This window comes from Saimiri boliviensis, chromosome 12 (genome assembly GCF_048565385.1).
Source record: "Saimiri boliviensis isolate mSaiBol1 chromosome 12, mSaiBol1.pri, whole genome shotgun sequence".
Lineage (NCBI taxonomy): Eukaryota > Metazoa > Chordata > Mammalia > Primates > Cebidae > Saimiri > Saimiri boliviensis.
The window spans coordinates 78,746,190-79,206,710 of record NC_133460.1 but is presented as its reverse complement, the minus strand read 5'-3'; the positions used below and the strand labels follow the sequence as shown (position 1 = coordinate 79,206,710).

At 40.7% G+C, this 460,521-nt stretch overlaps 2 protein-coding genes, 1 non-coding gene and 2 pseudogenes across 7 annotated transcripts; 2 read left to right on the top strand and 3 right to left on the bottom strand.

Moving 5' to 3' along the window:
- Positions 1-32,142: 32,142 nt before the first annotated feature.
- Positions 32,143-69,070, top strand: NOC3L (NOC3 like DNA replication regulator). 2 transcript variants are annotated; one of them, XM_003922377.3, is made up of 21 exons: positions 32,143-32,306; positions 33,610-33,817; positions 36,703-36,835; positions 37,584-37,741; positions 38,305-38,361; positions 39,761-39,891; positions 42,215-42,376; positions 43,165-43,258; positions 45,290-45,465; positions 45,867-45,995; positions 48,744-48,875; positions 51,006-51,086; positions 51,426-51,526; positions 54,410-54,482; positions 55,519-55,582; positions 55,702-55,773; positions 56,130-56,311; positions 57,296-57,424; positions 58,130-58,227; positions 67,577-67,661; positions 67,991-69,070. In XM_003922377.3, the coding sequence occupies exons 1-21, from the start codon at positions 32,298-32,300 to the stop codon at positions 68,117-68,119; spliced, it is 2,403 nt and encodes an 800-aa protein (XP_003922426.1). In that variant the 5' UTR covers positions 32,143-32,297; the 3' UTR covers positions 68,120-69,070. The 2 variants fall into 2 exon arrangements, with proteins under 2 accessions (XP_003922426.1, XP_010331569.1); XM_010333267.3 differs by lacking the exon at positions 33,610-33,817.
- A 4,498-nt stretch (positions 69,071-73,568) lies between these two features.
- Positions 73,569-373,455, bottom strand: PLCE1 (phospholipase C epsilon 1). Of its 4 annotated transcripts, none has more exons than XM_074382600.1 (33): positions 372,246-373,455; positions 266,492-266,780; positions 229,074-229,390; positions 171,776-171,921; positions 164,995-165,253; positions 162,859-163,064; positions 152,444-153,119; positions 143,297-143,479; positions 141,182-141,299; positions 140,449-140,608; positions 136,948-137,070; positions 136,719-136,855; positions 133,491-133,729; positions 131,138-131,199; positions 130,887-131,052; positions 127,860-127,967; positions 126,333-126,449; positions 124,234-124,392; positions 118,126-118,255; positions 114,673-114,714; positions 113,644-113,765; positions 112,593-112,710; positions 103,707-103,838; positions 99,357-99,647; positions 93,786-93,949; positions 92,018-92,279; positions 89,759-89,877; positions 85,170-85,298; positions 81,873-82,082; positions 78,910-79,068; positions 76,753-76,971; positions 76,215-76,427; positions 73,569-73,997 (listed from the first exon to the last, which is right to left on the bottom strand). In XM_074382600.1, the coding sequence occupies exons 1-32, from the start codon at positions 373,446-373,448 to the stop codon at positions 76,239-76,241; spliced, it is 6,954 nt and encodes a 2,317-aa protein (XP_074238701.1). In that variant the 5' UTR covers positions 373,449-373,455; the 3' UTR covers positions 73,569-73,997; positions 76,215-76,238. The 4 variants fall into 4 exon arrangements, with proteins under 4 accessions (XP_074238701.1, XP_074238703.1, XP_074238702.1 ...); XM_074382602.1 differs by lacking the exon at positions 372,246-373,455 and adding an exon at positions 308,488-315,624; XM_074382601.1 differs by lacking the exon at positions 114,673-114,714.
- LOC120362611 (U6 spliceosomal RNA) lies at positions 241,458-241,564 on the top strand. The gene has a single exon (XR_005578464.1). It is a non-coding gene; the product is annotated as a U6 spliceosomal RNA (small nuclear RNA).
- Positions 257,769-262,672, bottom strand: LOC141580628 (histone deacetylase 1 pseudogene; annotated as a pseudogene).
- Positions 373,456-444,933: 71,478 nt separating the features above from the next.
- LOC101028987 (small ribosomal subunit protein eS6 pseudogene) lies at positions 444,934-454,945 on the bottom strand (annotated as a pseudogene).
- Positions 454,946-460,521: the final 5,576 nt, after the last annotated feature.

Genomic DNA, 460,521 nt, shown 5'->3' with positions numbered 1-460,521 from the left:
CAGAAGAAAGATAACCTAAATTATCTTGCTCGCCTAGCACCACGTTTCATCACAGTCCTCTGTTTAAAAGATTATCACCTGAGGAGGGAGAGGAAGTGGTCAGGCAGAGAGGAGCAGTTGAAGTAATTCCAGCACTATGCGATAATGGATTAAAATGGGATGATTTGACTATTTAGTGGAAATGAAGCGTATTTAAAGTAAAAGCCGAAAGACTTGATGACTGATCAGAAGAAGTGACAGAAGAGAGTAGCCAATGATTACTACGAAGGTATGAGACTGAAACTGTTAAGGTTTGAGCAAATAGAAAATTGGAGAAGAAGCCAGGCGCGGTGGCTCAAACCTGTAATCCCAGCACTTTGGGAGGCTGAGGTGGGTGGATCATGAGGTCAAGAGATCGAGACCATCCTGGTCAACATGGTGAAACCCCGTCTCTACTAAAAATACAAAAAAAAAAAAAATTAGCTGGGCATGGTGGTGCGTGCCTGTAATCCCAGCTACTCAGGAGGCTGAGGCAGGAGAATTGCCTGAGCCCAGGAGGCGGAGGTTGCGGTGAGCCGAGATCGCGCCATTGCACTCCAGCCTGGGTAACAAGAGCGAAACTCCGTCTCAAAAAAAAAAAGAAAAGAAAATTGGAGAAGAAAAAACAATTAATAGAGGAAATACATCTGGTAAAGTAAACGACTGAAAATATCCAGCATATAGAGCTCTAAAACTTGAGTTGGCCGGGCTCAGTGGCTCACACCTATAACCCCAACACTTTGGGAGGCCGAGGTGGGTGGATCACCTGAGGTCAGGAGTTCGAGACCTGCCTGGCCAAAATGGTAAAGCCCAGTCTGTCCAAAAAATAAAAATAAAAATAATTAGCCAGCTGTGGTGGTGGGCACCTGTAATCCCAGCTACTTGGGAGGCTGAGGCAAGAGAATTGCTTGAACCTGGGAGGCTGAAGTTTCAATGAGCAGAGATTGCACCACTACACTCCAGCCTGGGCAACAAGAGTGAAACTCTGTCCCAAATAAATAAATAAATAATAAAACTTGGGTTAGCGTTTAAGTCCAGAGACACAGATTAAGGCATCATGTGGTTAATGCAAGTAGGTAGATGAATCATGAGTAACATTCCCTAGGAAGAAAGAATACTGATAAAGGTCAGGCACAGACCCAAATGTTTCATTATTTCAGGACAAAGAAATTGTATTGCAAGAGATTGAAGAGGCATCTGTTGTGGATGAAACAAAGCAGAAAATATAGACCACTCATTCTAAAAATATGTTAATGAAAGCAAGAACAAAAATAAAATAGAGTCATAGAGGAGACATTATTGTCAAGCCTTTTAAATTTTTTTCATATAAAAATACGTACACATACAGATACAAGAAAGAGGGAATATAACCTTTATATAATAAAAGGTCAATAAAATGGGCATGCATGTCCCTAATACCAAATTTTTAAAAACATCAAGAGGCCAGGTGCAGTGGCTTGAATCTGTAATCACAGCAGTTTGGGAGGTGGAGGCAGGCAGATCACTTGAGGTCAGGAGTTCAAGACCAGCCTGGTCAATATGGTGAAACCCCACCTCTACTAAAAAATAAAATAAAATAAGAAGAAGAATACAAAGAATTATCAGGGTGTGGTGCAAGGCACCTGTAATCCCAGCTATTCAAGAGGCTGAGGCAGGAGAATCGCTTGAACCCAGGAGGGAAAGTTTGCAGTAAGCCAAGATCGCACCACTGCACTCCAGCCTGGGCAACAGAGCGAGACTCCGTTTCAACAAAATAAAAACATCAAGTGTCTTCAAAAATGAGCATTGTTGAAGGCCCTAGGGAAGGACTAAGTGGCAAGGACATACTTAGCAATGGATTTGTTATCAAGGTATTTCAGAAGGAAGAAATGACTTTGAGGACACAAGTGGAAAAGTTAATATAAAAAGAGAGAAAATAAACAGTGCTGTAACGAACATAGGTGTGCATGCGTCTTTATAATAGAATGATTTATAATCCTTTGGGTATATACCCAGTAATGGGATTGCTGAGTCAAATGGAATGTCTACTTCTAGATCCTTAAGGAATCACCATACTGTCTTCCATAATGTTTGAACTAATTTACACTCACACCAACAATGTAAAAGTGTTTCTATTTCTCCACATCCTCTCCAGCATCTGTTGTCTCCAGACTTTTTAATGATCCAACCCAAATGCCCATGAATGACAGACCAGACAAAGAAAATGTGGCACACATACACCATGGAATACTATGCAGCCATAACAAACGACGAGTTCACGTCCTTTGCAGAGACATGGATGGATCTATAAACCATCATTCTCAGCAAACTGATACAAGAACAGAAAACCAAACAGTGAATGTTTTCACTCATAGGTGGGTGATGAACAATGAGAACACTTGGGCACAGGGAAGGGAACAACACTCACTGGAGGTGGAGGGAAGAGAAGGGGAGGACGGGGAGGGATAACAGTGGGAGAAATGCCTGATGTAGGCGATGGGCGGAGGGGGGAGGGTGGAGACAGCAAACCACATGGCATGTATGTACCTATACAACAATCCTGCAGGATGCAGGATGTGCACATGTACCCCAGGAGAAAAGATTCAGATTAGACTCCTGCAGGTACCCTCATTTTTACCCTCCTGTAACAATCCTTATGTTCAGATATCTTGAATATTGTTTTTTTACACTTGAGGCGAAATTCGCATAATATAAAATTAACTATTTTTAATTCAATGGCATTTAGTACATTCACAGTGTTGTACAACTGCCACCCTTATCTAGTTTCAATATGTTCATGTTCACCTCACTTTCATTCAATTCATTTTATGCCCCCCCCAAAACCTTATATTCATTAGATAGTCACTCTCTACTTCTCTTTTCCCTTAGTCATTGATAATCACCAATCTGCTTTCTGTCTCTATGGATTTATCTATTCTGTATATTTCATAGGAATGGAATTACATGTTATCCATTTTGTTTAAGAGATGGGGTCTTGCTGTGTTGCCCAGATTGGAGCACAGTGCCTATTCACAGACACAATTATACTTTCCACGGTCTTGAACTTCTCAGATCAAGAGATCCTCCTACATCAGCCACCCGAGTAGCTGGGGCTACACAGGTACACACCACCATAATGCTTTTCAGATTCTTCTATCTTGTAGCATAAATCAGTTTTCATTTCTTTTTCACAGCTGAGTGATATTTGGTTGCATGAACATACCATGCTTTGTTTAGCAGTTCCTCTGATGATGGACATTTGGGTTGTTTCCACCTTTTGGTTATTATTGGTAATGCTGCTATGAACATTCATGTAAAACTTTTTTTTTTTTTTTTTTTGAGACAGAGTTGCCCAGGCTGAAGTGCAATGGCATGATCTTGGCTCGGTGCAATCTCTGCCTCTCGGATTTAAGCAATTCTCCCTGCCTCAGTCTCCCGAGTAGCTGGGATTACAGGCACACACCACCACGCCCAGCTAATTTTTGTATTTTTTTTTTTTTAAATAGAGACGGGGTTTCACCATGTTGGCCAGGTTAGTCTCAAACTCCTGACCTCGGGTGATCTGCCTGCCTTGGCCTCCTTCAAAGTGCTGAGATAACAGGCATGAGCCACCATGTCCAGTCCACATAAAACATTTTTGTTCTTTTGGGTATTTACCTAGGAGTAAAATTGCTGGTCATTTAGTAATTCTATGTTTAACTTATTGAGGAACCACCAAACTATTTTTCATGGAAGCTGCACCATTTTACATCTCTACCAGAAATGTATGAGGGTTCTACGCTTTCCACATCCTTTTCAACACTTGTTTCCTATTATTTTGATTATAGACATCCTGGCGGGTGTGAAGTGCTATCTCATTGTAGTTTTGATTTGCATTTCCTTAATGACTAATGATGTTGACCATCATTTCACATGCTTATTAATATTCCATTAACATGTTTTCCTTAGGAGAAATGTATATTCAAGTCCTTGCCCATTTTTTAGTTGGGTTGTGTTTTAGTTTTTGATTTATACAAATTCTTTATATAGTCTGGGTAATGCAGTCTTACCAGATAGTATACAATTTGCAAATATTTTTCAACCTTTGTTCTCTCTGAGTAAATAATTTATTCTGCAATTTTCTTTCTGCTGTCAGACATTTCCTAACTTAACTTATTCATGTCTAGCCACCACTATGTTTCTTCTTTAATGAAATGATACTATTTTTAAACTCCAATTTTCTAAATAATTTATTTTGTTCATCTCCTTTCTTTTCCATGGTCAATAGCAGCAAAGGTTTTATGAATTATGATAGTATGATAACCCATACAACCCCACTATTTTCTCAGTACAGACTTCAAAACTGAAACACATTCATATTTTCTAACTTTGTCTATGATAAAATGTAATGCATAATAAATTATATTCAAAGTTCTTGCTATATTTCCTACTTTTTTATTTTTAAGATACAGGGTCTCCCTATGTAGCTCAGGCTGGAGTGTGGAGTGCAGTGGCTATGCAGTGACTATCCATAGTCCTGATTATCTGATCAGAGTGCACTGCAGCCTCAAACTCCTGGGCTCAAGCCATCCTCCCTCCTCAGCCTCCCTAGTAGCTGGTACTACAAGCATGCCACATAGCCTGGCTATTTCCCACCTTTCAACTGTAAAAGTTTCTGTCTTATCTGGTAAGTAATACCATAGCCTATTTTTTGTTTGTTTTTCTTTGTGTTTTCTTCAATAAGCATTTATTAAAGGAATATGTGAATAAATAGGTAAATAAAACTGGTATCAAAATATTTATACATAAAAATACAAAAATTTTTGTATTTTGTCTACTCATATACTTTGGATATTTGTCCCTGCCCATGTCTCATGTTGAATTGTAATTCCCACTGCTGGAGGTGGGGTCAGGTAGGAGATGCTTAGGTCATGCAGACAGATCCCTCTGTCCACAAAATACAAAAATAAAAACAAAATTTGTATTTTTATGTACACATATTTTGATACTAGCTGGACGTGGTGGCACATCCCTGTAATTCCAGCTACTTGGGATGCTGAAGCACAATAACCACCTGAATCTGGGAGGAGGAGGCTGCAATGAGCTGAGATCATGCCATGACACTCCAGCCTGGGTGACAGAGCAAGACTCTGTCTCAAAAAAAAAAAAAAAAAAAAAGATAGGAAAATTCAAAAGTTTTGTAATGCAATGGAAATGTAAAATTTTATAAGACTATGCGAATTGGTTTGCTACTGAAATCTTCTTCAACTTCTGTAAAGAGTTTAAATTCCACGCATGCCTGGTAAAACCCCAGCTGGTAAGAGAGGGTGACTAGACTAAGGTTGCAGATTATAGTTAGATAACAAGTGTTGAAAGGATGCCTACTGTAGATTAACTTAGCAGGGTGTGATATGTGTGGGAAATGAATGGCGGTAAGATCACAAGGTAGCAGCTGTTTGGTAAGCCACAGTGGGACAGCCACAAACCAAGAGACAGATGAATGGTTAAAAATGCACACTAATCCTCTGGGAAAGCAAACTGATGCCACATATCAAGAGGTACTATAATCCTACTCGTGGGAGTTTGTCATAAGGAAATCATTCCAAAAAATAAAAGCTGTATAAAGATGCTGATAGCAAAACTTTTAAGACTTAAAAATTAGAAATTACCTAAATAATCAATAATATGAAAAGTGTAGGAAAAACTAGGTCTATCAGTGAAACATTATGATTACAATTAAAATGACAGAATGCAGAAATATGGAGATGGTTTACAAAATAATAATAAAAAGTAGAGGCACACAATTGTATACCATAATTACAATGATGTATGAAACTGTGTATCTGGCTTGATAAAGATAAAAAAGATAGGAAAAGAAAATGATGGATTTTAAATTTTTTTACACTTTCCCTTTTATAATTCAAATTTGTTTTGTTTTGTTTTGTTTTTGTTTTTTTTGTTTTTTTTTTTTTTTTGAGACAGAGTTTCGCCCTTGTTACCCAGGCTGGAGTGCAATGGCGCGATCTCGGCTCACTGCAACCTCCACCTCCTGGGTTCAGGCAATTCTCCTGCCTCAGCCTCTGGAGTAGCTGGGATTACAGGCACGCGCCACCATGCTCAGCTAATTTTTTGCACCATTAGTAGAGACGGGGTTTCACCATGTTGACCAGGATGGTCTCGATCTCTTGACCTCGTGATCCACCAGCCTCAGCCTCCCAAAGTGCTGGGATTACAGGCTTGAGCCACCGCGCCCGGCCCTATAATTCAAATTTTTAAAAAATTGTTTTGACTTTAGAGACTAGGTCTTGATATGTTACCCAGGTTGGTCTCAACTCCTGGGCTCAAGCAATCCTTCCAGCTCAGCCTCCCAAGTAACTGGAATTAACAGGTAGGCACCAGTACACCCGGCTTGTCCTTTTATGACATTTTAAAAATTGATGGTAACTCTTTCAAGGAATGCTCTGAAGTGCATTTCCAAATGCATATTAGAGCCATGAAGAAACAGGGGTTGCAAATATGTTTATACTGCAAGAAGACAATAAGTTACATTTGGAGGAAAAAACACTATAAGCTCACATTTAAAAATTATAGACAGACTTATAAAAAAAGATGCTTTCTCCAGATAGTTGCTACTTGTTTAATCAAATGAGAGTTTTTGCATAAATTTAATGTGAGAAAATCCTGGCATGGTGATGCATTCCTCTAGTCTCAACTATGCGAGACGGGCTCTTGCTAAGTTCCCCAAGCTAGTCTTGAACTCCTGGCTTCCAGTGATCCTGCTTCCTCGGCCTTCCAAAGTGCTAGGATTACCGGCATGAGCCATGATGCCCCATCAAAGCCAGTCTCTTTAAGAGGCTTTTTATCAGATCTATAAAATCAACCTCAATTTTTCAAAGCAGTCTTGTAATATTTGAAAAACATCATTCCAGTCAAAGCTTTGGAAAAATAATCAGTGCCTCTAATTGTGTCTTGTTACAAAAGAAAACAGGTTTTTCTTGAACTTATGTAAGTGACTATTTTGCCATGAATCAAGAATACTCATAAATAGTTTCCACAGTCTGGAGAGATCATGTAGAGAGAAAGATAAATGTTTTAATTTCGTTTCCAAAAGTATACTTTTCTTAATTTTTAAAAGCCATAAGTAGCTCAAAAGAAAAAAAGCTTTTTAAATTCTTGAGAACAATAAAGAATCAGTAATGTTTTAAACAAAAATCATACAAATTATTTAGTTCCTTTTGTTTTTTGAGACTGTATTAGTCCCTTTTCACGCTGCTAAAAGACACACCCGAGAGTAGGTGATTTATACAGCAAAAAGGTTTAATTGATTCACATTTCCGCAAGGCTGGGGAGGCCTCATAATCATGCCAGAAGGCAAGGAGGAGCAAATCATGTCTTACATGTATGGCAGCAGGCAAAGAGAGGGCTCATGCAGGGAAACTCCCATTTATAAATGAGCCCTCTCTTTGCCTGCAGTTTATAAATCTATCACAAGAGCAGCTCGGGAAAGACCTGCCCCTGTGATTCAATTGCCTACCACTGGATCCCTCCCACAACCCATGGGAATTCACAACAAGATTTGGGAATTCATGACAAGATTTGGGAATTCACAACCAAACCATATCTCTATCCCCCAGTTGGGAATGCAGTGGCATCATCTTAGCTCACTGCAATATCTGCCTCCCTGGTTCAAGTGATTCTCCTGCCTCAGACTCCTGAGTAGCTGGGATTACAGAAGCCTGACACCACATCTGGCTAATTTTTGTGTTTTTAGGAGAGACGGGTTTTTGCCATATTGGCCAGGCTTGTATCAAATTCCTGACCTCAAGTGATCCACTCAACTCCGCCTCCCAAAGTGCTGAGATTACAGGTGTGAGCCTACCCACCCAGCTAAATTATTTTAGTCTTTTAGTAGTTCAGTCCCACGTAATTAATTTTTGTTCTTTCTGATGGGTTAGCAAATCTCATGAACATATTTACCATTTTTTTTCCTTTCTTTCTAGAGATAGGGTCTGTGTTGCCCAGGGTGGTCTCAAGCACCTGGTATCAAGCAATTTTCCTGTCTCAGCCTCCCAAAATGCTAGGATTACAGGCATGAGCCTACATATTTGCTTTTCTAATTGGAGTCTTGGGAATTTTTTTTTTTTTTAAGACAGTCTTACTCTGTCTCCTAGACTGGAGTGCAGTGGCACAATCTCAGCTTACTGCAACCTCTCCCTCCCAGGTTCAAATGATTCTCCTGCCTCAGCCTCCCAAATGGCTGGGATGACAGGCACCTGCCATCACGCCTAGCTAAGTTTTGTAATTTTAGAAGAGACAGATTTTTCACCATGTTGGCCAGTCTGATCTCAAACCCCTGACCTTAGGGGACCCTCCTCGGCCTCTCAATGTGCTGGGATTACAGGCGTGAGCCACCAAGCCCAGCTGTTTTTTTTTTTTTTTTTAACCTAATCTAATGGTATGACCTCTAAAGTTATGAGAAACCTGTGAAGAGTACCTATCAGAATCCTTTCCATGTTCTTGAAGAAGCAGCAAATTTTGGACTGTAACTATCTACTTTTTGAGCAAGGCAATTTTGTTATTACTGTGGCATACAACAATTTAGAACTAGGTGTAGTGGCTGATCCCTGTAATTCCAGCAACTCAGGAGATTGAGGCAGGAGGATCACATAAGGCCAGGAGTTCAAGACCAGCTTGGGTAACATAGTGAGACACTTTCTCTCACTATGTGAAAAGAAAATTTAAAAAAAAAATCTTAGCCAGGCACAGTGGTGCATACCTGTAGTCCCAGCTACTCAGGAGGGTAAGGCAGGAGGATCCTTAAGCCCAGTAGTTTCAGGCTGCTGTAAGCCATGACCATGCCACTGTACTCCAGCTTCAATGGAGTAGGTCAAGACCCCAACTCTAATTTAAAAAATCCAAATAATTATAATAATCATAATAACATTCCAAGACACATCAGAATTTTAGGAATCTTGTACAAATTTGAAACATATATTAATAACGTATTTATACAAATATAATTCAAAGAAAGTTAAAAACATTTTCTTATTTGACAATGCTTTCCATATGATTTTAAAGTACTGATGGCTGTGGTTGCTTGAAACAGCCTGCCGCTGTCATGATGCGGGCTGCAGCAGGGAAGCTCAGCCAGGGCAGCATATTCCATGGGGCCAGCAGGAGCTGGGGACAAGGAGAAGTCCCACCCTTTCTGAGCTGGGGTAGGAGCAGCTCCCCAGGTGCACACTGCAGCCACCAAAACCATGGCTGTAGACCTGGCTTCCTGCTCCACAGCTGAAGTTGTGACTGCAGATCAGAGCCTCCCTGTGCTCTTCAGGGGCCAGAAGCAGACAAGAGACTTGCCCTTCTGGGCACAGCTGTAGCCACCCAAACCACAGCTGCAGATTCAGGCATCCTTGTACTCTTGGGGGCATGAGAAGTTCCCTCTGCCTTCCCAGACTCCAAAATGCCTGCTCCCAGCACCTAGCAGGAGCAAAGTTGGATGGAGCCTGGCTGCTGTGAACAGCAGCAGAGGCAGACAGATTTTGTGAGCAAAAGGGGTGAAAGGTCATGGTGAGGCCCCATCTTAAGGCAAGAAAGGGTCTGAAGCTGTGGGCTGGGCTGCCAGTCCCATGGATGGGAGCAGGAACTTGCAGTTTTCTGGGCCTGCCCATGTCCGCCTGTGGACCAATTGGTCAGCACTTCCTCCTCTCTCAGGCCCATAAAAGCCCCTGGCTCAGCTGGCTGACTTGACTCATGCCTGTAATCCCAGCACTTTGGTGAGCCAAAGTGGGCAGATCATAAAGTCAGGAGTTTGAGACAAGCCTGGCTAATATGGTAAAACCCCGTCACCACTAAAAATACAAAAAAAAAAAAAAAAAAAAAAATTAGCTGGGTGTGGTAGCAAGCACCTACAGTCCCAGCTATTCAGGAGGCTGGGGCAGGAGAATTGCTTAAACCTGGGAGGTGGAGGTTACAGTGAGCCAAGATCGTGCTAATCTCAAATTCCTGGGCTCAAGCAATCCTGTCACTTCAGCCTTCCAAAGTGTTAGGATTATAAGCAAGAACCACCACATCTGGCCTAATAAATGTAAACAAATTTCTCTAATCTTAATCAGTTTTGACCATACAAAATAAGATTTTTATAAACCTTTATAGTCTCTTACAATTAAAAAAAGATTTCCAAACTTTTTAAGTCTACTTTTATTATTTTTAATTTCAAACAACTTTTTAAAGTTATAAAAGAAATAAAATTACTTTTTCTTTAACAGAAACTATATTTCTATATCTGTATAAGCTCACACACAAATTAAATATATATTTAAAACATCATAGAGGCAACAGTTTTATAATCTTAAAACATCTAGTAAAGCTGGGCATGATGGCTCACACCTGTAATCCCAGCACTTTGGGAGCCTGAGGCAGGCAGATCTCAAGGTCGGGAGTTCAAGATCAGCCTGGTCAAGAGACCAGCCTGACCACTATGGTGGAATCCTGTCTCTACTAGAAATACAAAAATTAGCCAGGCATGGTGGTGGGCACAGTGATGGGCACCTGTAGTCCCAGCTACTTGGGTGGCTGAGGCAGGAGAATTGCTTGAAGCTGGGAGGTAGAGTGAGCCAAGATCGTGCCATTGCACTCCAGCCTGGGTGACAGAGCAAGACTCTGACTCAAAAAACAACAACAACAAAAATCTAGTAGAGACGGCACTGACTTATCAATAGACTCGCCAAAAAATGTTAAAATTAAATTTTGGAGATGTTTTTATTTTACTTTATTAGTAATTTTTAAATTAGCCATATTTGCTACAGATTATTGTCAGGTTTTTTTGTTTGTTTTTTTGAGACTGAGTTTCACTCTTGTTGACCAGGCCAGAATGCAGTATCATGATCTCGGCTCACTGCAACCTCCACCTCACCGGTTTAAGTGATTCTCCTGCCTCAGCCTCCTGTGTAGCTGGGATTACAGGCATGTGCTGCCACAACTGGCTAATTTTGTGTTTTTAGTAGAGACAGGGTCATGTTGGTCAGGCTGGTCTTGAACGCCTGACCTCAGGTGATTCGCCTGCATTGGTCTCCCAAAGTGTTGGGATTACAGGCGTGAGCCACTGCACCCAGCCTACTAAAGATTATTAAAGTCTCGTTAACTTGAATGGCATTTGGACTTATTTACTTAATTTATAACTATTTATTTGTAAACCAATTTGATATTATACAAACAGTATACAAGCAGATATATACATGTACACATGTACGCAAATATACAGATAGACACAAGTAAAAACATTATAGCTTTAATTTTAAAATTTTAGCCATGAGACAGGTAAAGTTCACCAGTTTAGAAAAAAAAAAACTTTGGATTCAAACTGTGCTTTTGTAAACAGAAAAGGTTAAAGTTATCTGTCTTGCTGAAGATGTCACTGAGTTTTAGAGAAAACGGGTTAGCAAATTTACATCTCAAAATACAGAGAGAATTTAAGCTTTTTAGGAAGGAGTTTGGGTGTGTAAGTTAAAAGATGAAAAATGGACATCAAGGTAACACGAAATCACAGGGATTTACCTTAGGATTTTATAAGGAGACCAATTTTATTTAGATAGGTGGCTTTTAATTTCATTTTATTTATTTATTTATTTATTTATTTTTGAGATGGAGTTTCTCTCTTGTTACCCAGGCTGGAGTGCAATGGCACGATCTCGGCTCACCGCAACCTCTGCCTCCTGGGTTCAGGCAATTCTCCTGTCTCAGCCTCCTGAGTAGCTGGGATTACAGGCACGCACCACCATGCCCAGCTAACTTTTTGTATTTTTAGTAGAGACGGGGTTTCACCTTGTTGACCAGGATGGTCTCGATCTCTTGACCTCGTGATCCACCCGCCTCGGCCTCCCAAAGTGCTGGGATTACAGGTTTGAGCCACCGCGCCCAGCCCCATATTTATTTTTTAACTGGATCATTGTGCTCAGGATGGAGTCCATTAATGAACAAGACTAGCAAATATCTGTAGTTTGTAAGGCCTCATAATTATAATAAGCGAAAAACAGGCACAGTTGGAAAGACAAGTATCTAGATCTTTAAGAATTAAAAATTTACTTTTACACTGAATCCTGGATCCTCCAAAAGAGGGAAATGCCACAGAACCAGGCTATGCAACGCTTTTACAGTGTACTTGGTTGCAATGACATTTTTCTAAGTGTAAGTCAAATCCTCTTAATCTTAACATGCAAAGAAGGGAATAGCCACCTATAGAAATACTCATTCGCTGTAACTGCTGTCAGTCATCTCTAAGACTCTTTCCAGTGTCCTGCCAACCATCTCCCACACAAAGGCCAAGTTCTCTCTCAAAGGGTAAAGTAATTTCCAGTACCCCACAAGAATAAAAGAAGTAGGTCATGTAATATTTTTTTTTAAAGGCCGGGTGCAGTGGCTCACACCTGTAATCCCAGCACTTTGGGAGGCCGAAGCAGGTGGATCACTTGAGCCTGGGAAGCAGAGGTTGCAATGAGCCAAGATCGCACAACTGCACTCCAGTCTGGCGACAGAGTGAGACCTCGTCTCAAAAAAACTAACAAAAAAATCTGTTTATGACTCTTGAAACTCCATAAGGAAAACAGAGGACCACCCCCCTCCCCCGGCAACAAGTGGGAAGTGGCATTCTCTCTGTTCCTTAAAGCGTCTGAGTTATTAGAGGCCCCCTCTAAAGCCTTTTATTGATACTGAAGACAGCAAAGAGGAAGAAAGAATAGAGAGGAGAAGTAAGTGGAAGGGAAAAGAGAGACCAAGCACATACTTTTTTTTTTAAAGAGGGTTTCTGTCAACTGCAAAGAAAGTACCAAAAACAGGATCCAAAAAGAGAAAAAGCAGAAAGCCCTTTCATGTACATCTCTCTCTCTTTCTCTCCATATGTGTGTGTGTGTGTGTGTGTATGTGTGTGTGGGTATCTATACATATATTCGTACTCTCACACACATATATGTGGCTTGAATATCAACTTTTAATTAAGCTGGCTTCTAATCATAGAGTTTGTTTGTTTGTTTGTTTTCTTTTTTTTTGAGATAGAGTCTCACTCTGTTGCCAGGCTGGAGTGCAATGGCATGATCTCGGCTCACTGCAACCTCCGACTCCCTCGTTCAAGCGATTCTCCTGCCTCAGCCTCCCGAGTAGCTGGGATTACAGGCACAGACCACCACTCCCAGCTAATTTTTGTGTTTTTAGTAGAGACAGAGTTTCACCATGTTGGCCAGGCTGGTCTCGATCTCCTGACCTTGTTATCCACCCACCTCAGCCTCCCAAAGTGCTGGGATTACAGGTGTGAGCCACCACGCCCAGCCTCATAGAGCTCTTTTTAAAAAAAATGTTTAAAATCCCATTATTAGATTTCAACTGGGAAAAATAACTAATATTTCTGGCTTTTGTATTGTTTTTTTCCAAAGGTACCTTCCCCAATGCCTCACAAGATCCAGAACTACCCAAAAGACAGCTCAAAGAAAGAAAAGTTTTGCTAGCTGCAAATAGGATATGACCCACATTTCTGTATTCTCTAGGGTCTCAGCTTCACAGCTGATTATTTACACACTAAGGCCCAAAAGCCTCTTATGCCTCCTCTTAAGACAGAAGTTGACAAGAAATCATAAGTTGTCCATGGAAGGAACAAGGATCATTAACAAATGGGTTCCTCAAAAAGTCAAAATTCACACAAATTTCAAACCAAGAGAAATTGATTCCTTGACTAGGAATTGAACCTAGGCTGCAGCAGTGAATGTGTGAAATTTTAACTACTAGACTACAAGGTGGAGCAGCACCCCATTGTTAGTCCCACAGGAGATTGCAGGCAGGCTGTCTGAGTGTACAAAGGACTCTAGCTTTGTTCTAGGTCAGATTTCTGCTCTTTAATTTTCTCAAGAGAATTTCTTTTGTTTTCTTTTGGAGACTGAGTCTTGCTCTGTTGCCTAGGTTGGAGTGCAGGGGCGCTGTCTTGGCTCGATACAACCTCCACCTCCCGGGTTCTAGAGATTCTCCCGTCTCAGCCTCCTGAGTAGCTGGGATTACAGGCACCCACCGTAACTCCCGGCTCATTTTTGTATTTTTAGTAGAGACAGGTTTTCACCATGTTGGCCAGGCTGGTCTCCATCTCCAGACCTCAAGCGATCCACTGGCCTCAGCCTCCCAAAGTGCTGGGATTAGTGAGCCACTGCACCCGTGAATTTCTAAGAGAATTTCTTAGAGAATTTGTAAGGCTAGCCATTAAGAGTCTTTAAAAAAAAATTTCCTTACATACAAATAAAGTAATTGTTTGGATTATGAGATCTCTAAAAGTCCTTTTTTTAAATTTAGGAGTCTTTCTAATTTAAAGGATTCAATTTTTTGGCCACTGATTAATTTCTTTTTCTTTTTCTTTTCTTTTTTATTTTTTTGAGATACAGTCTCACTCTGTTGACCAGGATGGAGTGCAGTGGCACAATCTTGGCTGACTGCAACCTCTGCCTCTTAGGTCCCAGCAATTCTCATGCCTCAGCCCCCAAAGTAACTGAGATTACAAGTGTGCACCACCACACCCAGGTAATTTGTGTATTTTTAGTAGAGACAGGGTTTCACTATGTTAGCCAAGCTGGTCTCAAACTCCTGACTTCAAGTGATCTGCCCATCTCAGCCTCCCAAAGTGCTGGTATTACAGGCGTGAGCCACCATGTCCAGCCTGATTAATTTTTAATGGTATATTCATTCCAATAGTGACTCAGTCCTATAGCCTTTTCATGGAAGGTGAAGAAACAAGTCCAAAGATCCCCAACAAAAAATTCACTCCCAGGAGTAGGCTAAGGTAGACAAAATCTCCCAAAAGCTTGACACATTTGGAAGATCAAGTCTTGAGTTCCCAGCCATTTTCAGCCTGGTTACCTGATGTCCTCTGAAAATCACATTCCCTGGTTGGTGGAGACCGAGAGAGACTGCTCGCTCACAAGTCAAACTCTCAAGGATATAAAACAAGACAAGCAGAAAACTCATCTGGTACCTTTCTTTATAAAAGAACAACACAGAAAGACAAACATGAAGGGGGAGAAAAAACTATTTCTGGGAGGGAAGGGATCAAACAATATGAATATTCATAACAAAAGAACCAAAAAATATACCAGACTCACTACACCTAAGACTAGTCACAAAATCCTTTTTTCCTATTCATCAAAATTTTGCAGAGGAAAAAGAGACAGTGATTTTTACCATCTACTCAACCAGGATTTCACAGAGAGGCCTGGAGCCTGACTGGCAAGAAATTCTTGCCCTTTTTGCTAGCTTGTCAAGTCCTGGGTTCCCTTCACTGTGGTTTCTGGAAGAACAGATCTGCTTTGGTGATCCCGCTCACAGCACCAAACTGTAGGGACCAAGGTAGAACTTTTCCTTTGCCTCTTGAAGTTTCACTGAAAAATCAACTCACAAAAGGCAGATTAATTGGAGAAAGGGCATATAAATTTTATTAACACGTACGTAGGGAGAACCACACACAGAGTGATTATCCATTCCCCAATGGAGTTTAGAATCTTATATATCATCTTGTGGTTATCGAAGGAATGGGGGCTTGGATCCTAGCAAAACAGGTTATGGTATAGGGGACATAAGAAAATATCTAAAGACAATGTAATTATGTTTCTCTTCATACTTTTTATGCTTGAAACATTTATCCCTATGATATTTGCCAAATGACATCTATATCCATCATTTGTTCTACATTTAACTGAAATTCTAAGGTAAGAAAGGTATTTCCTTTCTCCTCTATTTATCTGTTTATTTATTCAATTATTTATTTATATCAGCACAGACTAATAGATTATTGTTTTATTCTATCTGCTTAAAATACAGTACTAAACTGAGTCATATTTGGTCATTGAGAGCCCCTAAAGTTTGTTCTTATGTCTTTTTTGATAGATACTTTTTTAAAAATTTTTTAATTTATTTTTTATTTTTTTTTTAGCCAGTGTCTTTCTGTTGCCCTGGCTGGAGTCCAGTGGTACAAACATGGCACACTGCAGCCTCAAACTCCTGGAGTCAAGCAATCCTCCTGCCTCAGCCTCCGAAATAGCTGGGACCTCAGGTGCATGCTACCACACCTGCCTAATTTTTCTATTTTTATTTTTGTAGAGATGGGGCATCACTTTGTTTCCCAGCTTGTCTTGAATTCCTGGGCTCAAGCAATCCTCCTGCCTTGGCCTTCCAAAGTGCTGGGATTGCAGGAAGCAGCAACTGCAACTAGTCCCTCATCTTTTTTTTTTTTTTTAAAGGAACTTTCTACTTTCTGGCACCATAAGATATTCCAGTTGCTTTCTGTATTTTTCCCTGCCTCAGCCTTAGAAATAGCCATTTTCCCAAAGAGCCCTGATTCCTTCTATAGGAAAATGATATATATAAATTAAGATAGGGGAGCCAGGTGCAGTGCCATATGCCTGTAGTCTCAGCTACTTGAGAGGTTGAAACAGAGGGATTGCTTGAGCCTAGGAGCTCAAGGTCAACCTGGGACACATAGTAAGATGTCATCTTTAAAAAATAAAATAATGATTTTTTAAAAATCTGGGCACTAAATATGCTTATTGATGCTGCAGTCTCGTTGCTTCTAGGTCCTCTCAGCAGATAGAGGTAAGAGATATATGTTGGCTGAGCACAGTGGCTTATGCCTGTAATGCCAGCACTTTTGGAGGCTGAAGTGGGCAGATCACTTGAGGTAAAAAGTCTGAGACCTGTCTGGCCAACATAGTGAAACCCTGTCTCTACTAAAAATACAAAAACAAAAAAAAAAATTAGCTGGGCATGGTGGTGTGTGCCTGTATTCCCAGGTACTTGGGAGGCTGAGGCAAGAGAATCCCTTGAACCCAAGAGGTGGAGGCTGCGGTGGGCCGAGATTGTAACACTCTACTCCAGCCTGGGCGACAGAGCTAGACTCCATCTAAAAAACTAAAAAGAGAAAGATGTGTAAATATGTACACAGACACATAACCACACACATTTACATCTATTTCTATATCCATATGTCTTTCTGTATGTCTGCATTATGTGTGTGTGTATGAGTGTGCGTGCATGTGTGGTATGTGGAGAGAGAGAGAGAGAAAGATTATACTGATAGGTCCCATTTCAATCCAATACCATGGAGTTCTAGCCCTCTCCCTTCCTTGTCTGTAACTTCTTTCTTAAACATACATTTTAAAGACTTTAGTTTTTCACAATGCTATTTCTCAGTGTGAATTAAAGGCTTCTGATACACACTGTCAAATTGCTTTTCAGAAAGGTTGTGTGTTCCCTTCCTGCACTGTATGAAAATGCCCATCTTCCTGAATCCTGACCAAATGTAGATTATATTACTTTACAAAAACTTCCCAACTTTATAAAAGGATTTCTCTTCACTATTTTAAATTTTAAATTACTTTTTTGAAAAAGCTACAAATGAAGCTGAACTTCCTCCCAACCCTGACATTACTTATTCATTTATATTTCTTCTTTTAAGACTAAGTAAAATTTGTGTTTGGTCCAACTAGCTTCCAGTTCACCTTAGTGACTAGATAATCCTAAGAAGTATTTACGAATTGAGTAAGTGTGCAAACTATGGGCTAAAATATAATCTTACAATACTTCAGATGTTTAGCAAAAGACAACAGAAATTTCCATTAGAAGATAGTGATTACTGGGCCAGGTGTGGTGGCTCACGCCTGTAATCCCAGTACTTTAGGAGGCCAAGACAGGTGGATCACCAGGTCAAGAGATAGAGACCATCCTGGTCAACATGGTGAAACTCCGTCTCTACTAAAAATACAAGAAACTAGCTGGGCATGGTGGCACGTGCCTGTAATCCCAGCTACTCAGGAGGCTGAGGCAGGAGAATTGCCTGAACTCAGGAGGCAGAGGTTGCAGTGAACCAAGATCAAGCCATTGCACTCCAGCCTGGGTAACAAGAGTGAAACTCCATCTCAAATAAATAAATAAATAAATAAATAAATAAACTTCCATTAAAAAAAAAAGAAGATAGTGATTACCTAAAAAAGAAAAAAAAAAGAAGATGGTGATTACTTTTTTATTTTATTGTGTTGTATTTTATTTTATTTTATTTTTTTGAGATGATTCTCATGCTGTTGCCAAGGCTGGAGTGCAGTGGCTTGCACCAAAATGGTGCGATCTTGGTTCACTACAACTTCCACCTCCTTGGTTCAAGCAATTCTCCTTCATTAGCCTCCCAAGCAGCTGGGATTACAGGCACGCCCTACCATGCCCAGCTAATTTTTCTATTTTTACTGGAGATGGGGTTTCCCCATACCTGTAATCCATGATGACTCATGCCTGTAATCCCAGCACTTTGGAGGGCTGGGCAGGAGGTTTGCTTGAGCCCAGGAGTTAGGGACCAGCCTGGACAACACAGCAAAACCTCATCTCTACTAAAAATAAAAACATGGCCGGGCTCGGTGGCTCAGGCCTGTAATCCCAGCACTTTGGGAGGCCGAGGCGGGTGGATCACGAGATCAAGAGATCGAGACCATCCTGGTCAACATGATGAAACCCTGTCTCTACTAAAAATACACAAAATTAGCTGGGCATGGTGGCGCATGCCTATGATCCCAGCTACTCAGGAGGCTGAGGCAGGAGAATTGCCTGAACCCAGGAGGTGGAGGTTGCGGTGAGCCGAGATCGCGCCATTGCACTCCAGCCTGGGTAACAAGAGTGAAACTCCTTCTCAAAAAAAAAAATAATAATAATAATAATTAAAAAAATAAAAAAATAAAAACATTAGCCAAATATGGTGGTGCACCCATATAGTCCCAGCTTCTTAGGATGCTGAGGTAGGAGGACTGCTAGAATCAAGGAGTTCAAGGCAGCAGTGAGCCATGATCATATCACTTCACTCCAGCTTGGGTGACAGAGAGAGACCCTGTCTCTGAAACAAACAAACAAAAACAAGACCCAACTTATCTTCACATGTACAGAACAAGAGGAGGCTAGAAATCGTCCCACTGCCCACCCTGAGATGAATGCAGATTTGACTTCTTCCTCTACTCTACGTTTACTTTATCTTACTTAAACTACAGATTTACTGAGCATGAGACAAATACAGAATTGGCTGTTTCTCTACTCCATCTGTTTCACATACAACATGTGGATTCAGTGAGAAACAATCAAAGCCTTAAAAGACTGTAACCACTTACCTAATTTTTTCTACTCACCCCTTTTGTTTCCTTTCCTCCTTCCCCTCCAGTCTGCTTTCTCCTCTTTAAATACTAAATCCCTCGAAACCCTTTTTGGAAAAAGTGCAAGCCACAGATTTGACAGTGGCTTGTGTTTTTTTCCCCAGACAATTTCTCAACCTTGACAAAACAAATCTCTAAATTGATGGAGCCCTCTCCCAGATACTCTTTTTGGTTTATAAGACTTAGTTGGCATGATTTAGTCAAGTGCGCACATAAGCTTTCACCCAGCAGTTGTGCTCCTCGTTATACCCGTCAAGGAATTTTCTCACAGGTTCCTATGAGGACATGTTGGAGGATATTCATTAAAGTGTATGAGTGAAGTCCTTGTTGTCTGAGGTGAAAAGGAATTGGAGACAATCCAAAACCGGAGTAAATATGTGCTAAGTGGCCTGGATAAACCACCCTGGAGCACTAAGCAGCAATTAGAAACAACAGATTAGATATACGCAGAGCAGCTTGGATGAATATTAAAAACATAGTACTGAGTGAAAAAAGAAATGAGACTAATAAAACAATATTATTGACATAGACTAATAATATATAAACAAAACAGTCATTTTTTCACAAGAACATGTTTCAAAATTTATATTAAATGCATTAAAATGGTTGCCTATGAAAAAGAGAATGGAATTGCTGAAAGGAGATAAAACTGAATATGCAGATAAATTTCAAAAAGCAAAAGAGGGCCGGGCGCGGTGGCTCAAGCCTATAATCCCAGCACTTTGGGAGGCCGAGGCGGGTGGATCACGAGGTCAAGAGATCGAGACCAGCCTGGTCAACATGGTGAAACCCCGTCTCTACTAAAAATACAAAAAATTAGCTGGGCATGGTGGCGTGTGCCTGTAATCCCAGCTACTCAGGAGGCTGAGGCAGGAGAATTGCCTGAACCCAGGAGGCGGAGGTTGCGGTGAGCCGAGATCGTGCCATTGCACTCCAGCCTGGGTTAACAAGAGCGAAACTCCGTCTCAAAAAAAAAAAAAAAAAAAAAAAAAAGAAACTGAGAATGTTGTTGACTCTCTGAACTCAAGGTGAAAGGAGAAATAAAGGAAGGAAGGATGGAAAGAGGGAGAAAGAAAGCAGGAAGCATACCCTGAGCTGTGCTCCCTTCAATAAAACTGTGCGTTCTTTAACCACAGGGCTTTGAACAAGTTGTTTCATCTACTAGAAATGTCTAATCACCACACACACGCGCATGCGTGCACACACACGTGTTGACTCCTTTTTTTCTCAATCTCAGTTCAATCATTATTTCTTCTGGAAAAGCCTACTGTAACTTCCATGACCAGGCTATTTTTCCTTAGTGTAATATGTCATAACACTATATACTGTCTCTTTTTTGGACATTTATTACAAATAAAACTTTAAAAAATGTTTTACTATTGATGTGGTTCTTTTATTTATATCTATTTCCCACTAACAGACCATAAGCTCAACAAGAGCAGGAATGGTTCTTTTCTTTTGCTCAGACCCTGACAGAGTGGCTAATACAGAGTAAGTGGTCAATTCATAACTGTTGCACAAATGATTTCATAAAAATATAAATCAATGAACTGAGAAGGGTAAAGATGGGAAAATGGAGTGGTGTTGAACAGAGAATGAAGGTGTGGGTGTCAGTCCAGCTGCTTCTCCACTACAAGCTGCTTCTCACCACAAGGCTTATGGTGCTGGACCTGGCCAGGTTATAGCAGCCAAGAAAGTTCCATAAAAATACGTTGTCACCTCCAACCTGATAGTTGACCTAGCCATGGAAGACTTGACTGGATCCTTGGTAGATCAGACCATAATTGGCACTCTCAAAAACTCTTCCTATTGGCTGGGCACTGTGGCTTACGCCTGTAATTCCAGCACTTTGGAAGGCCAAGGCGGATGGATCACATAGTCAGAAGATCGAGCCCACCCTGGCCAACATGGTAAAACCCCGTCTCTACTAAAAATACAAAAATTAGCTGGGCGTGTTGGCACATGCCTGTAATCCCAGCTACTTGGGAGGTTGAGGCAGGAGAATAATTTGAACCAGGGAATCAGAGGTTGCAGTGAGCTGAGATCGTGCCACTGCACTCCAGCCTGGTGACAGAGCGAGACTCAGTCTCAAAAAAAAAGAAAACAACAACAAAAAAACCCCCACAAAAACCCAACTCTTCCTATCTGCCTGTAGTCCCTTCTATTCAGGAGGCTGAGGTGAAAGGATCACTTGAGCCCCAGAGGTTGCGACTACAGTGAACTAGGATTGTACCACTGTACTCCAGCCTGGGCAACACAGCAAGAACCTCTCTTAGAAAGTAAAAAAATAGCCGGGCGCGGTGGCTCAAGCCTGTAATCCCAGCTCTTTGGGAGGCCAAGGCGGGTGGATCACGAGGTCAAGAGATCGAGACCATTCTGGTCAACATGGTGAAACCCCGTCTTTACTAAAAATACAAAAAAAATTAGCTGGGCATGGTGGCACATGCCCGTAATCCCAGCTACTCAGGAGGCTGAGGCAGGAGAATTGCCTGAGCCCAGGAGGCGGAGGCTGCGGTGAGCCGAGATCGCGCCATTGCACTCCAGCCTGGGTAACAAGAGCGAAACTCCGTCTCAAAAAAAAAAAAAAAAAAAAAAGTAAAAAATAAAAAGTAAAAAAAAATCTTCCCATCAAAAAGTATCAGGAATGAAATCTAAGATATATTCCTACTGGTTCAAGAAGTTCCTGGCAGTCTAGTGTATCAAGCAATTCCTTTCCTCATCAAGTAGACATACTCAAGTTGCCAACACAACAGAGGTCACAAGATGTCTATATCAATGTTTTTCACACTATGTGTGTGACCCATTAGTGAGTCATGAAATCAATTCCATGAGTCACAATGAACATTACAAAACAACAAAACAAAATAATTTTTTAAAAAGATAGGAAAAGAAATTCGAGATGGAAGGGCTGTGTAAATAGCCTCACAGAAGGTCTTGAAATTATTAGCCAGAAAGAAGAGGAAGATGATTCTCAGGTTTACCACACCTTTTGTGTCCCTGGTACTTTGCATACATCATCTCTACTCACTAGTAGCATTATTGCCCCCATCTTTATTTATTTATTTACTTATTTTGAGACAGAGAGTTGCCCAGGCTGGAATGCAATGGTGCAATCTTGGCTCACTGCAACCTCCACCTCTTGGGTTCAAGCGATTCTCCTGTCTCAGCCTCCCGAGTAGCTGGGATTACAGGTGTGAGCCACTGCCCCCACATTTAAAATGAGTAGAAGCTGAATATTTGTGCATGCTTTTTTTCAGACACCAATTAGAATGCAGAGATTGAGAAAAGTAGGAAAGGGGGAAAATTCACCAGGAATGCTAAATAGGAGGGGAAAAAAAGAAGAGAGAGAAAACTAGAGTTTAGCAGAAAGCAGGAGGATATTGACTAAACTAAAACAGGAGATGACTATGAAAATATGAAAACAGTACTTTTTTTTCTTTGAGATAAAGTCTTGCTCTGTCACCCAGGCTGTAGTGTAGTGGCACAATCTTGGCTCACTGCAACCTCCTCCTCCCAAGTTTAAGCAATTCTCGTGCCTTAGCCACTCAAATAGCTGGGATTACAGGCATGGGCCACCATGCCCAGCTAATTTCTGTAGTTTTAGTAGAGACGAGGTTTTGCCATGTTGGCCAGGCTTGTCTCAAACTCCCGACTTCAAGTGATCCGTCCCTGTCAGCCTCCCACAGTCCTGAGATTGCAGGTGTGAACCACTATGCCTGGCCTTGAAACAGTATTTTTGACCTAAAGCTAAAAGTAGATCTAAAGGAGACAGCTCACTGTAGGATGGAGAGTAAGAATAGGCTGGACCAATATTACATACTGTAACCCTGAGATTTAAACTCTAGATGAGTGGGTATCACACTCAAGTGCACTTAGGAACTAAAAAGACAGACAGATATTAGAGAACAGAAAGTAGTGGGGCCTAGCTGGGCACGGTGGCTTAAGCCTGTAATCCCAGCACTTTGGGAGGCCGAGGCGGTGGATCACGAGGTCAAGAGATCGAGACCATCCTGGTCAACATGGTGAAACCCCGTCTCTACTAAAAATACACAAAATTAGCTGGGCATGGTGGTACATGCCTGTAATCCCAGCTACTCAGGAGGCTGAGGCAGGAGAATTGCCTGAACCCAGGAGGCGGAGGTTGCGGTGAGCCGAGATCACTCCAGCCTGGATAACAAGAGCGAAACTCCGTCTCAAAAAAAAAAAAAAAGGAAAGAAAGTAGCGGGGCCTAAGGGGAATTACAGAGTGCATGCTGACCATATGTTCCAACAAAAGGCATTTAAAAATCAATTACACACACACACGCACACACACACACACACACACAGAATTTTAACCAAATGAAAAACTTCACTGACAGAGTTTATTCCATGGTCTTCCCTTTCGTGCCTCTGTGACTGCATTAAACTCTAGAGAAAAGAGCTGATAGTGTCAAAGAAATAGGTAACAGAAGGATGGTGTGGTGGCTCACGCCTGTATTCAGCACTTTGGGAGGCTGAAGTAGGGAGATCATGAAGTCAGGAGATTGAGACCAGCCTGAGCAACATGGTGAAACCCCCGTCTCTACTAAAAATACAAAGATTAGCTGGGTATTGCAGCATGTGCCTGTAATCCCAGCTACTCCGGAGGCTGAGGCAGGAGCATCACTTGAACCTGGGAGTCGGAGGTTTCAGTGAGTGGAGATGGCACCACTGCACTCCAGCCTGGAAAGAGAGCAAGGCTCTGTCAAGAAAGAAGAAGAGAAGGAAAGAAGGAAAGAAGGAAGAAAGGAAGGAAAGAAAGAAAGAAAGGTATCAGAAAACACTCAGAACAATCATTGTCCTTGAAATCTGTAACAATCTAATAGGGGTACATGGGTTCATACTTAGGATTCACCTTAATTCATTGGTTAAATTCAACAAACGAGTTAATATTTATTGATTCTTCTTAGGTACAAAGTACTAACCGGTATGGGAGTTATAAAACAGAGTAAGTCACTATCTTTGGTATTTAGTTCTCAGTTCAGGTCCTGTGAAGTTTTATGAATGGACAGTCAAACAGGGTATAAAATAACCTTTCTCTTCTGCTCTGCAGAAAACTAGTTCCTTATGGTGTCCATGATTTAAATCTTATCTTCATGCTTCTTTGGTTTTAAACCTATTACAGCATTGTAATGTCATGTATTCTAAAACTAGCTCTCTTGTCTACCTACATAAAAACTCTTGTTTCTTTAGTGATAGAAAAATAGTTTATTTTTAAATTCCAGTGCATACCCAGGTCCCAATATAGATGCTCAGTAAATACTCATTGAACCCCACTCTGGTGGTTTTAAAATATGTCCACAGTTCTTTGATATTCTTCCCTTTCAAGAGGTGAATGCCAGTTCCCCTACAATTGAGTGTAGTTTAGACTAAGTGACTTACTTATGACAAGTATAATAGCGGAAATGATGACTTTCAAGACTAGGTTTTAAAAGGTATTAGAGCTTTCCTTTTGCTCTCTCTTGGATAATGTACTCTAGGGGAAGCCTGCTGCTTTGTCAGGGAGACACCCAATTAGTCATATGGAGAGGTCCATGTAGTGAGAAACCAAAGCTTTTTTCCAATAGACATATGAATGGACCATCCTGAAGGTTAATCCTTGAGCCTCAGTAAAGTCTTCAGGGACTGCTGCAGCCTTGACCAACATCTAGACTGAAACATCCAGAACCAGAAAAAACCTGCTAAGCCATTCCTAAAATCCAGACCCATAGAAACTGTGTTAAATAATGCTTATTATTGTTTTAAGTTGCCAAGTTTTAGGGTAATTTCTTAAACAGCAGTAGATAATTCATATACATACTAGAACTGACACATTAAATCATATTATGTTTTGGAGCCTATCTTTTTCACTTCCTTCCTTTCCTCCATTTCCCATTTTTTGCCACCTCCAGAAACTGGCAATTCCCTTTTTCTTCTCCGGGTGTAAACAGTCCTAAATAGGATATTTAAAAGTCCTTTTCCCATTAATGGGCTCAATAAAGAGATTACTTAGGGGCAGATCCTTATCTTCTTTTTGGTGTGACAGATGCTGGAGTAGATATTTTACTTACCTATCCATTTATTCACCCAAGTGAATTTTAAATAAGATCAGCAGAAGCTTGGAAAGTGAAGGAAAGAAATCAGAAGCATAAATGCCATTCAAGCAGGTCTTAGGCATATATGCACAAATATTTCCAAATTTGTAACCAAAGACAGACAGGACTTGAACTTTGGTGATAGGTGGAGTACAGAGTTTGTGTCTGTTTGTTTTCGAGATGAGGTCTTGCTCTGTTGCCCAGCTGGAGTGCAGTGGTGCAATCTTGGCTCACTGCAACCTTCGCCTCCTGAGTTCAAGCGATTCCCCTGCCTCAGTCACCTGTGCACCGTCATGCACCCACCATAACTCCCAGCTAGTTTTTGTATTTTTAGTAGAGATGGGGTTTCACCATGTTGGCCAGGCTGGTCTCGAACTCCTGACCTTGTGATCCATTTCCCTCGGCCTCTCAAAGTGCTGGGATTACAGGTGTGAGCCACTGTGCCCAGCCTGGAGTACAGAGTATTATTAATAAAATAAATAAGTAAACAATTAGCAGGGTATGGTGGTGTACACCTATAGTCCCAGCTACTCTTGAGGCTGAGGCAAGAGGATCTCTTGAGCCCGGGAGGTCAAGGCTGCAGTGAGCCATGATTGAGCCACCGCACTCCAGCCTGGGCAACAGAGAAAGACCTTGTCTCAAAATAAAATAATAATAACAGTAATAGTAAATTAAAAAATAAAATAAGTAGGTTTGGCATTGTAAGAGGTGTGAGGATGATATACATGATACCTGAGATGTTAGTTTATTTGATAGTTTTCTTCCCATTCAGCTATACTTCCCAGCAGCTTTGGAATAGAGACTTAGACACAATACATCCTTGTTTTACAGAACGTTCTTTCACAGTGAGCTCCTAGCAGAGTCTGGTACAGAGTGGAGGGTGAGAAACTATTGCTGCTCAAAGGACTGTACATGACTTTGTTAATGGAATCTACTTTTCCTTCCGAAGGAATTTTAAAAGACCGTGAATAAATAAAGAATGGCTCTGAACAATCATTGTAAGTAAAGAAACGGGAAATATCATTTCTTAGTTTAACTTATCAACAAACATCTTAAATAGAAAAGAACAAATATCTTAAATAAAAGAGAATGTGTATCACAACCCTAGGAAAAGCCCTCTTTAATTTTTCCCTGACTGCAATATTGCACATTAGGAACGCAACGTAAGGTATTTTAATCCCTTTTGCTGGAAAACTACTCCCACCAGTAGGACTGGCATCTTGTTACGTTTCCCACCTGGTGTAAACACAAACTTGGCTATTAGATATAAAAATATCTAATCCCATAATTCATTTATTAAAAAAATTAAACACAGCTAATATTTATATCATACAATTATTGAGGATAAAATGAAATAATTTATATCTAGGGAAACGTAAAAAGAACCTAAATAATTGATACCACTGGGGTCCTCTGAATTTGACTTTGAGTTGAATTGTGTCCCTCTTCCAAAAAAAGATATGTTGAAATCCTAATCCCTGCTAACTATGAATGTGATCTTATTTCTCTTAGAGCAGGGTCCTGGGATCCCTGCTTTAAGGGCTGGACTCCTTAGACCAGGGGGTTCACACCTGAGCCCAGGAGGTCAGGGCTGCAGTGAGCCATGATTAAATTAAATTAAATCAATTTAACCCGGGACGCAGGACCACAGACCTGTATCAGTCCGTGGCCTGTTAGGAACTGGGCTGCACAGCAGGAAATGAGCGGCAGGTGAGTGACATTACTGCCTGAACTCTACCTCCTGTCAGATCACTGGAGGCATTAGATTCTCAAAGAAGCTTGAACCCAACTGTGAACTGCACATTCCAGGTGCGGTTTGAGGTTGGACGCTCTATCTGATAATCTAACTAATGCCTGATGATCTGAAGTGGAACAGTTTCATCCTAAAACCATCCCCCGCCCCAATCTGTGGAAAAATTGTCTTCCTTGAAACCTGTCCTCCATGGTGCCAAAAAGTTTGGGGAGCGCTGCCGTAGAGGTGTCCTACCTCTGAGGATTAAGGACATTGGTATGTTTTTATTATATTTTATTGATATATTAGTTTTTTTACGGCTACTGTAACAAATTATCACAAATTTGGTGGCTTAAAACACAGAACTTTATTCTCACACAGTTCTAGAGTCTACAAGTCTGCACTTAATATCACTGGACCGAGCTCTAGAGGAGAATTCGTTCCTTGTCTCTTCCCTCTTCAGGTGGCTGCTAGAATTCCTTGACTTGTCTACATCACTCCCATCTCTGCCTATGTGGTCACATTGCCTCTTTTTTGTCTTCTCCTATCTCTTAAAAGGATCCATGTGATTGCCCATAATCTCTTCATCGTTTTTTTTTTTTTTGAAACAGAGTCTCACTCTGTCTCCCAGGCTGGAGTTAGTGATGCATCTTGGCTCACTGCAACCTCAGCCTCCCGGATTCAATGGATTTTCCTGCCTCAGCCTCCCTAGTGGCAGGGACTGCAGGTGCATGCCACCATGCCCAGCTAATTTTTGCTTTTTTTTTTTTTTTTGAGACGGAGTTTCGCCCTTGTTACCCAGGCTGGAGTGCAATGGCGCGATCTCGGCTCACCGCAACCTCCGCCTCCTGGGCTCAGGCAATTCTCCTGCCTCAGCCTCCTGAGTAGCTGGGATTACAGGCATGTGCCACCATGCCCAGCTAATTTTTTGCACTTTTAATAGAGACGGGGTTTCACCATGTTGACCAGGATGGTCTCGATCTCTCGACCTCGTGATCCACCCGCCTCGGCCTCCCAAAGTGCTGGGATTACAGGCTTGAGCTACCGCGCCCGGCAATTTTTGCATTTTTAGTAGAGACAGGGTTTCGCCATATTGACTAGACTGGTCTCGAACTCCTGATCTTGTGATCTACCCACCTTGGCTTCCCGACGTGCTGACATTACAGGCGTGAGCCACTGCGCCTGGCTGATAATCTCTTCTACCTTAAAATTTTTAACTTAATAACACCTTTGCCTGTATAATATTAATAATACATGAATATTAATATTCATCTTTCCAGGGACTTGGGCTTCATATAGCTGGAAGTTGTTTTTCAGCCTACCACCATCGGTACAGTTATCCTTTAATTCCCATCTGTTGTTGGTTGAAGGATGCTTCCAGTGGAAATTCTGTGGCACTTCAGACCTGTCCTACAGGGCTCCAGAAAAAGTCCTTCAGTGAAAATTTGCGAGTGCTCAGAGGACTTTTTCAGCATGTATGGAACAGGAAGTGCTGAGGATATGTAGAAGGGACACCAACAACATTTGTATAGGACCCCCAGGAGACCTCCCCAACAGCCCCTTGCAGCTTTCTTTCTGTGTCCTGAACAAAAATCACAGAGTGCCTTGACTGCTGTGTGACATAGCCACCTGCAGGTTCTCCCAGCAGGCTTCAACACAAACTGGGGCCTTGAACAGTTTCAGGCACTGATAAAAGTTTTTACTGTTGCTATCTTTACAAATAAACTGTGAATGATGCCCCTAGAATTGTACCATATATAGTCCTCCCTTATATTTGACAGTGAAGTGTCTTGAGGAAATGGAAACTTTTTCTGATTTCCACGGGTCCCCTGTGGGTGAGCTGTAGGGCAGCCTGCCTGCATCTTTTATGTCTAAGATGACTGACAGTAATAACATCCAATTACTTTTATTTTCTAATTTGTGTTACTTAGGTGTGGGCTTCTTCCATCAACAAACACATATTACAAAGTGGCAAACATTCATATAGTCCCTTATTATAACTTACGTAATTAATCCTGTGGTACTGGAAAAAAGAGACCTTATTATTCCATGTCCACTCAGTGATAGTTTTCAAAAGTGTTTGTTTCTATAAAATGGATTAATTATAATATGGTAAATGGCCAAGAAAGCCCTGGCTTGTTGACAAAGATCTCTGGAGTATTGGGATTCTAGCTGTGGGTAGAAGAAAGAAATAGGAACTATTAGAAAAGGTACAAGTAAAAAAAATGTTCTTTTGAACGTGGTGATGTGAAGTCCCATGGTTAGCAGGTAGAGCTGTCCAGGAGTCAGGTACTACAAGAATGAAGCTTGGCGGGAGAAGTGTGGGCTGGACAAAATCTCTCTGTAATAGGTAGATGAATGAAATCATGCTGGAAGAGCAAGTAGAGTGAGAAGTGTAGTGGATAAGTGGGCCAAGAGCAAACCCTGAGTCACCTACATTGAAGAGGCATAGGGAGGAGGAAATGGAGGTAGGAGGAGAACGTGGGGAAGAGGCTATTAGGGAAGCCAAGGAGGTCAACATTCTAATGTGTGAAGGGAGATATGCGTAGTATCAAAGGTAGCAGACAGATCTAGTGAGGTTAAATGAGAAATAGGTAATGTAATTCCATACACAATTAGAAAAACTTCACAACAATTTGGAGGTTCTTGGTAATCAAAGCCAGTTAAGTTCTTAACAGACTTCCCAAAAGGGCTATTAGAAATCTCCAGGTATAATCCCTATGATACTAGTTTGGGAAAGCCCAGTGACCCTTATCAGCTCAAGTGTCCAGGAAAGCTAGTCTAAGGGATCTAAGAGGATCTGGAGTCCAACTGGAGCTTGGCAGTGGATTGAGTGAAGAAGACAAGACACAAAGACAGACATAACAGAATTAAGAAGCAGCAAGATTAAATGGAATTAAAAGGAATCATGTAAACCTCCATTTTTGAGTATTTTCAAACAACAGACTGCTCAAATTGAAGATAGGAGAGATTTAGCTTGGCAAGAATTGCTTTAAAATGATCCGGAGATTTTAGTCGATTGTAAACTTAAAATGGGCCAAGAGTATGACACAATTCTTAAAAAAGCTAGCACACACTGGGCGTGGTGGCTCATGCCTGTAATCCCAGCACTTTGGGAGGCTGGGGTGGGAGGACTGCTTGAGCCCAGGAGTTTGACAACAGCTTAGGCAATATAACAAGACCAAATCTCTTCAAATAATATAAATTAGCTGGGCATGGTGGTGCGTGTCTGTAGTTTCAGCTACTTAGGAGGCTGAAGTAGAGGATCACTTGACCCTGGGAGGTTGAGGCTGCAGTGAGCTGAGATGTGCCACTGCACTCCAGCCTGGGCAACACAGAGAGAGAAAAAAGGCAATCTTATATTTAAAAAGAATGCTAGCACAGGATTGGGTTATGATAACAGAGAAGAGAAAGTGGAGACACTAAGAATACTTTTTTTCTGGAAGTAGGGACAAGTCGGAAAAGAGGCATATCAAAGAGCAATTAAAGGGAGATAAGCTTACTAGAAAAAATTTTTAAAATGGAAGAGATTTGAACATGTTTATAAGCTGAGGGGAAGGATCTATTAGGGAGGGAAAGAACACAGGAAATAAGGGATAATTAATGATACAAGAATCTGATTAAGCTGGGAGGAGTTGGTTTTGAACTGGAATGGGGATGCCTCATCCTTGGAGACTGGAAGGAAGGCTGAAAGGATGGGCGTGACTGTAGATATGTTGATGTGCTTGGGAGGGAATTCAGGCATTTGGAAGAGCAGAGGCTGATGTTTTCCATTTGTTTGATGAAGTAATACTCCATTGGGACAAGCTCTGCTGTTTCTGACACCGTGTGGAAGGAGACAGATCAAGGAAGAAGTTGGAAGGCAGGTTGAAAGAAGAGTGCCAGATGGAGCTCTTGGTCTTTGTGGTGAGATCAGGAAATTGGTACTTTTTTTCTGTCTCTCTAAGAGCAACACTATCCAAGGGGCTCAGAACTCTTTGGGCGGCGCTGCTGGCTTTTCCCACATGTTCAGGACTGCGAGGCCAGACTCTGTCAGGGCCATACTCAAAAATCATAGACTTAACTCCACAAAAAACTTGAAGTGAAATGCTTACATTTATTGAGAAAAAGAAGTCTTTGAGACACAAACATAATGACTTTGGTGAAATTACTAAGCAGACAGTAGAATTTACCCAAAGCTGGAAGATACTGAAATGTAGATACAGTTTTTTTGTCTTTTTCTTTTTTTTTTTTTTTTTGAGATGGGGTCTTGCTCTTGTTGCCCAGGCTGGAGTGCCTTAGCGTCATGTCGGCTCACTGCAACCTCCACCTCTCGGGTTCAAGCGACTCTCCTGCCTCAGCCTCCTGAGTAGCTGGGATTACAGGCGCCTGCCCCCCCATGTCTGGCTGATTTTTGTATTTTTAGTAGGGGCAGGGTTTCACCATCTTGGTCAGGCTGGTCTTGAACTCCTGACCTCAGGTGATCCACCAGCCTCGGCCTCCCAAAGTGTTGGTATTACTGGTGTGAACCACTGTGCCCAGCCTGGATACAGTTCTTTATCAGACAATGGTTAAAATTAAAGCAAATACTCAAAATAAAACACTAAGGATCACAGGCTTTTTTTTGTCGTTTTTTAATTTTTATTTTTGTAATTTGAGAACCACAGCCTTTTAAGTGACTGAGGCTGATGAGAAATCATTCGCCATTCTACAAACACGCCCAGAATGTCCGTCGAGGGACAGGCATTACACAAAAGAAATGAACTTCCTTCTGCCCTCAGGATTGTATGGAGGAAAAGGACTACGAAAATCATCCATAACAGAATGAGACAAGCAACGTGAGGAGAGGTACAAAAGGCAGTGAGCTAATTGAAAGAACCAAGTCCTCTCTGAGAGGAGGAGCCCGATTTCCCCAAGGCATTAAAAGAAATAGATAGGGCGAGAGTCAAGTAATCAAACTCTGAGAACTTTTTAAGTTGCCCCCGCTTCCGCCCGGCTTCCCACCCTCGGCCCCAACGCCCCTCTGTGCTTCGCGTGTGCCAGTCCGCGCGCGCACGCCGAGGCGCAACCGAACCCTGGCCGCGAGACTTCACCGCGAGAGGGCGCGAGCCCGAACCTCCGACGGAAGTCCCGCCCCCACATCCGGCGGCGGAGGATTGGGAGGGGCTGAAGGCCGCTTCCGGCTCGGGAAGTGCAGTGGCTTCGGCTCGGAAAGTGCAGTGGCTTCGGCACGTGTGTCATTCCACGGGATTTCTGTATTAAACCTGCCTCTGGTAAACTTGTCTGGCCGGACTCCTTTAAGGCCTAAGGATGAAGGCGGTAAGTGTCCTCAGAAGCCCGGTCCCTGCGGCCTAGGGCCCTTCCAGGTGATAGAGTCGCTGCCCGAGTCAGCTTTTAGAAAAGCACGTTTTCACCCTTGTCTTGAGGGGTGGTGGTTTAGGTTGAGGGCTTTCCGGTCTTTACACCGAGCTCATCCTTGGTTACCCACTGTGTGCGCGCACGACTTCAGGGTATCAAGAAGAGACAGGCACGGAGTTTTGCATCCGTGGGATTTCAGACTTTGAAGGATTCTTTAAGACCGTCTTTCGAACTCGTTTTTCACAAATGAGAAGCAGGGGCCTGCCCCTCAGCGAGTTTATGATGTGAGTCACAGTACCCATAAAGGATAAAGAGATAGAAAAGCAAGTGATTTGCTCTGGTTCTCACAGAGAATTAGAGGTAGTCCTAGGATTCAGGACTAGCTTTGGGGTTTCTGAATGAGGACTCACCAGCAAGAGAAGTGGAATCCAAAGATGCGAATTCAGTTTTGCCCTCCTTAGTTTAGGGGTCTTTTGGCAACTTCATCAGTAATATGAAGATAATAGCAGTCAATACTCAGCTAGGCTGTTGCAGGTGATTTGTTGGAGCACTTCGTAAATGGCAGAATCGTAAATAAATGTAAGTTTTATTAAAGACAGCCAGCATTTTGCGTTGAATGTGTTACAGGTGTTAAATTAACCCTGATTAGCCACTTAGCACTAGTAGATCAGTGGTTCTTAACCTTTTTGGGGGTCGTAGAGCCCTTTGAGTTGCTGTGGATTAGGGTCGCAGAAAGACCCTAGGTTCAATAACTGATGCTATAGTGCTCTTCTGTAGAATTAAAGCCATCCTTTGGTTTTACCTCTTAGATGCAAGTCCATGGCTGTGGGACATTAAAACTGTGGAATTGGTCTGATGAAATTTATAATCAGTTCTCTTTAACCTGACTTTAAAAATAAGTTTCTGGGCCGGGCGCGGTGGCTCACGCCTGTAATCCCAGCACTTTGGGAGGCCGAGGCGGGTGGATCACGAGGTTAAGAGATCGAGACCATCCTGGCCAACATGGTGAAACCCCTCTTACTAAAAATACAAAAAAATTAGGTGGGTGTGGTGGCTCGCACCTGTAGTCCCAGCTACTCGGGAGGCTGAGGCAAGAGAATTGCTTAAACCCGGGAGGCAGAGGTTGCAGTGAGCTGAGGTCGCCACTGCACTCTAGCCTGGGGCCTGGTGACGCAGAGTGAGACTCTGTCTCAAAAAAAAAAAAAAAAAAAGAAAAGAAAAAATAAGTTTCTGGGTATGTAGTATTCCTTCTGTTGTTTTCTAGAGAAGAAATAAAAAACAGATCCCAAGCTTCCGCAAGCTGATAAAAACTAGTAAAATAAAACTTGAAAACAAGCTAAAAAATAAGCAGTTTAAACAACAAAGCACTCTCAAGAAGTACCGAAAAGAACAGAGGAAACTAAGGCAAGCTGTGAAAGATGCTGTGTCTAAGAAACCTATTCCACTGGAGGACCCAAGGGAAAAGCGACCAGGTAATTGTGAAAACATCCATGTGTTCTGGTTTCCATTGATTTATTGTGAAGTGTTCTTCATGGAAATAACTTTCCCTTCTGGGAATCACTTTTCTTCTTCTCAGATCTTCCTAGAATGGGTAAGGATAGTAGTCCTATAGGACTGCAATAAAGCATGTGTGCTTTATCAGTCAGTGTGAGAAAACATTTCAATACAGTATTCGTTCAAGCTTCTGCTTTTAGTTCGGAAAGCAGATCTGAAGACAAACTGAAAGTACCCACATACATACATGTTGGGCAGTGTGCCAGTGCTGCCACTTTCCCATTCATCAGCAGTTAGGTAAGAACGTTGCTTGTCTCTGGTTCATTCTTCACAGTATTGCCAAGGTGGTACTTTTAGGGTATTCTTATTTGACTATATCTAATTATTAGGTAATTACTTAGTCTTCCTGGGTCCATCTTTTTTAAATTAATTTTTTAAAAAAAATATAATAGGGTCTTGCTCTGTTACCCAGGCTAGTGTGCACAAACAGCTCACTACAGCCTTGACCTCCTGGGCTCAGATGATCCTCCTGCTTCAGCCTCTGAAAATGCTGGGATTGCAAGGGTGAGCCACTGCACCCAGCTAAAGGTTTTGTTTTTTTTTTTTCCCCTAATTTTTGTGGGTATATAATATATAGTTTATATATTGATGGGATACGTGAGATACTTTGATACATGCATACAATGCATAATAATCACATTAGGGAAAATGAAATATCCATCATCTCAAGCATTTATCTTTGTTACAAACAATCCAATTATACTTTTTTGTTGTTTTAAAACATACAATAAATTATTGTTGACTGTAGTTGCCCTATCTATCAAATACTGGATCTTACTTATTCTACCTATTTTTGCACCCGTTAACCATACCTACTCCTACCTTTTCCAGCTACCCTTCCCAGCCAGTGGTAACCATCATTTTATTCATCATTTGTTTCAATTTTTAGCCACCACAAATAAGTGAGAACATGGAAATTTGTCTTTCTGTGCTGGCTTATTTAACTTAGCATAATGGCCTTAAGTTTCATCCATGTTGTTGCACACAGGACCTCATTTTTTATGGCTGAATAACACTCCATTGTGTACATGTACCATATTTTCTTTAATATTCATTTGTTGATGAACACTTAGGTTGTTTCCAAATCTTGGCTTTTGTGGATAGTGCTGAATAAGCATTGGAGTGCAGCTATCTGTTCAGTATACTGATTTCCTTTTTTTGGGTACATGCATAGTAGTGGGCGGGAGTGCTGGATTATATAGTAGTTCTATTTCTAATTTTAGTTTTTTGAGGAACTTCAACTTTTCTCCATAATGGTTGTGCTAATTTACATTCCTACTAAAAGTGTATGAGGGTTCCCTTTTCTCTACATCCTTGCTAGCATTGTTTATTGCTTGTCTTTTGGATAAAAGCCATTTTAACTAGGGTGAGATATCTCATTGTAATTTTGATTTGCATTTCCTTAGTGATCAGTGATACTGAGCACCTTTTCATATACCTTTTGCCATTGTATGCCTTCTTTTGAGAAATGTCTATTCATGTCTTTTGCCCATTTTTAAAATGGGATTATTACATTTAGAAGGCTCATTTAAAGTAGATGGGAGTGCCATTCTGTGCAGTGTGTATATTTATATAGCAAGATTTACTAGGTTTTTTTTTTTTTTTTTTGAGACGGAGTTTCGCTTTTGTTGCCCAGGCTGGAGTTCTGTGGAGTGATCTCGGCTCACTGCAACCTCTGCCTCCTGGGTTCAAGCAATTCTCCTGCCTTAGTCTCCTAGGTAGCTGAGATTACAGGTATGTGCCACCACACCTGGCTAATTTTTTGTATTTTTCGTAGAGATGGGGTTTTACCATGTTGGCCAGGCTGGTTTTGAACTTTTGGCCTCAAGCAATCCACCCATCATGACCTCCTAAAGTGCTAGGATTACAGGTGTGAGCCACTGTGCCCAGTCAAGATTTACCAGTTCTAATGGGTCAAGAAGAATTGTCAGTTCTGTTAGGAAAGATGCTAAGATTGTTTTATTTATAGTTGAATCTTCAGCACTTAGAACTATGCCTGGCACTTAGTTGACTTTTTTTTTTTTAAATAAAAAAAAAGGAGATAGAGAAAGAGAGAACAAGACACAGAGAATGAGCAGAAAGAGAAGTTAGAATGATCTGTAGTTGGAATTTTGTTGGATGTGAGTGCCTGAAGTGTTAAAAGAAAAATAGTAGAGAATGTTGGCTAGAGTGTGGTTGAAGTGATAATCGTGATAATCTTGCAGTCTAAGTGAGGGAGTGAAGATGGAACACACTGATAGACAGTGGATTGAAAGTCTGTATATTGGTTAAGCAAGAAGTGCTGTGGAAGTAACTGAGTGGGAGCTGGAAGGACAAAAGCTTGTGGTCAGAGAGAGAGGTGAGCACCAGGGTTTGGAATGTGGCTGTTGTAGAGGCTGGCTGAAATGGAATACACCTTGAAAGTAAGGAGATGAGAAGGAGCTGAGGGGCTGAGTCACTGGTTTTCAAATGTCCTGAATGTCATTTCAGAGTGTGTGGAGACATTTAGTTTTTGGTTGTTACAATAACCTGGGAATGGGCATTAAGGTTGCAGGAGTCAGAGATGCTAGCATTTTTTCCCAAGCTCAGAACGCTTCAGTAGGACAAAGAATTGTTTGCCTAGCATGTCAGTAGTGCTTCCATTTAGAAACACTGGGCTCAGCTCGGGGCCATGGCTCACGCCTATAATCCCAGCACTTTGGGAAGCTGGAGTGGGAGGATTCCTTCAGAAAGCGTGAGCTTTTCCTGTTGTAGACCCAAAATGCATAGAGTTCTACATCTCTGATACTTGTTTCTAATTTTTCTTTTTTTGTGTGTGGTAAAGGTAAAAGGATTGAGAGGGAAGAAGAGGAAGAAGAAGAAGCCCTTCCTTTAGATATGATGGATGAAGATGACTTACAGTTAATGAAGGACTTAGGACAAAGAGCATCTTTTCTAACAAGAGATCTTTCTTCTAGGTAATACTTCATTTGGGTTATAATCATTCATATCCACTTAGTGTTAAAAACCTCGTTCTGAATTCCACTTAGGTGGTTCAAGGTATTCACCTTTGAGCACAGTGTTTACAAAGAAAAAACTATTACTTAGCTTATTTCCTAAATAAAGGAAGTTCATGTATAAGACAAGTCGATTTCATTTAATATACATCTTTCTTTTGAGTGTGAATAGTGAAGTAGAATGAATGGGGAAAGCATGTTCTTAGTTTGAGGCATTGGCAGAACAGTCCTGAGTTCTTTATGGCTACGATCTCACTTAATCCTCATTAACCTGCTAGGTAGGTCTTATTCCCATTTCCAGAGAGGAAACTGATGCTTGCTTGCAGTCACAAGTATTTGGAATTTAAACTTGGATCTTTTTAACTCCAAAGGCTATGCTATACTCTAAAGATTTTGGGAAAGTAGGAGTCATACTTGGTTCTGTGGACTGTTCTTCAAAAAGAATCTGCTGTAACTTTCACCTTTGTTTTGCATCTAAAGGGAAAACTGGATGTAGCCAGAGTTTGAGTCTGTGTGTTAGGCTGTTACCTTTATTTATTCATTTGCTGTTAGAGTGCCTGCTATGTGCCAGGCACTGGTCTAAGTGCTAATATATGCATACTTATTGAACATTGGCTGGTGGTTTATTTTTCTGTACTTTTGAAATAGGTCTCTAGATACCTTTTTAAATCTATTAAGACTGAAAATTCATCTTTCTTTCTCCCTGCAGTGAGCCTGTTCATGCGAAGAAACGGAAGCATGAACGCATTATAGATAAATATGAAAAAATACCAAGAACTTTGCAAACTGCACCAGAGAAGGAACTGATTCACTTGCTTCCTATCAAAGATAAAAGTGGTATAATCCCACAGACTAGAGAGAAGCCAGGTGAATCTAGTTGAACTTTTAGCCCCTTGCTGATATCATATATTTTTTTCACTCAATTTAATTTTACTTTTATTTTACCTGTATCTACAAAATATTCAATTAGTCTTATAGCAAGCTTGATGATTTGGGCCAGAATTATAGATGATTATCTCAGGTATCAATTTGTACAGTGAGGACAACTGACACTACAAGGTTCAGGTGATTTTCTTTTCACTAAAATTTTGTTGTTTCTAAAGTTAGAGCATATTAACTATTCTTTTAGCTTTCTTTTTCTAATGTATCTTTCTTTGTATGTGAAATAAAACATAGAAAAGTTCAGACAGGAAAGATGTGAAGTTATATGGTTTATAACAAAGCACTTACTAATAAAACTATCATCCAGACAAGAAAAAAAATACTGCTAGCTTCCAGAAACCTTCCTTGTGTTCACCTCAATCACTAATTGCTCTCTCCCCATAAAAGTAATTGCTATCCTGAGTTTTATTGTAATCGCGCGAATTTCTTTACAGTTTTACCGCTTAAGTATATTAATCACAGTTTTAATACATATGTTTTCCATGTAGTTACTGATAGTAACAAAGATGAAGAGGATCGAGAAGAAGCGAGGGAACTTGAGGAAGGTAATAAGATACGTCTTTACGGTTACTAAATTGTTAATCGAGAATTACATTTTTTTTGCATAATAGTAAATGTGAGTTAATTTTAGATAAAATCTGGAAGGTACATGTTGGAGTACTGCTCATTTCAAGGTTATTTTGAACATTTTTCCACATTTGAAGGCTTCACCTTGTAGAATTATTAATAGATTCTTTGTTTTTTATTAATGGAAAAATTTACACAATTATATTTGTAATGTCTAGGCATATGTGAAGTATCTTATTAATTATTACTGTTTTGAATTCCTTTTAATTGTTAGAGAAGGACCTACTTACAAATAAACTTTTAGCTTTAAGTTACAAAAGCGATTCTGTAGTATGAAGTCATTTTGGTTTGTTTTTAGTGCAATTGTAATTGTGTGTATTTCATGTAATTGAATGTCAGTTTCTGATATCTAGGACAGTTTAATCAAAGTTTAACTGATAATGCATTTTTATTGTTTGAAACTATACTAGTTTGGAATTTGTGACAGAACAATATGGTTAAATTTTGCTTTCACTTAGCAGACCTCATCAATAGCAAAAACGAATTACAGGTCTGTTTTTAGAGACCTGTCATAAAACCATTACAAATTATGTTAGTGTTGATTAGCTCTAATTCCCTATGAATTTCCTAAGGTGGACATGTTTTCTGTAGCCCAAAGCTATATAGTATTTATTAGTTTGTGTAAAGTCATATATAGTGTTGTAAACAAAGGAGAATATTCTGTACTTAAAAATCTAAATCAGATTATCCTATTTCTTAAATAATATGAATTATTCTGGGTTTATTAACATAGAAGCTGAGAGTATGAGCTCTAGGCTGATTGTACTGGCCCATGCCTGTAATCCCAGCACTTTGGGAGGCTGAGGTGGGAGGATCTCTTGAGTCCAGGAGTTTGAGACCAGTCTGGGCCACATGGTGAAACCCCGTCTTTACAAAAATACAAAAATTAGCTGGGTATTATGGCTCACATCTATGGTCTCAGCTACTGGGGAGGCTGAGGTGGGAGGATCATTTGAGTCTGGGAGGTAAAGGCTGCAGTGAGCTGTGATAGTGCCACTGTATGTGCTCCAGCCTAGGTGACCAAGTGAGACCCTGTCTCAAAAAAAAAAAAAAATGAGCTCTAGAATGAGACTGCCTGAGTTTGAATCCTATTTCACTTTGGTTTATGAGCTTAGCCAAGTTAATTTCTCTTCCTTTGCTTCAGTTTAAAATGAGTCTAATGATAGTATCTGTATTATTGTTGAGAAGATGATGTGTAGTAATAAATACAAAATTCTTAGCTATCATCATTATTATTACTGTAGAAAATTATTTTATTAAGATTCTTGGATACTTGTCCGTAGAGGAATATGTAAGGGAACATCTAATCTGCTTTAGAGATCGTTGAAGATCCTGTTCGAGAGCTGACCATAGAAGAACATTTGATTGAGAGAAAGAAGAAACTACAGGAAAAGAAGATGCATATTGCAGCCTTGGCATCTGCCATATTATCAGATCCAGAAAGTAATGTAGGTGGTATTAATTTCTTTAGGCTCTTTAAATTAGGTGTGGTGTAAATGCCTAATATGTTAAGATTCTCTTGTTACCTGTAAGCACACACTAAAAGGAAAAGCATTAACTAAACATAGTAGCTCGGTTACAGTAAGAGAATAGAATCTTAGCTTAATGGTATGTCTGAACTTAATTTCTTTTGTAATCCTAGAAAAATTACTTAAGCCCTCTGAATCTTATTCTCCTCATCTTCATATATGAAAATATTAGACATGTTATAACTAAAAATGTTTAAGTCTATAAAGTTGTATTAGGGAGGAGGAACCTGCTTGCAAATTTGCTTGACTTACCTATGGAGTTTTTAGAAAGGAGCATGCTACAGAGAAGTGTATGAAATTATTTCAAGAATAATTATAAGTTGAAGGTATTTTAAGTGAACTAGAGCCAAAATTAAAGTGTTATTATACCATGTGTATAGTGGTGAAAGTAGTGATAGTTATAACACATGAACTTGAGAAATCTTAGATTTAATCTTGGCCCTGATAAGTGCCGTTTGTGAGACTTTGGGTAAGTTATTTATCTAAGACTTTGATCTCTAAAAGAGAATAGTGTTTTTTTCCGAAACTTTGTGGTGAGGATTATATGATGAAATATACATGAAGTCATATAAAATGATAGTGTTATTATTGTTACGTTGGTGTCCCCAGCATACTATTATAACAAGTATTTGTTTATTGAATGATATTATAGCTTACAATTTATGGAAACAAATTTCATGTGGGAATGCTTTAGAGTAGTACTTGTCCTTTTCTGATAAAGTGAGGGGAAGATCTAGAGCAGAATCAGGGAAGAGAGATTTGGAATATTTCTTATTTGTGTTTTCTCATTTAATCATTGCAAAACCGTAGGCATAAGAGTTGTTGATCTAATTTTACAGCTAGAAAATTGAGCCTTAAAAAACCCAAGTGATTTGTTGCAGATTTTAACAGCTACTAAATCGGAACCCAGATCTTCTACTCAGGAACCTGTGCTCATTTCACACAGTTTAGGGATAGCAAATAGGTGGTGGCATATTTGTCCTACTTCCAGCTATGGTAAACATTGTTAACTAGCCAGAGCCTTGCTTCTCAGGATATTGCTCCAATAGGCAATAGTAGTTTATCAAAGCAATCACATTAGTTGAAACCACCTTTTGCATTATAAAAATTATCTTTGAAGCTTAAGTTAATGTGGTTATATGTAATTCCCGATTAATTCATGTGTATGATTGACATATTTGATTAATGTATATAAATTTTAGTATATTTTGAAAAGCGTTTTTAGAAAAATGGGACACACGTACTTGAGGAAAACCCAGCAAAAAAAGAATTTCCCAAAACAGCTAAATAACAAAGTTAAACTAATTTTTTGAGGTCTATATTTTTCTAACTATATAACAAAAATATTATTACTGATATAGTTTGGATGTGTGTCCCCTCCAAATCTTTTTTTTTTTTTTGGGAGACGGAGTTTCGCTCTTGTTACCCAGGCTGGAGTGCAGTGGCGTGATCTCACTGCAACCTCCGTCTCCTGGGTTCAAGCAATTCTTCTGTCTCAGCCTCCCAAGTAGCTGGGACTATAGGCATGCATCACCACACCCAGCTAATTTTTGTATTTTTAGTAGAGACAGGGTTTCACCATGTTGACCAGTATGGTCTCGATTTCTTCTTGACCTCATGATCCACCCGCCTCGGCCTCCCAAAATGCTGGGATTATAGGTGTGAGCCACCGCGCCCAGCCCCCTCCAAATATATGTTGAAATGTGACCTCTGATGTTGGAGGTAGGCCTGGTGGGAGGTGTTCAGATAATGGAGGTGGACCCCTCATGAATGGCTTGGTGCCATCCTTTTGGTAATGAGTGATTTCTCACTCTGGTAGTTGATGTGAAAGCTGGTTGTTTAAAAGAGCTAGCACTTTCCTCATCTTTCCTGTGACAGACATTCTGGCTCTCCATTTGGTTTCTGCCTTGATTGTAAGTTTCCTGAGGCCTCACTAGGAGTGGATGCTGGCACCATGCTTCCTCTACAGCCTGCAGAACTATAAGCCATAATAAACATCTTTTCTTTATAAATTACCCAGTCTCAAGCATTTCTGGCAACACAAGAGTGGACTAACACAATTACCTTATAACTTTAGTGACTTATCTCTTGGTAATGTGAGCAGTGTCTGGAGTTTGGTGTGGCTTGACTAGACTTGGAGTCATTATATATGAATTCTTCTTATTTTGCCGGATGTGGGGCTGTTGTCTTCATAATTGTTTTGCCATGATTTCTCCAGCTTTATAAGCTATTTCTTTAACAGATTAAAAAACTGAAAGAATTACGTTCTATGCTGATGGAACAAGATCCTGATGTGGCTGTTACTGTTCGAAAGCTGGTAATTGTTTCTCTGATGGAATTATTTAAAGATATTACTCCTTCATATAAAATCCGGCCCCTCACAGAAGCAGAAAAATCTACTAAGGTAATTCTAGATTGCTAGATATAATTACATCTGAAATAACTAAAAATTGTGGAGAAATAGACTTTTTTTTTTTTGAGGCAGAGTTTTGCTCTGTCACCCAGAGTGGAGTACAGTGGCACAATTTCTGCTCACTGCAACTTCTGTCTTCGAAGTTCAAGCCTCAGCATCCCAAGTAGCTGGAATTACAGGTGCATGCCACACTGGCTAGCTAATTTTTGTATTTTTATTAGAGATGGGGTTTCCCCATGTTGGCTGGGCTGGTCTCAAACTCCTGACCTCAGGTGGTCCACCTGCCTCAGCCTCCCAAAGTGCTGGGATTACAGGCATGAGCCACCGTGCTTGGCCCAAATGACTGCTGCGTTTTTTTTTTTTTTTTTTTTTTTTTTGAGACGGAGTTTCGCTCTTGTTAACCCAGGCTGGAGTGCAATGGCGCGATCTCGGCTCACTGCAACCTCCGCCTCCTGGGTTCAGGCAATTCTCCTGCCTCAGCCTCCTGAGTAGCTGGGATTACAGGCACGCGCCACCATGCCCAGCTAATTTTTTTGTATTTTTAGCAGAGACGGGGTTTCACCATGTTGACCAGGATGGTCTTGATCTCTCGACCTCGTGATCCACCCGCCTCGGCCTCCCAAAGTGCTGGGATTACAGGCTTGAGCCACCGCGCCCGGCGCGTTTTTTGTTTTTTTAAAAATAGTACTGGCTGTATACTAGACACCCATATTTTATGCTAATTTTGGGGTTTTAATATTCTGATTTAAAAAAATGATTGACCTTTTTGGTATTTTCAGATCCGAAAAGAAACCCAGAAGTTAAGAGAATTTGAAGAAGGCCTGGTTAGCCAATACAAATTTTATTTGGAAAATCTGGAACAAATGGTTAAAGGTATATTAAACATATCTTAAAAGTATGTAACATACTTTTGGCCTTGATGATGAAAGTGAATTCTGTACAATGTTCTATGTCGTGTAGTGATAGGCAGGCATAGTCAGGAGCAGAATCTAGGGTCAGACTTCCTGGGCTCAAATCCTGGCTCTACCACATACTACCTATGTGATGAGAAAATTACATAGGTTTTTTTTGAGATGGTGTCTCACTCTGTCACCTAGGCTGGAGTGCAATGGCGCAATCTTGGCTCACTGCAACTTCCACCTCCTAGGTTCAAGTACAGTTCTCCTCCCTCAGCCTCCTGAGTAGCTGGGACTACAGGCACACACCACCACACCCAGCTAATTTTTGTATTTTTAGTAGAGATGGGGTTTCATCATATTTTGGCCAGGCTGGTCTCAAACTCCTGACCTTATGATCCAACTGCCTCGGCCTCCCAAAGTGTTGGGATTACAGGCATGAGCCACCACGCCTGGCAAAAAATTACATAGTCTTTCTGTGTCTCACTTTTCCTGTCTATAAAATGGAAATAATTATAGTACTTACCTCCCAGTATTGTAGGAAGTAACTGAGTTTGTAGATAGAAGGTGATTGAAACAGTGCCTGGCATGTACTACACACTGTATTTTATCAACTACTAGTATTGTTGCTGCAGTTCTTTACTTAGTAGTTGTATTTTTGTTGACTACAATGCATTCAACAAAATTCATTGTTATGAACAGTTGGGATTTATTCTGCTGTTTTTTGTTTGGAGGCAAGGTAGTCAGGAAAGGATAACTAAAGGCCAGGCATGATGGGTCACACCTGTAACCCCACCCAATGCTTTTGGAGGCCACGGCAAGAGGATTGCTCCAAGCCAGGAGTTTGAGAACAGCCTGGGGGATGTAGTGAGACTCCTGTCTCTCAAAAAAAAAAAAAAAAAAAAAAAGAAAAATTAATCAGGCATGATGACCTATGCCTATAGAGTCCCAGCTATTCAAGATCTGAGCTGAGAGGATCACTTGAGCCCAGAAGTTTGAGCTTCCAGTGAGCTTTGATTATGCCACTGCACTCTACTGTGGGCAATAGAGTGAGACCCTGTCTCAAATGAAATGAATAAATAAGGATAACTAGAAATGGATATTTGCATGCTTTGAGTCAATTATTTGGCTGATAAGCTCTTTTTTCCCCCCATAACTTTTCTCTTGAGTTATGTGTGATGAGCATGATAAACTCTTAAACTCTTTTCTTCAGAAAAGGAAGGATTTAGAAAAAATAGGGGTAGGAATGGGAAGATAGTTGATTGCCTAGGCCAGGTGCTTTCGTTTGGCCTATTTGGCTCATTTATCCAGCTTATTTGCTAAGGATTACCTATTGCTATCAGCTGGAACAGGACTGCTGAATCCCACTGGCCTGATAAGGGGTAACGGTGGTGGAGTATAGTGGGGTGGGGGTGGGTAGTGTGGATATTGCTTCTATGTTCCGATGTTCCAGCTCTACCCCTATTAGCATTTGTTCTTCCAGTGATAAGTCCTGGGGCTTTTCTTTCATTTTTTGAATTTCTGAACTGTTGAGAAAGCTCCTGGGAGCTTTGTGGAATCATCTCTCTCTGATAGAACTATACCGGGAGCCACTTAATGTCATTTAAAAAAAATGCAGACACACTTAAAAGCAATGAAATTAATTTTAATAGTACATTGTATATATTCAGATTATCATTTCAACATGTAGTCAATTTTAAAAATTAGCGAGATGTCTTAACATTCTTATTTTTTTTAGTACTAAGTTCAAATCTGGTGTGCATTTTATATTTACAGCATATCTTAATTTGGACTAGCCGTATTTTAAATCCTAAGTTGCTGACTACATGTGGCAATTAGCAGCCTCCATATTGGATCTTTCCTAAGCACTTTGAAGTCTTTTTTTAAGTGGTGGGGGGGAATGTGTTTGTGTGTTTATGTGTCTTAAAATGTACATTGATTGTAAAAGAAAGCCAATTAGTTTAACTTTTGACCAATGAGTAAAGTAACTACATTATCTTTTGATTAGACTGGAAGCAGAGAAAGCTGAAGAAAAGTAATGTAGTTTCCTTAAAGGCATACAAAGGACTGGCAGAAGTCTCTGTGAAGAGCTTGTGTGAGCTGTTGGTGGCACTATCTCATTTTAACTTTCACAACAACATCATTGTATTGATTGTCCCTCTTATGAATGATGGGTCAAAATCGGTGAGTTGCTCTAAATGGTTATTGCTGTCCTCCTTAGCAGAAAATTAAACACTGTGTGATTTTTATCCCCCTACAAAATTCTTGTGAAGTTATTTATTGGTAAAATAATGTCAATTTATTAAACACTGTCTTTCTGAAGAAAAGTAGCTGAACATAAGATTAGTGATTCACAACAGGAAGCAAATTTGTCCCTCAGGGAACATTAGGCAATGTCTGCATACATTTTCAATTGTGTCAACTTGTAGAGATGGAGTCCAACTACTGGCATGTAGTGGAGAAAGTCCATGGAGGCTTTTAAACATCCTGGGACAGCCCCCCTACAGCAAAGAATTCTCTTACCCAAAATGTCAATAGGGCTAAGGTTGAGAAACACTGGTTAAGTGTGACATTTTATTTTTCAGATATCTGAAATGTGTTGTGAAGCTGTAAAGAAACTCTTTAAACAAGATAAATTAGGCCAAGCTTCTCTTGGTGTAATTAAAGTGATTTCTGGTTTTGTGAAGGGCAGAAATTATGAAGTTAGGCCAGAGGTGAGCCTTTTTTCACTTTGTATTTCATTTGTTTTTAAATTACAAAGTTGATTTTCAGTTGTTATGAGGAATTTATTCCTTATAAGTGTATGAAGTAAAAAGTATTCAAGCTCCTTAAGTGTTTAACATGTTAACTCCTGAAATGTTTGATACTATTAACAGTTTGATATATATCCTTCTAGATGTTTTTCTTTGCAGATATAGTCGTAAATGCTTGCTTATATTTTAAAATAAAAAATGGCTTATACTTTGAAAACTGTTCTGGAACTGTTTTCATTTTCTATATGGTGAACTTGTTTATAGGGTTATTCCAGTCTTTCTGATGCCTGCCAGAGTATTCTATTGTGTGACTTTAAAGCCCCCTACTTGATGAACAGCTGTGTTTTTTCTAGATTTTTGCTGTCATAGTCATTGTTGATTACATTTTGGCCATATTATTTTTTCATATTGTTTGCGTATTCTGTGAATGAAATTTCTAAAGTGTAGATGCTGGATCCAACAGTAACCACATATACAAACTCAAATTGTCTTTCAGAAACATTTTATCACTGTGTTCCTGCTAGGGATATGAGTGTCAGTTCCCCACTACCTGCTCAGAATGTTACTATTTATTCTTTGTTAGTCTGATAAGTGAAAATTTGTGTGTGTGTGTGTGTGTGTGTGTGTGTGTGTGTGTGTGTGTGTATGTATATACATATAAACTTTTTTTGTATATAAACTTTTTTACATGCTTATTATTTGTTTGTTTTTCTCTTAAAGCAGTTGCCTTAATGATTTGTGATAATTTTTTAGTACCTGTTCATTTTAATAAATATCTGCTATGTGTCAGGCACTTTTTTAGGTCGTGGGAATAAAATAGTAGCAGAAGAAACAAAACTATGTGTTCGTGGAGCTTGCATTACATAGAAGGCATATTAACTCTTTTTTACATAGGTGGCAGATTTTTCTCTTTTTTACTCTGCCTTTTAATTTTATATTGAGCCTAATATTAGAGGCTATATTTTTGTTATGCACATAGCCTCCTCAATCCAGATTTATAGATTCTCTTCAAGATTTTTAATTTAATTTTTATATTTAAATATTGAAGCCATTTGATATCTTTGTGTGTGTGGGATGAATACAGATTTAATATCTGTGTTTAATATATGTAATGAATATATATTTCTGTATAGTCTAATGCATATTAAATATTTATGTTATTGTGTATGCAGAATAATTTGACAGCCAGTTATTTCATCCCTATTTTTTTCTGCTGATATAAAATGCTGCTTAATTACTGTGTTATATCTTAGTATATTTGGTTATCTGGTATAATAATACTAATCAGAATGGGTATAATTGATAAGACATGACTATTCTTTTTTCTCCAAAATATTCTTCTTTATTTCTGTATATTACTCCAGACAGTTTAGAATCGGTTTTTCACTTCCTTCTCTCAAAATAGTCCACACAGAGAATCTGATTAGAATTGATTCAATGCATTGATTAGTTTGGAAGAAGTAAAATATTTACAGAATTGATTTTTTTTCTATTCAAGAATATCGTATCTTACCATTTATTTAAGACTTCTTTTATGTTCTAAGTGAAATTTTGTAGTTTTCTTCTTTGGGGTCTTAGACATTTTAATTTGTTTTTAGTAATGTAGTTTTGGGTGTTAAGCTATTCTACTGTTTTATTTTCAGATTTCACAGTTTTCCTTTGGCATCAGATCCCTTTTTATTTTTTAAAACTGATTGCTTCAGTTGAATTGCTAGAATTATAAATACTGAATGAAAGTAACAGAACATATTTAGTATCTTTATTCAGAATTGTAGAGCAATCAGATAACGCCTGAACAGGAAACTCAGCCATAGGAAAACTCTCTAACTTTCGTGATGCTAGAATAAAAACTACATCTTTTAGAGTTATTTTTCATTGGTAGGTGATATTTTGAGCATCATGCAGTACCTACAAAATATTCAGAGTTGATCTTTCTGATACCTAGAATGACTTCAGGTTCACTCTTTATGCCTGCAGTTACTCCTTTTTGCCCTGTAATTCCAGATACTCAGCTTTCTTCCAGATGTGCATTTTGGAATGTCAAAATAGTACAAACCTGTAGTTCTCAAGGTTTTGTTGCAGGAATGCTGCTGTGCCTGCAGGAGGTCAGTAAGGTGATTCATCCAGAGAAGTGTAGCATTTTAAACCCCTTTTGTTCCAAGTGTTTGAGTATGAAAAGGTTGCAGTATCGCACAAAATACTGGTTTCCAAATTAGTTTGTGAATTTTTGAAGGGTTTAAAGCAGTAGTTTTTAATTTTGTCCCCGGAGCAGCATCAGCTGGGAATTAGGATGCAAATTCTGAGGCTCAACTCAGACCTACTGAATCAGAAACTCTGGGAATAGGGCCCAGCAATTTGTGTATCTTCTCTAAAGGTCCAAACCTTTTTCTGGCCTATTTTCTCTTTGTCATCCTATTGGCCAATGCCCAGTAACGTGTTCTCTCTTCCTCATACTCACTAAACTGCAAGAAAGTTTTATATATTTAGCTAGTATTTGCTAGTGTCCTTTTTGTATATTTGCTCCTGTCCTCCAAGTTTTTGAATATAGCATACAGATAAAAGAACTTCGTGTAAAATGTTATAAAAGATGTTTGAAAGTTTTTTTGCATGAGTGAGGGAAATAACATTGTTAAATACTTTTCTACGTAAAGTGTTTGAGGGTAATAGAAATATTCACCTGTATATTTGTGTTTTTTTTTTCAATATTAGATGTTAAAAACATTTTTATGCCTAAGAATCAAGGAAGTAGAAGTGAAAAAAGATACAGAAGACATTAATAAACCAAAAAAATTTATGACTTTCAAAGAAAAGAGAAAAACTCTATCAAGAATGCAGAGAAAGGTTTGCTTTATTTCCTCTTTTGTTTCATTTAAATTTTCTGTTTATTTGATCTTAGATGAAAATTATAGGCACAGATAAAAATTATAGTTAAATCATAAATATGAAAGTTTTGAAATACATCTTTTAGAGAATTTTATCTTCTCCCAGTTACTGCAAAAAAGTGTTTTCTTATATCAGTTTTAACTGATAATGATTGGCAAGGAGAGCAGTAGGTGAAAAGATATTTTTGCCATGTTGGCTTTTATCCTTTGGCTTTTTAGATGAATTTAGAATTGTGATACACAGATTCCTTCCTTAACAGAAAAGATTCATTCATGTCAAGTTGGCAGCAAAATGAGTTTATGTTAATTGAATCTTGTTTCTTTATTGGTTTATATTTTAAACCTGGGTTGAAATTTCAGCCTCTTGCTTATTTACTGAAACTTTGGAAACTTTTTTTTTTTTTTTTGAGAAATGGGGCAAATAATAGTACCTACCTTACAGGTTAATTGTGCAGTTTAAAGGAGATGATGTATATAAAACACTTGGCAGGCCGGGCGTGGTAGCTCAACGCCTGTAATCCCAGCACTTTGGGAGGCCGAGGCGGGTAGATCACGAGGTCAAGAGATTGAGACCATTGTGGTCAACATGGTGAAACCCCGTCTCTACTAAAAATACAAAAAATTAGCTGGGCATGGTGGCTCCTGCCTTAATCCCAGCTACTCAAGAGGCTGAGGCAGGAGAATTGCCTGAACCCGGAAGCTGGAGGTTGTGGTGAGCCGAGATCACGCCATTGCACTCCAGCCTGGGTAAGTAACAAGAGCGAAACTCCGTGTCAAAAAAAAAAAAAACAACACTTGGCAGGCTTTATAAACATTAGTTGTTACTACCACTACCATCATCACATTACTGTTATCATCACATTTCAGAATATTTCTGAACAGTTTATTAGAGTTATCAAGTTGTTTGTTAAAACAAAAGTTATTTCTGGGGATATTCATCTTTGAATGGGTCTCATTTTGAAAACTTGATGGAAGTGTCAAAATAGACAATAATTGTGAACAAAAGAAGATAAATATTTTAACTATTTATATCATATTGTCCTAATGCTGAATGGATAGCTTTGTTAGGAATAGCATGTATATAGATGTGGTGGTGGAGAAACAAAGACCAGTAAGAACGTGGCAGCTCTTTAACAAGTTCTCATGAGAGAAGGAAACTATTTCTCAGTTTCCTCTGCCTCAGGCAGCTTAGACATTGTCATTTATGCTGGGCACTATGGCTCACGCCTGTAATCCCAGTACTTTTGGAGATTGAGTCGGGCAGATCACGAGGTGAGGAGTTCGAGACCAGCCTGACCAACATGGTGAAACCCTGTCTCTACTAAAAATAGAAAAATTGGCCGAGCATGGTGGTGGGTGCCTATAATCCCAGCTACTCAGGAGGCTGAAGTGGGAGAATGTTTGAACCCGGGAGGTGAAGATTGCAGTGAGCTGACATTGTAACACTGCACTCCCTCCTGGGCAACAGAGCGATCCCGTCTCAAAACAACAACAACAACAAAAAACAGTAAAAAGAAATTGTTGTTTACTGGTTGTACAGCATTAGGAAGTAGAAGAAAAAAAGTAGAAGAACTTTTATTGAATTTCTTTATAGTATTTGGTTTTATGCATTGTATGTAAATGTGTTGGGGAAATATTCTTGGTGACTGGCTCCCATGTTATAGGTGATTTAACCCTAGGCATTATTTTTGGGCTCAACATGTTCTTTCCTTTCTTTTTTGAAAAACTTTAATTGAAATTATAGAAAATGATAGCATATCTCAGATATTCACCATTTAGAATGAGCAAATATTAATAGATTTACCTTAATTTTTTTTTTCTGGAAAAGAAGGAAACCATAGGTGAAAGAGTAGGAATTTCTTTTGTTTCTCTCTCCAACCTCATACTTCTGCCTTCCTCCCAGGAAACACCATCTTTACTTTGGTTTGTGTATAGTTCCTGTCCATGATTCTCTCCTTTTGTTTATATTTGCATTCATAGACAATATGTGGTATTACTGTATATGTTTTGTGACAGTTACATATTCTGCCTCTGCTTTTTTCACTCTGGTATATACTCTTAGATTTTTTGTTTTTCAATCTATTTTCAGTGGAAGAAAGCAGAAGAGAAACTAGAGCGAGAGCTTCGAGAGGCAGAAGCTTCAGAGAGTACTGAGAAAAAACTCAAACTGGTAGGCAGTTGCACATTCTGTTATGCTTTGAAAATGCGTTATTTAAACTAGAAATTTATTGTGTTAGCTTGTTAGCTGTATAATTTTGGTTTCTTTCATGAGGCTTAGATGTGTGACTTTTGTGATGTGCAGGAAACTATAATGTGATCAGTGCTAGTTTTATGAAATCACAGGATGTATAACCTTATACATCCTGCTTTGTTAAAAATTTCAAAGATTGCATTGTGGGGAGGGATGGGTAGGAAAAAGAAGTTTAAGCTGTTGAAGTTATAGTTATGTTCACTCAGGAGAAGGCACACCAGGTTATCCTAAAGTCATTTTGTCTGTCTTCTCTGCCAGCACACAGAGACTCTGAATATTGTGTTTGTAACCTACTTCAGAATATTGAAGAAGGCCCAGAGGTCACCTCTCCTGCCAGCAGTTCTAGAAGGTCTTGCCAAGTAAGGGCTATGTAGGTTGAAACCTTTTAGATACTTTCTAAATGGGAAAGACCAAAGAATTGTATAGGTTTCACTAATGATGGACCATTATCTTCAGTTCTCATTCTTTTTCTGTTTTCATCAAGCTATTCATAACAGTGGGCTTTTTTGGTTTTCAAACCTTTTATTTTTAAAACCTCCTTTACCAACTCCTTTCTTCTGCCTGCTAATTTCTAGGTGAGCCTAAGATTAAGTCTCTCAGTTCTTGACACTTTTGCACTGGGTAGTCAATTGCCCATCATCATAGTTTGAGTGCATCATGCAGATGACTCTTAAGTCTATTTTAACCTGGCTGTACATCATTCCTCTGGTTCCACGTAATCTGTTTCTGCTAAGATAGATCTTTTTGTGTATTCATTCAACACTAATGGCCTTGTCAGGATATGAGCTAGAGTAAGGGTTATGGTTGTTATGATAGCGCTCCACAATTTTTTGAGGTGGTGTCCTATGGAGCATTGCTGTTAGGTAAAAATACAATGTGAACTAACATCTGTAATTTAAAATTTTCTGTTAGCCACGTTAAAAAGATAAACAGCTAAAATTAATTTTTATGTATTTTTCCAGATTTATCTAAGGAATTTTAACACAGTATTAAACATTAATTAGATGTTTGGTGTTTTTTTTTTTAATAACATCTCTTTGAATATTGTTGTTATATTTTACACTTACATCTTAATTTGGATTAGCTACATTTTAAGTGCCTAATAGCCACACGTGGCTAGTGGCTACCATTGTTAGGCAGTACAGCTTTAGGAATAGAGTTGGAAATAGGACTGATGGCTAGAAGATACAGAAAAGGCAAGTTCTGTTCATCATAAATTACTTTCTAATAACTGGAGCTATTTGGCAATGCTATGGGTTTCCTTATATGGCAATATGGTCCTTGTGGTTCAAAGAGAGGCTGGTCAGAGAAGGGATTATTCCTACATTGTGTAGGACCTGTTGTTTTTGTTTTTGTTTTGAAATAGAGACGAGGTCTCACCATATTGCTCAGGCTGATCTTGAACTCCTGAGTGATCCTCCAGCCTTGACCTCACAAAGTGCTAGAATTATAGGTGTGAGCCACCACACCCAGCCCAGCTATTTGCTTTTTTAATGACCAATTCCTTTATTTAAAAAAGTTTAAAAAATAATAAATGCTCATTTACAGAATTTAAATGCATCAAAAGAATGTAAAATTTAAAATTGCAAGCTTCCTCTTCTGTATATGTATGTAGGTCCGTCTGCCTGCCATCTGCCATCTTTTTTCTTTTTTTTGAGATGGAGCCTTGACCCGTTGCCCAGGCTGGAGTGCAATGGCACGATCTCGGCTCACTGCAACTTCCACTCCCAGGTTCAAGCGATTCTCCTGCCTCAGCCTCCTGAGTAGCTGGGATTGCAGGCATGTACCACCACGCCCAACTAATTTTTTAAAATCTGTAGTAGAGATGGGGTTTCACTACATTGGCCACGCTGGTCTCGAATTCCTGACTTTGTGATCCACCTGTCTCAGCCTCCTGAAGTTCTGGGATTAAAGGTGTGAGCCACCAGACCTGGCCTTTTTAAACATTTTTTTTAAGAGAAAGAGTCTTGCTCTCTTGCTCAGGCTGGATTGCAGTGGCATAATCTGAGCTAACTGCAAACTTCCTCAGCCTCCCAAGTAGCTGGGACTACAGGTATGTGCCACCATTCCTGGGTAATTTTTGTATTTTTAGTAAAGACTGGTTTTCACCATGTTGGTCAGGCTGGTTTCGAACTCCTGACCTCAGGTAATCCACCTGCCTCGGCCTCCCAAAGTGCTGGGATTATAGCCATGAGCCATTGTGCCTGGCCTGCCTGCCATCTCTTATGCAAATGGAATCATGCTGTTTAGTGTCCTGTAACTTGCCTTTTGTTTTGTTTTGTAAACAGTTACTTTTGGTACCTTTCCCTTAGCACATACATATCACTTAATTAAAAAAAATTTATAATTCTCCATTTTATAGATACATGGTACTTTATTTGGTCAGTCTCCTATTGGCGCTGGAAATACTTGTGTGTGTGTGTGTGTGTGTGTGTTTTATATATGTGTGTATATCTTCATGCATGTGTGTGCATGTATTGCCAGATCAAAGGGTATGCTCATTTTAAATTTTGTTGAATAATTACCAAATTGCTTCTCCAGAAAGTTGTACCATCATGGAATATATCACTCATAAGGTCTTTTATTGTTCTTAAGATTTACGTAAGTCAAAGACTTCTTGCTAATATTGAAGACATGTCCTGACTTTAACCTACTTCAGGGTCTAATGTAGTGTATGGAGTAACTCTCGAATTTAGCAGCTCATATGATTCTTCTTTTTTAACCTCATTAAGTGGTCTTAATTATTTCTACAAATAGAGGCGCGGTTCAGCACTAGGATCATGCAAGTAATTATGAGCAGAGCCTGAACTAGATACTAGGTCCAGTATTCTTTCCATTTTATCTTTATAGCTGTCATGAGGTCCATGTTCTTGTAAATAGCATCCTCATCTCTCTTCCCACCACCTGTTTTCTTAGAAGCTGATCTCACTCAATACCTAGTAAATTTTCTTCAGGAAGTTGTTTGCTTCTAGTAATTTCTTTCTCAGGGCAGAAGGATTTTTGAAATATTTTTAGTCTGTTCAGTGCCTTGTATATTCCTATTAAGTTTAGTGTTCAGTGGTGCATGAATTATTGAAGAGGCCAATATGAATTAATGAAAAGTATTAATATTGCCATCTCTTTCATAGCTAACATTTTGAAATAAAGAATATTAAAAATGCAGTTTAAATGTCAAAGTTAATTTATACTAACTTTATTTCTGCTTTTAGTTTATTGATTAACTAAGTTTTGTTTGATTCCAGGTTTGCTCACCTTATAAATGTGGAGTTTTTTGATGATTTATTAGTAGTTCTTCATACACTCATTGAGTCTGGTGTAAGTATTAATACATTACTTTTTAAAAGATATAAATAGTAATTGCTATTTAAACATTTTTTTGTCAGATTTATTGAGATATGTTTTGTATACAGTAAAACTCACCCCTTTTAGATACGCAGTTTATGAATTTTGACAAAGGCCTATGATTATGTGATTACCACCACAATCAAGATGTAGAACATTTTCAATCATTAGAGAGTTTTAAGCGGAGGGTTACCTGACCTGTTTTATTTTTTTTTAATTGATACATAATAGATGTATACGGTTTCAGGGTATATGTGATAATTTAATGTATTCAGATAATGTAGTTTGTAAAGATTTTACTTGGGGTATGAATCACCTTAAATATGTGTCTTTATGTGACAACCATTCACATTCTTCCCTTCTAGCTATTTAAAAATATATAATAGATTATTGTAAACTATAGTCACCCTATTGAACTGTCTCATACTAGGTTATCTTCAAGATAACCTTTACAGCAGGCGTCCCCAAACTATGGCCCGCAGGCCCCATGCGGCCCCCTGAGGCCATTTATCCGGCCCCTCGCCGCACTTCAGGAAGGGGCACCTCTTTCATTGGTGGTCAGTGAGAGGAGCACAGTATGTGGCGGCTCTCCAACGGTCTGAGGGTACAGTGAACTGGCCCCCTGTGTAAAAAGTTTGGGGACGCCTGCTTTATAGGTCTTTTTTTTTCTTTTTTGAGATAGGGTCTCACTCAGTTGCCCGGGTTGGAGTGTAGTGGTACGATCATAGCTCACTGCAGCCACTACCTCCCAGGGCTCAGGTGAGCCTCCCTCTTCAGTCTCTTGAGTAGCTGGGACTACAGGTGTGTGGTTCTATTTTTCTAAAGATGGGTTTTGCCATGTTCCCCAACCTTGTCTTGAACTCCTGGGCTCAAACGGTCTGACTTCCTCAGCCTCCTAAATTGCTGAGATTACAGGGGTGAGTCATTGCTCCTGGCCTTAAAGTTCTTTTTTAAACATATAAATGGTAATTACCATTCTTAATATTTCATCCCCTCTCCGTTTTTTAAGGACCTAAGCTATCAAGAAAGTCTTCACTGTGTCCAGACTGCTTTTCATATTCTTTCTGGACAAGGTAAGATATTTTCTTAATCAAATTTTTATTTGGAAATGTGTGTGTGTGTGTGTGTGTGTGTTATAGCATACCTTTGGATGCTCTAACATACCTAATTGGTGTTCGTTGTCATTTCAAAGGTGATGTTCTGAATATTGATCCAATGAAATTCTACACTCATCTTTACAAAACACTGTTCAAGTTACATGCAGGTATGTGTATGTTTAAGTAATGTTTCTTTTATACATATTTATGTTTTAAGAATATGTTATGATCAGTCATTGTAGACAAATGAGAAATAGGAACAGGTACATAAATGCTGACCTGCCAGTGCCATGCGTCTATATTTAATCTTATGTAAGACTTGGAGAAAGCGCTTTTGGAATTGACTGGGGATGCAGTAAGTATAACCTGCTGCCTCTCCTTAGCAGTACAGCACTACCTCATTGATTAGGGAAATGGTTTGGGGCAGGAACCATAGTTTATCTTGGGTTTATCTGAAGGTCAGTCTGGTTGCATAAGGAAAAAGTAATGAGAATGGCTCTGAAGGGTATGTCTGCTGTTTTAGGTGCTACCAATGAAGGTGTTGAGATTGTACTCCAGTGCCTTGATGTCATGCTAACTAAGCGCAGAAAGCAAGTTTCTCAGCAGCGAGCCCTTGCCTTTATCAAACGCCTTTGTACCCTTGCTCTTCATGTTCTTCCAAATTCAAGTATTGGCATTTTAGCAACTACCAGAATATTAATGCATGTAAGTAGTGATACAAATGAACAGAGCCAAGTTGTTATAATGCAATGAATTTTTTTTTGATGCATGTCTTCTTTTTCCTCCATTTACATTATCATTTCAATTACAGAAGTAATTCACACTTGTAACAAAATCAGGTGACAAAAGAAGTACATAAAATTGTAAAAGCATTTTATACCTATTGACACTTCTCAGAGTGTCATTAGATGAGTCTCCATTTACCATTTTGTGAGTATTTTTCCAGCAGCCTTTTAAAGTTCATATGTAAACACATACACTACACGTAGAAACAACACAACATTTTTTTTTAATGGAAAAGGGATTATGCTATATATTCTACCACTTTTTTAACCTTAGCATTTAATCATGGTAAACACATTATTATGTCAGCACAAATATCACTACTCTATTTCATTAATGATTAAGGTTTATTTAGTTCTTTGCTTAACAAACACATAGTTCTGACTGTATGCCTTCCACTTTTATAAATGCTTTATAAAAATTTAATTTTCATAACTCTTGAGATAGCCAGTTTTACATGTGGGAAAACTGAGGTCCAGAGAGGTTAAGTGTCTTGCCTTGAGTAGCACTGCTAGTCAGTGGTAGAAGTGACACAAATGTAGGCAGTGTGGTTTTTCTGCTTCTGTTTCTCTTTTGCCATTACAAATGATGCTATAGAGAATACCTTTATATAAAATTTATCTGATATAATTATTTCTATAAGATTCCTAAAAGTGGGATTTCAAGGTGAAAAGAATATTGTTTTCTTTTGCCTGATAAATTCTCAAAGCAAGCCAAGATAAAATATATTTTTTGCAGCTCTTATGATATAAACTTAAATTGTTTTATTGAAACTAGGTGTAAAGACTTTATGCTAAAGCTCTTATACAATCATAAATTTAAATGCAAATACAACAACAAACCAGTAACACCTGTTACATTAACAGGGTTAATTTAACCACTTCTTTTTATGTGACATTTTTGCAGACTTTCCCCAAAACAGATCTACTGCTTGACAGTGAATCTCAGGGAAGTGGAGTTTTCCTCCCTGAACTGGATGAGCCTGAGTACTGCAATGCTCAGAACACTGCTCTGTGGGAACTGTATGCACTGCGGGTAAGAGTGGCCCTGGGTTTTTTCTTTTTGGGGATGTGTGTGAACAATTTTTTTCCAGTTTTTCTTCAAATAGTTGTTATTACCAGAATACTTAATTATATTTTGTTCGTGGGCTGCCTTTTTTAGAGTTCCTGTTTTAGTACACGACATTTTATTTTGTTCTTACTGTTCTTTAAGCTGTTGAGGTACATTTTCTAAAGAAGGAGAAAACCGTGTCAGTTCTGTAGGGTGCAGCTGTGGAAGATTTATTGAAATCTTTCCCTAACACTCTTCAGAGGATTTGTTATCAGGTGCATTTCTGTTGAGTCCTATCCAAGGAGATTTTAGTAAGCTCTGTTTCAAGATAGATTCATGTATACAGTGATCCTACAGTATGGACAGCATTAGAGTGAGACTTGTAGAAAATATGTCAGGTAACCTGTTGTAAATCAACTTCCACTCTGAAAGAGGAATTGCTTTTTGATTTTTCTTTTTATATTGTAAAAGCAAGACTAAACTACATCACTGGTAACTTGATTTGTTTTAATCCTGTGAGCAAAGATGATCATCTCTCTGTAGGTAATGTACTTCTAATCAATTACATACACTGTACATAGGTGACTAAAACAATTGGTATAATTTTATTTAAGAAAATAATTGCTGTGGATAGTGTTTTTTGTAAAGGACTGACCTGTGCAAAATGTGATTGTCCCATTTCCCATTCAGAGGCATTATCATCCCATAGTGCAGAAATTGGCAGCTCACCTGATCGCTGGAGCACCTTCCGAAGGCTCTGAAGCACTCAAACCAGAGTTGAGTCGAAGGTAATATTTAGCATTGCCTTATTCTAAAACTACAGAATTCAGCTGATAGCCACTTATTATAAGAAGTCTGTTTTATAAAGTAATATATTACAAAATGTGAAGTGCCACTTGGGTATCTGGATTGGTCTTGCTTCATATTTCTTAATTGTTCTCAAAGAAAACATGCTGACTATGATTTTGTTAATCACTTAAAACATTTCTTTTTTTCTTCTATCATTCAACTTGAAAAACATTTAAACATTTTTTTAATCATGAAAAGTTTCACACCTACAGAATATTACAATGGCATAGTGCACGGCCTTATGCCCCCCATCAGTCAGGTTCAACAGTGAATAAGATGTGGCTTCATGTGAAGATAAAACACAAGTCAACCAAATTAAGCTTCTTGTTTTCTCCCCTCACTGTATGTCCCCCCACCCCCGTTAGGGCAGATGAGGAGAAATTGGTCCTGTTAGGGCAAGACGGGGAGAAAAAAAAAGGAGAGGGAAGAAAAAAGATGCTTTGGAAGAATCCCATCCAGAATGGCAGCTGTTTCTTTTTTTTGCCCTTGCAAAATATTTCCTGACCTATAAGCAGCTTGGATGGGTACTTCCAGCTTCTACCTCACACCCTTCTAGATGGGGAAAAGTTCCTTCTAAAAGAAACTTCTTTCCCTGAACTGCTTACTTTGAAAATTTTCATAAATACAGAAAGGTGAAAAATAGTAATGACCTTATTTTACATACAGATAGGAAATACTTCAGTTATAGAGAGAAAGAGAAAATGGCATAAAAGATACCCTCAGTCCATTTATGCTGCCATAAAAAATGCCTTAGCCTGAGTTATTTATAAAGAGCAGAAAGTCGTTTTCTCACAATTCTGGAGGCTGGGAAGTTGAAGGTCAAGGTGCTGGTAGGTTTGGTTGACTGATGAGGGTGCCTCTCTACTTCTGAGATGGCATCTTGTTGCTGCATCTTCTGAAGGGGAGGAACTCCATGACCTCACGTGGCAGACCGGACAGAAGGGGAGCAGGGCCACAGCCTCACTGCATGAAGCCTCTTTTATAAAGACTTTAACCCATTTATGCCAGAGGTTGCAAATTTATGTGTGTGTGTGAAAATCAGACCTTGGCAATGACCTTGAGGAGTAGGATATAAATAACTTCTACCAGTGTAGAGTTCTGATAATGGAACACTAGGCATACATGGGTTAATCCCATTCATGGCTTAATCACCTTTTAGAGCTTTCACTGCTTAATACATTGACTATTAAGTTTCCATATCTGAATTTTGGAGGGAACACATTCAAACTATAGCACTGTGCAATGTACTCATTACCATATTTTGCTGTAGGGTTTTTTCTTTTGCAGGCCTATTGGTTTCTGTAGTTTAGAGATGACATATTGGTGACCTGTGATCACCAATCTGAAATATTGAAATAATTCACCTAAAATTCATATTTCCTGCTTTTCTTGAAATACTGGGAGGTTTGGTTACATTGGCTTGTATTTTACTTGGCAATAGTCAGTTGCTGCCTCCTCTACATAAGGCATGAACTCTGCAGTTTTCCATCAACCCTTTCTTTCTAAGTAGGATAGAGGTAACTTTTGGCATTATTAAATAATAAAATGGCCGTTTACTTTTTCTTCCCTCACACTTCTCACTTGTCCCCAATCTTCACCCCACCAGCCTTGTTTTTTTTTTTAATTGCATTTTAGGTTTTTGGGTATATGTGAAGAGCATGCAAGATTGTTGCATAGGTACACACATGGGAGTGTGATTTGCTGCCTTCCTCCTCATCACCTATATCTGGCATTTCTCCCCATGGTGTTTCTCCCCAACTCCCCACCCCCCTGCTGTCCCTCCCCTATTTCCCCTGACACACCCCAGGAGCTCCCCTCCCTGTATCCGTGTGTTCTCATTGTTCAATACCCGCCTATGAGTGAGAACATGTGGTGTTTAATTTTATGTTCTTGTGTTAGTTTGCCGAGAATGATGGTTTCCAGGTTCATCCACGTCCCTACAAAGGACACGAATTCATTGTTTTTTATGGCTGCATAGTATTCCATGGTGTATATATGCCACATTTTCCCTGTCCAGTCTATCATTGATGGGCATTTGGGTTGGTTCCAAGTCTTTGCTATTGTAAACAGTGCTGCAATGAACATTCGTGTGCATGTGTCCTTACAGTAGAACGATTTATAATCCTTTGGATATATACCCAGTAATGGGATTGCTGGATCAAATGGAATTTCTATTTCTAGGTCCTTGAGGAATCGCCACACTGTCTTCCACAGCAGTTGAACTAATTTACACTCCCACCAATAGTGTTCCTATTTCCCCACATCCTCTTCAGCATCTGTTGTCTCCAGATTTTTTAATGATCGCCCTTCTAACTGGTGTGAGATTGTATCTTAATGTGGTTTTGATTTGCATTTCTCTAATGACCAGTGATGATGAGTATTTTTTCATCTGTTTTTTTGGCCTCATATATGTCTTCTTTTGTAAAGTGTTCATATCCTTTGCCCACTTTTGAATGGGCTTGTTTTTTTCTTGTAAATCTGTTTTAGTTCTTTGTAGATTCTGGATATTAGCCTTTTGTCAGATGGGTAGATTGCAAAAGTTTTTTCCCATTCTCTTGGTTCCCGATTCACTCTAATGACTGTTTCTTTTGCTGTGCAGAAGCTGTGGAGTTTGATTAGGTCCCATTTGTCTATTTTGGCTTTTGTTGCCAATGCTTTTGGTGTTTTGGTCATGAAGTCCTTGCCTACACCTATGTCCTGAATGGTTTTACCTAGATTTTCTTCTATGGTTTTTATGGTGTTAGGTCTGATGTTTAAGTCTTGAATCCATCTGGAGTTAATTTTAGTGTAAGGTGTCAGGAAGCAATCCAATTTCTGCTTTCTGCACATGGCTAGCCAGTTTCCCAACACCATTTATTAAACAGGAAATCTTATCCCCATTGCTTGTTTTTGTCAGGTTTGTCAAAGATCAGATGATTATAGATGTGTGGCATTGCCTCTGAGGCCTCTGTTCTGTTCCATTGGTCTATATCTCTGTTTTGGTACCAGTACCATGCTGTTTTGATTACTGTTGCCTTGTAGTATAGTTTGCAGTCCGGTAGTGTGATGCCTCCTGCTTTGTTCTTTTTGCTTAGAATTGACTTGGCTATGCGGGCTGTCTTGGTTTCATAGGAAGTTTAAGGTGATTTTTCCCAGTTCTGTGAAGAAAGTCATTTGTAGCTTGATGTGGACAGCATTGAATCTGTAAGTTACTTTGGGCAGGTGGCCATTTTTGCAATATTGATTTTTCCTAACCATGAGCATGGAATGTTTCTCCATCTGTTTGTGTCCTATCTTATTTCCTTGAGCAGTGGTTTGTAGTTCTCCTTGAAGAGGTCCTTTATGTTCTTTGTTAGTTGAATTCCTAGGTATTTTATTCTCTTTGTAGCAATTGTGAATAGCAGTTCGTTCTTGATTTGGCTGTCTTTAAGTCTGTTACTGGTGTATAGAAATGCTTGTGATTTTTGCACATTGATTTTGTATCCTGAGACTTTGCTGAAGTTGCTTATCAGCTTAAGGAGATTTTGGGCTGAGTCAATGGGGTCTTCTAAATATACAATCATGTCATCTGCAAGTAGAGACAATTTGACTTCTTCCTTTGCTAATTGAATACCCTTTATTTCTTTTTCTTGCCTGATTGCTCTGGCTAGAACTTCCAATACTATATTGAATAGGAGTGGTGAGAGAGGGCATCCTTGTCTAGTGCCAGATTTCAAAGGGAATTCTTCCAGTTTTTGCCCATTCAGTATGATATTGGCTATGGGTTTCTCATAAATAGCTTTTATTGTTTTGAGATACGTTCCATCAATACCTAGTTTATTGAGAGTTTTTTAGCATAAAGAGCTGTTGAATTTTGTTGGAGGCCTTTTCTGCATCTATTGAGATAGTTATGTGGTTTTTGTCTTCGGTTCTGTTTATGTGGTGAATTACATTTATAGTCTTGCATATGTTGAACCAGCCTTGCATCCCTGGGATGAAACCTACTTGATCATGGTGGATAGGCTTTTCGATGTCCTGTTGCAATCGGTTTGCCAGTATTTTATTGAAGATTTTTACGACTATGTTTATCATGGATATTGGCCTGAAGTTTTCTTTTCTTGTTGAGTCTCTGCCAGGTTTTGGTATCAGGATGATGTTGGTCTCAAAATGATTTGGGAAGGATTCCCTCTTTTTGGATTGTTTGGAATAGTTTAAGAAGGAATGGTACCAGCTCCTCTTTGTATGTCTGGTAGAATTCGGCTGTGAACCCATCTGGACCTGGGCTGTTTTTGGGTGGTAGGCTATTAATTGCTGCCTCAACTTCAGCCCTTGTTATTGGTCTATTCAGGGTTTTGACTTCTTCCTGGTTTAGGCTTTGGAGGATGCAAGTGCCCAGGAATTTATCTGTTTCTTCCAGGTTTTCTAGTTTTTGTACACAGAGTTTGTAATAACTTCTGATGATGGTTTGTATTTCTGTGGAATCTATGGTGATATTCCCTTTATCATTTTTTATTGCATCTACTCGATTATTCTCTTTTCTTTTTTATTAATCTGACTAGTGGTCTATTTTGTTGATCTTTTTGAAAAGCCAGCACCTAGATTTATTGATTTTTTTTTTTTTTTTTTTGAAGAGTTTTTTCTCTATCTCCTTCAGTTCTGCTCTGATCTTAGTTATTTCTTCTGCTAGGTTTTGAGTTTTTTGATCTTGCTCTTCTAGCTCTTTCAATTTTGACGATAGGGTGTTTATTTTAGAACTTTCCTTGCTTCTCATGTGGGCATTTATTGCTGTATATTTTCCTCTAGACACTGCTTTAAATGTATCGCAGAGATTCTGGTATGTTTTGTCTTCGTTCTCGTTGGTTTCGAAGAACATCTTTATTTCTGCCTTCATTTCATTGTTTATCCAGTCAACATTCAAGAGCCAGTTGTTCAGTTTCCACGAAGCTGTGCAGTTCTGAGTTAGTTTCTGAATTCTGAGTTCTAACTCGATTGCACTGTGGTCTGAGAGACTGTTTGTTATGATTTTCATTCTTTTGCATTTGCTGCAGAGTGATTTACTTCCAATTATGTGGTCAATTTTAGAGTAGGTGAGATGTGGTGCTGAGAAGAATATATATTCTGTGGATTTGGGGTGGAGAGTTCTATAAATGTCTATTAGGTTTGCTTGGTCCAAGTCTGAGTTCAAGTCCTGGATATCCTTGTTAATTTTCTGTCTTGTTGATCTATCTAATGTTGACAATGGGGTGTTAAAGTGTTCCACTATTACTGTGTGGTAGTCTAAGTCTCTTTGTAAGTCATCAAGAACTTGCTTTATGTATCTGGGTGCTCCTGTATTGGGTGCGTATATATTTAGGATCGTTAGCTCTTCTTGTTGCATTGATCCTTTTACTATTACGTAATGGCCTTCTTTGTCAGCTTAAAGTCTATTTTTTTTTTTGAGACTGAGTTTCGCTCTTGTTACCCAGGCTGGAGTGCAATGGCGCGATCTCGGCTCACCGCAACCTCCGCCTCCTGGGTTCAGGCAATTCTCCTGCCTCAGCCTCCTGAGTAGCTGGGATTACAGGCACGTGCCACCATGCCCAGCTAATTTTTTGTATTTTTAGTAGAGACGAGGTTTCACCATGTTGACCAGGATGGTCTTGATCTCTCGACCTCGTGATCCACCCGCCTCGGCCTCCCAAAGTGCTGGGATTACAGGCGTGAGCCACCGTGTCCGGCTAAAGTCTATTTTATCAGAGACTAGGATTGCAACTTCTGCTTTTTTTTTCGCTCTCCATTTGCTTGATAAATCTTCCTCCATCCGTTTATTTTGAGCCTTTGTGTATCTTTGCACGTGAGATGGGTTTCCTGGATACAGCACAGCAATGGGTTTTGGCTTTTTATCCAATTTGCCAGTCTTTGTCTTTTGATGGGGGCATTTAGTCCATTTACATTTAGGATTAATATTGTTATGTGTGAATTTGATCCTGCCATTTTTATGCTACTGGCTGTTTTGTCCTTAATTGATGTAGTTTCTTCATTGTGTTGATGCTCTTTACCATTTGGCATGTTTTTGGAGTGGCTGGTACTGGTTGTTCCTTTCTATGTTTAGTGCTTCTTTCAGGATCTCTTGTAAAGCAGGTCTGGTGATGATAAAATCTCTGAGCAATTCCTTGTTTGTAAAGGATTTTATTTCTCCTTTGCTTATGAAGCTTAGTTTGGTTAGATATGAAATTCTGGGTTGAAAGTTCTTTTCTTTAAGGATGTTGAATACTGGCCCCCACTCTCTTCTTGCTTGTAGGGTTTCTCCTGAGAGATCCGCTGTGAGTCTGATGGGCTTCTCTTTGTGGGTTACCCGACCTTTCTCTCTGGCTGCCCTTAGCATTTTCTCCTTCATTTCAACCCTGGTGAATCTGATGATTATGTGCCTTGGGGTTGCTCTTCTTAAGGAATATCTTTGTGGTGTTCTATGTATTTCCAAGACTTGAATATCGGCCTGCCTTGCTAGGTTGGGGAAGTTTTCCTGGATAATATCCTGAAGAGTATTTTCCAGCTTGGATTCATTCTCTCTATTACATTCAGGTACACCTATCCAATATAGATTAGGTCTATTCCCATAATCCCATATTTCTTGGAGACTTTGGTCATTTATTTTTACCCTTTTTTCTCTAATCTTACCTTCTCGTTTTATTTCCTTGAGTCGATCTTCGATCTCTGATATCCTTTCTTCTGCTTGGTCAATTTGGCTGTTGAAACTTGTCTATGCCTCTCAAATTTCTCATGTTGTGTTTTTCAGCTCCATCAATTCACTTATATTCCTCTCTAAGCTGTTTATTCTCGTTAGCATTTCGTCAAACTTTTTTTCAAGGTTCTTAGTTTCTTTGCATTGGTTTAGAACATGTTCTTTTAGTTCAGAGAAGTTTCTTATTACCCACCTTCTGAAGCCTGTTTCTGTCAATTCATCAGACTCATTCTCCATCCAGCCTGTTCCCTTGCTGGTGAGGAGTTGTGATCCCTTGGAGGAGGAGAGGCATTTTGGTTTTGGGTGTTTTCATCCTTTTTGCACTGGTTTCTTCCCATCTACCTGTTCTCTACAGAACAGTAAGGGTTGCTGCCAGTTTCTTCTGCTATTTTTGTCCCAGAAAGATACCCACTAGACGTCAGTCTGAGCTCTCCTTTATGAGGTGACTCTGTGGATATACAAGGGTCAGGGAGCTGCTTGAGGAGATAGTCTGTCCTTGATAGGAACTCAAGTGCTGAGCTGTGAGCCCCTTTGTTTCATTCAGAGGTGCTGGGCAGGTACGTTTACGTCTGCTGCAGCAGAACTCATAAACACCTTTTTTTTTTTCCAGGTGCTCTGTCCTGGGGAATTAGGGCTTTATTCATAAGTTTCTGTTGTCCTGCTGCGTTTTTCCAGGGCTGCCCTGCCCATTGAGGATGCACCCTAGTCACAGTCTGCCTGCAGAGGCTTTGCTGAGGTGATGTGGGCTCCGCCCAGCTGCCATGTGAACTTCCCTGCAGTCCTGTTTAGAGGGGTATAGTTTGAACTGCCTTGGCAATGGCGGACTCTCTCTTGGTATGCGGACTCTCTTGGCGACTCTGCTTTGGTAATGGCGGACTACCTTGGTAGTGGTGGACTGCCTTGGTAATGGGGGATGCCCCTCCCCCACAGAGCTGGACAGTCCCAGGTTCAGCTGTGCTTGCTGTGAAACTCTCAATCCAGAGTGTTTCAGATTGCTGTTTTTTGTGGAGGTGGAACCAGCCGAGCTTGATCATCTGGTTCCCTGCCTCAGGCCCCCCCGTTTTTTTCAGTTGAATGGGCGACTCTGTCTCCCAGGCATCCCAGTCACCAGTTGAAACGGAGCCCGGATTTATGTGATTTCTTGTGTGTAGACCCGCTGTGCCGGCTGCAACAGCTGCTGGAGATTCGTGACGCTTTTTCGCCCGGGAATTTCCTGGCCTGGCTCCCTGTTTCAGTCCCCTTTTTTTTCAGTTGAGTGGGCGACTCTATCTCCCAGGTGTTCCAGTTGCCTGTTGAAAAGACGCCTGGATCTGTGTGATTTCCCGAGTGACAACCCCCTGCACCAGCTGAAACAGCTGTGCTAGAAATTCATGGCACTTTTTTGCCTGGGACTCTCCTGGCCTGGCTCCCTGTTTCAGTCCTCTTTTTATCAGCTGAATGGGTGACTCTGTCTCCCAGGTGTTCCAGTTGCCTATTAAAAAGGCGCTGGGATCTGTGGGATTTCCCATGTGGCAATGCACTATGCCGGCTGAAACAGCCGCGCAGAGATTCGTGGCGCTTTTTCACCCGGGAATCTCCTGGCCTGGCTCCCTGTTTCAGTCCTCTTTTTATCAGTTGAATGGGCGACTCTGTCTCCCAGGAGCTCCTATCGCCAGCTAAAACAGCCCGTGGACCCGTGTATTTTGCCTGAAGACCCGCTGCGCCAGCCCAAACAGCCACGCTGGCGACCCATGGGGCTCCTCCACCTGGGAATCTCCTGGTCTGTGGGCGATAAAAATCTGTCTGGAAATGTGGCATCCACTTACCCCCTGAGCTTTATCTCGGAGCTGCAATCCTGAGCTGCTCCTAATCACCCATCTTGTATCCTCACCCAGCCTTGTTTTTTTAAAGGGAGAAAAAAAGGAGAAAACAGTTCTTTGTCACTCTTCTTAATGATCATTTTATGGCATGTTTTGCTAAGGAAAGATGTTTTCTTTTGTGGAGAAGGATGAGGAATGGGTTTATCCGAAAGGGTTAAGAAAGGAGACTCATAGTGGGCTTCTGGAGAATGGGTATTGGGATGTGAGCCTAACTGGCACTCTTGTAGGCCTTCGTCTATTTGTTTTGGAAAGCGTGAACTAATTCCAGATCATTAAGGATTCATTTACATGCCATGGGTATAGACATGTGTTCTGTCCTGAATGGCCTCTCCTTGTTTTTCATCCAGGCCAATAGCTGAAGGGTTGAGTTGTGTGTTAAGTCTGAGAAGAATGAGTCCATGCTTCAGTCTTCTGGCTTCCATGACTAAAATATGCTTAGTTGCATATCAGTGGGTTGGGATAAGATCACACTGAACTGAAGGTTTACAGCTTTGCTTTCTCTCTGGAATCTATATCTGTATTACTAAATGTATACCAGATCTCTCTGGGGTGGATTTAGCTGGTTAGTGTTGACATTACATGGGAATTTAGGATTTGTTAAGTGACTGGATTGATTGGTTAGTTCCTAAAGCAGGACGATCTTATACCTTAATATATGGGTTTAGAATGAATCATTCTCTGGGTATAATCTAATTATTTTTGAGTTACACAGATGTGGTGGTATCTTTATATTCATTGTTTATGATTTAGATCTGCTGCTGAACTTTTTGAGGCATATAGCATGGCAGAAATGACATTCAATCCTCCTGTTGAAACTTCAAACCCCAAAATAAAGGTATGGGATATTTTTTATTTTTTTTAAAAGAAGAAATAGAAACTAATTTATCTCAATAACTCTAGTTTGCTTAATTATTTTATAGGTAGATTTTTTTTTTTTTTAAATGTTTAGGAGTTCTTGGTAGGTTGGATGTCTGAGGTGGAAATTCTATAGAGAGGGTCATGAAACTGTTCATTCAATATAGGATATGTCCAAGACCTTACCAAGCATCTGTCATTATATTGCATGTGTTGGTGTCAGCTGTTGACATTTTCAGCTTTGTTTACAGGTTGGCTTTAGCTTATAGCATGAGTAATTTCTAACTCATACTTTAAATATTTTCCCAGGGTAAAGTTTTACAAGGGGATTCATTTTTGAATGAAGATTTAAATCAGTTACTCAAAAGATACTCCAATGAACTTACTACTGAGTCACCTCTGGATTTCACGAAATATTTGAAAACATCACCATTCTAGTAGAGGAATGAAGTCAGTGGACTTTCTTGTATATTTGTGTGTGTGCAGATGTACATAAAGATGAGTTGTTAACTTAGGACCTTTTCTTTGTGTACAAGGAAAGCTTCCTAAGAATGATGAGGAAGAGGAGGAATAATTACCCTTTGCATGGCACAGGGTTCTGCTCCTATTCTGAATATGTCATTTCATCAGTGAGATCGAAAGCCTTTTTTTTTCCTCCCCAGTATTTGGAAACTACTTTCTTACTAATGCTGTCTTTAAAAACTTCATGTACATTATAGTTTAAAAAAAAAAAAATCTTTGAACTGGATCTTACTGAAGTGCAGTTGCTATATTAAAATTAGGGCACAGAGCACAGAAAAATCAAGACCGTGAGAACACTTTTAATCATTTAGCTACTTTTTGTAACTAAATACTCTAAATATTCTTATTGCAATACTGTGGATGGAAATGAGAAGGATTCTAAATTTGAGTTAATACATTTTTATGAAGATTTTTGAGGAAAGAACAAAATAGCTGGTACTCAGGTTCATCGGCTCTTGCTCAATGATCCACTTCAAGAAGTAACCAAATTTGGCATTTAAAAAAAGGTATTAATGTTCGTTATAGCTACTTTCAAGGAAAGTTTGAATATGACTCTAATCTCTGAAGTTCTTCACATTTTCTGACATTCCTTGGAGGGTGACTGGGGAAGAATTGCTTCAGGGTAGAAGAACCAGGCCCAAGACTTTACCATTCTGTTCCATGGACAAAGGATACTCAGTGAGGAACTTTTTCCCCTCTTGGAACAGGTAAAATGCTTTTTCTTATTAACATAATCATAAACCAGTATTTTATGTAACTGCTATTCCTGTATTCTACGAGTGGCCTAAGAAATGCCTGTTTTAGTGACTAGGTTATAAATATTTTCTGTTGTGAATAGTTGAATAAAATAGCTGTTTTTTCTGCTTCCCATTCTTGTGATAATTTTTTTTTTTTAAAAAGCACAGCAGTCCAACTAAAGAGATCTCTTACTGTTTCAAAGTCATAGAAGCCAGTTATTTTACTCTGAAGCTTAAAGCTCTTTTTTTCCTCATGAAGTAAATGAAAGTAGCAAATTCCTTTACCATTCCAACAGAGTGAGAGGAGAGGATATGAGCTTAATAACAGTGTATGTCAGTCTTTTAGTATATTATATATGATTTTTAAAAGTGGTTTTCAGGTCACATTATTTTAAGGCTTGATTATGTAATGAGAAAGGTATGATTGAGCATATGAATATTTGCTTTTAGTCCACCTTTTAGATATAAAACAAAGTCCAGAAATGTGATAAATATTTGTGTGGATAACCAAAGGGTCTGTCCCCATCAGAGCACAAGTGACCAATATATGTCACAAATCATTTATTTTCCAAACGTATACAAACACATTTACACTTTGGCAGATGAAACTAGAGTTCTGGTGAAAACTCAGCTTAAAATAGAAACTCATCAGCTATTTCACGGCTGTATTATGCTCTTAACTTTCTTGTTATACATATAGAGAATCACAGTGGGACCATAAAATTATACATCTATAGTTGAGTATTTTATGTGAATTTGAGGAAATATATTTGTGCATTAACTTATATAACCTTATATGGATGAATTTCTTTTTTAGAATTAAATGTGGTAGTTATTAGTAATCACACACACACACACACACACACACACACACACACACACACCCTGAGACTGTATGAAGCTACAGCCTTAATTTTTTTAACTAAACAAATAATGAGCACCTACTGTGGTTAGCACTATGTTGGCACTTAAGAGTGGGTTGGGAAATAATGGGCATAAGACATAGCCTCAGTCTTCCATGCTGAGTCAAATCACCCACATAAGACTTTTGTAAAGTGTGACATTACCCAATTCAGTGTTCAAATTACTTGTGTCAAAAGTTTAGAGACCTAAGTGCAATAGGGAAGGTTTCAGAGACTGCTTGGTGGCAGGCTTGTTCATAGTATGTTTCGAAACTAAGAGATGTATTAGAATAGCTTGGTAATCATAGAGACTCAGTATGTGTTTCAAAGAAACTCATTTCAGGTAATTGCTATGTCAGAATCCTTAGCCATCAGCCAAAGATTGCTTTTAGGAAGCTGATACATAGGGGTGGCAGAGAGCACAAATTATTAACAATGGATCATGGGGAAGGTTGACCCAAGTCTAGACTTTATGTGAGAGGCAATCTCCCTTTTCTGACTTTTTTAGGGTCCCAGGTAGACCTTTTCTGGCCTCACTGCTGATATATAAGCAACTGGAAAGGGGTCAGAGACTTTCACCGTGAGAGCACTTTCCCTGTAGGCTGTCAACAGATGGTTGAAGACACACCAGCCAGGAAGATCCTACTCTTCTTTATTGGTATGGGAGCATAGTTACGGAGCTTTGTGTTTTAAGAGTTCATTCAGTTTTACTGGGCCCGTAAGCAAGCCTTGATTACTTTTCAGAATTAAGCAAGGCCTGTGGGTCTCTGTGCAGAGGACAGAAATCTATAAAGACAGTGGAAGAGGAGAGAAGAGAGGAGGGGAACATGCAGTTAACAAAAGGTGAATTGGTACATATCATAGGGGTCCAGCTTTCATTAATGAGCTTCCAATGTCTCTAGAGCCCTTGAGGTGGGAGGCCTTTATGAGAGCAAGTTTGATTAAAAACAAGTCACTTGTAACTCAACTTTTGTTGAGTATAGACTTCATATTTACACCCAACTGGAGAATTTGTAAATAACTTGCTAAGGATGACATGAAAAGGAGCTTTACCTCTCAAAGGACACTTTCTTCCCAGATAGTATCATTACTTCCTACAGATTTGGCATCACTGAACAGAGTGGCAGAATTCATGCTCCTTTCTCTTCATTTTTCATGATGCTTTTAAAAATATTGTAATAAACCTAACTTGCATATTTAATTCTTTTTTTTTTTTTTTGAGACGGAGTTTCGCTCTTGTTACCCAGGCTGGAGTGCAATGGCGCGATCTCGGCTCACCGCAACCTCCGCCTCCTGGGTTCAGGCAATTCTCCTGCCTCAGCCTCCTGAGTAGCTGGGATTACAGGCACGTGCCACCATGCCCAGCTAATTTTTTGTATTTTTAGTAGAGACGGGGTTTCACCATGTTGACCAGGATGGTCTCGATCTCTCGAACTCGTGATCCACCCGCCTCGGCCTCCCAAAGTGCTGGGATTACAGGCGTGAGCCACCGCGCCCGGCCGCATATTTAATTCTTTACCACGTCAACTTTAACAATAAGAGTTTGCTACCCAGATTTCTTAGCCTAAAAAGTGTGAAATGCTAATGGGTATGGTCATAGTGGATAATTTAGGATAATTTCTTTCACTTGGCCTACTAATATAGCTGTGTAATTCAGATAAAGCTTTAAATAAAAATTTAATATTTTCGGCCAACATGAGGTTGTACTGGCCATTTACGTATAATAGTAGACTAGACTTTTTTTTTTTTTTGAGATGGAGTCTCGCTCTGTCACCCACGCTGGAGTGCAGTAGCGTGATCTCTACTCACTGCAACCTCTGCCTCCCGGATTCAGGCAGTTCTGCCTCAGCTTCCCAAGTAGCTGGGATTACAGGTGCCCACCACCACACCTGGCTAATTTTTGTATTTTTAGTAGAGACGGGCTTCGCCATGTTGGCTAGGCTGGTCTCGAACTCCTGACTTCAGGTGATCCACCCACCTCAGCTTCAAAAGTGCTGGGATTACAGGCATGAGCCACTACACCTGGCTGACTTCTCTACATTTTAAAACAATATGTTCTTCCTACAGTCCCAAATACAATGAAGTATGTACTTTCACCTTAAAATGTGATAAACAACTAAGTTGGAATGAAATGTAGGCAGGAGGCTGGATTTTCTCACTTGTTGAACAACTTAGTCTCACCTTCAGTCTCAGATTTACGTTGTAAAATATACAACTGTGTTAAAAGTCATAAAGGAGGAGTGGGACAGCGCTTAGAAAGCATCAGAACCAAATTATAAAACTAAAGAGACCAGTTTTTTCTTCTTGTTACTCTGCACAGCTTTCATTGGCCTCCAGCCACTTAGACCAGTAACTCAGTTTTCAACACCTGGTCGGCCAAACTGTTTGGCATGTTTGCTTATAGAGGCTTGATAAGGTGTTTCCAGAATATTTTTAAAATGGAGCAGCTTTGTGCATTTGTTACAGACTGATTATTTGACTGAAAGCAAACCTGCAGTACTGTACAGATTATGTCAAACTGGGATAGCCTGAATTCTGTTGACAGGAAAATGGTAGTTCTAGCCTTAAGTCTTTGACCCAGTAAGAGCTTTCAATGACATGAAAGCTGAGTGGTATATATTTAATACTTCTGTTTTTAGAATATGCAAGAATATGTGTTTCTTGCATATTCTAAAAACAGAAGTATTAAAAGGATAGTTTTATTTTTATAATTGTTTAGAAAAATTTCTCAAAGTGAAGTTTAGGAGTTTTAGTGTTTTGTAATTTGAAGAATAATATCTTAAAATTCAAAGGTACCAGTGGAAAGATAAAAGTTTGGGTTTTACTTTAGAGGAATACATATTTCATTTTAAAAAATAATTTGCTTCATCAAAGAATATGAAGAATCCTTTACACTTAGTTGGTTTTATACAGCAAAGTCTAAAAATAATTTACATTAAATGGTAAGTATGACTTGGATCAATAGCTCTTCAGTTAATCAGAAATGAAGCAATTTTACTTGAAAGTCTAGCCCATTTCAGATGTTCAGAGCATGTATTTTCATTTTAGAGGTTTGTCTTCAAGTAGCAAGATATACTAGTGCTTCTAATCCATGGCAATATCAAGAAAGCTATGTATAATATATAAGTACTGTGTCAGTACAGACTTTCCACAATAAATAAATGTATCTTAAACACCAACTCAGTCTACTTTTGCTTTAAAAAATTGTTAGGTTTCTTAAGACATTGCAATTCAGTAGATACTAAATTATACATCATTCTGAATTCATTTTGAAAACCAAAAATGAGTAATCTGTGATTATATAAGCAATAGCCTTTTTTTTTTTAAAGCAACCTGATTAACTGAATAAGCAATAACCTTAACAAAACCCATTATTATTTCTATATGTAAAAAAGTTTAAAGTAGTATGTGTTATGGTACACAATACAGGAACTAAATTGAATTTTAATGACTTTTATAGGACATACTTACACTTGCAATGCCCAAAAGCTTCCAATTCTTGGCCATAAAATGTATGGCTAAACTTCTTTTTTTGTTTTCAGACCTTTGTGCCCTGTTCCCAGTTCTCTTAGTTGGGTTGGCAAATTATGGTCCTTGGAACAAATCTAGCCTGCCACCTATTTTTGTATGGCCCCTGAACTAAGAATAGTTTTTATGTTTTTAAATGGTTGAAAAAAAGTCAAAACAAGAATATTTGTGACATGTGAAAAATATATGAAATTCCAATTTCAGTGTCCATAAAGTTTTATTGGAATACAGCCACATTCATTCATGTATGTATGGTTTGTGGCTGCATTTGTACTACAGTGGCAGAGTAGTTGCAACATATTTTATGGCCCCCAGCCTTAAAATATTTACGATTTGGCCCTTTACAGACAAGCTTGCTGACCCTTGCTCTAAGTCAATTAATGATGATTTTTCCACCTGCTGACATTTATAAAATGGCAGTCTCCTGGGCTTCATTGCAACATTCATCAGTAAATTGGTTGGTGGCAACTAGCCCTATGCCATTTTGCTTCTCCTCAGCATGGATCTCACATGTGTGAAGGCTTCAGTTCAGAAATCATCAATTTCCAGTTTAGTCAAATGAAAGTAAGTAAATGATTTTTTTTTCCACAATGTTCACTCTTTAACTTCTTGCTGAAAGATCTTCACCTGTAATGTTGTATACAGAGGCATATTAGTATATTGAAAATGAAGAAACAGAAACACAGTATAGCAAGGGTTCAGAGTTTTCCAGCCACAGTGCTGGTGGCTAGGTTTGGGGAAGAGACTATTTCCTCTGCACTCGCAATGTTAGAACATGATGTTTCTAGGCTATTTCTGCCTTGGAAATATTTCACATTCTTTAGAAAGTTTTTTTTTTTTTTTTTTAAATCACATTCAAATAAACTTCAAGAAAAGGTGGAATTCCTTGAACTATGCATTACTACTTCAGGTAAGATGAATATGCTCTTATTTTAAAATTTGTGGAATATTGAAACTTTAAAAGGGATCATTTTATAACAAATATGAAATATTATGTTACTAAACTTGTTTTGTTTTTTCTTCTTTTTTAAAGATGTAGTCTTGCTCTGTTGCCTAGGCTGGAGTGCAGTGGTATGATCTTAGCTCACTGCAGCCTCCACCTCCCAGGTTCAAGTAATTCTCCTGCCTCAGCCTCCTGAGTAACTGGGACTGCAGGCGGGTGCCACCATGCCTGGCTAATCTTTGTATTTTTTGGTAGAGACAGGGTTTCGCCTTGTTGGCCAGGCTGGTCTCGAACTCCTGACCTCAGGTGATCCACATGCCTCGGCCTCCCAAAGTTCTGGGATTATAGGGATGAGCCACTGAGCCTGGCCCTAAACTTGTTTTCTTACGAGCATATACAGAAAGGCCCTTCATTTTTTTTTTACAAATTCTCTTTCTTGAAAAGACCATTGTAAAGGAGGTTATAACATGGGATGTCAATTTACATAGATGCACCAATGACTATAAGAGAAGTCTCCCAGCTTTAAGCAAAGCTGTGAAGTCAACTGAATGAGTCTAAATATCTGCTTGCTTAGAAAAAGAAAAAAAAGTGTCATGTGAATCCATTGGTCAGAAAAAATATTTACTTGTTGTAGGACAATAGAATCTAAAGGCCATCATCTAAATCACTATCACCCTCCCCCAGTCTCCTAAAGTAGAAACAATTAGTAATGTTCATTATAGTAGGCATAACATTTTTCAGTCAGATTTCTAATGGTATTCTGTACCTAAGAAGTAGTCTTGTAGCACAGAGGGCTTTTTATATGTATAGTAGTATGTGACCAATTTACCAGCTTTAGTGTAATTTCAGCTCATTAAAGAAGTTATAGAGGTGTGTATAACATCACACTTATGATTTATTTGATACTAACTTCCGGGTATGCAAAACAATATTTAAAATTTTGACCACTGCAGAGTGTAATAGGGACACTAGTTATTTTAGGAGTTGCTTTTTAAATGTGGAAACGTGGTCTTAATGTACTGGGCCGTCTTTTGGGCCATTATAAATCAAATTTAGCTCTGTCAAGAGGCATCAGTGAGTTCTTTGAGTTTCTGCAGGTTGTGATAAAGACCGACGGTGAAGCTCTGCCACATAAGCAGCAATGCCTTCACCGTGCTGTTGATCTTGTGAATTTTAAATCTGACAACTGCCATGGGACAGGTGACAAGTGGGCTTTAATGAACCCGTAGGCTCTTTGGAAAACTAAGTGAAAAGGAGAAACTTATAATTGGTTTCCTCACACGCTTTTATTCAGGTCTCAAATAATTTGCTTTAAGATAGACAGACTGAAATTTATGTGAATATCAAACAGTAAATTTTCAAGATTGAGGCTGTTATGTTATTTTGCTTTGTTTTTAACCACCACATCCCAGATGCCAGATTTTTATTTTTTTAATTGAGGCAGAAGGAGATGAGGTTGTTGAGTCTACATCAGATCTAAATTAGAACAAAAATAAAACTAGAATCCAAAAGAATAAAAGCTGAATGATTCACAGAGCCCTTGAAGAATGTTCCTGTCAGTTTTTAATAATGAGGACAGTTGTGTGATAAAATATGGCTGTCATAGTACTTTGGGCAAGTTGATTGACTTCTTGGGGCCTTTGCTTAGTTATCTACAAAATAAGGAGGGCTAAAATTATAAAAGCTCAAGTTACATATTCTTTTTTTTCTTTACTGGCAGTGTTCAGTAGCCTATCATGTTACGTATCTTCAGAGCCCTTTTACTGTTTTAAGGTCCCATTCCTACCTGCCTTCAAGGGAAATCCTCCTATTGGAAAAGGTAAAAAACATTGTATTAATTATACCTTACAAAGTAGTTTAAGTTAAACCCTGTTCCAAGATGGTGCAATGACTTAGTATACCTGGGTTAAATATGCTGCCCTTAGTCACTGTCGGTAATCCATTGTGTCACTGGAGGACAAACCACCCACAGGTTTCTCCTCCTTGTTTTGGATACTTTCTGAGGCCAAGAGCTGAGAAGGTGCTGTAAGTCCTCGGGGCTGTTTAGTTGACTTGGTGAGCTTCTTGAGTTCACTTGCAAAAGAAATGCCTTTCTTTTTATCTTCTCGAGATGCCTGTGGGAACAAAGAACCTTCCATTGGTGTTAGGTTAATCACACTCCTCAGTCACATGACACTATTTAAGATAAGCATTTTCTTCTCTCTCTGGTAAATAGAGCTTTGGAAAGGAGGACGGAGGAACCTCCCCTCTGGGACTGCTTAACTGCAATTTAGGCCACATGTTTTTTCATACAGTGAAAACAAAGCCAAACAATTTTTTCTCATCTCCATTCCTTGACTCAGCAACTTTCTCCTAAATTTCACTAGCTTCCAGATCTGGCTACAGTGTGATTATTAGTATCAAATATTTATGAACGAGCAAAGTAACTTTAAACTTTACCTGCACCTGCTCCTTTAGCTTAAGGATGAATTTTCCTGCACCTTTCCACTTGCTTTGGGCTTGAAACACACATTCCTGATCCAGAAGGACCCGCTGAGAGGACTTTAGTGTGGTAGACTTCTTGTTGGTAGCGTCTTTCATCACCTCTTCCAAAAGCACATAGTCACTTGGATTGGGGTTGCTCAGAATGCTATAGGAATATTTGGCTTTGCATAAGGTCTGAAAGGTAAGTCATGATTAACTGAATAGAGACACAGAATCTCCAACATTTGCCTTCATTCTGTATGAAACTTTAAGGTGGAAAAATGGCCCAGACTAGAGAAGGTAATCTTCCAGATCATCTCACCTAGCTCGTCATTTTGCAGTTGTGCCCTTGTAGCTTGTAAGGTGGTCTCCCACATTCCCTCATTTAGCCTCCTCATAGCCTATGCTTTAGGTATTATCCTGAATTTCAGATGAAGAACCTTAAACTTAACACAAGTTAAGCACATTCTAGGATATGCACAGCTAGTAAGTTACAATAAAGGTCTAAACCAGATTTTCAGCATACAACAAAGCTCGTAGACATGAAAGTCAGCCAGTGAGGACAGAGTCTTGCTCTTCAGGAGCCTTTCTGTCCTACTGGGCTATCTCTATCACAGATTCGTGGCTGTTGAAAGAATTTTGAAAGTCATCTCTGTTTTCACTTAATACAAGACTGTCTTTCATTGATGTATTTATTAATTCATTAAATGTTTAGTGAGGGCCTGCTATGCCTTAGATACTGTGCTGTACATTTAGGGAGACAAAGATTAAGTTAAAGAAACATAAGTCTGGGCACTTTGGAATTCAAAGTCAATTGAGTAAGGAGGCTAATACTAACTAACCCTTAAGTAATGTTTACCAAATGTTAGGCATTGTATTAAACATCTGAACATACACTTAATCTTCACAACATCCATGTGAGGAAAGTACTATTATACTGTCTCCATATTGTCTGTGTGGTGACTTACCATGTAGTGTTTTGCTGGAGCCAATGGGAATAGGCTGGTGAAACCAGATATGGTAGGGGCATTTACACAACAGAAATAAATCAGGGCTTTTCTTTTTCTTTTACAAAGAGCTGGTTTACCAGCACACTACTATAACTGAGGCCCAGACCCGAGATCTTACTCCAGATCTCAGTAAGAAGTAGAGCTGGGATTTGAACCTAACGCAGCTTGACCTAGAGTCTGTGCTCTTAATCGTTGTGCTGTATGACTTCTCAAGTAGGTATTTAATGAATGCATACCCTAACCAGGCTATGAAGGAAGCAAAACATAGTTCTCTGAAACCATGTAAATTCTCAGAGAAGCATGACTTAGAGGAGGGGAGAGGATCAGAGCAGGCCTCCTACTTGTCCCCTGTAGGATCCCTGAGAGATGGTCAGTGGGTGCTGCCTCAGGTATTTCTGGGACCATGACATTGTCACTGCAGAGCCACTGCCGAAATCTGAGGGCTTTATAGAGATCCAGACTCCCTGTAGATACTAGTTAACTGTTTGCTGAAGGAATGAACTAGTATTTCCAAGGTTTTAACATTTTTAAAATTTATTTTTGAGACAGTGTGGCTCCGTCACCCAGACTGGAGTAAAGTGGCGTGATTTTGGCTCATTGCAACCTCTGCCTGCTGGGCTAACGTGATCCTCACACTTGTTTCTCAAGTAGCTGGGACTACAGGCACACGCTACCATGCCCAGCTAATTTTTTGTTCTTTTTGTAAAGACAGGGTTTCGTCATATTGGCCAGGTTGGTCTCAAACTCCTGAGCTCGTGTTCTGCCTACCTCAGCCTCCCAAAGTGCTGGGATTACAGGTGTGAGCCACTGGGTTGATGGGTCTTTTTTGTTTGTTTTTAATTAGAGACAGGGCCTCACTGTTATCCAGGCTGCAGTGCAGTAGCCAATCAGCCTCCAACTTCTGTGCTCAAGTGACCCTCCTGCCTCAGCCTCCCAAAACTGGCTTTTACCTGGCATGAACCAACACTTGAAGCAATTTCCTAGCCTTAAGAGGCACACACTCCCTTTTCAGGTCCCTGTGGTTCAGGAACTGCGTTCAGAAAATGAGCTGTCAGTGCATAGACATCTGTTCCAAGCATTTATGCTGAGGAAAGGATGAGGTAAGGAAGGGAGAGGCTTTTACCTGCTGAATGACATCCTGTGCAGTGCTGAGGCGGGGTGCTTTGATGACTGTTCGAGGTTGCTCTGGAGAAACATCATGCACTTGGACAAAGAAACTCTCGTCCTCTGAGCTCAAGATCACCACTTTGTCATCTTGAAAAATGTTTTTCTCTTCTAGGTTCTATGTTTAAAAAGAAAAAAAAGTGAGTAAATAAGTTTATGCAGAGTAAAGAAAGACAAATCTAGCAAAAACCTGAGCTTATATCTTGGTGATGTAGAAACTTCTTAGCGTAATATCTCATATACTATGTTATTATTTCATAAACCGTTTTAAAAGGATATACCTGTACTTCTGATGTTGACAGACCCATAACAAGCCAATTTATCTGCGATTAGCTGTGGATTTTGAGAGTCCAAATTGACTGTAAATTTGTAGAAAGACAATATACCACTTTGCCAATTAGCAAAAGCCAAACAAGAACATAGTAAATTGCATGTAAAAGAAAACCCATCCGTTTCCACAGACCTTAGCATTTAAGAAATGCTAGGCATCTGAAATGTAAACCATGAAATTGAGAGCTTGGGTGAACAGAACTGCAGTGACACGGCTGAACAAATGGCTGGAGGTAAGCCACACTGAAGCAAATTTCAACAAAATTCTCAGCAATTATGAGAATTAAATTGGCTTTTCGTGGATTATGTATTTACAGATATATGTATCTTATTAAAAATTTTCAAACAGTACAGAAGTGTATCAATAAGAAAAACCAAACTTTTCCCGTTCTAATTTTTCCTTCCCCCATCTCATTCTCCACAAGATACCCCACTGTCATTAGGTAATACACCCTTTTAAACATTTGCTGTGGATGTTCAAATGTATTTTTGTGAATGTGACTATATAAACCAATACCCATGAATTATGTGAATTTAGATATAATGTGATTGTCAGGCCGGTCTTTGTCTCTCATTACAAATGAGGATAGCTTAGTAAGAGGGAGACTAATAAAGGGGAAGGAGAGGCAAAGTAAGTAAACAGTAGTTGACCTCATCTCAGCACGTGAGGACTTGGCAGGAAAACCCCTTTATATCCAGAATTCTAGCCTCATCTCTCCAGACCAGAATACTGAAATGGTGCTAACTAGAAGAATCCATGGATTGTCACTATCCTGGAAATTCCAACAAGAATTGTCCCCGTTGATTAATTAAAGTCAGAAGAGAGAACTGCCACCAGGTGGCGCCAAAAATGCAACCAGGGCCAGAAAGGACAGGCTCCTGAAGCTTGCCCCAGTCATTTCATTAACGTTGCAATCATGGCTCTATAATTACATGATTGTTAAATAAATAAAAATATATAATCTGTCTACTTTGACTTTTTTCAGTGAGTGAAAAAATTTTATTGAATTTTTGAATGAATACTGCATTATATAATGGAAGAGGGGGAAGAGACGAGCTAGTGTCTCTTTTTATTACCTAAAATGAGATTGTATCCTATGTATACTATTTCACAACTTGCTTAATAATATATCATGGCATTGATCATAATATATTTAACCAGTCAGAGAGTAAGATTGAGAGGTAATTCACATAACATAATTTATAGTCTCAGTGTCCCCCAAACCAGGAGGCAAGAAATCAGAGAAAACCAAAAAAGGTTCTAAATTGCCATATAAAATGTCCCAACAATGATGCATTAAGCATTACTTTTAAGAGAGCACTTTTGAGCCTCCCTCAGAGCTTACTTTTAAGGTGTTTCTAGCCACATTACTTTGAATCCACAGGTTATGAACAGAAGATAATAACCTTTGCTTATATCCCTTTTTACTAAGCATTTCTGTACACATTGTCTCTATGTATGATGTGAGTCTCATAATTGAGTCAAGTAGTTTCTATATAGATTTTACAAATTTAGGGCAGTGAGGTTTACAGAAGTCAGGTGACCTTTTCATTTTGACAGAACCCTGGTTTATGCAGTAACAGAAGGCGGCACACTGAATACAAGAAGATGTGGTACCTGGCATATTGAAAGCCAAAGAGACAAGAAAATTATTAAAGGCAGGCAAGAGAGATCAGAGGTCACAGACAGCAGTTGAGGAATTTTCATATGTAGGCAAACTACTTATATATTGTCTTAGTTCCACAGGATAAAATAAATGGAAATACTTATAGCCCAAATCTGTATCCCATAATAGTGCCTCTTGCATTCAGTAATTAATGAATTAATTTATTCAATTGGCAAGTATTATTTGGGTATCACTGTGCACCAGGTAAACCTAGATACACTAAATGTGATTTGTTATCTTTTGAGATATATTTCAGTCATTTCAAAAATTTCCTAAGGCATATAAAGGAGAACTTGCCATATTTTACTCATCAGAAAAAGCTTGTTAGCCTTCCCTTCTGATTTATGCTCCCCTTTTTCTTCAAAATGCTTTCTTCTACCAGCATTTTGAAAGCATAATTCTGAGGTCTCTACTGCCTGTTGTCATATTTATTTGTTTATTTTAGGCAAAGTCTTGTTCTGTCACCTAGGCTGGAGTGTAGTGGTGTGATCTTGGCTCACTGCAACCTCTGCTTCCTGGGTTCAAGTGATTCTCCTGCCTCAGCCTCTGGAGTAGCTGGGACTACACGTATCCACCACCACGCCCTGCTAATTTTTGTATTTTTAGTAGAGAGGGTTTTCCCATGTTGTCCGGGCTGGTCTCGAACTCCTGACCTCAAGTGATCTACCCGCTTTGACCTCCCAAAGTGCTGGAATTATAGGCGTGAGCCACTGCCCCCAGCCTAAGGGATGTTTTTTAGATTGAACTTAGAGATAATATTCTGAATATGTGCAGAAGAATAAAACTCCTCATCCACATTTACTTAAGAATAATGTAAACCAAGTTGCAATTACAAGAAATTCTGAATTTTAGGGAGGCGGTGAGTGGTAAATGGCTAATCATGTAATGAGTTATTACTGTGTAGGCTGCATCTGGACATACTTACTTCCTGCTGAGTTTTTAAGACAATCCTGCCCACGTATCCCTCTTCTGGAAACCAGCTGCTTAAAATTTGCATGATCTCTTCTTCTGGACCAATGGTTCTCTGAAATGGTTGTTTCCTGCATTCATTCTTTTCTTTAGATATAAAATATTTTTCTTCCATCAAAAAATAGTCTGTGGCAACAGGTTTGATGTCTTGTTCAGTTGTCAGAATCTAAAGAAAAAGTTAAGGCAAACTCTGAGGAGTGAGGCAAAAACTTAAATTGACATTCATGGTAGTTTAATATGCAATTTATAAGTGAAACTTACTTTACTGTATTGCATAATTCTTTTTGGAAGATCTAAGAATTCTGTTATGTTCAGAATGGATTGTTTATGTCCATTCCGGGCAATGGCACAACTTATTCATAATCCCCAGACAGCATAACTATTTTCCCACTGCTGGAATGAGAGCTCCTGCTGAATTAAAAATTTTACGTTTCTCATTCCATGAACTTAGCCCTTTGTAACCTTGCAGTACAGGATTGAGGACAAATAACCTAGTTTAGCATTTACTAAAATAATGTTTTTCTCACATTGGAAATAGTCGTCTTCTCATGGAAGGTTTGTACGGCTAGATTTTCATGTGATCTAAGTTCCCGGGAATTATTTTAATAAACTCTGACAGTGTGCTTAAAGGGATTGTTTTCTTTGTTGGTTATTGATCCTATGCAGTCAAACAGGGCAGCTGAGACAAAGCTCTGGAACCAGACAGACCTGAGTCTGACATCTGCCTTTAATACTTGTTGGCTACTTATTGGGTAAGACAATCCCTCGGAGACTTGTTTTCCCATCTACAAAATGGGAATTGTAATAGTAGCAATCTTAATTTTGTTTTGTTTTATGGTTGAAGCATAAAGTGCAACTTGGGTATGTTAATGAAAACTCAATAAAGAAAAGCCATCATTATAGTTTGTTGTTGTTGTTGTTGTTGTTTTTTGAGACAGTTTCCATCACCTAGGCTGAAGTGCAGTGGCATGATTCTGGCTCACTGCAACCTCCACCTCCCAGGCTCCAGCAATTCTCATATCTCAGCCTCCTGAGTAGCTAGGATTACAGGTGCACACCACTATGCCTGGCTAATTTTTGTATTTTTAGTGGAGACGAGGTTTCACCATGTTGGCCAGGCTGGTCTCCAATTCCTGACCTCAAGTGATCCATCCACCTTGGCCTCCCAAAGTGCTGCGATTACAGATACTATAGTTATTTTTACCAATGTATTCTTACTCCTGTTGTACAGATTGTTACAAAAGGCTGAACTTGAAGGGAGTAAAAGTCGCAGCAAAGAAACTCCCTTTGTTGCCTTCCTGTGAGAAGTAGCTTGCCAATGAGCCAAAGCCCAGAGTGAACATGTCTCGCAGGGAGGAAAAACAATGTGATGTACTGAGGATGGTGGGAGTGGAAGGTTCAAGAAGGTTTAGGAAGACACAAATCCCTCCACCCAGCCCTTGGTCTGTAATCGATGCTGTGCTGTTGACTCAACAGAGGGCCAAGGGAAATATTACAGGGATAATTCGGGATGTGATGCTTCTGGGCCACCTCCACAAGAGGGCCTGCTGAGTCCTGCTTTACCTGCTTTACTCTGCTGTTTTGCATGGGTGACAGTAAAGCAATGGGCTGCTGTGGGTGGCTCATGGAAAGTTTTCCTTTATAAAACTTCAGCAGTGCATTGTGATAGTGGACACTCAAGTACATGAACTGATGTATGAAAACAAAACCAAACCCAAATAAACTTTTGGCAATAGCTTCTGTTTGATAATCTATGAAATGTGACACCTGAGCCATTTTCTCTATTTAAGTCAGTTATAAAATGTTGGACAGAATGTTGGCCTGTCTATAGAGATGTGCCCTCAAAGGACACAGCCATTTATTAACACTTAATATTTGTGGTGGTTCAGTTGGTTTTTAATTCCTCCAAAAGTTATGACCCCAGCTACATTTCATCATAGACCCTAACTTCAGAGGGAGTTCAAGGGCCATTCCCTTGGTCATTGCTTCCTTTGGTGCACCCCTATATAGGAGAAGGAATTCTTTTTTATTTTTATTTTTTGAGATAGAGTCTAACTCTGTCACCCAGGCTGGAGTGCTGTGGTGTGATGTCGGCTCACTGCAACCTCCGCCTCCCGGGGTCAAATGATTCTCCTGCCTCAGCCTCCCGAGTAGCTGGGATTATAGGTGTGCACCACCACGCCTGGCTAATTTTTGCATTTTTAGTAGAGATGGGGTTTCACCATGTTGGCCAGGCTGGTCTCAAACTCCTGAACTCAGGTGATCTGCCTGTCTCGGCCTCCCAAAGGGCTGAGATTACAGGTGGGAGCCACCGCGCCTGGCCTCAAGGAGAAGGAGTTCTGAAATGGGTTAAGGATAAAATTGTCTACAAGGATATTAGGCCACTGTGCCAGGCAAGGGTAGTGCTTCTAGTCTGGTGAGAAAAAGGAATTATGCATGGGCCCTGCCTCACCCTTTGGAGGAGATGCCCTCCCTGTTTGGATGCTGCTGCGTGTCTGTGGCTCTCTCACTCTTAGAAGTCCCCCCTATGGATGGGGACCCTGCCTGCAGAAGGCCACAAAGATCCTTTGGAGGAGGATCTAGGGCAGAGGTGGTGCAGCATGAGGAGGCTTAGGCTAGTTCCGCTACAGGGCTTGGGGTAACAGGTTTCAGGGTCTCCATCCCTCTTTCTACCACCAAAAGGAGAGGACCTCAAATTTCAAGGTCAGGTGCCAAGGGAGGGGAGCAAGGGGGCTGCTCAACATGCAAAGGAAGGCTGTAGGCTGGAGGGGCAGGAAATGTCCTGGTCCATGTGGCCCATCCTGACGCTCTAAGAATTTGATTCAACTCCTTGAATGACAAGCAGATTCCATTCACCTAACATGCTAATTCTGATTAATAATCTCTGTGTTAAGAAGGAAGATTAGGCCCATGTCTAGGCTTAGGGGGAAAGTGTGTATATGGTTGGAAGGCCACTCCTTCTGGTCTTTATCATTCTAGAGTCTAGTATTTTATATATCTTAAAAATCATTGAAAAATCTTCTCCACAGGTTAAGGTAGTTTGTCTACTGGTACCAAGATCCATCAGATGATCCTTGGAGTGGATCCTAATGTTGAATAACACATCCGAATAATCAAAAGGCGTATCATCAACATAGACTTTTGTGCATTTATGTCCATCTGTGTATGTTTACACATGCAGACATTCATACACACACAAACATCCATACATCTTAGATTTTGGATTCTTCCAACCACAGCTCAGTGGACTTACCTGCTGCAGAAGCTGCTTTGCCTTGGTGCCTCCATTAATAGTGAAAACGGTAAAGGGCTCTGGCCCTGGGACTCCATGTACCGTGACTCTGTGAGTCTGCAAATATTTTCTTTCTTCTGTATTAAACATCTGTCAAGAAGATCACATGGCTGCTCATTCATCCTTAATCACATGATATTTCTAGGCTCTATTTAATACAGAAGTGCTAGTACTTAGAAGTATGGATAGGAACACGTAAATGCAAAAGGTGCATCTTACTGTGGTAGAAGAGGCAATGGTACCTCTTCTTTAATCATTTAGTGAGGATATTTCGTAAGTACATCACCAAAATATTAATTTAAACTACAGTGTCTCCATCATAATTAGGGGCTGATATTATCTGAAATGTATGTTAGTTCTTACTTATTAGCTGATGTTCCACTATATCTACCGAGTTCCATCTCTCTTCAGGGTACTGGGATAGAGATTTGGATGATAATAAAATGTTCTGCCCTTTGAGAGTGCACCATTCAGACACATAAATCATAATGCAAAAATACATCTGTTAGAAGGAGCTTGGTAAGTATGTAACTCAATTCTTTGAGCATTTTGTGTATTAAGAAATATTCATTCAAAATAAATCATTTATGGAAAGCTTATAGCGAATCAGACATTATGCCTGTCCCTAGAAAATGAGGTACCAATGGGACACTAACCCTGCCCTCAAGGGCTTCCAGTTGAATGAAACAGCTAGAGGGAAAAGTAGGCAGTTGTAAGAAGCATGGTGAGTTCCTTGGGAACCCAAAGGAGGTGGCCTAGAGAGGCTCAGGAGAAAACCAAGGAGGACTTTCTGAAAATGGTATCTGAACCAAATCTTGAAGGACTCACTGTGATTTAGCAGATAAAGAGTGAGACAAGAGAACCCCAAATGGATGTAACATGTACGAAGACTTAGAAGTAGCCAACAGCAGGGCATTCTGGGAAACCCAACAAGTTCTGTCACTAACCTGTTGGAGGGAGAAAGGCTGGAGATGAAGGCAAAAGCACAGCCATTCAGGGCTTTGCCTAACTGGCTAAAATTTAGACTGAAACTGGCAAAATGAGGACCTGAGGGCGGAAGTATATTGTTTAGCATGTACTTCATTTTTATTTGGGGTAGGGAGGAGAGGCTGGCTTTGTTATACTGGCACAATGTGATTTGATTTAATCAGTTTTACTGAAGTATAATTTTCATACTGTAAAATGCACACATTCTAATTGTATGGTTTAGTTTGCACGATATTAAAAATATTAAATAGTTGCTGACATTTACAAAACCCCAGATGTCCTGGTGCTCTTGAAAACCCAAAAGATATGACCACATCACAAGGCAACAGGCAGCTGGAGCTGAGAGCTAAGTGACAGCTGCCCCTCTAAATGACTCATGAGCTCTCTGCTTTCTAAGAGTCTCTGCTCAGCCCAGGTCCATGCATGCACATCATCATCTTGGCACCCTCCTGGCATGTGAATTTGTTACTTCTGGTATAAACTATACCCTGAAAGCAATGGAGAACTGATGGAGGGTTTTTAGCAGAGGAGTGACACGATCATATTCAGATAGATCTGTTTGGGAGGTCCTAGAAGAGGACAGAGAGAAGGGGCAAACCCAGAGGAAATGAGACCAAGGAGCCCTCTACCACAAGTCATGTGAGAATGAACCAGGGCCAAGGCAATAAGGACAGACCAATATGAATGGATTTGAAAGATACCAAGGAAATAGAATGATCAAGTCTTAAATGGGGAAAAAGGCCAAGATGATCTGCAGCTATTGGCTTCAGCGATGGAGAGTGTTGCTCTCCATGGTCAAATGCATGTTTACCAAGCACGTAGCCATATACAGCTGCCCAGAAACTCCAAGGATGGCAAGGTGTGATATAACAAAAACATATTTGGTCTTTGTCCCCAGTTCCTGGCACACAGCTCTTAAAACCCTTTATCTCTGGAGCCATAAGAGTGTCTTTGCTGCTAATGAGATGACTGGTGGCTGAGAAAGACCAAGGCATAGCTAGAGGGGTGGAGCCTTTAGCCTCATTGCCAGACCTCAAGGAGGAGAGAGGGCTGAAGACTGAACTAATCACCAGTGGCTAGTGATTTAACCAGTCATGCCTAGGTCATGAAACCTCCATAAAAACCCTAAATGATAGAGTTCCAAGAGCTTCCAGACTGGTGAACATACCAAGGTTCTGGGAGGGTGGCCCAGTGAGGACATGGAAGCTCTGCCCTCCTGCTATACCTTTTTCTATGCATTCTTCCATGAGGCTACTCCTGAGGCATCTGTTCTGGTGACAATAAGCAAAGCACTCTTATGAGTTCTGTGTTATTCAAGCCAATTATTAAATCTGAGGATTTAGAGGGATCCCCTGAATTTATAGCTGTTTGGTCAGACGTCCTGGTGACAGCCTGGGACTTGTGACCAGCATCTGAAGTAGGAGTCATCTTGTGGGACTGAGCCCTCAATATGTGGGATCTGACACCAACTCTAGATGGACAGTGTTAGAATTGAACTGAAATGGAGGACACCTAGCTGGTGGCAGAGAGTTGGAAAAGACACTACGTTTTTGGCGTCAGAAGTGTTGGAGTAAAAACAGTTCATTCGTGGCATCTGTGGAATCTTCAGCTGTAACATACTGAGGTCACCCAGCTCAGAACTGGGCATTTGGCCCTGCTCTGCCTTTTCTTAAAGCATCTGATTCCTGCTCTTTGTACCACGTGGCCCTGCCCTTGCTTATCAATCCTCTGCGCAAGGTGGAAGCCACACCTCCCTCCACTTTGGCCAAACTAAACCTTGGACACATGATGTAATCACCTGAGGATCCTTAAAAAAACTGATGCCCGGGGCCCATCTGCAGAGACTGGTTTAATTGATGTGGGGTATGGCTTGTGCACATGGAATTTTTTAAGCTCCCCAGGTGATACAAATGTACAGTCAAGGTTGCTGTGAGGTGATGAGGGAAAAAAGAAGAACACCTAAGCAAACAAGGGCAGGAAGAGGGGGAGACAAAACCGACAGTGGTGAGGGCAAGAGAAGGGCAGAGAAGCAGGCAGGAGGTGGTGGTGGAAGCTGTCATGGCCAGTGCCATTGTGAGCGCAGAAGGTACCTTCCCAAAGACTGTTAAGACTATAGTGAGTCTGAGATTGACACAAAAGTAATCACATTATTAAACATGTAAAGAGGGTAACCAGTGGACATGCTTTTCAAATTTATGTTTAATTTAAAGAGGAAGCATAATGGAATTAGCCAACTAAAGTAGTTGTTTTAAAAATAACTTTTTAGAGATGAGGTCTCACTCTGTTGTCCGTGCTAGAGTGCAGTGGTGTTATCATAGCTCACTGTAACCTCAAACTCCTGGGCTTAAGCAACTTTCCTGTCTCAGCCTCCAAAGTAGCTGGGACTACAGGTGCTTGCAACTCTGCCCAGACCATCAAAAAAAATTTTTTTATAGAGATGGGGTCTTGCCCAAGCTGACCTTCAACTCCTGGACTTCAAGCTATCCTTCTGCTTTGGCCTCCCAAAGTGTTGCGATTCCAGGCATAAGCCACTGCACTCAGCCCAGTTTCTTAGCTAAAGAAACCATCCTGCATTAGTGAGGGGGCCCTGGTCCAAGTGTCCTCAAACTTTAGTGGGCACCATGCTTCCATGGGGAACTTGTTAAAATGCAGATTCTGGCCAGGCATAGCAGTTCATGCCTGTAATCCCACCACCTTGGGAGGCTGAGGTGGGAGAATCGCTTGAGTCCAGGAGTTTGAGACCAACCTGGGCAATATAGTGAGACCCCATCTCTATAGGAAAAAAAAATTAGTTGGGCATGGTGGCACATGCCTGTAGTCCCATCTATTCAGGAGGCTGAGGTGGGAGAATTGTTTGAGCCAGGAAAGTGGAGGCTGCAGTGAGCCAGGTTGGCATCTATGCACTCCAACCGGGACGACAGAGTGACAACCTGTCTCTGGGGGAAAAAAAAAGGCAGATTCTGCAGCTGTGGCACTTTCTACAGTGTCCTCCTTCCGTTCTCAAGGGTGCAGATTCTGCATCTCCCAGGCACCGAGGTACAAGTTATGTATGCATCGCCGGTAGAGCCTATTGCTCACCCCAGCCTTGCTCTGCCTGTGACATTTGCCCTGGACTGCTGAAGAAGCAAAATATTTTCTTGATTTAACCTAAAGTTTCTAGAAGTATTGGAAACGTTTCCTACTAGGCTTTGCTTGATAAGCCTCTCCCTCACTTTTAATATTTGGCTCACTTCCCTGATAGACACTATAATATATGGGTTTTGTTACTAGAAGCTGGGTTTAAATACTGGACTGCTGCTTGCTAGCTGTGTGACCTCAGAAGTACTTAGCTTTACCTTCCTCATCTGTAAAATGGAGATGATGCTAATAGCTACTGCTGGACATGAGAGGCCTGAGTTAGTATATATGTAAAGTGCTTAGTAAGTGCCAAGTGTCAGCCATTATTGTTATTATTTCCATAGCTACCTGATTAAAACTCACACTGGCCATTTTGCTGAGCCACAAAAAAGCCCACCTTCAGTGTAGCGATCCCCATAAATATGAGTGAAACAGAACTACATTACCGAAGAGGCTGACATGGTACTGCCAGAGGAATTTTCTTCCATCCTTCTGCTGTTAATGAATAAACTAGAGATTTCCAAGACTTCATTGTGAAGGTTTCGCAGCTGAAGATGTCGATATCCTGCAGTAATGCAGAATTGGGAAAGGCTTGTTAATCATGCACTACTGAGAAGATGATTCAAGGAGGTCAGTAAATGACAGGCAGAAAGAAAACCTTAAAATGGACAGGGATGGCAACAGGCATGCAACCAACAGGCACCTTTTCACCAGGAGACTGCTACCCAATGGCAACTTGTCCGAGTACTGTTCCCAACTAAGATTTGCTCGAACAGCAAATCTTACACTCAGACAAAACCGATCTAGTAGAAAAACCTGATTACTAACAGTCCCTGTTTTACAAATGTTCCATCTCAGAGCAGCTTTAGTGATAATAGAATATTCCCATGATGGGAGATTGGTTATAGATTATGGTATGACTTAAGTATAAAGTGGAATACACAGCTGATAAAAGTGGCAATGGACATGTATAGTTATCAACATGAAAGGTTGCTGTTACCCTATGTACATTAGTAAGTGAAAACCATAAGTTATAAAACACTAAGATTAGTAGAATGCCCATTTGTTATGTATGCTCATATGTTACATACATGGGAAGAGAAAGCCTGCAAGACTTACACACCAAAAGTGACTGTGTTGGAGAGATGGAAAATGGATGATTTTTTAAAAAATTGTTTTTGTTTCTATGTATTTTCTCACATTCTGTAATAACAGTATGGGCTGATGTGTCTCCCTCTGACCCCATACTGTCCCCACTCCTGTGTAGAAGTCCTAACCCTCAGTACCTCAGAATGTGGCTATATTTCAAGAGAGGGCCTTTAAAGAGGTAATTAAATTAAGATGGGATCATTAGGGTGGACCTTAATCAGTGGGACTGGTGTCCTTATGAGATGAGGGGATTAGGACGCAGACAACATAGAGGGATGACTGTGAGGACATGGTGAGCAGGTGACCATCTGAAAGCCAAGGAGAGAGGCCCCAGAAGAAACCAAATCTGCTAACCCCCGATCTGAGACTTCCAGCCTTCAGAACTGTAAGGAAATCCATTTCTGTTGTTCAAGTCATCTTGTCGGTGGTATTCCATGATGGCAGCCTGAACAGACTAATTAAATGACCATGGACTGTTTGCACAGAGAAGAGAAAAAAGGAAAGGAACACAAACTAGGAAACTGTAATGTGTTTGTGGAGCTCCGAGTGTGGCTGGGAGAGGAAGTGTGTACTTAGAATATTGGTGCTCAAAGGAGACCATCAGAGCCAGCGCACCCGGGAGTGTGTTAGAAAAGGAGCCTGTCAGTCTCCACCTGAGGCCACTGAATCACAATCTGCATGTTATTACCCAGACTCCCAGAAGATTGCTATGTACATCAAAGTTTAAAAACAGTGCACAGGCTGAAATTGTCAGAGTGCCACCACAAAGCCAGTTCACAAGCCAACAGCTTTAGCCTTTGCCCAGAGTCCTTCATTCCCCTCTTCCTGCACCTAAAACCCAGCCCCAGTTTCCAATACTGGACTTCTGCCAGGCACAGATGGCAACCACATGGTCACTTATGCCACCACCACACCCGGCCTCTCCCACATCTGTTTCCTCTCCTTATTTCAGTCCCTGCTTTAATACTGCCAGCGGTGCCGTGGGTAGTATTTAGGAAGAAAAACGTGTGGAAATGAGAGTGCAGCCACCATTACTTCTGACCTCAGCAGGCATGGGTGAGCCTGTACTTTACCAGGGATATTGTCAATTACCTCAGACTTTTAAAAAATGTAAAAGACTAATCCCAGTCCTTTGGGAGGCTGAGGCAGGCGGATCACACGGTCAGGAGATCGAGACCATCCTGGCCAACATGGTGAAACCCGAGCTCTACTAAAATACAAAAAATTAGCCAGGCGTAGTGGCATGTGCCTGTGATCCCAGCTACTTGGGAGGCTGAGGCAGGGAAATTGCTTGACCCCGAAAGGCAGAGGTTGCAGTGAGCGGAGATTGTGCCACTGCACTCCAGCCTGGCAACAGAGCTCTGCCAAAAAAACGAAAACAAACAAAAAAACTTCTTTTGAGACATACTTCAAAAGTGCTCAAATTTGTATTTCCTTTTGCTTATTTCAACTTCTTAATAGGAAAATGTCAAACACAAGAGAGAAGAGTATAAGGAAATTCTGGCACCCACCGCCTAGCTATGACAATTATTAACATTTGGACAATTTTATTCTACCTCGTTTTAAAGCTTTCAGTGGAATGATTCTCTGCGCTGTTACCGCTGAACTGTTGTTTTCCACAACTGCGAAACGAAGAAATACAAGATCTTCGAAGAGAATGCGGAACAGAAACTGCTCGTTCCACATGGGGTTCAGGGTGTTTCGATGGATGGGCTTCGTGCGGAAATGGCAGCTGTCCAGAGGTATGCCCAGGACATCGACTTCAATGCACGGGCTTCCTGTGCTGTTCCCGGGGCACACGTTCTGACCAGAGACAATCTATGGCGAGGGAGACACAAGGGACCAAAGTCACCAAGGATGAAAAGCAAAGACAACCTCTGCACCTCACTGCTCCCCTCTGCAAAGGAAGTCCGAGAACACTGGAATGGGCAAAGTGAATGATTAACTTTTTAAACAAAACTGTTTAAAAAGTGAGTGACTGTGACCCGGTAATCGCATGACTAGCATCATGTAAAAAGCCTATTTGGTCAACATCATTCACTTAACTGTAACCTTTCAACTATCAAAATCTTCAAAAGCCAAACAATTAAGATAAAGTTAAATTTCTCACAAAAGGCTAGGGGAAAGACAACTTTATGCAAGATAATCATAAATTTGTTACTAATACTCTGTTCAAAATGCCATAGGAATATGTTTTATAACTTCAAAGTCTTTTTCTTGAATAGTTTCATTTTGGGGCAAGTTGCAGACATGTTGGGAATTAATTCACACCTTTCTGAAAACGGATAAAACTACCCTCACCTCTAGCTAAAATAAACAAATAGGAAAGGGGCTACTTCCCTACTGTCTTCGGGAAAGAGAAAAAGCAGTTTGAGTGGTAGGAAAGTGTATGAATGGTGGTTGCGGGGGTCGTACTTGGAGGGCTGCTTGGCATTCTTCCTATGGAGGGAGACAAGAGCTAAAGGTGGAAAGAGATGACCAGGTCTCTGCTGGGTTTTTTTTTTTTTTTTTTTTTGTTGTTGTTGTTGTTGTTGTTGTTTTGTGTTGCTGAGACAGGGTCTTGCTGTCAGCCAGGCTGGAGTGCAGTGGTGCAATCTTGGCTCATTGCAACCTCCACTTTCTGGACTCAAGTGATTCTCCAGCCTCAGAGTCCCAAATAGCCACCATGCCCAACTACCTTTTTTGTTATTTTTTGTAGAAACAGAGTTTCACCATGTTGCCCAGGCTGGCCTTGAACTCTTGAGTTCATAGCAATCTGCTTGCCTTGACCTCCCAAGGTGCTGGGATTACAGGCGTGAGCCACCATACCTGGCCAGGTCTCTGTTTTAAGAGGAGTCTGTGGAGTTTTGACAATAAGTTAATTAGACGAAAAGGAATAAGGAAAGGCACAGGAATGGTAAAGGTTTAATTACAGGGAGGGAAATATATTTAATTGCATTTATATATTGATGCAAATTTGTCTAATCTTAGAGCTTTTGGAGCTTAACATGAACTGACCTAATAAACAGCTCACCAACTTTCATGGGATATACTCATAGTTATGTTTCTGTGGGCCCTGGAAGACAGAGTTAGCATCATCAGTACATCAGGTGAAGCAGGGACCTCATGACCCCACCCACTGGGCTCTGGCAAACACAGTGTCTGGCGACAACTTGCCTAGCCATAGCTACCGCTTCCTGGGAGATAAAGAGGTGATTCTGGGAACTAAATCTGTATGACCAAAATTGTGACATGACAGCTTTGCAAGGCCTTGAATTCAAAACCAGTTCATTTTCAGGAAGGCTTAAACTCGACCTTATGTTCTTTAAGTAGGGACATGCTTACGGTTAAAGAATAGACTGCAGGGTCCATGTTGTCCAGATCTCTTTCCAGTGGAGAAAACTTCTGATACATGGGACAATTCTTGTCCCACAGAACTGGAGGCTTCAAAACATAACCACAACCACCATTTGCTTCAAACATTGCAGCATTTAAATGTAAAGGGAGATCTGTAAAACAAACAACAAAGCCAATATAGCTCGTTACTTTATCATTTAAGTATCATCTTAAAAATTTAAAATTCAAGGGCCAGACACAGTGGCTCATGCTTGTAGTCCCAGCACTTTAGGCACCAAGGTGGGCAGATCACAAGGTCAGGAGATTGAGACCATCCTGGCCAACATGGTGAAACCCTCTCTGTACTAAAATACAAAAAATAAACCAGGCGTGGTAGCGTGCGCCTGTAGTTCCAGCTACTTGGGAGACTGAAGCAGGGGAATTGCTTGAACTTGGGAGGCGGAGGTTGTAGTGAGCCAGGATTGTGCCACTGCACTCCAGCCTCATGACAAAGCAAGACGCCGTCCCTAAGCTCCAGCAAGAAAAAGAGATAATCACCCATTCATCCCACAAATTGATAAATGCCTACTATGTGCCAGGTTGTGTTAGGGATCAGATCCAGTAGGTTATAAGAGAAAAATTCCTGTCCCTATGTTGCTTGCAGTCTATGGCTATGCCCAGTGTTACCACACCAAACCAGGTTCCACCACTTGAAAACTCCTTTGCAAATAAAAATTTGCTACATCTGTCTGAAAAATCTTGTGAAAATACAGTTGACCATGGGGGATTGGTTCCAGGACTATGAGAAGTTACCAAATCCACAGATGCTCAGGTCCATGATATAAATGGTGTAGAATTTGCATTATAACCTATACCATCCTTCTGTAAACTTTTTCTTTTTCCCCCTGGAGCATAGATTAAAGTTGCCCTGAATATATGTTCCCTTTCTGTATACTTAAAATCATTTCTGGATTACTTAATAATGCTATGTAAATGGTTGCCATACCGTATTGTTTAGGGAAAAATAACAAGGAAACAGGCTGTGTATGTTCAGTGCACATGCCACCATCCATTTTTTTAATGAATATTTTCAACCCACAGCTGGTTGAATCCACAGATGTGGAACCCAAGGATATGGAGGGGCAATTGTACCTCATTTTATACTAAATTTTGGAAAGGAATAATGGCTTATCTCTAAACCATGCAGATAACTGTATGGACAATTCTTGCTATTTCAAATGTAAGGTAAAATCTTAATTGTAAAAGAAAGGAGAATAGCCAGAAAAAACATGCTTTTCCTTGAAATCTCAATTTCAACCTATAAATTACATCTTCTTTTAAAAAAAATTGTAAACATGAGCCGGGCGCGGTGGCTCAAGCCTGTAATCCCAGCACTTTGGGAGGCCGAGGCGGGTGGATCACGAGGTCAAGAGATCGAGACCATCCTGGTCAACATGGTGAAACCCCGTCTCTACTAAAAATACAAAAAAAATTAGCTGAGCATGGTGGCGTGTGCCTGTAATCCCAGCTACTCAGGAGGCTGAGGCAGGAGAATTGCCTGAATCCAGGAGGCGGAGGTTGCGGTGAGCCGAGATCGCCCCATTGCACTCCAGCCTGGGTAACAAGAGTGAAACTCTGTCTCAAAAAAAAAAAAAAAAAAAAAAATGTAAATATGAAAAAAAAAAAAAAGAAAAACCCTATCACATCTGATTCACATCATGTCCACAATCTCCTCAATCATAAGTATCAGGAATCCTCACAAAGGCTTTGAGGTTTTTGTTGCCAAATTTTATTTGGCACAGTTCTTTGATGAATGATTGGATTCCTGCACTCTTTCTGGGCTCTTACACACTGAAATGCTCATCTGATGGCGCAAGTCTGAATAGAAGTTGCCCAGCTGAGTTGATGAGACACACCTGATGAATATTCCCTCGAATAGATTCCTTCCATGTGCAAGAATGAACTTTGTACATGGATCAAGGCAAAGTGCAGTAAGTGCCTTGGAGCAAGAAGTTAGCCTTTACTTGTCTTGTCTGTAAAATTCTTCCATGTCTGTGGGGTTGGCCAGTATTGTGTGCAGGATTTCTGATGTAAGATGTCTTAGACATATGAAAGCTCCTTATCTGTAAAATGAGTATAGTATAGAGGACCTCATCTCTCAGGTCCCTGCCAGTCCTGATGTGACTGGTTCATTGTGGCCGTGCTGCCTCACCTGCATTGGGAGAAAATTCTCTTCTCAGGCCACTCTGTCACAGAGGAACACAGACATGGTGAAAGTGGCGAAGAATGTGAAGTCAACTAGCTCATATGGGGTTGGTAAAGGTGAAATGGACATATAGTACTGACAACAGCAATGACAGCTCACACTCTGTACTCTAAGGACCAGATACCATTCTAAGCACTTTATGTGCACCTCCCAATAACCTATGAAGCAGATCCTTTTAGTATCTCCATTTTTATGGATGAGGAAACTGAAGCACAAAGAAGTGAAAACACCCAAGGAATGTAACTAGTGAGTGGTGGATGCTATAATTTGAGCCCAGATTGCCTGCCCGTTGTTCCCAATCTTAACTACTGAGCCATATGATGTACATTTTACAGGGCTGTGGATACAGTAAATGAGATTTAGCACATCAAAGGTACTCAATAAACAGTAACTTTTTTTGTCATCATGACATCAACCTCAAGTGACTTCAGTAGCACCGTATCTATCCTAATAATTTCCCAAAAACATTAAAGCTGTAAAGCCAAAACTCTAAAGCTATTAAAACTTTTAAGCTTTTTAACAATTATTTTTTTTAAGTTCCAGGGTACCTATGCAGGATGTGCAGGTTTGTAACATAGGTATGCAGGTTTGTAACATAGGTACACATGTGCCACGGTGGTTTGCTGCACCTATCAACCCATCCTCTGGGTATTAAGCCCAGCATGTATCAGCTCTTTCCCCTGATGCTCAGTATCTTAACTGAAATCTTATTTGCTAGCCTAACATGTAAAAGAGATCCACATGGAGCTGCACAGTTTGGAATAAAGGTGGGACCTCAAATACAGCCCTCTTGCTGTCCCCTGGACGTGGTCCCAGAACTTCATCTGGGGCTATAAAATCTTCATTCCAATGAAGTGAAAGAGTGTGCACAAATCTGTGTAACCCTGCTACACCTCTGAATCAGCGCACATGATAGATCAAGCATAGCACCGCCTTGATGGTCTTCTACTCCTTAAAATACTCCGCATTATGTAGATACCATTCTCATATTTATCCCTATATTTGAGGGTTGGGAAAGTCTATTATTCAAAAAAGCATAATTTTTTTTTAAAAAAGAGGTTTTTCTTTTGACTAAGCATTTATTGAGCATCTACTGTGTGCAAAGTATTAATATTAAACCAGGCTCTACTCCTAGAGTTTGCAGAAATGGAGACCATTTTTACAGATGTACACACTGATACTGCATGTAGCTTGTACTTTGTCCAACATGGGAGGTGTTTAATCAGCACATTGAATGGAGAGAGGTTATATGATAGCACTTTTTCGCACTTTGGAAGATTATGCAGAGAAACTTGTCATTTGAGTGGGATGGCTTAAAGATGTACTCCTAATCTGATTTGAAAGAGAGGCAAAGCCATTAGGGGTGAGTGGAGGACAGGCAGCCTTAGTCTGTACTTCTGGACTGCAGGGTGGCCCACGGAGTGGCAGCTCCCTGTGTCCCCTTCACCTATGGCTCCTGTTTGCCATCAGTGGAGCCAGTGTGTCTGTACCAGTCCTGGCACTTCTGGAGAAAGGGCACATCCAAAACCAAACACTTCCATTTCCTTGAGAAAATCCTGATAGTCACTTCAGTTTACTTAAAATATGCTGGTATAATAGCCAATGGCACCAGTGGATACAAGACTACCGACAGGGCTAGAGATGTGAACCCACAAGCCACTCAGGAAAGAATGAACGGAAATAGAAAAATAAATTTTTACAACTTTGAGAGTATTTCATGATTATTTCCATTTGTGAGCTCAAATCATACTGTTTTCATAACTTATCAAACACACTCAATGATAGTTAACCTTTGAGGAATGCTTTGTGTGTGCCAGGTACTATGCTAATTATGGTACTTCACTGGCATTGTCTTATTTAATTTCAACTGAAAGTAGCACATACAACAAGGGCAGAAATGTGACCAATATCTCCTCTAATCATATGTCCCTGGGATTATCCACCAACGGGTATTGTTGGCACCAGTACCAGGTAGCTAGCTGGTCCCAGAGCTGAAGCTGTGGTTTGACCTCAGCTGGAGACAAGGCCATACTGTGGTTTGTGGTTCAGCGTGGTTAGATGAGACTGGATTCAGTTCACGTGAGATGAGTGATAAGAGCTGCCTGCTGCTTGACCATTCAAAAGAAAGACTGTGGTTTATGAATGAGGTTTTAGGAAACATTTGTCTTCTCTTTCCTCACCTTCTGTAGCAACTCTCCTCACCCATAACCAAGTGGAAACAAAATACTTTATCCTTTAAACTTCCAGACTCCTTGAATTTATTACAAGTCATCCTGTAACCTTGAACAAATGAACCAATTTGTGCCTTGGTTTGCTCATCTGAGAAATGGGTATCATAAAGGTACCCAACTTTAGGGCTGTTGTAAAGATAAGATAATAGGGGATCAAAAATTCAGCATACTGCCTAATGCACAGTGAGCATGCAATAAATGACAGCTTTTACTCTGGAGATGTAGGCCTCGTATCAGAGTCTAGTGGAGAAACATGATCACTACTTACTCTGTTCAGGTACTTCTCATACTTGTGTTCCTTTTGCTAGCTACTCTGAGGGCACTGACCATTATTCTCCATTTCAATTCCAAAAGGATAAGAAGAAGCTAAAATGGTTGTAATTTGCAAAGTGGCTAGAGCAACGTTCCTTTTTGACTGCAAGAATCACTGCAGAGTGAGACAGGCTAACTACGTGGTGTTAGGAAATCCCTGCTCCAAAAGAGCTTTAACATAAATTCGCACGGCTCTGTCAAGAGCAGCCTGGTTATTTGAGAACTGCATTAAAAAGGGCGCGGTGGCTCAAGCTTGTAATCCCAGCACTTTGGGAGGCCGAGACGGGTGGATCACGAGGTCGAGAGATCGAGACCATCCTGGTCAACATGGTGAAACCCCATCTCTACTAAAAATACAAAACATAAGCTGGGCATGGTGGCGCGTGCCTGTAATCCCAGCTACTCAGGAGGCTGAGGCAGGAGAATTGCCTGAACCCAGGAGGCGGAGGTTGCGGTGAGCCGAGATCGCGCCATTGCACTCCAGCCTGGGTAACAAGAGCGAAACTCCGTCTCAAAAAAAAAAAAAAAAAAAAAAGGGGCAGGATCAGGAGACCTTACAGGCCTGTTCGAGGTTCTTTTCTATTACCTTAATCTGAAACATCAGAGGCACAATTCAGTATCAAATTCACTTCTGTTTTCTGTCATCACATTTTCACTCTCACACACAGTGTGCCCCAGTCTGGAATCTTGCCCCTTTGAAAAAATGTTGTCAGACTGCACTTACTGAAATGTAAGATGCAAAGGAGAGAGGTGAGCATGCAGGTCCCTTACCATCGGTCTGGTAGTTGAGTGCCACGAGCTGTATCCCGTGGAGCCAGAACATGAGGGGGTTCGGGTTGGAGGAGTCGATGCGAGTGGCAGCAGGGTAAGTTCTTAGCAGCTGACAGGCGGTGTGCTGGATCAGTTTCTGAGAATACCTGCGACATAGACGTTTGGCAGCATTTTCATTCAGCGACGAGATATGATAACATTTGGGAGTTCTAATGATCGCGCTGAGGGAGGTGGTTGGGTTGAGAGGGGAAGAAGATTCCTCCCAGGTCTGTCGAATTCCTTCACAGGAACCTAAACCACCCAAGAGATTAGCCGCAGATTAGTCTAGAAAACTTTAAATATTTTAGAAAGATAAACCTGAACAACATCCCAGTAAACAGTCACAGCATGTAAACCACATCAGAATACCTGTTGGATTTTACCTATGAGTTTGCAACCTTAAAATAATATAGTGGCTACTTAGTTTTAAAATGAGTGTGGCAGCTGGGTGTGTTGGTTCACACCTGTAATCTCAGCACTTTGGGAGGTCAGAGTGGGAGGATTGCTTGAGCCCAGAAGTTCAAGACTAGCCTGGGCAACATGGTGAGAACCTCTCTCTATAAAATATAAAAAATAAAATCAAACAAAACCCCACAAGACACCAAACAAAATGAGTGTAGCAACATCAATTTAAATTAAAAGCCTGGAAGTTCTTTGCCTCTGTACTTCATCTGTGTTGTGGTATATTTGCACAAATAAGCAATATATGTACAAGGGTATTCACTCCAGCATTGTTTTTCATAGGAAATAACAAATCAAAACAAAGCCAAGAAGCAACCCAAATGGATCAGTGAAGAATTGATTAAATAAATGACAATATGTCCATGCAGTGGACCACCACACAGGCATTACAATAAGGAAGCTACATGTACAGAAAATTATGTGAAAAGTTCTAGCAAGTATAAAGGTTATACAAGTGTGTTTGGTTATACAGGCATACCTTGTTTCATTGTGCTTTGTTTTATTGCGCTTTGCAGATACTGCATTTTTCACAAATTTAAAGTTTGGGGCAACCCTGCCTCCAGCAAGTTTGTTGGTGCAATTTTTCCAACAGCATGCACTCACTGTGTGTCTCTGTGTCACATTTTAGTAATTCTTGCAAAATTTCAAACTTTTAACCATTATATCTGTTGTGATCTGTGACGAGTGATCTTTGATGTTTTATTGTAATTGTCTTAAGTTTACATAAGATGGTAAACTTAATTGATAAATGTGTGCGCTCTGACTGCTCTACCCACCAGCTGTTCACCCATCTCTGTCCCTCTCCTCAGGCCTCATTATTCCATGAGACACAATGATATTGACATAAGGCCAATTAATAACCCTACAGTGGCCTCTAAATGTTCAAGTGAAAGGGAGAGTCACACGTTTCTCACTTGAAATCAGAAGTTAGAAATAAACTTAGTGACAAAGGCATGTCAAAAGCCAAGACAGGTCAAAAGCTAGGTGTCTTGTGATAAACAGTTAGTGTCTTGTGATAACAGTATGAATATTTCATACATTTAGTTGATAAAGCAGCAACGGGGTTTGAGAGGACTGACTCCAGTTTTGAAAGTTCTATGGTGAGTAAAGTGCTATCAAGTTATGAATGCAAAGGAAAAGTTCTTGAATGAAATTAAAAGTGCTACTCCAGTGAACACACAAATGATAGGAAAGCAAAACAGCCTTATTGCTGATATGGAGAAAGTTTTAGTGGTTTGGATAGAAGATTAAACCAGCCACAGTATACTTTAAGCCAAAGCCTAATCGAGAGCAAAGTCCTGAATTCTCTTCAGTTTTATGAAGGTTGAGAGAAGTGAGGAAGCTGCAGAAGAAAAGCTGGAAACTAGCAGAGGTTGGTTCATGAGGTTTAAGGAAAGAAGCTGTCTCCATAACATAAAATCAGCAGTACTGATGGAGAAGCTACAGCAAGTAATTTGCAAGATGTAGCTAAGATCATTGATGAAGGTGGCTACATTAAACAGATTTTTTTTTCTTTTTTTTGAGACAGAGTTTCACTCTTGTTACCCAGGCTGGAGTGCAATGGCGCGATCTCGGCTCACCGCAACCTCCGCCTCCTGGGTTCAGGCAATTCTCCTGCCTCAGCCTCCTGAGTAGCTGAGATTACAGGCATGCGCCACCATGCTCAGCTAATTTTTCTGTATTTTTAGTAGAGATGGGGTTTCACCACGTTGACGAGGATGGTCTCGATCTCTTGACCTCGTGATCCACACACCTCAACCTCCCAAAGTGCTGGGATTACAGGCGTGAGCCACTGCGCCCGGCCTAACAACAGATTTTTAATGTAAATGAAACAGCCTTCTATTGGAAGAAGATGTCATCTAGGACTTTCATAGTTAAAGAGAAGAGAAGTCAATGCCTGGCTTCAAAGAAAAGGCTGTCTCTTGCTAGAGGCTAATGCAACAGGTGACTTAAAGTTGAAGCTCATGGACCATTCTGAAAATCCTAGGGCCCTTCAGAATCTTGCTAAATCTACTCTGCCAGTGTTCTATAAATGGAACAACAAAGCCTAGATGACAGCATGCCTGTTTACAGCATGATTTTTCATGTCTGCTAACACAGTATCCAGTCTGCAGCCTATGGACAAACAGCAATTTGGACTTTTAAGTCTTATTTAAGAAATAAATGTCAGAAGGCTAAAGCTGCCATAGATTGTGATTCCTCTGATGGATCTGGTGAAAATAAAATGAAAACCTCCTAGGAAGAATTCACCATTCTAGATGCTCTTAAGAGCATTTTTGATTCACGGGAGGAGGTCAAAAGAGCAACATTAAGAGAAGTTTGGGAGAAGTTAATTCCAAACTTCATGGATGACTTGGAGGGGTTTAAAACCTCAGTGGAGAGAGTAACTATAGATATGAGTAACAGCAAAGAAGTGTAGCCTGCAAATGTGACTGAATTGCTGGAATCTCATGATAAAACTTGAATGAATGAGGAGTTGCTTCTTAACGGATGAACAAAGAAAGTGGTTTCTTGAGATGGAATCTACTCTTGGTGAAGAACCCGTGAACATTGTTGAAATGACAACAAAGGATTTAGAATATTTTCATACATTTAGTTGATAAAGCAGCAAAAGGGTTTGAGAGGACTGACTCCAGTTTTGAAAGTTCTACGGTGAGTAAAGTGCTATCAAACAGCATCGCATGATACAGAGAAATCTTTTGTAAAAGGAAGAGTTGTTGATGTGGCAAACTTCACTATTGTCTTGTAAGAAATTGCCAGACACCCCAGCCTTCAGCAACCACCCACCTGCTGAATCAGCAGCCATCAACATTGAGGCAACACCGTCCATCAGCAAAAAAATTACAACTTGCTAAAGGCTCAGATGATTGTTAGCATTTTGTATCAATAAAGTATTTTCTGTTGAAGGTATGTACATTGTTTTTAGACATAATGTTATTGCAAACTTAATAGACTATGATTTAGTGTAGACATAACTTTGATAGGTACTAGGAAAAAAATTAATGTGACTCACTTTATTGTAGTGGTCTGGAACCAAACCTGAAATATCTCCAAAGTATGCCTGTATCCCATTTGGATTATCTTTAAAAGGATCTTATTTTTTCTTGAACAAACACAAACTTAACAGTGGTTACCTCTGGGGAATAGCACCAGGACATTGAGTGGAAAGGAATTTTAATAATACTCTGTATTGTTTGAGTTTTTAACTATGAGAATTTATTACTTTCATAATAAAAAGTAACTAGAAATAGATATGTCTTCTGGAGTTATAATGGTGAAGAGAACAGTTCCAAGAAACCACTTGAGTATTCCAAGGTGCCTCAATTTTTACTTTGAGGCAAACACTGAACATCTTCAGTGAAATGTTATTTTTATTTATTTATGTATTTTTGAGATGGAATCCTGCTGTGTTGCCCAGGCTGGGGTGCAGTGGCATGATCTTAGCTCACTGCAACCTCTGCCTCCTGGGCAAGCAATTCTTTTGCCTCAGCCTCTCCAGTAGCTGGGATTACAGGCGTGAGCCACCACACCTGACTAATTTTTGTATTTTTAGTAGAGAAGGGGTTTCACTATGTTGTCCAGGCTGGTCTAGAACTCCTGACTTCAAATGATCCACCTGCCTCGGCCTCCAAAAGTGCTGGGATTACAGGTGTGAGCCACTGCACCTGGCCTGAAACGCTATTTTTAGTAAGTATAAATTAGCAATGACAAAAATTTATACTAAGACAATATTTACGTTCATAGAAATAAAAAGGAATAAAAAATTCAGAGGAAGTGCTTAGACCGTAAAATATCTAAATCATCCAGCATGCAGAATCAAGCAAAGATATTGTAAGAAAGTAACTTTACTTTTTCCAGATGTTTTGTTAAATGATCCTGTCTCCCCTGGGCTCATTCTGCCCGGATTGTTGCCAAAAATGGACTTCCTGCTTTTTCTTTCTTTTCCTCTGCTAGAGCCAGATGCATTTAGAGTTGACAGGCCTGTTCCCATAAAATGAAAATAAATAAGCCAAAAACTACAAGCAAGGCAACTCAACATTTTCCATCCCCGTCAATGTTTATTTTGAAGTCCTACTACTCCCTTGGAACCTAGTACGGAAGCCCTGCTAGCAGTTTTTGTTCTGTTCATAATAGCATTGTAGGCAATTAAAGCCAAGTTTAAAAAATCTAGGCAAATGCAGCAAGAACTGCGTGCTTAACGTAGAATGGCCACGAAATCACACACACACTTAGCTTATTGTGCATCAAAGATTTTGAAAAACTGGATGAAAAGAAGGTGTGGTAGCTGGAAATGATCAGGGGCTAATTATTCAGTTTGGAGAGATGAAGAAATGGCTACAGGCTTGAGTTTTAGTGTCATATTGTCTAGGTTCAATTCCTGTTGGTATCAGCCTTGACTTAACATCACCTTCTCAGTTTCCTTATCTACACAATGTGTGTCATGATAGGAACTCGCTCATAGGGTTAGTCTGAAGATTAAATGGGAAATATGGTGAAAATTATGTTTCATGGCTTCTCTTTCTCACTCCTGGTCTAACCATTCCCTGGATCCTTCATGCCTGGCCCAGTGCCTGGTGCAGAGCAGGAACTGAATACTTATTTGCTGAATGAGGAAATGAATACAGACCACACGGACCTGGCTCCAATGTAAAAAGAGTGAACTGAAGGCACCAGTGAAGCCAGAATTGCCTCTAGATTGTTCCCACTGTCACAATTGTACCTTTAGAGAGTAATTCCCTAAGCTGAAGCAGCATTCAGGAGGTCCTCTTTCAGATGAAAATTCACCTTTCAAGAACATCATCATCAGAGACAGGCTAGAGTAGTGTTTAAGAGCATAGACTCTGGAGTGAGACACAGCTGCGTTTAAAATCTGTTCCTAGAAGGACAACCTCGTACAAGTTACTTAACCTTTCTAGATCACACTGTCATCTATAAATGAGCTATGGTTAGGAATAAACAAGAAAATATACATATACAGGTTGAATATCCCTCATCTGAAATGCTTGGGATTCAAAGTGTTTCAGATTTCAGATTTTTTTTTTCTTTTTCAGATTTTGGAATATTTGTGTCATACTTACCGGCTTGAGCATTCCTAGTCTGAAAATCCAAAATCCAAAATGCTTCCATGAGTATTTCCTTTGAGTGTCATGTCAGCATTCAAACAGTTTTGGATTGTAGAGCATTTCAGATTAGGGATGCTCCACTTGTCCATACTTACTCAGTCCACAGGAGCTGTTATTATTATAGCTTAATGTGGGGCTTTTAAGGTGGTTTTTTTTTCCCCTCCAAACTATCCATAACAGCAAACATGCACAAACTTACACTATTGAGTTCTTAGGCTTTGATCTTAATATTTGTGTACATTTTGCTCTTGACACAATTATTCAATAATGGATTTTCCCCCAAGTAAAACTGATGAGGGGCCAGGGGGAAGGGCTCTGTTCATTCTGGGGTTTTGCATGTATCCTGCCACATGTCAGTATCTTCCACCAGTATGTGGATACCTCGGTGAAGAGCCTGATTACTTTTTTGGGATGGGGAGGGGAAGAATGTAAACAAGGGCTGAGTGATCAAAAAAAGGAAGGATTTTGGATTGTGAGAAGGGGTTCAGAAAAAAATAATGAAGAAGCAACAAAGAACCTTCATCTACATTGTTGGCTCACTTACCAATAAGGACATTTCCAGAAAGCTATGTTCCAGACAATGTGTTAATCACACTAGATACTTTCTTGCCATTTTTCACAGCAGCTCTTTAAGTTAGGACTGTTACAGCCCTTTCACAGATAGGGAATCCCAGGTGTAAAGCACCTTTAATACATAACTGTTCAAGTCAAGGTCAGAGAGAGACAGAGCTGGGATTTTTTTTTTTTTTTTTTTCTGAAAATGCTCCACTGGGCGTATGGAACAGAGCTGGGATTTAAACCCACATGGTTAGCTTGATGGCTGCCTCTCTTCCTCAGTTGAGTCTCTAGTTAATTTTAGGGTCTTCCTCTCATCTGTGTTTTTCCTTGTGGTTGCGAATGAGAATACTTATTTTAAATATAGGTGTTGGAACATCTGATGGTGACTAAAGCTTCAAGATAGAAGTCTGAGCAGAAGCTGTCTAGGTATTTAGGAATAAACCAACTCCAGAGCCAGATGCAGTGGTACACAGCAATAGGCCCAGTGACTTGGGAGACTGAGGCGGGAGAAGCACTTGAGCCCAGGTGCTTGAGTCCAGCCTGGGCAACTTAGCAAGACTCTGTCTCTAAAAAGAAAAAAAAAAAAACTTTTAAAAAAGAATAAATTGACTCCAGTACATATGATGGTATCTTCCTTCAGAAATCCTAATTTGGCTGGAAGCTTTGAAATTGCCTCCATAGTGATGTGCAGTCATCAGCCGCATAACAACATTTAGGTCAACAGACCACATATATGACAGTGGTCCCATGTAAGACTATACTGGAGCTGAAAAATTCCTGTCACCTTCTGCTGTCCTAACATGATAGCATAACACATTACTCATGTGTTTGTGATTAGACTGGTGCAAACAAATCTACTGCACTGCCAGTCATATAAAAGTCTAGTACTACAATTATGTATAGAACATACTTGATGATAAATGACTATGTTACTGGTTTATGTATTTACTATACTTTTTATCATTGTTTTAGAGTGTACTCCTTCTATGTTACATATATATTTATGTATGCTGTATGTATGTATGTATGTATGTATGTATGTATGCATATAAATTATAAAACAGCCTCCAGCAGCCTCAGGCAAGTCCTTCAGGAACTATTCCAGAAGAAAGCATTGGTATCACGGGAGATGACAGCTCCATGCTTGTTATTGTCTCTGAAGACTTTCAGGAGGACAAGATGTGGAAATAGAAGACAGTGATATTGGTGATCTTGACTCTGTGTAGACCTAGGCTAATATGGGTGCTTATATCCTAGTTTTAAATTTAAGAAGTTTAATAATTTAAAAAAAAAATGAAGTAAGCTGGGCGTGGTGGCTCACACCTGTAATCCCAGCACTTTGGGAGGCCCAGGCGGGTGAATCACGAGGTCAAGAGATCGAGACCATCTTGGTCAACATGATGAAACCCCGTCTCTACTAAAAATACAAAAATTAGCCGGGCATGGTGGCACACACCTGTAGTCCCAGCTACTTGGGAGGCGGAGGCAGGAGAATCGCTTGAACCCAGGAGGCAGAGGTTGTGGTGAGCCGAGATTGTGCCATTGCACTCCAGCCTAGGTAACAAGAGCGAAACTCCGTCTCAAAAAAAAAAAAAAAAGAAAAAGAAAAAAAAAATGAAGTAAAAACGTTAAAAATAGAGATAAGCTTATAGAATAAAGAAAGAAAATGTCTGGCTAGAGTCACAGAATGGAAAAAAAAAAAAAAAAAGGAAAAAAATTAGAAAGAAAATAGCTGGGTGCGATGGCTCATGCCTGTATTTCCAGCACTTTGGGAAGCCAAGACAGGAGGATCACTTGAGTCCAGCAGATCAGCCTGGACAACATAGTGAGACCTTTGTCTCTACAAAAAAAAAAAAAAAAAAAAAAAAATTAGTCAGGTGGTGGTGGTACATGCCTGTAGTCCTAACTACTCAGAAGGCTAGGGTAAAAGGATCAATTGAGTCCAGGAGTTCAAGGTTACAGTGAGCAATGATTGCACCACTGGGTGACAGAGTAAGGCCAGGTCTCTAATTAAAAAATAAAAATAAAAAAAGAAAATATTTTTATACAGCTGTACAATGTTTGTATTTTAAGCTAAGTGTTATTACAAAAGAGTCAGAAAGTATAAAAAAAATTTATAAAAGAAGTTACAGTAAGCTAAGGTTATTTTTGAAGAAAGAAAAATTTTTATTTATAAATTTAGTGTAGCCTTAGTGTCCAGTGTTTATAGTCTATAGTTGTGTACAGTACTGTCCCAGGTCCTCATATTCACTTGCCACTCACTCACTGACCCACTTAGAGCAACTTCTAGTCCTGCAAGCTCCACGCATAAGTGTCCTATACAGATGTACCATTTTTAACCTTTTATAGTTTTACTGTACCTTTTCTGTTTATATATGTTTAAATGCACAAATACTTACCATTGTGTTACACTTACCTACAGTATTCAGTACAGTAACATGCCATACAGGCTTGTAGCCTAGGAGAGACAGGCTACACCATCTAGGCTACACTGTAGCTTTGTCTAAGTACACTCTGATGTTTCGTGCAATGATAAAATAATCCAAGGAAGCATTTCTCAGCATATCTTCCTGCCGTTAAGTGAGGCATTACTGTAAATATAATCAGTGCTAGGCTTTCTTCTGGATGCTCTCCCAGAGACATCAGAGGATTCAACATATTGGCACTGCTAAAATCAGGAGAGAAGCTAAGTCTGGGGATGGTCTGAGAGCCACTCAGGGTCACACACTTCTCCTTCCTGAGTGCCTTGCCTGCCATGCCCTGCAGGGCACAGCTGGGCCTCATCTTACCTGGTCCCTGTAGGCCTGAAAAGCTGTCTTCACTGGTTTGGCAAGATACTGGGAGGCACCGAGAGTAACTGAGTTTTGGTGAACAGGGCTACCTCTCAATGGTGCGTTGGTTGACATTCTCCTGAGAGTTCTGTTCCTAACCCTCTCATGTCCTGAAATGCATTCCTTTGCCCTCCAAGGTGTTCCAACCTGCAGCACCACTGTGGGTCTGAGTAACCCAGAATGGCTATGGGAAATACCAAGGCTCTCTGTGGGGAACGGCAACACTCAGTGCCAGGAATCCACATCCAGCTATCCCAAAGCTGTCCTAGGCAGTAGGGTTCTACTTTTGTCATTCAAATGGCTTGTGAGTAAACCACTGTTTGATGAACAAAGCTTGACTCTCAGTGCTGAGAAAATCAGAGTGGGTGTCCAGGGAACGGACTGACATTTGCAAGGCTCTCCCCATGTGGATCCTTCAGTCTAGGAATAAAAATGAACTCTGGACGTCACAGAATCTTCTGGACGAGCCTCACCATGGAATCCCTGTGCACCTGCTCTGTGGGCTGTGTGGTGGATCCAAAGGAGAATGAGGCAAAATTCCCCTGAGAATCAGATTTCCAGATCATCTGGCGCTGCCTGCTCCTGAATCGCCTGCCTTAGAAACCCAGGGACCAGGGCCTTGCAGTGCCTTCCAAATGTAAATCCCTGGAAGAGAAGCTGGAGGCTGGGTATGTTAATCAGGTGGCCTGGGTGATTCTGGAGATTTCAGCAAGTGTGGTAAACAAACAAGGATTCTCGTCAAATCCACTTTTGAGTGAGAAAGGCTCAGAGAGATTTGCCTTGGCCAAATCACAGAGCATCGTAGCCAAGAGCCCAGGTCTCTGACCCATGCTCTTATCTGATGATCTTGTCACCCCTGAATAGTATTTTTCTTAGAAGATTGTACTCTTTTAAGCTATGGGTATGCCAAAGCATACAGAGCAGTAAAATGGACATTGGAGACTCCGAATAGGGAGTGGGAGAGAGGTGAGGGATGAAAAACGACCTATAAGGTACAATGTACATGACTTGGGTGACAGGTACACTAAATCCCAGACTTCATCACTATACAATTCATCCATGTACCCAAAAACTACTTGTACCACTAAAGCTGTCAAAATTTAAAAACTCAAAAGAAAAGGTTGTACTCTTAACCATGAAACAGTTCGGTATCTAGGAGGTACCCAAACATGTAGGAGCTCCAGAAAGGAGATGTTGCAGTGAGTTGAAGAGTCTCAGATACTTTACAAGGACCCAGTCAAGGGGTCAAGGGGAGCAGGAAGGCCAGGCAAGGCTGAGAACACTCTGAGCAAAGGCCTAGCACTGGAAAGACAGCAGTGTGTGTAGGTGCCTGAGGAGAGTGGAGGATGCAGGGGAGCTTGTGGGAAGATACTGGAAACTATGTTGGTAGGGTCATAAAATAAAAGTACTATACCCTTCTTTTTTTTTTCCTATTAGAAGGAGAAAAAAACCCAGGTCAACAGAAGTACTAAATGCAACTGAGAGACAAACCCTGAGAGGAAGCATGTCAAAAAAAACTCAGCTACTTCCGTAGTATGCTGCAAAGAGCCCAACCCTGGAGCTGGCAGTTCTGGCTCTTGCTCTGCCACTGAACTAGCTTCTGATGGTGGGGAAGTTCCTTCCCTTCTGTGGGCTTCATACCACATGATTGTTGGGTGCCTTACTGCAATGAAGGTTTTTTTTTTTTTTTTTTTTTTTTCATATGGCTTATAAGAAGGGACTTGGGATGATGAAAAGTGACATACACTGAAATTGATAATGCAGCAAAATTAAAACAAACAGCATAGCAAAATGAACAGTTTATAGCATTTTCCTCATGTGCATCAAACACATAACAATAAATATTTAGAAGGTATTGTAACAACAATTTTTGGCAATCCAATTTAACTATTTTGAGAAAGGAAATAAAATTGGGGGAAAATGTAAGAAACTTAATTTTTCTAAAAAAATTAAAATACACTATACCTATAAAAAATGCGTGCTACGTGAACACTTTTAAAAAACAACATACTTGGAATTTTAAAGATAAGCCGAACAACCACATGCTTAGAAGCTCTACCAAATGACCTCTTGATCCTTCTATGATTTTCTATTGGTACAGAGACTTTTTCTTTCATGCTGACTTCAAATCTTTTTGGGAATTTGTGCTCCTTATATACTAAGTGCTTGAGAAGAGAAGACAGTCAGTGGGATGGTCCAAGTGTAGCACCAGCTGCATTTATAAAGAATAAGAAATGCAGTGGGTATGACTCTTAAACAGAGACTCCTGTTCTCATCCTTGTTCCTGCAGTGAAGAACATGCCAGCCTCCATGCTCTTTGACAGGTAAAGAATTTTATGCCATCATAAAAAGAGTTTTGCCAGTTGCAAATAATGCTCATATTGTACTTTTATGCCATGAGGTCATGGTCTGTGAAATTAAACTTAAATGGCTAGGTTCCTGCATTTCTTTGAAATCTCTGCTGGTTACTTATTGAATCATATCCTCCTCCACAGGATTTGCTAGCAGACCAGCAGTACCAGCTGCCAAAAGTTTAAAAACAGTTTATAGGAGAAAACTTGCAATTAAAAATGATTTTAATCTCATTAAATATATGATTTTCATCATATCATTAAATAATTTTTTTTGACTCTGGTGCATGAAAGGGTCACTATTACCTAATTGCGATTTGAAGAATTTAATTATTATTATTTTTTAGAGGCTATATATGTTGCCTAGGCTGGACTTGAACTCCTAGACTCAAGCATTTCTCCTGCTCAGCCTCCTTGGTAGCTGGGACCACAGGCATGCACCACCACCCCCAGTTTGCCTAACTTTTAAATAGCTCAATGCCTCTGGCCCATTTGCCAGGCATGGTGTGAGACTGGGTGCTTAAGATATGCTCTGAGAGCCAGGACCTGAGTTCAGCCCATCTTGAAAAGATGAAGACATTTTAATGCCTCTCTCCAGGCCAAGTCAGTATACCCTGTTTACTAATGCGTAGACTGATGCTCCTATCTCAGCCACTTTCCCGTTCTCAGAAATTTTATTCAAGAGAATCCTTTTTCTTAGTATGAAAAGATGAATTTTTCTGAGTTGCATGTACTTATGGAGTTTCTTGTTTGTCCTCCATCCCAGGTACTCCATTTGTGGAACACATAATTGAGTAAGCTCATTGAAAACAGCTTGAAATGAGAGAGGCCAGGCAGTATAAGGGGTAAGGGCAGGACTCTGGAAACAGGCCATAGGTCTACCATTCATTAATTGAAAAGGACACTGTTTTGGGGAAGTGGTTCGTCAGCCTAAGTCCACTGTACTTCTAGAAACTGTCGGTTGGGGAAATCTCCCCTTCCACTTCAACCCCATCCTTCGTCCTTGTGATTTGGGTGGGGCCTTGCTACCCAGTTCAGGGATGGAACGTGTGACATGGGCTCCAGACCATCAGAGCACTGCATTCCTCTGGCCACAGTGATTGGTTAAGGTTTGGGTAAAGGACCCAATGAGAAACAATGACACTTGGGTAAAGGACCAGTGAAAAACAATGACACTTCTGAGGGAAGTTCTGGAAGATCCTCCTCCCCTGAAGCTGAAACTGGAAGCATGTAGTGCCAGCCTGCTGAAGCCATCTTGTAACCACAAAGAAAATAAAGGAAAGAAAGCCAGTGTGATGGAGGCAGAACGAGAAATGAAGAGAGAGAAAGCATGTGCCTTGGTTTAGCTATACCTGAAACTCGTGTGTCTTCATTTTTAAGTACATGAGTCAAAAGATTTCCCTTTGCTTAAGTCAATTTCTGCCACTTTCAGACAAAAGAATCTTAACTGATATACTCTGAAACTTGGAGCAAATTACTTCATCTCTCTCAGACTTTGTTTTATTTTAAGATAGAGGAAATATCACCTATCTTGTATAATCATTATGAACAGTAAAGAAGATGTATGTAAAATTGCACAAATCCCAGTACTTAAGTACTTAATACATTTTAGCAATTAGAAATTATTATTTTCATAGTAATTATTAACTATTATAAAAAACATTGTGTGATCTGGAAAATGAATTATGGTATTTTTCCTCATGAGCATCAAAGCAAATTATAACAATAAAGATATTTAGGAGGTATTATAACAATGATTTCAGCAACACAATTTAGTTATTTTGAGAGTGTTCACAATGCCCAATTAAATAAATGGCATATTTTTAACCTTTGGTATCTTTAAATGTTATAGATGATATTGCCTAATCTTACCTGGAAATTTTACTGCTTGACAATAGATTACAAGGTCCGAAAGCTCTGGTGCAATCTGTCTGCTTTCCTTTTTATTCTGAGCAAGATAAAATTCTTCTCCCAGTTCCATATCATAAACCTAGTAAGGGAAAATGATACCATTTTACATGGAAGGTATATGTCACTCCTCTCTGAATTCCTAAAGCTCTTTATCTGTTCTCTTCTGGTGTGATGACTGTATTTCCCCTTGCACGATAATTATCCTTATACATATCCCAACAGCATTCCTAGAGTAAAAGCTTTCTGAGGGCAGAAGATGAGTCTAATTCATTCTTCATCTTCCCTCAGTGCATGGTCCGCTGTCTTACATGTGGAATGGTCAATTAATCTTTGTTAAATAAATAGAAGATTGACTATGTCTCTTCTGTGGCTCAAATTTTTGACATATTTTATAATTCCATTATCCAACAATGTCATTGCAACTACACGTAAAGATTTGCTTGGAGTCTATAAACCATGAGGCACTTGAGGGTAGGGTCTGGGTATCTCATTTGTCTTTCTATTCTCAGTGTCATTCCTCTGCTGTCTGGCCCCTGTTTATCTTCTTGGTCATCCCAAATGCCTTTAAAACTTCTTGCAATTCCCTGGACATACCAGGTTGTCCTCTTGACCTGAATGTCCTGTTTTTGTCTGCTTGGCCAAATCTTCCTTCTCAAACATCATCTTTCCTTAGAGCCTGTCCTTAATTCTCTGGTAACACAGTGTAATCACTGTTCTATGCACTTATCTTTGGCAGAATTGACATGTCTATCTCCATCACTAAACCGCCTCCTGTGCCACTTCAGTACCTGCCACACGTGGACCATCAGTAGGTATTGGTTGGATGAATCAATGACTAATTTTCCACAAATGGAAGGTGGGTATCTAATAATATCACCAAGTGAACTGTGATATCTAAAGGAAAGTGAGGGGAAAGGTGAAAGGGAGGGATAGGGAGGAAGTGGAATCCCAGTTGAAACTGACAAGAGCACCACAAGGCCCAAGTGTCATTTAACAGAAATCATTCACCCACCTTTCCTTTGTTGCAAGCTGAGTTATCTGCTTTCTTTATCCTCTTCGGGATTTCTTCATTATACTCAAACTGAAGCTTGTCATTACATGATTTATTTTCAGGTCTGTCTTCTAGAATGTTGTCTGAAAATAAGTTAGCAGACTTCAGTGAAAAAGAACCCAATGCTTCACTTAAGAGCTACTGATACATCACTATGAGGACATCCAGATACTTGAATGAGGCTCTACGTATAGTATGTCAACAAAACGATAGCTTGAAGTATACTTGTAAAAACTGGGTTGATGCAGTTATTTTCAACTTAATTGATTTATTGACCAGTAGTTTTTGTCACTTATAGACATAATTTAAATGATTCCAAATAATCTGGCATACAGACATAATCTAAATGAGGATGCTCATTTTCATACAGATGATTGGAATTGTGTAAATATTATGGAAGAATCCTGTGTCAAGAAGCTGACAGCACATGTTCAGGAATGATTTAGTGACTGAAGCACTTCTAGATGGCACACTTTTAAACACCCTCACTTTGAAATGAAGCTATTTACTTCTTTTGCCTTGAGAAATGCCAAAACCTAGGGGGACTTATTAACAATGCAAGTTTTCACAATTATAATTAATAAGCTTTCATGACTGTTATTAATTTACTAAGTGATAATCATAATTACAGAAAATAAAATATATCTAATAAGTATGAGATATAATCATATTTTGCTCTTTTTTTGCCTTTCTATTCTGAATGACTCAAAAGGTATTAGAGGTGTATCGTGATGATGGCCTTTTAAAATGAAAAACAAGGAAGCTAATTTCTCACTCAAGATTTAGTATCTCATCAGAGCACAAATGCTTAGACCAAAACGACCTTATACCAAATCAGGGCCATGCAGGCTAAGAAGTAAATGAGATAAATCATTTCATTACATGTGTATTCACAGAAGTATCACAATGTCATGCTAACCAGGCCCAAGAAATTGGAAACAGAATGCTGATGTCCATGCAGTTAGAATGCCCAGTTCAAATGGCATTTACCTTCCTGACCGTTAGGAGCAGGGGAGGCAGTAAGGACATCTGCTACAGAAAAACAGAATCAGAAAGGGGTAAAGGAAGAGAAAATTAAGACAAACACCAGATAAATTAAACAAAGGCATGAAGTAAAGCATAAATAACAGCAGCTTAGATTATCAGATAAATGAAACAAGAAATGCTATATAGATTTAATATTCTGACTGTTGAGTGATGCAAGGACTAGTAGTAAGAGTGAACATTATTAATGTGAATCATGCCAAGGGTTGACACATCGATGTTACATATTTTGAGTTACTATTGTAATACTCCCAATATGACTTCATTTCAAATAGACAGAAACAGTGATTTGTTGGAATCATGCTGTCATTGTCATGGAATATGTCCATGTTAATTGTAAATTCAAATTTGTCTGTAGTGTATGTTCAAAACTAGTCACAAGGTACACAAGGTTGGGAGACAAATATTCATTAAGCATTTATTACCCAAAAGGCAGAGTTGCAATTTCTAAAATACATAACTCTCACTTGCAACTTCCTTAGGGTTTTCTTGCAATAATTCTGTGGCTAGGCATTATCTCATTTTTTTTTCAACATTTTTTTTATTGTACTTTAGGTTCTGGGGTACATGTGCAGATCATGCAGGATTGTTGCATAGGTACATACTTGGCAAGGTGGTTTGCTGTCTCCATCTCGCCATCACCTGTATCTGGCATTTCTCTCCATGTGATTCCTCCCCACCCCTGCTGTCCCTCCCCTGGCCCCCCACCAACAGACCCCTGTGTGTGATGCTCCCCTCCCTGTGTCCTTGTGTTCTCATTGTTCAACATCTGCCTATGAGTGAAAACATGCAGTGTTTGGTTTTTTGTTACTGTGTCAGTTTGCTGAGAATGATGGTTTCCAGATTCATCCATGTCCCTACAAAGGACACAAACTCATCGTTTTTTATGGCTGTGTAGTATTCCATGGTGTATATGTGCCACATTTTCTTTGTCCAGTCTATCATTGATGGGCATTTGGGTTGGTTCCAGGTCTTTGCTATTGTAAACAGTGCCACAATGAACACACATGTGCATGTGTTTTTGTAATAGAATGATTTATAATCCTTTGGGTATATATCCAGTAATAGGATTGCTGGGTCAAATTTTTATAGCCCAAAGTAATTCAATTAAGTAATTATTTAAATAAAGGAATTAATATAACACGTTGGCATGAATCTAACATCCTTGGGTATGAAAACAAAAGACGAGAGATGCCACAGAGATAAACTGGGCACCCTGACTTCAGAGAGGTTCTTAATCTAGGATGCTCATGAGGGTCTTGGGAAACTTATGAAACTCTTATAGTTGTGCAGAATTTTGAGAGCACATTTTATTTTTCAGAGGTGACAGCTTTCATCTGATTCTCAAAAGGACCCATTATTACAAGAAACTAGGAAACCTTTTAGGCCCCCTAAGAGGCTGGTCATGGTGCTTCCCACAGCAGGCAGATTTCTGTTTTCTATCCCTGCTGGAGAAAGTGGAGATGGTCACAACAATAATCAAAGGCGTATGGTTAGCAAGGCATTTAATAGTCACATACAGAAGCCTTAACTGGATGAGCTTCAACAAGTCACAGCATAACTACAAGGCCTGTTTGAGAATCATCCAGTCAGAGGGATCTTTCAATGAAAGGGGAAATACTCATGTAGTGGTAGTGGGCTTAAGTGGTCATACATCATAGATGTTAGTCCTGGAAGTAAAGGAAGAACACCACCAAACACTTCACAAAACCTTTTCTTTATATATCTGAGGCATGTAAGGCCTAAAGTGATGAAAAGGACATTGCCTCAGGTCTCACAGTCTATTGGAACAGAGCCTTGCGGGGTCCCCATTTCCACTGATACCCCAATCTCTACTTATGTGGATTTTTAAAAATGCATGCAACTATCTTAGAAATTCAGTGGTATAGAATTAAATTTTACTGTCCCAAATGAAAATAAATCAGAAAGATCCTCCTCCCACTTGTTCATTTTGTTATTTGCAAATCAAAACCATCTATAATAATTATTTTTATGTGAAATCTACAGTATAATAATAATTGCTAAAAACTTTCTCCTTTCTTGTTCTCAGAAGTACAGAAAAAGCACAGGAGTAACTTAGGAGAAAGCAAATTTGTTTTCTAGTGGACTAACTACTTATAGGGGCATAGGACATGTGGATTAGTTAATTTCTTAAGTGTGTTTTTTATTTCATATCTGAATCAATTTGTTCTTCTATGGGGCATTACTGCAACTGTAATAGCGAAGAAATCCATGGGGAAGAAGACTATAAAAAATTCACATTCCCATGACTTTTCAGGAATAGCCTGTAGAGAAATTGTCTTGACTCCTTTTAATTTTTTTCCCTCTTACTATCTGATGAGATATGTCCCTCATATTAGCTCATGGGGTTTCAGGTGTAGCAAATTGGCTTTTAATTGATGGTAGGAAGCAATCAACTATTACTAAGGACAAATATTAAGTGACATAGTTCAGTATTATATTTGAGGGCAGACAGAGACTGCAGTGTAACAAGTGATGGAGGTTCACAAAACTCAACTATGATTAGAGACAACCCAAATTTCTGCTGAGCAGCAAATATTTGGATGAAGTGGCTCAGTTGTCTTAATGCCTGACACAACTTAATGGTAAGTTGTTTCTGGTCTGGGCATATCTGCATATTTAGCAAAACAATTATTCTACATAGAAACAATATATTCTACTGTATAATGTTTACAGAAATAGGAACCTTGGCATTTTCTTATTATATTGTTGTCTTTCAGACGTCACCAAAATGAAACAGTCTTCTATCAGCAAGGGAACCCGAGTAAACATTCTGCAATCTCTGTCAAGTGTTTAAAGCAAATGAAACACACTGAAAACCTAATTCTCAGGTGAGAAGAATCCTTCGCTAGTAATCTGTAGTTAACATCATTCATGTGACTTTTTTGTATTGCAACATTAGCAATTGCCCATGTATTTTCTCTTTGGTAGGGTCAGAAGGAAAGATCTTGTTGGCTTAGTGGTATGAGAGTGAAACGAACAGAGAGCACAGAATCGTGATGCTGCCCCCTGCCGGTGGTGCAGGAAAAAGGACGAAGCCTCAGACTACAATTACTGCCAACTGCATCAGCCACACTAGAAACTAAAGGGTGAAAACAAGATTTCTTTGCTGCAATTTCATTTCTTCCTCTAAAAACTTGTCATAGGAATGACTCCCTGTAAATTCCCACACCTGCCTCTTCTTTCCTTAACTGGTGGCTAACAGAATCCCTTTCCTTCCTCGGTCCTTGCTAAGTGACTGAATTCAGAAACTCCTGGACAATACTACAACAATCTGTATTATTGATCTCTAGAGCTCCAGGTTTATTTTAGAAAGAAAAATGTGGAAAATCATCCAAACATTTTCCTGTGCACAGCATAGGGATCTGTTTCTCTTACCATCAGAAAGGGATTCATAGTCATAATCATATTCGTCCTCCTCATCTTCCTCTTCCTCATTATTGGCAGGTGGGGGGTTGGCATTCCCACCATTATAAGCCTGTGCTTGCATAGATGCTAACTGATGAGCCTGTAAAATAGCAATAATTATAAACTGCAGATGCCAAGCTACTGAATTCATTTACAACCTTCAAAACTACCCCTGATTTTTAACACAATCGCTAAAAGTAGCTTAACCTATTTTGATACATTTGGGAGAGGAGAAAAAAATCTAGATTCACTTGAAATGCAATGTCAACACTCAGGTGAATGTTAGCATTTCTACAGGAAGAATTCTGGAGCTTTTATACACAGTCTCCAGAAGACTGTATGAGGTGCCCAGCTAGTCAGGTTCCCAGGGCAACCCCTCCAAGAGAAAGCGTTGGTGCTTTGGAGAACCAGCATCAATCCCAAATGACTGAGGAAGTGAATCGCCCATCAATTTTTGAAAGTATGTCTTTGTTAATAAACCATTTTTTCCCCTTCTTAAAATAATATATACAGGCCCCTGACCTTGAGAACAATGTTAGAATCCTTATGGACAAAGAGGCCTAAAGAATTATTGTTGGTTAAAATAAAGTTTTTTCAAAAGACTATCTGAACCGTAAATCAGATTAACAAAACAGGCCTGGAAGCTTTAGGAAGTTGATATGTGCAGCCAGGAAGGTCACATACTCCATGTTTACTGGAATTACTGTGAAGTGATAAGCATCCGGACAGGTCTGAGAAACTGCCTAGCTTAAGAAAATCATCTGAAACATAGGAAAAGTTACTTGCATGAACTAAAAGCAAGAAACAATCAAAGTCCATCAATAGAGGAATGGGTCAGTAGCAATGGTGGTCTGCTTGAGAGAATGAGACATGAAAAAATAATTGATATATGTTTATTGAACAAAGGAATTGAACAAATTCTTTTGTACAATAAATTTTTCAATATTTATAAATTGAATATAATATATAGATTATATATGCACATATATATAGACAATTCTGCATGTGTATGTGTGCATAGGTATGTGTGTGTGCTAATATATTTTATATATAAAATGTGTGGGCACACAGATATCTATACACTATATAAATATACATATAATTCTGTATTCTTTGTTTTGCATATTTAAAGTGCAGTTATATAAAATGACAGTCATAAAAGTGCTAGATAGTAAATGTGAACACAGCAGGGGTTCTTCACTTGCTTTTGTGTCATAGACTTCTCTGCTTGTCTGGTGAGATGGGATCCCTTCTCAGAATGAGGTTGTAAATGCATACAATGAAATGATTAAAAGGAAATACTGTTGAAAACAGTTATCACATGTTATAGGAACAAATTTGTGCTATTAGAATATATGTGTTTATTAACACAGTAGAAAACATAGTAGTAGGTCAAGTAACATTTTTGAAAATGTAAATTGAGCATAAATACTTCTTGGAGATATTAGTGACAACTGTGAAAGTATAATGAAAAAGTTGCCATTTCTATTGGTGACAATAGGTACTGCATACAGTACTGTAGTTTATTCCCTACATTTATAATCAGAGGAAATGGTAAATTTCAGCTAGAAATTAGTGAAAATAAAGATGTAATTTTTTTTCCATTTATATCTACAGACTCCCTAAATTCTATTTGTGGATATTACCAAGGTTAAGAACTCATGTAATACAGGTGTGTTTGACCCTGGAATTATGTATGTTTTAAAATAATTCTCTATTCCCTAATTTTTTGAAATGTGGTTATATTACCTTTATAACAAAAATATATACATAAGGAAGATACAATTTAGGCTATGTCCATATCCAGATGAAACCTATTCCAGATAACTGGACGTTGTCTAAGCTGAGATTTCTCAAAGTGGGTTTTATGGAGTTCTGTGGGTGTTAATAAGTGTTATGGAAAAACTCACAATCACAGGAACCACAAAACACATTGAATGCCTGGAAACAGCAGCTTAACCAAACTGCAGGGTTTCACACAGCCTTCATTTAGTATGCTAAAGGACACTGCGAGTCTTCAAAGATCTCCAGTGCAACATGTCTCATGCTTACTTAACCAGGAAGGATTTTCTTCCCCATCTTTCTCTTCTCAGAGTTTCTCACAGCATTAGTGTTCTTCCAAACTTTGGGAAATCTGTTGTAGGCACAAGTGAGTCCCACAAGCAGGTCTGTTTATGGCTGATAGGAGAAGGGCCTTGACGCAGCGAGCACTCAAGGTAACGCCAAGTGCTGGGAATGATGAGGCCAAGGGCTGGACAGACCCACTGGCAGGAAAGCGTGAGAACTGCATGGGAGAAGGACACTGCTCAAAGAACCACGGACAGCAGTGTCTGAAAGTGGGGTGGCAAGACCCCTGAGATGCTCAAGCAGAAGCATGGGAGAGGTAGCCCGGTGAACAGCCAGCAGCTGGGACCCTTCTATGCAATATCGTACTTATTCTAGGGTAGAAAAATGGGGCTTCAGCCCTTGAATAAAAGTAACTTGGATATAGGTCAGGGTTGGAGGTATGGGTCAGATGAGGAGACTGGTCCTGATAGGGCTAGGCAGGGGCAACGTTTTACCTTTCTGTTTCCCCAGTACCTTGCCACAGTGCCTGTTATCTAGGGAGAAATGTTGGAGTTTTTTGGGTTCAAGTTCAGGAGAGGAATGTCAGAATCTTGGAGAATACAGGTGGGGTATAGTTAGAAGACCTCAGGATGCATCTCAGCACAAGCCAGAGGCAGATGGAGGGCTTCATAAATCCTGCTCTGAATCAGTCCATCCTTGCTGATGGCAAGTTCTTTGTATGGAAATGACGTAGGCCTTCTATGTTAAGGGATAGGTCTGAGCCCACTGGAGCTCTGGGCATTGACCCAGTTTATTTGAGGTCAGATCGCTAGGTCTAGACCCATGATCTACAAGAAAACCAAAAGGCCTTACAGATGTGACAATGGAATCATTGCTGATACTCCCTGGGAAGTCATCATGAAAGGCTGCAAGCAGTCTTAGAAAACTGGAAATGGGAATTACATTGTCCCATTTTTCCAAAATGAGGAACAAGTAAGCTACGGAAATTATACTGTGGGCAATGTCAAGGTGATAACTGACAAAATTTCATGATGGGGTATTAATCACTTGGGTTGTGAGAACTTAGAAAATAAAGAGGTGGCTTGCAAGAGTTGGAAAGGGTCTCCTAAGAACAAGTTTACTACACAGTAACATCCTTAGCTTTTTTGGATAAGGTAATTCATTTTGGGGAAAAAACAGCAGATAAATAGTGTTTCTCAAACTTCCAGGATTATATGAATTATTATTATTTTTTTCTGCAGACACCATGGTAACTTAAGGATTTATTTTTATATAAACAGATGACCAGGCCTTTCTTGTGGAAATTCTGACTTTAGATTCATGACCTTAGAATCTGTTTTTCAAAGTGCTCCAGTGATTATTCTTATTAATAATTCTGACTTCTGTATCATCTTTGAAAAGGGCTTCTATAAAAACCCACATCTGAGACAAAGCTCTGCTGCTGTGAGCTGGGTGGCCTTGAGAAAGTCACACAAGTGGCCAGCCTTCAGTTTTCGGTTTTATAAATAAATCAATAAATAAAGAGGTTGAAGCACACTATGGGAAATGCAGGCTACAAGAGAGGAGAGCACCAGACAGCAGCAGTAATCATCTAAATGTCGGGGGTTCTTTAAGAAGGGCACAGGCTCTTCTCCATAGCTGGCTGACTCAAAGGCAACTTGGGATGAAGATGCAGTTTGAGAAACTGCTAATCAATGGACCAGATGACAGAAACCAAATTCACAAAGAACCTTGTACACTGTATTACTGTACCAAAACCAAGAAGAGCAAAAACAGAGATAAATATGAGGCTCCCATATACAAAAGGTTAAAATTTATTGTTAATCTGGAAAAATGGGAAGACTGGGCATGTCTATTTGAAAATAACTGAATGCCTTTTATTTTCTACAAGCTCAACACAAGCCCAGTGTGTGCTCAAGAATTTTTTTTGAGTCAGGGTCTCACTCTATAGCCTAGACTGGTGTGCAGTGGCACGATCATGGCTCACTGCAGCCTTGGCCTCCCAGGTTCAGATGATCCTCCTGTCTCAGCCTCTCCAGTAGCTGGGAATACAGGCATGTGCCACAATGTCCAGCTAATTTTTATATTTTTTTGTAGAGATGGGGATTTGATATATTGCCCAGGTTGGTTTTGAACTCCTAGACTCAAGCAATCCACCTGCCTCAGCCTCCCAAAGTGCTGGGATTACAGGTGTGAGCCACAGCAGCTGGCCAAGATTTTTAAAAAAGAAAACAGTCTGAGGCCACATTAACAAAGGTTTAAAGTTCAAATTAGGGGAGGTGATGGTTTCACTGTTCTTGGGCTGTAAGACCCTATCTAGAATACTGACTTAGTTCTGGAAATCACATTTTAAGATTGATAAATTCAGGAATAGCCACGATATTCTTAATGGTAAATGAAGAGTCTTAACAACCATATCCTGTCAGGAACAGTTGGCACAACAAGAATTTTTAGCTTGGAGAAGAAAAGCTCGTGGGGAAACACATGATAGCTTTCTAAATATAAAATTAGTCTGTACAGCTGCAGAGGGAAGAGGGAGGGCCAATGAGAAGGAGGTACAGGAAGGAAGGTTTGGGCTCAACATAAAAAAGGCTTCTGTTCATTAGTGGAATGAAAGCCTATAAGTAACTGCAAATGACTGCGCCAGAATGGGAAAGGCAAGGACATTCACATATATCTTGAAGACCTTAGCGGTGTGTGTGGTTAACAACTTTATCTGCTTGGCAGCGAGGGTGGGGCCGGAATTGTTGGATGGAGGAACCAGCATAGATGAACAGGGCTCTGGAAAAAAAAGCACCACTGCTGGGTGGTCAGTCACTGAGGTGGCATTTGAGAAAGGCCAGGTAGAGTATACATGCTAACATTTCAGTTAAATAACGTCATAACAAGGCCCATCAGCAGAGGTGACATGGCCTCTGGAACCCTAGCAAAGGCCAGGTCACCTGGAGATGCTTTGAGAGTGTAGATCTGGATCAAGGTGTGGAGGTTTCCAACTGGTGGCTCTTGGGGCTGACTTCACCTCCAGACCTGACTTGTTTGGCTGGTGCAGTGTGAATTCGAGCTGTTCATTGATGAGGCGTACACACCCCACTCCTGTCCTCACCACTTCCAGCTGTCCTGTATCCAGCCGGCTCCTCACACTGATGTTTCCTGCTTAGCCCCTGAAGGTGGCTGATTTTGCAACTTTTGGCTCAGAGTTGTGAGTGATCTTCAAATTGGGTAATGTATACCTCTGGAGTACACAACGATTTCAAGGGAATATGCAGGTTTGGGTGTTCGTCAAGAAACTGGCTTCTGAATCTTTAGCATCTATGTACTTGTTCTCTTTGAAAGACAGGTCAGCCTGAGAGCAAGTCTGTAGCTGGCTAGTTTCCAAAGTGATGTTTTAGGAGCAAGAGTGCCCTCCTAAGTAGGATAAGTAGTTTTACCAGCTGTTATCCTGTGGGATAAGTAGGTGCAGCCTGGCAAATAGACTCAGTGTTCTGGACCTGAACTTTCTTCACAGACCTTTGGGCTGAGGGTCTCCTACACAGGTGGGGTTGTCATTCTTGGGCACAGATCTCTGTGGACGAGATCTGGGCCCAAGCAGCACAAACCAGTGACACACTGGGATCACAGGGCTGCTGCTACTGGGCTTCCACTGCAAGCTCCATGCCAAGTGCTCCCCTAAGGGGGCTCTCCCTAAAGGGGACTGTAGCAGCCATTGTGGGATGGCCAACCCTGAAGCTCACTTTCAGACACAAGAGTCACCCATCATCCCACTCAGAATACATTAAATAACAGAGGTTTATTCGATGTGGGAACAATTCCACAAATTAAACCTTAGGTGAGTGAGATGAGAGAATTTACTGGTCTATGAAAAGCCCGAAATCAAATTTATCATTTAAGGAAATTCAATCTTGAAAAACTAGTAAACCAGCAGGTCATGTGAAAGGTTAGAATGACTTGTTTTTTTTTTTTTGGTTCTAAGCACACTGCCTTTTCATAACCAGTTTCACAACAGGGGAGTACCTTTTGCTTTAAGATATCCACTGGCGTCTGATGGGCTTTTAGCTTCTTGTTTTTAAGAAGCACTTTCCTTCTGAGTTGGTCAGGTGAAGGAAGCATTGGATCATCTGAGAAATCAGTCTCAAATAAGAATTTAGTCACCAGCTTTTCTCCAAACACAGTCTAAAAAGAATAAAGAAAAACATACAATCAATACCTTTTATCTATAATTGATAAATACATGTATACTTCATAAATATAGTAGATATTTTAGATTGGTTGAATTATTTAAGAAGTCTGAGGAAGAGGAACTAGGAAAGAAGTTGTCCCCTGCTCTGCCCCCTTCACAGTTTCTTACTGAAAGGAAGGGAGGTGATTAGAAGGACAGGAGGAGAGACTGAAGCCACTTTGCAGCTGGGGTCAGTTCTAACTATTTAGGAAAATATTCTGAGGTCTGAGGTATTAAATAAGAAAACAGAGAACCAGTTAGAGGCTGTTGTTTGTCCAGTAAGGTTAGTTTCAGATGAAGTCAAATCAAAAGGATAGAAACTTTGGAGGGGACAGGGTGTAGGGACAAAGATGAGACTTAGGTAGAATTTGCCCCCACATAGTGTGAAGAACCACAGACACAATTCTCACAAAGATTTCGAGCATCAATCTCCAAAGCAGAGTGTGTGCCTCTCCAGGAGGTGGGTGGAGAGAAGGCAGACAGACACAGGGTAATCTATTGGGGTAAGGATAGAAAATACGGCAACTTTTATTTCTAGTTTTTTGGTTTTTTTTTTAATTTGGAGACAGGGTCTCACTTTGTCACCCAGGCTGGAGTGCAGTGGCATGATCTTGCCTAACTGCAGCCTCCACCTCCTGAGCTCAAGCCATTCTCCTGTCTCAGCCCCTCAAGTAGCTGGGAATATAGGCTCATGCCACCTCACTTGGATAATTTTTTATTTTTCATAGAGACGAGGTTTTGCCATGTTGCCCAGGCTGGTCTCAAACTTCTGAGCTCAAGTGATCTACCCGCCCCAGCCTCCCAAAGTGCTAGGATTACAGGTGTGAGCCACTGGGCCGGCCTGGCCTTAAGTTTTATTTTATTTTGTTTTATTTTATTTTAATTGAAAAAAAAATCAAACCTTAGGCCAAGACAATATGAAGAGTTAATTAGTTTTGTTGACATTAATATTTGGGGACATTTTCTTTTGCTAGTGCCCCTCTTCCCACTGAGAGCCACATTTCCACAAATGCCTCTACCGTTAAAGGAAGCAGGAAGCATAATGGAATACCTGCTCCTAAATCTGGGTACGTTATTCCCTTACATAAGGAACGGCTGAGTGTTAACACAGCAACTGTGCTGGCCGGTCTAGGCTCTTTGCTAACTTGGATCCTTGTACTGTGGTATAAGATCTTCTGCTACAAGAAGATTGGACTTATTTTCAAATCTTCTCCTGAGATATTTTCAGCTTTTCCACATACAACTGACAGATGACATCCTGGCATCCCTGACTTGTGGTACCAGAAATGTTGGAGAATTGGTCTATTGTTTCCTCCTAAGGCTTTCTGGAAAGGGTCAGGAGACCAGAGAGCAATGTATATATTATTCCAGCTGAAAAGAGGGACCATCCCAGAGAGGGCCCAGGCTGAGAACAGCCCGATTTCTCAGATCTGTGGGACCCTAACTGTATTTGCTTCACGGCCCAGGTCCAACTGTGGTGTGGTCCACAAAGGCCTCGTGTAATACCCAATGACAGCGGGTGCGTGGCTCACGCCTACAAACCCCGCACTTCGGGAGGCCAAGGCAGGCAGATCGCTTGAAGCCTGGAGTTCCAGAGCAGCCTGCCCAACATGGTGAAACCCTGTCTCTCCTAAATATAAAAAAATTAGCCAGGCATGGGGGTACACAACAGTAATCCCAGCTACTCAGGAGGCTGAGGCAGGAGAACCACTTGAACCTCAGAGGCAGAGGTTGTGGTGAGCTGAGATTGCGCCACTGTACTCTAACCCGGGTGACAAAGTGAGACTCTGTCTCAAAAAACAAAAAACAAAAAACAACCCAATGACAATTGCAAGACAAGGGCCCACACACCCCTCTGCTAACACACCATCCTGCCTTTTTGTTGAGAGCTCACCTTGAAAATTTCTGCCATTTTTCGTTGCTGAGGCAATGAACAGTGGTTCTCAATCGATATGATGATTGGCAGGTCAGAGTTGATGAAGGCACTTCGATCAATGGCTTCAACCACTTCCTATGAGAGCCAAAACAGCTCATTAGAGTCCAGCTATCTGTCCAGATATAGCCACAGAAAGCACCTCAGTTGTTGCATACAGCAGACTCTGGTCAAAGGTGGTTTTGTATTTTCAAACGAAGCATGAGGATAAGGCTATTTTGCAGAAAGACATTAAACTGTTTATAATGAGTATTGTTGACATACTATAAAGAACAACCATCATATTGAATTTAACAAATCTATCAATATACATATAATCTCTCTCTACATATAGAATATATTGAAGGTGAAAGATACTCTCTTATTTATAGCAGCAAACATAAGCACAGAATACTTTCCTGCTTATAAAGAGTTTATAATTTATATGAGGCAGTATGACATATATCACATATATTTATGTGTATATGTAAACACAGTTATTAACTTGTCCCCTGACCAATATAGCACACAGGAGTTTTAGGAGTACTAAATAGGAAACCAAGTTAAGGAGAAAATGCATTTTAGCCACATTTCTACATAGGAAATAAAAATAATATTCTTTCACAGCCTGGCCACAGTTCAGAGAAAAATGATGTTACACAGCCTAAGACCTTCTGAATGAAGATAGTAATTGCATAACTGAATGAATAAGCTACCCAGAATTTGAAACACAAATCCAATGACATCAGTCTTCCTGGGTGACCAATCTTCTCAGGTGGAACTGATGCTTATAATAGTATAATCCTAACTATTTAACCATCTCCTAACTCTTGGCATTGGCCTTTGTCAGCATTATACCAGGACAAATGACCATTAATTTCTACAGCAGAAGAACAGACCCTGCCTTTTATATCATATTATGTAAAAATTGCAATAATATTATTACATGCTAACTAACATAAGGTAATGGCTACTAACTTTGGTTGAATGGGGAATCTAATAAGAGTTCTAGATTAACTCCAGAAACATGAACGTGTATTCTACATGATATAGCAAACACTTTTGGGAAGTCTTCATTTAGACCCAGCATAAAGACCCTTGACCTAAGGTGTAATTTGGTCAAGTCACTGATTTAAATGATGAATGAAGGCCAGGTGTGGTGGCTCATGCCTGTAATCCTAGCACTTTGGGAGGCTGAGGTGGGCAGATCACTTGAGGTCAGGAGTTTGAGACCAGCCTGGCCAACATGGTGAAACCCCATCTCTACTAGAAATACAAAAATTGGTTGGGCTTGATGACATGTGCCTGTAATTCCAGTTACTCAGGAGGCTGAGGCAGGAGAATTGCTTGAACCTGTGAGGTGGAGGTTGCAGTGAGCCAAGATGGTACCACTGCACTCCAGCCTGGATAACTGAGAGAGATCCCATCTTAAAAAAAAAAAAAAAAAAAAAGACAAATGGAGATGATGTCTCTTTGTGATTTGATTTACAGAAAGTTATGAAGCATTACCTTGAAGGGGATCTTGGTTGTCAGTGTATGTCCATGATAAATGATGGGCATCCCATCGTCTCCGTCCCAGCAGTCCAATTCTACACTTCGACAGCCTTGCAAGAGGACCTGTGTGATCAATGAGAATCCACCCCAGGTGAGCACCTGGGAATAAAGCCTCAAACTAAACCCAGCATATAGTTCTACGTATCAGTCAGTGTTCACATTCAGGACTAGAGCAGAAGGGCATATGGTCTAAAACAAACACTACATTTTTGCCAATGGCCACAATTAATCTAGAGTGGGGAAGGAAGGGAACACACTAAGGAAGGAAGAGTGTTTACCAGAGCTGAATGTTAAAGGAAAGTAAAATTTGATAACAAAACCATATGGCCATTTTCCTAGCAACTTGCAAATTTGACCCCTTGAAATGGCACTTCTTGAAATTAGAGAACCAGGCAAATGTTCTATCTGGGCAGACATCCATGGAGGTGAACACGCTGATGCTACAGCCCAGGGAAAGGAAGGCCACTGAGTCCTTAATGAACTGGCTAAACATTTATGGGAAGCCAATCAGGATAAAATCTCCTCCATTAAGACCCAAATTAAGCTACGATTAAACATAGTTGCTTTGAATGTGTAGCATGTAAGAAGAGTAGAAGCAAAGAGTTATCAAGGATTTGCCTGGCTATCTAATTCCAGATCAGCAACTGGAGCAAAGATGGCAAATAATCCATAAACGTTTCCTTTCTCTCCTACCCACAGCTGACATCAGTTATCAAGCTAGGCACACTTGCCCTTTAAGCTTTAAAATATGTTAGCTTTCAACCTCTTTATCAAAGTGCTCCAGAAAACACTACCAAAGAATCAGATGAGTTGATACCTATTTGGTATTCTGGATCTAAAGTGGGAAGCAGAGCTCAATACATGTGCTTGGGTTTCAACTTTGTGAAGTTTGCTGGAAGCAGCCTCTTCCTCCACAGATCTATCTGTACATCATCTTAAAAAACTATCACATACTGGAATGGTGACCCAAGCCAAGAGGTTTGGGTCTGTAAATGTGCCTACCTACTGATTTTAGAATGCACATAACTATTTCTATGTGACAGCAATCCATTACTGGGGCTTAATAGCCACTAGAGTTTCTGAAATATATGTGCCATATTCTTCCTATTTTACAGCATAGTTGGTGGCCTAGAATCCCAAGGCTAGCTATCTGCTTCTTTCAGCAGCTGGAGCATCTAAAGGTGCAGTGCCTTGGGCTGGAAATTGTTATGTAAAATGGCGGCTGCAACACCAACCTGCTTATCTCTGTGGTGACCCTGCCAGACTGGGAATAATGTTCAGCAAGTGGTGACAGATGAGATGGCTTTTCAGCATGAAAAAACTAAAGGTCTTCACTAAAGTCTACATGACCTTAGACCTCCGCATATGGCGAGAAGAGGAAAACCTGGGCTGGAAATTCTAGATGAGAAGAGCAGGGCTTATTCTCACTTCCCATCTGCCCCATGGAGAAATATTAAGAGGTAATTAGGAGGGCAAGGAAGTGTGGAGAGGGTTAGAAATGAAGTGAGAGGGATCTAAACCTGTCTGCACAGTAGGTTTAATCACATCTGTGAGTCTATTTTAGGGGTTCTTGTGCCTTATTCAAAAGCTGTAATAGTTTCTCCTTAGGGTGTGATGTTAAGAGGTTTAAAAACTCTCTGGAGTCAAACAGAGAAATGAAGTAGGAATTAAAGCCAGGACACTGGTCCTTGTTTATTTTCCCAGGAGAAATAGGCATACGCACAAGTACATAGATATACATAGATACGTATATATGCACTAACACATATATGTACAAACATGTATATGTATATACCTCTGTATGCGTGTATGTGAAATGTATATCTCTATTTATATGTATATTTCATTTCTTTCCTACAGAATAATGGATTTCAAACTTCTTTCAACTTTGGCATCCTGGGTGCAAATGGAGGGACAATATATAAAGTGTGTGTAAGAGTCGTGCATTAGCTGAAGCGGGGAGCATATGGCACCTGTCCTACTCTCCTGCTTTCTCATCTCAGTGTCAAGGGCTCAGGCCCCATGACAGAACTTCTGCTTGGAAAATCACTACTCTAAGGACACATCTTCTTTCATAATACAAGTCCCTTACAGAATACAGTTTAAAATGCATATTCCATGCTAAACAAGCTTTGGGACAAAACACTGCCCCATGCTTTGAGGAATATCTGGACTAATCTGGGAGAACAAAGAAACCTCATTGTTGCTGGGGTTGTGTAAACCACACAACTGTGATTTCCAAACTTGGACCCACATGTGCACACAATGACACACTTATATTCCCTGGACCCAGCCTAGCTCCAATCAATTGATCCTTCTTGAAAGGGCTCAGAAAACAGGCAGAATAGGTATAGCAGACAGGCAATGGACATGCAGATCATTGCAAGCTGGATGTTTAGGTTAAAAGGATGTACTTTTTCTAGTTTAAAGAGCCTACTGAGCTTCAAAGAACAGTCTCATGAATGTGTAGACAGTGCCTACACTCTGTGCAGATTTTTTTCTGCATTGTTTTTGGTTACCATAGGGATAGATTAATTATTTAACAAACTGAAAAGCAAAACAAACAATATTTTGGGAATAACTACATAGAAAGTTGCATTTTCTACTACGCTTTCCCACTATAATATATTGATTTATTTAGCATTTAGAGAAAGGATTAGATAATTTTCCCATGGGAAAATCTAATTTTAGTGGGAGTAGGTCAGACTAACTAGGATCTAAAAGCCGTGATTCTCATACAAACACTTTTATTTTGGCCCAGAATAAAGGTTAAGTATAGATGGGGGAAAACAAAACACAAAGAAGAAAGAAAACAACTGCCGTATGTATAGCCAGTTTTCCCACACATCATGGTTCCTCACTTTTGACATGCAATCATTTCTAAGATCTTCAAAGGAGTCTGGGTCAGGTTTTTGTGACTTCGGGGGTTATGTAAATAATTAGGTTTAATAAAAACCACATTCCAAGTGGCATTCCTTGTACCTGGCTATAGAGTTCCACTGAGGATTCTCCTTTGAGCTGATGGCCCGTGAGGTAGGTATTGTGTGAAGACTCAATGTAATAGTATGAGAGGGGTAGCTGCAGTTCTTTGACGTTCTCCTGTGACTCATCATTTTTTGAGGCAAAATTTTCTTTATCCATCAGAAACCTAGATGAAAGAAATTTTCTTAAGACCACATGGGAAAAATGTATACTACTTTTAAAAGATGGGCAAAAGATATTTTAAAAGTTACCTTGCAAACCCTTCAAATGACATCAGTCCCTGATGACACATACTGATGCTAGGCTCAAACTTCTGCAAGGAATTTAAAAAAAAGTTTTACTTAGGTTAAGGAAACTAAGTGGGGAAAGAAATCGCCACATCATTTTTTAAAGCTGTTCTGTTTTCATCAGGAAACATCTAAACCAAATATTTGAACTAATTTAGCAATGTAGTGGTAAGAAGTAGTTTTTAGTCCAAAAGAAAATATTTATTAGATGTGAATTTATTGTACTAAGCATATTTATTTAATAGAAAAAAGGAGAGAATGAGAAAAGAACAAGGCTGATTTCTATGGAAACAAAGTCTATCAGTTTGTCCAGGTAAAAATGGGGATAATAGCTACCGCAAAGCTGGGGAGAGGCAAACTGAGATGATTCACATAGAGCACTTGGTGCCCTGCCTGTATTTAGTTATATTATAATGAGCACTCAACTGTATGACAGTCATCTCACAGTTTTTGTATTTTCAGTGATGGAATCCAACTGCTGCACAACAAATACACTGATTCCCAGTAAGGTGATAAGGGAGGTTGAAACTTAGACTAATTTGTTGCATGCAGCCACAATGAATGCTGTCCCCACTCCTCTCTGCTGCCACCTTGTACTCTAAACCTTCACCAGCTATTGCTAGTTACTGTGATAGCTTCCTCAGCAGTTTCTCCGTATCTATTCCTTCACCAGCACAGTTTAAAACGGGGCCAGAGTAACCACTTAAATTTATTTTTAAGATACAGGGTCTTGCTATATTGCCCAGGCTGTCCTCGAACTCCTGGGTTCAGGCCAATCCTCCTGCGTCAGCTTCCTGAATAGCCGGGACTACAGGTTTGTGTCACCATGCCTGGCTCAGAGTAACCTCTTAAAAAATAAATCATGTTACTCCTCTGCTCAGAAATGTCCAGTGGTATCCCATTTCACATATTTTACATGGACTAAAGCCAGCCTCCTTCTCATGCTCTACAAGGCCCGGGTGACTGGGCCCTTGCACATCCATCTGACACTGTGCCTGCCACTCTGCCTGGCTGGTGCAGCTCACAGCCCGCCAGCTTTCTGTGGTTCCTCATAAGCTCCCAGCTTTCTGCTGCTGTGGTCTTTGAGCCCGGGGCTCCCTGTGGGGAATGCCCTTTCCTGAGACCGTCAAGTTAGTTATTCACTTAAGGCTCAGTCCAAAATGCCACCTCTTCCAAGTGGCCTTTGCTTACTCTCCTCAGCCCTCCTGTATCATTCCTTTCCCTTATTTGACTCAGTTTCCCCCTACCCCATTAGTACCAGAAATTACCTCGTATCTTTGTTTGTTGTCTGCCTCACCATTTAGAATATAAGCTGCATCGAGGGCCAGAACTTTTATCTTATTCTCTGCTCTATTTCCACCTCCTAAAACTGAACCAGCATAGTAGGAACTAGTACGTATTCATTAAATGACTAGCGAGGTTGAAAACCTAGACTAAATCTGTTGCGTGTTCTAGAATAATAAGAAAAAATTATGTACCAACTCCTTGTAATAGCTACTTAGTTAGAGAAGGCCTGGGGCCTATGTTAATTATATGTTAGAGAAGAACACTTACATACTTGTTTTTGTTTGTGTTTTGCTCTGTTGCCCAGACTGGTGTGCGGTGGTGCAATCTCAGCTCACTGCAACCTCTGCCTTCCGGGTTCAAGCGATTCTCATGTCTCAGCCTCTCAAGTAGCTGGAATTACAGGTCTGCACCACCATGCCAGGCTGATTTTTTTTTTTTTTTTTTTTTTTGAGATAGGGTCTCGATCTGTTGCCCAGGGCAGTGGTGCAATCTAGGCTCACTGCAGCCTCCACCTCCTGGGTTCCAGCGATTCTCCTGCCTTACCCTCCTGGGCCCCTGGGATTACAGGTATGCGCCACCACACCTGGATAATTTTTGTATTTTTAGTAGAGACAGAGTTTCACCATGTTGGCCAGGCTGATCTTGAACTCCTGACCTCAGGTAATCCACCTGCCTCAGCCTCTCAAAGTGTTAGGATTACAGGTGTGAGCCACCACGCCCAGCTCTAGCTGATTTTTGTATTTTTAGTAGGGCCGGGGTTTCATCATGTTGGCCAGGCTGGTCTCAAACTTCTGGCCTCAAGTGATCCGCCAGCCTCAGCCTCCCAAAGTGATGGGATTACAGGGATGAACCACCATGCCCAGCCCATACTTGGCATTTTGTTAAAAACCAAACCAAACCAAACCAAACTATTTCTGCCCCAGATTTAAAAGCTTTGGAAAGAAGTATAGAAAGGGTAAATATTTAGCAGCAAAGTATTAGACTAGCCAGAGGCATCACATACACATGCACACACAAAACAGGCACAAACCTGGATGATGCTGAGGATTTCATCATAAGTGCAGTGCTCTCCTTGGCAATTCACGAGGAAATCGTTGAGCTGAAGTATGCCCACCCCGAAAATGCCCAGAGATGTGCTCTCAATCCCAGTGCCATTTGTCACGATACTTGCAGCGGCTATGGCATCAGATATCTGCCTCTGGTTGTCCGACAGCTGCTGTTTACTCTTAATGAACAATCCCAAATCCGAAACATTTCTGGTCAACAGATCTGAAACAGAACCATCACAGTACATGGACAAGACAGCTAGCAGCTTTCACCAAGTTCCTTTTGGAGATAATGGTGTGGCGTTATTAAAATGAAGAAGCCCTTTACTAAAGTATCTAAACAAGCCATCAAATAAATGTTTATTCCTGGCTTCACACAGTGATACAAATAAAAAACAAATCAATGAATAAATAAAGGAAACTAAGGGCTGGGCATCGTGGCTCATGCCTGTAATCCCAGCACTTTGGGAGGCTGAGGCAGGTAGATCACCTGAGGTCTGGAGCTCAAGACTAGCCTGGCCAAGATGGTGAATCCCCATCTCTACTAGAAATACAAAAATTAGCCAGGCATGGTGGTGTGCAACTGTTGTCCCAGCTAGTTGGGAGGCTGAGGCATAAGAATTGCTTGAACCTGGGAGGCAGAGGTTGCAGTGAGCTGAGAATGTGCCACTACACTCTGGACTGGGCAATAGAGTGAGACTCTGTCTCAAAAAAAAAAAAAAAAAAAAAAAAAAAAAAAAAAAAAAGGAAATGAAGACAGAGCTAGGTTAATGATCTTGATATCCCATGCAGCTTTGGCATTACACGGCAACTAAATGTAGATTCAACTGGGAGCATCAGGCCAAATTCAGGCTTTGGTTTTGGGAGTCACTACTTCCACATTTTTATGTTCATAGAAACTGAAGATGTACCCTTAAAATCACAGTTTTACTATAATTTAGAAGTGTAACTATAAACATTTGTGTGCAGATTTGTGTGTGAACATAAATTTTCAACTTGTTTGGGTAAATACTAAGTAGTGCAATTGCTGGTCACATGGATAGAATATGCTTAGCTTAGTAAACTGCCACACTGTCTTGCAAAGTGGTTGTACCATTTTAATTACCACCTGCAGTGTACCAATTGCTTCATATTCACACCAACTTTTGTATGGCCATTTAAGTTTTAGCCACTTTGGAAGACAGTCTGGCAGTTTCTTACGGAGCTAAACATAGGCTTAGCATATGATCCAGCAATTGCACTCTTCAGTATTTACCCAAATGATGGAAAAACTTATGCCCACACAGAAACCCACATACAAATGTTTATGGCAGCTTTATTTATAATTGCTAAAACTTGGAGACAACCAAGATATACCTCAGTAGGTGAATGGATAGACAAACTGTAGTACCTCCACAAAATGGAATATTATCCAAGGTAAAAAGAAATGGGCTAGCGAGCTACAAAAAGCCATGGAAGAAGGAAACTTAAATGCATACTAAGTGAAAGACGCCAGTCTGAAAACTCTATGTACTACGTGACTCCAACTATATGTTATTTTGGAAAAGGCAAAAACTATGGAGATAAAAAGAGCAGTGGTTGCCAGGGATTTGGCGGGAGGAAGTGGGGGGATGGAAAAGTGGAGCACAAGGAACTTTCAGGGCAGTGAAACTATTCTGTGTGATACTGTAATGGTGGACACGTCATTACACATTTGTCAAAACCTGGAGAGTGCATAACACAAAGAGTGAATCCTAATGTAAACTGTGGACTTCCGTTCATCATAATGGATCAATATTAACTCATTTGTATCAAATGTACCACACTAATGCCAGCTATTACTAACAGAAGGAAGTGTGTGGGAGAGTGGAAGACAGTATATGGGAATTCTGTACTTTCCACTCATTTTCCCATAAACCTAAAATTGCTCCAAAAATAAAGTCTAGGCCAGGCACAGAGGCTCATGCCTAAAATCCCTGCACTTTGGGAAGTTGAGGCAGGAAGATTGCTTGAGGCCAGGACCTTGAGAGTAGCCTGATCAACACAGCAAGACCTTGTCTCTACAAAAAAATTATATAAACAAAAAGTCTAATAATTTTTGAAAAATGCAACTATTTGACTAATCCAACGTTATGCAGATTTTGTGACTAAAGTTGAACAATAGTTAATAGTCTTAGCTCAAGGACAGCATAAGCTTATAAATAATTATGAAGCAACTACATAAAAGAGGAAAGTTTTTTTTGTTTTTGCTGTTTGTGTTTATGGTTTCCAGCAAGAACAGAGGAGGAAAATGATAGGCTTAAAATGCACTAGCGGTTATGAAAAATGCATTGGTGGTGATAGTAATGGTGGTGGTGGTGGCGAGTGGGATAGGAGACTGAGACATTCTGGTTTACACCAAATATCCTGGACAATCATTCAGACAGAAGTAGCCTGAGGAAGACACTAAAGACTCTCCTTATCAAAGGGCAGGAGACTACTGCCCTGTGACTGAGCACCCATCTGTCTGTAGGTAGGGAAGAGACTGGGGGTTCTCCACTGTGACACATACCACATACCTAGCAGGCATTTGGAAATAGTCAGTGATATGGTTTGGCTGTGTTCCCACTGAAATCTCATCTTGAATTGTAGCTCCCACAATTCCCACATGTTGTGGGAGGGACCTGGTGGGAAGTACTTGAATCATGGGTGCAGGCTTTCTCATGCATAAATGTTCTCATGATAGTGAATAAGTCTCATGAGATCTGATGGTTTTATAAAGTGGAGCATGCCCCACACAACCTCTCTTCTCTTGTCTACTGCCATGTGAGGTGTGCCTTTCACCTTCTGCCATGATTGTGAGGCCTCCCCAGCCATATGGAACTGTGGGCCCATTAAACTTCTTTTTCCTTACAAATTACCCAGTCTCGTCTGTTTTTATCAGCAGCATGAAAATGGACTAACACAGTTGGGAAAGGATATTTAGTTGTCAGAATGACTGGAGAGCTTTATTGGTTAAATATCCTGGAATACATGGGCAGAACCACACAGTGATAAATTTCTTTGCTCAAAATGCCAGTGGCACCTGCTCCCACAACACCAGATGACACTTTGAAATAATTATCTAAGTGTTTCCCTACATGGCAGTAATAGCACACCATGTGGGACAGGCTCAGAGTTTGCATGATTGGACCTCTGACCTCAAGTTTTAGACAGAAAGGTCCCAAAGGGAAATCTTAAAATGTTCAACAAACCTAGGTCAGGCTGAAGATCGCTGGTGTTTTCATCAATTGTGAGGTTGGTGTAGAGTGGGGCTGACTCAGAGCCAGATCGGTTGCAGGGCACTGCATAGACATCAAACAGATCCTTCAGGTCCTTGCGGCTCCGGACACTGAATGAGGAATGGAAGACACCACACACTGAGTATCTTGATAGAACCCGGGGGTTGGGGGGCTAAGAAAGAAAAGGAAACATACACTGTACCTGAATGATTTGAACAGCTCAACAAATTCAACAAAACTCATGTTGCTGTCGGAAACCATGAAGTTCTGAAATCCCTTCATGCCGCCTTTGATCCGCCCATGCCAGCTACTACTGCTCCAAGCACTGCAACAAAGACAAGGCCTTCATGGGCACAATGGCAGGCCACCGTTGTGATTCTGTCCCACCAGGCTTTCTCCAATTAGCAATATGAGCCAAAGGGTGAGTGCAAGTTATTTAAGGTTGAAGCTATTTTCCGGTACTCTTTACTTCTCCTAATATATATTGTATCACAGGAAAAAAAATATGTTGTATAAGAAAAAGAAAAGATTTTTCTAGTCTATTTAATAAGGGTCCAGGGCTGAGGTTAATATTTCTTTATTAATCAAAATAGTTCTTTGAAATTGCAGATTAATGGGCAAAATAACTCAGTGTTTCTGAAGATGTCTTTTTCTAAAAGAGCCCCAAATTACCACTCTTAATCTGTGGAGAATAATGCATGTTCTTTTCTGTATTGTAAGTTATAGAAACACATTTAAGAAGAAAGTTTTGAGTGTATCTATGTCTTGTCTGATTCCTTTCCTAATCAGTTCTTAGATGAAAACAGAGAAGAGCTTTTAAAAATTAATAGAAAATGTGAGTCAGAAAACGTTAAGAATAGAAAGGGCTGGGTGTGGTGGCTTATGCCTGTGATCTCAGCACTCTGAAGGCTGAGGTGGGAAGATTGCTTGAGCCCAGGAGTGCAAGACCAGCCTGGCCAACATAGTGAGGCACTGTCTTTAATTTTAAAAAAATTAAAAAAAAAAAAAAGGACAAAAGGGAGCTTTGTCTAGGATATTTGCACCTGCCAAGGCTGCATCTATTCAATGTAGAAATATCAGTCAACTCAGTTAGAAATTAGTCTGTTTCACAACAGTTTTTATTATCTATGCTGATTTCCTGACACAATGGTATGAGAGATGTTTTGATTATGGTTTGTAGTCAAATTAGTGAACAGGATCTACTTTTTTTTGTCTTAAATTTTAAAAGGTTTTTTGAAATATTTCAAATATATAAGTATAGAGAACATAATAAAATCTATTTTATATATATTAAATATATAATCTACAAGCTATATACTTAAGACTATAAATATAAAAAATATAGTCTATTAAAGTTACTCTCAACCCTGCTAACAAGGTTCACTCATGGAAAATTAATTTGTGCTGACATCTGAAGATCACCTTCAGCAATGGAAGAGTACTATTAATTGATAGCTTTACAGCATTTTCTAGGCATTGCAGGTTGTTGATCCCCAGTGTGGTGCAGGAAACATAGGGTAGAGGTTCAGGGAGAAGAAAAAGGTGACCCTGTCATTTGCAGCTCAAGTAAATTTCCTGTCTTGCTTCTTTCTGGTTGCAGGCCCAGCAACCGTTTGTGGGAACCCACCTCCCTTTGACTCTAGGAAATTCTGTTTGTCTGCTCTTTTCACTACCAGATCTAGGACTCAGTCTAGATTCCTCCCTTAACAGCATTCAAGCTGGTTTTTCCTCTCCTGCCTTGTGTTTTCTTTCTGATTTAAAATACTTGAGAGGGTACTGACCCTGTCCTCCTGGGGTTGGCCTTCTGATCTTGCATGTTAGTTTCTCTTTTAAAATATTCTTCTCCCTTACTCTGTCCTTTCTTTTCCTGCTCATGAATGACTGAAATAAAGAGGAAATGCCATTTAATCCAGGTTCTTTGCTATTTACCCAGGATACTTCACAGGCTGAAAGTATAATAAACAGGATTCTGATTTTTCTAACTTTTAGTTTTGTTATGAATCTAAATTTACAGAAGAGTTGCAAGAGTGGTACAGAGAATTCCCGTATAACCTTGACCCACGCTCACCCACCGTAGAATCTGAATGTATTATAAGTTCATTGCTCACATTGTGAAATAATTATTTTATTTAAAAGATAATTTGCTGTCAGATTATTTTTTCCTTTCCTTTTTTTTTTTTTTTTTTTTTTTTTGAAACAAGCTCTCACTCTTTTGCTTAGGCTGGAGTGTAATGGCATGATCATGGCTCACTGCAGCTGGAACCTTCCAGGCTCAAGTGATACTCCCACCTCAGCTTCCTGAGTAACTGGGACCACAGGTAAGAACTACCACACCCAGCTAATTGTGCTGTTTTTTTGTAGAGATGGGGTCTCTGTTGCTCAGGTTGGTCTCGAACTCCTGGGCTCAAATGATCCTCCTGCCCTACCCTCCCAAAGTGCTGGGATTACACATGAGAGCCACCATGCCTAGCCAGGATTCTTATCGGGGAGAGGGGGAGAGGGGGAGAGGGGGAGAGGGGGAGAGGGGGAGAGGGGGAGAGGGGGAGAGGGGGAGAGGGGGAGAGGGGGAGAGGGGGAGAGGGGGAGAGGGGAGAGGAGGAGGGGGGAGGGAGAGAGGGGGAGGGGGGAGAGGGGGAGAGGGAGAGGGGGAGAGGGGGAGAGGGGGAGAGGGGGAGGTGGGAGAGGGGGAGAGAGGGAGAGAGGGAGAGAGGGAGAGAGGGAGAGAGGGAGAGAGGGAGAGAGGGAGAGAGGGAGGGAGAGGGAAAAAGGGAAAGAGGAAGGGAGGGAGAGAGGGAAAGGGAGAAGGGAGAAGGGAAGGAAGGAGGGAGAAAGGGAAGGGGGAAGAGGCGGGGGGAGAGAGAGAGAGGGAGAGAGAGAGAGTGTGAGAGTGTGTGTGTCTGTGATAAACACATTTCTTAAACTTTGACGTGGGATACAGGGAGATGGAGTGGCATTCTGTCCCTTTGGAAGTCTGCCATTTTAATATCATTTCTTCTTCTGAGAGGGTATCGTTTCAAAAATGTAATTTGCATATACCTTATAAAATAATTATAATACCAGCTTCAGAATTATATTTAAACATATCCAACTTGCTGTGATACTTGAATTCGTTCCTCTAGACATGTGTAACTTACATATGTGTAACTTACTTAAATATATTTCATCAATTAGCAAAGGTGCCAAATAGTTAACATTAAAATAATCTATTCTCTCTTCTTCATTTAGAGCAATGCTATCCAATATAACTTTCTGCAATGATAAAAGGAAATGTCTCTATCTATACTCTTCAGGATAGTAACCATCAGTTACTTGTGGCTGATGGTTAGTGTCCCGAAGAGTATAGATAGAGAGCACTGGAAATGTCACTGCTGTGACTGAAGAATTGAATTTTAAATTTTAATTAATTTAAATTTGAATTTAAATACCCACATCTAGTTAGTGGCTAGTATACTGGATAGTATAGATTTGGAGAATCATGGGCTGGGTTTCATCACTGCTACTGATCTTTGAAGTAATATAAGAAGGTAGGAGTACAAAATTGGGAAAATTAGGATCATTTAAAATTTGAGGATTTTTCAGTGTTCAATTCAACTGTACGTCAAAATGTGAGACAGTCTTTCCATAGACAACTATAAAGATATACCCTTCCACATGACTGGAATCATGTGAAGGGTCCTTCTGTTTTATCATGTTAAGGCCCCACCTGGACGGGCTCTTGTTTGAAGAAGGCAGCACAGGGGAGGACACTGGCCTGATGGGAGATGACGTCGTCCCAGCAGCCAAGTTGGGGGACCCAGTTGTGGTCAGAGAGTGTGCTCTTCTAGAAGGGAGGGAGTTTGGAGGGATGGTGATGGCATTCGCCTCTGTGAGGATGGCAGATAGAAAAGAGACAATGACTCAGATTATACTCTCCCTCAGAACCAGATACAAACCAGAGAGGCTTCTGGATGTCTGAGCAAATCAACCTGTGCAGCTGTTTTCTACACAAGCACCACCAAAATATTTTTATTAATGGGCTAATCTCATGGGGTCTCAACTGGCTACAGGTTAGAACCACCTGGGAAGCTTCAAACACAAATAGACGTCCAGGTCCCAGCCAGAGAATATCTGAATCAGTTATTCTTGGATGTGGCCAGAGAAACCAGATACTCTCAAAAGCTCTAATATGTAGCAAAAGTTGAGAATCACTGGTCTAATCCATCAAATTGCACAATGTATATCTAGTATTCCCCAACAGTAATCGCAAGTTAATTAATGAGAATTTTATTCCAAGTACACCATGCTCGCAGAAGCAACTCTTAGGTTTCATTGTCTGGTGTGGACAAAGACTTTCGTTAGAAATGTTTGCAATATTAAAATCACAATTTAAAGCCAAATGTATGCTCTTTTCCCATAAAAATTTTAAAAAAATCTCAGATGCAGATATGCCGCTTTACCCGATTCTTCTTGTTCATTAACGTCTTGGGGATCAGAACCACTTCGGCTTCGACACTCTTTGTGCATCTTGGTCTTTCGGGTTGCCATCTCGTCGTCAGTTGCCTCTCCACTTTCACCCTGAAAACACAAAGCTCAAGATAGTTCCAAGCCTATATTTCTCTCCCATTACAGCTTTAGTTCAGGTAGGTCTCTATTTTCCGACCTACCCACCTTCGATACTGCCTTTCCCTGGTAAAACCGGTAAAGACCTACTTTAAGGCTGTCTGAGTATTTCTCATGCCATATTATCTCATTTGTTCTTGACTATACAGCAGCACTCCTCAGCGGAGGGAGGCAGGCAAGAGGAGGCACATGACCTCTGGAACCTCTGTGTATAGAAAAAGCCATGAAGCAGATAAAGTTTGACATGAGCATCAAAGCCTCTGTAAGCAAAGAATGGCACTTTTTCTAGATAGATAATATGGTTTGGATGTATGTCCCCTCCAAATTTCATGTTGAAATATCATTCCCAATGTTAGAGGTGGGGTCTGGTGGGAGGTGTTTGGATCATGGGGGTGAATCCCTCAAGAATGGCTGAGCACCATTTTCTTGGTGTTGAGTGAGTTCTGGCTGAGTTCACACAAGATCTAGCTATTTGAAAGTGTGTAGGCTGGGTATGGTGGCTCATGCCTGTAATCCCAGCACTTTGGGAGGCTGAGGCAGGAGGATTGCTTAAGGCCAGGAGTTCAAGACCAGCCTGGGCAACATAGTGATACCCTGTCTCTACAAAAAATAAAAAAATTAGCCAGGCATGGTGATGCACACCCGTGGTCCCAGATAGTTGGGAGGCTGAGGCAGGAGAACAGCATGAGCCCAGGAATTCACAGCTGCAGTGAGACATGATCACACCACTGCATTCCAGCCTGGGTGACACAGCAAAACCCTGTTTCTTTTTTTTTTTTTTTGAGATGGAGTTTCGCTCTTTTTACCCAGGCTAAAGTGCAATGGCACGATCTCGGCTCACCGCAACCTCCGCCTCCTGGGTTCAGACAATTCTCCCGCCTCAGCCTCCTGAGTATTTGGGATTACAGGCACGCGCCACCATGCCCAGCTAATTTTTTGTATTTTTAGTAGAGACGGGGTTTCACCATGTTGACCAGGATGCTCTCGATCTCTCGACCTCGTGATCCACATGCCTCGGCCTCCCAAAGTGCTGGGATTACAGACTTGAGCCACCACGCCCGGCCAAAACCCTGTTTCTAAAAGAAAAAAAGTGTGTGGCACCTCTCCCCTTCTCTTGCTCCCACTCTCTCCATGTCATGTGGTGGCTCCCGCTTCACCTTCTGCCATGACTGTAAGCTTCCTGAGGTTCTCACCAGAAGAAGATGCTGGCATCATGCTTCCTGTACACCTGCAGAACTGTGAGCCAATTAAACTTCTTTCCTTTATAAATTACCCAGCCTCAGGTATTTCTTTATAGCAACACAAACAGACTAACAAATAGCCATGAAACAAATATATTACCACTTCATAGTGATATTTCATACTGTATAATGTAAGTTATAATACATAGCGCTAATATACTTTACATTGTGTTCTACACACAGTATCTGGGGCCGCTGTGATCTCCGTTTTCTTCTGCCCTTCCTTGCCCACGGTGTGCTCATGCTCTAGCCACCCATAACGGCCTGTACTTCCTTGAACAAGCCATCTTTTATGTCTTTATGCTGTTTTCTCTGCTGGGGATACTTTCTCCTATGTTGTTTGGCTGGTAAAATCCTACACATTCTTTAAGACCTGCATGTCAGCCACTCTGTGGAGCCTCCCATGCCTGCCCCTCAGCTCTCTATTTTCCATCTCTCTGCTCCCACAGCACTTTGTGGATGACTCGATGATGTCCCTTTTTAGCTTGCACTGTGTTTGTTTACATGTCTATGTCCTTCTATGGACCTTGTCTTTTCCCTGGTGTTCTTGGCACTAGCCTGGCACCCAGGAGGTGTGTGGTAAGCCCCTGCATCTTCTGTTTTATGCTGACTTTGTCCTCAACCCAAACAACCTAAAGAGGTTTATGGTGATGTTCACCATACAATGGTCCTGGAAGACGAGTCCGATGCTTAATAAACAAAACACTATACCCTGATGAGGATTTTCTTCTTTTTCTTGGTAGTGCTTATGCCCAGTGTGTTGTTTCTCTGCATATTGGGCTTCTCAACATTCTTTGCTGATGTTCCAGGGCTGGGGTTTCGAGTACTCCATCGTCTGCCACCAAACAACTCCACAGCATGAGCCAAAGTTGGGCCTTCATACCGTCCATCCTCCTGTGAAAGAACCACATGGTGAACATGGTAGGAAGCACCAAGCAATAGGGAAGTAAATATATTAATGGCTCCCAGAAAATTCCAGGAGGTGGAAGAGCACAGGCGGCCACAGAAGAATAATCATCTGGCCACCCAAGTGGCTCTGTTTATTAACTCACAAGACTGTCAGGAATTTAATCACGTCCCCTGTTGTCCTGGTCACATCCCTGCTGAGTTCCAGTGACATGCTTTAATACATCCACTGGGGAGCAAAAACTTCCCATCCCATTTACAGAGGTTAAATTCCATAACTACCGTTGGAAAATTCATTAAGACTTACTTTGCAAATTAAGGCCTTGGAGGTCTTAGAAGGTAAGGCAAGTTATGAATCTAAGTAAAATCAAGTTGTATTTGTCCATTACTGCCAGGTAGTTTTTCACTTAGTTTGATGCTTGGGACAATCTGCCTTGAAATAAGGGGTATGCGGCATGCATGGACTTCCTTTTGCAGGGCCCTGGGGAGCTCCTAAGATAGTTGGGCTGCCATCCTCTTAAGTGGCTGAAATCCAAAGATAGAGAGTCCATGGTACTCAGAACACCATGTATATTAGGATGCTGTGAGCAGCAACAACACACTCAAGGGGCAGGCAATGGTTCACAGTCACCACTGTTTCCAAGGCAGCACTGCGTAACATCCTGTAAGTAACAGCAGGGATCTATTAATTAAACAATTGTCAATGATTCTCCCCATAAGTCAGGAAAATGAATTAATAAAACCACAAAAAGGTGCATATGAGCTAGAGATGATATTGCTATTTCACACATTGTATAAGAGGTCTCTTTAAAAATTAATTTCCATGTACTGTCTTTACCCTTCAAAAACATTTAAGGCTGGTTGTCCTGTGCAGTTCCAAAGAAATGCTTATAAATAGATTTTGCTTTGTTGCAGATCATATGCAAAGAACCAAGGGGCTTTGTGTGTGTGTGTGCTTGCTCCTTCAGCCTAATTAATGTTCAATAACTATCTGATTTTATGACTTGTGCATTCCCACTTCCTATATCCTGTTGTGGATCCCAGGGTGCTGAATAACTTGGGTGCTTGACAAATCTTTTGGTGACCTCTTACAGTGGGACATTGTGACATGACTGTCCATGATCTATTTCTCCCTTCTCTAACCATACCCCAATTTTACTTTAACTGTATCTTCTTCACTGGATGCAGTTTCGATAGGTCAATCAAGCTGAAATATCCTCCTTTGATCAATGATTGATACATGATCCCAATAAGCCACTCAGAATCCCCTTCCTGGAGCAGGGTTCATGAATGCAGTGATACAGAGAATGAAAATGGCTAGAGATCAGTTCACCTGCTGAAGAGACTCCCTGCTAACAAGTCACTAGGAGTGACTCCAAATTGGAATAAACATTTCATGAATGAAACCTAATGAATAGGTTTTAACTACCTTTTTGAATAACATATTCTGAATCGGAAAGAAGAGTAAAACTTTTATTTATGGATTTTAAAACATATCTTTAAAAGTTTAATAGACCCATTACAGTTTACATGTAAAAGAATTGGCACTATTAACCTCTACTGCTTCGATTTTTCTAATTACAGAACATCCCAACCCGGGCCAAACTTTACCACTAACATAAATATGTTTCGGTAAGGAAAAGGAAGGATGTCTTTGTTTAGTCTTTTCTTTAAAAGAAGCTTTCTGGGAAGTAAAATGTAGTTTAAATCTTTCTTTTGTTTTACACAAAATAATACACTTATTTGAGATGGATGAAGGATATACTTTTTTTTTCTTGGAGACAGTCTCTCTCTGTTGCCCAGGCTGGAGTGCAGTGGCATGATCTTGGCTCACTGCAAACTTCACCTCCCAGGTTCCAGCAATTCTCCTGCCTCAGCATCCAAGTATCTGGAATTACAGGTGCATACCATCACACCCAGCTAATTTTTGCATTTTTAGTAGAGATGGTGTTTCACCACATTGGCCAGGCTGGTCTCGAACCCCTGGCCTCAAGTGATCCACCTTCCTTGGCCTCCCAAAGTGCTTGAATTACAGCCATGAGCCACTGCACTCGGCCTACCTTCTTTTTATAATGTGGGAGATGGACTACCAGGAGTGAAGGCACATTTTCAGTTTTAGAAAACCGTTGATGTGAAAGTTGAAGAATAGAAAATAGATTCCTTAAAAAATATCCATGCACTGTTACCTCTTGGCATATCTTTGAATGTGACATTTTGAAGACCATTAAAACAATCTATATCCTTTGAAGAAATCTCTTTTTTCCCTTGAAGATAGCCAGAATCTGTTTGCTTATAACCAAAGATAGTTACCTATTAATCCCATATTTAGCCTTCTTAGCCTCCCAGAGCTCCTTCCTAATACCCAGGGTTATGGGCCATCAGTTCTGTCCATGATCAACATCTCTGCACAGTTTACTTTCTTGGATTTTCCTGATGGAAGTAGTAACAAGAGTTAACACAAAAGACAAGAAGTAATAACATTTGTAGTGAAGCCTAGGAAAAATACAGAAAAATCCAAGAAAGTAAACTTTGCGGAGATGTTGACTCACAAGGTGAATGATCTCTGCATTTCCAACTGAGGTACCAGGTTCATCTCATTGGGACTGGTTAGACAGTGGGTACAGCCCAAGGAGGGCAAGCCAAAGCAGTGTGGGGTGTCACCTCACCCGGGAAGTGTAAGAGGCCTGAGAACTCCCTCTTCTAGCCAAGTGAAGCCATTAGGGACTTATACTGACACCCCAGCACTCTGGATAAGATACTGTGCTTTTCCCACAGTCTTCACAACCTGTAGACCAGGAGATTCCCTTCGGTGCCTACAACACCAGTGCCCCAGGTTTCCAGCACAAACCTGGTCGGCCGTTTTAGCCACGACATTTTTTTTTCTCTCATAACCCACTGGTACCTAGAACAGCAGTGAGACAGAACCGCTCATTCCCCTAAAAAAGTGGGCTGAAGCCAGGGAGCCAAGTGATCTGGCTTGGCAGGTCTTACCCCCATGAAGACCAGAAAGCTAAGATCCACTGGCTTGAAATTCTTGCAGCCAGCACAGCAGTCTGACCTCAACCTGGAAGGTTTGAGTTTGGTGGGGGGAGGGGTGTCTCCCATTGCTGAGGCTTGGGTAGGCGGTTTTAACCTTGCCTGTGTAAGCAGTCACTGGCCAAGTTTACACAGCAATTGGGTAGAGCCCATGGCAGCTCAGCAAGGCCTCTGCCAGCAGACTGTCACTAGACTTCCTTCTTGCTAAGCAGGGTATCTCTTTAAAAAGGCAGCAGCCTGTCAGGGACTTATAAATAAGTCCAGGATCAGACAGGTTCACAGCCAAATTCTACCAGAGGTACAAAGAGCAGCTGGTACCATTCCTTCTGAAACTATTCCAAACAATAGAAAAAGAGGGTCTCCTCCCTAACTCATTTTATGAGACCAAAATCATCCTGATACCAAAACCTGGCAGAGACACAACCAAAAAAGAAAATTTCAGGCCAATATCCGTGATGAACACTGATGCAAAAATCCTCAATAAAATACTGGCAAACTGAATCCAACAGCACATCAAAAAGTTTATTCATCATGATCAAGTTGGCTTCATCTCTGGTTGATGAAGCAAGGCTGGTTCAACATATGCAAATCTATAAACGTAATCCATCACATAAACAGAACCAAAGACAAAAACCACATGATTATCTCAATTGATGGAGAGAAGGCCTTCAACGAAATTCAACAGCTCTTTATGCTAAAAACTCTCAAAAAACTTGGTATTGATGGAATGTATCTCAAAATAAGAGCTATTTATGACAAACACACAGCCAATATCCTACTGAATGGGCAAAACCAGAAGCATTCACTCTGAAAACAGGCACAAGACAAGGATACCCTCTCTCACCACTCCTATTCAACATAGTATTAGAAGTTCTGGCCGGGGGAACCAGGCAAGAAAAAGAAATAAAGCGTATTCAGTTAGGAAAGGAGGAAGTCAAATTGTCTCTATTTGCAGATGACATGATTGTATATTTAGAAGACCCCATTGTCTCAGCCCAAAATCTTCTTAAGCTGATAAGCAACTTCAGCAAAGTCTCAGGAAACAAAATCATGTGCAAAAATCACAAGCATTTCTATACACCAATAACAGACAGAGAGCCAAATCATGAGTGAACTCCCATTCACAATTGCCACAAAAATAAAATACCTAGGAATACAACAAGGATGTGAAGGGCCTCTTCAAGGAGAACTACAAACCACTTCTCAAGGAAATAAGAGGGGACACAACAGATGCAAAAACATTTCATGCTTATGGTTAGGAAAAATCAATACTGTGAAAACGGCCATACTGCCCAAGTAATTTATAGATTCAATGCTATCCCCATCAAACTACCACGGACTTTCTTCACAGAACTGAAAAAAAAAAACACCTTAAACTTCATATGGAACCAAAAAAGAGCCCACATAGCCAAGACACTCCTAAGCAAAAACAAAATGAAACAAAACAAACAAACAAACAAAAAGCTGGAGGCATCATGCTACCTGATTTCAAACTAGATTACCAGCCTACAGTAATCAAAAGAGCATGGTGCCAGTACCAAAAAGAGATAAACCAATGGAACAGAACAGAGGCCTCAGAAATAATGCCACATATTTACAACCATCTGATTTTGACAAATCTGACAAAAACAAGCAATGGGGAAAGGATTCAAAGGATTCCCTGTTTAATAAAAGGGGGTGGGAAAACTGGCTAGCTATATGCAGAAAGCTGAAACTAGATCCCTTCCTTACACCTTATACAAAAATTAACTCCAGATGGATTAAAGATTTAAACATAAAACCTAACATCATAAAACCCTAGAAGAAAACCTAGGCAATACCATTCAGGACACAGAGATAGGCAAGGACTTCATGACTAAAACACCAAATGCAATGGCAACGAAAGCCAAAGAAGACAAATGGGATCTAATTAAAGAGCTTCTGTACAGCAAAAGAAACTATCATTAGAGTGAACCAGCAACCAAGAGAATGGGAAAAACTTTTTGCAATCTACTCATCTGACAAAGAGCTAATATCCAGAATCTACAAAGAACTTAAACAAATTTACAGGAAAAAAACCAATCCCACCAAAAAGTGGGTGAAGGACATGAACAGACACTTCTCAAAAGAAGACATTTATGCAGCCAACAAACATGAAAAAATGTTCATCATCACTGGTCATTAGAGAAATGCAAATCAACACTACAGTGAGATACCATCTCATGCCAGTTAGAATGGTAATCATTAAAAAATCAGGAGACAACAGATGCTTGAGAGGATGTGGAGAAATAGGAATGCTTTTACACTATTGGTGGGAGTACAAATTAGTTCAACCATTATGGAAGATAGAATGGTGATTCCTCAAGGATCTAGAAATAGAAATACCATTTGGTCCAGCGATCCCAATACTTGGTATATATCCAAAGGATTATAAATCATTCTATTATAAAGACACATGCACACACATTTATTGTGGCACTGTTCACAATAGCAAAGATGTGTAACCAACCCAAATGTTCATAGATTGGATAAAGAAAATGTGGCACATATACACCATGGAATACTATGCAGCCATAAAAAAGATGAGTTCACATCCTTTGCAAGGACATGGATAAAGCTTGTGTCAGTTTGCCAAGTATGAAACCATCATTCTCAGCAAACTGTCCCAAGAACTGAAAACCAAAGACTGCATGTTATGATTCATAAGTGGGTGCTGAACAGTGAGAACACATAGACAAAGGGAGGGGAACCTCACACACCAGGGCCTGTCGGGGTCGGGGGTTAGAGGAGGGATAGTATTAGGAGAAATACCTAATGTAGATGATGGGGTGATGGATGCAGCAAACCATCATGGCACGTATATACCTATGTCTAACAAACCTGCACATTCTGCACATGTACCCCAGAACTTAAAGTATAATTAAAAAAAAAAAAAAGAAAGTAACTTCACTTACATTTACTACATAAAAAATTCTAAGGTCAGACAGATTATTTTCTATATAAGCACTTCCTAAACAAGTGATTTAAAAATGCTCTTATAGAGCTGTTAATAGAAGTTTGGAAAAACCCAAACAGTTTTTCACAAAATTTTTAGCTTATAGATAAATTTAAATGTTTAAATGTATTTTTTTTTTAACTTTAGGGCATCTGAGAAAATTTAATTTTCTAACAGGTATTATAAATCACCAAGAGAGCATTTAACATTAACAAAAGATTTGACCTTTTGTTCTCCGAGTACTAAGTTAGCATCTTTTTGGTAATCTCCGAGTCAATTTGGGAACTGGGTTATATGATGAGAAAAGGATCAGTCCATTGGTCTTTCCCACTTTTTTCTCTTGAAAGAAATCTTGAGTGTCTGTTTCTAAGGCACATTGCCTGACTTCATAAATGGTTCATGTAGAGGGAGCAATGTCGAGAAAGAATGTCACCTATATTTCAGAAGTGGTTGAGGAATATGAGCTGTTTCGCCTTTACACTGCAATATCTTGGTTCTGTGCAGCAGTGGCAGGGGAGGGTGGAGCTGTGTTTGCAGCTGGACAGTATTGAGTCTTCTCTAGGTCCCTTCTGTCTCTGTTCCAGCAGCAACTCTTACCTCTTCATCTGCTGTTCATGGTCTCAGCTGGTGCCTCCTTCAATAAAAGCTGAAGAGTGCTAGGGTAAATGGGAAACCAAGTGCCTCTTATGTATTAATTCAGTTACCTATGCTATAAGCTTGAGAAGGAGACACGTGGAACAACTAAACCACACAGACTTTGTGACGGGGATTGTAATTGAGCTCAAACACTGGTGTATGTCCATGTGTGGATTTTCCTGATTCTAGAAGGCTGAGGAATAATCATCATTAAAAACTGACATTCACAATAGCTCCTGAAGACTTTTTTTTTTTTTTTTTTCTAGCTGAGTACACTGAAAACTCCCTGTGGAGTACAAAGGAAGCAGGTCTTTCCCTCCCTCTCTCCCTCCCTACCTCCTTTCTTCCTTCGAGACAGAGTTTCTCTCTGTCACCTAGGCTACAGTGCAATGGCACGATCTTGGCTCACTGCAACCTCCACCTCCTAGGCTCAAACAATTCTCCTGCCTTAGCCTCCCGAATACTTGGGAGTACAGGAGCCTGCCTAATTTTTTTGTATTTTTAGTAGAGGTTGGGGTTTGCCATGTTGGCCAGGCTGGTCTCTAACTCCTGACCTCAGGTGATCCACCCACCTCCGCCTCCCAAAGTGCGGGATTACAGGTGTGAGCCAGAGCAAGGTGTTTTGTTTTCCATTTTAGGAAAGTTAAAACTGTCTTTGTGCTGTGTGACATTAGGATAATTGTGTACACAGGCCTATCTGCTTATTATTAATCAATTAATCAGGTTAGTCACTCAGGATATTGTCTTTACTCATAGTCATGTCATGGGTGTGGGGAAAGAACAAAGAAGGGGCATTACTTGTGCCTTGTCCAACTTCCCAGGGTGACAAATGTTTTTAATTGTCAGAAACATATTAGAACTGTGAAAAGTACATGAAATCAGCCATTTGAGTAGTTCAAGTACTAGTTCTACTTGTTCTATGACAATAATACAGAAGATATTTCTTTTTGCCATGAAGATAGAAAAGCATAGCAAAGAAGAACTGAATACTTTGATACAACTCATTTAGCAATGACACTTCAAGTGTCACCTGGCTGCAGAATTTAAGACTCAATTTCCAAGCAATCTGTACCCTCTTTCCCCCAAAGGATGCTACTCTGGTTATGCCCGTGTCTCTTCTATCTCATTCAGCCCAGCCCTGCTGCCACCCTAAAACTATTGTGTTAGAGTACTTGATAACGTAGGGTTAATGAAAGACGAACTCACTCAATGTAAGCAGCTGACCATGGAAAACCTGCCCAATAAGGGCTGCTGTCACTACAAACCTAGTGAGGAAGAACTCCACATAAGAATGATCCCACATTTGGGAAAGCTTTTCTCAACCTTAAAGAAATTAACCCCTAACCTCTACAATTAGGCAGGAATATGCAGTAAATTAAAAAACTCTCCAAAAGTTACATAGCATGTTAAGAAATGATCCAGGATTTCAGTTTCAGTAGGGATGGCTTTCTATATATCAGCTAGTCACTAATTATAAAAATATTCAGATAACAATGATTTCCACTGAACCTTAAGTGAAAATGCTTAAATTAACTGGTTTCTTTGCAGATGTGAGAACTACCATGACATTAGTCACTATTTTTATGTAATACATAAAAATAATACAAAATACAAATAGTGACCAGGGTCATTGTAGTTCTCATATCTGCAAGGAAATCAATTAACAGAAGCATTTTCACTTACTGTAAAAACTAAGTAAAATGTATTTCACACAAAATACAAATAGGACCTCCTATGAGTGCAGACACTATTCTTTATACATATGAATTATACTATGGCTTTACACATATTAACTCATTTTTTTTTTTTTTCTGTGACAGAGTCTCATTCTGTCGCCCAGGGTGGAATGCAGTGGTGCAATCTTGGCTTACTGCAACCTCTGCCTCCCGGTTTCCAACAATTCTCCTGCTTCAATCTACTGAGTAGCTAGGATTATAGGCATGTACCATCATGCCCAGCACATTTTTGTAATTTTAGTAGAGATGGAGTTTCATCATGTTGGCCAGGCTGGTCTTAAACTCCTGACCTCAGGTGATCTGCCCATCTTGGCCTCCCAAAGTGCTGGGATTATAGGCGTGAGCCACTGCCTCAGTTAATTCTCACAGCCACCTCTGAAGCAGGTACTGTTATCATTTCCATTTTATAGAAAAGGGGATTAGGGTACCAAGAGGTTAAGTAAAAGCTGCCCAAGGTCACTACAGGTAGTAACCGGCAGAGCTAGGAGCACAAACCTGGTGGTCTGGTTGCCAAGTGTGTGCTCTAGAGTATTATGCTACTGAGGAAAGATGGGCGGCTACGCCCCTTACCTGATAGAGGCTGACGTACTGCTTCCGCAGCCACTGCTGTCTTTGGTCAGGGAATTTCCTCATCTTTCTCACAGCTCTAGTGAGTTCCAACAATCCGCTGAAGAGCATTTTAGCTGTGTGCTTTGGTGCCATGAAGTGCAATAATCTATTGTCTGTGGTCTGAAGCCCATAGAGCAGTGTCACGCCAGTCTCTGACAGAAACATGTTACCCAGTTTGTTCTGAACACACACAGTGTGTATATCAATGCCAGGGTGGCCCATGTATACAGCCTTCACTGCAAAAAGATCCAAGACCCCTTCTGTCAGGCCACTTAACCCAGCATTGCCCAGGAGTGGGAATTTTCCAGGCTCAGCTGTGTTATTAAGTACGCCAAGTTTTGCTTTAGTGCTGGCTAGGGAGGCAGTTGTGGGCTTTACCCAGGTCAAGGTGCTGTTGTCGGGCTGAAGCTGGAGGAAGCAGCGAGCAGAGAGGTGTGTGTCCTGGTCGTAGTGGATGACCGTGGCCCCCTGCAGCAGGAACTGGTGCACGTCGGCTTGGATGGACAGCACGTACCATGGGATGAGCTCCGTCCCATGGTCGAAGGCCTTCTGTGAGTCCTCTGAACCATGAGAGTCATATTCTTTGGATTGCTCAAAGATGTCACTGTCTGAATCCAACAAATCTCCAATTATAAACCTGAAGAAAAGAGACACCTATTTGGTTTGTCTTATAACTAAAAGTGAGAACGACGCAAAGCCATTTTCACTGACATTGGACTTTATTTTTCATCTCACTGTGAATTCAAATTAGCATAGGAAATACAAAATACTAAATAGCACACAGTAACTTTTAATAACTGAGGCTGGGTGTGGTGGCTCATGCCTGCAATCCCAGCACTTTGGGCAGCTCAGGAGGGTGGAACACTTGAGGCCAGAAGTTCAAGACCAGCCTGGCCAACAGCGTGAAACCCCATCTCTACTAAAAATACAAAAATCAGCCAGGCATGGTGGCGTATGCCTGTAGTCCCAGCTACCTGAGAGGCTGAGGCAGGAGAATTGCATGAACCTGGGAGGTAGAGGTTGCAGTGAGCCGAGATTGTGCCATTGCACTCCAGTCTGAGCTACAGAGTGAGACGCCATCTCAAAAAAGGAAAATTTGAGTAACTTTTTATAACTGTATTATAATATTCTTTATAACTATATTATCTTTAGCAAGGTATCTGACCATAAGCATAAGAAAGCAACTACTAGATGACTTACTGTATTTTTATTCTTAACAATAATAATCTTCATTATATATTAGTTTTCCTGCTTGTGTCAGGAACTGTGTTCAATACTTTATGCATGTTTTTATACTAAATCCAGTATATGTGCAAGATAAGTTTTATTATTCTTTTTCTACCTATGAGGAAACTGAGATTCAGAAAGGGCAAGTAATTTGCTCGAGGTAATTCATCTCAGAAGAGGCCAAGCCAAGGTGAGATTTTGATCTAACTTTATAGCCTGGGATCTTCATTGTTAGGCTTGTTTGCCTTCAATTAAATCATAAACAAAAGTCATGATCTGAATATACTGGGGCTAAAATAGGAAAAAACAAGACTTAATAGGCTGGCTTGAGACGTGTCTCTGTTAAAAATAAAATACAATTAGTTCAAAGGTACTCCTTGGAAAGTAGGAAGATTTCTTGAGCCCAGAAGTTTGAGTCCAGACTGGGCAACATGGTGAAAACCCATCTCTACAAAAAATACAAATGTTAGATGAATATGGTGGCATGCCTATAGTCCCAGCTATTCAAGAAGCTCAGGTGAGAGGATTGTCAGAGCCCAGGAGGTGGAGTCTACACTGAGCTAAGATGGCACCGTTGCACTCCAGCTTGGGCAACAGAGCAAGACCTTGTCTCAAAAAATAAAAAATAAATAAAAAATTAAAAGGACATTCCTTGGAAAATATGGTAATGGTGGCCAGATAAGCAAGACAGTTTTCCTGGACTCAGCCTTAGATTTTTTACTCTCTGTGTGCGTGTGTGTAGGTGTACACAGAAATAGCTAGTCTGCATAGAAAATTTAGCACGTTCCCTCCACTGAATCAGGAATCTGGATTATTTGAGCCAGGAGGATCAGGGAGCAGGGAAGGCAAGGGATTGCTTCTTTTCTACATGGCCACCTTGGCAGAAACCTGCCCAAGAGTCTCATTCTTTACAAAGCATAAGAAATTGTAAGGTAAAGGTCTCTGCTGTTTGGTACACAGACATTACTAGCAAAGTGGTGGGTAAAATTGTGAAGGAGCTGGTGTATAGGCTGTTCCATATGTCTCTGGGAAAGACGACTCTCATGCTCAGGAGACACTTGGGCCACCTACTCCCTCTTGATGAGGCAACGACAGACAGTAGCATGGAGCTTGGTGATGCTCCTCAGTTTAGACTGGCCCCTGAATAAGATTATCATTCTGGCTTTCAAACAGCAGGTCCTACCTCCTTGCCCCACATAGCGGATATTCTTTCTTAAAAAAAGAAATATTGAATTTTAGTGTCTCACAAATCTGATGGTCAGAAAATCCATTTCAGTGCCCCATACCAGAAACAGCCAAAAGTCCAGCAACAATAAAGTTGATTTTGTATCTAAATACATAGAATTTGGTGTATTCATGCAATGTAATTCTGTACAGCAACGAAAATGAGTAAGCAACAACTACATAGAACACCACAAAGTTTAAGCAAAATACACAAGAATGCATATGGCATGTATTTGTGACACAGAAATACATACATTTAAGTAAATGTCAGTTTCAAAACCAGGCAAAACTATAATGTACTATTTAGGAATGCATATTGGTAGAAAAACTCCAAAGAAAAACAGGATGTTTTAAAACTTGTAATAGTTTTTTCTAGGGGAAAGCTGGTAACATAATTGGGAAGGGAAATAAGAAGTTTAGAGATGGTGGCAATATTCTAACCCTGGGTGCTAGTTATAGTCCTTCACTTGATGATTATTCAAATATATTTTCTGATAAATGGTTTATTTTAGAATAGTTTTAGATTTATAGAAAATTGCAAAGACAGTATACCTTACACAAAGTTTTCCCTATTAATATCTTACATTAGTCTGATATATGTGTCATAATTCATGAACAAATCCTAACACATTATTTCTTTTTTTTTTTTTTTCTTTTTTTTTTTTATTGCATTTTAGGTTTTGGGGTACATGTGATGAACATGCAAGATTGTTGCATAGGTACACACATGGCAGTGTGCTTTGCTGCCTTCCGTCCCCTCACCTGTATCTGTCATTTCTCCCCATGCTATCTCTTCCCACCTCCCCACCCCCCGCCCCTCCCCCATTTCCCCCCAACAGACCCCAGTGTGTAGTGCTCCCCTCCCTGTGTCCATGTGTTCTCATTGTTCAACACCCGCCTATGAGCGAGAATATACGGTGTTTGATTTTCTGCTCTTGCTAACACATTATTTCTAAGGGTCATAGTTTATTCAGATTTTCTTAGTTTTTACCTAGTGTCCTTTTTCTCTTCCAGGATCTCCCATTACATTTACTTGTGAGGTTTCTTTAGGCTCCTCTTGACTATGACAGTTTCTCCTTGTTTTAGTTGCTCTTGACAGTTTGGAGGAGTACTGCTCACATATTTTGCGGAAGGTGCCTCAATTAGGATTTGCCTGATACTTTTCCCGTAAGTAGATGCAGGTTATGGATTTGGGGAAGGAAGACCATAGAGGTAAAGTGTAATTCTTATCACATCATACTGAGGGAACCCACTACCAACATGACTTCTCCCTGCTGATATTGACATTGATCACCTGGCTGAGGCCCTGTGTGTCATGTGCCGCTGTATAGTTACTATTATTACTTTTAACTCCTTTTCATACTCTACTCTTTGGAAAAAAGTCACCATGCCCAGGTCACTCTTAAGGAGTGAGAAGTTATGTTGCACCTCCTTGAGGATGAAGAGTCTACTTATTTGAAATTCTTTTGCACAAAAGATGTATCTCTTCTCCCCCATTTGTTAATTTATTGTTTACACATATCATTTACTTTTGTATGAGCTCATGAATATTAATACTTTGGGTGATTTATAACATGATGCCACTTTAATTATTTTGTTGCTGTGGCCATTGGGAGCTCTTCCTGTTAGCTCTTGTATTCTTTTCACATATTCCCATCACCGTGTGTGTTTTCTTTTGAGCACTTCCTTACTACAACAAGATGCTCCAGGCTCATCTTGTGTGTTTTCTGTCCCAGTCCTAGAATCAGCCATTCTAGGAGAAACCTTGCCTCCCTTTATGAGAAACCAAGATCTGGCCTGGCACAGTGGCTCACACCTGTAATCCCAGCACTTTGGGAGGCCAAGACAGGTGGATCTCTTGAGGCCAGAAGTTCAAGACTAGCCTAGCCAACGTGGTAAAACCCCATCTCTATTAAAAATACAACAATTAGTTGGCATGGTGGCGGGTGCCTGTAATCCCAGCTACTTGGGAGGCTGAGGCACAAAAATTGTTAGAACCTGGGAGGCTGAGGTTGCAGTGAGCTGGCATTGTGCCGCTGCATTCTGGCCTGGGCAACAGAACAAGGCTTTTTCTCAAAAAAAAAAAAAATCATCAAGATATGGGATTACATATTTTATGCTCTTTTCCCAATGGTATTTCATAATAAAAAGTGAAAAAAAAAATCGTTTCTGTTGTATTTAGCTCCATCCTTCTGGAAACTGCTCTCGGTAACACTGGAAAACAAAAACTTACGTCCTCTTATACAACAGCTTCATATACACCTGCTGCAGTCACCCTGGGTTTAATGTTAAATGTCACCTGTTTGCTGTGTGACCTACCTCATCAAAACACTCAACCTCTCTGGGTCTATTAATTGGCAAAAAGACAGTGCTCATCTCACAGAAGGATGATGAAGATCAAATAAGGTAACAATTGGAAAGCACTCAGCACAGCGCCTGGCTAGGTAAAGTACACTCATTAAACACAGGAAGACCAAGGTTTCATTCCTTGCACTTTTCCTTTCCTGCTTCCTCTTCTCTAGGCTACCTCAGCCCAGCTGCTCCTCTAGAGGGGCTTTCTTCTGGGGCCATTTCCACATTCTCCATGTCCTACTACTTGTTGTTTTAAGAGCAAAAGGATTCAATTGGTGAGTATTAGTACTTAGTAAAATACAACATGTAAATTTGGACACAGAACTTCTGATTTTAATTTAGCAAGATAAATGGTGTTTTCCATATTCCTTTTAAGTTCTGAGTTAAGTCAAGCATGTTCCAGTGAAAAATCACAAGCATTTTAAAAAATAGTGTCTGGAAAGAAAAATCGTAAGGCTTTTCTGGAACCTGTTTCTGCAGCTCAGAGATGATGTAAGCTGGGAGAGAGGGGATGCCATGTTTCTTGGCTTCAGTTTTTATTTCATAATGCAAAAAGAACTAACGTCAGCTGGTAATAATTCCATTAAAAAGCAATCTTCCAGAGACTAATGCTCAAAATAAAATTGACAATTGTTTGTAATGAAATAAGTTCATTTCGAGCAGGAAGCTAGTAGCTTTTGTCTATTCGATGACATAGTGAATGTTATGCAATTTTGTGCCTGATTCTCTTAGAAGATAATTTCCTGTAAGTTTACAAGAACGGATAACGTGGAATGTTAAGAGTCATTTAGGAACTAAATAATGTTAACCAAAGATTGAAGATGTGGTTTATCAGCAAAAAACCTACCTTGTCAAACTTAGGTTGTATGTCTTAAGGAGAGGACCAAGGAGTAAAAATAGAAGAAAGGTTTTTATCCTACTCCTAAAGGGCTTCCACGTATCCTTCAGTTAGAAACCATAAATAGACAGACTTGTCTAATTTCCCTGATAAAAATTTTATATTGGATAATCAACAGGTATTTGTTAACCTGATTAAATATTTTCTTTGTAAGGGTTCGTTTGCCTCCTGCAAATTTAACAGAATCTCTTGAACATGAATCACCAAGTGATAAACAAGACTAAATTAAAAATTTTTAAGATAGAAGTAAATCTATGTCCTTTCCAAAGGACTTGCTACAGCTGTTATCTCTCATAAAATCTTGTGTTTTTAATGCTCTCTTCTGGAAAATTCTTGCTTTTAATTAACCTAGCACCCTCCTTAACTATAAGCATTCTCCGATTATATCAGAGCAGTTTGTTGGTTTTGGAACCAGCCTGCCTGAATTCAAATTCTGGCCCTGCTGGTTGTGAGAATAAAATGGAACTGTTAAGATTAAATCATTTAATATATGGAAAGAATTTAGGGCAGTGTTTGCTTAAACATAGGCTCTCAATAAATATTAGCATCTTAAATAACGCTAACATTATTGCTGTCTGGCTTGCATTTACTAAGTTAGTATCGTAGAACAAAGTCACCAATACAAATGGAGCTTCTCTGTAAAAACGATATCCAAGTTTCAAGTTGGGATTTAAGTGAGAAACAAGCCTAAGGTGAATGTTGTGCAGGCAGTGGGAAAATGGCCTTCTTTGTTGCAAACCACAGAAGCGAAGCAAGATGGGTCTGAGGTGTTGGCCAAAGAAGCAGAAAGAAAGAAAGACAGAATCCCAGGTATTCCCAGCAAAGCCGGGGAGTGAGACTGCAGGAAGGTCTGGGCTGGGCTGAGGCAGCTGGAGCAGATAAAGGGTGTTGTGAGTCGGGGGTTGGTAAGGCTGAGGCCTGTCTGCATCTTTCCCAGGGAAGAATAACTGATTTCCTATCCTTCTGTGATTTGGGGCATCCACATACGAACTTGTGTATGTGCGGTTAATCCTGGTAACTATTATCTTTTCTCAGGTATTTTACTTTCTTATGCTTAGCTTTTTCCCGCCCCGCCATCCCTGTGGGGTTGGATTATCTTCCAGGCATGTCTTTAACGAGGCTACTGGGGTTGAAGGACACAGAAAATAGCTCTTTGAAGTAAGGGAGAGGAGACGACTGAGGGGTACTTCTGACATGGTGACTGCTGCCAAGAGTGTCCACACCCAAGTGCTGGAGCCGCCTGCATTAGTCTGTTTTCACACTCTTATAAGAACTGCCTGAGACTGGGTAACTCACAAAGGAAAGGGGTTTAATTACCTCACAGTTCAGTGTAGATGGGGAGGCCTCAGGAAACTCACAATCACGGTGGATGGCGAAGGGGAAGAAAAGCACCTTCTTCACAAGGTGGCAGAAAGGCGAATGAACACGGGAGGAACTACCACCCACTTATAAAACCCTCAGATCTCACGAGAACTCATTATCATGAGCCCAGCATGGGAGAAACCGCCCCTAGGATTCAATTACCTCCACCTGGTCTCTCCCTTGACACCTGGGGATTATCATTCAAGATGAGATTTTGGTTGCAGGCCCAGCCAAACCCTATCACCCTCAGAGGCTTAACTTGGCATTTTAAGGGTGTGAGGCACACATTAATCACAATAGCCAACATTTATATTGGCACTTAGAAAGTGCTGTGCATTTTTCTTAATTTATATATATCTTTCACATAATCCTCACAAAAACCCTATCAAGTAGTATTGTCATTCCCAGTTTCAGATGACAAAACTGAGGCCTAGTGAGATTCAGCTACCTACCTAGGTGACAGAAATAGTAAGTGGTGGTGTCAAAATTCAGTCCCAGGCAATGTGACTGAAAGGTCTGAGTTCTTAATCAGCTCAAACAGCCTCCGTTCTCGGTTTCTGTCATCATCTATTTATATCTCATTTCTCCAAATGTACAGATCCTTCTTAAGGTGCAGCATGCCAGAGAGGGTCAACAGTATTGAAAATCATGACAATAAGAACTTGCAGCTCCTATATGACTCTATATTCTTCTCTATACACCTTAATACTCCTAATTTCCATTTCCCAGCAATGGTGCCGCATGCTGCTTTTAGGTCTCCATGCCTTTGTTGAACACATACCTTTGTAAAAACATGCACAGCCATAGCTTATTTATTCTTCATGATGACAAATAAAAAAGAATTTATTAATAAGCATTATAATTCATGTGAATGTAAGTGGAATGCTTTCAGAATTCAGATGTTCCTAATCTTCAGGAGTTAGACATAAAAAGAGGCTGAGGGTTAGCCCGTCTACAATCAAAAGAAATGCCTTAAATGTTACAGGACAAAGGATTATCCCCTGTGACTGAACACCTGGTCAGGCTCATGACCCAGCACTACTATTGACTAGTTAGGCAAGTGGTTTCAGCTCACTGGGCACAACTTCTTCATCTGTACAGAAGTTAGACAAGCCTACTTGAAGACCCCATTGACATTTCAAGATTTTCTCAACCTAATTCCCTTCCTGCTGACATCTTGAAGTTTGTTTTTCATTGTTGTAGAGACAGGGTTTCACCATGTTGCCTGGGCTGCTCCTGAACTCCTGGACTCAAGTGATCTGCCTGCCTTGGCCTCCCAAAGGGCTGGGATTCCAGGCATAAGCCATCGCTACCCAGCAAAAGGAAATCTTGAACTTTTTATAATCACTTTTTGAGATTTCTGTGAGTGTTTCTAGTGGTTTTCTGGCAGGAATAGCTGTGAGGTTTGGGAAGAATTATAAGAGCAGCCTGTAGGCGGGGTGAACCAAAGGACCTTGAGATTGTCCCTTCTTTCTTTGCTGTAGTTTTCACAGGGCTAGTGGTTGCCAGGTGAACAGGGGCTGGAGGTTGCTGTTTGTAGAGTCTCTGTTTCAGCCAGATCAACAAAGCATAATTCCTATGGGCTTTTCAATCTGCATATCTTTGGCACACATAACCCTGTGCTCGACATTTTAACACGGGGCTCTGAATCAGCAATGGATTCCCATGTCCCTGCAGATGGCCACAGAAGTCATGCTTGCTGATCTGGTTTCGGTGAATTCTGTTAAACAGTCCCACCACCTATGCTGTGTGTTGAGCTTCCTTTCAGAATAGCAGTCATGAGGTAAGGAAGCTATCACCGGTACTTAGGTACACAAGTTTCAAAGTGAGGATTTCAATATGACTTCACAGGTTTTATAAAAGAAATACTTGCATTTTTGTGTTTTTCTTCCCTTCTAAGAGTGCTTGCAGCAGGGTTTGGAAAATGGGCAGTGGAAGAGGAATATTCTTAGGATGTAGATGATAAAATCATTAGGAAGAAGACAAGAGACTAAGGAGAAAATTAGAAACAAAAATTGATAACAGGTGATGAAATGATGCAAGAAATTTATCACCTGAAGGAACCTCAAGGGAAAGGAAAGGATAGTCTAGGGTCTGAGACTCAGTAAAAGTGGCAGTCCTGAAGGCATTTTAGAAAGGTCAAATGACATATGCACATGCACAAACACACACACAGCCCCAGATGAAGGTTATTGTAAAAAGAGCCATGTGAAATTCATTATTTTATCTTCTCTTATATGATGTATCATAGCCTTGATAGTAGGATTTAAGAAGAAATTTCAGCCAGATCCCAGTATGAGGAAAAGGCATTCTTTTCCCAGACATCTGTTTAATTTTTCTGACAAATATTGTGAAACTTACAATGAATTGTGATTTCCTCTTTCCTTTGACTATTAAGAATCTCAGAACAAAATTTAGTCATTGTGTAGACTATACAGTACACATTTTTGTATGTTGTTTTCTCCTATCCTTATTTTTTTCTTTAATATCCTCAATTATTCATATTTATTCTTATAAGCATCTACAAAATCTTTTGGTGGAAGAAATAGTATATACCTAGATACTGAGAAAGAGAGAGAGAGAGATTAAGAACTTAAATGGCTCTGAGACGCTTCCTCTGCAGATGTGCTTATTTGTAGATGGTCTTCTCTCTATATATAGTTTGCCACTAATGTCAGCAACCTGCTAAGTGAAAAATCTTTGAAGTAATCTCTGAGCAACTGGAAGGAATAAACAATTAAAAATCTGTGGATGCCTTGTGTGTGGAGGGTTAATTTTAACACACCTCACAGAGCAGTGTTTCTCAAAGTGATACCCTTAACTTTCAACTCAGAATCACCCAGAGGTTGGGAAAGCTAAAAATACTGATATCTAGGTATCACCTAGACCTAACTAAATTAGTAGATTTGATTTAAAAATATCTTAATACCCATCCTAGTACCCCACCTAAGAATTACTAAAACCCACTGTTAGAAAACTAGGAAATAAAAGATCACAGCTCTCCTCCTGAAATTTAATGTGTTGACTTCTTAGAAATGACAGGATAGCTCTAGGTTTGTTGTTTTTTTAAAGAGGTAATAGGTGGCAAGAAGTTAAATTATGAGCAGTAATTTTAGAGCAAAGCAGCAAAATAAGAAAGATAAATTCGAATTTGGACTTGGTAAGGTTTGATGATAAAGAAGTGTGGCTTAATGATAAAAGTGGGAGGTTTTGATGAGGTGTCCATCTGAAACTAAGCTGAAGTAGGAAACAACTCATCAGCAGGAAAAAAGAAGACGTGGGCATTCCCCACTTTTTAAAGCGTAAAACTTACTGCCATTGGGTTTTGTCCTTCAAGGAACTTTTCCTGGAGCTGTTCCCCTCACTGGGGCTGTCCTCCTCCTCTGTCTCCAGACTTCGGCTGCAGCTCCGAATGACCTGAAAGATGCTGTTGACAGTGGACTCCTTCTCGGAATTCTTTAAGCCATTTTGTCCCACTCGTTGTAAGAAATTATCTTGTCCACTGTAATCTGCTACAAACTACAGGAAAATATATTGAGAATTTGCTATTGCAACTTAATATGCCTGGACAACCTACTTGGCTAGGGAAATGAAATCATAAAGTAATAAATAATGGCATTTGTGCCTATTTTATGGGAAAGAAAACAAGAGCCTCCAGGAAAAACATTTTTTCATTTCACCACATGAAATATCAAAACTCACCCTTGTTTCCACTGAGACAACTTTAATCCCTCTAGGAATCGACACTCCACTTCACATTTAAAACACCAAAAACAATATTATTTCAGGGCTCCCTAAGGAGAAGATTAGCCACTTTGCAGAGGAAGGGCATGGTTATTTTATCCTTGTAGTGAGAATTGAGAAAAACCATGAGTAAAGTATGCTATTCTATAGAACCAGATAAAATGACTGGGCCTAGGCAAAACACTGAGAAGAGGTGATGTTTTACTTTATTGCTCATGTCCTATAACAACACAGTGGCTTCTTCCTGGCTTTTAAGCTCTTATTGTTTGTACAGTTGATCAGGAAGCTTCTCCCATCAGAGATGAGAGCTATGTCTGGGATAAGAGACGTGGAGCGAGGGGTGTGGCCCGGGAGGCTTCCTTTAAGCTTCTTTTTCCATTTCTTGCCCTTTTATCCCAGCTCATAATCCAGAGAGATGTCGGTGGTGTTGCCTGTACCTGTCAGGGGCTCCTAAGTCTCACTGATATCAGGTGATGCCTTTGCTCCCAGGTGACAAAGAAGACGCTGAAGGTTGAGGAGAGTCTTCCCACTCCCATGGAGAAGGTGTGTGCATGACTCTCTCTCTCTCTCTCTCTCTCTCTCTCTGTGTGTCTTTGTGTGTGTGTGTGTCTTTGTGTGTGTGTGTGTGTGTGTGAAAGGTCAATAGTGGGTTCCAGCATCATGGCAGGAATGATTCTAGATTTAGGTTTGGTCCTGGGTAAAGAACTTCCCAAAATCTCCATAAAGCTTTTTCCATTTAGTCACTTCTTTCATTTTAAAACACCTTAGAGAAAAGTTTCCTTCTCATTTCCCTCCAGTTTGTCAATCCCCTTCTCTCCAATGCCTGATGCCCTGGGTCGAAGCTCACACCATCCCTTCTGCTCTGGGAATCAGGAACAGGAGGCAACCGGCCTGGGAGGAACTAGGCCCCGGGGATCAGGAGCCTGGAGCTTGTCTCTAGATGAGGCTCCAGGCTCCCCAGCATTTTTCCACAAGGGATGGAAAGAAGGCAGTGTTGAATCCCCCTCTTTTTTCTCCCACTGATGTGGAAAACTTAATACGCTCATGGATGTTCTTTATTCCCTGCATCCAGATATTCCCACCCAATAAGAAAAACCTGTCAATCTTTGAAAAAAAATCGTAAAACAACAACCTTTTCAACTTGTACTTACACATTAAGCCTAATACATTAAAATTAACTTCACAGGCCGGGCGTGGTGGCTCATATCTGTAATCCCAGCTCTTTGGGAGGCCGAGGCAGGCGGATCACCGGAGGTCAGGAGTTCAAGACCAGCCTGACCAACATAGTGAAATCCTGTCTCTACTAAAAATACAAAATTAGCCAGGTGTGGTGGTGCATGCCTATAATCCCAGTTACCCAGGAGGCTGAGGCAGGAGAATCGCTTGAACTCGCGAGGCAGAGGTTGCAGTGAGCGGAGATGGTGCCATTGCACTCCAGCCTGGGCAACAAGAGCAAACTCTGTCTCAAAACAAACAAAACAAACAAATAAAAAAACTGACTTCGCAATACTATGCCCCACACAGTGCTAGCTGGCATTCTTTTCTTCAGAATATCCAAGGATCTATGTGCTACCCAGAAACAGTAATAACAACTGTTAACCCTGTGCTCAATCAGTGATCATTTCTCTAGTGAGCACAGGCAGGGCCGGATGAGACAGGCGGCAACAGGGGCTCCTCAGGCCACGATGATTCCAAAAGGCCTTACCTCTAAAGTTTCTTCTCGGGAATTGTACCGCGGGCAAAGCTTCATGAGGCCGGAGGCGCCGTCGAGCACTTCACAGAGCTCCTTCAGAAACACCCCACAGAACGGAACCACCTTACAGCCAGGGACGTGCAGGGCACGCGTCACCACCTTTCTGTACTCACAAGAGGACTCATGCTGGGCCATAGCATCCTTCAGGCTCCTCATGGTCTCAATATCAGACTGGTCCATAAACTGCCACATTTTTAAAACTTTTCTTGACCTATTGCAAGTAAATGACATTTTTTTAGTCTGAAGGAGAAATAATATAGTTTACAGCAAGGAGCCTAAATTCCATACAAATTCATTCTTTTTGTTAATTTTTTTTTTTTTTAAAGGTGGAGTCTCACTCTGTCACTCAGGCTGGAGTGCAGTGGTGCGATCTCAGCTCATTGCAATCTCTGCCTCCAAGGTTCAAGCAATTCTCCTGCCTCAGTCTCCCCAGTAGCTGGGACTACAGGTGTGTGCCACCGTGACAGGCTAATTTTTGTAGTTTTACTAGAGATGGGGTTTCACCATGTTGGCCAGGCTGGTCTCCAAATCCTGACTTCAGGTGATCTACCTGCTTAGCCTCCCAAAGTGCTGGGATTAAAGGCGTGAACCACCGCACCCGGCCCCAAGTCTTCTTTACTTGTTAATATTTACGTAGGTTTCCTATCCCCATCTACTTCCCCAGATAATATGAATAATACTTTCGTAAATTGAAACTAAGAATTAAATAGGACAGATACAAACAAAAATAGGTATATGGGACATGTTAGTTATGGAAGCTGGGCACTGAATGTAGGTTTGAGTTTTTCTGGGAGCTATGGCCATAAGGAGAAAGCAGAGGGTAATATGGTTTGTACAAATATTGATGGAGGAGGACTGCCTGGGGAACCTGGCCCATCTGGTCCTCTTGATCTTTTTTTTTTTTTTTTTTTTTTTTTTGAGACGGAGTTTCGCTCTTGTTACCCAGGCTGGAGTGCAATGGCGCGATCTCGGCTCACCGCAACCTCCGCCTCCTGGGTTCAGGCAATTCTCCTGCCTCAGCCTCCTGAGTAGCTGGGATTACAGGCACGCACCACCATGCCCAGCTAATTTTTTGTATTTTTAGTAGAGACGGGGTTTCACCTTGTTGACCAAGGTTGGTCTCGATCTCTTGACCTTGTGATCCACCCGCCTCGGCTTCCCAAAGTGCTGGGATTACAGGCTTGAGCCACTGCGCCCGGCGATCTTTTAAATGTTACTCTTGGATTAAGCCAGTCCCTTAGTGATAAACATAAGGCCATTGTTTTCACCTCTTCTGTATAATTGATTTTTACTGAATCAAGCTTTGACATGAAGCCACCAGCCCATCTTGGAGGACCTTGTAAAGTATTCTTTGCATAACAGGACGTTAAGTGGGACTTTCCTTATTCTGAAACTCTTGGTGAGAACCACAGGTGACATTGCTCCACACCTTCTAAAGAGGGGCTGTCACAAGATGGTGCCCGAACTGCTCTGCCCACTCTCCTTCCGCCCATGCAGAGGAAGTGGATCTGAGCAGATAGGTTGGGAGTATTTCTCTAGGGGGAATTGTGGGAGGGCTCACCTCTCTGTGAGAGGAGGAAGTCACCCCACGTGCAGGGGGCGTTAAGTGAATTCCATGGGGACATTGAACTGTGTCCTGGGCAGTTTGTGGACCACATGGACTGGTACCTGACTCTTGCCTAAAGATTTGAGGCTAGATGGAGCTGCCTGATGGCAAAGGGAGAGAGAAGATTCCAGTGGATATGTCCTGTCCTTGCAGAGTTCGGAGGGCAAAGTGCTGAGTCTTTCCTGTGAGTCAGGAGGGGACGCTGTAGAAAGAGGTGGGGCTTGAGCTGTCTTGAAGGGCCCACCTGCCCAATGAGGTGACCCTAGCAGAAAGGGCCTGTGAGGACAGGAACCCCCGGGAGTGAGGACTAAGAGGCTGACCAGAGGGTACACTGCATTTCACTAGGTAATGGTGCAGTGGGGAGGTGGAGGGAAATGAGTAGGGTAACTAGTAAGAAAACCTAAAAGCGCCCTGCATTGGGCTCTGTGAGGGCACCAAGGCCAGATTTCAACTGCCCCATTAGGGAAGACTCTGTGCTCCCTTTACCCCCATCCTTTCCCCTCTCCTCTCCTGTCCACCTTTTTTCTGCAGAGACCCGGTCGAAGAGAAGAGGGAGAAAAAAGATAAACCCTATCTTCCCTATTACTCCAAGTCTTTGAGATTGGTTGGGCTGTGAAACATGGGGAAAGGGAAGAAAATATATATTGAATGAGAGGTTAAAATTTTGATTTAGGGTTGGGTGTAGTGGCTCAAGCCTGTAATCCGAGCACTTTGGGAGGCTGAGGCAGGCGGATTGCCTGTGGTCAGGAGTTCAAGACCAGCCTGGGCAACATGGTGAAACCCTGTTTCTACCAAAATACAAAGAATTAGCTGGGTGTGGTGGTGTGGACCTGTAGTCCCAGCTACTCGGGAGGCTGAGGCAGGAGAATCGCTTGAACCCGGGAGGTGGAGGTTGCAGTGAGCCGAGATCACATCACTGCACTCCAGCCTGGGCAACATAGTGAGACTGTGTCTCCAAATTTTTTTTTGATTTAGATTAAACTGGATTCCAAAATCATTGTGTAATATATAAGGCATCCAAAAGACATAAAGAAGTACAACATGACAACGCCCATGTGCCAACCTCTCAGTTTAAAAAATCAAAAATCAACAATGTAGTTGAGGCCCTAGTGTATTCCTCCAAGAGCACACGCTCTATTCCTCCCTCACCAGACTGGACCCCCGCTGGGACTTTGGGGTTCTCTTTTCCTTAAAATTCTTCATACTTTTCCAATATATGCATATATCACTAAGCAAGTTACAGAATTGTTTGTGCATTTTTAAACTTTATGTAAATAGGCTGGGCGCGGTGGCTCAAGCCTGTAATCCCAGCACTTTGGGAGGCCGAGGTGGATGGATCACGAGGTCAAGAGATCAAGACCATCCTGGTTAACAAGGTGAAACCCCATCTCTACTAAAAATACAAAAAGTTAGTTGGGCATGGTGGTGCATGCCTGTAATCCCAGCTACTCAGGAGGCTGAGACAGGAGAATTGCCTGAACCCAGGAGGCGGAGGTTGCGGTGAGCCGAGATCGCGCCATTGCACTCCAGCCTGGGTAACAAGAGCGAAACTCCGTCTCAAAAAAAAAGAAAAAAAAATAGCCATTGTGCTGGTGCACTCCTGTAGTCCTAGCTGCTTGGAAGCTGAAGTGGGAGGATTGCTTGAGCTCAGGGTAAGAGGTTACGGTGAGCTATGATCCTGCCCCTGCACTCCAGCCTGGGCAATAGAGCAAGACCTTATCTCATAAAAATTTGTTTTTTATCTCATGTCTGTAATCCTAGCACTTTGGGAGTCTGAGGCGGTGGATTGCTTGAGGTCAGGAGTTCAAGATCAGCCTGGCCAACATGTTGAAACCCTGTCTCTACTAAAAATACAAAAAATGTATCAGGGCATCTTGGCAGGTTCCTGTAATCCCAGCTACTCGGGAGGCTGAGGCAGAAGAATCCCTCAAACCTGGGAGGTGGAGGTTGCAGTGAGCTGAGATCATACTACTACATTCCAGCCTGGGTGACAGAGTAAGACTCTGTTTAAAAAAAAATGTTTTGGCCGGGTGCTGTGGCTCATGCCTGTAATCCCAGCACTTTGGGAGGCCGAGGTGGGTGGATCATGAGGTCAGGAGATTGAGACCATCCTGGCCAAAATGGTGAAACCCCGTCTCTACCAGAAATACAAAAAAATTAGCTGGGCGTTGTGGCGCACGTCTGTAGTCCCAGCTCCTTGGGAGGCTGAGGCAGAAGAATTGCTTGAACCCAGGAGGCAGAGGCTGCAGTGAGCCGAGGTTGCACCACTGCACTCCAGCCTGGCACCTGGTGAGGGAGTGAACTCTGTCTCAAAAAAAAAAAATTGTTTTTTACAAACATCATTTTTGATGGCTAAATAATATTCCATTACCTGGATGTATTACATTATTCCCTTTAATTCTTTTCCTATTGTTGTTCATTTGGGTTATTTTAAATTGGCATCATGACTGAGTAAATATTGATGTTAAATCTTTGCGCGTCTTACTAGAGGCTTGAAAGAGCTACGAATTTAGTTAGAGGAAGCAAAACGTACAATATCTATTAAAAACCAAAGTCACTTAATAACAAGTATGCTTTCTCTTCCCATTTAATTGCTTAAAAAATAATCCCTATTATGTTGATAATAGTTACTTGCTTTCAAGTCTAAAAGTGCACACATAAGCTCTGTCTCCATAATTATTGCATCATAAGAATATCTGGCCACTTACCTCCTGTGTACAGAATAGCTGTGAACAAAAGACCTATTATACCTGGTACTTTTGCCTATCTAACTGTAAAGATCAATTTAGCTTTAAGCCAAATATAGGAGCATGAAATTAGGCAGCAGTGGGTCTAGGGTGTGAGACAAAATGCACTGGGATCAGTGTTGAGGTCTGTCCTGGTTTGAGATTATTCCTCATTTAGGGAGATCACCAAGGTCTGTGGTCTTCTTGGATTTTGGATTTAAACTAAGTTGAATCTTAAAGTCCCATTAAGTCTAGGGCTCCACAGGTCATTCTGAGGCCATTCTTGTAATAAGAGAATCTACAACATGGTATGTGGCAGCCAGCCTCCAAGACGGCCTCCCATGGTCCACACCTCCTGGTTTTGTGGATTTGTACATTCTCTACCCACAAGGAATCCATGCTGGTGCTATGTGATCAGTACAATATGGCAGGAGTGACTGTGTGTGATTCCCGAGGCTAGCCCATAAAAGGCATTGCAGCCTCTGCCTCCCTCTCTTGGATCATTCACTTCGGAAGGAGCCAGCCACCGTGCTGTGATGACAGTCATGTCATGGGGTCAGGAAGTGAGGTCCCCGGCCAACAGCCATCACCAGCTTGCCAGTCAGACACAGAATGATAAGCATCATTAAAATAAAATGGCCTTATCAAAATATGATAATTCTTTTCTTAAAAGAAATGTAATACACATTTTCTTTTTCTTTCTTTCCTTTTTTTTTCCTGAGATGGTGTTTTTGCTCCTGTCGCCCAGGCTGGAGTGCAATGGCGCGATCTTGGCTCACTGCAACCTCCACATCCTGGGTCCAAGTGATTTCTCTGCCTCATCCTCCAGAGATTACAGGTGCCTGCCACCAAACCGAGCTAATTTTTGCATTTTTAGTAGAGACGCCATGTTGGCCAGGCTGGTCTTGAACTCCTGACCTCAGGTGATCCACCTGCCTCAGCCTCCCAAAGTGCTGGGATTACAGGTGTGAGCCACTGTGCCCAGCGTACACATTTTCTTTATAGAAAATTGATCACAAAGAGAATAAAAATCATTTGGATAACAGCCTCTGTTCTCTAAGGCTTTGTTGTTGTTGTTGTTTTCACTTTCTCCTTCTTTTGAGTCATGTCTGATGTATTTGTGTGACTATTTTAAATGTCAAGGACATGATCATTTGGGTTTTCTCTTAGTTAAGAAAGTTGAAAAGGACAGAAAAAAAACTAGAACTCTGAGAGTTTTCATCTCCTCCCCTAACCCAGAATTCCTACATAGGGACCTGGATAATCAAAGAAAAGCCTCAGTTAATGTTATGAAGTAAAATTCATTTGTAGTGAGAACCCTCATGGGGATGGTGAATCTCGTGAATCCATAACAATAACAATAGCTTCTCTTTCTGGGGCTTTACTATCCGCTAGGCATGCGTGTCAAGTACTTTATATTATTTCACTGAATTCCAACTAAAGATGTAGGTACTTTTTAGTGTTACCCTCATTTTGCAGATGAAGAAACTGAGACTCCATGAAGTCAAGTAGCTTGCCTGGATCACACAGCTATTCCTTGAGGGAACCAGGATTTGATTTCTTGATATTCTAACTTAAGAACTCATTCTCTTCTTCCTCACATACCATGCTGCCTCCCACAGGAGTGAGAACAGTTACACCAGGTAACTGAGGTCGAAAGGGGATAAAGTAGGCGACTTGGTGAACACATGGTGATTTTGTTATTAGCTTGATGGAGAAGCCATAAGAGTAGGATATCATAATGGTTGAGATCATGGGCTCCAAAATCAAGGTTGCCTGCATTCCCAGCCATGCCAGGTGACCTTGGGTGAATAACTTAATTTCTCTTCATCGTAGCTTCCTCTTTTGTATAATGTGGGAATAATAACAGTATCTACCTGATAAACCTGTTTTGAGAAGTTAAAGATACAATGTAGGGAATGTACACAGCCCATGCTTGACATGCAGTGTTGGATAATCATGACAGCTAACATTATTGGAGGCCTATTGTCAATGTTAGCCACTGTTATCACTAAGGGCAGTTGAGCATACAGCCCTGGCACACTTCATAAGGCAGACCTGAAAAGAGACAGGTAACAGTGAGGTTTACAGGACAGGAAGGGGAATAGTCAGTGGTGGGATTGATGGGGTTATGCAACCAAGGAATTTCACTTGGTTTGGCCAAGAGCACAGGATCACAGCAGACCCAGTGAAGGAGGATTGTGGCTGGCCCACAGGGGCTGAATTCCGCAGCATCTTTGAGTGACAGGGCCTTTGGTGCTGAAAGATCAGACATTTCCCAGGATAATCATTTCCAATTATCTAGCTTGGGTAAAGCTGACTCCCTGGACAATTAACTCAGTGCCATTCAGGTGGTGAGAGGAAACCATGCCAAGATAACAGCATTCCCCACTGATTATACCTGAGGCCAGCCAAGAACTCCATGACAGCGTTGTAGTTGCCCATGTTCCAGCAGCATTTGGCCACATGCACCAAATACGAAAAGACTTCCCGCTTCTCCTCCATGGAGCCCGCCGTGAGGATCAGCCACGTCACCCAGGAGCTCACCTGGAAAACACACAGAGACATTCACGGGAATTATGTCCTAGAAGCTTGGCATTTTTTTTTTTTCAAAAGCATTCTTTGTTTTTCTAAAAATATCAATTTGTTATTAGGAAATGAAAGATCTATAGGTCCTTAATCTCTTAATCTTTTGTAACACTTCATCTTCTTTAAAACAAGAAGGCTGAAAAGGGCAATTCATAAAATCCTTTTGATCAAAAAAATTTCTTGAGACTATACGAAAATAAGGTCTAAAAATAATTTTGATTGAAAGATAGCTCACTGATGAACATTAAAACGAAATGCACTTAACCCATCAAAGACATTTACTATTAAAATACATAATATCAAATGAAAAATAAGAACACACACTTTTACAAATGCTTTACCTATTGTGCTCCTCAAATGACAAAATAATATGAATGAATATTTACAGAGCACTTATTACGTGCTCTATACCTATATTCTAAGCATTTATATTAGCTCCTTTATTTCTCACAATAGTTCTAAGAGTCAGGGAACGTTATTGTCCTCAGGGACATGTGTAAGGTCTTCAGCCAATAGGTGGCAAAGCCTGTCTGCTCCAGAGGCTGCACTATCAACCACTCACAAAATGCCTGAGGTGTTTACATAAACTCGACTGTTCTCTAGTTCTGGGCTTAAAGTTATTCTAATGTGATTTTTTTCTCCTGCTACACACTGGAGGATAATATTTAAAAATAATTCACACCTACACCCTCCCCTTATAATATGCCACCTCGAAATCATCTGCTTCTGGTCTAAGGTTATTTTGCTGCCACCTTTACTTTGGTGCTTGGATACGGGTATCCACCCAAGTTACTTTCTCCATCCTGACTAGTATCTGGGTTGATAAGCTTGGTTGTCAACAGACCAAAGTCTTGGTGTTGACCTCACATGGCCCTACAAGCTATGCTTGGTACAGCATCACTGCTGAAGCCTGGGCAGCAACACGTTTCTCTGGCCTAAAACAGAGGCCCGAACAGAGAGTTCATGGTGACCTACGACAACTGCAGGAAATAAAGAGTTCAAGGTCAATGGCATACGGCCTGTGAGTGGATAAAATGATAAGAATTTGACTTATCATTGACTTTTTAAGGTCACAGTTCTTGTTGAAGTCAAAACTAGGACTCCCAGTCCAGTGCTCTTTCATCTCATGAAAGGAGACAGTTTCTTTTTTTTTCTTTTTTTGAGACTGAGTCTTGCTCTGTCTCCCAGCTGGAGTGCAGTGGCATGATTGTGTCTCACTGCAGTCTCCACCTCCCGGGAACAAGCAATTCTCCTGCCTCAGCCTCCCAAGTAACTAGGATTACAGTTGCCTGCCACCACACTTCAGTAATTTTTATATTTTTTAGTAGAGACAAGGTTTCACCATATTGGTTAGGCTGGTCTTGAACTCCTGACCTCAAGTGATCCACCTGCTTCAGCCTCCCAAAGTGCTGGGATTACAGGCGTAAGTCATGGTGCCAGGCTGAAAGGTGACAGTTTCTTCAGACTTGGCTCTAGGTAGGTCCTCCTAAGCACTCAGCTTGGAGCTGCGTATGTGAAGGCAGAGCAGGAATAAAAGAAGGAAATACTGAGACACTGAGAAGAGTCCAAAATATGATAAAGAGATGAAAAAACAAAATGAAAGGAATGTTTGCTCATACCTCTTTCCTATCCCTACACAGAAACAAATAGGAAAATCAGAACAACAGGGAGTATTAGTGATAAAACAGGTCCATTCTCTGGTATGAGCCAGAGGCACTGGAGTAATTAATAATCTTCCTCTTCCCTTCTGAAACAGACTGAAGTAAAACATGCGGGCTACCTGCCGCCCCCAGCCCAGTCCTGAGCCTAGTGGGCTCCCAGCATGTACCTTTGCTCTCCATCTGTTCTGGACTTCACTGGGCCCTCGGGTGGCATCAGGAGAACGGATCTGGAATCAGACCCTTGGGACAAACCCTGGTCTGCAGCATCCCAGGAACTGTCTGGGATTCCTAGTGCTGACCCCTCTCCTGTAGCTATGAGCAACCGATTTGTCCTCTCACCTGGTTCCTTGGTTAAAAGTCACCTTTGTGAAACCCTGGCTCACTAGAACAAGAAATTATTTGGCTAATAGAGACTGAGTCATTGGTGCATCCTTCTAACTCTTCCTTTAGTCTGACTTAGATGAGCCCTATCCTACAAGGGGAAACCAGCAGCAAACTCTTAGCCTCATAACCCTACTGAGTCTTTGAGTTGGAAATTCAAATGCTTCTCACAAATAGAAATGAGATCCTGAAAAGTTAAAAAACAGTTTCTCAAAGTCACCTAACTCATTAGTTGTTGAGGCCTCTGGCTATATTCTTTCCATGGCTTTAGCTTCTTTCTGGTTGAAATTGGTGGCAAATCAGGCTCTCTGGAAAGTCATTCTTTCAGGCTGTTCTGATACCATGCATTAACTTTCTAGTCCAGTGGCTGGAAAGGGTTAACTCAACTCTCCCTGGAGAGGTCTGCTTCACAGGGCAGGTGGAGACACCACTTGGTTTGTGTCACAGTCCTGATCACTCATCCAGGTTTATTTCCTATCAGTCATTTTCCATATACTTTCCCACAATGTTAGGAAAAAAATAGCGATACGATATTTCACATGGAAACCTAATTTAAACCAACTGTTCCACTGCTGACTGTGAGTCCCCAGGGCCCCTGTTGTTGAGATTACGTAAGCACTGTTATCATAAACACACACACACATACACACACACACACACACACACACACACACACACACACACACATCAACATCTGCTTATAAACCTCAGGGCCAATTCTTATTATGGTCTGATGTATTCATAATTTTCTAAGCACTAAGTGGTGAGAAGGTCACTGCTAATTACGAAATAATAAATGACACAAAAAGGAAATGAAGATTCAGCGACAAAAGTCAAAATGTTGGACCAAAGCATAAAAAAGGTGGTCACATTTACTAAGTGGAAAATGGGATGTGTTGCCAATCCAGAAGGAATTTCAGGACACTGCAATCACACAGAAAAACAAGAAAATCACACAGACATAAAGTACTATGGTTTAGGCACAGGGCGTGCTACTAGAGCAGAAAGGTGTTAACGGTAGCGACTGTTTTGCTTATTTCAATATTAAGCACAGAATAAGGAGAGAATCTGACCCCCAGCCCAATTCTTTAAGCACCTCTCCCAGGAGGTCTGGGCTTAACCTGACATCCTAACGCCCTGGACCATGCCCACAACTCTTCTACAATTGCCCCTCCCCAAATATCTTTTTTCCTTCCTTTTTCTTTTCTCGGTACTCTTAGGTCTAGCCAAACAGAACAGTTTGCTCCCTCTTTTCACATCAAATACCTTATTGGTGTCACACACACTCAGTTTGGAAGGAATGTTCTTGCATCATTCAGAATGACCTTTCCTTGGTCCGCCAAGTCTCTTGTGTCCTCTGTAAAGCTGAAGCTTTACTTTGGCCCCCCAGGTCTCTGTCCACTCTCCAACCTCACCTTACCTGTCCCCTTCTTTTAGGGAGGTAAACTAGGCTTTTTTACATCTCAGGAATCTTGAACAGGTTGTTCCTTCTCCAGGAAGCCTTCCCCATCGCCTCAGATTCAAATTTTTATTATTTTTTTGTAGAGATGGGGTATCGCTATGTTTCCCAGGCTGATCTTGAACTCCTGATCCTCCCACTTCTGCTTCCATAGCACTGGGATTACAGACGAGCCAACACACCCGGCCTGGCACTTTATTCATCTAACCCTACGCATCCTTTAGGCAGCACTGCCTGAGACCATGCCATCAGGATCCTACCCTGGGCCCCAGGCTTCAGAAGGCTCCACACTGGCCCTCGTCCAGCTGTGCCCTCTCCATCAAGTAAAAAGTCTGTGGGATGGAGGGGATATGCCTGTCCACAGGCTGTGTACTCACTTCTAGATCATTTACCCCTTGTAAACCTAGGCCTTCCAAATTCCTTGTCCAGATAGCACCAAGCCCACTGCTGGTCTGCAAGGGCTGTTTATCTGGATCGGTCCTCCAGAGGGTAAATTGTAACCCCTAGGCCTAAAGCCAGGCCAGAGGGCAATGGGGGGGTGGGTGTGGTGTGTGGACAGGGTTTGAACTTGAGGCCTGAGGTATCCACATGCTCACACACAAGCCAGGATGGGATGAGAAGGCAGAAGGTCAACATGCTGGGGGTCCCCCTTCTACCTGCACCTTGGCCCCCTTTCCTTTAGGGGTAAAGGGTGAGGCTGCCTCCAGGAGTCTGATGAAAGCATCATTTTCTTGAGCAGAACTTCCTTGACTTCCCACCTGGAGTGTGTCCACACACAGTGTGCTCTGTGGTCTCCCCACATCACCCTGACCCTAGTGCACACTCAGTGCTGTGATCCTCAGGAAGGTAGATGCGGGATCTGCTATGCTCACAGTAAGTAGCGGTGTCAGTGACCTGTCAGGATCTGCCCCCAGTAAGTTTAAACAAGAGCCAGTGAAGGAGTGAACACATGAATGAATGAATGACGCTCACCTCCTCTAGGGAGGCTTTTCTGATGGTTCACCCAGCACCTTCCATTTCATTTCTTCCTATTTCTCTTCGACTTAATGTAGGACCTTGAGTCCAAAGTTCCACTTGGATTCTCACCACTGCATGGGTTTGCCTCTGGTTTATTTTTGTTATATTTGTGTGCCTGACTCTTTCACATGGGTCTGTTCTGTCTCCCCCAGCAGACCCTAAGACCTCCAGGACAGGGACCATTTTTCCCACATTTCCAGCATGGAGTTGCTCAGTGTCTCTGGCAGACAGGCAGGCCATCCAGAGTCCCAGGAGGCCGTGGGCAGGGAGGATGCTCAGCTTCCAAACTCTCAGGGATTATATTTGGGAAAAGGCCTGAACACTTCCCAGTGCTATTCCCAGTTCCAGAAAAAGGAGACAAATGACTTTCTACCAAAAAGTTTCTCGAATATGCCAAGTGGAAGTTTTCATAGAGATGATCCTTTGTAATGGGTATCTGGTCACTCTAACTGCAAAGGTTGAACTCAAATGGTAAAGTCTCCAAAATACAATGAAAGTCTAGACAAAGCTACTTTCAAGTAGTTTATGTATAGTGCACATCCATACCTGTTCTCCACGGAGGTTTACTAAAACATCTTGAACTAGCATGTGAGCATATACATGCACACGTGACATGCGTATATGTGTGTACACAGGCACAAATGCACAGACACGCACACACACAGACACACACACATCCCTGCACAGGCAGTGCCCCTCAAATGTGGAGCACTGACATCAAAAGCACTGGGAGGTGGTGGTTGAGTGTTTGTTCAAATGTAGATTCCAAGTCCTCACTCAGACTGGGAAATCACTCTCTTAAGGCCAGAGATCAATAACTTGCATTTTTAGATAAACTCCCCAGCGATTCTTATATGCACTGGAGTTTGAGAACTCACCCAGGGGCTCAGTGACATTTTTCTGCACCCCAGGGCCTTGAGTCAGAGTTCAAGCATCATTTCTGTAGTACCAGTGCACAATTGGAAATCACCTTTCCAGCCTCACCGGTTAACTGTACCTGAGGCTGAGACTGTAGCCCATTTGGAACAAGGGGAAGCGGGAGGGAGGCAGCACAGCGGAGTGGTGGAGACCAGCACTGGAGTTGGGTGGACCTGCGTGCACTCCCAGCCCTACTGTTTCCTGTGCATAAGCCTGAGGCAAGCCGTCTAACTGCTCTGAGCCTTGATTCCCTTTCCAGTAAAATGGGCATGCTGTTTATCTCCTAAAATTGTTGTGAGGACGAAGATAGAGAGGATATATAAAGATCTCAGCATGATGCTTACTTAGTGTGCAGTTAGGAGCTTGATAAATGTTCACTACTGTGACTGCTCAGCTGATGCTAGTACTGTTGTAGAGACACTGAATTCCAGGTAACAGAGCACAGAAATCCTGAAGAGTGGAATCTCTAAATCCCACTTCCTAACTAACAGGCTGGACCAGGAAGAATTTGTGACTGCCCTGAGAAAACTGTGCCCCAAGCACAATCCTCTCCTCAGAGGGTAACTCAAATGTTGCCTCTTCTCTCAAGGCTTCCCTGGCTTCTTGCTAGGAATAAAAGGGCATGTTTCTATTATAATAGCCCAATCATTCATATATGTGCATATACATATATATGTATATGTGTGTGTGTGTGTGTATATATATATATATATATATATATATATATATATATATGTATAGTTGTTTTTTTTTTTTTTTTGAGACGGAGTTTTCGCTCTTGTTACCCAGGCTGGAGTGCAATGGCGTGATCTCGGCTCACCGCAACCTCCGCCTCCTGGGTTCAGGCAATTCTCCTGCCTCAGCCTCCTGAGTAGCTGGGATTACAGGCACGCGCCACCATGCCCAGCTAATTTTTTGCATTTTTAGTAGAGACGGGGTTTCACCATGTTGACCAGGATGGTCTCGATCTCTCGACCTCGTGATCCACCCGCCTCGGCCTCCCAAAGTGCTGGGATTACAGGCTTGAGCCACCGCGCCGGGCATATGTATAGTTTTTTAAAGCTTTTATTTCATTTTAGAAAAAGAGTCTTGCTATTTTGCCCAGGATGGCCTCAAACTCCTGCCTCAGCCTCCAGCCTCCCGAGTAGCTGGTACTACAGGTGCATAACACTGCTTTGCTACGTGTGTGTGTGTGTGTGTATGTGTGTATGTGTGTGTGTGTAAAACGTTGTCCTAGACCAATTTCTTCCAATGGTAAGCTCCTTAAAGGCACAGGCCATGGTTTATTCATGCCAGGATCTCAGTCCTGAGGATGCAATGCCAGCATGTTTCCCACACCCAGGCATCCTCATTGACATGAAGTGGGTGCAGAAGAGTCTCTTGAACTCCCTGTTCTGCTTGGCGTGGTTCCACTGATGACTCTTTGCTTGGGAGAGACGCAGAGGGGAAAAGGCAAGTGTCCAAATGTAGCTTTTTCAGAGCCTCAAACACAGCTCAGATTATACTCTCCCTTTCCCCTAAGCTACATCACAATTGTCTTCAGAACAAATTCTAAATCTCTTTTTGGCTTTCAAGGATGGCACCATTTGCTCTAAATTTCCATCTCCAGTATTAATTTTTTACTGTTACCCGCCACTTATCCAGATAACAATCCAGTCATTCTATGTGCATCATTTTCTATTCTTTGCCTATTCCTAGGCTCTATGCCATTTTTCCATCTGATTCCTTGTGTAGGGGGTTTGTTTTGGCTGTCTAACATCTTAATCTATACAGGTTACATGGGGCTGACCATACTCCTTTCTGCAAGCCTGATGTCAGATTTGTTCAGATTGGCATATGACCTAAACCAGCCAACTAGAGCCTTTCTTAAGAGACAACCTTTCTGTTGGAATAATAAACTGTAAAGATAAGAGCCTGGAGTTGTTGACAGCTGTCTTTGCTACAATATCAGGAAGGCCTGCCTGAGAAGGAAGCCAACACCAAGGAAAGATGAAGATAGATTTTAAAAACATTGGTCGGATTCCTAGATGCAGCCATACCTGACGCCCTCTGTTGACTCCATATACATACACCAATTTCCTGTTTCGTTTGAGCAGCTTTGAGTTGAGTTGCTGTCAACTTATAACTGAAAAAAGAACCTTGAAAAATATATCTTGACTTGCGGTGATCCTCCCTCTTCTAATAAATACTTAGTGAGTATCCACTATATAGTACACACCATGGTGGGCACGAGTAAACAAGACAGACATGGTATCTGCCCTTCAGTAGCTTGGCATCTCATGGGGGAAAATAACATAAGCAAGTAATTAAGTAGCAGTATTGTTGATACAGTAATTGGATAAATACAAGACCAACTTTACCATTTATATGCTGTCATCTTTAGAAGTCCGGTTTTTCTACCACTTCTTGGTCCCAGTTGACCTCCCAAAGCACTTTATTTATATCTCTATAGTAATGCCTATTTTTTCCACAAACAGTTACTGCATGCCTGTGAATTTGCCTGGAACTATGCTAGGCATGAGGGTGGGAACAATTAAAGCACGTATAAGAAAAGCAAGAAGCATACTCTGTCTTGCAATTAAACCAGTTGTGTATATGCCCATTTTCTCTAAATTGTCACCTCCTTGAGGGTAGAGAACGTTATTTTGGGCATCTTTCTGTTGTTTGCAGAACATCTTGCCCACAGTTTGTAAGAGATAGTTGATTATTCTTAAATTCTTCAACTTTAAATCCCCTAAATACTGTACTCAGAAATTGGGTTCCCAATTCAGTAGAGTTATTTACTGTTTTAAAATCAACCAGGGAAAATATTTTCACTGAGAGTTGCAAATGCCATTTCTAGTTAAATGGAATTTGGAGAATTGCCAACAGCCATGCAGAACGTGTTATTCTCTTCTCTCTCACCGTACTGAATTGAATTGAATGGCTAATTTCTTGTGAAGCCAATTATTAAATGCTGTTTCCAAGTAAGCCTCATCTCATGCATATTCTCCCCTTTTTAATAAATAGTATTAATTGATACCACTAGAATAGGGTCCTGGTTATTTCATTGCATTTTAACGTGATGGGATTAACATCCATCACTAACAGTTTACATAAAATGTCTTGATATAAGTGAGCTGTTAGCTCTGAACTATCCTGTTCCTATTGTAGGATCATTTATAAATCAATTTATTTTCCTTTTTGCATAATTTTAATAATCATAATTACAATAACAATAGTCTCTATGTATTTGGTATGAGAGGGCCACTGCTTATCCTATCCTTTTATCTCTACAAGGCCAGTACTAAGACTGTTCCCATTTTACAGATGAGGAAGGTGAGATTTAGAGTGGGTAAACTAGCTTGCCCAAAGCTTATATACCTGGAAAGTAGGACTGAGCCAAATCAAAATCCTGTGCTTTTAAATCACCATGCTCCACTACCTTCCATTTTCTCTTTTATGAAGATTACACTCAACAGTAAATGAGACTGTTTGCTAATTTACTGTTGAGTAATTGATACTCCTAGAACAGGGTCCTGGTTATTTCATCCCATTTTAATATGATGAGATTAAAATCCACCACTAAACAGTAAATTCGACTGTTTGGTAATTTACCATTGAGTCTAATCTTCATAAAAGAGAAAATAGAAGGTAGTAGAGCATGGTAATTTAAAAGCACAGGCCTTTACATTTTTAAAACTTTGCTCCCCAGAGAGCCACCCTGATTTACTGGGCAAAGAAATGCTTCAGCACTGTGCGGAGCTTAGCTCCAAAATCAGAATGATGTAGCCAAGTTGCATTCCCTTTAGAAACAGAATTTAGCATTCTGAGAAGTCACAGAGAATGTGGCATTGGTGCTCACCAGTTGCTTACAAATGTTCCTATTCTAACATGATTCTAAAATTTTAAGTTTCCTATGACATGCAGAATAGGACACGGTCCTGCTGAATTAGATTAGAGTGTGTAGGGAAGGCCTGTGTAAGATTCCATCACTGAAGCTCACTTACCCAGACAGCTATGTACCTCAGGCAGAGGCCAGAAAGTCAGGGTTTACCTCAGTAAACCTCACCCCAAGCTGCTGCCACTGCTGGAGTGCCTACTCCCTGCAGCCCCTTCGCTCCAGCTAAGTTGGGGAACTTCATCAAATATATACTTGCTCATTCCTGAGTGTCTACCCTCTAGAGCTCACACTCCAATGCGCACTGGTGCACATGGTGAGCAAGACGCACACAGTCCTTACCCTCCCAGGAGGTGGTGGCATCTGCACTGCCCAGCATGACCTGTCCCTCCTCAGCTGTGATCTGCCTCCTGTGGGGGGACTCCTTTACCTCTCCTCACTGAGGAGATCTCAACTGGGCAGTGCTGACTCTATCATAAGCTGGGTTTGCCCTTTTCTGACATCAGTAAAATAATAGTGACACCAAATGCTTTTACAGAGTCTATTTAACATACATTAATTCATTTAATCCTACAACAACCTGATGAGGTATATGTCCTTATCATCTGCATTTTAAAAATGAAATTGAAGCAGTCATGTAGCTAAGATCATAAAGCTAATTAAAGTGGTGAAGGTGGGAATCCAACCCTCACCAGCCCCAGGGCCCAGATTCCATGTACTCTGCTGGCATACATTTGCTTTTGAATGCTGTGTTTCTTGTAGCTCTGTCTGGGCCTATTTTATTTCATTCTTATTTTATTTGAGTTAGGGTCTTACTGTCAACCAGGCTGGAGTGCAGTGGCATGTACATAGCTCACTGAAGCCTTGAACTCTTGGGTTCACATGGTCCTTCCACGTCAGCCTCTCTAGTAGTTGGGACTTCAGGCATGCCTGGCTCTGTCTTGGCCCTTCTTGAATCTCTTCCTATGCTACATTCTCTCCATACATGTTTCCTGTGCTTTACCCATCCTCTCTCTGCTATTAGTTCCAAATGTGTGGGTTTTTTTTTTTTTTTTGAGACGGAGTTTCGCTTTTGTTACCCAGGCTGGAGTGCAATGGCGCCATCTCGGCTCACTATAACCTCTGCCTCCTGGGTTGAAGCAATTCTCCTGCCTCAGCCTCCTGAGTAGCTGGGATTACAGGCACGCACCACCATGCCCAGCTAATTTTTTGTATTTTTAGTAGAGATGGGGTTTCACCATGTTGACCAGGATGGTCTCGATCTCTTGACCTCGTGATCCACCCGCCTCGGCCTCCCAAAGTGTTGGGATTAAAGGCGTGAGCCACGGCGCCCGGCTAGCTCTAAATGTTTAGCTCTTATCTTTTGTATCCAGGAATGAACTGGCAACTTTTAACTGGAGTACCCAAAGCCCCTCCTGTTCCCAGTCCTTAACTCCTTCACCTTCCATTCCTATATCCAATTAGCTTCTAAGTAGCCCAGATGTCATCTCCTTCAGGAAGCCGTCTCTGAACCCTCAGATCGTTAATGAGTCCTCTGTGCTAATAACGTTCTTGCTGCGCTTATACTGCACGATGAAGATCAAGCAGGCAGCTCTGCGGCTGTGAGCTGTAGGGTAAATGATCATGCCTTACTTCCCGTACTGCAGTCCCCAGATGCCCTGGGCAAGCAAGGCGTTTGGACAGTCTTCTGGGAAGGGAAGCACCAACGTGGAGTTGGCTGCGATGTTTTATGCATAGCTCAAAAGAAGATGTTATCAAGCACCTTTCACTCTGTCACTTGTGCTGGGAAGCAGAAAAACACAGGATCTGGAGCCAAAGGAATGTAGGTTCATTTCTTGGCTCTGCCTTTCACTATTTCTGTGACCTTGAGCAAGTTTCTTACCTACCCTGAGACCCTGTTTCCTCACTCGTAAAATGGGGATAATAAAATGCCCTGTATCATAAGAAGCGTGGTAACTAATAAAAGGGACAGTAAATACAAAGGACTCCGGTGATTGGAGAGTAGCAGTATATGCTCAATAAATGTCAACTAATATTGATAATTAAAAAATAGTAAGCAGCTCCTTCTTCAGGATGTAGCAGTTGTGGAAACATGTTGGCCTTTTTATTACAGTGCCAGCTTCCCTTCACTATTTAGCAGAGATGGACTTTCCAAGGATTAGACTCTCTGAAAGAATGATTCTTCATTTCTTTTAAAGAAGCCAGAAAGGAGAGGCAGAGGAAAAGGGGCAAAGAAAATATTCAGAAAGGACATATCAATAGAACATCCAAGGAAAGTTGGCAGTGAAGGGTGGGAAGCAGAAGAAAAAGGGGTCTGGATCAGAGCTGTCTGAGAAGGTAGGGATACAGGGACATGGCCTGGTAGGTGGGGAATCTTGGAAAAATAGTGGTGAGTCATAGACAGGTTCTAAAAGGGCAGCCACTCTGAGAACCCAGGGCCTTTGTCCAGGAAACATCAGGTACACTAGACTGCAGTTACAACATTTAATGGGCTGGGATTACACCACATCACGTGACATTGGCCGTTTCAACATCTTTCTTGCTTTTTGAAAAGTTCATCAACTTTTCCAGGCAAAGAACAGATCCCAATTCTGAGTAAAAACTAACAGCTGTACATGAAAGGCAAAAACTCTAGGATGTTCAGCACAGGATAAAATTACTGGATGTGCCTCACCAGCTATAAGATATAAATCGTGAATGTCCTGCAATGAGATCGTGTAACTGGGGGTGGTAACTGCCCTGGTGGCGTGAAGCAAAGGAACCTGAGACTGACAGCTGAGAGCATGGAATTCAGTTCGGGGAGTCAGACAAGTGCCCAGCAGCCTGGCTACAGCCCTTCCAAGCTGCACTTGGTACTTCGTTTGTCTTGTTTGTTGACTGGTCTGCTTATTCATATGTGGCAACCCTCTGTAGCATTAGATTTGAAATCTTGATGGGCAGACTGATCTGCCAATTTTGAATTATTCCCACATGCTCTGCACAAAGTAGATGCTCGACAAATATTCTGGAAACTTGTTATCTTTTTCTGCTCCAAAGACCCCAGACAGAAACAGGTCAGCAATGTTTTGTGGTAATGTCTCCCAAACTGTGTTCCAGGGTACATGTTCTACTAGATGTTAAGTATTGAATATTTTGTTAAGAAAGTGTTTGGAGCGATATAATTTCGGGAAATTCTAGGATAAGCATTTTGGGAGGCCAAGGTGGGTGGATCACTTAAGGTCAGGAGTTTGAGACCAGCCTGGCCAACAGGGCGAAACGCTGTCTCTATTAAAAATACAAAAAAAAAAAAAAAAAAAAAAAAAGCCAGGTATAGTGGTATGTGCTGTAATTCCAGCTACTCGGGAGGCTGAGGCAGGAGAATCGCTTGAACTCTGGAGGCAGAGGTTGCAGCGAGCCGAGATCATGCCACTGCACTTAGACTCTAGCCAGGTGACAGAGGGAGACTCAGTCTCCAAATAAATAAATAAATAAATAAATAAGAAAAGTTTTAGGGGCAGGATTTTTTGGAGCCTTTCATGTACTAACATGCAAGATAAATCTTTAAGAAGCAGCTAATATTCAGTGTTTCTGAAGTGCTTTTGACCATGTAATTTTTTTCCAAAGGAACATCAGTTAATGTTCAAAAGAACTGTGCAATATTGACAGGGGTCTCTCTGAGCTCTTTTAGCCTGAAGTGGACATAGCAGGGGCTTTTTCCACCAGTAGTTCAGATGCATCTGGCCAAACCAAAAATACACCCCTCCTTCTCTAGAAACTATTTGGGGTGGGTGGGCTCTAGGAGGCAGAAACATAAATAGCCGCATAGGGTTTTATAATTGGTGTCATCAATCCAGAATCAATATGTCATTGGAGGAACATTAAAACCAAGACATGAAGGAAGACTTTTCTTTAGACTCCAAAGTGAGGAGATGAAGGCCAACGGTTATTTCATAGCCAAGGCTGTCATGACGGAATAACCCAGACAGCAGACCAACTTTCAGCTGTGTGGTTCTACTACATAATGTAACAACTGGTAAATTAATGGACTATAGAATGAGTTGGAAAAGACCTTAGATATTATTTAGTCTATTTCTTTTATTTGATGGATGAAGAAACAGAGAACCAGAGATGTTAGGTGACTTGCAAAGGTCACACAGTTAGTGAGCGGTAATGCTGAGGCTAGACCCCAATTGTCACCTCAGGACACCTTACAGTCTTAACTTGCTGGGTTTGTTATCTCTGTGAAGACAGTCTGGTACATCGCCACCTGCCCTCCCTCCGTGGGCCCTCACTGGCAGGCTCACTGGGTGAAGAAGTGGCACATGAGGAGGACGAGGAGAGCTGAGAGCAGCAGGAATTGCTAAAGCACTAACCTCAGATGGCTTAAGAGATGGGGCCGTGGGTCCTAGTTAGGCAAAAGCCAAGGATCAAAAGGGAGAAGAGACCGGGCCATGAAAACAAGGGTGTCCAGCCCAGGGTCTGCCATGGCACAGCTCTCAGCAGGCTGAACAGAGTCCAAGAGGTGGCCGTGGCAGCAGACTTGTCTGCAGAATTTCAGATATGCTGGCCTTGAACTTTTCCCTCTAGCTTCAGCCAGAAGGTACCACCAGCTGTGCCCTGCAGACCAGGTTACAGAAGGGAAAGGGCAGAGGAGAATGGAGATTTGGGGAAGAATTCTAGAATAAGGCCCCAACAAGGAAAACAAGAGAAATAAAGGTGCCGTTGCCATTTGTCTTCATTTGGAATGGCCAGAGAGGGAGAAGACAAAGGAGGAAAATTTCTGCTTCCTTGAAGAGAGGAAGCTGGCAGGAAGAGCCTTCAGGGAAGATTCTGGCTAGGATCTGTTTTAGGAAAGAAGGGAGCAGCTGCTCACCAGCTGCTGATTATGGGCTGGACACCCTGATTAACAGCTCAACAGGCACAAAGCCAAGGTTAAGAGTCACAGGAATTCAAAGCCTAGGACCCGGGGAGGCTGAAGGGAGCCTCAGACCAGGAGAGGAAGGGGATTTGTTTTGGAGACTGGGGCCATGTAGCTGGCAGGACTTGAGTGGTTTTGGTGAGCAAGCTCAAGTTAAAGCCTGCTTGTTTTCTTCGAAGTGGTCAGTTTGAAAAGTTTGGGGGTGTATTGACAGTTCCTGTAAAAGTGACAGATCTGTTTGGGGGTCTAGGGGTCTGGTAATTTAAGGGTCACATAGATTCTTAGTAAGAGGGAATGGGGGCCAAATACCAGCCTTCCTTCTTTCTTTTTTTTAATAGAGAAGGGATGAGTTTTAATCTCAGAGGAGTAAAGACATGTTGTATATCTGGCTCAAGAAATCTCCTTAAAAAATATTTACTTGGGAAGTGCTTATGGCATAAATGAGAAACTGAAAAGTAAAAGAACGCCATTCAAATATTAAAGCATGACATTTTATACCAAAAACAAACAAACAAAAAGACACCCACCCTAACCGAAGCAAAAAAAGATCATGTGTTTGGCCTGTTGACTAGACAAATACTCTGTACGAGATGCGTAGCGTAGCCAGGTGTGAAGTCAGAGGCGCTGGCTTCAAGTCTCAGCTCTAGTATCACCAATTGTGCGATACTAGGTCAATTACTTAATCTCTCTTCTATGCCCTTCCATTAAAAGCAGGCCTATGAGCAACACCTACCTTACAGAATTGTGGGACTAAAGGACATAATATGAAAGTGCTTTTGGATACTTAAACCCATAGTTGAAAGATTAGCCACTTTTAACAATATTAATAGGTACATAGTTAATGATTTCTAGATGTGGTATTTGATTTGTGAGGCACTTGCATTAATCTGTAGTGTTTCTTTGAATATGACAATTACAGTTTTTGAAGCATCTTATTACATGTCCCTTGCTGTTCCACCACGTAGTCCCTCCACAGTCTCTGCGTTGAACAGCTTTATTTCTTATATTCATGCATAGAACATGCCCACATTATAGCCAGCCTCATGCTTGGAATTCTATGCTTTTATATCTTTTCTGGAAGAGGTAAGAAATTTGTAAAGGATATTTTATGCCCATGAAGTACTACAGGCAAACTGACATCTGCTAATAAGAGAATCAAAGCAAGTTTTGCTGTGACTTGATGAGAGCTGAGTATATAATATAAAACAAAGAATATCTGAAAACCATTTGCATATAAAACGGACTAAAAGATTCATTCTATTTTCTATTTTTCAAAGTACTGGAAAAGTCAACACTTAAATGTTTTCATCAAGTATTATCTGAAACAAAATTGGCAGGCATGTATATCTTTTTTCTTTTAACTCTAAGTTAGTAGACTCTAGCCTTCTATCAAATATTCCCAACACCTGTAGCACATAAACTCAGGCCTAAATATCCTAAAAATGCTGGACATGTTTTAGTATTTTAATGATAAAACCCAGATGTCCTGTTTTATATGCCCTGGAAGGAAAGAAACATACAACCTTACACAGGACTGTCACCATTTTAAATCTGATTAAACTCTACACCAAACAAGGAGTGGAGACAGTATTTAAACAATCCTTTAAAGAGCATTTTTCAAATTTGCTTAAATGTTCTAGAAAACTTCTGAAATGTGAACCAGCAATATTTATTTACATTCCACCCCTGGACTGAAGTATTAGTTTGGGGTCATGTCTTGGTGCTTAGGGCAGGAATTGTGTTGATGATTAGTTTGGTTCTCCAACCTGTGTTTTGAGGCCCACATGCAATGAGCCCCACTTTGGTCACTTATGCATATGTCAATACTATTTAGAACCCAGTGATTCTTAAATGTAGCTTGGCTTCAGAACCACCTGGGAGAGTTTCTTCAAAATATCCTATTGTAGACTCCACAGTTTAGTGCCTAATTCAGTAGATCTGGGGAGGGGAATAGGAATCAGTCCTTACATAAAGTTTTCCTAAGTGATTCTCATAAAGGCTTAAATTTGAGAATCACTGATCTAGGGCCCTGGCTATTTACAACATTTAATGTGCATGGGGATCTTATTAAAATGCAGATTATTATTCAGTGGGTAGGGGTAGGAGCAGAAGGTTCCGCAGTTTCAGTAAATTCCCAGATGACACTGATATGCTGGTCGGGGGACCACCGTGCATTTTGTTCTCTTCTGTCTCTTCCAATCTGGACTCATTCCCCTATTGTTCCCTGTCTTCCATGTCCTTATGTAATTTCAAAGATTTACAGGTCTGACATTCTATAAGATGGCTCTCAGCCTGGGTCTGTCTGATGTTTCACAACCAGACTTAGGTGATGCTGTCCTGGCAGAAATACACAGAATGGAGCTGAGCTCTGCTAGGGGCATCCCCCAGAGTGTACATGATGTGGAGGGTTTGCACCACTGGGGATGTCAATCTTGATCACCCAGTCAGGTTGGTGTCTGCCAGGTGTCTCTCTGCCACACAGTTACCATTTTCCTTCTGGTAATTTATTAGTATTTGTGAGGCCCTATTCCAGGAATGCACCAATATCCTACTCCTCATGTACCCTCTATTACCTGCTTTCATTGACAAATACCACTGGAATCGCCACCTCTATGACAGCTACAAAATGGTGATTTATATTTCCTTCATTATTTCTACATTTATTACTTTCATTCTTTGATAAGAACTTTCCTTCCTCTTCCATTTATTTAGTCACATATTCATTTAAACTGTCACAGTCAAATGGATTATAATTTTTTAAATTATACTGGAATTCATTACTCTATTTATTTTGAAGCTCAAATGATCCCAAAGTGGCACCTGGTCCTTTTGATATGTTTCCATCATCACTGGAATATTTCCTTGGTTTCTGGCATAGTAAGATATTTCAGATTTATCTTTAATTTTCCCTGCCCCAGTCATGGGATCAGCCATTTTCCCCAAGAAGCCCTCGTTTCTTTTTAGTAAAGAATGGTATTTAGAATCCAATATCTGTGTGCTTAATGTGCTCATTGCTACTGGAGTGCCATTGCTTTGAGTTTTCCTAAGCAGACATAACTTGAAAGAAAAAAATCTATGCACACTTACACACATATAATGATTCCCTTATTTATATGTGTGTGTATATATATATATATAATAAAAGCATACATTCATAATAAAATCTACATTTCAAATGTAACACGTCAAAGTTCCTTCTAGCCTTCTTCCTTTCTGTGTTTGTATCATTTCCAACAGTGAGAGCCTGGCTTTTGTATAGTTATCCTAAATATATTTGCTTATTTACTCATCAATTTAGTTATCTGCTAGAGTAACCAATGTTCCAACCATTTGGGCCTTCCCTTCTGTCTCCCAGCTGTGTGTCCCTTTCTCCACTCTATATCCTTGTGTGCTGGGGGCATGCACCTGACGTGTCACTAATGTACTTCTGTGCGGCTCCCATGCCCCTCCCCACATGAGCCAGGTCTGCCCTCTGTGCTGGGAAACAAAGGGAAGAGGAAATGGAAGATGGGAAAGCTGCTTGTCCTTTGTAAATGGTTCACTAGTGTCTTACATTTGAGCTACATACAATGGTTAATAAATTTATAATTGTGAAAGTAAATTCGGGCTTTTATTAAAGCATTTACCAATGAAAATGTAAACATCAAAACATGTTAAAAATATTGTGTGTGTGTGTTTGTATATGTATGTGACAGCTGTATATTAAAGTTACAAAGGACTTTGGAGGTCTCTTATTTGAATGATTTCAAATTTGGGGGCCTGAAGGCTTTATGGGGACACTTTCAATGCCACACTGATTAAGAGCTGCCCTGGAATAGAGAGGCTGAGGAAAAAGTGGGGTTCAAGGAATATTTTTTAGGGCTCCTCAGAGAAGCATGTCAACACTGCTGGCCTGTTCCAACCCCTCAAGCTCTAAACAAGAGAAGACAGGCTTTACCAACTACGTTGCTGTTTGCAAACAGCAGTTTCAAATGTTTGGCCATATACATTTGTCCACTGTCCATGGTTGATGCATAGCCAAAACCACCCATAGGGCCAAGCTGTACCCAACAGAATAAGATAGAGCAATTGAAAACAATCAACCATGGCTACATATATCATTTAGGCTGAGTGACAGAAACAAGTCAGAAAAGGACACATGCAATTGATCACAACTCTTCATGACTTCCCATACCATTCTGGGTAAAATAGGAAGCAATTACAGTGACCTACAAAGCTCTACAGATTGGGTCCTCTGACCTCTTCTCCTGCCCCTTCCTTTCATGTCTCCCACAGCTTACCCCAACCTCAGCCACACTGACCCTCTTCCTGTTCCCTGAATATGCCAGGCCCACTTTATGCAGGGCACCTGCACTTACGGTTCCCTCTGCCTGGGATGTTCTTCCTTCACATGTCCAGATAGCTCATTCCCTCAATCCTCCCTTCTTTACTCAAATGCCAGTTTCTCAGTAAGGCTTTCCTTCATCACTCTACTTGAGGTTGCAAGAACTACCCCTCCCCAATACTTCCCATGCCTCTTCCCTGGTTTATTATACTCCCTGGCACTTATCATACCATATATTTATCTTATCTGTCTCCATTTAACTGCAATGGAAGCTCCATGTGGGTAGGAATTTTTGTCTTTTCATTGGTGGATCCCTAGAGCCTAGAATAGTGCCTGGCACACTCTGGGAACTCAGGCAATATTTCTAGAAGAATGACTGAAAGAGCAAATGAAGGATATTCCAGGAGAGGTTTCAAGAAGGGACCAAAAGTGCTGGCCAACTGACGACAGGAGGAAGAGCTCACTTCCAATTATCCTGGATCAAAAGAGTGGTTTTTGGCAGCCTGCCTCTGACACATAATTCTAGCAGACAGAGGAACAGATGAACCAAAATCTGCAGATGCATTTTTGGGCTGCTCATCCTGGAAAGGGCATTAGGATGCTGCTGTGAACACAAGAAAGTGCTTTAAAGAAGCCACAGTACATTTGTTTCCTACTTGAGGTGGCCAGTTGGCAACTTCTGCCTTCAGACTCTTGCCAGCTGGTCCTCTTTTCTGTGTTCCATTTATTCAGTCATTCAACAAATATTTGTAGAGTAATGCCTAAGTGACAAGGCTGCCCCCATGGTGTCATGTGCATAACTTTCTTTTATTCATATGCAACTGGACTTCATTTTCATTCTCTCTCTTCCTCCCCACTTCCACTAGTCTTTGGTTTAATCTTTAATATTGAAAGTAATATTTGCTTGTTGTAAAACAAAGATTCAACCTTATAACATTCTCTACAGTAGGAAATGAAACCCCCTCCTTTTCCCTTGTTCCCCAACTACTGTTACCATAATAATACAACTTCTTGGCCCTCTCTGCAGTTAGGCAGGTGAGAGTCCCCTGTGGAACGCAAAGGTGGTGGGAGCAAGAACTTTTGTAAACCCAGACTATGTTTACATATTAAAGGACTTCCAAGGAACCTCAATTTTCAACTGTCTGTAACATGTCACTTATCAAAAGCTTGGCTAATGCAATTGATATTCAAGAAAAATGTCCTAAAGGTCATGCTGGTGTTCATTCCTTAGATTTTCTTTTCTTTTCTTTTTTTATTTTTATTTTTAGTCCTTAGATTTTCTAAGCTTTATTTTATGCCAAGCAAGACTGTAAGTGAGCAACATACCTGGCCTGGATTACTTTAGCTCCCCATTTCATATCTTCAGAGAGTCATGCTTTTTAATTATGTCTTTTTATTAAGGAGCAATATAAGGTATGGCCAAAAGGAGATTGGTTTTGCCAATGTTTCTGCCCTCAAAACTGCTCTTGAAGACACCATCATTTTCTTTTTTTTTTTTTTGAGACAGAGTTTCGCTCTTGTTACCCAGGCTGGAGTGCAATGGTGCGATCTCGGCTCACCGCAACCTCCGCCTCCTGGATTCAGGCAATTCTCCTGCCTCAGCCTCCTAAGTAGCTGGGATTACAGGCACGTGCCACCACACCCAGCTAATTTTTTGTATTTTTAGTAGAGACGGGGTTTCACCATGTTGACCAGGATGGTCTCGATCTCTCGACCTCGTGATCCACCCGCCTTGGCCTCCCAAAGTGCTGGGATTACAGGCTTGAGTCACCGCGCCCGGCGACACCATCGTTTTCTATAGGACAGATCCTTTTCTAATTCCTCCCAGAGTTCTAGAAGGTAGGTTGGAGCTTCTGATGATTTGGTGTGCTGCTGCTTTTTTGCCTTCTTTCTCTCCTTCATCTTCTTTTCCCTGTGCCTCTCCCCCAACTTTTTTTCTTTTTCAGATAATGAGAATGACATAATCTATCATATTACCCTTTTTGCCTAGGCTGCCAGGAACCTCTGCCCAACTCTTTAGTCAATGGAAGTATCTGTTTCCTTTGCCTAGGCATTCTTTCTGGCATTATTCTAGCCTTTTTATTCTACTATTTTAAAAATCTTCCTCAAATGCTTAAAAAAATTTTTGTTTTGCAAATAGGAAGAGACAAATAAATGTATTAACAAAGAGTCCAATGCTGACATTTTACAATTTATAGGTAAGGAAAATAAAGCCCCGAGAGGTTGCCTTTGCTGTCAGCTACAAACTAGTTAGGAGAAACTTTCAGGCTAAAACTTGAGGGTTCCTGCCATTTCCATTACCTGATGCTGTTTCAAATTAGAGACTAATATCACTTCTGCCTTCACAGGTTGTGGATATTCACTCAGCACATTTTCCTTTATGTCCTGCTCTTGGGAAAGGAAGCCAAGTCTATCACCTGTTTGCTCTTCTCTCCATCATCATCAATGCACAAGGCTGGCGGGGTCATTTCTGCTTATGTAGATTCAACTCCAGCAACCTATCAAATATATTCAGGACTTCAGATATAATTATGGGGACATGGATGAAATATCTTTGGGAAGGAAGGTGTTCTTGAGTATTGCATTTTTGTTGAGAAGTGTGAGGTCATCAAAAAGAAAAAAACACTGAATTTAATGCAAGCTGAAGAACTTATATTTGAAAGTTTACAAACTGGTAGTTTACAGTCTCAAACCAAGTATGATCGACTGGATTTTAAACCAACAATTTCTGCTTAAAACATGAATATGAAATAAAAGTTCTTGTTTGGACCTTTATGCTTCCTTGCAAAGAAATATGTAGCAAATGTAAAGAGGCATCCAAGAATGCTAACTTGGATAAATATTCAGGGTGTTCTGATCGGGGTTCATAAGTGCCATGGAGCAGGGGGTCACTTTGGTAGCAGAGTGTGACAGAGCCATGACGCATCTGAAACACTGCTGTGTATAGGGGTTTTGGAGGCACAAAGACTTCCCTGAATTCTAGCTCTCCTACTTACCAGAACTCAGACATGTTTTCTAAGTTCCAGTTTTCTAAGTCCTATAAAATGAGAATGACCCAAGGACTGTGCAGAGTATTTAAGAAGGCTTCACATACGGTGTGAGGCACACAGCACCATGCTGGCTTGCAGAAGAAGTGTTCAACTAATTGTAGCTATTATCACCTAAGTCAGGTTACAGCAACTATTGAAGTCAGACAATAACTATTTTATGTAACCAATTAAATAACCAACTAGGAAGGAATCATGAAGAAAAACCCGAGAGGACACAGTAGTTACAGAGGTACTAAACAGGTGCTGGGTACTTTTAGCAGAGGACATTTTTAACCCCCTGGGGCTGAAGTAGTTGCAGAGATGTCAGTTTTCAGAATGAAACTGTGGTGAGCCACACTTAGGCCAGGAAGAATCAAATCAATGAATAAATTCTGCATCTGGTCATTGTCTAACTCTGCAGTACTTACACACCTTACAGCCAAGGGGCCAAAGTTTCCTTACACAGTCATCAAGACGCAAATGGCCAACTGAGCATACAACATGATAATGCGCCTCTGGAGAGTAATAATGGCGAAAGATCCTAGGCACAGCTCAAGGAGAAGAACCCCTGACAAATGTGTTTGGCAGCCCTGAGCCTTGTGAGTTAGGAGTCGGGGGATCGTCAGCTTCTATGGGGATGGGGTGGTGGTAAAGTTCTTGGCTCAGTTTTGTCATAGACAATAATCTGGGTCTGAATGTGAAAACAACTTGCCAGAAACTCTCTGTTACAGGAAGCTCACTAGAAAGCAATGAAAGAATAAACTGCTACATATCCTTTAAAGGCATCACTATTATCTTGTGGGGGTGGGGTAGAGGGAAGAGTAATTGCAGCCAGGAATAAATAAAGTTGATAAAAGTAATATGGGAATTTTCCTTTGTGTAAAATATCTTGACTGATGAAGCTAGGAGGTCCAGACACTTACCATGTGGACCTATTCTACATGTGGCAGTCACATTAAATGAATACTGTTCCATAACATCTGTAAGTTGATCCTATTTCTAAGTTTGCTCTTATTTGTTAATTTGAAAAGCAAAGCAAAATAACAATTACTACAACAGCAATCAAAAAAAACCCTAAAACCAAGCTGGATTTTGTCTTTAACTTGGCAGAAAGAGTGGCCTCTGATTTTGTGCCTGATATTTTGAATAGATTTTTATTTTTTTATTTTTTACCAATTCTTTTTCCATATTTCTTTAAGTCTTAGAAAGGAAATGCCCCAAAATATGATCATCTTTTTCACTGGTATCTCAATGAACAGCAATTTAAAAATTGTAATAAATATTTCACTTGGGACTCACATAATTCATTGTTATATAGCCTTTAAAATAACATGTTAAAAATTTCATCAAGATTAAACTGAAATTCTCTGAAAAAAATTCAGAGAATATTTTTCAGTGGGGCAAAGTGTTCTAAACAAACAAATACATTTTAGGTCATTCTATATCTCTTTATTTTGTCAAAGGAGATACCTTTTTAAAAAGGTAAACTATCAATTTTAGAATATTTTTAGATTTACAGAAAAATAGCAAGAATAGTACAGAGAATTCCCATATTCCTGGCATCCAAGTCCCCATGCATTAATGTCTTAGGTTAGCATGATACATTTGTCACAATAAAATAATACTGATGCATGATTGTGAACTAAACTAACTTTATTGGTTATGTCTCAGTTTTTACATAATGCCCTTATTCTGAATCCCAGCCAGAAAATCATATTACCTTCCGTCATCATGCCTCTTTAGGCTCCTCTTGGCTGTCACAGCTTCTCAGATTTGCCTTATTTTTAATGACCTTGACATTTCTGAGAATTACTGGTCATATATTTTATAGAATGCTCTTAACTTGGGATTTGACTAATATTTTTCTCATGGTTAGATTGGTTTAAGGTTTTGTGGGAGGAAGACCATGGAGGTCAAGTGCAGTTCCCATCACATCATATCCAGGGTACACACTATCTAATCAACAGGATGGCCCCTGTTGATGTTGACCGTGATCACCTGGCTGAGGAAGTATTTGTCAGCTTTCTTCACTGTAAAGTTACTGATTTCTACTCCCTTTCCTGACTGTACTTCTTGGAAGGAAGTCAGTAGGCATAGCTCATACTTTAAAAAATAGGGAGTTAGGCTCCACCTCCTAGAGGGTGGCGTATTTATCAGTTATTTGGAATTCTTTTGCACATTGTCTACTATCTTTCATTTATTCTCCCCCATTTATTTATTCAGTCATATCAGTACAGAGTCAAGAATATTTATTTTATACTTTTGGTTATAATATATTCCTCCTTTACTTTGCCTTGCAAGTTGCTCCGGCTTTGGCTGTGGGAGTTCTTTCAGTTGGCTTGTCTCTTTGACACACCCCATCACTGTGTGTCTGTCTGAGTATCTCTTTACTGTCTGGCATTATCAGAAGCTCCAGGCTCAGCCTATATATCTTCTGCCTCAGTCCTATAATCAGCCATTTCTCCAAGCAGCTGTGGTTCCTTTTAATTGGAGAATGGTTTTAGAAACCGAGATCTGGGCATGAGGTTTCCTTGTTACTGGGATGTCAGTTGTTTCTATGCCCTCTCAGATGACAGAGCAAGGGAATATATGTGTTATACTAACCTGTGTATATACGTGTATCTATAGCTATTTCTACATGTAACCATTTTTGTAACACAGTAAGAATTAGTCCATTCTGATGTTAAGGAGGTAACTTTTGGCTCATTTCTTACAACTTTTTGTTTCTAACATGGAAAAAAGTGATTTTCAAATTTGAAAAAAGTGGAAATTAGCACTTTGTCAGTTTTCTCCCCAACCCTCCCACACTCCCCACAGTGGAGCATATTCGCCCTCCGCTGCTGTGCAGTCATTCTCCGTGCCTTACCCTGGGGACACTGGCTGCTTAGGGCTGTGTTTATTTCTCCCACAGCACGTCACACTGTCTGTCATGCTGACTCCATTCCTGCTGACTTCTACCACACAGGGTCATTTTTCTGGACAAAACTGATTCATGCTTGATGATTCATATCTTGGTCATTTATCCATTTCTGTGAAAAGTTCAAAAAATGGAGCCAAAACAAACTCCAAAATGCATCTAAGGCAAAACTTCTTGCTGTCTAAGACTTATTATAACTCATTTTGCCAAGATGTAGGGGGAAAAGATGAAACATTTAGCTCGTGTGGGAAACAAGATTTGCATGGAAGTGGGCATGATCTCCATCATCTTAAGTGGCAGCATTTCTTACTTGGATATAGCATGACACTTTATAGTTCACAAAGCGCTTCTGCTATACTGCTTCACTTCTATTTCTGTCTTTACAATAATCCTGAGTGAATGGTAGGGTAGGGACTGCTGTCCCATTTACAAATGAAGAAACTGAGATTTATGACAAGTGTTGGTGGGGTTGTGGAGCAACTGGAATGTTCCCACATTGTTGATGTGAATGCCAAATTATACAGCGACTTTGCATAACACTTCATAAAATAATTAGTATCTACCCAAGGAAAAACCTACATTCACCTACTTGAGAATGTTTTTAGTGGTCAATTAATAATGACATAAAAGCTGAAAATATATGTCCTTCAACTGGCAAATAGATAAATAAACTATGGTAGATTCATATAATGGAATCCTATTCAGAACAAATTATTGACACATACAGTAACATTGAGGGATTTCTTTTTTCTTTTCTTTTTTTTTTTTTTTTTTTTTGAGACAGAGTCTCACTGTCACCCAGGATGGAGTGCAGTGGTGTAATTTCGGCTCACTGCAGCCTCAGCCTCCTGGGCTCAAGCGATCCTCCTACCTCAGCCTCTTAAGTAGCTGGACTACAGGTGCATGACACCATGCCCAGATAGTTTTTGTATTTTTTGTAGGCAAGAGATTTCAACATGAGGTTTTGCCCAGGCTGGTCTCGAATTCTTGAGCTCAAGGGATACTCTCACCTTGGCCTCCCAAAATGCTGGGATTAACAAGTGTGCACCACCACGCTTAGCCAAGGGATTTCTAGTGCATCATTCTAAATTAAGAAAGCCAGGCTCAAAAGACTACCTACTGTAAGATTTTATTTCTACTACATTCTAGAAAAGGCAAAAGGGTAAAAAGAGGAATCAGATCCCAGAGGTTTGAGGTAGGGGAGGAATGACTACAAAGGAAGCAAAAGGAACTTCTGGAATGAACAGGCTCATTCATATGAGCTACAGTGGGATCAGCATCATCCCTTTGCAGTGATATTCTCTATCCTGATTGTTGTGGTCATTACACAACTGTATGCATTGTCAAAATTCAAACTTCATGCCAAAAAGGGCAAATTCTATTGTATGTAAATTATACTTCAACTTAAAAAAGGAAAGATAACTGAAAAGGGGAGGGTGAAAAGAAAGGTTCAAAGAAGCTAATTAACTACGAAGCAACGTATTCATAGTTGCCAAGTAGAAGCAGAAATTGAGCCTAGATCTTCTACCTTCCAGTCCAAACTTTTTCTGTTGAGAATGAACACAAATCCAGAAAAAAACTGATTTTCTCTCTACCCTGTTTATACACATATTCCCAGTCAGAGTGGGAACCCTAAGTGCTGATCCCTCTCTTCTTGTCCATACTTGGAAGTAGCCTCTTACTTCCCCTATCTAGCATATACATTCATATTCAAAGATAGAATGAAAACAGTCAAGCTATAAAGAATGAGATTATATCTTAATGTCATGCTTCATTTTCAGAAATATTGCCAGAAAATATTCGAACAGAGATTTACCCAAAGGAGATATACTAATATAAGCATGTGAAAGATACTCAACGTCATTAGCTATTTAGGAAAATGAAATCAAAACCATGAGATATCACTTCATACCTACTCAGAGGGCTGTAATAAAAAAGAGAAAGACTAGCAAGTGTTGCTAGAAATGTGGATAAATCAGAACCCTCATACACTGTTGGTAGGAATGTCAAATGGTGCAGCCACTTTGGAACAGTTTGGCAATTCCTCAAAATGGTAAACATTGAGTTACATGACCCAGCAGTACAACTCCTAGGTACGTGCCCAAAAGAAACATATGCTCACACAAACATTTTACTTCAATTTCATAGCAGCACTACTTGTAATAGCCAAAAAGTATACCCCATTCAAATGTCCACCATTATTTATACCAACAAACAATATATGGTATATGCACATAGTGAAATATTATTCAGCCATAAAAGAAATGAAGTACTTATTCATGCTACAACACTGATGAACCTTGAAAACACTATCTTAAGTGAAAGATGCCAGATACAAAAGGTCACATACCATGCGATTCCATTTGTACAAAATATCCAGAAGAAGCAAATCCATTGGGATAGAAATGAGATCAGTGTTTCCCAGGGGCTTAGGTTAGGGAGGAATGGAGATTGACTGCTAGTGGGCATGTGGTTTCTTTCTAGGGTGATGAACATATCCTAAAATTGATTACAGTGATGATTATACAAGTCTGTAAATATATGAAAAAAGCCACTGAATCATATACTTTAAATGTATGTATTATATAGTATGTGAATTATATCTCAATAAAGCTGTTACAAAAATCAAACAGAAAGCAAAAAACAAAAAAGCTGTGTGGTGTAGAAAGCAGAGTGCTTTCTCTACTTCCAGCAACACATCTAGAAGGGGTGGGGATTGGGTGTTCTGGACTGGGGAGTCCTACCTTATTATATCTGAGTGGGGTCCTTTCTCTCTAAGTCTTTTTATTTTATATTATTTATTTATTTACTGATGACTGAATGAATGAGATGGGTCAGCAAAGCTCATGCTGGTCTTGAACTCCTGCTTCAAGTGATCCTCCTGACTTGGTTTCCCAAAATGCTGAGATTACAGGTATGAGCCACCATGCCTGGCCCTCTCTCTGAGTCTTGTGCATGAAAAGTGCTTATAGATCCTCCTCTTCCACTTTAAAAGGTTCTCCCCCAATTCGTAGCTAGGGCTAAAGCTACTTCTTTCCTAGGGGCACTGCCTAGCTGTGACAACCAGGCTGAAATCATTATCCAAAAGGAATGAAGAAGAGAACACTTTATGCTATAATATATAGGACACAGCAACAGCAAAACCCGCAATGTAACCCTCGCCCTATAGAAGGCAAGCCCCTGAGCCCAGGGTGAAGGCATATAGTAAGGGGGTAGTCTATATAGGTTATTCTGGATTCAGTATTACTTACAATGAGCCTTATACATTAAGTATCAGAAGATTATAATAATAATAGATGACTTTACTGATCACAACAACCCTGCCTAGAAGGAAGTATTATCCTCATTTGACAGACTGGCAAAGGAAGGCTTAGAAAGACCTAGTAACTTGTAGATCATATAAACAATGCAGCTGGGATTCGAACTCTGAGAGTTCAAATTCTGAACTCAAACTCTAGAGTTTAAGTTCTGAAGAGCATTAGATGTCATCTGGCCTAATTCTTAGTCTCATAGGGCAGAAACTGATGTTCAGAAGGGCTAAAATATTGGATCAATATGACATAGCTGGCTAGAGACAGAACAAAAGGCCCAGATTCATGATCCTGTTAAAAGTTTCCCTGGCCTTTTTTAGACTTATAGTACAAATATCAAAGAAATCCACAAAAGTCAGTATTTCATACCCATATTCCAGAGTTACCTAACTATTAGAGATAACTATTAATGTTATCTAATAGTACTAAAACTATTGCAAGCAGGTGGGTATGTATTGCTTTCTTAGGGATCTCTAAGAAAGAAGTCTTCAAAATCTTCAGGGAGTTACATGAATGTTATGATCTTTTTCTATTAGTTTCAACATCCCAGAGAAAGAAAATAATCAAGCGAAGTGTTACCCTCCTACAACATGAGTTGCATCATATTCTTCCTCTTAAAAAAAAGTAGCCCCTAATTCTTAGGGTGACATTCCCAGATCCAAACTTCTGTTCCTATCTCACCTCTCATGTTTCTTTACATAGGGACTTCTTTCTTGTTTGGAGAAGGCTTGGATCTCCAGGGTTTGGGCACTTGGTCCCAAAATCACAAACTCTTAGAACTGGAAGAGTGCTATTAGAAATGTGGACCAGCCCATTGCCCCTTCTCTCTAAGGCAGTGACTCTCAACTTGGGAGGAGAATGATGACGGTCTTGAACAGAGCTGGAGCAGGGTAGCTAGAGGAGGGGAGAACATGTAATGTTTCTGAAGTGTATATTCAGCATTATAAATGCTTTTATTCATGCTATCAAATATATTTTGAAGTTTCAAATCATATTAAATGTAAATACGAGGTTTTTGTCTTTAACATTCTGGGTTAAGGAGTGTTGAGAAAACTTCACTTTAGATAAGGTTTCTATATTCTATGAATCCAGATAAAGACAGTAGAAGCAACCCTAATATCAGCACCACTATCTATCATCTTTGCAATCATTCAAGGAACCTCTACAAGTGTGTTGAACTGTTCAAAATGGTGGACTGTTTCCCCTAAGCTTCTTCTTTTTTTTTTTTTTTGAGACGGAGTTTCGCTCTTGTTACCCAGGCTGGAGTGCAATCACACGATCTCGGCTCACCGCAACCTCTGCCTCTTAGGTTCAGGCAATTCTCCTGTCTCAGCCTCCTGAGTAGCTGGGATTACAGGCACGAGCCACCGTGCCCAGCTAATTTTTTGTATTTTTAGTAGAGACGGGGTTTCACCTTGTTGACCAAGATGGTCTCGATCTGTTGACTTTGTGATCCACCCGCCTCGGCCTCCCAAAGTGCTGGGATTACAGGCTAGAGCCACAGCGCCCGGCCCTCCCCTAAGCTTCTTGATAGCTTCTAAATGGAGATCTTAAAGTATGATACTATTGGAAACATGGAAAATTTTCTTATCTGTTCTAAAAGTAAGTCATTCCAAGCTATTAGTTCTCTAGAATTATTATAATCATTAGTTATTGAGTGCTTGATTCACACTCCCTCAAATTCTTTTAATTCTTGCAACATCCCTATATATTAAATCAATGTTATTAGCACCACTTTACAGATGAAGAGACTGAGGAATACAATCATTAGGAAACCTGCCTGCAGTCACCCATAAAATAAGTGACAAGCCTTGGAATTGAATTCAAATCTGAGCCAGTGCCCTAATCCAGGGCTACTGCCTTGTGCACTATGTGAACAGTGCCCTCTGTAATTGTGCAGAGTCTTCACCTCTTCCTGCACAATCAAACAGTGATTCATCCAGGTGGACAGGTGTGAAAGGGGCATGAAACGATGAATGGGGAGGAAACAGGACAGATACATTGTGGAGACAACCCTTGAATGTGGTTAACATGCCTGGACACTACTTGGTCAGCAGTGAAGAGCTACTAATTAAGAGCAGAGGGCTATCTCTTAGTATTGGGACAAAGAATGAATGTGAAAATCGAATGAATGTAACCATTTGTTAGTAGTTGTTGCATAATTCCCCACGAAAAGCATGGCAGAAACTAGGCAAAGTAAGAAATTTGGCTCTGGGTGGATATCTGTTGGCAGAATATCTACTTCTCTTATTGGCACAGATGACAAAAAGTCATTTGTGTTTGACTCCCTGATAGGCATCTTGCCTTGTATGGAGCAAGAACAGTAACTACATTTCTGTATCTAGCTTGAAATTCCACTTGAATACCATTATACCGTACTTTAAAACGGTGTGAAGTAAACATCTTTTGACTGTGAAGAGATGTTAATAAAGAAATCACACTGTAAAATGTAATAAAAGATTGCTTTAAAAAAAGACAATTTCATACCACACTTTCTGTGACTTTAGCCTGCTTAACTCATCCATTGGTTGGTGACCAAGCTATTGAGCACCAAGCAGGGAAGCCCGCCTGGTGTTTATATGACAGTAGAGAGAATTAGTTTCAACTTACTTGCAGAAGTGGATTTCAGAGGAAGGGATCTGACAAAGTTGTTAAACCCAGTGGAGGCAGAAGAGGAAAGCTGGGACAGTTATGGATCTGAGCACTGTCATTTTGAAATTCGTTTTGGCCCCCAGAGTATAAATACACTTTAGTATTTTTGTTAGGATTGCCAGAAAATCAGCAAGTGCTCACTTTCTTTTGCCAACAAAAGCATGACTCTCTGTGCAAAAATTTTCTGCACATTTTATAAACAAGAACATTCAGAAAATCCCCTCTTGCTGAGAGATATGACAAGAGATATATTAAACCATGCTGTAAAATAAAGCAGATACTGAGTATACCACTGGGTTCATCAAACACAAGAAAAGCTTTTATATCTCCCTTCTGCCACAAACTTCTACATGCCGTCCTATCCCCTAAAATGACTCCCCGTGCTGTGCTGGTCTGAGGAGCCACCGTCCAGGCTTTCACCTTTGCTGGCTGTCAGTCTTCTCCATCTGGCATTGCCTCATCCGTTATCGACATTTTCTCACCACTGCACCCCAGTTTCCCATCCCTGCAGGCTATTGTGTTGTCTCCAAGCGATCCATGACCTCCTATCCAAATCTCAGGCTAAAACTTTTCTTCCTCACAGAATCTTCCAGTTTAAAAAAGGTCATTGGAAGATCTTAATCAGGAGTTGGCAAACTTTTTCTGTAAATGGCCAGATGATAAGTATTTTAGGTTTTGTGAGCCATTTGATCTTTGTTGCAACGACTCAGCCCTGACACTGTAGCACAAAAGCAGTCGTAGGCAACACATAAATGAGCATAGCTGTGCAATAATCAAATTGTATTTATGGACACTGAAATTTGAGTTTCATATAATTTTCATCAATCACAAAATAGTATGCTTTTAGTTTTTCCAAGATCAGATGAGATCTGGGGCGTTCCAAATAGGATGGCTGTAGACTGATTTTTAAAAATTGTTAAAAACTGAGATACTTGTGAAGCTGTGGAAAAAACTATATTACTATATTGCTGGTAAGAATGTGAATTAGTTTAGCCACTGTGAAAAGTAGTTTAGAGACTTCCCAAAGAACTTAAAACAGAACTACTATTTGACCTAGCAATCTCATTACTGGGTATATGACCAAAGAAAAAGAAATTGTTCTACCAAAAAGACACATGCACTTGCATGTTCATTGCAGCAGTAATTACAATAGCAAAACATGGGATCGAGCTAGGTGTCCATCAACAGTGGACTGGATTTACATATATACCATGGAATACTATATAGCCATAAAAAAGAATGAAATCATGTCCTCTGCAGCAACATGGATGCAGCTGGAGGCTATTACCCTAAGTGAATTAATGCAGGAACAGAAAACCAAATACTGCATGTTCTCACTTATAAGTGGGCGTTAAACACTGGGTACACATGGACATAAAGATGGCAACATTAGACATTGGAAACTACTAGAGGGGGAAGAGAGGGAGGCAGTCAAAAGGTGAAAAACTACCTATTGGGTACTATGCACACTACCCGGGTGACAGGATCATTTGTACCCCAAAGCACAGTGTTACACAGCATACCCATGAAACAAACCTGCACATACATCCCCTGAATTTAAAATAAAGGTTGAAATTATAAAAATAAAATACACTTTAAAAAGTTCTCCCCATAAAAATGATAAGTATTTGAGGTGATGGACATGTTAATTAGCTGGATTTAATCATTCCACATTGTTCACATATATCATAACATCACTTTGTACTTTGTATATATATAATTATAACTCCAATTTACAATTAAATATTTAAAATTGTTAAAAATGTAAAACTGTTATTAATTCACAGGATGTACAAAAATAAGTGGTTGGAAGGTTTTGGTAGTTTCAAGAGCAGCGTGTTTTGGAAAGCTGGAGAAGGATAAGGAAAATAAAGTTCCAGGTTAAGTGCATTTGAGAAATGCTGGTGAGGTTAAAGTGTCTTTATTGCTGGACTTCTTGAGCTTTCACTATGTTAACACACATGGTGACTACCAATACACAAGGGGAAAGAGCTGCAGAAGAGTATTTGAAATTTTCTGGACCATGAATCATTCATTCATTCATTCATTCATTTTTACTTTCTCCTCCTGAGCATGTTGAGAAACCAGGGTTCTGTAGAACAATTCTTAGGAAAAACTACTGTAGGAATGTCTATCAAAATGCTATGCAGGGCTGGGCATGGTGGCTTCCGCCTGTAATTCTAGCACTTTGGGAGGCTGAGGTGGGCAGATCACCTGAGTCAGGAGTTTGGGACCAGTCTGACCAACATGGTGAAACCTTGTCTCTACTAAATTCAAAAAATTAGCTGGGAGTGGTGGCGTATGTCTATAGTCCCAGCTGCTTGGGAGGCTGAGTTAGGAGAATCGATTGAACCCAGGAAGTGGAGGTTGCAGTGAGCTGAGATTGCATCATTGCACTCCAGCCAGGGCAACAAGAGCAAAACTCCATCTCAAAAAAAGAAAAAAGAAAAAAGAAAAAGCTCTGCAGCCTGCAGGAGTCAAAGGCAGCAGTGATGAAGAGGAGGAGCCCAGGATGCAGAGTCAGAAGGATAGGCCAGAGTCCCAGAGCCACACAGAGTGGCCATGTGAGAATTTATGTCATAATGTATGTGAAAGGCTCTGTGTAAGGGTAAAGCTGTGGTGTAAATGTGCACGTTAATTGACAAATGGTTTAAATTTAAGTATACTTTAAGGTTTTTCCCTAAGATTGGTTGTTGGTTTCTATAGCTAAAAATTAAGAAAACATACGTTATTTAGCAGTAGAGAGCTTCTTAGGAATTATTAAAGGACTATAAATATACAGATTTTTATTGTCTACTTAAAGGGAATATTCATTGCATTTATATACTTGATTGACCCAAATAGGGAACTGTCACAAATGCAAGACAGATTTTACTATTCATTGAGGAGAATATTTTACAAATTACAAAATGAGTCATAATAAGACGATATAACATAAATTACGGTGCTGGTGGGTGGGAGAGATGCGGTTGAAGGGAATTGAGACCTCATGGTAGCTCTGAGTACCTAGGGAAGGGAGCGGGAGATGGAGAAAAGAAGAAGGGCTGGAAATGTCAACAAAATTCTTGGCTGCAGGGCCAGTCCGGCATGTTTTCTACCCTAATAATTTACACACAACTTTAGTGTCTGTATAACTTTCAAAGTATGAGGTGTGATGAAAAGGAATGAAACTTGTGTTCATGTGAGGCTTATGGAATCCAAATCATGGGATTAAGATCTCACCTTGTAAGTCCATGTGCCAGGGCAGGAGGGACCCAGACTCATCACCCACAGCATCTGTCCTGCTTTGACCTGAGGCTGAGTCCTCATTCTTTCCCTGTTCCTTCCCTGGCCCTTGAGGAATCTGTGGCCAAGCTGCTTGGGGAGGTTGAGGGATTGAGGCCCAGACCCGCCTCCTCTACTACAGTTTCCCAAAGCACACTCTGTAATAGGTATTGAGCCATCAGGTATCTGGTACCCAAGTATTTTTCTGAAATGCTTGTTCTGGGGGAGTCACCATGTGCATCAGCATAATCAATCACATGAGAAGTCCTGCAGTGAAACAAACAACTTACTTATCATTGCTTTCCTAGCATGTGGCTTATGTGTTAGATGATAGGGCACTGTTTTTACACAGCATGAATACTGACATCCCGTATCATGTTGGGAGATGCTGCCCTGCTCTCAATTGGTTACCCCTAAACTCCCTTCCAACAAACCGGAATTTTATGTCCATGTTTCTTTATTCATGATATTTCCTATGACAAGTATTTATATTGCAACTAGATGCAGTAATATGTGTATGTGTGTATGTGTGTGTGACACACACACACACACACACACACATATGTTTCATCTTGGCTTTGCCACTTTCTTCCTATGTGATTTTGGGCAAATTCTGTAGTCTTTTATTACTTATTGATTATTATCATGTTTTTCTAGCCCCAGGTCTTAATTTATCTGTAGCCTCTCTCTTAGTTTTGTTATTTGTAAAATAAAGCAACGGCTGCCACCTTTCAGGGGTGCGTAAAAGCTAAATGAGATTAGGGCTATAAAGCGTTTGGCTCAGTGCCCAGTGCAAGGCACAGAATTCACAGCAGCTCCATCATTACTCTCTCCAACATCATCATCATAGCAATGAATGGGAGAGAAATTAGACACCCTCAAAAAGCTAACTGTCAAATTAATTTTTTTACCTTTCAGTAGAACAATTTGACTTGCATATCAACTATGTATCTTGGTTTTAGAAAGTAGTTTCACAGACTATCTCAAAATGGGGAAAACACAAAATGGGGAAACATTTGTTGGATGATTGCAGAGTTAAGGAGATTCACATCCAGTTGAAAAATCATTTTGTTAGGTGAATGTGATGAAGAGTCCTTATTGACATGACATAAGGCTTTCTATTAATTCCTACTTGATTTGACATTTTTACCAACAATTTGAACAATATACATGACACATATTTATCAAATCTTAACATGAAAAACATCAGGAGTGTTAGTTAATTCAACACAAAGCTGAATTAAGATTCATAAATATTTTGATAGGCCTGAATGCCCCCAAATGAAAATTTAGTAGACTTAAATATAAAATATTATGCCCATGTGAGAAAATAATAAACAAAACAACCTATGCAGAGAAAAGATGAGCTAGATAGCTGTTAATATGATAAAAGTCTAGCAGTTTTAGTTGGTTATCCTCTGGGCTAGTAATTAGAGCTAATAGAGAAAAGCAATTAATTCATCAGGAAATAAGAGCAGAAGAATTACCCAATTGCAAGAAGGAAGAGACTCACTGTTCAGAACAGATGAGGGAGCCTCATTTTTACATTTTGCCAAATGATGTAAGTTCTGAAGATATGGGGAATGTCCAGCCTCAAGAGAACCAAACCAAAGGAAGAAATAATTTTTACTATTTTGCCTGGGGACTGACAAGTGGAATTTATAAGGAGAAAGAATTCAGTCTGTTTTAAGGAAGACTGTTAAAACAAATCAAGCTGCATCCTCATAATGAGCTTGCTGAAATGGAGTGAAGTCTGTCTTCAAAAGTTTTTAGCAAAAGCTGGGCAAGAAGCTGCAAGGAAGGGATTCTTATATTTGGTGAGTGACATGAGTTCATGACGTTACCTCCAAAACTTCATTTGTGGGAAAGTTCAGAGCTGTGCCTGAGAAAAGCCTTCCCAATCTCCAAAGCTCTGAAGCCTTTGATCATCCTCAATGGAGATGTGCCCATGTGATCTCTCTCTTAAATCTCATGGCATGCACAGTCTTTATTTCTCATTCTTCAGGAATCACACTAGCTACCATTTATTGAGAACCTATCCTGTGCTTGGTAATTTTATATACGTTATCTTAAGTGTCCCCATAGCCATGTAAAATTAATTAAATTATCCTACTTTATAGATGAGAAATATGAAGCTGAATTCTGTTTTTTAACTCACTCACTTGCCCAGGGTCCCACAACAAGTGGCAGAACCCCATGTTTATGCTCAGAGGAGTTTCATTCTTGTGGCCCAGGCTGGAGTGCAGTGGCGTGATCTCGGTTCATGGCAACCTCTACCTCCTGGATTCAAGTGATTCTTCTGCCTCAGTCTCCTGAGTAGCTGGGATTACAGGCATGTGCCACCATACCTGGCTAACGTTTTGTATTTTTGGTAGAGATGAGGTTTTACCATGTTGGCCAAGATGGTCTCAAACTTCTGACCTCAGGTGAGCTACCTACCTTGGCCTCTCAAAATGCTGGGATTACAGGCATGAGCCATTGTGCCTGTGTGCCCAGATTTATGATAGAATTATACTCTTCTCTCTTTCTACTAACCCATGGCACTTCTCTAACCACAATCTCTTACACAATAGCTCATGCTTGGCATTGCTGTGTCTATTTATTCAATATTTTATATCTTGTATGCCTTGAACTAGATTGTAAATTCCTTGAACGAAATGATCCATGTCCTGCTTTTCTTTGTATTTCTAACAATGCCTAATAGGATAATTATTTACCATAATTACCATTATTCATAAAATACTAGTTTGTTACACATCTACTTTATCATTTGGTACCATGCAAAAAACCAGAGATACAGTAATGAACAAGTTAGAAAAGTTTCTAGTATAAGGAGACAGAAACAAAAAAAAAAGCAAGTCAAGTTCCCTGGCTTTTGAGCTAAGACATGACCAAGTGAAGGCAGTAGCTGTGACACGATCTGGGAAAGAAGGCCTTTTGCAAAGGCAACAACAACTGCAGAGGTTGTGTACAGAAAACTAAGTTGGCATGTCTGGGGAACAGAATGAAAGGTTGTGTGGCTAAAACAGAGCCAGAGAGAGGAGTGGCCATATAAAGTTAGGTTGGAGGGCTGGGTATGGTGGCTCACGCCTATAACCCCAGCACTTTGGGAAGCTGAGGCAGGTGCATCACCTAAGCATAGGAGTTCGAGATCAGCCTGGCTAACATGGTGAAAGCATGTCTCCACTGAAAATACAAAAATTAGCTGGGCGTGGTGACAGGTGCCTGCAATCCCAGCTACTAGGAAGGCTAAGGCAGGAGAATCACTTGAACCCAGAAGGTAGAGGTTGCAGTGAGCTGAGATCGTGCCATTACACTCCAGCCTGGGTGACAAGATCAAAACTCCATCTCTAAATAAATAAATAAAGTTAGGTTGGAGAAGTAGGCAGGAGAAAAACCATGCGGGGTCTTGTTATTTTGGATTTTATTTCAAATGCAAAGGGAAGCCACTGCAGGAACACTTAGCAGGGGAGTTACCTTTATGTTTATAAACAATCACTCTGGTTTCTGGGTGGAGAATGGATTATAGATAGCATTTGTCAGCATGAAAGTAGTACTGGAGGTAAGTACAAAGGTGGCTGGCTGGTTTCAACCTAGCTTAGTAGGTAAAATACTAAGGAGTGCGCCAATTCAGGAGGTATTTTGCAAGAACTGCAAATGAAACATGCTGATAGTTTATGCTATGGTTTGGATGCCTGCCCCCTTCAAATCTCATGTTAAAATGTGATCCCCAATGTTGGGGATTAGAAGGAGGTATTGGATCATAGGGTGGATCGCTTATGAATAGCTTAGTGCCATCTCCTTGGTGATGAGTGAGTTCTCGCTCATTTAGTTTACTCAAGATCTGGTTGTTTAAGAGTCTGGGACACCACTCCTTTCTCTCTCTTGCTCTCATTCTTGCTCTGTGGAGTGCCTCCTCCTGCTTCACCTCCACCATGAGTAAAAGCTCCAAGCCCTGATCAGTAGTGGATGCCAGCACCACACTTCCTGTAAAGCCTGTAGAAGCATGAGACAATTAAACCTCTTTTCTTTAGAAATTGCTCAGCCTTGGGTATCTCTTTATAGCAATAAAAGAATAGCCTAGGACAGTTTAGATGTCAGAGTATGAGGAAAGAGTAAGTCAATCAAGCTCTGGTTGATGGCCTGAACACCTGAGTTGACGTTGAAGCTGCTAAGTGAGATGAGGAGGGCAGCAGCATTGGGTGAGTGGGGAAGATCCTGGATGGTATGTGAATGGGGGAAGGGGAGGTTAATTCTATTTTGGCCATATTTGAGATGTCTTTTAGACATGACTAGAATGTAAGCTCGGTGAGGCAGGAGCTTTGTCTGTGTTGTTCTGTGCTGCATTCCCCGTGCACAAAACAGCATTAGAACAAAGTTGCTACTGAAAATCTTGCTGAATGAAAAAAACCAAGGGGAGGCATTGAGATGGCAGTTGGATTTACGAGTGTTTAAATCTCTTGGGCAAATGCAGATCCTCAGTAAAGCGTAAATACATTCCTCCTTGGCTCTCACATGTGCAGTAAAAATCTCTAAGAGTGGTTTTTCAAAGAGCAGAATTAAACATCCTAATAGGGTTAGCTAATGCCGTCCTGGCAAGAGGCTCAAAATCCCAGTCTCTGACTAAAGCTTACCTGGTCTTTCCCACAGTGCGCAGGGTCACATAAGTGATCTGACAGCAAGGGCCTTGAGGAACTGCTGCACTGCTCCTCTGAGTCGTGTTTACTATTTCCAACAGTAACAATACTGCTCACATAGGTCAAAATTCTTATTCATCTATTTGCTGATTTCCACTGGATCCATTATTATTTCTACCAGTCTAAGGACTGAGTTGTCAACTGATGCTTGCTTTAAAACAGAATTAAACAGGTCTCCAATAAGTCAATGACTTTGCCAGTTTAATCCTAGAGATACAATGTGAGCTTTAAGAAGGAGAACTAAGAATTAAGCTAGCCTATTATAGTAATAAAATAGTCTAAATATTAAAGGTTTCAAAATCACTTCCTCCATTGTAGTACTATGAGCAAAAAATAAAAAAAAATACAGAAAGAAAGCAAGAAAGGAAAGAAGAAAAGGAGGAGAAGGAAAGAAGAAAGAAAAGAAATGAAGACAGGGGCCAGGTATGGTGGCTTACGCTTGTAATCCCAGCACTTTGAGAGGCCAAGGCAGGTGGATCACTTGAGGCCAGGAGTTCAAGACCAGCCTGGCCAACATGGCAAAAACCATTTCTACTAAATAAGAAAAAATGCAAAAATTAGGTGTGTATGGTGGTACACATCTGTGATCCCAGCTACTTGGGAGGCTGAGGCACAAGAATTGCTTGAACCCAGGAGGCAGAGTTTGCAGTGAACCAAGATCGTACCACTGCACTCCTGTGTGACACAGCAAGACCCTCTCTCAAAGAAAAAAATAAAGAAAGAAAGAAATGAAAGGAGGGAAAACAAGCCATTACATTTATTTAAATGTACTTTGAACAATTCTCAATTATCTGCACTAGTGGATGACCCCAAAGATAGGCATCATTTTCTTCCTTTTCAAAATGAAGTCCTCTACTGTAGTACTATAAGCGAAAAATGAAAAAAAAAAAAAAAAAAAAAAAAAAAAAGAGAAAGAAAAGGAAGGAGGACATTTTCTCCTTTTTGCTTTGGGATACAACTTTGTTCTTCTCTTTGAGTTCTGCTGTGATGATGTTTTAGAGCAGTGATTCTCAACTGTTGGTGTGTTGGTTGCATCAGGGTTACCTCTGAAGTTAGTCTTTCTTTTTGTTTCTTTTTAAGTTTTAGAGAAAAGGTCTCACTGTACCATTTAGACTGGAGTACCATGGCGTGATTCTAGCTCACTGCAGCCTCCACACCTGGGCCCAAGTGATCCTTCCACCTCAGCCTCCCCGGTAGCTACAACTACAGGTATGTGCCACTATGCCCCATCAATTTAAAAATTTTTTGTAGATACAGGATCTTGCTGTGTTGGTCTTGAACTCCTGGACTCAAGCAACCCTTCTGCCTCAGATGCCCAAACTACTAGGATTATAGGAGTGAGCCACTATGCCTGACATTCATGGAGCTTTTAAAAATTATAACTGCTTGGACCCCACCTTGAATCCACGGAGGTAGAATCTCTTGGAGGTGGGCTACAGACAGATATGTATTTTAAAAATATTCTGGCCAGGCACGGTGGCTCACGCCTGTAATTCCAGCACTTTGGGAGGCCGAGGCAGGAGGATCACGAGGTCAGGAGTTCAAGACCAGCCTGACCAATATGGCGAAACCCTGCCTCTACTAAAAATACAAAAATTAGCCAGGAGTGGTGGCACACACCTGTAAGCCCAGCTACTCAGGAGGCTGAGGCCAGAGAATCACTTGAACCTGGGAGGTGGAGGTTGAGTGAGCCAAGATTGTGCCACTGCTCTCCAGCCTGGGCAACAGAGCAAGACTTTGTCTCAAAAAAAAAAAAAAAAAAAAAAAATCTGATTCTCATTGTTTTTACTCTGCTGATCAGTGAGAACAACTGTTCAAAGAAGTCACATTAGTTGGTTGAAGAATGAGTGCAGGCATGCCAGTCCTGCCTGACAAGGTGCATGGCAGCCCCTTCCCACTGCCTCCTCCTGCTGCCCTCACTGGGAGCACAGGCAGGACTTAAGATTTTGAATTTCAAAGCTGTCTGTCTGAGCCCATTTTGTGCTGTTATAACAGAGTACCACCGACTGGGTAATGTATAAAGAGTGGAAACTGACTTTCTCATAGTTCTGGAGCCTGGGAGCTCCACAATCAAGGTGCTAACAATTTTGGTTGTCTGGTGAGCGCTGCATCCTCCGAAGGGGACACTGTGTCCTTACATGGCAGAAGTTGAAAGGGCAAGTGAGCCGAATGCTACATGAAGTCTCTTTTATAAGGGCCTTAATCCCATCGGTGATGGAGAAGCCCTCATGGCCTAATCACTTCTTCAAGGTCCCAACTCTTTTTTTTTTTTTTTTTTTTTTTTTTTTTGAGACGGAGTTTCGCTCTTGTTACCCAGGCTGGAGTGCAATGGCGCGATCTCGGCTCACCGCAACCTCCGCCTCCTGGGTTCAGGCAATTCTCCTGCCTCAGCCTCCTGAGTAGCTGGGATTACAGGCATGCGCCACCATGCCCAGCTAATTTTTTTTGTATTTTTAGTAGAGATGGGGTTTCACCATGTTGACCAGGATGGTCTCGATCTTTTGACCTTGTGATCCACCCGCCTCGGCCTCCCAAAGTGCTGGGATTACAGGCTTGAGCCACCGCGCCCGGCCGGTCCCAACTCTTACCATCACAGTGGTGACCCCTGAGTTTCAGAATAAACCCATTCAGACCACAGCACCATCACTACTAGGCGTTTGGGTTTCATGTAAAATAGGAATGAACAAAGAGGGAGGAAAATCATATAGTAGAAATGACTTGGTCAAGAGAGGAATATAAATAAACAAAATAATATAAAGTTTAGATTTTTGGGGCAATCTTTCTCAGGCATTTCACACTTAAGGAAACCTCAGAGCCAAAAGCAGAACTTGAAAAGCCAAAAACCTGCAATCTGCCTTCTGCCTGGTGCTATAGAAACAACAAATTATCCCCAATGTTCTAATATTCTCAGACATTGAGATGCTGTTGTCCTCCCTGTTCCAAGGGCCACAGTCTCCCAGTTCAAAGGAGATGCTGCATTTACATTGTCAGTAAGTTCACACATAGGTTAAAATCAGCAAACAGGTCCACATTATCATACATATTGAAATTATAAAAAAAAATTCTGAATCCTACTGTGAGGAAAATGGTTTCATTTAAAGTAAGAGAACCAAGTGGCGGAAAGAAGGTCTTTCAGCTTTTGATTCAAAAGTACCAAGTAGATGAGCCAAGAATGCTGGCTCTGGAAGCCAGAACACCTGGGTTCAATTGCCAGCTCTGAAACCACAGGGCATTCACCTAGTGTCTCTGTGCCTCAGTTTTCTCATCTGTTAAGTGGGGGTAATCATCATCATCATCATCATCATCATCATCATCATCATCGAATAATTTATTATCATTAGTTATTCTAATAATGAAGTTATGTTTGTGGGTTTTTTTGGTAACGAACATCAAACCACTACTGTGTCTTTGGTCCCTGATAAGTGCTTTAAACATGTCATTTCTCTGAATACTCATATAAAGCATTTGGGGTAGGTATAATATTAGCCCCATTTAAAGATGAGAGATTAGGCCAGATGCAGTGGCACACGCCTGAAATCCCAGCACTTTGGAGGCCAAGGCAGGTGGATTGCTGGAGCTCAGGAGTTCGAGAGCAGCCTGTACAACATGGTGAAATCCCATCTGCACTAAAAATACAAAAATTAGCCAGGTGAGGTAGTGTGCACCTGTAGTCCCAACTACTTGGGAGGTTGAGGTGGGAGGATTACTTGAGCCTGAGAGGTCGAGGCTGCAATGAGCTGAAAGTCATTGCACTCCAGCCTGGAAGAGACCTGGTCTCAAAAATAAATAAATAAAGAAAGAAAGAAAGAAAGAAAGAAAGAAAGAAAGACAGATGAAGGGTTAGGTATCTGGCTTGAGGTTGCACAGCTGGGAATGGTGGATCAGAACCCAGGCAGCCTGACTCCAGAGTTGCAACTGACTGATGTCAGGCCTCCGTGCCCCTCTGATTTCTCAGACCTAAGTGTTACTCTGAGTGAAGAAAGCCCTGTGTGAGTGCTGACTGCCAGGAGCCATGAGACCTGATTTGCTGTCAGCTTCAGGATATAAGTGCCACCTACAAATAACCTTGCACTTTGGATGCTGCTCTGCACAGCTGAGTCTTTGTAGTTTAATTGCCTAATTTTTTTTTTTTTTTTTTTTTAGTTGAGAAATTTCTGGAGTGAAGTATCTGTTACTCCAGGAATGTGCAGTGAAATGTTTCAAGGAAAGAATACAACATCTGCTCTCAAGGGGACATGTGCTTTGTCAAGGAAAAATTTGATTTTCCAAAGTGAGCTGAAATTTCCCTTACCCCAAGGGATTTTTTAATCAGCAATTTATCAAGTGAGTGTTCAGATTTGAGGAAGGAAGTTTGTAAAGCAGCCCTGAACAGATGATGTGCTCTGCTGTCTGCTTTTATAAAATAGGGGGAAAGCCTTGATAGAGATGTTTCTAAACATGGGGTTCAATATACAAACTTAAAAACCATGTTTTTTCTAAAACATTTCAGGTGAAGGAACCTATTTAGACATGACACTGCTTCAGATCATTCTCATATGCCATGCTTTCTGCTTACTGTGCTGAAATGATCTTTCCATAGCTATGAACAGACAGGCTTTTAGATGCTGGAATCTGCCAAAGTGATCATCACTGCTAAAAAGTATATAAGGAATTGCTATGAAGTACATAAGGAATTCTGGCTCAATATAGGGCTCGTGACCTGCCCTTGGACCAGCTGATCTGAAAGAGGAGTGTTGCTGAATGGTGTTGCCAAGGATCACCCGACAAGCAAAAGCTGCCCTCTTAGGACATAGAAAAAAAGTGAACCTGCTTATGGCCTCTTGAAAATCACTTTCTAGCCAGAGATATCAACTGTCTGTTACACAAAAGAGTGCCTGGAAGTGGTGCGGGTGGTGACAGGTTATGGAGTCAAAAATTTACTTGGGTGATAGACTCCAAGGGCCAGCTGTAGAAGCAATGAAGGGTTCCAACCCCCCAAATCACCACTGAGTGAACAACATGAAGAGCAAAGGCCATGTATCAGATCCAACATGGCCAAGTAGGAGCAGCTCTGGATTGCAGCTCCCAGCAAGCGTGTGGAGGGTGAGTGGTCAATGCATGTCCAGTTGGATTTTTATTGCCCACAGACCAGGAGATTCCCAGACAGAGGAGAGCCACAGGTCCCCAGGGTGGCTGTTTCAGCCAGTGGGGCGGCTCTCTGCTCAAAAAACTCACATGGGTCCGCGCACCATTTTAGCTGGTGACTGGAGCGCCTGGGAGACAGAGTCGCCCATTCAACTAATAAAATGGGGACTGAAATAGGCAGCCAGGCCAGGAGATTTTCAGGTAAAAAAGCACCATGAGTCTCCAACGTGGCTGTTTCGGCTGGTGCAGTGGGTCTCCACACAAAATCTCACATAAATCTGGGTGCCTTTTCAACAGGCGACTGGAGCATCTCAGAGACAGAGTCACCCATTCAACTGATAAAAAGGGGACTGAAACAGGGAGCCAGGCCAGGAGAATCCCAGGCAGAAAAGCACTTCAGGCACAGCTGGCGCACATGGTCTCCACACAAAATCTCATACAAACCTAGGTGCCTTTTCAGCTGGCAACTGGAACTCCTGGGAGACAGTCGCCTGTTCAACTAAAAAAAAGGAGACTGAATCAGGGATCCAGGCCAGGAAATTTCTGGGCAAAAAAGTGCCACAAGACCCCAGCGTGGCTGTTTCAGCTGGCACCTTGGCACAAGAACTCACACAAATCCTGGCACCATTTCAATTGGTGAGTAGAATGCCTGAGAGACAGAGTTACCCATTCAACTGAAAAACGGGATCTGAGGCAGGGAGCCAGGTGATCAGGCACGGCTGGTCCCACCCCCACAAAGAACAGCAATCTGAAATGCTCTGAATTGAGAGTTTCACAGCAAGCACAGGTGAACCCAGGACAGTCCAGCTCTGTGGGGGAGGGCTGTCCTCAATTACCAAGGCAGTCCACCACTCCCAAAGTAGTCCACCATTGCTGAGGTGTTCCGCCATTGCCGAGGCAGCTCACCATTGCCGAGGCACTCCGCCATTACACAGACAGTCTGCCATTACAGAGAGGGGCCGCCATTTCCAAGGCAGTTCTAACCATACCCATATAAACAGGACTGCAGGAACATTCACAAGACAGCTGGGCGGAGTCCACAGCAGCTCAGCAAAGCCTCTGCAGGCAGACTGTGACTAGGCTGCCTCCTTGCTGAGATGGTCATCCCTGAAAAAAGGCAGCAGCACAAGAGAAACTTATAAATAAAGCCCTACCTTCCCAGGACAGAGCACCTGGGGAAAAAAGGCTGTTATGAGTTCTGATGCAGCAGGCTTAAACATACCTGCCCAGCAGCTCTGAATGAAATAAAGGGGCTCACAGCTCAGCACTTGAGCGTCTATAAAGGACAGACTGTCTCCTTAAGCAGCTGTCCGACCCCTGTATATCCAAAGAGTCACCTCATAAAGGAGAGCTCAGACTGACATCTGGCTGTTATCCTTCTGGGACAAAGATAGAAGAAGAAAAAACTGGCAGCAACCATCACTGTTCTGCAGCCACTGCAGGTGAGCCCCAGGCACTGCAGGTGAGTGGACCTCTAGCAGTCCTATAGCAGAGGGGGCTTACTGTTAGAAGAAAAACTAAGAAACAGAAATAATGTCATCATCAACAAACAGGATGTCCACTCAGAGACCCCACCTGAAAGCCACCAACTACAAAGACTAAAGGTAAATAAATCCACAACGATGGGAAGAAACCAGTGCAAAAAGGATGAAAACACCCAAAATCAGAATGCCTCTCCTCCTCCAAGGGATCACAACTCCTCACCAACAAGGGAACAAGGCTGGATGGAGAATCAGTCTGATGAATTGACAGAAACAGGCTTCAGAAGGTGGATAATAAGAAACTTCTCTGAGATAAAAGATCATGTTCTAACCCAATGCAAAGAAACTAAGAACCTTGAAAAAAGGTTTGAAAAATGCTAATGAGAATAAAAGCTTAGAGAGGAAGATAAATGAATTGATGGAGTTGAAAAACACAACACAAGAACTTTGTGAAGCATACCCAAGTTTCAATAGCCAAACGGACCAAGCAGAAGAAAGGGTATCAGAGGTCGAATATCAACTCAATGAAATAAAATGAGAAAGCAAGATTAGAGAAAAAAGAGTAAAAAGAAATGAACAAAGCCTCCAAGAAATATGGGACTATGTGAAAAGACCTAATCTACGTTTGATAGGTGTACCTTAATGTGACAGAGAGAATGAATCCAAGCTGGAAAATACTCTTCAGGATATTATGCAGGAAAACTTCTCCAACCTAGCAAGGCAGGCCAATATTCAAGTCCAGGAAATGCAGAGAACACCACAAAGATATTCCTCACAAAGAGCAACCTCAAGGCACATAATAGTCAGATTCACCAGTGTTGAAATGAAGGAGAAAATGCTAAGGGCAGCCAGAGAGAAAGGTCGGGTCACCCACAAAGGGAAGCCCATCAGACTCACAGCAGAAACCCTACACACCAGAAGAGAGTGGGGGCTAATATTCAATATCCTTAAAGAAAAGAACTTTCAACCCAGAATTTCATATCCAGCCAAACAAAGTTTCATAAGTGAAGGAGAAATAAAATCCTTTATGAACAAGCAATTACTCAGAGATTTCATCACCACCAGGCTTGCTTTACAAGAGCTCCTGAAAGAAGCACTAAACACAGAAAGGAACAACCAGTACCAGCTACTCCGAAAACGTACCAAATGGTAAAGAGCAGCAATAAAATGAAGAAACTGCATCAACTAACAGGTAAAACAACCAGCTAGCATCAAAATGGTAGTATCAAATTCACACATAACAATATTAACCCTAAATGTAAACGGGCTAAATGCCCCAATCAAAAGACACAGACTGGCAAATTGGATAAAAAGCCAAAACTCATTGGTGTGTTGTATCCAGGAAATCCATCTCATGTGCAAGGATACACATCAGCTCAAAATAAAGGGATGGAGGAAGATTTACCAAGCAAATGGAGAGCAAAAAAAAGCAGGAGTTTCAATCCTAATCTCTGATAAAATAGACTTTAAACCAGTAAAAATCAAGAGAGACAAAGAAGGACATTACGTAATGGTAAAAGGATCAATGCAACAAGAAGAGCTAATGATTCTAAATATATATGCACCCAATACGGGAGCATCAAGATACATAAAGCAAGTTCTTAGTGACTTACAAAGAGACTTAGGCTCCCACACAACAATAGTGGGAGACTTTAACACTCCACTGTCAGTATTAGACAGATAAATGAGACAGAAAATTAACAAGGATATCCAGAACTTAAACTCAGACCTGGACCAAGCAAACCTAATAGACATTTACAGAACTCTCCACCCCAAATCCACAGAATATACATTCTTCTCAGCACCACATCACACCTACTCTAAAACTGACCACACAATTGGAAGCAAATCACTCCTCAGCAAATGCAAAAGAACAGAAATCATTAACAGTCTCTCAGACCACAGTGCAATCAAGTTAGAACACAGAATTCAGAAACTAACTCAGAACAGCACAGCTTCATGGAAACTGAACAACTGGCTCTTGAATGTTGACTGGATAAACAATGAAATGATGACGGAAATAAAGATGTTCTTCAAAACCAATGAGAATAAAGACACAACATACGAGAATCTCTGGGACACATTTAAAGCAGTCTCTAGAGGAAAATACATAGCAATAAATGCCCACATGAGAAGCAAGGAGAGATCTAAAATTGACATCCTATCATCAAAATTGAAAGAGCTAGAGGAGCAAGATAAAAAAAAAAAACTCAAAACCTAACAGAAGGCAAGAAATAACTAAGATCAGCAGAACTGAAGAAGATAGAGACAAAAAAATCCTTCAAAAAATAAATAAATCCAAGAGCTGGTTTTTGGGAAAGATCACCAAAATAGACAGACCACTAGTCAGATTAATAAAAAAGAAAAGAGAGAATAATCAAATAGATGCAATAAAAAATGATCAAGGGGATATCACCACAGATTCCACAGAAATACAATCCACTATCAGAGATTTACTACAAACAACTCTATGCGCATAAACTAGTAAACCTGGAAGAAATGGATAAATTCCTGGACACTTGCATCCTCCCAAGCCTAAACGAGGAAGAGGTCAAAACCTTGAATAGACCAAAAACAAGGGCTGAAGTTGAGGCAGAATTAATAGCCTACCCACCAAAAAAAGCCCAGGTCCAGATGGGTTCACAGCCGAATTCTACCAGACATACAAAGAGGACCCAGTACCACTCCTTCTGAAATTATTCCAAACAACCAAAAAGAGGGAATCCTTTCCAGATCATTTTATGAGACCAACATCATCCTGATACCAAAACCCAGGAGAGACTCAACAAGAAAAGAAAACTTCAGGCCAATATCCATGATGAACATAGATGCAAAAATCTTCAATAAAATACTGGCAAGCTGATTGCAACAGCACATCAAAAAGCTTATTCACGATGATCAAGTAGCCTTCTTCTCAGGTATGCAAGGCCGGTTCAACATACATGAGTCTATAAATATAATTCACCACATAAACAGAACCATAGACAAAAACCACATGATTATCTCGATAGATGCAGAGAAGGCCTTCAACAAAATTCAACAGCCCTTTATGCTAAAAACTCTCAATAAGCTAGGTATTGATGAAACGTGTCTCAAAATAATAAAAGCTATTTACAACAAATCCACAGCCAATATCACACTGAATGGGCAAAAACTGGAAGCATTCCCTTTGAAATCTGGCACTAGACAAGTATGCCCTCTCTCACGACTCCTATTCAATATAGTATTGGAAGTTCTAGCCAGAGCAATCAGGCAAGAAAAAGAAATAAAGGGTATTCAATTAGCAAAGGAGGAAGTCAGAACGTCTCTATTTGCAGATGACATGATTGTATATTTAGAAGATCCCATCATCTCAGCCCAAAATCTCCTGAAACTGATAAGCAACTTCAGCAAAGTCTCAGGATACAAAATCAATGTGCAAAAATCACAAGCATTCCGGTGGCTCAAGCCTGTAATCCCAGCACTTTGGGAGGCCGAGGCGGGTGGATCACAAGGTCAAGAGATCGAGACCATCCTGGTCAACGTGGTGAAACCCCGTCTCTACTAAAAATACAAAAAATCAGCTGGGCGTGGTGGCGCGTGCCTGTAATCCCAGCTACTCAGGAGGCTGAGGCAGGAGAATTGCCTGAACCCAGGAAGCGGAGGTTGCGGTGAGCTGAGATCGCGCCATTGCACTCCAGCCTGGGTAACAAGAGCGAAACTCCGTCTCAAAATAATAATAATAATAAGAATAAGAATAATAAGAATAATAACACACTTAAAGAGAGCCAAATCAAGAATGAACTGCATTCACAATTGCTACAAAGAGAATAAAATGCTTAGTAATACAACTAACAAGGAATGTAAAGGACCTCTTCAAGAACTACAAACCACTGCTCAAGGAAATAAGATAGGACACAAACAGATGGAGAAACATTCCATGCTCATGGTTAGGGAGAATCAATATCGTGAAAATGGCCATACTGCCCAAAGTAATTTACAGATTCAATGCTATCCCCATCAAGCTACCAGTGACCTTCTTCACAGAACTGGAAAAAACTACCTTAAACTTCATATGGAACCAAAAGAGAGCCCACATAGCCAAGACAATTCTAAGCAAAAAGAACAAGCCTGGAGGCATCACGCTACCTGACTTCAAACTATACTACAAAGCTGCAGTAATCAAAACAGCATAGTACTGGTCCCAAAACAGAGATATAGACCAATGGAACAAACAGAGGCCTCAGAGGCAATGCCACACATCTACAACCATCTGATCTTTCACAAACCTCACAAAAACAAGCAACGGGGAAAGGATTTCCTGTTTAATAAATGGTATTGGGAAAACTGGCTAGCCATGTGCAGAAAGCAGAAACTAGATCCCTTCCTGATGCCTTACACTACAATTAACTCCAGATGGATTAAAGACTTAAACATAAGACCTAACACCATATAAGAGAAACCTAGAAGAAAATTTAGGCAAAACCATTCAGGACATAGGCATAGGCAAAGACTTCATAACTAAAACACCAAAAGCATTGGCAACAAAAGCCAAAATAGACAAATGGGACCTAATCAAACTCCACAGCTTCTGCATAGCAACAGAAACAATCATTAGAGTGAATCAGCAACCAAGAGAATGGGAAAAAAATTTTGTAATCTAGCCATCTGACAAAGGGCTAATATCCAGAATCTACAAAGAACTAAAACAGATTTGCAAGAAAAAACAAACAAGCCCATTCAAAAGTGGGCAAAGAATATGAACAGACACTTTTCAAAAGAAGACATATATGAGGCCAATGAATATATGAAAAAATGCTCATCATCACTGATCATTAGAGAAATGCAGATCAAAACTACATTGGGATAGCATCTCACACCAGTTAGAATGACGATCATTAAAAAATCTGGAGACAACAGATGCTGGAGAAGATGTAGAGAAATAGGAACACTTTTACACCAGTGCTGGGAGTGTAAATTAGTTCAACCGTTGTGGAAGACAGTGTGGCGATTCCTCAAGGACCTAGAAACAGTAATTCCACTTGACCCAGCAATCCCATTACTGGGTATGTATCCAAAGCACTATAAATTGTTCAGTTATAAAGACACATGCACACGGATGTTCATTGCAGCACAGTTTACCACAGCAAAGACCTGGAATCAACCTAAATGCCCATTGATGATAGACTGGACAGGGAAAATGTGGCAAATATACACCATGGAATACTATGCAGCCATAAAAACAATGGTTCCTTTGTAGGGGCATGGATGAACCTGGAAACCATCATTCTCAGCAAACTGACACAAGAACAGAAAATCAAACACCGCATGTTCTCACTCACAGGCAAGTGTTCAACAATAAGAACACATGGACACAGGGAGGGGAGCATCACACACTGGGGTCTGTTGGGGAGAACTAGGGGAGGGACAGCGGGGGGTGGGGGGTTGGGGAGGGATAACATGGGAAGAAATGTTAGATATAGGTGATGGTAAGGAAGGCAACAAACGACATTGCCATGTATGTATTTATGCAACAATCTTGCATGTTTTCACATGTACCCCAAAACCTAAAACACAATAAAATATATATATTTTTTAAAAAGGGCAAAGGCCATATTAAGGAGACATGAGGTTTGAGAGCTAGCGACTCAGAACCATGATGCCAAGATCCTCCCCTCACTCCACGTTCCACCAAGGTGCTTCTCAGGAAAGAGGGGAGAGGGAGTGAAGGCAGGAAGGATGCCTCACAATCTCGATTTCCCTCTTCTTTTCTCAGCTGCATGCACTAAAGTATGTCATCTTTTTGGTAAAACTGTCAATAAAAAATGCCTCTCCATTTCCTCTAGAAAAGATAAAGGGCTTACGAATTTAAGAGGAATTTTTAAACAGTAAGATCAAAAGGAATGTGGGCTAGAAAAATAAGCTAGATGCAGGAAGACAAAGGAGGGTAAAAAAAGAACAATATGATTTGAGACTGTCAAAGTGAGACACTTTGTGGGTGATCAGGAAGTTTGCACTTCTTGGCTGCTCCCCCTGAAAGGTGAGAGAAAGAATATTGGCCTCTAGGAGCTTTAGCTCAGGACTGTGACTACAGAGATGTGTCCAGATTAAGAAAGTTTGGAAAGACCAGTCTCTCAAACTAAGCAAAGCAGGACAAAACTGCCAACACAGATCTTGACCATCTCTGCCTGAGGACTGACCCCTCCATGTGCTTCTGTTTCTTTTCAACGATAAAGAGAGTCTCCTTTAAGAAGTTTCTCTAGTGTGTGCACCACAGTCTAATAGGTTAGGAGAAGGGGGAATGGGGAGGAAACATTGCTTCCAAGCCACAATCTAAACTGATTTTAAATGATTTATCTCAAGGCTTTCGTTAATGTAAGCTGAACCTTTTCAGTAATTTCATGGTCATACTTTGAGTTGCATATTAACCATGCTTTCCTAAGAATGAACATTATGTAAAACTGCCCAAAAAACATTAGGCATTTTCTTCCTTTTTCCCACATTACAGTTAAGTCATTGTGTGGAAAGTTGTTAGAATACAGAAACTTCTAGCTCAGAAGCATGGTTCTGGGGGTAATCTGGAACCAGTTGCCTTCCTAAGCCATGAGTCTTGCTCATGACAAAAACTGATTGTCTTTTGTCTGGACTGTCTTCCATTTCTATGAACTTCCCTGTCTATTCCTCCCATCTCTCAAGACCCAGTCCCAGACTCCAGGGCTCAGTAGAATGAGCTCTGGTCACCCACCTGGACACCCCAGCCTTCACTGTTGGTGCCACTCTCACTGCACTTACTTCCTGCCTTTTTTGGTATATACTTGTGTCTGTGCCTGGGAGCTTCTGGTAGACTATTTACTCTCCTTAGTGCATATCTACCACAGTACACTGCTTCTAAGAAGTAGGGGATTAACCGAACGGATGCATGAGGAAATGCATTCACTTCCCCCACCCCAGTGACTAGCACCTGCAGTGGAGCTAATATTCTCTTTCTTGTCTTTAAGATGCTATACTATTCCAAGGAATATACATCTTTCCACTGAGGAAAGTGCATTTATTTTGTGTATCCAATTTTGGCAGAATCAAAGTATGGGCTCAAACATCAATTTTTTGTTATATATTGCTAATTTTTTATTTTTAAAAAACATGTTTGACATGCCAATGGGAAAAAAGAGAAAGTTAGAGCACAGTAGGTACTCTGTGTAGAATGTGTCTGTTCTTTGAGACAGGTCTCACTCCGTCACTCAGGCTGAAGTGCAGTAGCACAATCTTGGCTCACTGCAGCCCAGGCAATCCTCCCACCTCAGACACCCAAGTAGCTGGGACCACAGGCATGTGCCACCATGCCCGGCTAATTTTTCATACTTTTTGTAGAGATGGGGTTTTGCTATGTTTCCCAGGCTGGTCTCAAACTCCTGGGCTCAAGCGGTCTGTCCACCTCGGCCTCCCAGAGTGCTGGGATTATAAACATAAGCTACTGTGCCCGGCCAGTAAGTATGTCCTTAGTGATCTAGCAATCCTACTTCTAGGTATATAGCCTGAAGAAAGAAAATCAATATATCGAAGAGATAACCACACTCCCATGTTTATTTCAGCACTACGCACAGTAGCCAAGATTTGGAAGCAACCTAAGTGTCCATCAACACGATGAATAGATAAGAAAATGTAGTCTATAAACACTTCCAACAATAAAAAAGAATGAGATCCTGTCATTTGCAACAACATGAATTGAACTGAAGGTCACTATGTTAAGTGAAATAAGCTAGGCACAGAAAGATAACCTCTGTGTGTTCTCACTTATTTGTGGGAGCTAAAATTAAAACAATTGAACTCATGGAGACCAAGAGTAGAAGAATGGTTACCACAGGCTGGGAAAGGTAATAGAGTGGAGTGAGGGAGGAAGTGGGGATAATTGATGCATACATACAATATTTAGAAAAAATGTAAGATCTTGTATTTGATAGCACAACAGTGACTGCAGTCAATAATAATTTAATTGTACATTTAAAAATAACAAAAGGAGTGTAATTGGATTGTTTTTAATACAACAGATAAATGCTTGAGGTGATGGATATCTTATTGACTCTGATGTGATTACCATTGTAGGCCTGTACCAAAATATACCTTATATCCCATGAAGATATACACATACTGTGTATCCACAAAAAATTAAAACTAAAAATTCAAAAAAACAAATGAGTGAATGAATGAATGAATGAGTGAGGGAGTGATGGCAGAAACCTAAATAATGGGAAATCGGATAAAAATAGAAACAGAAAGATAAGTAGAAAAACGATAAACACACAGAAGGTTTAGAAAAGAAGTAGAAACAGAGGGAGGGAAGATGGAAAAGAGACCCAAGGCTAATTAAATAATTCTCAATTAGCAAGTCGGATTTTACTACAGACTTGAACCTGATAATTTAACAAGAAAGAAGCAGCTGGGTAAGAAGAGCTAGACTTTGAAAAAAGATCTGGATTCTAATATCCACTCAGACAAGTGACTCACTCTCTCTCAGCTCACTGCTTAAAAAAATTTTTTTTTTAATTTTGAAGTAATTTTAGATTTACAGAAAAGTTGCAAAAGACAGTACAAAGAGTTCTTGTACACCCTTCACCCAGCTTCCTCTAATGTTAGAATCTTTCATAATCATAGCACAGTTGTCAAAACCAGGAAATTAACATTGATACAATCATACTAACTAAGCTATAAGCCTCAGAGTTTCTCCAGTTTTTCCATTAATGTCTTTTTCTTGTCCAGGATCCGCTAGGATCCCACATTGCATTTAATTGTCATGTCTCTTGGTCTCCTCTCGTCTTTGACAGTTACTCAATTTTTTCTTACCTTTTATAACCTTGACACTTTTGAAGAGTAGAATGTCCTTTGATTTAGATTTGTCTGATATTTTTTTCATTACTAGATTCATGTTGTGTGTTTTTGGCAAGAACATCATAGAGATAAGTCCTGCCTTTCTCAGGGCATCATATCTGGAGGTGTATGTTGATACGTCTCCTTACTGATCATGTTAGCCTGGATCACTTGGTCAAGCCAGTGTCTACCAGGTTTCTTCATTGTTCTATTTTCCGTTTGTATTGATAAACATCTTGTGGAGAGATGCTGTGAGACTATTTGCAAGTATCTTATTTCTCATCAAAGTTACTTTTGCCCAATAATTTTAGAATTCATCAGTGGTCCTTGCCTGCCACAGTTATTACTGTAGTGTTCTAATGATGATTTTCTATTTTTCTCATTCTTTCTACATTTATTAATTGAAATTTTCTGTAAGTGCTGTCCCTACTCCTCATCTCCACCACACTGACTTATTTACAACAGTATGAACTCAAGAATATTTACTTTACTCTGTGGGCCATAATTCAGCACTATCATTATTAATTTTGTTATCTAAGCTTCACTTTCTTCATCTGCAAGACAGGGATAATGACAACTGTCATAAGAATTGAATGAGATTTTTTAAAATGTGAAAATGTAATATCTAGTCCAGAGCATCTATTAAATAAATGCAAACTCCATTTCTTCCTTTTTTTATAGTATGTAAAGCCATGCTAATTTGAAGGCAAGGCCATTAGAAATCAGTGAAAATCTAAATTTGAAAATTCTCTTTTGATGTAATGAAACTTTTTAAAGATATACAAAGAACTAGAATTTAGCTATTCCAGTCTCATCTAGTAGAGATCATTTGGGATCTGACTATATGAGACTGATTTTTAATCAGCATACCCATAATTCGTATGAAAATAGATGCTTGAGAATACTTGAAACAGACTGTTCTCTTAAGTAGCTTAAGTGTTTTCCCAGAAATCTTGTTTACGTTCTGAAGTTGCTTAGCTAAACTATTTTCAGAGATAGTCCAAAGCCTGCCTCTACCCAGCTGTAGGTCATAGCATCACTAACTCTGAATTAATGAAATCACTGACTCGTCTTTGATTCCTAAGGTTATGGAAGTGAATGGAAGAAATCCAAGTTTAATTTAAAATTAGACTTTAAGTTTTGGCAATTCACTTTCAAATTCAGGTGGAAATTTAAAAATTAAAAAAAGATAAGATAGAATCCTAAGGATGTGAGAGTGGGTAGATCTGGAAGTTTAAAATAATTCGTGAAATACAGTGAAATCCACTAATAAAATCACTCAGTTTACTGGAACTTTCATTTTCCATCCCATTTTTATCAGTAAGGAAAATCAAGAACATCAGGAGATTTATTTTTAAAAACAACTTTGGGGCAGTGAAGTTTGCAAGCTCTCATGTGGACTCCCAGAGACTCTGTCTTACTCAGTTTGGGGTGGGGCTGGGAATCTGCAGTTTTAGCAGACACCAACCCCCAGTGCAATCCTGCTGCAGGTGGGAAGCAGCATCCTAGAGTGGTTCAAAGCCCAGGCTCCAGGGCCTGACTATGTGGGCTTAAACCAAAATTGCCACCTACCACTTGTGTAATCTTGGGAAAATAACTTCATCTCCACATACTTCCATTTCCCATTAATTAGAAAATTAGTCCCATTGATAAGATGGGGCTAATGACATGACAATATCTGTCTCCCAAGGTTGTTGTAAGGAGCAAGTGGTACATATAAAATAACACAACAGTGCCAGATGGACTGGTGTTCAGGGCATGTCTGGGCACAGAATCACTTGAGCTCAGCCTCTAACATTTGCTGCATTCACTGGGCCTTATCAGGTCACTGACATTTACAACCATCATCAGGATTTGGATTGGCAAGCTATGGAGGCTGCAAAGTGAGCTCCAGTTAGAAAGTGTTTTGTGTTTTTTTCTAGAGACGGCGTCTCACTCTGTCACCCAGGCTGGAGTACAATGACATAATCCTAGCTCACTGAAGCCTCTAAACTTCTGGGCTAAGAGATCCTCTGTTCTCAGCCTCCACAGAGATTACAGGTGTGTACCACCATGCCCCGCTAATTTTTAAATTTGTACAGACAAGGTCTTGCTGTTTTGCCTAGGCTGGTCTTGAACTCCCAGCCTCAATCGATCCTCCTGCCTCACCCTCCTAAAGTACTGGGATTACAGGTATGAGCCACCCCACCTGGCCAGAAAGTGTTTAAGTAACAATGGCTGACAGATCCTCAGTCAATCCTCAGTCAATCAGAGATGTATATAACTCAGAATAGGAATATCCTGTTAACATTTAGGTAGAGTTTACTAAATTACCAAAATAGAAAACTATTGTATCTGTGTTGAGCCAACTAACAACCAACAAACATACCAATTAATATTTTGTGATTTAATATTCAAAGCAAAAGAAATTAAGTCTAAAACACAAAATGTAGAATACAAAAGTCAGGGTGTGGGTCACATTACTAAGATAAAGTGCATTTTAAGCCCAAGAAGGCAGTCAGCCCTGACCCCAGCACTGCATGGAGACTCCCTGCTCCTTCCTGCTACTCCTCCCTCCCCCAGGGCCACAAGGATGCCAGCCAGTGGCTCTTTATCTCCCCGTGAGTCCCTAGACCCCCACACAATGGCTTTGCCCTAGGTATTCCCAGACTCCAGTCACACCTGTCTTTTTCAGAACAGCTTCTGATGTGGTCTCAGAGGCTTTGGAGTGACTTTCTGGGGCTGAGGATCTTTGTGGGATGCAGAGAGAGAACCGAGGTGATTCACTGCCCCTCAATGAATTGCCCATGGTTCCCGCCTGCTCTGCTGACCCAGGTGTTTCTGCTGAGGGAGTCCTGATAATGGGAGCCGGTGAGGGGGTTGGTTATACGAATGCAGTCAGGGATCATGTTGTCAAAACTCAAAATTGAGGCATGTGGTTTTAAAAGCCTCTGTGGGAATGCGGGTTCGGTGGGGGAGAGGAAGGGGCTGGGCATTGGCATTCTGGGTGCCCAAAGGGACTAGGATTGGTGGACTGGGTAATGCTATGGAATGGAGGTGAAATCAATTAGGCTTAAGGGCAAGTTGGGGTACAGTGAGAGGAAGGATTGCAATGTGACGTCTGTCTCCTTGCCGGGAAAGGAAACAGCCATCATGGAAGTGGCAAGACAGAGTGGCAATGAGACACATCAGGAACAGACGAACCTAGAAGGGGAAGGATGCTTGAAAATCACTTACAGGCGAGTCAGATACCAAGACATCCAAAAGTGGCTTCTTACCTCATTAAACCTGACCACCAGATCTTCAAGGGCGTTGTGTTCTCCGTTCTGAGTGCTAAGAATTGACGCTGAGATGGACGCTTTGAGGCAGGGCAGGGACCTCTGGCATTCGGGAGTGCCCAAGTCCCGGGTTAAGAAGCAGAGGTAGTCGACCGGCAAGACCCTGCGGTAAATACTCTGCTCCTGTTCCATCAGGATGCTGGCGACTTCCTCCGGGAACTGGATGAGAGGCTGCAGATCAATCAGCTCCTTGCTGATCCCAGCTGAACTTGAAGGGAGGGCATTAGAATTGGCCATGGAGGGGCTTGGCTGGCGTTCTGAAACAAAGCAACAAAAGTCATGATTACAGCAAAGTTGGTATCCCCTCCAACAGATACTTGAGAGCCATTCCAAGTCTTTTATGTTCTTTAACCAAATCCTCTGCTTAGTGAAGAGTTCTGTACTATTTTTCTTGTTACAAAGACCTTTCTGATATCTGTCCTGTCTATCCTCCAGTTACCCAGTGAGGTGGGGGTGGAATGGCGGTGGTGGTGGTAGGGTTGGTTTTCCATTTTCAGAAGCAGCATTAATCCAGCACATCATTACCCAACCACTTTACTATGATACTTTGTAAAATACTGTTTGATTCCTTATACTCCTTTGCTAACTAACTGTCAGAGTGACACGAAATGAGGGTGGGTATAGGCACAGCCAACTGAAATGGAAGAGAAATGAAGGCTGTGGAGTGAGGAATATGTACACGCATATTATGTGTAAACTGTCAGGACACCCGGGGACAGGGACTCTCTGCACCCGAGCTTTCAAAATGTTGTGGTATTCTTTGCCAACCCTTCACTGCCAAAGAGTAACTTTGATTTCATTGAGATCTATTTGGGGATTTGCAAGAACAGAACCATCTACAAACATAAGAAAGGAATAGGTAATAAGGAGATATATCTCAGTAAGTAAATCTTACTCCCTGGCCCATAATTGGTAGCAAGGTGACAGGGATGCAGTAGAGAAGGTGGCAGTGCAGGAGATGGAAGTACCAGAGTGGGGGATGCCTAGGCCCACAATGATTCCCATAATTGGAGACACCATACTTGCCTCTTTATTTTGACACCCTCCTAGGCTGCCTCTTAACTTCTTACCTGTAACTCATTCATTCAATTAACTGAAAGTCTATTATGAGCCCTAGAACAGAGTTTTCCAAGGTATGATCTCTGGAATACTGGTACTTGCAAGAAAAAACAGTTTTGTGGTCACCTGAGTTGAGGAAATGTCACATATTCATGTTATCCATTCTCTTCCTGGAAATACCTGTCATCCAGCCTGGACACTGGGTAACAGCAAAGTTCATAAGGATGACTTCCTTCATATTCAGACCTCAGTATTCCTGTCTCTTTTACAAACCTCCATTGAAGAAAACTGGGATTATCACTTCAAACTACTTCATTTCTGTATTATTAAACCCTGAAGTCATCATCCCTGAATTTGACTTCTGCCTTCCCTTCTATTCTAATAAAACTTCTCTGTCCTCAGCAAACTTCTAGTTTCTTGGCCTTGGTCTGCTGCCATGATAAGCATTTTAGTTGGTACTCACCAGCCAGAGATTCCCTAAGAAGACAGCTTGACTTTCTACCACAGGCATGTCCCAGTCCCCAATTCTGGGCAGACTCAAACCATCCATGACTTGGCTTCTGGGCTGCTGTATGATGACGCTGACAAGTATGCTTTGTAGTGATGGGGCTGTCAGCTAGGCCCTCAACGTGGCTGAAACTTGACACGAACTTATTTACTTTTTTCCTGAACAACTCACTATCCTCTTTTCTATTTTTCTCACAGTCCCAAACCTGCATTTGCTTCCCTCACAGTCATTTGACTGTTTCTTAACTATGCAGAGACAGTTAAGGTCATGTCAGAAACTCCTTCAATTCGGATGCCTTATATTTCTTCCATCTTCTTTTTCCCTGAGAATGGCATGTGCTTCCTCCTCTCCAAGGCCACCCAGGTTTGTGATTAAATCTGCCTTTTTCTCCTCCAGAACTTGCTTCAGTGGTTATTTCCACCTTTAATCCTTCACTTTCTGCTGATTTCTTTGCATACCCAAATGTTCAGTTTCCTTTTTCCTTAAAAACAAATGAATAGGACATCCCTTGTTCTTTAAATCCCAAATCTTCTCTGTCCTTCCCTTCACTATGTACCTTCACCAGGTAGTCCACAGACCCTGATTCCTTCTTCCATGAGTGTGGTGAGTATATCTTCTGATATAAAAATCAGGCCATGCTGTCTATCCAAATTAATAAACCAGTGAGGACATGGGACAGAAAAATGGAAGCCAGGTTGGGCCTGGTTGACTCTAAGCATTTTAATGCATCTTTTGAAACAAATTACCAAAAATCTTCTGTAGCCAAAACTGGAGACTGACAAATTATACTTGGTTCTATCTAAACTCGTATTTAAAAAAATTAAAATTAGGTTGATGCTTAAATCTACCCTACATGGCCTCCCTCTCCAACTTTCTGTATAGTTTAGAAAGTGACTAAATTTCCTGAAAATTGATTCCGAATGTGGCTTGATGAAAGAGGCCAATTGAAATTTCTAGATACTGAAAATTTATGTACAGTGGAATTCTCAGAAGTAACCAACTCTAAGACATGATCTCAAACTACAGCACTCTGCAGAGAAAATAAAAGTAACTCCAGCCACTTCTCTAATATATAAGAGAAGAGACAAGGTAATACAATATGCAAATAATGTAAGGTAAGATGTCACATTTGAAACTCCAGTATATCTTGAGATATGAATCACATATGGAGTTACAATGAAGTCTAGTGACTGGTGGGAAACAGCAATAAGAGAGGCCCAAATAAAGAATAGAAAGTAACCTGGTCAATGTAACCCTAATAAATCTGGTGGCCCCAGTATAAGCATATATCTCAGTATAAGCATGACATCACACTAACACACACACACACACACACACACACACACACACACACACACAAATTAAATGCTAGAGGCTTTGAAACAATGTCAATCTTTCATGTAGGTTTCCTTAAAGCTGGATCACTCAGGGATTTCATATCATGTACCACCAAAAACATCTGAGAAGTCTTCTTGGGACATAACTCTCTGTCCCCTAAGTTCCATACCTTTAGTAGCTGTTAAAAACACTTCCCACTTTCCCTCATCCAGGTTAAACTCTCCTTATTATCTCCTCTTTTCTCTTCATATGACACATTGCCCCAGTCCTCAGCTGTAACTTACCTCTGAGTTTTCTCTCTACAACATGGGCCATTGGAAGACGGATTAAAAACTGAGTAGTTCTAGGACCCCTGGTCCTTCCTTATCATCCATGAAGCAAAGCTGAATAAAATTATCCACCTCATTGTTTGCTCACAGTCCCATATTTTTCAGTCAATAGTTATTCTAGGCTGGGCACTGTGGCTCACACTTGTAATCCCAGCACTTTGGGAGGCAGAAGCAGGCAGATCACTTGAAGCCAGGAGTTCAAGACCAGCGTGGCCAACATGGTGAAACCCCATATCTACTAAAAATACAAAAAAAAATAGCTGGGCATGGTGGCAGACACCTGTAATCTCAGCTACTCAGGAGGCTGAGGCAGGAGAATCACTTGAACCTGGGAGGTGGGCTTGCAGTGAGCCAATATCATGCCATTGCCCTCCTGCCTGGGCAACAAGAGCAAAACTCCATCTCAAAGAAAAAAAAAGTTATTCTATGGCAGAGTAAGGCTGTATTAGTCCATTTTTCACATTGGTAGAAAGAACTACCTGAGACAGTAATTTATAAAGGAAACAGGTTTAATTGACTCACAGTTGTGTATGACTGGGGAGGCCTCAGGAAACTTACAATTATGGCAGAAGGGAAAGCAAGGCACATCTTACATGGTGGCAGGAAGGAGAGAGAGAGAGAGAAAGAAAGAGAGTGGGGGAAGTGCCACACTTTAAAACCATCAGCTCTTGTGAGAACTCACTATCACAAGAATAGCAAGGGAGAAATCTGCCCCCATGATCCAATCATCTCCCACTTGGGAGCCCTCTTCTGACAAGTGGTGATTACAATTTGAGATGAGATTTGAGTAGACACAAGAGCCAAACCATACTGCAAGGGAAAAATCTGCCCCCATGAGCTATCTATCATCTTCCACCAGGCTCCTCTTCTGATAAGTGTGGATTATAATTTGAGATGAGATTTGGGTGGACACAAGAGCCAAACCATACTGTAAGGGAAAAATCTGCCCCCATGAGCTATCATCTTCCACCAGGCTCCTCTTCTGATAAGTGGGGATTATAATTTGAGATGAGATTTTGGTGGGGACAAGAGCCAAACCATATTGAAGGCTATATCTTTAGATACTGTCACAGCTTAGAAATATTTACCATGAGACATAGTAACTTCACATTCTGAGTCTCTGCTCAAATAAAAGTTTCCTGTTCTAAGTGCTTTATATGGATTAATTCAGGATGTAGATAGTATCGTTGTCCATATTTTATTAATAAGAGAGCTAAGGGCCAGGCGTGGAGGCTCGCGCCTGTAATCCCAGCATGTTGGGAGGCCGAGGAGGGTGGATCACAAGGTCAAGAGATTGAGACCATCCTGGCCAACATGGTGAAACCCTGTCTCTACTAAAAATACAAAAAATATCCAGGCGTGGTGGTGAATGCCTGTAATCCCAGCTATCCAGGAGGCTGAGGCAGGAGAATCACTTGAATCTGAGAGGCAGAGGCTGCAGTGAGCCGAGAATGTGCCATTGCACTCCAGGCTGGGCAATAAGAGCAAAACTCTGAAAAAGAGAGAGAGAGAGAGAGAGAGAGAGAGAGAGAGAGAGAGAGAGAACGAACTAAGGCTCACATAAGGTTATATAAGCAGTAAGTCAGACAGCTGGGATTTGAGCAGGATCTATTTGACTCCAGAGCATGTTCCTGATCACTCAGGATATTGCCACATTGGCATACTGGTTTATGGATGCATCTCAAGTGATTTAATTTAGAATAAATCAATTACTGTGCTAGTTTGCTTGTAGTGATCTGATAAAATAACCTCTTCAAACTCTAAAGATAAGGATTTGACCAAGAGTGTAAACAGCTTCTTCTTTGGTCAGCCTGGAACCATCACTTCAACCCCTGTAACTATGTGATAACATGCACACAGAAACTCAGAAGTCCACTCTCCTTTCCTTCCCATGAGTTCACACGAATGTTCTCATGCTTTAAATCAGTATTTTTCAAAGTGTGTTACACTGAATTTATGCACAGCACAGTTTCTTAGTTAATAATTTAGGGAACTACTGGGTTAAACAAAGTTAAACAGGCTTTTTTTTTTTTAACTGCAGGATTTCTCTAAGCTATTAATAATTCCCACGAGGAGAATATAGTATCATAGCCCATAGTATCCCGCCTCAACCTTGTTGTCTGTCTCTATATCGTTTACATGGGATTGCAGTCTCTTCAGAATGTTTCTCATCATACTCAGAGATTCTCAACGGGGTAAGTGGAGCATGAGGAGTTTGTGAGGTTGGTGGTTCTAAGGAGGCTGAGTTCACCACATGGCTGAAACCCTATGTAAAGACGGAAGCAGGGGAGAGATTATGGATTATTTAAGAATTTGCAAATTATTTCCCATGGCTGAAGTCTGGCTATATTAAGAGAGATAAAACACCACTGTAGAAAACCAGAAAGGAAGCTGTATTTTCCAGAAGGCACGAGAGAACAGGTGTGGCTCATAAAGAAACAAAGGCAGATGGGGTGATGGGAGGATCAAAACACATATACATCCCAAACTTTTGGGTCTCCAGATCAACCTAGACATCACCCCACCTTGAGAAAGGGGAATCTCAGGCCAAGTCTTTGCTCGAGGGATGCTGCTCTGAGGAGCTGGAGCATCTCTATAGAGCCCTCTTGCCACCACACAGAGCCCTCTTCCCTTCCCCTCCCATCTCCTCCCTGTTCTTCCAGGTGATAGCTAGCCTCTGACCTCAACTACAAGCTGCCATTCCCAGAAGCTATCGGTAAATTGCATAGTACAGAAATACTAGGTAGGGCCAAGAGATAAGCCTCTAAATTTGATGAGTATTTTTCACCTGACGCCTTGGGGTACAGTGCCTTTGGGAAACCCCTTCCCCCAGGGTTAGTAGTTTCTAAAAATGCTTTTTCAGATCCTGATCCTACCCAAGAGCCTTGGGCTTGGGCTAGAGTCCAGCAAAACCTGCCATTTCCCATTTCCTTCTTTTCTTTCCCTCCCTCCCTCCCTCCCTCCCTCCCTCCCTCCCTCTCTCCCTTCCTTCCTTCCTTCCTTCCTTTCTTTTTTTGCTTTTTTGGCCCCTATGAAAAGTAAAAGCATTTTTTTTTTTCTTGCGGTGCTTCGGATGAAAATCCAGAGTTTACAAGATAACGTCACAGAATCCCTGCATAATATAAGGGAGTCATGACAGGTAGGCATTGCTAATCTTAGTTTTTTTTTTACAAAACTTGAGTTAAGTTGTTACATGATTTGTCCAAGAATCCAGCCTGTGAGTGGTCAGCCCTAGGACTGGCAAAAGCAAAGAGAGAACCTGAAGGTTCTGGCTCTTGGCCCAGTACTCTGTGTTACCCCAAGTTGAGCCTGGGTTATTTTGGGCATGCTCAGTGCCGAAGGGCTGGCATATTAGCTGACAATACGTCTGAATGGGTTTAAGAAATGTTACGAAGAAATTCATTCATTAACTTATTGAGTGCCTACTATGTGTCAGGCTTTGTTTTCAGCTACCCTGATGTTGGGGTTTAGTGAGCAACACCCTAGGAAAGGACATAAACAATAAGCGCAATGAGTGACTAATGATGCACATGAGAAGGTGATAAAATTGTTATGGTGAAAATTAAAAGAGGGTTCCGGGATGCAGGTGGCGAAGGTGTAGTGTTATACAGCATATCTTTTTTTTTTTTTTTTTTTTTTTGAGACGGAATCTTGTTCTGTCGCCCAGGCTGGAGTGCAGCGGCGCAATCTCAGCTCATTGCAACCTCCGCCTCCCAGGTCCAAGCAATTCTCCAGCCTCAGCCTCCCAAGCAGCTGGGATTACAGGGGTGTGCCATCATGCCCAGCTAATTTTTGTATTTTTAGTAGAGATGGAGTTTCACCATGTTGGCCAGGCTGGTCTCAAACTCCTGACTTCAGGTGATCTACTTGCCTCGGCCTCCCAAAGTGCTAAGATTATAGGTGTGAGCCACTGTGCCTGGCCTACATAGCATATCTTAACTAGACTGCTGGTAATCGTCTCAAGTTTTTCCGTAAATGTGGGCAAAACTTTACCCTCTAAGGTGCTCTTGGCGTAATCATCATGACTCTTTCTTGTGTCTCAATGGTAGCCATTAATTGAGCTCTTAGTTCTCACCATTTATTAGCTCTTTGTGTTAAGTAATGAATTTAATTCTCACAGAGAACCCTATGATCATCCTCTTGTTATAGATAAACATCTATAGCAAGGATGGAGTGATCATCCTCTTGCTAGAGATGATAAAACACAGGTCAGAAACATTAAATATTTGCTTGAAGACATCCTGCTACTGAGAGACAGGGCTGAAATGTAAATTCAGCTTTGATTCCAAAAATGTACCCTCTGTTACACTCAGCATTTTGAGGGATCCTCTGCAGAGGAGACACATTTCTCTCAAAACACACACACACACACACACACACACACACACACACACACACACACACACACACTTTCGGGTAGAGAATGGAGTTAAAGAGTTAGACATGAATACCTTACAAAATTCTGGCTTTAGAAGGCATCTCTTCCCCAAGCCAGCTGAGCAAACTTCTGATGGTGACTTTAAATAATATCCTATCAAAACCTGGGAGAATCTCCATGTGCCTGTGTTTTAGAAACTTTATCTTTCATTCCCATTCCCTCTGAGGGGTGGTGAAATGGGCACAAATTTTCTTGAGAGGCAAAACAAAATTTTAAGCATGCATATCCTTTGAACTGGAAATTCCACTTCTAGAATATTATCCAACAGAAATGCAAAAATATAGACCTAGTGAGGTCAATTTATATGTACTGAAATTGAATTTATTTCACAAAAAAATTAGGACAAAAAAGCAAGTTGAGAACAGTGGAATATTATCCTACTGAGGGGAAAATAATTTTATCAATGTAGGTATATGTTGCATTTCTGTCCAGTGCACACCAAAGAATAGTGTTTATCTTACACAGTTCTGTTTTGCTCAACTTTTTTGTAATGCACATAAAACAGTACTTTAAAAAATAGATCAAAATGGGCCAGGCACGGTGGCTCACGCCTGTAATCCCAGCACTTTGGGAGGCTGAGGATGGTGGCTTATCTGATGTCAGGAGTTTGAGCCCAATTAATGGCTACAATTGAGACACCATCTCACCATGGCCAACATGGTGAAATTCTATCTCTACTAAAAATACAAAAAGTAGTGAGGTGGGGGTGGTGGTTGCCTGTAATCCCAGCTACTTGGGAGGCTGAGGCATGTGAATCGCTTGAACCCAGGAGGCAGAGGTTGCAGTGAGCTGAGAGGGCACCACTGCATTCCAGCCTGGGTGACATAGCAATACTCCATCTCAAAAAAAGAAGAAAAAAAGGCCAAAATGATATCCCAAAAATTCAAATGCAACAAAATCTCAATCTTCTCATGCTCAAAAAACTGGTTCAGCTTTTGGCCTGTTCAGATTTTTTTTTTCAATAAATATGGTAATATTGTTTTCTTTTTAAAGTTACTTAAAGTTACAATTAAAGAAGAAAGTTGGAAAAACTTATTGTATCTACTCTATCCATTTTCCTTTTATTTGAATTAATTTTGTAGACTTTTAAAAGTATTAGATTCTCAATTGCACATTTAATAGTTCTTCAGTGGCGCAATTCTAATTATATAAAATAAGACACAGAGAGAAGAACATTGATTTCTTCTTATAGAAGATTCAGAGCTGATTTAAATACACTAAATCTCAGGCAGAGCTGAAAATTGCTTTCAACAGGGAAGTGATGGGTTTAGAAAAAGGTTAGTTAATTGGTGACTTTATCTTATTATCTGTTATTGGTTTTCAAGGTAACAAAATCAATCTTACAACAAATGTGTCTGGCTTGTTCTGAACACTACATGCAAAAGATGAGCTCACAAAATCAATGAAGCATATTACCTCTAAGTCGGTACTTAAAAGAGAAAAAAAAAATCCAATATATCCAGACTGAGAGTTAAGACATATTCAGATGAAACAATCTACCAGACAGAAAAGCCTTAGAGCAAAAAAGAAGAAATTTGAAAGAATTCCCACTAATAAAAGACAACTTTTGCCCCAGTCCAAAGAAATGTGCTCACTGCAAAAAAACATAGACAATATAAAGAAGCATAAACAAGAAAATTTAAAATAATAATCTCATACCCAGAGGTAGTCTCTGCTAATATTTTTGTTGTTACATTTCATATTTTTCTATAAATACACACAATATTCACAAAATTAGAATCAGAGAACACATTTTTTTCAACATAAAAAAACTTCATAATGCACTTTTCCCTCAACTCTCAGAATATTCTTGTAATATTAGATTTTTGATGTCTCTTTATGTTAAACTTTTTACCATTATAATAACACTGTGATAAACAATCTTGTAAATCTATCTTTATCTGTGCTTATTATGCTAAATAACATTGAAAGAGAGAAAAATTCCCTATCTGCAATGGGAAATTTTTAGGGAGCAGCATTTTCTCAATTGTTCTTTTTACAGCACATTAACTGTTTTATCAGTATCTGTCACTGATCACTCATCTATTTCTGATTACATTGGGCAAAAAAGAATAATGAGTCAAAATTGATATGGTAAGTTGTAATAGTGTATTGTCTTATTTGGGGAAGATGGCATTACTGACTCAAAATTTACAAGAAGGGAACTCGAGTGTTTTTGGTGACAACCTGATACCCTCTTAGCCAGCAGCATAGTCCTGAGGTATGGCTGACTTTCTACATATGCACTGGTTCCGGAACTCAGCCCAAGCAGGCAATCTGAGCTCCAAAGTCTAACCTGGCTGAGCTATTTAAACTACATTAATTACTCTGAAGGGATTCTGTGTCTCTGTTTTATAACAATCAACAATCATCATCATAAATGAACTATCATATTATTTAATTTATAATAGTATAACAGCCCAGTACTTACAGTGTGCCAGGAATTATATTGAAGCTTTCTACTGAGATCTCCCTCAATCCTCACAACCACTCTATGTAGACAGCACAGCACCCAATGCTGTTATTATTCCCATTAGCAGATGGGGACAAAATTAAAGAACTTGCTCAACATCACACTGAGATAAGTGATGGAACCAGTGCCACACTGGTCTGACACCAAAGTCCAGCATCTTGAAATCACCAGCCTACACTGACTTGAAGGTTTTCTTCCTTCTAGTCTCAATATACAAATGACAACCAGAGGGTGAATGAGGCAGGACTCAGGCTGAATGCCTAGGTTGTAAGGAACTACAGGGACAGCTGTGATAAATTTTTCATACTTTACACATCAGAAAATCATGCCTCTGAGAGGTCAAGCTTCTTGCCCAAGGTCACAGAGCTGATTAGTGGCAAAAGTGGACCAGGACTCAGGGACTCTGACTCCCAGTCCAGGGCACTGCTTCCACACTCCACTGCCTCCCTTACTGGTGTGGTTAGGATCTCAAGTGCTGTGAGGTCCTGGGGGCAGCTCCCCTGGGGTAGAAGTAGAGTGGGGTCTTGGGACTCACATGTATGTGTGATTGCAGCCCAGCTCAGTTGCTGACTTGCTTTATGACCTTGGGTAAGTTCTAAACAACTATGGGTATGTCACAGTGATGGTGGGGAAATTAAAACAAGGAAATGCATGTAAATATTTACTACACATTCAACCCTCAATAGTCAGCCATCTTATCATCATCATGAATTCAACATTTGCAAGAGGAAGAATTCTGGGGCCTTTCATCTTAGATGCTCAATGAGGAGACTCAGTCATATTTCCAACCATTTCAGGCTATGGAAAATTTTACTTTGTTTTTATAACCTGCAACTTGCACCCTTTGATGTGGTGCCCACCATAATAAAAAGAAAATAGTTTTTAAGATCCCAAGTGTATCTCCCTTAGTCATATAAAAAGAAATGTCTGAATTATCTTGCCACACACTGTATTAATGAATCCCCGAATTTCACAGAGACCCTGACCCCCCAAAACACCAAAAAGGCTGTTCTTAACTCTGCAGCTCTTCCCTCTATGAAAAGAATATGTGTGACATAATAAAAAATATATAAATATATATTTGGTCTCTGCTCCCAGTTCCTGACATAGGACTCCTAAAACTCTAGAAGCATCCTTTTTTCTAATATTTGGTCCTAAATCCCTTGGGGTTTCCTGGGTGATAAGAGTGTCTTTTGTTCTAATGAGGTAACTCTTGGTGGGCTCCTGGATAGCTTCAAGATGAGGGCTGGGCACCAGACAGACCAAGCCATGATTACAAGCTTGGAACCTTAAGCCCCACCCACCATCCTCTGGGGAGGGGAATGCAACTGAAGACTGGGTTAATTAATCATGCTGAAGTGATGAAACCTCAATAAAATTTCCTAAACTATGGGGTACACAGAACTTGTGTAGAGGTGTAAACTATGGGGTACACAGAACCTCTTCATAGAGGTGCATAGAGCATAGGCTGTTCATTTGCATCCTTTATCATAACTGGTAAGTAAGTAAAGTGTTTCCCTGAGTTTTGTGAGCCCATTAGAGCAAATGATTGAACCTCACAAGAGAGTCATGAGGACCTCCAGTTTGCAGCCAATTTGGTCAGAAATATCAAAAGCCCAGGACTTGTGATTGGTCTGAAGTGGGAGCAGTCCTGTGGCACTGAGCCCTGGTGTCTGATGCTAGCTCCAGGTAGAAAATGTCAGACTGTGCTATAAGATACCCAGTTGGTATCAGGAGAGATGGAGAATAGATTTCTGTTGTGGAAAAACCCCACACATTTGGTGTCAGAAGTGTTGTGAGTGTAGAGGAAACAGTTTTTCTCTGTTAATATTCACATCTCTTCCAGCTTGGCACTATCATCACACCCCACCAAGATGTCAGAACAGTCTCAGAGTTAAATTCTTTCATGCTAAAACTGCTGAGCTATTTATGGCCATTCTTTTTTAAACTGAGATATAATTCACATACCATAACATTTATTTTCTAGGTTGGGCACAGTAGCTCACATCTATAATCCCAGCACTTTGAGAGGCTGAGGTGGAAGAATCACCTGAGCCCAGGAGTTTGAGGCTGCAGTGAGCTATGATTGTGCCACTGTACTCCAGCCTGGGCAACAGAGTGAGAACCTGTCTCATTTTTTTTTCACTTTCTAAAGTGTACAATTTAAAGTATACAATTTGTGCTCACTTTAGCTGCATACATACTAAAATTGGAATAATACAGAGAAGATTAGCATGGCCCCTGTGCAAAGATGACATATACATTTGTGAAGCATTCTGTATTTTTTAAAAAACAAGAACAAAAAATAAAGCATACAATTCAGTGGTTTTAGTATATTCACAGAGTTGTGTAACCATCATCATAATCAATGTTAAAAAATGTACATCACCTCCCAAAACATGTAACCCTGTACATGGTGGCCATCACTCCACTCCCCCACTTCCTCTCATGTAGGCCCTGATAACTGCTAGTCTACCTCTGTCCCTAAGGATTTGCCCATGCTGGACATTTCATATAATGGGATCATAGAATATACAGCCTTTTGTGTCTGGCTTCTTTCACTTAGCATAATGATTTCAAGGTTATCAGTGTTGTATCATGCATGGATATTTCATTTCTTTTTTATAACTGAATAGTATTCCATCGTATGCATATACCACGTTTTGTTTATTCATCAGTTAATGGACATCTGGTTTGTTTACATTTTTTGGCTCTTATTAATGATATTATTATGAGCATTTGGATAAAATTTTTTTAATCCAAAAATAATTTTTGGGCCGGGCACGGTTGCTCAAGCCTATAATCCCAGCACTTTGGGAGGCCAAGGCGAGTGTATCACGAGGTCAAGAGATCGAGACCATCCTGGTCAACATGGTGAAACCCCGTCTCTACTAGAAATACAAAACATTAACTGGACATGGTGGCGTGTGCCTGTAATCCCAACTCCTCAGGAGGCTGAGGCAGGAGAATTTCCTGAACCCAGGAGGCGGAGGTTGCGGTGAGCGGAGATGGCGCCATTGCACTCCAGCCTGGGTAATGAGAGTGAAACTCCGTCTCAAAAAAAAAAAAAAAAAAAAAATTTTTTTGTTTGAATGTATGTTTTCACTTTTCTTGGTTATATACCTAGTGGTGGATTGTTGGCTCATATGGTAACTCCAAGGTTTAGGATTTGGAGGACGTTCCAGTTGTTTCCTACAGAGGTTGTACCAATTTAAGTTCCTACCAGCAATGCTTAGGGCTTCAATTTTCCACATCCTTGTCAACACTAGTTTTCCTTCTTTCTTTCTTTTTTTTTTTTTTCCAATTATCGATCCTAGTGGGTGAAGTGGTACCTTATAGTTTTATATATATATATATATATATATATATATATATTTAAAATAGAGACAGGAGTCTTGCGACTTTGACTAGGCTGGGCTTGAACTCCTGGCCTCAAGCAATCTTCCCACCTTGGACTCCCAAAGTGTTGGGATTACAGGCATGAGTCACCATGCCCATCCTGCACCTTATGATGTGAATATTCCTAATGATGTTGAGCATCTTTTTTCATGTGCTTATTGGCCATTTGTACATTTTCTTTAGAGAAATGCCATTTTTGAATTGTGTTGTTGGGTTTTCTGCTGTTGAATTTTAGTTCTCTATATATTCTGGTTATTAATCTCTTATTATGTATGTGATTTGCAAATATTTTCTTCTATTCTGTAGGTTGCTTTTTTACTCTATTGATACTGTCCTTTGATGCAAAAAAGTTTTTAATTTCAATTTATCTTTTTTTCTTACCTGTACCGTTGGTATCATATTCAAGAAATCACTGCCAGACCCAGTGATGTGAAGCTTTTCCTCTACATTTTCTATGAGTTTTATAGTTTTAGGTCTTCTGTTTATGTCTTTGATCCATTTTGAGTTAACTTTTATACATGGTGCAAGGTAAGGGTCCAACTTCATTCTTTGGCTTGTGAATATCCAGTTTCTCCAACACTGTTGCTTCCCCATTGTCTTGGCATCCTTGTTGAAAATTATTTGATCATATATGTGAGGGTTTATTTGGGGCCTCTGTATTCTATCCCATTGGTCTTTATGTCTGTCTTCATGCCTATATCACAACATTTTGGTTACTGTAGCTCTGTAGTAAGTTTTGAAATCAGAAATCTTTTTAAAAATTATTTTGGCTATTCTGGGTTCCCTATTAATTTCTGCAAAAAAAAAAACAGCTTGAATTTTATAGAGATTGTACTTAATCTACAGATTGCTTTGCAAAAATATTGCCACTTGAACAATGCTAAGTCTTCCACTTCATGAATACAGGATGTCTTTCCATTTGTTTAGATCTTTAACAATTTCAACAATATTTTGTAGTTTTCAATATATAAGTCTTGCATGTTGTTAAATTTATTCCTATTTGTTTCATTTTCATACTAATATAAATGGAATTTTTTCTTGATTTCATTTTTCGATTGTTAATGATTGGTTTATAGAAATACAACAGATCTTCTACACTGCAACCTTGCTGAACTCATCTATTAATTCTAATAGTGGTTTAGTGAATTTTTAAGGATTTTCTAGATAGGAGTACATCATCTGATAACAGAAATGGTTTTATCTCTTCTTTTCCTATCTGGATAACTTTTATTTGTTTTTCTTGCCTAATTGCTCTGGCTAGAACTGACAGTACATCTTTGTTTGGTTCTTGATCTTAAATGGAAAGTTTTTGGTCTTTCACAGTAGGTATGATGTTAGCTGTGGGTTTTGCATAGATATACTTTATCAGGTTGGGGAAGTTCCTTTCTATTTCTATTTTGTTGAGTATTTTTTTCATAAAAGGATGTTGAATTTTGTGAAATGCTTTTTCATGTCTACTGAGATGGCCATGAAGTTTTTGGTCCATTGTTCTATTAATATGATATATTATATTGATTGATTTTCATGTTTAACTCTACATTAATTTTTACTTGAATATATTACATGTTTATGTATAGTTTAACTGAGAAGAGCTTTGTATAGGACCACAGACATTTTCTGTCTATTTGCAATTCTGGTTCTAACTTGGACCTGTATTTTGGACAAGAACAGATGGTAAACTGCAACGTGACTGTAACCATGACTTCAAATCATAAACAATCTGGTATTTTTAAAAATTGTTTCTTTTTTAAAAAAAGGAAATATATATATATATTAAAAGTAATGTTGAACATGCAAGTTTTATTGTTGTTATTAAAATCACATTTTCAACTTTTGACGATACGAGTTTCAATTAAAATAGTTCTACTACTTAAAACCAGTGCATGTGATTTCTGATTTTGAACATACTGTTGCATAAATAACCTGTACCAGACTTTGGGTAGGTCAAAGTCACTTAATGTAATGAGAAAAACACATATGGACTTGCAATTTTTTTCCTTATAAAAGGCAGCAGTAATAATGATACTGATTAAATTACTTGCTAACATTTACAGAATGTGCTGCTTAGCTATCTAAGCACATTACTTGAAAAATTTTATTTAAGTATCTTATTTCGTTCTATCAGCAACTCTGTGGCTGATGGGCAATTAGTATTCCATTTTATAGATGAGGAATCTCAGAAATGTTAAGTAATTTGTCCAAATATTCAAAGGGAGTTAACTAGTGAAGCCTGAATTCTGAATCACAGGCAGGTGACTCTAAAGCCCAGGCTTTTAACCATTTGTTGTAATTTGGTTTTAGTTTAAAAGAGTTTCATTTATGAGGGAACTCATAATTGTTTATTTCCCCTTTTCAACTGAAATGGGACCAAAACCTAGAAGGTCATAGATTTGCAGTGTTCCACTTGTTGGCCAAATGGTATAACACATTTAGCACTCATTGAGTGGATTCAGTGAGTGCTAATGTGAATTCCACCTACGCGATATATCTAATCTAGCAATAAACAAGGTTGTTAAGGAACTGTTCTATATTTAACTATGCAGTTAATAATTTTTTAGCTATGTTTGATGATTTAAGTAGAAAATCTTTATTGACAAAGTCAAACCCACTTTAATTTCATTTTTAATATATTTTTGTTTTTTTGACATCATAATAACTTCTAAAAATTTTCTTTTAAGTTATAGATGCAGGAGGTACATGTGCAAGTTTGTTACATGGGTGTATTGTGTAAGGCTGGGGTTTAAGCTTCCAGTGAATCCATCACCCGAATAGTGAGCCTAGTACCCAATAGGTAGCTTTTCAACCCTTGCCCCCTCACTCCCTCCTACCTTTTGGAGTCCCCCATTCATTGTTGCCATCTTTATGACCATGTGTACCCACTGTTTAGCTCCGGCTTATAAGTTAGAACATGCAATATTTGTTTTCTGTTTCTAGTTTAGTTCACTTATGATAATGGCCTCCAGCTGCCTCCATGTGGCTGCAAAGGACATGATTTTGTTTGTTTTTATGGCTGCATAGTATTCTACGGTGCATATGTATCACATTTTCTTTATCCAATCAACTGCTGATGGACACTTAGGTTGATTCCATGTCTTTGCTATTGTGAATAGTGCTGCAATAAACTTAAGAGTGCAAGAGTCTTAGATAAAACAATTTCTTTTCCTTAAGTAGATATCTAGTAGTGGGATTGCTGAATCCAACGGTGGTTTTATTTTCAGTTCTTTGAGAAATTGCCACATGGTTTTTTATAGGGGTTGAACTAATTTACATTCCCACCAACAGTGTGTAAGTATTACTTTTTCTCTGCGTTCTTGCTAACATGTTATTTTTTGACTTTTCAATAATAGCCATTCTGACTGGTGTGAAAGGGTGCCTCATTGTGGTTTTAATTTGCATTTCTCTGATGAATAGTGATGTTGAACATTCTTTCATATGTTTGTGGGCCTCTCCTATGTCTTCTTTAGAGAAGTGTCTGTTCATGTTCTTTACTCAGTTTTTTCTCATTGATTTGTTGAAGCTCCTTACAGATTCTGGATATTAGTCCTTTGTCAGATGCATAGCTTGCAAGTATTTTCTCCCATTCTGTAGACTGTCTGTTTACTCTGTTGATTGTTTCTTTAGCTGTGCAGAAGCTCTTTAGTTTATTTAAGTCCGATTTGTCTATTTTTGTTTTGTTGCATTTGCTTTTGAGGACTTAGTCATAAATTTTTTGCCTAGGCCAAAATCCAGAGGGTTTTTCCTAGGTTTTCTTCTAGGACTTTTATAGTTTGAGGTTTCACATTTAAGTCTTTAATCCATCTTGAGTTAATTTTTGTATACGGTGAGAGGTAGGGGGTCCAGTTCCATTCTTCATATGGCTAGCCAATCAAACTCACTTCTAATAGGGGAAAAAGGAACTATGCCAGAGTGTCTAGTGATCCATTTTGGGACATCATGATGAGGTGCATTAAAATTACCACAGAGTTGGTTTTGCGGAGGGGGCTTGGGAAACTACAACTTTAAGCCCATGGACCTTCTTTGAGTCTTGGCTCAGGACACTACATTATTGTGGCTTTCATCTTAACTCTCTAGCTATGGTGCTAATTTCTGGCCCTCTTGCAGCCTTTCGGCCTGAACTTACAGTTCTCAGTCCTTTGCATACCCCTCTCTCCTCCTAAGAAAGCTCACCTAAAGCTGCAACCATCGCAGTTGAGCAGATGGCTTATAAATGTGTGACTCTGATTTGGACCTCTAGCCCCAATAAAATCCTAATGCTTCAGTTGGCAGCCTACTTGAATGTCCCAGCATCTCAAAGTCGAGATATCCAAACTGGATCTAACTTTTCATGTTCTTTTTATAGTACGACCTTTATTTCCCCAAGTCCAAAATCTTGGAGGCATTTTGTTATTCTTCCATGTCTTGGGCTAAGTTTGTGTCCATTTGCCCACCAGTTGTCTTGATAATTGGTCCCTTCATGTATATTCTCATTGCTTTCCCTTGACTTCCACCCAAGTGATCATTTGCAACAAGCCCCTGATTGTCCTATACTGTGAAAGACCAAGGGGAGTCCTTATGGAACCCACTACAGGCCAGAGTCTAGGGGATGAAATAGGCTGTTTGGCTTTGTGAAAGATGATGTCCATGATGGCAGTGGGAGGTGGGAGGCCAACCCAGTGAGACGTGTAAGGAAAATGCACATGAGTTATACAGGTCTGGGAGTTATACATTTCCTTCCTGAGGTGAGTTTCTTTCTGATTTGGTATAAAACAGTTACAGGACATGGAAGAATGGTTGTTGGCCTCTCTCTGGAGAGCCTGAGCAGTATAGACAAAGGAGGTGTTGGACCCCACAGCCTGCCATGGACAGCTCAGACTGCCAGAACCTGGTATCTGTGAACCCCCATGCCCACTGGACTGCTGCCAGCTCTCATTACAAATCAGGGCTGCAGGCCTCAGAGTCTTGGGCACCTCCATTCACTGCAGATGCTTCCTCCAACCAGATGCCTCCCCAGGGCTCCATATCATATAAAGGAGAATTCTCAGAAGCATGGGCCCTGTAGTGGGATGTACTCAAGTCCAGATCCTTGCTTAGATACTCCCTAGATGCTCAACTCTCTAATTAATCACTCTGAACAGCAGGCCGTCTGGTCAACCTCCTGTGAACTCCTAGCTAGAAGGACTGCAAAACACCACTGAAGACAGGAGATGATACAGCAGATTATCAATTTTCCTCCACTCTTCCCAGATGAGATAGCAGAAATCAATTTCCCTAAACTCCTCACAGGTATCCTATGTGGCTGGAACAAATACTTTGGTGCACCTCTGAGGCTGAAAATGGATTGGGTCACTACGTCACTGCTAAAAAATAAGGGAACCTGCTAACCACAGGGCCTTGGGTTTGAGGACTGAGGCAGGCATTTGGGGTTCTGGACCCCAAAGGTCTGAAGTCACCAGCTATCTTCTATCTCCTCAGTCTCCATCTTAAATAATTGAAATTTGTAGGGGCATTAACTTAGCCTCTAAGTCTCAATTTTCCCATCTTTGAAATGGGGATCATAATTCTACCTTGCCAGGTTGTTTTGAGAAGTACAGGAGACATGCATACAACACTCAGCACAGCGGCAGGGCTGTAATGGAAGGTTGGTGTGTTTCCACGTGACCTCCATGTAGGTTGTCATATACACTGGGAGTGTGGTAACATCTACTTGTTTATAAGCACCCGAGAGTTGGCAACAGGGGGAAATAGGTCATTTATACACATAAGACATGTGGCTCATTCACTCTGTTGGAGTCCTAATTACTCACTGGCCAGTTATTTCTTTCAGGGCAATTTCCTTTTTGTCTACAGTTACAGATATAAATATAAAAAATACAAGAAGATACTACTTTGAGACAGCTGGTGAATTATATCAAATTACTCTGTAATCCCGTCACCTGAAGGGACCCGACTGCCCAGCCCCTGCTGTCTCTAAAGGAACGATCATCAACCAGAACTTCCTTCTGGTCACTCTGAGTGTGTTTTATCATTGTTGAATACAGACCCTGGGAGCCAAAAAGAATCTTCAAACATTTTCTCAGTGGATGGGGACTGGGGGATTTTAAAGTTGATTTTGAAACTGAATGAGACCAGGGACTCAAAGAAGGCAGAGGAGAAAAGATTAAGTTTGTACAGCCAGAACTAAAACCCAGGTTTTTATCTGGGAGTTTTATTTAAAAAAAAAAAATGCAGTTTCTGACTCGAAGTCTCAGGTGAGGCTCGAGATTCTGCTGGTTCTGGGACCACACTTTCAGTTGCATGAGGGTTGATGCTGGTAAAGCACTTGGAACACTTTATGACATGTACTGCCTGATTCAATAAAACACAGTTACTATTGCTGTTGTTTTTATTGCAGCAACTGAGCTGCATGTAGCTCTCAGAAACTGAGAAATGGCATTTGGGTTTAAAAGTCAGTTTTCTGTGAACTTGATTGGCTTACATCAGTCAAGCCTCAAAGACTGATTCAAGAAGCTTGGGTAAACTGACCACATCAAACTTTTTTTTTTTTTTGTGACGGTGTCTCCCTCTATCACCAAGCTGGAGTGCAGCAGTGTGATCTTGGCTCATTGCAACCTCCGCTTCCCAGGTTCAAGCCTGCCTCAGCCAGATTCCCCTGCCTCAGCCTCTTGTGTAGCTGGGACTACATGTGCGCACCACCATGTCCGCTAATTTTTTTGTATTTTAGTAAAGACAGGGTTTCACCATGTTGGCCAGGATGGTCTCGATCTCCTGACCTCGTGATCCACCTGCTTTGGCCTCCCAAAGGGCTGGGATTACAGGATTACAGGCGTGAGCCACTGCGCCCAGCCCACACCAAGCTTTTGAGGCTACCTTCTGCGCTGAGAATGAGACCTCAAGGTAGAGTGGAATGAACAGGATCAAAGGGATTAGAGACCTGGTGCCCTGTCTGAAAGGTTAGAAGGTTCTGGAATAGACATGGTAGCCATAGCAGCCAACTCTTCTCAGACAACTGGTCTAATCTCCCCAAGTCCATACATTCAGGGCAGAAGCAAGGAAGAGAATGAGAACTGGACGTCCTACAAGTGGAATCCATTGGCAAGGCTGATCTGTGACCCACTTTTGATAAATGAGGTATGACGTCTATGCTTTGCTGAACATTTTTGTTTCTGTGTTTCTGTATATCCTTTCCTTCCTTTCCCCTTTCCTTCTCCTTCATATATTCCCTTTTCCCATCCTCTCTTCCTTCCATCCTTTCTCTCTTTTCCTTGGAAAGGAAAATTTTACATTAAAAAAATTCCAGGCTAAGCACAGTGGCTCATGCCTGTAATCCCAGCACTTTGGGAGGCCGAGGTGGGCAGCTCACCTGAGCTTGGGAGTTCGAGACCAGCCTGACCAGCATGGAGAAACCCTGCCTCTATTAAAAATACAAAATTAGCCGAGAGTCATAGCACATGCCTACTACTTGAGAGGCTGAGGCAGGAGAATCGCTTGAACCAGGAGGCAGAGGTTGCCATTGGCCAAGAGTGCACCATTGCACTCCAGTCTAGGCAACAGGAGTGTCTCAAAAAAAAAAAAAAAATTCCAACGTTCTCATGGCTGAACTAGAGAAAGAGCAAAGGAATTTATTTGCCTGTGCATGATCCAACTGAGCTGGGGAGGAAGACCAGAGAGACCTTCCTCCAGGTGAAAACTGACTGTGGCTGAAACACCTTGGAATAGTGATAAGGGCCAGGTGTGAGTGGAAGAAATGAACCTTGAAGGCAAGAGCCGAGGGTAGCTGCTTTCTTGGATCCCTGTCCTCCCAAGATTTGCCCTGATCTAGGGCCAAATGCACCTGCAGACCAGGGCACTCACTCCAGCTCCATTTCTCAAAGCCCCCTGCATATTCCCCTCTCCTGCCAAACCTGACCCCTCCAGCACCCATCCTGAGACACATCCTGCAGCTAAGCCTTTGTTTTGCCATTTCTGAGTACATTCTTTTCTCCATATCCACCTTTATTAGACAGTGTTCTAATCACTTTTTATTCATTAATTCCCTTTTTTATCTCATTATAATTACCTGAGGCAAATGTTTGCACTGTCCTATTTTATAGGTAAAATTATGAAACTTACAAGAGAGGAGTTAAGTAACTTGCCCTAGATCATGCAGTTTCTTTGTGGTTGATCTGGGACTTAGGTCTATCTTTCATCAAACTCCACATTCTTAATCACCAGTCTCTGCCTTTTGTGTATCATGCTACAATGTAACCAGTTTCACATGTCTGTCTCTCTGTTAAGCAAAATCAACTCCTAGAATTAAGAACAGTGCTTCTTTTCATTGTTTTCATCCCTAGCTAGAACAGGGGTGGCAGGCATTCTGCAAATGTTTCCTATATTACGCTACATTCTATTACATTTCCTACAGGTAGATTAAAGGCAGGGTAAGAGCTCCATGATAGTTCAGATCACATTTCTGTGAGCTCTGGATCTGTGACCATCTAGAGCTTGGTTCTTAGCTGCTCTGTGCTTTGGTTTCCCATCTCTATGCCCATTTCCATCTTTAACAGATTGTGAATATCAGGGAGTCAGGGTATTGTTTCATTCTTCAATCCAGTCCCCTCTGCTGTCACCATATAGTGCCTAGCATAGTATCCATTCCATAGGAGACACTCAGTTGACTATTTATTGGATGAATGAACATTCATAATTCTCTAATCTGCCCCCCTAACGTTCTTCTTTTTTTTTTTTTTTGAGGCAAAGTCTCCCTCTGTCGCCCTGGCTGGAGTGCAGTGACACCATCTTGGCTTGCTGCAACCTCTGCCTCCTGGATTCAAGCGATTCTTCTGCCTCAGCCTTCCTAGTAGCTGGGATTACAGGCACCCACCACCATGCCCAGCTAATTTTTGTAGTTTTAGTAGAGATGGGTTTTTGCCATGTTGGCCAGGCTGGCCTCACATTCCTGACCTCGGGTGATCCACCTGCCTTGGTCTCCCAAAGCATTGGGATTACAGGTGTGAGCCACTGCGCCCAGCCTTACCTCCCAGCTTTAAAGAAACCTGGGATAGCGCCAGGCGCGGTGGCTCAAGCCTGTAATCCCAGCACTTTGGGAGGCCGAGGCGGGTGGATCACGAGGTCAAGAGATCGAGACCATCCTGGTCAACATGGTGAAACCCTGTCTCTACTAAAGGTGCAAAAAATTAGCTGGGCATGGTGGCGCGTGCCTGTAATCCCAGCTACTCCGGAGGCTGAGGCAGGAGAATTGCCTGAACCCAGGAGGCGGAGGTTGCGGTGAGCCGAGATCGCGCCATTGCACTCCAGCCTGGGTAACAAGAGCGAAACTCCATCTCAAAAAAAAAAAAAAAAAAAAAAAAAGAAAGAAACCTGGGATAAAAATGATGTCACTAAACTGTTGGGGGAGAGAGACACAAGGTTACTCTACTTTATGTGTACAGAAAACTAAACGATGAGGCTGGAAAGAGTGACAAATGATAATTGAAAATAAAAACAAGGTTGGGAACTTACCAAGACCCATCCATGGAAAATGTGAATGCTATCTGGAGCCTTTCCAGCCCAGTTCCTGAATCTTTTGTGACAAAAGGTCCAACCTGGGCTTTAATATCCCATTAGCAGAGAAAATAAAGTATGGTATACGTTACAGGTTACCACTAAGGTGTTAAGACATTTGAAAAAAGAACAAAGGAAAGCACAGATAAAACCTCATCAGACTTGAGCTAGGCAGCAGAAACAAGACATTAACCCACTAGAAGACCCTTGAGGCCTCCAGCCTTTTCCCTTGGATAACTCTGAAAGGCGTCCAGTGAGTTCCAATTTGGGCAGGGGTTTGTTTATTCTGCTTGGTTCAAGTCAGGGCTACGGATCCCTAATGGTTTTCATGTCCCTAAAGGTTTTCCACATTTGGGCAAGATCTATGCTTTATGTAAGCCTGGAGAAGGACTTGCTCCCAGCTGCTTTGGCTGTGCCGACTGTGCCAAGAGCACTCAAATGCACTGACTCAGGGGAGGAGTTTAGCAGCATGGACCCCTTGGCAAGACGGGGGAGATTTTTTACAATGGTGTCGTGTCATAGTAAAAATGCCTTCATTCTTCACTGACTCTAATTTTTATTACATTTCATTTTTCTCCCGGTGATGCTAAATTTTCAAGACTAGTCCCTTTACTGTAACAAGTGTCTTGTGCCAAAGAAAACTAAGTGGGCCCATGCTGGCTTCTGGCCCTTTATTCTGATCGTACTCAATTTTTAATCCAGGAAAAAGCATTCAGGTTTGTAATCGCCACTCTCCTTCCTACAGAGAGTGCCTCCAGGCTATTGGTCCTAATGTGCCACTGGTTCAAAATTCAACTTGCTTAAAGGCCTGCAATGGCTCTCTAATGCTTTGTGTCCAAATTTTCACCTCATTCTCCAAATTGTAAGCACAGCTATCAAATGAACCTTACCTCTCACTGTGTCCACAGCATTATTTCTTCATTGTCTCAGAGTTGCTGCACACATTCTCACCCTGGCACTATCTCTCTTGCCATCCCTGCCTGGAATGCTTCCTATATCTCCCAGGAAGAATCCAACTAGAAAGTTGTTCACAGATGACCTGCCTGGGTTTACAGCCCTTCTCTCCTTTGTCCCAACTCCCAGTTCAGCCTCCTAAATCCTTGAACTGAAGTGCCCCATAGCATGTGTGAATCTCAGAATACAGTTCCAGGGTCCAAAATGGAGAGGCCTGTAGGACCAAGCAGGTAAAGAAAATGAGGCTAAGCTGAGCGGGACACCACCTGAGGTGGGGCCAGGAGTGTGGTAAAGCGCTGGTGTGTCTCATCTTGCGGGGGTTAGCATGAGTCAGGGTCAGCCGCTGGGCCAAGGGAGAACAGTGGCCCAGGGTTGCCAGAGAAGCCAGAACATTTTAAAGCAACATTCCCAATTTTTAAAGTACTACAGCTGTCAAAGAAAAACACACATGTCTTGGATTTGGCCCATGAGGAAGGAATTTGTGTTCCTGTGGTATAAGTAAAACACTGCTACGACTCACAGTCCTCAGAGTGTGGCATGGGGTGGCAGGGGGTAGGGGGAGCATTAGAAGTCCACCTGGGCCTGAAGGAGACAGGTCTTCAAGTCCCCTTTGTAGTCTAGACAACAAGCTTCCTTCTAAGTCCAACTTCTTCAAATACAGTTCCCAGAAAGAGAGAGAGCTGGGTTACTGGCCATTATTCCTTTTCCCAACTCCTCGAAACAATTAAAGAGCGTTTTAGATAACACCATCTTGGTCTTTATTTCAGAATATCCATTTATTTTCGAGTTCAGTATCCATGACCATTTGAAATGTAAATATTTTAATTTGAGGTGCAATGAGGGCTGGAAAGGGTGGTGCCTGTGGGGGCATCTCCAATTTATTTTGATGAGAATCATCCTTTTGAAATGTAAATCTTATTGTGTCACTACTTCTGCTTAAAACCCTCTGATGGCTTCCCTTGCTCCTAGAGCCCTTAAGGGCCTGTGTTATCTGGCAGTTTGTTTTGCCTCTCTCTATTTTTCATAGGCAAAAAAAAAAACCGAGGCTTAAATGAGATACTACTTTAAAAACACTTGTCACAGCACCCAGCACACAGTGAGCGCCCAATACCTGTTAGTGCCTGTCATTCTGACTTCTCTAGACTGCTGGCATAATGAACCCTCCGGCTCACCACCTTACACTCATACTTCAAACTTGCCATACTGGGCCTTTGCACATATCATTGCTTCTGCCCAGACACTCTTTCAGCCCCTCTTCTCTTAGTTACCATTGATTTGACCACCTCTCTGCTGGGTCCAATCAATGGCTTCTTTTGCAGAGTGAAATATGTTTACTTGGTCCATCAGCTAATAGGAGCTGCTGCTTTTCCCATCTGATTGACTGTGCTATGAATATGCAGCTATCCGTGCATATTCCCAACTACCCTCATAGGTGTCTATATCAAAGAATGGAAGGATACCATTTCCTCAGATATCCTCAAGATCACTGGAGGTCTCTAGGGCAAGGGGGCAGCAGGTAGGAGGGAAAATGATCAGTTTTGTATTCCAATGAACCTGCATTCAGATCTAAGGTTTCACGTTATACTCAGTGTATGCACACACACACACACACACACACACACACACACACACACACCCTCTACACCTGGTATAAGTCAGTACACAGGATCCCTAAGCAGGAGACAATGCTGGAGTGTTTCCTAGTAGTTAAGAGCATGTCTTTGGGAATCAGAGGCTTGGGATCTAATACTGGCTTTGATCCTTCAAGCTGGCTAACTATAGTTAAGGATTTTGGTTCTAAACTTGGTAGTCTATCAGCCCAGATCCTGTGAGTTGCTAGGGTCTCTGAAACTTCTTGTGTTCTCTATTCCCCTCCATGTTCCCAGATCATCCACAACAACATCTATTTGAAATAGATTTTAGATGAGTCTGCTTATTGATGCCAAAATGTGACTCTGAGTATAAACAGGGGCAAAATACTCGCTTCTGTTGCACAGGGTGTTTCTTCTAGTGACTGTAAAATTCAAAGGTAGATCCTTAGTGGTGTTTGAGCGTACATTTGTTTAAGGAATCACTTGTGGCATTAACATTATAAAAATATTTTTTTAAAAAAGTTTTTGTCACAATGAAATATGGAGTTAAAAAGACAAAATACTAAATATATATTACCAGTTGACACAACATTTTAGACTCCTGATGATAGATAATATCTGTAATTAGAATTCAGTTTACTAAAATCTAAACGCCCTTAAAATAGCTTTTTATTATTTTAACTGTACTACTAATTTATTCAGTGTTTCTGGGTTTGAAGATTCAATTCCAGTAGAAGTCTAAATTATGACTCAGACTATGGTGAGATCTTCTCTTTTTTATCCTTTTAAATATTTGCTACTGACCCACATGTTATTATAAACAGATTATAAGCATGTTCTTTATGTTCTATAAATGTTCCCAAGAGCAAGAATTTTCATAGTTCATTAAAATGAGGTTTATTTTTTAAAAACAAAAAACAGGGCCGGGCGCGGTGGCTCACGCCTGTAATCCCAGCACTTTGGGAGGCCGAGGTGGGTGGATCACGAGGTCAAGAGAACGAGACCATCCTGGTCAACATGGTGAAACCCCGTCTCTACTAAAAATACAAAAAAATTAGCTGGGCATGGTGGCGCGTGCCTGTAATCCCAGCTACTCAGGAGGCTGAGGCAGGAGAATTGCCTGAACCCAGGAGGCAGAGGTTGTGGTGAGCTGAGATTGCGCCATTGCACTCCAGCAGCCTGGGTAACAAGAGCGAAACAACTCCGTCTCAAAAAAAAAAAAAAAAAAAAAAAAAAAACAATTTAGAAACACTCAAAAGTATCAGTGCCATGTACTGAAAAAAAATCTCTTTAATTATATTGTAATGAGTCAGTCTTCTTCATTAAAATGTACAAAGTTTAACTGGAATACAGAATTTTGTCCCAATCATAGATTTTTAGACAAGGCTCCCAATATCAGGAGTAAATGCTTGGTTGGCATCTTTCTACTCTGGAGGGATTAAAAAACAGATGATATCAGTGAAGAATTAAATAAAAACAATAGAAGTTTCATAATATAGGTTCAGGGCTTGTTTTCCCTGTTTAAATACCTGTTTACATTTCTCTAGGCACTTAAATGATTGTAGAAACCTCAGATGTCACTCAGGATGGTACAGGGACTTCCCCCTTGGGCCCTATACCCTATATTTCAATTATAACATTTACACTATCTTAAAATTTGCATGTTTATTTATCCATTTCCTCCATTAGTGTGTAAATTCCTTGAAAGTAAAGACTGTATTTTGTTTGCTGTTATATCCTTAGCACATAGTAGATGTTCAACAAATATTGGTCAAATGATTGAATGAATCAGTAGCCTAATGCATGAGAACTAAGGACAATCTCGCTAAAAGAGTTACACAGGTGTGGCCTCCAGCCGCTAGATACCTCCTCACAGGTGCCCCAGGAGTTGCTAGTGCTCTAGAGCCACAGCCAGGAAAACCTGGAGGGTACTTTTTCTTTTCTTGTACATCTACAACTGAGCTAACAGCAGAGTCTTTGAATTAAGAACAGTGGAAGGCTGGCATTTCGAGGTGCTATAAAAAAGAGAGGTGGCAATCCCCATCACTACCATCATCATCCCCAGCATGACCATCATCATCAAAAGATTGGTTGAACATATATTAGGTACCAGATACTATGCCAAGCTCTTTTTATTTTTAATTTTTAAATTTTTTGTAGAGAGAGAGAGAGTCTCACTCCATCACCCAGGCTGGACAGAGTGCAGTGGCAGGATCATAGCACACTGCAGCTTCAGATTCCTGGGCTACAGCCTCAGCCTTCTGAGTAGCTGGGACCACAGGCACACATCACCACATCTGGATTTTTTTTTTTTTTTTTTTTTTTTAAGAGACTGCATCTCGCCATGTTGCCCAGACTGGTCTTGAACTCCTAGCCCAAAGTGATCTTTTTGCTTTTGCCTCCCAGAGTGCAGGGATTACAGGCCTGAGCCACCTGGCCTAAGTTCTTTGTATACATTATCACACTTATTCCTCAAAACAACTCTACGAATTTGTTGCTTTTATTCCTATTTTGCAGATGCAGAAACTGAAGGCTAGAAGTACAGTCACCTATTCAAGATGACACAGTTGAAGTCAAGACTCAAGCCCAAAACACAATGAAGCTCACATTCAAAGGCCTCCCTTGGAGGTAACCACTTCTGCAGTCTGCATCTATTCTCTGGCATTTTTAAGAACTAGTTTTTACTTAAATATTCAGTAAGTTTTGGAGGGAAGTCTTGGAATCTGATGGTTGTTTTTTTGAATACAGTGTTTCAAATAACTGTTCTGTAAATGAATTTCTGCAGTATGGTCCATTCGGAGTTTCTGTAATCAGGGCTTGACATTTTTATAACCAGATCAAATATGTAAACCCCAAGTCCCTGTGTGGTGTTGCTGTTCTCACCAGTCATCTTTCTGAATTCATTGATTAGGATTTAACCAGCTTTTAACTACCCAGTCTTCCTTCCTTCCTTCTCCTCCCTCCCTCCCTCCCTCCCTCCTATCTTCTTCCCTCCCTCCCTCACTCCCTCCCTCCTTCCCTTCCTTTCTCCTTCCCTTTGCCTTCCCTTAGCTTTCCCTTCTCCTTCTCTCCCTCTCCCTCTCTTTCTCTTTTTGGTGTCAAAACTTTACGAAGAATTAAGCCATAATTTTTTTCTTTCATAAACTAGTTTCTTGGAGCAAAATTAGGGCATATAAGAGAACTGAATGGAATCAGTCTCCCGACTCAAAATGGGTGTATTCATACCTGAGAACAGAGTGCCATGTTCAGGTCACACATGGTGATGGAGTAACATTCCTTGGTCACAACTGGTGTGGAATCATATTGTTAGGTTACACCTGGGTGTAGTGTCACACTCCTTGATGATACTTGACCACCCATAGTCCCAAAACAGGATTTTGTCCTGTGCCTAAAAGCTTCTTGGCCCTATGACCTACTCATACCACCTTTAACTTAGCAGTCTAGCACTTTATGAATTCTCTTTAGGTGGTAAAGACTACTTCAGTAGGCCTAAACCTAATATTACATTTTCTGTGGAATGAGAAATATTATCCTACAAGTTGAAAACTTCCAGATGTGATCTTCTGCATTCCTCCTATAGGTGCCACAGCACTGAGCCACAGTGGACAGCTAATGAATGATTTTCAGCTGATTAATTGGTGCAGAAATATTACCAAATATTACAATAAAGCATACTTTTAAATACCAAGAAAATAATTTCAAGGTCACAATACTAACAGGTCAAGGTATTTCTTTAAATAAACAAATCTTGGAATTAGGACTATGCACATGCCTTCCTTGCCTGGTAGGCATGTAAAGGGTAGTTGTTTTGATTACGAGGAAGTCAACTAAGCCAGCCTTTATAAACTATTTATGAGGTATGGTCATGTAGGTCAAATGTGTGTGTGTGTATTCCTACTATAATTTCTTGTTTTTTATTCAAAGCTATTAACTTTAGAGAAAGATACAAATAGAATATACATAGTTATTGTAGTGAAAGAAAATAAGTTGAAAACTTGACAGCATCTTGCTGTGTTGCCCAGGCTGGAGTGCAGTGGTATGTTCTCGACTCACTGCAACCTTCCCCTCCCAGGTTCAAGCAATTCTCATGCCTCAGCCTCCTGAGTACCTGGGACTACAGGTGTGTGCCACTGTGCTGGCTAATTTTTTTTTTTTTTTTCTCTAGAGATGGTGTTTCATCATGATGGCCAGGCTGGTCTCAAACTCTTGACCTCAAGTGATCTGCCTGTCTTGGCCTCTCAAAGTGCTGGCAGACCTTTCCATCTGAAATAAAATATTCCCTATTTTCAAATAAAAATATTATATCTGTAATGTATTTTTGTTTTTATATTAATATTCTATTTATAGCCTACATATCTTAAATAACTTTAATATAGCTAAATACAGTCTAGAGACACACATATTACACACTCAGACTGGCTCAAATTGAACAGTTAGTTTTCTTTTCTAATATATAATGTACTATTATTTTTAAAAATAGAAATGTACCATTTTATCACAAAGTCTCACAAAAAGAAAATAGTATCCAAAAAAGGAAACTCAACTACCAATCTGCACCTGCAGAACTGGGGGAACACAGAGGGCAGGCAGTGTGAGCTTCTTGGCTTACTTGAGGCCAGTCGGGAGGGATGGGAACAGAACCAATCTAAAACTGTCTAATATTACCTTAGGAACCTGGAAAGAACAGAGGGTCCTTAGAGAGCCAGCCACCCATTCTAGAATGCTCAATAAAGACACCTTTCCAAAACTACTATATGGCTACATACAAGTATCCCTTCCACCCAGACCTGGCTCCCTCTGTGGTTCAAAGTTAAGAACTAGGGAGGGCAGGGTGGCAAGGCAGCTCCTGGAAGAGCTCACCCAGCACAGCTGCTCTGGGCTCAGGACCCTGGTTTCTGTCTTTCAGTCTAGTCCCCAAGATGTTTATATCTAGTAAATAACAATCTACTAAAAAGTCTAGAGAAACAGAAAATGTAAGATCTAAGGGGTTGGGGGACCCAGCAAGAAGCCAGAGCTGGAAAGGCCTGCTCAGCCAACTTGACCTCCCCCCTGGGCCCTTTGGCTCTGGCTTCTTCTTCTTGGTTTTCTCCTCCGCTGTGACTTCTTCTTTTCTGGGTCTTTCTCTCTTTCATCCTGTTTAGACCCTCTTGGCTTTTTTGAAGTTGGAAAAAATCTTGCAGCCACCCTCTCCCTCTTCATCAGAGTTGGAGAATTTGTCCTTACAGGCAATTTGCTGTTTGTTTGTTTTTTGTGTTAGAGTCTTGCTCTGTCATCCAGGCTGGAGTGCAGTGGTACGATCTCAGCTCACTGCAAACTCTGCCACCTGGGTTCAAGCGATTCTCCCGTTTCAGCCTCCCAAGTAGCTCAGATTACAGGTGCACCCCACCATGCCCAGCTAATTTTTATATTTTTAGTAGAGACGGGGTTTCACCATGTTGGCCAGGTTGTCTTAAACTCCTGACCTCCGGTGGTCTACTGGTCTTGGCCTCCCAAAGTGCTGGGATTACAGGCGTGAGCCACCGCGCCCAGCCTCACAGGCAATTTGTTTGTCAGAGGAACCGATGGAGATGCATCTGTCAGGGTCTTCTTCATCCTTGTTGTCACTCTTCTCTGGGTTACATCATCAGCAAAAGCCCACATTTGGGCCCCAGGTGTGTGGGGCAGCATTCTCAAGTTCCAGAGAGTTGCTATTTGATCTTTTCCAGGCATTATTAGTGATTGGGTTAGTTATATTGGAAGGACTGATGTGAAGCTTGAAATATGGTCTTAAGTATTTGAAGTAGTCATTATATAGGAGTTCATTAGGGATCTCTGTGTCCAGCGCCACTGCTGTTTCCTATGTCCAGCACCAGGTGACATCGCAAATGATGTGACACTACCTCCTAGCATCAGCATCAGCAAAATGAAGCTCATAACAAATTCCACACACTTGACATGCCCTTTGATATTCAGATTGAAGCAACCTCACTGATCCCTAGATGGAGTCTGAGTCACGTTGTAAGACCACAGCACTAGGCTGGAACATCTCCATTACTTCAGACATATCTGGCTTGAAAACGGCCTCACAGGATTCATTATCAATCCCATCTCAGAGTGGGTAGTTAATAGCATAATGCTTGCCTTTGCCAGCCCCAATATCCCATAGGTCCCCAGTTCCTGGGAATTACTCTCTTCATTTATGAAAGAACGCAGTCATGACCCAGTCTGTGGCATAGAAGGCCTCTTCCATGCCATCACTGTGGTGAATATCAAGGTTAATATGCAGCACCTCCTGGTGTTTCTCTAGCAGGTCCAGGAAGGCCAAGACTGTATCACTGACATAACAAAAGCCAGATGCCTCAGACTTCTTTGCATGGTGCTTTCTGGTTTATGGTGATGTCTGCCTGTGGCTCACTAAGTTTCACAAAACTTGCCACAGAGCTGCCCGCAGACAACTGACAAAACTCCAAGAGGCCATCAAATACTGGACAGTCCTCACCAATGTTGAATCTCTGTGCCTGCTGGCTGTACTCAGACATGTTATCTGGATGAACGGAATGTAAGAATTTAGAGTAGTCATCACTGTGGTACTCGGTCATCTCCTCGGCATTGGCTTTGTGAGGGCAATAGAGTTTCATTTGTCAGTGGAGACTGTAGTTGAGAAGCAAATTATGAATCATGCCAAATTGGTGAGGCTGCATTGGATGGCCTTGTCCAACATCCTTATCATGGTAGTAACAGACTTTCCTCCTGGCGCCCTGTGTCTGCACTATCTTGCTGGCCTCCATCTGTCAGAAAGATGGCAGATGTCTTGCTGGCCTCAGTAGGTCCATCTGCCCTCCCTGCTACTACACAATTTAAATATGAACAACTATATTTTATCCTGGTTATATGTAATACTTAATATTTTAATTTATGTGCTTTACTTAGTAACAATTTGAGAAGGAAAAATTTAGCTTGACATACTGAATTTATTATGTTGGCTGGTACGACATGCACATTTGAAAACACTTAGCTGCCTTATGTGAAAAACCCTCTTGTCATCACTTTATTTTTCGAATTTTGCCATTTTTAGTACTCCACATTACCATCAGTTATCTCACTTTTTTCTCTCCCCTTTATCTTTATCTTGTTTTTATGATTTTCAGTAAGTAAAACATTGAAGAAAAAAAACGAAAAAGCAGGTGATAGCTTTGAAAATTTCTTCCTAATTATTGAAGCCAATAATTCTTTCAATTGTCACTGCTGTAGGGTGTTAGTCCTGAGATTCTAACAAGATTAACGAAGAGAGGGAAAAGGGCACAGGGACAGGAAGTGGAAGGATCTTCATTCTATCAAACTAGCCGAAGTCCCTGGCTGAAAAGCATATGCTATTTTTCCACTTTGAGACGGCGCACCCTTATGATTAAGGGCATACCCCTGCAGATCAATGCTTCATATCAGAAAGTATTTCTTGTTATTTGGCAAACTTTCAACTTTATAGGCAGACCACCTTTGGTGGCACTGAAGGCAGAAAAGCAAGCATGTTTGTGTTCTGATTGTTGGCTTTCTGTACTAATCCATAAAGCCCCAAGGCTGCAGAACTCTAGACGATCAAGCCTTGAGTTACCCATTCTTGACTTGTGAATAATGATCAACTCATTGGACATTTTCTTCTATTCTCATCTACTACAGGTGACCACGACCCCCATCTCATAGTCATAACCACTTCCAGAAGAGGAGTGCTTCGGTTCTTTCTTGCATCCTAATAGACGACGGAGGGGACGAAAGGCCTACACAACATGCCTTTCCCACCGCCCCCACAATTATTACTTATTATGATAAAATACATACAAGATAAAATTTACTATCTCAACATTTTTAAGTGTACACTTCACTGGTATTAAGTACATTCATATTGCTGTGCAACTATCACCACCACTGAGCTCCAGAACTCTTCATCTGGCAAAACAGAAACTCTTAAACACTAACCCCCCATTTCTCTTCCTCATCCCCTGGCAACCACCTTTCCACTTAAGGTCTCTATGATTTTGACTACCCTAAGTACTTCATATAAGTGAAATCGTACAGCATTTGTCTTCCCCGCTCCTTTTTCTCTTTACCAATTCCTTTTAATTCACCTTTACCAATTCCATTTAATCCACTTCAAACATGTTTTCTCTTATGGAAGAGGTTATTCTTTTGGACTTATTCCTTTTTCTTTATCTCTGGGGAAAAAATTTAAATCTCATGCTGCCTCCTTCCACCCTTCTTCATACCATTTATAAGCATCTTGTTAAAAAAATTAGGGAAGAAGTTAGTGGGGTAATTTTCTGACTCTTTCATATAGGTACAAGTTTTGAAGTGTAATTAACCATAACAAAAAACTACAGCTGCCAATGTCTAAAATCTCAGAAACGGCTAAAAGTCCTTTTCAAGATATCCATAAAGGTTTTAACTCTTTATTCATCTTTAATAAAGTTATTGATTCCCAAGAAGAAATGTCTTCTAACTCACTTGTATTACTTTTCCTTGGAGGCTAATGCTCAGTATTCCAATAACAGTGTTTTCTGCTTTATTTCATGGGAAATGTGTGTATTTCAACTGTGTTATGGGTTAAAGAGGTTTTGAGAACTAGAATCTGGGAACCAAATCACAACATTTAATTCTGCTTGTCCAGGAAAGTGTTCTAAGCTCTACATAGCTCCTGGGAAATGAATTTGTAGAATATAACCCATTTATAAACTGGAGACTAAGGGTGTATTATATATTCCCCGATAGCTGGAAGCTGTTGGCCAAGTCTATGCCACAGGACATATGCTGAAGAAGAAGCTGACAACCACATCACAACAGCTTCTTGTCCTCCTGATCTCCTGGCAGAGTTCATGGCCATCAGAGCTCAAGACTCACTACCCAATGTGTTGATCCTATAGATTCTGTAAACACTCTTTACTTTGAAGACCTATTTTCTTTTTACTTAATTTTTTAAAATTTGACAAATACAAATTACATTTATTTGTCATGTACAACATGATATGTTAAAATATGTATACATTGTGGAATGGTTCAATTGAACATTGAAATTGAAATAAGTATACATTGTGGAATGGTTCAACTAGCATATGCTTTACCTCACATACTTATCATTTTTGGTGGTGAGAAGCCCATCTGGCTTTCTAATGCATTTTCTTCCACTACATATTAAAGGAATATGTTTAACTGAGGGACATAAAGACTTTCAAAACCAAATGGGAGAGGATGCTGAAATTGAAAAAGGTTTTCAAGAGAGTAAGTTATGACTGCAGAAATAAGTTTGGAGCAGAAGGCAAACATCTAATTGTATTATTCAGCAGGGGTTTCTAGGGGGTTCTCAGAAATCATCAAAGAATTGTAAAACAAAAAGTTAAAGAAACTTCTAACTCTTGCATAAAATGCCAATTTAAAGATAACACTTTAGTTGACTGTCTGGTGAGTGTCAGAACTAGAAATATTGATCTATGAGGCTCTATTTTGAACAGGGAAGTGCAAATAGCAATTGAGGTCAAATTACTATCGGGCATAGATGCACACACCAGCAGCCTCCTTTTTTCTCTCCATAGATCTGTGGAAGACTGGAGACATGCCTGCCTTGGCTGGGCAGCCTGGAGATCTATTTCTTTAACAATTAATGGAGATGAAAGAATGTGGCTTTTATTGACTTTTCTTTGTTGAGGTTTCACATTTCAGGCCAAGCCATTCCTCATAAAGAATATTAAATCCCTATCCAAACTTTTTGTGCACTTACAAGCCACTTCCACATTATTTGGCACTTACCTCTCTGCAGTGTCCTATATTATTTGATTACTTGGTGCATACAAATCTGGCCTCCTCATTAAAATGATGAACACCTTAAAGGCAAGTAAACTGAGTGACACCTCATTAGGCTCCCCTATAACACCTACGCACTGCTGAGCATGAAGTGGGTAAATAAAAATTGTATATACTTGTCATGGAAAATATTGTGTTTTGAAATATGTATACCTTGTGGAAAGGTTCAATGGAGCTAACTAACATATGCTTTACATATTATTTTTTGTGGTGAGAAACCCATCTGGTTTTCTAATGCATTTTATTCTACTATGTGTTAAAGAAATACGTGTAATGGAGACACAGAAAGACTTTAAGGCCACGTGTGGTAGCTCACACCTGTAATCCTAGCACTTTGAGGGGCCGAAATGGGCCTGACCTGAGGTCAGGAGTTCGAGACCAGCCTGATAAACATGGCAAAACCCCGTCTCTACTAAAAATACAAAAAATAGCCAGGCAAGGTGGTACATGCCTGTGGTCCCAGCTACTTGGGAGGCTGAGGCATGAGAATCACTTGGACTTGGGAGGTGGAGGCTGCAGTGAGCCAAGATTGCACCACTGCACTCCAGCCTGGGCGACAGAACAAAACTGCATCTTAAAAAAAAAAAAAAGTATTGGAAAACTGAGAGGGTTTAATCAACACATGTTGATTAACTCATGGGATAAGGCCCTGGATAATCACAAGCATTAAAGCAATGCCAATTCCACATGCCAATTTCAGCCCACCTTTCTGGGAAGAGTATGATGAAGAATGCAGGTTTGGCACTCTCTGGGAGCCACATCAGAGAAGAGAACCCTTGAATCCTGTGTGTAGAGAAAATAGCTACCGCCTACAGACTATAAACTCCATGAGGACAGGTACTATGTTTTGTTCCCTTTCCAGCACCTACCACCTAATAGGGACTCAAAAAATGTGTTGAATGGATGAAAAATATGAAACCATTAGTTTCTTGGATTACTGTCACCAAATCTTGTGTTATTCTTCATTCATTTATAACCAATGCCCTGAAGTTTGGGTGACTCCAGAAATCAAACAAACTTGGCACCCAACATAGTACACAAGGAGGTTATGGTATTCCTCTTAGGCCTCTCTAGGGGTGTGTGTGTGAGGGTAAGGAATGGAGAAGGCTGAAAATCAAGGAGGAAAGTCACTGGCCTGCTGGCCTTGGGTCTCAGGATTTGCTGTGGAGAGACAATAGCTGCTGTCAGATTGAGCTCTGGCAACCCCCAGGCAGTGGAACGCTGCTTTGCATGGTCCCTGTCTGGTTGGCAGCTTCTTGCCAGGGAAGGCTGCCAAGCAGCTTGTGACAGCTGTGTAGTATACAAGTCTCTGGGGTTCTTTGGTGCACTGCCATTTCTGACTTGCCTGTCTGCTACTGGTAGGAAGTAGCTGGGAGGTTCAATTGCCAAGGGACCCCATTTTCCATTGGCTTTCATTTTTCAGTGGGATGCCTGCCTATCTTGTCCTTCAAGATGGGAGTAGCTGGAAAATGGCCTTTAGCTTTTCTGGTCAAAAGAGACCTATTAATTCTGTGTATGAAGGAGATCTATAGTTCACTCTGCTCCCAACCACAGTGGGTTTTCAATATGACTGCTTGACCATATTTGCTTCCTAGCATCTTATCATAGTAACTGGCATCTGTCATAAACTACTACTAGGAGAAACCACCTGCCTGAATCATTAAAAAAAAAATTTAAGATAGCATTTTAACCATTTACTTCATTTGAAAAAAATTTCAAACTCTTAATGATTACTATTTGGAATGTTGACACCTTAGGAGACTTCAATAAGGGACCACCTGTTTATATTCTCTTAAAGAAGCGACTTTTACCTAAAGTTGCTGAAAAGTGAACTCAATTTTCCATCAGGAGATGCATAAATCTTAACTTAGATCCTTCTCTGCAGTCAAAGATAAAAGGTTAAAAATGAAATTTCAGGCGTTACCTTTCAGCATCATTCGTCCAGTGGATCCTCCAAAAGTACTGAGAAGGCCACTTCTTGCTCCCAAAGAGGTGGTTGCTTCTAGGAGAGAACCGGTGATGTATTGCGATATTGACGTCCTTTGGAGGGTGGCGCGATACTCACATACAGTGTCTCGGACACATTGCTTTAAGCACGGACCGATGCTTATCCTTCCATGGGCTGTCTCAGAGGCTGGGAGCTTTGTGAAAAAATGGAGTAGAGCTCGAACTGTATTTTCTGTTTCTTCTCCTCTTCTCACTGCATTGTAGATCTGTGAATAGCACAAAGTACAGGAAGTATTAATCTAGTTTCTTAGAAAAGTAAATTAACTTGTTGACAAAATGCCAAGATGACTTATTAAGAAAGAAGGCTCAGATGCTCCAAGTGCAAACACTCTGAGCACTGGGCTCATGCATTAACCTGAACATTCTACAGACACCATCTATTTGGAAAAGCTCTGTGTAGTTATAAAATAGGCCATTCAAACATCTCTGCTATCAAACAGAGAACTTACAAATCATACCAACCAAAAATACACTCAGTTCAAATTTCTCCTCCTCAGCAGAGCAAAGCTCTTCTGCAGAAAGATGAGGGCAGACCTTTCACTCTTGTCCTCCTGAACACTCCTGAATGACCGTCCATGTCTGTCTCCCTCCATTGAGTGCTTCAGCCTCAATGGACTTTTATGGGAAATTTTTTCTCCATGCTTAAACTGAAGTGAGGATGAGAGGGTCAGGGGGAGAGAGAACTTCCCTATTTCTCCCTTGAGCATAATCCTTCAGATTGTCAGCTGAGATCAAAGTCTTTGAATCATTTTTTCTCTTCTTCCTCCCCACCTTCCACATCCAATGAGTTGATAGATCCTGCTTACTCTTCTTGCCCCATCTATGTCACTATCCTGATTTCTTCTCCCTTTACCATCTGAATTCACCAAGCATTGTCTCAAGAAGATGGCACTATTAGGACAGGTTCCCAACCATGTCTCCAATCCATTTCAATGCAGTCATTCAACGTGCATGTATATAGTCCCTGCTCTGCACAAGACACTGTGTTGGAAGATGTGGGGAAACTGCAAAGGACAGCACACATCTCTCGTGCTGCTGCAGGATTTTACAATCTTCGATGAGGCCTGAAAATTATAAGGGTTGACATTATTGAAGGGAGGATTTGGAATTTGTCAAGCATTCTGAGAAGCCAGAGACTGCTGGATAATATATAAACAAACATGAGAGAGACAAAACATGCAGTGAGGTAATCTGGCTCTCTGATGGGGGTGGATAAAGGTGTACTACATTGTGCTCTCTCTGTCATATCGCTTGAGCACTTTGCCTTGGCTGACTTGTCATTCATTCATCAAACCAACAAATAGTTACTGTTTATATACCAGAAACTGTGACAGGGCCAGATAAATAAAATCATTTCTCTCCTTAGAGTTCACAGTCTAGTGAAGGAGACAGAAAAAAAAAAAAGCCAAGAGCTTAGAGTAGGGTGGAAATGAAGGTCACCTCCTTTGGTGACACTGATGAATAGCCAGGGAATAGAAGACTCTCACTGCCCCCCGGGTCATGCATGTGCCCCCATGATGTTGCATCCTCCAAATCTCACCTTAACTACGGCCCATGGACACTCAAGAGGGCCTCTCTTGAACTGTGGCAGGTCCTTATAAAACCCCAGAATGCACCCAGAATCCAATTATATTCAAACTGTGTAGACCCTAACCAGATTTTGTCTGTCTTCCTCTGTCTACTGGTATATATCTGCCACTTGAAGGTGTAGTATGAATTCTTACCTTTAATTCTCTGTTCTCTGTCATTAAATTTCTGGTGGCCAGCATGGCCATGGATATGGTGTACTGGGACAGAAAGAGCCCAGGTTTGGGGTCAGGTACATGAGGTTGTACACCTGACTACCTTCACCAGATAGAGAGCTGGTCATAAGTGTGAACAAGCTGACTTAAATGTTTCAAGACAGCTTCCTCCTCCGTAAAATAGGGATAATAACACTCTACTTAGGGAGGTTGTGGGATTCACCAAGGTAAATGTGTAATATACTCAGCCCAGTGTCTAGAAATGATGGTCTTTACTGTTGAAAAAGCCTATAAAAGAGAATACACTCTTTTACCCTCAAGAAATAATAGGTGATTGTATAACTATAGACCATAATCTATGAAATGCAATGTGATTGGAGTTATGCCCTTGCTCTTCTGTGTTTCTGGGCAATATTATCCTAACCTTATTTGGGTGTACTGTGAGGGCAAATGGGGGTAGAGAACTGCAGAGCTCAAGACATAGTTTTCTTCTCTTGGCCCTAAATCATATAGGCAGTCTCCAATACACTAAGTCCCATGTAAGTCCTTCAGAAGTAACTGCTCCAGTTGTTTAAGGAAAAGAACTGACTGAAGCTTGATGGCTAAGGAAGGCTTAATAGGGAAAGCAGGGTTTGACCTGTGCCTTGGAAAACAGGCATGTCTCTAACTGGAGCAGCTGGGAGACCACTCACCATGCAAGCAATAAGGACATCCAGCAGAGCAGGGTGTTTAGAGCAGGGTGTGGGTGCAGGGAATAACTGGGGAATGAGAAAGGTCAGCCGACTTGATAAATGAGAGCCTGGAATGCTAAAGCAAGAGCTTCCACACATCAGAGGTGGGCACCCTTGAGGTTTTTTTGCTGGTCTGTTTTCAGCAATGGAATGATGCTAAAAAGGTTTTGTCTTAAAAAGATGACTAAGCTGGCAATTCCTAGTTCCTAATAGGTTGGCCTACTTTCTGTACTTGCCACACTGCTCCGCTGGCTCATTGTGTGTTCACTCACTACCACGCATTCCAGTCTCCACGTCAGGCCTCCATAGACTACCCATCAGGCCTCCATAGACTCCCAATCGCTTCTTCAGCCTCTTATCCAGCTTTTCCAAAATGTTTTCCTCAAAACATTCTATCTACAACGAATCATATGACCTAAGGATGCCTTGATCATGAAAGTTTTAAAAAACTCAGTAAATCTCTTCTCCTTTTGGAGATTTACATTGCATAGCAGAATATTAAAGACAATTAGAAGGGTCAGAATAAAGAAATTATTTTAATTTGTTTAATGGAGGATTTCCCATGTTATTTGACCATTTTGTTTTTAAGAACAGAGCCTGTAGATGTAGTGCTGTGCCAAATAATTAATTTGCTTTAATCTAATGGCCTTATTCCCATTTCTTTGACCTCTGCAGAATCTCTGAAATAGGCAATCATCCATCCTTCCTGAAGTCCTTCATCTCTTGTCATCTCATCGTTCCATCTCTTCCTTATTCTGTGTCTCCCCTTCCACCTCTGGCCTTTAGGACAGTAATAATGCCATAGAAAGGTACTAACAGGTACCTAATGTGTTGGAGCGGGGGTCAGAAATCAATTGACCATGGGCCAGATTCGGTCAACAGACCTGTTTCATCTGACATACACTGTTTTAAATTCAGGAAAGTTTTACATATACATCTGAAGTTACAGCATCTCCTGAATAATGAAACAATCCAATAACACTGAGCATTCCTACATATCAAATGGCTAGACCTTCTACTGTGAGATGGGGCATGAGTTCTCCACTGGATGCCAGTCCCAACCATTCATTAGTGCTCACACCTGGCCAATATCTGGTTACCATTAGTATATGTGTTTCTGACCCTGTCTTAATAAAATGCAGATATGGATATAAATATTTACAACAAACATGTACTGAGCTCCTTCAATGTGTCCTCTGTGTGACCTTGGCTGTGCTAGTTGCTGAAGATATAGAGAAAGACACAGTCTCTGATATCAAAAGGTATTGCAAATCACCTCTAAGAAACTATTAATAAACATATAGAAATTCTATGTTTATATTAAGTAATATTTCAGCATTGTTATCAGCCACATGTTTCTAAGGCCCCAAACTTGTCTGAATAAATAAAAGATGAAGTGCTCTATGAATGAAGCTCTGAGCTTCCAATACCCTTGCCAACATTGTCACCACAAAGAACCAGAAAGAGATCAAATTTACTACCAAGAACTGAAATAACGCATTCCAGTCACATCAATCCTGGATGAGAGAAACTCCAGGTGCTTTGCTGGAAAAATGCTGAAGTGTGGACGATGTGGTGGTAGATATGGCAATGTTCAGGGAACCTGTCAAAATCAAGGTTTGGCCGGGCGTGGTGACTTATGCCTGTAATCCCAGTACTTTGAGAGGATGAGACAGACAGATCAGGAGGTCAGGAGGTCAAGACCATCCTGGCCAACATGGTGAAACTCTGTCTCTACTAAAAATACACAAATTAGCTGGGCACAGTGGTGCATACCTGTAATCCCCACTACTTGGAAGGCTGAGGCACGAGAATCGCTTGAACCCAGGAGGTGGAGGTTGCAGTGAGCCAAGATGGCACCACTGCACTCTGGCCTGGCAATAGAGTGAGACTCTCTCAAAAAAAAGAAATTCAAGGTATTTATCTCTTCCTAGATCACTCATGAAAAAGAAGAAATCATGGAAAAGCCCACATATGGAGTGTGAAGAAGAGACAGCAGAGAACAGCCATTACAAGTATGACTCCGGAGCATTGGTTTGAATTCCAGCTCCCATGCTTTCCAGCTGTGCAACCTTGGCTAAGTTGCTTTGCCATTCTGTGCCTCAGTTTCCTTTTCTCCAATATAGAATGTAATAGTGTCTGCCTCGTATGGTTGTGACTAGAATTATACACTTTGATAAATGTAATATGATTAGAACAGCATCTGGAACTTAGTAAGCGCTCAATAAATACTAGTTTTTATGATGACAGTGATGATGAGGATTGTGGCAGGCAACAAAAATGGCCATGAATTATTTCCTTCACTGACGATGTGCTAGAACTGTGATTTCCTTCACTGACGATGTGCTAGAACTGTGATTTCCTTAACTAATGGAAATTTAGCAAATGTGATGCAAGCAGTTTAAAAAATACTTATGCTTTGGAGCTTGCTCTCTCTTGTTGCTTTTGGAAACTTTGCAACAACTACCGTGTGAAGAATCCTGAACTAGATTGCTGGAGCATGAGAAACCATGGCCAGTCACTTCTGTCACCTTGGCTGATAACTTACCAACAGCCAGACACATAGTGAGACCATCCTAGATCCTAGATCATCCACTTGTCAGTCCAACTGCCACCACAGATACATGAGAGACGCCAGCAGAGATCAATTGATCCAGACTAGAATTACTCAACCAATTCACAGAATCATGGGCTAAATAAATGATTGTTTTGAAAAGTGAGTAAGTTTTGGGAGTGCTTTACTACACAGCAAAAGTTAACTGACACAATGATGACGCGTTTGGAACAATAGTAAGTATTTTAATTACTTAACAATTGAATCCACAGACTACCTGTATAAAGTTGATTCATTTTGTAGATGGGAAAGTAAGCCTGGAGAGAGGTAGAGAAATACAGTCAGCCTTACACAACTAATAACAGGCTACGCCAGGATTAAAACCCAGATTTCTCCAACTCTGTGATCCAGCTTTATCCATTGCACTACACATTGTCACATGGTTAGAAGTGATTCTGGCAAGAGGTTTAGGTGATGTTTACAATGCTGTTGTTATTGTTTTTATTCATGATAATTCCTTTCCTGGTCATTCTCAATTACTTTTGAAAATAGTCAAGTCTAATGAATGACCAAATGTGCTTCCTTTATGTGGAGATTTATAGTTTTAAGTTATATAGTAATATAAATGCTTTTATCTTACTTGATTAAAACTAGACAGACTACTGCCCTATATGGGTCAATATATTTTTTGAAATCACAACATGGCATCCACACTTGCTAAACAGCTATGTGAGCATTTGTTTATTCATCAATTGATTTATATTTACTGAGCACATACATTGTGCTAAGCCCAACTGCTGGTGTTCTACCAGTAAGCAAGATGAGCTTCGTTTTCATGGGGAAGGCAGACAATAAACAAGTAGACCAAATAAATTAGTAAAAAATTGCAGGCCGTTGTATATAGTCAAGGCGTATTTTGGATGTAGACCCTACAGGACTTGCTGAAATCTTTGGGAGTAAAGGATAGCAGTCAGAGTTTTTATATTTGGTCATTGTTAAGTTTTAAATAGAGATTTAGGCTTTATATACAGAGCTACAGATCAATGTTGCAAACTGTGAATGGATCCTTTCCACAGAATTACACCTCTCCCATTTAAGTGCTGTGAAATGACATGGCTTGGAGTGGCTTGGGCAAAATGACTTGACATGATAAAGTGACGTACAGAAAAGCAAGCAAGGCTTAGGTAACACTCGCAGAAACACTTAAAAAAACATTTGCAGTTCCTTGTGACTCATGAAAGAGGGATGCCATATGTGACTCATGAAAGAGGGAAGCAAGTACTGGGACATGGAGTTTAGACCCAAAACAAAAGAAACAAACATACTGAGGCTGAATAGAGCTGGGGTAATTCAGATGGTGACAAAGGCAAAGACTTGCATGCGCTAAAAGGCATGAAGCAACCAGACACACCACATCCACAGCACTCACCCAGAAGGAAAGTTCCTTGGAATAGCCAGAGAGAGCTTTTTTTTCACCTGACTTCTACGGAAGTCAGAGAGGGTATTGCCAAGGGGAGTCAATTTTTGTACTTGTTCTGTTTCAGAAGCTATCTTTTTGATATCAGTTATGAAAATTATGAAGTTCTAAGATCTGATGGCATTATCTTCTGAAATCTTTCAACAGGAATAAAGTGTGTTACTTAGAGGTCCATTGACTCAATAATAATAATAATAATAATAATTATTATTATTATTATTGCATCATTTGTTGAATGCTTAAAATGAACTAGACCCTGAGTAGTGAGACATAATTTCAATTAAACCTGAGAACAGCTCTGTGAAGAGGTCCGACTATTATCAGAGCATTTAAAAGTAAGGAGCTAATGTGCACACAGCTAGGACTTGACATCAAGACTGTCCATCTCTAAGCCAGTCCTGCTAACTACCGAACCAAACAGAGAATCCTACTACAGATGTCAAAGGAAGCACTTTCAAGAGAGGGCTAATTGTAGTTACAATCCCTCCATCCCTTTTCGTTTGTTTGTTGTCTATTCCTTCCACTAGAATGTCAGCTTCATGAGACTTTCTTTTTTTCATTGCTGTATCTGCAGTGCCTAGAACCGTGCTTGGCATTGTAAGTTCTCAATGAACAGTTCGCGAAATTTCTCAATTCTGTGTCTTCACCAAAAACTTGGCTAGAATCCTCCTGGTTTTTTAGCCCTGAATACATTGGATTCATCTGAACCACAGGCAACATTTTATTGTCACCTGTATTTGCTGAAAATTAGACACATAAATCATATGAAATGGCATCAAATCTTTACAACGTATTCAGAACAGCTGTAGCCAAATGAGGATTTAATTGCTACTAACCAAACTTGGCCAGTTCTGAGAAATTCACCAATAGTTTAACGATATTCCATTATCACTTGCTGATTGGCTTAAAATCAAAGGACTTAATCTGATCATCTATTCTCCCTACTAATTTTTCATGAAATTGATCATTTGAAAGAATCATGGAGTTTAAAAGAAACCAAGATATGGAGATCAATGTAAATAAACAAATAGTGAGTTGCAGTTACAGTGACTACAGTGGATGCTTGAGAACAATGATTTTAAAAAGACAGACTCTGCCCTGGAGAGACCCACAGTTCGTACTGTGTAACTGTGTGATGTTGGGCAAATAACTGGAACCCTATTCCTCATAACCTGCCCCTTGCCCCAGTTTTCTTATCTTTATCATAAAGGGGCTGGCCAATTATCATCACCAAGGTCCCTTTTAGTTTTACTGTTCTATAATCCACACTTCCTTCCTTTCTTTTCCTTCCTTCCCTCCCTTCCTTCTTTTTTCTTTCTTCCTTTCTCTCTTCCCTTCTTTCTCCTTTCCTTCTCTTCCCTTCCCCTCCCCTCCCCTCCTTTTCCCTCCCTTCTCTCTTTTTCTTTCTTTCTTTTCCTTTCTTTTTTCTTTTTTCCGAGACAGGGTCTCACTATGTTGTCCAGGCTGGAGTGCAGCAGCACAATCACAGCTCACTGCAGTCTTGACCTCCTGGGCTCAAGTGATCTTCCTACCTCAGCCTCCTGAGTAGCCGGGACTACAGGCACCACCACTGTGCTGGCCTAATTTTACGTTATTCGTAGAGATGGGGTCTTGCTATGTTGCCCACACTGGTCTCAAACTCCCAAACTCAAGCAAACTCTCAGCCTCACAAAGTGCTGGGATTATAACTTCCATCATACCCAGCCCCTTCTTAAGTGGCAGATGGAGGGTATAATTAAACTTAATTTTGATGATTATTTTGATGATCATTATTCTCTAATACTGTTAGCTTCTCCTGTTCCCTCCCTCTTAATAGTATTCTTCAGTATCAGCTGCCATTTCTCACTAGTGACTATATATGTGCTTCCATAGCACCTTTATTCTCTCCATAATGTGGTTTTTAAAGTGCCCTGAGCTAGGAAAACAATGACATTTATTTTAACTGTGTCCCCTGTGAGTTAACAGGCAGTAACAATGCAGGGCCTCTCTTACAGCACGGAGTGGAAGAGCTCTGCGCTACGGTTTGAAAACCCCTTTCACTAGTCTCATGGGCCTCTTCTCTAACTTTGGAATCTATGAGCAGTGTTCTAAAAGGTTGAAGATACGAGAAGTTTCATGTCTCATGGATGTCTCTGTGTAAACAAAATGCAATGATATAAAAACTATCAAATTTCCTGAAGAATCAACAAAAACAGTGAGGCTGTTGGAGGGGGCTATTGGAGACTTAAATGGCAGGGATGGGAAGGAGAATTTTGGTAGCAAGCTGCTGTTTCCTCTGCTCATGATTCCACATTCCATTCAAATGCCTGTGCAGAGAATTCCATTCTACTGAGGGTATTCAGACCGTGCATGAGACACTGACCAAACAGAACTCCGGAAAGTCAAAAATAAAGGCTTTGCTAAGACCAGGCCAATTAACCAGAGCTGTGCCATAGGCTTCTATAGGAAGTAAGCTGAACCTTTATCACTTCAGGGGAACATCTCAGAAGGAGTTAGAGGATGCCCCAGGACCTTTGAAAAGCTGGGAATTTCACAGCTGTAAATGCCCTTCCATACAACTTCTTCCAATCTACATTATAATCTTTTATTAAATTTTTGCAGCTGGAGCAGTGGCTCCTGCCTGTAATCCCAGCACTTTGGGAGGTCAAGGCGGGCAGATCATGAGGTCTGGAGATCGAGACCATCCTGGCTAACACAGTGAAACCCTATCTCTACAAACAATGCAAAAAATAAGCTGGGCATGGTGATGCTTGCCTGTAGTTCCAGCTACTCGGGAGGCCGAGGCAGGAGAATTGCTTGAATCTGGGAGGCAGATGTTGCAGTGAGCCCAGATCGCACCACGGCATCCCAACCTGGGTGACAACAAGACTCCATCTAAAAAAAAAAAAAAAAAAAAAAAATTGCCTCCTCCGTGTGGTCTTCCCTAGGTTCCAGCAAGAAATAATCATGTTCTTTTTGGTAACCCAATGACACCTTAAGCAAAGCTGCAGTGGCAGTTTCTGTGAAGTACAGAAGTCACTGTTTACTCTCCTATTATGCTGTGAGCTCCCACTGGGACAGGAACCAAGCTTTAATCATTTTGTCCCCAGCACAGGGCACTGCTTAGCACACTGCAAGCAATGGAGAAAGGGCACAGTGGAGAAATAATTGAAGACTTAGAGGTATGATCCTCAAAGTGTGGTCCCCAGACCAGCATCATCCTCCTTACCCAGGAATTTGTTAGAAATGCAAATTCTTGGGCTCCATTGCAGGCTTACTGAATCAAAAACTCTGGGCTGGGACCCAACCAGCTCATCTGTGTTTTGGCAAACCCTTCAGGTGATTCTGATTGCTGTTAAAGTTTGAAAACCTCTATCCCAGACTGTAAGGAGAATATGTTACCTTGCATCTCTGAGTGTACGAACCATCTGATAAGCCCATATGTCCCTATCATCTCCCTTCTAGAATGGGAGTTACTGAGGGCACAGCCTAGGGCAGGCATCCCCAAACTACGGCTCGCGGGCCGCATGCAGTCCCCTGAGGCCATTTATCTGGCCCCACCGCCGCACTTCAGGAAGGGTCACCTCTTTCATTGGTGGTCAGTGAGAGGAGCACAGTATGTGGCGGCCCTCCAATGGTCTGAGGGACAGTGAACTGGCCCCCTGTGTAAAAAGTTTGGGGACGCCTGGCCTAGGGCCTATTCATCTCTGTATGCATCAAGGCCCCTAGTTCAGAATCCAGCATAGGACAAAACTCAAGAAATGCTAGCTGGATGAAGGAGCATCTCCGCAGAAATTCCCCATGGCTGTGAATGGAACAGGCCTTTCTGTAAGTGATGCTTCCAGCTTAATGTTTCCAAAGATGAATCACGTCTGAGATACTAATTCGAATGGTAATTACCATGCGGATGAATCATACTGTATTAAGAAAACCTGGCTGCCAAGGGAGCCTCTCGAAAAGAAAAAATCAAATCAGGACAAATGGATTATGTTGTTAGGATTGTGATGTCAGGCCATGAATTAGGCCTACAGGAGGGACTTAAGGGCCTGAACTGCCAGGCTTCTTGCAGCTCTAAGGAGCAATGGGTCAATTAATGAATCACACGGGACAAAGTCCCTGCAAGACAGAAGCAAATTTTCACAAATCCTGTAGACTGTGATCCCTGGCTCAGAGGATCAAGAGTAATGTTCCCGCTAAGCTGTGCATGTGTGAAGCTGAGAAGGACAGAAAGTTCCTGACATCCTGTGGCCCCAGGCTTCTGTGTGTCCCCAACAGGTGGAGGGGACCAATGCCAACCTATAGGACCAGGCTTTTTGCTTCCTGTGCCCCAAGCCTTCATTGCCTGAATTCCTGCTCATCTTTTTCTGGTTTCTAACCTTCCTCTCTGTCCAGCTGGAAACATCCAGCGTGGCCTCTGTCTTCATGGCTCCCAGGGGCCCCTTTCTGCCTTGGTCATTGCTTTTGGACCAGCACTGCATTTCCCTTCTCTTAACCTCCTGTCTGCCTGAAGATGGCCTGAGGCTGAGGCTGACCTCCCAGAACATATTGTTCTGACAACCAGAAATGGGATAGCAGAGATGGGACAACAGAGATGCCATCTCTAATGAGATACCTTAGGGTAGAGTGGAAAAAGCCTGGTCTTGGCATCACACTGATCATGTTGCACTTAGTGCCACCATCCAGTAGCACTGGTGAAGTAACTAGTGTTTCTTCAGTGGAGATATAACAGAGTTGTTATAAACAAGGATTCAAAGAGATAAGACATCTGTGAGTTCTGTTTCTAGTTTCACCAGCCCTGGGTATCTAAATGGTCATAATAGCGTTAATGCCTGAATCTTTAGAGCTCCAAGGCCATTCCTGCTGGCCTGAGGACCTCAGGTAACTTCCTACCCCAAAAAGCCATCACCACCCCCCTTCGCCCCTCCTATCTATTTGCTAGCATTCTGAAGGTGATGGAGCCCCTCCTATGCTCAGGGATAAGTTTGCTTCTGTTCTTCCACTCAGCTCCCCTGTTGAAGTACCTGGACTGGGTTCTGTGGCTGGTCAGGCTCTGCCCTCCTGGGCTGAGACTGGAGGTGGAAAGAACCACCCTCTCCTAGTCTCCTGCATGTGAACTCATGTGTAGATGTCTAAGTGTTTTCTGGATTCCATTCTGGGGTAGTGAGTCCACTACACTATAATAAATGCAAAGCCTCAGCATAGCCCTTGGCATGTATGTGGCATTTAATAAAAGGGAGGCTATCGATCCTCTTAGTCAATATCAGAGTTACAGTGCAGATCCTCTCTCTCATCTGAGGTTTATACTTTTCACTCACATCTCTGCTCTCTTCTGTCTCTCTAGGTTGCTCCAGGAGCTTTCTTCAACTTCCTCTTGGTCCCCATGGTTTTTTCATTATTAAAATTTCTTAGCCCTCACCACTTACATATTCTCCATTTTGCTTTCTTTTGAATCTCATCCTGTTGTTTCTTGCTCTGTCCTGATCTTCCCACCTTCCTCACCACCTGTCTCTCTCTTTCTTTTATTCCCAATGTCCATCTTTCTCCTGCATCGTTCATTTCTTTCCACTGCCTATTGATCTTGATCCTTTCAGCATCACTTCCAGGAGCAAAGGAAGAGTATGAGAATGAGGACAGAGTGTGAATTAGCAGGGTCTGCAAGCAGAGATCCTCCTCTAATTATTAGCGGAGAGTTGTTTATCCTTATTAAATGCAGTGTACTTCTTCTACTGGAAAACTTCAGTGATTTAATTCTTAAAGGTTTCTCTTCCAAGGGGACTCAAGTGAACAGTCACCAGAGAGGAGCTAGGGACATTCCTCTCCAAATCCCCCAAGGATCAGAAACTCAGTAGTGGAGCCAACATGGACTTTCTCTCAGAGACAGGACCCAATATAAGTTGGCTTCTGGTACTGATTAGTTGAGCAGCTGCAGAGCCTCATGCCTACCAATAAGACTGTGAGCTGTTTAGGACAAGCAGTACAGACCTTCAAGTTTCACCCAAAGGCAGAACCATACTCAACAAGCTGTTAGTGAACACACCTCAGGCAGAGCAAATGAAATAGGTAGTGGTGGGTGAATAGAGATCACCAGATTCCCGGGAGCTAGAGTCGTCACCAAGTTCAGGCAGGTCAGGAGGACATGGAGCCTGGAAGAGGAATTATTGAGTCTTCCAGACAGGATGGAGGAGTTGAGTAAGGGTAGAGAATAGAAGGAAGGCCCAACCTACTGGGGGAAATTCTGGGCCCTAAACCCAGGGAAAGGCAGACTTGGGGAGGGCCTGAGCAACAACTAGGTCCTACGCTGGGGTGACTATTCAGAGGAATCCTCTTAGAAGCTTGTACTGGCATTCAATGCAGACACAAAGTGGCTGTACTTTAATTTCTAAAAGATAAGACATCTATGCCTAAGAATATATTCCTTGTTTGGACTTCATTCATTCATTCAATCAACAAATATTTACTGAATGTCTATTTTGTACAAAATAGGTTGCCGGTAGGTAGAGATAAAATAATGAATAAAACAGCTTTTTGTCCTTAATAAAGTTACTGAGCATTGGAGAAGGTAAGCAAGATAATGGGCAATTGAATTACAGCATAAAATTCTACAGTGGTGTGGGCACGCACTATTTCAGATACACAGAGAAGGTCTTAGGAGGCTGTGGAAGGTTCTTCTAGGAGGTAACATCTAAGACACAACCTAAAGACAGTAAGAGTTAGCTAGGGCAAAGTTGAGGAAGGGTAAGAGAGGGAAAATGTTCTAAGCAAAAGGAATAGTGTGTGCAAAAGAGTCTCCATAGGTCGAAGCTAAGAGATTGAGAAATGAGTTTGGGGAGATAAACAGGGACCTTTTGAGTCCTTATGAGTAGATGCGATTCTAGCCCAGGACCATTTCTGTTCATAAACATTTCCTAAGCAAACTACCCATGCAAGCTGTATGGACATGCATACAGCTGGAGGGTTTTATCTCCTATGCCTGAGGACATCCATTGCCTTCCAGAGGTATTGTGCTAAGTATTGAAGATATAACCTCAAACAAGACACAGTCTCTTCTCTTAAGGCACCAATGGAATAGAGATGATCACTTATAATATTTCTTATAGGTTAGTGGTTTCCTTTTATTAACAAAAACCAATGAGAAAGGACAAAGTGTACATTACCTACCAGCCTGGAATAGGGAGACCATCGACTTTATTTGTATTCACAAGGTAAGTAACAACTTTCAGAAGCAGCCCACAGGGTAGGCGAGGACTTAGGACTTTTCCTGCCTAGTTGGAAGTATAGATCTGAAAAGAGATGGAACATCTTATAGGAAGCATCATTTCTCGTCACTTTTGTAAGATAGTAGTGGAAAGGTAAGCCTTCAAGGAGCTTCCAAAATATTGGGGAACTACAAAAAAATGGACAGGTCATGGCATTAAAATTGCACTCAAGTTCATGAGGATGAATCAGGAACTTTCAATCTATCTAGAGGTAGTAACAGGTAGACTACCTTTGTCCTGTTACAGAGACTGTGAGCTATGTATGTGTAGGAGCCCATATGTATTAGTCCATTTTTATGGTGCTGATAAAGACATACCCAAGACTGGGCAATTTATGAAAGAAAGAGGTTTATTGGACTTACAATTCACATGACCGGAGAGGCCTCACAATCACGGTGGAAGGCAAGGAGAAGCAAGTCACATCTTATATGGATGGTAGCAGGCAAAGAGAGAGCTTGTGCAGAGAAACTCTCATTTTTAAAACCATCACATCTTATGAGACCCATTCACTATCATGAGAACAGCACGAGAAAGGCCCCTGCCCCATGATTCAATCATCTCCCACTGGGTTCCTCCAACAACACAACCTGGGAATTATTGGAGCTAAAAGATGAGATTTGGGTGGGACACAGAGCCAAGCCATATCAGCATATGTTCAGGGTGTTCAGGGCTAGGATCATCCTGAGAGGCTGAATGTCAAACACAGCATATTTGACCTTCAGAGGGCTGAGGAGTATGGGAAAGTTATCACCTTCCAGCTCACCTAGGCCTACCTTGTAGTAAGATAAGAAAGATATGGTCATCCTGAGCTGCATGTCAAAGAACTCCATGGAAATCATCAAAAAAGAAAAAAAAAAACCCTAAAGTTAATCAAAATTTTAAAACTTAAAAATACTTAGGTTACAAATTTAAGTATAAAAAAATTGTAACTTCGTTTAAAGTTAACAAAATTTAAAAAAACAAAACAAAAAACCTTCCAACTTACATTCCAAAAGTATGGTTTTGGCATTACAATTGTAATATAAAAAGCTTGTTCTCTTGTCTCTACTGAGCTTAAGGTTTTTCTTGGCTATCAAAACAAAGAGGCCCTTTGTTGAAACAATCAGGCGACAGTGTTTTGGTGAAAAGATTATATATAGAATAATGGTATGAAGCTCTACTGTATAAAAAGTAGACTTAAGAGCTTTCTCTGTCTCCAGATACCCTGGGCTTCTTGAAATAATCTGAAATAATGTTGTCCTTCACTTTGTGGGAGCCCTAAACAATTGGCTGCATTCATTATTTTCTAAGAGCTCATAAAGGACATAATGCACATGTGACTACACATAAATAAAGGCAACGTCAACAGCAGTGTATCTACTAACTACAGCCATAACCAACCCACTGGGATCAACCACTTATGGGTGTTCCACAGATTTTCTCTCTTTTGTTCCCACCACAATCTAGTGATTCATGGTATATTGTATTGCATGGAGTTGGAACTCCTGAAATAGTCTTGAACTGATTTTAGCTGGTCTTTGGCATCTGCATATACTGGACATTACCAGCAATGTCAAAGACAGGGTCAAACGAAGTCAGTGCAATGAGTGTTTGGTAAGAATCTGTGGACTGAGTAGGCTAGAGGGAAGGTAAAGGTCACTGAATCTCACTCCCAGCAGAACTGGTAGGAGCCAAACAAGACAGTGAATGTGATGCTGACCTGGAAGAAAAGGCCTTTTGCTGGGGCCAAATCTCTGTTTAAATCACTTCTGCAGCTACTTTCAATACGGTACCTTTTCAGGAGCATATGCGGATTCAGCTGGAGGGTTCTGTCATTCATGGGCCAAAAGTTGGGTCACCTTTTATTCACTGGGAAGCTTGTTCCTCACACCCTTCTCAAGATCTTCTGGCTTCACCACAACAGCCCCAACTTTGCTTAGCCATTCACTTCATGAGGGCGAAGGAGAGAGGAAGGGAGCTCTATTTGTTGTGTTCATGATTGGAGGAGAAAGCCCACATCCAGGGATGAACATATCAGATGACTCAACCTTGCTTATCTGTTACCCAGTAGCGATCATAGTACATTATAAAAGGTAGGGGTATTGGGAATGGACAGGGAACAGCCGAAGAACAGGCAGTGGGAAGTCAGAGACGCACGGATAGTATCAGAAGCTCTTTGTCTTTTCTTTTGCTGCCCTCTCTCCAAATTGCTCCTTTTCAATTCTTTACCATGCAGCCAGGGAGAAGCAAATGCACTTCTTTTGGAAGGTGGAGGGCACAGCCATTGCTGGCTGGGCAAATTTGGGGTTTTGTCAGTTTACCCAGCAGTTTTCATCATCAGTTTGTTTATGTTTTACCCTGCACATATTCCTAAAAATTCTTTTTTTTTTTTTAATTGAGACAGAGTCTCACTCTGTCACCCAGGCTGGAGTGCAGTGATGCAATCTCAGCTCACTGCAACCTCCACCTCCCAGGTTCAAGCAATTCTCCTGTCTCAGCTTCCTGAGTCGCTAAGACTACAGGTGCCTGCCACCATGCCTGGCTAATTTTTGTATTTTTAGTAGAGTTGGGGTTTTGCCATGTTGGCCAGACTGGTCTTGAACTCCTGACCTCAGGTGATCTGCCTGCTTCAGCCTCCCAAAGTACTGGGATTACAGGCATGAGCCACCACACCCTGCCATTCCTAAAAATTCTTAAGATAGACTTGGCAACCTTTTCCTACCAATGCCATGGATCCTTTCCCTATTTCCAAAATCAGTCAGAGGCCACACACAGAACGTTAAACATCATTATTATATTCAGACACAAGACAGAAAACAAAAAAAAAAAGCTGAGTTCTGTAGATTTAGCAAATAAGAGGATAAATGAGATCCAAATTGTGAGTAGTTAAGGAACTCAGGGATATGTGTGGCAGGGAAGAGGAATTTGATGAGAAGAAAATCACAGAAAGTCAGAAAGATAGAATTTTGAAGCAAAGGATGGAGAGAGGAAGGAGCAGGGGGAAGGATCAGGGACAGCACATCTGAGATGAGCAAGCCCAGAGACACCCGCTGTTCTCCCCAGTGTCTGTCATCAGAACAGTTATCACCCTGCATGCTGGCCCTATGAAGTGCTTGCTGATTAATCAGTGACTCATCCTGTTTCATTGAGTGTCTCTCACATGACCAAGGATGGCTGGAAGGCAGGGCAGGTAAGAGGGAAAGTTAATGTGAGGCAGGAAATAATAAGTGAGAAAAGAGAGGCTCAGGCACCTGGGGCTGCAGGAGTCAGGAGGCCAGAGGCACTGGGAATAGGCTGACTTCAATGGATGTGAATGGCTACTGGTGCCTAGAATTGTGCAAGAGAAAAAAAAAAAAAAAAAAAAAGACATAGGGCATAACAGGATTAATCTATCATGAGGTCTAGGGCACAATGAAATAAGAAAAGAACAGCTATACTGTGGACTCTTGATTATTTTGGGGTAATATAGAGATTATAATAGTAGGAAACGCCATCTACAAGGGAGGTGCTATGTGGCTTGGTATAAAAATCTAAGCATGAAAGAAAGAACAGGAACAGATCTTGGAAAAATCTTCATGAATGAACACAGCCCTGAGAGGACAAAGCAAACATGGAGAAGTCAAGGGGAATGCGTTCATGGGGATGAAAAGGTGCTGGCTTCTGAAGTGCAGCATTTGGCTTGCAGATCAGACTGTGAGCCTGAGAGGCTGGGTGGACACAGTTTCCAGCGTCTCTCCTTCCTCCTTGGCCCCTGCATAATTATTGTCTGTGGTCATCTGTCTCACTGGGAAGGAAAAGAAAAGCTGGGGAACCCAATTTGCTCCACTTTGGGGGAAGCGAGGAGGTCAGGGGCAACAGACTTTTCATCCTTCCCCTCTAGAGGTTTACCTTCTAGTCCAGGAGGTTTGATGCCAAATGTGCTGAGCATTCTTGGCCAGTCGCCTTGGGCCGCAACTTTGCAACCATTCAAAGAATGTAAGGTTCTAAGGCAGGTCCTACGGAGGCTTTTCAGTTTTCCCAGGTCATTGTGACTTCTCTTTTGTTAGCTGCTCCCCAGAGCCCAGGTCATAGTGAGACCCAGGGAACAGACCCAGGGAGAAACCCATTCAGACATGTATTTATCTGTGCATTTAGAAAAACTGAACTCGGCCTTCTTAAGCCTTGCTTTGATTCAATAATGCCCACCTGCTGCATTTTGTTTCCTTAGCATGGTCAAGGGAGTTCCTCAGTAACCTCTCACTGTCTACCCTTCTAGCCTCATCCTCCATTATTACCCTAGCTGAACACATTGTGACAACCGTCCATCCCCTCAACAAGCCTGTTGCCACTCCCATTCCCTCATCGTCACATTGCTATTGGAATACTTCCACTCTTAAAGGCAGTCTTAATGTCACTGCTTAACCAGCTGTATGACCTTAGAATAGTTACTTCTCTGTGCCTCCATTTCAAAATAGTAAGAGGGGGATAATTGTGTGATAGTTGAATGAATGAATACACGCAAATTATTAGCATAGTGCCTGGCACTCAGTAAGTTCTATGAAAGTTCTTGTCTTTTTCTCACCCACTGGCTGTCTCAGGACATGTGCACAGCTCCCAGCCCATCCACCCTCTGAACACTCAGGTGCTATTTGGAATACAGGTGATAACTAAATGTCTCCAACCAGGATTTACTTTATTTTGACCTCAGTTGTGGTCCTCATTTTATTGTTTATTAGTTTTGAAAGGAATGAGTGTGTAGGACTGAGTTTCTTTTCTGCTGTTCTTAATTTACTTATTCAGTGTGAAGTCCTTGTAGTAAAAGGTACCCTTGGCTTTTTTTCTTTCTTTTTTTTTTTTTAATAGTAGCTTTATTGAGATGTAATTCACATGCTCACTCATTTAAAGTACAATAACCAACAGTTTTTAATGTAGTCACAACACAGTCAATTTTAGGCCCTTTTATTCACCTCCAAGTTAAGTGTCATACCTCTTTAGGGTCACTCCCTATTTTCCCAACCTCACCAGCCCTAGGCAACCACCATCATCTACTTTCTACCTCTATAGATTTGCCTATTTGGGACATTTCATATAAACTCCTGGCTGTTTTAAGAGGCAAAGTTCTTCTTTAACTCGGTATTCATCTATTTAATCAAAATCCCCAGCCTTAGGACCAGGCACATAGTAGGTACCCAACAAATAGTTCTGTTGAATGAAAACCAAAGCAGGTGTTAGATTAAGTTAAATATATTTTTTTCACATTTCATCTTCAGACCTTATTGGTTCCAAGCAAGATGGGAAGTAGGTGAGGAACAGAGGCATTGTGTTTTTGTTTTTCTAAGGTATGTAAAAGCTTCGTTGAGACTCCTTAAAGTGAAATGCTAGTACAGTGGTTCTCAAACTGCCTGCACCTTAGTGTCACCTGGGGAACAAAAAATACTGAGTCCTGAGCCCTGCCCCACTGCATACCATCCCCAGTGTACTGATTTATGATTTATCTGGGTGGAGCCATGGATTATATCTTTAAATGTTTCCCCAGTGATTCGATGAGCAGCCAGGGTTGGGAACTCTTGTTCCAATGGAAACAATCATTCTAAGCAAGAATAATTTGTTGAATTCCAGCCATGCCCAGCATGATACACAGCCAAAGTTTTCAACTCTGTCTTCAGGGAAATGAACCTCAGAATTTTTAAGAAAGCAATAAAAAACAGAATATTCATTTCACAAAAATTTTCTTTATAGCCAACATTACTATTACACTGAACCATATGAAATTGCTAATATTTGACTGTTTCTGACCTGGAAAAATGAAAATTTCATATCATTCAACCTAATTGAATGCATTTATTTCATGAAATGAGATACATTTAATATTCATTCTGAATCACTATCTTGTCAATCACCCATTCACCTTTCTTATGCTTCATGCATTTTTTAAATAACATTTTAAGCTTTATTAAATATATATCTCTAATAGAGGATGGAAAGTAAATCAGCCTTCAAAAAGGGACAAAAATCATGGAAATTCACAATAGATGAAACAAACACAAACTTTATAGATGACCTCTACATTTTGCCACACATTACTTCTGGAAAGCATGTCATAAAGTAGATTGTCATAAAGCAAGATATACTTTCCCATAGGAAAAATTTCATGATTAGGGATTCTGTTCTTGTCTAGGCCTCACATAAATCAAAGATACAATCAACAACAAGTCATGAAAGCAAAGCTGTGACACCCATAAACCTTTGTAAACCTTCTGCAGCACTACAAACACTTAAAATAATAAACTTATTATTCAAGCACTGTAACATGCCAAAATTATACCCAATCCATTGATCATCATACTGGCATGTAGAAAGGCAACTGAGTACTACCCATCGAAATTCAAAAAGTGTACATTCTTTGATCCACTTCTAGAGCTCTTTCCCATAGGAAAATTGGGTTTGGTTTCTTTCCTCTCTTCTAGAACCAAGTATAAATGTCTCCGTCTAGACCCACAGCCCTTCACAGTATCTCTACTAAGTGGGCAGTGCCTTGCAGGGGCTCTCTGGCTGCCCAGTCTTCCAACTCCTTATCCAAGACCCCATTCCTTCCACCAGCAAGCTGAGGGCTGCCCTAGGCTCTGAGGACAATCCTATTCCCTGTCAGGAGGAATTTAAGGAGCTTTAGTTCTCTGGTGCAGGCTCCACAGTGTCTAGTCAACTGCATTTCTGCTTTCATTCCCATCTCAGGCTGGGAATTTGGCTTCCACCTCCTTCTGTGACTAAAACTACTGGTGTCTCAGTCCTAACGAGGCCTGTTGCTTGCCAAGCCCTTTCTTCACTTCACCTCTGCCCCCAGGGGCTGAATTTCTCCCACTGAATCCCATCCTGCAGCTGGAAGGAACCCTGCTTCCTATTGCCACACTTCTGATGCCAAACACCTTTTGGAAAATAAACGTCTCATGAATGAGTGAATGAATTCCTAGATTTCTACCTACTCCATTACTGTGTACAACTGAATACGTACTGCCAACTCTTGCTGGGTCTCCCAGGGACTGCGTATTTGGGAGGTATCAGTGCATGATTCTAGAACAGCAGTTCTCAACCAGACGTTACTTTATCACGACTGCCCCCGAACCGCCAGCCCACACCAAGGACATTTGGCAATGTGTGGAGACATTTTTGGCTGTCACAACTGAGGGCATGCTACAGGCATCTTGTGTGTTGAGGCCAGTGATGCTGCTAAACATTGTGCAGTGCACAGGGCTGCTCCCATAAGTAGCTGAGGTTGAGAAACACTGCTCCAGAGAAATCAGAAACACCCTCTGCAGCACTACAAACCAAATCAAGCTGAAAATTACCAACAAAGAAAGATGATGCTTCTGTTTTCAGTAAAACACCCTTTTCCCATTCCAAATTTCAAAATTCATGCTCATTATAGAAAAAGCAAAAAATAAAGAAAAGGAAAAGATCACCTGTGATACCACTACCATTGTGTAGCCTCCCATAGTTGTGATGTCATATTACACATAATTTATACTCTGCTCTTTTTAGGTAATGTAATAAACAAGCTTTTCACCATATTGCTACAAAGTTCTTTAGAGCTCACTTTTAATTCTATGTGAGATTCCTCCTGGTGATTTAACAACAGTATAAGTAACCATTCTCTTATTACTGTTAGTTTGTTTCCAGGTTTTCACTACTGTAAAAGCTGTTGTGACACACATATTTATGCATATAATTTTTCTGCACATGAGGTTATTTCCTTGACAACCCTTAGAAAAGGTCTATCCTCCGATATAATTTTGAAAGGCAAACATGATTTGCCAGAGGAGTCTATCTAACATCAAAGCCCATGTGAAATGTTCCCCTCAACCCCATCTCTGCACTAGTCTAAAAACATACATCAAATCCGCAACCTCAAGAGTCTTTGTTTGAACATCAAAGGAGCCAGAAAAAAAAAAAAAAAACACACGCACACAAAAAAGCACCCATCCCAGAACTTTCTGAACAGAGAGCATTGCAGTGGATCATGAGAACAAGAATAAAAGGTCTTGTGATTTTTGGCACAGAGAGACAAAACTGCTATGTCTTTAACATGGTAGAATTTCTTGGTTAGAGAGGCAAAATATTTTATGTAGAATATTTCTTATGAGCCTAATTTCATTTTCTGTTTATTAAGGCAGTTTAGCTCTTTATTTTATTTAATTTTATTTTTTGGCCACATTTTATCCTTTTTTTTTTTTTTTTTTTTTTTTTTTTTTTTTTTTTGAGATAGAGTCTTGCTCTGTCACCCAGGCTGGAGTTCAGTGGCACAATCTGGGCTCACTGCAAGCTCTGTCTGCCAGGTTTAAGCGATTCTCCTGCCTCAGCCTTCCAAGTAGCTAGGACTATAGGCACGTGCCACCACACCTGGCTAATTTTTGTATTTTTAGTAGAATTGGGATTTCACCATGCTTGCCAGGCTGGTCTCAAACTCCTGACCTCAAGAGGGTCACATATTCTCTTTATCGCAGGTATTTGTTTAGATTTTTGGGAATGCAATAAATTTGATAAACATCTTAACAGCTGTTTATTGTGATAAGTCCATAACATTTTGAAATAAAAATAGGTCAAAATAATATTTTATCATTACTATCTAGATAGTATTCTTATGTTTTAGCAGTTGACTACAGTATAACTGCAAAGGAGAAGTTAAACTCTTTCTTTCTGCTCCCAGATTCACAGGGAAACCTACAAGTTTATATAAATCAAAGCAAAGGCCAATATATCTACATATATAAACTTAAAAGATGGCAGGAAATGGTAACAAGAAGCTGGGAATCAGAGGACCTGGGTTTCTGCTTGTCTATGCCACTAGTAAGCCTGCCCTTCAGGACAAGTCACTGATACGTCTACATTTCAACTGCAGAAAAGGAAGACTATCAAACATGAAATATGAAATGACATATGTGAAGTACTCTTAAGAGACAAAAGTACTTTTCTAAATGCAGTAACATACAAAGAGGGCTGTTACTGGGTATCACTGTGCATAATGTATTATGCTTTGTGATGTCACTGCAGGTATAATCAAGGACAGAAAATCAATATTGATTGATTTTTCTGAGCAGGGGACTGGAAGGCAGCAGAGGGACTGGAAGGCAGCAGGCAGATGTCAGAGTCAGGGATTACTGGCTCAAAAGCAGGTGTCATGGCAGAAGCCCAAGTCCCTTCCAAGTCACAGGGCTAGGAACCAGGATATCAGCAATGATAGAAGCAAGGGGTGGAGGAGGTAAAAAAATGACCCAACTATGACCACCAACACTACCATTTACTGAGGCTTTACTATGCCACAGGCACCCTGAAAAGTGTTTTGCTTGCATTATCTTAGTCAGTTCTCCCAAGAGCCTGATTAGTAGGAGTTGTTACAGAAACACAGATGAGACCATGGGTTAGAGAGAGGTTCTGAGTGCTAGAGAATATTACGGCTGCAAAATGGCTAAGCAGAGACTTCAGCCACTGTTTTCTGACTCACAGCCCAAGGGGAAGACCAGGCAAGAGTAGGGGTGAAGTAGCTCAGTGGCAGCAAAGAGGAGGGATGAACCTGTGAGCCAGGGCTGAGGCTGAGGCTTCTGGCCTCCCTGACTCTTCCTTCAAAGGCACACAGTAGGCAAGGTACCTGGGGGCACTGGCTGCAAGTGAGCTCCTATCTTGCTTATGATAGGGGGGAATGGGGCCAGGAGGTCTTATCAGTGGACTGGGATGCTCTTTCAGAAACAGGAGCACTTTCCTTGTCTCACCTCACCTCACCCCATGAGGTCAGGACTGAGCTACAAGGCTGTCAGTCCCTAGCTTGTACTATGGAATTGAGAGATGCAATGGTGGAGCCTTGGTCCATGAGTACAGTTTACTCCCAATGGTTAGATCCACAGTCCATCCAGCCCAGGGCTTGTCTCCAATAGTGGAGTCAAACAACTAATGCAATGGTTTGTAGACTTTAAAAAAAATTTTTTTTTTTGTCCCTCATAAAGGAAATCTTATGTAAAGGCCCAGAACTTTCAAGAGATAAGAAGTAGAGAGATTCTGGTTTAAAGAGAGACGATGGAAGCCCCGAATGTCTCCCAGATATCTTCGTGGACCACAAGGCTGTACGTACGGTTAGACTCCTTGACCTCAACATGAATGGCTAAGGACCCCAAGCATCCTAACTTCCATTAGAAATCCAGTAGCAATGTATTACCATGCAGTTACCTAAAACCTTTTTTAAAAAAATGATTTAATTATCCATCTGTTCACACTTTGGGCTACAGAGTCCACTGTTTACTGGCCCCATTTGGAAGTACTACTTACGACCTTTCTCTTGTGTTAAACTCACTCTGCTCTAACTTCAAGGGGTATCTTTGTAGTTTTACACTAGAACTATTTATAACTTCAGAAACTTTGTTCACATCCTCCTCCTGTCTTTCAGACAGAGCATTCCTAATCTGTTTAGTCTGTTCTCACTGGGGGATTAAATGCAATAATGCATGTAAAGCACCAAGCAAGGGGGGTGGCATGAAGGAGGAGTTCAGCAACATCCTGCCTTTATCTTCCTTTTTCTCATCTCTTCATCGTTTAAAAGGCTCTTCTCCAGTTTTGCTTTCCTTTGTAACTCTTTGTTCCTTTCTTAATCACACTCACTGCTATGTCCTAAATGAGGGGTACAAAATGGGCTCATCTTTAACAACACAGCCAAATACTAACGCTACAAACATCAACCCAACTGGCACCACATAAGCATAAAACAATCAGAACTCACTCTTCTCTAGGTAGCCTCTGAGACTTGATATGACTATCGTATCAAAGAAACCACTATGGTTTTATATAACCAAGGAGGTAGAGGGCAGGGAGAAGGAGAAAGGAATGTGGGGAGAGAGAGAGATTAAGAGAGAGAGAGAGAGAGAGAGAGAGAGAGAGAGAGAGAGAGAGAGAAACAGAGAGACAACATGAGCACCAGTGAGTGAACAAGGAGAATTTGATATTGTGGAGCAACATGGGAAGAAGAAATACATTCACTGTGCAAAAAGAGAAGCATAGAGAGGCATGACAAGCAGAGAAAATGAGCTCCCAGAGAGGAGAGGATTGAAACAGTTACGAAGGAAGCATTCCCTTCCTTAATTTGTGTGCAGAGGAAAAGGGAATCATGGCAAACTGCAAGACGCTATTTGTGGGAGGATTAAGTTGGCAAACTACAAGACACTATTTGTAGGAGGATAAATTGGCAAACTGCGAGACACTATTTGTGGGAGGATAAATTGGCAAACTGCAAGAGACTATTTGTGGGAGAACAGCATTTTGAGGGGGCCATTTATCAGTATCTATCACAGTTTAAAATGTGTATACCCCAAGAATCAGCACTCACATTTTTAGGAATCTGAATTACAGAAATACGTAGCATTGCACACAGAGATACATAGAGATGCTCACTCTAACATTGTTCCTAAGGGGAAAACCTTGGCAATAGCTGAAGTGTTCATCAACAGGCAATGATAAAATAAACTATGGTGCCTCCATACAATAGGATACCAGACAACAATGAAAAATAATGAGGTCGTGATATATGTAAGAGATACATATCACAATATTTATGAAAAGATCTCAAAAATATAGTAAATTTAAAAGGCATGTTGTAGTATGTATAATATTGGTTTTAAAGTTATGTAAATATACTAGTTAACATAAGAAAACCATCTGGAAGAATACACATTGATTATCTAAATTCTTTTTGAAGTGGGTGAAAAATCATCACTTTTTATTTACTTCCAGACTGTTTTAAGTTTGTAACTAAAAGTAAGCCAATAGGAGAGCTAGCCATGGCGCAGTGGCTACATGCGTGGGATGTGAAGCCACGTGACTCCCAGCTCAGCCTCATCTTAAACGTATGATCATAGAGAGGTAACTTAACCTTGTGGCTCAATTTCCTCTTCTGTAGAATGGTAACAATGATAGCACCAACCTTATAGGTTTGTTGTGGGAATTAAATGAGTTAACACTCATAAAAAAGTTTAAAAAGCCTTGACATAAACACTCAGTAAGTTGAGTATTTATTGGTAAACAATAAATTGTTACCTTAAAAAAGAGCTATTTGGTTGTTTAATTAGCAGAGGACAGAAGGGAGAAAGGGAGCAAATGGGAAAAGATCAGTGCCAGATGATAAAGGGCCCTGACCACCAGGCTAAGAAATGGAGATTAATTTCTTTTCTTTCTTTTTTTTTTTTTTTTTTTTTTTTTTTGAGATGGAGTCTTGCTGTCACCCAGGCTGGAGTGCAATGGTGCAACCTCTGCTTCCCAGGTTCAAAAGATTCTCCTGCCTCAGCATCCTGAGTAGCTGAGATTACAGGCACCACCACCATGCCCAGTTAATTTTTGTATTTTTAGCAGAGAGAGGGTATCACCATGTTGGCCAAGCTGGTCTCGGAACTCTTGGCCTCGAGTGATCGCCGATCTGGGCCTCCCAAAGTTCTGGGATTACAGGCATGAGCCATTGCACCCAGCCTTTGATTAATTTCTTTAGTAGGAAATGAGGCACCTTTCATTCATTCAACACATATATCTTGAGTGCTTTCTGCGTGCCAACAGCATTCTAAATGATTGGGATACATGAGTGAGAGTGAGTGAAGTGAACCATGGCAGCATTTTAGAAAAGGACCAAGGCAATCAAGACTGCTTTTTGGGAACAACGAATCTGTGCCTTAAAAGTGTTTTTTGGGTGTATGTTTGGGGGAGATGATCGGGAAGATGGGGAGGCACTATCAGTCAATGCATTGTTTGGGTAAGTGGTGATAAGTGCCTAATACACAAAGGGAGTACAGGCCTGAAACCTGAAGAAATGTCCCTGGTCTGAGACAACAGACAGGTGATCGTGGGTGTCTGGGTGTTGACTGAGGCTGGAGGGGTCAGATGGGGAGCTGCGGTGGGCCAGAGCTTTTCAGAGTTTACCTCAACACTGTCCAACTCAGCTGGCCTAGAGTCAGACAACCTGGTTCTAAGCCCATGTTCACTACCTTTGACTGGAGGAACCCAGGCAAACTGCACGTCTCTAGGCCTCAGAATCCTTCTATAAAATGAGAGGGTCTTTTCTGATTATTTCCAGGGCCCTCATCAGCTCGAGCATTCTATCATTTTCATGGTATCACAAAGAGGTGAATGAACAGGGCTTCCTTTCTCATTTCCAACTGATTATATTCCAGAGTCAGAAGAGAAATCATTAAATAAAACATAGGATTCAGATGTGCAGGATAATGTATGAGAAGACTGTTTACACTTGCTTCCTTTTTGAGAAAGCGCATGTTGAATTTAAAGGCAAATGTATGTGTCAAGGTTTGAAAATAGGTTACTCAAATAATTTCATTTCGTATGTGTAGCTGCTGTTCTCAAGTATAAACCACACTCATCTAGTAAAACCATCATCTGTTCTATAAGGAATATGAGCATTCATCTGGCCTTCATTTTTAGAGTGAGAGGTCAAATGCACAAGAGGTGAACTGTAGTGGAGTCCACTGTGCCAGATGCAGATGGGGGACTGAGGGCCAATTATAAATCGTAATATCTGAATTTGTGGGTATTTAAATTAGATGGCTTAGAAGATCAAAAGACATAAATCATGGAATATCAAAGTGGTAAACGGAAGCCACAAAAGGCCATCATTCATTTGTTCATTCATTTGACGAATCACTCTCACAAAATCAATCATCAAAATAAACAGGCTCTGACTAATTTCCCATTGCTTATTGTAGTTAGATTTCTTTTTCTCCACAGAGTCATGGAATACATGAACTTCAGGCTTACTCTCTGTGTGAGAAAAACAGCAAGAAGATAATCAAGTCTATGTCAGAGGAAACTGGCAACAGTACTACCAACGAGAAATGCACACTGAAGGCAGGCTACCTGATCCCTAATCCCACCTGCCACTCTAGTGATGCGACATTGGGCCAGTTAATTAGCTCCTTTCTGCCTCACTTTCATCTGCCCTCCTGAGCGGATTGTCTTCTTGGCTTCGCCCATTGCTAGCCAACTCATGCTGGCTTCATAGGGTTGCAAAGAGGATGTTACTATTTGTACACTGTTTTGAGCAGCGCCTGCTGTACAGTAAGGACCCTATATGTGTTTATAAGATAAATCTTAGTTGCTAGAGGCAACACCAGGCAGCTGAGAGCAGCCGCAAATTGACTCTCTTAAAGAACTCTTCCTCTCTTGCTCCTCCTACTCAGCTCATAAAAGTTCCATGGAAAACCATACATTGGACAAGACAAGAATCAGCTGTTCTTCATTTTTACTTAGGAAGACCAAGAGGAATTTACACTGAAAAACCTCCTGCAAGGATAGCTGAAATCAAAATGACATTTCTCTTTAAAACCAAGATACAAGCTTGTTGGTAGACATGAAATTAGAATGTCCTGGCCTGGTGCCTACTAACCTTGGAGTCTGTAATTTCAACCAACTGTTTGCTTGAGTTATTCGAACCCATTTTATTCTTAGCTGTTTTGGTGTGTGAGTTGCATTGTGGGTGTGCATGTGCACGCACACACACAATGCGGGTAAGGATGAGAGCCCTCGTGGGAGGAGGCAAGATGTTTGTGTTTGGGTCATTTCAGCTCAACACTGAGAGTTTCCTACAGCAAATTGCTTGAGCCTCAATTACTGAAGCTGAAACAATGGCACTGACGTTAATCTAAAAGAAGGGAAGGGTTTAAACAAGGGATCTTTTGGGTGCTTCTTTCTGGATCAAGAACTATTATTCAAAGTGGCTGGGATAATTTGTTTTTACCACGACTGCTCTCTTGCAGGCGAGCCAGAGGGCTGCTGCCACTCCCCTGGCTTAGATACTTCCTCAGGATGTCTGGCAGCATCAGTAATTAACAGGACAAACGCTGGAGTCAGACCCAAGGTTGAAGCCCTAGCTTTGCCACTTACCTTGTAAAAATATCCTAACCTCTCTAAGCCTCAGCTTGCCTCTCTGTAAAATGGTGATAATGGCACTAACAGTATCCATCTTATCAGGTGGTTGTGAAGGAGTAAGTGAGAATACTCAGCAACTCAGCATGATGCCTGTCAGTCGGTGCCTAATAAACAGCAGATTCACGTTACAGCTGTTCTTGTCCCCAAGTGCCTTGGTGAAATTTTAGGTATATCTATCTTTAGATTGTGATGGACAGTTTATTAGCTAGTTTTTATATTGGCTTTTAAAATCTCCAGCAAAAACTCTTTTAAAGCATGCCATCTGCCTCCTCCACTGTTTTTCTTCTTTGTATTTTTAAAAAATTTCAAAACAAACCAAACTATTTTAAACTATGACTGAGTGGTTACCTATTATTCATCAGAAAAGATTCCAGGGATTTTTGTAGGAAGGATTTCACACTGGGATGCTTTGGTCAAAGAGCTGCCTGTCCTGCTCTGTCTTCCTGCTGGATAGCCCCTGGGAATGGGTGGGCTTCTCTTACCACTCACCGTGGCACTGGGATGAGGAGCTGGGAGTGCAGCCCAGGGATGCAGTGTGGAGGACACAGACAGGATAGCCATGGGAAAGGTGCTGGCACAAGTTCTGGCCTAGGCCCCTCTGCTAACCAGCTGTATGGCCTTGGTCAGGTCACTCAAACACACTGGACCATACTGTCCTCATGCGTGACATGAGTTGGCTAGCAATGGGCAAAGCCAAGAAGACAATCCACCCAGGAGGACAGATGGCAGACACATTATTCACCTTCACTAGTTATCAATGAAATGCAAAGGGGGGCAAAGGTATACATTTATTAAAGTAAAAACTTAAAAACAGTAATACTCAATGTTGCTTATGTTTTATGTTACTGTGAGCACAGCGCTGGTACCATTGCTTGGGACTGGAAAACACAACTTAGACTGTGTCTCTTTCGTGAAAGAGAGCAGGTACACTTGGGTGTGGTTCCTCATCTCTGCAATTCATAAGTTTCAAGGCTCGGTGTTTCTGAGGCTCACTGGAATATGAGGTAAAATGGGGATTAAAAACAATGCCCCCCACACAGGTTGTTGTGAGGTCTGGGAATAATGTAGGTAATGGCATGGCCTAACGTTTGACACAGAACAGATGCTCATTGCTGCTGATGTGACAATGCTGATGCCTGGTTCAATGCATCTGGCTCATGTTATGATGCCAAGGAGATCAAACCCATTTGCTTCCCTTTCTCAGATTCCCCGTGAGACTCTGACTTCTCAGCAGGCACAGCAGACTGCCTGCCTGCAGCCCCACTCATCCGAGGGGTTCCGACCCATAGCCCCGAGGTTCCCAGACAACTCTGGGTACATGTCCTGCAGAAATGTCTCCTATCACTTGCCCACCACTGCATGAGATGCCAGTTGTGCCCAGCCCAGCTGGCATTCACTCAGCTCTACCCCTTCTGAGCCAGACCCCTTTGGTGCCTCCACACAGAGCAGGGAACAGTATCCTTTCCGTGCCCACAACCTCTGCCCCCATTTCCCTCCAGGCAAAGACAAGCCAGCCCCTCCAGAGAGGTCAGGCTCTGTGACACACACCTGCTGCTACCATCACCCTGGCACCTGGCTCCGTATTTACTGAGTAGTTCACCTCATCCACAGGAGGTCACCTGAGTCACTTGTTTTCAGATGCCCACTTGCTTCTGAGGAGGGTTTTCTCCTCTTCCTCAGGTTTCTCCTGTGAATCATTCCTTGTTTGTTGGTAACTCAAGCCCAGCATTGACTAGAACTGCCATAAAGTCTTTATCTACTCAATATCAAAGATGTCTCTTCTCAAATGCTTCTTTGAATTCTTTCTCAATACCAGGTTCTGTCTCTGTTTCCATTTTGCAACCTAATAAGGACTGAAATGTTTTCAGTAGTTACTTGATTTTTTTCCCCTCAGCTTTAAAAACAATTTTAGAGAGCCATAGAGCTGAGGAACCAAAAGGACTTCTGAGTCCTCATTTCATTCATGAGAAAACTGAAGCCCCAAGGGGTGAGCCGTGCGCTGTGCACACAGGGGTCTGGTGTGCAGGTGAGAGACTGCTAGACATGCCCTCCTAGCACCTCGCTGGCTCGCCGTCGCATGCCCCATTTCCTCATAAGCCTCAGGCCACCTCGGCAGGGCTTCTGATAAACAGTGCCCGTATTTCCTGCGGAGAGTTCTGAGGGGCCTGTGGATCTGCAGAAATAGCTCCTCACAGGGGTCCCAAACCCATCATGGATTCATTCCTCTCACTTCTAGGCTTCTGCAAATGCTATTTCCTCTTTGTGGTAACTACGGCTAAGTCACACTCCATTTCTAAATGCTTCCTGGAGGAGGCCCCATCTGAGCCTCCAGTTCCAGACAGGGAAGCCTCCCCTGTGGTCCCTGCAGAACCTTATATGCCCTCCTGAGTGGATATTGCTCACCAGTCTTACAAAGGGCCATTCCTGTTTGCATCCATCTTCCCTAGCAGTCTGCATACAGCATAAGGAAGAAGAGACACAATTAACTCACACTAAAGTGTTAGCGACTTGGAAATCTCTCTTACTGCAGGAAGACCCAGGGAAGGACCAAGAGAAGTAAGAACTGAAGTTCCTCCATTCTCACTCTGCCACCTTCCCTGCTTTCTCTTTCCCCAAAAGAGATGCAGTCAACATCCCAAGGACCAGTGATGTCATTGTTTTAGACCAGATGTCCCTCCTCTAAATTTTTCAAGAAATTGGGAATAAACTTCTGACTCAAGAAAATTTGGGGAGCAAAAGCAAGTCACCAGCCCAGATGAGCACGTCTAACCTCTATCCTCTTAATGAGCACGTCTAACCTCTCTCCTCTTGGTTCTTACATTTACTACCCAGGGTCCCGTTTCTGCAGAAAGGAGTGAGCCCTAGAGAACATCTTCACCCTGTCACTTTAGCAGCCTAACTCTGGGGTACCCCTGAGTTAGAGGTGGTTGGGGGGTGGGGAAGACTGCAACCCCAATAGAAGCAGGGAAGGTGACACAGAGGTGGGAATGCAAGAACTTCAGTTCTTGACCTCTTGGTTTCTGCCCTGGGTCTTTCCAGCACTATCGTTCCCTATATTATCTCATCTAATTCCCCAAACATCCCTAGATAGCCTATATCATAAAGTCCTTTATGATCTCCGTTTTACCTGCAAAGAAGCACTGAGACACAAAGAAGTTTAGTAACTTGCTGAGACCACAGGACCAGACAGGTTGTGCTGAGACCCACCCAGAGCACCAGGCTCTTCATCATGGCCTCTTTTTCTAATTTCCTACACAGTCTTCTTAAAGGAGCCAGGAGTGCACCTGTGTGTTCTCCCTGACCATTAAACCCTCACTGGCTTTAACTGGACAAATAGAAAGTTTAAAGGGGGTATTTCTAACACCCCATTCATCGAGTCTCTCTGCTTGAGCTGCTTCCTGATCCTAGAATGCGCTTTTATCTCCTGTGATAATCAAAGACACACTGGACCCTACCTGCTCCCTCTCTCATCCTGAGGGCTGAAGTGGAAGTTAACGACCATATTCCTATTGTGTTTGTAGATGGTTCTGTACAATTTAATGTTTTACAGAATTGTTCAACCACTGATAACAACCATGAAAACAAATACTTTTGAGCATTTATCTGTTGAGTACCTTTTGTCTTATTTAATTTCCATGATAATTACATAAAGTCGATACGATATCTCCCTCCTTATAAACAAGAATATTAAACCTTGACGTATGTATTTGGGCGAAGTAATATATCTTGGCAGTTTAAAGTTTGAGCTTTGACTTTGTCTGGGTTCAAATCCCAATTCACTAAGCAGGTAAATGTGCACAAACTGTTTCTCTAAGCCTCAGTTTTGTGATCTGTAAAGCAGGGTTGCTGAGAGGTCTAAAATGAGGTAATGTGTGTGAAGCGCTGAGCACAGGACTGGCATGGAACAAAGTGCCCAGAGACTGCAGGTACTTAATATTATCAGAAGGAAGCAGGACTTGAAGTCTATCCCAGGGACCATGCTGCCTGCCTTTCATACAATCCTGAAGTAGGCAGAGTTTTTCCTCTCTATTTTAAAGAAGAGGAATTAGGTTCAGAAATATAAAGTGACTTGTTCACCATCACCCAGCTGCTAAGTGTCAAGGCTGGGGTTTGAGCCAACTGTAGCTTTACTTGACTTCCCAACACTGAGCTGCCTGTGTTAATCTGTTAGTTTCATGCAATCTTCTTTTTTCCAAATTGGTGATAAGCTTCTCGGAGCCAAGCAAAGGCACTTCCACTTTGCCTGCATTTCCCAGATGGCCTGGCACAGCTGCACACGTGCTGTGCTCTCTATATACTGCTAGTAAAGAAAATCCCTGGTGCCCTTGCACAGCCTGGCACTCAGCTCCCTAGAACCATGAGCGGTAGCACATATGGAGGACTGAGAATCCTAAAACAGAAGGAATACAAGATAGGTAATTCCAAAATTACCTAACAATTTTATGCCTATTGTACTCGTAAGAAATAAGCCTCAAACAGTGTGGAACCCCCAAGGTGTTCCAGAGAAAGCTGAATGTCTTCCAGGGCCTTCACCACAGACTCTTCAGTAAGTAAAGAGTGCATAAAAAGAGAGAATAAAAAAGAGATCATCTATTAGAGAGGAAAGATTCACAAGACATATCAGTCAAATGCAATATTTGAATCTCATCTGATTCCTGTTCCAAAAACCAATTATTAAAAGCCATTTTAAAGACAACCAGGAAAGTCTGAGTGTAGGCTTGTCATTAAATCATAATTTGGAAATATTTATTTAGGTATGATAATATTACAGTGCTGTTTTTTAAATAAAGTCTCTATTTATTAAAAATATACCATGAAGTATTTATGCATGAAGTGATATAAAATCTAGGATTTAAATATTCCAGCAAGGTAGAGGGGAAATATCCTGGGGGAAATTGATGAAACAATATTGGCAATGTTTATAAATGTTGAAGCTAGGTGATGGGTACATGGGGGGTCATTATATTATTCTCTGTATTTCTGTGTTTGGTTAAAAATTTACACAATAAGAAGTTTTTGTTTAAAAAGGAAGGAATGGTGAATCCCTAGCAATCTTCTGTTCTGTTCTGCAATTACTTGTCTTTCACAAGAGTTCAGTCTCCTGAATGACATGAAAAGTTATTCTCTTCCTAAGGCTCCTAAACGTACTTGTCCAAGTGAGGGCTAAGCAGCTGTTGTGAGGACAGCTTAGCTAGACCATTCTGCAGCCCCTTCCGAATCAGCCTGCTTCAAACCAACCTTGTCACCTTCCCCCCAGATACACACACTGTCTCCATAATCTCATCTCTATCGCCTGCCCGCTCCTGAGGTCAGAAACCTCAGCACCACATTTATCTCCTTCTGCTCCTTCAATCCCTAGGCCAGCCAGCCAATGCTAGTTTGGAGCCTGACTCAGATGACAACTTTCCTCTCCATTCTGACTGCACCAGCCCTCGCTAAAGCCTCAGCACCACATACTTGGGCTATGGCAGCATGCTCCTGGTGGATTCCCTCATTTTGACCTTTTTCCTTTCTGCGCAAACAGTTGAACTTTCTAAAACTCTAGACTACCAAGCTTAACGTTTTCACTTGGAATCACACATCTTGAAACCCATTTATTACATCCCTGTCTTAAATAGGCCTCTCAGGAGTTCTTATAGTTGAGCTCCATCTTACTACCTTTCAGAGCTCACTGGACACCTTCCCTAATCATTTCAAAGTAAGTCTGGTCACAGCTAGACTGGAAGCTTCAAAGGGAAAGAGGCTTGTTTGCCTACCCCTACATCCTGGTACTTAGCATCATGTTTCACATACTGTTGTGGGTGCACAGTAAATACTGGTTGAATGAAGAAGTAGATTCACTAATGAGTAAATTCTGTGGGAAAAAAAACCATTTTTTCCCTTGATGTGTGCCTATATGGTGCTTTCTTCAGCACAGGTCCTAATCTTTTCAACACAGCATACCTCCAGTCCATGACGACCTTAGACATAATCTCCCTACAAAGATAATATCTTTTATTAAATTTTACTTGAAAATCTACACATACAGTGCAAACAAACCTCCATTTATAGACTGAGTAGCTTTAGCTTTAGCTCTGACTACACGTGAACTTGATCTACCCATCAATGTCTCTGGTCCTCAGTTTCATCATCAGTTAAGGGAGAAGGGTAGTTGGGTAATCGGTGTGATCTTTTCAGTTATAACCTTCTTGGTATTTTCTTTCATAGAAGCCACAATGCCTTGTGTCCAAAATGTCATGTTACCTAAGTATAGAAAGTTTCCCTTTATCACAGGTTCCAGTTGCTAGCCTGATGCAGAAGTCAGACTTGCTGATATGAATGTTTCTCTCTGGAACTCACATTCTTACGGAGTCATCTTCATTCCTTTGTTCAGCAAACATATCTCTCCTATAAACCAATTCAATGAGGATTTCCTCCCCTTTACTGTTGACACAGTATCTCTTTATGATGGTAAGTTGTGCATCTTTTCAGCCTGTCTTCATAAGCGTTATGTGATTTCATGCCCAGGGCAACCAGTTGAGACAATCCGGTAGGGTTTATGGTTGGTGATACGGTTTGGCTGTGTCCCCAACCAAATCTCATCTTGAATTGTGGTTCCTATAATCCCCACATGTCCTGGGAGGGATCTGGTGGGAGGTAATTGAATCACGTAATTGACTCATGCTGTTCTCATGATAGTAAATGATTTCTCACGAGATCTGATGGTTTTATAAAGGGCTTTTCCCCCTCTTACTTGGCACTTCTCCTTGCTGCCACCAGGTGAATAACGTGTTTGCTTCCCCTTTTGCTATGACTGTAAGTTTCCTGAGGCCTCCCCAGCCCTTCAGAACTGTGAGTTAATTAAATCTCTTTCCTTTATAAATCACTTAGTCTTCAGTATGTTTTTATTAGCATTGTGACAACGGACTAATACAGTTGGTTTATCATTTTGCAAATAATCTGTTGGGTAAGTGACAGATTTACTTGTTGTTTGGTCTTGACTGTGTTAGCCACTGGAAGGCAGTGGTACCTATATCCTGGTCCTAGACTCTTTAACATTCCATACTGCCCTGGGAACAGGCAGCAGGAAAGCTGTGAGGGTAAGGAGAACTGGGGTCCTTTCTTTTGAAGTCATCTCAGCAATCTGGGAATGGGCAATGAAGTGATGGCCCAAATAAGGTTGTATGTAGATCACAAGAAGCCCCCAATGACAGCTGAAGACAACAGACTCCCTCAAGTCCAGTTCTGCCTTCTAGCCTAAGACCCCTGATGATCCTGTCCTAAATGGCCTGGGAGCTGGACCACAAAAAGGCCCACTGGCCTGGATAGTTCCTCCAGAATACAGAAGTAGAAGGAACGTGGGCTTCAGGGTCTGACAGAGGGCTCAAATACCATCTGTACCCCTTAATAGCTGTATGAAGTCAGGCCTAGTCCTCATCTGTAAAGTGAGGAAGACACCACCCATTAAGCGTTTTCTGGGAGTACTAAGGGAAATAGCTTACTTGAAGTGGCTAGTATGGTGCTAGGCTCAGTAATTTTCCTTTTCCCCACCTTTTAGTGCCTCTCTCTCCTCTCCCATGCAGCCCTGTGGCTGGTGACACACAGCAAGTGCTCAATGCCAATGATTATTATTAAGAACTTCCCAGCCTGGGCAACATAATGAAACCTCATCTCTACAAAAATTACAAAAATTAGTCAGGTGTGGCGGTGCATGCCGTTAGTCCCTGCTACTCAGGAGGCTGAGGTGGGAAGATCGCTTGAACCTGTGAGGTGGAGGTTACAGTGAGCCAAGATTGTGCCACTGTACTCCAGCCTGGGTGACAGAGCGAGATCCTGTCTCAAAACCAAAACTGAAACCAAAGCAAAACAATTTAAAAAAAGAAATTGAAGGGTCTGTGAGGGACAAGGGTGATCAAGGAGCCAATAGGAAAAGGCATGCTGCAGAGGGGATCCTTCTATGTGAAGACAAAGTGCATCTTTCTTGAATGTGACTGTCATTTCACAAGCCTCAGGCAGACCCAGCACGTGGCCAATAGGCCTTTGCTGGCAGAAATACAGATCAGTCTCTCTCTAGAAAGGAGCCAGGTATAGAGCAAATAGAAGGGAAAGGGAGGTATTTTAAAGATGATTAAAATGCATTATTTGTTAAACAGTTACCAAAATGGTCTGCAGTTACTAGCAGTTGGAAACAGTTTGTGGAGTAGCCATGTAAGAAAAGAAGTTTTTTGCTAATAAGTTCTTAATTTTGGTCAAGTGAGATTAGATTTGGCTAATCAAAAATAGGCATTGGAGCTGAAAGGGGCAGTTCATTTAGTGAGAATTCTACTTCTATGGATAAACCAAGAGGGGATTAGATACTGATTTCTTCCCATTCTGTGCCCAAGAACACTAGGCCTAAGGATCTCTAAACCAACATCACTCCTCATCTAGTGGCAGCTATGCGCACGAGCACAGCCTCTGAAAGCATCGCATCAGATGCCAGTTGTGAAACTCTGGCCCTTGGGGATTGGTAAGGCTGGCACCAAAAGGAGTGTCTACCCCTAGTCAGAGCAGCTACCCACTGCTGACCCAGAGTCTCCAGATCTAGCCATTCCTTTCCTTGACTGTCTTCTTCCAACTATCATGTGAGGGCTACTCACCCTGCAGATGTCTTCTAGGATATGACTTCCTCTAGGAAGCCTCCCCTCACTGCCAAGTCTGCATTAGGAAGACCTGCTGTGAACTCCCATAATGGCCTATTCTTTCTCCATTCATGCACCTATCATCCTCTCCCACAGTGATTCTCAACCAGGGGCAATTATGCCTCTAGGAAATATTTGGAGAACAACCTAGAGACCAGCTTAAGAAACCCTGCTCTGCTGTAATTGTGTACTGGTTTCTCTTTATCACGGTGGCTGCCTTGTCCATATTTGTATCCCCAGTACAATGCCTGGTACATTTTAGGAGCTCAAAGGAAATATTGATTAAATGACTGAAGGACCTTCACTTCCACTCCACATCTCTGGTTTACTGCTAGCTTTTGACCCTAACAAAGTCTGTACTTGGCTCCCTGTCTTGCCCATCACAAATTCTACCCAGGCCCCCACCACTATTCTAATCTGCAACACAGAGTGCAGGTCATGGGTGACAGAAAACTAGGGCCACCTGCAGTAAAGCAGAGAACAGAGCACCTGGGCTACAGGGCTAGACAAGTCAAGACCATCAAAAATGGAGGAAGGCCTGAGATAAGTAGGAGCAGGGCCAGACCACCAGGCAAATTGGGCAGTGGGACTGTGCAGTTAGGAGCTCAAAAGCTGATTAGTTTTCAAATCCTTCCCATGGCATTTATTTAATTAATGGACACTGAGTGTCTTGTTTCTGAGGCTGCAGGATTCCTTTCCTCCTTTAGTGAAGTTACATTGTATGATGAATATTTTCTTGAAACTGAGTCACTGCCCATTTGTTTCTTTGTGCTTTTGCTACTGTAATTCACATGAATTATGATAAGCTTATTTTACATGATTGTAAGGGGCTGGTAATTCTCAGCAATTTCAAGAATGAAACGTTCACAAAGATTTTCAAAACAGTGACATAACGTGGTTTGGGAATTCAAGATTACAGTTATTGAAAACATTATTTGATTTATTATATTTTATATACATATTATAATTTATGTTCAAATAATGTACTGCAGAAAGATGGAGCTAGGCAATTTTACCAGTCAACCAAGGTTTAGGGGGTTGCTAGACTTTTGCAAGTAAAAATTATTTGCTTTTATCAACAGCCCCATGATTTCACCCTTGAATTCCTTTAGAACTCTTGGATGAAGGCCAACCTGTCCCTGTGATTTATCCATACCCAGTTTGTCAACTCAGTCTAGAACATTCTGTTCATTTACTACTATTTGATCTAGTACCTCTGCTTCTAAAGATGATTTTGATATGTTTTTCTGAAAAGACCAAGGCAAATAGTTTATTGTGACTGCTGGCTCCTTTTTCTATCACCCACGGAGTATTTTGAGCATCTTGCAAAGGTTCTGCTGGGTCTTTGGCTGGCTCCTTCACTTCGATTCCTATAAAAGTCTATCTTATTTTTGCTTCAATGTTAGTTTCTTATAGAATGCTCCAGAAATTATGTGTGAACCTTTTTACTGGGCTTTCAGGTGGGTTTCTCTGGTTTTCCAATTGAACTTCCTATTTTTTTTCAAGGATATCTCTTCCTTGTAAAGTGTCTTTGCCTTGAGCCTCTTTGCACTGTATCTGTAAATAATAATTATGATCCCAACCTCCAGAGCTATATGGATAAAATAAATTGAGGCACATAGAAGATTTCACACACTACCTGCCACAAAGAAAGTGTTTAGCATTGCTTGTTTATTCTTACTTTATTGGACAAAGAAGGTAGGGTAGGAAAAAAAAAACCTAGTTCTTCTCGCCTCTCAAAATGATTTTTTAAATCTTGTCACATTTTGTGTTTCCAAAAAGGTGTTTGGTAATTAACCTTTTAAAAAAATCAGTTGACAAGATTTTGAGGTTTATTGACTATTTTTCATAATTACTATTTATGCTTTTTAAATTATCATCATGTATACATTATCTTGGCTTTCCGTTCCTTGTATCAGACTGTTAATCTTACATTTCTTAGGGTTATTAAATTACAGTGGCTTACACACAGATACCTCCCTGTCCCTTCTATAGTATTTCTTTTTCTTTTCTGCTGTAAAATCATTAGCACAGGAAATGATCATCTGTCCTAATTCATTTCAGGGAGGTATTTTGCCAAAATACAAGTGAATAAACACTCTCATTATTGCTAATTGGCCTGATTTTTTTTAGCTTGGCCAGTCCTACTCCAGTTTCTAGCTCAATCTCATTATCCTTGTCAGGTGGCCCATAACTCCCTTCTATTGCTATATTTTCAATTAACTATTGACTATTTCCTTATTTCCACCCACTGGGCCACTGCTGATGGCATTTCTATGCTGAAGCTCCTTGGATTTCTTCAGTACTCTAATACTCTGTTTCATGACCCGGCTTCTCTCAAGAGCATTTTCGATTCCTAAGAAACTCAACAGTCTTTTTTTTCTTTGTATCCCTGTCTCCTGCTCTCACTAGAATCCTCAAATTCCACCTGTCTCTTAGATACTATAGACTATAGTTATACAATGAACTATAGCTATTTTTCTCTCCCCTCTCTACCTACCCTTCATGCCCCAAAGAGCCTCAGAAACTGTGTTGTAATCAACTCTGTAGGTGTTGCTTGTACATATGAAAGTTTGAAAAGCACAGATCTAAAGCACTGTTTACTGCTGAGGGGAGAATTGAGTGTTAAGATGCCATGGAGGAAGCTTTTCATTATTTACCCTTTTTGTATTGTTTGAATTTTTTTCAACCATGCACATGTCTTACCATTTTAATAGAAATAAAAGGAGCAAACAAGTAAAACCTTCCTCAATAACACATTAAAAAGAAAAAGATAATCCATGGCAACTCTTCCCAGACGTTCCCAGCAATTGTTCCTCAATTGTTTACCTGAACAATTTTCCCCTTCTCCAAAATGACAGATGAGGAGAAAGAAGACAGAAAGAAGATAATGAAATAAAATGACAAAAAATTATATTTTGTTTTGGTTCTCTGAAAATATTTGAGGAAAAGCATTTGCGACAATAACTTGTCTAAATTCCTAAAAAACAGGAGGAGAATGGACACAGCACAATTAAGAGTCTTCATGTTTTAACTCTTGGAATGATTTTCTTTTACTAAAGATTTCAGCTACTCTCACACCTTCTCCAATTGAGGCTCAAGACAACCTTATTATTAGCCATCCCACTAAAAGAAAACACAATGGTTAAAATGCTAGATTAAAGTAATATAAAATGCAAGAGACTACTGCCAGTCTGTTTCCAAAAAGAAAAACAGGACGACGTGGACTGATGGGGCTCACTGAACAAAGACACTGAGAACCGCTGGATGCATAGACCTCTTCTCACTCAACCAAAGCTGGAGAGTCAGAGTCCCCTACATCTAACGAAAACATTTGATTTCCAATAAATGACAGTGATCAGGAGTCCCTGCATCTATCCATCTACCACAACAACCACAGACATTCACTTCTATCAAGACACCCTGTACCCTTCTGGAAGGAGAGATGTCAAATGCCCCCTTTCCACACTACTTTGGACAGGAAAAATGAGCTTGCATCAGGACACTGACACAATTTCCCATGTTATTTTCTGAGGGTTGTTATCCATCTCCCCACAGTTGTAGAACGAATGAACACTTAATTGAAAATTTTAACCCTAGTACTCACAAAACATTGTATGCTCTTGAAAAGGGTTATGGAAATTTGCAGAGAGAATTGTGTGAGCCATTTCAAGAGTAGTCTTCATAGCTTGAATTCCTTAAACACAGTACTTTGCGATGGAATTAGCCAAATACAGAGAAACAAAACAGTTTTCAAGTTTTATTCTGGGTTATTTTTAACTCTATTTTTTTAAGAAAAGAAACAGAATTTGAAATTGAGTTGGTGGTGAGCAGAAAGCTACTCCTTTCAATGACCTCTTCTTCAGCTAATGTTATCAAAGGTATAACATGCTTTTAATGTTTACAAGTAAATAACCACTCAGATAAACTGCATCACCTTTCCCACAAACTATGAACATTTATGCTGAAAATTTTTTAAAAAGCCTATTTGAAACACCAAAAACCACGCAGTTCATTTCAATCAGGGACGTGATCAAATGTTTGCATTTAACTCCTGAGAATGGTTTTTTCCTCTTAGAAATCAATCATACTTCAGGATATTCCTTACTAGTATTATAATCACAAAAGCCAAAAGGTTAAAAAGAAAGAAACAAACCAAATCTGCAAAAAGGAGAGCAACTTATTCAAAAGTGAGTATCCTGAAGAATATAATGAGTGAGAAATTTTCATCACATTAAATGTTGGTACATAATATACCATAGGCCATTGCAAAAGGAATGAATCTAATAAACTCTCAGGATAGCTATTGAGCTCTTATAGATTTACATGCCAAAAAAAAAATATATATATATATATATATCAAAGCTGAAATGTACTAAAAGAAAAATAATTTATAACTCTAGAGTTAAGCATTTTGGGTTAAAATGTTTTAGAAACTTTCTTAACAAGGAAAGAAACTTCTCTGATCCTCTTTGTAAAATGTCTCAGAGGAATTGTATTTTGGCTAACACTGCACAATGGTGCTAGTAACGAAACAATCGCCAGGATTCCATGCATTAAGAACACTGGGGGATTTCTTAGACAACAAGAACCCTTACCTGGTTTTCTTTAAGCCTCCAGCATCCATATCCATCCTTTAACAAGGTAAAATTGGGTACCTCAGAGAGCGGGAAAAGCCAACCAACCTTCAAGGCAGCTGAGAGCGTGCAAAGCCACAGCTGACAGCCTGCTTCCCTCTCCTGGGGCTCTCTGCCTAAGAGGCTGCACAGAAACCGAGCCTGGTGCCAAATCTTAATCCCTTTGCAGAATCTCGCATGGAGCTGCCTCACCTCTTCCATTCCTGCAAAGTCTCTTCCTGTTGCACTTCCTTCTGAAACCATTAATCACTACAACGACCCACCGAATGAAGCCCAATCCCAAATCGCAGTGAAAAATCCTGCAATGTGCAGGGTGATGAGTGTTTACATTAGCTGAAATGAAATGATGTAATATCCAGAATCAAGGGAAGGCTGCGATCCAGAGTCAGGGCACTGCAAAAACCTCTGTGAAATACAACTTTTCTACATTAAAAAAATGTCCTTGGGTTTTAGTAATCTGGCTTCTATAAATTCAGGATTACTTGTATTTTTCTGATCTCATCAATTTGTTTTCCAAATAGAAATTCAGAACTTCCCAGTTACTCATTGTTTTAGTCAAGTTAAAGAAAAAAAAAAAGGTAGCAAATAGAACCCAATGTGTATACATGTGCAAATAACCCAGTGTCGAGGGAATAATAATAGAAGGCAGCCCTCCAGGGATATGGGCCATGCCACAGAATGATAGCAGAGCCCCCCAAAGGTCTAAGAGCCTTCAGAGTAAAGACAACTAGGAAAGGCAGTATTTGTTTAAGCCAGTGGTCAATTTTTCTTCCTATAATTGATGATGAACAAGAAAACACAGGAGTTCCTCTCTCTATTATTGATGGGCAACTGCTATTGATTACTTCAGGATCTTGTGGTCCATGGTTGGGGTGGAACAAAAGATGTGAGCGGTTATGTTACTGTTGGATGAGGGGTTGAGTGACAGGAGGGGTAAGTCTGTCAACAGCACCTGCTTGGAAGAGAGACCAGGTAAGTCTTCACGGCAGAGGTTCGCTTGAGTCTAGTGGAGATGCCAGAGGTAGAATATTTGGTTTGGATGTATTACTGATCATAATATTAAATTTTAAGTAGTGTTTATCCTGTGCCAGGCAATATGTAAGCACTTTCATGCATTATCTCATTTAACCCTCAAAACAACCCTATGGGGTGGATACCTATGCTACAGGTGAAGAAGATAATGCTCAGAGAGGTCAAGAAGTGGTAAGCTGGTAAGTAATGGTACCAGGTTTGCCGGGCATGCTTCCTAACCACTGTCTATATTGCTCATGCCAGCTTTGTGAGCAACACAACCACAGCATGCTCAGCACTCTGCAGAGGGGCAAAGTGTTGCTGCAAAAGGGTGTGTGAAGCATGTGCTGTGGCTCCCCAAATGCATATCCTAAATTCTTGGCTACCATTGGCCAGAAGTGCCAAGATCCAGAGCTCCTGGCCTAAGTGCAAGGCTCTTGCAAGGAAGGTGGGACCTCCAAATGTAGGGGTAAGTATTAAATGTCACGAAAAACAGCTCTGGCCTGGCCCAGTTCTGTCATGAACCAATGACTTTAGTCAGCTCTCTTCCCTTTTTGAATCTCATTAATATTAGGAGGTTGGGACCAGGCATGGTGGCTCATACCTGTAATCCCAACACTTTGGGAGGACAAGTTGGGAGAAAGGCTTGAGCTCAGGAGTTCAAGACCTGCCTGGGCAACATGGTGAGTGCCTCCCCACCCTGTCCTCTACAAAAATTAAAATTAGCTGGGTGTGGTGGTGTGTGCCTGTAGTCTCAGCTACTTGACAGGCTGACGTAGGAGGATAACTTGTGCCTAGGAGTTTGAGGTTACAGCTGTGATTGCACCACTGCACTCTGGCCTAGATGTCAGAGCAAGACCCTCTGTCTACAAAAGAAAAAGAAAATTAGGAGGTTGGACTTACATCTTAGATGGGCTCTAGGTTTCCTTGTAGAATAAATTTTCTATGACAAATAATTTTTTGTTTTTGAGACAGGGTCTTGCTCTGTCACCCAGGCTGGAGTGTGGTAGAATGATCACAGCTCACTACAGTCTCGATCTCCTAGGCTCAAGTGATTTTTCCACCTCAGCTTTCTGAGTAGGTAGGACCACAGGCACAAGCCACTACACCTGGCTAATTAAAAAAATCTTTGTAGCAACAGGGTCTCACTATATTTCCCAGGCTGGTCTCAAATTCCTGGGCTCAAATGATCCTCATGCCTTGTTCTCCCAAAGTGCTGGGATTACAGGCATGAGCCACTGTGCCTGGCTGGCAAATAATTTTAAATGATGTGACCTCTGGATGAGCTACTTTTTAAAATCAGAATTTATGCATCCAAATGTGAATTCGCTCCAATATAACAAGAACAGTAATCGCCTCCATTTAAGCACTGTGCTTAGGGCACTATGTGAATATTCCACTTGTCCTTATGATAGCCCCAGTGAGGCAAGCATTATTATCTCTATTCAATAGATGGGAAAATGAAAGATCCAAGGGAATGAACGATTTGCATAGGGCCACACAGCTGGTTAAGGGGAAAAATAGGGACTGGAGCCAGGCCTGCCAGGTTCCAACAGTGCTTCTTTTACTCAGAGCAATCCTGAGGCACCTCTTGGATTCTTTTCAATTCAAGCCATACATTAAATTATAGTAAATACACATTTTGGACAATTGCTTCACACTGGGCACTGCAGAGAGTGTAGACATATGGGCCTTTCCTCCAAAGCCCCACCCTAGTGGGGAAAACACAGGCAGAAGGAGGTAATTTAGCTGCAAGAGAGATTGGACAGTGTTACAACAGAGGTATAAAGGACAATGGGAGCTTGGGCAACTGAGAAATTGCTTCAAAATTATCCAGATCATTGCTAATATGCTCAGTGCTGGTAAATATCCATCCTTAGAAGGTGAATGTAATTTTGGCTCACAAGCAAGTCAATCAGAGCCAAGATTGGAAAATAAAATGGGTCAACAAGCTGGGTAATACCATTTTTGGTCACAAGCTAGGTGTGGCTATAAAATAAAAGTGAGATAGATTTTCCTGTGTGGCCCAGATCAGCTCCAAAGGCAATTCCTAAAGGGTAGTTGAAAAAATGTTTCAAGCAATGATATAATCTCCAGATTAAAGAAAGAGCCACCCAAAGTGATTCCAAAAGACAAGGCTTCCCCATCACAGCACTTAACCACGGCCTGCAGAACAATCACATGCCTGCCTACCCACTGTGACATCCCAATCAGCAGGTCCCCAACGAGCTTGCTTGCTGCCGTACCCCCAGGATCCAGCACTGCACTGGGCACAGGGCGTGGCGTGGCTCAACAAATATTTGTTGACTGAGAGATACTTTTGCACACACACACATTTTCGTCTATTTGTTTTTTAAAATTGTCTTATGATTTGGCCACATATAGACATCTGCATATTGACTGTGGGCACATTGCCAGTTGAGCACAATGGGCAAATTAAGACTATACTTACTCAGTGTGTCTTCCAGGACAGCACCTGGGTGATCGACCTGCTCATGACAGGTCACTACAGTTTCCCATCCTGCCCCTGCTAGTGGGCGTTCTGACATTCGGTGCGAAGAGAAGTGAGTGCAGAGCACTGAATATTCCGTGGGAACTATTTAGGACTCATGGTCAAATGGGCTGATGGTTCTTCCTTTAGTGCCAGCCCTAGAAGTCCGGCAAGCCCTGGGGAATGTTTCTACAAACTCATCAGGCACAGGAAGGACGCCTCAATGGATATGTGGAACACCCTGCAGCCCAGCTGACCTCCTAACAGACCCCAGTCTGCAGGAACTCAGGATGACTCTTCTAAGCACAGCTCTATCCCCATACACACTCCAAAAAACGGACTGCCTCTGAGACTTTAAAGATTTTTCAAGTCCGTACTGGGTTCAGAGTAGATCTCAGGATAGTCAGAAGCCAGAGAGGGTTTTCCTGCCTTCTGTGGTCATCAATTCTCCCCTTCTCCTCCTTGTCTTTTTCTTGGTTGTTTGACTTTGGTTGGCTTACTAATTAGCCACATAAACAAGCCAGTACCAGATGGGGCAAAGCCTCTCTGCCACTAGGACCCCCGAGGCCAAAGGAATTTTAGAGGGCCTAATGTCTCCCCAATCCTACCTGCCCTCATTTTAAAATAAAGATAATAATACCCCCAAACACAAGATTGTTGAATGAGAAAATACATAAAAACTACTTAGAACAGTGACTGATCTAGAGCAAGTCCTTTATACATTTTATTTGCTATTGTTGTAATTTCAGACTCTCTAGAAGTCAAAAAGGAGCCGGATGATAGGCGCAGCTGACAGGAGGGGTCTTCATGCATTTCTGCATCTATTTACTATGTCATTCTGCATGGGTGGTTTATCCTGTTTAATGCCACAAACAGATTTCATGTGGTTTCTACATGAAAGTACATAAAGTTAAACAACAACATCCAGTTTAAGATAGATTTAGAGACCTGACTTCTTTGAGGGAAGCCACAATTGTGGTCACTGCATTTAGCTCTGAGATTCTTGGCAAATGGAATGATAAGAGAAATAACCTGAGGTGGATTATGGCATTGTCCAATCAGAAACAGTGTGAAGATTCAAGCAGCAAGAGAAACTTTTCCCTGGCTCCAAATTTTAAGAGGAATTTAAAGCTGGGATGTCCAGATAAGACAAAAGCTACCTCTTGACTCACATGAAAGATACAGAGACATCTTTCCACCAGCCCAGACTTACAACAGCCCTGAGGGCTCGCATTAAACTGCAGCTCAAGGCAGGTGTTAAGGGTTTCACAGAATGTCGACACAGGAAGGGCCTCCTGGTCCAGCCCCCGGTTTTACAGAAGAAGAAAGGGTGGCCGGGGATGGGGGCCTGAAGAGGATGACTAGGGAGGAACAGAGTCAGCTTCCAGCCCAGTTCTTCTTCCCTACCCCAAACTCTTGTCCTCTCCCCTCATTTCTTCCACTGACAAAAAGACGCTTCCCTCGGGACCTTCCTCAGGGGAAATGTCAAAGCTGTGTCAGCTCCTTTCACACTGTGGGAATCCCTTTTCTTTAAACTCGATCAAAAATAAATTTGAAAAATATTTAAATTTTCAAAGTCCAGATTGGAGAGCTTCCAGGTGGCTTCGGGAGGCCCGGCTGCACAGAGCCGCTCTCCATCTAAACTGCTGGCAGCTACTGCCGGTTGTCAAAGTGCACTCCTTACCCCAAAGTCCAGCGATAAAGGATTGCATGTTTTAGCAGCTACCGTTCTGAAAAAGTTAAGCACCCCATGGTGCTAAGTGCCCTATGTGATAGCCTCCTTTAATCCTCCCAATAATACTATGTGGAAGGTTCTATTATTAAGCCAGGTCTTGAACCGTGTCTGCTGAGTCCAGAATCCAAGATCTTAACTACAGACTCACAGTTACCTTTACAGAATGAAAGTCTTTGCTAGGCAAGAACAAACTCTGCCATCATTACTGGCAACAGGCCCCTATTGAAGCAATAAAATTTCCAAGACCAACACTTGGCAAATGTCAAACAGACTGAACTAGGTTATCCTGAAGTTCTGAGAGACTCTCTGGAAAGATAATCTTAAAATTGGGATAATTCTTTAATTGTGGTATACTGAGCACAACGTCAAAATGAAGCCTCCAAAGTCCAAGCACACACTATACCTATAAGGAAAAATGTTTCTAGCGAATCAAAGGAAAACTGCTATTGTCTCTCTTTAGGCTAGAAATGAGAGGGGCTGCATAGCAGGGCAAATGAGTGTCTGGGTGCAGGTTCTGGTCTGTCACATGCCAGTGTGGAACCCTGGGCAAATGGCTTACCTTCCCTAGCCCTCAGTTTCCTCTTCTGTAAAAGGAGATGATAACTGTCTCCTTTATAGACTTGCTTAGGAAACTGGTAGGCATATACTGTGGGCCCAATACAAATGAGCTGATGAAAACAACAGACGCATGTTTTAGATATCAGAATACACATTAATTATTGGAATCAGTAATATTAAGAGTCTTTAATTAGGTGCTGCTAAACATTTGAGGCAGTGTCCCATTTTTCACATACACTCTGATGTTATTTTATCCAATATACACCTTTCCAATTCACAAAGCAATGATGGTACCATATGTTACGGGCTCACCTTAATTCCTAACAGCACCCTTTATTGACAACATTCAGATTCTTGACCAAGAACGCAAACTTCAATTCTCTGCAATTATTTCTTATCAGGAGCTTGGCTGCAAAGAAAAATAATCATAGAGAATTGCCGACAAATGCACACGTATGTTTATTGCGGCACTGTTCACAATAGCAAAGACTTGGAACCAACCCAAATGTCCATCTATGATAGACTGGATAAAGAAAATGTGGCACATATACACCATATAATACTATGCAGCCACAAAATAAGATGAGTTCATGTCCTTTGCAAAGACATGGATGAAGCTGAAAACCATTATTCTCAGCAAACTAACACGAGAACAGAAAACCAAACACCACATGTTCTCACTCATAAGTGAGAGCTGAACAAGGTGAACACATGGACACAAGGAGGGGAGCATCACACACTGGGGCCTGTCGGTGGGTAGGGAGCTAAGGAGGGATAGCATTAGGAGAAATATCTAAAATAGATGATGGGGTGATGGATGCAGCCAGCCATCATGGCACGTATCTAACTATGTAACGAACCTGCATGCTCTGCACATGTACCCCAGAACTTAAAGTATATTTTAAAAAGAGATAACCATAGAGAATTGCCAAAACTATGTTCAACTTCTTATTCTTAAAATTTTAAATCATACCTTTTAATCAAGTCAGATAATCAGAAAGTCACATACCTAAAAATCTTTATTTTTACTTCACATAGAATTGCTTTTAATGAATTTGTTCAAATGTTTTGCTATTGGTTTTTCTATAATGTCCTGTAGTTTTCAGTGATAAGTCTTGCATCTCTTTTGATACAATTACTCCTAAGCATTTTATTGTTTTGTTGATATCTCTTAAGTGGAATTTTTAGAGATTTTATTTCCAGATTGTTCATTGCTGGTATATGGGAAAAAATTCTTAATTTTTATGTATGGATCTTGTATCTCCCATTGGCTTTTATTGATAGAAATTACTAGTAACATTCATTCATTCAAAAATACATTATGAGTACCTATTATGTCTCAGGCACCATGCTGTCCTCTGGTATATAATGAAGAACGCAATGGATAGATATGGTGCCCACCCCTCAAGGAGCTTGAGGTGAAGTAGGGGAATGCAGTCACATGAGGTGCACTCCCACTACTGAGAAGATGCTGTGAGCACTGTCCCTGTGACAACACAGAGCCCCTGCCTGGTGGCCAAAGCACAAGTTTCTATCCAGTCTCAGAAGCAGGAAACGCTGAGTATCCCCTTAGCAACCATTCTATTTTCATCTCATGCCCACTGTGAATTGTAGAGCTGGACAGGTTTTCTTTGCTTCAGTTACTAGGAAGTTTAGGATTATGTTGTGGCCAAACTCTAGCTAATGACACTAGGGCAAGAATTATTTGTTGTTTTACCATGTTTATTTCTGTTTGTCCTAATTTTCTCATCTTCTTATTTTATCTTGTTTTAGGTTGATCTTTGTAAGGTGCCTCTGCTTTTTCATGGAGAGAGGTTGGGAAGGAAGGAGGCAGGCAGGAAGGCAGGCAGGCAGGAAGGCAGGAAGGCAGGAAGGCAGGAAGGAAAGCAGGAAGGCAGGAAGGCAGGAAGGCAGGAAGGCAGGCAGGCAGGAAAGAAGGAAGGCAGGCAGGAAGGAAGGCAGGCAGGAAGGCAGGCAGGCAGGAAGGCAAGCAGGAAGGAAGGAATGAAGGAAGGAAGGCAGGCAGGAAGGCAGGCAGGTAGGAAGGCAGGCAGGAAGGAAGGAATGAAGGAAGGAAGGAAGGCAGGCAGGAAGGCAGGCAGGAAGGAAGGCAGGCAGGAAGGAAGGAAGGAAGGAAGGCAGGAAGGCGGGAAGGCAGGAAGGCAAGAAGGAAGGAAGGAAGGAAGGAAGGGAAAAAGATATTTCAGTTACTTGTTAATATTCCTCAGAATGTTAACTTACTATGAAGATCTACTCCCTATAGCTGAAGTTCCACTATGATGTGATTATATTACCTGAGTGAATGCTTATATTATCTGGAATAAGAACTGCTTCATACTTATAAGTTTCTTTAATCTACTCTTGGCAGGTTTAAATTAAACAAAGTCTATTAGTTTTCTTCAGACACACTGGAAGTGCTTCTCTGGCATCTCTTCAATAAAATTTCATTTCCTTATTGAAATAGAGGATCAGGGCACAAGCAGGCAAGGTGGAAAGGGATACCTTTCCCCCAAGTCATCCGTGACCAAGAGGCAGTATAGGCAGTTAGACTCTGAAGTCACTGAGACCTGTGTTTGACCCCAGGCTCTGTTAGTTACCTCCTAGCTATATAATTCTGGAAAGGTTAACTGCTCTAAGCTTCAGTTACCTCATCTATAAGGCTGATCTACATGTATGTTACTGATTATTAGTATGATCAAGTTAAATAAGGTTTAGCAAATGTCTGAGGACATGTCTAATACCATACTGGAGGTACTAGGCAATGTAATAAATCATGAAAAACAAGCCAGTGGTATAAAGATAGCAAAGGAAGAAACATACTCAACTGCATGCAGCAGCTTGGTTAAAATAAACTAGATCTCTACCTAATTACAAAAATAAATTCCAAATGAATGAAAGGTTAAAATCTGAAAAACTTGAAACATTTTGATGAGAATAGCTTCACAATCTCAGCATAGGAAAGGATTTCCTAAAATATAAAAAGCAGAAATCATAAAGAAAAACCTTAATTAGATCACACAGAAATTTAAATGTTCTACACAACACATGATAACATAAACAAACTAAATGACAAGTTATGGATTAGAAGATGGTATTTGTAACACATATTACAGGCAATAGAATAATCCAAATATACAGAGATCTTCACAAACCAAGAATAAAGACAAATAAATAGAAAAATGGCAAATAGATAAATAGCAAAAGTTGTAAACATGTAGTCCATAGAAGCAACCCAGGTAGCCAATAAACATTAAAAATGTTCAACTTTACTAGGAACCAGTTAAATATTTTTAAAAAACAAGGGCGAGCTAACATTTCCCATCCATAATCTAGCCAACATGTCGAGTTCCCTATTTACTTCCGTTTGCAGGTGCTCTAACAATTCATCTGGCAAGCGTCTGCGGTGGTCAGCTCTGAGAGGAGAGAAAAGAGTGGTGCCCTCAATTGCATCTGTAAAATTTTATCTCTTTGAAGCAAATATGGTAGATGTTGCCACCTGCAAGCCTGGGCAGTGGTACATGGCTATTTGTCATAAGCTCCTTGTGCTTTCCTGGTATTCTTGAAATATCCATAATAAATAAACACAAGCAAACAACCTATCTCTAAAACAACCTGTTGATACTGAGAAGAAACAACAGAATAGAGAAGTGCCTGGATAAGTCTGTTTTTGAGAGCACAGGCTGGGCCTAGAATAGGAACAGTGTGAAGGCTAGTGAACAGGCACAGTGAAAAGGACAGGTGAATGATGTGAGGAAACACACACGTTAGTAAAAATGTAGGTCTGGAAAATAAAGTCTAAAAGCAGAGAGGCTGACTGGGAATCCAGAGAAGTACAAGCCTCATTTGTTCATTCACTGTACAAATAATTATTGTGCAAAAATATTTTACCTGGGCTAACAGCATGGTCCCTGGGCTAACAGCATGTCCAGTCTCATGGTAGAGACTGACTCATGAAATAATCATAACTAATCGTTGATCTTACCTAGGAGAATGAGTGTGGTGGTCTAGGAAAGCTTCCCTGAGAATATAAACTGAAGTTAACAACCAGGTAAACAGAGGCAGGTAGCTAGGAGAGTGTGTCCCAGACAGAGGAACTAGCACATACCAAGGCCCTGAGGCAGAGAAAAGTTTGGACCTGTGAGGTATTGATGAAGAATCGAAAGATACCTCAAAGTTCAGGGATGCTGTGAGAATGGACATTTAAATGAGGGACGAAGGGGAGTGTATTTAGGTCTTTCTCAAAGAGAGAACTCATCAAAGGTGAAGGACCACAGGTAAAAAGCTGAAAGACATCTGAAAGTAACAATAAAAGCCTAGCAAGCCAACAAATAACAGGAGTAGTTAACTGGCCTGCACACAGGGATTCCCCATCACAGTAGTAAAATCAGCTGTAAACTTGAAATGTTGAAACAAATCAGATTAAGTTGCACAGAACACGGTGGAGAAGGAACATCGGAAAGTCCTCCAAGGAAGGAATAGGAAAGTTCCTTGCATATGCTTTTTGGAGACACCTCGAGAGCTAGAAGGCAGCAAAGGGAATCACATCAGCGACAGCTAAAAAAGCAACCTAGAAGCATCCTTCCTGGACACTACCCCAGGCTAACGTTGTCACACACAAAAAATTCAGGAGTCAGAAATTCTAGATGGCTTGGGGCAAGAATTTTTCTGAGGGTTCTTGGATTGGCTCTGCTGTAAAGAATAGAAGATAATACATTTTTTATGGCAAATTGAATTTATTTTTAAAAAATTATACTTCTAAGTTCTGGGACACATGCAGAACATGCAGGTTTGTTATACAGGGACATATGTGCCATGGTGGTTTGCTCCACCGATCAACCCATTATCTACATTAGGTATTTCTCCTAATGCTACCCCTCTCCTAACTCCAAATCTCGCAGCAGGCCCCGGTGTGTGATGTTCCCCTCCCCTTTCATAATGAAAACCGACATCTTCTTGGGATTAAACCAAAAGAAATAAATATAACTGAATGCTTTTCCCTAATTTCATGTCAAATCCAGGCTCCAGGGAGGACATTAATGTTTTCTCATTTCAAATAATGCTTAGTTCTTTGGTGGGAGAGCTTCGTGACCTGATTTGCTCCAATGCTTTCTCTTAATGCTATGATGAAAATATCCACTTGACTCAAGTGACATTTGCCTATTTGCCATCAGGTCCAAGTGCAGCCCCTTGAGAGAAAAAGCAACTTGAGGCTATTTTTTTTCCCTCAAAAATTTTGTGATGGCTACCAATTACAATTAATTAATTTAATTACAATTTAATAGAAATATTAGAACTCTGTCCACATGGGGAAAAGTGAATTCTAACTACCCTGGGGAGGGATGTAGCACATACAACTGCAGATTTGGGTTCTGCCTCTTCCCAGATGTTATTTTGCACATGTCTTCCGCTTCCAGAAGCCCATTCCCTGCAGATAAACAAAGATAAAAAGACTACCTCCTAGATGTGTTGTTGTGGAGGTCAGGTTTGGTAGTTTGCTAAGCATGAAATAGAGTAAGTATGCAAAATGTTGTAGCTATTGCCGATCTTTCAAAGGATGAGCAAAAAGTAATTTTCAAGACCATGCTTCATGTTTTCTGAGGGGCTAATTTGTATGGAAAACCACAAGGCAGTTTTTCACAAGATGGCGCCGAAAGCCAAGAAGGAAGCTCCTGCCCCGCCTAAAGCCGAAGCCAAAGCGAAGGCTTTAAAGGCCAAGAAGGCAGTGTTGAAAGGTGTCCACAGCCACAGAAAAAAGAAGATCCGCACGTCACCCACCTTCCAGCGGCCCAAGACACTGAGACTCCGGAGGCAGACCAAATATCCTCTGAGGAGCGCCCCAGGAAAGGCAAACTGGACCACTATGCTATCATCAAGCTTCCGCTGACCACTGAGTCTGCCATGAAGATAGAAGACAACAACACACTTGTGTTCATTGTGGATGTTAAAGCCAACAAGCACCAGATCAAACAGGCTGTGAAGCAACTCTATGACATTGATGGCCAAGGTCAACACCCTGATTCGGCCTGATGGAGAGAAGAAGGCATATGTTCGACTGGCTCCTGATTACGAGGCTTTGGATGTTGCCAACAAAATTGGGATCATCTAAACGGAGTCCAGTTGGCTAATTCTAAATATATGTATATCTTTTCACCATTAAAAAAAAAAAAAAAAAAAAAAAAAAAACCACAAGGCAAGACTTGTGACCTGAAAAACATGCAACTTTTCTTTATAGGACTAAAATCACCTTTAAAAGGGGGTTATAGATGCTGAAAACAAAATCAATGAAGTAACCACAACCTGCTCACTTCAACGTATAAGAATTATTAAGGACTAAATGCTGCACTTCACTGTAATAATAAATTTGGAGGCGGTTATTCTAATGCAAACAAATCTATCAGATGGCAATGTTTACTAAAAAGCTGAAAGAGCTTTGGAATTCAATGCAGATATTTTTAAAAGTCAATAAGGTACCATATTATGTAACTACAACATCAGAGACTGAAACAATATCCATAATCAAACAAAGATGTCTGCAACAGATGTCTAAATATTCACATTAAATGCAAAAAATAAAGATGAACTAGCCTCACACAGGTTTGAGTAACGTTTTGCCACCAAATCCTGTGTATTTTTAGACTTTGTTTTTAAGTCTTTTTTGGAACGGCAAATTAGATTTTGGGCATAAAATAGCACTTTTTGCTTTTAAAATGAAGTCCCTATACTCAGACATTTTAATTTTTGTCTTTATCTCCCAGAAACAAAATATCAAAGTGCACAAAGATGTAAACCAATATTCATTGCAACATTGTTTTCTTTGTTTCTTTGTTTGTTTTGAAACAGAGTCTTGCTCTGTAACCCAGGCACTGGAGTGCAGTGGCACAATCATAGTTCACTGTAGCCTTGAACTCCTGGGTTCAAATGATCCTCCCACCTCAGCCTCCATAGTAGCTATTACTACAGATGCACCCTATCACACCTGGATAATTTTTTTTTTTTGGTAGACTTGGGGTCTCACTATGTTGCCTAGGCTGGTCTCAAACTGCTGGCCTTATTCTCCCACCTCAGCCTCCCAAAGTGCTGGGATTACAGGTGCAATGAGTTGGAAACAACCTTAAGTGACTGTCAGTAGGAAAACTTTAACACAGGATGAGAAATTCACACTACAGAATACTGTGCACCATTGCAAAGAATGAAGTTACCTAGCAAAGGGTTTCTCACCCTCAGTACTAAACATTATGGGCTGGGTAATGCTTTGTGAGGTGCTGTCCTATGCCTTGTAGAATATTTAGCAACATCTCTGACCTCTACCCTCTAGATGCCAGTAGCATACCCTCACCCCAGTTGCTGACAACTGAAAATGTCTCCAGACATTGCCAAGTGTCACCTGGGGGACCAAACTGCCCTCAGTTGGGAAACACTAGAGCTAATCAAATGTATGGGCAGCGCTGATACACTCATAAGTGAAAAAAAGCAAGAAATAGAACAACATTTGTTACATAATGCCAGTTTTATTTCAATTAGCTATATAATTGTTTATGTTATAGAAAAAGTCTGGATAGCTTTACAAAAAACAGTTAGTGACTATAATGGGAAGGTAGGGGACGTGGATGGGAGGCTTTCCTCTTTTACTTTATCCATTTACATGCTGTTTCAACTTGGTACATTTTAATTTCAGTATGTAGTTTCTGAAAATAAACATGATACACAATTTGACAGTAAAGACAAAGGTTTAAATGGGTGAGCCAGGAGGAGTCTTGTAAAAGGATGTGTGGTCAGGATAGAAAAAGCCCCCCTCAAGGTGGGTGTCCAGCAGAGCTCATGGGACACTCACGGCTGCCAGCAGCTGCTTCCAGCACCCTGGCCTTCTAGGAGGCTGAAACCATTATCTGACCATCAGACTGGAAGTATTCCAGTGTGCAGAATAACAGCCCTCTAACTGCACACTCCAAACTTCTCCTGAGGTTTTTTATTTTTTTCTTTCACGGCAGAAATTAAAGGAATACTGCCAGGATTCAGCTGAAAGAGCAAGTGCTGAAAGATTCAGTTCTATTTCCACCTACTGGCAGGAAAATAGACAACCACGCACAGCTCAGAAAAGGCAGCACAACCTCCAATGCTCCATTCACATTGACCTCTCCAACCCCCGAAGACCTTTGTCCTCTAAACTTGTACTGCAATGGAGCAACAACTCAGAAATCACCTGACCATAATGTAAGTGTAACTGGATTCAAAACATGATGAGGCGTTGATCAAATCACCAGGGTACAGTTTTTATAGCATCTGTCTTTAGGCTGAGAATTCTCTTAAGAAAACTTACAATAACCTCCTACTAAACACTCTTCTACTAAACACTCTTTCTAATAATGATATCTCGTACCCCTTTTATTTATTTAACTCTTTTATGAGGCTCTCCAGAGCTACCACAGAGGCAGCTTAGCATGGAGGTAAAACACACACACACACACACACACACACACACACACACACACACACAGGCCCAATAGTCAGAAAGACATGGCTTCAGGTCTCAGACTTTTCCACTGACCAGCAGTTGGCCTTTAGCACATCACTTAACCTCTCCAAGGTGCCATTTCCTCTCCTGTAAAGTGGGGATCCTAATGCTACCACCTCACAGGGATGTTGCCAGGATTAAATGAGCTCATGTATTCAGCATGGTACTTGATGCATAGGAAATAAGCATGAGCTGTTTATATTACACAATAATTCCACTGACTTCCACCCATTTTCCATCTGAAAAACTGAGGCAAAGGGTGATACTCAAAAGCAAGGGAACTCTGAACAGCAGAATGCATTCTGAATGTGACCCAGGTCATCCTGCAGGCCTCCCCAAACTCCCTGCCTTTCCCATTTCACTTAGGAAGAGGATATCATCTGTTGTCATAACAGAAATGCCAGCATATTTATCTCATGACATGCATATTTCTAGTCAGATGATCCAAATATTCCCTTCACTCAAACAAAGGTAGCCTCAGTTCAAAACTGCTAGACACCAATACCAATGCTTTCACCCAATGTCACTTTTACTGTAAGAAAAGTTACATCCTGTAAAGAACAGGATGCCAGCAGTTTAGTCAGTAGAAGTCAGCAGTAGAATTCAATCTTCCAATGTGAATGACTCCGTAAATCCACATTTACAAATTTGTCACCTAATTTTACACCAATTATGTGTTCTCAAGTAAACCAACATGGACATTAACATGTACAAAATGAAAACTCTACTAGCCCAATGTTTTTTTAATGTCTTATTGATGTCAATCATTTGGAAAGGATTCATTTGCCATCTACTTTGTATTAGATGGAGGGGAGAAAAAGGTGACAAGGCATGTGCTGCCCTCAGTGGGCTCCCAGTCTAGCTGGAGATGTGAACATGTCCCCAACTAATCAGCCATTCTGCTAAAGGTGAAAAAACAAAGTGCTACAGAATCGAGAAGAGAGAGAGAGAGAGAGAGACTAATTGTGATGATGAATGTGGGGATTTGGGAAAGATCTCACAGAAAGATAATTCCTGTGCTAGTTCTTGAAAGATAATAATTAAGAAGAGAAGGGGAAGAAGGCAGGCAGAAGAAGGAATCCACAAAGGCAAGAACAGAACCCCAGGCACTTGAAATCCTACTGACACTGAGGAAAACTTTATGTGTAGACACATGTTTTCAAGGCATAAACTGTCCATTTGATAAGAGAGGACTATAATTGATTAAATGGCTATCTCACTTAATATTATACAAATTATTCTTTAAAAAAATCAATACTACGACAGAAGTAGGCTTCAGAAGATGGGTAATAACAAATAATAAAGGGGACATCACCACCAATTCCTTGGAAATACAAACTACCATCAGAGATTACTACAAACAACTCTATGCACATAAACCAGTAAATCTGTAAGAAATGGATAAATTTCTGGACACTTGCAAACTCCCAAGACTAAGCCAAGAAGAAGCTAAAACACTGAATAGAGCAATAACAAGGGCTGAAGTTGAGGCAGCAATTAAGAGCCTACCACCCAAAAAAAGCCCAGGTCCAGATGGGTTCACAGCCGAATTCTACCAGACATACAAAGAGGAGCTGGTACCATTTCTGTTGAAACTATTCCAAACAATACAAAAGAGGGAATCCTCCCTAACTCTTTCTGTGAGACCAACATCATCCTGATACCAAAATCTGGCAGAGACACAACTAAAAAAGAAAACTTTGGGCCAATATCCATGATGAACTTTGATGCGAAAATCTTCAATAAAATACTGGTAAACCAAATCCAACAGCACATCAAAAAGCTTATCCACCATGATCAAGTAGGCTTTATCCCAAGGATGCAAGGCTGGTTCAACATATGCAAGTCTATAAACATAATTCACCCATAAACAGAACCAAAGACAAAATCACATAATTATCTCGATAGATGCAGAGAAGGCCTCTGACAAAATTCAACAGTGCTTTATGCTAAAAAACTCTCCAAAAACTAGGTATTGATGGAATGTATCCCAAAACAATAACAGCTATTTATGAGAAACCCACAGCCAATATCATAATGAATGGGCAAAAACTAGAAGCATTCCCTTTAAAAACTTACACTAGACAAGGATGCCTTCTCTCACCACTCCTATTCAATATAGTGTTGGAAGTTCTAGCCAGAGCAATTAGGCAAGAAAAAGAAATAAAGGGCATTCAATTAGGAAAAGAAGAAGTTAAATTGTCCCTATTTGCAGATGACATTATTATATATTTAGAAGACCCCATTGTCTCAGCCCGAAACCTCCTTAAGCTGATAAGCAACTTCGGTAAAGTCTCAGGATACAAAATCAATGTGCAGAAATCACAAGCATTCCTATACACCAATAACAGACAGCCAATTCATGAGCAAATTCCCATTTGCAATTGCTACAAAGAGAATAAAATGCCTAGGAATACAACTAACAATGGATGTAAAATATCTCTTCAAGGACAACTACAGACCACTGATCAAGGAAATAAGAGAGGACACAAACAGATGGAAAAAACATTCCATGTTCATGTTTAGGAAGAATCAATATTGTGAAAATGGCCATATTGCCTGAAGTAATTTATAGAGTCAATGCTATCCCATCCAGCTACCATTAATCTTCTTCATAGAACTGGAAAAAAACACTTTAAACTTCATATGGAACTAAAAGAGAGCCCACATAGCCAAGACAATTCTAAGCAAAAAGAACAATGCTGGAGGCATCACGCTACCTGACTTCAAACTATACTACGAGGTTACAGTCACTAAAACAGCATGGTACTGGTACCAAAACAGAGATATAGACCAATGGAACAGAACAGAGGCCTCTGAGGCAATGCCACATATCTACAACCATCTGATCTTTGACAAACTGGACAAAAACAAGCAATGGGGAAAGGATTCCCTGTTTAATGAATGATGTTGGGAAAACTGGCTAGACATAGGCAGAAAGCTGAAACTGAATCCCTTCCTTACACCTTATACAAAAATTAACTCCAGATGCATTAAAGATTTAAACATAAGAACTAACACATAAAAACTCTAGAAGAAAACCTAGGCAACACCATTCAGGACACAGGCACAGGCAAGAACTTCATGACTAAAACATCAAAAGCAATGGCAACAAAAGCCAAAATAGACAAATGGGGTCTAATTAAACTTAAGAGTTTCTGCACAGCAAAAGAAACAATCATTAGAGTAAACGAGCAACCAACAGAATGGGAAAAAAATTTTGCAATCTACCCATCAGACAAAGGGCTAATATCCAGAATCTACAAATAACTAAAGCAGATTTATAAGAAAACAAACAAACCAACCCACTCAAAAGTGGGCAAAGGATATGAACAGACACTTTTCAAAAGAAGACAAATATGCAGCCAAAAAACATATGAAAAAATGCTCATCATCACCGGTCAATAGAGAAATGCAAATCAAAACCACATTGAGATACCATCTCATGCCAGTTAGAATGGCGATCATTAAAAAATCTGGAGACAACAGATGCTGGAGAGGTTGTGGAGTAATAGGAACACTTTTACACTGTTGGTGGGAAGGTAAATTAGTCCACCCATTGTGGAAGACAGTGTGGTGATTCCTCAAGGACCTAGAAACAGAAATTCCATTTGACCCAGCAATCCCATTACTGGGTATATGCCCAAAGGATTATAAATCATTCTGTTACAAAGACACATGCACACATATGTTCATTGTGGCACTGTTTATGATAGAAAAGACCTGGAACCAACCCAAATGCTTATCCATGATAGACTGGACAAATAAAATGTGGCACATATATACCATGGAATACTACGCAGCCATAAAACATGATGAGTTCGTGTCCTTTGTAGAGACATGGATGAATCTAGAAACCATCATTCTCAGCAAACTCACACGAGAACAGAAAACCAAACACTGCATGTTTTCATTCACAGGCAGATGATGAACAATGAGAACACCTGAGTACAGGGAAGGGAACAACACTCACAGGGATAGGTTGGTGGGGGGCATTGAGGGGAGGGGAGGGACAGTGAGGTGGGGTAGGGAGGATGGGGACGGATAACACCAGGAGAAATGCCTGATGTAGGCGACAGGGGGGAGGCGGACAAGAATGGAGACAGCAAACCACCAACCACCATGGCATATATGTACCCATGCAACAATCCTGCAGGATGTAGTATGTGCACATGTACCCCAGAGCCCAAATACAATGGAAAAAAATCAATACTAAGCTCTGGAAAATGGATCAATGGAAAATTGGGATCTGAGGAAATAAAGCAATTAATATCATTAGTAACGGAACTAATGTCACCTTTTAAAAGCAAATATATTTAAGCATTAGTTAAGAGAGTTTTTGTTTATCATTATGAAATGTATGTTTTGGCAAGACAGTATCATAAAGAATTTAAATAATTATAGTAATGTTATAAATGGCTGTTTACATTTCTGACTTAATAAAGATATTCATGAAGCAGTTCCATTTAGATATAAAAATCACCAGGTTGACTAAACTCAGGACATGAATAGAAAATGAATTTCACATTGCATGCCAACTCTGATCAACCGGTAGAACTGTTTAGGATGGGCCCTGTGTTATGGTTCACACCTATAGGCCAACCACTTTGGAGGATAGCTTGAGCTCAGGAGTTTGAAACTAGCCTGGGCAACACAGGGAGAACCTATCTCTACAAAAAAGAAAAAAAAATTAGCCAGGTGTGGTGGTGCACCTCTGTGATCTCCGCTACTCGGGAGGCTGATTTTGGGAGGATCACTTGCGTCCAGGTGTTCGAAGCTGCAGTGAGTTATGTTTGAGCCACTGCACTCCAGCCTGGCTACAGAGGGAGACTCTGTCTCCAAAAAAAAAAAAAAAAAAAAAAAAAAAAGAAAAAGAAAAAGAAGAAAAGAAAAGAAAGAAAAAGAACTGTTTGGTATCATGCGTTATGAAGGATTTTTAGGCCATATCTGAACTTGAAACTGACCCAGTTTTCCCATAAAAATGATATTTATGGATCATGGAATAAACATAAAAATGGGCCCTCCATCTTAACACTTGAAACTTGTACTTGTCTTAACTGAGTGCCTTTCTCAGAAACTGACCCTCAGACAAGACCCTGAAACTTACTCAGACAGTGAGACACCAGTTCCCTCATTCATCATGATTAATTTCCTAATTCCTGTTTTCCCACCTTCTGTGCTACATAAACACCCTAATTTTGGTCAGTCCAAGAGCTGGATTTGAAATCTCATCTCCCATCTCCTTGGCTGCACCACCGATTAAAGCCTTCTTCCCTGGCAATGCCTGCTGACTCAGTGAGTGGCACTCTGCTTGGGGAGCACCAGGACCTAAACCAAACCTCTAGTGTTTTGGTAGCAAATTTAAGAAAAACAAGTGTCATGGTTAGTAGCATCTGCCATGGGTGCAATGGGTTGGGGGTAGTACATGTGCCCAGTATTGCCATTCCTGGCTTAAAACCCTAAAGCAGAAGGGAAGAGGAAATGAATTAAATTGATCGATTGGCTTCTATTTATTGAGTCATAAAAACTCTCCCAATATGCTTTCTCCTCCATACTGTTTTAACTGTCCGCTCAATTCTGCTTCTGTATCTTCACCCTTCCACCTGGAATATTTCCCTGTCTGACCTCCTTCTTCAGACCCCTTCAGGTCTAACTCAAGCCCCATTTCCATGAAGCCATTCCTGACCATTTGCAGTTCTCATTGAGCTTGATATAGCTTTAGAGATAACATTTAGATGTTTATAAAGTAAGTTAGTTATTTGGAATTCAGAACATGTTTGCACATGAAAAAGGTAATACAAATGCTGATTAGTATACTACGCTAGTCTATAAAAACCTAAGTAATGACATGGGAAAAAAATGTATGTGCCAGAATGTTCATTTAAAGATAAACTGCCTGGGGTTGGCAGGTTGGGGTTGGTGTGCAGTTACACTCCCAGAAAATGCTTGAGGTTTGAGGTGGGAAACTGGATATGGAGGGATGAAGACAGGAGCCAGGATAACTGGTGCACCCTGGGGCAGGAAGCAGGCGGCAGAGAGGGAAAGAAAACACCCTGTGCTCCCTGACAAAGGAGTCTCTGTAGCTGGAAATGCTAGAGGAGGGCCCCAAACTGCTACTGAGAGGGAAGGTGACGTCCGCCCTCTCCACCATCAGCACCACAGGCTCTTCAGTGATCTCTATGCCACTCACCAGTGTATCTGTTTTGGTGAGTAGACACTTCTTGTGGGAGCTCACAGAATAAGGCCACCTGGTGACATTGGATCAGACTCATCTAACTCTCTTCATTACATGAGAAATGAAAATAGAAAACTCTTATTAAAATTCTAGGGATGAAACATAACAAAAAGTAATATGAGGCTTGGAAAAAAAACTGGTCTGTTTGTAGGACTAAAGAAGTAAATTGCAATTTGAAGGAGACATTCCAAAGAGTTCTTACACTTTGGTCTGTATAGGTCACAAACTCAAATATTTACAGGACCCATGCAAATAAAAGAAGCAGGTAATTCAGGCAAAGTGGTAGAAATAGGAAAGGTAAATTAGACACTATGAGCCCTGTCCAAAAACATTCAAATTCAAATGCAAACAATAACAACAGCCAAACATTACAGGAGTATCATTACAGCCTCAGTAACTTCTCTCATGCACATTTTATAGATGAGGAAAATGAAGAGGAGTTTTAGCCATTTGCCTAAGGTAAGAAACTGTCAGAACTGGGAGCCAAGTGCAGGCAGAATGATGCTGGATCTCCGGAACAGAGCACAGCTCTCCTACACGACCACCATCCAGGGGTTTCTCAGCTCCTGAATACAATGAAATGAAAGGGAAAGAAGGTTAAAAGAGACAAAAATGGGAAGACCAGAGTTAATACAAAGAGAGAGGAGAGGGCCAAGAAGTGATAACAAATAGAGGGGGAGTGGAGCACAGAGGAGGAAAGAAACAGGAAGGCTAGGCAGTGATTCACCCCTGCATTTCTAGCACTTTTGGAGGCTGAGGTGGGAGAATCACTTGAGGCCAGAAGTTTGAAACCAGCCTGGGAAACACAGAAAGAGCTGATCTCTACAAATTTAAAAAAAATTAGCTAGGTATGGTGGCATGCATCTGTAGTCCTAGCTACTGGAGGGGATGAGTAGCAGGAGGATCACGTGAGCTCAGGAGTTCAAGGATGCAGTGAACTATGATCGCATCACTGTACTCCAGCTTAGAGCGAGACTCTGACTCAAACAAAAACAAAAACAAACAAACAAAAAATCTGAAAACCAAACACACACACACACATACACACGTGCGCGCACACACACACACCAGGAAGACTTTCTGTGTAACTGGACAAGTGTAGAAAGAGAGTAAAGAAGGGAGGCTTAAGATGTGTGCATATATTTCAGGAAATTCTGCCTGAGGTAGAATGTGCAGGGAGTAAGAAGTGAGGAAACGAACTCCTCTTCCCAGAGGAGAAGGAAAGGTGAAGAGCTTCAGTGATGCCTCTGGCTTGGAGGAAACTATCTCTAGCCAGGATGGTGTGAGAGGGACAGGGAAGCAGAATGTGAGCAGTACATTCCTTCCAGCCTTTCCGGTCCATGCATTGGTTGGGGCCAAGCTTGATGGCTACATCGTCGTGGAATAGGGGTTAATTTCACAGTAACTCCAAGACCAGGGCTCAGCCCCAGCACTTACTAGCTATCAGGTCTTGAGCAAGCTGCTTGGCCTCCCTGAACTTCACTTGGCTCATCTGTGAAGGGGAAAGCTTTTCCTTCCAGATTTGCTGGCAAGATTAAGCATGCCATTGGATGTGAAGTGTCTAGCATGGTGCCTGGCATGTACAAGGTCACCATCAGGAGGAGCAGATTCATGTTGGCCCTACAATGAAGGAAAGCTTCACAGCAAAAGAGGGTCCTAAAGATGGGGAAGATTTGAAGTAAAAACAGAGAAGGAAATTGAGCCTGTATATTGGGGAAAGATAGAAGCTGGGGAGACATGGCTTGAAGGAATAGAAGAAACAGTGAACCCAGATCTTCTGCCTATAAGAACCACGGTAGAAACTTCCCCCAATTAAAGTGAATAGCAGGAATAGGCAAGAAAAGTGTTCAATGTGTAGGGGCATCAAATTGTGGACAGGCTTGGAAGTTTTGCTCAAAAAGCGTATCTCCATGCTGAAAATGCCTTGGAGGCAATTGACCTAGTAACTGAACAATTAGAGCCTAGACTGAGAAGGTAATAAAGGAAAGAGAATGGGCCAGCTGAGAGGTACTAGGAAGAACAAACTAGTATGTGCTGGGGATCAGCATTCCTGGGAAACAGGGGGAAGCCCATCTCTTCCTCCTTAGAATGGAACCATTAGCAGAGAGGGGTGGGTTCAGAAAGTGGAGCATCATACATTTGTGTACCCCTTACACTAATGTTCCTAACATATATGCTGAATATTTACTTGTTGGGGGGCAAGGATGAAAACTGATTCTCTATTAATAAGAAAATGTATGTCTCCTTCTTTATGTTTAAAAATAAGGGATGATTGATTGATTGAATATAGTGCTATTCCAAGCCAGGCATCTTAACTGTTTAAAATTTAGATAAGAAGATAAGTTATTATCATGGCACACATCTTTAAATTTTAAAATTGGCTGACAGTACCTCATAGTGACAGCTGACCATTTGCTGGTATACGCCTGTGGCTATAGGGCACAGCACATTACCTCACTCCTTGGAGACTGACCAACCTTGATGAGCACACTTTAAAACAGTTTTTAATTGAAGGAAGGAGAAATTCCTCTTTCCCTATTCATTTTAGGAGATGTCAGTGGAGCTCTGTGTTAACTGGTACTTTATTTCCAATAACAGAACTGGAGCTCCCAGAGAGCTGTCCTATAGACCTGACTTTGGTTAGACCCCACCCCATTCCTCAGAAGACATACTCCTTAAATCATGGCCACCCTCTGATTGCTCAAGTGATAGCTTCAAAAAGAGGCAGGATTGTATCAGATGCTGTCCAAATATTTCACTGGAAATGTCTGTCCTCTGTTTCCAGAACCGTGGTTCTTAAATCCCAATGCTTTGGATATTAACCTGAATCCTGACCTAGGACTTTCTTTCTATTTCATATCTCTAGCTCACCCACTAGCTCTAGCTTCTTATTTTTCGGTAGGGTTTCTGTTTTTTTTCTTTTTTTTTTGAGGCAGAGTCTCACTCTGTTGCAGTGGCGTGATCTAGGCTCACTGCAACCTCTGCCTCCCAGCTTCAAGTGAGTCTCCTGCCTCAACCTCCTGAGTAGTTCAGACTATAGGCATATGCCATTGTGCCTGGTTAATTTAATTTGTGTGTGTGTGTGTGTGTGTGTGTGTGTGTGTGTATTTTCGTAGAAAAGTGTTTTCACCATGTTGGACAGGCTGGTTTTGAACTCCTGACCTCAAGTGATCTGCCTGCTTCAGCCTCCCAAAGTACTGAAATTTCACCATGCCTGGCCCCTGCATAGAGTTTCTGCTTTGGATCTTGACCTCAAATGTCATTCAATCTCAAGTTATTTGAGCCATGTCAATTCCATGAATAGAACCAAGTGACTTGCCATATTTTTTATTTAGGGACAATTGTATAGCATTAAAATTTTGTGTTGCTTTTGAAAGCAGCCTGATATGGTGGGTAAAAATACATGCATTGTAGTGAGAAAGACCTTGATTGAAATTATAGCACAGGCTAGGACTTAGGGCAAATTACTTAGCTTCTCTGAGTTGCAACCTTCTCAATTGTAAAGAAGGGATGTTTGTAAAAGATTCCTTTGCTTTCACTCCTCATTCATTTCCCTCATTCAACTATTGAACACTCTCTCTCTATTTGCCAAGCTCTATGCTAAGCACAGAGGCAGGGAAAGAGGGTAGTGAGTAAGAGGTAAATAAAACACTATTCTGTCCTTGGTGAGTTTATGGTTGAGTAGGGGAAGACAGGCACGTAACAAATTAATGCAGTCGAGTGGTACCAGTGCCATGAAGCTTTATGGCAGAGTTGTAAAGCAGACTGCCTGGCTGTAAATCCTGGCTTTACTAATTATTAGCTTGGTAATCCAGTGCAATCTTATTTAACCACTCTGTGCTTCAGTTTCCTTGCCTGTAAAATGGGGATAATAGAGTTATTGTAAGGATTTAATTAGTTAACACATGCAAACTTCTCAGTGCCAGGCATATAGTAAGCACTCCATACATGTTAATACAGTCATTCCTTGGTATCCACGGGACAATGGGTTCCAGGACCCCCTCAGACACCCAAATCCACAATGCTTAAGTTCCTTATATAAAATAGCTATTTGCATAAACCTATACACATCCTCTTGTATAGTTTAAATCATCTATCTCTAGATTACTTATAATACCTAGTACAAAGTGAATGTTATATAAATAGTTATGTCGCATTCTTTTATTTGTATTTTTTTTTGTTGTTGTTGGATTGTTATTTTTTTCCTCCAAATATTTTCTATCCATGATTGCTTGAATCCGAGGATGCGGAACAAAGAGTCAACTGTATCATTACGATGGTGGAGAAGCGTGGCGTATGATGGGAGCACAAAGGAAACCGTGGCCAATTCTGTGGGTGAGAAGGCAAAAGATGGGCTTCATTGAGATGATGTCACTTGGGTTTAGTTTTGCAGGAAGTTTGGGAGTTTTTAGGTGAACAAAAGCAGAGTGGGCATTTCAGACATAGGAGACTGCATGAGCAAAGGGATGGGACAGATGTGAGCAAGTAAGCAGCCTGGAACTGGCAGAGCCCCGCAGTTTGCATAGAAGTTCCAGGGGAGGGTGCAAGGCAGGAGGAAGGAGCCTGCTGGAAGAGGACATTATGTGCTACCATGAGGGTTCAGCCCCTATCTTAGGAGTGCTGGTTAGAAACCATGCTATGTAACTTCTGCCAAGACCCATGCTCCTCCCTTCTCCATGCTCTGGAGGTTGGCTGGTAAACACTGTGCTACAGCCTCCCTTATCCTCATCCAGTGGGAAGCACTAACCCAGGTTCAGAAGGAAGAAGCAGAGGGAGAAGGAGTATTTCTTTTATTCTGTACTTTTCTGCCGCTTGCTACTAGCTAGAAGCCTCTTTCCACTAGTTTCAATTCTGGCCAAGAAGCCCTCTCTCACCGCACAAGTAACTGCTCCCTTCCCTTCCCCCTTCAGGCCCTCTGCTGCAAGCCCTTGGGTGCGGCTCAGGCCTCATTTGTGTCCCACATCCTGCCATGCTTCTGTAAATATCAGCAGCATTAAATGGTCTTCAAATTGTCCAGTTTGATGTGCCATGTGTATCCTTCCTTGAGCCTGACTTATTTAAAGAAAACAAAAACTCCAGCTTTTAACAAGGAATGAATGAGGTGATCAGGTTTGCACTGTGAAGAGGTCTTTCTGGGTGGAGGTTGTTTGGGGGCAGCAAGAGTGAAGGCAGAGCTTTTAATGGTGCTTTCTCAACCAGGAATCCTGGTTAAATATGTAGATTCCAGGGTCTACCTCCAAAGACTCTGATTCAGTCAGCTAGAAACAGAGCCCCCAGATCTCTATCTTTAAATAAGAAGTCCTTGTGATTATGACAGAGTCTCATGGTTGTCGGGTCACTGACCAGTATGCTGGGAAGATCCAGCAGAGATCCAGAAGAAGGAGAGAATATCTGAGGTAACAGGTTCTAGTCCTACAGGACATGAGGGATGGGGAGGAAAATCAGAAGCAGAGATGGGGGATTTGTTTTGAAGAGGCCAAGGGACACCTTTTCCTTTTAGGGTGAAGATAGCAAAGTGAGTGTAAAAGGAAGTTGAAGGAATTTGCACCTTGTAACTTCAATTCCTCCTGAGGTAGGAGGCAATGTAATATATGAAGAGAGAACAGGAAGGCAAAGGTGCGAATAGCTGGAGTGACGCAGGTTTGGAATACCATTGTGGGCATGGGGTAAAGAGTGACTGCAAGGGACATTTTAGGACTGCTTTGTGGAGCTGACCATGAAATTGTGTGTCATCCAAAAGTTTAGCTTTGTCATTTCTCTCCAGCAGTACTTAGCAGTCTATATCTAGAAGTGGAGGAGTCAGTATTGGATTGATCCCAGTCAGGAAGTTGCAGAGCAGGTGCAATGGAAAGACAAGGGGCCCAGGATGTTGAAATCACACACAAGCATGGGAATAGCTGCAATAAAATATGAGAACATCCAAGGAATGCTGTCCTTGGTCCTGAACTAACTCACAGAAGGGCATGGCCACTTCACTGTGAAGCTGGGAGTGAGATGGTACATGTTCCCCTGCCTCTCCATTAACACCTCCACCATACTAGAGTTAAGGTCTCAAAAGATTGTGCTCCAAGCCCCATAACACTGTGAATCATGTGACTATGGGTCCTGTATTCTGGCAGCATCATTTGTTGAAGGATACAATTTCAACAGCCACAAATATTATTCAAAGAATTAATTGAATAAATATTAACTGAGAGCTATCTATGTGCCAAACACTGCCTGGTGCAAGGAACAGAGCAATGAAAAAGGCAGAGAAAGGTAATTCCCAAGCTAACTCTTTTATTTTCTTTTCTTAGAGAATATCAGAGGGGCCCATTCACCCTTTCCCTTTCCTCTCCAATTCCTTTTCATCCTTTAGCTGCTGCAGAACACTCTGCAAAATGACTTCCCTCAAGTTTGCTGTGTCCACATAGATCTTTGTGATTTTGGTGCTTCTCCTCTTCCTTTTCAGAGTATAGATTGTTCTATAGAGGAACTTAGCTTCTCTCTCTCAGCTGGCCAAAATACTGCCTATTCAAACAGAGGACACTGACAGAGCAAACAGAGACTTATCTTTTAATAGGTTAAAGGAGGAAAAAAGTCTGTAAACATAGCAATTTTTGTGCCTTAATGGTATCTAGAAAGTTTTTCCCAAGCAGAGAGGTTGACCACCTCACTGACTCTATCAAATGACCATGGGACATTCCCCCAAATAACTTGAGGCTGAGATACCATTTCTGGAATTATTCCAAGGCCCCTGCCGCCCTCTAACAGCCAATGGTCCTACTCCTCCCTGATGCTGTGGGTTGACCTTATCTTTTCTGGCAGAGTGACAATTTTCAATTAATTTTGAAAACCATTAATTAAAGGCCTTCTTTTGTATTACAGGGCCCGAACAAAACACTGGAGACACAGAGATAATTAAGGACAACTGCTGTCTCCAGAGATTTCATAATTTCATGGGGGTAGGCAAATATGATGCAATAAGCCTCATGCCTGCAATCTGACCAAAGTACAGCAGAGTGAGGCCTGTAGAATTAGTGATGAGAATCCACTGGTCATGTCTTTCTCATCCAGGAAGAAATAAAAGCAGCAACAGCATGAGGTTTTGCACATGGCACATAAGGCCAAGAGAAGATTGGCCATAATTCTGGGTCTAAGATTGGGAAACAAGGTTTAAGTTTCTCCACAGAGCAAGTGTCAGACATAAGCTGTGGCTCCAGAGCCAAGAGGTCAAAGGGAGGAAAAGGAATAAATGGTATCGCCAATCCAGTGTGATCCAAGTCTGGGACCAGATTGGTGGATAGTCGAAACAAAGACAATCAGATTCCAGCGGCCAGTGCAGGCAAAGATCCAGAATTCAGGACAGGTAAAGGCAGGAATTGGGTGAGAAGCTGGGGTGGGAAATAAAAATATGGGAAGTCAGGCTTAGGTGACGTGAGAGGCAGAGACAATAAAAACATGAGGAGGCAGAGACAAGCTAACAGAGGAAGAGTGGATAGTTTCTTTGAGGAGCAAGTGAGAAACAGAGGCTAGGACTAAACCTGCTGCCAAATACTCCTGAGTGTAGAACAAAGAATAAGAAAAAGTCTTTGGCTCCTACCCTAAGAAAGCAGTCACAGAATAAAATTTCAATAAACCTGAACTCCCATTCCAGTTTTTGCTCAGGGCTCTGCCAGGAAAGGGTAGGACACAGCTTAAAAAAGGACTTGGGCTGATCTATTTCTTACTGCACAGGGACTCTGGATGCTCCCTGACCTTCAATAAGCACAGCCATGTAATGAACAATTCACGTAACCCAAGTTCTGCACTCAGCACTTTTACTGCATTTGTTTATTTACTCTTTACCAAATCTACATGGTAAAGATTATTGTCCTCATTTTCGGATGAAAGCTCAGAGAGGTCGCACTTGCTCAGGATCACCTACCAGCAAGGTGATGAGGCTAGGACCTGAAACCGAGCTTTGCCTTTGCAAGCCTCATGCATTTTTTTTTTTTTTTTTTTTTTTTTTGAGACAGTCTCGCTCTGTCACCAGGCTAAAGTGCAGTCATGCAATCTCAGATCTCTGCAACCTCCAGCTCCTGGGATCAAGTGATTCTCCCACCTCAGCCTCATGAGCAGTTAGGACTACAGGTGTCCACCACCATGCCCAACTAATTTTTTGTAGAGACCGCGTTTTGCCTAGGCTGCTCCTGAACTCCTGGGCTCAAGTGATCCACCTACCTCAGCCTCCCAAAGTGCTAGAATTACAGGCGTGAGCCACTGCACCTGACTAAAGCTCATGCTTTTAATCATCCAACTGGTCTGACTTATTATGGCTAATTTGTTTCCAAACTTACCATTGTGATCACTCTGAGTTGAAGATAAGACAAAAAGGTTTTATAGGGATAGAAATGTACAATGTATAAAAACATGGAGGGCAAAAGTCCTTTGTACACAGTGGACAGCCATGATGTTAAGGAATATCAAGGTCAACAAATGAATGCTGAAGCCCCTAGGCCTGGCCCCTGTCCACCTCCCAGTACCCTCACTTGCTGCCCCTACTCCTGCATCTCTGGTCTTCTTTCAGCCCCTTCAACGTGTACCATGCTCCTTCACTCCTCAGGACCTTTGTACGTGCAACTCGCTCTGTCTGAAACACTCTTTCTTCTTCCTCCTCCTCCAACTTCCTTGACTTAACTAATTGCTATTGCCTCCCAAGTACAGATTTAAACTTCCCTCCCTAACAAAAGCCCTCACTGACTACCCTCATCACCCATAGGTTAGGCCCCATGAAACCCTGCACTGTTTTCTTCAAACACTTCTCACAACTGTAATTAACTTATGTATGTAATATATCTTCCTCTCACTAAATGGCATGCTCAAGATAAGAACCACATCGTGTTTGCCACTGTACTCCCAGTGGCAAGCCACCCCTAGCATCTCTACAGATGTGTATTCAGTGAATCAATATAAGGTCAAGAAAATGGGCTCAGGATAGACAAAAAGAAATGTGGCAGTTGCTAAAAACCTTTTAGGAAGAATCAATTATTAACTTACTCACTTATTATGTTCATGTGGCACACATTAGAATGCCTACTATGTGCCAGGCTCTGTTCTCAATATTCCATCTAGGACGGTGGAAACGAGATGTGGCAATGCCATAGCAAGGGCATCAGAAGATGACATGAACATCCCGTGAGAGTCAGGGGGAAGGGGGCAGTCCAATTATCCACTCTCAGCACAGAGTGGTGAGAAAGTAAAATCCACCCCTTTCCCATAGAAGAAGGTAAGACTTCCATGTGGGAAGACAGCAGAGTATGTGAGGTCTTCAGTTACAAACAAAACTACCGTAAAGGAAAAGAGTCAAAGGGAGGGTGGTGAGTGAGGCAGAAGTACAGAGCTTGCATATAGCATAGCAGGTGTTCTGAAGAATGGAAAGAAGAGGCATTAGGAAGGGAGCATGTGGGAGAGAAGTCCAGGTGGAAAAGGATTGAGGATTCGGTCAAACGCAGCAGGACAGCAGGCTTGGACATGGAGGCCAGCGCAGAGCTGAGAAAGCGATGGAAGATGGGTGCCAGTCGTTGATGAGAGGAGAGGAAAGGATGTGAGAACAGCAGGGAAGATGGAACTTAGCTAGGAATCTGCTGATAAAATCACATGTTTTTATGAAGTTCAGAGGTACAGATTAAAGAGTCCTGTCATGATTCATGTCCTTTCCTAGAACCTGATGTGTTGTCAAGATCTGCTATGGAACACCATGGTCTGGCAGTTGAATTCAGAAAGACAACAGTTGACTGTGCTGTTTAGTGGCTAACACAAAAATCTGGGAACAATCTTCCAGCAATAAAAGGTGGAAATTAGCCCCCAAATGTATTACTCTCAGATTTTCCAACATTCTGCTTGAGGACTAATTGTATTATCTCTGGAATCTAAAAAAAAAAAATCAAGAAACCAATGACTAACACTTATTGAGTGTTAAATATATACCAGACACTGTGTGAATTATAAGTGCTCTACAAATTCTCATTTAATTCTCACACAAGTCCAATAAAATCAGCATGAAAAGTCTAACCATTTGAGCTGAGCAGAGGGGAGTGCAACCACAGTCCCAGAGCTACTTGGGAGACTGAGGCAGGAGGATTGCTTGAGCCCAGGAGTTTGAGCCTGTACTGCACTATGAGCATACCTGTGAATAGCCACTGTACTCCACTCTGGGCAACATCTTGAGATCCAACTTCCAAAAATGAAAAAAGAAAAGGGAAGAAGTCTAACAATTTAACAAATATAAAGACTAAGAAGTTAGGTAACTGTGTGAAGTGAGTTCACAGGTAAGAGAGTTTGGACACAAATTCAGGCCCTTTGAGTCCAGTATCGACACTTTTAACCACCAAGCTATGAAAATAATAGTAGCTAGCTGGTATCTAGTGCTCACTATGTACATCAAGTAGTGTTCTTAACATTATACATTTATTAATTCTTTTAATCCTTATAACTCTGAGATAGATACTGCTATTCTGCCATTGTAAAGATGTAGAAACTGAGGCACAAAGAGGTCAAGAAACTTGCCCAAAGGCACACAGTTGGAAGAAGTCAAGTCTGGATTCACTCTCAGGCAGTTTGGCTCAGGAGTTTTTGGCCTGACTCAGGTTCCTGACTCCTCCCATGAGCTGTCCCTCCAAATGGCGTCTTGAGAGGCGCGTAACAGCAAAAACTAGTTTTTGCACTTGAGGTTTCAGTGTGTTACAATGTAAATACTATTGGATAAAACTTTCACTTCCTTACTTGCCTGAACAAAAAATAGATAGGAAATCCTGAGGGTTATCTTCTTTTTTTTTTTTTTTTTTTCCTTAATTACTTTTCCAGTAGAGACGAGGTCGCACTATGTTGCCCAGGCTGGTCTCGAACTCCTGCCTGACAAGTTATCCTCTTGCCTCAGCCTCCTAAAGTGTGGGGACTACAGGCGTGAGCCATGCCTAGGCAGCGGTTATCTTCTTGATCACGTAAGGTAAGTATAAAAGTCAGTTTCTCTTTGGCTAATGGTATGCACATCATAAGAAAGTCTGGCTACTGTTTGGTGTAATGTTAATGAAAAGCCATCAAGGAGCTTCACATTTGTCCTGGACACCTTCCTTAAGGGCCTGGCCTTTAGTACACTTCAGTCCCCATCCACAGATTCATGGTATGGGTTTGCTATTGTCTTGCTATTGTCTTCCCATGGTATGGGTTTGCTATTGTCTTGTCCACGGCTTCCTGGAGAACTGTCATTTGATCATCTGCTTAAGCTAATCTTTAGATCTCCAATAGAAGAGTTTCATTTGCAGTACCATCCTATTATAATCTTCTTACACAACTGGTGTCTTGAGCTTTGTCTCAGTGAGAAGGAAGTTTTGTGGAAAGCTTATTCTGAATAGGAAGAAACAAAATAAAACAAAAAAGCAGGTTTTGCTTGAAACCTGACATGCTGAGCATCCAGTGCCCTGGCCCCAGTTTCCTCCTTGCTGAACTCCTGGGAGACAAGTTCTCTTCCATTTCTTTAGTCTCAGTAGAGAGACTAAGAATGCTGAAGGGTTTCATAAGTTAAATAAGGGCAGGCTGGGCATGATGGCTCACACCTGAAATCCCAGCATTTCACAGGCAGAGGTGGGCAGATCACTTGTGCCCAGGAGTTCAGGACCAGCCTGGGCAACATGGCAAAACCCCATCTGTACAAAAAAAAAAAAAAAAAAATTAGCTAGGTGTGGTGACATGTGCCTGTAGTACCAGCTACTTGGGAGGATGAGATGAGAGGACCGCTTGAGCCTGAGAGGTTAAGACTGCAGTAAGCCTTGATCACACCACTGCACTCTAGCCTGAATGACAGAGCAAGACTGTCTCAAAAAAAAAAAAAAAGAAAGAAAGAAAGAAAGTTAAAAGAGGGCAGAAAAAAATATCTAAGTCCAGTAATTGTGCCTGGGTTCACGCTAATGTTAATGTATCACAGCTGCAAAAAATATTTCCTACTTTGCAATCAGAGAGTCCAGGAGTTCAATATAAATTCACTAATCTTTGCAATTTTCTCGTAAGGCAAGCCGCAAGAGTACTCATTCAAGGAACAGGGAAGTAAGGTCTTGCCAAGCTCACAAAACTAAGAAACAGACATTTAGAGCAGGCTAATCTTGTTTCCCACATTCTTTTATCTTTTATATCTTTACTCTTTTCTCTATAATTAAAATTTCTAACCAGTTATATCAGTCCTAGGCCTCACATAATTCCGTTTCCAGTAATAATAAAAATAGTAATCCCAATGTATTGAATACTTACTTGGTACCAAGAATTGTGTGCCTTTAGCACAGTATCCACGTATCACCTCACTGAAGTCTTAGAACACATAATGAAATAAGTAGCATGAGTATCTTCATTATACAGCTTAAAGAGCAAGGCTTAGACAAAAAAATAAGTTGACCAAGACCAGCATGTAGTAAGCCTTAATTAAAAGCCACACGGCCTCTCATATCACCCAATCCTGACCTGCATACCACATGCCATCAAAATCATGAAAATTAAAGACCTGTCCACGTGGATATTGTTTTCTCCTGCTTTTTAAAGACAGCAAACAAAAAACACAAATAACACTTCCACTATAATTTGATATAATTGAAGAGTGTACCAAATTTAATCAAACCCAGGTACTTTCCTCAAAGCCACAGTAGAAACTAACAAACAGAAGCCACCAAGGAGCAAGCAAGAAGTGAACATTAAGTGCTTAAGTTGAAACAGGAACCATTCACCACGTTCACTAAAAGATAAATAGAATGGAGCTAGAAAAGCAGTATAAATGTCAGATGTTTTGAAACACCAATAAATTTACCCTCAAAGAAGGTAGAAGTTATGTTAAATGCAGTACAAAGGTACCTTCCCAGTACAATAGTACATGAGTAAATAAGATTAACACGAAACACACATATTTCTGATTCGCAAAGCAATAAGGATTTTCTAAATCCCACTTACCATGTGCTTTCCTGGCCAGCTCCATTTGTCTGCCTCATTGCCCCTTAAGATCTTAATGCATGTAGTAAAATTTAGAGGTAAAATTGTCACTTTACCTCTAAATCACTATTTCTGCACACCCACCTGCTCTGCCCACCCCCCCATCCCCCCACCCCGCCACCATATCATCAATTCTACCATGTTCCTCCTCTGAGATCACCCTGGGGTTCCCACTGGCTCTTCCACTCCCTCAACAATCAGATCTCATGAGTCATCATGTTCCAATAACCCTTCCTCTACATTTCTCTAGACATCAACCTGGCACTGTCCCATCTCTGCCCACCATGTTGTTGTCAAGGCCTCAGTCCCAGTTTTTGTGGCGATTCTTTCTTCTGATCCATCTGTGCACTACAGCCTAAGCAACTGATCTAAATCGTACCTTTCACAGTGTTATTCCTAGCCTCAGGAATGAACAAGGGCTGCCTATTAGCCCCATGTCATTCAAGGCTCTCAACTCACTCCTTTCCACATGTCTAGTTTTCTCCTTCTCCATCATGACTGTGTCTATCCAGTCAAACTTCTTTTATCCCCTTTCCTTGCATATTACCACCAACTTTGTGGGTCTGACATATAGAAACATATACCTGACTTTGTCATTTAGACAGATCATCATAAACTATACGCCCACAGGTACATGTGTTGATGCTATGTGTCTATACAAAAATTCGTGAGTAAAGATCCTCAAGATACAATTGTTCCTGAGAGGTCCAGCAGATAATTTTTATTTTTTGGTTTTGCTATGGTTTGTTATTATTTTATTTTTGGCAAGGTTGTGTTTATGAGAAATTTTTTCTTTATACTTCTATAATAAAGTAAATGATAGAATCCCATAATGTTAGAACCGAGGTTTTAAAATGTGCTTAATTCCCCATCATCATTTTACCAAGGGGAAACTAACATCCTAGACAGGTCAGGTGATTTGCTCTAGGTCACCAGAACTCAGGACTTTGAGCTCTTAATCATTACCCAGCATTTCGATGACCCACTCAACTTTGCTTAACCTGACCAATGAAAGGAGGGACACGCGTAAGTCAGCACTGCCCACAGCATGCTCATTCCATGGTCAGGGAAAACTTGCTCTACTAATTGAAACAATTTTATTTTTATTATTTTTTATTTTTTTAATACTTCACATGCCCTTGAATTATTGAAGCTTTTTTTTACTGAAGAACTTTTCATATGCCTATGACTTTCCAGGGGGGTGCAGAAGGAATACGAATATAAAATATGATGTTTCCCAAACTTAATTATTATGGAATGCTTTGCTCAAGAAAATACTTTGCAGGGCCAGGCACGGTGGCTCACATCTATAATCCCAGCACTTTGGGAGGCCGGGGCGGGTGGATCATGAGGTCAGGAGTTCAAGACCAGCCTCACCAACATAGTGGAACCCCATCCCTACTAAAAAATGTATATATATACAAAAATGTGCCGGGCATGGTGACACATGACTGTAATTCCAGCTACTCAGGAGGCTGAGGCAGGATAATCGCTTGAACCTGGAAGGCGGAGATTGCAGTGAGCTGAGATCACATCACTGTACTCCAACCTGGGTGACAGAGTGAGACTCAAAAAAAAAAAAAAAAATACTTTGCAGGGCTAGAGTTCCACAGAACATACTTGTGAGAGGTTGTTAGTATTATTTGTATCTCTACTGTTAACATTTCTAATTCCAGAGACAGGTCCAATGCTGACAGGGGAGAGTGAAACTGCACACTGCTCCCCCAGAATATACATGCCAATAATAATAAGAGCTAACGCTTATGGAGCACTTGACAATTTAAAAAAGTATTTCAACATGCAGTAACAAGCAAATGAAATGTTAACTCTCCATTAAAAAAAAAAAAGTCTCTTTGAATTGTTAATGTAAGAGTCCTCCTGAAGGACCACCAATTCAATTAAGGTTGGGTTTCTTTTGCAAAAAGATGGTCACATTGCTAACGAATTGGAAATATTATACCTAGAAGGCTCTTAAAATTAATCTAGTTCACTGGCTTTCAAATGTCACACCTGCAGAACAGAGGGATTCAACTACTAAAAGTGAATAGAATAAAAGTGTGCCTTTTCCTAATGCACAGAAAAAGAACATAACTTAATGAATAGAAAGCAGGAGAAGGAAATGAACCCTGCCAACAAGTGAGCTGGGAAGAAGATGCCAGCCCCAAGTGAGAACTGCAACCCCAGCTGACACCTTGATTTTAGCCTCAAGCAAAGAATACAGCCGCACCCCGTGCCAGATTTCTGTTCTACAGAAACCGAGATGATAAATTTCTGTTGTTTAAAGCCACTACACTTGAGGTCATTTGTCATGCAGTAATACAACTAATACATATGAGTTTTTGTTAAGCTCTCTTTAGAAAAGTTGGCAAAAGACGCAGTTTGGTGGAAGTATAGGTTGATAACCCTTCTGAGAGAAAAGTGTGGCATCAAAGTATCAAGGATATTAAATGTCCATACTCTTTGATCTCATAACTCCACTTCTACATACTTACTCTAAAGAAATATACATGCAAACAAATGTCATTGTATCATTGTTTATAATAATAATGTAAGATGTCCAAAATTAAGAAAATGATTAATTTGCTTGTGTAACCATATGATGGAGTGTAGGTCAGCTATTAAAAATGGTTTCATAATCTGTCATGGGCATTTTAAGGAAAATAAATGTTTTCAAAGAAAAATTAATGACCTATATAAATAAGCATGATATTATGGTAGATGAAAAAACAGCCTATGAAAAATAAAAAAGTACAGCCATTTTCTAAAAATTGTTTGGTAATTTCTCAAAATATTAAACATGGAATTACCAAATGACCCAGCATTTCTACTCCTAGATATATACAACCAGGAGAATTGAAAACATATATCCATGCAAAAACTTGCACATGAATGTTCCCAGAAGCACTATTCATAACAGCCAAAAGGTGAAACAATCCAAATGTCTATCACCTGATGAATGGATATCACATACAGCAGGATAGTATTCAGCCATAAAAAGGAGTGAAGTACTAAAATGCTATAACATGATGAACCTTAGAAACATTACGCTAAGTGGAAAACGCCCATCACAAAAGGCCAAATATTGTGTAATTCCATATATGTAGTGTCCAGAATAGGCAAACCCATAAAGACAAAAAGCAGATTACTGGTTACCAGGGACTGGGGGATGGGGGAAAAGGAGATGATGGGGGTGACTGCTAATGGGTATGGAGTTTCTCTTTGGCATGATGAAAATATTCTAAAATGAATTATGATTATAATTATACAGCTCAATGAATATGCTAAATTAAATCACTGAATTGTACACTTTAAGAGGGGTGAATTTTATACTATGTGAGTTATCTCACTAATGTCATTAATTTTTAAAGGCTAAGGAAAAAAGCATTATATATGGTAAGACTCAAATTTTGTGGGAAAAAATATATATACATAGAATGAAAATTGAAAGAAAATTTACCAAATATTAACACTAAGCATCATTTAGTGGTTGGATTACAGATTTTTTTTTCTCTTTTTTGTTTTTTTAATTTTTTGGAATAGACATGTAACATTAAAATCTGAAAAATCAATTACTTTAAAAGAGTAATAATGTATTTACTTTAGTACATAATTATACTGTTATTTTTGTTTCAAAGGACAGAATTAAATGGTGTTTGACGAAGAGAACTATAAATTGTAGGGGCTCTTCCAACCCCACATGAAAACCACTTTTCTAATCCAACCCTCTCTCTCTTCTTTTCAATCCTCTCTTTTTAACATGGACAAAATCTAGGAGTAATTTGTATAAATTTAAACACAAGACGCTGCATTTTTAACATGAAGCCAAAATAATAAATCTCTAACTTTTAGAGAATTCAAACCCACTGACACAGAAAAGGGTTTACTAAAAAAGATAATCTTGCACTACAGATATCCACAGAACAGCCATGCTACAGAAATCCACTGGCATGTAGACTATTCAACTGAGTAGCATCTCAGAAGGGAGTCAAAGGTCCTTTGATCATTCAAATTGACGTATGACCACAACAGTAATATAAGCACTCTTATTCACATGAAATCATACAATGCCTTGAATGATTACTTAATTCTTGCATATATTACTTGCCTTCCAAAATGACAGCAAAGTCTCTATGAACAGGGATCTTGGAGTATCTCTACGGAGCCTGAAACAACTTGAAATGAAAAGGCTGTAAATTAGTTATGCATTATGTTAGACCCTGAGAAGGGATCCATAAATAACTCTTTAAAGTCTGTATTATTACCACCAGTACTTTGTGGGTGAGGAAATGAGAATCAGAGAGATTAAGTACCCTGCCCAGGTTATAGCAAGTAGGAGGCAGAGCTAGGACTTAAACCTAGAAAGTACAACTCAAAGGTAAGACAACAGCTGGGTGCTGTGGTTCACCCCGTAATCCCAGCACTTTGGGAGGCCAAGATGGGCAAATCACTTGAGGTCAGGAGTTTGAGACTAGCCTGGCCAACATGCTGAAACCCCGTCTCTACTAAAAATACAAAAATATTAGCTGGGTATGGTGGTGGGCACCTGTAACCCCAACTACTCCGGAGGCAGAGGCAGAAGAATCACTCGAACTGGGAAGAGGAGGTTGCAGTGAGCAGAGATGGCGCCACTGCACTTTGGTCTAAGTGACAGAGGGAGATTCCATCTCAAAAAAATAAAAATATGACAACAAAAATAATAAACATTTACAATTCAGGCAATGTTCTATGCATTTGACTAATTTATTAATATATGTCATTATTAGCTTACTTAAAATATAACATTAATCCTTAGAGCAACCCTATCATATGGGACCAATTATTATCTTCATTATTATACTGCCTCCTTTATAATAAAATAATTCATTTTCCTCTTTCAGATCACAGTTCAAATTTCAACTCCTTAAAAGCAACTCTGTAATCTATTTAGGCTTGCCCCTGTATTGTCTTACTGAACAGGGCATTTTTCTTTTACCTAAATAATTTGGGTGATTACTTAGATGTTCACCCCAAAAGCTGTAAAGCACTATAAGGGAATGTTATTAGTGGCTAAGGGAATGTTGTTAATTCAAATGACTGTAAGAGATAAACCCTGAGCTCTCTCAGAGGCTTTACAAAGTAGTTTATATCTTGTCCTCTGAGTCACCTGCAGGTGCTCAGATTCAGGAAGCAGGCTCCTTAGATCTTGCTCTCCTTCTGTTCTAGAACCTTTAATCCTTCCCTTCCAGCAGGCCGATAGGAAGAGAGAGGGTATGAGGACTGATCAGGAGGTTCTGTTAATGGGCGAGGACTAAAACATGGCGTATTTCACTTCCTTCCACATGCCAGTGGCCAAAATTCAGGCACATGGATGCATCTAACTGTAAGGGAGTCTGGAAATATGGTACAACTGGGCACTGAAGAGGAAGAGAAAATAGGTTGGGTTAAATAGCTAACCAGTTTCCTTCACCAAACAGACCACACATTATGTACCTTTAATATAGTCTTCTTCTGTATAAAAAGACTGGAGAAATGAGGGGCTCTCCATCTTTCCATATGATGTCTTTCTGCACCTAGTGATGTGCCTTTAATTGCCATGACAGAAGGAAGTCCCCACTAGACCATAAGCTCCACCACAGCCAAACTTGGCTCTGCTTTGTCTTGTTCATCAAAGTATTCATAGAGATAACAATCATAAGAGACTGTGATTAAGAACTGAAGAAATGGCTTATTAGCTAAAATATGAAAGGAAAACAACAATATCAAGATTAACAAATGAAATTCCCCCAAAAGGTAACGTTTATGTGAACTACGTAACCACAAGTTTACTCTACCTGGTCGTACAGAAACTTAACACAATTGAAATCACAGGAACCAAGTAAATAATTTATTATTAAGAAGACCTCAAATTATAAAAATTCCTTCAAAAACATAAAGCAAAGTCATATTTAAAACGGCTTACAGGGTATGGTGAAGGGCTTCAAAAGTAAGAATGCCTCATGGGGTGAACAGAGGTCATAAAAAAAATGGCTTTTCTATACAGCACTGGACATACAGAAGGTATCTATCTGGTCAATATTATTAAACACTGTTATATTTGAGAGTGACCCTGGAGACATCTGGAATTCTTAACTAAAATCGCAGTTTGATCTAACTGAAAAGCAGAGGATTGGGGGGAATAAAGAAATTGAAGATTCAGTGCAGATGAACTCAGGTAAAGACAGCACTGGCCATCTGAGGGGACGGGAATTAACTGTGAAGTTGGACTGAATGTGGGTTTCTCTTTCTCCAAAGCCTTCCTGGAGCCCAGGGCTTAGCAGGGAGGATCTGTCATCTCTTCGTTTACAGAACTGTACACAGACCTTGCATCTTTTTTATTTGTTGAGGTTTGATTTCATTCTCTTTGGCTGGATGATCGGCAGCGCTGACTTCATCCGCAGCTGAAGCTCGAGGACCTGCCTGTTCCCAGCCCTCACGTTGTAAGACTCACTTCCTTAATTATATCAGGAGACTCTCAGACTTGCATTTTTCCCTTGATGATTTGGTAACTTCTGCTGACACTCTTACTGCCTGTTTCTTCAATCTAGATTCCGGCAGTTTATGAATCTGAATTTCAAGTTCTGACCCATTTAGTTTTAATAATTTTAAATATACAATATAAAAAAATAATAAAAACTAATCTGGCCACCCTGTAAAATGAAATAACTTCTGTTTTCCAAATTGGTTCTACTTTTCAACTTCATTCAGAGACTGAAAGGCTGGCTCTCACTATTGTGACTAGCATCTTGGCAGCTCCAATTCCTGGTTGAAATGCGAAATCCCAAACCCTAGTCCTGGCCCTTATTCAACTGCTGTAAGGATATTTCTGAGACAGAGCCCTCACTCTAGAGCAAGCTGGACCCCAGCCCTTTACCTATAACTTCACAGTGCATTCAATAAACGTTTCTTGAGGACCTGCTAACTGCAAGGCATTCTGAGAGTCTACTGGTGCATGCAAAGGCTAATCTAGGAGAGCTGGTCCCTTCGGCCAGGAGGCTTACAATTAAGGAGGGGCAAGTGGCTATAAATGGTCATTGGCAAGGTAAAATTTTACTTTACCACACAGCAAAGTAAAAATGTCATGCGTGCTAACAAATAAAGACTGTGGCAATGTGCAAAATATTTGCTCACACATAAAGAGCACATTCCTGTACTACAGATCTTCACAATTCATTCTTACAATTTGTAGTCATAAAGATCCTAATGACAATAGCAGCAGCTAAAATTTGTTGAACAATTTCTACGTGCCATGTTGCTTTTTCAGATATGCAATCCTCACGACTCTCTAGATTAGGTGTTATTTTCATGATTCTCATTATACAGGTGAGAAAAAGTGAGGCTTAGAGAGATTAAGTAAATTGCTGAAGGCTCCACTGCTAGTTAACGGTGGAGCCGGGACTCCTTCCAGAGCCTAGCTCTCAACTGCTCACTAGGCTGCCTGTATAACACATTCCACTCTTATGAAAACTCAAAGAAATGAAGGGCATTCCAAAAGTTTTCTCTTCAAAAAGTGCTCTTTGGGACAGTACGCTTCAGGTTCAGCGAGAGGATTTAAAAGCCCATCCAAGACAATTAATCAGAAATGGCAAGTGGCTTATTCCACTCCAGATTTTTTCAATTTGCAAGCCCCAAATAAACATTTCGTCATAGAGTCAGAGGATAATGAAATAAAAATGAAACCATGGGGAAATAACATGAAGTACCTTAAGACTATATATTTTTTAGTCTTCAAAAGTAATTGCTCTTTATATATAAAGGGAACCACTGGTTAACTAGAAATGAGATAAGATACTCACTACCTTTATTCCCAAAGCAATAATTAATTTTTCAGTCCAAATAGGAAAAGACACTTTGGACTTTCCTCATTCCTTTTTTTTTTTTTTTTTTTAGGAAAGAAAAGAAAGAAAATAGAAGAAAGAGGGAAAAAGAGTTCCCTGTTTTTTTGCTTAAGGAAATAAAGTACAATATGTTTAAATTGCAATGTGGAGTCTAGATATGTTTTTACCAGCATAATTTCAACTTTCTCCAGAAACATCTGCAAAAGAAATTACTGATAAAAATGCTCCACAGCAAATTTTACTGTCAGGCAATACAGAGTAACAGATTTATCTACTGCGGGGGCACCTCTCCTGCCTTCCCCAGGCTCTCCTGCCTCATGTCCTTCACTCTAAGGAGGGGAAGTAGGGAGATGGACTCACATTTATCTTTCCTCAAAGATTGATTATCTCTTTGTGAGATGGTATTTAGGGGGAAGGAGGAAGTAGAAAAGTAGCAATTAGAGTGCTCCTTTAAAGGTTATTAGTAACACTTCTTGACAAATACAACTGAACTGAACTTTGAAAACACGGATTTTTAGTTTGGTTACAAGCCTCTAGGTTTCCATGTCAGCATTCTCTCCTCCAATCCTTACTCAATCATTAGTCAAATAAGTTATACACTGAGAACTTGTTTTATGCAAAGCACTATTCTGGATAAAAAGGATCACAAAATTAAATATGAAATTCATGGCCTGAAGAAGCTGAAAACCGATACAGAATTCACAGGAAAGTGTGAAACCAGAACCAATGAACTGTTTGTTCATTTGGTGGGAGAAATTAGAGAAGAAGAGGTCACTTGAAAAATATCATACACCAATTTTTATTTACAAGGAGAGTATATTACTTTTGTAGTTTTAACCTTAAAGCAGAGTTAGATAAGATTAAACAAATACAAATGAAGGCATCCAAGTAGTGAGTCAGATAATCACAAGCCTATCTGTAGGTATGTAGGTGTGTGCTATCACTGTTCAATTTTAATCACCTTGATGAGGATATTGATGTTTAGCAGGCTCAGAAACTGTGGACTGTATTCAGTTCCTACACATTTCAATTCTGAATCCAGGCCTATTTTACTAACAGCCACTTTCAGTTTCAATCTTAGCAGTAATTTTACAATGCCCACTGGCCTCCAATATTGCCGAGTGTTTGACCACAAAATCATAAATTTCCGACTAGTTTTGGGATGCATATACTTATCTACAAAATTATTGGAATGGCGTACCCTTTGGATGAGCATGGCTTCTTTTTTAGATGGATCAGTTTCTTTTACAATGAGTGTCAATGATGAAGCAGATGTTTAATCATCTAGCTAGACCAGAGCAGCTGGCAAAATCTTCAAGCATGCTTCTTACACATGAAAAACTGCTAATCTCTTCTGCAATTTCCATTTCTTCTAAGTAACTCTGAAAGTCTTATTTGTTTGGCTGGAATTTTGCTTTTATCTTAACATTTTCTAATTCAGTGTATTTCAATATCTTGTTCCATTGGTAAGAAAATGGTGCTTTTCAAATCACTACTAAGTCACATGGCTTTTTGGTCCCCTAGAATCCCTAATTTAAAAAAGTAGTTGAGGAGATCTTGTCAAGTTTCCATTGCCTAGTGATCTGACAGCTTCATAAACTAAATATTAATACTCTGCTTCAGCTCTTACAAGTATCCCAGCCCATAAACTGGCCAGAGTTAAGAGCAGAAGCATAGAAGTTAACAACCTTGATCATTTTCTCTATCACGTCACGCTGTGAACCTGTCCTACACATTTTTTCTGAAGAAAGATGAAATGGAAGTTGGTTACGCTGATTATCTCTTTGAATTGAACAAACAAATTCCTCACTCGTTTCTTTGCATATGACTACAAGTAAATCCAGTGTTTACATGTTTAGGAAAAACTTCTCTTAATGCATATGTACTAGATAATTTTATTTTGTTTTGTTTTTAATTTTCATTTTTTACAAAAAAAAAAAACCTTCCAAATATTACACTTACAGTTCAACTCATAAGCTACAAGCTTAGGTGCCCTGGCAGAGAAGAACCTGGTAGATTAGGGTAGTCTAAGAGCTCTTCACAAAAGGGATGAGATGTACTTACTTGGCTTTATAAAAGGGCCAGAATCTTAAGTAGTGGAGTGACATAGTTTGGCTCTGTGTCCCCACCCAAATCTCATCTCTAACTATAATCCCCATAGACCGCATGTGTCGAGGAAGGGTCCTGGAGGGAAGTGACTAGAGATTGGATCATGGGGGAAGTCTTCCCCATGCTGTTCTCATGATAGTAAATGAGTTCTCATGAGCTCTGATGGTTTTGTAAGTGTTCGACAGTTCCTCCTTCACATGCTTTCTCTCTCTCCAGCCATCTTGTGAAGAAGGTGCCTGCTTCTTCTTCAGCCATAATTATAGGTTTCCTAAGGCCTCCCCACCATATGGAACTGTGAGTAAATTAAATCTCCTTTGTTTATAAATTACCCAATCTCCAATAGTATCTTTATAGCACTGTGAAAACAGATAAATACATGGAATAAATATAGACATGACAAGAAGAGGGAATCAGCTCAGGCAAGGACTTAAAGGCTGGTACGAAACAGAAAGGTACTATTCATAGTAGCCCCAAACTGTGAACAAACCAAATGACTGTTAACAGGGGAATGAATAAAGAGTAGCATATTCATGAAATGAAATGGAAAATAGCAATGAGAATGTACAAACTACAACTACATGCAGCAACATGGATGAATCTTACAGATACCATATTGGGTAAAAGGAAACATACAAAATAGTACCAACTATAAACTCTTTTATAGAATGTTCAAAAGCAGGCCAAGTGAATGGTGTTAGGAGACAATACTAGTTTGTTTTGCGGGAGGGAGGAAGAGAGAGAGAGAGACACTGAAAAGAGATACAGCAAAGGCTTCTGAAGTGCTAATGTCCATTTGTTGGTTTGGGTGCTGGTTAAATCTGCGTTCACTTTGTGAAATACATTGACCTGTACACCTTGTATGATTTGTGTATTTTTCTGTAGATATACTATACTTCAACAATAACTGAGAGAGAGAGAGAGAGAGAATAAGTAGAGGGTCAAGAATAGTAAGGACACATCTTTAAAAAGTTGTTAGAACTTCCTAATGTTACTGGCACAGTGATGGATAAATGAACCAATAAACTAAATTAAAGAGCTCAGAGAAGGCCCACACATATATGGAATTTTGGTATATGATAGAAGTTATATGTCAGATAAGAGCTGGAAAATGGATATTGATGCAGCAAATGATGACAATGGATTCCTGCCTCACACCATACATAAAATCAAAGATTTAAATGGGTTAGGGAATTAGAGGTCAAAAATAAAACTCTAAAGCTTCCAGCAGAAAAATATCAGTGAATATCTTAGACTTTAGGTAGAGAAAAAAATGTAATAAACAAAAAGCAGTGATCATAAAACTTTAATAAATTTACTATAAAATTAAAAAATTTTGTTCATCAAAAATCTTAGAAAACAGAAAAGACAATTTAAATCTAGGAGAAAATATTAGCAATATACACAAACAAAAAAAAGATAATATTAAGAATATATCCAGCTAGGCACACTGGCTCATAACCATAATCCCAGGATTCTGGGAGGCTGAGGTCAGAGCATAGCTTGAGCTCAGGACTTCAAGACCAGCCTAGGCAACATAGTGAGACCCCATCCCTATTAAAAATTAGAAAATTAGCCAGGCATGCATACCTGTAGTCCCAGCTACTCGGGAGGCTGAAGTGGGAAGGATTGCTTGAACACAGAAGTTTGCGACTATAGTGAGCCATGATCCTGCCACTGTACTCCAGCATGGCTGACAGAGTAAGATTGTCTCTCATATATATATATATATATATTTTAACCTGGTGTAATACGGCATTGTGGTTAAAAATTGAGACAAGAATCAAAGAAGGCTGGCCTGATAGTAGTGGGTTATCAGAACTTATTAACAGCATCACTAAAAATATATATATTTTCAATAAATCCTATAAATCAATAAAGAAGCACAAGCAACCCAACAGAAAATGGGCATTTTAACACAAAAAACTACATGGCCAATTAAAACACAAAGATATGGTAAACATCATCAGTGATCAGGAAAATGCAAAATTAAACAGAAATATTTTTTAATCCATTTGATCGGCAAAATAACAAGTTGAAACATGTAAAGTACAAGAGAGAATTCAGATTCAAAATATCTTTTGTACATCATAGTGATGGGGTAGGGGTGTGTGTAAACTGGTGCAACCACTTTAGAAAACAGTTTACTACTATCTCCTAAATCTGAACATTCACATATCCTGTGTTTCAACGGTCTGCTTTCTGGGGATATGTCCAAGAGAAAATTTTGGACACATATAACAAAGAACATACACAAAAGTGCTCATGGATGAGTTATTTAAAATATCAAAAACATAGAAACAATCTAAATGTCTATCAACTAGAGAACGTACCAGTAAAATATAATATATTCACATATAGAAATATAATACAGCAATCAAAACAAATAAACTACAGGAACCTACAAAAGTATAAATGAATCTTAGGAATATAATACAGTGTAAAATAAGTCCCAAAAGATTATACACAGAGTACCTTTATATACCTTTACATAAAGTTCAAAACAACTAAGATTAAAAATCTGTAGTTTTTTTATTGATGGGAATTCACATAATCACCATTTTGAAATGTACAATTCAGTGGCATTTATTAAAAATGTACAGTTCTCAAGAATACATGTAGATGCAATAACACTGTATAAAAAGGAAAGCAAGGGAATGATGGAAACAGAATTAAGGAAGATGGCACCTGGGTAAGGAGGGACATGCAGAGGTTTGGGGTGGCCAAGAAGGGGGAATCACATGGTTAGGCATAGGGTTTGTCAAGGTGCTAGTTTTACTACTGGCTGTTAAATTCATCAGTGCTTACTTCACTACTGAAAATGACCAAATATATTTTAAAAAATTGAACACATTAGTCCTGTTTGCCTCAAATCAACGAATTCTGGTAACAATTTCTGCAAAGTATAGAAAGCAGTTTTCACAATAGAGGCTTTGAAAACAAAATAGGAGGCGCGGCGTGGTGGCTCACACCTGTAATTGAGCACTTTGGGAGGCCAAGGCGGGTGGATCACAAGGTCAAGGAAGACCATACTGGCCAACATGGTGAAACCCTGTCTCTACTACAAACACAAGTGGACTGTGCCTGTAGTCCCAGCTACTCAGAAGCCTGAGGCAGGAGAATCGCTTGAACCTGGGAGGTGGAAGTTGCAGCGAGCCGAGATCACCACTGCACTCCAGACTGGTGACAGAGTGAGACTCCATCTCAAAAAAACCAGGAAAATACCTATTCTATTGAGAACAATTGTATCTCTTCAAATTTTATGTGAAGTCATAAAAGGGGGAGGAAAATAAGTGGCTAAAACAAAATGGCAAAGGGCCTCAGAAATCAATATTATTTTTGGAATAAGTCCCACGGACTCCTGTGAAAGAGAAAGGTGGTCCATTTTCTTATGACGGAACATTTTGCCTTTTTACTGGTAGGAGTGAAGCAATTCTGGCCCCTGGCATGAACTAATATCCCACTTCTTCCATGAAGCCTTCTAAGACTACACAAATCCTCCTGCCACTCATATAGCACTTAAGACACTATATCCCATCTTTTATAGCTATTCTGTCAGAGTCCATAGAGAAAAATCTTTATTAACCTGAAGGTAATACAGCATTGTGGTTAAAAATCAAGGCAAGAATCAAAGAAGGCTGGCCCGATGGTAGTGGGTTATCAGAACTGATTAACAGTGTCACTAAAGTTGGTATACAAAACCCACTGCTAAATTTGGCTTTTTATTTTTTAAAAGGTTATTTATTTAAAATAAGGTTATTCATTTAAAAAACAAAATTTTTAAAAAGAATCAAAGGAAACAACAACAGCCACATAATGCCAGGTACTGATCTAAATGCTTAAAAAATGGTAACATTTTTGTTAACATATGCTAACATTCAACATACAAAAGCCTACTAATCTTTACAACAACACTGAGAGGTACGTAAAACTATTTAGAAATAAGTAGAGGCACAGAGAGGGTAAGTAACTTGCATGAAGTTTCAGAGCTATAAATAGTAAGTACAGGGTCAGAATTTGAAACTAGGCATGTCCCTAACCTCATACCCTTAATCATTACAGAGTCTTAAGCCCTCAATTACCTAGCTGTTATAATTTGATCAGTTCAGCGCCATACCCAATGGGTCAGAAGTAGTGTTTGGCATGTGGCTCAGGGCAGGAAATTTGACTTGAGAGCAACCTGGACTCCAGGGTTCTCTCTGACACTGATGCCAGACCAGACCTGTGAAAGGCCATTGTCTCTTTGAGCCTAAGTTTCCTATTCTGAAAACAAAGGGTTGGACCCAATGGTCTCTAAAGCCCTTGCAGTGCTGATGTTTTATGGGCCTGGGGTTCTTGGCTCAATTCCTTGCAGCCCAGACCATACTGGCTCTTCCTGGGCCAGGTCTGGCCCCTCCTGCTTGGCTCTGTCTTGCATTTGGCTCTGCTTCTCACAAATAAAAGAAAAAGAACAAGGGGAAAGATCCTCCTGAGAGACTGGGAGGGATCCCATGGCTGCTCTGTATGCTTTGAAGCACTCACAATCATTAACCAGAGAGAACTATCTGCCAAGTGAAGGATGGAAAGAAACTAGACTACAGGGAGGAATGAACTCACAAAACCTCACTACATTCAAATTAAAAGGGCACCTCTGAGCACTTAAAGAATTGACAATGTTATTGCAACAAGATGTGCCAGTGTCTTAAAGAAATGAAGACAGGATAAGCCAAGAAAACCAGAATGGATCAGAGAAGACAGGACAAACCTGATAAACTATGCACCAACCAAGGTTATTTATAGCCTGGGAAGAGGGTGAAATATACATGAAAGACAGACATGTCTGCCTCCACCATCCCACCATGAACTCTTCCAGGGCTGGTGCTGTGTTTTAGGAATCTACGCATCCCAGGAACTGTAAAGGAATTAGGGTTCAGAATCTGCCAATATCAACAAAACACCTACCAGGTGACATGGCTATTTGTATCAGAAATATATTTTTTATACTATTTTAGAGATGAGAAGAGAGAGTCTATAGAGACCTTGATTTTAGTCCCGGGTCTTCATCATTAGCTATGTGAACCTGTTCAAGTAACTTCACCCGTCTAAGGCCTTGGCCATTTTATCCATAAAATAAGGGGCTGAATGTAATTATGGAAGATGAGCCAGATGCCGTGGCTCATGCCTGTAATCCCAACACTTTGAGAGGTCAAGGCAGAAGGATCACTTGAGGCCAGGAGCTTGAGACAAACCTAAGCAACAATGTGACACCCTATCTCTACAAAAATAAATTATTTTTTTTAATTAGCCAGGTTTGGTGGCACGAGCCTGTATTCCCAGCTTCTTGGGAGGCTGAGGCAAGAGGATTACCTGAGGCCAGGAGCTTGAGACCAACCGGGGCAACAAAGCAAGACACAATCTCTACAGGATTTTTTTTTTAATTAGCTGGGCATGGTGGTACATATCTATAATCCCAGCTTCTCAGGAGCTGAGGCAGGAGGACTGCTTCAGCCCAGAGTTCAAAACTGCAGTGAACTATGATGGCATAACTATACTTCAGCCTGGGTGACAGAACAAGACCCTGTATCTAAATAAAAATAAAAATAAAAATAAAAGATGGGCCAGCTCAAGAATCTATAGTTCAGAAAGTTAACAAATATTTATTTTATAGTCATGTATAAAAACATTCTCCTGAACTAATTTAGTGTCTCCGTATTTTACAACATTGGAATTCAATGGACTCTACTGTTCTGGGCACATAATGTATGAATCTAAGAAAAAACAAATTGAACTCTTGGGCTTCAGAAGCTCTTCTTCTTCTGTTCCATGTGGTACTAGGCAGCATAACCATGCGTGGCTGGGCATGTTGTGCCCTGTAGAAGGGCATCTAGCCAAGGAAGGTAGAGGAGATAGGGCTAAATTCCAATCTGCCTTTTGGCATGAGCTTTGTGCCCATGAGGCTCAGTCCAAACCAAAGCTGCATTCTGAGTTTCTGAGTGCCTCTGAACTGTCTGTCAACACTGAAGGAGAGCCATGGCCAGGACTGTGAAGCAACGGCCAAGTCTGTGTTCAAGTTTTGTGTTATATACAAAATATATAGTTTTACCTTTTCTTAAAACATATCCAGACACCTCCTTTCACCTCCAGTCAGTTTTTAAGATCTCCAATAAAACCAGTCCTGTCCTTGATAATCACATGTCAGTATGGACCCAAACCAGCATTAGCCAGGATGCTTGAATGGATTGTTTCTAAAAATCTCAATCCAAGGATTGAGACGTTGTACATAATGGCAGCATAAATGGAAAGTGGGGCAACCTTTCAAGGTAATTCCTTGCAAAGGGACAACCTTTATTTAGCTGAGCAAGTCCTGGAGTTTAAAATAAATCTATTTTATTACCTTCACATTTCCAAAACATGGGTAACTACTAAATGTACTTGGCAAAAATACAGAAAAATAAAAACTCTGAGAAAAACACTCACTGGATTCTCTAGGCATCTAATGTGCTGTCTTTACATGTAGATAGTGGTTTTTTTGCCACCACTAAGAAGTCATTCGTTTTGAGGCCCCTGACATTTCTAGTAACCAATTAGATTAGCATGGGTTCATTCACAGTCTTTTTCCTTTATGCTGTGATCAATAGCTACCAAGACCATTCATTCTGGATTTCCTGGGTCAGTCTCAATTTCAAATACTCTGCCCCTCTTTCCTCTGAATAAAAAGTTCCCAACTTTTTATTTGGAAAATACGATCACCATAATAATGGCATTCTCCTCACAGTCAGGCCAGAGTCATACCATCATTACACTGCCCATATTTGGTTTGTGGCCATCAAAAGGAGAACTGGCTGGTCCAACGAGGGTCTGAGGCCATTTTCTTGGTCTTATTAAAGAGAAAAATAATGCACTTACTATTAAACAATTTAGAACTCAAATAAACTTTCCCCTTGTCTTGGAAGAGTTTCTCAAGGCTAAGGAGTTACTATCTGATGGAAGGGTACAAAAATCTGGAAAAAATGAAGCTATGGGGCTTTCCAACTGCCAAACTCCCACAGGCTGGCTCCCAGTACACATCACACTTGCTATTAAAGTGTCACCATTTATAATTTGGTGCTGAAACTTTCTGAAGCTAAGCTACTCAACATGGTCTATCAACAAACTGATTTCTTATTCCTTATTCTATTAAAACATAGGGATAAAATGAAGTAGGTGCTGGCAATAAAAGTTATCTAATCTCAAGTTGAAAATGAAGTTATTATTCATTCATGCCAGAACCCTGAAAGGGAGACCAAAGCTTCAGGTTTCCATAGTGGGTTTGACTTCGCACTTGCCACATTTATGAAAGGAAAACAGGCTGTCTCTGGTTTTGTTTTGTTGCCTACTCTGTAGTTTTGTGTCTCTTTTGCCTCCAGGTGCCTCACTCTGAATCTTTTAGAGCATGGAGTAAGAGGAGAAAAGTTATACCTGCAGGGAGGTTTTATAGTGTTTGCCAAGTATACAGCCAGCTTAGATTTTTTGCCCCCTGCCTCACAATCCTGTGAAGTAGGTTAAAACTTCATTTTAATGGTGTGACTATGGAAAGAAATGCTACTGAGTCATGTCTTTCATACTTAGGTCAGTTGGTCAGAACCCTGGGAGATCACAGAAAACTTTAAATTAAAATGGAAAAATACTAACATATGCTCCCAGTAGTTTTGGGTATCTCAGCATCACCGTGAATAAGCTATAGATTCTGACTCAAGATGTATGCAGCTTGCTTTGGACTTTGTTCTTGCTTACTTACTTATAAAACTTCTTAACTGTACTTCTTCATTATAGCAATTCTGTAAAACATTCAAATCTTCGGGCTTGGTTTCCTCCTCCTAGCAGGCTGAGTCATAAAAAATAAATCTTAGTCATTTCAATAGACAACACACCCTCGCATTAAGAATTGGTATTGTTCCCCGCATCTCCTATTTCATCCAAAAGTCACACCCAGTTCACATTTGAAGAAAAAAAAGAGCTCAGGGACTCATCCAGCTCAACATTTGTACACTTAATAAGAGAACAGAATTTCTGCCAAGTTATAGGGGTGAGTTGCATCAGAATCTTCCAGAGGAACTTAGGAGCGGTTATGAGCATGGACTTTAGAGATAGCCAGACCTGGGTTCAAGTGCTGACACTGTGTGACCAATGAAATGGGGGTATTTAGTCTCATAGACAGTTGCAATGAGAATGAAAGGAAAGAAAAGATAAAAGATAAGACATCTGGGAAGCCCAGTACAAGACACAGTAAACATCCAGCCAGTATTTACCATTTTACTTCTACAGACATTTCCAGGCTTAGCCAATTCCTCTGCCCTCCCACTACACCAAGTGTCAGGGAGTGAGTGACAAGACTCGCTCCAAATCAAACCTCAAGGAGGCGCTGCTGGGAGAGGTAGAATACTCATTCGCCCTGAAACTCAGGGTCAGGATTTAAATCAGGGGATGCCATAGACTGGCAGAATTTTAGAATTAAGAGGAAGTGTGTCATTTATAATTTGTTAAATTGCTATATGCCAATTATGGACACAGTTCATGAAAATGGCCATGTCCAAAGTAATCTATAGATTCAATGCTATCCCCATCAAGCTACCATTTACTTTCTTCATAGAAATGGAGAAAACCACCTTAAATTTCACATGGAACCAAGAAAAAAAAAAAAAAGCTGCAGGCATCATGCTACCTGACTTCAAACTATACTACAAGGCTACAGTAATCAAAACAGCATGGTACTGGTACCAAAACAGAGATACAGATCAATGGAACAGAACAGAAGCCTCAGAAATAACACCACACACCTACAACCATCTGATCTTTGACAAATCTGACAAAACTAAGCAATGGGGAAAGGATTCCCTATTTCATAAGTGGTGTTGGGAAAACTGGCTAGCCATATGCAGAAAGCTGAAACTGGATCCCTTCCTTACACCTTATACAAAAATTAACTCCAGATAGTTTAAAGATTTAAACATAAAAACCCCGGAAGAAAACCTAGGCAGTACCATTCAGGACATAGGCATGGGCAAAGACTTTATGACTAAAACACCAAAAACCATGGCAACAAAAGTCAAAGTAGACAAATGAGATCTAATTAAACTAAAGAACTTCTGCACAGCAGAAGAAACTATTATCAGAGGAAACAGGCAACCTACAGAATGGGGGAAATTTTTGCAGTCTACCCATCTGACGAAGGTCTAACATCCAGAATATACAAAGAACTTAAATTTACAAGAAAAAACAACCCCATCCAAAAGTGAGTGAAGGATATGAACACATTTCTCAAAATAAGACATTTATGCAGCCAACAAACATATGGAAAAAAAGCTCATCATCACTGGTCATTAGGGAAATGCAAATTAAAACCACATTGAGATACCATCTCACACCAGTTAGAATGATGATCGTTAAAAAGTCAGGAGACAAAAGATGCTGGAGAGAATGTGGAGAAATAAGAACACTTTTACACTGTTGGTGGGAATGTAAATTAGTTCAACCATTGTGGAAGACAGTGGTGATTCCTCAAGGATCTAGAAATAAAAATACCATTTGACCCAGCAATTCCATTACTGGGTATATGCCCAAAGGATTATAAATCATTCTACTATAAAGACACATGAACACACATTTATTGCGGCACTGTTCACAATAGCAAAGACTAAAAACCAACCCAAATGCCCAGCAATGATAGACTGAATAAAGAAAATGTGGCACATATACACCATGAAATACTATGCAGCCATAAAAAAGGATGAGTTCATGTCCTTTCAAGGGATATGGATGAAACTGGGAACCATCATTCTCAGAAAACTAAGAACAGGAAACAAAACACCGCATGTTCTCACTCATAAGTGGGAGTTCAATAATGAGAACACATGGACACAGGGAGGGGGAACATCACACACTGGGGACTGTCAGCGGGTGGGGGGCTAGAAGAGGGATAGCATTAGGAGAAATACCTAAGTAGATGACAGAGTGATGGATGCAGCCAACCACCATGGCACATGTATACCTATGTAACAAACCTGCATGTTCTGCACATGTACCCCAGAACTTAAAGTACAATTTTTTTTAAAATGCCAAAAAAATTGTAGACACAGTGTCTGACATATAGCAAGCAATGAATACATGTTTGCCCTTCCTCTTTTTTTAATACTGAAAAACACCTAAAATTCTCATCCCTAAAGTGAGTTGCTCAAGTCACACAAACAGCCAATGGCTGAGCTGGAGTTGGTACTTGGATCTTTTTAGAAGACAGGGGTGCTGTTTCAGGTCTATTATCAAGGGTATTGGTGTCAAATGGTTTGAAGGAACTAGCCAAACACCTTCCAAGCCCCAGGAATGAAATGATCTCTGCAGCTTACAACCACAGCATGCTGTCCGTATCCCTTCACCACCACGCCCATCCCTGACCCTGCACTGACAGAAGCTAGATTCCCTCCAGTCCATGTGGAAAATTTTGTCCAGGAAGTACTGAGGGTTCTAAGGGCAGAGACAGAGCTCTGGGGTCTTGAGAGGGAAGCGTCTTTCATTCTTGGCCCGCAGCAGTCTCAGGTGTTCCCTTGTAAGCAAAAAGGATCCAGAAACTTTCTCAAGGGTTCTAACAGCCAGTTGAAATGGGGAGCCAGGGACAAGGAGATGCAAACATGGTCTTTAAAGCCAAGTCTGGAAAGATGACAAGCATGGATCACTGGGTTTGCAGGAATGAAAAATACTCTTTTAAATTTCAAAGGAAAATCCTGATTCTGTCCTATAGGTATTGCACAAAAGAACTGGTTCCAAGCTCTAAGGGTCAAGGAGAGGACAGCTAACCAACCTGCCCTGCTTCTGGGGAAAGAAAGAAGTAGACAGCAGGAGTGGTGGAAACCGCCCTTCTTCATTTATAATTCAAGGAGTCATTCAAGAAACAAGAACTGAGCACTGACTGTCAGAAACTCTAGACTGGGATCCGGAGTGGGAGGGGGGTGCCGGCAGAGAAGACCACTAAGAAATTGTGAAACTAAGCTCAGGCCTGAAAGCTGAATAGGAGTTAGCCAGGTAGTGAAGGATTTTCTAGGCCAAGGATAGACAAAGGTTTGATACAAAGGACCAGATAACAAATATTTCAGTCTCTGCAGGTCATACAGTGCCTGTTGCAGCTATTTAACTCTGCCATTAGACGGTAAAAGCAGCAACAGACAATACATAAAAGAATGAGTGTGGCTGGGCTCCATAACCCTTATTAATGAACAATACAATTTAAATCCTATATAATTTTCATGTAGTGAAATAGTATTATTTTGATTTTTTCAACCCTTTAAAAATGCAGAAGCCAGCCGGGCGCAGTGGCTCATGCCTGTAATCCTAGTACTTTGAGAGGTGAGGAGGGCAGATCACAAGGTCAAGATGCTGGGACCAGACCGGCCAATATGGTGAAACCCTATCTCTACTAAAAATATAAAAATTATCTGGGCATGGTGGGTGCCTGAAGTCCCAGCTACTCAGGAGGCTGAGGCAGGAGAATCACTTGAACCCAGGAGGCGGAGGTTGCAGTGAGCCAAGATCATGCCATTGCACTCCAACCTTGGGTGACAAAGAGATACTCTGTCTCAAAAATAAAAACAAATAAATAAAATAAAAATGCAGAAGACACTCTTAGTTTTTATTTTAAATATACGTATTGAGGTACATGAGGGGTCAGTCAAGCCATTCCTGAACTAGGAAGATGGTATTCATTTCTAAACCACAGACTCCTTTAGAGCCTTGTACCAAGGCTGGGACTAGGGTGGAACAAGGGGCTGCTCAGCACCCACAACTTAAGGAGGCACTCACTAAGAAATATATGGGTGGCACTCCTGAGACCCTGAGAGAAGAGACACTCACTTGTCTCACCCCAGTGATAGCCCTGCTTGTACTTTTGCCCTTTTGTACAGAGTGCATTATTGTGGTGTGGCGACCTCTTCCTCAACCGTCGCTCTGTTGGATGATGTTCTTGTGCCCAAGGTTGTGGACTGCCAATCTGATTCCCAGCCATTGCTCTGGGGTGCAGAACTTGGATAATAAGAGAAACAATTTAGATAATAAAATTTAGGCAGAAAGGGAGAAGGGAGAAAAAGAAAAGCTATGCAGGCTGAAGTCTGGGGAGAATTTGGAGAAGTTGGAAAATTTTTTAAGTCATATTTAGGGCCAGGCACAGTGGCATATGCCTGTAATCCCAGTACTTTAAGAGGTCGAGGCAGGAGGATCAGTTGAGGCCAGAAGTTCAAGACTAGCCTGGGCAACATAGCAAGATCTTGCCACTACCAAAAAAAAAAAAAAAAGTTTAATAATATTTGAAAGTTGTTGCTGGTAGAATAATATGAGAAAGATTGAGAAGGAGATGAATGTCCAAGGAACACGTTTAACAAGCTCCACTGTAAATTAAAATTGTAAACCTCCTTTGCCACTTTCTTGATCTTCATTCATATATCTATAACTACACCTATATCTAAATCTATATTGCAAATCATATACCTGATAATAAATTTGTACTCAGAATATATATCAAAAATAAAAAAGACACCTCAATTTAAAAATGGGCAAAGAATTTGACTAGACATTTCTATGATATACAAATGGCTAAGAGCACATGAAAAGGTGTTCAGCATCCCTTGCCATCAGGGAGATCCAAACAAAACAATGAAATAATCAGTTCACACCCACTAGGATGGCTATAACCAAAAGACAGACAATGAGAAACATTGTTCAAGATGTGGAGAAATCGGGCCAGGTGCGGTGGCTCACACCTGTAATCCCAGCATTTTGGGAGGCCAAGGTAGGAAGATCACCTGAGGTCAGGAGTTTTAGACCAGCCTGGCCAATATGGTGAAACGATCTCTCTACTAAAACTAAAAAAATTAGCTAGGTGTGGTGGTGCTCGCCTGTTATCCCAGCTATTCAGGAGGCTGAGGCATGAGAATTGCTTGAACTCAGGAGGCGGAAGTTGCAGTGAGTCTAGATCGCACCACTGCACTACAGCCTGGCGACAGAGTGAGACTCCATCTTCAAAAAAAAAAAATATATATATATATATATATATATATATATATATATATTATATATATGGGAAATATATATATATTTTATATATATATGTAATATATATATATTATATATATAATATATATATGGGGAAACCAGAACCCTTTGCATTGCTGGTAGAAACATAAAATGTGCAGCTGCTTTGGAAAACAGTCTGGCCATTCCTAAAAAGATTAAACAGAGTCATCATGTGACCTAGCAGTTCAACTCCTGGGTATTTATCCAAAAGAAATGGAAACTATGTTGTCGCAAAAACTTCTGCATGAATGCTCACAGCAGTATTATTCATAATAATCCAAAAGTGGAAACAACTCAATGTCCAACAATTGATGAACAGATCAATAAAAGGTGACATTCATACAATGAAATATTATTCAGCAGTGAAAAGTATTTAAGTACTGATTCATGCTACGGTATAAATGAATCTTTAACCTTGAAAAGATTATGCTAAGTGAAAGAAGCCAGGCACGAGACCAAACAGAAAGTCCATTCATATGAAAGTCCAGAATAAGGAAATCTATAAAGACAGAAAGTGGATTAGTGGTTGCTTAGGGCTGGGGGAGAGGCACAGGGTGGGGCCATGGAGGGTGATAGCTAAAAGAAACAGGGCTGCTTTTTGAGATGATGAAAATATTCTAAAATTGATTGTAGTGATGTTTGCACATATCTGTGAATATATTTAAAACCACTGAATTATACTTTATTAAGTATAATAAAGTTATACTTAATTATACTTAAAGTAATCCTTTAACTGTGTGAATTGTATGGTATGTGAATTACATGCCAAAAAGCTATCAAATAAATAAATAAATAAATAAGAAGAAACCAAAGCATTTCTCCTCCCCTTCAAGGAGATCTGCTATTGTGTTTCAAAGAACTGGCCTTCCCTATCCTTGGAAGATGATTGCATGCCTTTGTGTTGCTGAAGGCCTAGAGGGTTTTCTGCTGAGCTTTCTGAGAATTTGAAGAGTGATGGCTGAAATAAGAAGGAAGGGTTTAGGGTTCCTGGTAGAGGACTGAGCCTTGGGGTTAGGGGTTCAGGGTTCTGATGCCTGAGCTCTAGAAGATCCATATTTAATGTGAGGCTCTGCATGTGTTCAGGCAAGCCACTAGAATAAAGAACCACTGAAAGGGGCACCATTTGGCTATCATGGTGCCAGAAAATAAGGCCAGCACCACTGTCTGAAAAAAGCTTTTGAGAGAGGACCCTGTCTGAGCTACCAGTTAGTGTACTCGTGGGGGTCAGTGGGTGTACCTCCCCCTACTGATGTTTCAAATCCTTAAATGCTGAATCATTTGGTCACCAGGGTGGAAACCTCTCCTGTAATCCCAGGACTGCCTTAAGCTCAGAGGGGGGTACTTCTATAACTCATGACTTTGCAGAGGTCATTCGAGGGGCAGCTTGAGTGCCCCCTCTGTAAAATGCAGGTTGTAGAGCAGATCAGGGCTTCACCAGGTGGTTTTATCCTTGCCTACTGGGTCTAATTCTTTTCAGGCCACTTACTACCATGGCCCATTTTCAGGGATAGGGTCTCTCCAGCTGCTAATTCCCATTATGCAGGACATCTTGAGAAAAGAAAAAAATAATAATCCTAATGCTGATACTGTCCCAAGACTATTATGAGAATAAAAGTGGCCACCAGTGCATTTACCTTACACTGGAATCCAGAGTCAAGGTTTGTCATTCCTGCTCTTACCAAATCTTAGCCAAAGTGTTGGCATAACTACAGAGATGCAGGGGGCAATTTATCATACATTATACCAATGCAGCTAATAAGGGAAAGTCGTGAAGTCATCACAAAGCTGGACTCTGACAACCATCACATTTTCCACTGATGCACTAGACGTGACTAAACTGTACAGGAGCTGAGAGGAAGCTGGATTCCCTTTCACTGTGCTCAGCAGCAAGGGGCCAGCATCATCCCATATCCATGTCATCAACCCAGCACCGTTTGTAATGAAAGAGGCAGCCTGGCAAATCACCAAGCACAGGCTTCCAGCTTAGCCTAAGCACCCCACGAAATCTTAATTATCTCAAGATCCAAATTGTAGCCTAGCTGCAGGCAACCAAATTTCCAGACCAGAAAACAAGACATGTTGCTATCTCAACAGCAATCCCTTACAATATTGAACAGTGGGGCTCAATAGATATTTTATCATCTATAAAACTTACAACTTAGAAGGTGAATTTATTATTGGTAGGTCCCTTTACACATAACAGACATTTTCTCTCCCCTGAGGTTCAGGTCTCTTCAATTTGAAAGAGACAAAATACAGAATCAAGGACATGTATATCAACAAAGGTAATTTTGTGAAACACTCAAAAAATAGTTGCCTCTTAGGTTTAATTTTCTGTGCTTGAGAGTAAAGCACAAAGAAGAAAGGCATATTTTAAAAGGAAGTAAACAGAATAAGAAGCAGCAATATAGAAGTTGCTTTTGACCTTACTTTTTAAATTACACATTTTGTAGTCTGATATAAAATTTTTTTATTCATTCTTTGCTTTTCATTTGTATTCTTTGTTTTTTACTTTATCTGAGGTTTTTTTTTTCTGTTTTGTCATACATATTCTTGTACAGTAAATCTTCTTATGGAACAAAGAAGGGAAATAAGTGAAGTGATAATACAGGAGCCAGTGGAATGCCTTCCCTGGCGCCTCCACATTCTCTGACTGCATGTGGAGCTCAGGTTACAGGAGCAATTCCAGCAGGGCAGAAGCAGAAACTTCTTGTACTTCACATTCAAGATAACCATATGCATCTAAACTACTCAAAATTCAGGCAGGTTGAGAATTTTTTTTTTTTTTAAGGAAAAACACCCTTAACCAATCTTTAACCTGGAGACTTCAGCCACCTGTCAAAATATCCCATCTTGTTTCAGAGCAAGAGAGAGAGAATATGACTATAACTGCATAAGTGATAGGGTTTTAATTTCTTATGAGGAGGAGAAGGAGGATACCAATATAGTTAGTATGTCAGCAAGTATTAATCTTCATTAGTGTTTTCCATTCAAATCCATTCTTCTCTACACAGCTGTGCAAATACAAACTAAATGGGTCATTCTGACCAAGGCATCCAAGAAAAAAAAATGTTTAATGTTGAGGGCCAAGGAATTAATTGGACAAATAGCACATTCTTTAAATGTGTGGGAAGGATTGTTCAAACTACCACATTATAAATTGAGAAACATGCATTCAAATTCATACCACTGTAACACCCCTGAGTGAGAAGACAGACAGCAGAAGGAGGTGGAAATGTGTTCTCGACAAAGTATATCCACAATGGCCAGGGTGAGAAAGCAGCACTCGTCCTTGCTGGAACTGTGCGGTGAGTAGCATCTCATTTAACGCCACAATAACACCACTATTCTCAGTTTATAAAAAAGTAATCAAGAACAAAGAGGTCAAACCGTGTACCAGAATTCACATGGCCAGTCAGCGACAGAGTCAGGGTCAAAATTTAAATTCAAGTTGACTGACCCCAGAGACTGTATTTCTAACCATGACATTGTCCTTATTCTCTATATATTTGGCATTATGCTTGCATAATGGAGAGTACAAAAATGCAGAACTCATTTCTTGTCCTTAATCGATTTACAATCTGATTGAGGAATCAGAATGGACACCTATGAAATGACCAAAACACAGGAAAAGGAGGATATCATTAGGGTCTGCATCTTTGAAGAAAGTAATTCATAGGAGCTGGGGACACTAGTTATAATTCACCTGCGCAACTTCTGAGGATTTCTACCAGATCCTAAATTAAAAAACAAGATATATAGAATATAATACCTTAGAAAATACCGATTCATTCCTGCTATGGTGTGATTCGGATATTCAGAAAGGGCCCCCACTTTAGAAATCTCCCTTAAGAAAGGACAGGACAACCAACCTATTCCCCAGCTGCATCTTAATGGTTAAGAAAAATGCCAATAGCTTCCTCCAATCCTGCTTAGATCGAGGGGATAGAAGTTCCTGGAGTCTACTCTAACAGAGGTGTGGCAACCTCTCCCAGCCTCCAGATACTAAGAAGCAGGGAAGAGACAATTTACATCATCCCTTTGGTCCTTTTCAATTAGAAATTAACCATCCCAGGGCCTTTGATGGACAAGGGCAGGTTTGAGCTGGGACCAATGAACAAACTCAGAAGAAACAGCCCCAGGGCTGTAGAAAAGAAAAAACTGGAGGAGAGTATGGTCATACCAAAAATTATTCTGAAATGTACACCCGATTCACAACCCTCATTGGGAAACTATTATAAATGTTCTAAAGCAAGCTATTTCCATTCACTTTGCTATATTTAAATGTCTGTTATACTCTTAAAGTTCGTGTGCACATGATTTTTTAAATCACTACACTTTTAACTAAGATGACATGCATGTTGCTCTCAACAGCAGTTTCATGGCACTGTGATGCTGTGCAAGTCATCTAGTGCCAAGCAGGACAGGCATGCTGGTAACAAGCTCCTCATCTGTGACTCAGGTTTCATGTGGAATCAGGTCAAGAGACACAGAAACACATCCCTAGACACTGGCTGGGTGAGTGGCCAACTGTATAGAGAAGGACATGCAGGCTTTCACTTTTCAGGCAGGTTCCCAGGTCAGCCCTAGTGTTCCTAAGAACCCAAGTGGTGTCAGGGTTTTAAAGGAAGGGAAAATAGTCCTGAAATGTCCTGATCAAAAAGCAAAGAGTTCTGTTTAAACTCCCAGCCAATGGTTCACAACTTCATAGAATCCATAGGAACACTGAAAAAAAATTCATGCTGTGCCCTACCCCAGTGATTCTGATTCAAAGGGTCTGGGGAGGGGTCTGGGCAGTGACTGTAACATGTAAGTGGGGTTACAATCACCATATCTAACATGGTCAAGTCTGGATACCATGAGCATCAATGAATGGGATTACTCAATCAACAGATGCCAAAATGACCAGAATTTTTCTGTTCTTTTAAACACTTACTCTGAATTTTATTTCTTTCTGTATCTCAAGAAACTACCTAAGAGTATGAGCTGCCTGAATTAAATCTTATTTTACTTACTAACTAAGTGACCTTGGATAAGGTAAATAATTTCCCAGGAAATCAGTTTTCTTAGCAATACAATAGGGTTAATTATCACACCAACATCATATGGCAGTTAAGATAATTATATAACATGGAATATATAAATTATTTAGCCCAATATATGGCATATTTTGAATGCTCAATAAATGTTAGCTACCCTGATTGATATTTCATATGGTTGGGCTGTGTCCCCACCCAAATCTCATCTTGAATTGTAATAATCCCTATGTGTCAAGGGCAGGGCCAGGTGGAGATAACTGAATCATGGGGCGGTTTCCCCCATACTGTTCTCATGGTAGTGAATAAGTCTCATAAGACATGATGGTTTTATACATGAGGGTTCCCCTGCACATGCTTTCTTGCCTGCCACCATGTAAGATGTGCCTTTGCTCCTTCTCTGCCTCCTACCATGATTGTTTGGCCTCCCCAGCCATGTGGAACCGTAAGTCCATTGAACCTCTTTTTCTCTGTAAATTACCCAGTCTAGGATATGTCTTTATTAGCAGCATGAGAACAGACTAATACAATGATGATGATGATGATGATGAAAGGAAAAATATACCACTTATATTTCAACAAAAAGGATGTTTCTCTAGACCAAGTGCTTATTTCTAGGGTCGCGTTTTAAAGGATTTGTGAAGAATTGGAATGTGAGAGTTCTAAAAACAGTTTCACATAGAGAATAATTGAAGGAAGCAAGAGTGTTCAGGATAAAAAAAAAAAAATCCAAGATGGCACATGGCACTGTCCTCAGAAGTACAGATAAGGTCTGAGAGCAGGCAGCCTGATCATATGTATTTCTAGAACAGGATTCTTAAAGAGGGGAGACTGGGAATAGAATCAGAGGACCTGGAAATCTGGTTGAGGAAAAAAAATGAATCATTATTTTCATTAATCCCAAATGGAAATTTACATTTCCTTTAATTCTGAATATAGGTAACAAACTTCAGTAGTAGTAATAGTAACTGTGATCTTGTCACAATAGAAGTCACAGAGATTTCCATATCCTATTACAGTTGTGATAGATATCCTAAAATGTTATTGATATTTAGGGTGACCAACTGCCCTGGTTTGGTCTGAAGGGTTTTCCAGGATATGAAATTTACAGTGCTAAAATTGAGAAAATTTCAGGTAATCTATTCCTTACTTACATTCATCACTACAACTATCCCTCACTATCCGAGAGGAATTGGTTCCAGGACTGCCACCATCCACATGAATACCAAAGTTCAAGGATGCTCAAGTCCCTTATATAAGATGGCCTAGTATTTGTGTATAATATACATTCATCTTATTGTATACTTTAAATCTTCTCTAGATTACTTAGAATCTATGTAAATAGTGTTATAGTATATTGGTTTTTTTAAATATGTGTTATTTTTATTGTTATATTTTTATTTTTTCTTTCTTACAAAACTATTTTCAATATGCAGTTGGTTGAATCTGTGGATACATAAACTGAGAATACAGAGGGCCATAATTTGAAATTATGATAGTTATCACATCACCAGATACTATTATTTAATGTATTAATAAAGAAGCACCTAAATTGCCACGTTAATTTTTTTTTAAATCTTGATAAATGTGTATCAACATAACTTGTCCTTTATGATGCTTTCAATTTCATTTGACTCATTTAAAAACATTATTCTGAATCCATATGTTCATCACTCTGCCAAAGGAGTCCATGGCATAAAAAAGTTTTAAGAGGGAAGGAAGTGGGGCCATTAGTTGGAAAATGTAAAAAAACAGAATTAAGTTCTGTTAGGTCTGGAAACCTAAAAACAATAATGAACTACACCATAGCAGAGGAACCAGGCATTTATCTCAAAATAACAAAAACCAGATAATCAATAGATGGAGCCATTTTTTCCACTACCAGGAAATCTCCCTAATCCCTCTACTCCCAATAACGTATTTTCTGACATACTTTTATGTCGCAGTATCAACTCAATCTTGGTAGCTATCAATTGGAGTATCTATTTTCAATAACTACAAATGCTTATCCTAAGAATAATAATTTGACAGATCTTAAAATTTCTCATGAATTAAAAAGTGGAAATTTGGATATTTTTAAAAAGCAACTTTAAAGAAATGGTAAAAAGAAACTCAAATGCTTACAGGATACCACTGGACTTCTGAGAGATGTCGACTCCCACCTTGCCTTATCTCCACCGTTGACAGGGGTTCCATTACTCTCCCACAAGGCAGTAAGGGACTATTTCTCTTCCGATCAATGTAACTCCATGCAATCAGCCCAATGTGGCCAGAAGGCAGAGTTCTCACAATTGCTCTTGTTCCAGTATACACAGATTTCTTAACTTCCCTGTCATTTTTGCAGAATCTTCTGACTAACAAAGTGGACCGCTCCTTTTTGCTTTTAAAAAATTCTTCTTCTACATCTTCACATTTATCAGGGATGTCCTCAAAATGGCTCAAAAAGGTCTTGGCAGCTTGGCTGTCACTAAAATCTTCCCTGCAAAAACTATCACTTGAATATACCATGTCAACCTTCTGGCAAGAGCCTTCAAAGCAAAAGTATTTTTCATTCAAGGTGTCACAATGATCACACTGCAGCCGCTCATTCTTATTATCACAATTTTTTGCCAATTCCATTAGTTTACAGGCATATGCCATGTAGTTTTTTTGCTTCTCCTCACCCCCGGGTAGTGGTACACAATTTCCACAGTCATCTAAAATTAAGTTTTCTGATAGGGTACAGAAAGTGTCTGACATTCTTCTGTCAACTTCATAATGAAAATGAAATACTGTCGTGCTGCTGTCAGGGTGTGCTCTGTCTGTCTCTAGGATTGCCGACTGATTTCCCAAAGGACTAATGTCCATGGGAGGTCTGTCTAGTTCCAGTTGAATTCCAGGGAACACCCTTCTTTCCAGTGGAGAAGGAATTCCAGTTTCTAAACACAGGTCTTCCTCAGCAACAGAGTTGCACATTTCATAAAACTGTCTCTGAGGAAGGCCATGCTGATGGTTTCTCAATATGTTGTTGCAGTTAATGTTAAGGTTTTTCACAGAATCTGGCATGCTTTTCTCCCAGCATTTTTCATTACTATTCTCATCACTCACTATTTTCTCCCTTGCTATTGAGAGAATCTCCGGCAAGTTGCTTCCAGAAGATTCTTCTTTAAGTTTGTTCAGTCGTGAGATGGTATGAGAAGTCTGCCCACTCTGTCTGACAGTATGTGCTTTTGGAATATTGATGTCTGAGACCTTTTCACTACTTTCATCTGAGGCTGATTGGGCAGAAACCACTTTTCTCTGAGTCACAGGTATGAGAACAGAAGATGTCATTTCTTCAGAAGTCATCTTGGACTAACACACAGTTTCCAGCTATTGCTCTATTTCTCTTCCCTGGTGATCATGTCAAGGTTTTAATAAAATGACTCATTATTATGACAATCTCAGACACAACTCCTCCCAAGAAAAAAAAGGGGTAGTTCCTTTCATTCAGGTGCATTAAGAGGAAAATAATTTTTCTCAGTTATAACTTCTTATCATGAATATATATGTTTCCTAGATCAGGGTTTTAAGATAGTAGATCAATTTTCCTTTCTCTGTTATCTGAAGCGAAATTTTTTGAAGCCTGTTACTCGGGCTTGCACTCTGCAACTTCTGATACATCATTGACTTGCAATGATTTAAAAATCCCGTTTGAATGATTCCTGTTTCCTGTAAGAAAAGAGATAATGTCAAACACTGTGTCACTCAGTAAGTTTTTTAAAAAATAAGTCATACTCCCAAGATGTAGACCAATTTTGAGAAAAAGGGTTGTTTTGCAATCAGAAGTTGGTTTTTATGTTTTTAGCATTTATTTTTTTATTTAATATTTTAGAACTTCTGCTTCCAGCCAAAATGGAGTAACAAGGGCAGGATTTATTCATCCACCTTAAATAACTAAAAATAAAAATCAAGAAAAAAATGTTTTTCAGACACTGAACAACAGGCAACACAGACATTCATCTCTGAAAGAAGAAAAAAAAAATGAAGTGAGCCCTATAAATGCCCTGGCTTACTTCTTAGAAAGTTTCCAGGCCACAAGGTAGAAAAAGGAAACTCAGGTAAAATCCAACAATTTACCTCAGTAGAAAAGAAAAAGTTGAGACTTCAGGGAGGCCAAGGAAGCTAGAGAAATAAGGCACATTAAGTAAAGAGGCACAAAGATAAGAATGATGGCAGACATTTAATCAGAAACAATGCAAGCCAGAAGACAGTGGAGTAAATCTTTGAAGTACTGAAAGAAAAACTACTGTCAACTTCAAATTCTATACCCAGCAAAAATATCTTCTGCAAATAAAAATTAAGTAAAAACTTTTCCAGACATATAAACCTGAAATAATTGGTCACTAACAGAACTGAACTGCTTGTAACTCTATTAAAAGAGAGAGGGAATAAAACAATTTTCTATCCAATGTGGAAATACAATTATAAAGGATATACAAGGCACTGTGGGATTAGAGGGTGCCCATCATAAGCATATCATTCCTTTGCAGGTAAAGCTGTTCCTCCCAAGACAACTAATGAGCAGTCACACTCTGCTGTCAACGCCAGCTTGGCCTTGTCTTCGCTCTTCGTCAAATAGATATCTTTCTTTCCCTTGCTTCTCCCATACCCTCTTTCCCCAAAGAGTCATCAACTATCCCTTCTTCCCTTCCGTATGTGTTCCCTCAAACACAAACAAGCTTCTGAGGTGAGAGGCTCCCAGTATATGCATATCTCTATAACTACTCCAAAAAAATCAATGGGCACTCTAGCATTCATATCTTTGCAGAGAATAAACCAGCCCACACAGAGCAGCAGTGTCCTAGCTTAGCATCCTAATGAATCCTACCACACAGCAATAACTATTATCATTACTTTAAGAAACCTCCTTCCAGAACACTCCCTATGCATCAACATACATAGAGATACATGTATTTAACTATGCAAATACCAGATAATATTGGGCATTCTGCTCTGTACCTGCTTTAAAAATTAAAATCATACCATGAACAACTTTTCAGGTCAAGAATTATACAGGTAACTTTAATGGCATATGGCACTAACTTGAATTCAAATATTTGTTCTAATTATTAAAGAGATTTTTCAGGCCATAGCCTTCGGATTGACAGCTAATATGTCCTTTCTTACCCATGAGGTAAATAATTCGAAGTTGGAGAAAGGGGAAACATTTTGGTGCTGTCTAGTTCCTGTTCTAAGGATGTTGCAATTATTTTTGTTAGTATTATAATTCTCATCATCATTATAATTTTGAGACAGAGTCTCATTCTGATACAGAGTCCTAGGCTGACGTACAGTGGCCCAACCACTGCTCACTGCAACCTCTGCCTCCTGGATTCAGCAGTCACATACTGTTTCTTCTACCATATTCTATATGTTAGAGGGAAATCACTAAGTATAATCCACTTTCAAGGGGAGCAGAATTAGCCTCCACCTTTTGAAGGGAGAGTATCAAAGAATTTGTGGACATATTTTAAAACCAGTCTCGGTTCAAGCTATCTTCCCACCTCAGCCTTCCAAGTAGGTGAGACTACAGCACTGCGTTTGGCTAATTTTTGTATTTTTTGTAAAGACAGGGGTTCACCATGTTGGTCAGTCTGATCATGAACATCTGGGCTCAAGCAATCCTCCCACTTTAGCCTCCCAAAGTGCTGGAATTACAGATGTGAGCCATTGTGCCTGGCAACTCTGCAATTATTATCTTGTGTAATTCTCACTCAATGCTATGAGATGGTATGATGGTTTTAAAATACATCCACAAGTTCTTTGATACTCTGCTCTTCAAAAGGTGGAGCCCAATTCCCCACCCCTTGGATGTGGGTTATACTTAGTGATTTCCCTCTAACATACAGAATATAATAGAAGGAACAGTACAGGACTGCTGAGAATCAGTCATAAAAGTCATTGGAGCTTCCTCCTTGCTACTCCTCTCTCACATGCTCTGAGGGTAATCTGCTGCCATATTGTTGAGATCCCTGTGGCAAGTATGGAGGACTCTTGACAACATCCATGTGAGTGTGAGCCATCTTGGAAGTGAATCCTCCAACTATAGCCAAGACTTCAGATTATTTCACCTGCAACCTATATCTTGACTGCAACCACCTGAGAGACTCTCAGACAGATAAGCCTTTTCCCACATTCCTGACCACAGAAACTGTGAGATAATAAATGTTTATTGCTTTGAGCCACTACATTTTGCGCTAATAAACAGTGATAGATAACTAATACAAATAAATTCTGCTATCCACATTTGAAAGATTAGAAACCAAAGCACAGAAAAGCTAAGCGAATTGCCAAAGATCTCTCCACTAGCAAATGATAGAGACAGGATTCAAATCTGGGAAGACTGACTACAGAATCTCTTCTCTTAACCAAAGACTATGCTGCTTTCTCTTCCATCTAGTCTGAAGCCCTATGGGTTTGGGTTTCTGATGTCATCTAGCTGTGAAGACCCATGGATGATAGGAGAAGCCTATCTTATATGTGGCTTTGTCTCTGGAAGGCTGAGGATATACACAGACATCGAAGCAAAGGTCTTCGCTTTGCCTCCAGCTTACTATCATGAATCATGGATGGGCAACATTACAGGGAGCAGACTTTTTAGAGCACTAGACTTGCTTCAATCTCAGACCATTCCTTTACTTAACAAATATTTGTTGAGTATAAAATTAAATAAGACAGGGATCTTGTTCTGTATTTCCTTACCAGCTGATAAGTCAACAAAGTAGTGTAAATAGAGCTATAATCTACATTAACACAGAGGAAGAACATCTAAAGCAGATAGTGGGGATGAAGTGGGAGTGATTTCCAGGGAGGGTTTCTTTCAGAAGCTGACAACTAAGCTGAGTTTCAAAAGGTAAGTATGAAGTAGTTAAAGAGATAGGGTGGAGTTTTCAGGGAAGAGCAAATGTGGGCAGTCATAAAAAGAAACAACCAGACAGTGGGGTCTGGTATATCAGGTAAAAATTTTAACTGCTTTGGGGTTTGATTTCTTCTCCTGTAAAATAGAAATAAAATCACGTACTCCACCAGGTTGTAAAGGAAATGGTTTGAAAACCAAAAACTCAAGGCAAACATTTATTATTCTATGCCTTGAAATATCTTGACAAGAAAGAACAACCAAGGTTCAGCAGGTCTATTGTATCAGTGACACAGCATTGAATTTACTATACCAGATGTACACACTCCCTTCACTAGGTCCACCCAAATTTTAATTTCAGTTCTACATCTGGGATCAACTTCTCAAATCTAAGCTGCATGATCCTGAGCTGGTTAAATTATCAATTTTGTGACATACTTTCCACATCTATAATATTGAGATGAAATATATATATATATTATATGTCAGCAGTAGCTGACCCATCAATAACTGTTAACTTTCTACTTACCCACTCTTGGTCAGTTCTAGGTTGTTTTTAAGGGAAGTTGGTTGAGTTAGGTTAAGGTTATAGTGGCATTAGACTGTTGGCTAAAGAAAACCTGAAGTACTGAGTAAAGATCATACTCTAATGGGTTTGAAGAAGAAAAAGATGGAAGAAGGGATTCTTCTTTCCTTAGTGTGTACAGGTTTGTAGGGGAGATTGGATAAGTGCTAGCCTGGGAGAGGTCAAAGGAGGTGTGGGCTAAAAATATGGCAGAACAGGATGGTACTTGTCAAGATAGTATGTCCAATCTTGAGATATTTGGGGATAGGTAATACAACTAAAGAAATGACTGACTGGGAATTAGATCTATGGAGATGCAGGAATTGCTGGAAATTCTAGCCAAGGCATTAAGACAAGAAAAAGAAATTAAATGTATAAGCAGAATCAGGAGTGACAGGGTAAGTTTTCAGCTTCAGAAGAGGGGACTACAGGCCAGGAGTAATACTGTGATGGGTGTTTTCATGGGCTAAAGCAAGGACTAGCAAACTATATCCTGAGTCCCAAATCTAGTAAGCCATCTGCTTTTGTAAATAAAATTTTATTGGAACACAGCCACATCTATTCATATATGTCATGTCTGTGGCTGCTTTTGGATTATAATAGTAGAGCTGAAAAGTAGAGGCAGATACCATATGATCTACAGAGTTGAAAATATTTGCCACCTGGCTTTTTACAGGAAAGTTTGCCAGCCCATGTACTAAATAAAAAATGAGTTAATGAAATGCATGTTTAGAACAAGAAAACTATGTGGGAGGCTTGATAGCTGTCTTTATTTAGTTGAAGAACTGAGATGAGAAAATGGGCTCATCTTGTATTGTGTCAAAAGGTAGGATCAGGGCTAAGACATGAATTATTGGGGAGGTAAGTTTTGGATCAGTCCGATAAAGAATTCCCTAAGTTTTAGAGCTTTTCAATAAAGGGTGAGCATCTTGGATGATGGTCTTCTTTGAATTACTGATAGATTTAAACAGAGGCACATTGTTCAGTATCAGGGATGCTCAATATATGCTGAACAAATTAACAGAGCGAATTTGGAATGACAGAGTGAAACTGGATGACTGTCTACCAAAGATAATTATAAAAACAATGACCTAGTACTGAGCATGTATTATCTATCAGGCATGTTCTAAGCATAGTATACATATTTTCTCATTTAATCTTTGTAACAACATTATCAGTAGGGTGGCAGGGACTTCTAATTTCCCCCCAAAATCTGTTCTTATTTCCTCAGTAGTAGAACCTCTGAATTTGAGCCAAGCATATGGGTATTTCATTATTAGCCTCCCTTACAGCTAGATGTGGCCATGTGACTAAGTTACAGCCAATGAGATACAAGCAAAGTGGTTTACAATTTCTGGAAAGTGTACTTGAAGAAACAGAGTGTGCCCTTTTCTTGCCCCTCTTTCTTCTGCTGCTGGTTGGAGGAAAGGCATGATGGCCAGAGGAGGGGCAGCCATCTTAGATTGTGAGGTGAACATGAGAATGAATGTCATACATAGAAAAGAAACAAGAGAGAGACCTGACTACCTGTTTCCTGGATTGAGTGGAGGGAAAAATAAAATTCTATCTTGTTTAATCCACCATTGTCTTGGGTTTTCTGTCACTCACATCTAAATCTTTTCCTAACTAAAACTGAAAAGGTGGGGGTGGTACTATTATTATACCCATTTTATAAATAAGGCTCAGAGTGCTTGGATGACTAGTCCAATAGTTCAGAGAAGTGACATAACAAGAAAGCTCTACAGAAAATTTCTGCATTGGTGGAAAAGTTATATTCACTAATTCCTAGAATGTTTTCAATTTTATTATCCTAAGCCAAATAGAATTCCAAATAATTTTTAAGTTAGAAAAACATGAAATACAAGTATATTATTGGTGTTGAAAGGAGTTGTGGCTTAATAACAATATGAAAAACTAATTTATCAGTCAACTGTATTGATTAAGCACCTGTTGTTGAATTCCAAACAGTTCAGAAGGTAAGATGGCTATGAACCAAGAGATCAGTAAAGTCTGACGGATAAGGTATTTGAGCTGGGATTTTACAGTAGGGATAATTACTTGTATCCATGGAAAGGAAAAGAGATTTAAGGTAAAGGGAGCCATGTAACAAAAGATAAAGTAGAAAAACACAATGCATAATCACGAATTCATCTAAAGTCCTTAGAAGAACATTTCGTCCAATCAAAGACAGTAAAAATTACTCAGTAATTTTATCATCGTGGAAAATATATACTAAAGTAACTGCCAAAGCTGGTAATAGAATTTAATAACCCTATTTGCTTCTTTAGAGTTTTATAGAGTCCCTTTGAGTATCTGTATATGACAATCAACCAACCATTGGTCTGTTATTTACTTATGCATTCTCTGCCCCAAGGCCTACTCAGCAAAGAGATTAAAGAAAACATTTTGTCTACACAATCTTTTCCTCCCTTTCCCCTTATCATGTGCACATGGTGCATGTGGATTTAAGTGTGTACACCCACACGCAAACTCTACATAATATGAGTCAGTTTTCACTTTTTCTTCTGCTGAATATCTGCTGCTCTACTCCCTCCTGACCTCCTTTCTCTGAACTATTATAATGAAAATTCCATAACTCACAAGGAAACAAACCTCTTAAAACATTCCCTAAAGGCACTGGTATACTCATCTGAGTTCTTTTCCAAGACCACAAAGATTTAACCCTTCAGGCCTTTAACTTCCTTTATTAGAAAAGTTTCTGAGTCTGGAATATGAGACTTCAGACCCAGAAAACCCAGATACCCTAATCTTTATGCAAATGTAATTCAATGAGGAAAGGGCAGTCAATAATGGTACCAGATTCAAATAAAAACAAAAATGAACATCAACCCCCATGTCATATCATGCACAAAAATTAATTCATAATGGATTATAGGTCAGAATACAAAATCTAAAACTACAAAAATTTCTAGAAGGAAACAGAAAAAAATTTAAGACCTTGGAATACAGAAAAGTTTCTTAAGACACTAAAAGCAATAACCATTAAAAACATGATAAAATAAACTTAATTGAAATCTAAAACTTCTGCTCTTCAAAAAAACCCCATTAAGACAGAAAAAGGTATGACACAGACTAGGAGAAAATATTCCCAGTACACATACCTGAAAATGTTCTTGTATTCATACATGTACAAAACTTTATTGGCCAGGTACAGTGGCTCATGCCTATAATCCCAGCACTTTGGGAGGCCAAGTTGGTTGGATCACTTGAGGCTAGAAATTCAAGACCAGCCTGGCCAACATAATGAAACCCCATCTTTCCTAAAAATACAAAAAATTAGTGGGGCAAGGTGGTGCATACCTGTAATCCCAGCTACTCAGGAGGCTGAGGCATGAAAACTGCTTGAATCCTAGAAGTGGAGGCTGCAGTGAGCCAAGACTGTGCCACTGCACTCCACTGCGGGTGACAGAGTGAGCCTCTGTCTCAAAAACAGAAACAAAAATAACATAAAAACTCTTATTGTTCAATAATAAGCAAACAACTCAAGTTTTTAAAAAATGGGCAGACGACTTGAACAGATACTTTCCACAAAATAATAAATGCAAATAGCCTACAAGCACATTGTGATAGATCAACAAAATTTCCACATGAAAAAAAATGAACCTTAACTCTCACCTCACACCACACACAATAATTAACTGAAAATAGATAATAGTCCAACACATAAAAGCTAAAATCATAAAACTTAGAAAGTATAAGAGAAAATTTTCACAATATTGGAGTAAACAGAAACTTCTTAGGCTGAATACAAACCACAGAAGAAAAAAAATGGTAAACTGAATTAATCAAAATTAAAAACATCTCCTGTTCAAAAGGCAAGCCATAGAATGGCAGAAAATATTTTTAATACAAACATCTAACAAGGATTTACATCCAGAACACAAAAAGAATCTCTATAATTCAATCATAAGAAGACACATTACCCATTTTTAAAATTGGGCAAAGGTTTGAATAAGCACTTTATTGAAGAAGAAATACAAATGGCCTAGAAGTACACAAAAAGATATTAAACATCATTAGTCATCAGGGAAATACCAATTAAAATCACAATGAGATAGCATTTCACACCCACTAGACTAGCTCAAATTAAAATGACCAGCCATACCAAAGTCGGTAAGAACACGGAGCAACTGCAACATTGCTGGTCAGAATATAAAGTGGTACAGCCACTTTGGAAAATAGTTTGGCAGTTTCTTATAAAGTTAATCATACAGTTAAATACATTTTATAATCCAAAAACTCTACTCGTAGAAGAAAAGTAAAAGCATACATCCACAAGCAGACTTGTACAAATATTGTCTATAGCAACTTTATTCACAATAGCCCCAAACTGAAAACAACCCAAAAGTCTACCAGCAGACAAATAAACAACTTGTACTGTATTCATAAAATTAAATTCTACTCAGCAATAAAAGCAATTTTTTCCTTTATGTAACAAAAATGATTAATCTCAAAAACATCACATTGCTTGAAAGAAGCCAGATACTGAATGCGTCCATTTATTTGAAGTTTATACCTGTGTTGTCTAATACTGTAGGCACTAGCCATATGCAGTTATTTAAATTGAAATTAATTAAAATAAGTCAAATTTTAAAATTCTGTTCTTCCATTGTGCTAGACATATTTCAAGTGTTCAAGAGTCATATGTGGCTAGTGGCAAACATATTGGACAGCGCAGATATAAAGAACGTTTCTATTATCACATAAAGTTCTATATGACAGTTCTGCTCTAAAATATGCAAAATCAAGCAATGGAGATAGAATTGGATCCGCAGTTGCTGAAAGCAGGGTGGGTGATGGGGAGGGTAGACTGGAAAGACTATAACATGTCGCAGAGTTACTCTCTGAGAAATACTGGAAATGTTCTCTCTTGACTGCGGTGGTGGCTGCACAGATGTATACTTTACCCCCATATCATAACAACTTTTCAAGTAGACCACAGGCTGCCTTTCAATCCCACTTGCTCCTTTTGCTTGGCACCTCTGAGCAGCAAACAACCTTCTCAACTGTACACATCTGATGCTGAAAATCTCAAATGAATACATAGCACCAGAATAGTGGAATCAATCTGTTTGGGTTCAAATCCACCACTTCACAGGTTTATCTTAGACAACTCAACCTTGCTGAGGCTTAGTTTTCACATCTGTAAAATGGGAGAAAATAATCATTTCTCATGTAATTCTCATAATAATCCTATGAAATAATCTCTTAAAAAGTACTACTTTTTATTTTTATCATTATAAAAACCTCTCCAGAGTCATCACATATATCACATATTATTTCCTGAAATAGGACTATGTCTATTTCTTTTAAATCACTCCTCCAGCACTATAATAAAGGCTCAAATATCTGTACACTATTGTTTTGTGTAGGATATTATTCTAAGTTATATGTGATCATGTTCCTTATCTAAACCAGTGCAGGCAGCTAAATGATTCTTAAAAGTTCTACAAGTTTACTGAGTGCTTAGCACATGTGGAAGGTACCACATGAGTTCACAAAAAGAGAAAGAATCCCTGCCTCCAGGAAATAATTACTTACTACAGAGTCACAAAGAAAAAAATTAGGATATGAACTAATATCACAAAATATTCAATAGTATAGTTTAGGTAGTTAAAAAGTGAGAAGATAATTCAATAGTAAGCATACTAATTGTGTAGCAGATCAAAAGTGCAGATACAGGTGGTAGAAATCAGCATGAACTCGAGTCATCAGTGAAGGCTTTCCAGAAAATGTCATAGTCTGTAGAAAAGGACCTGCCCTGGGAAGTGAAGTCAGAAGAAAACAGAACAGAGAGGGAATCACAGTCACTTATTGGAGCTTGGATGGAAGACCGTGGGTTGGCCTTGCCTTCTGTTTAGCAAGAGCAGCGTAGTCTCCATCAGCAAAAGCAGCAGAACTATCCTGGGCAAGTCCAGCAAAGTTCTCATAGTAGGTCAAAGTAGCATAGCACATTTCAGTAGCCTGGCAACAAGGGGGAAGAGAAAAGTGGGAAGGGCCCTGAGCTGTTTCCTTGAACACACTGCATGACACATTCATGCATCAAAAATATAACAAGCTTCCTCAAGCAGCCAGTTGCCTCCAGTGACCTGGGGTAACTTAAACACATATTATAAGTAATTTTAAATTAATTGACAGGCAGCACCAACACATCTATTTGCTAAATGTTTTTTCAAACCAGTATTCTACAAGTCATTCCTTAATTAAGGTAATTGTCTTCAAAAAAATTAAAAATACATGAGATGAAAACTCACTCTGGACGAGATAAACATAATAGAAACATTCTACTACCCTCACGCATTCTTACATTACAGTCACTCAGTAAAATGATCCTGATTTAATCAAAAGAAGATATGATTCAGCTTCTGCAACCCTTTTCTTCAGGCTGTGCCTCCTGTCTGGATCCCCTATATCTAATGATCCCCTCCTATCTGGATCTCCCACAGCTGACGTCTAGCCTCCATTTTATCATCACACCAAGCAAAACATTTTTCAGACTAAATAACTCTCCAGTCTCATAGAGATTCCCCCGCAAAGCCATAGCACATAGGAAATATTTTAAATTTACATGCTTAATGTAGAAGTATTGTGTCATATAAGATGGTGATTTCTAGACATTTTCTTTTTTATATTTGTATTATATTTAACACCAACACCAACTGAAAGCCTTCAGTGGCCCTCCAGTTAACAAGCTTAAAAATTATTCCTGCTCCTCAAGGATGTCCATCAATGACATCAAATTCTGGGTGGATGCCCAAGGCAACAGCTGACTCAAACACTTGATGTCATTCTAATAGCTTGTTTCGGGTAGAGCTAAAAATGCAAATAGAATACCTCATTAAAACTCAAAGTTCATTTTAGCTGTGCCTCTGATTTACCACTTAGAATTCATCATCCAAAGGAGGGACACAATATTATTTACACTTCTTACCTAATTGAAAAGAAAAAATGAAGTAAACACGTTTCAGGGTTAGTTTTTGTTTTGTAACATGTTTAATCTGCAGGCCAATACTGTAGTACTTTTGCTACTTTTCCGGATGGTACACCAAATAAAACAGACAGCAGTGTTGCCAGAGTCCACAATCTGAAGGCAGCAGGGTAGCTCTGACCTGTCCCCTACCAGCCTTCAGACCATTTCTGAGGCTCTGACAGGAATGGAGGCTGGAGCTACCCTGGAAGGTCAAGGGAAATGCAGGTGTGGGGGATGGAGCAAATCCTAGGACCTGAATGGTGTGGGCTCCTCACAAATCAACTGCATCACAGCGCATGGGTAGTATTAGACTTGACTAAGCATAAGAAGCATGGTAAGTATAGTTCATTTTTTTAATATCATTATGTCATTATTTCAAATATCAGTTGTGATGTACCAGGGATTAAAAAAAACAAAGCAAACTTTGGCCAAAGTGCTGTACTATATCTTACACTAACTTTTTGACAATATAAAACATACTATTATACGTTTTTCTGATTATAAGAGTAATACATACTTACACATTTACAGTGGAAAATCTGAAAAAGGGGCTAAGTAAAAGAAATGATACCATTAGTAAGTTCTAATTTTGTTATAACTTCCTTCCAGTTTTTCCCCATGAACATAGGTCTTTTACAGAGTTGAAATTATACTCTATATTGTTTTTATCCTGCTTCATTAGACAAAACACAGGTTAAGCATCCCTAACTCACAAACCTGAAATCCAAAAGTGCTTGAAAATCTGAAACTTTTTGAGTGCTGGCACGGCACCACAAGTGGAAAATTCCATACCTGATATCATGCGACTAGTCATAGTCAAACTGCAGTCAAAACTTTGCTTTATGTACAAAATTATTCTGAATATTATTTAAAATTGCCTTTAGGCTGTATATATAAGATATGTATGAAACATAAATGAATTTAATATTTTAATTCCTATCCCAAAGATAGCTCACTATGTATAATGCAAATATTCCAAAACACGAAAAAGTCCAAAATCAAAAAAAACACTTCTGGTCCCAAGTATTTCAGATAAGGGACACTCAACTAGTAATACTGTGTAAATATAATAATATGTAATAATATTATACTGTCTAAGGAAATAATTTTTGGACATAATAAAACCTACATAAATAGCAACAATCCCTTTCCCAAAGTTATTTAGGTTATTTTATTCTTTAAAATAACAATTATGTTATTTTTTAAAAGGAAGAGATCATAGAAAATCATCCTGCCCTGACCCCCCAAAACCACACATACTCTCACCTGTTTTATGTATTTGTAAACATATCCTTGGACATATAGCAGCTTCCAGATTACTCAATGTTTCCTCCAAGGGCTGACCAACTAATGGGTATGACTCATTCACTCATTTAACAAATAATTTTTAACACCTACTATGTGCCAGACCCTGTGCTAGGTAGGTGCCAAATAAAAATGGTCCATAAAACTACTCTAATTGGTCTAACTGATATTTATCAAAGGGAAATTTACTAGGGTTAGGTTACAGCTTATATTTCATTTGGCCAAATAGAGCTGGATTTAAGGGTGATCTGATCAATGCTAGCCTCTCCAGCCCACTAGTTTGAAACTCATTTCGGTCAGGGTGCACTAGCCCACATTCCCTGAACCTAGCCTATTCATTCCCATTTCTGAGTCCTGTTCATCATTCCCAAGCCCCTGCTACCTTCCTTTCTGCTGAGCCATGTTCTATTCAGGAAGCTTTTCGGACCAGTGTCTATGAGCATCACTCTCAAATGACTGGGGCACCAACCATCCAGAATATTCTTTAGACAACCCTGACTGCCCTGTTCCCTGTGGGGCGGTGGTAAGGATCTGTCTGGTTCAGGCACCAATCCCTTGTTTTCTTTATTATTTTTCACAGCTAAACAATAGATGCACTGCATACTACTAATCACTCAACCATTTATCTCAGGAACTTCTCTATCTGCATCCAACTCTGAAAAGATTTTTCGAGAAAAATTTTTACCCTCTCAGTTGCTACTGGCATTTTTTTTTTCTATCCTGACTAATAACCTTGTTTGCTTTCCTTCAATGGATGACAGCTAAGATAAAGCAGCTTTGAGGCAGTAAAGTTTGATTCACTTTACCCATAACTCCTCAAGAAAACATAACTACCTTTCACACAGCAGTCTCTATACTATATCAAGACCTCTGTGTGACTCCATGCACTGTGCTGAGTGCCTCGTGTGTATAATTTTATTCAATCGTCACAGGAACTGTGGTGAGGAATGCACACCAAGATGACAATTTCCAATTTAGAGATGTGAAAACTGAGGTTCTGAGAGATTAGGCCATACGGTGAGCTACTGGTGAAGTGAAAATTCAAATCCAGGCAGCTGCCTCCCCATACAAGCCTTTTTTTGTGAGTTAACCCATCCACTCTGGCTAATAGTCTTCCTCACTTTTTCTTCCCATGAGGTGAGGCTAGTGATTCTCACATTTACATCAGCATCAGAATCATGGTAGGGACTTGGTAAAACTACCCTTACTAGGGTGGAACCCAAGAGATTTTGATTCAGGAAGGGGACTGCATTTTGGAGACCGAGTGTCGCTCTGTCGCCAGGCTGGAGTGCAGTGGGGCAATCTCGGATCACTGCAATCTCCATCTCCCAGGTTTAAGTGATTCTCCTGCCTCAGTCTCCTGAGTACCTGGGACTACAGGTGCATGCCACCACGCCAAGCTAACTTTTGTATTTTTAATAGAGACAGGGTTTCACCATGTTGGCCAGGATGATCTCAATCTCTTGACCTGGTGATCCACTCACCTCAGCCTCCCAAAGTACTGGCATTACAGGCATGAGCCACCATGCCCGGCCTGAGATCTGCATTTTTAACAGGCACCTCTCCTATCACCACCACCACTAAGTAATTCTGGTCTTCAGCATATACCTAAAGATACTGCATGGAGCACAAGGGGATTCTATACATCAGAGCAGAGGCTTTTGTAAAATGGCATTAATTTCTCCATTACCCATGATCCATCAGGGCTTTAAAAAATGGCAGGAAGTTATTGTTTAATGAGTATGGAGTTTCAGTTTAGGAGGATGAAAAAGTTTGTGAGAGAGGCAGTGGTGACAATTGCAAAACAATGTGAATGTACTTAATGCCAAGGAGCTTCATTTATTTATTATTTTTTAGAGACAGGATCTCATTCAGCTGAGACTACAGACGTGTACCACCACACCTAGCTAATTTTTTTTTTTTTTTTTTTGAGACAGAGTTTCACTCTTGTTACCCAGGCTGGAGTGCAATGGCGCGATCTCGGCTCACTGCAACCACCACCTCCTGGGTTCAGGCAATTCTCCTGCCTCAGCCTCCTGAGTAGCCGGGATCACAGGCACACGCCACCATGCCAAGCTACTTTATTGTATTTTTAGTAGAGATGGGGTTTCACCATGTTGACCAGGATGGTCTCGATTTCTTGACCTTGTGATCCACCCGCCTCGGCCTCCCAAAGTGCTGGGATTAGACTTGAGCCACCGCGCCCGGCCCAATTTTTTTTTTTTTTTTTTTTTTTTTTTTTTGGAGACAGAATTTCTCTATGTTGCCCAGGTTGGTCTTGAACTCTTGACCTCAAGCAATCCTCCTGCCTCAGCCTCCAAAAGTGCTGAGATTACAGGCTTGAGCCACTTTACCTGAACCGTACACTTTAAAATGGTTAAGATAATAAATTTTGTTATGTACATTTTACCACAATTTCTAGGATGGCAAAATCCTAACTTATCAGCTGCCTTAGGGAAGGTGTCTCTGACATCCCCTCCTGTTGACCCAGAGAGAGGTGAAGTTTAATCCTAAGGGACCCCTTGAGAAAGGGACCACTAAAAGGCAAAAGTGAAGCAAAGTTGGCCCTGTGTGGCCCCTCTTCAGTTTTGAGCTGGCTGTTTACACTCAGGTCGAGGGGACAGGGCTGTGCTTTTAAGAGTTCCCAAGATACTGCAACATGCCTCATTCCCTGCCTATTCACCGTGAAACAAACCAATGTCCACTCCCTAACATAACCCACAGGTGTCCACAAACACAGGACAGAGGGAAGAGAAGAGCCCAAAGGATGGGGGAAAGAGCCCTCTTCAGGGTTCCAGTGTCAGCTCCCCCAGCGATCATCTACAAGTCCTTCAGCCCATTCTGATTTTGGCTCAAATGTCATCTCTTTAGAAAGGCTTTGCCTGCTTGAAAGCAGCCCCTCCTCCACACCCATTACTTTCTATAGTATTACCCTGCCTGGTTGTCTTGAGCATGCACCACCACTGGAAATTATATTTATTACTGATTTGCATACTAGCAGCTTGTTTGCCTCCCCTGACTAGAACCAGAACTTCTTGAGAGCTGGGAATGTGCTACCTGTGTTTACTGTCCATTCTTAAGGCTTCACTTGAGACATAATAGAAACTCAATAAGTATTTGTACAATAAATAAATGAATCAGCCTCATCTGTTTCCTTTTGTATAATCAGTTCTGCCTCACAAGGTGATTTGGGAGAAGAGTCAAATGAGATCACGTATGCCAAAGTGTTACAAAAGGAAAGGTACCACATACATGGTGGGGTTATTGTGCCTGGCAGGAATGGGGGCAGTTCACAAAACCCTGAGTGCCTTACAAGGCCTCCTTCTGTGACCTTGGCATGGTGATGTGCTCCCTCCTCACCTCTCCACTCCTCCTAGGTGGAGATTTGCCTGGAATCTAAAAATGACAGTGCTCCACTCTGCAGACCATCCAAACAGGATGCAACCGAATTATCACAAGGCGAGGCCTCTCAGAGAGTTTTCTCACTAAGGGGCTCAAATAGCAAGATGATACTTATGAAGTTAGGGATCTGCCAGGAAGACAAACTTAGGGGAAGAACACAGAGATGCTTCCTGCCTTGGGTTATTTGGGCTCAACAAGTATGAATTTAATCAGTGTCTGGTATATTCCAGGTCCTGGGCTCAGTCCCAAGGGTAGAGAGAGAGGTGATTGAGATTGTCACAGTGGAGTTGGGGAGAGTTACTAAACAGAAAACTCAAAGTCAGAGGGGTGAATCTGGCCTAGCACTAGTCAAGGAAGGCTTTCTAGAGTGACTGATGCCTAAATGAATTCAAAATATAAAGGATAGAGGAAAGAAGGGTTGGGGAAGAGTGACTGACCAAGGTAAGACACAGAATAGAAAGGCTACACGGAGTTTAGGGAGTTTCAAGTAGTGAAAGCATGAGTATTTATTGCTGGAGTATCCAGTGTGTTGTGAAAAGGATGGGGTGGAGGGGAGGGAAGGACCCCAGAAGATGTACCTGGAGAAGTGGGCAGTAGCCACTCTCCCACTTTGAGCTAACTGCAGTACAACTCCGTCAGCACTGATGCAGCTGCTGCCCTGCCCTGCCAGGTGATGAGGAAGCTGCACCGTCCCAGGGTGAGACTGTCGGGTGCATAACTTCCCACGCAACTACAAATCAGTGACATGGCCAATGTTTTCCATCATGTGAGGCTGGGAATTCCTTCCCTTGATACCTCTCTCCAGTTCCCTAAGCCTCACCCCTCCAAACTCAAGTCCTCCCTGTTTGCAGCACAGGGAAGTCTGGTTTATCTTTTTAGTGTCACCTGTTTCTACTCCCAGCCAAGCCTGACTTGACCTATTGGCTACTGGACCAATGAATGGGCTCATCCTAGGCAGAATTCCATAGACATGTGTCTGAAACAAGAGGCAACAAAAGATAAATCAGAGTTCCCTGTGCTGCAAATGGCGAGGACCTGAGACCAGAGGGGTGAGGCTTGGGGAACTGGAGAGAGATATCAAGGGAAGAAATTTCCAGCCTCACATGCTGGAAAACATCGGACGTGTCACTGATTCGCAATTGCCTGGGAAGTTGTGCACCTGGCAGTCTCACCCTGGGACGATGCAGCTTCCTCATCACCTGGCAGGGCAGGGCAGCTGCTACATCAGTGCTGGTGGAGAGGTGGTGCAGTTAGTCCAGTGCAGAACCTCTTCCGGGCCCTGAGTGAAGGCAGCAGAAATGAACAGAAGGAAGTAGAGCCCTGGTGTTTTACACGAAATGCTTATGCCGCAAATTTGCTCACACAGTATGATATGATTCAGAGCATGAAAGGAAGGAAAACCACAGGGAGAGAAGGTTCCCTCCATTTCTTTTCCCTGCTGTTGTTACACTGGAGCTGCCTCAATCCCAAGGACATAGGAAAAAAGGGAAGAGGCTAACAGTTGCTCACCTGGGGTTATATTTTCAGGGCCTGTCTAACAAGAATGTCAAACTTTGTATATTCATTTGGATAATATTTGTAAAAAGAAAAATGTTTCCAAATCCAAACCACCTCTCCCCAAATCAATCCCTCCAGCTTTGGTCAGGACCTGGGGACAGAGGCGAAAATACTCATCTTTATAGCACATTCACTTTTCCCATTCCTCCCCACAGCCTCCAGCTCTTCCAGCTGAATGACATTCAGAGGGTCCTGTTGTGGTTAAACACAGCAAGTGGCTTCCCTGTCTTAAGAGGCGATATGGTTTGGATGTTTGTCCCCTCCAGATCTCATGGTGAAATGTGATCTCCAATGTTGGAGGTGGGGCCTAGTGGGAGGTACTGAATCATGGGGTCTATTCCTCATGAATGGTTTAGTGTCATCCCCTTGGTGATGGTGATGAGGTCTCACTTAGTTACTTCACACAAGATCTGGTTGTTTAAAAGAGTCTGGAACCTCCTCCTTCTCTCTCTCTCTCTCTTGCTTGCTGTTTGGTAATGTGACATGCCTGGTCCTACTTTGCCTTCCACCATAAGTAAAAGCTCCAAAGCTTCACTAAAAGCCAAGCAGATGCCAGTGCCATGCTTGTACAGCCTGCAGAACTGTAAGCCAATTAAACCTCTTTTCTTTATGTTACCCAGTCTCAGGCATTTCTTTATAGCAATGCAAGAATGACTAGCACAGAAAATCAGTACTGAGGACTGGGGCATTGCTATAAAGATACCTGAAAATGTGGAAGTGGCTTTGGAACTGGAGAATGGGCAAGAGGTTGGAAGAGTTAGAGGGCTCAGAAAAAGACAGAAAGATGGGGGGAAATTTGCAATTTCTTAAGAGAGTCTGGCTAAATGGTTGTGACCAAAATGCTGATAGAAATATGGGCAGCAAAGTCCAGGCTGATGAGGTCTCAAACGGAAATGAGGAAGTTATTGGGAACTGCAGTGAAGGTCACCTTGTTACACCTTAGCAAGGAACTTGGCTTCATTGAGTCCAAGTCCTTGGGATCTGTGAAAGTTTGAACTTGAGTGATGACTTGGGATATCTGGCAGAAGAAATTTCTAAGCAGCAAAGCATTCAAGAGGTAGCCTGACTGCTTCTAATAGCCTACAATCAGGTGTGGTAAGTCTAAGGAATGACTTAAAGTTGGAACTTATATTTAAAAGGGAAGCAGAGTATAAAAATTTGGAAAAGTCACAGTCTGGCCATGTGGTAGAGAAAAAAAGCCTGTTTTCAGGGGAACAATTCAAAAGGGCTGCAGAGCAACCACTTGCTAAAGAGATTAGCATGACTAAAAGAGATACTATCCCAGACAATAGAAAAAAGTCCTTGAAGGCATTTCAGATCTTCTAGGTTGCCCCTCCCATCACAGGCTCAGAGGCTAAGAAGGAAAGAATGGTTCCAGAGGCCAGATCCTGGGTACTCCAGCCATGTTTAGCCTCAGGATATGGCTGCCCCAGCTCCAGCTGTGGCTCAAAAGATTCTATGTACAGCTCAGGCTACCTCTTCTGAGAGTGCAAACTGCCATATGCCCTAGTGGCTTCCATGTGGTGTTAAGTGTGCAGGTGCGCAAGACACAAATATAACAGAGGCTGGCAGCCCTTCCCTAGATTTCAGAGGATGTATCAGAAAGCCTGAGGCCCAGGCAGAAGAGTCCCCACATAAAGACACACTACTAGGACAGCGCCAAAGGAAAATGCAAAGTTGGAGCCCCCACACAGTGGTTCTTACCTAGTGGAGCTATGGAAAGGTGTCTGCCACCCTCCAGACCCCAGAATGGCAGAGCCACCAGCAACTTGCACTCTTCAAGCCTGGAAAAGCTACAGACACCAGACTCCAACCTGTGAGAACAGCCACGAGTAATACACCCTGCAAAGCCACAAAGCACCAGTGTGCTCTGAATCTGGGACGTGGAGTTAAGGGTTATATTGGAGTTTCAAGCTTTAATGCCTGCCCTGTTTAGTTTCAGACTTGCTTGGGGCCTCTGGCCCCTTTCTTTGGGCCAATTTCTCCCTTTTGGAATAGGAATGTTTAACAAATGCCTGTACCACCATTGTATCTTGGAAGTAAATAACTCGTTTTGATTTTATAGATCCATAGGTAGAAGGAGTTGAATCTTAGATGAGACTTAGGAATTTGTACTTGATGGTGGAGTGAGTTAAAACTTTTCTAAGGACTATTGGGAAGGGCTGAGTGTATTTTGTAATATAAGAAGAACATGAGATTGGGGGGACAAGGGCAGATGACAGAGTTTGGATGTTTGTGCCTTCCAAATCCCATGTTGAATTGTGACCTCCAATATTAGAGGTGGGGCCTAGGCGGAGGTGTTTGGATCATAGGGGTGGATCCTTCATGAATGGCTTAGTGCCACCCCCCTGGTGATGAGTGAGTTCTCACTCCATTAGTTCACATGAGATCAAATTGTTTAAAAGAGTCTGAGAACTCCCCCTTTTCTGTCTCTTGCCCCTGATCTTGCCATGTGACATGCTGGCTCCTCTCACCTTCCACCATGATTGTAAGCTTCCTGAGGCCTTCATCAGAAGCACACACCGCACCATGCTTCCTGCACGGTCTGCAGAATGGTGATCCAATTAAAATCTCTTTTTAAATTTTTAATAAATTATCAAGCTTCAGGTATTTTTTATAGCAACTCGTGAGTGAATGAACATAAGAGATCAAAGGTGTGTTAGTAGTTGACCCCTGGGAGATGATGGGACCAGGGCACTAAGGGGCAGAACTCAGAGTTCACCTCAAGCATCCATCCACATTTCCACCCTGCAAAACCCATGCACATAGCTCAGCCTCTCTCATCTACTTCTGAATCCCCAAAATGAATAGGTCTCCTTCCTCTAAGCCATGGCAGCAACATTAAGAAGCAGCATTTTCTACCTCCTTTCTTCCTTGGGCACTTCTTGTTGCCCTCGACAGCTTGTTACCCAACCCCCCCACCCCACCTTACTATTTACAAAAGTATTCCAGCCTCTGGGATATTTCAGCAGTCTCCTAGAAATAAATTCATGTAGGATAGACAGACAGAAAAGTTGGAAACAAGGTATATTCTAAAAATAGTGGGATGATTAAATAAAACATGGTACATTCACCAGGCACAGTGGCTGATGCCTATAATCTTAGCACTTTGGAAGGTCGAGGCAGGCAGATCACTTGAGGTCAGGGGTTTGAGACCAGGCTGGCCAACATGGTAAAACTCCATCTCTACCAAAAACACAAAAAAAATCAGCCAGGTATGGTGGTGGGTTCCTGTGATCTCAGCTACTTGGGAGGCTGAGGCAGGAGAATCACTTGAACCTGAGAGGTGGGGGCTGCAGTGAGCTGAGGTCATGTCACTACACTCTGGCCTTGGAAACAGAGTGAAATTCCATCTCAAAAACAAATAAAACAAAATACAGTATATTTATACCCAGAAAAACAGGTTTGATTGTTTTTGTGACTTAGATCTAGATACATTTACCTGGAAAGATTTTCAGAGCATATTGTCACTTTTTTTTTTTTGAGACAGGGTTTCATTCTGGTGCCCAGGCTGGCATGCAATGGCACAATCATGGCTCACTGCAGCCTCAACCTCAAGCAATCCTCCTACCTCAGCCTCTCGGGTAGGTAGGACTATAGGTGTGTGCCACCATCTCCAAATAATTTTTTTTTTTTTTAATTTCTGGTAGAGATGGGGGTTTCACTATGTTGCCCAGGCTGGCCTCAAGCAATCCTCCCATTTTGGCCTGCCAAAGTGCTGGGATTACAGGCATAAGCCACCACGCCTGGCCATATTGTTAAAAATAAAAATGAACTGAACAAAACATAGAATGAGCTCATTTACAGAAAGCAAAACCACAAATGAAAATAAAAATGTATCTGTAAGTGCACGTACATGTGCGTAACTCTGTAAACACATAGAAAAAAAAACTATAAGAATGCCCACCAGACCAAATAACTTCTGAAAAAAAAAAAAAAGAAAGTAGGCTTTGATGGGGATGAACAAGGGGCTTTTATCCTATATGTAGTTTAGATTATTTACAAACAAGAATGTATTCACTGTCCTGGAAACATCAGTAGCTAAAAAAAAATAAAAAAGAAAAGAAAAAAAAAAGGATGTATTTGCATATCACTTCTGTAATTAAAAATATAATTTTTAAAATCTGAAATTATTATGAAATTCTTTTCATCCTGTAGAACTTTACTTTAATGAGTTACATACTAGCACCAGGAAGGCATAGGAACTAGTTCCCACTTGGGCAAGGGTTTGTTTATACTGCTTATCTAAAGTTACAGCCAACAATGCTAATGAACCTGAATAGCACCAGCCACTCCTTGGCCATCCCCTCCCCTCCCACCCACAGCTTCAACTATCACCTCTATGTGGATGACTTCCAAATGCCTCTTTCCAGACACAGCCTTTCCCTGGAGCTACAGTCCTAACTTTCCAACTTTCTCTTGAGCAAAGCCAACACATGATGTACAAAACCAGACTCCTCTCCCTAATTCCGCTCTTCTGCCTAACTTTCTCCTTCCTATGAACTGGCACCTCTTTTTTTTCTCTGGAAACCCAGAAAGGAAACTTCCTAATCATCCCTAGTCCTCTATATCAACACATCCACCCCCAAATATCCAGCTAGCTGTCAGATTCTGATGAGTTTTCTAAGAGGTTCTTCCTAACAAATGACTCCCTTGTGTTGCCTCCGACACCACTTCAGTTCAAATCCTTTCCATACATCACCAGGACTAAGAGAATCACCCTAAGTGGTCTCCTTGCTCTTAACTGCTTTGACCTACTTGCTAGATAGATATCCTATTTGGTGAAGAACCAACATTCATTCCAGTCTGCCATGGTCATTTTGAGCCTTCATCCCATCACCTATTGTATTAGCCATCTTCCCAGCTTTGAGTCATTTGCCAATTTGGGAAATATGGCTTTATGCCTTCTCCAAGTATCTGATAAAAATGTTAAAGTAAGCTGAGCCAAGAACAAGGCTCCGACTATAGATCTCTTTCCAAGGGAACCTAGAACTTAGTACTAAAGTAAAGAAAGTAATTTTTTTTAAGTAGTGTTGGATGTTTTTGATCCATCTTATTTATACCTTACAACAATCCCTTGTAGGAAGTATTACTACCCTAAATTTTAGCGACTTTGAAACTGAGGCTGAGAATGGCTAGGCAAACTTGTGAAAAAGTCTCACAGTTATTAAATGGTAGACCTGTCATTTGAACTTGTCTGTTGATTCCATAGCTCATGGTTTTTCCACCACATAGTAGAAACCTTTCATGGATCCTTACCTTCTAAAAGATAAAGCACATGTCTTTTAATCTGCACTAAAGGCTTTCCCCATTCTAGCTCCAAACCTATCTTCGTAACAATAGATTGTACTATATGTCAAACACAGTAATAAATTTTACATGCTCTATTTCATTTAATCCTCACCACAACCCCATGAAGTGTTATGATTATGTCTATTTTATATATTCAGAAACTGAGGCATAGATTAAAATAGCTTACGCTATAAATCAGAAATTATTTCAAAATAAATCTTTAAGAATAGCTTCATCAAGGCCCATCCATCCAGAAAACAGCAAAGCTGGATCAAACCTGGGCATGCCTGATAGACAGATATTTAGGAGGCAGAATGGACAGGAATTGCTATTTGTATAATCTATCAACATGTATTTCTTGAGATCTTTATTACATGCTTAATATTGTTTAAGGGCTACAGATAATAGAAATGAACAACCAACAGAAGTTCCCGGCCTTGGCTTCACAGGGGACACACTCTATTGGGAAAGACAAACATTAGAATGGAAGGCAGCAGCGTGTCATGACTGGGAAGGTGAGGCTTTCAGGCTAAGAAACCGTAGACTCAGATGAGGGTTTTGGTCTCACCAAGTGGTTTGATAAAAGTTCTATTCATGACGATGGAGAACACAGGGGAAATGGGTTTAGGAAAGTTGTATTCAGCTTGGTACATGAGTTTTGGGGAGATGCTACCCAGTGGTACATGAGTTTTGGGGAGATGCTACCCAGCTGACCCGATATGCAGCTTTGGAGAAGTAAGAAGCAGGCTGTGGAGAGGCTTAGAATCATTGGTGTAAAAGTGCAACTGCACTCACAGACGTGAATGTCCTTACCAGACATTTCTTGGTAAAGATGTTGAGAAGTTCAGGTATTTGTACCATGTCTGTCTAACTAACTGAAAGATCTCTGATGGCAAATCCTGGGTACAGGATGAGGAATACAGTAAATGTTTTCTTTACAGAATGAACCAAAGTCCTTCATTTCAAAATGAGTAACAAAGCCATAAATCAATAGTAGAGCATTTATGTGAACTAGTTACTCCAGATGAACCTGAATGGCTTCCTTAATACAAGAGCAACCAATGTCCTGGGCATCCTCCCAAGTTTTCACTGAGCCTTTGCACTGAACAGAACTGGTCACAAGGTGAGCATTTGCTGCCTCTCCTTGTACATTCTATTCTGATTCCTTGGAATGTGCTACCTCAGTCCCAGCAGCCCTTGCTTCCATAATTCTTCAAATAAAAAATAAATTTCTCCAAAAAGGAAGGAACGAGGATGGAAATATTTAGCAAAAGAAAACACCAGATAGCAGCAACAGAAGCCTCTTTTCCATGAGTGAAGATACAGTTTTAACTAAACCCCTTAAACAAAACATTGTCAAAATTTACAACTTACAAATGATTCCTCACTTATAATGCTTTGTCCTACCCTTCCATTAAAAAATAAATGTCTGAAACACTGGGGAACGAAGACAGTGAGCAACATTTTGTTTCACAAATGACAGAAAGTGTCAGGTCCTCATCCGCAAGATCATCTGGCTCAGGTAAACTCAGGCAGACAGTCGCTGTGGGGACCTAGCTCAGCAGAGTCCCCTCTAGCCAGCATAGTGCCTGATGCAGGGGAGTAACTTGAAATAACTGTTGATCAGTGTTGAATGGATGAGAAAAGATGGTTGAAAAAAGTCCAAAATTGTGGGGAAAAAGGAGACAAGGAATGAGGGGTAACATGTAAGTTAACGAGAATGTGAAGAATGCAACCAATCACCTTCTTTACATCTTAGGCTTTGATTCTCCTCAGCTTCTCCACAAAGACACCCCACACAGTAGCTAAATCTTTGGGTCAGTTTCTGAGTCCTATAGATGCTGTCAAATGCAACTTAAAGTATTTGCCATTTAATGTTTAAGTTTTATACCTGTTTTCTCTTTTCCTTTTGATATGCCTTAGGAACACTTTCTTTCCCCCAAGCTTTCACCTAAACTAAAACTTGACATTGAATTAGACTATTACTATATTCTAAGGTAATGATGAGGACCAAGCTTCATCCTGCAAGTTTGCTGCTCTTCTATTTCACGTTTTACTCCAGAAAAGGAAGTCCACACTGCGTGTCCAGAATCCTCAAGGATGGTGTCTATCCATCTAAGAGTAGAATTCCAATTCTGCCTATCTTGGGAGGTACACAAAGAAATGAGTGTCCTTGTTTACCTTTTTTTTTTTTTTAAAGGCATTTCATTTTCATCTCACAGGAAGACCATTTTAGAGGCTATCCTTGATTAACACTAAAACTTCTTACAAGAGCACAAGCCCCAATTACACAATCCATGGTGTGCACTTCATTCTCCTTACACTCACCCCCATAAACAGTGTCCCTAGCTCTTACCACATCTGAAGCTGCCCCTGTCACTCTTCAGAAAGCACACAGGGGTCTCCTGGAATTCAATCTATGCATGCTCAGGAGCAGCAATCTAATTTTAATTCTTGCCTTTGATGACCATAGCTAAAGTAGAGCTATTTTTTTCAGTTCAAAGTAAAATCTAAATGGCTTCTAGATTAATATCTCTATTTTAGAGACACAACTGATTAACAAACAGATAATGAACTGCCACAGCAGGAATGCAACACGGTTTAATGATGGGAAATTTGTGAACCTGATAGACCACATCAATGGGTCAAATGTGAAAAAGCAAAAATCATCTCAAAGATTATCTTTCTGGCATTTGATAAAATTCAACTCCCTTTCATCTTTTGCTTAAATGCAGGAATAAAAAACTACTTCTTAAAAGTAATTTAAACTATTTCAAACCAAAAGCCAACTTAATGCCTTCTAGAAAATATGAAAAGCATTTCCATTAAAGTTAGGAATAAAACAGTCTATTATCCTCATTCAGTAATGTTCTGGAATTTCTGATTTAAAAGAAATTTAAAACCTACAAATCATTGTTTGTGGGTAATATAATTATCTACCTAGAAAGTACAGGAAGAATCAACTGAAAAGCTAAGTTGATTAAATAAAAAATATAAAACCTTTACAAAACAATGAGTAAGACATAGAACTTCTCCACTATGGAGCACTGACCCCATTCATTTCAGAACTGGTGTTTCCCAAGTGGTCATCCGCAAGCTTTGTGCTCAAATAAACTCCATTCTTAATCATATTTCCTGAATCTCATCAGTTAAAGTTGACTATCTTCATGATAGAATGGTAAACAAGGAATCTAGGATCCGAAATTGGGTATAACGTATTTATGACGTGATCCCAATTTTATCTGAAAAAGCAAAAGTCCCTGTTCTACTGCTCCCAGCTAGGTAGCTTGGGACAAATCCATGAGTCTCTTAGGAGACCAGTTCCTTCAACTCCTCTGAAGCTAAGAGGGCCAAGCTTGGACCCTTCTCCTTTCTTCCTCTCAATTCTAAGTATTAGGTGACAGCATATAATCAAAAATTCATAAATATAGACAGAAGTATGTCTGTGTTAATAATTTAAGATAAAATATAAAATTTTAGTTGTTAAAATTCTGATTTGGATTAAAGATTTTTTTAAAGATGAGTATCCTCTAAATAAGTAATATATTTTATATCTGACTGCTTAAATAGTGATAGGTCATTAGAAATGCACAGCACAGTGAGAAATGAGCAGACTCTCTTATCCTCTATGACTAATTTAATCTGGGCTTGCCTGCCTGCAACAGGAACACCCTCCACCTGTTGTCAACCATCCCATGACTTGGCATTAGAGATCCCCGGACCATTCTCAGCCAGCAAAAGGCAGTCAAAAGCCTAGATCTAAGAGTGTCATAGGAGAGCATGTCTGACGTCTGTGTTGTACTGATGGTGCAGGAATTTTGGAGTTCTTTTTGCAAGCTTATATAGCTTCTATGCACAGCTCAAAAAGTTCCTGCCTCCTCCTCTTAGATTCAAATAATAATTGAGCATGTTTTTTCACAACTACCTTCCACTGTAAATTTTAAAACTGTGCCCAAGCCATGGTGAAAGAAAAACCTCAAGCACCATAAACCAGACTGAGTTAGAAACAAATGAGCCTGCTGAGTAGTAGAGAAGTGAATCTGCTCAGACGCCGGCAGTTAACCAAACTGCTCAAGCTCTGCTCTGTCACCCACTTTCATTCTGCCTTTGTGGAGGAAAAAGGAATACAATTTCATGGCCAGAGTATTTAGCTCTTGTGAATTTTATCTACCTTTCTGAGATTGACAAAACAGGCTACTAGAGAGGGCTTCAATTCTCCCAGGCAAACATTTCATGTGTGAAAAACATGCTCAATCAACGAAATCTGGGTTTGTGTGATTAATAACAACAAATGAATTGAAACTTTCTTTAGAAATGACAGTAACTTGAAACAACTCCTGTGATATCCAAATTAAACCATGTTGTATGATATTTTAATCCCAGAAGAGTATAGCATGTACTTGGTCACATGCTTTTTTCCCAAATGATTTTTTTCCGTTCTCCAGATTTTCCATAGTCAGTAATATTATATAGTTTAAACCTAAAGTGAAGTCATCAAAACAGAGTCTCTCCTTCTGTCTGACTCTTCCTTTATTCTGAATATAGCAGCCTTACTGTTTTATTATTATTGTGTGGCTATTCCAAAAAAGCAATAAAAATACACAAATGCTAGCTGAGTTTTGTTATAGCTCTGAACTTGTGTGCACCCATCATCAGCCCCTCTAAAAGAGACCTTTCATTATTTTTAGGAATGGAGCACATTTCCTTGAGGTTACCACATAACCACACAGCCAGCAGTGATGCCACTACTAAGAAGAGAGAGAGAAGAGGTTTGGGGCAAACATTCCCGATGACACTGGCCAGTACTGTTTGACTAATAACCCTGTCAAGATTAGTCACCCTATTTATGTTTTGTTTTATTTTCCCGAGATATCTTCCTCCTCCCCCATTCAAGCAACTAGCCCTGTACTCACTGCTTCAGATGAGGGATGTTGGCGGGCGGTGCTGGGGGTAGGTCTGTGAGTCTTTCTGGCTCTTGTTTTAAAAACTTAAACCCTAAGAGCACAGAGGAAAGGGTTCAAGGCTATTAAGTCTGTATCATAGACCCAATGTTGAGCAGAAGCAGGGAGGAGACTGGAACTTTACTCTGATCCTTGCCCCCATTCCAACTCCTACTGGCTGGGAGGCAGGGGAGCAAAGACGAACTGTCTCATAGGTCCTGAAAGCAGAAGGAACCCCACTTCCTGGCAGAAGGCAATGAGACCTCAAGAGCTGTGGCTGCTGCACCCATGAGAGGCAGCTCAGTGGTACTGCATATGAAGTCACCTATGGACAAGGACAATGGCTATTTCAGTGACAGCCAGGGAGAGAGGAAGTAAGACCTGCAGCTGTAGCACCACTCAGAGAGCAACAGAAAGGGACCCCATGAAGACATGAGGCTTAATTCTTTAGGAACAACAATAAAAATTGTCAAAGAAGCTAATACTTGTTAGAATTCTTATTCTAGACCATGTACTGTTCTAAGCCTCCAATGTGAGTTATTTTATCTAATTCTTACAAAACCTATTTGGTAGGTACTACTATTACCCTTAATGTAGATGAGGATGCTTAGGCCCAAATAGGCCAAGTATCTTTCAGATTACAAGCAGTAGAGGCAGGATATAAATGAACCTAAGCAACCTGACTCCAGATCCCAAACTTACAAAATGAAATGAGGGAAAATACAGAGTTATATTTCTTGTACATCCAAATCTATGGCAAGGCTATTTAGTTCTTCTCAAACTCATCTCTTTATCTGTCTAACAATAGGGCTCCTCTTTCATGCAAAATCTAAAAGAGTCCCAGTATACAAGACAAATAAGAGCAGGACTGCTTGATAGGAGCCGAAGTATGAGATCTTCATTCCCCAACATCTCCCTCACCCTGCAGAGGCCCCAAACACTCCTGGAACACCGTTTGAAAACCCCTGTTCCAAATCAATATCACTCTGTATTATGTGCTTGAGAGACAAAAGCGGCCCAGCTAGAACACCAACAACAGCCAGCATAATCAAAGGAAAAAGGCGAAAATAATCCCCCGCTGGCAGTTACAGAGGGCCATTCCAGTCTGGGCCCTGACGCTAACCAGCTCAAGTCTGAACACTGGAGGGCCTAGAGGTGGTGGAATTCCGGGCTGGAGCAGAGAGTCAGGAATGAGGCAAATCCAATAAACAGGCAGAGGTGGGAAGCAGAGCCAACAGGGCGCCGAGGCCAGCGGTCTGTGGTGAGCAAGGCGGCTGCAGGAACAGAGGTGGGAGCGAGAGGGAGGCCAGCCCAGGAACTGCTCCCACGGCTTCAGGCTGCCCAGATGCAGTCTAGGAGATGGCAACAGTGAAAACTTACGAGTATTTCAATAACCAGTGTTCTGGGGAAGGAAAAACCAACTACATTGCCCTCTTTCTCACCAATTCCAACATTGTATTTTCCCTACGTACACTCATGTACCATTCAGTGGCCAGTAGTGTCAGACTCAACAGCCAGAAATGCCTGCCTTTGGGAGCAGTGTGGGTGACAGTTAAGAGTCCCAGAATGCTTGGACTCACATCCCGGATCTGTTGCGTACTAACTGTGTGACCTTGGGCAAGTTACTCACCTGCTCAGTGCCTCAGTTTCCCCATCTGTGATATGCAGAAAATAAAAGTACCTTCCTCAGAAAGTGGTTGTGGGGATTAAACAAATTAGTATCTATAAAACGCTTAGAACAATACCTAGTGCGAAGCTCTCACTAAATGCTAGCTATTCTCATTCTCTTATGTTGATAGCTTTCATCTCACTCCTGACTCTTTCTCTTTATTCTTCCATGCTGTATTAGTTTCCTACAGCCGCTGTGACAAATGACCACAAACTTAGTAGTTTAAATAATAGTCATGTGCTACCCTACAGTTCTGGAGGTCAAAAGTCTAAAATCTGTTAGCAGGGCTGCATTCCTCCCAGGGGCTCTAGGGAAGAATTCGTTTTCTCTCCTTTTCCAGCTTCTAGAGGCTTGGCTCATGATCCCTTCCTCACATCGCTCCTGTTTCCCTCTACTAAGTACACTCGTGATTAGACTGAGCCCACCCAGATCATCTCAAGATCTTTAATCACACCTGTAAAAGTCTTTTTTTCTTATCTAAAGTAACATATTCACAGGTTCCAAGCATTCAGACTTGGACATCCTTGTGAGATCATGATCCAGCCTCCCATCTACACCTCCCCAGAGCCTAACACTGCAGCCTGGAAAGCCTTGAGGAGCCCCAGGGGAAAAAACAGTAATATTAGTAGCTAACTTTGAGCACTTAGGATGTAACTGTCACTATGCAAAGTGCTTTAAGTGAATTATCTCACTTTGGCCTCAAAGCAACCCAGTACAATTACTATTGTTATTTTAGGCAAAGGTCAATTGCTCATCCAAGGTTGTATTATGTAAACCCCAGGGAAATTTAATTCTAGAGAACCTTGTATTTTTGAGCTCTATACCTTAGGCCATGATAAATGAAGTTAGGAAGTCAGGTGGGAAAAGATCATTAGCCTCAGAGACTGTGCCACAAAAGGTACACATGCCCCCTGGCTGCAAAGAGACAGGGGGTCTAGCAGAGGGCATGCTAAACTACACACAAAAGGTCAAAGGTCCAGATCATCTCCTCCTACTCAAAGGAGAAACCTTGGGGTTACTCAATAATTTCTTCAAAGGCAGGTTTGGACCAAAAAGCTAAGAAGAGATCACTTAGGCTTGCCACTACTTGGGGAGGGGAAGTGAAAAGTCCATTCTTGCCCCCAGACCAGCCCTGCAGTTCCAGTCGAACTCCCACAAGAAAAAAGGAATTCACAGAATTCCTCTAGTCCCTGGAAAGACTTCCTACTGAGTACGATTGATGCAGACCCTCTGAAACCATGCCAGGAAGGCTTACAATCCTGGTAGTCCACGAAATGGCCCCCTATACTAGGACCAAACCACTGGCCACCCTCCATCCCACCACAGTTATGAATATGCAAGCCCCCACGTGCCAAAGATTTCAACATGAGTCCAATGGTTTCAGCAGCACCCATCACTTTTCCTACCAGTTCTTACACAGTGAATGCTCAAAAGCAAGTGTGGCTGTCACAGGGTAGAAAGGGGCAAGCTAAAAAATTGCTAAGCACACCTATTATGGTGACTGAACTATCCACAGCATTTCAAAACCTCAACTGCTAAACAATTAAGCCACAGCCCTATCTGAAACTTTCTAATGAGCTGAGTTAAAGCTAGGTTTCAGTTTGCTGAGACTGATGGTTTCCAGGTTCATCCACGAGCAGAAAATCAAACACCGCATATTCTCACTCATAGGCGGGTGTTGAACAATGAGAACACATGGACACAGGGAGGGGAGCACTACACACTGGGGTCCATTGGGGGAAATGGGGGAGGGACAGGGGGGCGGGGAGGTAGGAAGAGATAGCATGGGGAGAAATGACAGATACAGGCAAGGGGACGGAAGGCAGAAAACCACACTGCCATGTGTGTACCTATGCAACAATCTTGCATGTTCTTCACATGTACACCAAAACCTAAAATGTAATTAAAAAATAAAAAATAAATAAAAATAAAAATAAAAAAAATAAACCTAGGTTTCACTTAGCCAATAAAAAATAAATAAATAAAATAAATAAAAGATGGTCATTATTTGTTTTGGGTCATGAGCCCAGAGGTTAATATGGGATAGCACAGTGGTCAAGAGAACAGACTCTGGAGACAGCCCACTTTGACTGGCTCCTGATGCTGGCACTTCATTGCTGTGACTTTATGCAAGTCACTTGACCTTTCGTTGCCTCAGTTTTCTCATCTTCAAAATGGGCATAATCATGGACGTCCACACTCCCTAATCCAAATTCTGAGCAGCCAACTGTGATTCAGAAGCTTTATGGATTTTGTAATGGTAAAAGTGCATATGCCATCTATTATATAACACCTCCAATGGGATCTGCAGCAAATAAAACATGCCTGTAATTTCTGAAGCAAAGATGTATGAGTAGGTCTCACCAAGTGAGAAAAATAAAGACTGTCATAACCTCACATCAGTTCAGACCAAGTTTTGTAGCCAAATTTATGAAAACCATAGTTTTCAGAGCTTTTTTGATCTTGGAAATACAGGTAAGGGATAAGATCTCTCATACTGACTGCCTAATATATAAAAATTAAATGAGTTGATATAAAGTGCTTGGAGTGGTGCCTGGCATGTAGTAAGCACAATAGTGTTACCAACAACAACTTCTGTTATTTTCATGTAAAATTTGGAAACTTTTAAGTTATGACTGAATTTCATTTGGAAACCAGTACACTTTGGAGATTAATAGGTATTACCCTTTGAAACAATCCTCTAGGGAAGGATTTTCTGAGATGAAAATGTTCTATGTCTCCGCTGTCCAATTACAGTAGCCACTAGCTGCATGTAGCTATCAAGCACTTGAAACATGGCTGGTTAATTTCATTTAACTAGTTTCAATTCAAATGGAAATAGCCATAGGTGGCTAGTGACTACCATATTGGACAGTGCAGCCTCCGAGGGCTTGGTCCCCAATCTGGCCCATGAAAATCTATTTAAGCCATAACACAGCTGAATTACAGCCTCAGTAAAAACTCTGCATTCTGCATCCAGGGAGCAGAGAGGAACACATGATGCTAGAGAGAGCTCTGCCCTCCTTTGTAGGCCATGTGGTTGGCCTATAACAGAATGCATCTTTGATATCTTCTTCCTCTCTTTCTTCACTCCCTACTCCTCCATTCCAATTCTCCTTTTTGGGCCTTATATAACTAAATCACAAGCTTCCCTAAAAGAACCTTCTGGCCCTTCTCCAGAAGCACCATGCTCCTAATCACCTGCCTTCCCTCCCCTCAACCAAACCCCTACTTGCTCAATGCCACAGATCTCCACTGAACGTTGGGAGAAAAGCAACTTCAGCAAACAAATTCACACTCTTAGCCGCTTCTACTTTTTTTTTTTGGCTTTTTCTCTGCTTCTCCTTCTGAACCCAGAAGCTCTGAGTATTTTGTTGTTGTTCCACTGCAGAAGTAGTTCCAGCAGAGAGAGAAGGACTTAGGACGAAAGCAACTGTCCTGTATAGGTACCTGTCAGCCAGGTGTGTCAAATGCACACACACACACACACATGCAGCACAGCCTCGCCCTGTGGAAATCCCTCCTCTTGCCCAGGCATTGGAAACATCCCTGCTTTCTACTTTAGAAAACACTTCCACCATGCAGGGTATTTTTCAATCTTCTTTTATTCATTTAGAAAGTTAGAAAAATTGCACATCAAACAATTTTTTAAAAGTATACAACAAAAGCCCAGAGAAGAATGTGACTAGGAACAGCTGTAAATAGAAAAAGAAAACCAACCACCTTTATTGGAATCTAGCTTCTAACCCACTGGAGTATGGAATGTTTCATGACAGGTCAAACTTGGAGCACATCCCAGGAGTTTATGTTACTAGGAGGACTGGAAGAATGTCCCTCCAGTTCAATCTCACCTCTTACCTGGCCCCAAGGCATGAACCAGAGATGATTATTAGACATGGCTCCTGGGTATAAAAGGAATTTCCCCTATGGGGTATAAATAAAGGATCATATTAATGGTAAACATTACACACTCCTCTAGCTCCTTTCAATTATATTATCTCCTTCTCCAAAGTAGATATTTATTTTGTAAAACCAAAGTCTTAAGATTTAATACTGGCCCACAATTATTCTAGAGAGCCTTCTAAGTGCAAACATTGCGCCATGAAAGCCACAGCAAATGCCTTCAGTAGATAAAATGAGACATCTACATAAATCTCTCAGAAGATAGAGAGCAGAAAGGCCCTGGAGAAAAAAAATGCTGCAAGAATCACAGCAGTGGGAGGTTGGCTGTTTCAGGCTGGGTTATCAGGAAAAGCTTCCCAACACTAGCAAAACACAGTTTGAAGGATGTTTAGACTTTAGAGTGGTGGATGTAGGGGAGGATGTGCCACCAGATGGTCTAGATGACAACAACATCAGACATTCTTAGAAAAGTATTCATGAAGACAGATGCATACAGTAATCTAGAGATAGTCCTCCTCTCTCCTCAATGACAACTGGGCACCTGTACGAGCATCTATGGGGTCACCTGCTTCCACCTCCCAAGTCAGGCTCTCAAAACTTCTCCCTAGTGGGTCCAGCATTCTTGGCCTCAGTAGTGCCCATTCTATGGCAGTGACCCCACCCTACCTAGACGCAGGATATAAGAAACATGAAAACACACCAATCCTGCAGAGATCTAAATGACCTACAGGCAAATTTTGCATAATGTAACTGAAATTGATCTTAGTGCAAATAAAACGTTTGGAAGAAGTGAATCCTACTTAACATGTATTCAGGGAACTCGCTATTTAAAATGACATTGATTAATCACTAAATGAGTCTTACACTGAATAACTGCTTGAATCAGCTGAACTAAGTGTCTCACGGCTTAAATACAGAGCAAGGGGGTAAACGCTCCCACAAATGTACCGCTGTGCACCTAACATTCGCCACGACAGAGGACTTCTTGCTCTACTGTAGTTACTACTGTAGCATGAAAGGACTCGAAGGAAAAGCTAGTTAGTCTTCTAGTTACCAGTTAGAGCGGGACCAGGTCCAATATTGTATTTTCTAGGACTTGGTGTACACAAATCTCTCCAGGAACAATCTCTTGAGCACTTTCCTTGAAAATACTGTGGCTAAGCACCGCCACTGAAAGAGCTTATGTTTTTCTTTGTACTGACCACCTCCACACCGGACTCACGGTCCGAGGGGGCGACCTGAGGTAGACTTCTGGAGTGAAGGCACTGGCGGGGTGTCCTCCAGCCCCTGCGAGGGCGGCCTGCTTGCCCCGGGGGACCTCCCGCCTCGGGTCCCCCTGGGAGGGAGGACTCTGATCCGCCAGGTACGTGGAGTCGGGCTGCTCCCTTCGGCCGGTCGACTGCCTTGGGAGAGAACCAGCCCATCCGTCCCCTTCTCCAGCCCTCAGCAACCGAGCTACCGAGTCGCCTCCTCACCTCTTCGCTCCTGGCGAGTCTCGCCGGCGTCCCCGAGCGCAGCGCCCCTCCGGGACCCGCCGATCGCGCGCCTGTCGCTGCCGGCGTCGGGCGTCCCCGCTACTGTGTGTCAGCTGCAGAGCCGACGTCCAGGACCGCACGGGAGCCAGGCGAGTGCCCGGGAGGCAGAGCCCGGGCGCGCCGCCGCCGCCCCTCCCGCCGCGCGAGCCCGCCGCCCGCCGGGTTGCCCGCGTTGCCCAGCGTCACCGTGGGCACCCACGCGGTCCCCAGTCCGCGCCCGCCGAGCTGTACGCGCTGCCGGGTCGGCGGCGGCTGCGCGGGCGGCAGCAGGGCCCCCGCCCTGGGCCGGGCTTTCCCAGAACTCGCCCACCCCGGTGAGAGGCCGCTAGCGCCGCCGCGGGCTGCCGGGCGGCCGGGGGAGCGGCCTGCGCCGGGCCCGCCCTAGGCTCCCGCCGCACGGGGAAGGCGGGCGCGGAGCGAGGACTCGGCGGCCGCCCCGTGCTGGCTGCGGGCTGCTGGCCGCGCGACCCCTCCCCAGACCCCTGGCTCTGGCCCCTAGGAGCCATCCTTTCCGGCGGGAGCCAGAGACGGCGCTAACTGGCCGCCTGGCTCCGGGAAGGGCGGGAACTCTGCACACCTCAGGTGGCGGGAATTTACTCTCACGCTACCCCAGGGGACCATCCCTGCTTGTCAGATAGGGAAACTGAGGCTCACAGCAGATAAATGACATGATCAAAGTCTCTGGAGTAGATGGCAGCTCCAAGTTTGGAATCCGTTCTGTCACTCGTTCATTTAATTCCTATTCATTGAGCCCCATCAATGTGCCCAGCGTTGTGCCAGGCTCCAGAAATACTCCTTTTGCCAGCAATGGTGGCCATCCAGGCCTGCGGACTCCAAATCCAGTACTCTTTCATTGCTCAAGCAAACCTGAAGGTCTTCACAGCTAGAAACCACAGGCTCTGCACAGAGCTTCCTTAGCCGCTGGTGCGGTGTTTATAAGTCTTAGAAGAACCAAGGATCTGGAGAAAAATCAAATCATCCTCCTCCTCCCTTTTCCCTTAAGCCTGTGCCTCCTCCCTCTACCTGTTCTAATGGAAGACCCTTCCCTAGGCCTGACCTCTTCTCCTACATCCGATCAGGACACATTCCTGTGGCCCATGTCACCTCCCACTGTCCTCTTTCTCCCTTGGAGCAAATCAGTCCTTCAAACCACCGCTATATTTTTCTTCCTCTTTTACCACTTTATGCAGAAATCTTTTTAAAAATTATTTTATTTTTAATAAGATACGCGATTTCACTGTTAGCCAGGATGGTCTCCATTTCCTGACCTCATGATACACCCGCCTCAACCTCCCAAAGTGCTGGGATTACAGACGTGAGCCACTGCACCCAGCAATCTATGCAGAAACCTTCAATGGCTCCCCATTGCCCTCCAAACTAACTCCCCATGGCTGTAGTAACCCAGCAAGCCCTGGCTAATTAGGACCACCCAACGGAATGTCTCTCCCACTCCAGCTCTGTACCTGAACTTAGTCTGAGCCTTCTACCTGGAGCCACCACCTCCTCCCACACACTTAACTCCCGCTCAAGTTTGACCCTTTCTTTGAGGTCCCTCTTAAAAGTGATCTCCCCTCTTGGAGCCCCCAGAACACAGGAGAGATTGGAGCAAGAATGCACAGAAGGCCCAAAGAATCCTTTCGTTAAGAAAAATCTGCCAGCCTGGTCCTTAAACTGTCTTGCTGTTTTCTCACGACTAGGACTTTAATGAAAACTAACATGACTGCCTCCCTGGAGAGCTGGTTTCAGAAAGGTCTCTGCAGAGGGCTCTAAAGAAATTCTTTGTTCTTTGAGATCTTGGGATTTTAGCACTAGGATAATGAGAAGTGGTAATTTACTCAATCCTTGAGGCTACACTATCCTGAACAAGTAAATAAAGGGCTGAGGAAAGAGATAGCATCACTGACAATAAACAAGGTAGGCCATTTATTTAAGTACAGTATTATATTATGGTTTTATAATTCATTTAATGATCAAATAATATCAAACATCATCCATCACCTGGAACCTCCAAAGACTTTTTTTTTTTTTTTTTAATTTGGCACGTGGGAATAGATTGCTACAAACTGGTAGATGCACAAGCGGTTAACACTGAATCCTCCAAATGAGTCACTGCATGATTAGTAAGTAAGGCAAATCTAGGTCTGTTGCGCAGGAAAGTTATTCGAGTGTGGTAATCAATGTGGCCCCATCCCTAGAAAGGGGCACCATCCTCACATCTTTGCAAAGAGAGCAGGTCCAGATCAGTGTCCTCTGCTCGCCCCGTGGCTCCCTCTCTAATTGAGACTGGAGGGAAGTCATGTCCCCGAGGCTGCCTCACCGCATTGGAATGTCTGAGCTAACAGTACTTCCAGCGGGTTCACTGCTCCTCTGAACAGCACTGCCCAGACTTTCTGGAGATTTTAATTCACTCCCCAACCTCACCAACAGTTGCACACAAGGTGCCTTTTTTACACCCTGCTCTCTGTTCAATGAAACACACAGACCATCTCAGGGGAACAATGGCTCCATTCAAGACTTTTTCAAAAGTGCACCATATAACCTCCCCTCTGTGGGCTGCTGCCAGCCATTATCTAGAGGAAAAAAAGACTGTCAGATAAAGCGCCTGAGAATTGGGAGAGCACTGGATAATTTCCATGGAAAACTCAGCTTCAATAAACTAAGTTATGCATCTCTTTACACAAGACAATTCTGCATAGACAACAACAGACCCCAAGAAACAATGTTGTGGAGACTTTATTTCAATAAAGTGCATCTATGTTTGAAATTTCAGAAGAAAGCACACGTCTTTTGAGCTTATTACATTACATAATGGTTTCCAGTCAATGGAAATCGATTTAAATATGTGATAAACATTGAGACTAGGGAATTTAAGTAGTAAAATTATTTTAAGAAATGGAACCATCTCCCCTCTTTCTTTCTGCCTCCCTATCCTGTAATTTTCAGAAAGGCGGTGGGGGCAGTGGTCTCTGACTTCATGGTGGTGGCTGCCAACAGGAGGCCCCACACCCTCTACTGCACATATTACAGAAGAAGGATTGGCACTTTGCCACACTCAACAAGCCAGACATCAGTTAACCCATTCATTAACAAACCCTCAGGTTGGGAACTGAGTAGTCAGTATGGGCACCATTGACTGATGCATTGATCTTTGTTAAACAGCTGCCGATCATCAAGCAGAGGAATTTGCCAACAGACATCTGGGTAGCACAAAGGCCAAGGAAGGAGTGAAGGAACAAGCCAGCACTTAGCGTTTCCAGTTGCCATTTCCTCCCTTTCAAAGTCACTGCATCAAACTACCAGGCTTACTAGCTGTCTGCAAACAGGCTAGTGAGTTCAGACTGTGAGCAGAAAGCCCAAAACATGCTTCCTAGAGTTGCCTTGTATGTGAAGTTAGATGTACTAAGGCAGTTTGAGGTTGATGAAAAACAAGTGGCTTGTTAAAGCAGTAGGTATCTCTACCTGTATGATATGGTTAGGAGAGAGGGTCCCCAGGGAACAGTAAGTAAAGCAGAGAAAGATGATCCTAAACATTCTCTCAGCACAGCTGGTGTTAGGGGAACAGACTTTGTTGTGGGAACACTTCACCAGGTGTGAGCCCTCAAACAGTTTACTTACCTCTCCGTGCCTTATTTTCCTCTAGGTAAATTGTACCTACATGATATGGTTTGGCTGTGTCCGCATCCAAATCTCGAATTGTAGCTCCCATCATTCCCACACGTTGTGGGAGAAACCCGGTAGGAGGTAATTGAATCATAAGGACGGACGGGCCTTTCCTGTGCTGTTCTCGTGGTAGTGAATAAGTCTCACGAGATCTGATGGTTTTATAAAAGGGAGTTTTCCTGAACATGTCCTCTCTCTTGCCTGCTGCCATGTAAACCGTGACTCTGTTCCTCTTTGCCTTCTGCCATGATTGTAAGGCCTCCCCAGCCATGTGGAACTGTGATTCCATTAAGTCTCTTTTTCTTTATAAATCACCCAGTCTTAGGTATGCCTTTATTAGCAGTGTGAGAACAGACTAATACAGTATCCCTCAGGGTAACTGTGAGGATTAAATGAGCCAGTGTATATGGGACACTTAGAACATATAAAGGTTTATTACTTAAATAAATAAAACTCAGATCTTTATTTTCATTTAAACTCATGGTATTTAAAGGCCATAAACTCCTTTGAATATTCCAAAAATCTTGTCAGTCTTTTGACATAAAGTTTTTTTCTTCTTGAAACATTCAGGAATCTCACTGTAATACCTGGTTCGGAGCTGCTCTGTCAGCAAAGATTGGGACTAGCTCAAATCGTTTCAAAGAGGCATAATGAAAAATTATAAAAGCACTTTTAAAAAAATTATACTTTAAGTTCTGGGATACAAATACAGAATGTGCAGGTTTGTTACATAGGTATACAAGAAAAGCACAATTTTTTAAGAAAAGTTTTAGCTACACTGGAATTCCAAAGCATAGACATTAGAAACTTCTTTTTTTTCTTTTCGAGATAAGGTCTTGCTCTGTCACCCAAACTACAGTGCAGTAGTGTGATCATAGCTCACTGTAACCTAGAGCTCCTGGGCTCAAGTGATCCTTCTTCCTCAGCCTCTTGAGTAGCTAGGACCACAGGCAAGCACAACCATGCCTAGCTAATTAAAAAAAAAAAAAAAAAAAAAAAGCTTTTTTTTTTTTTTTTTTTTTTTTTGTAGAGATGATGTCTTGCTATGTTGCCTAGGCTAGTTTTGAACTCTTGGCCTCAAGTGTGGAGAGTTTTCTAAATGTGGTTTTCAAGGTTTTGTGTTGTTCTTAGTGGCCAAAATGCATAGTTTATTTAAAGAAACAGAAGAGAAGATAGAATATATTTATTTTTAAGTAGATACAGCTATATTTCCAGTCCCACATCCTCTTCTAGAACCTTGCCACTGATAACAGGTGAACTCTAATTCCCCTTCTCAAATATGGGGCAGCCCCTTAACTAATAGAATGAGGTAGAAGTGATGCTGTATGGCTGGAGTACCTACCTCATGGAAGTTGAAACAGCTTTTGTTTGCCTATCTTGCTCCAGAACTCTCACCCAAGAACCCAGATGCCATGTTGTAAGGAAGTTCAGGCCACCTAGAGAGGCATGTATGATCCCAGCTGACAGCCAGCATCAACCTTGGACATGTGGGTGAATATACCTTCAAGGGTTTCTAGTCACTAACCTTCAAGCCATCCCAGCAATAGTAAGTATAGCAGATCAAAGCTGTCCCTGCCAAGCGCTGCCAAAATTGCTGGGGTTTGAGCCAAAGAAATGGTCAGTCTTTTAGGCCATAAGTTTTGGGATAGTTCCTTACATAGCTTTCATAACTGGAACAATAGGAATGAATGTTGCGAGGTAGGTAGAGTTAGTTGAAGTTCGTGAAAGTTTTCTTCTGCTTGCCTGTATTTTCACAATGAAATGGTAAACAAAGTCATCAGGTGAGACTGAGAATGGGGTAGGATATGCAGAAAGTTTAAGAGGAAAGGTATGAAGTAATCATCTAGGAAAGTGAGAGAGCAAATGGGAGAGGGAAATACAATGCCAGGTATTAGATGCTCACCAGCATGCAGCGAGCCCAGTCACAATGACTGTACATTTTTCTTCAGCCAGGTTTAGCTCCATAGGTACAGGAGAAGAAAAAATGGAGAGTTGGATTTAAGTGGGGTTGTTAACAAAGCAAGAAAGGGTCAAGGGCATAGGAAACATGCAAGGGACTGTTTAATGATTGACGATAACGTTAAACCAGGAAAGGAAGCAAGTGAAGGTATGAGGATGATTAGAATCCTCATAGCTGAAGGTGAGGTTTACAGTGCACTGTGCTAAATGTTTTGTGCAATATATCGTATTTACCTTCACAAAAACCTATGAGTAGACACTTTTATCATTTCTATTTTAAAGATAAGGAAATCAGAAGCTCAGAAAGGTTAAGTAACATGCCCAAGTTTACACAGATATCTAGATTTGAACTTAATCTGGTTCTAGAGCCGTCCTCTTACCCCAGCCTTCCCTGGACATCTGAAATAGCTTCTTCCACACTGAGTTCACCTTGCTGACCCCCAACACCACATTATTCTTCTACTGGGAAAGCTAGTTACTAGTGTAGAAAGAGGAAGGGCTGCCTGGTTCCTGCTGCCCTACTGCCACTTTTCCCATGGCTTTCCCAAGGGAGTCTTTCTGCTTTCAAAACATATGACACTTGCATATTCCACTTTCTTCCTGTCTTCACTGAAGACTTACCAACATCCTAGCTCTTAGCTTCCTCTCCAGGCTATTTCTGGCATTATTCTGAAGGAGTTCCGCCTCCTTGCCCCCTTCCATATTGAGAACATGTGGTGTCTTCCATGAGGCAAGGACTTGTGCACACTATAACTCAGCCTGGAAAACCGTACCTGCAAAATGATAGCTTCTCAGTCAATCCAGGAACCTCTTGCCTCAGAGTTCTTATTTCTATTCAAATTCTCTTTCAAGTTTCATGGACATTTACAAAAGTGAGTTCAGAAAATCTCAAACAATTCCAGGAAATATACAGGCCATATTCTCTGACTAAAATGCAAGAAAACTAGAAATTAATACTAAACATTTTAAACCAAAAAGTATCAACTGCTCAAAAATTAACATACATTCTCTTAAATAATTATTGAATCACAAAGGAAACCCAAATTATAATTAGACGTTTTTTGGAGCATAACAAAATGAAAATATTGCATAATCCAAATTAATGAAATATAGATAGTCAAATAGTAATCAACAGCAAATGTGCATCTTAAAATTTTTTATTATTAAACAAGAAAGAGTGAGAATATATGAACTGAAAATTTAAATTAAAAACACGAAAACAATTCTAAGAAAAAATAAAACAAAAATAGTAAAGATAAAAGCCTTAACCAACTAGAAGATAAATCCAGTAGCTGGTTCTTTGAAAAACATAAAATGCTTTTTTTGTTGTTGGCAGGGGCAAGGAGGAGGATAGGGAGTGGTGTAGGGATTAAAAAAGAATAACACTTCTAGAATACGCAACCAAAAATAAGAACACTAGCAAAATTTTCAAAGAAAAAGAGAATTCTGCATAGATATGTAACATTTTTAATTATAAAAGAATGCTAAAATAAATCTAAGCTAATGAAGTTTTAAAATCTGGGTGAACAGATAATATTCTGAGAATTTTTATCACAATCGATCCAAGAAATAGAAAAATATGTATTTTCTTTTGAACACTATTGCTGGGTTTGAAGAATTTTTTACAATTTTGTTTTTCCAAGTTATCAGCCATGAACTACATTTGCCCAGCCTCCTTTACAGCTAAGACAGTGATAGTTCACCCAGCACCATCAGCCAGGCATACCTGTGTGAGATTTAAATTCAGAACTGAACAATTTCAACTTGTAGCCCAAATATATTCTCTCTCTCTCTCTGTACACACACACACACACACACACACACACACACACACACACACACACGTATTTTTTGAGACGGAATCTTGTTCTTTTTCCCATCCTAGAGTGCAGTAGCATAGGCTTGGCTCACCGCAACCTCTGCCTCCCAGGTTCAAGCAATTTTCCTGCCTCAGCCTCCTGATTAGCTGGGATTACAGGTGCCTGCCATCAGCTGCTAATTGTTTGTATTTCTGTTTAGTAGAGATGGGGTTTCACCATGTTGGCCAGGTTGGTCTCAAACTCCTGACCTCAAGTGATCCACCCACCTTGGCCTCCCAAAGTGCTGCGATTATATGCATGAGCCACTGCACCCAGCTTCTCTACATATATATATAGAGAGAGAGAAAGAGAGGGATATATATATATATATATATATATAGGCATATATATATATATGGATATATATATGGATATATTTAAAGAAGTGAACAATTAGAAGAAGAAGGCCCTGTACAAAATACATTTTGCTGTGGAGAATGACAGCAGAGACACTCATGAGCTTTTGAGAGCAACCAAAAAGTTGGATTTTTGGTGCCAAGTTGGCTTCAGGATTGGTAGCAGCAGACTCCAGAAGAAAAAGCTCCTGGCAACAGTAGTAAAATACACTTCCAGTGTCTAGGACATGGCTTGAGGAATTGTTCTTGGAAGCCTATCTCCAAGGTTCTCAAATTCCTTTGGGAAATTGCTTTCCAGCCTAAATTAGTTTCTGTTGCTTGCAACTGGGAACACTGACTGGCCCAATAATCAGTGAAATAAATGGAAATATTTAACTCATTAGTTAAATATTTACTGAGTGACTTTTAGGGCATAAATTATGCAAGATACTAGGAAAACGGCAGTAACAAGTACTGACGTGATCTAATGAAGTATTTATCAAAGAATACTCACCGAAGAAAGTTCCAGTGCGCTGTACCTAAAGTATTTTCCCCCAATACTAGTTCGACAATATACAGGAACTCTCTGGCCAAATAAATTTGAATATACTGGAGTTTTATAAGGCACAATGATGTAACTATGAGACGTTCCAGAGTAAGTGATTATTTAACTTCATTTAATTCAGAAATTCCCTAATTTATAAAGCATTGCACAGAACTCTTGTGAAATGCTGCCCATGGGCCCAATAATTTTACATTTGGTTCTTTGACACTTTCAATTGACATAAATAAAATGCTTATAAAATATTTTCCCCAAAAAAATATATTTCAAAATTCTTTTTTTTTTTTTTGCTTGACCCAGAGTATTTGTTTAATGTACATGTTGAATGAATCAACGCATTTGTAAGAATGGTAGAATTAAACCAAATTCTTTCCAGATAAGCTAAAAACTTTTATATACAAATGAATCTCATCTCCCTTTGAATGTATATTACATATGATGTTCATTCAAAAACATAAATAAGTATATCGACACTTACACATATATTACAAATACATATCTATAAGTTGGATATAGATACAAACAATTTCCCTTTGCACCTGAGGAAACAACAGCAACAAAGGTGTTATTCAGAAATTCAGTTGATATTTCTGCTCCCCAATTCTGTTTCACGTGATTATTTTATTTTATTTTTTATTGTACTTTAGGTTCCGGGGTACATGTGCAGATCATGCAGGATTGTTGCACAGGTACACACATGGCAATGTGGTTTGCTGCCTCCAACCCCCCGTCACCTACATCTGGCATTTCTCTGCATGTTATCCCTCCCCAACCTCCCCACCCCCCACTGTCCCTCCCCTAGCACCCCCGCAACAGATTCCAGTGTGTGATGCTCAAAATTCTTTTAAGTGACATACACCTGATTCCAGAACTTATTTATAGCAAATATAGCACAAAAACACTACCATAAATCCTTATCACTTATGAGTGTAGACACGAAAATCCTGTAGTATAATCAAGCCAAATTCAGTAACATACTGTAAAATCATCTACTCTGATCAATTAAGATATATCACATGTTTTAAAGATAATTGAATAATAGCTACTTTATTAACAAAAGAATTATTACCAATAAATAAAAAATCAAATTATCAAATAACTGAAAGACATTTCATAAAATTAAATGTCACTTTCTTCCTGATTTTAAAAGCCTTTAAAAAACAAATACTAGACGTGCATGCTCTTAATAAAATTAGAAATAATAGTCATCAGCATACAAATGATGAGCTACTTAGAGACGAACCTATTAAAATTAATGACAGACAAAAATGCCCAATTATAACTATTATTCAATATAGTCTGGATGTTTTATTCAATATAGTAAGACACAAAACAGAAAACAGAAATATACCTCCTGAAAAAGGGGGAAATAAAATTATAATTACATGCAGAAAATGTGATTATGTACCTAGATAATCCAAGACAATTATCTAAAAAAACTACTCAGAATCAAGGAGAGCTTGGTAGAGAGCCTAGTACAGATAAATATTCAAATATCAACGCTTTTCTACACAACACTGCTACCTACTTAGCAATATATTGGGATGATTCAACCAAAACACTAAAACATATAAGCAATGGTACAACAGAAATTTTAAATGGAAATTAGGAATAATCATAATGATATATATACTTGTGTGTATATAATTAATTTGGAGAAATTAGAAAGATTTGAACAAATACGGAGAGATACAATATTCTTTCATGGAAAGACCTAAAGAATAAAAATGCTAGTTTCTATTAAATTAATATCTAACATTCAACAAAATCCCAATGAGACTTTTAAAAACTCACCAGAAAATGCAAGTTAGTTTGCTGAAACTAAGGCGATTACACTGAATTTCATTAAAATGAAATTCTATTTTTGCTTTTGTTAACAAATTCCCATATTAAGCATTTTTTAAAACGTGACTGAAAAATTTTTTTAAACTTAAAAAATAAATGATTAAACAATGTTATAAAAGAAGGACAATAAGGTGGGCACAGAGGTGACATCTCATTACCACCAGTAACTGTCCACTGGAAGAGCCCATGTGGTGGCAGTGAGTGTCCAGTGGAGAAATGCCAGTACCCATTCTGAGGTGACTGTGCCTGTCATGTGAATTTGGCTGTACCTTGCCTCTCTTGCTTTCAGACATTTTCTGAACCTGGTTCTCCAGGCTTCCCACTGATTCTGATGTGATATGTTTGTTCATTTCCACTTAAGCTAACTAGAGTTGGTTTTTGTTGTTTGCGATCAAGAAGTCTGATCTGAGTAACTTGGAAAAGAAAAAACACATTTCTAAATAATTCATAGGTTAAAGAAAAAAATTATGTAGAAACTCAAATATTAAGAACTCAAGGACAATTTTTTAAAAACTCAATAAGCTGCATACCAAAAGATGATGCTTGTAACTGAAGCAATACTGGAGGGAAATTTATAATCTTCAAATACCTTTATTAGAAAAGAAGAAAGGTTTATAATGAATTGCTTAAGCATTCAATACAAGAAACTAGTCAGAGAACCACAGGGTAAACACCAAAGAGGAAATAATTTGTGTAAAAGAAATTGTTTAAATAGAAAACAAAAACTCAAAACTGGATTTAAAACAAAAATGGATAACCGAAGCAAAATTCTAGCCAAACTAATTATGACAAAAGAAATGAAGACACAAATATATAATGCAGGAACAGTAATACAGTTTATATTTATTGAAAGGTTACTTGGTGCCACGTTCTAAGTACCTGACATAAATTCACTCATTTGATTCTCATAACGAACCTATGAAATAAATACTGTTATAATTCCTATTTACACAATAGGAAACAAGCACAGAGGAGTATTTAGTTGGTCCAAATTTCGTGACCAGTTGTACTAGAACCCAGCCATTCTGACTCTGGAGTCCCTATTCTTCACCCTTATGCTAATGAAGGTGAATGTAACAAGAGTTACAGTAGAGAGTTAAAGATCACATCAGAACACTAGAAATGCTATATTGTTGATCTTTAAAAGAGATAAAATAGACAATTTTAATTTGATTTTTGTTTTTACTTTTTTTTCTTTTTTTTTTTTAAGACAGGGTTTCACCATGTTGGTCAGGCTAGTCTTGAACTCCCGACCTCAGGTGATCCACCCACTTTGGCCTCCAAAATGCTTGGATTACAGGCATGAGCCACCGCACCAGGCCGATTTTTGTTTTGTTTTTTTTTTAAACAAATTTAGTTAATAGCTACTACTGGCAGTGTGAGTCCTCCAAGTTTGTTCTTCTGTTTCAAAATTATTTTAGCTAATCTGGGTCCCTTGTATTTCCATCTGAATTTTAGGATCTGTTTGTCAGTTTCTGCAAAAAAAAAAAAAAAAAAAAAAAGGCAGCTGGGATATTTTGATAGGGATTGTGTGGAATCTGTAAGTCAATTAGAATCACTCTGTAGATCAAGGAACATGGGAAAAAATTCAAAAGATGTAAAAAGTGAGTTTCTCCCTCACTGTCCTTTACCGTTCACTTCTCTGATCCAGACACAACCACTTGGGTATCCTTTCAGGATTGTTACATGCATATTCAAGAATTTGGTACCTTCTCACTTTTAAAAACATGTTGATCACCTGTATGTTACATGTTATGTTATATGTTTTATATTATATGTTGTGCTCCATTATGTAGCCATGCCATTATTTACTTATCCAGCCCTTTGTTAATAGACATCTAAGCTGTTTCCAACCTTTCCCTATTACAAAAAAGGTTGCAATAAATAGCTCTGTACCTGTAACTTTCACTCACACATGAATAATATTTCTATGGGATAAATTTCTAGAAGTCCAACTTCTGGGTCAAGACTTTAAAACTTTTAAATTTAAAAACTACTGCCAAATTGACTATAACATGGGTTGTAACAATTTACAGTTCCACTGGCAAGGTATGTGAGTTCTTGTTTTCCCACTCCTTCACCAACAAACTGCTATGCAAACTTCTTGAGGCTGTTCCAACATGGGACTGTAGGATTTCCCTTCAGGGTGTATCATTTACTTTGGCAGCCTGCCTCCGTCAGGGCAGGTTTGCAGGCTGGGGTCTCCTCACTAGGGACCTTCCCATACCTATTTAGGCTTCAGTGTGTTTGGCATCCTTTCTCTATGTATTTAAGAGCTAGCTGAGGGCAGGGCATGATGGCTCACACCTGTAATGCTAGCACTTTGAGAGGCTGAGGTGGGCAGATCGCTTGAGCCCAGGAGTTTGAGAACAGTTGAGCCACATGGCGAAACGCAGTCTTTACAAAAAATACAAACAAACAAACAACAGCAACAACAACAACAAACTAGCAGGGCATGGTGGTGCATGCCTATAGTTCCAGCTACTCAAGAGACTGAGGGGGGAGAATTACCTGACCCAGAAAGTCAAGGCTGCAGTAAGCCATGATAGTGTCACTGCACTCCAGCCTGGATGACAGAGTGAGACCCTGTTTCAAAAAAAGAGAGAGAGAGAGAGAGATCTGAAGCCAACCTTAATTTATTTCTTCTTTTAGATGATGTGATCATTTTCCTGGGTGTCCAAAGAACTGTCTAGTTTTCTTTGAGGTCTGATATACAAGAGCCACTCTTGCACAGTGGATAAAGGAAAGAGACATACTCTACCAACATAAAAACTTCAAAACTTCTGAACAAAAATAAAAGAGAAAATTGGCAAATTTGACTTTAACCATATAACCTGTATAACCATAAGCATTATTAACAAAGTTTTAAAAATATCCAAAATCAAGAGAAGAAAGTTGCAATATGCATAAAGGACAAATAATCAGTATCCTTAAATAATTGAAGTAGGAAAAATAGAAAATAGGCAAATTATATAAACATACGAAAGCATGTTTAACTTCATTTATACTCTGGGAATTACAAATTAAAAATTGTTCAATGAGATGGCTTTTTACCTCATCTACTTAGCCCCTCCAAAAAATTTCAAGTCTGGTGAGAACAAATGCTAGAATTAGAAAATATGGGAATTAATATACTGCTGGTGGGAGTGTAAATTGGCAAACCACTTTGAAGAACACTTAGGCAATCTAGTAAAGCTGAAGATATTCTTCTACTACAAACTCCAGTTCCACTTCTATGTATTCAATTTCTACATATATGCATAAAGAGATGTACTATAAGTCCTTTGCAGCTTTGTTGGTAATTGCCAAAACAAAAACCAACAGATTGAAACAAGCCTGACTGTCCATCTATTGAAGAATGAATTAATATTTTTTTGTTTACTCATGTGATAGAATACAATAAAATTGCATTTTAAGTAGATGAATTAGATGTATAAATATTAACATGGATATATTTCAAAAATATAATGTTGAGTGAAAAAGAAAAGTTGCAGAATAATATGCACAGTATATTGCCATTGCCATACATTTTAATTAATTAGTTAATTAATTACATTATTTTTAGAGACAGGGTCTCTCTCTGTCACCCAGGCTGGAGTGCAGTGCATAGCTAACTGCAGCTTCTAACTCCTGGGCTCAAGTGATCCTCCTGCCTCAACCTCTCAAATAGCTAGGACTATGGTCATGCACCACCACACCTAGCTAATTTTTAAAGTTTTTGTAAAGACAAGTCTCGCTGTGTTGCCCAGACTGGTCTTGAACTTGTAGGCTCAAGCAGTCCTCCCTTCTAGGCCTCTCAAAGCACTGGGATGACAGGTGTGAGCCACTGTGCCTGGCCTCTCATGGCTTAAAGACAAAATAAGATTTTATCTGGTTCACAGGTACATATGAAATATAAGTGTAAAAATGTGAATGGCACGTGTGCTCATGAGCTTCCTGAAATCATGTCCACACAAAAACTCACACATAGATATTTATACATTAAAAATTATGTTCAGGCCGGGCGCGGTGGCTCAAGCCTGTAATCCCAGCACCTTGGGAGGCCGAGGCGGGTGGATCACAAGGTCGAGAGATCGAGACCATCCTGGTCAACATGGTGAAACGCCGTCTCTACTAAAAATACAAAAAATTAGCTGGGCATGGTGGCGCGTGCCTGTAATCCCAGCTACTCAGGAGGCTGAGGCAGGAGAATTGCCTGAACCCAGGAAGTGGAGGTTGCGGTGAGCCGAGATCGCGCCATTGCACTCCAGCCTGGGTAACAAGAGCGAAACTCCGTCTCAAAAAAAAATTATGTTCAAATAAATCAAAAATTATGTCCATTATAAATTATAGATGTTTATAGCAGCTTTATTCATAATTGTCAAAACTTGGAAGCAAACAAGATGTCCTTCAGTAGGTGAATGGATAAATATACCATGGCACATTCACACGATGAAATATTAAGTCAGTGCTAAAAAGAAAGTTAACTATCAAGCCATGAAAAGACATAGAGGAACCTTAAATGCATATTACTAAGTGAAAGAAGCCAGTCTGGAAGGCTACATACTGTATGATCCAAACCATATGCCATTCTGGAAAAGGCAAAACTATGAAGACAACAAGAAGATCAGTGATTGCCAGGGGTTTGGAGTAAGGGAGGGGTGAACAGGCAGAGCACAGAGGACGTTTAGGGCAGTGAAACTACTCTGTAAGATACTATAATAGTGGATACATGTCATTATATACTTCTCAAAAACCCATAGAATGTACAGCACCAAGAGTGAACCCTAACGTAAATTATGGACTTTGGGTGATAATGAGGTATGAATATACGTTAATTGTGTACCACTCTGGTGGGGGGTATTTTGTTTTTTAGAGATGGGGTCTCACTCTATTGCTGTGGCCCTATCATAGGTCACTGCAGCCTCAAACACCTGTGCTCAAGTGATCCTCCTGCCTGAGCCTCCAGAGCCGTGGTGGGGGATATTGATAGTGAAGGAGGTTATACATGTTTGGGGACAGGCAGTTTATGAGAAACCTCTGTACCTTCTGCTCAATTTTGCTATGAACCTAAGACCACTCTATTTTACACTTTTAAAAAGATAAAGTTTATTAATTTAAAAATATCTGAAGCACATATACTAATTATTTATTAATTCTGGGAGTTAGGTACGTAGCGTCCATTACTTTCTATATTTTGCTATTTGTTTGAAAATTTGCACAATTCTACAAAAACAAAAAACCTATGATATGATCACAAGAATAAACTGAAAAAAAAATCAAAAAGCTGGATTTTAAAATGATCCAAACACACACAGAACTGGATATATATATATAATACACATGGATATAATGCATGATAAAATAAGACAAGGCAATTGGAAAGGGATAGATTATTAAACAACGCCACTGGGAAATTGGCTACTTAATTGGAAAAATATCAAGTAATAACTTCACCTTATGCACATCTACATTAAATTTCAGTAGAATTAATAACTAAATGTCAAAATCATTAACTTAAGAAAGTAAAATAAAATGAAGGTGAATATTTATTTATTTATTTATTTATTTATTTATTTATTTATTTGAGACAGAGTTTTGCTCTTGTTGCCCAGGCTGGAGGGCAATGGTGTGATCTCAGCTCACTGCAACCTCTACCTCTCAGGTTCAAGTGATTCTCCTGCCTCAGCCTCCCAAGGAGCTGGGATGACAGGCATGCATCACCACACCTGGCTAATTTTGTATTTTTAGTAGAGATAGAGTTTCTCCATGTTGGTCAGGCCGGTCTCGAACTCCTGACCTCAGGTGATCCACCCGCCTCAGCCTCCCAAAGTGCTGGGATTACAGGCATGAGCCACCGCACCCAGCCAAAGGTGAATATTTAACTTTTCTAATAGTGGGGAGGGGCTTTTCAAGTCTAAAAGCAGTAGAAAGAATTTTAAAGTTTAAAATACATAAATATTTAAAAGCTCTGCATATTAAGGCATCAAACAATTAAAAATACAGAAACCAAACTGTGTAATGAGCTAATTATGATTTTTTATAGTTTGAAAATAAAAGCAAAACTGAAACTATGCAACAAAACCTTAAAATGTCCCCTAGTTAGCCGTATTCTGTCTTCTCACCCAATTAATGTCACTGCACAATGTCTCCTAATCACCAGACTTAAAATTTCCAGGAACCTTTGACTGTTCAAAATCCTTCTCTTCATCCCCATCAATAAACTGGCAAAAATACTTCCAACTGTGTGTATTGAATATGCACTATGTGTCAAGCTCTGTGTCAGGTGCTTTAGGTGCTCTTTCATTTAGTCCTCGGCTCTATCAGACTGGCATTACCTCTTCTTCATAGATAAGGAATCTAAAGTTCAGAGATAGGAAGTCGTTTTTCTTTTTTTCTTCTTTTTTGAGACAGGGTCTTACTCTGATGCCCAGGCTGGAGTGCAGTGGTGTGATCACAGTTCACTGCAGCCTCAACCTCCTGAGCTCAAGTGAGCCTCCCACCTAAGCCTCCTGAATACCTGGGACTGAGCCTGGCTAATTTTTTTTTTTTTTTGAGACGGAGTTTAACTCTTGTTACCCAGGCTGGAGTGTGGAGTGCAATGGCGCAATCTCGGCTCACCGCAACCTCCGCCTCCTGGGTTCAAGTAATTCTCCTGCCTCAGCCTCTCGAGTAGCTGGGACCACAGGCATGCGCAACCATGCCCAGCTAATTTTTTTTTTTTTTTTTTTACTAGAGATGGGGTTTTACCATGTTGACCAGGATGGTCTCGATCTCTTGACCTCGTGATCCACCTGCCTCAGCCTCCCAAAGTGCTGGGATTATAGGCGTGAGCCACCACGCCCGGCCTGTTTGTTTTTGGTAGAGATGCTCCACCATGCCTGACTCATTTTTAAATTTTTAGTAGAGATGGGGTCCCACACTGTTGCCACCCAGGCTGGTCCCAAACTCTTGAGCTCAAGAGATCCTCCCATGTTGGCCTCCCAAAATGCTGGGATTACAGGCATGAGCCACCACATCCAGCCAGAAAGTACTTTTTCCAAGATTATCTAATTCACCTGTGAGATACAGCCCATTAATATATCATGAGATCAATTTAGTGTACATAGCTAGGGTAAAACCTGTTTCATTCACCTTTGATTCAGGGGTGTGTATGCGTGTGTGTGTGTGGGCATGTGTCCTGCGACACAATGTAAAACATTTTTCTTAGTGTGTGTCATGTTCAAAAAGTTTAAACGCCATTGCCTTACTTAGGATGATGTGGAATGAGAATTCACACCTAGCCCACGGGTCTCTAGAACCCATAGCCCAGCACTTTCACTGCTTGCTGTTCTCAAGCCTCCCCACCCCTTCCCCTTCTTATCTTTCCTGGCTTATTCTCTACTTCTTTCACTCGGCCATGCACTGCCTTCTTTATACCTTTTCTCAGGGTGCTCTGCAATCAAGCCTAGGATCAAACTGTTTCTACCATTTGTAATCTGCCACATCTACCAAATAAGTGACCTCCATAAAGTCACTGCATCATCTTTTACCCGAACCACACCACTTTATGTATTTCCATTTTGATTTTCAAGAAGGAGGATCCCACTTTTATAATCAGGATTTGTAAAGTTCGTGCTTTATGTTTTATGTTTCATTATAGTCTGGTGGAAATCTAGGGACCCTTAGATGCTTTAAGGTCACCATGATGCCATTGAGTCAACCTGAGCTGAAGTACCAGGAGAGGCAGCAGTGGTGGCTCACATTTAGTTACTATGTGCCAGGCCTTGGACATCACCTCACTGAACCACTGAATCATTAGCCCCATTTTACAGATGAAAAGGTAGAGCCTTAGAGGATGTCATTTGCCCAAGTTTGAATAGCTACTAAGTAGAAGATATTTTCTAAGCTATGCTGTGTTTTTCTGGAACTTGCATGGTTAACCTCTATTACTATACTGCCTTTGGCTAATTTGTCTGAGAAACACTCTGAATGTTTAGTTTTCAAGCTCATAAAATGGGATAGGGAAAGCTCAGAAGCTGGGAAGCTCCTCACATGAGTAGTCCCTGAAAAAAAAGCTGCTTCGGAAGGGTTGACATGAACTCAGAGTTGGGATTTATCTGAGCTGTGAGGCAACAGCACAGCTAGGGTGGAGAACGAGACCTGTTCCTGAAAGATCCAAGGCCATTGCTGTAAAAGTGGTCCTGATGATCAATTACAAAGTTGAAGACAAGAACCAAAATGGAAGGGTAAGCAGCCAGGAGAAGGGTCTTTAGAACTAAGGTAGCAAACAGTGAGTTCACATATGGAAAGCTCCTACTCATACTTGAAGACAAGGGACTTGATGGGCTTCTGCAGTCATGGGACAGTGTCTCCCATGCTGGGGGGACACTAGATGCCTTTTCTGCCGAGCAGCTCATACATACCAGGCAGACACCCTGGGGCCAGGCAGGTGACGGTGTGCAGCAACCTTCCTCTGAGGAAGGAACTCTTCTCAGCGTTCTTTTCCAACCCTGTGCCTTCTAAACACGAATTCTTGGAGCAGACCATTGCTCTGATAAGTGAGACTAATTGCTATGTGTTTGTAACTTCACTTGCCCAGTGAACTGAAAACACCATAGAGGGCTGGGCAGTAACAAGGAATAATAAAAATAAATATTTACTGTGTGTCTGCTATGTGGGAGTCTTTTAACACATTATCTTCTTTCACCTTAGAAGGGATAAATAAGTTAATCTTCAGAGTTACAGGGGGAGAAAACGCTCTAAGCTCCACCCAGATTCTCTCTGAGCTACACTAAGAATTTCACAGGTGGAAAGGCATTTCTCACGACACCTTCCCACATGAGGATCACCACAAGGAAATCAGTAATGAGTTTTTAAAGCTTATTTCAGTTTTACCACATCACTCTATTTTAGTTTCTTCATAGCCTTTTTAACAGCCTGACATATTTTCCTGTGTATTTGCTTATTCTCTGGCTCCTTTCATTATCATGCTGTTTTCCTAGCTCCTAGGATAGAGGCTGGCACTAAATATCATCTCCACAACGAGGAGTTGGAAGAATGAATGCATGAATGAATGGAGATCGTAAGTGGAGTCTACCATTTAAAGATACGGCACAATACAGGTCTGCTCCCAATTAAACAAATCAAAATCTTGATTTAGAAAATTGAGAAAGAATGTTATTACTAACATTTCAAAAGGATTCACTGTAGGATTTTTAAAATAGTTTCACTAATCCTTAAAAACACATGACTTACGTACCAGAAAAATGACTTATTTCACAAACATTGATTTACACTTTTTTGTTGTTTTGAGACAGGGTCTCACTTTGTTGGCGAGGCTGGAGGGCACTGGCACAATCACAGCTCACTGCAGCCTGAACCTCCTCAGTTCAAGCGATCCTCTCACCTCAACCTCCCTAGTAGCTGGGACTACAGGCATATGCCACCACACCTGGCTAATTTTTAAACATTTTTGTAGAGCTGGGGGTCTCCCTGTGTTGCCCAGGCTTGTCTTGAATTCCTGAGCTCAAGCGATCTGCTTGCCCTGCCTCGGCCTCCCAAAATGCTGAGATTTGCAAGCACGAGCTATCCTGCCCAACCAATGTACACTTTTCTTTCCATTGAACATAGCTACTGCGTAAACAATAACACCCTTGAATATACTATGAATACATAATTTTCTTCATTTAATCAGTGACATTTTTGGACTATGGCTCCATAATATAGGTCTCTTACTATATGATCCAATCAGTGGATAAGGTAAAACAAGCATCATTCTTTGTGACTAAAGTGACAAGAAACATGCACTAGGAATGACAATCGCTGCTTAGATAGAGCTTGCTGGAGTGATTTAGGAGCCTTACTCTGTGTTATGAGAAACTATCACCCTCACCCCACAGAGGCAAAATAGAAGTACTGATACCTCATTGAGTTGTAAGGACTGTATTAGTCTCCTATTGCTGATGTAACAAATTACCACAAACTTAGTGGCTTTATTGATGTGGCTAAATTTATTGTCTTACAGTTCTAGGGGTTAAAAGTTCAAGATCAGTCTCATTAGGCTAAAGTCAAGACACCAGCCAGACTGGTTCTTTCAAGAGGCTCTAGGGGTGCATGTTTCCTTGCCTTTTCCAGCCTCAAAGCTGTCTGCATGTCTTGGCTTATGGCCCTAGTCCAGGCGTCCCCAAACTACGGCCCGCGGGCCGCATGCGGCCCCCTGAGGCCATTTATCCGGCCCCCGCCGCACTTCAGGAAGGGGCACCTCTTTCATTGGTGGTCAGTGAGAGGAGCACAGTATGTGGCGGCCCTCCAACGGTCTGAGGGAGAGTGAACTGGCCCCCTGTGTAAAAAGTTTGGGGACGCCTGCCCTAGTCAATCTGATCTTTGCTTTGGTTGAAACGGTTCCTTCTTTGACCCTCCTGTCTCCCTTTATAAAGACCCTTGTGATGTGCTTCAGGATTCCTGGACAATCTAGGATAATCTCCCCATCTCAAGATCCATAACTTAAACAGATATGCAAAGTCCCTTTTGCAACATGGGGTAACATAGTCACAGGTCCTGGAAGTTAGCATGCGGATGTTATTAGGGGGCCACTTCAGACAGACCTTAACCAGGCAGTCTTGGGTCTTCCTTTGTAAAATACCAAGTTTTTTTCCAATCTGATCCCAGTCTGATAAGGTAGCTGTCCTGATTTACCTTGCCTTTGTTCATCCCTTAGCTAAGTAATCCCATCATATAATAACACAAAGTGCCAGACACTATTTTATGTACTTCATACATTTTAACTTACTTAATGTAGGTACAGAAAGATTAAGTAATTTACCCCAGCTAGTAACAGAATCAGGATTTGAACTTAGGAAGTTGCTGACTGGAGTTAATGACTATATTGTCTCATCTTTGCAATGACCCACCTTCCTCCTGAGCTCCCTGGTGCTGACTGTATCATGTCAGTTAAGCTGTCTGACACCTCACAACATCCTCTTCAGACTGTGGCTCCCACAGGGATATACCAATGTGGCCTCTACTTGGGGCCACATATACCCTCAGTTAGGACAGGAGCCTCCTTCTGCCCCTGGGTGGGTTCAGATCAACTGACCACATTAAATCTCTGACCCTTCAAAGTCGAGGATCCATCCTTGACCATGGTACCTCCAGAAGGAATCATATCTTGAGGTCTAGCCAGACACATTTCTGCAGTATAAAAAAGTATCACTTTTATAAATGGGACTGTGACTCATGCTTCTGCTTTTTATTGAGTACATGGAAGCAACTGTTAATGCAATTTGATCTGAACTCTGAGCATAATTTCACTATTGGAAAAGCAGTCATGCTCAGATCTGTTAGCAGCTGGAGGTGCTGCCATAGTTCATTAAAGTTTTTCATTAGTCATCTATATTAAGTAAACACAGTTTGGTAAGTCAGCCAACACAGAGCTGCTACTCTGATTAGATACTTCCCTTAACCCATGCATTTCTTTTTTTTTTTTTTTTTTTTTTTTTTTTTGAGACAGAGTTTCGCTCTTGTTACCCAGGCTGGAGTGCAATGGCGCGATCTCGGCTCACCGCAACCTCCGTCTCCTGGGTTCAAGCAATTCTCCTGCCTCAGCCTCCCGAGTAGCTGGGACTACAGGCGTGCGCCACCATGCCCAGCTAATTTTTGTATTTTTAGTAGAGGCAGGGTTTCACCATGTTGACCAGGATGGTCTTGATCTCTTGACCTCGTGATCCACCCGCCTCGGCCTCCCAAAGTGCTGGGATTATAGGCTTGAGCCACCGCGCCCGGCCTAACCCATGCATTTCTAATCTCACCATGGACACTTGAGAAATACATAGGTAGGCTTCACATAACCCACATAAGCAATACATGGGCACTTACTGGTCAGTGGTGGGTTTTAAAACTCAAGAGCCACCAGGAAACAAACAGTGAGACTCAGTTATGTGCTGCAAAGATGATGTTCATTTCTTACCACCTCTGTTAGCCAAAGCAATTGTCTCAGTCTATTCAGACTGCCATAACAAAATCCCTTAGACTGGGTAATTTATAAACAACAGGAATTTATTGTTCATAGTTCAGGTGGCTGGAAAGTCCAAGATCAATACGCACGCAGATATGATGTCTGATGAGGGTCCTCTTCCTCATACGTGGACATTCTAGGTGTCCTCACGTGACACAAAGGACAACAAGCTCCCTCAAGCCTTTATTATTAATAACTTTGTTTACAAACCAAAAGCCCGTGTATCCCCCATATTCATATGTTAAACCCCTAACCTCCAGTGTAATGGTATTCACAGGTGCAGCCTTTCGGAGGTAATTAGGTTTACATGAGTTTGTGAGGATGAAGTCTCCATGATGGGGTTAGTTTCTTTATAAGAGGAAATATGAGAGCATGTGTATGCTCTCTCTCTCTCTCTCTCTCTCTCTCTCTCTCTCTCTCTCCCTGTCTCTCTCATCTCTATCTCTCTATCTCTATCTCTATCTTTCCCTCTCCGATGTGAAAACACAGTGAGAAGGCAGCTATGTGCAAGCCAGTAGGAAGGTCCTCACCAGAAGCAAAATCAGACAGCCAGCACCTTAACCTTGAACTTCTCAGCCTCCAGATCTATGAGAAATAAGTTTCTTTTGTTTAAGCTTCCCAGCTTTGGTATTTTACCACAGCAGTTAAGAAAAACTCCAAACTGGAAACAACCTGAATTCCAACAGGATGATTTGATAACAAATCCAACAGATGATTGGATAACAAATTGAGATATAGCCATATAATGAAATACTACCCAGTAATGAAAAGAACAAACTAGTGATACTTGCAACAATGTGGTTGCATCTCAGAATAATTATGCTGAGTCTAAGAAGCAAGACCTCCAAAAAGAAGCACCATAAAAACAGTATGTACAGGGTTATTGCATTAATATATAATTCTAGAAAGTGTAAACTTTCCATAGTGATGGAAAGGAGATCAGGGTTTCCTGGGGAGAGGGTGGAGAGGGTAAGGAGGGAAAGATTACAAAGAGAAACCTTTGGGGGGTGATGGACCTGTTCATTATCTTAATGTTGTTGGTGATGCATGGATATATACAAAGGTAAAATTTTATCAAATTGTACATTTTTGTATGCACAGTGCATGGTGTGACAACAATATCTCAATAAAGGTGTCTAGAAAAAGGCAATGTATAAGAGAATAGTTAAATAATGTTATCTGTTGTATAGGGAGAAAACGGGAAACAAAACTTGTGGTTTTTAATGTTTTTTCAAGTGCTCTGTAAGGAAGGAGAGAACGAAATGAAAAAGAAGAGATGGAGGACAGTGCAGCAGATTGAGGATGGCTGCAAATTCTTTGACATCTTCTTATCGAAATATGGGGTCTATGTTCCTGGCCCTTGTAGAGGTAGATCCAGTGACTGCTTTGACCAACAGAATACAGTGGAAGTGACACCACCAGTTTTCAGGTTAGAGCCTTAAGAAAAACGAGCTTCTACGTCTTGTCTCTTGGAACACTTACTCTTAGAGCCTTGAAATATCATGTAAAAAGCAACGACGCTGAGGTTGCCATGCTGGGAGGAAACTTAAGATAGTTGTGTGGAGAAGCTATTCCCTGCCTGTGGATTCAACCAATATTGGATTGAAAATATTTGAGGAAAAAAACAATAAAATGTAATGATACAACAAGGAAACATACAAATAAAAAAATACGATATAACAGCTATTTATATAGTATTAGGTATTATAAGTAACAGAGAGATGATTTAAAGTATATGGAAGGTTACATGCAAATACTGTGCCATTTTTGCTTGTTTGCGTTTTTTGAGACAAAGTCTCGCTCTGTCACCCAAGCTGGAGTGCAATGGCACAATCTCGGCTCACTGCAACCTCTGCCTCCCAGGTTCAAGTGATTCTCCTGCTTCAGCCTCCCAAGTAGCTGGGATTACAGGTGTGCACTACCACACCCTGCTAATTTTTGTATTTTTGTAGAGACGGGGTTTCACCATGTTGGCCAGGCTGGTATACTATGACATTTTATATCATCAGTGATTTGAGTATCCTCAGATTTTGATATTCATGAGGGTCCTGGAACCAATCCCCTGTGGATACTGAGGGGTGATGATATAGAGACAGAAAGAGGGAGATATCAAACAGCACCCAGCTCTTTAGCCTCCAGCATTCAGAAAATCCCAGCTGCGGCCTCAGACATTGTAGAACAGAGTCAAGGCTTTCTTGCTGCACTCTTACTGTATTCTTGACCCACTAAATTATAGTAACAATAGGTTATTGATTTAAACCTCTAAGTTTTAGGGTGGTTTTTTTATGCAACAATATCCAAGTGAAATAGATGAGGTTGCACTTCGAGTGTACCTTTTGTTTTAGTTATCTATTACAGTGCAACAAACCATCCCAAATTGAGTGCCCTAATGACTATAATTTCTCACAGTTCTGGGGTGGTGCTTTTGCTCCATGTGGTGTCAGCTGGAATCACTCGTGGGCTGTCTTCAGCTGGAACTTCAGCTAGGGTGACTCAGTTCTCCTCCCCTTGGCCTCTCTCTCTCCACATGCTGTCTCATTCTCCTGGCTCTCTCTACCCACCCTCAGCCTCCTGCAGAATAGCCTTGATTCTCTACAGCTGACAGCTGGGTTCCAAGAGACAAAGTTCCCGGAAGACAAGCCTCAATGCGAGAGCTAAGCTAAGCTCCTGCTTGAAGGACAGCTTGTCTTCTGGGAATGCTCCCTCTTAGAGCCCTCAATGCAAGAGCTCTACTCGGTTATATTTACTCACGCCTCATTGACCAAAGCAAGTCCCATGGCCATTCCAGTGTCAACGTCAGAGAAGACTACACAAGGCATAAATACCAGAAGGCATGGCTCATTGACAGCTACCCATATAACAGTGTATCATACTTTACATATAGTTTTTCACCTTTGAACCATTTACATGGTCTACATTTTCAAAAAATTAAAGTGGTGGAAAGAGCAAACTATAAAAATGAATACAAACAGATACAAATAAATACAGATAGATATCAAATTGATCGTATACCACACACAAAAAGAAATAATCCAAGAAACTTTGAATGTAATAATCCAATAATATACCCTTTGCAGGATATATTCGATTTTATCTTTTTTTATTTTTATTCATTTTTTTCTTATTTCAGGTGGGATTGGAGGATATATTCTAAAGACAAAAATAAAAAACCCTTCAAGAACATCTTGAATTTTACTTAGTAGGTTTTATTTTGGTTTTATATTGACATAGTAACTCTGAAACTATTTTATGTATACTGTATGAGAGCGTAAATATATTGCTATTTTAGAGATCCAAGACTCTCACTGTGGTAAAAGGGAAATACAAATGTGGAGTATGGTAAGGTAAGGAAGAACTTTGTGACATTATATTGAATTGGAGGGAACTGAGGTATCAGTGTGAAGTTATGATTTTATAAATAGCTACACACACACACACACACACACACACACACACACACACACAAACACACACATATACACATTAGCTCTTTCCAGACTAGAAGCAATAGTACCCAATGAGCATAACTACCACCCAGACCTTGGTTACTATTAATAAATATCATTTCCCACAAAAAGGAACCAGGTTTCCTTTGAGGAATTGTGCATTCCAGATCTAGGGTAGTGAAAGTAGAAGCAAAGCCTGGAATACCTTATTCTACCAAAAAGCAAAGAATTGCTGAAAGACTAATGAGAACGTGTCAAAAGGACACAGGAGTCAGCGTGAAGGAGCTTTTATTGGAAGGCAGCTATGCTCACCATTTTACCACCAATATGGCACTAAAGGAACTTTCATTGGCCAATTTGGACAATCTGAGCTTCAAAAAGAATAGTATTGTTAATGGATTATAATGCTGTATCTAAAAGAGAATCCATGAGTTTGAGGCCAGAAGTCCAGATATTTTGAAACAGGAATATAGCTCACTCTACAGAAGAACATCTGCTAATATATAAAAAGGAATCATAATTAAATCAGAAATCACCATTTTGTAGCCAATAATGTAATAACTAATTAAAAATAATCATCAATGGACCCAAAATCCTCTGAGTGAAACATTAGGAAACATGATATTCACAGTCTCCAATTACCACCTCCATACATTACTGATGATCACAAATGGAAAATGTGCTTTTACAACAGAGACTGCTTTAACCCAGTGATAAAATTCAGCACTGCTAGTAATCGGACAACCTGACATTATGTGTCTGTTGATGGGGTGTGATGGGAAGTACACATCATCACATATACAGTGTTCTTGGCCAAAGATGTTTACTTTAATTTAGTTATGAAAATATAATGTGGTAAATCCAGAATAGGGGATATACCATAAAAGAATTGGACAGTACTCTTCAAAAAGCTTCAGTGTTATGAAAGAGTTAAAAATACATCAGGAGGCCGGGCATGGTGGCTCACACCTATAATCCCAGCACTTTGGGAGGCCAAGGTAGGTGGATCACTTGAGGCCAGGAGTTCAAGGCCAGCCTGGCCAACATGGCAAAACTGTGTCTACTAAGAATACAAAAATTAGCCAGGCATGGTTTGTACGCCTGTAGACCCAGCTACTCAGAAGGCAGATGCATAAGAATCACTTGAACCCAGGAGGCAGAGGTTGCAATGAGCCGAGATGACACCGTTGCACTCCAGCCTAGGTGACAGAGTGAAACCGTGTCTCAAAAATAAATAAATAAATAAGTAAATAAATAAATAAATCAGGGTAATTTTCTAGGCTAAAAGAGAGTAAAGAAACGTGACAAACAAATGCAATGTGTGAATCTTGATTGAATCCTAGAAAAAAACAGCTCTATAAGACATTTGGGGATTACTAGAGAAATCTGCATATGTACTGCATAATAGATACTATTTTGTATCAATGTTAAATTTCTTGTGTATGCTGTGTTTGATAATGGCTATTTGGATTATATAGAAGACTCACAGTGGGGTCTTTAGGGGTGAAGTATCATGATGTCTGCAACTTTCAAATGGCTCAGCAAAACGCTGTGTGTGTGTATTAAGAGAAAAAAAGCACATATGGCAAAATAGGAACAATTGCACCTAGGTGAAAAGGATATGAGACTCAATTTCTCTATAAGCTTAAAAATTTTCCAAATAAGTTGGAGAAAGTAATAATAGAAAAGCAAACAGTTCAAGAAAAATGAACACTATTTTGTGCTTATTAACGCATTTTCTCCCACCTCACTGTAGTTTGTGTTTTAAAATAACATCCAGTGCTGCCAAGGTCCTGGGGAAGCTGGTACAAAATTGCCAGTGGCATGACCATGGCTCAGCCTGCATGGGCCAGCATGCACAAAGCTTATGAAACATGGGAACACTTCCATGCTGGCTGAGGCAGACATTGTCCTGAGGATTTTTTTCAAGGAATTAGGCTGACAAAAGTAAAAAACTATGTCTGGTAATTGAAAATGAAAACAACCTACATGTCCAATAATAAGGATGAGGTTTAGGAAATTTTGCTCCACCACTGGATGAACTATTATGCAAGTATGAAACACGGGCTTTAAGACTTCCTAAAATAAATTTTTAAAAAATCTTATGGCTATTGTGTAGTCCTTTCAAAAAAAGAAAAAAAGAATGCAAAACCACGTGATTTGATCTTTGAAAATAAAAGCAAAAATATGCCTGGGCACAATGGCTCACACCTGTAATCCCAGCACTCTGGGAGGCCAAGGATGGAATATCACTTGAGGTCAGGAGTTCGAGACCAGCCTGGCCAACATGGTGAAACGCCATCTCTACTAAAAACACAAAAATTAGGTGGCGCATGCCTGTAGTTCCAGCTACCTGGGAGGCTGAGGCAGAAGTATCACCTGAACCCAGGAGGTGAAGGTTGCAGTGAGCCAAGATCACGCCACTGCAGTCCAGCCTGGGAGACAGAGTAAGACTCCATCTCAAAAATAATAATAATAATTAGAATCAGAATTACAAATGCTTTTCTTTCTCTTTAAAGTTATTAAAACTATTCCAGTGAGCATTGAGACTCCGGGTCTGAGTGAAGCTGCGGGTGGACGGAATGCAAGGTGGGGGGTAGTTTATCTCTTCGGGCTGACAGGCTTTGACAAAAATAAATAAATTAATTAATTAAATAAAACTATTCCAGTTTATGCAACAAAGAAAAAAATAATCTCAACAAAGTTAAACTTATTTCTATATAAACTCTCCTAAAGGCACCATACTTTAGGATATGCTGATTGTGTGAATATTCTGAAGTTAAAATGAAAAATTAGCTAACCATGCAAAAAATATGTATACCAAGGATATGGACTTGAAGGAAAGAAGAAAGCTCAAGACTATGTTCCCATGTGGTAGGATTCTGAATGTTTTAATTCCTCTTGATATTGTTCTTTTATGAGTACATTATAAAAATTAATTTTTACAACAAAGAATGAAACCCATAGTTACCATTTATTCACCACTTACCATATGCTTTACATATTTTATCTCTTTTAAACGATAAACCTACCCTTTCATCTAGGAGTTTTAAAGTAGGTTGGCTATGAGGGTTCTTTTTCTCTCATCTCTCAACTGACTGGCCTCTATACCTCACTTGGATACGTTTGTTGTTTTGAGTCTAGCACTGTTCTCTTTCCACTGGTAACAGCATCTCCAATCTTGCTTTGGGGGAATTATACTTCTCTCACTCTTAGCCGCCTGCTCTGGTGGAGCCAACTCTGTACACTGCTCCTTAGTGAATAATAATATGGTAAGAGTGACCTTCTGGATCTTCTAAATCTAGCACAGAGGAAGCCTTAGAGTTTTAACATGCTTCTCTTGGGACACTCGCTGTTGGAACGCAGACCTTCCATGTAAGAAGTGCAACCATCCGGCTAGGAAGATTGCATGCCTGAAACAACACAGAGAGGGAGAAAGATCTAATTTTCCAACCACCCCAGCTAAGGTGCCAGGCACACAAGAAAAGTCACCTTAGACCTTCCAGACCAGTCCAGTCATGAAAAGAAAATAATTAATGATCCCAGCAATGCTGGAAGGAGCTGAAGAATCACCCAGCAGAGACTTGCCGTACCTCAGCTTCTTCCAGTGACTACAGAACCACTGTGGTAAAGTGTTTATTGTAAGCAACAGAATTCAGCTTTGGCTAACTTATGCCATTAATAGTTTTCTATTGCTACTATAACAAATTACCACTTACTTAGTGACTTAGAACAACACAATTTGATTATCTTACAGTTTTGGAGGTCAGAAGTCCAAAATAGGTCTCAGTGGGCTAAAATCAGGGTGTTGCCAGTGCTATGTTCCTTCTAGAGGCTTTAGGAGAGAGTTCGTTACTTGTCTTTTCCAGCTTCTAAAGACGACCTGCATTTCTTAGCTTGTGGCCCCTTCTTTTATCTTCAAAGGAAATGTTATAGCATCTTCAAATCTCTCACTCTGCTCCCATCACTGTATCTTGTCTGATTTTCCTGTCTCCCTATTTCCCTTATAAAGACTCATGGAATTACATTAGGTCCACCCAGATAACTCAGGATTATTTCCTCCTGTTAAACTCCTTAATTTAATCATCCCTGCAAAGTCTTTGTTGCTATGTAAAGTAACAGATTCATAGGCTTCGGAAATTAGAACATGGAACAATGTTTTCCAGATAATGGAGAACAAAGGTTTCTGTTGTCAAAAAGTTTTGAAATGGCCAGACATGGTGGCTCACGCCTGTAATCCCAGCACTTTGGGAGGCCGAGGCAGGCGGATCACATGAGATCAGGAGTTTGAGAGCAGCCAGGTCAACACAGTGAAGCCCGTCTCTACTAAAAATACAAAAATTAGCCAGGTGTGGTGGTGCGTGCCTGTGGTCCCAGCTACTCAGGAGGCTGAGGCTGGAGAATCACTTGAACCCAGGAGGTGGAGGTTGCAGTCAGCAGAGATTGGACCACTGCACTCCAGCCAGGGTGACAGAGCAAGACTGCATCTCAAATAAAAAAGTTTCGGAAATGTGACATATCTTTCAGAAATTTACATCTCATATTACTATATTAAAGATTAACTCAAACTCATTTTACTCTGTTTATTGGCTAAACGTGCAAGCTTATTTTCTTAGCACAACTATTAACATAGCTTCCTCCACAATATTTCCACCCTAACACCAATTTGGGTAGCTCTGAGAGACAGAGTAACAGATAACTGAAATACTTGTGCAATTTCACCCTTTCTCATGGTGGCAGCTGAAATTTAAATTATATTCAAGTACAATTTCTTTGCCCATAATATATCAATTTTTATTTTTTCAATTTTATTATTTATTTATTTTCAAGAGGCCCTTTCCCAGTGTGATCTATTTTTAAGTGCAAACACCAGTACTTCTCAAAGTGTGGTCTCAGGACCGGCAGCATTAGTATTACTTGGGAACTTATTTGAAATGCCAGTGCTCAGGCCCACCTAGAACTATTGAATTAGAAACTCTGGGGGTTGGATCTAGTAACCTGTGTTTTAAGAAGACCTCCAGCAGATTCTGATGCAGCTACTGCATGAGACAGTTCAATGGCCATGCTTAATAATACTGAACTCAGATGGGTCTTTTATAGCCCATGAACCCTGAATAAAAACAACTGGCTTAGAGTGATCAGCTGTCCTGGTTTGCCTGAGACTAAGAAGTTTCCTAGGATGCAGGACAAGGTGTGCAGCCATCACCAGTATCCAATTCAAGAACATTTCATTACCCCAAAAGAGAAACACCAGTTTCCCTAGCAGTCACTCACCATCCTGCCTCTCTCGGCCCTTAGCAACCACTAATCAATTTTAACATAGGTACTTTCATGCTCCACGTAAAGTGAGGAAAGGGAGATCTAGACAGACATTTTAGTGACCTTCTTGAGGTTTTCTGATGAGGCTCGAGCTGGGATTTGAATTCACTAAATGATTTTCTCTCTCCTTTCTAGACATACTTATGCCCAGTTTATTTCCTCATGTTATATTTGCTTGTTACTCTAGATGGGGAGGAGTCAAAACAACCACTTGCAAATTATTGTTGTCAAGTAGAAATCGTTGGTTTGTTCTGAGAGACCAATTCACCCAGATGTGGGTGCTTTAATTTCGTTAATCTTACACTTTCTTAATGAAAGAGAATCACTTTTGTTTACTTCTCTGCAATTGAAACATACTTGCCCTCTTCAGGAAAGAAAAAAAAATAGCTCTTGAAGTTAAATGAATTAAATTGAAATTCACTTTATAAATCTAAGGAAGAAAACAAGTTTTAGTCTCCCCTCAGAGACATATATCTTAAACATAGTAATTCCAGTTTAGTCTATTAAGCTTCTCATCAAGATGAATAAACCTTATACAAAATTAAGACAGAGCTCAATAGAATTAGAAAAGAGAGTCAAGGAAAAGATGTGCATATTATATTTTAAATAATTTGGAGCTCAAACCAACTTGGAAGCTCTCCTTTTAGCAGATATTATATTAATAAGTCTAATTGTCTAGCGACTGCTTTAATCTAATTCTAGAAACCAATAAATTGCAATCTAATTGTTAGATGATGACAGACAGTGATATGGGGAAACTAATGTGTTTACATGCAGTTTTTGTCCAAGTTTAGCTTTGTGGAAAGCAGTCAGAAATATCCGATCTTGACTTTAGGGGTAAAAATGCATCTAGGGGTACACACCCATGTCATTGGGTATATGTCTTCCTTTGTGGCCTCTCTTTACATGCCAGAAAATCTATTTCTGTTGACGCAGATAATACCAGGCCTGCACACTCCAGCCTCCAGAGGCCCTCAGGGGAAAGGGCGAGAGAACACCAAGTCCCCAGAACAACTGGGGAGCCTGTTCACAATTTTGGCTGTCTGTGTCGCTGCCCTGCCAGTCTGTCTGAGGCATTTGGGGAACACCCAGTCTTTGCAGAAGCTTGAACTTGGCACTAAAGAACAAAAATGAATAAGAAATTTTCCTTGAAGCTGAGAACAGGGGCCTTCACTCTCCTGTCTAGTGTTCCTGCCTGTCAGCCACACTGATCCCAGAGACCACGGCTCTTGAGCACCCAGAGAACGGTGTGCTGGGAGGAGGGGAAAACATAGATTCCTTCCCACTCCGGCCCTGACAAGGCTGGGTCCTGCGGTCTCTCTACCCACCAACAGTTAACATATGCATATTCTGTTTGTTTCACAAAAAACATGCTTCTGTGACTGGTCCATGCTGCTGCTCAGCTGGAACATTCACACCTCACTTCTACACGAAACTGACTCTCTGCTGGTCCTTCTAGACTTGGCTTGTGTTGGCCTGCTTGGAAGTCTTTCCCAACCCCGCTCATCTGCAGTCTCAGCTCAGTGCACTCTTCAGAACTCCTCCTCTAGTGTTCACCCAATTCAGTTTTGTACCTTCCTATAATGTTAACTGCTGTACTCTGTTACTATCTTTTTTTTGGGGGGCGGGGGGGGCGGGGGACAGAGTCTCACTCTGTCAGCAGCCTGGAGTGCGGTGGCGTGATCTCAGCTCACTGCAACCTCCACATCCCAGGTGCAAGCAATTCTCCTGCCTCAGCCTCCTGAGTAGCTGGGACTACAGGCATGCACCACCACACCCGGCTAATTTTTGTATTTTTAGTAGAGACAGGGTTTCACCATGTTGGCCAGGATGGTCTTCATCTCCTGACCTCGTGATCCACCCACCTCGGCCTCCCAAAGTGCTAGGATTACAGGCATGAGCCACCTAGCCCGGCCTACTATCTTTTTAAAAAATTAAATCACACAGGGAGGGGAGCATCACACACTGGGGTCTGTTTTGGGGGGAATAGGGGAGGGATAGCAGGGGGCAGGGAGGTTTGGGAGGGATAACAGGGGGAGAAATACCAGGTATAGGTGACAGGGGGATTGAGGCAGCAAACCACATTGCCATGTAGGTAACTATGCAACAATCCTGCATGTTCTGCACATGTACCCCAGAACCTAAAGTACAATAAAATATATATTTAAAAATATTAAATCAGATTTTCTTGTTAGATGGTTTGTTCAGAAGCTGACCTACCTATCATATTTATCTCTGTATCCCCAGGACCTGGTGTCATACTTGGCTTATAGCAAATGTGGTGGTTAATACTGAGTGTCAGCTTGATTGGATTGAGGGATAAAAAGTATTAATCCTGGGTATGTCTGTTTGGGTGTGGCCAAAAGAGATTAACATTTGAGTCATGTGCTGGGGAAGGCAGATATACCCTTAATGTGGTGGGCACAATCTAATCAGCTTCTAGCAAATATAAAGCAGGCAGAAAAACGTGAAAAGAAGAGAAGGGTCTAACCTCCCAGCCTACCTCTTTTTCCTGTGCTGGATGCTTCCTGCCTTTGAACGTTGGACTCCAAGACCTTCAGTTTTGGGATTCGGACTGACGCTCCTTGCTCCTCGGCTTGCAGACAGCCTATTGTGGGACATTGTGATTGTGTAAGTTAATACTCCCATATACATCCTATTTGTTCTGTCCCTCTAACAGAACCCTGATTAATACAGCAGGTATTTCATTCACGCAAAAATATTCACTGGGCATCTCCTATGTGCCAAGTACAGTGTGGGGTGCTGCAGGTAAACAGCATATGGTGATTGCTGAATGCACAGTCTCTGATATAGTTTGGATATTTGTCCCCTCCAAATATCATATCAAAATATGATGCCCAATCATATTTTGGAGGTGGAGCCTGGTAGGAGGCTTATCAGACTGGCAATTCTCAAACTCTATACCAGAGAAATCAGGGGAACTTAAATACAGATCGTAAGGTCCTCACCCCAGACTTAAATAAAAATTTGTGGGACTGGAGCACATGAATTTGGATTAAATTACAAGTGCCCCAGATGATTCTGATGTTTGGGATTCACTACTTAGAAAAGAAATCCCAATGCCTAAATCTGACCGCTGAAATGCTGATAGGCTTGATCTGAGCTGTGTGATCTCTCATGTGCAACTAAGGTTGAGAACCACTAACAGAAAATAATGCACATTAGAATTACCAGGAAGCTTTAATAACACATCAAACACCTGCACCCAACCCCTAAAGATTCTAATTTAATTGGTTTAGGATTCAGGTACTGATATTTTTCAAAAGCTCACAAGGTAATTCTGAAATTCAGCAAAGGTTGAGAACCACCAATTCAGACTAAGTGACTTGCCCAACATCCCAGGGTGCCTCAGACCTAACTGCCTTCTTTACACAGGGGTTGTGAATGAAATGTGGCTACAGAAAGTGATTGTTATAAAGTATGGTGCTGCTGCTGATGATAATAATGATGATGACAATGATGAAGATATTTCTTGAGTGCTTCCTATGTACCAGGCACTATGCTAAGCATTTTATGAGCTTAATCTCATTGAATCTTCAACATTAGCCTGCTGGTATTGTTTTCCCTCTTCCCTGATTATAATATGTCATCAGTTGAGGACTATCAACTTAATAATCAACTTAGAGGCTGTCGATAGTTAATAGAAAAATATTTCTTCAGTCCTCTAGAGACAAAGATTTGCTTTGGTTAGAATAAATGTAAATTTTGATTTAGTTAATATGAAATGCAAATAAACATGTGTGATGCTATCAATGCAAATCACTCATCTCCTGTGATATCAAATAAACAGATATCTTCTAGGTAACACTCCAAGTTCACCTACATTCACAAATGTCACTCATGTCTCATAGTGAGGTATCCACACTGGGCCTGGAAGCTGGCAAATTTATTTAGACACATTCCATTTCAGGAATAATACAACGCAGGAAAATGTGTATTTTTGAGTCACAGAATCATGGTATTATTCCTGTTTTCAGGTGAGGCTTGCCCAAAGTCCCAGGGTTCATTCTATGGCCAAGCCAGAAATAACGAACCAGTGCCCCTGATGCTGGAGTTCTCCAGAAGCTCCTCTACTGACATGTTTTCCACCGACAGACTTCCTTGACAAGAACAGAGAAGTCTGTTAGAACAAAATTTTGCCAGCTCTGTCTGCTGCCAGCACTTGGAAACAGGAGTCCCATGGGGTCTACAAACAAATGAAAGCGGTGGTGGGCTTGCAAGACCTCACCAGTCCTTAGAGTACAGTTGCAATGCAGGAACTAACTTTAAAGCATTTTGAAACATGCACAATAACGAAAAATTCTGAGTTCAACAAGAAACAAATGCTTATCTTTGAAAAAAAAAGTCAAGTCAATTAAGAAATGAAAATAGGTTGAGAAGAATAAGAATGGAATGACGGACTGGAGAAGTTTTTAGCCTTGAACAGGCCATTACCAAATGGTCAGTATGATCGCATTATCTGATATTTGGTTCTTTTCTTTCTTTTAAAAGTACTATTTAGTCATAAGAATATTAAATGCTGGCTGGGCACAGTGGCTCATGCCTGTAATCCCAGCACTTTGGGAGACTGAGGCTGGAGGATTGCTTGAGCTCAGGAGTTTGAGACCACCCTGAGCAACATGGTGAGACATAATCTCTACTAAAAGCAAAAAAAAAAAAAAAAAAAAAAAAAAATAGCTGGGCATGGTGGTGTGTGCCTGTAGTCCCAGCTACTTGGGAGGCTGAGACAGGAGGACCACTTGAGCCTGGGAGATGGAGGCTGTGGTGAACTATGATCTTGCCAAGATTGTGTCTCAAAAAAAAAAAAAAAAATCAAACACAAATTTTTCTTAAAAAGCAACAAAGAAAATCTAGACATTAAGAGAATAAACATTCCCATTAATTCCATCTCCACTCTCCTAAGAGATTATCAGTTTAGTGCCTGCTTTTCCAAAAATATATGTCTAAAAATGATTTCTCTTTCTTAAAGAGAAAGTATATATCTATAGTCTTAACTTTCCTTTTTCTTCCTAACTACATAAACATAGTGAACATCTTGCATTTTTTTAAGTAGAGATAAATTAAACAATCCACTACAAACACTTTAGATTTCTTTTGTAACTCCCAATGTTTGTGGCACAAACATGGATAGAAATGTCTTTAAATACAGCCTTACTGTCCCAGCTTTAGTAAAACTCTGTTTATAAATCAAATCCAAAGTAACCAGAGACATTGGCATAATCTTTGGCCTTCTCTGCTGACACAGGGAAATCCCAATTTGTGGTTTCCAACATTTGTAAGGTGATAAATAGGAACCTCCCTCTGCTGTTCCTCCCACCTCAAGTCAGCAGGGTGCTGGTAAACTGGCTTGGGTGGGAGTGAGGAGAAGCCCCGGTGAGTCGTGTTTACTGATTTCCATCATGTAAATGCTCCCACCAAGGCCAGTTTCAAGTATTAACAGTTCAATGCCTGGCTCACAAAATTTCCTAGTATTTAACAATTGGCTTTGAACTGTTCTAACACATCAGCGTCAGGTCATTCAATGACCAATTATGGCACGTATATGACGCTTTTATCTTGATATAACACTCTTGCATGCCGATTTCATACATGTAGTCACTGCACCTAAGAGAAAGGTATAATGGAACAAATGACCCAAAGCCAAAAAATATGGAAAAAAGTGAATTAGAGAACATCCCTCTCATATTTCTTTATATATGAAAGGAATTTCTATCACATAACCTCGAAGAATGATGACATTCTTCTGTAGACATATAGGTATCAATATTATGCTAAAAATTTTTTCTTTTCCTACATAAAAATAAAGTAGTCCACAAGTCTGGTTTTATGTTATATTAACATTCATTAGGTATTCTTTGCAATTTTCCCTGTTGCAGCTGTTAAATCACTTATGCCTTCAATATTTTTTCCTGCATAATGATTTTTTATGGAAGCTAATACAGTAAGCATTTTAAAGTATTACCAGTTGTGACACTGAAATAATGAGACTTTAAAATCCAACCACGTAGCTGGAAATTTAAGAACACCATTCATTTATTTCTCAGGAGACCACACACTCACGCTAATGAGGATGCCATTGCTTAAAATATTCAGGAAATTCTCTTTAGGAATTGCATTTGGTACAAGATTATGTAGTACGGATGAAAATTAGTTTCACTGCCCTTATAGTGGTGCTTCATATTTTACTAAATAGAAGTATAAAATACAACCTTTGATAAAGGGTAAAGAGCATTGAATTTTGTTTTGTTTTGTTTTGTTTTTGTTTTTGAGTCCGATCTTATTTATTTGTTACTGAAATAATCTTATTTCTGACTGGATTCAGACTTAGAAGTAGAAGCTCTCAGAGAAGAAAGTCTGCGTCTCTTCGCAATTTGTTCTTGGCACATCTCTCTAGCTTTCTTCATTCTCTTGGCCGAAGTTCAGCATATCCTGCAGCCTCTTCCTTATTTTTTTAGTATGCTGCTTTTTCGGAGCAATACGCTGCTGTTTGTGCAGGACATGAAGAGTAATAAGACGCTGAATCTTGGGCGCTTTGGTCCTCGGTTTCTTACCTTCTTTGTTTAAGGGCTTTCTTGCGACAAACCAACGGACATCATCTTTAGAGAGACTGAAAAATTTGCGGATTCCACTAGCTCTTTTGGGCGCCAGGTGGCGAGGTACTGTAGTATCAGTCAGTCCAGGAATATCCTTCTCTCCTTTTTTTTTACAATAACCAAGTTGAAAACACTCAGATTGGTATCCATAATGCAACCACGAATTGATTTTCTCTTTCTCCAGTCTCTACCAAACACCTAAGCTGGATGGTATAGCCTATTGTTTCTGGGCTACAAACGTGTACAGCATGTTCCAAATACTGAAGCCAATTGTAGCACAATGATAAGTGTGTGTGTATCTAAACATATCTCAATACAGAAAAGATAGCGTATGGTGAAACCCTGTCTCTACCAAATATACAAAAAAATTAGCAGGGCATGGTGGTGGGTTCCTGTAGTCCCAGCTACTTGGGAGGCTGAGGCAGGAGAATCACTTGAACCAGGGATGCAGAGGTTGCAGTGAGCTAAGATCATGCCACTGCACTCCAGCCTGGTGACAGAGAAAGACTCTGTCTCAAAACAAAAACAAAAACCAAACAACCAAACAAACAAAAATGAAAAGGTATAGTAAAAATATGTATAATTAATTTAAAAGTGGTACATCTATATAGGGCACTTATCATGAATGGAGCCTGAAGGACTGGAAGTTTCTCTGGGTGAGTCAGTGAGTGGGTGGTGAGTGACTGTGAAGACCTAGGACATGACTGTACACTACGGTAGACTAAACTGTATGCTTACGCTACACTAAATTTAATTTTTAAATTTTCTTTTTTCAATAATAAATTAACCTTAACTTTCTATAGTTTTTTACTTTATAAATTTTTATTTTTATTAACTTGACTCTTTTGTAATCACACAGCTTAAAACACAAACACATTGCACAGCTGTACAAAAATATTTTCTTTATATCCTTATTCTGTGATATGGTTAGGCTTCATGTCCCCACCCAAATCTCACCTTGAATTGTAATAATCTCCAGGTGTCAAGGGAGGGGCCACGTGGAGATAATGAATCATGGGGGCAGTTTCCCCCATACTATTCTCATGGTAGTGAAGAAGTCTCACAGGACCTTATGGTTTTATAAATGGGAGTTCCCGCTCCCAAGCTCTCTTGCCACCACCATGTAAGGCATGACTCTTCTCCTCATTCACCTTCCACCATGACTGTGAGGCCTCCCCAGCCATGTGGAACTGTGAGTCAATTAAACGTCTTTCTTTTATAAATTACCCAGTCTCAGGTATGTCTTTATTAGCACTGTGAGAACAGACTAATACATTCTGTAAGCTTTTTTTCTATTTTTAATGTTTTTTGTTTTATATTAGCACTGTGAGAACAGACTAATACATTCTGTAAGCTTTTTTTTTCTATTTTTAACGTTTTTTACTTTATTTGCGTTTTAAAACTAAGACACAAAGTATAGGATAGTAAATACTAGGTGATAAGAATTTTTCACCTCTATTATAATCTTATGGGACCACAGTCACATATGTGATTTATCATTGACTGAAATGTCATTGTGTAGCGCATGACTGTACCTACTCCAGGAGTTGTCCTGAAGATTAAATAATACAAGGCATTGTGGTAACACCTTGTGAGATGAAACATACTATCCAAATGAATGTCATCATTGGTCCAGCTTGATTAGAATTGAATGGGCTTGGCTATTCCCAAAATTCATATGTATTCCCTGAAAGCATAAATTTCCATCATCGAAAAAGGTGTTTGTAGTGTAAAAAGAAATATGTTCGGTCTTTGTCCCAGTTCCTGGGTCAGAGCTCCTAAAGCCCTTGGTATTTTCTCAATGACAGGAGTGTCTTTGGTTCTTTGCAAGGAGCCCCTTTTGATCATACCTGGGTTTATGCTAATAAGGTGATTTAGATAGTGTCAGGATGGGGCCAGTCACCAGAAGGATTATAGAAAGCTGAGACTTTCAGCCCAATTCACCTACCTCTCGGGAGGAGATACGGATTGGAATTTAAGCTGTTAAAAACCTTTGAACAAGATTTGGTAAATTTCCAGGTGGGCGAACACATGGAGGTGTTGGGAGGGTGGGCACCTGGAGAAGGCATGGAAGTTCTGCCCTCCTCACCTTGACCCCCAAACTTCGCCCTGTGCATCTCTTCCATCTGGCTGTTCCTGAGCTATACCCTGTAGAGTAAACTAATAAATGTTAAGCAAAGCGTTTCCCTGAGTTCTGAACTACTCTAGCAAATTATGACACCTGCAGGTAGAGGGGGTCTTAGAAACCCTCACTTTATAGATGATTGGTGAGAAGTAAGGGAGGCCCGGACTTCCATCTGGTACCTGAAGTAGGGGCAGTCTGTGGGACCGAGCCTTTTCACTCGTGGGATCTGAGGCTACCCAACCAGTAGGTAGTATCAGGAGTGAATTAAACTGTAGGACCCCACTCGCTCCCCTGCCCCACCCCACCCTCCAACCCCCATGTCTGGAGAATTGCTTGGTGTGGGGAGCCCCCATGCCCCACATTTGGTGCTAGAAATGTTCTGTGAGTCTAGATAGTATTTTTTTCAAAGTATTCAAAAAATTTGGAAGACACTTACAGGGATCCCTCAGGTCAGTTTGTTGAACTCAAATGAGGACTCGGGGCTCATGGGCCCTAGATTGTTTCGAGATCTGAGATCCAGAGGAAGGAGAGCCTGTGCTAAAGCCCTCCTCACTCTCCAGGTCCTTAGTGTTCTCTTTCTTCCTGATTCTCTGCTTCCCACCCACTCCATTGGATGAAAGCAGTATGGCTGCATGCAGGGCATTTCTGATCATAAAATTTGAAAGGATCCTGGCTGGGCTTTTGACAAGAACATCTTCATCTCTCTCTCACACCAGCAGCCTGGGCCAGCCAGCTCTCCTCCTTTTGAACTCTTGACTCAGTATGCTGCTATTCTTGCCATTTTAAGATAGCTTTGACCGGAGGGGCAGGACCACAAATTCCACAGTAGAGCACAGGGCATGAAGAGGTTGTTCTGTCATAGGCTGAGGCTATGAGGGAGAAATTCACCCCAGGCCCAGCAGATCCCAACCACCCAACCCCTAATCAAATGGGTCATATGAATGAAACATTTTGCCAGATTATCCAAAGTTTCTTGCTGTGAAACTAGCCCTCGCAGTCTGCTGGAGCAGTTACTGAAGTCTTTCATCTGCAATGCTCCTCTTAGATCTAAAAGTATTCTCTCTTTCACTTTTCATGTTAATCAAAACAATAAATAGCAACCACTTCGGTATCCCCACAATGATGGCATTATATATAGTTTACAAAACAGAACAACAGATAAATATATATCATTTTACTGCATGCTATATATTTTTTTCATTGTAGATTTAAGAGTATGCTTTGTTTATAAGAAAATAAGTAAGGAAAACTGTTTCACATTCTGAGGGGAAAAGAAATCCTCTCATATATGGCTGTAAAATTTTCATTTATGGTGATGAGTTGTCTGTTATCACAACATCTTTATTAATCGATGTTTTACTGTGAGCGCTCTCTTTCTCTATTGTGTCTGATAGTGCAGGGTTTTGCAGTTAGCACAAATAAAATATGAACTGTCTAAACAAAAAAGCAAACACAGGCCCGGCATGGTGGTTCACACCTGTAATCCCAGCTACTCAGGAGGTTGAGGCATGAGAATCGCTTGAACCCAGGAGGCAGAGGTTGGAGTGAGCTAAGATCATGCCACTGCACTCCAGACTGTGCGACAGACCAAGACTATCACAAAAACAACGAATGAACCAACAAACCCCACAAATCTAATAATTTTGAAAAGACACAACAGTTTCAGTGATAGATTAAACACAAAAAAACACACTAGCCCAAGATTTGGTTATCCTTGATTAGACCCCCTGTAGATTATAAATATTTAAAAACAAATTCTCAGTTGTTAAAAGAAATTCCTTGAGATGGGGAATTTTAATGAGCTACTTCTATTGGTATTCTTCAACCAACAATTTAGAAGCTAAGTATTTGATGTTTCAGGTATATTAGTTATTGGAGCAGCAGACCAAATATTCAGTTGTTCTCAACCACCGGTAAACAATACCTCAAACCTATTTTATAAAGCTTTCAGTTGTTTTTTTCTTACCGCTGTTGCTGCCTGTAGGCATTCTCAAAACATACATCATGGCTCCTGGTCATTAGTTCCATCAATTATTAGTTTCTCAAATTCAAGCACAACCTCCAAGGTCTTAGCATTAATATTAAATTATTTAATTGAAAAATATTTAAGAAATGATGAGACTAAACCTTCCCTCTTTTCTCCTAATGGAGACTTAATAGTCTTTCCCAAGGGGGATTTTAATTATAAATAATTTTTAAATTTAAAGGAAATTTATTTTACAATTTAAAGGTAATTTCCCTTTAGAATGTTAAGCAGTTTTCCTTGTTTATGTTCTTATAAACAAAGCTCACTTTTACACCTAAAATACAAAAAAGATACAAAGTACAGTAAAATAATACATATTTATCTGTCGATCTCTTTAGTAAACCATATGTAGTGTAATCATTATTGAAATACAAAATAAACCAAAATAATGAACATAAAAGTAAACTGTAGTCTCACCATCAAAGGAATAATTTAACACTTTGATGTATATCCTTTATAAACTATGGGATTTCAACTGCAAATGTATTTATTGAGTGTTAAACACTGTTAAGTGTTAAGAACTGTTTTGGGTACTGAGAGTAAGAGAGACGACTGAAGCATAGCCTTTGTCCCACAAGCTCTTCCAAATAAGGTATTCATCTTATTGATCAGGGCCTCATTTGTTGATAGAAAGGTTAGTTGATAGCTGACAATTTTCTGTGTTTTGAATATTTGTGGGTTTTAACTCCACTGAAAATAGTTTTCTCCCAAGTATGTCAAAGTCTACTATCACCTTTTTAAATTAAATTAATTTTTTTATTTTTTATTTTATTATTGTACTTTAAGTTCTGGGATACATGTGCAGAACATGCAGGTTTGTTACCTTGGTATACACATACCATGGTGGTTTGCTGCATCCACCATCCCATCATCTGCATTAGGTATTTCTCCTAATGCTATTCCTCCCCTAGACCCCGACTCCCTGACGGGCCCCAGTATGTGATGTTCCCCTCCCTGTGTCCATGTGTTCTCATCGTTGAACTTCCACTTATGAGTGAGAACATGTGGTGTTTGGTTTTTTGTTCTTGTGTTAGTTTTCTGAGAATGATGGTTTCCAGCTTCATCCATGTCCCTGCAAAGAACATGAACGCATCCTTTTCTTATGGCTGCATAGTATTCCATGGTGTATATATGCCACATTTTCTTTATTCAGTCTATCACTGATGGGCATTTGGGTTGGTTCCAAGTCTTTGCTATTGTGAACAGTGCCATTCTAACTGACATGAGATGGTATCTCATTGCGGTGGTTTTCATTTGCAGTTCTCTAATGACCAGTGATGATGAGCTTTTATATATATATATGTTTGTTGGCTGCATAAATGTCTTCTTTGAGAAGTATCTGTTCATATATTTTGCCCACTTTTTGATGGGGTCGTTTGCTTTTCTTGTAAATTTGTTTAAGTTCTTTGTAGATTCTGGATATTAGCTCCTTTTCGGATGGAGAGATTGCAAAAAATTTTCTCCCATTCTGGAGGTTGACTGTTCACTCTGATGACAGTTTCATTTGGTGTGCAGAAGCTCTTAAGTTTGACTAGATCCCAGTTGTCTATTTTGGCTTCTGTTGCCATTGCTTTTGGTGTGTTAGTCATGAAGGCTTTGCCTATGCCTATGTCCTGAAAGATATGGCCTAGGCTTTCTTCTAGGGTTTTTACATTTTTAGGTCTTGTTTAAGCCTTTAATCCATCTTGAGTTAATTTTTGTATAAGGTATAGGGAAAGGAATCCAGTTTCAGCTTTCTGCATATGGCTAGCCAGTTTTTTTTTCCCCAACACCATTTATTAATTAGGGAATCCTTTCCCCATTGCTTGTTTCTGTCAGATTTGTCAAAGACCAATGGTACAACCTCTTTTTAATTTACTGCCTTTTGTGTCTTGTTCATTGAGCCCAGATTGCAATTAATGAATTTGATGGTATCCCAACATATTTAGTTACACTGATTCCTCTTATGAAACAGTCATTTCTCAGTGTACATTATGTTAGTTCCTTGAAATGCAGATAGATGCTACATAGGGAAATAGATTTTACACCAGAAATGTTTGGGAAATTCTGTGTTAAACAATCATATAGAATACAAAATCAATTGTTTGATGGGTGATCAACCTAAATGTGGAAGCTAAATTTATCAAGCCTCTAGAAGAAAATGTAGGAAAATATTTTCATGACCATGAGGCAGGCAAAGATTTTTTAGAACATAAAAAAAAAAAAGACAAATTTGACTTCAACAAAATTAAAAACATTAATACATTAATCAAAAGACGTAGTTTTCCTTTTTTTTTTTTTTTTTTTTTTTTTTTTTGAGACGGAGTTTCGCTCTTGTTACCCAGGCTGGAGTGCAATGGCACGATCTCAGCTCACCGCAACATCCACCTCCCAGGTTCAAGCAACTCTCCTGCCTCAGCCTCCCAAGTAGCTGGGACTACAGGCATGTGCCACCATGCCCAGCTAATTTTTTTGTATTTTTAGTAGAAATGGGGTTTCACCATGTTGACCAGAATGGTCTCGATCTCTTGACCTCGTGATCCACGCCTTGGCCTCCCAAAGTGCTGGGATTATAAGTGTGAGACACCGCGCCTGGCAGTTTTCCTTTTTTTTTTTTTTTTTTTTAAGAAATAGTTAAAAATGGAGGGCAATTCATACACTGTGAGAAAATATTCACAATACATATATATGACAAAGCACTCACATCAAAGTACTTATATCAGAATATATAAAGAACTACAAATCAATAATAAAAAGATAATTTAAAAAGAGAAGACTAAAAAAGATTAGGCAAAAGACCTGAAGAGATAGTTTACATATAAAAATATATAAACAATAAGTGCATGAAAAGGTACTTAACAGTAATCAAGAAAATGCAATTAAAACCATAATATGGTACCACTTCACATCAACTGCAATGAGACTAAATAAGATTTAAATAACAAGCACCAGAAAACATATGAACTGGCTGTGATACACTGATAGCAGGAATACAAAGTGGTAAGAACACTTTGGAAAAGAGTTTACCACTAAACAGACAGCTATTGGTAGCAATAATTCCACTCCTCGCTGAACTTCTCAGCATCTGTATATTTATATAAATATTATCTGATACACACACACACACACTGAAAACCTTGTTGCATCCAAGAGGAATAAAAGAATATGTCTGCAAAAATATATTGGAATAAAGAATGTTCATAGCAGCTTTATTTATAATGAGAACGTACTAGTTCACACAATGTACAGGAACCTCACAAACGTGTGTAATTCACAAAACAACAGAAACATTGTATCAAGGGAAAGAAGCAGGCACAAACTAGTACTTACTCTAAGAATAGGTGAAACTAAGCTATGGTGATAGAAATCATTTAGAATAATGATTGCCTCTGGAGAAAGTCCTGGGATAACTAGAAAGGAATATCAGGAGCTTTGTGGAGTGATAGAAATGTTCTCTCTCTTAATCTAGGCAATGGAAACACAAGTGTATACTTTTTTTAACTTTTAATTTTGATGTACATAATTTTCAATTTACAGAAAATTCGCCAAGGCAGGACAAGGAACTTCTGTATTCCCTTTATCTAGGTTCATCAACTGTTGAGTATATATATTTGTTGAAATTAATTGAACCATATGCTTCAAATTTGGATGTAAATGTTATGTCAATAAAGTGGGAGAAAGGCTATTTTACTGGGTAACTTCTCAGAATTAGTTAAGTCTGCAAAAAAATGTATACTTTATATATGACTTCCCTAATTTTTGGGGGGTGAGAAACCTAGTTTTCAACAAAACCCTGTTGGGCCGGTGTCCTGATGAATGCTCACTGGGACCCAATGCACTAGTACAGCACTTCTCAGTCCTGGCTGTTCATTGGAATCACCTGAGGAGCTTTTTAAACCTTCTAAAGTCAAAGCTGCACCTCAATCTAAATAAATAACACTCACCGGTGGAGCCGAGGAAGCAACCTGTTTATATATCTCAGGTGAGAGCTGGGTGTGATACTTATAATCCCAGTTACTTGGGAGGCTGAGGCTTGAGCCCGAGAATTCGAATCCAGCCTGAGCAACATAGTGACACTCCCATTTTAAGACAAACAAAAAAAAAAAAAACAAACAAACAGATCCTAGGTGATTCCAATGCTGGCCATGGCTGAGAACCATTGTTTTACGAAAACATCATCTCGCTTTTAAGCATTGACACCTGCCCCATTAGCCAATGGCTCACATTTAATAAACATTACCAAGTCCAGTGACCTGGTGTCCTCGCTTGAAGGATATCTGCACTGGGAGCAGAGGTGTATCTTACTGGCTAGTGCCCACCTGGCTGGCTCTCTGACTCTAGGACTCTGGCTTCTGCCCTTCAGGCCTCTGTTTCCTGCCTGCAGTTCACTTCAGTGGATGTCCTCTCTGGACCAGGTGCCCAGGTAGACCTATGGTATTTGCCTATTTTTTTCCAACCCAGCTCTATATTATTAAGTGATCTGATTGGTTGCCTAGTCCCCTCTCATGTGACCAGCACCCGATGAAAACAAGCCTTTGGTCTCTTGGGCTGTTCGGTTTGTATACTGAACTTTCTCAAGCCATCCTACTTCCCACTGGTTTCCAGACCTGTTTCTAATCAAAGTTTTTGGTCTCTTGCCTCATTCTCGACCACAGTCTCAAACTGACCTCTTGTATCTGACAGCTCATATTGCTTCTTTGGCCCAGCTGTTGGCTCCCAATAAGACTGCACTTCATGCATCTATCATAGGAGTTTCCTCTTCCCTCTCTGGTACCAGCACTTTCTATCCCAACCAGGACCCCTCTCTGGTGCCAGCTGGGTAAGCCTCCACTTAAGAAAGATAACAGAGCAATTTCTCTGTGCCTCAGCTAACCTCCCTGGTCTCACCTAAACGTGCAGTTTGGCTGTGATAACTCTCCCTTGGCTGGTCTTACCCTCTGACCTGGCCTGGCCAGCCTCGTATTTCCGTTCGTTGGATACCACAAGGAATTGTGCATCCAGCTGAAGCCACTGTATCAGGTTTCTGTGTGCTTCCGAGGGGCTGGTGTCTGCCCTACATTCCATTCGACTGACCATGTGGTGCATTCTCGGTGCAGGCGGCTAGATGAAGTGCGTATCAGAAAATACAGCTGCTCACCCCTCAGAACTCCACGTGCCCTCTCTGTCATCCATCTCCCCTGGCTCAGGCTTGCCCCTTCCTGGCCTGGACTATAGCTTTGATCCAGGGTTTATCTTTATTTCTATTCATGGTTTATATCTGTCCCTGGCCTCAAACCCATGTCATGGATCCCTCCAACGGGATGGAAAGCCACATTCCTGGCATCAGGTTCATGACATCTGCTGTTTTGCCTGCCTGGCCTTTCCACTCCCTTCTCCTAATAACGACACCCAACTTTTGCTTGGGAAAACCAATACTCACCTCCGATCAGAAAATAATGCAGATCCAGCATACATGTCAAATGTCCCTTCCTTGACTAAGGCATAGGCAGAAGTCCCAGACTAAATCATTCCAATATTTGTTCTCTAATCTGAGTGGAGTGGAGCAGGAAAAGTTTTAAAATGGCTGAAAATCATCAAACTTACTTATTTTGAAGGGTAATGCTTATTTGTTTCTACTATTTAGAGTCTCTGAACTCATTAGTTCCTGTTGTTTTCTAAGAGTTATCCTTTCATCGTACATTTTCTTCAGTCCCAAGGCTTGCTTTTTCACTTATTGATTTGTTTTCTCCTAGTACCAAGAGCTGGTTCCATTTGTTTGTGACCACTACATATAACTAGTTTACAGTCAACTCTTTATCTTTAAAATAATAATAAAATACTAAGAAGTATTTTACGGCCGGGCGCGGTGGCTCAAGCCTGTAATCCCAGCACTTTGGGAGGCCGAGGTGGGTGGATCACGAGGTCAAGAGATCAAGACCATCCTGGCCAACATGGTGAAACCCCGTCTCTACTAAAAAAATACAAAAAATTAGCTGGGCATGGTGGCGCGTGCCTGTAATCCCAGCTACTCAGGAGGCTGAGGCAGGAGAATTGCCTGAACCCAGGAGGAGGAGGTTGCGGTGAGCCGAGATCGCGCCATTGCACTCCAGCCTGGGTAACGAGTGAAAAACTCCGTCTCAAAAAAAAAAAAAAAGAAGTATTTTACAGAATTATTTTTATTTTCTAAGGGTGACTTAATTCAAAGGATCTCTTTGGGGTTCCACAGATTTTGTCTATTACCTGTATAACCTAGCTAAGGTAATTGCTTAACATCTCTGAGCCTCAGTTTCCTCATTTGTAAAACAGAGAAAGCCAGTGATCGCCATCTCATGGAGACTCAGGGCAGGTTAGGTAAGAAAACATTAACCACTGCCTGCTCAGAGCCTGGCACATCACAGGCAAACAAATGTTTGTTGAATGAGGCATTTGTGTATTACTTCCCAGGTCCATTTTGATCTCCCAAAATGCTTTCTTAAAATCATGTAGTGGGCAGATTATGTAAAACTGTCCTTGGGACTTAATCATAGAAAATTCTCCTGACAAAGTACATTTTGGAGTATTTGGTCCAGGAACATAGCCAGTGATTTGGCAAGCATAACTCTCCAGCAAAAACAAAACTGTACAAAAGAACCTCTCATGCCTTTGGCTTCTATGCTTTGGTTTGCTCTAACTTCTGCAGATGGTCAAGCTCAACCTAATAGAGACTGGGATCTAAATTCTAAATCCACTGTCTTCCTAAGGAGGAAATGAAGTTACAAGGGAGGCAAAGTGTGCAGCTTACCCATTGGCATAGTGTCAACAGAAGGAAAAAACGTTTCAGCTCTCTTACTCTCCCTACCCCTCAACGTTTGACGAATTACGCCAAATTGAAGAATAAACTCCCTGGATAAAGAATAGAGAATCTCGCCTCATTTCAGACAAAACTTCAGTGTATGAAGAATATGAGAAGCACAAGAAGAGGTAGCAGCTGTGAATGGTGAGTGCTTAGAATGTGGATGGTAGTTCCATACAGCAAAAGCCACAGTTACTGAGTCTGACCAAGGCTTTTTATTCCTGGTCCCACTTATCCCCTCTCCATTTCTGCAAATGGGTGCATTTTGTATCTGTATGTAACTGGAACATACTGAAACAAGAAACAATAATAAATTTACATTGTGTGGATACTAAATTTTTAGTTCCAGCTTATGCCCATGTCTCTAAAACTTAAAATAATTAAGAGACAGTTTTCATTTTTTAAAGAGCCAAATCCAGCTATATTTGATGAAATTTTTAAAAGAAATTTAAATCAGTAATGGTATAATTATTGTCCAAATTGACTATAAATATTGATATGCGAAGTAAGGCACCTGAAGAGTGTTTGGCTCATGAAGGCACTTAATATTTTTTGGATAAATGAATGAATGAATGAAAAATAAATACCTGTGTGAGAAAATCAACTCACTTATTCATTTTTACGTTACAACTACGAAACACAAAGTCGGAAGAAGCCAGGAACACTAGTTCTACCCCGATATTTTAAAGAGGAGGAACTGAGGCCAAAAGGAAGTCACTTGATTAAGGCACAGGCTGGTGGCAGTTCTGGAATTTTTTTTACTTCCCTAAAAGTTGTTATTCCAGACTTCTTCCCACAAGTGGAATTTTAATGTACACACGATTGGTTTACTGAATTAATAGTTTTTTCACCCTAAGTATGCCCTGATTTTAGCATTCTTTAAATCATTCATGTACCATGTGTTTGTTGCATGGTTACTCTGGGCCAGGCACTATTCTAAGCAGCAAACAAAACGGATCAAGATCCTGCATTAGAGTGTATATTCTAGTGGGAGAAGGGCAGGCAATAAAACAAAAAACAAGTCAATATATAAAATCTCAGTTGGTAACAAATGCTGAAATAAAGCATGACACAAATGATGGGGATCCATCTCTAGGATGCACTCAAGAGAAGTAACATGTGACCACATAAAAACTTGCTCACAAATGTCTTTAACAGCATTATTCACAATAGTCAAAAAGTGAAAACAACTCAGATGTTCACCTACTGATACGTAGAGGAATAAGATGTGGTCTATCGATATGGAATTTCCCTGCCAAGAAGCAGCAGTGAAGTACTGATACATGCCACAACATGGATGAATCTTTAAAACATTATGGTAAGTGAAAGAAGCCAATCACAAAGGACTGTATACTATATAATTTCATGCATATGAAAAGTCCAGAATAGGCAAATATACAGAGACTGAAAGTAGATTAGTGGTTGGCTAGGACTGGGGATCTGGGGTAATTGCTGTGTCAGAGGGTGATGATCAAAGGGTGCAGAGTTTCTTTTTGGGGTGATGAAAATGTTCTACAATTGATAGTGGTGATGGATGTGCAACTCTGATAATACTAAAAGTCATTGAATTGTATACTTTGAATGAGCGAATTGTATGGTATGTGAACTGTGGGAGTGGGCTGCTGCTGTTTTATGAATATCATCAAGAAAGGTCTCACTGACAAAGTGACTTTTGAACAGTGAGTGCAAGGAATGGAGGAAGTAAGCCAGTGGGTACCTGGGGGAATAGCATTCCAGGCACAGGAGACAGCAAATGCAAAGACCCGGTGGTGAACAAAAGATTGAGATGCTGCAGGAGCAGTGAGAGGGTCACACATCTGTAGAAACACCAATGGAGAGGTGGAAGAAGAAGAAGTTAGTCAGATAGATGGGTGTGTGTGTGTTGGTGAGGCTTGTAGACCACTGAAGGACAGTAGCAGCCTTTCTCTGAGTGAGATGGGCATTCGCTGGAGACTTCTGAGCACAGGCATGGTATGATTTTTGTGCAAATCACTCTGCTGCCCTTATAATAGATCAGAAAGTTAACTGGATTCACAACAGCATGCAAAGGACATTTGGCCTTACCCTGGGCCTAAAGTTCAGAAAATAAATAGAATGAGGGCAGGGGTCTCCCTCATGCAGGCCTGCTGACAGCATTGCCCTATCGTCACTGTCACAACCAGAGGGAGGCCAGGGAGGAGCCTGGATCTCTGAGACTAGATTTAGTCTAGTCTTCATCTGGTCTTGGCAAGTTTTGTAAAAACTTTCTTCATGAGAGGAGACAGCCATCAGATTAACCAGTAATTGTATTTGACAGTAAGAATGCCAGGCCATAAAAGGATTATCTAATAGAACTGGAAGGTTCCAAGACCAGTGACAGAGGCACAGTGGAAGCTGACTCTGAATCCCCACCTAAAGCAAAGGCTAGGCAGAGAGAAGATAAGTTACTGAGTTCATGGACTTTAAAGTGCATTTATCTATCCTCAGCTTCTCTCTGTGTACAGTGCTTTTTTTTTTCCCCTCAAGAGATAGTGCAGAATCGATGGGAGTGAAAAGGGGAGGTGAGAGGAAGGAAATAACAAAGTTTATTTACTTTAATAATGACTTATAATTGCCTTATTGTTTCCATGGGTAAAGTTTAAGGAATAGATATTTCTCCCTCTAAGATGTATTCTGCTTGGCTAACTTCACTATTGGCAACTTGCATTTACTTAAGTAAAAGAAATGATAGGGCCACGTATAAGATATTTTGACAGATTGCCTAATGGTCTGGTTATAGAGAACTATGTTGGAGGAGGTGAGAAATGCCATCTTGAGTCCAATAGTTTTCAGTATCTCCAAGGGCATTCAACAGGAAAACAGGAAGTGCTGGTTGAATGGAGGCATTTATAGAGAGCTGGTAATATACTTTTTCTGGACTCCTAAGAATGAGCCATCCAAAATGCAACAAATAAAATTGTATGCACTCTGGGAAAAGATCTGGATAATTAAGATGAATAACCTATTGTAGGAAGAGTTCTCCTTTAAACACTCAAGGAGTTTAACTGTCTTATCATTCTTCAAGGAATTGAGACAAGTTTGGGGAAAGAAGATCCCGAGGTTGGTTTTATCAGGGCATCCAGGGCAACAATGAGCAAACTGAATAGACTAGGTGTGTGGGAGGCTCTTGGAGCAGGCTAAAGAGGTGTGTCGTTTGCAGAATTAGGATATACGGTGAGTTTAGGGACTAAGGTTGTTTGGAGTGGGGAGTGGTCTGATCAAGGGATCAACTTCTTTTTTCTTTCCATCTTTGACCACACACTGCCATTATCCTCGTTTCTTTCTTGTCCCTTTCCTCTCAATGCCATTTTCTCTATGTGTCTACTGTTATACTGAACTGAAGCCTATTTTTATTGAGGACCGGGTATTTACTGAAAATAAGTATTATATTTCTGTGTATATTTTTCATTTATTCTTCTGCAGTTTGCCTGGGAAAGAAAACTCAAACAAGAAACAGTAAGCTCTATGCTTACTTTTAAAAGTGGTCAACTAAAAAAAAAAAAAAAAAAAAAAAAAATTCGTTTACAAGTGGATTCCTTCTTTTTCAGGGATCGATGGCTTTTGACAGGGGGGAAAAAAACCTTCCCCACTCACTCCACATTTACACGCAAGTGCTCAAAAAGATTCCTTCAGTCAGGAAGAAAAGTGGTGAATTTGAAAGGGAGAAACGCTATCCTACTTATGTTAATAGATAGAAATTGATTTTCGATAAGAAAGCAAGCAACTGCAGACAGTGATGTTCAGCTCTCATGAGAAATGGTTGCTCTATTTTAGGGTTCTTGCCAAAGCTGGAGCAGGTGCTGGCTTTTTTTCCTTCTTTTTTAATCACTCA

Bases quoted from the DNA above. Each gene is read 5' to 3' on its own strand.
- PLCE1 (XM_074382600.1), bottom strand. From the start codon at position 373,448: ATGACTTCTGAAGAAATGACATCTTCTGTTCTCATACCTGTGACTCAG. The intron at 140,609-141,181 runs GTAAAGCGGCAT...CCATCCTCACAG, and splicing joins TAATGAACAAGAAGAATCGG to AGGCGAATGCCATCACCATC. The intron at 124,393-126,332 runs GTGAGCTCTCAA...TATTCTTTTTAG, and splicing joins AAATGGCAGAAATTTTCAAG to ACTGTGTTTGGAGAAAAGCT.
- NOC3L (XM_003922377.3), top strand. The intron at 36,836-37,583 runs GTAATACTTCAT...TTCTCCCTGCAG, and splicing joins ACAAGAGATCTTTCTTCTAG to TGAGCCTGTTCATGCGAAGA. The intron at 55,583-55,701 runs GTAAGATATTTT...GTCATTTCAAAG, and splicing joins TCATATTCTTTCTGGACAAG to GTGATGTTCTGAATATTGAT.